General features: G+C 37.8%; 7 protein-coding genes, 1 long non-coding RNA gene and 1 pseudogene across 17 annotated transcripts in view; 4 read left to right on the plus strand and 5 right to left on the minus strand.

The window, feature by feature from the left end:
* Positions 1-36,235: 36,235 nt before the first annotated feature.
* On the minus strand, positions 36,236-67,882 carry LOC127427611 (histone deacetylase 11-like; annotated as a pseudogene).
* A 55,641-nt stretch (positions 67,883-123,523) lies between these two features.
* On the plus strand, positions 123,524-404,965 carry LOC127427567 (IQ motif and SEC7 domain-containing protein 1-like). 6 transcript variants are annotated; one of them, XM_051675206.1, is made up of 16 exons: positions 123,524-123,918; positions 200,462-200,497; positions 227,248-227,355; positions 377,568-377,841; positions 379,020-380,281; positions 381,140-381,301; positions 382,492-382,614; positions 383,234-383,400; positions 384,052-384,191; positions 389,701-389,730; positions 390,795-390,920; positions 391,185-391,284; positions 392,304-392,465; positions 394,402-394,578; positions 398,713-398,762; positions 401,113-404,965. In XM_051675206.1, exons 1-16 carry the CDS (start codon positions 123,632-123,634, stop codon positions 401,632-401,634), a joined length of 3,726 nt encoding a protein of 1,241 aa, XP_051531166.1. In that variant the 5' UTR covers positions 123,524-123,631; the 3' UTR covers positions 401,635-404,965. The 6 variants fall into 6 exon arrangements, with proteins under 6 accessions (XP_051531166.1, XP_051531168.1, XP_051531167.1 ...); XM_051675208.1 differs by lacking the exon at positions 227,248-227,355; XM_051675207.1 differs by lacking the exon at positions 200,462-200,497.
* Positions 340,154-349,492, plus strand: LOC127427627 (uncharacterized). Its single transcript, XR_007894959.1, has 3 exons — positions 340,154-340,373; positions 342,301-342,413; positions 347,340-349,492. It is a non-coding gene; the product is annotated as an uncharacterized LOC127427627 (long non-coding RNA).
* Positions 404,966-424,974: 20,009 nt separating the features above from the next.
* cfap92 (cilia and flagella associated protein 92 (putative)) lies at positions 424,975-438,117 on the minus strand. The gene is made up of 15 exons (XM_051675549.1): positions 437,889-438,117; positions 437,551-437,768; positions 435,123-435,327; positions 433,691-433,828; positions 432,903-433,040; positions 431,575-431,759; positions 429,231-430,084; positions 428,951-429,145; positions 428,159-428,429; positions 427,892-428,056; positions 427,657-427,761; positions 427,044-427,197; positions 425,557-425,756; positions 425,192-425,355; positions 424,975-425,083 (listed from the first exon to the last, which is right to left on the minus strand). The coding sequence occupies exons 1-15, from the start codon at positions 438,115-438,117 to the stop codon at positions 425,056-425,058; spliced, it is 3,249 nt and encodes a 1,082-aa protein (XP_051531509.1). The 3' UTR covers positions 424,975-425,055.
* Positions 438,118-444,575: 6,458 nt separating this feature from the next.
* On the plus strand, positions 444,576-481,376 carry LOC127427584 (EF-hand and coiled-coil domain-containing protein 1-like). Its single transcript, XM_051675252.1, has 8 exons — positions 444,576-445,406; positions 446,988-447,403; positions 467,083-467,219; positions 467,419-467,554; positions 469,992-470,157; positions 474,889-475,047; positions 476,469-476,538; positions 479,663-481,376. Exons 1-8 carry the CDS (start codon positions 444,711-444,713, stop codon positions 479,845-479,847), a joined length of 1,965 nt encoding a protein of 654 aa, XP_051531212.1. The 5' UTR covers positions 444,576-444,710; the 3' UTR covers positions 479,848-481,376.
* map1lc3a (microtubule-associated protein 1 light chain 3 alpha) lies at positions 480,694-500,490 on the minus strand. The gene is made up of 4 exons (XM_051675297.1): positions 500,330-500,490; positions 496,460-496,515; positions 492,069-492,175; positions 480,694-481,963 (listed from the first exon to the last, which is right to left on the minus strand). Exons 1-4 carry the CDS (start codon positions 500,367-500,369, stop codon positions 481,801-481,803), a joined length of 366 nt encoding a protein of 121 aa, XP_051531257.1. The 5' UTR covers positions 500,370-500,490; the 3' UTR covers positions 480,694-481,800.
* Positions 500,491-502,322: 1,832 nt separating this feature from the next.
* Positions 502,323-505,869, minus strand: dynlrb1 (dynein, light chain, roadblock-type 1). Of its 2 annotated transcripts, XM_051675298.1 has the most exons (5): positions 505,768-505,856; positions 505,494-505,680; positions 505,322-505,397; positions 503,852-504,019; positions 502,323-502,721 (listed from the first exon to the last, which is right to left on the minus strand). In XM_051675298.1, exons 2-5 carry the CDS (start codon positions 505,569-505,571, stop codon positions 502,678-502,680), a joined length of 366 nt encoding a protein of 121 aa, XP_051531258.1. In that variant the 5' UTR covers positions 505,572-505,680; positions 505,768-505,856; the 3' UTR covers positions 502,323-502,677. The 2 variants fall into 2 exon arrangements, with proteins under 2 accessions (XP_051531258.1, XP_051531259.1); XM_051675299.1 differs by lacking the exon at positions 505,494-505,680 and having other exon boundaries at positions 505,322-505,393; positions 505,764-505,869.
* Positions 505,870-520,568: 14,699 nt separating this feature from the next.
* On the plus strand, positions 520,569-549,266 carry LOC127427602 (CMP-N-acetylneuraminate-beta-galactosamide-alpha-2,3-sialyltransferase 2-like). 2 transcript variants are annotated; one of them, XM_051675278.1, is made up of 8 exons: positions 520,569-520,661; positions 533,586-533,973; positions 534,084-534,367; positions 539,668-539,855; positions 540,918-541,097; positions 541,889-541,934; positions 542,028-542,147; positions 543,363-549,266. In XM_051675278.1, exons 3-8 carry the CDS (start codon positions 534,101-534,103, stop codon positions 543,528-543,530), a joined length of 969 nt encoding a protein of 322 aa, XP_051531238.1. In that variant the 5' UTR covers positions 520,569-520,661; positions 533,586-533,973; positions 534,084-534,100; the 3' UTR covers positions 543,531-549,266. The 2 variants fall into 2 exon arrangements, with proteins under 2 accessions (XP_051531238.1, XP_051531237.1); XM_051675277.1 differs by having other exon boundaries at positions 533,586-534,367.
* LOC127427571 (arf-GAP with SH3 domain, ANK repeat and PH domain-containing protein 2-like) overlaps positions 548,568-550,078 on the minus strand; it is a 59,539-nt gene continuing 58,028 nt past the window's right edge. For all 3 annotated transcript variants that reach the window (XM_051675228.1, XM_051675227.1, XM_051675229.1), the window contains exon 28: positions 548,568-549,296. In XM_051675228.1, the coding sequence (XP_051531188.1) occupies positions 549,270-549,296 (27 nt within the window). In that variant the 3' untranslated portion in view covers positions 548,568-549,269. The remainder of the gene's footprint in view (positions 549,297-550,078) is intronic.

Genomic DNA, 550,078 nt, shown 5'->3' on the forward strand with positions numbered 1-550,078 from the left:
CTGTGTGTAACTTTTAAGTGAATGAATGTCTTGATGAATGCTGGACTCCCATCTGGACATTGAGACCATATTTCTCTCTTGCCTTCATTAGAGGAGAGGACTATCGGTTCACACTGTCTGCTTTTGCCAGATTGTAAGAGTGGGATCTGTGTGTGTGTCTGGATCTGGGGGATTATCTTTGCATTTAGCTTAGCTCTCTCAACTGTGTGCACACCTTAATATTTTAAAGGACTCCAGGTAAACATTTTTCATTTTGTTGACCCTACCACAATGCAATGTCTTTAATAACAGTAACATTTATGAAAAAAAAAATCAATGGTAAATTTAGCTTGAATTTGCTCCCTTTATAATTTCTGGTTGATATGCTTTAGCAGGTTGAACGAGGTCAGGATCATTGAGACAAAAAACTACTTTTAAAGCCTAAATGACCCTAAACAGCAAGATTTGTTGCACATTTTTCCTGGTTCGGATTTCGATTCCACTGAATAATTATGGTTCCTTGGTGATTCCATTAATGATTCTTAAAGTACTTTAAGCACTCTACCTCATCTAACCAAAATTGATAATATAAACTAACTACTAAACGAACACTCACTGTAACAAATCTTGTTTTGAGTTGGACTCGACAACAGTTTAAAAAAAAAAAAAAAAAACTAATTCAAGCCAATAACTCATGTCTTTTTGACTAATTGGTTATTAGACTTGCTAAACAGTCTCTGAACTAGCAGAGATGGAACACTTGTAATTATTAAAATGAATGTGAGAAATTTGAACACCCAATGTGGTAGATGTAGAAAAGCAAGTCCCGCCTTATCTGTAAGAGAGCCAAATCACCTTTTAGATAGAGATATTCACCTTATAGATAGAAGTCAGTTAACTTGAATGCACATGTCAGATAACTGGACCAGCCTGGTAAAAAAAAAAAAAAGAAACCTTTAGCATGATCTGAGCTAAAGCGGCACAATTTACAAAACAGTTCTCAGATTTTACTGCTGACTTAAAACATGCCAAGAGAGCACGCACAGACACAAAAACATTGAGTCGACAATCACGGTTTTCGTGTAATGTAGGAAACATGAATGGACTGTGAACCGATTGGATGCCACATAAATCAATTGCATTCTCACATCTTCGACCAATGGCTGTATCTTTGGTTTGATCCAAAGTCCTTGAAAAACAATACATGCTGACTGACTTCAGATGGCTGGCACTTATATTTATATTCATAAGCATAGAGAACATTAAACTGTTGCAATCCTATGCACAAGCCCTGTTCAATCCATTTATAATTCTTGACATACCTTCAATTAATTGAGCTGCAAGTTTCGATTTCTGCCTCGTCTTGCCAGGAAATTCCTCCACAGACTGGAAGAGCTGTAGAAAGACAAAACGCCTCAGACAATTCTACAGTGGACCCCGATTCCTCCCAGTGCAAATGTTGCGGTGCACAACATCGGATGCATTTGGCTTGCTTTTATATCCTGCCATCATCAAGGCAAATAACTATACTGTACACAAGTGTTACACATCACTCAGATGTTTGTTCCTCCTTCCATAATGCACTGCACATTACCTTTAATCAATTAAACGTATACTGCACAATAGACCTATTACACGCTAGTGCCATCTTTAATGGGAATAAAAACGAGGCCGTGAGGGATACTTACCATCTCTTCAGCTGCATGAATGGTATAAAGCTCCTAGATCACATCTGATTTAGCACAACTCATGTTTTCTGGAGTTCTTTGTATACTGAATGTTCTTGTTAATCAATGTTTTGTCCATGGAACAATCCAAACACTTTAAACTGTAGTACAGCCCACTGAACTGACTGCAAGTCTACCCCTCACAGCCCCATTGTCATTCCCATTAAAGATCAAAGGTGGCACTAGCGTGAATAAGGTATATTAGTCTGAAAATCTGTGATGTGCACTGAACATGATTGTTGATATTCTTACTACTCAAATTCACAAGCACCATTGTAAATTGTGGCCAATGACAACTAATGACAATGTTTGCTTATTACCATTTGGACAAATGGTTGTGACCCCTGAATGAGAAAATGTGTGATTGTGGTTAAATGAATTAGGATTCAGTGAAGACATACCAGGCAGTATAAATAGATTTTGCATTGTTTTAAAGTGTCAGAAACATTTATTCACTTTTTAAATTTAGTTCTAAAATGCACTGTAGTAAGAGTCTGCTGATTCAACTGCCAGGGTTTCTCTTACTCCTTGCATGGCAGACTTGGCTGGACAGGCCTAGGCTATGTTCAGGATGGAAAATTAGCTTACGGTACAGTACACTAAAATAATCCTGTTAAGTTTATGGCAAAAATTTCATGTTGAATGAAATCATGTTTCATGCATTATGGGATGTCATTTTGGTGCCTGTATATTTTAAAGTTTATTACTGTGTCTGACACACACACTTTGTACTTCAATTTATTAACCACCATAGTAATACAGGTGATAAAACAAAAGGCCACAAGGTGACTTACATTTCAAGTGTGGCCCCTCTAGGAGCAACGCAATTAACGAAGAGCTGCAAAATGCAATTATGTGGCCAAGCACACCAATGGCAAACAGTTTAAATTTAGGATAATTTTATAATCTTAAGCAGCATGGTGAAAAGAAACACCAAATTTCATGATACAAAAAAGACATAACATTTGACTATTCAAAATGGCCAAAGCCCAATATAGCCAACATGGGTAAATTGGGTATTATTCAACTCTGTATGCCAAGGAACCTAAAAGACTGGTATCATGATTTCAGGCCAAACTATTCAGAAGCCATTTAAAAAAAAAAAAAAAAAACACCCCCACACACACCCCCCATTTCTCATATTTCTTGCCGGTGGCCCTACGCCAAAACTGTGCAGGTACCCAGGTCATGCTTGTGATGACCAACAAAACATTGTCACTATGTTAAGGAATTGCAAAGGGATCACTTCCATTTTGCCATGCTCTTGGCTGATTTCATTGAAACAGTAAGAGAACTGTTTGGTCAATCATGAATGTATACATTTATAAAAAAAAAAAAAACCTTTGGTGCTTGGCCCCTAATTAACTAAAAGTTAGGGAACACCTCAATGTACATAACTACACAGTATGCATACATTGGTTTAAAAAAAAAAAGTCATGCTTTACTTCAAAAAGTTGAACACTATTTTACTGTAAAATGACAATCAGTATTGTCTTGCTAGATTCTAAATTTAAAGTTATTGCACATGTAATTTTACATTAATAATGTTCAAAAAAAGTTGAAAAATGTTAACATGACATTGCACACTTACTGCAGTGAGTGGCATCCAGTTATGTTGGAAATAAAAATGGTTGTAGTTGTCAGAGTATGAACTCTGAGGCAGATAGATGGACTCAGTCGCAGGGTTTGACAAGGAAAGGGCTGAGAAGACAACACAGGGTTGGTCCAACATGAATTTGATAAAATGAGATCATGCCTGGTAACATGTGCATGTAAAATGGCTAGAAATAGCATTTTAGCTTAGTGTAAATCTTTACACAAGGTTTATCTATTGCTTCTGTGCCAAATTTACTTCAAACTTCTGTCTGCTTGTATGACATGTAACAAAGATTCACCACTGTTCAACTGCACTTTGGATCACATTTATGTGAAAAATGTTTTCCATTGCAAAAGGAAAGATTACATGAAACAAATGACAATAAAATGCAAAGTAACAAAATACTCTTGTAACCATTCCAATTTCCAATTATTTAAAATCAATTGCAGTGGAACAGTTACTTATATTTTGTATTTTAAATATATAATCCCATTACATGTATTCAGTTACTCCCCAACACTGCAAACAGGTGAAGTATTCCAAAACACCACTATGACACAAACAGCAGGCGAGTAAACTGCAAACAGGGTAATTAACAGAGTAGATGATCAGAAAACTCACAATAGTCTTTTGGTCCTTATAGGAATTGTGACAAACAACAGGAGAGTCAAAAGGCTGGAGAAATAAATGGAAGACAAAACATACACCAAACTCAAATGATGGGAACAAATAACTAGGTAGGTAAACAAACAGGTAAGTATTGACATGGCTAAGAAGTCTGTAGTTTTAGAGTGTACACAGACAAGAGCAGACAAGTGTGACTGAGTGTGAGAGCGGGGTTTTATGCAGTCCATGATTAGAGTACTGATGACGTGCAGGTGCGTGTAATCAACTCAGGGGCAGTGAGCGCTGTGTGGAGTGAGGGAGAGGGAGCAGGGTGTGGCGTGAGAGAGGAAGTCCGGTGGATCTGTGACAACAGTATTTTTTATTTTTTAATCCACTTTTGTGTTATTTGGCAGCCTGATCAAATAAAGAGTTTAAAGTTGATAACTTGCTGATGAGTAGCTGATTACTTCCAGTTAATTTGTCACACTGGAAATTAAAGGTCAATACAAGCACATTGCAGTGTGGCAAACAGCATTGTGTTCAGTTTGCTCAGTTGCATACTGCACATTTTGGCAAATGTTGTAAAGTTTAATGACTTAAAAAAGTGAGTTCCAAATATCCATTTTTTAGCCCCACACTTTTCAGTCTTTCAAAGCTCTCACTGTGGAGTCTTTGAAGGGAATAGGGCATGAGCTTGATCACTTCTGAATGGAACACACCCATGGTCATTTTGTTGTCTAGACATCTATGTATGGCTGCTTAAAGATGGAGCTCTGATAATGGATTGGATAATTGACCTCCAGACTCTCACCCTCCCTCTCCCCTCCCCATAACATCCATCTGGCCACACGCACAGTATCACTTTCTCTTACCTTTTCATTAACTTCTCATTAAAAGATTAGTGTGTGCATCAGTTGGCCTGTTGCTCTAAAAAGGGATGAAATTTCCATGTTAACCATAGAGATGAAAGTTAGACAGTAAATATTCACTATATGGCCAAAAGTTTGTGAATACCAAAACCTTTTCTCTTTTTTTCCTGCCTGACAAAGACCTAATGGTCAAAAAGTTGCCAGAAAGTGTAAGCCAATAAAATAGTTTTTGGAGCAATGAAGTGTAAGTTGACACTTACCATTTTTCCCCAAAAAACATTCTCATGTGTTAGGGTTAAGTTAGTTGCACTGCGCTCTGAATGGGCAGGTTCATATTTCTGTGAGGCAACGAAGCCTCTTTGGGGTACTTTGATTTTTAAATGGTTTAAAATTAAATGGCATTGAACTTGTCTAATTATTGTACATTAACATGCACACCAGAGTAAAAGGGAAAATGTTACGCATGTTACACATGTAACCTCAGTTCCCTGAGATGAAGGGAACGAGACATTGCAGTGAAACTCTTTGGAGAATTTCTTTTCCACAACCTAGTTGAAGCCCTTGTATCATAACGGCAATCTTATGATTGGCAATGGTGTTTGAGCCCCGCCCTTTTAAGCGTGCATTTGCCCTATATATATATATATGCCCTCAATCACAATTTCTTCAGAATTTTTTGACTGAAGGACAAAAACACATCGCTCGTACCTCGAAACTCTGAAGTAGTAGTGCGGACAAGTTTTGCAATGTCTCATTCCCTTCATCTCAGGGAACCAAAGTTACATGTGTAACCAGAGAAGTTCCCTATCGATTCAGTTCACTTGACATTGCAGTGAAACGCTTTGGGGAACGGAGTCCCATCATGCCGCATTATGTAGCGTCATACCCTAAGATGCACCAGGGTAAAACAAGAATATGTATATAAGGTCACGGGCCTGTTGGGCGGTGACTTATTATAATATGTCTTCAAGTGTGTATGAAAATGAATAACCCCACATGGTGAAAACCAGACGGGAAGTTAATCTTAATCTGAGGATCTGAGTATATAATACACACAGAATAATTTAACCTCTTCATAACCAGAGGTAGGGAGGGAGGTTTTATTCTACTGGAAGTGCTTGTGTCTTCTAGTGGAAGTAAACTGTATAGCAGCCTACACAGGCGGCTGTATTAAAATTATAACAGATAGCCCGCCTGAAATAAGGAGCTCGGGTTCACCCACTGGGTGTTGGAATAGTAAACTCTCTAGACAGAGAGGACTCGCGAAGCGATGGACACTACGTCTAGGTTATAAAACCTTGCGAATGTGTTCTGAGAAGACCATCCTGCTGAAAATCATATATCCTGTAGGGATACACTGTTTGTCCATGCTCATGAGGAGGCCATGCCTCTAGTTGAATGCACTTTTACACCATTAGGGCATCTCACGCACTGTGATTCATAAGCAAGGATGATTGCATCAACAATCTAGTGAGAGAGTCTTTGTTTGGAAATGGTCATGCCTTTTGTGCGTCCTCCATAACAAACGAAGAGCTGATCTGACAGTCTAAACTGGCGGGTTTGCTCCACATACGTGCAATGCATAATAAATAAACGGGGCATAATAAATGCACTAACTGCTCCAAATCGCCAGCAAAGATATAGGGAGCCCCTTACCTACCCTTTTCCCTAACCCTAACCATCTGTGGAAGTGTCGCCCCCTTTTTGGAGTTGGTGCAACCCCATTTTGGGGTAATCCCGCCCCCTTCTGGAGAAACAACGCCCTATTTTGGAGATTCCGCCCCCATTTGGAAATCTCCGACCTGCAGCTATACCTGCTTGAAAAATGCGGCGATCCGGTGCGAGATGCTGAAAGAGAAAACAGCGAGATTCAGCGCAACAGTCAAATACATCCGTCCAGCGCATGTTAACAGCAGAAAAACAGTGCAGGTGCACACAAAAGCATGTTTGAACAACCCCTAACTCATCCTATACTTGAAAAACTGACCCAAATCCAACCAGAAAACCTGACGGTTTGTTGGAACTCGTTGAGTTCGGGTCAAGTTAAAAACCTCTTTTGCACATGTAGAATTACCGAATAGTGATTTTGGTATTCGAATAGTGGTGCGTCGAATGGTTAACCAAATGTTGACTATCCCTGCACATCCCTAGTTGGAACATGTCTGTGAGGATTTGCTACCATTCAGGCACAAGAGAATCAGTAAGGTCAGGCACTGGTGTTGAGTGGTGGGCTCTGGCTCACAGTCAGCATTACAATTCTTCCCAAAGGTGTTCAGTGGAGTTCAGGTGTGGACTTCGTGCAGGCCAGTCAAGTTATTTCACACCAGACTCAGTAAACTACTTTACTTGTGGCATAAAATGACAGCCTGGTTCTACTAAAAAATCAGATAAAGATGCTGATTTAAATTACTCTGAATGTTTAAATATGCTCTCAAAACTCATGTCAGCAAAGACTGTGATGTATGTTATCGATCATCATCGATCAACTCTCAAGTGAAAGCAAAGTCCAGTTCTTCTGAGAGTGGTTTGCAGATCGACCATTAGCACCATTTTATCCCTTTAACAATAGAGCGCAAAAGTGACCACACCCACTTTTTCAGCAATGTTGGTTCCGGAAGTGTTTTTCACATTAATATTTTGAAAAGGGATTTCATAAAAGAGTTCTAAGACATAAACCAAACCAACTAGCTCAGAGGTGAATTACAACATCACAAACTTTTATTTGAAGAAAAAAAGTATTTGAAAATCAGACAAAAAGACAAAGGTACAAGACTCAATGTCTTTAATAAGGGAACGAACTACAATCCAATGAAGCATTGTGAATAATATAGTTGAATTAAAAACTATGGATAAATCTAAAATTATTTATTAAAGGTTGTTGATTATCACTATGTAACACAATTTTTTATGCAAGTTATCCTAAAAAAAATTTAAATAATAAAAAATAATAATTTGGCTATAGAAAAAAATGCATTTTTACTTCCAAAACCCACTCTATAAGTAAAGCATACATTGTGCTGTACAGTCAATTACCTATAAGGTACAAGTTCTCTGCTCTCAGTGAGAGAATAGTGGCTGTGCTTGTGTGTTCTGGCTGGTCAGTCTTGTGATTGATTATTATTTGGGTTTCATCCAGAGGTGAGGGCTGTTCTCGGGTTCTGATGGGTCTTTAATAATGAAATCTGTGTCTGCAGGTCTGTGATCCAGCAGTCCTGCAGTCTCTCACTGTTGCTTTTTCCATTGAAGTCGCTGAGTATCGTATTTTCTGCTATGAAAAGGGGTGCTGGAAGCAGCCTCCACCCACCTGTGCAGACTGCAACAAAAACATAATGTACTGTATATGCCTCTGGTGTGAGCTCACAGACCAAACAGTCTGAGCATCTTCATTAAGTACAGTACCTTTCATTAATAACAAGAATTTATAGTGTTGGCAGCCATGGTCATTTTTATTTGCAGAGAGTTTTTATCTGGCAAATTCTTTAAGGCCTGGGCAGTGGCCTCTTTTGCATTGAGCCAACCATCACAATAGGAGATCACAGAATGTTTGGATATTTCTCAGTGGAATTCTGCCAAGTGATCACGCCCTAATATCCCACAGGTGACAACCTTTTTGCAGCTGCAGAGCAAAACATGGTTGTTTGAGCTGCAGATACACAATAGTGCACTCAAATACTGATAAGCTGTGATGCTACTGTTGGACTCCTTCGGAATGAGGTGAACAGACCCCATCCAGGAATGAAGAAACAATGAAACCTGAGATGCAAGAAAATTTACTCTGACAGTAGCATGAGTTAAGATTGAAGCTGCGTCTCAAATGATGCACTATACACTTTGCACTCGGCCATCTAATGTGCACATTTTCAAATGTAGTGTTGTCTCAAATGAAACACTAACAGCTTTTTACAACATGGAAGCATTCAGTGTTTTTTCAGCTGAAGGAAGTGATGTTTCAAATGCATGCGATGTGTTGCTGCTAGCTTTAGCATGTTAGCCAACCTCAGTACAACAGTTAAATCTCAAATAATGTACATATTCAAACAGCATGGGTTAATGGTAAAGCATGTGTAGCCTACGCATTTGTTAGGTGCTGTCTTCATAGAATTTTCACTAGTTGCCACATTCACCATTAATTACAATTGTTGTGTCAGACTAGCATCACGTCCAGGTAACTCTGTGTATTAAACTTATGGCAAGCCGTGACCGCTGTGTGCATAAAATTCCATACTTTTCGGTTGAAGTAGATACACGGGTACTCGGGTGCTGACATGCAATGTCTCTATCAATGGCACTTTTAACTGTAGGTTAAAAACAGACTTCCATTTCACTCCCATTCATGAGTATACCAGTGACCTGTCTCATCCTATACTTTCTCTGGCAATACTCTAAGAAGCATAACAATACACATCACACACAAATGTTGAGTAAAACAGTGTATTTTTTATTGGTTCAATATACAGTATATATTCAAATTTATTAATTCATAATAACATAATATTGAAAGAATTCTATGTATATTTTAGGACACGTTAATTCAATGTGGGTAATTATATAAAAAATATAGTGTTAAAAAATTTACACAATTATTCATGCCCTCGGACCATAACAATGAATGTTAATCTACATGTTTTCATGAGTCTCGTTCAGCAGGAGGCAGTAAGCACAACTCCAGCTAAACAGGCAATGCGGAGCTATACAGACAACAAACCACACTTTACTGACAGCAGACAGCACAAGATGAGGATACATTCTTGTGTTCAAACACAGCTGGATGGAGCTCAACTCTGTTGTTTCCAACTACATTTAACATGACACAGAGTCCTAAAAATGCTGTATTTATGACATGATGCATCCAAAGTGAAACGCTCCAAAAGTGACCATATGATGCTTGTGTACACGGATGCATCCTTAGTAAAGCCCTTATAATAAATCTACCTCACTGAGACATACGAGTTCAGTTGCAAAATGGATTGCAGTGGATTGCAGGCAATTGACGGTCTTACGTTCAATTAAATGGAAATAAACAATTTATTGCCTTTTAATGCCACTTTTTGTCATGTCTAATCTATGCTTTACTGGTCTGCCACAATAATGTTAATTATCTGAATTATTATATTTATTATATATTATATTTAAAATTATTTTAATATAATTATTTAGAATTATTTTATAATTTTTTATTGAGTAATTTTATTTTGGAATGTTCCATTGATTATACTGTATATTGCAATTAATTTGATTAATTAATCAGCAAATCATGTAATTTATTTGATTAAAATTTTTAAATGATTGACAGTCCTAGTGTATTTGACATTTTGTTTGCTTCATCCGCTGTCTTGGATTTATTTTCTAAGTTGGAATCTTAGAAGCCAAATTAAATGCTGCCTGCCTTTTGGAATAGCATTTGCTTCAGGAACATTCCAATGATGCCTTACTAGGTTTCGGAATAGAGCGAATATTAATAACTGAGCCCTCTGCACTGTGATTTGACAGCGGAACAAGCCCATCTGATATAACAAAAATTGGCTGCATAGATACATGACCAATCGCAACAACTGCTGTCATAACTTGGATTGCAGTCTAGTACACAGAGAGCCCTAGTTGTTGTTTTCCTCGAGTGAGTTCATCATTCAAACAACATAATATGTCACAGTCTGGAGGAGACAACAAAGGTGGCACCATTCAGCACAAAATATGCAGGATCATTTTTCAACTGACAAAAAAATTCTGTCAGCATGGGCACATCTCCATCACAAGAACATACTGTAAACACATCTAAGCTTGTCACAGACGTGATCGCTGGTCTCAGATGAGTCCTTTAGCTCTGCCTTTCATCATGAGCATTATTGGCCTGAGGAGACAAACTGATCTTGAATCTGCCACAATGGAGCAAGTTCTGTTCACAGCAGCATGTGCTGCATGGGACTGCAGTCCACATGCAAACCCGCCTTCTGCAGCCCTAATGAATAATTCATGCCCATCTGGAGACAATTTACCACAATAAAGAAACAGGCAAAACAAGTAAACTGATACTGTACACTATCATTCACAACTACAATCAAAATTGTAGAGTGACGTAATGACTTTAAATCATTATGCCCATTAAATCAAAATTAGTTTTGTGGCTTTGTGTCCATGTTTGCTACCATTGATGCCATCTAGTTGTGCTCAAAAATTTGCATACCCCGGCAGAAATTGTGACATTTTGGCACTGATTTTGAAAATATGATTGATCATGCAAAAAAACTCTTTTATTTAAGGATAGTGATCATATGAAGCCATTTATCATCACATAGTTGTTTGGCTTCTTTTTAAATCATAATGATAACAAAAATCACCCGAATGGCACTGATCAAAAGTTTACATACCCTTGAATGTTTGGCCTTGTTACAGGCACACAAGGTGACACACACAGGTTTAAATGGCAATTAAAGGTTAATTTCCCACACCTGTGGCTTTTTAAATTGCAATTAGTGTCCGTGTATAATTAGTCAATGAGTTTGTTAGCTCTCACATGGATGCACTGAGCATGATAGATACTGAGCCATGGGGAGCAGAAAAGAACTGTCAAAAGACCTGTGTAACAAGGTAATGGAACTTTATAAAGACGGAAAAGGATATCAAAAGATATCCAAAGCCTTAAAAATGCCAGTCAGTACTGTTCAATCACTTATTAAGAAGTGGAAAATTCTGGGATCTCTTGATACCAAGCCAAGGTAGACCAAGAAAGATTTCAGCCACAACTGCCAGAAGAATTGTTCGGGATACAAAGAAAAACCCACAGGTAACCTCAGGAGAAATACAGGCTGCTCTGGAAAAAGAAGGTGTGGTTGTTTCAAGGTGCACAATACGACGATACTTGAACAAAAATGAGCTGCATAGTCAAGTTGCCAGAAAGAAGCCTTTACTGCGCCAATGCCACAAATGACAACACCTTGACACGCATGACAGCTTCTGGCACACTGTAATTTGGAGTGAAGAGACCAAAATAGAGCTTTATGGTCACAACCATAAGCGCTATGTTTGGAGAGGGGTCAACAAGGCGTATAGTGAAAAGAATACCATCCCCACTGTGAAGCATGGTGGTGGCTCACTGATGTTTTGGGGGTGTGTGAGCTCTAAAGGCACGCGAATCTTGTGAAAATTGATGGCAAGATGAATGCAGCATGTTATCAGAAAGTACTGGCAGACAATTTGCATTCTTCTGCACGAAGCTGCGCATGGGACGCTCTTGGACTATCCAGCACGACAATGACCCTAAGCACAAGGCCAAGCTGACCCTCCAGTGGTTACAGCAGAAAAAGGTGAAGGTTCTGGAGTGGCCATCACAGTCTCCTGACCTTAATATCATCGAGCCACTCTGGGGAGATCCCAAACGTGCGGTTCATGCAAGACGACCAAAGACTCTGCATGACCTGGAGGCATTTTGCCAAGACGAATGGGCAGCTATACCACCTGCAAGAATTTGGGGCCTCATAGACAACTATTACAAAAGACTGCACACTGTCATTGATGCTAAAGGGGGCAATACACAGTATTAAGAACTAAGGGTATGCAGACTTTTGAACAGGGGTCATTTAATTTTTTTCTTTGTTGCCATGTTTTGTTTTATGATTGTGCCATTCTGTTATAACCTACAGTTGAATATGAATCCCATAAGAAATAAAATAAATGTGTTTTACCTGCCCATTCATGTTTTCTTTAAAAATGGTACATATATTACCAATTCTCCAAGGGTATACAAACATTTGAGCACAACTGTATATGCAAGTGTGCTCCTAAACATTGACAAAATTCACTTTTAGCAGAAATACTCATTTAAAAATGTTCGCTATTTTTGCTTTTGGGAAAACGGACCAAAAATATTAATGACTCATCCTGCACTACGCAGACATTTGCCCAATCAAATGCTCTCTAGAATGAGAATTTTGCCACCAAGTAGCAAATCGTTCGAAATAGCATACTACTGTACTACTCTTACTATTTCTACTTTATCTATAGGTTTTATTATGGCAATATGCAAGTATGGCACTATGCTATTCTGAACATAGCAATGGTTCATGGCTGTAACATAACTGAAGCCTATTGCCAATATTTTTTCCTGTACAAATGTCCTGTTTCAATTGGAAACATGTAACCTGGTCTCATAGTATCACTTTACTATACCTACATTTTTGCAAATTGATTTTTACGTTGATCATTGTGTGTATCGCGGCAGTTTCCTGGTGTAATTAAGAGCCGCTACAAAAACAATGACTTTTCACATAAATCCAGAGTGACAGATTATCAGTTCATAAACATTTACTTTTCACCCTGTTCCTCACACAATGCTAAATGATGAAATCAAAACACTTTTAGTAAAGGGCATCACTTGTAAGGTGATTCATTGTAACATTTGCATTACATAACCAACTACATTAACAAGCTTATTCAAGTGTGATACAATTTCACAGTAGCTCAACTGATAGAGCGTAACACTTATGATGCAAAGAGCCCGCGAGTTGATGCATGAGCCGAAAGTTTTATAGAAGCATCACAAAATAACATGGATGCTTCAGCATTTTTCGTTTTCATCTTACATTTACTTTTTTGACACTATCGGTTTGGTTTGGTTTAAGGAAAGTGTTGATTTTAAACTCGATATAGCATTAGGTTTTGGAAGAACATTTAACTCGCTTTTAGCGCCACACAGTGGACATTTCACCTTGGGACTACTGCAATACTTGTAATGAAATGTTACCATGTAATGTTATTTTGCAAAAATGTCACCACAGTCACCTAATTTTCACTACATGAGATTTACACATGAAAGAAAACTGCACTTGTTTGACCATTTTATGGGTTCTTTAGTGCTTATTGAATGCTTGCTGTATCATCCGCATTATAGATATTGATTGACATCTATTCATTAGGCAGACACTTTTATCCAAAGCTGTTTTTACAGTGCATTAAAGATATACATTTCTTGAGTACATGTGTTCTCTGGGAACTTAACCTATTACTTTGGGATTGCTAGTTAGCCCCATGCATGCTCTACCAGTTGAGCTACAGTTTGGGTTGCTGTGATGTTTTGATAAAACTGTAGTCATATTTTACATAAACACACCAATTTTTATGATAACTAATTTGTATCCATCGCTGAAAGACAGGGTAAATAAATTGTGCCTCTTGACAATATATTTTGCTTTGAAATTTCAGTCCTTGGCATTTTACAATAGCTGCTTCTGCCTGATGAATGCAAAACACCACAGATTACTAAACAGACCAGGAGACAAAAAGCTTTAAATTAGAGTTTAAATGGATCACACGGCTGCTTTTCCCCTTCCTACTTTAAGTTCTCATCTCCACACTTTTTTTGAGAGCTAAGAAAGTTCAAGAGAGAGAAAGAGACAGAATGGAGAAGAACAGATGAAGGCATAGTCAGATCTCACTGCTTCATCATTGTCTAACTAATGGAATTGGTCACTGTTGGAAAGCTGTTGAGAAACATGGACCATGGCTTCCTTTCATCACAATCTCTCTCTGATCCTTCTTCTCTGCCACCATCCTTTACACTGAAATATGTAATGAGGGACTAGGAGTCAAAATAGGTTAAAAGGGGCATAATACCTGCCTCCAACATAGAATGCTACTCTAATGGCTGGGCTAGGCCAGAAACCTACTCTACTTCAGTGGTTCTTAAGTGGTATTGTTTTACATTGGACATCAAGTTGTACATTATTGCGACATTATTAAATAAAATTAACAAAAAATTACTCCTTAAAATCAAACATTGAAATGTATTATTTATTCATTTATTTATTAAGCCAATAATTTACTATAGAAAAACCACTAGTTAGCACAAACCATGTTTATACTTGTCATAAGTGACTATAAGTATATATCATATCACTGTATATACTGTATGTTCTACAAGCTACTTCATATTTAGCTCTCATTCACAACGCATGTCGTCTATGGTGGGGGTTTTTTATTCTAAAAACTCTTAAATTAAATATGCATTAGTCTATTAAGAACCTTATTCTAATACTCAGAGTTTCAAAATGTCTAATATGAAATGATAAATCGAATTATTCTATGCAGTACTTTACCGCATTGCAGAAATTCCTGTGTAGTCTTATTTAGCCACTTGATGTAGTTACTCAATCCAAACAAGAGTGTAGAAAGCTCAATTTTCCTTCACCGCCAGACTATACAGTTCATATATGTAAATAAGCTCTGCACAGTGCTCTTGTGCTTTTTAATGGGCACTGCATTTTATAAAAGAGTGCACAGATCAAGGATTCTTGCATCAGAAAACGTTGGAATAAGATCGCACATGGAGCGTGCTTGTAATCTCCAGCATTCAACATACTTCACTCGCCTTTCAATGAGAAATTGCGAAGAGAGGGGGAGACTGTTAACTAAAAGGCATTTGATTACAGCCTTAAATGAGCAGCTGTTGAGAGCTCCTCCAGCCTAAAGTGAGAGGAAAACTTTGGTATAACTTTGCACATCTCTCTTCGAGTTTTGTCCTTGAGATGTGCAGCACAGTACTTAGAATGTGTGAGGAGGGACATTGCCTACCAAAGAACATTTTATTGCTCAGAGGTTGCTCTTTCATCCTTAATGGCGTTCTTAGTTGTGCTTCATTTAATTATCAACTTTGTTTCAGATGTTTCTCAAATTTTTCCTTAAGTGAAATAAAAGTTGACATGAATGTGATAATTGTTGACATAAGAGTATACAGTATGACATAGTCCAGATCATTTGGTCTTGGAAGAATTTGATAAGGAATTTTATGAGATTTTGAAATCTGGTTTTTGATATTACAGACTTTAGTATTGGTAAATGAGCATAGTTTGAGTATTGTTGAACATTGTTGAGATCTATTCTGAAACTCTTGAGAAAGTCACATGATACAGATATCTGATATATGTCCATATACCATCTAAATATAATTTAGCTGGTGGATTGCAAATAACCAACACTATTCTAGTGTTTATTCTAGCTGCTGTCTCAGAAGAAGGACAGCGGTCAATGGGGCCGTAAAGAGAAAGGGAATAACAATATATATATACTTTATATATAAACTGAAGAATGAAAAATTGGATTACAATCCAAGATTTTTCTGACAATTTGTAAATGTGACTCAAAAAAAACATTTTTTTTTTTCTCCCAATTTGGAATGCCCAATTCTCACTACTTAGTAGGTCCTTGTGGTGGTGCGGTTACTCACCTCAATCCAGGTGGCGGGGGACAAATCTCAGTTGCCTCCACTTCTGAGACCGTCAATCTGCACATCTTATCATGTGGCTCGCTGTGCATGACACCGTGGAGACTCCGCATGTGGAGGCTCATGCTACTCTCCGCGAACCACACACAACTTACCACACGCCCCATTGAGAGTGAGAACCACTAATCGTGACCACGAGGAGGTTACCCCATGTGACTCTACCCTCCCTAGCAACCGGGCCAATTTGGTTGCTTAGGAGACCTGGCTGGAGTCACTCAGCACACCCTGGATTTGAACTCGCAACTCCAGGGGTGATAGTCAGCGTCAATACTCACTGAGCTACCTAGGCCCCAGCAAAAAGAACAAATTGAACAAACTGATTCAGTGAATTTCAGCACAATGAAACTCATTAGAAAGAAATACGTTACAATGAAATACGGTTGAGGCTAATGTTAAATGAAAATACAAACAGGGCATTAGCCTACCCATATGCTTCAGCATACATCATCTTAATTCATGCTTAAATCATTCACAGCATTTTATGCATTTAACACATGCTTAAATCGCTCACATAATGTTATGCATTTTTAACCAGGCTTTAAGGACATGTATAACAGTTTAAAACAATACAATTCTCATTACATATGTTCACTTAAATTGAAAAACACTCTGGGCTATGAATCATTAAACTCATTTATATGATTAATACTAAAGTTACATAACCAGTACTCGCATGTGCACAGAATGTGGTCAAATTCTACACATGCAGTCCATATTCATCCTTCAGAAATGATCCATAACAAACACTCTTACATACGACTCTCCTGAACACATTTATGATGTAATTTATCTGCATTTTGTGTAAAATTTTATATTTACCCAAAAATTCTCAACCGATGAACAAAACTGGGAGCTCTCTTGCTCAATACATGTTCCCACGTCTCTAACCAGCACACATGCGCAACGCAAGAGAGTGCCGGAAAACTGGTGTCTCAAAACTCCGGTTCTTAAGGGGGCCACGTCCAATATATGACTAGAGTTAAATGTCATGACATTTCTCCACTTGGCTACAATCAGGGGTTAAACTGGGCCGGTATGGTTCTGGCACCTTCAATTCCAAAAATAAAATAAAATAAAATGCTTGTTTGTCAATCCTTTCCATTTATTGTGCTCTCCGATGCGGTTTTTGTTTGATCCATTTGACACATTCCATCCCTACTTAGTGAGTGTACTTGTTCTAAACTATTTCTAGTTCATTGTGCTTCGCTCTAGTCAGTCGCAGAATCTGGTAGAGGCAGAATATGAGAGCAGCATGAGACAACGCGCACCCGCATACAGACGTGTGTTCCACTTCAGTATCACGCCGTGGTCCTATCTCCGTTGCATAGAAATCGCATAATATGGAATCAACTGCACACCCGTTTCTTAGATCCACTGATATGCAGTAAACATTTTGCTTAATTTACTAAAAAGCTACCCAACGGGGTTTTAATCCGGAATTGCTTGCATCCAAAGCGATATCAACATATAAAATATAGCCTACAACTCGAGATCAAAACACCGTAAAAGGTTTCACAGTGTATATTTATGTGTGTACTCATGATTATGTATTTATTTTTATTTTTTATTTTTTTTACAACAATGTTATAGTTATTCTATGTGGACATATACTATATATCTTTAGATATTTCTAATTCCACTATTAACCCTAACCCTGTGACATATAAAGTACATGTATAAATATGAAGTGGAGAACCGTTTTTTTTTTTTTTTTTTACCAATATTTATACTGGTAAAAATACATATATCTAGGAACACCTAAAAAATATGTTACATATGTGAAAAATAGACATTTACACATGACGTGTTTTGAAATAAATGTTGCACATCTGTATATGTAGAAGTGACATATTTGTGACATACATTAACCATACATTAACATACAGTACATGTTAAATATGTGTTTAACATGTATTGCCATATATCAGATTTCTGTATGGGGTCTTTTCAGGAAAAAAATTTAAATCTGAGAAGCAGTCTCAATCTCATTGTTCTTTATGAGAAACAATTGAGACATTAAAGGAATAGTTCTTCCAAAACTGATAATTCTCATACATTCTCAATTCTCATCATTTACTCACCCTTTTCATCTCAAACTTGTATAACTTTATTTCTTCTGCAGAAGACAATGAAGATATTTTGATGGATATATGAGGTGTTTTTGTCCATAAAATGCAAGTCAATGGGGTTTAACACTCAAAAGCTCAGAAAACGACATAAAAGCAGCATAAAGTTGATCCATGTCTTCTGAAGTGATACGATCGGTTTTGTGTGAAAAACAGACCAAAATATAACTCCTGTTTCACTATAAATCTTGCCATCTGCAGTCTCCTTGGTGCGATCATGATTTGAAGCTTGATTATACTTCCTTGTGCTAGATGCATGCGCAGGGCGCGTTTACACGTGGCATACATGTGACTTTGCATGGGTCAAGTGCAAGGAAGTGTAATCAACTTGTTTTGTATGGATTAATACACCTCATATGTCCATCAAAATATCTTTGTGTTCTGCAGAAGACAGAATGTCATACGAGTTTTAGACAGCATAAAGATGAGTAAATTATGAAAGAATTATTATTTTTTGGAAGAGATCTCATTTGTGATTTTTCTTTCCTGTGGGTCAACACAAATAGATTAGTTATGTACTGTAAATGCATTGTACATTTTCAATATTTGACAAAAACTAGAGGGTATAAATGAGAGCAGGATATTTCAGTTTCACCAACCTATATATCAACAACAGCAACTGATGTCAGAATTACAACAGCATGACAACACCTTCATAATAAATCAACACTTGGAAAGGTTACACGCAGTAGACATTTAGGGCTCTATTTTTGCGAGTGTGCAATGCACAGAGCTAAGTGCAACAACTGTACGCTATGTAGTGTTACTATCAGAAATAATTAATAATTATTTCTGTAGTTATTAATCAATATTTAAATTAATTAATTGGATCTAACTCATTAAAACCTCATATGGGACTCCAGTAAATGTAGTGTGCTATGTTTAGGAGCAAGTTTGGTTATTAGCAATAATTAATAATTATCAAAGATAATTATTAATTACTAAAATCAATAGAACATTGATGAGAATCAATGTTAGCTTTTTTTAATCCTTTAAAATCAACACCTATCAAAGATAATCGTTAATTGTTAACATCGATGAAACATTAAAATTAACACTAGCTCAAATTCAATCAAAGATAATTATCAATTATCAAAAATCAATAGAATATTAATAAGGATTAACATTGACGGGGCACCACCCTGAAATCAGGGACTAATAACCGAATATTAAAACAGTCTCAATATTAGATTGTTTTCTTAGGAAAATCGACATCCGAAGAATATCGATTTTCGGGGAAAAAAAACAATGAATGAAGGCTTAAATCCGAGCACTGACATCCCGTCAGCACGACACAGGCGTATGCAAAACAAACCAAAACACTTCTCTTTGTAATATAAACAAAAGTTTATTTATGCAGTAATATCAATTAATAATTAATACAATGCAGTCAATAAACTTCCGACTTACAACTACAAACTAAACAGTGACATGATTAGATATGGAAATAAAAATAATCCTAGAACACATAAGGTGTGTGTGTGACAGTGTGTGTGTGTGTGTGTGTGTGTGTGTGTGTGTGTGTGTGTGTGTCAGTGTGGTTAGTGAGAGAGAGAGAGAGAGAGATGATTAAGTGACAGCCTGAAAGCTGATTTCGCGATAGCTGGAGATAAAGCAGCCGTGTTCATCACTCAGAGACGCGGTTTTACGAGCGGGGCTCATAAAAGTCCTGCATTATTTGACTCTAATGGATGAACTCAGTTGCTGTCTCACCCGCGATGGCGAAATTGCACAACAATCCAATTTGGTTGGACCACAATACAGCAAACAAATTCGTGATAATTAATACCCTGAGTATTAATAATGAGCGGACATGGCGGTCCGTAAACTGTACAAGCAAAAACCTTGAAACACAAGAATAACACGCTATAATATTCTATCTCTGCCCAGACGTAAACCTCTTACTTGAATCGCATGAGGACACAGGTAGAATGTGTTTTCCTCCGTCATTTAACTTTGACCCGGTTCCTTGAGGCTCGGGTGATGACGGGGGCCGTTTCCTCGCGCTGTCGGCGGCCGGTACGGCTGTTGATTCTTGGCGGGCTGGCGGAGAACTCAGAAATGTCAACTTGATTGAAGATGGAAGAGAAATCTTTAATCTCTTCACTTCTGTAGGCCAACGGATGAAGATGTGAATTGCTCGGCGGTCTCCTTCGGATCCGTTAGAGTGTTCGGTTGAACACAGAGTAATCTCAACTCGTCCAGCGAGATGGAGATTGTATGGCTACAGTTTCAAGTCGGACATTACTTCCTTGTGCCACGAGGTTGCACCGGAGAGCAGCAAAAAGCTACGTCCGTATTCGGTGAACAAAGTCGCTGGAAGCAACTTTGGAAGCATTTCAGAATTATTTGAAGTCCTGATGATGTCATGTTTGAGGGATGTTCTGTTGTGTGCCTCATCCAATAGGAGTTGAGTGCTCGATCCTTTAGTGGGCAAGGCTTCATGGATCTGTAGTCTGTTTTGGACTCCCTTTGTTTGATTTTGGCGCGATTTTTGTCAGTAAAATTTACGACTTAGAAGGAGGGGGCTTGAGGAATGTTTTTGACTGTTAGGCCTGCCTTTGTCTTCTATCTGAATACATGAGGCCCAACAGCTACATCTTATCCAATTTTCGTGAGAGTGCTAATTCTAATTGCAATGTTTGTGCCAGAGCAAGTGGGCGTGGGTGGGAGTGATTATGATAACTGTGGGTGTATGCACGCAAACTGCTGGTATATTGAATGTAAATGAAGTGGCACAATTTGCTATTTTGAGAAATATGTCTAGAAATATGAGCTAAAACGTTTCAAAAGCAGGTCTGTTAACAGCGCAAACTCCAAACTCAGTTCCTGCATTTGCAGTTTGGAGATTCCACCAGCAGGTAGTAATAAAGTTCAAGTCCATATAGTGAAACATCAAATTATGTCCCTGACAATAGCCGTTTTATGAAACAAAAATTTATGAGATTTGTGTTAAACTTTCTAGAAGCCATGGTTTATTTTTCAATTATTATTAATATTTTATTTTTACAATTGTTTTTATGATCTAATTTGTATTGGTATTTTTTCCATCTGTTGTCACAGAGTGATTTTTAAGTCACTGCAAAAGGTGCCGGTGAAAGAAGTTAGAAAGCATAAAATGTTTGAGAGGGTAAAATGTTTGGATTTGGTATATGTTATATTGATTCTATTTTTGTTTCATTTGAAATGTAATTGGAATGTAGAAATATTTTTGGTTAAATTTTTTCATACTTAAATTATTTTCATTGTTCAAAATCAAAACTGACCGGTAGAAGTGAAGTGCGAGCGATACAATCACTATTAATCATAGCCATGACAAGAGTTGTGTGTCAGTAGATGAAAATTATTAATAATTCTTACATTCCCTATACTTTAACGGAGCGTACATCCACATGCTGACAAGAATAACTTTTTCTTAGCATATAAACGGAGTGTGTCCATATTTCAGTTCTTCTAATTCATACCATACAGTCCATTTAAAATGCCGACATCTTATGAATGTGCTGTTTTTGTTTACATCGCTGGTGCTTGAGGTAATGGACTTAATAATAGGACGCAGATGGTGCAATAACCGGAGAAAAACCTCAGAATTAAATTGCAGCTGACCCAGCCCATTAGCATGTTGCACGTGTGATTTCGCCAAACCGACTTGCATACAGACTTAGCGAATGCTTGCACGAAAATACCAAAACTTCATGGCCATGCCTACTGACTTTGTACTTATGACTTATGGCATAGTGTTGTGCTTAGTGCTAGCACTCTTAAAATAGGGCCCATAAAGTCTTTAAAAACCTTGATTTACTATATCTTTACTCTGCTTCCCTAAACAAGGCATGTGTCACATTGTTGGCCGATGTCTTCCAACAGGAGATTCCCTCTGACAGAATTTTAATAACAGCTCTCACAGACTCAATCTCTGCACTGGGTTTCATCTAGGTGCCACTTATCAAGGGTGATGGCCTGTCTTTTGAGAGCTGATGTGTGAGCTGGCATCAAGCACAGTTTGAGCTGGCCCAGCTGTTCCAATCCCTTTGACATCAGTCTGCTATGACCAACCCAGGATCACACCCTAGGAACACAAATTTACAGTGGAAAAAAATAGTATTTTTGTCTTATTTTCATAGAAATATCATAACATCCTTAAAAAAAAAAACATTACATTTTTTTTTTTTTTTTTTTTTTTTTAACTTGAACAGAGTGATAGAGAAATCTGACAAAATTTAGTGGGGTTTATGTTTAAAGGAATTTTCCGGGTTCAATACAAGTTAAGCTCAGTTGACAGCATTTGTGATTGATTACCAGAAAAAATCATTTTGACTTGTCCCTTCTTTTCTTTAAAAAAAGCACAAATCTTTGTCACAGTGAAGCACTGACAATGGAAGCGAATGTGAAAACATTGTTTTATTTTTTAAATTCTGTTTGGTGGCGCAGGAATTGAACATTTTAGCTTTAAACCAAGATTTCGTGTTCCCAAAATACTCCCCCTATCTACCGTTGATCGAACAGATAATCTCATCCCAAAGTCACACCATCATTGGAATCAATCACCACACAGACACAATGTTTTCGGTTTTAGAAGAAATCAACCTGCAAACCAGCCTATTGTTGTCTCTGTATATTAAGCTGGGATAGAAGAAAGTAGGCCTATATTAACATAAAAAAGTTACAGACTTCAGCATTAACAGTGATCCCTCTGATATCCATTTTTTTTCTGGGTAAATTTTCCTGAGGTGCTCGATTTGGCATGTGTGAAAAAGCTCAAGTAATGTCTTTTAAAATGACTGACAACACTTTAATAAATTGCCGCATTTCAGAATGCAATCGGAAATTTATTCTGCCTCAAAAATATTTCCCCAATAATGTGTTTACCCCAAACAAGAGATTGAATGCACACAATAACTTATGCACCTGCTCCCCCTCTGACAAAACTGCAAAAATGCCAGCCGAACTGGAAAAGTGCTATCTAATAACACAGTCAAATCTCATTTCCATCTATATTGCATTGCCTTTACGATATGCTCAGCTCAATGGGTGTTAGCCATTATATCAATGGATGAGATGATCCAGCCTGGCGGGAGTAACATGGGAAGAAGAGTGGGCTTCCTTAACGGACTCATCGTGTTCGATGTGGGAAACGAATCCCGGTCAGGTGTTAAATTGGGCGAGAGTAGAGATCTCACACTTCAGATTGTCTGGAGAGTGAGCTGTGCACCTATAGCTGAGTTGACAGCTCACTTTACTTCTTGTGTCTCCTCTTGACATTGTGTAGTGTGGATAGTGAGATTTTGATTTATTGAAATCAAATAGTACATTTCTAATTTTTTCTAATTTTATTCTCCCAAGGTTAAAAAATGACACAAAAGCTCCATAAAAATATCATAAAAGTTTTCTGAAGTCATTCAATAGCTTTGTGTGAAGAACAAGACAAAAACTGTGTATCATGTTCCACTGTTGCAGCTCTCAAATCTCAATTGTGGTCGCATTTTGCAAAGTTGTCGTGTTGCGATTGGTCACGTGCGAGCGTGCTGGTATATGTTGGTGCTCCGGTATTTGCCGCAGGAAATGCGCCCGTATGGGCGATCTCCGGACGTTGTAGCGGAGGTGCCGTGTGGGTGTTGATCTGTCTCTCTTAGGCCCCCCCATTAGCTGGACCACTGAAAGAACGGCCCTGTCTCCCATCAGACATTTTTGCATCAGTTCAAGGTTGTTTACCTTCTCGTGTTGCGAGATTGATTGCACAGTCTACATCTACAGTCCCGTACAGTACCAGCAACATGACAGGCCCGGGTTTGCATCCTGTGTTTAAAACAGGAAGTAATTGTGTTGACATAATCATTGACGAGTGTGATTAGGAGGTTCCATTTTCCGTCTAAGATTGCATTTTCACTTCCCTGATAGTTAGATTTGGGCATATCGTTAATAAACTATGCATTTCTGTTGACTGTATTACATAATTTACAACTAAAAACAACTCGCTTTTGGTGCCCCTCTGTGGATATTTCACCCAGAAACTGGAGTTCACGTGTGCCCATGCGTTCAACAACACTTCCAGCTTCGGCCACTGAGGGCAGTAGTTCAAATTTTAGTAAACAGACCAATTTCAGCAGTAGAACTTTCCACCCACTGTCGCCGAATTCACAGTGAGATCAGTCTGAAAAAATCACCATCTTTCATTGTATGGAAAAGAGCATGTTGGATTGTTACGCATTTTGCGTAACGTATAACTGTTTTCTTTCACAGAAAAGAAAGAAAAGAAAGTTGGTCGCAGTGATATGAGGGTTAGTAAATTATGACAAAAATTACATTTTTGGGCAAACTGTTCCTTGAAAACATTATTTACTGAAACATGGAATGTGACATTGGCCAATTCCATTATTGAGATCAAACATCTCTCACCTCTTACTGTTATTTCAAAGAAATTGTCTCCTGAGAGAACTTTTATGAGGTTAAACTACTTCACACGAAGATAGACAGCCAGCTGACACTTCAAGGCAGATTGTTTTCTGTTTTCAAGGCTGACTCCAATTTAGCAACTGCATCACATAACGATGAACTCAGAGTGACTGAATGGTGAAATTATAAAGTTTTTTTTTCATAAATAAAATGTATTAAATCAATACAAAACCAAAAAATCAGGCATGCACAACTGACAGAACAGTCCTGCTCAACACTCAATATGAAATATTCAGTGTCAAATAAAATCACATTTCTTTCAGCATTTGTTATAGCTTCTAATTAAATTCTTTATACCTAAATAAGTAAAGATAACTCCAGCGTCTCTCCTTCAAAGAACTTCCAAGAACGTCCTTATTCAGGTTGATGTGTGAGGAACAAAGAACCCTCACTCATTACCTCAGACTGTGTAAACAGGGCACAGCAGTGCCAGCTAGAGTCTTTTTAATGAAAGCCTGTAAAAACGGTGGCAGTGGGGCGTCTGTATAAAGACCTTTTTGAGCTTTTTATGCACTCAGATGGACAGCTCATGATGTCAGTAAGCTCTGCACGTTTAAACGCTAAGTCACAGAAACCTCCTCAAATAACCCATTACATCAGTGGAGGGTGGGCTATTAGGAGGCACGTTCTACACACAGTTTGTGTACTGGAAAGCTCAGAGCTATTTTAAACAACTCTACCATCACAGGGTCTCAACCAAACCAGCCTAACAGACTGATCTCACTGTGAATTTGGTAACAGTAGGTTGAAAGTTTTGCTGCTTAAATCGGTTTGTGCTAACTGAAATTCAAAGCACTGCCACCACTGGCTGAATCTGGAAGTGTTGTTGAATGTATGGTGGGCATGTGTGAGCCCCAGTTTCCAGGTGAAATGTCCAAAGAGTGGCACCAAAATTGAGTTTAATTTTTAGTTGTAAATTATGTAATACAGTCAACAGTATGCTGTACAATAATGCATATTTTATTAACCCAATGCCCTAACCCAAACCCCAACCCTAAACCGAAACTTCAGTGGAGTAAAATGTAATCTTAGAGGAAAAATTAACCTCCGAATTGTGCTAATCATTGCTTATGTTTACGTGATTACTTCCTGTTTACTCATGTAACACGCCATCAGTAGCACCACATGGGAAAGTAAATGCATTTTAATTGAAGCAGAAATGGAAAACTGATGGGAGATGGCGCTTGTCAGTAACTCTGCAGTCAATGACAGGGTACTGCAACATGCGGTAGCAACATGTCAATTTCCCGTGCGATTTTATTGGGCCTTTAGGGTTCGTGCCTGGCTTAGGCCACATCCACACATTTTTGTTCGAAAATGCATTGATTTGACTGTTAAGCCTCTTATTCACACTGGAACAGCGTTTTCCGCCAGCAAAAACAGAGACTTTCAAAAACGTAAAGGCCACGTCTATGCTAATCCAATTTCTTTGAAAACTCTGTTTTTAGTTTTCCAACATTATCATATTATAGGTATGGAGAGCGTTTCTGAAAGTCTCTGTTTTCTCCAGAGGTAAATGTTGTTTCAATGTGGATGAGAAGCTTAAACTTAGTAAAAATTAATGTAACGTGTTTACATTCAAGTTCTTTGCATGTTTACGTCCAATTATGCTTAGTAAGCAACAACGTGCAAGATCATGTAAATGCCTTAAATGGCTTTTCTTTATCTGGGTAAGGTCATAAATGGTTGAAGCAAAAAAATATCGACATGGGTAGATTTTTGCCCATCACCCCAATTTTGCTCTGCATGTGAACCTTTACCAGCATTCTTACCGGCCAATCCAGTGTGTGCAAGTGGTGTGCGCATAACTGTTTACATTTTGACGTCAATAGCAGAGAATCCAATGATTTCAAATCATCGTAAAAACTTTTTTTTTTTTACATTTTGGTTTTTGTTAGTACCCAGTTAGTACACCAGTACTGGTGTGCATGTAAACACCCTCAATGCATATATAAACAAAAACTTATAAGTGTGGACGTGGCCTTACGCCGCCTAACTTCCTCTTATTTGGTTATTGCATGGATTCCTATTTTATTCGATTCAGTTATAAACATATTTATTTAAGCAACAAATTAGTCAATATCGTTGACACTATGTGGTTGGATTACATCGGTTCAGTATGTTTTATAGCTAAAAAAGCATAAAATCTACATAAATATTTGAGGCTAAAGAAGCCTCAAAACTGATAATGAAATATTTTCAGAGGTGAGACCAGCTGTTTATCCAAGGTAAGTGAGCACTTAGTAAATATGATTATAGAGGTGCTTTATAACAGCAAGTTCATTACATTTGATAATTAAACAATAAAAATACATTTGTTTAAGTACCAGAGGAGGGCTTCCCAGGCTGAGTCTCGTTTCCTCTCAAGGTTTCTTCCTCAGCTACTTAAACATCTTAGTGAGTTTTTCCTTGCCACTGTTGCCTTTGGTTTTTAAGTTACTATTCTTTGTAAATGTAACGAATGAGGCTGGTATCCCTTCAGCCGACCACCAGAGGGAGCCCTCTCCCGAATACTGACACTGAACCGTTTTCTTCTATGGTGACTTCCTGTTTGAACCACATAAATAGCCATGCTTTTCCATTTTGACTTTGTGAAGTTTTGCCAGTTTCACTGCCTTACCAAGCATATTCTCATTGCCTACTTGTTATGACCGTTGTGCTTGCTTTACTCCCAAGATAAAGCACAACACAAAGATGTTAAAATGGTCCTCTCCCACCTTCTGAAACACCAACCCTACATGAAAGCAGAAAAGTGTGAGTTCAACGCTACCCATACAACATTCCTAGGGTATATCATCAGTCATAAAGGTGTTGAGATGGATGACTCCAAGATCCAGGCAGTCACAGAGTGGCCAAGACCCAACACTGTTAAGGAGCTACAATGTTTCCTGGGTTTTGCGAACTTCTACAGGAGGTTTATCCGCAACTACAGTCTCATCTCTGCCCCTTTAATGTCATTGCTGAAGGAAAAACCATCCAGGCTACCATGGAATGACTCTGCTCAAAAAGCCTTCGACACCCTCAAGACAAGATTCACGACCGCCCCCATTCTCAATTGATCATAACCAACCGTTCATTGTGGAAGTGGATGCCTCAGACTGCAGCATAGGGGCGGTTCTCTCTCAATACCACGGTAACCCTGGTAAACTTTATCCTTGTGCTTTCTTTTCCCATAAAGTGAACTCAGCTGAAAGGAACTATGATGTTGGAAATAAGGAGCTACTCTCCATGAAGGCTGCGCTAGAAGAGTGGCGCCACTGGCTTGAAGGTTCTGTCCATCCATTCCAAGTAATCACCGACCATAACCTCGAATACATCAAGGGAGCAAAACATCTGAATCTACGACAAGCCCAATGGTCACTCTTCTTCACAAGGTTTCATTTCACAGTCACCTACCGCCCTGGCAGTAAGAACTGCAAAGCCGATGCTCTTTCCCGTCATCATGATCCTCTTCACAACACCCCTCAAAATGAATCCATACTACCACCTTCTGTTATCATCGCACCCATAAGCTGGGACATCATGGAAGAAATCCAAAGAGCCCAACAAACAGACACTGCACCACCAGAATGCCCTCCTACAAAACAGAATGTACCACGCGCTATACACCAAAGAACAATCCAATGGATTCATACCTCCCTCAGCACTGGACACCCTGGCATCCAGAAGACTATAAGCCTGGTACATTTTGGTAGCCCTCAATCATTAATGATGTCACTGCATATGTTAAGGCATGTCAAGTGTGTGCACAGTCTAAAACCCCAGAGAATTGCCAGCCAGCCTGCTACAGCCACTGCCTATCCTTCAGAGACCCTGGTCCCACCTGTCTGTCGACTTCATCACAGATCTGCCAAACTCTAATGGATACACCACCATCTTTGTTATCATTGATCGTTTCTCTAAGTCATGCAGTCTAATCCCCATGAAAGGTCTACCCACTGCCATGGAAACTGCTAACGTTCTTTTCCACTAAGTTTTCAGGATCTATGGTCTGCCAAAAGACATTGTCTGACCGGGGACCACAGTTCACTTCCAGAGTCTGGCAGGCTTTCTGTAAACAGCTAGACATCAATATCAGCCTCACGTCTGGTTATCATCCTCAGGCAAACAGACAGGTGGAGAGACTAAGCCAGGAAATCGGCAGATATCTCAGGTCTTACTGCAGTCGAGAACAACAGAGGTGGAGCGACTTTCTCCCATGGGCTGAATATGCCCAGAACTCCCTCACGCACTCATCTACGGGACTCACCTCCTTCCAATGTGTGCTGGGCTACCAACCTCTTATGTTCCCTTGGCCGGGTGAACCCTCTATGGTGCCAGCGGTGGATGATTTGATCAGGCGGAGCGCGCAGGTGTGGGACAGTGCTCACGTCAGATTGCAGCGTGACGTCCGGGCCAAACAGATCCAAGCTGATCGACGGAGGTATCCCCACCCCGACTATCAACCTGGCCAGAGAGTCTGGCTATCAACATGGGACCTCAAGTTGCGGCTACCCTGCAGGAAACTCAGCCTCAGGTATGCTGGTCCGTTCAATCCTGTAACTTACCAACTGAAGCTACCTGCTAACTACCGCATCTCTCCTTCCTTTCATGTGTCATTGTTGAAACCTGTCCACCCGACATCTGGCCCCGGAACCACGGATCCTGAGCTGCCGCCTCCGTTGGAGATCGACGTATCACCTGCTTACATGCTCAGAGAGATCATAGACTCACATCGTCGAGGGGGCCAGATGCAGTACCTGTTGGACTGGGAAGGTTATGGACCAGAGGAGAGATCATGGGTAGCTGCCAAGGACATACTGGACCCATCCCTGATCCGAGACTTCCAAGCGCACCCGAATCGTCCTGCACCATGACCAAGGGAACGACCAAGAACAACACCGGGAGTTGTTCGTGGGGGGGGTTCTGTAACGAATGAGGCTGGTATCCCTTCAGCCGGCCGCCAGAGGGAGCCCTCTCCCGAATACAGACACTGAACCGTTTTCTTCTATGGCGACTTCCTGTTTGAACCATATAAATAGCCATGCTTTTCCATTTTGACTTTGCGAAGTATTGCCAGTTTCACTGCCTTACCAAGCGTTATTCTCATTGCCTGTTTCATTGCCTACTTGTTATGACCATTGTGCCTGCTTTACTGGATTACCGATTTTGGATTACTGTTTTTCTCTGTTTGCCTGGTTGGACTGATTACCTGTTAACAACTACTTTGCCTTTGCCAAAGATTACGTCTCTGCCTTGTGTTTTGGGTTTGTATGCTGATTGTAAATAAACTTCCTGCATATGGATTCTACATTCGCCTCCATGTCTAGTCCCTCACAGTAAAATTGCTTTGGAACAATCTGTAATGTGAATATAATACATCATAGAATACATTAAAATATATAGAATAGAGAACAGAACAGATGTTTTTGGCTTATCAGTTTGGAAAAATGTATCAATTGGATAAAAATTCTAAACCAGCAGGTGTTTGAAGATGCTGTGCTAATGGAAAAAAGCCATATAAATCATATGAAGTGTTAAAGGATATAGTGTATATAAACACAAGGTCTTCGGTAATTGTTAGATATGATTTATTTTCCACATCCTTACAAGGAAATGGTAATAACAAATAGTAACAGGTACAAAAGAACAAGGTAAACCCAACAAGAAAACATCACGTTTGGCACGTTTGTTAGATGTTAACAAGGCACCGTCATTCAGTATAAATGCATAAAGTGATATAGCATTTATATACATAAAACAGATAAGGTTAAACAGACATGATATTGATCAGTGTATGCTGAGTAAAATAGAAGTAGTAATTCCATTTTAAGTAATTTTATATATATAAAAATAAGACATTAGAATAAAATGAAAATGTTAATATATTTTTGTAAAGTGGCACAAATCATTTAGTGTACGTCCAGTAAAATCACTATCCTTATCAACCTGCCAAACCAAATGTCAGATCAAATGTTACCACTGATGTAGAGTTTGAAATTCCATCTAGCTCTATGCACGTGAAATAGTCAAGTCATTCATTAGACCAGGTCCACTGCGGCCCTTTTCATCTACGAATCCATTAAACTTCTGGCTAGAGCTAAAAGGTCCACATCTTTTAAGTGACCTCTGTACGCATCCTTTGACGCCTTTCATTAGTCAGAGAAAAAGAAACGGGGATAAGAGCCCTACAACTCTCATTAGTGTTCATTATTAAGATCCCTCCAACAACAGAGTGCAATACCATTGACAACAGACTCATAACCTCAAACCCAACACCTAAAAAGCCATAAACAATTCTCAACTTTTAACATTCCCAAAAGAGTGAATATCTCACCTAATTAGCACTCTTCTCTGCTACCTTTTATCCTTCATTACCTAAGGTACATGGCTAGGTTGATAAATGTTTTTTTTTTTCTCTCACACCGGGACACTGGGTGGTGGGGGATCTCACTGAGAATTTTTGAACAGAATAAAATGCAAATAACATAAAATAAACAACAACATAAGCATTGTTCATGTAGATTTGGATATTTACATGTCGTTTTACACTGAATTTCATTGAATTAATCAAGGTTGGCTAGTCTGCAGTTTTACATTTTGGGCGTGGGTTGATTCTTTGCTCTGCAGTCTGAGGGTTTGACATACAGCACACATTAGATTTGAATGTAATGTTCTAGAAAGAAAGTATAAGCAAATCAACAGAGTGCAACCTTTTCCCATTCATATTTTCCATAGGGATTTCATGAAATCCTTCATAAAAGAATTCTAAGCCATGAATCAAACAAACCAGCTCAGAGGTGAATTACAACATTTCAAACTTTGATTTGAAGCAAACATTTATTTAAAAATTGGAAAAAAAGACAAAGGTACAAGACTTAACTTCTTTAATGAGGGAACAAACTAACCTATGAAGCATTGCAACTGACGTAATTAAATTAAAATCTATGGGAAAATATAAAAATATTGATTTTAAATATATTTATTTATAAATTTATAAATTTATAAATATAGAAACAATATATTTGAAATTTGTTTCAAAATGTTCTGTTTGAGAGTGTAGGGAGACCAAGATGATTGCTGCAGAGCTCTTTTGGTGCACTTTGTTTGTCACGATTCTCTGATTGGTGGATCTTTCTCTGTTGGATCATGGGTAGAGCACAAATTCCGCTGTCAAACACTATATTTTAAAAATGAAGTTAAAATAACCTGGACTCGGGGCTTTAGCAGAAGTATATCCCATTAATTAACAACTTTGGAGCTTATAATAGGTCTGTCTTTAAAGTTTTCGTAAATAATCAGTTCACCAATGGAAAACGGGAATGGCATTTTTACTTCTGAAAACCTGATTGTTGCACTCTATTGAGAACTTGAAGGACATTGATGATACTTCATTTAAGTGAGCTTAACAGCTCAAACTGGGACACACCTTGTGAAACTGGATGTCCGGTCACCCTGTACATGGATGTTAATATTAATTCACACTTACCCCTGAAAGTTACAACACAAAGGTTCTGTTTCAACAAGGGGCCACAAATCAAGGACAGTCCATGATTTATGAGGAATGTGCACTTGTAATTTATATTCTACTATAGTTCACAATATCAAATCAGACACTAGACAGATTTAAAAGTAGCCAGCTCCACTCCATCTTTCTGCACATTTGTTCTTAATTTTAGAGGAATACTTATAAAAAACAGAGAGAATGTGAAACTTGACTCTGCAAATTCAAGCATTCAATGCCATTTATCCGTGCTCTAAATGCATTGAGCGCATTCACATGCACATTCTTACACTGACTAGGCTTAATAAGCCGTTAATGTGTGTGGTCATGTAAACATATTAAACGGAATTCCTTTGTCGGTGTAAGGTCAGAAATGATGTAAGAATAAACTGATTGACACGGGTTGATTTTTGCCCATTATGCCGATTTCGCTTTGCATGCAAGCACCTTAACCGGTATTCTTGTCCAATGTGCGCATGTGTTGTGCGCATGCCTCTTCATGGTTTGTGGGGAATAACAAGTTTATTTAAAATATCTTGTAAACGCAGATTTCTTGCTTTGTCTGATTTTGTTAATAAGCTGATTGGGAGTAGTCAGCATATTGGTGTGCATGTAAACAGGTTAATTGTAGTGCAAAGATCTGGAAGTGCACTAGACTTGCACCTCCCAGTCAATATTTATTAGTCGCCACACAGGCAGGGCTGGTGGAATTAGTTTCCACAACTTTCATGCTTTAGGAAAATTTCCACCATCGGGCCAAGCAGTTCTCATGGCGGAACAGTGCTGTTCAGTACTGATCCAGGCTTGTTGGCATGCTTATGGTTTCTTTTTCCATTGTGGTGCTGTTTATTCTGGATTAGAATAGACTGACTGAGCAAATGACCAATCATGAGTCCCAACATCAGTACAGCCGTTTCACCAGTACGGTTCTCTGTCCTGAGTACGGTTAGCTAACTGTGCTGAGAAATGCAGTCAGGGATTGTTTTTTCAATCATACCACTGGATCAAAATAAACTCAACAGGCCAATAAAGTGACAAATAATCCAATGATAAATAAGTGTGGATAAACCCATTCTTTTTTATCGCTTTTTTTCTCAATTTGGAATGCCCAATTCCATGGCTTTCTCACATGGAACACAAAAGGAGTAATCTAGAAGAATGTCCAAGCGTCTCTTTTTCATATAATGAAAGTGAAGGGTGACCATGGCTGTCAAACAAGATTTCAAAGGCAAAATTTGAGAGAATAACAACTTAAAGGAATAGTTCACCCAAAAATGATCATTCTCCCATCATTTATGACGTTCTTTCTTCTGCTGAACACAAATGAAGATATTTTGATGGAGATATGAGGTGTTATGTCCATACCACTACTTAGTAGGTCCTCGTGGTGGCGCGGTTACTCGCCTCAATCCGGGTGGCGGAGGACAGTCAATCCACGCATTTTTCATGTGGCTCGCTGTGCATGACACCGCGGAGACTCACAGCATGTGGAGGCTCATGCTACTCTCCGCGATCCACGCACAACTTACCACGTACCCCACTGAGAGCGAGAACCCCAAATCGTGACCACGAGGAGGTTACCCCATGTGACTCTACCCTCCCTAGACCTGGCTGGAGTCACTCAGCACGCCCTGGATTCAAACTCGCGACTCTAGGTGTGGTAGTCAACATCAATACTCGCTGAGCTACCCAGGTCCCCACAATAAACCCATTCTTTTTTCTTTTCTCCCCAATTTGGAATGCCCAATTCCCAATGTGCTTTAAGTCCTCCTGGTGGCGTAGTGACTCACCCCAGTCAGGGTGGCGGAGGACAAATCTCAGTTGCCTCCACTTCTGAGACGTCAATCCGCACATCTTATCACGTGGCTTGTTGAGCGCATTACCACGGAGACATAGCGCGTGTGGAGGCTTCACGCTATTCTACGCGGCATCCACGCACAACTCACCACACGCCCCACCGAGAGAGAGGACCACATTATAGCGACCACGAGGATGTTACCCCATGTGACTCTACCCTCCCTAGCAACCGGGCCAATTTGTTTGCTCAGGAGACCTGGCTGGAGTCACTCAGCACGCCCTGGATTCGAACTCACGACTCCAGGGGTGGTAGTCAGCGTTTTTACTTGCTGAGCTACCCAGGCCCCCAATAATAAACCAATAATAAACAAAAAAAAAACCTATTCTGCACTTCTGATTTCTAAAAATGAATCTCCTCCAATGTTTAAAAAATAATACTGTTAATCTAAATTTCGAAATGTAAAAATAAACAGCTCCATCATCTCCTTTTTACTCTCTAGATGACAGAAAACATTTTGTTAAAGTGAGGCAGACAAGATCACGGCTTAAAGAACTGTCATTGCCAACCAACTACACTGTCTCTCACACTTCCAAATGACGAGCTCCATTTCCTAATTGAGAAAGCCCCGGTCCCAGCCTGAAGACATTTCAAAAGCCTGCCAGCCGTAATATGACAGAGAGCACTCAGCCTGACAGTAGCCCACAATGTGATGCACAAAAATGAAAATTCCTGCGTGCTGCTAAAATGGACTGGCCGCTAAAGCACGTCTCTGAGAGTAACTTCCATTTAATGTCACAGAATAGTTTAAGGCATGATAGCAGAGCAGGCCATAGCAATGAGGAATCTGTAATGAATACAAAATTGATTTACAATGCTGTAATAGAATAAATCTAATTTGGTGTTGAAGAGAGCTGCCACAAATTACTCAATAAAGTCAATTCCTGGCATGCTATATAGTATAGTAGCCTACAGTATATTTTTTAAGTGTGATCTCAACCCGGGGTGCTGTAGGGGAATGTATGACTGTACAATTGACCTTAAATTTGTTCATAAATTAATAAGAGTTATTTAAAAAAATGTGGAAACAGGCAACAAAGGAAAAATGTAAATATTACTCTTAAAGAGACAGTTCACTCAAAAATGACAATTCTGGCTCATTTACTCACAATCATGTTGTTCCAAACCCCACATAACTTTCTTTCTCACATGGAACACAAAAGGAGTAATCTAGAAGAATATCCAAGCTGCTCTTTTTCATACAATGAAAGTGAAGGGTGACCACGTCTGTCAAGCAAGATTTCCAATGCGAAATTTGAGAGAATAACAACTTAAAGGAATAGTTCACCAAAAAATTATAATTCTCTCATCATTTACTCACCTTTATGCTGTCTCAAAGTCTTATGAAGTTCTTTCTTCTGCTGAACACAAACGAAGATATTTTGATGGAGATATGAGGTGTTTTTGTCCATACAGTGCAAGTCAATGGGGTCCAACACTTTCAAGCTCTGAAAAAAGCACATAAAGAGGGCATAATAGTAAGAAATATGACTCCAGTGGTTTATTCCATGTCTTCTGAAGTGATATGATCACTTTTGGGTGAGAAACAGTCCAAAATGTAACTCCTTTTTCACTATAAACATTGACATTTGCAGTCTCCTTGGTGCAATCATGATTTGAAGCTCGATTACACTTTTGGTGGAAACACATGCCGAGAACACGTTTACATGTGTCAAGCACAAGGAAGTGTAATCAAGCTTCAAATCATGATCACAAAATATCTTCATTTGTGTCTGCAGAAGAAAGAAAGTCATGCGAGTTTGAGACTGCAAAGAGTGAGTAAATAATGAGGGAATTATCATTTTTGGGTGAACTTTTCCTTTAATATGACTTCAGAAGACTGTAATATAACGCAAAAGTCAATTGGACAACTTTTAGTGGTCCTTTTTAGAGATTTAGAGCCCTTGGTCCCTATCTACTTTCTTTGTATTGAAAAAAGCACTTGGACTTTCTGCTAAATACCTCCTTTTGTGGTCCAAGGAAGAGAAAAAAGCAATATGGGTTTGGAATAACATGAGAGTGAGTAAATGAAGGCAGTTTTCCTTTCTGGGTGAAATATCCTTTAAAACTTCACTCCAGAGCTATTACAATAAATGTTCACATGAGTGAAACAGTTCAAAATTATGAACTACGAAAACTATAATCATGAGTCAATCCCAGTTCAACACACCTAACCATTTGATTCCTGATTAGAACACCAGTATATTAGTTCTATATGTTTGCATTAGACAAATTAACAGCATGTACAGTTTGACATGCTTGACAAGGTCAAATTGCACTGAACATGGCTGCTGATGACACAGACTTGCTCATCATAAGCGGCACATGTGAGGGTCCTGCACCCTCTACAGCCTTTTCGCCAATCAAACCCTGCCTGTGCAGATTCAGGATGGAGTCAGCGATGATGCGGGCGGTCTTCTTCTGGTAGCCCCCTGACATCACCATTAGGATGGGGATCCCTCTCCGCCGAGCTGCCCTGAAGATGATCTCCTCCCTCTTTACTATACCCTGAGAGAGGGGTGAGGGGTATTTTACCAGGTGTTTGATATGGTTTCATATCTAAAGACACTTTGTAATGAATCATTATTAATTAAAGATTGGTGGTTTACATTTTGGTTCAGTATAATGGTTAATTGCAATCTGACCTTAGATTTGAAGCCATGTTTTATTTATAATTACTGAAAAAAAAAAATGAAAAAAGAAAGAAAAACAGCACGCTTATAATATGTGGCGTTGGCACTGAGTTGATCTAATCATCTAAGCACATTGTTGTATATGAGCGCTCTCTTTCAGTATTAAATAGAATAAAGCTAAATGGCCTATTTTGTACCACCTGGAAAAAGAGTGTGGTGAAGTCCAGAGTGTAGACAAACTCTGCCTGGACCCATGGGATTAAACCTTTGCCAAAGCTGTTAATTAAAAATGGAAGATCAGGTCACATCATATTTGCAATCACAAACACGTTTGAGAACTGATTCAAGTAGAAGGCAAAAGTGGCATAGGTTATAGTCATGTGTAAGCATATCAATCAGTAACTATTTATTTTCTACATGAATGTGTCTGTAGAAGTCAGTGGGCGCATGTGCTTCATTGGGAGCCTATTGCACACAGTTTAATATTGAAAGTCTGGGCTTGGGACAAGGCAAAAACAATAAAATCTCTACATAAATTGCATTTGAAAAGTACCAAATAAATTATGAAGGCCTGATAAAAAGTTCCCAGGTCAGTTTTAATGCAACCCTCGTACAGTATAAATAAAGTTGATTTTTTTTTATTTTTTAAATCAACCCCTGGGACATGAAGTTGCCCAAGGTTGAAGTAAATCCCATTCATAAACCTGTCTTTTGGTTTAAAAACCAAAATTCAGCATTTCTGAATACTGCAAAAAATACAGTGTGATCACTGTTTTAGCAGTAGTTTGAGTGAGAAGCAGCATTTGGAAGCAACATTCCTGCTAAAAAGACAAGCTTTGAATTTTGGTTTTGTTGGTGTAACCTAATGTATTCATGTAGATTCAGTGATTTTAAATAATATTTTTTTGACTTGAGACTATTGACCAGACAAGAAAACCCTGCCAAGTTGATTCAGTACATCACAGATCTGATATAGAGGGCTGAAAGGCAGAATGACTGACAGCAGTACCTGTGGGGATATCGTCAGACCCCCGAGAGGATCTCCATCAAGGATGTCCATGCCTGCATTGTAGATGATGATGTCGGGCCGTATTTCATTTAGCACCCCTTCTGAGTGGAGCTCCACCTTCTGGAGATACTCCATGTCTTCTGTGCCCCAGTCCAGCTCCACTTTTCGCTTAATCGCCCCTGAAGTCAGAATGAAGACCAAATTAGGCTTTTATCCCATTAACTGCAGATAAAGACAAAGGGAGAGGGAAAGTGTCAGAAAACAGAACGGATGATGGCCATTCAAAGCAGTTAATCTCTGATAATGGCCAAAGAGTGTCCCTTTTTTTTAAATACTATTTAACTTGGGGGAAGAGCCATCAAGGGTTTTTCTGGGGCTTTTTGTCTCCCACATATTTTGCTGTGTATGCAACTGAGGAGAAGTGACATGTTGCAAAAAGGAGTTGTTCAGTCAAAATAAAACTTCTGTTATCATTTATATACTCTCATGTCTGTCAGAGCCACTATGACTTTCTATCTTTCCTGGGACACAAAATGAATCATTTATAACAGAATGTCCAAATTGCTCTTTTCCATGCAATGAAAGTGAATGGTGACTACAACTGTTCAGATTTTCAGTGATGAACATCTTAAATCTCGGTTTGTTCCTCACAAAAAGCAAACACATAGCTTCAGAAGACTTAAAATATACAATAGCACTCAAGTTATCTACTATTATGATACTATTTTGGTGCTTTTTGGAACTAGACAACCCATGGTCCCCATAAACTTTCATTGTATGGAAAAGAACAGCTGGGACATAGCGGCTTAACTACTTCCTTTGTTTTCCAAAGAAGCAAAAAAAGTAAATGGTGTTTGGAACAACATGAGGATTTTCATATTTTGGGTGAACTATCCCTTTAAAAGGTAAAACCTAATGCAAGGCACCCTTTTATTTCTTTTCAATACATTGCCTCTTCTGAGGCTTTTAAGACCTAATTAATCTCTTGTGCCTTTAACTGCAGATGAGAGAAGACTATGGAATACTCAGAGTCGGAAAAAGGAGGTACGTTCTCTTTTGAACCTACTGAAAAGTCACAGAGGGAACATGTTTTAGAGGGAAACTAATGGAAATTAAAAGGAAAACAAGGCCATGAAACACTTATCTTAAGAAGCCAGGATGTGCCTTCAACACAGCGAGTGGGACTATTAGTCAAATGTATACAGTATTATGGGAGTTTCTGTTAATAAACTAAAAAGTTAAAGTCGGAAGGCCCAACATACCTTACATTTAGCTAGTTACATAATAGTAATGCTTTAATGGTATCATATCAGGTTTGTAGCACAGTGTGCATTGAAGCTTAACAAAACAGCATTATTTCTGTCACTCACACTCAAATGTTTGACAGAGAGAGTTAGAACGGTTGAGATAATGGATGTACTAATTGACAAAGATTACAGTATATTGTGACCATATTGTTGCCAGCTGAAGCATGCTGTCACTCATTTCTTTCATTATCTACATATCAATCAAAACACTATATTTACATTTCCTGAAGGAAACAACAATGCTTGCAAGGCAGAAAAAGACCAATCGCAATGGTGCATGCAAATATGGCAATGACATCAATGCTGTGGGTTAGATTTTGAATGGTGAAAAATCATTGTCAATATCAAATTTTAAAGGAACAGTTCACCCAAAAATGAAAATACTGTCATTATTTACTTGTCGCCATGTCATTCCAAACCTGTATGCTATTACATTTTTTTCCGAGGGACACAAAAGGAACATTTTTAAAGAATCTTCACACTGCTCTTTTTTATACAATTATGGTTCACAGTGATTACGTCAAGCTCAAAAAAAAAAAAAAAAAAAAAAAACAGAAAACATAACCATATATGAAAACACACCATATATGATTTAAGAACGGCAACGGAGGGGAAGCTTTTCAGCGACTAACAACTTAAATTTCGGTCTGTTTTTGTCACAGAAACGTCTCGTATGTCTTCAAAAGACTTGGAATACAGTGCACAATTGACGTATAGATTACTTTTATGGTGTTTTTGTCAATTTTGAAGCTTGACAGACATGTTCATTATTATGAAGTGTTGTTGTTTTGAAAAGATCTGTGTGAAGATTCTTCAGACATTCTCATTTTGTGTTCCATGGAAAAAATATCAGTTTTGGAACAGCATAAGGGTGAGTAAATAATGACATAATACATTTATGTTGGGGAGGGGGGGGGGTCAACTATTACTTTAATGTTAGGCTTAATTTAGTTTAAAAAAAAAGTATACAATAAACAATGTCTGAAAATTTCAAGAAAAGTATAACAAGAAGAAAAAGACATATGAGGGATTACATTGCAGTACTCACCTTTAAAATACTATAATAAAGACTAGACTTCAAAATGTTGATGATGCAAAGAACACACAGCTGATCAAGGCAGTGAACGCTACATTATCCTATGAGGGTTGCAGGACACTGCCCCCTGTAGGAGAGTAAAAGCATTTACTAACCTCCCAGGAGGAAACGTGCATCCTTTTATTTCCTCTCGTCTCTCTCCCTCTTTGTATTCCATTATTTGTGAGCACGTGTATTTGTGAATTTGAATAGATATGCAAATAAAGAGCCAAGTCCAGGTGAAATTTGTCAGATAACCATGGGCCGAAGCATTTCAGCTTCTCATATCACAAAGGGACAAGATATCTTTACATAATCAGGATCACTTTAAATGCCCATTTACACATTCAAATGCATGTTAACTCACTCTTTGCATATCCATCTCCCGGATAGATGTGGCGATTATAGACTTGCATTATGGAAACGCGTCTGTCTTCAAGGAAATCCCGCTCGTGTCCGTTTCCCTGCAATATACATATATCAAAAGAGTGGATATACTGTATGTTAATAAAAGTTCATATTGAATAAGACTCCTTCTGTTCGTACTAATGAATGGTCAAATGTGTTAAACAGAGCTGAGAGTACTACAGTGTGTTCACAATTATTCAACCTGGTCTCACAGAATCACATTACTATACCAACATTATCACAAAATGATTTTTACGTCGCTTGTTGTATCGCAGCAATTTCCTGGTGAAGATAACACTAGTGGCGCTGCAACGATGACTTCTATTCTGTTTCCCACAAATCACAAGTAAAACAACTGATTTTCAGTTCATAAACACATACTTTTCACTCTGTTTCTCACACAATGCTATCATATGACATCTAAACACTTTTACTATGGTGTATTTTAACGTTTGCATAACACTTTCAAGCTTATTCGAACATGATCAAATTCTGCAATAGCTCAACTGATAGAGTGTTTTATAAGTCCTTAAGAGCACGTAAGTCGACACGTGAGTGTCCTAGAAGTGCCACAAAATTACGTGGTTGCTTCAACAATTGCGTTTTTCATCTCACTTTTGCTTTTTATAACACTATCAGTTAGGTTTAGGTTTAAGGTTTAGGGTAGGGAGGTGTCGTTGATTTAAAACTCGAAATAGCATTATCCTTAAAAACCTCATCTGTTTGGGAGAACATTTGGAGGACACTCGCTTTTAGCGCCCCACAGTGGGCATTTCACTTCAGAGCTGCCACGATATGTGTCAGGGACCACACACAGTAATAAACTTTTGCACATTTTTAACAGATTATTGGCTAGGGCTGCCATGATTATTCGGTTTAACCGCAATTTTTTGTCAGACGGTAATCTAACTGTCAAAATCTCACACTGCAGCATCCCTGTTACTGCCAGCTTAAAGAATGTTCAAATTATCCAAAATATAACAAACATTCAAGAGGCGAGGGATGTGCAGATCTTTGTGAATGGCAGAGGTTCAAATTCAGTTGAAATTGCTGTGGGCCCAATAATTCCCTGTCCTCTCTCTACTGTCTCTATCAATATAAATGTGGTATAATCACATAAATGAAAACAATAGACTTGTATTTTTTTTTTTTTTTACATTCCTTACTAATCTATTCAATCACTCTGTGTCAGCTCTCAAAATCTCAAAACTGCTTGCAAACAATGGATGCTCACAGTCTATAATGTGCATCCAGACTGAGTAGAAATGTTCGTTTTAGAGATCCGACAGCGAGAGAAGCATTTCCTCCCTCTTAGAGATGATAACTATTGAGCTCTGTGTTCTGAAGACGCTGCATTTCCATCCCTCTTCATTTTACCCCTCTCATCTGTCACTTAGAGCATCTGGCCATCGTCACTTTTAATTTAAGAGTGCTGCAAGGCCCACAGTTCATGTGCAAGACGCCTGCAACCTCTGATCCAAAACAGCCCTGTCTCTGCTGCTTGGAAAGACCGTTAGCCAATTACGAGACTATGAAACGCACATTAGGGACACACTCACATTCTCCTGTCTGTAACATCTGCGCACTCTGGCAGATTTGTATTTTTTGCTACTGGCAAAAGATATCCGTGTAGCAATTTCAAGTTCAGTCCTCTGAAATATAACAGGCAGCTGACATTAATAGCATGTATGGGGGTTATAACTTTAACATCCTGCCCCTTAAGTTTCACCAATGGTCTCGACAACTAGAGGTGAACTGTTGTAGGACAGTAACATTATCTAATGTGTCAATGCTATTATAAGACCAGAGGACAGACTGTACAGTATCCTGCTTAGTTCATTACTGGAAGCCAAGGGGTGATGGAGGACGTTGTTGCGATAAACTATAAAATTGTACATTCCACTGATATTGAAAACTTAAGAAACATTTTAAAAACATAGAAGTTTTTAACAAAGTCAAAGTGGTGCCAAAGTTACAACTTTCATTGACTTGCATTTAATTTACAGCTGTAAAACAGAAACAGCTCAAGTCAACCTCTGGAGTTGTAAAGTGTTTATAATGCGAAAATGACCGTCTGACTGCTCATTTTCCCGCTTATTACTGTACACGACTACTTGCCAAATAAATAGTAAATGGACATGAAATATTAGTCGAAACTATTTTATTAGCTTACTTGTAGAGATTGTGGAGTGATACAAGAAGTAGGAAAGATAACCGCAATACCCAGATAACCAGTAAAATGACACTTTATCCCTAGGTGTGCGATCATTATTCTGAAATATCAGATCACTGGATGGTGCGATTAACCTATCAGCATTGAGTATTAGAGCAGTGTATTAAGTTGTTACAACAATGATAAAACATGTTTTACGGTCAGAGATGCTAACAGACGTTTCTTTATAAACCCCCACTAATAGACCACATTTGTAATATACTAATGCACAATTTTTCTAGTACATTTTTAACAAGTTGTACATGTTAATATTAGCTATAAATTGAAATTAACCAAGATTAATCAATGTAAGGTCATGATACCTAATGCTAATGCATAGAACCTTATTTTAAAGTGTTACCAATTATGATATACAGTATGTTATCTCATAGGCGACACAGTTTCTATCTTAAGTCATCGTTGGATCTGTAACGGCCCTGGGATTTTAACAACAACCCTTAACACTGTTATCTCACTGCGCAGATAATCCTGTTAATAGCACACACTATATGTAAACAAATTTACAAATGCAACTGCCGTTGCTTCCAGAGACCAGAGTCTGCCATTACATGCCATCATTTTACCCTTTTAATTGGAGTTTTAACGTCAACTTCTACCCTCTCGATATTTTCACAGCCTTTCAACCCAGCTGAGGCAGCGCTTTCAGGTCCATTTATATGCCAACATGAAGATTCCCACCTTTGTTCTGCTCGTGGCCCTTCATAAATTATTCACCCGATGGCGGTATTGATCTGATCCTTGCCTTAGTCGATGAGCAAAAGACCATAATTACAATCAAGCCAAACTTTAAAATGCTTATGGCAGTTTTATGTGCTAGCGCCAAAATTATCAGTGACAACAGCTCCTGGGTCCACACTAACTTAATTAATAGGCTGTGCAAATTAACAGAGGATATGGCTCATTAGGAGGGAGAGTGCAATAAACTGCAAATTTGAGGCAAACTTGTATATTTACAGTGATTAAAGGAAGAAGGGAATAACATTGTTAATACAGCAACTAATTGTTAATATAATACAAAAACTGCTATACTTTCATGTTAATAAAACCAGCATGGTTAATCCCAGCATATGTTTTGAACACTGGTCCTCTGCATAGAATGCTAGTATGAACACTAGGCCATCATCTTCGGCTCTTTGTAGCTGATTGACCATTTAGAGATCTGGGCCCGTATTCACAAAGATTTTTATCTTACCACTAGGAGTTTTCCAAAGAGTTCCCAGCTAAGAGTTTTTGCTTAAAAACTATTCACAAAACTGCTAAGAGCAAGTTTTACTAAGGAAATCTTAATGTAAGGGTAAGGCAGAGTTGACCTTGCTATGGATGACGTCACATGCTATCTGACGACAGATAGCATGACATACGTATATATATATATATATATATGTCCCATCTACTGAATCAACTACACTGTGTAGCCCTGCAATGGCCGTGAATGCCGACTTTTTTTCTTTGCAGCAAGCGCGCATCCACGAGGAAACATACACTATGAATTGTCAGACAATGTGCGGTCTGGAGAGGGCATAAATAGTTTGATAGATGAATCTGCTGACATACAGAAATTCCCAATTCATCCATGCTACACAGTTTCATTTTGCCTATGGCCAGAGAGAGCAGAGTTGTCAAAATATATCTCTGGTGTAAGATTCAGACGATACCTTTTTTAAAGTTCAATGTCAATATTATAATGTTTATCATATTATAATTGTATATTATTAAAATACATCGACTCAATTGCGATTCAGGCGATACCTTTTTAAAAGGTTTATGTCATAAGAATATTCAAAACATAGTTTTTAATGTGGATTGATGACAGCAGGCATACTTTGGATAATTTCTGAGTCACTCTTAGGGATTTAGAGAGACTTGTGTATCTGCAGAACAAAAATGGGTGTTTTGCAATCAGTGGGCATTTTCAAAAAGGATGGGCGTTTTTCAGCTGCTTTACGTGATTTGCCTACTACATTCAGATTCTCTGCTTTCAATGAATAGTACAGAAGTGCCCATCCTGGTTTGGAGATGCCCACTGATTACTATATTGAGATTCCCTACTTTCATTGGATAGTTGAAAAAAGCCAATCACGGTTTGAAAATGCCCACCGATTAGGAAATGCCCATTATAGTTCTGCAGAGACCTATACTCAATTTAGAAGTCCTCAGGAGGAGGAGCTACTTTTAGCATTAAAATGTTTCATGAATTACTCTTAGTTGAAAATTTTACAAGTCCTAAAATTAGGAGTGACATGCCCCTAATTTTTAAGAGTTGCTCCTAAATTTCCATGTTAAGTAGTGGGCTACTTTTAGCCTTAAGATTTTTTGTGAATATGTGCCCTGGTGCTTAATTCTACACCTCGACTCGGTGTCACTGCTACTGAGACAGCTCTCTTATTTATTCTGTTATCTCATCAAGCACTTCCAGCTTTCTCTCTCTCTCTCTCTCTCTCTCTCTCTCTCTCTCTCTCTCTCTCTCTCTCTCTCTCTCTCTCTCTCTCTCTCTCTCTCTCTCTCTCTCACCTTCTCTGTCCCCGATGTCCATGAAGGCCATTGCATCAGAACTAGTGAGAATTCTGTCTCTCAAGGGCTTAATTGCTCTTGAGTGAACTCAGATTCTTGTATATCACCACATATATAAATTTCTGAGCAAGCAAATATTATGATTTGAAGGATAAAGCAATGATTGGCATATGGTTGATCATGTACTGACAATTTGCATTTTACACTCACTCCCAGTTAAGTATTATAAAACCCCTAATTCGGTAAAAAGCATTATAGAAGAGTAATACTTCATTTAAGAGCAAGATAATTTACCATCTCAGCACTGCATGGAAAATACAGCCTGGACAACATGTATTCTACTGAGGAACCTTAGAGGTGAACTACAGCATTCTACTGCTGCTAAGGCCTTTAGAATGATTGCTTACAATATTCATACTGATTGCTGCTTGATGTAATTTCACGAAAAATAAAAACAGTGTACACTATGTAAACATACATACGTTTCAGAACTGAGACCTTCCTCCTCAGTCCAAGAAGACCATGTATTGAAACTAAACTGTAAAAACAGCTCATTTCGAAGTCCTATTGGTGGAAAATGCCCCGATTTGTGCCTGATCGGCTGACGAGGCCCTAACCCTAAATCTACCCAAACCCTATCTGTACTATACATCAACACGTCAATGACGTCTATTCAGTGTAACTTGGCCCATGCAAAGAGTGTTTTTGCATAGTCTTAAAGGAACAGGACTAAAATAAATGGCCTGTTTAATACTATGGTCAGGAAAATGGGTGTGTAAAATTAAATTGCAACTGTTTTGGGGAAAGAAATCTTGACTGACATTTTGGTGGACCTCAGGGAAAACAATAAAATGATAAAAATATATGATATAATATTACTTCTCTACTGCTCGTATAAGTTGGCAGAAAAGCAACAAAAAAGCCATTAACTCACTACACATTACAAGAGCATGTAGGATAACTTCACAAACAGAAAATCCCAACAAAGTGCTGCATTGCCATCAGTGGGCTGTGATTGCTACTGCAATCATCTTAATTACACACAACAGCAAACACTAACAGAGGCATGACAACAGAAGAAAGCAAGTTCCAGCTTTACAAATGTCAAGGCTGATGCATATAAGTAATCAGAGTGCAGTTATTGATTTTTGCTGCCAAATAGGGGGTATTATCTTGTCTAGATTGCAATTCCTTTGCTAAACCGTTGAATGACAGAGTGGAGTTGCAAAAGGACTGCTCACCTGATGGGCATCTAGATCGATGATGGTGGCCCTGGAAACCCCCTCCACCCTCTCAAAGAGAAACTGCAGAGGAAAACACACAAGGGAGGAAGTCAGGTTTTTTCCTGACAGAGGAACAAAGTGCAAAGGGGTTCGTGGATCTCATGACATAGCAATAATCTGAGAGTGGGATGACTGGCTGAAGGAAAAAAAAAAATCAATGAATGTGTTTCAGTGTAAAGATGATACATACGAACATGATATCCATACCCATGATGAGTCAGAGCATGATTTTATTTAATGAGGATAAACTCCGAGGCTGAACTGTTTGAAAGGGAGATTTTCAAAGTAAAAAGGTTTAATGACATGTTTACATGAGTAATCCTTTTATCTGCAAGATTGTTTATTTATTTTTTTTACTTTTTAGTACTACCAAACCAAGTGGTTATTTTTATTTTTAATCCTTGATCTTTTGAGATAAAAGATGTACTATGTATTTGATGTACTGTACTTTGTAAACGTACTAAAATTTTTCAAACTCAAAACTCCCTCTCCAACAGAAAAAAGACCATTTGTTGAGACAAAGCTGTAAAAACAGCTCTTTCCTAAATCTGTGATCTTGTGACATCAAAGTAATGTCTTCACAAACGAGAGTGGTGGCAGCGTAGTGGGCTAAAGCACATAACTGGTAATCAGAAGGTTGCCGGTTCGATCCCTACAGCCACCAGCATTGTGTCCTTGAGCAAGGCACTTAACTCCAGGTTGCTCCGGGCGGACTGTCCCTGTAATAAGTGCGCTGTAAGTCGCTTTGGATAAAAGCGTCTGCCAAATGCATAAATGTAATCATGATAAAGTACTAAGGAGAGAGCAGATTTTATTATTCCTAAACAACAGACATACAGGTGCATCTCAATAAATTAGAATGTCGTGGAAAAGTTCATTTATTTCAGTAATTCAACTCAAATTGTGAAACTCGTGTATTAAATAAATTCAATGCACACAGACTGAAGTAGTTTAAGTCTTTGGTTCTTTTAATTGTGATGATTTTGGCTCACATTTAACAAAAACCAACCAATTCACTATCTCAAAAAATTAGAATATGGTGACATGCCAATCAGCTAATCAACTCAAAACACCTGCAAAGGTTTCCTGAGCCTTCAAAATGGTCTCTCAGTTTGGTTCACTAGGCTACACAATCATGGGGAAGACTGCTGATCTGACAGTTGTCCAGAAGACAATCATTGACACCCTTCACAAGGAGGGTAAGCCACAAACATTCATTGCCAAAGTAGCTGGCTGTTCAAAGAGTGCTGTATCCAAGCATGTTAACAGAAAGTTGAGTGGAAGGAAAATGTGTGGAAGAAAAAGATGCTGTGGAACCAACCGAGAGAACCGCAGCCTTATGATTGTCAAGCAAAATCGATTCAAGAATTTGGGTGAACTTCACAAGGAATGGACTGAGGCTGGGGTCAAGGCATCAAGAGCCACCACACACAGACATGTCAAGGAATTTGGCTACAGTTGTCGTATTCCTCTTGTTAAGCCACTCCTGAACCACAGACAACGTCAGAGGCGTCTTACTTGGGCTAAGGAGAAGAAGAACTGGACTGTTGCCCAGTGGTCCAAAGTCCTCTTTTCAGATGAGAGCAAGTTTTGAATTTCATTTGGAAACCAAGGTCCTAGAGTCTGGAGGAAGGGGGGAGAAGCTCATAGCCCAAGTTGCTTGAAGTCCAGTGTTATGTTTCCACAGTCTGTGATGATTTGGGGTGCAATGTCATCTGCTGGTGTTGGTCCATGAAACCCAAAAGGCACTGCACCCGTTTACCAAGAAATTTTGGAGCACTTCATGCTTCCTTCTGCTGACCAGCTTTTTAAAGATGCTGATTTCATTTTCCAGCAGGATTTGGCACCTGCCCACACTGCCAAAAGCACCAAAAGTTGGTTAAATGACCATGGTGTTGGTGTGCTTGACTGGCCAGCAAACTCACCAGACCTGAACCCCATAGAGAATCTATGGAGTATTGTCAAGAGGAAAATGAGAAACAAGAGACCAAAAAATGCAGATGAGCTGAAGGCCACTGTCAAAGAAACCTGGGCTTCCATACCACCTCAGCAGTGCCACAAACCGATCACCTCCATGCCACGCTGAATTGAGGCAGTAATTAAAGCAAAAGGAGCCCCTACCAAGTATTGAGTACATATACAGTAAATGAACGTACTTTCCAGAAGGCCAACAATTCACTAAAAATGTTTTTTTTTTGGTCTTATGATGTATTCTAATTTTTTGAGATAGTGAATTGGTGGGTTTTTGTTAAATGTGAGCCAAAATCATCACAATTAAAAAAAACAAAGACTTAAACTACTTCAGTCTGTGTGCACTGAATTTATTTAATACACGAGTTTCACAATTTGAGTTGAATTACTGAAATAAATGAACTTTTCCACGACATTCTAATTTATTGAGATGCACCTGTATGATGGTATGTAAGTAGGGGCTCTTCTAGATTCAGTGTGGCGATTTGGTGATTAGCCCAAACGTCTATGGAGTAGGGATGTAAGGGTATGATGGTATACCGTGGTATTAAAAACAGACGGTCTCCATACCGTTGACTTTTCCTTAATGACGGTATTGTGTGAAAATAAATAAATAAATAAATAAAGTAAATTAATTGTATTTCCATTTACTAATGGTTCATTTAATAATAATAATATAAAAATCAATAAAAAAATTTTAAATGAAAGATAAGAAAGTCGCATTCAACACATCGTGTCACTCTGTTCAGACCAATGGACAGCAGCACATGAGCGCTGTGTAGAACGAAATGTTGGACATGGAGGACTCGGAGGAGCCTCTTCCCCCCTTCCCCCTCAATTAAAAAATATAGATCCCCTTTCATAGAATACATAAGCAGATGCAATACACGTTTACAAGACTAGTTACCCATTATTTGGAATTGGTTTATAAGATTACGTTGCGTTAGTGCTTCTGATTTCTAAGCGCTTATCTGTAACATTTTGAAAGACTAAGGCAATGACCTGATCCATCGTTTTGGGTCATTTTGTCCCCAAAACGCATTTTGAATGAACGAGAAAAGTCTCAGCCATCAATAACAGATTAAGAAAAATATATAATTCACATATACAAATCAATGCACAAATGTAATAACATTTTGGCAATATACTCCTCTCGAATTTATTGTTCTAGTCAAATAATGAACTACGGGCATTGGATGAGGTAAATGTCGCGCGTTAGATGATATGACATATATTTTACATTTTTCAATTATATTAAAAAACCATCTGACTTATTGCAAACATTTTTAATTTTTTTTTACTTTTTTTAAAATTGTTTTATGATTATCTTATGTTTATGTTTATGTCATGTGATTAAGAAAGAACTTGTTATAACTAAAAAAAAATAAATAAAAAAAATAAAATAAAATAAAAATTCTGTGTGTTTATCAGACATGTGCCAAACCTAAAATTAAAAGTTTATAAGATAAGCACCATAATACCGTGATACCGTGGTACCGAGGTATTTTTTGTGATGGTTTTCATACCGTGAAAATTTCATACCGTTACCTTCCTACTGTGGAGAAATATTGGAATATAACTAAAGTTTATATGTTAGCTATAGCTGTGAAGTGTCATTTAAATAAAGGAAATATTTCAATATTACTGGAACTAAAACTAAAATGGCCCACTAACTCTGTCTCAGCCTCAAATACGCTCAAAGATCAGAAGTTGCATGCTTTTAACAGTATGACAGGTCTGTACACTTACTTTTTTAGGTGCTAGCAATGGTGCTAGTCAACAAAAAATTATTAGCACAAATTAAAATGTATTAGTACACATAAGAGTATGGTTGAAATTGTTTTATTTTTATTTTTTAATTTATTTATTACTACAGTTTATTTCTATTACTACAATTTTAATACAATATCACATTTTTTATAAATTTATATAATGATGTATTTTTATTACTTTAAATATTAATCACAAGATAAATCATAGTGCTGCAACACCCTATGCATAATTCATTGCTATTATAGGCAAGTGATTAAGATGGCTAATGAAATGATGCTTCAGTGCCTTTTGGAGATCTCTTGTGTATTGATGTAAGCATCTCACCTTGATAGCAAGTGTGATGTCAGCACAGGCACAAAAACCTCCTCATTTGTCACTCGAGCAGTGATTGAAACCTCCTCCTGCAGGAGAAACACAACTGGGCCTTTTAAATTGCTCTATGGAGGGAATAGCCATACAACAAGGTGCCTGGTTTCCAATGCCTCCAGAAGATTTCCAATTGTGTGTTCTTCAAAATCTGGCTGATTGAGAGACTAGCTTTTAATAAGGATAGGATCATCTATTTACATTCAGGAACCATATCCAATCCAGCCTTCCATGACCTGCCACATTTAGCCTCATTAAATGACTCTGCACTCCAGAGCATCCGCTACGGGGCGGGCCGGTTCCTGATTAGCCTTTTTTGCTTATTCACACAACCCACTCACTGATTCACACCTTTCAATTACTGTGCAACACCCTCAGAGGAACAGTGTGTACATTTAAATGAACAGTCGGCCATTGTCTATTAATGTTTGGCAATGCAGAGGCAAAGAGCAGCTTTGTTTAGCAGAAGCCATACTGAAAGTCTGGCGTGTCGATCCCACTTCTTCAGACTGGAGAACGGGAGCCGAATAGTGATAGCATCCATATATTAGCATCTCTTGGGGAGTAATGAATGCATGCACTTTGAATAAAGTTCCCAAGAGGAGAACAGCACTGACACTGACAAGTGCTTCTGCTTTTTCATTGTAGAGTAGTTCAGCCCTGTTACATCTTAGTTTAAAAGAAAAGTGCCCTAACAAACTGTCTCATTTTTGTAATGTAAATTTTTTTTAAATTTTTCTTTAAACAATCATTTTTATTGTATAATACTTCAACCCTGTCATATCTTAATACTAATGAGAAGTTCCCTTCTAACTCTAATTTCTTTAAAAAAATATTGATTTCATTTTAGATTTCATTGTAACTTTCTTTAAATGAGCATTTTTATTGTAGAATAGTTCAACCCTGTTACATCTTAATATTAAAGAGAAGTTCACTTCCAACTCTCTAATTCCTTTAAATTATACATTTCATTGTAGATTTCTTCAAAAATCATTTTTATTGTAGAGTACATCAACCCTGCTACAATTTAATATTAAAGAAATGTTTAATGTCTAATTTCTTTAATGATCGAATTTTATTGCTAATTTCACTGTAGATTTCTTCAGTCATTTTCATTTGTAGATTAGTTCAACCCTGTTATATTGTAATATTAAAGAGAAGTTCCCGTTCAAACTTTAATTTCTGTAAAAGAATGACATAGAGTAGATTAGATTTCAATGTTACTTTCTTCAAATGAGCATTTTTATAGTATAGTGCGACCCTGTTACATCTTAATATTAAAGAGAAGTCGCCTTCCAACTGTCAAATTTCCTTAAACAATTATATTGTAGATTTCTTCAAACACAAATTTTCATTGTAGAGTAGTTCAACCCTGTTATATCTTAATATTAAAGTGAAGTTTCCTTAAACAATCAAATTTCACTGTAGATTTCTTTAAACACTCGTTTTTGTCTGGAAATTAATTCAACCCTGTTACACTTTAATAATCAAGATAAATTGTCTTACAACACTTATTTCTTTAAACAATCAATTTCATTGTAGATTTCACTGTAGACTTCTTTAAACATTTTATTTATTTTTTTAATTGTAGAGTACTTCAAGCCAGTTACATCTTAATATTAAGGAGAAGTTCCCTTTTAACATTCTAATTTCTTTACACAATCAATAGTTTGAGTTTATCTGAGATGCCAGAGAATCAAATATGAACAGAGCATAGCAAATCTATTAGTCAAGGTAAGTAAGATTCACTCATATCTGCAATTTTTATTTTTTTATTTTTTTTATTTTTTTCAAGTGGTGAATAGGGAACATTATGAAGAAAACTCATCCATATAGACATCTCCAGGGAAGCAATGGATGTATGGCATCTGGATGCATGCTTTTTGTATAACATTTCCAAAAGGAGAACAGTACTGACATTGTGGTTTTGTTTTGTCTTTTGTCGAGAAGTTCCAAACTTTTAGTTTCATCTTAAAGGAACAATTCTCTCAAAAAGGATAATTCTGTCATCTTTTACTCTTATGTAAATAAAATCTGTATGACTTTCTTCTGTTGGCCAGAAAAGAAATTCAGCAGAATGTCCTAGCTGCTCTTTTCCATACATTGAACGTGAATGGGAACTAACACTACTGAACTCCAAAAAAATGACAAAATAAATAAGCCATAGGTTAGTCCATCTGACTTGTGCGCTATATTCTGTCTTCTGAAGCTATCCAATAGCTTTTTGTGAAGGATAGACAGAAATTTAAGTCAAAATTCACAGAAAATCTCTGCATGAACATCTTCTTTTTAGTTGCTTGATCTCATTAGCGTTCATATTTATTCCAATGGTTTGTCAAGATGCAATCTCTTCAGGCTTGACATGACATAAAATGATTCTTGCACGTTGTGTCATTTACGTCAATCTGGCAGTATGCGTCGTTTGTCATTTTTGGAGCTCAGCAACTTTAGTCCCTATTCACTTTTAAAATCTCTTTTTGTGTTTTCATTTTTGGGTGAACTATCCCTTTAATATGAAAGAGAAGCTCCCTTTCAAATTTCTTTCAGTGTAATTTCTTATAACAACCAATAGTTTTGAGTTAGTCTGGGATGGTAGAGAAGCAAATATGCAGGATGCATAGCAAATCTATTAGTCTCAGTAAGATGCACTTATTCTCTCTACATATGATTTTTGAGCAGTGATTGGGACCATTAGAAAGAGAACTCACCCACATTTATTGCCCATCCTCTATCCATTGCCAACTTTCTAGCCTAGGTAAAACAAGAAAAAACACTTTACTCTCATGGTGTAATTTTACAGCTGGCATTTTACACTTTTTGAATCAACAATAAATGAAAGAGGAAACGAAATAAAATCTGTTCATGTGCCGGATAAATCAAAGGAGTAACTAAAGCTGAGGGTGGATACAACATAATCTGAACTTCTTTCATCTCTGATTACAAAGCCTTTCAACTTCATACTAAAGTTCTGTGCACGTATAGTCTACTAATGACTTAGGAGGGGTTTCTTGCAGCGTTTTACACAGCCTGTGCATTTGTAATATTTAAACACATTCTGTTTAGTAATTTATTTCAGTTGTTAATGTTTTTTTCATACAAGCTTTCCCTTATTCACTTATCTGTCTTCTATCTTAGACACCCTCTTCCTCCGCTTCTGTTATTATCTCATATGAGCATAGGAAAAATCCAATCTATCCAACACATTTAATTGGCAGAGGAATAACAGGAAATGGCTTTAAAATGGTGTTTCCCTCACAGCAAGGGTTATCCATTTGTATATGACTGATAAGACTGCCTTCCAAGAGTGGAGCATTACAATGAGGATTGCAATAAAAAGAAAACTTGTGGATTGATGCTGCTTTGTTGAAATAATAATCAACTCTTCACTCGTCTTTCAAAAGTGCCCTCAATGAAACCTGATCTCCATTTCTTTTATCGCTTCATCTTGACAAAAGTAATCGAATTGTCTCCCTATGCATTTGGATGCTCTTAGGTTCTGTTAAACCGAGAAATGTGGGGCCTGGGTAGTTCAGTGGTAAAATACGCTGGCTACCACCCCTGGAGTTCGCTAGTTCAAATCCCAGGGCGTGCTGAGTGACTCCAGCCAGGTCTCCTAAGCAACCAAATTGGCCTGGTTGCTAGGGAGGGTAAAGTCACATGGGGTAACCTCCTCGTGGTCGCTATAATGTGGTTTGTTCTCGGTGGGGCGCGTGGTGAATTGAGCGTGGTGGATGGCGTGAAGCCTCCACACGCGCTATGTCTCCGTGGCAACGCGCTCAACAAGCCATGTGATAAGATGCGTGGGTTGACTGTCTCAGATGTGGAGGCAACTGGGATTCGTCCTCCGCCACCCGGACTGAAGCGAATCACTATGCGACCACGAGGACTTAGAGTGCATTGGGAATTGGGCATTCCAAATTGGGAGAAAAAGGGGAAAAATCCCCCCCCCCCCCAAAAAACAAAAAAACAACAAAAAAAAAACGAGAAATGTACTTTTGAAACTGTAACAATTTCATAGCTATTTGTGTTTGCCATTTACGATACCAAAATACAGTTTATTGAAAATGCCATTCAACACATCTCAAAGAATTTTGTCATCAGCAGAGTGTTCGACACTGAACGAGTATGCGTTTTCTACCCGAGCAATACGCTCATGGGCTTGGAATTATTTGCACTAATTAGTGGGTCTACAAGGTGGCAACACTCACAGCTGAGACATTGCTTTTACAAAGTGCAAAAAAATTAACGGAAATAGTCCCTTTTTCATAGTGCACATGCGTCAGCCGCCTGTGTATGCATGCACACGCTACACAGTCAACTGGAGTATACTTCTTAAGGCTGAATGTTCGACTGTACGCATATGATAAGTGTTTGCGTTAAAACCAGAGTATACTTTGGGCTTAAGAGAGGAGCACTACACATATATGAACGCATACACACACACACATGCGCGTTACTCTTAAGCTCAATCCCCTGGCTGCAGCCACTGCATAGCTTTGCATTTGGAGAAGGTTATCAGCGAGGCCCTGAGCTGCTCCTGGGAGGCATATCTAAGCTCAACTCAGCTCTATCTTTCCTTTTTAACTTTCTCCTTCTCTCTCTTTGGGGTTTTAACTGATAGGGGATTTATCAGTAAAAGTGCATCACAAGTTTGAGTCTACAATCATTTTTAATTAATTCAAGGACCAGACTGCACATAAATTTACTCATGATTAATATTTTATTCAAATCACCTTACATTCTCAATGCAGCTGAAAAAGCACACCAAAAGTATCCTTTACAGCAGTGGTTCTCAACTGGTTTTGCTTCAGGACAGAACAGAAACTGTTTATCATCAAACATAAACAACAATTATCTTAAAATCAGACTTATGAATATTACCATGAACTGAATAGCAATGTGCATAATTATTAAAGATGTCTTGAATTTCTAAAGTTTCATGCTCTCGGCTACCAACAATTCACCGTACAAAACAGGATTTTCAAGGATGTGGGCATGTCACGTAACCTGTCCATGTTAACATCTACCTAATTTGGTTAGCATCTTTCAAATGACACATGGCTTTGTACCAAAAAACTATTGAATCTGACTAGCTGCATGGCCTTTGTCATCAACAAAATACACTATATTGCCAAAAGTATTCGCTCATCTGCCTTTAGACGCATATGAACTTAAGTGACATCCCATTTTTAATCCATAGGGTTTAATATGACGTCGGCCCACCCTTTGCAGCTATAACAGCTTCAACTCTTCTGGGAAGGCTTTCCACAAGGTTTAGGAGTGTGTTTATGGGAATTTTTGACCATTCTTCCAGAAGCGCATTTGTGAGGTCAGACACTGATGTTGGACGAGAAGGCCTGGCTCGCAGTCTTCACTCTAATTCATCCCAAAGGTGCTCTATCGGGTTGAGGTCAGGACTCTGTGCAGGCCAGTCAAGTTCTTCCACACCAAACTCACTCATCCATGTCTTTATGGACCTTGCTTTGTGCACTGGTGCGCAGTCATGTTGGAACAGGAAGGGGCCATCCCCAAACTGTTCCCACAAAGTTGGGAGCATGGAATTGTCCAAAATCTCTTGGTATGCTGAAGCATTCAGAGTTCCTTTCACTGGAACTAAGGGGCCAAGCCCAGCTCCTGAAAAACAACCCCACACCATAATCCCCCCTCCACCAAACTTCACAGTTGGCACAATGCAGTCAGACAAGTACCGTTCTCCTGGCAACCGCCAAACCCAGACTCGTCCATCAGATTGCCAGATGGAGAAGCGTGATTCGTCACTCCAGAGAACGCGTCTCCACTGCTCTAGAGTCCAGTGGCGGTGTGCTTTACACCACTGCATCCGACGCTTTGCATTGCACTTGGTGATGTATGGCTTGGATGCAGCTGCTCGGTCATGGAAACCCATTCCATGAAGCTCTCTACGCACTGTTCTTGAGCTAATCTGAAAGCCACATGAACTTTGGAGGTCTGTAGCGATTGACTCTGCAGAAAGTTGGCGACCTGTGCGCACTATGCGCCTCAGCATCCACTGACCCCACTCTGTCATTTTACGTGGCCTACCACTTCGTGGCTGAGTAGCTGTCATTCCCAATCGCTTCCACTTTGTTATAATACCACTGACAGTTGACTGTGGAATATTTAGTAGCGAGGAAATTTCACGAGGAAATTTCACGAGGAAATTTCACGACTGGACTTGTTGCACAGGTGGCATCCTATCACAGTACCACGCTGGAATTCACTGAGCTCCTGAGAGCGGCCCATTCTTTCACAAATGTTTGTAAAAGCAGTCTGCATGCCTAGGTGCTTCATTTTATACACCTGTGGCCATGGAAGTGATTGGAACACCTGAATTCAATTATTTGGATAGGTGAGCGAATACTTTTGGCAATATAGTGTATATGGACAACATTTTCTTTTCCCATTTAAAAGCTACCCTATGTACGAATAGTATATATATAAACTATATAAAAAAGAAATGTCCCTTTTTCAGGACACTGTATTTTAAAGATAATTTTGTAAAAATCCAAATAACTTTACAGATCTTTATTGTAAAGGGTTTGAACAATGTTTTCCATGCTTGTTCAATGAACCATAAACAATTAATGAACATGCACCTGTGGAACGGTCGTTAAGACACTAACAGCTTACAGACAGTAGGCAATTAATCACCATTATAAAAACTTAGGACACTAAAGAGACCTTTCTACTGACTCTGAAAAACACCAAAAGAAAGATGCCCAGGGTCCCTGCTCATCAGCGTGAACGTGACTTAGGCATGCTGCGTGGAGGCATGAGGACTGCAGATGTGGCCAGGGCAATAAATTGCAATGTCTGTACTGTGAGATGCCTAAGACAGCACTACAGGGAGACAGGAAGTACAGCTGATCATCCTCGCAGTGGCAGACCACGTATAACAACACCTGCACAGGATCGGTACATCCAAATATCACACCTGTGGGACAGGTACAGGATGGCAACAACAACTGCCCGAGTTACACCAGGAACGCACAATCCCTCCATCAGTGCTCAGACTGTCCACAATAGGCTGAGAGAGGCTGGACTGAGGGCTTGTTGGCCTGTTGTAAGGCAGGTCCTTACCAGACATCACCGGCAACAACATCACCTATAGGCACAAATCGAACTTCGCTGGACCAGACAGGACTGGAAAAAGTGCTCTTCACTGACGAGTCGCAGTTTTGTCTCACCAGGGGTGATGGTCGGACTCGCGTTTATCGTCAAGGGAATGAACATTACACCGAGGCCTGTACTCTGGAGCAGGATCGATTTGGAGGTGTAGGGTCCAGCATGGTCTGGGGCTGTGTGTCACAGTATCATCGGACTGAGCTTGTTGACACTGCAGGCAATCTCACCGCTGTGCGTTACAGGGAAGACATCCACCTCCCTCATGTGGTACCTTTCCTGCAGGCTTATCCTGACATGTCCCTCCAGCATGACAATGACACCAGCCATACTGCTCGTTCTGTGCATGATTTTCTGAAAGACAGGAATGTCAGTGTTCTGCCATGGCCATGCCCGGATCTCAATCCCATTCAGCACGTCTGGGACCTGTTGGATCGGAGGGTGAGGGCTAGGGCCATTCCCCCCAGAAATGTCTGGGAACTTGCAAGTGCCTTGGTGGAAGAGTGGGGTAACATCTCACAGCAAGAACTGGAAAATCTGGTGCAGTCCATGAGGAGGAAATGCACTGCAGTACTTAATGCAGCTGGTGGCCACACCAAATACTGACTGTTACTTTTGATTTTGACCCCTCCTTTGTTCAGAGACACATTATTCCATTTCTGTTAGTCACATGTCTGTGAAACTTGTTCAGTTTATGTCTTAGTTGTTGAATCTTTTTATGTCCATACAAATATTTACACATGATAACTGCTGAAAATAAAAGCAGTTGAAAGTGAGAGGATGTTTCTTTTTTTGCTGGGTTTATATATACGTATATATATATATATATATATATATATATATATATATATATATATATATATATATATATATATATATATATACTATACACTGTATATATATTTTGCATTTAGTACTCTTTATTTTTTCACTGTGGTTGGTGACCCTATCAGAACCGACCTAGGTCGCAACAAGTTAAAGGAATAGTTCACCCAAAAATGAAAATTCTGTCATCAGTTATTTACCCTTCATGCAGTGGCATCAACATGATGAATATATATATATTGTATACACTGGCGGCCAAAAGTTTGGAATAATACACAGATTTAGCTGATTTGGAAGGAAATGTTGTTTTTTTAATTCACCAAAGTGGCATTCAGCTGATCACAAAGTATAGTCAGGATATTACTGATGTAAAAAACAGCACCATCACTATTTGAAAAAAGTCATTTTTGATCAAATCTAGACAGGCCCCATTTCCAGCAGCCATCACTCCAACACCTTATCCTTGAGTAATCATGCTAAATTGCTAACTTGGTACTAGAAATTCACTTGCCATTATATCAAACACAGTTGAAAGCTATTTGGTTCATTAAATGAAGCTTATCATTGTCTTTGTGTTTGTTTTTGAGTTGCCACAGTATGCAATAGACTGGCATGTCTTAAGGTCAATATTAGGTCAAAAATGGCAAAAAAGAAACAGCTTTCTCCAGAAAATCATCAGTCAATCACTGTTTTGAAGATTTATACAAAGGTGTACACTACAGTCTTCAAAGACAAAGGACAACTGGCTCTAACAAGGACAGAAAGAGATGTGGAAGGCCAGATGTACAACTAAACAAGAGGATAAGTACATCAGAGTCTCTAGTTTGAGAAATAGATGCCTCACATGTCCTCAGCTGACAGCTTCATTGAATTCTACCCGCTCAACACCAGTTTCATGTGCAACAGTAAAGAGAAGACTCAGGGGTGCAGGCCTTATGGGAAGAATTGCAAAGAAAAAGCCACTTTTGAAACAGAAAAACAAATAGAAAAGGTTAGAGTGGGCAAAGAAACACAGACATTGGACAACAGATAATTGGAAAAGAGTGTTATGGATCTTAACCCCATTGAGCTTTTGTGAGATCAGCTAGACTGTAAGGTGTGTGAGAAGTGCCTGACAAGACAGCCAGAACTGACAGCTAGAATGCCAAGGATCTGCAAAGCTGTCATTGTTGCATGTGGAGGATTTTTTGATGAGAACTCTTTTTTAAGTAGTTTAAGAAGTTCTGAAAATTGTAATAGTAATTTTTCACATTATTAATGTCCTGACTATACATTGTGATCAGTTGAATGCCACTTTGGTGAATAAAAGTACCAATTTCTTTCCATAAGAGCAAAATCTGTACATTATTCCAAACTTTTGGCTGCCAGTGTGTGTGTATATATATATATATATATATATATATATATATATATATATATATATATATATATATATATATATATATATTTATATATAATATTTATATATATTTAATGTGGGAACTGAGTGGCACAAGATATTCTTCAAAAATTCACCTGTAGCATTCAATGGAAAAAAAGTAATTTGGGTTTGGAACATCATGATGTTGGAGTAAATAATGACAGAATTTTCATTTTTTGTTGAACTATTCCTTTAAGAACCAATACTTAAAGCTCCTTTCAATAGTAGTAGTTTACCTGACAGCTGTTGGTGGAAAGGAACTAATGGAAACATTATTAACCACCACATCCTGTATCTCTAAAATAATTTCCACAGCTCAGCTCAACCCTTTGGAGTAGTGCTATTAAAACAAAGACAAGTGTTCACATCTGATCTTATTCAAAATCACAGGAATTAATGACTACAGACCTGTCGCTCTGACATCTGTGGTCATGAAGTCATTTGAAAGACTGGTGTTGGCCCACCCGGAGGACATCACTGAACACTTTCTAAATCCCCTTCAATTTGCTTATCAAGCAAACAGGTCTGTGAATGATGCAGTCAACATGGGATTGTATCATATCCTGCAACATCTGGACAGACCAGGTACATATGCAAGATCCTTTTTGTGGACTTCAGTTCGGCTTTCAACACAATCATCCCAGCTGTTCTCCAGACTAAATTACATCAACTCTCTGTTCCCATGTCTATCTGTCAGTGGATTACCAGCTTTCTGACGGACAGGCAGCAGCTAGTGAGACTGGGGGAATTAACTTCCAGCACCTGCACGATCAGCACTGTGCCCCCCAGGGATGTGTGCTCTCCCCACTACTCTTCTCCCTGTATACCAATGACTGCACCACCAAGGACACCTCTGTCAAGCTCCTGAAGTTTGCAGATGACACTACTGTCATCTGCCTCATCCAAGATGACAATGAGTCTGTATACAGAAGGGAGGTTAAATGGCTGGCTCACTGGTGCAGTCAAAACAACCTTGAGCTGAACACGCTCAAAACAGTGGAGATGATTGTGGAATTTAGGAGGAACAACCCAACATTGACCCTACTCACCATTCTAAACAGCACTGTGGCAGCAGTGGAGTCATTCAAGTTCCTGGGCACTACCATCTCACAGGACCTGAAGTGTGAGACCCACATTGACTCCATTGTGAAAAAGGCCCAGCAGAGATTGTACTTCCTTCTCCAGCTGAGGGAGTTCAACCTGCCACAGGCGCTGCTGATACAGTTCTACTCAGCTGTCATAGAGTCTGTCCTCTGCACTTCAGTAACTGTCTGGTTTGGTTCAGCTACGAAATCGGACATCAGAAGACTGCAAAGGTCAGTTCGGACTGCTGAGAGGATTATTGGTTGCCCCCTGCCTTCCCTTCAAGAACTGTACACTTCCAGAGTGAGGAAAAAGGCTGGAAAAATCACTCTGGACCCCACTCACCCTGCCCACTACCTTTTTGAACACTTGCCTTCTGGACGGCGCTACAGAGCACTGAGCACCAGAACTGTCAGGCACAGGAACAGTTTTTTCCCTCAGGCTAACCATCTCATGAACAGTTAAAACTGCCCCATTGAGCAATAATTCTGTGCAATACACAGCTTAGTCTGTTTATATTCATCCAACATATCCTACCTCTTCTGCCATACATTCCCTTGCATCTGTATATAAAACATTTGTATTTGTACATACGTATATATATATATATATATATATATATATATATATATATATATATATATATATATATATATTTTGTTTTTTTTTTCTTATTGTGTATTTCTATATATACTTATATTTTTCCATTAACTTTTTTTTTATTCTATTTTTTTTTATTTTATTTTTTATTATTATTATCTCTGTCTTCTTGTTGTATTGTTTGTGCACTGGAAGCTTCTGTCACCAAGACAAATCCTTGAATGTTTCAGCATATTTGGCAATAAAGATCGTTCTGATTCTGATTCTTCTGATTATTCATACTCATCACATAAGGCATCTGATAATAAACAAATGCACAACAACAAAGCAGAGATTGATGACTTGAGTCATCCCATTATGATAATTCCTCCCAAAACGGCCACAATTATATGGTAAATGTTGTCTCACCTTGAACTTCCCGGTGCACTACCTAAGATGGGGATGGCCCGCACATACTCCCATGTTTCACGAACCACGACAACATCTCCATGCAGTCAGTCAACTGCTAAAAGAAATGTTAGTTAGCAGGCCATGAGAAGAACACGACGGGAGGTATAATTATGTTCTTGGGCTGAGAGGGACGTATGGAGCACACACCTAGTGAGTTCGTCTGTCGTGCAGCACGGTTTGTCAGAGCGCAGATACACTGTGGAGAACACCTGGCATACCACAAGGTAATTTTTGCAGTCTTTTACACTGCTGAAATAACAGGGATGGTAGGAAACTGCACTAGGGCATCCTCAAGGAGGGCCCCAAGCAATGCCCTCACAACCATCCAGAACACCTTAGCAATCATATAGCCATGCCCTCCCAACCATTGCAGCAGCAACTTTTACATAGGCAAGCACCATTGTAATACTAAAAATCTTAGCCCGATCTCATGAAAATGATGTGACTGTGGCAAGATTTTTTTGCAAAATGATACTACGTTGCTCCTTACACGATTGTGGCAGTTCCAAGGTTTGGCGCTAAAGTTGAGTTATATTTTCTCCCAAACAGATGATGTTTTAAAGTTTAATGCTCTATCCAGTTTTAAATCATAGCCAACATTCTAACCTTAAATCTAAACTCAGCCGATAGTGTAATAAAAGCAAATGTGAGATAAAAAACACATTTACTGGGGGCCTGGGTAGCTCAGCAAGTAAAGACACTGACAACCAAACCTGGAGTCACAAGTTTGAATCCAGGGCATGCTGAGTGACTCCAGTCAGGCTTCCTAAGTAATCAATTGGCCCGGTTGCTAGGGTGGGTAGAGTCACGTTTGGTTAACCTCTTCGTGGACACCATAATGTGGTTCTCACTCTTGGGAGGGCGCATGGTGAGTTGTGCATGGATGCGGTGGAGAATAGCGTGAAGCCTCCACATGCGCTAGGTCTCTGCATTAACGCGTTCAACAACCCACGAGATAAGATGTGCAGATGGACTGTATCAGATGTGGAAGCAACTGAGATTCGTCCTCCGCCACCCGGATTGAGGCGAGTCACTACGCCACCACGAGAACTTAGAGTGCATTGGGAATTGGGCATGCCAAAATTGGGAATTGGGCATGCCAAAACACATTTGCTGAGGCAACCACATCATTTTGCTTGCAAAATGCAAAAGTGCAATGTGAATATCACACAATTTGATTGCTCTCAAATAAGCTTGTAAATGTAGTTGGTTATGTAATCCAAACAGTAAAATGTATCATCTTGCAAGTCGCGAAATATAGTAAAAGTGTTTAGATGTCATAATATCAGGGCGAAAAGTAAGGGTTTATGACCTGATAATCTGCTCTTTTACTTGTGATTTGTGTAAAAAGGAATAAAAGTCGTTGTTGTTGTAGCACCCTTTAGTCGCATATTATTTTGAAGGTTTAGTAACGTGATCCTATGATACCAGGTTGCAAAATCTAGTATTAAACTATTATTAAGGTATATACTGTGATACAATATTTGTCTTTCTTTGGTTTGTTAAATGGTTTTGGTAGAAAATAACATTCTCAGCTGCGCTCACATTGTTTACTGTTTGCTTAAATGTGATTTCTTTTTAAATACAACAGTTTAAATATCAGCAAGCAAGTCCTATCGAGAAAACCATCATGGGTCCAGATGCACAAAAATCCAAGCAGGTTTTTAAGATCCAAAAAACTCATTAGTAAATTAAAGTAGCACTCTTAGCCTTTTTTGGATTCCACGGCTTTCCTTCTTGGTGGAAAAACAGCAAGTAATGTGTCTGTTTCTATGATAGCTTCAAAGAGGCTGTTAGTTTTAATGTGGTTGTGTTACCTGTGAGAAACTCCTCAGAGTGTCTCTATCACAGATGTTCAGAGCCTTTCCTACCGGCTGTTCCTCCCCAGGTTATTTCAACGTATGCCAATGAGAGGTCCAGACTGGGCCCTTACAAAAACTTTCTGTCACCAAATGTTCCTGATTCCTAGTGAAACTTTGAACAATCCACCATGGATCCGGTGCCTGAGCAAGATGATGACTCACTGTGGTAGATTCTCTGAGCAGTGAAAAACAAACCTGGTTTTGTGCAATCCCTTGTCAAAAAGTAATGTATACAGCATTTCAATTGGATTTTTTTTGCACTCATCACTTGCAGTGTACACACAATTTAAGAATTTTCTAAATCAAGAAATAACATCCCATGAGATATTATAAAATCTTAAGACCTAAAGATCAAATCAGGTACTATATTACTGGATACAATTAAATTCATATGGGCTTGTTTTACTTTTTATTTGATTCTTAGAGATATTGTGTAATCTTTTTCAGAGCACTAGTGGTGGGTAAAAATATTGTTTTTCCGATTAATCGCGATCTTCATTTGAACAATCTCAGTATCGATTCTTAAATCCCAAGATCGATCTTTGACTCAATGCGCAACCCTCCACTACAATGAGAGGAAATCACTCGCATTTGCAACCGAGTTTCGCACTATGCCATTAAAGTGAATATATTTGGCAACTGGCTGGTAAATGTTTACATTCACTCACCAGTAATTGTGTAGTTTAGTCGTGAAGTGTTCAGCAGCGAGATCCTTTCACTGTGTGTTGAGAGTAAAAGTTGTTCCGTGTAATGTGTGTACAAGTCGAGATCCACACAACCCATTTGTCATTGAATACAGTCTCTTTTAATACCCTTTCTGTTCTTGAAGGTCAGTTGTTGATCAAAAACAACTACAACTACAAACCCCCCCTTTAAAAGAAAAGTTTTAAAGGCGATGCAGCATGCAAGAAAACAAAGTATGCTGGAGCATTTAGAGGGAACACTGGTTGGGATCCAATGAGAAAATTGATATTAGGATTGATTCCAAATTATCACTTATAATGAAAATCAAACATCTCTGAGTGAAATTGATATTTGAAACCTACCATGATTTTTCCTCCTGTTTGCGTGCGCAAGGGTCTCAGAACTTTGCACTGAATCCCCCCACCCCCCACCCCCAAAAAAAGAGTACACTTTGAAATTTTTTTATGGCGATGTGGCATGCAAGAAAAACAAAGTATGCTCGAGCATTTAGAGGGAACACTGGTTGGGATCCTATGAGAAAATTCATATTAGGATTGATTCCAAATTATGACTTATAATGAAAATCAAACATCACTGAGTGAAATTGATATTTGAAACCTACCATGATTTTTCCTCCTGTTTGCATGCGCAAGGGTCTCAGAACTTTGCACAAATTTTTATTTTTTTTTCCTTTGAACCAAGTTTTTTTCTTACCACATTGGGAAATAGTTTTTTCTTGTTATAAGCATAAACATTACAAAAAAAAAAAAAAACATTTGTTAGATTTCTCTGAAAAAAAGAAAGAAATATCTTGTAATTTTGCTTCTCAAGTAAATGTATCTTCTTGTAATAATGTATAGATATTTTTACTGGAAAACAAGACAAAAATACTCAGTAAGAAAATTATTTTTGTGCAGTTCAGATTTTTTTGGAAATGCAAACTGGTGGCAAAATGTTAAAGCAGGATAAAGAGACTCTACTGCATATTACAGAGTGAAAGAAAGAGTGGAGCAAGTAAAGATTCGGTCACAGTAGAACTCAGATACCTCTCTGGAGCCTTCCAAGATAGCATTCTGCATGCAGTAAAGGAAAGAGAGAATACATACACAGAGCCGATTTAAAAGGTGACCTACTAGCTGTACAATCAGCCTTCAAGAGTGAACAGAGAGCCGCGGGAGTCAGCTATAAGCAGCCACTCAAGCAACACATGCAACATCAAATATAGATTCCTATTAAACAATGGAAGCCTGAGGATCTCATTTAAAAGCCTTTGAGCCGCCCTCATTGTGTGGTCTTCATGGGGAGACACCTGACTCATGAGTGCATTAGGGGCTTGGCAGACTGCAACCTGTGCAGAACACTGAAAACCGATTGATTTGGGTAGACATAAAGGCCTGCTCTGAGTAATCCTGTGCAATTTGCTATTGTACACTTCCTCTGTGCATCATTGGCTCATTGCCGCTGAGATGAAATGCGAGTTCTAGATGTCTTTTTCATCAAGTTGGGAATGTCCACAGTCACAATGAGGCTATAATAGATTTCCTAAAAAGTCTGCAATAAGTACATTTGCAAGTCAGTTTAAAATAAAGGATACAATGGTTTGAAAATCACAATGATGCTTTTATAATTGACTCTTTGTTTTACTTCTAGCAACCTTTTGCCATCAGTGTATGGTATTATTGGTCTCGGGAGAAGGACTGAGTGAAAACACAGGCTGAGGAATGGACACAGCAGAGACTGTATCTCTACATTGAGTCTGTTCAGGTAACGTGAAGTGTGAACCACAAGAAGATCTGCTTCCCTGGCCTCCCTGGCTGGAACAATGGTCTCATCTGTGATGAACTGTTCCTCTGGAAAAATATCAAAGTACAATGGAACAACAACAATGTATTCATGTGGACACCCAATACAGTCTCATGACAACACGTAATAGTTAGTACAAGAAGGTGATATTGGCAGTTATCCTACAACTTGACTTGTACGAAAAGTAACACTTTTATTCTCATAGAGATCAGCCAATCAAAAAAAAAAAACAAAAAAAAAAAAAAAAAAAACAGAATTTCAAATCGCTGTGCAATGAAGTCATCAAATTTCAGCTCCAATCTAACACTTATATAAAAAAAGGAGATTTTTTTTATTTGTATTACTCATTACTGTATGTCAATCCCCGGAACACGCTGTGTTTCAAACCCTGATATTTTCTATCCTCTGTACATACCACAGTGAATTACCTATTAAAATCATTGTTCGGTTTAGGGTTTTGGATATATATATATTTATATTCCCCCTGGAATTGATTTTCAGGGGCATTTTTACATTGATGAGGGCATTTGTTATTCTAACAACATATCTTCCAAAAACACTTAACATTAAACACTAATATTAGTTACACATTTAAGAACACTAGCCTCTGAGACAGCCAATACAGATGTCTGACTTCTACAGGTCCCTACGGTGTCTCCCTGCTGAAAAACATCTTAAACCAGCCTAAACTGGTTTGCTAGTCTTAGGTGGCTTAAGCTGGTCTCCCAGTCTGGCCAGGCTGGTCTAGCTGTTTTTTTAAAATAATTTATTCCAGCTGAAATGTGTCCAAAACCCCTTTAAAATCAGTCAACAGACCAGCCTGACCAGGCTGAGATGCCAGCTTTTTATTTTTTTTTCCAGCAGGATTTGCACTAAATCCATACCTATTTAGGCCTAGAAAGTAATATTATGAAAAAATATAAAATGATCGATAGATAACAGTTCAAAAACAGGATTTCTGCCCCAAAATTCTGTGGGATTTTCTCTGATCCTGTTTGAAACTCATACAAAATACACATTGAGTCGAGGGAGCTCAGCAAATGTTCTGGTATTCCCAAAAGTAGACGCTATTTTCTGTTAAGTGACTAATGGGGAAACAGAATGTGTGCTGCTGACTAGTTCATCAGAAGTGCTGCAAGAGTTACCCTTTGCCCCTGACCTTGCAGCAGAAGACGAGATGCATACCTCCTCTTGCTCTTGCTCCCGAGGGGAGTTCAGCTTCCCTCATTTTCTCTGCCTCACTGATTGCTCCTCTCTCTATCCTTGTCTACATCCCTCCACCTATACCCCCCACCATACCTGACTTGCTGCTCTTTGATTCCCTCATTCTTGTGTATTGTGTTTCATAGATCACCTTACACAGTGGTCAGAGTGCCTCTCTGGGAAACTACACCTGCAGTGGTGCCGCACACCTTTTAAGAAGTGAATGACCTTGCCCCATTTGCCAGCGTCAAAGGGATGCAGCTTTTTGAGACCCATGAAGGTGATGTTGTACTCTGGGGAATAGACAATAGGCAGGCATTTTGCAGGGACTTCTGTGTGCAGTTCAGTTTGGTGAGAACTGTGGGAAGATGAATGAGCAATGTAATGCTCATGTGCAACATTTAAAAGAATATATACAATCAGTGAGGGTCTTAGCTATGCACATTGTCATGTGATGAAATAAAATAAAAACTACCTACCCTTTCATTCCTACTACCCTTTCATTCCTACTGAGTCTTCTTCTTCTTCTTTTTTTTTTTTTTTGACATTATGGCCACAGCATTTCATTTTTTTGGCTTGAAACAAATCAAATAATACCATTAGAGTAAAGCATTAACTTTCGGGTGCCAATCCGCGAGCTCCCCTGGACAGACGGGATCACTTTGGCAGAAGGGAGCTCCAATGATGAGGTCGCCATTCAAGTCACCAACAACAAACCTCCGGTCAACAATATGGGGCAAAATGGTCAGAAACTGCCCTGTGTGTTTACTATTGGTAGTATCAGAATTATTATTGCACAAAAAAATAAATAGAAAAAAACTACATAACCCATAATGCTTTGCTTGTCCTGCGCATGCGCTCGGAGAATTTAAAGACCCAACACTGTGAGGAAATATTTTTGCTTTACAATATCCTTCCCGAAGTTTCCAGATAAACATAGTGGACCTAATGCAAAGTGTAAACGGGACCTAACTTCGCAGAAATCATATTGTAGTTGGATTTTACAATAATCGCTGTAAATGTGAAATCAGCAGGACTCACCTGCTAGCCATTCTACATCTCTCTTATTTCTATGCTGAAAATATTTTCGTCATCTAGGCATTTATGACATACAATCATGCTCTTAATAGATAATAATGATTTCCTCTTAAACATTCACAGACAAGAGGATTATGCGTACATTTAACCGACTGCTTGTCTGCTTCCTCCCTCCAGAAGCGCAGCTGCGCTCTCCTCATAAGCTCGCACCCCTTCAATACGTCATAATGACACAATAACAATGTAGCAGAACTCTTTAAATGTCCTCAGATGAATGAGCCCCACATTTTGGGTTGATTTACAAAGATTATTTGCCTTAATATTATGTGATATAAAATATAATTTCCCTCATTATTATTAGTTATGGAATATTAGTTAATGGCAAAATTACTAGTCATAAATGCAAATTCTCATTAGTTGTACCCAGGTTTGTAATCTTCATGCATTTTACCCCACTATTGTTGACCTTTAAAGTACAAAGTAATGAAACATGTAAAAAAAAAACTGGATTATGAGTTTTGAATGCCTTTCAATTTTTATCCAGTTTTTCCCTTGAAATGTGCTTCTTGTCAACATGTATGTTTGTAGTTTTTTCAATAAAACAAGAGCTGAGGCAGTTTGAAACACATTGAAATAAAACAGATCGGTTTTGTTTTGTGATAATGTAAATGATCATAGGACACACACACACACACACAAAACGAATTTTCTAATTTGAATCTTATTTTCCTCTCTGTGCAATTGCAATTGAATGGAGGCACATAAAGTATGATTCCAGACATTTTGGGGAACTCCAATTCACCTGATTTGTTTCACATAACATGGTAAACATGTCCCTGAGCCGCTGTCCACAGAGTTATGTTTGCTATAAATATCAATGCTTGTAGAACTTGTGCAATGATGATGTTATAGCTGTTACTAACTGGCTGTTTTCATTCAGCCCAGAGTAAACCATGAGTAAAAACTGCCATCCAGCTGTTATGTAAGACAGTACAAAAGATAAGAGAGAACAGACAGCAGCATGTACATCTCTGCCCTTATTGCCAGCAGTTTAATCAGTATCCTAATTCCTTCACAGGCACTTGTAATCTAAAGGCACCCACTGCTAGCATGTAATGTAAAGGGGGTTTTTGCGCTTCCCACAAAGTACAATAGCACTGTGGCTGCTCTTTGAAGCTGAGGCAGCCTATGGCATGGCCAGAATAGCTTCTTCCTATAATGGAACATTTTTTGCATAAATTGAGAGTTCAGTCTTGTCTGTTTTTGTGTGTGTGTGTGTGTGTGTGTGTGTGTGTGTGTGTGTGTGTGTGTGTGTGAATTTTTAGTTTTTTATTATTTGAAGAAATGGAGAGGATAGAAATGGCATCCCTCGGTTCCTTAGCCATGAAACAAACCCAGTCCTTAGGTGAATTTGATTGAATTAATACACCCCTGACCCCTATACATAATTCTGTCTGCAATCTGATTTATCTTCACTTCTCTCGAAAGCTGCATATTTCTCCCCACACTAAGTTTGTTGAGTCATTTAAATAAGCACATTTTTGTCATACCTTCATTCTGCACAAAGATCAGGATTGAAGTCCTTGAGATTGTGTGACTCTCTCCGTAATCATAAGACCTTTTGTGATTTCACAGCCTTTGGATTTATTATTTTGTTTTAATAATAATAATAATAATAATAATAATAATATATATATATATATATATATATATATATATATATATATATATATATATATATATATATATTTAATAAGTGTATTTATATTGTAAAATTGTGCATTTTCAGATATATACATGATTAAAATAATTTTTACACTCAAAAAATATTCTAGCCTATTTTAAAGATTTAAAGATTTCAATTTCATAACAAAATTCCATAAAATTGAATTATGTAATGTTTAATAAAATTCAATTAATAAAACTTAAAATATTTAGTTTTTTATTTTATTTTAACAAATTGAATTTGATGGAATTTTGTAATGAAATCGAAATGCATAAGTCTTAAAATTATTATTTTGAGTGTTCATTCCAGAATAACCAAATCATCATCATAAAAAGACATTTCTGAAGATAAACAATCAAGACACAAATGAACAGTGCTGAGCAAGTTACACAAAAAATGTAATCCATGACAAACTACTATTTACTTCTATAAAACTGTACAGTAACCATTAAAGGGTTAGTTCACCAAAAAATGAAAATCATCTCATGATTTACTTACCTTTATGCTATCCCAGATGTGTATGACTTCCTTTTTTCAGCAGAACCGAAGTGAAGATTTTTATAAGCAGATTTCAGCTCAGTTTGTCCATACAATGCATGTAAATGGATGCCATCAGGCTGCTGGCTGTTTGATGGTCCAAAAGCCATATTTAGGCAGCATAAAAGTAATCCACATGAATCCAGTTTATCAAATAATGTCTTCTGAAGCAAATCGATAGGTTTGTGTAAACAATAAATAGATAATTAAAAATGTATTAACTTAAAAAAATCGCTTCCTGCCAGCAGTCAACACATCAGTGACGTAAGCGCAATAGTAAGTTATCGCAAGAATTCAGAAGAGCAAGCTTTGTATACAACAAAGGAACATACATCACGGGAGAGTTAGTTCATTTCAAACAGCATCCCAGCCAGGGGCGTAGAATCCCCCCCCCAATGTTCTTCACACTGCAACCCCCCTAAGTGTTCAAGCCAAATCTACGCCCTTGAGCGCTGGCCGTAAGCAACATTTTTAACTAAATTAATGTGTTAAAAAATTAACGCAATTAATCATGCCCCCGGACTGTAATAAGGAAGATTCCTGAGAAATTCAAGCTTGAAGTACCACCTGTGTTCTCCAGGGGGCAGTAAGCGAAACTTCAGCTGTATAGGCAACGTGCAGGTAATACAGACAGAGAACAAAACATTCCTTCAGCAGACAGCGCAACACGACCGTGTGTTCTTGCATTCAAATACAGCTTGATGGAGTGCAAATCTGAACTAAGGGATCTCAAGACAAGTTCTAAGTATTAAACTACGTTTAACTTGACACAGTGACCTAAAAATGGTATGTTTATGACGCGATGCAACCAAAGTGAGACGCTCCAAAAGCATCCGTCTGACACAGGTGTACATTGACGGGTCCTTAGACAAGCCCTTATAATAAATCTCTGACTGACTGACAAAATTCACTTGCAAAATTAATTGCTGTGAACTGTATAGGCCAATGATTGGCTTATGTTCAATAATACGCAAATAAACAATACATTTGATTCTAAAGCCGCTTTTTTATTGTCTTATCAATGCTTAACTCCTTATTATTTGTAAATATTTAAAGATAACTATTTATAATTATTTCATCATAATACAGGTATATTGAATTATTGTTATTTTAGGGGCTGTCTCAGCAATTATTTATATATGTGATTAATTGCGATTAATTAATTGGGACACCATGAAATTCATTGGATTAAAAATTGTAATCGATTGACAGCCCTATTAAAAACGTTTTAATTATCGATTTTTTTCTTACACGAACCTATTGGTTTGCTACAGAAGACATTAACTGATCGACTGGAGTCGTGTGGATTACTTTTATGCTCCCTAAATATGCCTTTTGGACTGTTAAACAGCCAGCAGACTGATGGCACCCATTTGCATGCATTGTATGGACAAACTGAGCTGAAATCTGTTATAAAAATCTTCACTTCGGTTCTGCTGAAGAAGGAAATTCATACACATCTGGGATGGCTTAAAGGTAAGTAAATCTTTAGAGAATTTTCATTTTTGTGTGAACTAACCCTTTACCCAACAGTAATCATAATACTCATTACTTTTAAGTTACTCTTTCACTTTTCACAGAAAAGTTTTTGTTTTTCCACTCAACGAGTTCAAAATAATGTCTATATTTCCTCCTTGTTCACTGGCACTGTCATGTTATACAAGTTTCTCCTTTACAATGACTCGTTAGTGACTCTTCAACTGTTTTTTAAAAGACCAATTCTATGACAATCCATTCAAGAAACCCTTAGCCTTTAAGGATTGGGGAACTTTCATTTAAGTTTCATAACGGCACAGCCCAAAATGTTTCAAATTCAGGCCGTACAATTATTCCTCGCTACATTTTTATTGGTTTTCACGGACAAAGGGCTAATAAACAACCAGCTTATACAAATTCTGCTTATAATTGCTGTAATTTGTCATCTTTGTTTTTTTTTTTTCTAAATGGAGAGTTGGTATGAGAAGGATGATTGTAAAACATCTGTTGCGCTTGGTTTTGTCATTTTTCAGATGGCCTTCGATACGCAGTTGATCAGTTTCCATGACAACGGTCAAAGAGAGATGACAGCAACTGTCCATGTTATTATCTGCAGCTTGGTTGTTATATCTTCCAGGCTTTGTGGTCCTTTGTTAACAGCAAAAGTATGGACAGACAGTTCTGTGTAGCCATGTTCTCTGAGATATTGCTGCTGTATGATATTCCACCAAGACTCTCGTAACGAAATATAGCTAAAGTTGACCAAAAAAAGCAATATGTCTGTGGATGTGGAACCTGCTCATTCAAGATCTTAAAGGAAGGAATAAATCTCCTACAAAGGCTGGTGCAATTCATCTACGAGGCGACGACAACATCAAAGGTTGCCATTGGTGCATATTGTGTGGAATGTGAATGCCTTGTTCTCCAGGTTCTGTCTTGAAGCTCTTTGTGACAGAGTTGTATGATAAATGACTCTGCTTAAAATGTAAGGTTTGAATGCACCAGGACTAAAGGGGAAGATAAATGAATGTCTGTACAGGAATATGCTGGTACTGGTCTCTGGTGAGATTACAGGAGAATCATCCTATAGTTCAAACTTCAGATTAGATCACTGCACTCCACAATGTGACAGAGTCAAAGGCCATTATCTAGCTGTACAAGATTTCCTTTCTAGATGGGCCTGTCAGGGTAAAAGTTACATTAAACTACTCTTCCAAAACCATCAAAAGACCAGCTAAGACCAGCAAACCAGTTTAGGCTAATTTAAGCTTTTTTTTTTTCTTTTTTTTTTTTCAGCAGGGTCAAGATTTGTTTGCTATAGATACCCCAGAGAACAATTAACTTGTTTTTACTACCGTTTTGTGGAGTATACACATGGATACTACAGGATTATGCAGGGTCCATTGAGGTTTGAGAAAGTAATTACCTCTTGGTGATGCCATGTTGCTAATTATTTTAGACCATCTTATGCAAGCTTTATATTAGCTTCTCTATTTTTCACTGGATTTGGTCATGCTAAATATATTGTGTATTTTGATAAGTTAGGGGAAGATTCATTCAGGCATTTGTTACATGTATGAATTGAGGACACTATGTCAAATACGCTGTTTTTAAATATGTTAACCATATACATAATTAAAATGCTAAGATTTGTGTTTTCACCACATTCTGGAGCAAGGAAGCTATCCTCCATGGGATTGACCTTATCTTTAAGTAAGAAAATGTACTAAGTGGAGGAGCGCTTTGATTCATGTTGAGCGATACTAAAGGGGATCATGAGATTTCAAATAGAAAGGCTCTGCCATCTGCAATCAAATCCTCCCCAAGGTCAGCAGTGACAACATGATCCTTAAGTAAACATAGTGAAGTGCAGGTGGGATTTGCTATTTGCTGTTTTTTGGTATTTTGAAAGAGTCGGTTATATATCAAAGGCAAGGCCGTAACACAGGATAGGTGAATTCACTATGTAGTTGCGTCACTTTTGCATTCAAAATTGCATCACAAAAAATGGCATCTTATTCACTAACCACCCACAGTCCAGTTTAACTAGAAACGTGAGCAGGGGCGTAGGAACGATCTGAAAACTGTGGGGGGTGGGGAGACACACATTCTAACACCCTGTCTACAAGCAGTGCATCGCATCAAAAGCAATAGAACCCATTATAATCATTGATGATGTCTACACTGGACGTGTATGTTGTGGCGTGTTGCATTGTGCCGACAAAACGGGTGTGTCGTTCCATTTTTGCGCTGTACTGCGCTGGCACCACCACTGCCAGCAGCACAGATAAATGGTTTAGAACATCCTGTCGACTCGTCCAGTGTAGACAGCCTCCACTGTGTCGCTTCAACAGACGCACACGGTGTAGACAGGGTGTTCTCATCAGTCTCTCCACATAATACGACAGTTATATAATTTGAAAGAAAGCATATCAACTGAACTTTTAAGAAACATTTGCTTTTTTATGATAGAAAATAAATAATTTGAACTAAAATGTAGAAACCATGTATGAATGAAAATGTTCATATTAAACAAAATAATTATCATATAATTTAATGACTGCTGTCAAACATTTCAAACATTGGTCCAGCCAGAACCAAAGAATCAAAGCACAAACAAATTCCTTAATGTCCATGTCAAATATAATCTTACTTGAACAATTTCTGAAGCTTTTTTTCTAAAATAGATATATCACAAACATCACCTCTGCCATTAATCTAAATTCAATATAATAGACAAAAAAACAAAAAAAACAAAACAAAAAAAACATGGAAACGTCAAAGAACAATATATTGTTTAGAAGTGTAAATTATATTATTGTTGTCACACACATGACTCTATGAAAGAAATCCAGAATGTCTGTCCCCCAAAAGTCTTTTTCACTGAAACACTTACAATAAAGAGGTCAGAGATTTAAAACTCGCTGAAAGTTACCAAAATGTCAAATGTTTTTATCTGTTTAACAACATTAACTTACAATAGTCAAAGATGATATCCCTGTTTGTTCACGTCTTATCTCATGTAGATTGCAGCTCAGTGTCTGCTGTTGCTGGCAGGCTGCTGGGCTCATTAATATTAATCATGTTGTCAGCGTTCACTCGAATGGATTTGCTGAATCGAAACGTGGACTGTGAGTGCTAACCAATGGGATTGCCACTTTTGAGTTAGTTCCACCCACTGCTGAAGCAACCAGCTTTCAAAGGCTTCTGCTGGGTCTTAAAAAACAAACAAACATAATAATCATATATAATTAAAACAAAACATCTCTCTCCCCAGCCCCTCCCTGAGAGTCCACCGAAAACACCAATTAATTACCCCACTTCCTGTCGAAAAATTTCTGAACCCCCAGCCTTCTGCTTGCCATCCCTTCAAAAGCAGCCACTCTCCCCATCTCCGCATACCACTCTGGAAATGAGGGCACCCTATCCGACTTCCATCCCCTTAAAATAATTTGCCTGTCCACCATAATGCTGGTCAGAACCCAGTTTTTTATGTGTTTATCCCCAAAATGTATGACCGCCCCATCGCCCAAAATACAGAGTCTGGGACAGAGTGAAATTCGAGTGCCTAAAACGTCACACAAAAAACTCTGAACTTTCAACCAAAATTGCTGGATCTTAACACACCCCCAAAAACCATGTGTTGTGTCTCTGTCTTCTGATTGGCACCACCAGCAGGTGGGTGTGTCTTTAAGACCAAGCCTATACAATCTAAAGGGGGTCCAATAGAATTTATGTAAAATCTTAAATTGCATAAGGTGCACCCTTGCATCTCTAGATGTAGACGACATTTTTTAGAATCCTAGCCCACACTCCCTCCTCCAATACCAAATTTAAATCTTTCTCCCATAATCTCTTGAGAGAAGTTGAAGATCCATCCCCCAGACTCTGAATTAGCAGGAAGTAATACACTGATACCTCATGACCTTTTCCAAAAGCCATAATCACCTCTCCCAGAGTATCTTCCGCTGTAGGGTGGGGTGTGTGCCACTCCCAAAAACAAAACAGAGCAGGTGGCGCAGCTGTAAATACTTATAGAACTGAGATCTGGGAATCCCAAAATGTTGAACCAAATTTTCAAAAGATCTCAAAATTCCACTCTCATATAGGTCACCCAGTGTATTAACCCCCCCTCACAATCCAGTCTGACCAGAAGAAAGTGGACTTAATAATGCGTAATTTTGGGTTCAGCCATATGCTCGAGGCAACATTTAAATAAATGTCCGAATTAAACACTCTGGACATTTCTGTCCATACCAAGTGCAAATGCGAGATAACGGTGTAATTTAACTTTTCTGACTAGTTTGATAGACAGGCTTTGCAATGGCAAAATAGGGGCAAGAACTTCCTATTCAATACAAAACCAGGGAGGGCTCTCTCAGGTGAAAGCGACCAGTGAGCCAAATGTCTGAGACTGAATGCATAATAATAAAACAAAATCTTGGGTAGGCCTAGCCTACCTTTGTCAATCGGTCTATGTAACTTATTAAAATGTAATCTAGGACACTTATCATTCCAAATGAAGGACTTCGCTATGCTATCAAATTGCTTGAAGTAAGAGAGGGGGACATCTATAGGGAGAGATTGTAACAGGTAGTTAAATTTTGGAATACAATTCATTTTAATAACATTAACCTTCCCAATCATAGATAAATGTAATGAAGCCCACCTGCCCACATCGCTTGAAAACCTTTTTTATTAAGGGGTCAAATTAACTCTAACTAAATCAGACAAATTTGCTGGGAATAAAATGCCCAAATACTTAATGCCCTGTTTGGGCCACAAAAAAATACTCCACTAAACAAACTCCAGCCAATAGGAGGCATGAACACAAGGAACATGCAGATTCATCCACAACTGTCCTGAAGGAGTGTTATTCCACAAAACAAACTCCAGCCACAAGGCGGAACCAGCACAAAAAGAAACAAAATGGCACCCAGCTTCCTCAGACAGTCAAGTGTATATTTAGTGAGTCAAGTTCACTTGGGGGCCACATGAGAAACACAAAATGGCTACTCACTCCAGTATTTTTATGAAGGACATTGCTTGCTGTGGACATGTAAATACTTTGCGGTCATCCTTAGTGTCTATTCTCAGTTTGGCCGGAAAACATCGGTGCAAAAGCGATCTTCTGTTGATATAATAGATTCTTGCATTCCTTGAATTGATTATGTTTCTCTCTTGTCGAATTCACAAAGTCTGGGAACAAGAAAATGCTTTGGCCTTCCTTTACTCCTCGCCTCGCGCAACACAAGATCTTTATCGGATAATCTCAGAAATTTGTCCCTCAGCAGATCTCCAAGCTGGAATCCTGTGAGCTCACTCGATTTCCATCTTATGGCGTGTTATGTCGAGCAGACTCAGGAAGAGCTTGTCTAGGAATTTCACCATACCTCGACCTTCCTCATGCTCAGGAATTCCAACAATTCGGACGTTGTATCGTTGATTACAATTCTCCAAATCCTCCAGTTTTTCCCAAACATGTTCCAAATCCACCGTGGTCACTAGCGGATTAGCAACTAATTCCCTCTCCGATGACTCCAGATAATCAATCCGTCTCTCGACATCTGACAATCTTGTGACCAACTCAGAGAATTTAGTCTCCATGGAAGTAATCGATCGACGTATTACAGCAACATCTTCCAAATCTGCAATGACTTTCATCAGCATTGCCGACACATTCATCAATTCACGCTGGATTTCTTTCTGTTCACCTCCCAGATTGAGTCCAGGGCTTTCGGTCTGTTGCTCCGGGGAATCAGCCCGAGCACGTAAGTGTCTTTTAATATCTCCAGAGCCCGAGGATTTTGAATTTTTTTACATATTGTCTTCCTAGAACAGTTATGTATCTGGGTGTATCGAATCTCACCGGTTCATGACACAAATAGTAATACATTTAGCAAAGTGCGCAGAGCTCGCCGTTCACACGTTCGGTCCTCGCATGGCGTCACGTGACTCCTAATTCTTACTAGGATTCTAAGACTTATTCTAAGTCTTACTTACTTAAGAGATGAAGAAATCATATGATATCGTACGACTTGGGTCTCATAAATGCATAAGATCCAACCAATCATACGCTTCCCTCGTTGCCTTCTAAACCCTCATATTTCCTTTCTTCCCTGACACATAAAACTTAATTTCCAATTAAAATCATCGTAAGGGGTTCGACTTGATGGTTAGGTTTAGGCGTGATGTTGGGGTTAGGGGTTTAAAGGAGGAAAAATCACAGTTAAGCTCATTCAAAACCCAGAGGTGTCTTACAATAATACAAGCCTAATTCCAAAAAAGTTGGGACAGTATGAAAAATGCTAATAAAAACAAAAATGAGTGATTTGTAAATTATGTTCACCCTTTGCTATAATGAAAGCTCTACAGCTACACATTATATGATGTTTTACCATGTGAATTTCATAGTTTAAAAAAAATATATATATATTTTTTTTTATGTACAGTAATTTGAAATCAGATGATTGCAACACGCTCCAAAAAAGTTGGGACAGTCGAGTGTTTACAACTGTGAAACATCACCATTTATTCTTATAACACTTATTAAGCATTTGGGCACTGAAGACACAAGTTTGTTAAGTTTAGAAAGTGGAATTTTCCCCCATTCATCCATTATGTTGCACAATTGTACGGGGTCTTCATTGCTGTATGGTGTGCTTCATAATGCACCACACATTCTCGATTGGATACAGGTCAGGACTGCAGGCAGGCCAGTCTAGCACCCACACTCTCTGCTTACACAGCCATGCACTTGTAATCTGGGCAGTATGTGGTTTGAAGTTGTCCTACTGGACAATGCAGGGACATCCCTGGAAAAGATGGTGCTAGATAGTAGTATATGTTGCTCCAAAATTTTTACATATCTGTCTGCATTCATGGTGTTCTCACAGATGAGTGAGTTACCCATGCCATGGGCACTGACGCACCCCTGGCCCATACAGACACCGGCTTTTGGACCTGACGTTAATAACAGCTTGGAACACGACAGCTGTGTTTTTCAAAAACTTTTCAAAATGTGGACTCTTCGGACCAAAAAACACGGTTCTACTTTCCATCTAAGTTAAGACCGAGCCCAGAGAAATCAGCAGCATTTCTGGACAGTGTTGATGTATGGCTTCTGCTTTGCATAGTAAAGTCTTAACTTGCATCTGTGGATGCAGTGGCGAGTGGTGTAGACTAACAAAGGTTTACTAAAGTAATCCCAAACCCATGTTCATGATATCCATTACAGATGAATGAAGTTTTTTTAAGACAGTGATGTCTGAGTGATCGGAGATCACGTGAATTCAGAAGTGGTTTTTGTCTTGCCCTTTATGCACTGAGATTTGACCAGATTCCTTGAATCTTTTAACTATATTGTGCACTGTAGAGGGTGAAATGCCCAAAATCCTTCCGATTTGTCTTTGGGGAACATTGTTCTCAAAGTGCTGGATTATTTGCTGAAGCAAACTGTTGGCAAACTGACAAGTCTCGAATGATCCTTGACTTGAACGACTAGGCTGTTTTTGGAGGCTCCTTATACAATATACAGTACTATGACACAATTGCCTCACCTGTTTAACATTTCCTGTTTCACATCGTCTTGTTATTACAACTTGTCAAATTGTTAGTCTTAAATTGCTCCTGTCTCAACTTTTTTTGAGCTTGTTGCAATCATCTGATTTGAAATTACTGTACATTTTCAAAAAAACAATAAACTTCACAAGGTAAAACATCATATTAAGTGTAGTTGTGGTGCTTTCAATATAGCAAAGGTGAATATAATTTACAGATCACTCCTTTTTGTTTTATTAGCATTTTTCATACTGTCCCAAATTTTCTGAATTGGGGTTGTACATGATTTCACCACAGGGCCGGAGGCTGTGGCCAGAGCACACTTCTTTATGATATGAGACACAGAGATAGACCCAAAAAAAGTCCACACCACAGTAAAAGACAAACCAATCAGTAGTAATAATCGAAATAGACCAAGTTTTATAATAAAACATCTCATAACAACAAAACACCATACAAACAAAATAGTCCTGCCCACAACAATTGCAATAAATTAATTAATTACACCACAGCCTATTTACATTATTGTAACACCAAGAAACACCAATAAAACATCAGTTACAACACCATTATTGTCAGAATTTGCGATAGCTTGCCCATATGCTAATCTGTCAATGACGATGCTGATACCTGTGTCTCATTAGGCCCATTCACTCCTCCTACCACTTCGCTCTCCACTCTGATTCGCACTCTGTTGATGTTGGTCGAAATTGATGATGACGACTCTTTCTTAAAACCACTTTCTTATTTCCATACTGCCACTACTCAGAATCACAGCACCACCAAAATTTGATTTTGAGACTGCAGCGTGAAAGCAAAACTTCACATGTGCTATCACGTGTTATGAATGGTTACCACTGCTGATGTTGATTATGCTTGGGGACTAGCCATAAGGCAGTTGTATTTGAATAATTAAATGTGGAGTGTGTAATTTTAATCAAATAAATTTTTGTCAAATTCCATGAATATCTCTTCACGGTCCGCTAGCTGTGCGTTCTGTGTTTGTGCTGAAAAAATATCCAGTGTTTGTACACAGCCCCAGCTCTGTAAATGGAAAAATAAACAAAGTGGATCGGACCGATCCACACAACATTGTTGCGAACACAGCATTGGCAATGGGTGTGCATGAATTTGGGGGTGGAGCTTCTGAAGGAGCACTGAAGGGAGGGGTTTGTTTGATTGGCTGTTGAGTTCAAATATCAGCTGTCTTTCTCAGGAATCGCTTACTCCACCTTTAACATGAAAACCAGTTGAACTGTAACACCGGCAATGTTATCGGACAAGCCGATCCCTCTGCAACGCTTTCTGTCCAGTGTGTTTATGTAATGGTGGTCTTGTTTATTACGACGTTAAACGTTTATCATCTTTTATTTATAATGGCCTATTTGTTCATAGGGAATCAGAGAGTGCGAATGGGCATGATGTGTCTGAGGGGTGTTGGCAAATGTTGTTTAAAAAAACACACTTTATTTTTGTAATTCCGTTTGGTGCCACTAGTAGGCAGAAATTACACACTCCACCTTTAATGAGGTAGGTCTGTGCAAGGTTTGGGGACTATTTGTGGATGCTATTTATTGTCATTTATAAGTAATTTGGGGTTATAATTTTGTTTCAAGTTCTGTTTAGTGTTAAAAATGCAGTTTTATGTTAAATGACAATGTGTTATTTTAAGGTAGCCCTTGGGGAGATCAGTGTTCATTTGAGTTACCTTTGATCCTGTTGCTACAAATTATCCATGCAGATTACAAACACTAGCATGTTAAAATTTTTAAATAACATTATTGAATCAAATAAAGCCAGTTCGTTTAGATGTAACCACATGAAGCACAGATATTAGGTTACCTGACAAAACAGTTCTTATAGTGTAGGTATTCAAATTATAAATAATTTGACAATTGATTCAAATTCTCTTTTGAATAGGAACATGCAACCCGTAGATGAAAAAAATAAATAATCCAAATAATCCAATGTTAAGAAAAGTAGAAGAGGATCTTTCCTTTTCATAAAATAGTCATCACAACCATGCTGCAGCTGAAAGCAAATTAAAATCGATATCATATGCCACAGACTGCGTTTTGGAGCTGGCAGCTGGTACTGGGAAAAGTCCAAGGTTTTCTCAAGCAAGCCACTGTCCTCCTTCTGCGAACCCTGCCTGTACCAAGCCCTGAAATCCACTGCCTACTGCAGCAACAGAATAACACATTACCATGACTTTCTCAAACAATGAGACCACTCATAGTGCCCTTCCCACACACACAGTGACTGAAATGACACTAAGAATTTGCCTTGCGGTGTTCTACAGGCTCCAGGAGTACTTTTGAATATGAATTTGTTGTTTGGGCAGTTTGTGTTTAATAGATTTATCTTTTCAATTACCTTTTTCGGTATGGTGCCATCAGAATTGATCCTAGAGGCTAAAGGCCTTTTCTCTGTACAGTAATCAATGGTTTCACTCTCCTAATGATTTGCCTGTTCTGTGATTATTCACAGCTGTGGAGTCAAATGCCATTTTCAGCTTGTGATTTTCCCTTTTTTATAGAAATTGGTGAAATATTCTGAAATTTAGAGAATATTTGGTATATTTTCCAACAAACAGTACAGTACAGTAAAGCACAAAGAATCATAACATAGGCTGCAAAAAGTGGTAACCTGCTATTGTTACCTTAAAGAGCTATTTCTAACTAATCTAACCCTTGAGATTAGTTTTGTTGGTGTAATTTACAGTAATGTATTCAGATTAATTCAGACATGTTATACATTTTATTTTACTTAAATCAAACCAGTTAAGATGTTAAAGGAATGTTCCAGGATCAATACAAGTTAAGCTCAGTCGACAGCATTTGTGGCACAATGTTGATTACCACAAAAATGTATTTTCGACTCGTATCTCCTTTTCTTTAAAAAAAAAAAAAAACTAAACAAAAAAAGCAAAAATCTGGGTTACAGTGAGGCACTTACAAGTATGGCCACAAGACAACAATATAGAGTTGCATATTCAACCCCCCTGACCAGCAGTACATTCTGGTGATGTGAATTAAAACACATCAACTAAAACCTCAGTAAACAGTCAAAATACGTTTTTAATACACATTTGAGTGATTTTGAGAACAAAGAGTTCAGTTTACCAAAATTTTACAATAAAAAATTACTTATTCTCTCCACAAATGTCATGTGAAAAATATTCAAACCCCAAAGTCAATCATTTGTAGAGCATCCTTTATCCTTAATAACAGCAAATAAATGGTTCAGGTAAGTATTCTCAGGCTTCGGTCACCTCTCATTTTTACACATTTCTCATGAGCAAAAGCTTCCAGCTCATTGACATTCTTTGGTTTCTGTGCTGCCACTGCTTCCTTGAAATCCCAACAAAGGTTTGCAATGGGATTTTAATGATGGACTGAAAGGGCCATTCAAGGACGTTCCACGACCTATCGCTGAACCAGATTTTGGACAACTTGGATATATTCTTGGTGTTATTGTCTTGCTGGAAAGTCCAGTGATCACTGAGCTTCAATTTACACACTGAAGGCATCACATGTTTCATGCCAAAATTGCCTGATACCTGAAATAATCCATGGCGTCAGTCACCTAGTCAGGATAGCCGTTTCCTGCAGCTGCAAATCACCCCCATAACAGGACTGACCCACCTCCATGCTTGACTGTGGGGATGGTGTCGTTCTTGTCATCACCTTGTCATCTTACTTCAGACGTACTGCTGACCCATGGGTCTAAAACTCATTTTCAGTTTAGTGTCATACGTCTATAAAACCTTCTTCCAGGACTCCACAGGTCTTTCCTAATTACTTCTTGAACATTCAAGTCAACATTTCCCTTGGTGAAGTTTTGCTTTCTTCCACACCCCAGAGAAGGTTGCTGTTGTACCATATTTAAAACATGTATGAATGGTGCTGCCAACTTTGTCTATTGGATATTGAAGGGCCTTGGAAATGTACTTTTAGCCATGACCTTTTTCTTACAACGCTAAACTTAAATTTGAAAACTTAAATAAGTGTCATTGCAGATTGATGACTTAATTTTGTTTTAAAACAATTACTTGTGTAGCCTTACATATTTAAGAAACAGCTACATGCAGTAGGGGTTGAATAATTATGACATGGCTGTATTTTTTAAAAATCCTGCTATTTAGAAATATTAGGTTATATATTCACACTATGACTTTGAATGTGTCACTCAACTGATATAGATGTAAAGTTTAAAAATTCTGGGTCATCAGAAAAGCTTACCTTTGTAAATCCATACTGTCTTGGGGGGGTTGAATAATTTCGGTTGCAACTGTACGTGTAAACATGGTTGTAGTGTGATAAAATCGCTCACTAACATTTTCTGTGTAAAGTTATAACCAATTTTACAACTTTGTTACCATGACGATGTAATTTCAACAAACCCTAAAACCATAAAACAACTGTAAAAATGACAATTTAAACAACTTTACAGCTCAAATACACAGGTAATATACAAGTTTTAACAGAAGATTTAATACAAGTGCTTTTATAAAATTATAAGCTTCACATTTCTGTGTTTAAACCCTCTAGAAATTGGCCACATTCACTTTCATTGTCCCCATTTACTTCCATTGTAAGAGCCTCACTGTAACCTTGATTTGAGCTTTTTTTAAAGAAAAGGAGGGATGAGTCGAAATTAATTTTTGTGGTAATCAACATTATGCCACAAATGCTGTTGACTGAGCTTAACTTGTACTGAACCCGGAACATTCCTTTAACATATGAAGCACATCTTTAGGTTAAAATTATTCAGTGCAGACTGATCCCTTGTTCACAAAGGTGGAAGTACACCATGATCCTTAGCAACCAGAATGCTTTTAAAACCATGATACAAACATATACAAGAGGCCAATATAAGCTGTATGATAAAAGCAGAGTAGTGATTTAACCAGGGTTTCAACCAATGAAATGATTTTTGATAAATGACTGGCTATAGTGAATGATTATGAATAAGAAGCCTAGTTAAATGTAAAAGATACAGAGGAAATGGAACCCTGTAGAGTCAGTTTAAAAACTGTTTCTAACAATGTATGAAAGAGAAAGAAAGTTAAAAGTTGCCACCTACACTGCCTGTCATATGTTAAGCAAATGAGCATTAGCAGAACACCTGGCAACTGAGTAAGTGTTAATTTAGTAAGGTGGGAGTACAGACATTGTTACACACCTCAGTGATGCATAAAACCTTGTACAGGAACTACAAAAAATTGCATTCGTCCCACTTGAGTGATTTGAAGTTGTTGTAAAAAGATGAGAATGTAGTGTTCTTTCATGTAACACTGGATGTTTTTTTAATGTCGACCTTCCCACAATACATCAAACAAACAAGGGGTCTGAGTAATGAGCTCAGTAGGGTAGAGTAGGTGTATCCACTTACAGTTAATGACTGGTGGGCCAAGGTGAGGATGTAAACAGCACTTATGAACACTTAAGTTTCAGTTGCATAATTTTATTAGTAGAATTACAGTGCTGGAAATGAAGATTCATTCACGTGGCCATACAATAACTCTTTGTACTGTCTGTATGATAAATACATGGTATCTCTTGTAGGACAGCATGGCAACAAGCCTCGTTGGCAGTGATGGACATCTGTGTTTACATACTTGTGGGACCAAACTATTTATCTATAAAACCAAAATCTTGGTTTCATCATACTGTATATGCACAACCTACCTATTTACTGTCATTTACTTCACACAAAGTCCCCTGTTAAAATGGCATAATATTGTCGGCACCTATATCTTTCCAACATTATCCCAATATTTGAAGTTAATGAAAAGTGGTATCTCCCATCAGTCATTTTTTCATTGGTTCAAATGTAAATACCACGGGTTCTCATTCTGCGTTGAAACCAAGAAGTCATCACTTTCGTACAGTCAGTGAGGAATGTGATTTGGTGGTTCAATTTTCCCTCTGAGTTGGTTCCAGTACCTGGAAAAGCACATCAAAATGGTTGGAAAAAAATCGTTCCAGTCACCAGGGCGGGCTCTTGTGTTCTCGTCAAATGACCAGTGAGCTTCTTCTTTTACTGAAGAACTGACAAGACATCAAGTAAATCTGAACGTTTTCATTTGCGACTGCACTCAGTCACATCACAAATGTAGGTTGCAGTGGCGAATTCTCAGGGCCAGTAAAGCCTTCTCTGCTGGCCTAACATGCCAATTAAATAAATATTTTTCATCCTTTCATTCTCAATCACCTTTTTGCCTATGTACTTTTAACCACTTTCCACTCTTAATTAATCTACAAACAAATAGAGAAAAACTAAAAGTTTATCCAGTCAGAATTTATTTCTTGCTGCTTACAAGCAAAGTGTGACAACTGTTTCACAAATCGCATGCCTGAAGCAGCACGTGAGCCTGAGCACCACTCCCTCAGGCCTTCAGAATTTCTACAGAATCCCTCAACAGTGCAAATGAATGGGCAACTAAAGTCAGATTGTCAGATTCATCAGCCAATCAGATTGATTTATTTGTTCTTGGTGGGTGTGATCTTTAGGATATGTCAAGGTCGAGGCCTTCTAGCTGGCATTGAGTGACACAATCACGCTTTAAGTTATGTACGTAATTCGAGAGCAAAAAGCATAAGATCAAGCTGTCTGACGAGTCGGCTGTCATCACTGCTGGTATTGCCATTGAGAAAGAGATCCTTATGGATTTAAAAACACAAGATGTTCTGCATAGGTGTGATTGCTTAATTTATTAAACAGGAAAGGAGGACTGATTTTCACTTCAAGTAAATTGTTAAGTGCTTTTTGCATTGTTATAGCAACATCAGGAGTTTTCTAAGTGTAAATTAGGCTGCTGGAGCATTCAGTGTCGGATCAAGTTTTGAAAAGTAGTGCTGTGTTCCATTCAACTCGGGAAGTCGGATTTACAACTTCCTACTAGGAAAAGTGCAATGGAATGCATCTTTAAGTCAGAATTACAACTTATAGGCTTGTGCAGAAATTCTCATCTCCGATTTCACTGAGATGCAGGGGCATGATGTCACACGAACATGTCGACACTCAGGGAGATATACAAAGTAAGTGATAAACATTCACTTTATTAAGTAATATCAATAAATGAGTTTGTTTCCACATTACATGATATTAAAGCTTGTTTAACAAATGCCTGCAGAAACAGGTGTATAAAACTTTATAATCTCTTTTGATAATCGTTCACCTGCAGCATTGTTTATCAGTTTGGTTGCTAGGAGACATCTCTAACGAGAGTCAAACCCCTGCTACAAAATTGTGACGAAACAAAATTTATCGCAAGCAACATTTAAATCGCAAATATTATTAGATCGATTTTTCCAGGTATTATAGACCTCCTTAGTAGATTCATATGAAAAATTATAATTTTTGAATGTCTGTCTGGGAGAAGTTCATTTCACAAAACAGTCGTGCTGCAGTTAAAATTAGGCTTGCTTGAGCATTAAGTGTCGTTTCAAGATCAGGCTTTCATGCGTGGACGTGTTTTTAAAATGTCAATTGGTATTACTAGTTATCTGCGACATAATATATGATGCCCAAAGGCATAGGGTGTCTTATTCATTGTGAAACTGTGTTTTCTTAATGGCATGAATCACACTGAAGGCCTAGACTTTAAATGCACGGTAGGTTGTAATCCATAGTTTAAATGCACGGTAGGTTGTAATCCATAGTGATTCTGTCACCAAGCGTTTTTCCTTTAGTTTTCCTACACTAAAATGACTAATGAAATCAGAAAGCAGAGGCTGAACAGTCACTGAAAGCTACGTATGGACATGTGTGTTCTATGGCAAGACTTGAGGGGATGAATACACAATCACACACTTTCACAAGGTAAAGTTACTTTATGAATCACATCTTAAATCACTCTATTAAAATGGTTTATGTTCATGCAGTAGACGCTGACCGCTATGTGACAGCATCATTGATTACAATATTCTTTGTAAAGCTGCTTTTGGACAATATGTATTGTGAGATGAGCTATACAAATAAATTTACTTGATTTGAATTAAATTGAATCACTAAGAGTATTTGCGAGAAATGATTTCTGTGGTGTGCATTTGTTATAAATTAAAAATAAATGAAATTGGAACTTTATTAAAACTACACTCTCTCTCTCTCTCTCTCACACACACACACACACACACACACACACACACACACATGTTGGTGCAGCTATCTTTATGAGGACTCTCCATAGATATAATGATTTTTATACTGTACAAACTATAGATTCTATCCCCTAACCCTAACCCTCACAAAAAACTTTCTGCATTTTTACATTTTCAATAAAACATCATTTAGTATGTTTTTTAAGCGATTTGAATTATGGGGACACTAGAAATGTCCTCATAAACCACATTTACAGAATAATACCCTTGTAATTACCAGTTTATAACCTAAACAAAAAGTCCTCGTAAACCATTTAAACCTGCCCACACACACACAAACACACACACACACACACACACACACACACAAGATCTCAGAAAAGCACTAGGTGGAATTCATTATGCCTCAGATCTAAAATCTTCCATTGTTCGCTGATTACTACAAACGTTTTCTTGTCAAACTGAGGCCCGGTGAGATTTCTTAGCCTAAATGCGAAATGAAAAGCCCTGTCAAAGACTGATTGAAATAACAGCCTATTTCTTGTGAATATTCATGTATATTAGAGTGTGAATTTTTTTCTATAAAAGTCTACAGCAGCTACAACCATGCGTTTTGAATTCTGTGGTCATCATCTATCAATAATGCTTCATCTCCACTGCTGTCACAGTTTAATGGCACATTTGACCTTATGAACTCTTTGTTCTAATCTATATTTCTTTAGTAATGTTTTTTCTGTATGCACGCAAAAAATCAATTCAATTTCAGTGTATAAATTCTATTGGGGAGTCATTACTCTGCACTATTTTAAGTTTAAATCTTATTTGTTGTTCACACCTACCACAGAGCTTTGTTTACCTGAGGGTTCACTGGCATGGTCTGCATAATTTATGAGTTATGTATGTTACAAATCAAAGTGTGCTGCTTTATTAAATTTGGCCTTTTCCATTCTTCAGTGCTCTGGAATGTGATTGATTATATTTATTTTCTGTTGGAGTCATTTGATTGATAGACTGAGGGGTGTGCTTTATATGTTGGTGGTAATGTGGTGCAGCTCTAATGGAATCAACTCAAAGAGAAAAAGCCTTATTGGCTCACCTGCTGATTGGAGAATTGGCTAAATGATACTGAAAAATAATAATGAACAGTTATCAAACAGATTTCCTGAATGCTACCCTTGTCTTCCATTGGTCAAAAATAGACAGTCGTGTCCCAAACAAACACTGTAGAGCTAATATTGCTATGTTAGGCTTGTCGGGATGCATATTATGCTAATTATATCTAGGAGCGGGTAAATATATTGATTTTCCGATCATGATCTTCATTTGAACAATCTCGATATCAATTCTTAAAACCCAAGATCTATCTTTAACTCTATGAGTAAATCACTAACATATGCAACACATTTTGTGCGATGTGACTATGTCTGTGATTAGTCTCTGACTTGTAAATATTCAGATTTCACTCATCAGTGATTGAGTAGAATAGTGGGGAAGAAGTTCAGCAGTGAGAAGCTTTCACTGTGTGTTGACCAAAAACAACAAAAGAAGAAACATTTGTTTCCAATCACACATACTGTAGCACGGATGTGGTAAAAAAGCTAAAGACTCCTCTCTCATTAATGTGTTTATAACCAAAACACTTCTGAGAGATGCTCGCTGAACTGCCGCATTCTTAAAGAGACAGTATAACTGTAAACCCTAAAGTTGTCTTTACTTGAAATATCAAGTTGTCTTAATTAAGTATCACTCTTAAAAATCCATAGACTTAAGATTTTAAATGTTAATAACTAAAAACTTTTGAGTACAAAATTGAGGCTATGTGGAATACCCACAATCCATGGTGCTTGCATTATTTAATTGTGTTTCCTTGGTCAAAGTGAACATATGGGGGCATTTGAATAGTTGTTATTAAGGATTTATAAAAGTTTGAGCTCTTTTGTAGTATTATTTATGTTGTTTTGTTGCAAATAGTTGTTTCATGTGATGTCACCATTGGGTTGATCAGTGTACCATTTGGTCAATTTTGAGCTGTGCTATTTGTTTGATCAAAAATTGTATCAATTTAACTAAAATGATTAACAACAGTAGAAAATACAATATTTAAATAGCAAATCTGAGTCACATCTTCTTGCATCTATTTAACTTAACTTATTTAGTTAAGTTCATTCTATATGAACACCAAGTTAACTGAACTTAAATACTCAACTTTTGGGAGATCCCATAACATGGAATTGAGGGAACTCGTTCCAGTTTACTCAATCAAATGAGTGCAATGAACTTATTGGGGTTTTCAGTGTACCGTTTTAGCACTTGTTCTACAAAGTACAAATTATTCATGTAAGCAGTAAACATGTAATAATACTAATAATAATAATAATAATAATAATAATAATAATAATAATAATAATATATTGATGAAATCCATGGATTTGTAATTTTTAAAAGCTTATATGTGACCAGATTGATGAAAAATGAATAATAAAATAACATTTCTAAAGTTAATATTTGTGTAAGAATGTACCGAGTTAGAAGGTCCACTGTATAATTAAAGGTGCTGTAAGTGATTAAACAAATTCCTACTCCTGAAAGATATTAATGAAATAAGTATCCTGAGATATCTCACCGGTCTCTGTGACAGCTGTAGACTCTGTAAACAGCAAACAAAAATGTGTCTGTGGGCCGCGGTCTCTGACGCTTTCTGCCTGTCAATCATTATTTGCGTTCTCAAAGTATTGTAGTTACAGCGAATTATTGAGGCTTAAATGCCATTTTTATGGCATGTTGCTCATAACAGTTGTCAGTTGAGGGCGCTAATTTGCTGCTGTTGTTTTTGACAACTGCTTCTTCTTGATGTCGGTCTCAATAAAGCTTGTTTGGTATCTTTGGAGGGTGGGGTTTTGGAAAGAGGGGCGTGACTAATCCAACGTCTCAGCTTGTGGAAATTCTAGACTGGCCAAATTCGCTTACAGCAACTTGAAGAGCATTAGCTGAGAGAGAATTTATTTTATATGCAAGCAAAATGGACATTATAACTTAAATATGGCCGAATAATATGGAATTGAATCAAATCGAGAGCTTGTGAATCTGAATCAAATCGAACTGTGAAATCTGTTTCAATTCCCAGCCCTAATTTTTTGATTGATGTATCATATCTAACCAGGGGCATAACTAGAGGGAGGGCAGGGTGGGCAGCTGCCCTAGGGCCCGGGGTGAGGGGGGGTCCACAATGGTCGACCAAAAGAAACCATAAAAATGGCCGCGGGCCTGAGGGGTGATGAAAAATGACCAAGGCCCCCCAAGGAGGGGGCCCGACAGTTTCTTTGCACTGGGGCCTGCAAGATCCATGTTACACCACTGTATCACACCTCACACACTTTTATTTTACCTCTTGACATTTTTCTTTTATGAATTCCTGCTGCAAACTGTAATCTGTATCTTTATTTCTTCATAAAATCATAAATATACTGTAATTTAATTAGATTGACAACCTAAATGCAGCTTTATATTGAAAATCAAGGATGAAACATTGTTTCTTTTTGTTTGCTAACATAAGTAGAAAGGATTGCATGGCTCATTTTACATTTAGATCAAACCTGAGCATATCAGTAAAATTATCGCACACACAGGCTATGTGATTGATCACTTGCACAAGAGCAAGTGTACAGAGTGGAGGAGAGAGAAAGATTGTTATATACAAAGGAGAGAGCAATTTTGCTTGTTATTAATGTTTGTGCACAGTGTTTGGAAAAAGACATGTGCAGATCATGCTGACAGATGCATTTTAAAGCTATCAGCTCATTGGTTCTCGTCTTTTCGATTGATTTCCCTATCACAAGCTGACCGTGCATTTAAGTCCTCTTGCCTCATGTTATTAGAACAAACCAATCTTTCACTGGATGTCATTTCCATGCTTTAAACTAGGCCTCTTCAACTGGCAGCCCAGGGGCCAAATTCAGCTCGATTTAAAATTCAGTGGCCCACATGAGGTTGCCTGTTGACTATTGCAATCTAAAAACAGATCGGAAAGTAAACCAGATAACAGAAATATTAGCAAATTGTCGATTAAATGTGGGCTGTACCCAATACTGTAGCAAATTTCTTCCAGATGTTTTTTCTTTTTTTATATATATATATATATATATATATATACATTTATTAGGGTAGCAAAAATAGACAATATAACAGGCTATTGTGTCTAAAATGCAAGTTACTCAATATTGTCCTCTTTTTTTATAGAACTGATGTATAAAAGTAATATCACATTCGGCATCATGCTGAGGTACAGAATACCTTAATTGCCTACTGCCTTATCCAATAAATGAAAGCCTTGAACACTGTTTTTATTTATGTGGTGAGCAAATATTATACTGTACTATATTGTACTGTTCTCTTCAGATAGTAGCTTTTTATTGACAAAATCTTCTGGCCCGGCCTGCAAGCCCCCAAAAGTATTTTCATTTGGCTCAGTTGCTGGTGTAGCCGAACAGTCCTGGATTATATGGATATAATCAGTCAATCTCATACAACCGTTAAACCTCAATTCCATCTGATCCCACCGCAGGCCATATGAGATTGTAAAATCTGAGGTTTGTGGTGAAAAACAAAACGAAATTGGCCAAGATCACAACAATAGCTGGTGGGACCCACAGGCTGCCATCATTTTCACAAAAATCTAAATAGATTTGTATTGAATTGTACAGTAGTGCACTTCATCTTTGTGTGTAAGCAAATGTGCCCCTTGATTTATGTGACTGATGTGTATTGGGTTAAGGTCAGTTGAGTTCTTGCTTTGGTGTGTGAGGATAGCTACCTTCATTTGACAAATTAATCACAATATCGGCATTGAGGCTAAATTATGTCCATTGAGTTACATGCCAAGCTCCATGGCAACATGAGCGATAATAAATGTCTTTGATATTGTTTTATCTTTCCATTATTTAACACTGAATGGCTGAAGGTCATGGCATTTACAGCACCATGAACACATGAACTGATCTTCGCAACCACGCAGGTGCGCTTTCCATAATGAGCCCTCCATAATGAGCCCTTCATTAATGAGACCTCATATTAATCACTTATGAGAAATGTTTAAAATGATTTTTGTCTAAACAACATACACAAGCACATTTATATCACACAGTTCTCAATCCAACATGGAACAGGAGACAAAGTTCCACATTTTCTGAACATTATTTGCTCATAATCAATACAAGTGAACTTTACGAGGCAGACAGAATTACGAAAATTTTTTTTATTTTTCATCCCATGATTGTGTAGCTACAGCATCTACCAGCAGGGGCTAACTGGACCATGTTAACCAGTCAAACCTGGACACTTTGGGTGCTTCTCATTTATTAAATTGTGCATCTTTGTTTCCTCGCTCCTCCATCCTCAAGCCCGTGACCCGGAAACAGATCAAAGTCTGCCATCATGAAGGATGTGTTGGATGCATAAATTCTCTAAATGCACTGCGAGGACTGAGAACGGAGGAAGCTTCCCGAGGACGCTTGAGCAAGGAAGCACAGGAGACGTTTTTGTCGAAGCACCTGGTGCACGCATAAATTCTCCTCCCCCTTCACATCTGGCACAACAGTTTTAATTCAAGTTTCACCATTGCAGTTTAAATAAAAGATAATTTTCACATACTTCAACAGTGCATCTTGAATTATATGAATTTATCATGAACTTGTCCATAAATAAATTTTCAACAGCATAACAGCATGCACGCCAAGGTTACGCAGCTGCGCAAAGACGGCACTCTGAAGTGACGCTTGAGTGAGTAGGACATTCCAGTTTACAAATCTGTCTTGCTTCGATTCCTCCATCCTCATTTTACTTTCCTTTCATATTTTCCTCGTTTCCTAAGAGAGAGAAGCTAGGAAGCGAGGAAAGGAAACAAGGAAAGGAAACGAGGAAGCACAATTTCAGAAATGAGAAGCGCCCATTGACAATTGTTTGTAGCACCTACAATCCACTATGCTAACAATTCCCATTGGATAAATGTCCTGGCCTATTTCTTCTCATTGAATATCCTGTTTCACTCTGAAATGCATCACATTTCTGAAGTAAAATGGGTGGTGAATGGGCGGTTAGGAATATTCCATGTTCAATACAAGTTAAACTCAATTGATGACATTTGGGGCATAATGTAGATTAATAAAAATAAAAACTTTCTGTGGAAGTGAATGGGGCCAATCCGTAAATGTAAAAATGCTCACTGTTTCAAAAGCCATTAGATTAAACAATATGCTTGTTAACATGACTTTAGAGTGATAAAATTGCTTTGGCCTACTGAACTTTTCTGTGTAAAGTTTGATCAACTTTGTTGCCATGACAACGTAACGCTGTACACCCTTAAACGACCGTACAAATTATGATTTAAACAATGTAACAGTTAAAATAATGCACAAGTTTTAACAGAAGAAATAAAGGGTTAGTTCACCCAAAAATGAAAACTCTCATGATATACTTACCTTTAAGCCATCCCAGATGTGTATGACTTTCCTTCTTCAGCAGAACCGAAGTGAAGATTTTTATAAGCAGATTTTAGCTCAGTTTGTCCATACAATGCATGTAAATGGGTGCCATCAGTCTGCTGGCTGTTTAACAGTCCAAAAGGCATATTTAGGCAGCATAAAAGTAATCCACATGACTCCAGTTGATCAGTTATTGTCTTCTGTAGCAAACCTATAGGTTGGTGTAAGAAACATATCTATAATGAAAAGTTTTTAACTTTAAATCGTTGCTTCCGCCCGGCGCTGTATTTCTGTTTGAAATGAACTAACTCTCGAGTAACATTCGTTCCTCTGTTGTGTACAAAGTACATGCTTTTGACTTGAATGTCACTGATGCGTCAACTGCTGGCAGGAAGCGATTTTTAAAGGTTTAATTATCTATTTCTTTTTACACAAACCTATCGGTTTGCTTCAAAAGACATTAATTGATCGACTGGAGTCGTGTGAATTACTTTTATGCTGCCTAAATATGCCTTTTCGACTGTCAAACAGCCAGCAGCCTGATGGCACCCATTTACATGCATTGTATGGACAAACTGAGCTGAAATCTGCTTATAAAAATCTTCACTTGAAGATGCTGAAGAAGGAAAAGTCATACACATGGCTTAAAGGTAAGTAAATCATGAGAGGATTTAAATTTTTTGGTGAACAAACCCTTTAATGTGAGAGCTTTTATAAAATAATAAGCTTCACATTTCTTCCTTCAAACACTTGAAAAATTGGCCCATTCACTTCCATTGTAAGTGTAACCTCGATTTTTGCTTTTTTATTTTTATTTTTTAAAGAAAAGGAGGGAGGAGTCAAAATAGTTTTTGTGGTAATCAACATTGTGCCACATGTGCTGTCGATTGAGTTTAATTTGTATTGAAACCGCAATATTCCTGTATATGTGGCTGTCAGTTATCAGGTTACCACTGAAAAGGAAACATCCGAATTTGTAATTATAGTCATGGTACTCAATTCTGAAACAAAGTGCACTTCACTTGATTGCCTTAATGAATTCATTTACATTTCCACATTCAGATGAAAACTGTGTTTCCAAAGCACTTGAATGTTGCTGTTTGTGTACAGAATGCACATTTAATTTGGGAAAATGGAATACAAAGAACTCAAGGTGAGGGTATTATTCTGTCTCAGTATCAAAGTGTTTTGAAAATGCATTCAGGATCAGATATTGATACAGAAGGGTAGCTTTAGAGCCTGATACATAAAACCAATCTCTTTTGTAAAGAAGGATGACACATTATACACGCACAGAGTGTCTATGAAGTGCGACAATATTAAAACGTCCTGCTTGCCCTCATTATACTGAAATACTAGCTCATTTAGAGGACTTATTTTTTATGCAGCTAAAATGAACTTTCCTGCAGGAGCAGATGAATGCAGTCTCATTTAAGCGGCTGTTTATCAGTTTAGGGGGCATGAAATAATGAGGCAGGCAGATTTGCCGGTTTGTTTCACTGAAAAAGTGACTAGAGTGACAGCTGACTATATTGGACCATAAGTCATTTTTATTGTTTACTGTATTTGCATGAGTTGATTTATATTAGCAGGTCTTGGGGAGATGGAATGGGAAACTTTTTTGTCTTAGAAGTGCATTGTAGTGTCTTAAATAGATGTATAAGGATTTTTTCAGGCTTTCAGAACAAGATTTCAAACAGCGACAGTAACTTTTCAGTTATGGTTAATAACTTTTGCTGACTAATTACTGAATTCTCTCTCTCTCTTTCACACACATTCAAACATGCTAGTTCTGCTCCAAAACCTAGTGAGCTGCCTTGCTGCCTACTGACTATATAGGCTGCTGCCTTCTAAGGAATGCTCTACATAGGCAGCAACTCCGTGCATCATACATAGACTTATCATGCGAAGTGCATGGTAAGCATCAAAATATACAACAGAGTTTTACATTTTAAAGATGTAGTATTTTAGAAGTTGCAGTAGTAAAAATGTTTTAAGATTAAAGTAATATTTGTTTATAATTAATTATCAATATTCAGTCAATCCGAATCAGTCCGACATCTTGGGATGGAGTTTTGCACTGAAACAAGCATCATGGGATTGCCTTCTCCTTAAAAAGTACATGAAATACCTGCCTTAGAATTTGGCCAAAAGAGGCAAAATGGAGGGCAACAATGAAATAACACAGACTGGTGGCTTCAACAGATGCATATACTATCGATTAACAACCTCAGAGCTCAGGGTAGATCTTTAAAAGTTTATGAGTTTTTATTAAAAAAAAAATTCCATATGGAACCAAAAGTATTGGGATTTTTACTTACAGCTCAACTGTGCTGCCTAGCTTTTGAAACATCTTCTGGAGTACACCAATATAGCCTTAAATCCTGCTTACATATGCAACTTACTAGGTTTCGTAACAAAGCCACTCTCTGAGTTCGGTCATTCCTACAATTTGGTGGCATTTTAGCTTCGAAACTTTTGAAAAATAAAACATACTTTTACAAGTATCTTCATGTTTCATCATTACAGGGACATGTTACGGATTGTATTGTTCATACTAGTCAAGCTAAATAAAAAAATAAAATAAAAAATAAATAAAAAATCAGATGTCCATCCAGTTAAATAGGCAGTGTCAGGGTGGAAAATAACAGGGTGTTCAATAACAGGGTGGTCATTCAGTTGATAAATTAGCCACTACATGGACTGTAATTGATATCTAGCAAACATATTTGTAAACTTATATTGATGAATTTATTTCTGTTAACATAAATATATTGAAACTTTTAAATTACAATAATTTCCCACATATCTTCCCATAACAGGCTGGACATGTTAAGCTTGACAACATATGACTAACACCACAAAATAAAGGAAAACATGAATAATAATAATAGTAAAATAGTTACAAACTTTAAATAACTCAAAATCATTTTGCAGAATGGCTGATATCCACCCCCAGTGTGTGAGATGTCATTTCATTACATATATCTTCAATGAAAGGTCATAGTATCATGACATAAAAGGGTGGACAATAAATCAAGGGACACACAAAAAAACTCACTATCAGTGTTAAATTACACATTAAACACAAATGAATACATTTATTGTTCATTCTTTAATTGTATGTATAAAATAGAAATCCAATGATTTATCACTTATTTTTGTCAAAAATGTTTGACATGCAGTTTTGGGGACATGAGGAAATTACACAGTGCAATAGCTGAAAAGGATTTCAATTATTTACATTTGAACTTTTAAGCCAACAGAAGTGTGTAACATTATAAATAGTCTTTATTCTTTTTAACAAGCCTATCAAACTTGGGTGAAATCAAACAATATAAATACCACACACTTGTACTGGAGACTTAAATGCCACTGAATTGTAGGAATGACCCAGTAATAAAACTATTTTCTTGAACTTAGGTCAGAAATATAAAGACGTCTCCTGAACAGCTCAACTTGTAATGCATACTAAAACTGCTCACATCCTCAAAGGAATTTAATGAGAATCATTCATGTGCACACAAGAAGAACTCTTTTACAGAACTTCAAATTAATTGAGCACTAAACAGACAATTCTTGTACTTTTTAATCTTCTTATCAGAGTGGTGTGTCAGATACCTCATAATGCAACCAACCTGGGTTACGGTGATTTAAACTCTCTTTGTCTTTCATGCCCTGATTCCTGTCAATGAGTTCTCTCTGTTTGGTTTAAATGAATGGGCAGCAGAGAGTACTGGCAATGGGTACATGAGTTTAAACTAAGGATGGAAAGTGCTCAGATGCAGGCATCCTCTAATACATTGACACTCAAAATTGATTCTATCACCTTGTTTTCAGGCAGCTGACTGCTCACCAATTGGCTAATGCTGCATGTAAGTGTGGAGATGGAACCTGCCAGTAGAGGACCATTTAAGCAGGGTTTGAAATTAACACCCGCCAACCCGTCAAATGTGGGTATTTCCTGTGCAGTGCCAGGTAATTTTGCTCATCTACCTGCCACTGTGGCGGTTAGACCCGTAAGACGTCTCGGAGTAATATATGACAAGAAATGCCATTAGACACAAAGACAAGCATTTAAAGAAACACACTTGATTATATTTTGAAGAACAGACAAAAGAAATGCAGTTGATGCACTTGTCTAATTTGCTATGTGTTTAAAGGTTTAGTGGCTCTCTGCTGCAGATGAACGCAGCACGATCGCTTCTTAGAGTACATACTCTTTCTTCTCTGTTTCAGTCATCTGAAAACAGTTTACAAGAATGGTGTCTTCTATGAGAATGCTGCAAATGATCTCAGACCATCTCAAGAGATGCACTGAGTTTAGTTTGCTTTATTTCCACGGAGCACTTTGTGTTTTACATGCACTGTGAGCGCAACTCTATAGGTTCACTTTATTTTGACATTATTTAATTCCAAATATTTGTGGCTGTATACATTACCACACATAGCAATTGTCATCTGTGTCATCATAATTCATAATCCAGTACAATCTCTGAAATGGCACATCATGGTTTCACAAGTGTGCTTGTCAGAAATGTAATACTTAGGTGTAGGGTTTTAGAAAAACTCCTACAAGAATGTTTGAGTAATATCAATACAGTGCTGCCTTGCAAGCACTTTAAAGAGCTGGTCTTCTAGTAGCCTGCAAGTTTCATTTTATTACATCTCTCTCACCAGTTTAAAACCAGTGACCAGTTTAAAAATACATTTATTGTCCCTTTTTTTAAAACCTAAACTCTCCATGGCAAAAATAAATTTTGACCAGAATCAGTCTGATGTGGCGCAATCAGTCAGTCGACCTGGCTTTGAAGACTTCAGCATCAATTTCATTTAATATCCAAATGCTGTACACAGACTTTGCTTATCTGTGCAATGAGCAACTCATGAATTGTTAATTGAGGCCATTCTTCATAAATTTCAGAAGCTTAGGGATAACAGAGACCAAGCTTATAACCTCCCTGAATGAATAACAATTTAGAATGTAAATATTTGCGGCCATAGAAATGGAGATTCACTGTGGACATTTATATTAATGCCTCTCTCTCTGTCTCTCCCTCTTTCCCTTTTTATTGACTTTATGTTCATTGCATGAACATTAAAGGAATGTCTTTGGTGACTCCTGTCATTTTCACAAATGTGGATTAAAGAGGAGCCTCCTTTATTTTCATTATACCATGAAGCTCTTGCTCAATAAGCATTGTTGCTGATGGCAAGGACTTCGTATGCCCAACATCAGGCATTTGCAGAAATCTACCTCATTTCTGGAGATCTGGAGGGAACATCAGCCCTCATTAACTTAGTTGGACATGGTGTCACAAGGGATGAACCAACACCAATCAATTCTTGCCTTATTTAGAGATCAGAAGAAAGAGACACAAAATGGATGAATCTTAAAACTTTGCAGACACTCTGCAGAGCAGCACGTGATTCTTCCAATCGCCAGCTTATCTCTCAGAGGCTCCCTCTGGAACTGGCTGACAAGGTTCCAGAGAAGAACAGCCTTAAAACAGGCTTAATTAGGCTTGCTTTGAAGACTTTCAACAATGGTGCTATCGACAATTGCAGCTGCAAAATGGATCCAGGTCTCTTCAGCTTCTGCTCTAAAGAGTCTGAGAATTTGTATCAATTACATATCATACAATTAACATTATTTATACTACAATAGTTAGCCCTTGTCCACTAAACTGATTGGACAAGCTGATATTTAGTATAACAGCAAAGGGGCACTTCACTGTTTGTATCACTCCTGTTGTCTGTGTTTGCAGCATTCCAGACAATTTACCGATACCGATTCCAATTCCTCTTTTTTAACGGTTTCATTAACAATTCTTTTTTTGGGAGGAAGAAATATTCAGAAATAAATGCAATTTTTATTTACTGCCCTGCCCTCAGTCTGTTGCCAAATGATGAGATAATTTCAGATTTCAACAGAGCAGATAACAAATCAGAGATACATTTTTATAAAATTTTGCATAAGCATAACACAGACTTTAAAGACTTATTAGAGGCATAAATGCAATCCAATAATAAGTGCAGCATTAAAAAGAGGCTGCTTGGCAGTTTGTTTTTTTGTTATTTTTTTGCGTTCAGGAACCAAATCACAATGGTCGCGCTGTGTATCGCACTGTAGATTAAAAAGAAACGGCATTTAAGAATAATCAGACTGCACTTGTTGCACTGTGTGTTTCGTGTATTGATTCGAAAGAGCAAGCTCATAAGAGTGATTCATTTAAAAATCGGACCACACAGGTTGTGCTGTCTACAGTACATAGTCAGAATAATGAACATTAAAGAACCATTAATGGAACCGAATATCATGAAAATGATGAACAGCTACTGTATTTGTTAAAAAAAAACGGTACTGATTCCCATCTGTTGAAGCCACCAGTCTGCATTATTTCATTGTTGCCCTCCATTTTGCCTCTTTTGGCCAAATTCTAAGGCAGTATTGCATGTACTTTTCATGGAGAAGGCAATCCCATGATGCTTGTTTCAGTGCCAAACTCCATCCCAAGATGTCGGACTGATTCGGATTGATTCAATATTGATAAGTAATTATAAAAAAATATTACTTTAATCTTAAAAACTGCCCCAACAAACTCCAAAACATATCCTGGGTTTTGTTGGGTCAGTGTTTTCACTCTGTTGGTGTTTGTTGGGGCAGTCTGAAAATGAGTTCTGATTTTCAATATTATAAATCCAACAGCCAAATTTAGAACATTGGTGTTTGTTAGAGTTTGTTGGGGCAGTGTGAATTGGCCTTAAAACGTAAGTTATTCAAGATTAACCTTTTGTTTACAGAATTATTGTAAGAAAGCAACATCACACTCACTATTGCTATCACCTATGACCATGTTTGTTTGACACAAATTTTGTTCCATGCCTAGCAAAGTATGTTGGCCTAGGAACACATCCTATATGTTAAAATTATGGTCACCACATTGAATGACATTGCCATGGTCATATGTGAACTGGATTTTACCAGTAATCCTCCAGTGGTGATCACATGAGTCAGGCTTTCCACTGAGCTTAGGCATTAGTGGCAACACTGTCAGGATTACAATGGTGAGGTGATTAAAGTGTTTGGAGAGAAATTGTTGTTGAACTGCATTGATATTTCTGAATCACGGGGTACAGTTTGAGCTTTTCTTCAGAGCATGATATTAAACTGTAATGATCCTGCAATTTCTAAGCCGTCTAGCACTGCAAAATACAATTTTTATTAAGACCCCAGAAAAAGAATGTAGTGATCTCCAGTTGTGATTTATCCTATTACTGTAAGTTTGAGATGAAAACTAGCTTACCAGTCCTCAAGACAGAGGGAAAGAAACTGGTATGGAAAATTGGCTTTCTATAGGGATGTGGGTGAAAAGAGGGTACAGGTTTAATGAGGGTCAGGCGATCTAGGGATCATAAGGTTGAGTAACGGTCCTGCTGTAATTGGCCTATCTCGGATTCTGTGTCAACTGCATACCTCCAGAAGATGTCTGTAATGACTGTAGCATTCCACTGTTGAAGCAAACGGTGTGGAAACATGGATAAGACATAGTGAGGAGCCCGTTTTCCTTCAATAGCCAGTTCAATAACAGTCAGAGTAACTTCATATCTGAATGCATATTTTCATATCCATATAAGACTCCATCTTGACATCATGTTGCACTTTTGGTCACGACTCACGAGATGTGAGGTTTGGCGTAATTGAAGTAGCCTCCATATTTGATATAATAACTTTGTTAATCTGATTATTATAACTTTATTAATATGATATTAAAATGATTTGAGAATGAACAAAGACTAAAATTTCGTTTTATTCATCGCACAAAGTGCGAAGTGATCAGATCACTTTAGAAAACTTGGAATATTTTGTTAGTTATATCGATTACGTTTACTGTGGTTTTCTAATGTTTTTTTTTTTTTGTTGTTGTTTTTGGTCCTATTCCGAGCTTGGCAGACTGGACAGGGCAAATAAACCATGTGAAAACTTTTAAACAATTCAAATTTTGTGTTCCATGGAAAAAAGTCATTAGTGTGAGTTTGGGTTGACATTAGGGTAAGTCAATTTTTCATTCTTGGGTGAACTGTTTCTTTAAACCAACCTGGGGTGCATTTCCCAAAAGCATCGTTAGCGAACTATAGTCACAAGTTTCATCGTTACCAACATAGTTAAACGATTTGGCATTTCCCGAAACTGTAGTTGCAATGAACATTCGCAAACAGCATCACAAACTTGTGTAGTTGGAACTACAGCTCTCCACTTGTAGTTGGAAGAACAGTTCTACGTCATTGATTTCACCGCAGCTGGGGTGTGTTCTATTCAGACTTATCACCCCTATACCCAGGGCTGTTTCAGTCTATTCTGGAGCCCTAGGCAAGATCCCTATTGTCAGAAAAGCACTATGAAAGTGTAAAATTCATTCATTTACATATTTCAAAATATTACACTTTAATATATGTAAAACATAATTCCCCAAATCACAGCGTAATTTTATATAGCCAATATGCTCAAATAAATGAACAATAATTGTAGAAATATACATGTATGTCCATATATCTGATTTCTGTTAGGGATAATATGTCTGTGTAAGTGGTTTTGTGTTTCTTGTGAGGTGTTCACAGAAGTAGAATATAATAGAAAAAGGAATATTCTCAATTAGCTTTGTTATATAAAACAAATTTATACTTCTTGTTTGCAGTAGTCTTTCAATTAATGTTGGCAGGGGAAAAAACATAGACCAAGGTAGGAAATTACGTTACGAAGTTATGTCTGTCAGATGAAATAATAGAAAATACAGTAACCAAACTGTATTTAAAAATGAAAAAGTAACCAAACATTTTCTGAATTAAATGTTGTCTGACTTTTGCTCCTGCAGGATGCATTCTGCCTTGATGTGGGTTCAGTGGATCATCATCATCAGTAGCAGCAGCATCTTCATCATCAACAGCACCAGCATGACCCCCTCTTCCACCTCAGTAAGTTGAACAAATTTCCATGACTGCAATGTTGTGACTGGAGTTTTTGAGGAGTTTTGGGGAAAGTCAGCGTGGTGTTCATAAGCTGTAACAGCAAAGGTGTTACTGCTTTCACAGCCTTGCTGAGCCACAGGCCATCACCAACCACCTCCATAAAACTTCCCACAGCACAATAATGCAGTGTAGCAGCAATACAAGGATCTTGGTCCTTGGAATCCAGAATTTTCTTATGATGTCATCATCAGATAGACAGTCAAGTGGGGAGAAATTTGTCCCTATGTAGGCATTTATATACACTACATGACTTCTGTGTCGCCTTTTGTGCTCAAGCTGTAGGATTCTTTGTAAAGCCGCCATTGTTCAGAATTTGATACACACATAGATACTGTATTATTAGGAGAGTAATTAATACACCTGCTACTGATGCACCTGAGGAATGGATAGAAACACCTTGGTGGCTAATAATCATCTAAATTGACTAGCTAAATGTGAGTGTTTCATCAATGATTTGTGACAGTAATAAGGCACAGCTTGTTTTGAATATCAGATTATTATATTCATGTGTTAATGGGATTTTGGTTTTTAAATAGGCTGTTGTCATGCTGTTTTTTCATAGTTTGCACAAAGAAGATCTCACTTAAGAATTATCTGAGTGCTTAAATAAAACAGTGTTTTGTGGCATGTTTGGCTTATATTCTCATGGCTATTATGTTGTTTATTAAGAAAATCTTTACATAGCCAACTTCAGCTACTTGATGGTTGTAGTGTATGTGATGGTGGCTCACCACTGCAAAATAATAAAAGTTTGAATTCCATTCCATACATATACTTCATAATTGTACTTGGTCACATTATTCAGGTATTTAATAAGGGATGACGTTGTATTGGAGACATGCTTCAGCTTCACTCAGCAATTGCTTGCATTTTAATCTGGCATTACTATCCTACTTTGATGAATCAAGTTACAATTATGTGCTCATTTCCACATGTTAAACTACTGTATGAATGCCCAGTATATTAGAAAAGCACTTAATCAAAATACATATTATAAAAGAGTAAATTTGGTCATCAAATGGGATATTTTATTTTGTGTTTCAGTTTAACTGTCGAAGGTTTTTAACTTCTCTGTGATTGAAAAACAAATTGAATACCATGCACTAAACAGCTTCACCAGAGCCCCATTTGCCAGACCCAGTCTGTTTCCACCTCCCACGACAAGGACGAGGGGTTGGATTTTGAGAGGCATGGTGGCCAACAATATAGCCAAAAGAAAAAAGAAGAGGGTTACGTCTGTGGATCTGTGAAAAACAAAATTTCAAAAAGGTTACAAAGGTGTCAGCCACACATCATTTGACTTTCCATACTGAAAGAATAATAAACGTAAAGAATAATACAATTACTGTCTGTTGGTAAAAACATGGTTAAAGAGGGCTTGCTGGCCTGTTGCTGTAATATTTCTAATTTGGCCCTCCTAGATGCCATAACTTCCTCATGATGCCGGCCTTTCTGCTCCCTCAGGGCTCTTAATTCCTTCATGATTCCTTGGAGTTCAGCAATTTTTTTCCTCTCAGACTGAAGCAGATTCTCACTGCAGCCACAATGTCCCCTGTTTCTCCTTTGGCGGGAGATTAATGGCTGGTGCTCTGAAATGTCAGGAGGACATTGCTCAGCACATAAGGAGGCCTCTGAATGAGGTGAGTCAGGGGAAGGGAGCAATAGCCCAGTACCAGAACCCATTGCCAATGTTGACAGTCCAGGCTGGAGGGGGCCTGATGTTGAGGGGCTAGGTTGGAGGGGGCCTGATGTAGAGGGGCCAGGCTGGAGGGGGCCTGATGTTGAGGGGCCAGGCTGGAGGGTCTCATTTCATGCAATTCGCAATTCGTCTCGACCACGCCCTCACCTCCACATACCCCTATCGCCCGACTCAGGTTGGGGGAACCGTCTGGACTGCCCACTCTGGCAGAATTTACAAATCATATTTTTTAAGGTCTTATTAAATTGTTTGACCAAGCTGTCCATTTGTGGATGGTACACGCTTGGCCGAATCGATTTAATACCCAACACCTCACTCACCTCTGCCTGCATCACCTTGGTCTAATGATGGACTACACTCCTGAAATGGAATACATTGACTATCAATTAATTGGCAATAATCCAAAAATAATCCAAGATGGACTTCAAAGACATTAGTCATTAATCTTACAGTTCATGCAAAATCTTTGTTAAAACACTGGCCCTTAACATTTACTTAGTTTACTTATTTTAAACCATGACTTGCACTGCACCTAAATAAGAAATATTACATTATATTCATGCTGTTAAGCTAGAGGGGAACTGGCCCCCACAGTGAGCCAGTGAAGGTTATTTTTCTCCATGAACCAACATTTTATGGAGTTGTGTGTTCCTTGGCACAGTCGCCTTCGGCTTGCTCACTGGGGTTCGAAATACAATTCTTATTTAATTATTAATATATTTTTTTTTTTACAAAATTTACAATAATTTTTAATCAAACTACACAATGATGACTCTAAGACTTTATAGATATTACAGTTTCATTTTCTGTTTATGCATGATTTTTTGTAAAGCTTCTTTGAAACGATGTGTGTTGTGAAAAGCGCTATACAAATAAAAATGACTTGACTTTCTGTGTTAGAGTGCCACCTGATACATTGGTTTTGGTAACTGCAGCAGCTTCTGACACGTGATCTAAAGCTCATATTTTACATTTCATCACCTGACGAAGAAAAAGAATTTGACAGACTTACCATAAACAAATCTTTGATTTGTCGTTGCGTGAATGTTCGCTCCAGATGTGAATGGTTCATTAAGAATACATTGTTTCAATTAAAAATGTTAAACGTGGTGAGAAATCATGGAAAAGATTCACGTTTGATTTGAAAAGGCCTTTAGGCTTGTTTAAGGTGTTGTTTTTTCATGAGGAAAACTGTAGGCATTATGAAATGATAAACATTTCAAACAGTAGTATTCTGCATTGTTGTCATATGACCTCTTCATGTTGCATATAAGTTGCATCCTGTTAACATATTGAAAATAAATATGGTTATTTTGCATATTTTGTTTTTTATTAAATGTGTACAGTATTCCACACTGTGCTATGGTTGTAGAGCGACTGCACATTTTGGCAAATGTAGAACGTAGCTCAATGCGGTATTCCATGCATGCAGAAACTTAATTTACTGTGCAGAGTACACATACTGTATATCCTGCAGAATAGTAAGGGTAGTATGTTAGTATGCTATTCAGCACATGACCAGTGGTGTTTACTGCTGAATCAAGCAATTGAACCCAGATGGATTCAGAACAAAGGTCTTCCTTATTTGATGTATTTAGAGGCATCTCTCAAGATAATTGAAGATTTCGACCAATTTTAGGTTATTAAAACAAAGGGGGGATACGTGTCAAACAATTTTTCATTTTCAAATAATCCTGAAGACATCTAAATAGATCATTTAATTACATTTTGACATTAAATAGAATTATTTCTGCAGGAATGAAGCTAAAAATCCCATTTAGATGTGCTATAAATGTGATTTTACAGCACTGCAGGATGTGAACTATTCAACGGGAGGTAAATTCTTTGTGAAGTCACTGTATTTCAACCTTGAAAAACAGCACAGTGTGCAGCATCACTATGACCGATTGTAATCAGGCTATTTTAACAGCAAAGTGACAAGCATCAGAACAGCATTCACTACTTGAAATAATATGTAGAATGACCATCAATACAGTCATCTGTTTTGCATTTTCAATGTAGTACTATAAAAAGAGCATGATTATGAACACACCTTTTGTGAAGTCTTGCTGTTTCACACAGTGATCTTCTTCACACTGGTTCTTATCCCCCTGGTTGGATTTGTTACTGCTTTTAGATTAGTTACTCTCCTTTGATTGGGTAGTACTTTTGGGTTGCTATTTTAAAACTCTGTCCTGTGTTTTGTCTTTTTTTTGCACAAGCCTGATCTCATGAAAAATATGTTACTGTGGCAACAAAATGTTGTTCATTTAACACAGCACAGAAATTACATGTCCACTGTGTGGCTTTAAAAGTGAGTCAAATATTCTTCCAAACAGATGAAGTTTTAAGGTTAATGTTCTATCAGTTTTAACTCAACAAAACCGACCTCCCTACCCTAAACCTTAAACCTAAACCTAACCCTTAATGTCATAAAATGTGATTAGACGTCATAAGATAACACTGTGTGAGGAACAGGGTGAAAAGTAAGTGTTTATGTACTGATGATCTGTTGTATTATTTACGATTTGTGTGAAAGTGAATAAAAGTCATTGTTGTAGTGTCTAGTGTTCATTTCACCAGAAAGCTTCCATGATACATACAACGAGCCACGTAAAAATAATTTAGCAACAATGTAGGTATAGTAACACGATTCTATGAGACCAAGTTGTTTTGGACTGTTTCTGTTTTAATAAACTGCTGCACATGAATCTTTAATCTGATTTAAAGTCTGACCTGTTTATTTCTCTCATATGTTTGATTGGAATCATAGTGTGAACTTACAGCTGAGTATGCAGACCTTCATCTTGTTTCCCTGGAGAAATTTATAGTCAGCTCCCTGCATGTCTCATCCCCTTTTATTTTGTCGCTTGCTGTGTGATGTTAAAGGTAATGTTCCATTTCAAAAGTTTTTCTAAACGTTTCGACCCTGTACTACTACAGTGTACTTGCTTTTAGTTTCTTGTCCTTGGTTTCTGTTTATGTTGGATGGTACCTCATGGAGTTTGAGTAATGCCTCTTGTAGTAGATATGTTATATTTGGAATATTTGAAAGACCATGGAACCATTAACTGACAAACTCTATGTTCAGTCATAACCCTGCTAGAAAAAAACAAAAAAAACAATAACTACAACATAAAGTTGTGTTTTAAAAGCTGGTGCACAACATGGCATGCTGGCCTTTTGAAAATAGCCCTTCGTCTTTTCATTACATGGCGGTGGTAATTCACTTTAAAGCTTAAAAAATACCCAGAAGTATCATAAAAAATAGTTTGTGTTGCTCGTACGTTATATTCCAAGTCTTCTTAGAGCCTACGATAGGTTTTGGTAAAAAAAAAAAAAAAAAAAACTGGAATTTAAGTAATTTTGCAGCAGAAAATCTTGATGTCTGTTGAGATGTCTTGATGTCTGTTCAAAGTGGCTCATGTTTTCATAGAAGAACTTGCACTGTTTTAAGTTTTTAAAACTTTAAAAAATGTTAAGCTTTAAAGTGAGCACTACCCATTGCCATTGTATTGAAAAGACAGAGGCTATTTTTATTAAAACATCTCCTGTTGTGTTCAGAATAATTAAAAATAATATGGGTTTGGAACAACATTAGGGGGAGTAAATTATGAGTAAAGTATTATTAACCAGCATCACCAGAAAGACCATACTGGTTATATACATACAGTACATACATGGCTATGCTGGTCCACCAGCTAGACCACAGCCAAACCAGCACTAACCAGCATAAACCAGCCTAGACCAGCATGGAAATTGCAAGCTGGTTAAGACTGTCTTTTGGCAGGGAATGCATAATGCTTAAGTCTTGAAGTGTTGTATCCAATTTATAGCTTTCAGCAAGTCATTGACCTTGTTTTGGATTGGATTTTAATCCAATCGAGTCAATGATGGTGGCAAACCCAGTCCACAATAAGTGCATTGTGTGAATGCTTATATGGCTGAAAGACTCTAAATATTTTCACCAAAACTACACCATTAGCTACGTCAATAATATGGACCTTTTTTGGAACCAACCCTTCAAGTCTCATGGTCCTGTCACATTGTCAGGTTGGGTTTCTGTCTGACGTGACTGTGTCATCATCGTCCCTGTCTGTCTCGTGTTTTGTGTACATTCTTTGTGTGAGCACACAAGTCTAGTTGTTAGTTACCACCGTGCGCGAGTTACCGCCGTGCACTCTCCGGTGATGTCACCTTGTCAGGTTGGCTTTTTGTCTGACAGCAAAAGTGAGATGCAGAACAAGCCCAGCAGAGCGAACTTAACTCCCGACACGTGGGCAGAGACGAGGTATCCTCCGTGGAAGACCAGCTGACACGCAGAAATACTGGAAGGCAACCACACACCCGACACGCGGGCAACCAACAGATACACGAGACAGGACCAACTAGGCAGAGAGAGTGAGGTTGGTACACAACGTCAAATAGCTATCTATAACGTAAACACCTTACAAACTACATTCAACATTAAACAATCAGGCGAAGGACATGACAAACGAGGGGATTAAAATAGGCATGAACAAACAAGGAACAGGTGCCGCTCGCCAGCTGAAAGTTGGCATGATCAGCGTTCCCATGGAAACAATCAGGGTTCCCAAGGAAACGCTGATTCCGCGTGCCAGCGGCACCTGAAACACATGAGGAAGAAAACGTCAACATGCTTGGAACAAAATAAACAGGGAACGATGATGCCACGGCCCTTGTCAGACAAAAAGCCAACCTGAAAAGGTGACAGGACCATGACATCACAGGAGAGTGCACGGCAGTAACTAACAACCGGACCCAAGTGCTCACACAAAGAATGTATACAAAGCATGAGACAGACAGGGGATAAATGATGCCACAGTCACATCAGACAGAAACCCAACCTGACAAGGTGACAGGACCGTGACATTAAGTCTGGTGTATGATTGGCTTAAAACAAGCCCACATTGTGCAAGTCCTGGTTGAGCTAATGTGTTCTAAATTGTAAAAAAGGGGTAAGTGATGTGTTCAGGAGAGAGGAAAGTAATTTCTGTCATGCACATTGTCACACCTTAGTCCATTGTGCTGTTATAAAGTTAAAGTATTTATAGTTCTAGCTTTAAAAGGTCTGGCTTTTCAAAGCAGCTGCACAGTCGTCAGTAGTTAAAGTAAAGCTGTCTACCCAGGGTGGCTTTTCATGCTATTATCCATGTAGTTGACTGACAGCATCTGGTGTGCTAAGTTGACATCAGAATTCTGTGAAAGGAGCCGCTGGCCCCAGTTTGGCTTTTTCTGGCCTTGTAAAAAAAAAAAAAGAAAAAAAAAAGAAAATCATTGATGCTTAAAGACTGGCCATACCCTGCTGAAAAGACCAGCATTGCTGGTGACCAGCTTATGTTGTGTATTGGGTGCTGGTCCCCCAGCATGGGATTTTGGTGTGCTGGTGTCCCCATCAGGCTTTAAAACTAGCTTAACCAGTTTCATCAGAAAGACCATGCTGGTCAACCAGATTCACCAGCTAGGTTATCTGGTGAAAAGCATGGCTATGTGGACCAGCACCAAACCAGCCTAGACCAGCATGGGATTTGCATGCTGGTTAAGCTGGTCTTTTAAGCAGTGTATATGGGGCAGAGATATAGCAGTCTGATGGCTTGAAAAATGATAAATATGTTGTTGTTTTTTCTCTCCCCAGAGATTTCACATGGTAAAATATGTTACCAAGCTCGTTCCCTTACAGTTTATCCATTTTTATGAACATTTTGATGGAAAAAAGGTGTCTCAAATCTTGTCTTATGGAAAAGGTTTGCTTATAAAATCTATGCTTTTTGTGAATGCAAGATTTGGGTATTCAAAAGATGCAATTTAGTGTGATTACTATAATTGCATCAGAGTGTCATTGCACCGGGACTATGCCAGAAATTGCATTATAAGTTGAGGATAATAATGATAATAATATATAGTCTTAAACTGATTCAGCAAGATACAAGAAGGACTGGCTCTTAAAACTGAGGCATATATCATTAGGTATGCAATTGAAAAAAAGAAGAAGAAATAAAACAGCACTTGTTTGAAGTTCTTGTTTCCTTTGATTCCCTACATTGTAGAACAACACAAAGCAAACTATCTGCCTCTCTGGACAAGTGATTCACTCATCAACAACCCATCTGGCTTGATCTTGGCTTAGGAAGCACATAAAAGGGATTTTCACTTTGTACCAGATAGCTTAAAACAGCCTAAAATGGTTTGCTGTTTTTAGCAAGACTGGGTCACCAGCTTAAACCAGCTGAAACCAAAAAAACCATCTTAGGCTGGTTTAAGCGTTTAAGTTTTTGCATGGTGATCCCAGCTGACAAAAGAAAAGTTATCATTACAAGCAAGAGAATTTAGCAGAGTTCTATCAAATTTCCTTTTGACGCACCAGAAGTGTACACACATCTGTTTCACCCTCGAATGGGAGTTTAACAGAATGCAAGTGTCCAGGTTTCCCTTCACAGGAAAGGACAAAATGTCACAGGTCGCAGTGCCTCTGTTCTCATTCTCACAGCAGCTCCTTGGTCAGAGTCTGGTAGCCAATAATAAAAACAAAAATAATAATATGACATTTCTTTGGATGTAGTAATAGATCTAAGAAAGATATATACATCTATCAGCTGGATGCCTGTCATCTTAACACTAAGATGTTATCTTCTTTCATGTGAAAAATGTGTTCTTTTATTAAGTTTCTATTGTAGTGATTAGCATTAAAAGGTGTTACTGTAGGTTAGCCCTACTTGAATTTATACTAAATTAGAGAGTGTCTGTGATCTGACCACTCTGAACTAACACCTCGCGTCTGGCATCAGTAACAGGTTTTATATACAAAATTTAAAAATAAAAAGTCTGAAAAAAAAAAGTCCCAAAAGTCTGAGGTAACTAGTGAAATGCAACTTTATAGAATCACATGAATTCACAATTGGCTACTATAATTACATTTTTGTAAAAGGATTTCAATGTGGCTAGTTGTCTGTATCGCAGCAGTGTCCTGGTGATATAAAAACTAGAGACACCACAACAGCAATTACTTTTTTTCTAACTTCATGATTGTTTACACTTCAAAACACAAATAAAACTGCAGATCATGCATTTATAAATACCTACTTTTCACCCTTTCTTATGATGACATCAAAACACTTTTACTATAGGGCACAACTTGTAAGAAGATACATTTTAGCATCATTACATAGCCATTGACCATTGATACATTTACAAGTTTATTCATATGTGATGAAGTGCACAGTAGCTCAACTGATAGAGTGCTGCACTTGCGATGCAAAGGACCAGGGTACAAGACCCTTAAAGGGATAGTTCACCCAAAAACGAAAATTATCTTATCATTTACTCACGCTCAAGCCATCCCAGATGTGTTTGACTTTTTCTTCTGCAGAATACAAATTAAGATTTTTAGAAGAAGAATTTGAGTCTCCAAAAATCACATAAAGCCAGCATAAAAGTAACCCATACGACTCCAGTGATTTAATCAATGTCTTCTGAAGCGATCCCATCGATTTTGAGTGAGAACCAAAATTAACTCCTTTTTCACTGTATATTTTGCCATTGCAGTCTCTTGGCACAAGATGATTTTTAAGTTCGATTACACTTCCTAGTGCTTGACGCATGCGCAGAGCGCTAGATGGCGCTATAGGAAGTGTAATCGAGCTTGAAATCACGATTGCCAAGGAAACTGCTGATGTCAAGATTTATAGTGATAAAGGAATTACATTTTGGTCTGATCTCACCCAAAATCGTTTGGATCGCTTCAGAAGACATTGATTAAACCACTGGAGTATTATGGATTACTTTTATGATACCTTTATGTGATATTTGGACCTTCAGAGTTCTGGTCACCGTTCACTTGCATTGTATGGACCTACAGAGCTGAGATATTCAGCAGAAGAAAAAAAGTCATACACATCTTGGATGGCACTAGGGTGAGTAAATGATAAGATCATTTAAATTTTTTGGTGAACTAAGTCGACATGTAACCCAAAAGTGTCATAGAAGCACCACAATGGAAACAAACACAGAAACAACTCCGGAATATCTCAAAATAAAGCAAAGCAACAGAGAATAAAATAGCGAAGTCTTCCTCAGATTCCATGTTCGTTTTTACACAAGCTTTGCAGGAACATTACATAGCTATGGAGAAAGCTGCTTTCTGACCAAGCTGCATGTATACCGGAATAAAGTGAAAGTCGCGAACACAGCTCATGTAAACAGATACACCAATTTTGAGCCTTAAGCAGCTTTCTCACAATAAAAGGCTTTCTGGTGTCCATGTAAACGTGGTCAATATGACGTGGTTGATTCAGCAATTGAGTTTTTCATCTCACATTTGCTTTCATGACACTATCGGTTAGGTTTAGGTTTAAGGTTTAGGGTAGGGAGGTAGGTTTTATTTGTTTAAAACTCGATAGGGGATTAACCTCATCTGTTTGGGAGAAAAATTAACTCGCTTTTAGTGACAAAATTATCGCCACAGTCATGTAATTTTTATGAAATTTTGCATTTTTCTAATTTGATAGTTTTTTTGTTTTTTTTCATACCAAAACCACAAGAATACAAGTTAGAATTTAAATCAGAAAATCAACTTGAATTTCTTCCATCCCACTTTTGCTTTAATGACAGCATGCATTTGAGCTGGCATGGAATCCACAATCCAGCATGATTTGAGAATGTTCCACAGAGCATCTTATGTGCAAGGAAATCTGATCTTTGGTTAGATTAAACTAAACTGAACTGAACTAAACTAAACTAAACTAAACTAAACTAGTAACAACTAACAACTAAATCTAACACTTTGTTTATTGCCAGGTTTAAATTAGATTTGTAATCCCAGATTTTCAATGTACAGTAGATATGACCACCCTTTGAAACTGTTGTTTTGAATATCACTGTTCACTGTTCACTGCCAATGCTTGTTTACAATATCTTGTCTCTGTAACAGTGGCTAATAAATCCAGCAAGCGATGCTTGGAGATATACAATATATGAGTCCAAGGTAAGGGACTAGGCTCTGTCCAGTATGCAATACATGAATAAACACAAATGAATGCCTAACAGCTACACTTTTCTTATTCAGTATAGGGGTTCGTAGGGCAAGATACAGCTAAAGACCTGCGAATGGGTGCATAGCTGGTTTCCATGGAACCGCACTCTATACATCCTCTTAGTGGTTGTTATAGTTACTATATCTGTGGCTATATCTCTGTGATGAGGAGGAGGGCGTGGCTGGGCTGTGAGGGTGCACGGCTGGCGCTGAATCAGCTGATCAGCAGGAGAGCGAGAAAAAGGGGGGCCGGAGGCGCCAGATCAAGCGAGAGAGAGAGAGAGAGACGCACATGGCCGCGCTGCATGTGTGTGTGTTTGTCTTTTGTTTTATGTTGTTTTGAGTTGAGTTTTACAATAAAGTTTATGTTGACTGTTCAGCTGGTTCCCGCCTCCTCCTTGCCCGTCCTTTACCTGTTACAATCTCATTCATCATTTCATCATCTAATTTTCTATAAACCTACAGTTCTTTGGCAGTACTTGATCAGTGAGAGTGTTTGCGTACAACAGCAGATGGGCAGTGCAGAATTGGTTGCATCGCATTATAATAAAAAGGATTGGATCGACTTTTGTGGTCAGGCGGAGAAAAACATAATAAATGTTACCCAGATGTTTCTCATAAGCAATTCACCTTGTTGCACCTGTTGCAGAATGTTGTGAATTAATTCTGTTGAGGGCTGCAATATAAAATAAAGATGGATGAATAAGAAAATAAATCAAATCCCTCCAAAATGTTTCTAAAAGTTTTTGCAGTTTCCAAAACGAAAGCAATGGTATTTCATCATAAGAAGTCTCATCAGTATTTTTAACTAATTCTCTAGATTCTGCATCAATTGGGCCTACCACTAAAATACTGCTTAAGAATTCAATGCACATATAAAGGCACTGACTGCAGCCACATGCTGATGTGCCAACACGACTGATGTTAATCTGTTATGTGTGTCTGACAGCTATTTAGGCAGGTTGCTGCAGACTAATAGTGTAAGAGATTATTCAATTATGCCCTAAATAATAAATAATTCTTATTTAATTTTGTGTTTACTAAATGTAATGGTTAAACTGTGGTGACTGTATTAAAACCAAGGCTAATTTTCATAAGGGAATGTCATAATTAAATATAGAACTATCAGGTGATATTATTGAATTCTGAAACCACAACTGATTGCAGAATTAAAGGAATATTCCGGGTTCAATACAAGTTAAGCTCAATCGACAGCATTTGTGGCATAATGTTGATTACCACAAAAATTTATTTTGACTCGTCCCTCCTTTTCTTTAAAAAAAGCTGGGTTCCAGTGAGGCACTTACAATGGAAGTGAAAGGGGCCAATCCGTAAATGTTAAAATACTCACTATTTCAAAAGTACAGACACAAACTGTAAACAATATGTGTGTTAACATGATTTTAGTGTGATAAAATCACGTACCTTTTCTATGTAAAGTTATAGCCAATTTTACAACCTCGTTGCCATGACGATGTAATGTCAACAAACCCTGAAACCCTAAAATGACTGTAAAAATGACCATTTAAACAACTTTACAGCTCAAATAATTCACAGAAGAATTTATGTAAGTGCTTTTATAAAATCATAAGCGTCACATTTCTGCTTTTAAACCCTCCAAAAATTCGCCTCATTCACTTCCATTGTAAGTGCCTCACTGTAACCTCAATATTTGCATTTTTATTTTTATTTTTTCTGAAAAAAAGAAATTATTTTTTGTGATAATCAACATTATTCCACAAATGCTGTCATCAGTTGAGCTTATCTTGTATTGAACCCACAATATTCCTTTAAATAACATCATCAGATTGTTGTATATTTAAAAATATTTTGTTCTTAAAATAGCTTCAATGTAGTTAACTACATTTTGTTAGTAACTTGTAGTGTAGCTAATTACTTTTTTAAAAGAGTAACTTGACTGTAGTTTAACTACTTTAAGTTATGAGTATCTTGTAGCTTGGGAAACTACCGATTCAAAGTAGCTTCCCCAACACTGGCTTTAAGGCAAATACTCTGAATTTTGTTTGGTACTTTAAAAAGCACACATACCAAATTAGAACTCTCCACATACTGATTTTCACATTGTTTCCATTTATAAGCACTTACTGTCAGTAAATGAAGATTGTTATTGTGTGTCTCAGTCCTGCGTTGAAAGACCACACATTAGCTATAGATGATTGAGGGATTGCCAGGCTAATGCTGTTGGCCTGCATTCATCTGCTAGACACAGCACTGGCTTTTGGCTTATGGAAGTTAAAAACGTCTGCCTTTTTACTACAGACAATGGATGGCTGTACAATTATAAATGTGCTGTGCAAAAGGAGTAAAACTTGACTGACAGACAAGCACTTTTCCTTGGCAGTGTCATGAGGATATTCTGAAGTGCTTTGTCAGTCTCACAAAGAAGCAGAAGATGCATTTCTTTTCTATTGCTTCATATCAATATGCCCTATAGACATTCCGCTGCGGAAACGCCATTGTGTATGTAAAAAATGTATGCACATCGTTCCTTGGAAAATTAATGCACTTTTCAATAAGAAGCACTGTCAAAACCTTACGCCATGAAGGTGATTATTTTTGTGCCCTTGATCACCACACTTACATAAATCTAATGTTTGTGATTACATTAATTGCAAAACAAAATTTTGATGGGAAATGCTATTTTTGAAAATGATCAGCTATAATGTTGTTTATGCGAATAACCATTCACAAAGTATGAGCTGGGTTATTTTAGTGTTGTGATCAAAAGGGATCAAGCAAATTTCTTTGTACTCAATGAGAACAAATTTGATGTTAACAGATATTTTAACAGTTCATAAGCCCAATATTTGCACATTATGCTTTTTGAAAACACTGAATTTCGAGCTAATTAAATGTTAAAACACAAAAAAGAACTCTTCACTCAGAGTTAAAATTACTCACAAAGAAAAAAGGAAGAAGATAGCATGAGATGAAGACAAGCTCAGGCTGAGAAGATGAGGGTATAGAGAGAGCGAAAGAGAGGTGGAAGGGGGCAGACGACTGTGGGTGGGGGGTCTAATAGAGCTCAAGCCCAGTCCTGTGCTCGAACCTCTTCATTATGGACAGCACACCAAACATCTTTACCCTAATGCGCTCCAGCACTATATGAACTATATGAATTGCATTTTAAGAAAAATGCCAATAGAGCACAATTAATTCCATAGGCAAATTAATTTTTAATGATAACTTATAAACTTTTAAAGACACAATAATTTCACAAATAAATGCAATCAGAAGACGAGGGATTGCAATCAAAAGGGAGCAGTTGCCCTTCTGATAGGACTGTAATATTGGTCCTGATGTTGAGGCTATCGCAGGTTGCTACTGGTTCGGACCCGAAAGCAAATCGTCATGGCCCTGTTCAAAATGGCAACCTGCAGCAAGTATGGGGGAAACTTTCGGTCTTAGTATAACAACCATCCATCGATGTGTACTGTATATGCTGTGTGCACAGCTATTAAAGAAAAATTGATATGGTGTAATATCAGGGTTTCCTGATATTACATATATGATATATTCCTGATATTCAATATTTTTAACAATCATCTAACCTAAAGCATCGCCATCATAACTGCATTATATCCAGCATATTTGTTCAGCAACTTTTAATGACCTAAAACACCAACTGAACTTGATTGTCATCTAAAATAAAATGTAATGTCATAATGCAATTTACATTTTCTGAAGAAGCTCAGCAAATGTGAGCCGAGGTAAAGAGGATTAGTTTTCAAATCTTTGAAAGATTTAAAATGTTCAAAAGCTAGTTTTCTGAAAGTGAACTCCGCATTGGACAAATAGTTTTATCTAGTCTTGAAAAAAGTGTAGAACATTCTGAGAATGTCATTCAGTCGACTTTTTTCATGTAAAGAACAGGGTAAGGCAAATTTAAGTTTGTGTAAAGAAAAGGCAATTATGTAGGCCTTACAATATAATTGTTTTGTTTGATTATTTATTTAATATAATACAGCAAAGTTTGCCGCCATTTTAAAGAATTGGGCTATGTTAGTGTTCCAAAAAAGCACATTGAAGCTTTTCTAGTATTTTCTAGTATTTAGTATTGTGTATTTATTTTTATTTTAAAACATTTTTGTGCACAGAAATTATATGTTTTTTGTACTGTGGGCAAATTCCATGACTGCCGTCTATTATTTTGAATGGTGTGCAAAAGCAACTTTAATAAATAAATGGATGGCTACCGCGATTAAATTAATTCAAAGAGTGGCTATTCATTTGTTCTCCGTGCACTTGTCGATGACAGGTGCATGATACGAGATATTTGTGTTGGCACTTCTGGAAGTATCATGACGCAGACGTGTTTGCAGCACTGGATCTGTGCAGGTATGCTTTTAAGACCAATCCATAACAGTGCGAGTAATGCTTCACATACAATAAATTGGCTTTCAAGGATGTATTCCTTGTCGTCATGATTTACACAGGCTAACAATTGGGGTAAATTCTGTCATGTGACACTACATTTTTCCATAAATGGCAGTTTTCTCGACAAAAAGTGTTTCCAAACCAGTTTTTTTTTTTACAACATTTGAAGAATCGACATAGAGTTTATGCACTAGAGTTAAACAGAAAAATTTAATGTCGACACTTGTAAAATTATAGCGATAATTTGCATTTCCATCAGCTACAGTGCATCCGGAAAGTATTCACAGCGCTTCACTTTTTTCACATTTTGTTATGTTACAGCCTTATTCCAAAATGGATTAAATTCATTATTTTCCTCAAAATTCTACAAACAATACCCCATAATGACAACATGAAATAAGTTTGTTTGAAATCTATGCAAATGTATTAAAAATAAAAAATGAAAAAAATCACATGTACATAAGTATTCACAGCCTTTGCCATGACACTCAAAATTGAGCTCAGGTGCATCCTGTTTCCACTGATCATCCTTGAGATGTTTCTACAACTTGATTGGAGTCCACCTGTGGTAAATTCAGTTGATTGGACATGATTTGGAAAGGCACACACCTGTCTATATAAGGTCCCACAGTTAACAGTGCATGTCAGAGCAAAACCAAGCCATGAAGTCCAAGGAATTGTCTGTAGACCTCCGAGACAGGATTGTATCGAGGCACAGATCTGGGGAAGGGTACAGAAACTTTTCTGCAGTATTGAAGGTCCCAATGAGCACAGTGGCCTCCATCTGTAACTGGAAGAAGTTTGGAACACCAGGACTCTTCCTAGAGCTGGCCGCCCGGCCAAACTGAGCGATCGGGGGAGAAAGGCCTAAGTCAGGGAGGTGACCAAGAACCTGATGGTCACTCTGACAGAGCTCCAGCATTTCTCTGTGGAGAGCGGAGAACCTTCCAGAAGAACAACCATCTCTGCAGCACTCCACCAATCAGGCCTGTATGGTAGAGTGACCAGACGGAAGCCACTCCTCAGTAAAAGGCACATGACAGCCCGCCTGGATTTTGCCTAAAGGCACCTGTAGGACTCTCAGACCACGAGAAACAAAGATTGAACTCTTTACCCTGAATAGCAAGCATCATGCCTGGAGGAAACCAGGCACCGCTCATCAATTGGCCAATACCATCCCTACAGTGAAGCGGATGTTTTTCAGCAGCAGGAACTGGGAGACTAGTCAGGATCGAGGGAAAGATGAATGCAGCAATGTACAGAGACATCCTTGATGAAAACCTGCTCCAGAGCGCAACGGGACAATGACCCTAAGCACACAGCCAAGATAACAAAGGAGTGGCTCCGGGACAACTCTGTGAATGTCCTTGAGTGGCCCAGCCTTTAACCCGATTGAACATCTCTGGAGAGATCTGAAAATGGCTGTGCACTGACGCTTCCAATCCACCCTGATGGAGCTTGAGAGGTCCTGCAAAGAAGAATGGGAGAAACTGCCCAAAAATAGGTGTGCCAAGCTTGTAGCATCATACTCAAAAAGACTTGAAGCTGTAATTGGTGCCAAAGGTGCTTCAACAAAGTATTGAGCAAAGGCTGTGAATACTTATGTACTTTTTTTTTTTTTTTTTTTTTAATAAATTTGCAAAGATTTCAAACAAACTTTCACGTTGTCATTAAGGGGCATTGTTTGTAGAATTGAGGAAAATAATGAATTTAATCCATTTTGGAATGAGGCTGTAACAACAAAATGTGGAAAAAGTGAAGCGCTGTGAATACTTTCCGGATGCACTGTATATCGGTAAACTTTTTGATGTGCTACACCTTTTGTTGCAAAAAAACCCTTGGATGGAAACTTAGTTTGTGATCAAGTCTGTCTTTCTACACTCTAAACTACTTGCATGTTTGTAGATTTCTAGCTATTTTGCAATAGAATTAAAATATATCATTTCTATACTTGAAATAAACTACTTTAAAACAATTTAATATATTTCCATAATTTTTAACTCTTGAGACATTCTCAATGCTTTTATGGATTTGTAGTTAATTCCCTCATTAAAGCTGTTAAGCACACACATTGTACCTTGATTTTTTTTTTTTTTTTTCAAATCAAAGTTTGTAATGTTATGGTTAATCCCAGGGCTGGTTGATTTGGTTCATGGCTTGGAACATTTATGAAATATCTATGGACAAAATGAAGGGGATAAACACCTCTGGAACCAAGACCGCTTAAAAAGTGGGTGGGCACTGTTGCGCTCTATTATATTTTTTTCTTAATTTTCACAACACTAACTCAACTTTATTGTGAATACAATGGAATTCACACTCTTCTGTGGTGAAACACAAAGAAAATATGTTTTATTACACCATTAATGTAATACATTTGAAATGTGAGTTTTGCTTATAGTTTTTCTTGAAGAAAATCTCTTAGGAGTAAATCAATCTTCACTTACAATATATTTACATTATGGCATGCTACTGAGTGCAAATTTAATTTGAGATGCTTAGCTCAACTCTTTATGGGTCATATGAAGTGTGGGTTTACTCATGGTACGTACAGATTCAGTTAAACACTCCACTGGTTCTTCCTTAAGGTCAACTTGATCAGTACAGCCGGAGCCCAGAGACTTTCTATTAGTGTTCCTGTAGTTCAACTGGTTAAGCATGGTGCTTGCAACACCAATGTCTTGGGTTTGAGTCCCACTGAACACATACTGATTAAATGTATATCTTGAATGCACTGTAAGTTGCTTTGGATAAAATCATCTGCTAAATGTATGGGTGGTGGAAGGCTTTATGACCTTACAGTATGTAATAAATGAATGCAGAAGGATTCATGTTGGATAAACATTCAGATTATAATTACTGGGAAAGGTAGGGGATAGTTACCTTTTCAAATGTTATTAGTCTTAACGAGGAAGAAGAATTCAGTGTTCTTCCTCATTTTCAAGAATTCAATGCTTATTGCCCCTGTAGAGTGGGTGCACTGTGCAGGTACAAGTATGTAGATGAAATCGACATGTTCATTTGCCATGTGTCCCTCAACTCGGACACAACTTGACTTTTCCTGTCCAGTTCTAATTTTCCAACCAAAAAGTAATATGCTGAAAAGAACTACAAACAATCTCATTTTTAAACTAAAGGCTAAAGCTTTGAAAAATGAATCAAGAGAAGTCTGAAGCATCTAAATATACATTCATTTTTGAGGTAGACAGACTCTCCTACAGTAGAACTCAGCCCTGCTCTTGTCATCATTGAAGAGGCTTTGATGAAGACGTCGTCTTTGTAATCAGAGAGGATGAAGTGTGAATAATGCACATTATCTGGAGTCTCTTCCTTTTTAGCAGCACAATGCACAGGTACTGCCAGAGCACCAAACAGCATATGCCACAGCACAGTCTATCTCAACAACTGGGAAGATAAACAGTTCCTCTAATCTGATTTGTTCTTCTTTATTGTCAGCTTGCATTTATGCATTCTTCTTGACACATGCTATAATTAGATCCCCAGTCATTTCTCTCTTTAATTTGACACAAGAAATATTTCCAAAGCTGGCATGTAACCATTTCTTCATCTTAACCTCTCAAAGGCACTACAGTCAAAGTTTAATAAAACAAGAATTTGCTAACCATGCTCAGCTGTGATAAACTAGCCTATATAGTACAATACAACCGCAATGCTTCAGTGAATAAAATCAAACCAAGAAAGTATACATTAAGTTATTGTTTTCTAGTGGCATTGCACCAACTGGCATGATAAGGATCAATCACAAGTTGACAGCCCCATTTTGCTATTACCAATTACAACCACTAGAGGGCAGGCATTAAGTCAGAAACAGAGAATAAGCTCAAACTGACATAAAGTGTACAATTATATTTTAACCATGCATTTAGCATACAATAGGATGATTCAAAGCTATTGATAATCCCTGGCATTGGGTTTATTCTAAAATGGATTTAGAGATTAATCAGAATAAATGATCCCCGAGAACTATAAGTTATAATAAAATTCACATGTTATGCAAAAAAAGCTGATTCACATCAAAGACTGATGTTTAAACATTTCTAACTGGCAAAGCCTACAGAAGGCACTCAACATGATTTAAATGTCTGCATCAAAAGAGATGTATAAAACGTAACACACCTTATCTCTATTCTGGTGAGGGAGTGGCTTGGACAGGGTGTGCCTTTTGAATATGGAGTTATATTTGTGCCACAATTCTGCGCGCACAATATCTTGTATGTACAGAACATTTTCGTGCGCTCAAAATACACCTTGCGAGTTCAAAATACAATTTTGCGTGCACAGAATTGTGGCACAAATATAACTCCATGGTTGGATGGGCAGATGAGCCACTTTGGGATTACAATGTATAATTATCAATAATGTATGTTCTTTTTTATTTTTCAATTTATTTGTATTGTTCTGTATCTCAAATCAGATGCAGACCTACACCCTGTCAATTTGTTTAATTTGTAACCATGTGGTAATGAGTAATCGTTACTGTTTACATTACTGGATACCTTAAATAATATAAAATTAGAGCTACTTTGGACTTAGCATTACCAACACAGTCGTGGAAATAACAATAATAATAATAATAATAATAATAATCTGGAAGATTCTGTTATTATGGTTTTACAGTGTAAAGCATGTTGTAAATATGGTATTTTGGCGGGGGGAACTAGTTTGCTATGGTCATTTTTGAAGTACCAGCGATAACCACTGCTTGCCTTTACAGTCTTTCCATCGAAGGGTTAAATGAATGTACCATCCACGGAGCGGTTAGTTATTGTGGCGCAACGCAGCGCAGCTCAGCGGAAGAGCGCGCGAGCGCAAGTTCAGTACTCAGCGCTGCAAGCTGTCAGCAGTACCAGCAAACATAAACAATGGTGGAGCGGCTGTAAACCCTGTACACAGCGGATCGAATTTGCCCCATGGATGGGCATTTCGCGTACACCGACATGGAAAGCCCGACCGAAAACCCCAGCAAGGCGGCGGAGTACCTGAAAGAGCTCAATAAAATCATCGAAACCCAACAGGAGTTGCTGGAGAAGCAGAAGATTCGGATTGAAGAGCTCGAGCAGCAAGTGACTGATCTTTGTCAGGAGAACGCGTGCCTCAAGGATCAGCACCAGAGGCACCTGGCCACCTGCAGACTGCAACAACAGGGCAACAGTCACCCCACGCTGGGTGCCATAAAGGAGAATGTGATTCAAGAAAAGTAAGTGCTACTTTTCCCGAAGCTGTCACTGCTGGTTTCGTGTCTGGTTTTGGCTATGTGTGAATAAAAACATGTGAATAGGCATGCCAGCTGTGCACGGTGCTCTGTGGATGTCTAATCATCAGCAGAATTGTTTATTTGTGAGTCTGAACTGTAATCTTGACATATGGAATCTTCCATATTAATGGCAGAATGAGGTCTTTTGGGAAAGAATTGGGAAAAAAATATTGTTAAACCAAACATTTTTAAAAACAAACGTTGACAGAATTCATTCAGTGGGACGGCTAGGTGCGCGAGCTCACCATGTGAGTGAATTCCAATACTTAAATGTCCCCGTTATTCATCTATGTGAAAGTGTGTGTGTTATATAATATTTAGTGAGCACAGCAGACAAGCCTCAGTTTCAAAGCAAAACTGGCGAAATAGTGTCATATTCTTTTTATTGTGGCAACGGAACGTTCGGATCGCGTCTCTGATGCGCAAAAATGCTGTCTAGGTTGGCAGCTCACAAAATTTTGAAACGCATCCCATGTAGATGGCGTGTAGATGTCAGAACTGAAAGAGTTGTTGCTGAAAACATTGTGACATCGTGCCGTTTTCTTTTGTGTGATCCGAAGAGAGCATCTTTGAGCTGCGTTATGGCTGTCAGGTCGCTGTGTGCCAGATGTCTCTCAAAGAATCCATCTCATACAGCAGCGTGTCTTTTAACGTTTTTATGTATTAGGATGCAAGATTTGAGAGTTTTTTCCTCGCGTAAACGTCTGCATTCCAGCTGCGAGGGTTTTAATTGATGTCAGTCTTCAGTTATGTGTGAACTAATTGGTAAACATCTACCGTTCACCTCGTTTCTTGTCAGCTCTAATGTATTTGTATTGGAAATGGCCTTTGATGGGATTAAATTACTGTCATCCCCATGGGGTGTCAGTAATTGATTTGTATGCCATCATAAATGTCTTTTAATTAGGGTTTCACCTTACTGGGTGAATCCAGACTGACACCTGCATTCCTGAACAGAGCCTTTTTAGAAATGCCTATTGTGATGTCATTTGTGATCCCACATACAGATGCTACTGCAATCTCACCATAAAAATTCTAATCTGCTATTATTTAATAATAGCAGATTAGACAATCATGATAATGCCCAACAGCTCACATCACTATTCATGATGAGTCCTTTTCCTGGCTTACTGCAGAGTGTATTAGGCTTTCAAAGTGGATTCATTGCAAGAGATAAGTGTTTATTTGGCATATTTATGGAAATCTACATAAGCATTTGGGTGAGTCAGGATTGGAACATACATTTCTCCCCAAGACATGGTAATGTGGCAGTTTATTTTTAAGCGCAGTCGAATCTGGATTTTTGCTGCGTATGAACATGCATTTGTCACATCATCCCTTGTAAAACAGCAGCACTGGCTGATCACTCATGTTTTATTTTGTTAGCTGTTTTTTTTTTTCACCATGCATTCACAATTCATATTCTGTTCTGCCATAAAGGTGTCACTCATGACGCAGGTTGAACCCAAATGCAGAGTTTAATGAAGAATCACCGACAATATATATACAAACTTAAATATAACTAGGAAGTAGGGAGACGATAGGTACAATGATAAATACAACAATGAGACAAATATACATGCTAATATAGACGAGACTAGATGATGAATGATGAAACACAAGGGAATATATACAAACGTGGGAAATGACAACACAAGGAACAGCTGGGAACACTGATAGGAAACAGGTGAATGTGATGATGATGGTGCCTGCTGGGAATTGTAGTGTGGGGACAAACTACAACATAGTCCATGAAAGTGTCAAACTAAGAGTCCGTGAACATGAAGGGATGGTGACATGAAGGGATGTGACAGAACCCCCCCACCCCCTTAAATGGGCGGCTTCTGAAGCCCAAAGGCAGATAGCTGTAAGGCCAAGGCGGAGCTGGTGGATGATCAGGAGGCCAGGAAGGATCCTCCAGGAAGGGAGAGGGGTCCGGCGGTTTGGGAGGTGACTCCAGGAAGGGTACGGGGTCTGGCAGTTTGGGAGGTGGCTCCAGGAAGGCAACCGGCTGAGTATCAGGACACCAGGATGGAACTGGTAGGGGGTCGGGGGGCAGAGCCACAGTGTGCGGAGCCACAGTTGGTTCAGGGAGTTGAGTCTCAGGATAAGGAGCTGGAGGTGGAGCAGGAACTTGAGACTCAGGAGGAGAAGCTGGAGGTGGAGGAGGTTTAGGGAATTGAGTCTCTGGAGGCAGAGCCGCAGGGGGTGGAGCAGTAGGTGGCTCAGGAGAAAGCGCTGAAGGAGACGGAGCTGCAGCAGGCTCAGGGAATTGAGTCTCTGGAGGCAGAGCCGCAGGTGGTGGAGCAGTAGGCGGCTCAGGAGAAAGCGCTGAAGGAGACGGAGCTGCAGCAGGCACAGGGAATTGAGTCTCTGGAGGCAGAGCCGCAGGGGCTGGAACAGTAGGCGGCTCAGGAGACGTTGGAGGAAGAATCTCAGGAGGAGTGGATGGAACCGCTGGAGGAGGAGTCTCTGGAGGAGCGGGCGGAGTCGCCATAGTCAGGAGCGCTGGTAGCGTCTGGGAAATGGCCTCCGTGGGGGGAACAGCCTCTATGTCCATGGGCACTGGCAGTGACGGGGAAACGACCTCCATGGTCGTGAGCACTGGCGGTGATATGGGAACGACCTCCGAGGTCATGAGCACAGGCAGTGATTGGGGAACGGCCTCCGTGGCCGTGAACACTGGCAGTGACAAGGGAATGACCTCTGTGGTCGTGAGCACTGGCAGCGACTGGGGAATGACCTCAGTGTTCATTTGAACAGGTAGTGTCAGGGGAACGACCTTTGTGGCCGTGAGCACTGGCATCGACTGGGGAGTAGGAGCCCTTCTTTTCATCCTCTTCTAGATGGCCGTGAGCACTGCTGTGGGAGGCTGGAGGGGCAGAGCCGTGGGTGGCTGGAGGGGCAGAGCCATGGGGGGCTTGATGAAGGAGATCTCCAGGACCACCGAGGCTGGAGAGAAAGTGGTCTCCGTTGAAGGGAGCTCGGAGACCACTGGAACCAGAGTAGCCCCCCCACTGAAAATTCCTCTAGAGCTGGAGCAGGCATGAAAGCTGTCTCTGGGATGGACACGGCTTCTGGAACTAGCTCGTTGACCGTGGCAGGTGTGGGCGTTGGCTCATTGACCGTGGCAGGTGTAATGGGATCCTCGACTGCCTGAGTGTAGTCCTCCTCCATCGTTCCCACAGTGAAGGCTGACCCACTCAGACGAAGGGCGAATTCTATTTTGGAGGTCCCATACATTTCTTCCAGATGGCATTAGAGAATTAATTGGTTCTTCCAACCCAGCCCGAAAACAGTCCTTATGTGCCACATCATTAACATTCACTTTATACGCCAGAGCACAAAATCCATAACATATTGTTCAATTGTACGATCTCCCTGGTCGAGGCAAAGTAGTTCCACTGTTGGGTTCATCTTTGGGTCTAGTCTTCTGTCACGCATGAACACGGAGAGGGATGCAGTTTGAACCCAAATCCAGAGTTTAATGAAGATTTACCGACAATATATGTACAAACTGAAATATAACTAGGAACTAGGAAGACGATAGGTACAAGGATAAATACAACAATGAGACAAAATGTACAAGACTAGATGATGAGACATGGGAAATGACAACACAAGGAACAGCTGGGAACACTGATAGGAAACAGGTGAATGTGATGATGATGGTGCCTGCTGGGAATTGTAGTGTGGGGACAAACTACAACATAAAATTCCATGAAAGTGTCTAACTAAGAGTCCGTGAACATGAAGGGATGGTGACTTGAAGGGATGTGACAAGAGGTAGCCTTTAGTCATGGTCTTGGTTTCATGAGCAGAGCTGCACTTCAGTTGTACTTTCTACAATGCATTCTGTCAATAGCCTGTGTAATTCAATGCAGAGAGCTTTGTAGTGGTAATGGTACAGAATGGCCCTGGTGTTGGAGTTTTCAGCCTTCGCCTTTATACTTTGATAACAGAAGGACTTTATTTTTTCCAAGAAGTGCAGATTTTGTGAGAGTGAAATATCTTTTCTGTCTATAATTCTTGAGTTCAGATTTAATAATGTTGACTTGACAAAGCCAACATACCATTTTTATTCAGACTTGGTTTAGGGTTTTTCCAAAAGCCACATCAAAGTTTGTCTAGACCTTGTTTCATTTTATTCCTGTCTTTTTCAGCTCTGTGGTATAAAATAGTAATACATTTTTATTTCCTCTTTCCTTTTATTGAATGTCTGAGTGTCTTCTCTATGCTTGCATGAATGTCAAACCACTTCATTTCATATTGTGCACACCTATATATGATTCACAAACAACTAAAAAAGAATGACTAGACTATTTGTATTCACCAAGTTGTGTCTGTGATATTTACCACAATAGAATGAATTGCAAGTGCATGCATCGTTGTGATGTGGTGTCTTCTTTTTTCTCACTCAACTTTGGAATAACAGAATATTCTGGGTCCAATACAAATTAAGCTCAATCGAAAGCATGTTGATTACCACAAATATATTTCTTTAAAAAAAGCAAAAAATATGGGTTACAGTGAGGTACTTATAATGGAAGTGAATTGGGCCAATCCGTAAAGGTTAAAATACTCACTGTTTCAAAAGACATAAACAGTATGCGTGTTGATGTGATTTTAGTGTGATAAAATTGCTTTCTAACTAACCTTTTCTGTGTAAATTTATAGTAACTTCTTTGCCATGACGATGTCACACTGTAAACCCTAAAACAACTGTAAAAACATTTAAACAACTTTACAGCTCAAGTTCTACACACATTTTAAAACAAGAATGAATGTAAGTGCTTTTAGAAAATTATAAGCTTCACACTTCTGCCTTTAAACCCCCAGATATTGTCCCAATTCACTTCCATTGTAAGTGCCTCACTTTAACCTCGATTTTTGATTTTTTAAAGAAAAAGGAGGGACGAGTCAAGATTAATTGTTGTGATAATCAATATTATGCCACAAATGCTGTCAATTGAGATTAACTTGTATTAAACCCGATATATTCCTTTAGAGGAGGGGATGATCTTTCTCAAATCCTCATGATTTGAAGAACTCTGGGCTTCAGCTTTTCATCACTGAAAAATAACTAGAGGAGGGACAAAACTGCATAACTTGACAGGAACATGTTCACTTGAGAGGGGACCTGGCTATTTAAGACCTGATTTCCAAGAACATTTCACAATTTACTGGTATCTACAGTACATTTTCACAAAGATGAAGCTATTACGTAAAATTATGTGCAGTTTAAGTGTAGGTTACGAGGTATTATAATAAAAAAACAAACAAACAGACATGAATTAACTTGAAAAAACATAAATAATAGATTGTTCTTGTGGTGGAAATGTCTTTGTGGTTCGATAGCTTCTAAAACTATTCAAGTCACTTGTGCTATTTATGTCATAAAGTTTATGTTTAAAACTGGCTATTTGAGTTTGTTGGGTCCTGAATGTGGGCATGAACGTTGGATAACGAAATCAAAGTACAGAGCAGCATGTGTTTAGCTTAGCTGGTCTTACAAGAGTAAGTGGCTCTGACAGGGAGATCGCCATGTCATAACAGAACATTTCTACTCATGAAGCTCTGTACTGATAGTCTGTTTTCTAGCTGTTCCATATTTTTTTTCATACAGTAGGCTGGTGTTGTCAACGCTTGTAACTGCTTGAGTACACCGTGATTTGGTGTATGGTTGGGCAGTCAGTGAAACTTCAACCAATGATTTGTGTGCTGCATTTCAAGTCAGAAGGAACTGTATTTGGTTTGCATTTTTTCTGCAAAATGCTGCATAGAGTTAAAGAGAGGCATTTTGTGCTGAAGCCGACTGTTGGCCCTCATGTCATGGAGCACTTTGCCATGTCAGCTGTTGGCTTTGTGCTGACCACAGCATGCTGGCAATCGGAGCATGGGCTGTAATGGCTAGTGAAGAAGATTTTGGTGATAGCTGAATACAAACATCAGTTGATTCTATGCATCTGTATTTTAATTGTTTGAGTCTCTGAAATGCTAACGTTGAATTATCTAATATCCACCAGGGCTCAGCAAGTAGTTCATATTTTTACTTGCCCTTCCAACATTTTCAGTGGCCCCACCATCAGAAAATATTGAGCTTGTTTAAATTCACACTGATACGCTGATAACTACCAAATAATAGCTTATTCCAAACATCTGACAATGCAAGAAAACCGCATATAAATGAAAATAGAAATCATTGGATTATTCTCTTCTTTTTACGTAAAAACAAAAACACTTGCTTACCTCAGCTGGTAAGAACATTGGTATTAGTGTTTATGTGCAATGCGAAAATGGGTAATCTATGTTTGCTAATAGTTTTTTGCTTAAACTATTTTATACCCTTAGCCTGATAAAGAAAAACTAGTAACTAGTGCTGGGTAAAAATATAGATTTTCTAATGTATCACAATCTTCATTTGAAAGATCTTGTTACCGATTCTTAAATCCCAAGATCAATCTGTGCAGCAACTCTAAACAATGCGAGTAAATCACTCGCATATGCAACCAAATTTTGTGTCATTACCAAAATGTCTGTGATTGGTCACTATCTTTTAAATTTTCAGATTTTACTAACCAGTGATTGAGTAGTGTAGTAAGGAAGAAGTTTAACACCGATGTTGAGAGAAAAAGTTTGGACTCCTTCTGTGTAATGTGTGTCCAAGGACTCAATCAATTTGTCATTGAAGAATGTCTCTTTTAATATCCATTCTGTTCTTTAAAGTCAGTTGTGGATTAAAAACAATAGAAATATTTATTTGTTATCACACATAGCACGGATAGCACGTAAATAGTACAAATTATGCGTGTAAACTAGGAATGTCATAAAATGTTGAAACTTTGATTACTGATCGGCATGTAATTGTCTAGATGTGTTTTGAGGCTTCAACATATTAACATTAGCTGACATTCAAATTAGAAGCCTAATTTGTGTGATTTCCAATTCACTGTCAGTTGGCCTTCCGTTTAATGTAGTCTGGTTTAATAGCTTTGGGAGACCACTGGGGGTGATATAACATATACTGTACTTAACCCTCTGGGGTCGACGGACGTGCTGGCACGTCCTGCTGGATTTTTTCCGCTTAACAGCGGAAACAACTTAAAATACTCCGTCATTTTTGGGTATACAGATAAGTGTAAGTCATCATTAGAAACTATAAAGGGTCTACTTTTATTTGTGTACACTCACAATAACAACAAAACCTTGTGCTTTTGTAAAATAAAGAAAATAAACAGGGTGCGCTTTCAGCCGTCTCTGTCTCCACGAGCATCTTTCTGAAACACATCACAAAATTGACTGTTCATCAGTGACTCCGTGAATTCTTATCACACAAACATGAAACATATGTCTAAAGAAAGCTTAAAATGTCTACTTTTAAATAAAACAATTCAACTTTAAAATAAATATCCTCCTGTAATGTAATCTGTAAGAAACAAAGCGATGTACAGTTTCTCCTGGCTCAGCTCATTATCGCTAATGTGATCACACCCACCAACAGAGCGCGCTATTCATACGGTAATGTGCTGAGGCGGTCTGTGCAAATATGCAAATGGTAAACGCCCCCACAACATTGCCTTAAAAAGCATCAAGTTTCATCATCATATTCATTCACTTTCCTGCGCGTTTGGAAGATGGCACGCTACACAGGTGAGGAAGCTCTACAGATGGTCCTGGATAGTGACGAAGAGTTCACATTTTCCTCAGAAGAAGAGCGGGACTCCGACGATGAACATTTGCATTTTGAAGAGCGACTTGATCCAGCCGAGGATACAATTCCAGATGAATAAGTCTTTTAGTTTTACTTACATATTAGTTGACATGCTATTTTATATAAACATGTACATATTTTACTTGCTGGACTTTTTTCAGGCTTGCCAGCCAGGATTCAGAGTATTGACATTTGAAAAATGTCCTAATAGGCAAGTTTAGTTACATTTAAATGTTGTTTCAGTTAAAGCAGGTATTTAAATTGTATGCTGTATGATATAAATATGATATGTAATATGATATAAAAATAATATGAATGTTTAGATTATATTTTAACTAGTGTTTATGCTGCCTCATTATCATCAGCGAAGCTTGTGCTTGCAAATATCTGTTCGGGTGTAAATGTGTAAAATGTGCTGTAAATATGCTCATATTAGAAAATCAGCATATTAGAATGATTTCTGGAGGATCATGTGACACTGAAGACTGCAGTAATGATGCTGAAAATTCAACTTTAATCACAGGAATAAATTGCATTGGACAATATATTCAAATAGAAAACAGTTATTTTAAATTGTACAAATATTTCACAATATATCACTGTTTTTGCTGTATTTTGGATCAAATAAAGCATCCTTGGTGAGCAGAAGAGACTTCTTTTAAAAACATTAAAAAATCTTACAGATCTAAACTTTTAAACGGTAGTGTAGGTCTAAAATTTTTAAGTAAAGTCTTTATGTAATGAAAATGTATAGTCAGATAATACATTCAATCATTAAGTCTCCTCACATTCATTCTCTCTCAGGGGAGGGGTCTTTGTCTCCTCAGGTGTGAATCACATCAATATTCATGATCATCCACGCCTCCACGCATATGGCCTTTCTAACACTAACAGTGTCTTACAAAAGTTAAATGACTATATTGTTTTGTATGAATGAGTGATCAGGATGGTTTCGCATCATTTTTATAGCAAAAACTCCAGGCTACAAGATCCAGTTCTCAAAAGTCTTGTGAACAAATGATTAGTATGTGTTATATGGCCTTATTTCAGTGACTTACAATTTATTTATTTTTTCAAAAACCATGCATAAATGTTATTTTCTCAAAAATACAAGCATGTACATACATGTTGTTCACATATTATTGTAGCTCAGTTTGTGCTGAATACAGTGTTATCAGACTTTATCCATTAATATGTTTTTAAGCAACTGAAAAAGCACAAATGTCAAGGCATGTCAAAACTTCTCCAGGGCCCAGAAACACCCTCAGACCCCAGAGGGTTAATACTGAAGGATGCGTCGATGCGGCACAGGTGGCAGTCCAAAGTTGTGAATCTAGTCACCATACACACAAATTTACAAAGGTTTTTGTACTTCTTCTAGAATGAACAAAGTGACGTTGATGAGTTTCCTGGTGTAACTGCACAAACTGAATGATTAGGATTGGCAATGTTAATTATGCAATTTCTCTGTATTTAGCCTTGAATAGACTTCATTCAAGTTGTCAAACCACTAAAAGACAAACTTGTAACTGAAAATACATTCTGTAGGCTATATGAAAGATACATAAACATAATATACTGTAGGATACAGTGATGGCTAGAGTAAATAATCGATGTCCTTTTTTAATGATTTGGGACGATTTTAATGGAAAACTATGTGCTCCGAGGTGCTGCAGAATTTTAAGCAGACTTTGCAGTCATAGCTGGGCAGAAGCATAGCTGGGTATAGACATAAGGCGAGCGGTGGCGGTGGTATGCCTACCTTCATAGAAAATAGTTTTTTCTAATTGTAGAATGTGCCATGCCATCCGCCAGATGCATTCGGTGTGCGTCCCCCTTTGAGTGACATTTCCACTTATACTTTACCAAAATGTGTTGAGAAATATGTATGAAGAGACAAAAACTATTATGAAATGAGTAACCCTATGTATCAACCTTTTTCCTGAACGCTGAAGTGTTCCAAGATTCGACTGTTTTCAATTTCTGGTCTCCCGTGTTTTCACTCGCATCAGCGTACATTCTTAGCAGGTAAAGTAATGTTTAAGGTATTACATTTGTAAAAATTGTCAAAAAACATGCCGATACTTCACAGAGTAAAGATGACCATTTTTTTTTATAGACAGTGCCTCACCTGAGTGTGTAGATGACATGAAGTGATGGTCAGAGGTTAGTTATGTTAATATCATTAAATAAGTTGTTATGACAGCCAACAACGGAACAATTGAGCCTGAAATTAATTTTTACACCAAGTGACACTTGGAACATACATTTCAGACATATGTTGTTGCTCTCCTCTGGATCGCTCATTTTGGCAGTTTTTACTTGGCGTCTCAAGACAAACACAAAACAGGCCATTAGAATCATCATTGCGCCGCACAGTGGTTGGTCAGGAAAACTGTGGATATCTGAAAAAACTGCCAATATACTGTAGATCGGTAATCATCAGGAAAACATTTAGATTATCGATGTGTGAAAAAGTCATCGATCCCATGCCTAAAGTAAATAATAATCATGTAACATATACATAAATATATACACTGATCAGCCACAAAATTAAAACCACTGACAGGTGAAGTGAATAACATTTATTATCTCATTAGAATGGCACCTGCCAAGGGGTGGGATATATTAGCAAGTGAACAGTCAGTTCTTGAATTTCATGTGTTGGAAGCACATGCGTAAGAATCTGAGCAACTTTGACAAGGGCCAAATTGTGATGGCTAGACGACTGGGTCAGAGCATCTCCAAAATGGCAGGTCTTGTGGGGTGTTCCCAGTATGCAGTGGTTAGTACCTACCAAAAGAGGTCCAAGGAATAAAGTGAACTGATGACAGGGTCATGGGCGCCCAAGGCTCATTGATGCACGTGGGGAGCGAATGCTAGCTCGTCTGGTCCAATCCTACAGAAGACTTCATGCTGGCCATGATAGAAACTTCATGCTGGCCATGATAGAAAGGTGTCAGAACACACAGTGCATAGCAGCTTGCTGCATATTGGGCTGCATAGCCGCAGACCGGGCAGAGTGCCCATGTTGACCCCTGTCCACCACCGAAAACCCATACAATGGGCATGTGAGCATCATAACTGGACCATGGAGCAATGGAAGAAGGTGGCCTGGTCTGATGAATCACGTTTTCTTTTAGATCATGTGGATGGCCGGGTGTATGTGTGTTGTTTACCTAGGCAAGAGATGGCAGCAGGATGCACTATGGGAAGAAGGCAGGCCGGCGGAGGCAGTGTGATGCTCTGGGCAATGTTCTGCTTGGAAACCTTGGGTGCTGGCATTCATGTGGCTGTTACTTGGACACGTACCACCTACCTAAAGATTGTTGCAGACCACATACACCCCTTTATGGCAACGGTATTCCCTGATGGAAATGGCCTCTTTCAGCAGGATAATGCACCCTGCCAGACTGCAAAAATTGTTCAGGAATAGTTTGAGGAACATGACAAAGAGTTCAAGGAGTTGACTTGTCCTCCGAATTCCCCAGATCTCAATCCGATGAGCATCTATGGGATGTGCTGGACCAACAATTCTGATCCATGGAGGCTCCACCTCGCAACTTACAGGACACGCAGCCATCATACTGCTCAGGAACAGCTCCACACATTCTGTCTCCTAGAGATAAACATAGTTTGGTGCCAAAAGTGCAAATCAATCCCAGAACAACAGCAAAGGACCTTGTGAAAATGCTGGAGGAAACAGGTAGACAAATATCTTATCCACAGTAAAACAAGTCCTATATCGACAAAAGCTGAAAGGCTGCTCTGCAAGGAAGAAGCCACTGCTCCAAAACCGCCATAAAAAAGCCAGACTACAGTTTGCAAGTGCACATAGGGACAAAGATCTTACTTTTTGGAGAAATGTCCTCTGGTCTGATGAAAAAAAATTGAACTGTTGGCCATAATGACCATCCGTAAAAAAGCCAGTCTACAGTTTGCAAGTGCACATAGGGACAAAGAGCTTACTTTTTGGAGAAATGTCCTCTGGTCTGATGAAAAAAAATTGACCTGTTGGACAGAATGACCATCGTTATGTTTGGAGGAAAAAGGGTGAGGCTTGCAGGCCGGAACACCATCCCAACCGTGAAGCATGGGGGTGGCAGCATCATGTTATGGGGGTGCTTTGCTGCAGGAGGGACTGGTGCACTTCACAAAATAGATGGCATCATGAGGAAGGAAAATTATGTGGATATATTGAAGCAACATCTCAAGACATCAGCCAGGAAGTTAAAGCTCGATCGCAAATGGGCCTTCCAAAAGGACAATGACCCCAAGCATACCTCCAAAGTTGTGACAAAATGGCTTAAGGACAACAAAGTCAAGATATTGGAGTGGCCATCACAACGCCTTGACCTCAATTCGAAAGAAAATTTGTGGGCAGAACTGAAAAAGGAGCAAGGAGACCTACAAACCTGACTCAGTTACACCAGTTCTGTCTGGAGGAATGGGCCAAAATTCCAGCAACTTACTGTGAGAAGCTTGTGGAAGGCTACCCAAAATCTTTGACCCAAGTTAAACAATTTAAAGGCAATGCTACCAAATACTAACAAAGTGTATGTAAACTTCTGACCCACTGGGTATGTGATAAAATAAGTAAAAGCTGAAATAAATTATTCTCTCTACTATTATTCTGACATTTCACATTCTTAAAATAAAGTAGTGATCCTAAATAACCTAAGACAGGGAATGTTTTCTATGATTAAATGTCAGGAATTGTGAAAAACTGAGTTTAAATGTATGTGGCTAAGGTGTATGTAAACTTCTGACTTCAACTGTAGCGTTACGATACGATACGATACAATACGAGCACCTACAAATTTTTCACTCAAACTTATTCAAGGATTCAACATAAATGTATTTTAAATTATAAATGCCACAAAAGTGTCTGACATTGGCAACAAAAAGCAGATCTCTAAGAAACTTAAACAACAACACTGCATTTATTTTGTTTGATTGTTGAGAATAACTAATATGAACTCACAATTTTCATGTTTTTCTTGCGAAAATAAGTTTGTCTATACTGTAGTCATTTATAGTCATTTATATGTGTATAGTACTTTTACAATATGCATAGTTTCAGAGCAGCTTTAAAGAAAAACATGCCTTGTTGTCTGAAAGCCCCCTGTGAACAAGCTGAAGTGACTGTAGCAAGGAAAAAACTTATTTCAATATTATTGAGTGGTGAAAAAAAAAAAAAAAAAAAAAAAAAAACCTTAAGTAACCTGACCTCTGGTTTTACAATATATGTACATAAACCAATATTATTAAGCAGCTTGAGCAAAAACCGATTGGCACACGTAATTTTTTTTTTTTTTTTTGCCCTCTTCTACTTGTTTCACTTTGCATGTAAACTTTACTGCAGTTATTACCAGCTTATAATGTGCGCAAGTGTTGTGCTCAAAGCTGTTTACATTTTGAAGTCAAAAGCAGATAATTATGAATATATATGTAATCGCGGGTTTCTTACGTTGTTGGTTTTTTGAATAAGCTGTTTTTTGATAGTTATGACTCATGAACTTATGAGTCTTGCTGTGCATGTGACGCTCAGTGTCTGCTGGGAGAGGCGGCTGTTAAACTTCTGTTTCTGCCTCACAAATCCACCGATTTGCGCGGTGATGTCAGCGTAAATAAAACAACATGTTTGATGTACTGTAGCACCAGGACATGACACTGTTGTTTGGCAAATTCGACAAGCTGTACCGCTACAGATGGCGTTTGCCATCAATCTTCTCGCCTATGTACTATGTGTTGATTTGTCCTGTGAGTGCTCAGCACCGCCTCTCGTGGGAGGAGACTGTTCCACATTTCTCAATATTGCGCTGCTTGATTTTAATTACGCTATAATGTGTTTCTTTATGTATCGTATGATACATATGGTATTGAAAAGTGAGCGTCATATCATACGATACAATACAATATGATATTTATTTTACTCCCCTAATGTATATATATATATATATATATATATATATATATATATATATATATATATATATACTATATATATATATATATATATATACACACACACAGTATATGTAAGGGATATTCCAAGGCTAGGTGTGCGTTAAACGATTTTAAATGCACAATCGTTTAACGCACACCTAGCCGTGGATTATCTCGCTTATACCATGGTCATTTGCCAGAATTGATTAGTTACAGCTGTCATAAATTTTTGGCAGCTCAAATTTTGACTGGAAGAACAAAAAATATTGGTATATTTTATCCAAGGGTTGTTAGATGTACAGCTCTGCCTATTCAGACACAGAGAAAAAGTAGTGTGACCACACGATTGGTTAATACTGGAGTGGTGATGGCGTAGTGGGCTAAAGCACATAACTGGTAATCAGAAGGTTGCTGGTTCAATCCCCACAGCCACTATTGTGGGGATTGTGTTCTTGAGCAACACACTTAACTCCAGGTTGCTCCAGGGGGATTGTCCCTGTAATAAGTGCACTGTAAGTGGCTTTGGATAAAAGTGTCTGCTAAATGCATAAATGTATAAATGTAATACTGTGAATATAAATGCACAATTTAGTGGCTTTAGGTGGCACTTCAGTACATAACATACATAACACATTACAATTTGCATCACCTTGCTGGCAGTGAAAGACACATTTAATAGGTCCTGATTTCCTTCTCTCACTCTCTGTGTAAAACAAGCTGAATTCCATTATATTAGCGATGTTGATGAAAGTGGTTAGGAAATGTTTTCAATTGCTATAGTTCACTCTGCTTGCTCTGTAATGTTATGTTGCTATTGTTACAAACAGTGCATTAATATCGAATGATGATTAAAACTGACCGGAACTACCTGTGCATTGAACGGTTTGAACCGCGCGCATTCCAGCCAATCAGAATTGAGTAATTGAACAGACCATGGTATATGTATATATATATATATATATATATATATATATATATATATATATATATATATATATACACATACATACAGTACTTTCAGAAAGTATTCAGAACCCTTCATTAAAAAATAAAATAATAATAATAATAATTATGTTGCAGCCTTATGCTAAAATGCTTTAAATTATTTTTTTCACATCAATCTACACTCCATTACTCATAATGACAAAACTTTTTTGCCACTGTGCACACTTTGGGCCCGTTAATACCAATCAGTCATTTAAAGCATCTTAGCATAAGGCTGCAACATATCAAAATGTGAAAAAATAAAAGGGGTCTGAATACTTTCTGAATCCACTGTGTATATATATATATATATATATATATATATATATATATATATATATATATATATATATATATACAGTAGTACATATACTGTATAATATTTATACTTGAATACATACATTTTTAAAAAGCTAAAATATGGCCAAATTGATGAAAATGATTAACATTTGTAAAATTAATATTTTTTGTTATGTACCTAGTAAGAAGGCTCCATGTATAATTAACAGCATTAGCTAAGAGAGAACTGTTAGCAAAATGGACATTATAACTGAAATATACCCATATGAATCAAAATTGAATCGAATTCGGAATTGAATCGAGAGCTTGTGAATCAGAATTGAATCGGGAAATCTGTATCAATACCCAGCCCTAGTGAAGCGTTGTTTTCAAACAATCCTCATTCATTGTTGTGTACATTTTTTTTTATTTGATTTGGAAAGGAATATGTGTTCATGGTCAATTTTTTTTATTCTTCCCTCAAGTGAGGCTTAGATTTTGTTGATTATGGTCCCCTTTGCCATAGTACAAAAATTACACTAGTTTCTAAGCCAAGTTCTCCTAAAGGGAAACGTCACACAGTTGCCAAATTAATATCTGACGAAGAGACACAGCTCGGGGACTAGAATCTCATAATGTTTACAATGCAGTGCATACTAACATCTCTAACTCAAAATCAATGGCTGGCTGATACACAATGCACTGTTGCCAGAGTTGGTGCTCATCCTTGGCTGCAAATGTGCCTTCTTGATGGTAAATATTTGGTTTCTCTATACAGTAGATGTAGTAAAAAAGTAGAATTTCACAAGTCACCTATTAAGATTTTTAAAGGCAAAGTGTGTAAATCCGACCAATGGCATTTGGGAGAAAACCTGTTCGAAAACAAAACTACATGTTTAAGGCTTTAAATTAAAAGTCTAATAATCTCATAGAAACCATAACACAACACTTTTGTGCATGTGAGAGGCTTAGAGATCGGTTGCATGCTTACAGTGTTTGTTCAGGTTCAGCAACCAGCAGCGTATGGCTGCAGATGGCACATTGTGATCTCCGGCGTGATGGATAATTAAGTGTATGAATTGGAGAATAGCACAGGACTTGAGCGGAACTTGTGCCGTCTGTGATGTGTTCTTCCATAGGAGGGATATCCATCTCATATACTGGAGAATTGACTGTAAACCCCTGGGTGGCCATGCAACACTGCCATTTGAATTCTAAGATAAAAAGAGTAAACAAACATGAGAGCTGCTGTGAGGCAATGAATATTGAGGGCATATGTGATGGGTAAAATTGCTCCCTTGAAATTACTGTACACAATATGATGGTGTATATCAAGTAGGCTATACATTACAGTATATTAAGTGTGCATGAGCTACAGTATAAGAGTGTGAACCAAAGGTATGAGACTAAATTGTGAACTGTATTTGATTGCACCAGTTGCAACATGACTGTTATTGTTTCCAATAATAGGTCCCAGTAGATAAATATAGTTATTAGTACACTGCAATTATTTGTAATGACCTTTTATTTGATTTTATTACTGCTCTTATATCAACATAAGAAATAATATATCTCAAGAATATAATGAATGCATGGAAATTGCATTTTAAATGAAAAATTAAAATCTAATGAAAAATCAGCCCACCTGAATGTGGCTTAATATCTGCTGATGTGTGGATATTTTGGTAATATGGCTTTGGTGTTTCAATGGGCAATCGATCTTTCAGTTACAATGCAAAGGCATGGAATATTGTTTACTAGTTTCAAATTGGAACTCTTGTCATAAAATCTGTTGCCTCAGCTTAGAGTTCTAATATTTTGTCCCAGAATTAAGAACTCTCACAGGATGTGGAAAACTGAGGAACTGTGTGCTACAGATGGCATATGATTTTATAACATGACAGGGCTTTGAGTTATATAATGGTTGTTAATTCACAGTAGGCGATTGTTTCTCTGTTTATTTGGTTTTGAAAAGGCTTTTTATATGTCTGGACGTGTGCTGTCCATATGAAAGGGCTGACAGTATGTGGCATATCTCTCCTGCTTATGAATTCTGTAAACAACTGTAAATTGAAATCCGTGTTCTGTCAATAACCTCCTCTCAAAATAATGTATATACTGTATATTTAAATATATATTTTATATTCACTCACTGAGCACTTGATTATGAACACCTTTACACCTACATATTCATGTGATTATCTAACCAGCCAATCGTGTGGCAGCAATGCAGTGCAGAAAATCATGCAGATACGGATCAGAAGCTTCAGTTAATGTTCACATCAACCATCAGAATGGGGAAAAAATGTAATCTCAGTGATTTCGACCGTGGCATGATTGTTGGTGCCAGATGGGCTGGTTTGAGTATTTCTGTAACTGCTGATCTCCTGGGATTTTTACACACAACAGTCTCTAGAGTTTACTCAGAATGGTGACAAAAACAAAAAACATCCAGTGAGTGGCAGTTCTGTTGCCGGAAACACCTTGTTGATGAGAGAGGTCAACGGAGAATGGCCAGACTGGTTTGAGCTGACAGAAAGGCTACGGTAACTCAGATAATCACTCTGTACAATTATAGTGAGCATTATAGCATCTCAGAATGCACAGCACGTCGAACCTTGAGGCGGATGGGCTGCAACAGTAGAAGACCATGTCGGGTTCCTCTACTGTCAGCCAAGAACAGAAAGCTGAGGCCGCAGTGGGCATAGGCTCAAAACTGGACAGTTGAAGACTGGAAAAATGTAGCCTGGTTTTATGAACCTAAATTTCTGCTGAGGCACACAGATGGTAGGGTCAGAATTTGGCGCCAACAGCGTGAGTTCAACCTGCCATTCCAGGCTGGTGGCGGTGGTGTAATGGTGTGGGGAATGTTTTCTTGGCACACTTTGGGCTCATCTAATGGCTACTTCCAGCATGATAATGCACCATGTCACAAAGCAAAAGTCATCTCAAACTGGTTTCATGAACATGGCAATGAGTTCGCTATTCTTCAGAACTTATTCACACTAGCGCCATCTTTGATTTTTAATGGGAATGACAACAAGGCTGTGAGGGATAGACTTATGGGCTGTACTGCAGTTTAAAATGTTTTTGGATCATTCCGTAGATAACACATTGATAAAATATCTGTCCAAGAACATTCAGTATACAAAGAACTCCAGACAACATGAGTTATGGAGAATACAGCTTTATACCGGTCGTGCCATCTATCCCTCACAGCCTCGTTGTCATTCCCGTTTAAAAGCAAAGATAGTGCTAGTCAAGTCAAGTCATTTTTATTTGTATAGCACCTTTCACAACACACATCGTTTCAAAGCAGCTTTACAGAAAATCATGCATTAACAGAAAATTAAACCATAATATCTATAAAGTCTTAGAGTCATCATTGTGTAGTTTGATTAAATACAATTATGAAATGTGTATACAAATAAGTAATTAAATAATAATTGTATTTAGAAACCCAGTGAGCAAGCCAAAGGCGACTGTGGCAAGGAACACAAAACTCCATCAGATGTTGGTTAATGGAGAAAAATAACCTTGGGAGAAAGCAGGCTCACTGTGGGGGCCAGTTCCCCTCTGGCTAACAGCATGAATATAATGTCAATATTACTTAGTTATGTGCAGTGCAAGTCATGGTTTAAAATTATTAAACTAAGTAAGTGTTAAGGGCCAGTGTTTAAACAAAAATGTTTTAAGAACTGTAAGATTAATGACTAATGTCTTTGAAATTCATCCTGGATTAACTGCAGAAGTTCACATAAATGCATTTGTCCTTTGTTAGTTGGCTGATGAAGGCTTTTGTTTTCAATGTATTGATAGTCTATGTATTCCATTTTAAGAGTGTAGTCCATCATTAGACCAAGGTGATGCTGGCTGAGATCAGTGAGGTGCTTCGCAGTTCAACTGGCCAGTCATTTCGGTGAGGTCTATCCTAAGTCCAAGGTTCAGGCAATGGCATATGAAGTATCCCATGTCTTATGGTTGGAGTTGGCATCAGTTCATCTGCTGAGGTCCATCGTAATAGACTGAAGTGATGCCTGGCTGAGTCCCAAGGTTGAGACATGGAAACAAATAGAATAATATTAGCATAAATGGCATTACATTTTTTGCAGAGTTATAGATCATGATCAATGTTTCAGGTTCTGGCAGACCTAACTAAAGCAGCCTAATTGTGTGGTGAAGGATAAATTAGGTGTATGCCTGGCTAAATAGATCAATCTTTAGTCTAGACTTAAACTGAGTGAGAGTGCATCCCGAACAGTGTGATGAGTTAATAATATTAAGAAGAGGATAATTCATGAAGTCATTACTATTGTGCTGCGATGGAATATCTGGTTCAGTTGAGGCTTTATTCCTAACAAATTTAGCCACAGTACTGAATAAACACCTTGGATTGTTGTGGTTATTTTCTATGAGTTTGCTAAAATATGCTGACCTGGCAGTTTTTAGTGCCTGTCTGTAGCTACAGACACTATTTTTCATGCACCGCGAAATACCTCTAATTTTGTATTCTTCCACTTGCACTCCATTTTCCAAGCTGCTCTCTTGAGAGCGTGAGTGTGATCATTGTACCATGGTGTGGGGCTTTTTTCTTTAATTTTCTTTAATCGAAGGGGGGGTGACACTATCAAGAGTGCTAGAGAAGACTGTATTTATATTTTCTGTTATTTCATCAAAATCTTCTAGACTTTGGGGCTTACTGTGTGTATGAGATAGATCTGGAAGATTATTAGTGAAGCTATCTTTAGTGGTCGAAAGAATTTTTCTACCTGAACGATAGCGTGGTGTAGCTTGAGTAACATTAGCTGATCGCAGCATACAAGAGGCGAGGTAATGATCTGAGATGTCATCGCTGTGCGGTTGAATTTCTATAGTATCAACATCAACTCCATATGCCAGGATTCAGTCAAACAGAGCACATCCAAACTATGATCTGTAATAATTTAATTTACAATTAGTGCTTTGGTTGAAAGAGATCTAATGTTTAGTAGCCCTATCTTTTATATGATGTTTATCTCCCGTTTTTTTTATTGTTATTTTATTTATTTTTTTTGTTTTACTGTAATACATTTTTTTCTAAATTATTTAGTGAGGGGTTTGTGTTTGGTAGTTCGGGTAACAGACACAATCTCTATATGATATCTAGGTGATACAGTCTCTATGTGTTGTAGTTTATGTGACCTGTGTGACGTCTCAAGGCAGCTAGCAGACGTTCAGATTAGCCAGTTTGTCTGCTTCCTGACCTGGGCCCCAGTTAGTCAGATACTAGCATTATTAAGACTATGAGCCAAATTACTAGAGAGGAGAGTGGCACCTTGTTGGAGGGATGGAGTCTGTCTCTCTTTAGCAGGTCAGGTCTACCCCAAAAACGTCCAGTTGTCTATAAATCCTATGCTATTCTCCGGACACCATTCAGACATCCAGCCGTTCAGTGACACTGATCTACTATAAACCTCGTCACCACGATGAGCAGGGAGGGGGCTAGAGCATATTACAGTGTCTGACATCGTTTTTGCAAGTTCACACACCTCTTTAACATTATCTGTAGTGATCTCTGACTGGCGAAGCCAGACATTGTTAGTGTCGACATTGTTAGTGCCAACATGAATAACAATTTTAGAAAATCTACATTTAGCATTAGCCAGCACTTGTAAATTTGATCTGATATCAGATGCTCTGTAACCCGAAATGCATTTAACAATGGTGGCTGGAGTCTCTATTACCACGTTCCTCACAGTAGAATCACCTATGACCAAGGCTCTTTCAACATGATTCTCACTGGGTGCATCACTGAGTGGTGAGAATCGATTGCTGCGGGGGCTCTACAGCCAGAACCAAAGTGTGTGTGTTGCTCGCTGTACTACTCGCATCCAAAACAATATCTACCGGCTTCTCTTTCTCACTGACCTCCACTAGCGTTCAGGTGCGGGTCAATAACTCGTTAAACTTCTCCATCAGCTTTACTAATTCCTTAAATTTATCACATGTGAATCCCTCATTGCTGACGGAAGAAACATGTGGCATGTAATGCAGGAAGCAATAATATGAGCGGATGCCATGACTTACTGCAATTGTTTGTTGTTGTTGTTGTTTGTTCCTGAGCGGCAAGGGTTTGAGATTGATGTGAATCCCTCAAACAATTGTTTGTTGTTATGGTTGTTCTTGATAAGCGGTGCTTTGAGATCGGTGCAATAATCCGTGTAACACAGAGAAGAAAACGGGTGCGCGCATTAAAATGCACGCAGTTTAATCGCAATAAAAACAGCAAGCGGATGCACATGGAAAAATGCCCACAGTTGAATCGCGTTAACAGAAAAATGCGGGGTAAAACCTGATGCGTGCTGAAAAATGGCAGATATTAAAGATTAAAAGCTGAAAACAGATAGATAAGCGATGCTAAAAAAGCTAGCAAGCTACAAACACAGACTCGAGCTAGGCGCCAGCAGCAACAGGAAGTGACGTCAGCAACTAGCGTGATTAAAGTCTATTGGATTCAGATCCAGTGACTGGGAAGGCCACTGAAGAATAGCGAACTCATTGTAATGTTTATGAAACACATTTGGGATGTGGAAGAACAGGAGATTTACAGCAGAAATGTGCAGCTGACAAATCTGCAAACATTTTGTGATGCAATCATGTCAACATGGACCAGAATCTCAAAGGAATGTTTCCAATATATTGTGGAATCCATGCCACCAAGAATTGAGGGTGTTTTGAGAGCAAAGGGAGGCCCTACGAAGTATTAGTATAGTGTTCCTAATATAGTGCTTAGAGAAATTTAGCCTGTTTTATGAACAATATATATATATATATATATATATTTTTTTTTTTTTTTTTTTGATTGTGACACTTATTTTTATGACAATAAAGCACAATAAAGCACATTTCCCAGCAAAAATGTAACATTTACATTTTTTTTTTTTTTTGTGTGTGTGTGTGTGTGTGTAATTAGCATTATTCTCAATGATTATTCTCATTACTGTAATAAACAACAATTGTATTACAGTAAATATTGCTATAAAACAATGAATTTGTATTTATATTTTTTTAAATCAGCATAAATTAAAGACAGTACAACAAATACTATCATTATGTATAAATACTTTACAATATTATCATTATCATAAAATATATATGACTGAGAAATTGGAAGAAAATTGCAGAACCTGCTCATTTTGTTTTATTTTAATTTTGGGGTGAAATATGACCCAGAAATGTTCTTGACAGGTTTTGTGATTCACACAAGCAGTTCATAATCATATTTTGAAAGTCATGCATTTTTACTGCAGCATATTATCCTTTTTATTAGTGGGTGAAGGGTCTACATAAAAATGGATATGCTTCTCTTACTGTTTGAAAGTAAATATTATTGTAGTACCACAAGTTATTATCACTTATTATTTTGCCAACTATTTTTCTTTTCCAATGATTGTGGCTCATTATACTCTGCAAATATTCCCTAATGCTAGAGATGATCTGTTTCAGAGACCAGAGCCTGCCAACAGCATTTTACCACCCTGAGCAAAGAAAAGGAAAAACCTCTGTTTTGTTTCATTTAATTGCTCCATTGTTTGAGGTTTATGTGTTTTATCTTGCTGGTACTTCAGCTTGTAACACTTTGTGCTGTACTTAAATATAATTATCTGACCTTGATGGGAAGACTTGTGTTGTAATGATGAAAATTGAAGTTCATAAAACAGTTGCATAGAGCAGTTGTTGAATCATCTCACGGATGATTGGTTGCAATTAGATGTCTGTGAATAAGATTAGCCACTCTTCTGAAGCCTTCATAATCACTTTTTTTCCCCTCGCCACTTCATTTGTACCCTTGATTAGGAGGCACCTGGAAAATGCACATTCTCATACAGTAGACAAAATAATAGGGCTGGGTGTTGATACAGATTTTTTTCTTCGATTCCGATCCACAAGCTCTTGATTCGATTCATATTTGATTCATTTTATATATATATATATATATATATATATATATATATATACAGAGGCGGCTCTACTGGGGTGGAAAATGCCACCCTAAGAAAAGGCATTGCCACCCCATCTGCCACCCCAGTATAAGTTTACAAATGTACAGTATAAAATATAAATGTAAGATGTTGACATTGTGTAAGGGTTTATTCATGTCGAACTGCCTCAACTCTCACCGGATGCACAAATGACTACACAGACTGATTGTGAGATTGATTACAGCGGCAGCCAATCATGTGAAAGTATATCAGTGGTCAATTGCATGATAGGTTAAAGAAGCGACCAATGGCGTGATGGGTTTCAGCAGCAGCCAATCGCGTACTTGTTGCTGCAGCGCACGTGCATTATTCGGGTACTCGCAGGCTTATATTTTTTGAGCTTATTTCCTCAACCACAACAACAATATGACAATATGGACAAATACATGGAGAAAAAAAAAGTAAGAGATTAATTTCTCAGTTTTTTTTTTTCCAAGTCTTCACTGAATGATTATTCTGTATATTGCCATCAGCTGAGACATGTCCTCAGCACTTTCTGAAATAGCTTTCGGCAGGTATGTGTATAATCCAGATTAAATATCTGCAGTTCTTGAGTAGGAGTTTCAATTTCATCTGATCTGTGTATGTTTTGATTGGCAATCGGGCGCTGGAATATGTTATTTTGAATTTTATGTAAATGTTCGTTGTGGCTGTTACATTGTTATATTTGGGTGAATTAGAAACCAGAACCACTAAAAACTAGACGCAAAAAGTAACCACTAGACCAATCAGTCATGTTCTTCACTAAATTGCTGATCTATGTGTTCATCTACTGACTAACAAAATCCCAAGACTGATAGTGGCAGATATAGAGATGAAATTACCATATTATGTGAAATATCTATTCACGTAATTGCTTGAATCGGTCATTAAGAATGACTGTTTATCAAAATAGGTGATTTAAAAGTATCTTTTATTGTGCATAAAATAATTAATATTCATGAGTTTCGCAGCACTGCCACCCAAAGTACAGTTTTCCTAGAGTTTATTTTTATTTAGAACTAACTTTGTGTTTATGTTCCCTTTCAAATGGCATATTCCAGCTGTTACAAAGTAGATAGGCCTACAGGATTTTATTAGCAGAATTACATTGTATTGCAAATTCATGGATATGTATAATTTGATAGTGACTCTAATTAATGAACTAGTACTTGTTGCAATGAAGCTTGGTACCTTGATCCATAAGAACTACGCATGGCCGCTTGCTTTGGTGTTGCCACCCCTCATAGTCTGCATGCCACCCCATGAAAAAATGTCTAGATCCGCCCTTGTATATATATATTACATTTTTAAGCGAATTTCGTGTAACACAGTTACAATTTGCAATATAGCTGTAAATTACAGCTTTATGCCTTATGTAATCTATATAAGTGCTTTACAGATATGAATTCATGAAAACATCATATTAACCTCCGCTGTCCTGCCATTTACACATGTGTTTTTCAGTGGAGCAGAGGGTGGGCTTTTGGTCACTCGTTTAGTCATGCTGTCAACTTTTGGGACATGTGTAGTGTTTTCACAAGCAGGATCAAAGATTTAGTCACAGTGTTAAAGATTTGATTATTGGCTGGATGTAATAAAACATATAAATCCCTGAGAGAGAGAGACCTTGATACAAAATCGGTTGTAACGTGTAATACAGGCTACTGTAGGCAGATATTGGGCCTAATATAGAATTAAGAATGTGGATATAAACATGAAATTAGACAACCCAAACAAGAACAAAAATGACTGATAGCCTATACAAAGTACAGGATTTTACCTGTACAGTCCAGAAATGAAACATGTAACAGGTGTGTAATGAGGATTATATGAAGTAGACTGTTTTAAATGTCTTCTTCAAGCTGAACAGCTCTGAAAAATAGCCATAGTGATTTTGCCCTTTTTCATATCAAACGCCAAGAATTAATGATTACGATTTGAAACATTACCTAGTTGTTAAATGTTCTTACATTTGGGATACTGAGCAGCTCAGATTTCCAGCCACGTGTATAACTAGGGTTAACAAAGTTTATTATGTTTCATCAGTGCTTCATCTCTAAAGGTGAAAAACAATTCGAGAAAAATGCGCATTATTTTTTTTTTTACTGTGCAAACAAAACTAGCGCTCTGTCACTTTACGAGGGCACGTGTACGTTAAACAGCGTTTGCGCTGTGCTGAGAGAGATGATGAGAGACATGCATGGAGAGACATGGATTTACAGTCCAATAAAAAAAAACTATTGATTTCTTGTGTCCCTACAGTACGTGTGGATTACAGACTTTTCGCCAATATGTTAGCGCTTGGTGTCTGTAAACTCTTGTACACTCATGTAACCGTGCCTTGCTGCGTCTAGTAAATTATGCGCATACACATCTCCGAGTGCTCGGTTTGGAAGACTGAGTTTGCTTTGTGTCATTTTTGTGCTCTCTCATTTGTTTTCTGCTTGTACTAACGTTGTAAGTGAACAAAAATGGCATTTCTGTAAAGATTGTCTGTAAATGAGTGCATGTTAACGAGAGACACTCAAACGGCTTTATCTTATCTGTGCTATGCGTGATTAGAATTAAATGCTTACTTTTTGCTGTTCTTAATCAAGAACTGACTGTAGAGAACAGAAAGGGTATTAAAGAGACATTATTCAATGACAAATGGGTTGTGTGGATCTCGTCTATGGACACACATTACACGGGCCAACTTTTACACTCAACACGCAGTAAAAAGATCTTGCTGCTGAATACTCCACCACTATACTACACAATCACTGGTGAGAGAAATATGAACCATATTTACCAGCCAGTTGCCAGATATATACATTTTAGCTGCATAGTGTGAAATTTGGTTGCAAATGCTAGTGATTTCCTCCCATTGTAGTTGAGTGTTGTGCATAGAGTAAAAGATCGATCTTGGGATTTAAAAATCAATATCGAGATCTTTCAAATGAAGATTGCGATGCATCAGAAAACTGATATTTTTTCCAACTCCTATTTGGGCTGCGTCTGAATATCTGTACTTCAATAGTTTGTACTGAAATCAGTGAAGCACTTTGTTATCAAGCTTAATATGCAGAGACAACTAAAAGTAAGCCATTCATATGTTGAATTCCCCAAAAACTGAAAACACTTTGGCTTTGGAGTGCTTTCAAAACATTCCCGACACAGCATCATTGACTCAACCAATAACATGAGTTTGTGGTGGGACTATCTGTTTATTTATTTACCAAAAGCAGTAGGAAGGAGTATTCAGGAAAGCTGTTTGAAAACAATATTTATTTTTGGAATTCTGTTCGGAGATGCTTGTGATGCAGAAATTCAGCACACTTCAGCTTTAAAACACTGACAAACTCTAATTGACGACTGATCATGTAGTTGATAAGCAGAGCCTTTGAGCTATTAGTCACCCAAGGCCTACAGCATGACCTGACAAAGATGAGCTTTTATTGAATTCTGTCTTAGGGGAGTCCACTGAGAAAACATGCATCCTCACATGGCACTCTGATTGATGGTGATTTGGCCTCAGGAACATGGCCTCATTGAGACAAAGAACACCACTAAAGGAAGGGACCCTGAATAATAGTCCGTGGATCACAGGATAAACTGGGAATGAGAGGCAATAGCTCTCATTTCATCTGTATCAAGAGAGAGATATATGGATAACTAATTGTTTTACAGTTTAATAATTCATTAGCAATTTGTGAGAATTAAATCTAGCCTCTGAAGACTTATAGTCAATCAGTTTTATGGTCTAATTCATTCATTAAATTCTAAACTGTATAATATGTTTAGCGACAGGTTATCGCACATACTGTATGTACTGTAAAAGTGTTGTCAGGCAAATGGGTGAAGCTCATGAATCCTGTCAAGATAATGTCATATTTCACCCCAAAATCAATGGAAAGACATAAATATTTTTTAACATGAGAGATTATTTACACAATTAAGCACACTTACCCATATTCTCATTGTTGAAATACATTAAAAATCACATTCTCATTAATGTAACGTAAAAAACAAAACAAAAAAAAAAACGATATATTATTTCAGTTACTACACTGTAAAGTAATACTTATAAGTAATAAATAAGTTATAAAAAATAAGTTAGTTATAAAAAGTAATTACAATATTTGTAAGTAATAAATAAAGTAATACATTAGTATTTATTCATCATGGCAGTATTTGTTGTACCATCTTTAATTGAGGCTGATTTAATTACAAAATTCTGTATTAATGTAATCTAATGGGAGTCTAATGTAAATCACCACTGATAATAATTGCAATATTTATTTGGCTCATTGACAAATAAGGTTGTCCGAGGTGATACAAATGAGTTTTCTTTTAAAAATCTAGTTTAAAACACGTCAAGTTCATAAAAATTTCATCTTTGTTTCAATGTTGGTTTCACAACGTTTTGAAAAAGATTTATAGCATTTCTACAACAACAACAACAACAACAACACTGATTTAATGACTTTAAAAATGTCATGTGGCTTTACCATCAAAAAAATGTATGGAAATACTTTCCTTGCACCTTGAATAGAATACTAATTTCAAAAACGTTTTCCAAAATTTGTTTTTACAAAACACTTTTTTTAGCCAAGATTATCAAGAAGTTTTCTTAGGGTTACACCAAATAACATATTATTTTCAATAAAACAATATATATATATATATATATATATATATATATATATATATATATATATATATATATATATATATATACTTGATACACAGTCCTTAGGGTATGAAAGGTTCCTTTCATTTATTTATTTTTTTTATTTTATTTTTTTTTATTTATTTTTTTTGTCACATGACAACAAAATGGCTACCTACGTGTTGGCTACACCTCATGACTTTGATTTGGTGGAAAAAAAAGAAGAAAAAAATGAAAATGTATTTGATAAATAAAGCAAATAAAATTCAATGCTTATTTTTTAAGAAATAATTTTGAATGATCATTTTGAACTAGTCATGCCAACATTTCTTTTTTCAAGAATTTCAGCTTTTAATTAGACTTTTTTTTTTTTACTGTATCTGAACGATTATAGAACATGACATTTTTTACTTTAAGCAAAATACTATTTTTCAAAGTACTAAACTCAGGGTAAAAATTACATTGTGAATTACAGATTTTCAATGTGGTCTCACACTTTTTAACCCCACTGTACAAAGGTGAATCCCGTTTTCTAGGGTACCACCTCTTTCAATTAGCCCCCTCTCTGATTTTAAGAGAGTTGCACTCTTGTGATTTTGTCTGGATGAAAGATAAATATTAGCTGAAATGTACCATAAAGAGATGTAACCAGTTCTTGTGCTCCTAGGGATTTTTCACAAAACATCAATCCCCCAGCCGAGGTTTAAAATTTGTTCTTCTCTGACACTTAGTTGTATAAATACAGTCTACTCAAGTCTCACTTCAAATGAAGTCACTTTGTGATAGCCATGGCGCACTGCAGAAATAGCCAATAGCCTTCTGCTTTTAATAGCCTTTCACTTGGGGGGTTTAGGGTTTGTTGAAACACCCGCTGTTTTGCAAATGGACTGTCTTCATCTAACTCATGAATGATCTGTCTTACCCTCGTCTGTGGGGTTTGTGCAGCAACAGCAACCAATCCATCATCAATGATGGGCAAGACATTTAGTAAATATCAAAAAGAAATATCTTAGTATGGAGAGACAAAGGCCATTATAGGCTTACTTCATTTCATTAGATGTTGTCCATAATTCTTCAGTAACCAGGGCAATGCAGTCTGTCTGGCATCCACTTGTTATGTTTGTTATGTACTTTTTTGTGTGTTTTTTTGATAATAATAAAGTATCTGTCTATCTTTCTTTCTAGAAGACAACATTTCTTTCTTTCTCAATTAATCAATTTCACATATTTGGCTAGAAATGTAATACAAAGTGTTGTTTGGTCAGGGCAGTCTCAAAAGCGAGACTATAGCAATGTTTTTACTCCACCATGAAAGCATCACGAACAGAACGGTTTCTCCTCAGTCCGTAAGATTCTGTCACTGCCTCCGCAATCTTTGAACATTATTGTGTGTTTAACAACAATATGTTTTGTTATACATATTGGCAAACCTGGCATCCAATTAATGAAATGAAATTGGAGTTGTGAGTTAGAGCTACTTTGACTTTTAAAAAGCACTCAAACCTTTAGAGTTTTCTATTCACAAGAAACATCTGCTGACGTGGAACATGCCTTGCAAAAAAAGAGATCTCAGAAGACCTAAGATCAAGAATTGTTGCTTTGCAGAAAGCTGAAAAGGGTTACAAAGTTATCTCGAAGAGCTTAGATATTCATCTGTCAACAGTTAGCCAAATTGTCTATAAATGAAGACGATTTAGTACTGTTGCTACTCTCCATAAAAATGGCCATCAAGCCAAGATGACTCAAGGGGCACACTGCAGAATGCTCAATGAGGTAAAAAAAAAATAATAATCCTAGAGTGAGCACTAAAGACTTGAAGGAATCATTGGAACTGGTTAACATCTCTTTTCATGTGTTTACTATACAGAAAACATTAAACAGGCATGGTGCTCATGAGGACCAGTTCAAAACACCAGCGTTGCTGAGCCAAAGTTGCCTCAGCTTGGAATTTAGTGATAGACAGCCACTTGAGCGATTGCACAGAGAAGAGAAATGGAAATAGAATAGCACTCATGAATGAGAAGAAAATACTTCTAAATGAGCATTTATGTATTAATGTGATTTTTCCTCATGACACCAGAAATGTTTAATGTTTTCTGTCCACACCACAAAGGAAGCCAATGCTTTCCAAAAAAAAAAAAAAAACATTGCTGCGTCCTTGAAATTTGCCAAAGACCACCTTGACACTCCACAACGTTACTGGGAAGATGTATTGTGGACTAATGAAAGTGAGGTTTAATTGACTTGAAAAGGGCACTGCATACCAACATGAAAACATAATCCCAACGGTGAAGTACGGTGGAGGGAGCATCATGAATTGGGGCTGCATTGCTTCTTTGGGGCCTGGACCACTTGCCATCATCGAGGAAAAATGTATTCCTAAGTTTATCAAGATATCCTACAGGATAATGTCAGGGTGGCTGTGCACCAGCTATCTATCTATCTGTCTGTCTGTCTGTCTGCCTGCCTGCCTGCCTGCCTGCCATCAGCTTCCTTTGTGTCTCACGACAAACAACAAAATGAGTAAAAAATGACAGAATTTTAAAATCATGTAATTTTAAAATGTAGCCTTGGGTAAAGTAATGGAATGCGATGGCATCAGAGTTGCATTTAAAATATGGACCAAGTGCGATGTTTAGGTGGTGAAGGTAAAATGTCACCCCAGTGTATTTAGAGAGTGTTGTGTTTGGCAGTGTCTTTAGAGAGTGTTGTGTTTGGCAGTGTCTTTAGAGAGTGTTGTGTTTGGCTTTCCAGTGTTTCAGTTTGTCTGCTTAAGATATGAAATGTGCTTCATGCAGAGTCTAATTTGATTAATTCAGCTCCCAGGCTTGAGTGCACTGCTCTGTAGCCTTCTTGTGAATCTTAGTGCAGAGACTGGTGAAAGTGCTTTGGTCTGCTCTCAGAAACTTTGATAAATGCCTACTTGCTTTCAGCAGAGCTAAGTAGTAGGCCAAACTTGTTTTCAATGACAGTTTGATTTGAGCGCAGCTTCTCTCCTGTGAGCAGGGCGTCAAAATCCACTGGAACAGTGACTGCGGTGTGCTCCTAATCTTTGCATTCAATTTGGCCCCATTACTCCTCAAAGTGGCAGACAGGAGATGAGAGGGCAAGACGCGTGAGGGGAGAGATTTAATCCAGCACCGGGGAACGTTCTCTAAATCACGGCCTGAGGGAGGGTAGATTAGTGCCACAATGCGCAGTAGGCTCTCTCTCTCTCTCTCTCTCTCTCTCTCTCTCTCTCTCTCTCTCTCTCTCTCTCTCTCTCAGGTGCCAAAGCAGGTGAGTGGCTGTGTCACACTCAAAATTTCTATCCCTCTAGTTTACTCTCTCTCCGTAATGCTGTTGTTCTCTAAAGCGATAAGGCACGAGTGGCCGTGTGCCAGTCTTATCATTACCAAATACTAAGTGTTTATACTGTATTTATTATTTTATTTAGTATATAAAACTCAGATAAGTAAACAAGAAACAAAATCCTGCACACTGCTGCTGCTTGCGAATAAACAGTTTAATTAATTAACACAACGTTTCGGTCATGCGACCTTCATCAGGTGTTTGAAAAAGAGTGGATCACATGCGTATTTAAAATATGGAGTAGCCAATCAAGATCAATTACAAGCCGTCATGGTCAATAACAATCAGTAAAAGAGTGACAACCTGTCCCTTTTTTTTCCTCAATTATTAAGACAAAAGAGAGGACCTCCTAGTGGACATTACAAAAAGATATAACCTCTGAAGATACCATATCAAATAGACATCAGGAAACTACAAATTCATGAAAACAGTAACTATCCAAAGTCAAAATGTTTTGTAAACAAACGTATTTGTAATTGTGTGTTATGTGCAATCTTGATGATGGATTGTTGGATTAAGGGGATTATACTGTATAGCCTTCTTTATTATTTTTGACTTTGGATAGTTAGTTTTCATGAATTTGTTGTTTCCTGATGTCTATTTGATATGGTATCTTCAGAGGCTATATCTTAAGAGGTCACTCTTTTACTGATTGTCATTGGCCATGACGGCTTGCTATTGATCTTGATTGGCTACTCCATATTTTAAATACGCATGTGATACACTCTTTTTAAAAGACCTGATGAAGGTTGCATGACTGAAACGTTGTATTAATTTATTAAAATGTTTATTCGCAAGCAGCAGCAGTGTGCAGGATTTTGTTTCTTGTTTACTTATCTCAGTTATTTTTCCTAAGCACCTGCTGATAATTTATCAAGTGTGCTGTGTTTATTTCTTCTCTTTTGTATATAAAACTCAAAAAGTGTTTCTGGGAAAAGTGACTCAGAATGATGGAGCTGGTCACATATCAGCTATTGCACAACAGTTGTGTTGGGCTCTTTTTTCCAAACTAACTTTTTGTTTATAGAATCGTTCAATAAAAGCAATTTATATTCATTAATATTTATGATTTGTTCAGATTCTTTCAGTGACCATTTCTGCAGTTTACAGCTTTACGCTAACAAGTGGCAACGAATGAGCATCTTTTATGTTATGAGTGAATCACAGAATCATTAGCTGCTTTTCAACTATTGGGCCAGTGTGAGCCAGGGCTATCAACTGGCCAGCCGGGGCCAATAACCTTGGACCTCGAGACCAAAACTGATCTGCATTCCCACCATTGGCCAAAAGCGTTGCTCTAACATCTGCCCTTAATACGCCGCCCAGGTGCCACACCCAGCTCATTTCATAAGCAAGAGGGAAGCTCAAGCTGAGTGTGGTGATGTGGGCGTGGCTGAGCGACATCTGTGGAGAGCGTGGTAAGGGTTGACACCTGTGGGAAATGATCTCTAACAGCTGTTTTGTGTTGCAGTGAGAGCTGGAGAGGGATAAAAGGGCAATCCAGACCACCGGAGGAGGGAGAGAGAGATGCACGCAGCTGTGTGTGTGTGTTCAGTGGATGGCTGAAAAGCCTTATGTTGTGTTTTTACACTGAAAAGTGTAAGTGTAAATACACCGATTGACTGTGTATTGTTAAATACACAGAGGGGGTATTTACACTTGGTCACTTCATGCATTTTTACTGATCGTATAGCTATCAGATCATGAAAAGACCAAGTAATAATGCCCTCCAAGAGATGGATATAAATCTGATTACTTAAACCACCTCGGGAGGTGGTTTGAGACACATTTCAGACAAAACACAGTCAAGTGTAAATGCTTTTGGCTGTTCAAGCCACTTATGTAAAATTTACTCCACCCAAACAGTGCTTTGTCAGCATAGGCAAAATGTGAAACATAACAGCTGCTACCGAGTATTTGCATAGGGCTTGTGTCGTGCAATAAATAATGCCAAATTAAGAAATGGATGGATGTTGCAGAAGAGACTAAATAATTTTCTTCATTTATTTGATGTAGATCGCTGACAAAACCAAAACTAAACACTGACAATGAGCGCATCTGATGCACATGGACATATCTTAACTACGACCAGCCACGAGGGCAAAAATACACAGCGCACACACACACACAGATACGTGCGCGGGACAAAGTCACCAATAATAAATCATATCTTTTAAGTTCACTGCCCGGTATTAGCATAATCACAAAAGTGAACTCTTGTTTTTTTTCGCATTTAGCAACGGGAATTGAAGATCGGATTTATATCCGTTTGGTGGAGAAGCATGTGGCCAAGTGTAAATAGAATGTGCTTTTTTTATAATCGGATAGCAATCTGATCAGTAATAACCGAGTGTAAATACCACCAGAGTAGTTCACCAATCAAACAATGGAAGTGAATGAGAACGATTTGTTCACTTAAAAGACTGATTAGTTTACAAACTAAACACCACTAGTTTGACTGATCTGACTGTGAATTCAACGGTTGAAAGTCCGAGCTAAACTCGGTCTGTAATTAACGAAATTCGAACTACTGCCCCCCAGTGGCCGAAGCTGGGAGTGTTATTGAACGGATGTGCACGTGTGTGCTCCAGTTTCCGGGTGAAATGTCCACAGAGTGTGGCAAAAGAGAGTTGCAAAGTGAGTTTTTTTTTTTTTGTTGTTGTTGTTGTAATTGATGTAATACAGTGAAGAGGAATGCACATTGAATTAACTCTACCCCCAAACCTCAACCCTAAACCTCATCTTCATTGGAATAAAAAGGTAATCTTTAGGTATGCAAACTACTCATCTTTTGGCTAAAGTCATCTTTTGTGAAGCTAATGTGCTCAATTTTTTTGATAACATTTTCTACATTTTATTTATTAAAATGACTTGAAATGGGTACTTTAAGCTTAAACACTTGGGACCTGGGTTTCTGTGACTCTCATGCTGCTGAAGCCGATGACATAACGGGCAATCAGTCGCACCGTAGGAGAAGGTAATCAGACTTGAACGATGCAAAAATGTCTGATGGGAGATACGGCATGTCAGTAACTTGGCATAATGGGATCTGATGCTTTGACTTCTTTTGGAACTATTTTCGCTGGTGGATAAGAAATGCACAAACCAACAGGCCAGTTTTTGTCTGAAACGTAAGCTATTCAATAGTATGGCTCCTTTCTCTCTCTCTCTCTCTCTCTCTCTCTCTCTCTCTCTCTATCTATCTATCTATCTATCTCTCTGGTTCTATCTTTAATTCGTGTTGGGATTATGGAGAGTCGATCTGTGCCTCAGACGAACACAGCCCCTCAGGGCCTTGTCTCAGGGAAGGTGGGGTGTAGAAGGATGTGTGTTGAAGAGGCTGAGAGATGAGAGAATTTACTTGGTTCTGTTCACTCTGAGGGCAGTGCTTTACAGCTACCCCCATAAGCCCTCTTTTAGATTTCTGAGTGTCCTGGCTTGCTGTGGCTCAGTGAGGCTGCTACCGGTGGCTTTGATGATGGCATGTGTTCTGTGTGCATCTTCATAAAGACCATAAACGAACTGTCATGACTCATGATTCATGTTCAGATATTTGAAGCATAACAATATACTTAGATGAGAATGTACATATGGTTTAAGCGATGATGATTGGGACATTTTGTTCATTGCGTTTTTGAAGTGTTCTGCTATGTGGTCAAAAAGTAATTCAGTGGCTGTACAAAAATTGTTCCAAGTGGTAGAGTGGTTCTCATTCATTCTCGACAGCAGAACCCACAACTCACAGCCTCTGACTCAACCCCAACCACCGATAAATCAATTTTCTGTTATTACAGTAGTGGTAGGAGAAACTGATTTTGAATTTATGAAGCATTTGTGACTCCAACCAGCACTGAGGAGGCCTTATGATTTGTTTACATGCTCATTGGATATTTGCTCAAATGTGATGCTTATTCTAGATTAACTGAACATTTAAAGCCTGAGGAATCTCACTTTGCAAATGCAAAATCAGTGTTCTGAATTATCATATTACAGTGTGATCATCTGTTTGTTTTTGAAGTCTTATTATTGATTGATAATTAAAATTTATTGCCACAGTCTGAATGAACAATCAGCCTTTTGCATGTTGTAAAACAAATAGTAAACGGAAGGAAGATGAGTGGTCAGTTAGCTTTTGCCTTATAGCCTAGATAACAGTCTTGTCTCTGATTCTAATATCACAAAGTAAAGCTATGCTCTCAAATGTTAATATTTTTGTAATCAAGGGATGTAAAGGAATTGTTCGAGTTAAATACAAGTGATGTTGCCAGTTACAACAGAACATTACTTCAGCTTCTACTTCTAGGTTTGTATGGCAGCTACAATTCTTGTAGATGTAGTATGCTCAATGTAAACAGTCTTCACCAGTTGTTATGTTAAGTCCCTTTCCAGTATCCTTGGGTGAATTGTGCAAAAGTTATTGGGTTTACTGGCTGTACATGGCCATGATAAGAGTTGAAAGATTGGATTTCACTGCACCAGGGTCAGAAATAAAAGGAAAACTCAATCAGAATAAGCTCAATCAACAACATTTGTGACATAATGTTGATGTTGAATGTTGAAAAATTTAACTAAACTGATCCCTTCTTTTCTTAAAAAAAAAAAAAAAAAAAAAGAAAGAAAGAAAGAAAAAAAAAGGAAAGAAAAGAAAATCTGGGTTACATTGAGGCACAATGGAAGTGAATAGGGGGCAATCATTAAACATTAAAATACTCACTGTTTCAAAAGTATAGCCACAAGACAAAAACAATAAGTGTGTTAATATGATTTTAGTGTGATAAAATTGCGTACTAACCTTTTCTGAATAAAGTTATATCCAATTTTAAAATGTTGTTGCCATGACGACGTAAAATCCTAAAACGACTTTAAAAGCAATGATTTAAACAATGTTCCCGCTCAAATAATACACAAGCTTTAACAGAATAATTAATGTAAGTGCTTTTACAAAATTACTAGCTTAACATTTCTGCCTTTAAACCCTCAAAAATTGGACCCATTCACTTCCATTGTAAGTGCCTCACTGTGACCTCGATTTTTGCTTTTTGTAAAGAAATGGTAATTTTTTTGTGGAAATCAATATTATGACACTGTTGATTGAGCTTAACTTGCATTGAACCTGCAATATTTCTTTAAGGGCTGCTTGTGGCTAAAATGCGACTGAAAGTGACAACAGTGCCCCATATTAAAACAATATGCCCTTGTAATGGCATTTCTGGAATTCCTCTGTTTTTAATTTGCACATTGTATATAGTTCTTAATATTATATTCTAGGTCTAGTTATGCATTTTATTTTTTGTTAAAACTGATTCAGTTAAAGTGTTTAACCTGAAAGGATGACGTGCAGAATATTATTATTATTTTATTTTTATTTTTTATTTTTTTATCCCCTTTTCTCCCCAATTTGGAATGCCCAATTCCCACTACTTAGTAGGTCCTCATGGTGGCGCGGTTACTCACCTCAGAGGACAGAGGACAAGTCTCAGTTGCCTCCGCTTCTGAGACCGTCAATCCGCGCATCTTATCACGTGGCTCGCTGTGCATGACACCGCGGAGACTCACAGCATGTGGAGGCTCATGCTACTCTCCGCAATCCACGCACAAATTACCACACGCCCCATTGAGAGCGAGAACCCCTAATTGTGACCACGAGGAGGTTACCCAATGTGACTCTACCCTCCCTAGCAACTGAGCCGATTTGGTAGCTTAGAAGACCTGGCTGGAGTCACTCAGCACACCCTGGATTGTTTTATATTATTGAACTCCGAATATTTTTATATTATTGAACTCATTAAGGTAAAAATATCCCTGAAAAATAAAAAGCAGGGTGCAAATATTGCGCCTTAATAGGAAAGTACATTTCTGACACTGGTCACTATTGACCTGTTTCAGTGATGTCACTTTTCCCTACAGCCGCCATATTTATGACCATCAGCGGGAGGAAACAGTGGTGGTGAATGGAAAAACACCCAAAAAATGATATCAAGAAAAACATCAATAATTGCTTTTGATCCATGCCCAGTCCCAGGAAAAGTTCATACAGGTCTAAAGACAGCACAAATATTGCCAAATCAAACTTTCGTGGGCATTTAAAGATATTTTATCCACGTTTCATCCATGGACGCAGGCGAGTCTGATGTGTGACTGGCGAGTACACATGCCCACCGTTATATCACCGTAAACATCTCTCATTCAGAAGTTACAAAAGTTTTTGTGTTTTTTCTTGTCTGATTTAGTCACAGTATTAAAAACAGTCTGTGATGATCCCATCTGTATGAATGTAAGAGCTGCTTTTAACTCCTGAAGAAAGTTTTTGCCGCTTCTCACAATGCAGCATAATGAAGGTATATGGAATATTTGTCACAAATATGGTGATGCAGACATACAGTGATGTCACATGAAACAGGTCAATACTGTACATCAAAAGTTAGTAAGTAAATTTATCACATTTATGTATAGTGTTAAAGGAATGATCCGGGTTCAATACAAGTTAAACTCAATTGACAGCATTTGTGTCATAATGTTTATTACAACAAAAAAATGTTTTGTCTTGCCCCTCCTTTTCTTGAAAAAAAAAAAAAAAAAGCTGGGTTACAGTGGGGCACTTAAAATGGAAGTGAATGGGGGCCAGTTTTTTTTTTTTATGTAAAAATACTCACTTTTTCAAAAGTATAGCCACAAGACCTAAACAATATGCATGTAAACATGATTTTAGTGTGATAAAATCACTTACTAAAGTTATAGCCAATTTTACAACTTCGTTGCCATGACGATATAATGTCAACAATCCTGAAATGACTGTAAAAATGACAATTTCAATAAAAATTTAAACAACTTTACAGCTCAAATAATACATGAGTTTTAAGAGAAGAATTCAAGTAAGTGCTTTTATAAAATTATAAGCTTCACATTTCTGCCTTTAAACCCTCCAAAAATTGGCCCCATTGACTTTCATTATAAGTGTCTCACTGTAATCTCGATTTTTGCTTTTTTTAAAGAAAAGGAGGGACGAGTCAAAATGAATTTTTGTGGCTATCAACATTATGCCAAAAATGCTGTCGATTGAGCTTAACTTGTATTGAACCAGGAATATTCCTTTAAAGTCATGTGGCTTTACATTTTAAAATAGTGTGTTCTTTTCTTAAATGTTTAAAGATGTTGTCAGAGCTTATCTTGTATTTAATCTGGAACATTCCTTTAAGAGGACATTCAGAGGATGTTTCTCTTGTAGTTTGTGTAGTTTAATTTCACAATTTGAGCTCAGAATTAAGTATGCACTTCTCCCAAATACTTCCAGTGTTGAAGCATTGCCTGAATGCTGTGATTTGAACATTTGCCATCCGTGTAAACAATAGCTGCGTTTTGGCTCTTCCATTAAAAAAAAAAAAAAAAAAATGCTTTTGTGTCCTAAAATGTTGAAGAATGTTGACTTTTGAAGCAAACATTTGTAGTGTGCCATGTTTATTCATAATATGATGCTGTCTGTAGCCGGCTGCGTGCTTCACTAAACAGGCTTTTGCTCAAGATGCTTTGAAAAGTATGAGAATTTGCTGCTTTCCTGAAGGAGAGGCAAACAGAGCAATTTGACATTAATGTTTAGGAAAGCGCTTAGCTCATTCACCGACTGTCAAAGCTGCACTAGTGGCGACTCGCCTCCCTTAAGCTGGTTCCCAATTAACTTCACAGCTACATGGAATGTCGCAGCACAAGCCTTCATCTGTAATGGGTTCCCTTCTATTTTGTTCTTATTGTGCCTCTAATGAAAATGGGAACCACACTGTTAATGTGTTCCTGTTATATTTGCATTTAACAACTATTGCCGAAGGCTTAGCAGGTTCAAAAGTCTAGCTTTTAGAGCCACGGGTTTTCAAAAGTTGGTAATTTCATTGTTGATTTATGAGTTCTGCTTTTGGCTCAGACACTTCTGTTAAAGTCAAGTTCCTAACTTGAATTTCCACATCACTAATCTGGTTTTAGCTGTGGACTTCCTACAACAGTGATGAGTAATCTAGGAGTCTGTTTACATAATGTTCAATATATGTTAAGCCTTAAAGAGCAGCTTTAGCACTGACTACAGACAGGCCTTCAGTTGGTGTGGGCAGTGTGACCAAAATCTTATTTCATGTCATTTTATATAACAGTAACCGTATTTATCACAATATAGTTAGTTTTCCTGGAAATTCTATGAAAAAAAAAAAAAAATGGATTATATATTAGATAACCATGTGGTAATGGATTTTTTTGTTTGTTTGTTGCATCATTCAGTGAATTAAATGATATAAAAATGATATGTACTTCATCTCTGATGTTTTTGCTCTTTTTATTAGGAAGTTCATAGACTCAAAACTAAAGATTATTCTTAAAACAAAATAGTGATAATCTAGCATCACTGTGAAAACAGCTTCACATTATGAAACATCTGAGTTAAAAGTCAATGACTGAAAACAGTGAAACTAATATTATAGACCAGATAGATCTGACTGTAAATTCTGATTGGGAAAGCCACATTCGTAGCCATTTGTGAAAAAGCTAATTAGTTATATAGCATTTACACTTTTTATGTTTTTTTCAATCAAAATACAAATGGCTTACTTATAGTTGTTTCTGCTTATTAAAGGGATAGTTCACCCCAAAATGGAAATTCTCTCATCATTTACTCACCCTCATGCTATCCCATATGTGTATGACTTTCTTTCTTCTGCAGAACACAAATAATGATTTTAGAAGAGGATCTCAGCCCTGTAGGTCCATACATGGCAAGTGAAAATGATGTCATTTAAAAAAAGTTCGCCAAAGTCACATACTGTAATGTTCATGATGTCAGACTGGATATTGTGATATTTTACCTAATTATATTTTACCTCACAATGCTGGATGGATATTCTGCCACCACCAAATTTTTAAGTTTTTTAAATTTTTAAATTTTTGAGAGAAAATAGAGATTGTGCCTTACTCAATCATTAGGTCAACAAACACTCAGTTATTTCTATTTTTCTAAAATGCAAACTCAGAATGAGGTAAAGAATATAAATCTATAACTTCTTTCATTTAAAAGGATGTCCATACATACGTATCTTTTGTACTGTTAGACTGCAAGTGTTTTCGCCTAATGATAAACACAAATCAACGTACACTATTCCCTCATGTCGTTTTTTTATCTGACACTTACTTGCCTTTGCGCTATCCTACTTTTATGGTTCTACAATGAAGATGAACAAGAAACAATTAACAAGTGAAAGGTTGCATTATATAACAGTTTTTAAATGCAATGCACTTAGCATAAAGAATTGACATCATATCGCATTGTGATTTGTGTGCAGTTATCGATATAATATTGCATTGCCAGTTCGTGCTGATTCCCACCACTAGCTGCCACCTGCCAGCTGGACTGAGCCACTCATTACATGCTGCAGATAATTTTGAAAATTTTCTGTAATAATGTTTGAAAGCTGTGATTTGGCTCAATGGATTATGGCACAGAAATCTAATCTCACAGACAGTGATCACAGGTTGTAGAACAACCCTAATTATCTTGATCAATTTAAGAGCTAGCTCAGTGCACTGAGGGGTTTTGCCACTATTTTCCTCATACTGTGGCCCTAGAGTTCAGCCAAAGGTGTTCAGAAAATTGAAAGTGTTATTAGAAATTAGTTGTGTAGGCCTTAAACTCCACTTAAAAGGGCAGATTTGGCAATGCCAATCGATATAAAAAACATCAAATTAATTGCATGATATGCTAATCAGTCAATCAAATTAATCGCAAACATTTCATATATCAATATATAATAAAAGGGTTATTCTCACGAAACCTTTCAAGAAAATCCGGGTCATATTTAACCTCAAATGAATGCAAAAGAAGAAATCTATGGAATGATATTTTGCATAAAAAAATGGAGCCTACATTTAGGACCATTTAGGTGTTTTTGCATTGTAACATTATTTTCAGGACACTTAAGCAAATTTAACAGAATGCCTTAGCAACCACAGCATAGCAATGCCTGTATAACTTGTGGCACCACACACTTTTTCTTTAGAAAACGTTAAAACCTGTTTAGAAAAATAATCCAGTTCAGCAAATATACCGTGAAATGTACACTGGCAGCCAAAAGTTTGGAATAATGTACAGATTTTGCTCTTATGGAAAGAAATGTATTAAAATACATTTAATAAAAATACTTTTATCACCAAAGTGGCATTCAACTGATCACAATGTATAGTTAGGACATTAATAACGTGAAAAATTACTATTACAATAGCTATACAACTTCTTAAACTACTTCAAAGTGTTCTCATCAAAAGATCCTCCACGTGCATCAGTGACAGCTTTGCAGATCCTTGGCATTCTAGCTGTCAGTTTGTCCAGATACTCAGGTGACATTTCACCCCACACTTCCTGTAGCACTTCCCATAGATGTGGCTGTCTTGTCGGGCACTTCTCACGCACCTTACAGTCTAGCTGATCCCACAAAAGCTCAATGGGGTTAAGATCCATAACACTCTTTTCCAATTATCTGTGTTTCTTTTCCCACTCTAATCTTTTATTTCTGATTTTCTGTTTCAAAAGTGTCTTTTTCTTTGCAATTCTTCCCATAAAACCTGCACCCCTGAGTCTTCTCTTTACTGTTGTACATGAAACTGGTGTTGAGCGGGTAGAATTCAATGAAGCTGTCAACTGAGGACATGTGAGGCATCTATTTCTCAAACTAGAGACTCTGATGTACTTATCCTCTTGTTTAGTTGTACATCTGGCCTTCCACATCTCTTTCTGTCCTTGTTAGAGCCAGTTGTCCTTTGTCTTTGAAGACTGTAGTGTACACCTTTGTATGAAATCTTCCGTTTTTTGACAATTTCAAGCATTGTATAGCCTTCATTCCTCAAAACAATAATTGACTGATGAGTGTCTAGAGAAAGCGGTTTCTTTTTTTGCCATTTTTGACCTAATATTGACCTTAAGACATGCCAGTCTATTGCATACTGTGGCAACTCAAAAACAAACACAAAGACAATGTTAAGCTTCATTTAATGAACCAAAAAGCTTTCAACTGTGTTTGATATAATGGCAAGTGATTTTCTAGTACCAAATTAGCAATGTAGCATGATTACTCAAGGACACGGTGGTGGAGTGATGGCTGCTGGAAATGGGGCCTGTCTAGATTTGATCAAAAATGACTATTTTCAAATAGTGATGGTGCTGTTTTTTACATCAGTAATGTCCTGACTATACTTTGTGATCAGCTGAATGCCACTTTGTTGAATTAAAGTACCAATTTCCTTCCAAAACAGCAAAATATGTACATAATTCCAAACTTTTGGCTGCCAGTGTAAATGTGGTAGGAAACATCTAGCAACAAAAACATCTTTGTTTTACAGGATAACAGGATGTCCTCTGGTAGTATTTTTTGGGGGAAGTTCACATATCCTGTTTCTGAACTATGTTGCTGATCAGAGCGAAATCAAAATGTAATTTCTGTTGTCCTACTTTATTAAAATAGTTATTTCTGAAGTTGTGTGGTTAAATTTGCCTATACTGCCTTAGTCAAGAATAGACCTTTAGCCCACAAAATTCTTTTTTTAAAAAAAATGATATACACTATATTGCCAAAAGTATTCGCTCACCCATCCAAATAATTGAATTCAGGTGTTCCAATCACTTCCATGGCCACAGGTGTATAAAATGAAGCACCTAAGCATGCAGACTGCTTCTACAAACATTTGTGAAAGAATGGGCCGCTCTCAGGAGCTCAGTGAATTCCAGTGTGGTACTGTGATAGGATGCCACCTGTGCAACAAGTCCAGTCGTGAAATTTCCTCGCTACTAAATATTCCACAGTCAACTGTCAGTGGTATTATAATAAAGTGGAAGCGATTGGGAATGACAGCAACTCAGCCACGAAGTGGTAGGCCACGTAAAATGACAGAGCGGGGTCAGCGGATGCTGAGGCGCATAGTGCGCAGAGGTCGCCAACTTTCTGCAGAGTCAATCGCTACAGACCTCCAAAGTTCATGTGGCCTTCAGATTAGCTCAAGAACAGTGTGTAGAGAGCTTCATGGAATGGGTTTCCATGGCCGAGCATCTGCATCCAAGCCATACATCACCAAGTGCAATGCAAAGCGTCGGATGCAGTGGTGTAAAGCACGCCGCCACTGGACTCTAGAGCAGTGGAGACGCATTCTCTGGAGTGACGAATCACGCTTCTCCATCTGGCAATCTGATGGACGAGTCTGGGTTTGGCGGTTGCCAGGAGAACGGTACTTGTCTGACTGCATTGTGCCAACTGTGAAGTTTGGTGGAGGAGGGATTATGGTGTGGGGTTGTTTTTCAGGAGCTGGGCTTGGCCCCTTAGTTCCAGTGAAAGGAACTCCGAATGCTTCAGCATACCAAGAGATTTTGGACAATTCCATGCTCCCAACTTTGTGGGAACAGTTTGGGGATGGCCCCTTCCTGTTCCAACATGACTGCACACCAGTGCACAAAGCAAGGTCCATAAAGACATGGATGAGCGAGTTTGGTGTGGAAGAACTTGACTGGCCTGCACAGAGTCCTGACCTCAACCCGATAGAGCACCTTTGGGATGAATTTGAGCGAAGACTGTGAGCCAGGCCTTCTCGTCCAACATCAGTGTCTGACCTCACAAATGCGCTTCTGGAAGAATGGTCAAAAATTCCCATAAACACACTCCTAAACCTTGTGGAAAGCCTTCCCAGAATAGTTGAAGCTGTTATAGCTGCAAAGGGTGGGCCGACGTCATATTAAACCCTATGGATTAAGAATGGGATGTCACTTAAGTTCATATGCGTCTAAAGGCAGGTGAGCAAATACTTTTGGCAATATAGTGTATATATATATATATTAAACAGCTAAAGCCTGAAGCTAATCAGTGACATTTAACTTCATCCCCTTCCCAATATTAGGATATGTGGGCTTTTTGTGTATTAATGTGTGTGCCTGCTCTTTAATCCAGCATCATCTGCTGAACAACGTAAAACAGGCTACTTTTACCAGGCCTGAGCTTTGTTGAACCCTTAAGTCGTATCTGCTCGATTTAGGATCTTGTTCCTGCAGGCAGGCGATTATGTCATAGCCACTGGTGCTGAAGCTGTTGCATTATTTTTACCACAGCAGTATGGCTGATATTATAAAATGTCCTTTCCCTGTAATTTGTTTATTTTTAATGTAGCTGGTGTTGCAAGCAAGCTGAAATCAGTTTTGTTGCTTACTGTACTTTACAAGGGAAATTTTAAATCATAATTTACTGTAAATGTCCCACACCCTAAAATTCTGATTATTGGTCGACCAGTATGGGTTTTTCAATGGTTGATTCTTAAATCATTACATTTGGTCCTCCACAATCCTGAGTGTGTGCTTACATCCTTGCTTAACAAAATTTTTAGTATAACACATTTTTCAGAATCACAATTTTGACTCTTGTAAGAAATTTAACTTGACAGTTGCAGACATTACAGAAGTCATATATTAAATTGGAAAAGTTTCTTTCTTTACATATATAAATTGTTACATTTACACTGAATTTAACCACGTCAACTCTGATTTTGCTAAAACTTTTCCATGGACAGTTTCCACAACTTTCTACTTTTACAGAATGGCTACAGACCAGTGTAATGCGCCTGTTGGACATCTGTTGGAAGGTAAAAAGTGTTGCAAAACTCTTGCAATAAATATTAGTAAGTAATAATACACTTAAGTCAATGCACATTATGAGAGTGAAAAATTGGATGGTTTTTTTCTGTGTAATGTGTGTGCAAAGATGAGATCTTTTAATATCCTTTCTTTTAGTTACAGTCAGTTGTTAGTCAAAAAATAGAAAAAAGAAACACATTGCACAGATGAGGTAAAATCAACTGTGCAACTTCTCTCTCGTTAATGTGCCATGCGCTCATTAAAGAGACAGCGAATGTTATACCATTTTAGCGCTTGTTATAAATATCAATGCAAATACTTGTAAATCGCACAAATTATGCATATATACAAGCATGTAACATAATGAATAGGCATGTAACGATACACAAATTTCACTATACGATACGATGCAAAGCCTCACTATACGATACGATACAGTTTAAAAAATAGCACACACAGATATTCAGCTCAAACATATTCAAGGATTCAGCATAAAAGTCTTTTAAATCATATATGACACAACAGTGTCTGACATTGAAAGCAAAAAGTAGAGCTCTATAATAAAGTAACCTAAACAACAGCACTGCATTTATTTTGTTTGATTGAAATGAGGAAAAACTCACATAAAGTCACAATTTTCATGTTTACTTGAGAAAACTTGAGGGCAAGAGCAGAATAAGGGGTGGCAACCAGGGCTGATTAAGGCAGTCCGGTGGTCTGGGACATACCAATTCACTGTGTCCTGCCAGTCATCAGACCAGGGGGTGTTTGGTGGTTTGGAGTGGAATGTTTTGGAGGTGGTTTGGAGCAGAACTTTGTCAATTCGCACCGTCCCTGTATTTACCTCAGCGTCTCCAGATGCGATTAAAAGATGTGAGGATGTAGGGAGTTAATATACTGTATATACACTACCGGTCAAAAGTTTTGAAACACTTACTCATTCTTTATTATAATTTTATTTATTTATTTATTTATTTTGTTTCACATTTTAGAATAATAGTAAAGTCATCAAAACTATGGAATAACATAAATGGAACTAAGGGAATTATGTTGTGACTAAACAAAATCCAAAATAAATCAAAACTGTGTTGCATTTTAGCATCTTCAAAGTAGTCACCCTTTGTCTAGAATTTGCAGACATGTACTCTTGACATTTTCTCAACCAACTTCTTGAGGTATCACCCTGGGATGCTTTTTAAACAGTATTGAAGGAGTTCCCATCTATGTTGGGCACTTATTGGCTGCTTTTCTTTTTTATTTGGTCCAAGTCATCAATTTCAAAAACTTTTTATTAATTATTTTTTATTACATTTTAGTTTTATAATGAAATAAATTAATATGGTGGCACAATTATATTTTTGTCTACAAAACTAATTTCAAATATTTAAGCGTACACCTTCAGATCAAAACATATTTAAAATCACGAGAAACATTTCAGTCAAGTGTTTCAAAAGTTTTGACAGGTAGTGTATGTTATATACTGTATGTACTGTATGTATGTATATATTTGTTATGCAAGTGGCTCCGTACATTTTTCAAGTCCCTGAAAAATGACTTGTGCCGTGTGTGTGTGGTGGGGGGGGAGGCTCTGTATCGCCCCCTTGAACATGGGCATGTAAGTGGGGCCTCTGTAGCACCCCCTTTTTCACCTAGAGTCACCAAACTTGGTACATATATTGTTCTCTTCAAGCCAGACAACTTTCATAATTACAGTCATTAGCTCCTCCCAACAGGAAGTCGGCCATTTTGGATTTTTTGAATATGTGTTATTATTATTCTTTTCAAGGTTTTGGGTGTTTTGGGACACTTAACATGCTAAAAACTCATGAAATGTTGTGCATTCATCAGAGTTGTTGTCCATTAGGCCTGGACAAAAGACATAAGTTGGCCAATTTGGATTTTTTGAAAATTGTAGGCTCTGAACTTTTAAATACTCCTCCTAGGGGATTCATGTGACAGTCACCAAATTTAGGCAACATTATGCCAAGACATTGTAGATGCTAAATTGTGAATGGATCTTTTATATATTGAACAGTGTTGCCATGGCAAGGCAATAAATTAGTGGCAAAAAATGGGAAACAGGAAATATCTCATATCTTCTGCGTGCATTGTGTGATTTAGATCAAAATTGAGCTGTATGTTTGGTAATGGGGGCTGATCACATGGAGGTGGCTATTGTGGTTCACGGTCATAGTGCCACCACCTGGCTTCAGGAAGTGTGACACTTACAACATGCTTTGAAATAGTTATCTTACATTTACCCAAATCGCTGCAAAATTGTTTAGAATTATGTCAAGATACAGCTGATATAAAATTGTGAAGGGTTACTTGATATCTTAAATCGTGTTGCCATGGCAATGCATTAAATGTTAATATACTTTTCTTTGTATATTCATGTGTTTTTGAGGCACTTGTCTTTTTTTCTTGACAAAATACATGTGTTCTTCATGCATTGTTTTCCGAAAGCCACCGGGTGGAAATGGACCCATGGTGCATGAGCCCATCATCGCTGCTTGCAGCTACTTTTAGACTAGCTGCACTGACCTAACCACGGTAATGAGGAGCCATCCATGGTCTTACCTTTGCTTATATGTCATTATTACATTTTGCTAATTATTAAGTTTTCCTCCTGTGTAATAAATGTTCTGTTTGAATGATGTTTGAAATTAGTAAATAAACGGGATAATAAATAAAATGGGCTCATACAAATAAATAGGCTCTTCAATTTTTAAAAGGGGGAGAGAAAACTTTCTGTATGTTTTGTTGTTGACATCAACAAAAAAATAATGTCACTTCATTTATGCCCTTATACTTGAAAACCATGAACAAAACTAATAAATACAGGTTACTTTTTTACCATGGTGGGTCGGTACTTGATGTCCAATGTAAAATCTGGGTCCCGAAGCAAAAACCAGTTGAGAACCAGTTTAGCTGCAAAAGGCTTTTTAACTTTTTCTTGAGTAGGGTCTAAATTCCTCTGCAGTGCCCCCTGGAGTGAGTTATTTTTGCACGTGACACTGCACAGCCGGTAGAGGGGGGCAGAGTGTAGACGAGTATTTTTTTTATTATTTTATTTAAATTTTTGATTTCTTGTCATAAAAAATACTATATATAATATAATAAACATGTGAACAAATGGGTTATGTCTGCTGTACTGTTTTTGTTTTATTGTTTTGTTTTTGTAGCTGTAAAAAAAAAAAGAACAAATAATATCAGCAGTCCGGTTTGCCTATGCACTGTTTGACATCTCAGACATTGTGTGTGTGTGTGTGTGTGTGTATGTGTGTGAGACAAGCGCTAATGTAAACAGACTTGGCTGCATGCATGGATAAACGCGCTCGATCAACATGTTTTCACTGTGAGTATAGTTTTAAACTGTTATTGTGTTTATAACAGAACAGTTTTAAACTGTTATTGTGGTGCTTTTGTGATAGTTTGGCTGTCTCTTTCAGAAAACAAACATATTGTATGCCTGAAAAGAGTGTTTGAGTTGCTGTTTGTGTGAATGAACTTCATCTGCACCTAAAAAGTAGATGTGGCTGCATGCATGGGAATATTGCATTTATATGATGGCTGTGCATATAGAAACTGTGAACTGTTATCGTAGTACTTTGGCGACAGTCTGGCTGTTTTTTACATAAAATAAACATTTTATGTGCTTGAAAAGACTCTTTGAGTAGCTGTTTGTTTGACGAATGACGACCGCTGCTAATGTAAACAAACATGTCAGCGCGCATCGGAAGAAGATCGCGTTTGATGCATTGACTGTGCATATAAGAGCTATGAACTTTTTATCATGGTACTTTGGTGACGAGTTGGATGTGTGTATATAAAATAAACATATTCTGTGGTTTAAAAGACTGTATGAGTAACTGTTTGAGCGATTATAAATAACAGATGCTGCATCCTGTGTCGACACGAAAGCCATATGTGTGACGCTACTCTGCGGGGCCCAGTTATTAACCGTTACGTTATTTGTGTGACGGTATATATGAAAGGGTTAATCTGTTTGCCTTGCAGTAAGAAAGACTTTGTAATATGGGTTTATCCTGTACATCTCCTGCTGATATTGCCCACAGTTCTGCTGTTCCCTATGTCAATCTTTCATGAACAGTTAAATAAAGCTGCAGTTTGCCCTCTCTCTCATCTTGTGTGCATGTGAGTAAGCAGCCCCCTGCGAGTGATTGATAAAGACCCTCATTATTTGTGCCATTTCATCTTTGGCTTCCTGGGGAAAGCATCATGGAGAGACAGTCTGTATGCTGGAGCACCTGCTAATGACTCTGAAAACAGCCCACATTTCACACACAGATACACACGGCACAGATTCAAAGCAATTACAGGAAGTTCAGCACTGGCCACGCGCTTTTACTAGCTCGTACAAACAACAGTCGTTTTAAATTGGTCAAGACCTGATTCAAACCTGCACAGTACTGCAACGGCACACACTGCAACAAAAATCAAGCCAACATTCATTATGATAATGATAGACACTGTGTCAGGAATTAACTTTTTTTATTTTTTATAAAAGAGTTATCTTCGTTTTTTTCCCCTGGCATTCCAGAATTATTCAGTTTGAGGGACAGCCCACCTGTACAGGAAACAGCACAGGAAGTTAGGTCAGGGCTGCAGTGTGCCTTTGGGAAGTCTATTAATGACTGGAACAAAGACAAACTAGTGATAAGGTGACAGGAAATGTCAGGATTAAAATGTCCACTGCACTTCCGTCTCTTATTCTTTATCTTCTTCATGTCTTTCCTTGGAAAGGGACAGCAGTATTTAGCAAATGTGTGAAAAGTCTTCTCTAACTAAGGGATTTGACATATAATTGCAATATTACTTTGTTTTGAATCATACAAGCTGGATGTAATCTCTAAAAGTGCCTGAAAAATGAGCTGGAATCGTATGAGTATTAGGTGATATTAAACTGCAAGAGAGCCGGTCCTGATCATGTTTTTCTTTCAGACTGCAAATATGACTCCTGCGTTTGAATAAAAAAAAACTAAAATGAAAATCTGGTAAGAGCCATGTGTGATGACTGTTTTGTAATATTCTTTCATATCGCCCTAAATTCACCTTCATTCAGCTTATCCTTTTAGCATGGCGGTAGACGATAACCGGTTTAGACACAATGTGCGCTTGACAACCTTTCTGCAGTTTCACATTAAACAAATCCACTTAAAGATCCCATAAAATAAAAAAAGAGTTTTGTGGCTTTTAGTTTTGTGTCATGTATAAGCTAGTGTACTCCTATGGGTTGACAAAGCTAACTAGGGGCAGTGGTGGCTCAGCAGTCAAGGCTCTGGGTAACTGATCAGAAGGTCAGGGGTTCAAGCCCCAGCACTGCCAAGATGCCACTGTTGGGCCCTTGAGCAAGGCCCTTGACCCTATCTGCTCCAGGGGTGCTGTATCATGGCTGACCCTGCACTCTGACCCCAGCTTAGCTGGGATATGTGGAAAAAAAAGAGTTTCACTGTATATGTGTGATAAATAAATATAATTAATTAAATTAACTAACCTTCAGTGGATACACTGCAAAAAAGAAAAAAGCATTTTTGTCTTATTTTTCAGTAAAAATATCTAAACATCCTTAAAACAAGTAAAAACTACTTGAGAAACAGAATGACACAAGATATTAAGTAGGGCTGGGAAATTTAACGCATTCATTTCTGCGATTAATAGTTGACTGTTTAACACACTAAAAAAAATGTACGCAATTAATGCATTATCCAATTTTTTTTTTCACTTCCTGAAACCACTTCCTGTGGCTAATATTAGCATATATAAATTTCCAGGAAGTACACACTTGACTTGACTGGACATCCTAGCACAAAAACTGATTTTGTCGAGCAATGCATGCGTATTCATTACATGCGAAGCATGTATATCTAGATGTATAGTGTCTTATAATTAGGCATATCCTGATACCATTTTTTGAGAATGAGTATGAGTACGCTGATACCGAGTCTGATACCTGTTTTTTTTAACTACATATCAACAGTTTATTTAAATTTTATCATCAACATGGTGTTTAAATAAATGAATTAATTAAAACTTTAATCAAATGAAAATATAACTACATTTTCAACACAATATTGTATAATGTTTTTATCAAATGAAGTGCTTTTATACAGAAACTCACAGCACAATCCAAAATACATTGGAGTTATATTTTGTCAAATAAAGTGTTGCATAAGAGAGCATCACAAATGTTAGACACTGCTTAAGTATAATACAATTACTATTGATTTATTATTATTATTAGTAGTAGTAGTAGTAGTAGTATTACAGTGAATATTACATAACTTTACAGTAGTGATATATTTCTGTCATACTTTTATCCTATAAATTTAGCTTTTATTTTGACAGAGTTTTTATTTTTTAAGTGTTTGACGTGTCTGATGTTATGAAGGCAGCTTCCCACTCTGGAAAAGCCTGTTGCTACGTGACTCAAAGTGATTATTAAACTGCTTTAATTAAATAATATGTACTCTGTATGTACCTCACACTACAATGTGAATATGCACTGTTTACTGTCATCTGCTACAAACAGAGCGTGCAATGCTCATGATGGTGTTTTCCCTGTATGAGCCAAGGAGGAGCTTTAACAGTTGTGAACAGCCGGTGTCAGCACAACACTGTCTCCACACATTCATATGCGCTCACATTTGAATTACATGCAAGCTATATATTTATCTCATTAAATCGCAGCTTTTGCAGTAAAATAATCTCACTGGGACATAAGGTGATTTTAATTTGTGCGCTGAATGTTTATGTAATGACATTCGTATGTCAGATGGTATCGGTTTTTTGGTATCGGAACATTTTTACGAGGACGAGTACAAGTACATGAGCGTGGTATCGGACCCAGGGACGTCCCTACTTATAATGCATTGGCAATGTACACTTAAGTTTCTCTTGCCAATAAACCTTGATATGAATTGAATCTGCCCATTATTATAAAGTCCACTGGAAAACTGCAAAAGAAATGGAAAACATAAAGATTTTGCCCAACTTTTAATTACAACATGTCGTTTGATTATATGGCATGTGAACATATCCTTTTTTTTTCTTTAAAGATTTATACCTGTAAACATTATTAACTTACCCTTGCAGATAAATTAACTTTATCCACCAAAAAAATGAATGTTTTAACATGTTCATATTTAAATCTTTAAAATAAATGATGTCTAACCAATTTCTAGCAAGTTCTTTGAGGCAAAATATTAAATAAATATATTATATTTAAAGTAAATAAAAACTATTTATACAAGTTGTTATTTATTTATTTATTTGTAATTAATATTTGCAGTCTAGGAAAAAGATTTAAAAAAAATACTGTTGACTCATGCTGCACTACAGTGTTTTGCCCAATCAAATGCTCTCTAGAACAAGAATGTCCCTCCCCCTAATACCACCTGCCACTGACTAGCAAGTAACAGATCATGGTTCATGACTGATTTAACTAAAGACTATTAGCCAATGCAGTCTAAAAAGGGACAAAAACTTGATATGTCCTGCCCAAACTTCCTGTTTTAGTAGGAAATATGTTAAAGGATTAGTTCACCCCAAAAATAAAATTATGTCATAATTTCTTAATCCTCACGTTGTTCCAAACCCACTTTCTGACTTTCTTTCTTCCATGGAGTTCAAAAGGATATGTCAGGCAGTATGTGTGTCTCAGTCACCATTCACTTTCATTGGATCTTTTTTCCATACAGTGAAAGTGAATGGTGACTGAGGCTGAAAATGTTCTTTTGCATTAGGAATCCTTTGAGAAGCGATGTCAGTTATTTGGAATTTAACTTTAGGTGACCTGCCATATTTATTGAGTGCCATATGGTGATCAATTACAAACAAAAAGGAATATTTTATTTCTATTAACAGTTTTGCTTTTACAAGGAATATTCCGGGTTCAATACAAGTTGAGCTCAATCGACAGCATTTGTGGCATTATGTTGATTACCACACACACACACACACACACACACACACATACACACATACACACACACAGACACACACACACACACACACACACACACACACAAAACATCCTACTCGTCTCTCTGTTTCTTGAAAAGAATAATAATAATAATAATTACCTGGGTTACAGTGAAGCATTTACAATGGGAGTCAATGGGGCCAATGTTTTGTGGATTTAAAGGCAGAAATGTGAAGCTTATAATTTTATAAAAGCACTTACATTAGTTCTTCTGTTAAAACTCATGTATTATTTGAGCTGTAAAGTTGTTTAAATCGTCATTTTTACAGTTGTTTTAGGGTTTAATGACATTTCATCATCATGGCAGCAAAGTTGTAAAATTAACTCTAACTTTACACTGAAAAGGCTAGTAAGCGATTTGATCACACTAAAAATCATTTTAACACACATAATGTTTAAATCTTGTGTCTATACTTTTGAAACAGTGAGGATTTTTTTTTATCGTTTACGGATTGGCCCCATTCACTTCCAATGTACACTACCGGTCAAAACGTTTGAAACACTTGACTGAAATGTTTCTCATGATCTTAAAAATCTTTTGATCTGAAGGCGTATGCTTAAATGTTTGAAATTAGTTTTGTAGACAAAAATATAATTGTGCCACCATATTAATTTATTTCATTATAAAACTAAAATGTAATAAAAAAAAATAAAAAAAAGTTTTTGAAATTGATGACTTGGACCAAATAAAAAAGAAAAGCAGCCAATAAGTGCCCAACATAGATGGGAATACTGTTTAAAAAGCATCCCAGGGTGATACCTCAAGAAGTTGGTTGAGAAAATGTCAAAACTACATGTCTGCAAATTCTAGGCAAAGGGTGACTACTTTGAAGATGCTAAAATATAACACAGTTTTGATTTATTTTGGATTTTGTTTAGTCACAGCATAATTCCCATCGTTCCATTTATTTTATTCCATAGTTTTGATGACTTTACTATTATTCTAAAATGTGAAAAAAAAAAAAAAAAAAATATATATATATATATATATATATATATATATATATATATATAATAAAGAATGAGTAAGTGTTTCAAAACTTTTGACCGGTAGTGTAAGTGCCTCACTGTCACCTTGATTTTTGCTTTTTTTTTTTTTTTTTAAAGAAAAGGAGGGATGAGTTGAAATAAATTTTTGTCGTAATCAATATTATGCCACAAATGCTGTCGATTGAGCTTAACTTGTATTGAACCCAGAATATTCCTTTAAAGTGACTCCGTACAATTGCTCTAGTCTATACAATATTATTTTATCTGCCTTTCTAAAGTTATTTTATATTTTAAATGCAGCGCAGTCCCACCAATTTTCTTTCATGTGTACAAAGCTGCAGAGAAAACTTTGATGAATAATTTCAGTGAGACGCTCTGGCATATCTGTAATAAACAGAGAACCCAAAAGGCCCTGGAGCATGACTTCATTCACCTGGGAAAAAGACCAAGACAGCACTCTTATGCAGAGCTGCTGTTTTACAAAATCCAATTTCTTGCTGTATTAGTAGTCCTTCTCTGTAAACTCATAGGCTCACTGAAAACGTGTGTAATATTCCCATTTTTGTGATGATGGAGCGATTTGTCCTGCCCAGAAAAGCAAATTTCAAGCCTAATTCCTCAGATTAAGATATGATTAAATTAATTTGTAACACTTTACAAAGATGTTCTATATTACTGTACATTTTCCCTTTCATACTACACTATTTTGTACTGTACTGTGCATTTGTTACCTTGCATTAAGGATCGTTGACATTAGTTAACACAATGGTTGTGTTCCAGCGCAATAGCATAAACTAGAAATGAACAGTTCCTCACAGCATTAATAAATCTTGATTAATGTTAGTTTTTTAACTGTACATAAAATATACTAATACATTTTTAACATGAAAAGTTGTATGCGTTAACATAGTTAATACATTATGGACTTACATGAACTAACAATGAACAATAGAACATTTATAAAATAACATTAACCAAGAGCAATAAATGCTGTTAAAATTATTGTTAATTTTTAGTCCATGTTAACTATTGTGTTAACTAATGTAACATATGCAACCTGATTGTAAAGTGTTAATAATTATCTATTTGTGCTGAACAATCAAAATAGAAACAAAGGTTCTAACTTGTCCGCAGTCTAGCCAATCTTGCTGTAGAATGTGTATACAAAGTATTTGATGTAATAGTTAAACAGCTTGTTTGTTAATTTATGCAGCACATAACTAATTTACTCATTGATCAGAATGTATTAATACAGTTAAACATAGTCTTTGGCTTAAGCACGTTGAGGACCAAATCATCACTCCATGAAAGTGAAACCTTTTAAAAGAAGTGCAGACTCTGCGAGCTAACTAAATGCCTTTAAACCGATTACAGTACAGCCAGTAGATAAGAGTGAATCAGTGTAAGATGCCTGGATCATTGATGAGTTACTGGAAATCAGCATGTACAACAGACTGATTTTGTCTTCTTTTAGATAGTGGATAATATCTGCTGCATGTGCTGGGTTTAACAGTAAGGAGATTCTTTCTTTTTTTTATGCTGGCCTGGCATTGTCCATGCCTCTCTAGATTTTTATTATTATTATTATTATTTTACTTTTTAAAAACACTTTTGTATATGTCAGGAAACAATTCATTGGTAACACTTTACAATAAGGTTTCATTCATTAGTTAGTTATTAGTTAATGCTTTAGGTATCATGAATAAACAATTAACAATATATTTTTTTACAGCATTTATTAATCGTAACTTTTGTTAGTTTATAAAAATACAATTGTTCATTATCAGTTCATGTTAGTTCATAGTGTATTTACTAATGAAAAAACCCTATTTACAACAAATAAGATTATATCTATAGATAGATACAGCATATTTACAGTATATTCACTCAAATTATTTTGGCCTCTTTTTAAGATTTCCATTTAAGGTTTTCAATTCCATAACTTTCATAAATTGTATAATTGCATAATATTTAGCAAATACAACATTTGATTTAAAAAATGTAGCATTATGTGTTGAATATTTTTTCCAGAAAGAAATATATATTTTCAACAAATGAGATTATACTAAATATAATTATATTCATTTATATTATATATCATTATATATAGTTTTGTAAGTCAGCTAGAGATGCTGGTGAACATTTAAATTGTCAGAACACTTCAACAGTGTTGTTTAATACATAACAGAAAAACAAAGAAAAACAAGAAAAACAAATGTAAGTAACAGCCAATTTGCCTGAATAATTCCAACGTGCTCTTATTTCATGTTGCTGTATACTTCAAGCATTATTTTTGTATTCTTCTCAAAGACATTTTACTGGTCTCAGACTTTATTAGATTTAATTAATTAGATTGCATAATTAGAATACATTTTGATGTTTTAATCAAAAAGTTGTTAAATCCTGCATTGTTTTACCATCCAACGATATGCTGAACAGCAATGCTTAGTTTATTACATTTTCTTTTTGGTATTGTGTTTTGCCAATAGATAAAAATGTCCAGAAGTCTTCATTACATGAGAAAAAGAAAAGAAAAAAATTACCATAAGTCATTCCCATTTTACTTAATTAAGGACTTTAGTATGTTTTTGTATAAAAGTTTTTTTTTGATAGTACAGATGTCAGAAGAAGACATCAGCAGAAAGAAATCTTAATCCACATGATATTTACTGATATTTACACTGTTCAACAAATTACACAAAGCAAGAAACGCCACCAAAGTTGCTAAATATCTCATGGGATGTTACAAGTGATTTTGTCTCAGAATAAAACTTTTTAAAATGTGTGTGTTTTTTTTTTTTTTTTTCTTGTTTTTTTTTTGTGGTGAGATTTCAAAAAGTTGTTAGAAGTGTGGAGTAACGGAATACATGTAACAGCATTACGTATTTAAAATACAAAATATAAGTAACTGTATTGTTACAGTTACAATTTAAATCTTTGGTAATTAGAATACAGTTACATTCAAAAGGTATTTTGATTACTGAAGAGATTACTTTGCATTTTATTATCATTTGTTTCATTTAATATTTAGTCCTTTCAGATGGAAAACATTTATACAGATAAATGATGCGATCCGAAGTGCATTTGAACAGCAAACACTTTCTTATGATGTGTTACATTCATACGAGCAGACAGAGAAGTAAGTTTGAAGTTTGGAGCAGAAGAAACAGAAATAAACCTTGTGTAAATTGTCAACTTTATGCTAAGCTAAAATGCTATTTCTAGCCATTTTACATGCACATGTTACCAGGCACGATCATATTTTATTATCAAGAAAATTCACATTAGATTATAATTTAATTTTTCTAGTAAGACATTTGATATTAGGGCAAAAATCATATTCTTGATAATAATATTTGTATTGTTTTCCTGTAAAAATATCTAAAAATCCTTAAAACAAGATCAATTTGATTAATCTTGTTTTAGAAACAACACTGCATATGATATTTAGGTTTTTCAGAGAATGTTTTTTAACATGTGTATTTTGTCTTACTGTACTGGCAGAGTTTTTACAGTCAAAACAGGTGAAAAAATCTACCAGTGCTGAAGAAGTAATCCAAAGTATTTAGAATATGTTACTGACCTTGAGTAATCTAACGGAATACGTTACAAATGATATTTTACAGCATGTATTTTGTAATCTGTAGTGGAATACATTTCAAAAGTAACCCTCCCAACCCTGCCTGCATGTTACAAGGCCTGAAACCACAGTTCTGGGCCCATTTTATTATCAGGAGAGAAATGTAATGTAGCCATAGATTATTTGTTATAATTGCAGATTCATCATCAGGTCATGGAAAACCTGGGAATATAAAGGGATTGTGATTTCCTAGCCTGAAAAATCATGAAAAATCTATTATATCTATAAGTCATGGAAATGTCTATAGTGAATTAGTGTATATAAAATATCCTAGTTATGCCTGGCTGTAAAATATTTAATTGGCTAGAAATTGCTCTTTGGCAGTGCTCTCACTATAGTATGATTTAAATAAAAAATTATCCAGCAATCGTGAACGTCTGGAAAAGTCATGGAAATTAATTTAGTCAAAAAGTGTGCAAACCCTTTTTCATGCATTTTTACAGTATGTTGAAACTTATAGGTTAGCCGTGGAAAAAAATATGCCACGTGTGAAGCGGTTAAGCTTTAGTCCCTGCCAGGCTTGACTGCTCACATTGCTGCATGTTTCATTAGAACTGTGGTCCATGCCAAATGGATGTTCCCTGAAATTTCAGACTTCAGAGCAGTGATAAATTGTCACCATTTTTCTTTGGTGGATGAGGTGAAGACCACCTGATAACGCAGTTTCTTCAAACATGAATAAACTCGCTTCATATCCACCTAGCTAAGTGTCATTTCGACTGGAATTGAACATAGTAGTAAAACGGGCACTTCTGTTCAATCGACTGCGCTCTGCCAGGGCGTTTTGCTTCGTACCAAGGATACAAGAATCAATAGAAATCCAATTGGCCTTAGACTGAGACTTGGAGCTGTGTGGGGCCCATTTGAAACAGCAAACTCCTACATTTGCTGCACAGTCTGGCATTAACCTGTCATCGAATAAAAGAGAGACTTGCAGAGAAAGAAAACCGCTAAGATTATTACAATTTGTATTCAGAGAGTAAATCTGAACAAAAGTTGCTGAATTCATGAAAACGCAATAGCAGAAGCAACCAGGTCATTTTGTGGTGTTTCTATGACACTTCCGGCACACATGTCGATTCACATGCTTTTCTAGTATTTCAATACTTCTAAGGAGACAGACATTGATAGATAGGAAAAAGCGCATGTCAGAGTGTCATGTTGAAAATTTTGCCAAAAAAAAAAAGAAAACATTTACTCACCCTCATACCATCCCAGATGTGAATGACTTTCATTCTACTGCAGAACACAAACAAAGATTTTTAGAAGAATATCTCAGCTCTGTAGGTCCTGCGAATTTTCATTTTTGGGTGAACTATCCCTTTAATTTCAGAGCTTGCGTACACATCCTTTAGATGGACGTCTTTGGCCGTTGCACCATGTCTTGGGCCATGAGCGCTGTTTTTAGTTTTTACTTTCTGTTGTCATCACTCTAGCTGTTTTTGAATGCAAGAATGCATCCTGTGTGAATGGCTCCTTATTCATTCTGTGCTGCCTGCTCTCGGTAAGTGTGGTTTGGTGGGTCGGAGTACATGATTAAATGTTGTAAATATTTTATTATGCTATTTTTTTTAAATTACTGATTGTACTAAATTAATGTGTTTAATTGACAGGCTTACTTGTTTTAGGCAAACATATCTATGGCCTTTATGTTTTTACCTTCGAATGTGTGAAGGGTATAATCAGGTTTGAACTGAGGCAGGCCCTCTTTATCCAGTTTGAAAATGTGATTTGCCTTCAAGGCGCTGGCGGTTGAAAAGGTTAATTTCATTGCCCTTCTGGATTAAACAGTTTTTGGATTTAATGGGCAAAGAGGAGAAAGGAAAGAAAATCAAGACTTGACTCTTGGTGACCTTTCATGGGCATAGTGGGCTTCAGTCAGCTGCAGGAATGGGCCAACACTTCCAGGACTGCACCAATGGATGCATGGCTTTAAACTGGGAATTATAATTCTGCAATGTGTCTGTTCTTCATTCAAGTCAGGAACAGTTCACCAAAAAATGAATCATTTTGCACTATATTCCAAGTCTTCTGAAGATATTTGATAGTTTTAATGGGAAACGGAGCAAAAGTCGTTGTTCACTGAAAATCTTGGCATCCTCCCTAGAAGAGGTAGTTGCTTTTTGGAACTATTGTTATCAGCAAAAATCTATGGCGATAGTTGGCAGTAGTTTTTTCGTCATTTCAAAATAAGAGTCCCTGATGTGTTTCAGACATGTTTATATTAAAAGTCCTGTGTTATGCACCAAATCTTCATTTTTTCTGGTTATTTTGGGGATTTTGGTTGAACAATAAACTGCATCTGGGATTTTATTCATTTAGGACTCCTTGTCTATTCCCGCCATAGTAAGTAAAAAATATGAAATTGTTTTGACATTGTATAAATCAGTTATAAAAACGATTGGCCAATCGGTTATTGGCCTTTCCCACCACCTTAGTTATCGGTATCAGCGAAATCCACTATCGGTCGACCTCTACCCCCTACCTCTCCTTTGCACATTCGTGAGCAATGTAGGGATGTCAGATTAGTGAACATCATTCAGACCCATTTTGTAAATCAACTGATTCAATTAAAATATTAGACTCGAAAGAATGATTTGCTCATTAATTGGATATTGTTAGTTTGGTCTGTTTCTTTATCTTATCTTATGGCTTTAAAAGACTTGAAATATAGGGCATGAGTAAAAGTGGTCCACTTAATGTACCACTTTTTGGTGCTTTTGCATACTTTTTTAACCTTGAAAGCTTCAGGCCTCATTCATTTTAATTGAATAGACAAGAGAAACTTGTACATTCTTCAAAATTCCTCCTTTTGCACACTGATGAAAGTCATACAGGTTTGAAACAACTTGAGGGTAAGTAAATACAATTTTGAGTGAACTGTTTTTAAAGCTCCATGAAATGCAAGACTTAAATTGATGGCTCTGATTAGAAGTTCCTTCGAAAAGGGATGCAGCTACTGCAGGGTGAACATATCGCCATTGGGTTATCTTCATCGTGTCAGTGTTTTATAGATCACAGGATCTAATATGATGAAAGAAGAAAAAAAAAACGATGACTTGCAGTGTGATTTACTGCATGTCAGAACTGTTTCTCATCTTTTCGGTTTACGCTGAGATGAAGTTCATTTTACCAGTGGGTGGTATGAAATGATACGTTATTATACAGAGCTTGGTTTTGACTTATTTATATTCTCTGGCCTCAAACAACACAGTGGCAAGACGTTTGCTTTGTAATAATTCATAGCTGTAGTACTCGTGTCTGCACTCCCAGTTGGGTTCTGTCTTGGGCAAGGAAGTGCTGCAGTGTGAGTAATTTTCTTTTATCCTGAAGGGCCAAACAAAAGTCAGCACAATATCTCACAGAGACCATCGTCATTCAAAATATTTATGCCAGTGCAAACATTGACTGTTCTGAACATTCTCTTTATGGGGAGCAGTTAATAGTAAAAGTTTATCCTGTCAGAACTGGATGATTAACAAATGTATGAATCAACAGAAGAAGAAAAAAACAAAACATGTTGACTGGTATTTCAATGAAGATATTCAACAACCCTCAGACAAGAATGTGCATTATAGATAAGAATGAAGCAGAAAGACACTTGGTGAATCGTGATTTCATCACAGGCAAGGAATGTTCTTAGGCACAACTGAAATCACTCTAACATACAGTCTTTTTGCTTTTAGTGGTCGGCCGAGATTAAATTTTTTATTTTTAATTGCCAATGCTGATATCAAGAGAACAGGGTGCCAAATTGGCCTATATAATGCGGATATATCACACAATTTAATATAGGAAATAACATATACATAAAATTGCTAATAAATGAATTCACTTTTATTTAGCACCATATTACCTCAATTACACACAAAAGTGTAACCTTTAAAATAGCTACATTGTGTGTGTGTGTGTGTGTGCGTGTGTGTGTGTGTGTGTGTGTGTGTGTGTGTGTGTGTGTGTGTGTGTTTTATGGTACAGGTACATTTTTTTCTGGTTTCTGTTTAGTCATCCGATTTTAGTAATTAATTTTCACGTAAACAAATTGGTAATATATTAGGAAGAAGAAAATAACAATAGTGCAGACAGTAGTCCTGCAACCATGGATGGCATGTGCGCATTAGCAATCACATTTACTCACAAAAGGCCAAATCAAATTAATTGTACATACAGTAAACAGTGAATATGACATTTACTTACAGCACACGTGAAGTGCTTTTAATTTGAAGTTGCTCTCACACACTAGTGTGGATCCAGCGAGCAGAAATCTCCTGACAGTTTTCAGTTTACACAGAACTAATCGTCTGCTTGAAGTGTTACGCACTGACCATCATGCAACATTTGTGAGCCACAGGAAGAAAACGCTGGATTTGTGCAAGTTTTGTGAGGTTCATGAATTGAATCTGTTTAATTGAAGTATCCGAATATTTGCAGACAGTATATGGTATGATAATAAGTTTTATTGCTTTTTGCCTTTATATTGTTAGACAAGACAGTTAACGCAGGACCATTTAAATGCGACGTTGTTTTCGCAGTCTATTTTTGTAGTAAAACGATGGCACGTAACAACAAAACAAACCGTAATTGGTCTTTTACATGTCTCAGATGGCTCCTTCACATTCAAGCAGGTGATTCTCTGTGCCCTCGTGGCTTGATAAACTAATTGGACAAACGGGAAAATTTATTGGGTGATACCATAATGAAAAATTCTAAATATGGACCGATTTTCCAGCCACTGCGATATGTCAGTCAACCACTGTTTGTCTTTATTAAACAGTGGCAACAATGCTACAATAACGGTTAGTTTTAGTTTCGTTTAAGTTTAATAAAATAAAATAAAAAATCGGCCTGGTAATATAGTTAATTAGCCTAACTCTAGGCTGTGTACAGTAGGCAAGCGGCGTAGCAATTTGACGCCTTTGTAATGTAGAATGTGCGGTACATATATTGCTCATCCAATCAGAATTTAGAGTCAGAACTATCGGTTTTATAAAACATACAACAGTTTGTTTTGGGCCTTAAATTTGATTAGATAAGCAGCTTTCTTTGCTGAGCGTCATAACTAGTGATCCTGCTTTGGTTTCGTTTTTTGAATTCTTTTTGTTAGCTGAGAAAAATAGACAAAATAACTGGCCATATTGTGTCTAAAATGTTTCTCAATGTAAAAGGAATACTGTTGTTCACCCAAAAATAAAAATTATGTCAGTTTACTCACCCTCATGTCAATTCAAACCATGACTTTTTTTCTTTCTTTTTTTCTCGATAAACACAAAAGGAAAATGTTTTAAAAGTCTTTAAAACTTTTTGCCATATAAGTGAATAAAGACTCATCAAACATGCCCCGTAGTCTTCATATTTGATTTGGGTGCAGGTTTGATGTCATAATGTTTAGACACAAGACACACAAGAACCAATCGGGTTTGATATTATTGACATACAATCTGTGCCATGGTTGCCATATTTGATTTGGCGCTACCACTGGGAGGCTTTCACTGTGGTTTATGGTGTTTGTTTTTTATTTTTGTTCTTTTTGGAGCTTGACAGAACAAAGAGACTATTCACTCACTTTTTATGGTAAAAGTTAGGGCTGCAACAGTACACAAAATTCACAGTTCGGTACTGTAACAGGTTCGGGGGAATGTGTAAGCGGGAGACGGCGAATCCAACTCAAAGGTAAGTTTATTCTTCACACAAACACGTTCGCTTGACTGCGTAATGGTAAATCTTCAAATAAACACTAAATAATTTAGTGGGACTGGCAGCTGCCAACACATTCGAAGCTTCAGCTGGGCTCTCTCTCCCTCACTCTGAGGTCTGGCCCCTTGTATTTCCCCCATCTCTCACAGTGAACAAAGAAACAGCAGTTACCAGCAATTCATCTCAGGTGAAAACTCTTACCGCTTCCTCTCTCTCCAGGCGAACGATCGACCACACCCTCGCCTCCACAGGTACGTACCTCGGTTTTGGGGTCGCGGTTCGGTATGTTTTCGGAACAGTGGGGAAAACAAAGAATCTTTCTTTAAATTGTTTGTTTGGGCAACAATTCTTATTGTGAAGGCTCATTTATACAAGACTGCACTATGCATATTTCCTCAACGAAATTACAATACAAAACTTAAGAGCCTCTTATATACACATTGTATGAAAACATATATAATAATAAAAGTAAATTTTTTTTTTAAAAAGTGCAATTATAATAACTGTAACAAAATTAAGACATTAGCAGTGCAGATTTCTGTGTCTTTTGCTTTTCACCTCACAACTTGTACTTATCACTCAATTTTCAAGGTTTTTTTTCCCTGGGAAAATCAGAATATCCACATTATCAGAGGAGAGGGCGGATCTGTTAGCATTGACAATGTCTCCTACTGGACAATTACAGCGCGTGCTTGTTTATATAGAGTGGACCCTACAGAATTGCTGAAATGCTTTCTTGTAGGAATTTGTATAACAGGGCTCAAGCACAGTAAGCAGATGCTTAAATCCTGTGTTCTTGTCTACTGAGTATGGTCGCATATCTGCAGCAATAAATACTCCTACAGTATGCCGTTCGTCATCGCTTTAACCCTGTCTGAGCTTGCAGCGAGAGGCTGTTGAAGGCCATGGCGAGACTAACTTGCACAGGCTGTTTATGCTTTGCTCCCATAAACTTAAGAGACACATGTGGATAATGTTGCCAAAAATGAGTCATCATGTTAGATGTGCTTACTGAGACATGCCTGACTTTGGTGAAACAGAGCCGACACACAGCCTTCGTCCTATTCACTACTCATTGCCCAGTATTACTGTAGTTTACTGCGAAACCGTAATGCTCCCTAACAACAGATTTTAGAGACGGTGGTGTATCTTCAATCTCTGGCTTACTTAAGTCCGACATATTTATATTTTGTTTAGTTCCATCATAGTTGGGAAAAATAGCAAGCTAGCTAGTATAAACGTCACATGCATTGATCTGATCCGCAGTTTCTAGTGTACCATCTGGCACTCTGTTCTGTAGTTTTGCTTCCGTGCAGTTCTGTGTTGCTCCGCAGTCTTATTTTATTTTAGTTCAACAAGGTTTGTGTTGTTCGTTATATGTTGTTTTAATATTGGTTTCACACATGCTAAGAGATGTAATAATTCGTGTGACTGCATGTACCATACCGAAGGCCCCGCATCCGTTCGGTTTGGCGCAGATACATGTACCATTGCAGCCCTAGTAAAAAAAAGACTTGTGGAGATTTGTGAAATTTTTATTTTGTGTTCTGTGGAAGAAAGTCACACGGGTTTGTTGCAACAAATTATGTCACAATTTTCATTTTTTGGGGGTGAATTGTTACTTCAGCTTCTTTATATATAACTGTATATAACCATTCTCTTAAATAACTGTTGTATAAAAGCAATATCATAATCGTAATCATGCTTTTGTGATACTGCTTGAATAAATGGTGTTTTGTGTTCATCAAAGCTCAGTTGGTTGAGGATGAATTAGCTGACCTAATTTTCCCAGTGTATATGAATCCGACTGGTGAATGGTGCTAATATGCTGGACGATGCCCAGTTATATGAATGCTGCCCAATTATAGAAGTCAGTGTGAAAATCTTTTTGTCTTCAGTGCATGAAATAATACCACACTTAATTATATCTTGCTCTAAGGGACATATTTGCCCTTCATGATATTGAAATTTTGGGGTAAGACATAAAAAATGCTGAATGGAAACCAAGATGCAAATAAAATGTCCAAAATGATCTTTTTTTTTATTTATTTTTTATTTTTTTTTTATTAATTCCCACTTGAAGTGGATATATTTTCTATTCATTAATGAGATTGCAAATAAACTACGATGGAAACACATTTACCGAAAAAAATCCTAGATGTGCATCAAATAAAGTCAAAATTATTAATATTTTGTTATAATATTAATATAAGTCTTAATATGTTGCTCATAACCAGCTAATATCATCGCATAGCATCTCAAATGTGGCTCCTGTCATTCTAAAATGCCGGGCACAATGACTGTAATCAAAATGATTGGCTTCTATTACTTTCCAGACCTGACACGCTGTCGCTCCCAGACATAAGGCATCTGCCGCCAGTTGCTAGCAAACATAACATTCGTCAGAGCTTTTGTCTGCACGCTCTAAACTGCAAAGAATTTATAACATTTAATGAAAGAGCCACAGTGGCTTTCCCAGTGGCCAAAACTCATATTTCAATTTCTATTTTGTGCCAGTTTTCCCACAAATGATGGTTTTGTTCTCTTGAACACAGGGGGTGGAAATGCTGCTTCATTCGCAAATTATTTTTGCAATATTCTGATTTATTTTTTGCAATAAATATTAAATCTGCAACCCGACTAGTTTCATAGCAGTATTTAGTGAAATAATTTTGCCATAATGGAGCTTTGCATTAAAAGGTAAAAGCAGCAACACACACAGAGCAAACCTATCAATGTCTGAATCTGGGAAGGCCTGCAGTAGCCCGGAGCAGACAGCTGCAGTATTGATGGTTTTGTTTGGATGGTATACTCTCTAACAGGGCTGGATAGAACCCTTTGCATCTGAAGAAGTCTTTTTTAACCACACATGTAGCAGTATAACACAATGAATATCAATAAGCAATCTGAACATAACATAACCTGACCTGGTATATGGCTAGATATGATTTGTTATTCAAATTAAATGTTTTGATGTACTGGTGTTCATAAGCATGCCATGAAAACAAGCTTAGAAATGATGATTGATTTTGATAGGACCTCATTAGAGCAATAACGATTAGGGTCATTATAACCTTGTGTTGTGGTGATTGAGCTGCACTGCTATGTTTCATTGGATTGACATCGCTCTCTCTGATGCCGTGATATGAGGGGGCCGGTGGTTTCATTAGGCCAGGAAAACTGGACGGATAGTTGAAACAACAGTAGATTATATATTGCATCATTCAGTTTCCATTACAATGGAAATTCTCTAGACTAGGAAACAATTTGCCAAGCCAAACATCACTGTTACTATTCTCATTCTTTTGAACAAACCCCAAAAACCCTTAACCTAAGTATTAAAGTCTCCAATTTTTGTGAGGCCAATATGCTAAACATTGACAAAAATTCACACCATCAATATGTAGACTGATCTCACTGTGAATTCGGCGACAGTAGTTCGAAAATTCTGCTGCTGAAAATCGGTCTGTGCTTACTGAAATTCGAAGCACTGCCCCCGGTGGCTGAAGCTGGAAGTGCAATTGAACTTATGGAAAGTGTGAGCTCCAGTTTCCAGGTGAAATGTCCACAGAGGGGTGACAAAAGCAAGTTGTAGAGTTGTTTTTAGTTGCAATTGATTAAATATAGTCAACTGAAATGCATATTTTATTAACTCTACACCCAAACCTCGACCCTAAACCTAACCATCAGTGGAGTAAAAATGTAATTTTAGAGTGAAAATGCAACCTCCGAATTGTGCTCACCATGGACCCTTTTCACACTTTCAGGTTTTGGAACGTGGAAGTAAATGATTGTGGGGTAAACTTTGATAGCATTGAATGGGAATGAATGGGAGACCATGCTAAATATCATTTTTGCTTGAATGCTACATTTATATAGCGCTTTTCTGACACTACACACAAAGCACTTTACATAGTGATCAGGGAAATCTCCTCACCCATTATTCCAACATCAAAGGGTAATATAATACAAAGTATAATGTTATACATTCACACTATAAAAAAGTATAGACAGGAAACGCGTCATCACAGTCCATTGTTAATGTGAATATGATTACGTCCTGGTTTCCAGGGGGGCAGAACCCATGTCTCTGAGGCTGCTCGCGCAACACGCTAGCAGTAGCACTGCAGGAAATAGTAAACACATTTGAATTGATTGAAAAATATCTGATGGGAGATACCGCTTTTCAGAAACGCTGTTGATTGGAACATTCGGTAGCAACATGTCAACTTCCCTTGTGATCATGTTGGTTGTTCTAAACCTGTATAACTTTCTGGCGATGTTAGGCTGAATGCTAATCATTGTATGGGAAAAAGAGCATTGTCAAAAGTCTTCAAATATTTCCTCTTGTGTTTCATTGAAAAAAGAAAGTCATATAAGTTTGCAACAACATAGGGGTGAGGAAATTAAAAATTTTGCATGAACTATCCCTTTAAGCTTGGTTTTAAATGAAGTGTCGTACACTGAGGATTTTGTCACTGACTGCACACCAAGACGTTCAGACTGTGCTATCTTTGTGTACTTCATTATGTGATCTGTTACTCAGGAGTCACTGGAGGCCACAAAATGATTGTGATGCAGCATTTTTCTCAAACATCTGCTCCACGGCCACTCCTGTGGAGAGGCAGTGCCATGGCTTTGAAGTGCTGGAGCTGTGATGTTAGATTTGTGCTTGTCTCACACTTTGTGAGAGATTCCAAACTCTCCCCACTTAAAAAGCCCCAGAACGCTGAACTTTTTTTATTCTCTTTTTTTGAAATGTCTGGTTAAGAACTGATCTGACTTTCCTCACATTCTTTTGATGATCACTTGAGTATTCTGGCTTATCAGAGTGTTATACCTGTTCCTTGACTTTTAATATTAAGATGGCATTTCATTTGCACTGAAGGTGATGCTTATTAGTTTTGTTTTTGGAGATGGCAGACAGAATTAACTAAAAACAGTGGGTGCATTGCAATGTAGAGCTGCAGGTCTTCAGGTCTGTCAGGACTGATGTCTTGAATAGGCAGAACTTCCTGATGTTAAAGGAATATTCTGGGTTCAATACAAGTTAAGCTCAATCGACAGCATTTGTGCATAATGTTAATTTTTAAAAAAAGAAAAGAAGAAGCAAAAATCGAGGTTACAGTGAGGTACTTACAATGGAAGTCAATGGGGCCAATTTGTTTTGAGTATTTAAAGGCAGACATGTGAAGCTTGTAATTTAATAAAAGCACTTTAATAATTCTGTTACATATAGTGTATTATTTGAGCTATAAAACATTTTAAATCATAATTTGTACGGTCATTTAGGGTTTACTAAGGCATTACATGCATACTGTTTACATCTTGTGGCTGTATTTTTTAAACAGTAAGTATTTTAAACATTTACGAATTGGCCCCATTCACTTCCATTGTAAGTGAATAAGTTTTCTATAATAATAATAAGTACGTTTTCTAAGAACATTATGCCGCAAATGCTGTCGATTGAGCTTAACTTATATTGAACCCAGAATATTCCTTTAAGGAAAATAGCTTTTAAGGATGCGCATTATGTTTGTTTGACTTGTTCGTTTTAAAGGTGCTCTTTTGTTTATGGGCGATTATGGACGATATTGCTGTCATCTTGGACATATACTGACACTTAGCGGCTTGGAATTGATTCTGCATTGTGCAAAAGCAGTTGTGGGCTACTGATACCATTGTAGAAATACTCTATTCTCAATCAGTCATTATTAATTTATTCCATGGGTGAAAGTGTTCAATAATAGGAGGGTTATTGAGATAAAATAAGTAGTATTTAGCTGGTCATGTGATCTCAAAATGGTGGCCACCATTTGGCAGGTCCATGTCAATAAATACAGCTTTTATTATGCATCTTCATCTTATGTGAGTGTACATGGTTATAAACATAAGTATTATTAATTTCTTTAGAGGTAAAACTTTTTAATAAGGAAAAAATTCTCAAGTTTCATGTCAAAGTTCCTAAATAATTCATGTAACTGCATTAATACATATTAATAATATTTAAATACCTCAGTTTTATTTGTAGTTTATTTTAAGTCTGACCTGGTTTTAATTTTTCAGACACATTGGACTATAACTTTAGGTGACATTCCATGGCTAGTGGTTAACCAGAGCTAACTTAAGATCCGTAATCAAACACATAGCAGAAATTGCATCTGCATAACTGCTTCTGAGAGCATAGAATGGAATGTTGCATTTCTTTTGTTGGCAAAGAGAGGAACATGACCGTAGAAGTTTATTTATTTATTTGTTTTTGTAAAAAAAAAAAAAAAAAAAACTTCTGTCAAAGGTATAGTCATGTCTTCTAGACAGTTTTCTGCCTAAGGTTTCATGTTTCCTATTGTGACTTTCAGGTTATTGCAATCATGTGCAATAACATGGTTTTGGTTTTAACTTTGCTAGGGATGATGATTGTTGTTGTTGTTGTTGTTGCTGCTGCTGCAGTAGAGTGCAACAGCAGGGTTCCAGAAGTAAAAACCAATTTTTTTCCATAAAGAAAATTGGTTTTAATCATAATGTAAAACCTACCATGCACTCTGACAATCAGTGATGAAATATGCTTCAGTTGAAGCCACGAGTCACTGTCATTTCACAGCTGGATCTCAGTGAATTCGGAATCAGAATGTTGACTTTTCTTGACCTAGTCTGTGCTGACTAAAATTCGAAAGCTGCTCCCAGTGGCCGAAGCAGGAAGTGCTTTTGAGCATAAGGGCATGTGTGAGCTCTAGTTTCCAGGTTAAATCCCCACAGGGGGGCACCAAAAACTGTGTATGATATAGTACAGTGAAAAGGAATGCATTCCCTAACCCTAAACCTAACCGTAAAATGTAATGTTAGACGGAAAATAACCTCCTAATCGTACTCATCACTGATTATGCAAACACGATTACTTCCTTGTTTCAACATGGGACAAGAACACAGGTCTCCCACGCAGCTCATGCAACACACAATGCATCAGTTACGTGACTCGTGTCATAGGAGAAGGTAAACACACCAATGTCAGGGTACTGGAATATTCAGAACAACATGCCGACTTCCTGTGTTCTCATGTTGCATTTCAACTTCGTTTAAATAATTTTAAAAAATGTAATAGCCGAATTCCTGGTGAAGAACTACACTCCCCATCAGAGCATGTGAGCGAAGCGGAGCGGTGACACTCCACTCAATAACCCGCTCCACATGTGCGTGCTCCGCTCAACTGCTCATGGCCCAAGCGGACGCTCCACTCAAGTACCGCTCCCGCTCACCGGTAAAAAAGCATTCGCTCAAATCCCGCTCCGACATTAAATTTCTCTGTAGTATACTTGGTTCCAAGCACGTGCACAGGGGGTAGCTACAGTGGCCCAAGCAACTGCCCCTTTGCCCACATGGGCTGAGGTGCCCCTCTGGGTGAAATATAGACTATAGGCTGAAATTTATTAAATTATCAAATGATAATGTACACATCTTAAATTATGTGATTGTATTGTTGTGTTTTTGTATATAAAATCTCGCTGTTTTTGAACTGTATTTTGGACTGGTTTACAACTGCTTTTAGATAATCTGTTCTACCAGACCTTCGTTATCATTTGTAATCGGTCAAATATTTCTCTGTTAGCACATATGCCATTGAACATCTTCAAATAATGCCTTAAAAAATTTCAGTTCTAAATTACCTTTATTTACTTTAAACAAGTCACCAAACATGCCTCTACAAGTGATAAAACGTATGTGCAAATTTGCTCTTTTCAGTTTAAACTGGACCTGAGTGATACAACCGACCCAGAAAACCACAATCTTTTCAACATTAAAGTTTGTTCAAGTTATAGCAATAATGAAAACATGGACTGGTACCAGGAAATATTTTACAGGTAAAATTGAAATTCATAATTGTTCTTCAGTTGTCTCCATGGAGTGATTATACTGTAGATTTGATACATGAATAGGTTTCTGATTTAATGCTATCAGACTTTGAGTCTGTAAATTAAAATGAGCAATTTCTCATCCTAATTTTGTGTTCAGTTTTAAAGGGTGTATTATGTTATCCAGAAAAGAGCAGTGAATGTTTTTCTCTTTTTCTGTGTTGTTGCTTTATTAATATTCCCTACAATTGTATATGTACGAATCATATGCAATCTAAAGGACTGTGGTCATTTATATAATAATTCTGGCTTATAATTATATTAATAGATACCATGTGACCCCTTTGTTTTTCCTTGATATTTTTAAAGCAGCAAAAAGTGAGTCTGGACTCATGTCTTGTGCATGTGCTCTTTATATGTATGTATGATCTTGCAGATCATACATACATATAAAGTTTGGTTTAACCATGGATTTAACAAATAAAAAATATTTGTCTGCATTAAATTAGATTTAGTCAAATATATATGATATGAAATCATGTTTAATGATCCTAAAACAAATAAAAATTATTTAATTCACAAATTACACTGCCTGAAAATTTTTTTTTTTTTACATTTTAAAGTTAAATGCATCAATCTGGTGCACTTTGAGAGCAAAATTAAGTTCTGTGAAGAACTTTGTGCTCTTGTAAACAATTTTGTGCTCTAGTAATAATATAATCATAAGCACATTGGTTGTATAGATATGAATGGCGATGACACGGCAAAAAAGTCACACCCACAAAGCATAAACAAGACGGAGTTTAACACAGTTCACAAATGGTCAGAAATCGACTAGAGCATATATTTGAGCCAGGGCTCGATATTAAGCATTGTCATGTGCTTGTTCTCCGGACAAGTAAATTGGTTATTCACTTGTCTGGAGAGAAAAAAAGACATTTAAGTTTCATGCTCAAGTAACATGTCAAAGTTTATGTTTAATATTTTTCTAAAATGATGACCGATGCCCAACCTAATAGTGTACCTATGCAATCAACTCAGTTCTCTGTGGCAGAAATGTAAACTGCACTGGGGAGGGGAGGAGAATATTGTCATATGGTAATTATTTTATGTTACATATATTAGTCAAATAAAGAAAAGTCTCCATCGCCATCATTTACAGCAGGGATGCTCACACTTCTATGGAATGAGATCTACTTTTTCATCATGTTATTGCAGCAAGATCTATCATGTACAATAAAGGCTATACATTATCACAGTACCAAAATTTCAGTAGTCTGTAGTGAAATTTGACGATTCTCAATACCAGCTTCAAAACCACAACAAATAACAACACTAATATGTTAATTATGGAAGAATGGTTTCAAATTCTTAATTATTCAAGACTAGTAAACAGTCAGTAATAAAATAACAATAAAAACAGCAATGAATAGAAATGCATTAAAAATAATAAATGCTTTTTAACAGCTTTAAAAGTTTTTAACAGCAGTAGGCTATCAAGTATTCAAGTAAACATTCAGAATGAAATGCAACATAAAACTACTACTGGTCTTCGCTGTATGATTATAATACATTAATACTTTTTAAAGCTACTAAAATTACCCAGTCAAGAGCAGTGAGTGTTTTCTCGTTTTCTTGTTATGGTTGTTTGATTATTATAATGACACATTAGACAGCAGCAGGACTATTAGCTTACATTTATACTTACAAGTCCGACATTTGAATACAAATCCACTTTTTTCTCCGCTGTTTACGTTTACTTTAGACATCACAATCTGTGTTTACATGAATATCTCACCAAGACGGGCATTTTGGCAGAATTTTGAAATGTATTTGACCGTTCATGTCAATTTATAAAATGACTTGCTATTGATTACTTTCAACAGCAGAATAAGAATATGAACTTTCTAATAAGTGACACAGGCCTAGGCTATCACAAATATAGCTGGTTATTTTTTTTGTTATTGACGTTTTAATCAGTCTGCTTGTCCAGTCGGGCAAGTCAAATTCTCTTTCACTTGCTCCTTCAAAAAGCGATAATGTCGAGCCCTGTGAGCCATCATAGTAATGAACTGGGAGTGAGAGATGCTTTGCCAAAGCAACGGCGCAAAACAAAAAGTTAGAGATCTTTTATGCTATTATGAGCAGGGTAAAAATATTCTCAGTTCATTATGAAACTGTGGTGGGACAAATTAGACTGTGGCAGGCCAAGGTAATTAATAACACTGGGTCAAGTGGACGTACAGTACTGATATTTACAAAGTGATCGCCTCAACAGCTCTCTGGTTTAAGGCTGTTTGTGTGTGTGACTATATTGTAAAGTGCTCTGACATCTGTATCTGACCTAGGCCATTGGCTGCTTCAGTTCAATGAGAACCATAGAGTCTATAACAAAGGTTTGTCTCAAAGGTAAACTCGTGAATTATTAATCAAGGGCTTGTGCTAGGGGACGCCTGAGGAAATCAACCAGTCACAAGTGTGAATATTACAGTTCTCCATCACATACAGAAGGCAGCACATATGGTGGAGGGTCTGCTGGTAGAGAATGTGACAGTCTTTGGTTATTTACAGAATGGAGAATACTACATTTAGATATAAAAGTGGCTGAATATTATGAATTTGAAGAGATCCATTCCTATTCCTGTTTTCAGCTTACCTCTCTAACATGTATTATGCTATAAACTAATTTATAAAACCAGTAGTCAATCTTGGATGCTGAGTGGTCAATTCAGCATTCCAGCCATGCTAATATACAGTATGTGGAATATACAAGCTATATGTTTGAGCGATATTCCTTTTATTGTGTGTGTCTGGATCTGTTATGTTATTCACGAATACAAAAAAAAAAGTTGGGACAGTATGAAAAATGATAATAAAAACAAAAAGGAGTGATTTGTAAATTATATTCACCCTTTGCTATATTGAAAGCACCACAACTACACATTATATGATGTTTTACCTTGTGAATTGTATTGTTTTTTTGAAAATGTACAGTAATTTCAAATCAGATGATTGAAACACACTCCAATAATGTTGGGACAGTCGAGTGTTTACCACTGTGAAACATCACCATTTCTTCTATTAACACTTATTAAGCATTTGGGCACTGAAGACACAAGTTTAAGTTTAGAAAGTGGAACTTCTCCCCATTCATCCATTATGCACGTCTTCAGCTGCACAATTGTACGGGGTCTTCATTGCTGGATGGTGTGCTTAATAATGTGCCACACATTCTCAATTGGAGACAGGTCAGGACTGCAGGCAGGCCAGTCTAGCACCCACACTCTCTGCTCACATAGCCATGCACTTGTAATCCAGGCAGTATGTGGTTTAAAGTTGTCTTGCAGGAAAATGCAAGGACGTTCCAGAAAAAGAAGGTGCTGGATGGCAGTATATGTTGCTCCAAAATTTGTACATATCTGTCTGCATTCATGGTGTGCTCACAGATGTGCGAGTTACCAATTCTATGGGCAATGACACATCCCTGGCCCATACAGACACTGGCTTTTGGACCTGATGCTAATAACAGCTTGGATGGTCCTTTTCCTCTTTGGCCCGGATAACACGACGGCTGTGTTTTTCAAAACCTTTTTGAAATGTGGACTCTTCGGACCAAAAAACACAGTTCCACTGATCTACTTTCCATCTAAGATGAGACTGAGCCCAGAGAAGTAGAGGTCTGCACCAGTCTTAAAATGAAACCCAAACCCAAACCCAACCCTACCCGGCCCGAAGATTCCATCAGATTTTAAGCCCGAACCCAAAATTGTTTACTATCTAATTTCTTCTCCTAGCAAGTACTGTAGCAATAGGCTGTATTTTATGTAAGCATATAGGCAACATTCGTAACAGTATTGAAAAAGTAAACATATACAGTTTTAACAAGGCACAGCAGCCCTTTAGTACACTCGAGCAGAAGGGGAAAAAAGCATTGCCTTACCATTTATGCGCTAAAACTTCACTTGGTGCAGAACAATCTGGAATAATATAAAACAAAGCAACAGTCCTCTCTGTGCAGCCTGAACTTGTTTAGAATGTTGAATCTTTTTGACAACTGCGCTAAAAACAATCTAGACGTAGCGCAAAGAATGAAACAGAGCGCAGGTGCCTCAACATGCATTTTTGAAAATGTTAAGTTCTTTGTAACTTTACATGGTTTTTAAAATATGTCGGTCCTGCGTGAGACACTGACATTTGCACCGCGTCTCGCTTTTTCTTCAAAGACATTCATCCAGCATGTGTTTAAACAGTGGGAAAACAGAACAGATGCAAAAACAAGTTCGGTGTGAATGGCCCCTAACTTGTCTGTTTGCAAGCCGACCCGAACCCGAGGAACTACCTGAAAAACTGACCCGAACCCATAGGGTTCTCGGGTCCCATCGGGCCTGGGTTGGGTTGCAGACCTCTACAGAGAAGTCGGCAGCACTTCTGGACTGTGTTGATGTATGGCTTCTTCTTTACACAGTAAAGTCTTAACTTACATCTGTGGATGCAGCGGCGAGTGGTGTTGACTAACAAAGGTTTACTAAAGTAATCCCAAACCCATGTTCATGATATCCATTACAGATGAATGATGTTTTTTAAGACAGCGATGTCTGAGGGATCAGAGATCACGCGCATTCAGAAGTGGTTTTCGTCTTGCCCTTTACGCACTGAGATTTGACCAGATTCCTGGAATCTTTTAACTATATTGTGCACTGTAGAGGGTGAAATGCCCAAAATCCTTCCGATTTGTCTTTGGGGAACATTGTTCTCAAAGTGCTGGATTATTTGCTGAAACATCTGTTGGCAAATTGTCAAATCTCGAATGATCCTTGCTCTTGAAGGACTAGGCTGGTTTTGGAGGCTCCTTATACAGTACACAGTACTATGACACAATTGCCTCACCTGTTTAACATCTGTTTCACATCGCCTTGTTATTTCAACTCATCAAATTGTTATTAGTCTTAAATTGCTCCTGTCTCAACTTTTTTGGAGCGTGTTGCAATCATCTGATTTGAAACTACTGTACTTAATACAGTACACTGTATTTAAAAAATAAAAAATAAAAAAATAAATCACAAGGTAAAACATCATATTATGTGTAGTTGTGGTGCTTTCAATATAGCAAAGGGTGAATATAATTTACAAATCACTCCTTTTTGTTTTTATTAGCATTTTTCATACAGTCCCATTTTTTTTCGGAACTGGGGTTCTACATTAAAAATGCAATTCACACTAAACAATTACTTGAATATACCTCTACTATAATGAACATGTTTTTAATTTCTGAATTCAGTGTCATTTTGATATTTTTTTTTTTTCTTTTTTTTTTTCTGGGGGTTAAATTCAGAAATGTATATGTGATGTAACCGCCTGGAGACAAATAAATTAATAAATAAATACATTCTCATTAAAGGCTGCAATTCTAGAAAAAAAAAAGTTGGAATAAGTAGTTTTGAGTAATCTTTTGTTATTACTTCTTAAAAAGTAAGTAGTGAAACAATTTTGGTTTTAAAATATTATAAATATTTGAAAAGCTCTTGTCCACCAAATCAAAGTCAGGTGGTGTAGCCAACATGCAGGAAGCCATAAATATACAGTATACAGTGATATTCAAGGCAGACATTATTTGTCTGTTGGTAAATATGTAGGTGAAATTTTGAGAGGTCCAGAAGTCAATTTTTACTTGCATAGATGTCTTTCTCTCTGTATCACACACATTTCAGCTCAGTTTTCTAACTCTGTGTCTCTCTTTTGTCTCCCACAGGAAAGAAAGTGAAGGCTTGCGTGTCTCAAATGTCAGGTAGGTTAGGAGAGGACACTCTCTCTGAGGATCTGTGACTGTCATCATGCATACCAGCTGTTGATATTTGGGGATCTGCATTTCCCATCGCCATGTCAAGCTTTCAGCAGCATTGTTTAGCTGACACATGTCATTTCCATGACTGACTCATGTGTGTTTGTGGCGTTTTCTGCATCCGAGATTCATAGGGGACATAGACACTAAACTAAGGCTTTTGTGATTTTTTTTATTTATTTTTTTTTCACTTTTCTCTTTCGGGTGAAATATATCTCTTCAGTTTATGTTCAATGGCATTGTGTAATCAGGGATATTCTTTGGAAGCTTTCACTTGTTTGTCCAATTTTGATTTTAAACCTTGAATTGCAAGATTATCTTGTCCATGAACTGCTGAAGAGGACATTTTGAAGGAATACTGCACATACAGTAAAACATCAAACCTTTCATCATCTAGAAATAGCTGATTTTTTGGCATAAGTGCCAAAGTGGCAAGTGTTTGTAGCATCTGTCTTTTTCTGGACATTTTTTACCATCGAGTTAGAGTCATGTGTCTCTACATCATTGTGATTGTCTTTTATTTGGTCACAAATTGCTGTAGGAATGGGTGAGTACTAATCAGCTAACTAGTTTATTGAGGTCGCCTACTTTATTTAGATTTCTTTTTTTTTTCTAATTTAGCTAATTTAGGAATAGTTCACCCAAAAATAAAAATTCTGTCATCATTTACTCACCCTCATGTCATTCCAAACCCATATGATTTTCTTTCTTGCGCAGAACACGAGATTTTTGGCTGGATATCGCAATCTGTCTTTTGAATAAAATGACAGTTGATAGTGACTCTTCTTTAAAACGTAAAAAAAGCACTCAAAATTATAATAAAAGTAGTTCATGTGACTCACGCGTCATATTCCAAGTCTTCTGAAGGGATATGATAGATTGTGGTGTGAAACAACCTGAAATATAAGTAATTTTTTTCAGTGCAGATTTTGACATCTGTTGCGCATTTTGACATGAGTGATGCTCATTCACAATGGCACGCATTCTCTCAAGAATTTACGTTGTTCTCGCATGAACACATCTCCACCACTCCTAAAACATCTCCTTTTGTGTTCCATGTAAGAAAGAATACGGGTTTTGGAATGACAACATTTTTATTTTTGGGTGAACTATTCCTGTAATATTTTGTGTGGGAGTGCTTTAAAGGAGATTAATTATATTAGGAGTCGCAACTACACAGAAAGGGTTTTAGTATACTGACAGGGTGCTGAATCCATCTTTGAGAAGTTGCATCCCTAAATTCATCCCCTTTAAAACACCACCTACTGCAACATCAAAGCACTGCTGGTGTAACAACTTTACCACTGAACAATACATTTATAGACAATTATTGTCGGATTTCAATTTATCTGCTGTGAGCAATATTCCCATTATTATGCATAATCTTTTTTATGAGGACTATTTATTTATTTGTCAGGGCCGGAACTAAGATGCAGTTTTTGGTGGAGCATTTTGATCTTTACAGTGGGCAAGTGGTTGTCAAGTCAAGTCAAGTCATTTTTATTTGTATTGCGATTTCACAACACACATCGTTTCAAAGCAGCTTTACAGAAAATCATGCATTAACAGACAATGAAACTGTAATATCTATGAAGTCTTAGTCATCATTGTGTAGTTTGATTAAATATGATTGTAAATTGTGTATAAACATAAATAATTAAATAATCATTTTATTTAGAGCCCCAGTGAGCAAGCTGTAGGTGACTGTGGCAAGGAACACAAAACTTCATAAGATGTTGGTCAATGGAGAAAAATAACCTTGTGAGAAACCAGGCTCACTGTGGGGGTCAGTTCCCCTCTGACTAAACAGCATGAATATAATGCCAATATTAGTTATACATGTGCAGTGAAAGTCATGGTTTAAAATTATTAAACTAAGTAAGCGTTAAGGGCCAGTGTTTAAACAAAGATTTTGTATGAACTGTAAGATTAATGACTAATGTCTTTGAAGTCCATCCTGTCTAGAACTCTTTGGATATTACAGCTGTTTTTAAAGTGTCTTGTGCCTTTTGAATTGCATTTGTAAGATGCAGATAGGTTGAAAAATAGTTAGATTTAAAAAAAAACAAAAAACATCTCAAGACCATTGCGTTCTGGTCCATTCTGTTGTGCTCCATCTAGCATTGAACAGAAGAACGCATCCTCTTTGAACGCTCCCTAAGAAATGTTTCTGATTGATGTTTAGTGGATATTACACTAAACCAAGTTAAGGGTTTACTTATGACCAACTAGTTGTTCAGACAACCCACCTTTTTATGAAAATATGTAGAAATGCACATCCCTAATTTTGCAGACACTGTTGTATTGCAAGAGAGAATCAAGCCAGAGAGAATATCTAAAAGGCAACTGCTATGGTGTGCTGTTGCAGTAAACATTTGGTTGAACATTAGCTGTGTTTACATGGACACTTTTTAAAATCGGAATGAAATCAATCCGATCAATGATTCCGAACTTACTGTTTACATGAAGGCTAAATAAAGTGAACGGATTGATGTGCATGTTTATATGTCAAAAACATCAAATCTGAATTGATCTTGTGTCATGCGTCCACTGCACGATTGTTCATCATTCACAATCTGCCATCACAAATTAAAGTGAAACTGGAGCGCTTAGTTTATATGTGATAAGTTTATACCTCATTTATATTTTCGTGGAAGTTTGATGCAAGCCATTGTTGACGGTGGGCACATCAGAGCCCTTGAGACGCGGTTCATCTTCACACGCTCTCAAGAGAGCTGAAGGGGCGGTCACACTAGACTTTGTCTATTAATTATTATGGAAAATGCAACGAACGAGGATATGATGTTGCACAAGGGCTTCTGGTTTTAATTAGGGATGTGCGAGACTAGTCGACTAGTCGACTAAACGGTTCTGATGCTGCTAGTCAACACTGGAATTACAAGTCGGTTAATATTTCCCCCCATTAAACTGATAATAATTTTTACACATTTACATTTGGCTTAATATTTTTACAGAGGCTGCACTTAAATTACTGTCATATTAATGTTACATATTTTATATAGAATTAATAATACAAATATTATTTTAAAAATCTTCTCTCACTCGTGGCGTGCTCAGGAAAATGTCCTCTCGCTAGACAAGCAAACTCAGCAAAGTAGTTATAAAATCACTTCGGTGGTGCGGGAATCGGCTTTCCAAATGTTTGAAAGCCCCTAAGGATGTTTTCACATTTGAGTCTTCTTTACATCTGTGCATGCTTGGATGTTATTTTTCCGCTGAGCGGGCTTTTTCAAGCGCAAGATAGACGCCTCAGGTGAGTCAAGTCCCGTCTTTCGACGTGTTAATTTTACTCATCAAAACATTTATGCTTTTGAGGAAGTAGCCTAGAAAATAACTGTTTCAGACTAGGTATGCCATTTTTTAATCTGCTGATTAAGAAGGCTATTTTCATTCACCAGTCACCTAGTTGGTTAACGTTCTTTACCAAACAGCTGTCATATTAGATCAATGGTTAATGCACGACTGCACGTCGTAAAATATGCACAACTTTTCAGCGCATTTTTTTTCTCTCATAGATTTGGTCTGCCTTTTATTTATTTTCAAAAATGTCCTTACTGTTTTAATACGTTAAGTAGCTTTTACGTGGTGAATTCCGTTTAGAACAGGCTTTTGGGGTTGTTCCATTGATCCTGCACTATTCATTCAATTGTTTTCAATAAATATCCCTGTTTCATATTCGCTAACATTGATTCATAGAATGTGTGTCATGTTCTATATTTAATGTACAGTGATCATAATGCAAGACGAGGACGTCGCAGATAAATGCCCCTTTTCAGTGGAATTTAGCGTTGGATTTGGAATAGATTAAGTATTTTAAATGGGTCGCATAAAAACATTTTTTTTTTTACTGTTTTCTGAAGGTTGGTTTCTCTTTAGATTAGTCGACTAGTCGGTTACAAAACGTCACATTTAAACGTCAAATTAATCATAGCGCACATCCCTAGTTTTAATAAACAATTCATCACAAATAAAAAAAAATCATTCAAAATGTTCAAATTTACCATCTACTTACAATCCAGCAACAATAAAATATATCTTTGAAATATTAGAGGTCATAGTGTGTGACTCTTCGATCTTCTATTGGTCATACGTTTTCTCAGAGTTTAGCGTTCCCTCGTCGTCATGCGCACAATATCCCAGTTTCAGAAAGCAATCCGATCAAGTGTTTACATGGCAAATATTTTCTTCTTGAACGGATTATAAAAGGTTTACACCACCCCTTACAATACGAATGACGTTTACATCCGATTTGTCCAATTCATTCCGATTGATGTGGTTACATGAGACTTTTTTATTCGGACTGTGCTACTAGTCCGATCACAAACGGATTACTAGAGTCCATGTAAATGCACCTATGATGGGTTTTACAGCACTAGGTTATTAACAGGTTTAATTAGATCCTTGCTCAGTGCTGCATTATTAAAGCGTGTGAATCAATGTGCCTCAGCACTTCTTTGGGGTTTGGAATGGCGTTCGATTAGATGTAACAACAAATCCCCAGTGAATTGCAGGACTTTTTCATACATCCCTACACAAGACACTTTGCTTTTTGTCTTAAAAAGAGCCATTGCGATGGTCTTGCTCAGGGTTTTGCTGTTGATCCCAGATTTCATCAGCCAGCAAAATTTCAAATTGAGCGTTGCAGAGGAAGTTGTTTCAAAAGAAGCACAGACTGCTAATCATAGTGAGCGGTCTCCATGAAGAAGCACTCCTGGATGTACATTGTACTTGTGCAACAACATTAAACACAAAAACGCAACAGTTGTCGTTAACGTACAAATTATCTGGCTGCAGATTGACCATGCTTATTAGTTTCAAAGTCAAATGCAAGATCATAGTAGAGAAAGATCGCTGTGTATTTTCTGTTTGGCGAGTAAATCATGCATTTTTACAGGCAGAAGAGAGCCCTTTTCTTTAAAAATGGGTGGGTGATTCTTATAATATCTGTATTGCAGTAAAGAAAGTTATTTGGAAGTTTCTGGAGGAGGCACAAGGAAATCGAATATTCAGACCAAGCCATGTGTACAAATTATTTAAAATTATTTATAAGTGAATTATTAAATTTCAGCTGCCGAAAGAGAAAAAAGGGCAAAAATCTTGGGAGAAAATTTGAACAGAAACAGAAACACTCACATAGAGAAAAAGCATTGTTTATGTTTAATATTAAAGTCCGCATTCCCAGAAGTGAAGTGATCCCTCTCTTGGTAATTAGCACATCAATAAAGAACGTTTTCCAGTGCTCCGTTATTGTGTGTAATTGTGTCATGGTTGTTACTGTCAAGCTCCAATATGACATCAAAGAATGATAAAAGCACCATTGAAGTAGTCCATATGACTCATGCATTATATTTAAAGTCTTTTGAAGCCATACAACAGTTTTGTGAATCACAAATGATGTGTTTAATAAGTAAATATACAGTCTGCATGCACAGCGTTCTTCAGTGAATAAGTGCTGTTCTGTTGTTGACACGCACGCATGCATGAACACACACAAACTGCACGCACGTGATGCACTGCTGTTTACAGCAGCGGCTCGCAATATGTGAGCGCTTCACATGAACTCCATCTCAGATGTAGATGTTTGGTAGTTTGGTTTGCTTAAAATATGCATTGAAACTACAGACAGAAACTCAAAATTCTTCCTGGAGTGTTCCACTAAAATAAAAGCCAGAGGGTTTCAAAGTTAAGAAATTATGACAGATTTTTTTATTATTTTGTAATATAACTATTTTGTAATAATAATAATAATAATAATAATACAAATTACAATAATATTTGAATTGAATGAGTAATGTGATTTGCTATCACGACTACTGTAAGTGAACACAAAAGAGATTCCTTTAAGAATCCATTCCACATGTCCACATGCTATGTGAAAAAATAAAGAAATATAATAAAATAAATGGTTTCATGTTCACTGAAGATTTTCACTCTAATTGCTGTTAATTTTTCTGCTGCATTATCCAGTAGAGTAGTTACCAATAAAGTTCAGTATACACGTTTTTATGTAATTCTTTTCTGTTTACTCTATTTTATAATTAAATGTGTAGTTATAGAAAAAGTGGTTTTGTTGCATCCCGAATAACAACATTTAGAATTTAATTATTCCAAACTAAGTCTAATTTAAAATACAAATTTTCGGTTTTCAGCACAGTGTGTCCAGAATTTTCAGTTATGGTTTCAGCGAAGAATTTTCGTTTCGGTGCATCACTAGTTATCAATCCATCATTAATTATCAGTCCATGTCACATTCTAACAAAAACTGAAATGATACCACACAATTTCAAGCAAGCCCTTGCACTAATTTTGCCAATGTTTTGACTGGAAAATTAATTGCATGCCTGATATCATGCCATACTACATGTTACAAGACTGCATTGTCAAATCTCTAAAATATTTACTTTCATTGTGGGAAGATAAGTACAATGTGCACCCAACTTAAGCCTTCTTCTTGTTTTAAAAGTCTTGGCTCAGTGTTCTTCCCCCGGATCTCTCTTATTAACATGAAAAACTTTTTTTTTTTTTTTTTTAAAAAGATTGCTGAATTGCAAATGCAAGTCAGAAACAAATCTATATTTCAAGTTCTTTTCTGTGTTGGCGTGAATGAGCCAGATGTGTGATTTGGCAGTAGAAATGCAAGCCAACATTTTGAGAGGGATGTCGTAGCTTGTTATTTGTCCATTTTCTCATTCCTCCAAAGACATGCTAGTTCAAATACACAGGGATAACGTTTGGAGGTTTAAATATGGTCTTTGCTCCCAGGTCCAAACTACTATAAGTAATATTCATCTCCAAAATATTTCAGAGAAGCCAAAGTTTGGATTTTAAGCAACTTTTCTGTCCCTGGAAATCAAAATCAGGACTAACATTTGGAGCTACGGGAATTTCACATACAGTACAGTTCTATGTTATTAAAGCTCAGAGCCAAACTCGGTTGAGTATGTAGTGGCATATCTCCCTTATCTCTCCCTTATCTGGATATTTTTAAGTCCCCTTCAGTCAGGCTTTGATGTTGAGACTGATAAATGAATGCTGGCAGTTGTGTCAGATATCAGTGTTATTACAGTCACTGTTTTAATGTCTTCTGTGGTTTTAAACTGATGGGAACATTTGATGACATTTCTAGGACTGAAAGACTGTTTGAGCTGCTGTGGAGAATGGGATCTAGTAGCCTGTAATACACTCATCTCGTTCCAAATCCAATGTTTCTTTCTTCCGTGGTACACTAAGGATATTTTCCTATTAAAATAATGGTTAGGTTTGAGTAAGGGGTTAGGCTTTATGGTTAGGCTTAGGTTTGGGGTTAAACTTTGGAAAGATCATATGAACACTTTTTTAAAACCCTGATGTTTCGCTTCCTTCCGTGGTACACAACATTTTCATATGAAATTTATGATTAGGTTTAGGGTTTGGGGAAGGGGTTATGTGGCTCGATATTTTATGACATTCCTAATTTACACTGACACATATTGTCATTGATTCAGAATCGCACAAAACAATAGCTCCATGTTATACAAAATAAAATAATACAGCTTTTATTACGTTTTTTTCAAAAGTAGCATTTATTAAAACTTAGTAAAACTTTTTTAATAGGGAAAATAAATTGTTAGCGCCTTTAATTTGTTTTATTTTCAGAAAGAATTAGAAAGTGCATTGTGATGTGATGGTGTGGTGGTGGCGTAGTGGACTAAAGCACTGAACTGGTAAGCAGAAGGTTGTTGGTTCAATTCCCACAGCCACCACCATTGTGCACTTGAGCAAGGCACTTAACTCCAGGTTGCTTCAGGGGGATTGTCCCTGTAATAAGGGCACTGTAAGTGGCTTTGGATAAAAGCATCTGCCAAATGTAAAAATGTAAATGTCCACCAGGTTCTCTGGATATAAATTTGGAGTTTTAATTCCAGTTGGTTTGTTCAGGGCATTTGTTAAATGTTTGTTCAAGCTTTTGATTCACTGTATACATTTGGCAGTATATGAGTCTGTAGGGAACGATGATGAAATACAAGATGAAAACGGCAATAGCTGAAACAACCATGTCATTTTGTAGTGCTTCTATGACACTTTAGACTCATCTATAGAACTGCGTGCTCAATGGGGCTCATACCCAGGTTCTTTGCATCGCAAGTGCAATGCTCTATTTATCGAGCAAGCATGTATTATAGAAAAAGTGTTTCGATAAGATAGCATTTTGTGAGGAACAGGGCAAAAACAGAGCGTCTTTATGAACTGATAATGTGCCATTTTATTTGTGATTTGCGTGGAAGTGAATTAAAGTCATTGATGTTTTAGCACCTCTAGTGTTCATTTCACCAGGAAACTGCAGTGTTACATACAACAAGCCACTAAACAATTATTTGCAATAAATTAGGTATAATAATGTGATTCTCTGAGACCGGGTTGTTAAATCTTTACAAAAACATTGTCCATAGCTACAACTTGACACGTAAAGATTATATATCTCAGATTTAAATACTCCAATATTTCATTGCTGCCAGAGTTTCTGAGTCAGATCCAGCATGACATCAACAGGGTTCTGTTCTCCACCCAATGAACCTGTACAGGGGTGGGTTTATGATTTCTGATATATATATATATATATATATATATATATATATATATATATATATATATATATATATATATATTTTTTTTATTTTTTTTTTGAGAACAGGGTGTGCAAAAACCTACTAAACCCAGTAACATTTTGGACTTATTTATTAATATTATAGCCCATCAATTACAGTATTTATTGTTGTCCAGTTTGCCATTATAACATGATACAGTATTATTATTATTATTATTATTATTTTGAGGATTTATATATTAGTATTATATTCCTGTCTTATTTACTTTACTTTCACCTGGATCTTATATTCTGATGCTGCAGTGTATTTGTTCACCATGTTGCAAAAGGCTGTATTTTTTGTAAGTATCGTAGGCAACATTCATAACAGTAAACACACAAGCACGATGGCCTCTCAGTACACTAGAGCAGAAGGGGAAAAAAACATTGCCGCTTATCAAGCGCTGAAACTTTGCTTGGTGCAGAACAATCTGGAATAATGTTAAACATTGTAACAGTCACCTCTTTGCAACCTGAACGTTAAATCTTTGTGACACCTGCATTAAAAACAATCTAGATGCAGTGCAATGAATGAAATGTGCCTTGACATGTGTTTTTGAAACCTGAAGTTCTTATTAACTTCAAACAGTGTCTAAAAATGTGCCGGTCACTGCGTGAGATACTGAAGAAACAGCGAGACGCGGTGCAGCAGTCAAGGACGTTCGTCCAGTGCGTTTACATAGGAAAACAATGAAAAAACAGATCAGACACACACAAAAACACATTTGGTGTGAACGGCCCCTAACTCATCCGTTCACACGTATCTGAGCGTGTGAGTGAAATGAGTTGCTAAGGCCTATATATTTTTTCATAAATTACAAACCCAAAGTCCTACTGACCTGAACCTGGCAGCTTGTAACATGAACCGCTCTGAGAGCGCTGACAACGGTGTGTTCGCGCATGTACCAAGAACAACATGTCACTTCAAGCCGTTTTTGCTGAGCATTCCTACCGGGGTGGAGGCCCTCACGACGTCCAGGGCCCCACGCAATTGTGTGGTTTGTATGGAGGTTAGAACCGCAACTGAACCTGTACAATACACATCGCTCCTCCTGGACAAGGACGTGTGTGTGTGTGAGTGTGTGAGTGTGTATAGCCACAGGGAGGTTTCTCAGCCTGGTCCCCTAGAGCATTTGCCCCTGCTCATTTTCACCTCAGTCTTTACACTTGCCTTCCTGCTCTCTCTCCCCCACCAATTCTCTCTCTTTCTTTCTTTCTCTCTCTCTCTCTCTCTCTCTCTCTCACTTGGTGTCTGTCTTCTTATTGATTTGGTGCCTGTAACAGGCTGCTCTGTTGAAGCCTTTCCACTCTAGGTGGTGTGTGTGTGTGTGTGTGTGTGTGTGTGTCATGCAGCTGTTGGCAGGCTCTGTTCCAGCGCTCTGATGCTCACGCTAACAGTGCAGAGTAAGACGAGTGTGTTCTGCTGACACACTGTTCTGTACTCGGCCCGTGGCCTTGCCAAGGTTAAGTGGGCAGGGCCTACCACACACACTGGTTTGTTTGCAGATACTGAGAAACAAAATGTGTGTGAGAGAGAGAAAGGCTGTGTCTGAAAACTATTCCAACCTAGTCTCATATTCACGTGACTATACCTACATTTTTGCTAAATTATTTTTACACGGCTTGGTGTACATATCACGGCACTTTCCTAGTGGAATGAACACTAGAGGCGATACAGCAACAGTGACTTGTATTCACTTTTACAGAAATCATGAGTAAAACAGATGATTATCAGTTCATAAGCACTGACTTTTCGCTCTGTTTCTCATACAATGCTATCTGATGACATCTAAACATACTTTTACTATAGTGGATGGCTTATAAGGTTTATTTAACAATTTAAGGCAAATTTAACATTTACATTACATAACCAACTACATTTACAAGCATGTTTGAGTGTGAATACATTACATGGTATGTTCAACTGATAGAGTGTTACACTTGTGATGCAAACGTGACATGAGCCGAAAGTGTGATAGAAGCACCACAAAATGACATGGTTGCTTTCATCTCACTTTTGCTTTTATGACACAATCGTTAAGGTTTAGGGATGCACTTTGTAGAGCCGAGGAGGGCGGGGCCGGGCTGGAATGACGCACGCCCGGTCCCCAATCAGCCTGATGGGGCGCGCGAGGGATAAAGGCGGCCGGGGACGACAGTTCGAGAGAGAGAGAGAATGACAGGCAGCTGTACTGTGTGTTTATAGTTGTGTGTTTTTGTTTGAGTTGTTTATTAAATTATTATTTAAATTGTCAAGCCGGTTCTGAGCTTGAGCGTGCAGGAGCTCGACAAAACGGCGATCTTGATCTTGTCAGAGCTCAAGCAGTGTCTGCTGGTGGCTCTGATGTAGGCCAGCGAGGGCTTGGAGGATCTCCGCCAACTGGGTGGACTCTACGGGACGACTTCCATCCATCTTCAACCCAAACTTCAATTCCCGGGTTTCGGCACCAGTGTAATGAGGAGGCGAGAACCGGCTTGACAATTTAAATAATAATTTAATTTCTCTCTCTCTCGAACTGTCGTCCCCAGCCGCCTTTATCCCTCGCGCGCCCCATCAGGCTGATTGGGGACCGGGCGTGCGTCATTCCAGCCCGGCCCCGCCCTCCTCAGCTCTACACACTTATATAACAAATTTTGGCCAATACCAATTTTAACAAAAAACTATAGGCCGAAACAGATACCGATAGTTTGCCACTCACCTTATTTTGTCATCAGATCACTGTTTTACTTAAGAATTAGAATAGATTTGCCAAAAACTGTACTCAAGTAAAAGTACAATTACTTAAAAAAAAATTACTCAAGTAGAAGTAAAAGTACTAACATAAATAATTACTTGAGTAAGAGTAAGAAAGTATCCAATTAAAAGAGTACTCAAGTAGTGAGTAACTCGTTACTTTCACAAATGACATAATTAGTTAACTCCCCTATATTCCATTACATAATACACATTTAACATGTATTACAGAATTAGTGTTATTATTAATGAAAATTCTGTCATCATTCACCATCATGTTGTTCCAAACCCGTATGACTTTCTTTCTTCCATGCAACACAATAAGGAGATATTAGACAGAATGTTTGCCTGAGTCACTATTTACTTTCAATGAATGTTTTTTTTTTTCGCCATATTTTGAAAGTGAATGGTCTTAACATTCACTGTGCAGAGCGAAGAAAGTGTTTCACTTTGTTTGAAGAGTTTAATGCTGCAGCATTAACGACTTGAGTGACAGTCTGTGACAGTAGAGCGCGCCTCTATGTGAACTTCTGCTCTCGTAAAAGTCCCATTCAAAAATCTCTCAATAAATTACACATTAATTAAAATTAAACCCAGTAATGTAACGACAGGAATGCCATACATTGTAAAGAAGTAAAAGTAAAAAATTTCATTAGAAATTTACTTGAGTGAGAGTAAGAAGTACCCACTTTTAAACCTAAATGTCAGTCCCTAACATTCTGCCTAACATATTTTGTGTTCCACATAATGCAAAGCTTCACAATGGTTTAGAACAACATGAGGGTAGGGAAATTATGACAGAATATTCAATTATGTCTGAGCCATCACTTTAAAGAGATAGTTTACCCAAAAATGAAAATTCTCTCATCATTTACTCACCCTCATGTCATCCCAGATATGTATGACTTCCTTTCTTCTGCAGAACACAATTTAAGATTTTTAGAAGAATATTTTAGCTCTGTAGGCCAAAATGTTGATGTTCCAAAAAGCACATAAAGGCAGCATAAAAGTAATCCATATGACTCCAGTAGTTAAATCCATATCTTCTGAAGTGATATGATAGGTGTGGGTGAGAAACAGATCAATATTTGTCATTTTTTGCTAGACAGCAGGGGGCGATATGCAGAGAATGTGAATCACCAAAAACACAAGAAGAAGAATGTGAAGGTGATCTTTTTCTCTGTTTCTCATCCACACTTATCACATCTCTTCTGAAGATATTGATTTAACCACTGGAATCTTATGGATTAATTTTATGCTGACTTATGTGAATTTGTTTAGTTTTAAAATATTGCCACATATTCACTTGCACTGTATGGACCTACAGAGCTGAGAAATTCTTCTAAAAATCTTCATTTGAGTTCAGCAGATGAAAGAGAGTCATTCACATCTGGGGTGGCATGAGAGTGAGTAAATAATGAGAATTGTAATTTTTGGGTGAACTATCCCTTTAAGGGCTCTTGTCAGAGCTGGATGAATTTGTCAATAAGAGTGGTTTGGAAACATTTCTAGTAATTATTACGGTGAAAACGTGAAAATGTCCCACAAGGACATTATATATAATGCTGAAATATAAACCAAAGCAAGATCATGCTTTATTAATGCCTTCTTTAGCTATTTCATAGCTTTTAAAGTCCTGTATGGATTCTTATTTCAGTGTAGTTACAGTTTTCAGTGTCAAAAGTATTTAGATCATTAGTTTTGTACAGCAGTAATGCCGCTCTCTAAATGCAGAGTATACAGCCCAGTGCGTAGGGCACCAACCCTGGTCGTGGAACCCTCGCTGTGTTTGAAACCCACAAACCACCATGGGAAGACATAAGAGCTGGGAGTTTACTGCTTCCTTCACTCCTGCAATGTTTTCTTTCATGCTGAATATATTAAATTACTTTTTGACAAAACATTACTTGATTAAAATAACATAATAACATATAGAGAGGCAAAACATACAGATACATTTTAAAATGTACTCTTTATTTGATCAAATGTGTTTACTCTTTATATTAACACACGGTATATATTAAAAATGACAAACAGAATGAAGATTTATTGTATTAATATATTATTTAATAAGAATAACAAGTATGGCCCAAGTATTTTAAAAGTTTATATGTGATGTTGTTTCTGTGACAGCCCCAGAGTTCCGACGCTTTGTGTATATGTCAGCGTCCGAATTCACTCCAAATAGATGCGTAAAGTGCGCACCGGGCACAGCAGCGACAGGGCTGGGTCTGCCTCCTCCTGGGGCAGTGCTCACAGGTTCACCACCTGGTCCCTAAAAGGGGTTGTGGGAACTTTGGGCACATAGCCCAGTTGGGGTCTCAAGATCACGTGAGAGTAGCCCGGACCGAACTCCAGGCACGTTTCGTTGACAGAGAAAGCTTGCAGGTCTCCTACCCTCTTGATAGAGGTGAGCGCAGTCAGGAGGGCAGTCTTCAAGGAGAGTGCCTTAAGCTCAGCTGACTGCAAAGGCTCAAAGGGGGCTCTCTGTAGACCCTGAAGAACTACAGAGAGGTCCCATGAGGGAACAAGGCGTGGTCTGGAGGGGTTCAGCCTCCTGGCGCCTCTCAGGAACCTGATGATCAAGTCGTGCTTCCCTAAGGACTTACCGTCCACTGTGTCGTGGTGTGCCGCTATAGCGGCTACGTGCACCTTCAAGGTGGAATGGGACAGCGGCCCTTCCAACCTCTCCTGCAGGAAGGAAAGCACTGATCCGACTGCGCATCTCTGGGGGTCTTCCCGTCGGGAAGAACACCACTTAGCGAACAGATGCCACTTAATGGCATACAGGTGCCTCGTAGAGGGGGCCCTAGCCTGAGTGATCATGTCTACAACTGCGGGTGGTAGACCGCTTAGGTCTTCCACGTCCCGTCCAGGGGCCAGACATGGAGATTCCAGAGGTCTGGTCGCGGGTGCCAGATGGTGCCCCATCCCTGAGAAAGAAGGTTCTTTCTCAGAGGAATTTGCTGGGGGGGGGGGGCTGTCACAAGGAGCATGAGGTCTGAGAACCACGTCTGGGTGGGCCAGTAGGGTGCTACCAGGACGACCTGCTCCTCGTCCTCCCTGACCTTGCACAGAGTCTGTGCAAGTAGGCTCACTGGGGGATACGCATATTTGCGCAGGCCAGGGGGCCAGCTGTGTGTCAGTGCGTCTATACCGAGAGGTGCCTCGGTCAGGGCGTACCAGAGTGGGCAGTGGGAGGATTCTTGGGAGGCGAACAGGTCTACCTGTGCCTGTCCGAATTGACTCCAGATCAGCTGGACCACCTGAGGGTGGAGTCTCCACTCTCCCCTGAGGGTAACCTGCCGTGACAGCGCGTCCGCTGCAGTGTTGAGGTCGCTCAGGATGTGAGTGGCTCGCAGTGACTTGAGGTGCTGCTGAATCCAGAGGAGGAGACGGTGGGTATGTTGTGACACAACGAGAGTGCAGACTGCCTTGGCGGTTGACATATGCTACCGTTGCCGTGTTGTCTGTCCGAACTAACACGTGCTTGCCCTGGATCAACGGCCGGAACCTCCGCAGGGCGAGCAGAATTGCCAGCAACTCGAGGCAGTTTATGTGCCATTGCAAACGGTGCCCCAGCCCATCTTGGAGGTGTCTGTCGTGACCACGACGCGCCTGGAGACCTGCTCTTGGGGAACGCCTGCCCGTAGAAACGTGGGGTCGGTCCAAGGGCTGAAGAGGCGGAGACAGACCGGCGTGATGACCACGCGATGTGTCCCGCAGCGCCATGCCCATCTCGGGACTCAAGTCTGAAGCCAGTGCTGAAGCGGTCTCATATGCATCAACTCGAGCGGGATGGCCACTGCTGAGGATGCCATATGCCCCAGGAGCCTCTGAAAGAGTTTCAGTGGAACCGCTGTTTTCTGTTTGAACGCCTTCAAACAGGCCAGCACTGACTGTGCGTGCTCGTTTGATTCCACTCTAGCACGACGCTCGCAGCCACCCAGGAAAGCTTTTCAATCATTTCCGCATCAGCCTGTGACTGGGCAATCGTCCCTGAAGGGGGGAGCCCAGCTGAGGCTTCTGCGTCCTACTGGACAAACCCGCTCTCCGATGCTGCGCTCGAGAGCTCATCAGCTTCGCGGGCTCCGAACAAGAGGTCGAACTCACCGTGAGATGAGCCGGCGGACCCATCCGGAAGCCCGATCGGGGCAGACGAGCATGCTGGGGAATGGGAGATCCACGGGGGGATACCCGGCGGAGGCGGTCCCATTGTGGTCCCCAAATCACCCCCAGTGCTAGCCACGCTGGCCTCATACCCGTAGGTAGAAGGACCGAGGTGGGGAGCCGCTGGGGTGGCTTGCTTTTTTACGAAAGCTTTTTACGAAAGCAAGCTGTGACCGCAACGTTGCCAAGGTCATGTTCTCGCAGTGAATACATGAACCATCCACGAACACTGTCTCCGCGTAGGTCGCGCCCAGCCACGAAAGACAGCGATCGTGACCGTCTGAAGTTGAGAGGTAACGACCGCAACCAGGAATAACACAGATGCGTCTTTAAAAAGATGTTCCGTGTGTGCCGCTCTTTTAGAGAAATATACTCTTTTAGGAAAATATACTCTCTTTTTTCTGCCGAAGCACCCAGGGGCGTTCTCTGCAGTGCACCAGTGCAAGCCGCTGAAATGCGCCATCAGATCCAGCAGAGGTGAATGAACAGTCAGCTCAGTAAACATCGACCGTTCGGCTCCGAAGAGAAAATCTGAATGAGTGGTTGCACGCCAGCTCCTTTTATACCCGTATGTCCAGGGGAGTGGCATGCAAATACCACTCGCCAGTTTTCATTGGCCTTTTATCAAAGACCAGAGGTCTCTCAGGCTCCCAAGAGTGACCCCTAGTGTCGCTACATGGACACAACGTCGAGTGAGTGACAGATAGGGAACAATATATTTAAATTTTATTGCAGAATATTCAGATACTTACAAGTAGTTTGAAAGTGTAGGGAGACCAACTCGATTGTGTCATTCCTAGTGCATCATGAAATTGGACTGTTGTTGCAGAGCTCTTTTGCAGCTGGTTGTTTGCATTGATTCTTTTCACTTTAGGATATGGGTAGTGGAGTTTTTCACCTGGAGTTTCGCTATTAAATAAGTTTTTTTATGGAAATGAATTTTAAATAATGTGGATTGATAGCTTAAAAAAAAAAAAAAAAGATTAAATCATCGATTAAAGGAATATTCCAGGTTCAATACAAGTTAAGCTCAGTAGACAGCATTTGTGGCATAATACTGATTACCACAAAAATTTGTTTTAACTTACCCCTCTTTTTTCTTTAAAAAAGCAAAAATCTGGGTTCCAGAGAGGCACTTACAATGGAAGTGAATGGGGCCAATTTGTAATGTTAAAATACTTTCAAAAGTATAGCATCAAGACATAAACAATACACATGTTAACATGATTTTAGTGTGAAGAAATCACTTACTAAACTTTTCTGTGTACATTTTTAGCCAATTTTACAACTTCGTTGCCATGACATTTTTCTACTCTTTATTAGAATTTCTTATAGGTTGTGACAATAATTTTTTAGGGAGAGAGAAGGGTTGAACAGGATCGGCACTTGATGCTGGCCAGACCCAAACCTCTGTCTCATGCAGTAACCACAGTGCTAATGCACTGTCATAAACATCATCTTACAATTTTAATGGTTAACCCAAAAATGAAAATTCTCTTATCATTTACTCACCCTCATGCCATTGCAGATGTCTTCAGCAGACAAAGATTTTTAGAAGCATATCTCAGCTCTGTAGGTCAATACAATGCAAGTGAATGGTGAACAGACCTTTGTAGCTCCAAAAATCATGTAAAGGAAACATAAAAGTAATCCATAAGTCATTTTTTATTCTAAATCTCCACTTTAACTTTCACTTTCAGATGTGAAAGTGAAACTAAACATGCACCACATGTGAATTTCAGATGTGAAAGTGAAGGCTGAAGAAAGAAAGTCATGCATATCTGGGATGGCATGAGGGTGAGTAAATGAGAAGAGAATTTGCATTTTTGAGTGAACTATCCCTTTAAGTGTGAAATACCCTCTGAAATGTAGTTGACCGGTACTGAGACCAAACCCCTAATTGACAATGGTTTATCAAAAGGACAGTTTTATTTTCAGCACAGTAGTAAAAGTTTTTGGGATGGAGGTGTAGCACTTTATTAATAGGAGAACCGTTTAAACGAGTTATGGAGAAGTACTGCTTCAAGCGCTGTGCCTCTGTCATGATGTATTACAGTTAGCAATATGATAATGACCTCAATATAATCTCAGATGGCAGGCCGGTGGAAGAGGTCACTGCAGCAGGCAACCGAATCATACCGTAGTGACTACAGTTAGTACACTAAAAAAAAAAAAATATAATAATAATATTGTCTCATTCCTTTGATGACATTGATGGGTATAATACATTTCCTCATTTTCATTTTAGTGATTTAAAACTGCAGCTATGTTTTTTGGTGGTCACTATGATTACCATTGTATATTTTTGTAAGCATAATGTGGCATTTTTTTATTATTGTGTTATGATATGTAATGGTCTACCAATATGGGTTTTTCAAAGGCTATAACAACTAGAAAGCGGCCGATGACCAACATAATGCCAATATAGTACATGTGATATAGGTGAATACAATTTAAAGGAATAGTTCACCCAAAAATGTATATTCTGTCATAATATATTTACCTCATGTCGTTCCAAACCCATTTGACTTTCTTCTATATCTCTGTCTGTCTTGTCAATACATTGGCAGTTGATAGTGCCTCAAATTAAAGCTTAAAAAAGTGCACAAAAGTATACTGATAGTATACTGATAGATAGATTTTGATGAGAAACAACCCAAATTTAAGTAGTTTTTCAGTGAAGATCTTGATGTCCATTGCATGTTCATGAGCGCTATGGAAAAAGCTTGTTCACAGTGGCATGTGCAACCCGGTCTCATGACAAGTCGTAATAATGGTATAACATGGCGAAATCGTGCAAGCTGGCTCGTCCAAAAACGAAAAACGTATTTTACTCCCATAGAGAACAATAAACCTTAAAGTGTAACCCTAACACAGTTGTTAGTAGTGTGCATTTCTCCTGGAAACCCCAGGGAATTGTACCTGGAGATATAGACGTATAACATGTTTTGCAAAAATGTATATAGAGTCACGTTTTCACTATGAAACCAAGTTGAATATTTTAAGTGAGTTGTGTTACAGCATGGTCTTCTGCACATATGAATCTCAAGGTTTGCTGTTACCTGTGATCACTAGGAGATATTTACCTGCAGAGCCGGAGTCAGAACCTGTTATATTTGTGTTGAAATTATGTTATTTTAGTAAACATTTATAAACGAGATATTACTTGCTTTGAGGAAGAGAAACACTCTTATTTACATAATTTAATTAATTATTATTTTAATTAAAATATGTACATTTAATTTAAATGTTAATTTTTCAAGTGTTTTATTCACTACACATTAATGTTTCTATTGTAATAGTCATATCAATTTAAGAGTTAAAGCCTGTGATATGGCTGATATGAGTTCAACTGAAGACACTTATATATTCAAATCTACATCCTCAGTAGACAATGTAAGTGAGCTGTAATACTACAATAGTAGGTATATGCGCTGCAAACAATAAGACTGTAATATAAAAACACAAAGCGAGCATTCAATAATAATGGGGATGAAGTATACTTTATTAAACATGAAAATTATGTGCAAAAATATGTAATATAACAATTACAATAATAAACAGTTTCCTTAATCGTTTCTTTGGCAGTAAAGTTATAATAAAGGGATGGTCACATTCTTAAAGTAATATGTACATTACTGTGCTACTGTGAAATAGGAACATCATAAACAAGCTGAAATAAGCATGCATTCATGGGGAACTACTTTGTACCAACAGTGGCTTTTATATATCATTTTAAATTGTCCACTCATTTTAAACAAACTAGCTTCTAAAAAGGCAATGGAAAGTGAAAGTAACTTGTGAATTTCTGCGACTTGGGGTAAAATAAATAAGGAAACAGTGGCAAACACACACTACACATGGGTATCTCGAAACTGCAGCAAAGTTACAAAATAGTCATAAATAAGTCATGAATATTAGTAAACATGTTACAGTAACTTCACCGGAAAATGTAGCCTATTAAATAAAATGTGATTGATGAACACATGAGTAATGTTTGATTCATTAAGCATTACAAGCAATATAAGGTTCTACAACCCTACCAGAAAACATGTGTAAGCATTATAGGAAGTAAATAACTTCGCCAAACAGTTAAAAGTGCAACGTAAACACACAAGGGCGAATGACGTAAGCCATGACGTAATGACCTGACAGCTTTAAATAAATATAAATACAAATAATTACTGTAGGGGCCTGGGTAGCTCAGCGATTATTGAGCTGACTACCACCCCTGGAGTCGCGAGTTTGAATCCAGGGCGTGCTGAGTGACTCCCGGTTTCTAGGGAGGGTAGAGTCACATGGGGTAACCTCCTCGTGGTCGCGATTAGTGGTTCTCGCTCTCAGTGGGGCACGTGGTAAGTTGTGCGTGGATCGCGGAGAGTAGCATGAGCCTCCACATGCTGGGAGTAGCCGCGGTGTCGTGCACAGTGAGCCACGTGATAAAATGTGCGGATTGACTGTTTCAGAAGCAGAGGCATCTGAGACTTGTCCTCTGCCACCCAGATTGAGGTGAATAACCGCGCCACCACAAGGACTGTGGTGGGAACTGGGCATTCCAAATTGTGTAGAAAAAGGGGATAAAAAAAATAAATAAAAAAAAAACTATAAAAAAAATCATTACTGAAGGCTTACCGTTGATTTTGAATCTGATACAAGGGCTATCTAATACTTCTGTGAACGGTCAATCAGGTGTGTTTATTAGCCGATGTTGGTGATTTCAAAATAGCAAAATATCGGCTGATTTATCAGCCTAGCACAAATGATAATGCAGCATGCAAAAAGTACAGACATACAGACTTATTGAATTTGATGCAAGGTCAGAACCAACGTCATAATATATTCATGAAGGGTATGGGATGATTCAGCACAAACTAGGAAACAGGATGTGGCCTTATATCCCAAAGGAAGTGAATCTAGTTTTTTTCCAGGAAGAATTATTTTTGGCAGGTATGACCTGAACAAATAGTGACATTCAGAAATGGTGCTTTAGCTCTGTGCTGTCCTCTACATTTCTGGTACATCTGCTGTATGGGGGTCTTCTGGACAGATGTGGTTCTTGTGGCCTGGCCTTGTTTTTGTGTTAGCAGTGAGTCCACTCTCAACCTGGCAGATCTCTGATGGATTGTTGTGCAGTAAAGCTGAACTGCAGAGCCACTCAGGTTTGGTTTGTTCCACAAAACCCCGGGCCATGAGAGAGAGCCTTGTGCATAAAACCACTGGCTCTTTCATGCACTGCTGATGGTACATGGAAGTTTTTTGTTAGATCTGAGGGAATGGTTTGAAAAGAATGAACCAATCTGTGATCACAGTGCTAATCAGTATGTACCATTTAAACTCAATTACTTGGTTTTGTAGTTTGGGTGGCAGCCAGAAGGCTACTGCGAAACACAGCATCAATGCTGGCAACATGTGCCCAATAAGGCTGTATATCAGGGTTGCCATGTATGTGTGACAAGGACACTCCAATAACCAATAAAATTAGCCCAAACCATGACTCAGAATATGCTACAGTTTTTAGTATAGGGCTGGGAAGATACAGATTTTGTGATTTAATTTGATTCCAATTCACAAGCTCTCGGTTCAATTAGAATTCTATTTGATTCAATACCGATTAATTTGGGTAAATTTCAGTTGTTGTGTCTAAAACTAAACATAATTTACAAACCAATTTACATAATGTACAACCAAAAAACATACTTGGCAACCCTGCCTACTGCTGTTGTGAAAAATGGAAATAGTCTTTTTGCTTTGCCCAGTGTTACAGTCAGTATTTGTGGGACATTTTTTATTGCTCCCTGAATCACCAGCAACATTGGAGAAAATGACAGCAAGGACCTAGAACTAATGAAAATGTACCTGTCGTTTTCAGGGTCTGTGACAGTGGCGGTTTGGTGGGAGGCTGATACAAGAAGCTGTATACAGGGTTAAGATCAGATTGAATCAAAAGCAGTCACCTGATGTATATTATTTTGTTTAACCCTGTCATACGTACCGTCACACATATGTGACAGTTAATAATTGGGCCCCGCAGAGTAGCGTCAAACATATGTGTTTCTGCAACAGCCAGTTATGTTATAAGCTGCCAGATTAAAATCGGCTTTTGTGCCGACACAGGCTACACTGGTAAAGCGTCTGTTATCTATAATCGCTCAAACAGTTACTCATACAGTCTTATAAACCACAGAATAAGTTTATTTTATATACATACTGTACATCCAACTCATCATCATAGTACCACGATAAAAAGTTTATAGCTCTTATACGCACAGTCAATACATCAAACGCAATCTTCCTCCGATGCGTGCTGCTGTTTGTTTACATTAGTAGCGGTTGTCATTCATCAAACAAACAGCTACTCAAAGAGTCTTTTCAAGCACAATATATGTTTATTTTATGTAACAAACAGCCAAATTGTCACCAAAGTACCACGGCAACAGTTCACAGCTTGTATATGCACAGCCATCATATCTAAACGCGATCTTCCCATGCACGCAGCCATGTCTACTTATTAGGTGCAGATGCGGTTCATTCACACAAACAGCAACTCAGACAGTCTTTTCAGGCATATAATACATTTGTTTTCTGAAAGAGACAGCCAAACTATCACAAAAGCACCACAATAACAGTTTAAAACTCATATACTCACAGATGCTGATTGTGCGTGATTATCCATGCACGCAGCCAAGTACATTTGCGCTTGTCACACACACACACACACACACTCACACACACACACACGTTGATGCGGCTATCCTTATGAGGACTCTCCATAGACATAATGATTTTTATACTGTACGAACTATAGATTATATCCCCTAACCCTACCCCTAAACCTAATCCTCACAAAAAAATTTTCTGCAGTTTTACATTAAAAAAAAAACAAACAAACATCATTTAGTATGTTTTTTTTAAGCAATTTCAATTATGGGGGCACTAGAAATGTCCTCATAAACCCCATTTATAGCATAATGCCCTTGTAATTACCAGTTTGTAACCTAAACAAATTTCCTCATAAACCACCCAAACCCGCCCACACACACACACAATGTCTAAGATGTCAAACAGTGCATAGGCAAACCGGACTGCTGATATATTATTTGTTTTTTTACAGCTATAAAAACTAAATAAATAATAAAAATAAAAAAAAACAGTACAGCAGACATAACCCATTTGTTCACATTGTTTTCATGACAAGAAATAAAAAATTAAAATAATATAATAAAAAAAATATTCGTCTACACCAGGGGTCGGCAAGCTTTTTGACATGGAGTGCCATTTTATATTTTCCTGGTCACCCAGTGTCACGTACAAAAATAACTCACTCCAGGGGGCATTGCAGAGGAATTTAGACCCTACTCATGAAAAGGTTAAACACAGGGTCAGCGCAATGTCACGCTACTGACTTACTAGCCATGTAATATATATTTATTTTTCTCCCCTTTCTCCCCAATTTGGAATGCCCAATTCCCAATGCACTCTAAGTCCTCATGGTGGCGTAGTGACTCGCCTCAATCACTGATGAACTTCATCTTTGCCTAAGCTCTGAAATTTAATTTGTGTTTGCATTTAGATGAAAAACAAAAGTCCCCATTTTGCGCCATGTTTTACAGCATTGGAGAAAGTAATGCTGTAGCTTTTCACGTTTGTTGTTAGCTCGAATATGTGGAATGAAAAATTATATTTGTACAGATCCTCTTAGAGGACTGGGAGGGAATTTTATTCTGAAATATTTTTGCATTCCCTCACAATATGTTTTTCTTTGCCTCGCAATAGTTTTGCCTTCCCTCGCAATAAATTAACCATGGTTTTACTTTAGTAATTGTAGACTCTGGTAACCATGTTTTTGGCATAAATTTTGGTTCTACTATAGTAATAATGTAGTAACCATCACTGTTGTAACCAACAACAGTGATGGTTAATACAATATTACTACTGTATAGTGTATTACATACTCAAGTAATAGTTAAATATAATATACAATACTAATATAATATAGTAGTGTAATATTACCATTACATAACCATGGTTTTACTATTGTAATATTGTAAACTGTAGTAACCATGGTTAATTTTCATAGCTGAACTATGGTGTATTTAGTAAAACCACAGTAACCACAAAATTATTATATTTATTACCATAGTTTTTGTTTTCCAATTATTGCTATGATTTCACTATGAATATAATGGTTAAAATATGGTTACTGTAGTAAAACAATAGCCACAAAATGTACCATGGTTTTATTACAGTAACCGTATTTTAACCATTATATTCATAGTTCAACTATGAAAATTAACCATGGTTTTACTTCAGTTTTTATTTCAGAAAAAAAAAAAAGAAAAATCCCTCCCTGTCCTCTAAGAGGCACCATACAGTAGATTTGAGAGATTTAGCAGGGGGAAGATTTTAAATTTTGATCTGTTCGTTACACATAGCTATCGCGTGGCTTTAGACCACAATTGGAAAAGATTTTAAATAGCATATGGACATTTTTTTTTTTTTTTTTTTTTTTTTTTTGTCCTTGTGATCACTATTAACAAATTCTCGTAAAATATAGTAAATATTTTTTTACAAATTCCAAATACGGGTTTGGAGCAACATGAGGGTGAATGAATAATGACAGAATTGTACATTTTAGGTGATCTATTTCTTTAAAGTGGGTAAGGTGGGTGTGTGATCTGGTCTCGATATAACGTGGTATGTCTCTGCGGCATGTATTTAATCTCTGTTTATTTTTTAAACAGTTATAAACTGATTTTGCAGCTAAGTTAGACCTTGAAGCTAATCTTAGGCTTGCGTCAAGCTCTTGCTAGCTTTTTGGACATTTAGAAGTTTCGGAGAGAGATTGTTTGGTTATAGGAGTTGTGTTACTCCAGAACCTGCGTTGCAGTGATAACAGGAAGCTTGTGACAGCCAGGGAGGAAAGGGATTTAATCCCACACCATTGCAGATTATCAGTGGTTAGCAGGGTCATTGAGGAAAACCACTCCTTTGTCTTGGTTCTGCCTTGAAAACCAAACGGCTTTAACATTGCAAGATTTTTTTTTCCCCTTAGATGCAAAGTTGAATATTAGCTGGCTTGAAACAGGCATGTGTGCATGTGTGGGAAATGTGCTGACTATGGTGCCAGAATGTCAGTGTATAAGAAAATTCATTTATAACAAAGTTCTTTGTACTGTGCCACTAAAGAGAGAACATAAAATAAGATTACTATTTTGCAGTTAATAATTCAGTCATCAAAAATTGAGGTGATGAAAACATGTTGGGATTTTGATCACTTAGAGTCTGTTGGTTGGTTGCCAGGGTGACAGATTAGAGGGTTATTTGGGGTAAATACAAATTTAATGTCATAAGTTTCAAAAGCTATTTCAAATAGTTGATTAACATTTCATGAGGGACCTTGGTGCCAGATTGAAATTCAATTGAAATTTTGTTCAATTAACAGAATCCATTTCAGCAAAATACAGAAAACATTAGATTAAGCTGATTTACGAGGGCGTGTTGCCTACAGTGAATATTAATACTCAGATCTAAGCTCTGCTCGCTGAGTTGCGTAATTACTAAAAGCAAAACATGTCATTCAAAGCATGCCTGTCTTATCCAGCAAACATCTGGTGCATTAATATTATGTAATATTGACATGGTCGGTATGCTGTTATTCTCTGAAAACCATTTGTCAGGTTTCATCGGCACGATACATCACTTCAACTTATTGGCTTGGTAGAACAAAACATTAGTTCACAAACTGAAGCTCACCAGGTGTCTAGAAGAGCACAGATGCGCTTTAAATGCTTTACTGATTTCCTTCAAAACTCTGGTCTCTTTTTGAAGGAGGCAGTTCTGGTGAATATGACATTTAATTCTTCTGACAGTAAGCTTCTCATACGCCTTCATTAGATTTCATTAATAGTCTGGTGAAGATTATTACTCATTGCAAATGCAAATTAACCCTTGGCCAGAAATGATTAGGGCGAGTGAATCTCCTGTAATCTACCGTACGGGCATCCTTTTGGGAGGGAATATGAAGATTTCTACATGTTGTGAATACATTATACAAATGTCACATGACTGACTGCACAGCAAAGAAAGGCAGATGTTATTTTCCAGTTGGGTGCTATCTTCTTTTTCATAGGATTCTGGGATCTAGAAAGATGGGTGGGTGGATGGATGGTAAGGTGGGTAAATGGATGGGCAGACAGACAGACAGACAGACAGATAGATAGATAGATAGATAGATAGATAGATAGATAGATAGATAGATAGATAGATAGATAGTGGATGGACAGACAGATGGACAGATGGATGGAATGATTGATGGATGGATGGATGGATGGATGGATGGATGGATGGATGGATGGATGGATGGGTGGGTGGGTGGGTGGGTGGGTGGATGGATGGATGGATGGATGGGTGGCCAATAGCCAGTTGTGAATATGCATATTCCAAAGTTCCTGACCTTCATTTGAAATCATTGAAATGCAAAGTGCACTGGAAGAAAATAATGAAAAATTGCAGTCTTTTGACAGCCCAGGTCAGCTTTCCTGGCCTGTAAGCACTGATGTGCATCCCACATCATCTCAGTGAGTTACAGACACCTGCCTTTCAGTTGGACAAAGATTTGAAACTATTTAAAAAGCTTGCATTGTTCTGCATGACTTCATCTCAGGGATGGACAATCATTGTTGACTCAATTCAGACCATCATCCAGTTCAGTACATTTCATTTTTAATGCATTTAAAACTACACTACATGGCCAAAAGTATGCGGACACCCCCCTATAAATAGGGAATATGGCATGGCACTCTTAAATCAATCCCATCTAGTTGAAATTCTTCCCAGAAAAGTGGAAACTGTTTTAGCAACAAAGGGTGGGACAACTCTCTGTTAATGTCAATGGATTCACGCTACGAAGATTGCATGACTGAAATGTTGTAATAATTCAGTTGTATATTCACAAGCAGCAGCAGTGTGCAGGAACTTTTAATTGTCAACGGATTTAAAATTAAAGAGGTGTGTTGATTAGGTGTCCACATACTTTTGACCATATCGTGTTTGTTTAGACTTGATTGTGAACTCTGTTTGAAGCATGCCAGAGCTTCTGAGGAAGAACCCTCTTATAAACATGTCTCTCTCTTTCTTTTCCCTTTGAAGACGGCACACTTCTTTGCCCCTCGACATCACAGATAACCCTGGCAACTTTATTGTTCCGCTGTGTCGAAGAAGTTACCCCTGTCACAAATGGAAGTCTGCATCTCTTGGGTAAATGGAAGGCTTTCGTTTTCACTTGCTTAAAGCCAAAAATGAAAAATGAAAATTCTGTCATCATTTACTCACCCTCATTTTGTTCCAAGCCCATATGACTTTCTTTTTTTCTGGAACACATAAGGAGATATTAGGTAGAATGAATTTCTTTTCCTTACAATGAAAGTGAACTGTGACTGACATTCTGCTGAACATCTCCTTTTGTGTTGGTGAGTAAATGATAACAGAATTTGTAGGTGATCTGTCCCTTTAAGGGGCTGACATCTCAAAGCTGCTGCATGCAATAACTGTCTTATTCTCCACACATATTGGATTGGTGTCAGGTTATGCAAATAGCCGTGCTCCCAATAAAGCAGAATATGGCTGATTACTCAAAAATACACATCCATGTTCATTTAATAAATGTGCTGTGTTTAGGCGCAGCAGTGCTGGAATGCTCTTTTTCTTTGTGGCTTTTCTCTTTCTCGCCTCTGTGGAGGATTTGAAGCAGACCTCCTGTGTCTTAGGGTGCACTCAGATGGAAAATGAAGAGAAACGTAGATTCCTCCTGCTGTGGACTAGCAAGATTCTGTGTCGCTATCAGTGTGTCATGTCAAATGGTAAAGGGTTTTACCATGGCAAGTTGGATGGATGGGCTTAATAGTATAACATTTGAATAACACCATTTTTCTCTAAGCACTACATTATTCAGTTTCTGTTCACTTGGGTTAATAACTTAGTGACAGTATTGGTAAATGTCTGGAGCCACTATTAAATTTTTTTTCCCTTTGTGTGTTATTTTTTAATTGAAATAGTGCTGCTACTGATCAGAGATGTGGATTCTGGTCCCATGGAAAGTTAGGTAATAATAGCATTCACATAATCAATGGATAGCGTGATTCAGAGGTTGCATTTCTCTTCTTTTTTACTCCACTGATGGTTAGGTTTAGGGTTGGGGTTTGGTTTAGGGTGTATGGTTAATAAAATATTAATTCCTGTTGAGTAAATTACATCAACTAGGCATAAATACAATTAGCTTTTGGCACCACTCTGTGGATATTTCACCAGGAAACTGGAGCTCACACGTGCCCATACATTCAAGAACACTCCCAGCTTCGGCCACTGGGGGCATCAGTTTGAATTTTGTTAAACATAGACCGATTTCAGCAGCTGTCGCCGAATTCACCGTGACATCAGCCTGGCAAATCAGGACATATTTGATGTTTAATACCGTTACACTACCAGACAAAAAGTTTAGACACACTTGACTTACTTATGTTTCCATTGATCTGAAAAACCTTTTGGTCTAAAGGCATATGCTCAAATGCTTGACTGCCTACAGATGAATTTCTTTAAAAATGTTATGTTTTATCTATTTATTTATTTATTTACGTTTTTTTAATTAATTAGTTGGACTGGATAGTGAAGGGAAAGCAGCCAACAAGCATCTAGAATACATGTGAACTCTTTCAAAACCTCTAGGCAAAGGATGGCTACCTTCAAGAAGCTAAAATCTAAGCTATATTAGTATATATTAAGCCCCAAACATAGGATAAGCTATAAAATACAAGATTTTGGGTCGCTACATAATATCCGTACTCCATTTGTTTCATTTCTTAGTTTTGATGACTGAACTACTTTTCTAAAATGTGGAAAATGTTGGTAGTCTGTGTGTCCAAACTGTTTGACTGGTAGAGTGTGTGGATTGAGATTTTGGACCAATGAGATTCCACTGTGGGCAGGGCTACTTAGTTTGACAATAATAGAAACAAAGCAACTGACAAAATGCACCTTTTTTTAGGAAATGTTACTCTTTACCTGACAGTCAGGGTTCCGTTAACCACCTGAGGTACACTGGCGGCCAAAAGTTTGGAATTATGTACAGATTTTGCTGTTTCGGAAGGAAATTGCTACTTTAATTCACCAAAGTGGCATTCAGCTGATCACAAAGTATAGTCAGGACATTACTGATGTAAAAAACAGCACCATCACTATTTGAAAAAAGTCATTTTTGATCAAATCTAGACAGGCCTCATTTCCAGCAGCCATCACTCCAACACCGTATCCTTGAGTAATCATGCTAAATTGCTAATTTGGTTCTAGAAAATCACTTGCCATTATATCAAAAACAGTTGAAAGCTATTTGGTTCATTAAATGAAGCTTAACTTTGTCTTTGTGTTTGTTTTTGAGTTGCCACAGTATGCAATAGACTGGCATGTCTTAAGATCAATATTAGGTCAAAATGTCAAAAAAAGAAACAGCTTTCTCTAGACACTCATCAGTCAATCATTGTTTTGAGGAATGAAGGCTGTACAATGCTTGAAACTGCCAAAAAAAAAAAAAAAACCCTGAAGATTTCAAACAAATGTCTTCAAAGACAAAGGACAACTGGCTCTAACAAGGGCAGAAATAGATCTGGAAGGCCCAGAAGTACAACTAAACAAGAGGATAAGTACATCAAAGTCTCTAGTTTGAGTAATAGACGCCTCACATGTCCTCAGCTGACAGCTTCATCAAATTCTACCCACTCAACACCAGTTTCATGTACAACTGTAAAGAGAAGACTCAGGGGTGCAGGCCTTATGGGAAGAATTGCAAAGAAAAAGACACTTTTGAAACAGAAAAAAAAATAAAAAAGGTTAGAGTTGGCAAAGAAACAGACATTGGACAACAGACAATTGGAGTGTTATGGATCTTAACCCCATTGAGCTTTTGTGGGATCAGTTAGACTGTAAGGTGCGTGAGAAGTGCCCGACAGCCACATCTATGGCAAGTGCTATGTGCGTGGGATGAAATGTCACCTGAGTATCTGGACAAACTGACAGCTAGAATGCCAAGGATCTGCAAAGCTGTCATTGCTGCACGTGGAGGATTTTTTGATGAGAACTGTTTGAAGTAGTTTAAGAAGTTCAGAAATTTTTTTTTCCAAATTGTAATAGTAATTTTTCACATTATTAATGTCCTGACTATACATTGTGATCAGCTGAATGCCACTTTGGTGAATAAAAGTACCAATTTCTTCCCATAAGAGTAAAATCTGTACATTATTCCAAACTTTTGGCCGCCAGTGTGTATTTCTGAATGCTAAAAAAATTTCCCCAATATTGCTTAGAGCAAATAAAGCATTCCATATCCAGAACAGATGTACAGACTTAAAACACTAGCATAGTCAAAACTATTATAGCACGTCCAGAGAACTCTCATAATCAGAGGCCTCATGCTAGCCTGTCATCCGTGGAGGATTGTGATTCTGTGTCCTGTAATTAGCTCTGTTGTTTAGCTTTGTTTGATGATTTTTAATTAGCTGTGGTGATGACAGGTTCTGATAAACATTAGTGCTCAATACGTCCCTGTACATTAACTGCCATTGACCGTGGATCGAGATAACATGTCAGGCTTAGAGCGCAACTACAAATAACGTGGGTCATCCCATGGGACTCCGCGCTGCACATTAGTTTATGTTGGTTTTAAGTTTACCATTAAACTTTATGTTTACTGTTCAGCTGGTTCCCTCCTCCTCCTTGCCTGTCCTTTATACTGTTACAATGATGCTGCACAAAAAAGTGCGGTTGTGAATGCACAGTCAAGTCAATTTTTATTTGTATAGCACTTTTCACAACACTTATCGTTTCAAAGCAGCTTTACAGGATATCATGCATTAACAAAAAGAATGAAACTGTAATATCTATAAAGTCTTAGAGTCATAATCGTGTAGTTTGATTAAATATGACTGTAAATTGTGTATAACAATTAAATAATTAAATAATAATTGTATTTAGAACCCCTGTGAGCAAGCTTAAGGTGACTGTGGCAAGGAACACAAAACTCCATCAGATGTTGGTTAATGGAGTAAAATTCTGGCTAAACAACATGAATATAATGCATGAATAAAGTAACCATTTTAATGATGTGTGAAAGCCATTGAGCACCAGCAAAATAGACATGGCTTCGGAAATTGATGAAGCACTAAGGAAATGGGTATTGATCAGAGCCCCAAGTGCAATTGTAGATACACAAGTTAAGACTTTTCTTGCTAGCTGTGTCTCAAAACCTGTCTTTAAATATTATTGTTTTTGCTGCACTTCAACAGTTCATTGTTAGCTAACAAGGTAATTACCATTCTGTGTAAAGTATGCAATTACATCTAAAGGCCATTGTTGATTTTAGACACAATAAAAGAAGATTCTAGAATTTGCTGCATATTAGCATGCAAATTACAGCCTCTGAACTTTAATGAGCAGTTCTTAATTGCAACCCCCTCATATTAGTAATCAAGACTGCACTCAGATACCATCAGATCGATAGTGATGTTTGCCATCTGAAAAATGCTTCGAGATTCAGATGATTGTAAATTTGGACTAGACAAACATGCATCTAAAAAGTAAAGAAAGCTGAATAATATTTCAGTTTTGCATAACTTAAATTATGTTCAGAATAGCATACTACCTAGTACATAGTTATGCTATTAGTAGTCACACCTAAACAGACAATTGATTGTTGGCATATTTTTTACCAAGAAATGTGCACTTAGACCGGTAGTCTACATCAGCGAACAGCATACTACCATAGTACTATTACTATTGCTGTAGAATATGGTATGTACTGTATTCTGTGAATAGTATGCAAATTCTCATTTTCAGTTTGATGAATAACCCAAAAGTGAAATCAGCCATGATTTAGCATCTCATTCTTGACGCGTTATTTAATCGGACTGCCAAGATGAAGAGTTAAAATGTTTTTGCACAAAATTGGATGAAAATTGCATGCGTTTTTATTTTTTAATAAACACTACACTAAAAAACTACAGTTACTACAGTTAAAAAAAAAATAGTATAATGCAAACTATTTCACATAGAGTTAAAAATAAGGTTCTTGGCAGTATTAAGTGTATACTTTACAGTATGCATTAAAATAAATATTCCGGGTTCAACACAAGTTAAGCTAAATCGACAGCATTTGTGGCATAATGTTGATAACCATAAAAATGTATTTCTTTAAAAAACACAAAAATCTGGGTTACAGTGAGGCACTTACATTGGAAGTGAAAGGGGTGTACGTAAACTTTAAAATACTCATTGTTTCTAAAGTATAGCCACAAGACATAAAAAATATGTGTGTTAAAATAACTTTTGGTGTAATAGAAAAGCTTACTAGCCTTTTCTGTGTAAAGTTGTATCCAGTTTTACAACTTTGTTGCCTTAATGACATAATGCCGTAAACCCTAAAACGACCATAAAAATTATAATATAAACATCTTTATAGCTCAAATAACACAAGTTTAACAGACCAATTCATGTAAGTGCTTTTATTAAATTATAAGCTTCACATTTCTGCCTTTAAACCCTCCAAAAATGTACCCCTTTCACAAGTCGAAATTATTTTTGTGGTAATCAACATTATGCCACAAATGCTGTCAGTTGAGCTTCAACTGCATTGAACCCAGAATATTTTTTTAAGTAGTATGCTAGCATTCCATTCAGAGCATAACCTTGGAGACAGTAAAAATTAATTATTTGGTAGTATACTGTACAGTACTCTTTATATTGTCCAACTGTTTAGTCTCCACCCTCTGGTTCTCTCAGCATAAGGGATTTTGCGTATCCATTAAAGTGAGTGGCTGAGTGTGGAACTCAGTATGCGTACTGGGTAGAGCAGAAGGTAGCCCCTTTCAAATCCACTGGGCCTGCATTCGTATCCACACTGCTTTGATCTTAATTCCTCGACTCACACATCTACCCCTGATATATCAGGACCATATGTTTCTGTTCACTCACCGTATTTACATATCAACTTTGCCACACACATTTCTCAAAGAAAATAAATGGAGCTCTTTCACTCTTGGGGGCATATTAGATACACAATCAGTGCAATTTTCTGAAGTATGTTCTTTGTAGTGACTGTATAATGCAAAATACGAGTCATAAGCTCTGAAGAGGGTGTCGGCTGTCTCTCAGAAGTCTTAAAAGTAAAGTTTTGCAGTTTGAGCAGTGGAATATGTCTTTTCTGCTCAGCAGTGGGTCTGTTGTCATCCCAGTCTGTGTGGTTTGTCTAAATAATGTCTCAACTTGTCACCACAGGAGGAAGAATTTCAGCAACAGTCAAGCCAGCATGCTTCACTGAAAGCTGCTAATAGACAGCAGATCAGTAGATTCATGCTCTCGGTTCCTCTCCCACACAACAAACCATCTGAAACAATAAAAAACATGCTACTTTGGTTCCTAAACACACTTTGTAATGCTACCAGGCTATCCAAATTCCCCTCAATGCACTTGTGGTGTGAAATAAAGTTTCATTTGAGACATCGCTGGTTACGATTAGGGATGCGTGCGGATCGTTGTCACTCGGCAAACCATTCGACGTGAATACCAAAAATCGTATTTGTAATTTACACGTCATAGAGATCTGCAACCTGGCCCGAGCCCAACGAGACCTGAAAAAAACAGGCCAGGTTGGATCAGTTTTTCTAGTACAGGGCAAGGTAGGGTCTGTTCACACATAGTTTTGCATGTATCTGAGCTGTTTTTCAATTGTTTTTCTATTTAAACACATGCTGAATGGATGTCTTTTCTTTGACCGTTGCACCGCATTTAGCTGTTTTTTTTCCATGTCTTGGGCAGGATCTCTGAACTTTCTAGACACTGTGTCAAGTTAAAAAGAACTTAAATTTTTATAAACACATCTCAAGACACCTGAATTCTGTTTCATTTATTGCTTTTTTTGTGCAGGTGTCACAAAAATGCAATGTTTTTAAGAAGTTGCTGTTACACTGTCACATAAGATTACAGATTGTTTTTCACCCAGCAAAGTTTTAGCTCTTGATAAACGGCAAGCCAATGTTTTTGTTTATTTATTATTTATTTATTTATTTTTTACTTTAGGATGCATACTTGCATACTTACAATAACTTGTCTATTTCAATGCTGAACCATTTAAAAACCAAAGCATCACAAAGAGGCTAATAAATCACAGTAGTGTAACTCCACACACATAACAATACTAACATTCGCTGCCTCACGGAAATGTGAACTTGCCTGGGCAGAGCACATATCAGGATTGGTATTTAAATGATGCGTTGTCCATTGGTTAAGAATACTATTTTAGACAAGGTGGCATTTTTATTATTGTATAATGTTGAATGCAAGGGATTTTAGCATTTGAAGACCTATGTATTGTGTTATTTAGACTCAAAGCTTACAGTGCAATTTATTCCTTTTTATTTTTTTTATTTTTTTTTTGTAGTGTTTAATGCATTTCCATTGCAATGAATGTTCTTTATTCCCAAGTCCCGATGAATAGCCAAATAACCGTTTATGGACCCTAGCGGTGATCCAAATATTACAAACAGTTATCATGCACATCCCTAGTTACGATACAATATTTGCACAGTAGAAGCGTGTCTAGTCTAGTTGATTAGTAGGAATGTTTTCATGTAACCAGTCGTTTTACTGTTGGCATAAAGTGTGGTGCACATTTCTTGCTAAGAACCGCCCACTTTTGGGGCTTTTCCACTGCACGGTACAGCTCGACTCGACTTGACTCTGCTTGCTTTTTGGGGGTTTTCCACTGTGGATAGTATCTGGTACCTGATACTTTTTTGTAGTACCACCTTTTTCGAGGTTCCAAGTGAGTCGAGGCAATACTAAATGTGATGTCAAAACCCTGCAGATCACTGACTGTCAGAGAGAATCGTCACTACCAGCATTACTGGATTTGCGACATGAGACATCAACCCGCTAGTTTTAAAGTTAGCAACAGCGACATCATTTGTTCACACGACTTTCGAATTTTAAAAAGAAATGGCTGTGCGCAAAACCATGCCGTGGTCAATAAACGAGGTGCAGACGTTCCTCTCTTTAGCAACGAACAAAACGATGTGAAACGAAAAAGTATTTCAGAAAGTGTCTCAGCTGTTGGCCACACACGGCTACCACCGGACCTACCAACAGTGTAGGGAAAAGTTAAAAAAACTTAAAAGTGACTACAGAACCATCCAGGACCACAACACCCAGAGTGGTTCAAACAGAAGAAAGTGGAAGTGGTTCGACCAAATGGACGCTATCTATGGCAATAGACCGGCGAGCAATGGGAGGGAGAGTGCCCTGGACTCAGCCACGGTGTTGTTGGAGTCCACGATGGAGGATGGTATGTTTTGTTACATTAACTCTATATTCTGCTTGAAAGCTTCACTTTATTTAGTTGACCAGCTACTGGAAAGCTTGCTTCTAAAACAACCAGGCCAATTTAACTGTTACACTTGTGTAAAATCACCATGCAACAACTGCTTTATGCAGCAAAATGAGCTAGTAGCTAACAGCTAGCGGTCGTGTTATTGTTTATGGTCAGTAATGTTTGTGTCACGTTTAAGATGATGTCACGGCAGTAGAGGCGGCGCAACTATGATGATCAGCCTATAATCCCACCCATGTTGAGGTGGCACTAAACTGCAGTGGAAAAGCAAGCTCAGAAAAGTAAAGCGAGCAGAGTCGAGTCGAGTCGAACCATAACGTGCAGTGGAAAAGTGCCAAAATTTGACTGTATGTGACTGACATGTAAAATTAATAACTAGAGTTTGCTTATTTTTAGAGATGACTAATTCAAGTCCAATTGACTAAAATAATTTTTCTTGAAAATACTATGATGACGTGTAGGTCATGGAATCGAGAACTGGTTTTTATTCTGATTCGGTTTCATAAAAATAAAATACTGGAACAGAATGATTTTCAGAACATTTTGTTCTGTGGTTCTTCAACATGTGCTTTACTCCTCCAATATTGATGGAACATCGTACCAAAATGCTCTGGGGTTAATTCACTAAGAATGAATTGCACCCAGTAAAAGTGCTGTCTATTTGAACTCAGAAATCATCTCTTTAACAAGCCAAAAGTGCACTCGACTCCACTGTACATCTGGATGTACAGTGTGTCAGACTGTAACACTCTTCTCCCTTATTCGATCATGATTTGATGAATCACAACTGCCATGATTGAAAGAAAATGCACACAAACATTTCTTTTAAATAAAAAAATCTGTTTATCGCCTGCTTTCCTCGGTCGTTAATAGCGTAACGTTATTTGCTAATAAAGATGAATGTTTTGTGAATGAAGCTCAATCTACAGTAGAATAAGCCTAATTTACAAGGAAAGGAGGTGTGTTTTCGTGGAAAGGAATGAAAATGACTTCATTAAAGTACTCAGCGTTGATTGTGCCTGCTTGAACTAGATTGCGGTTGGTTTGTGAATGAAACACAGGTTTTTGCGCTGAAATACCACACACAAAAGTGGAACAACTGTTTACTGAATTCGCCCATCTGACTGTGTTTCCTACATTATTTGGATTAATTTAAAAGTAATAAAAGAATAATTGAAAGAAGAGGTAGGGAACCAAAATCGATAAGTGGAATTGGAACCGGAATTGTTAAATTGCTTATTATTATTCCCATTCCTAATAAACTGGATTACTGAGAATCTTCACAGACACAGTAGAGGTACAGTATATAAGCCAGCTAAATTAGATGTCTAGTTGTATTATGAAAGTATACAGCAATAACACCCAATACATTCTAATATTTTAACCTGTGCATTCAACCCATTGCCAAAATAGTCTGATACTAAGAGTTCAGGGGTGTCAGATGCAGACTATTTATTTGCCCTTCAGGTCGTCCAAGGGTCTCATATTGAGACTTAACTCCTGTCTCTCTGTCTGTGTGTGTGTGTGTGTGTGTGTGTGGACCCACACTTGACTGATTGCTGGTCAAATCTTGGCAGTTTGCAATAGAGTCACGCTTCAGGTCCTCATGTAGGAAAGAGAGCGCTCTATAAGTCAGGAGCTCTTCAGATTATAGAGCTCCTTTGGTTCTTAAAGGAATAGTTCATCCAAAAATGAAAATTCTCTCAGCATTTACTCACCCTTATGCCATGACTTTCTTTCATCTGCTGAGCTTAAATGAAGGTTTTTAGAAGAATTTCTCAGCTCTTTTGGTCCATACAGTGCTAGTGAATGGGTGCCAACATTTTGAAGCTCCAAAAATCACATAAATCAGCATAAAAGTAATCTATAAAACTGCAGTGGTTAAATTAGTGGCTTCAGAAACGATATGATAGGTGTGCGTGAGAAACAGATAACTTCTTCTTGTGTTTTTGGTGATTCACATTCTTCATGCATAACGCCACCTATTGGGCAGAAAGCCATACACATCTGGGATAGCATGAGGAATTTTCATTTTTGGGTGCACTATCCCTTTGGATATTAGAAGAAAATCTCAGCTCTGCAGGTCCATACAATGGAAGTGAATGGTTGTCAAAATTTTGACACTCCAAAAATCATAATCGTAATCCATAGAGCTCCTTTTTATGGCATTATGTGACACTGTCCCCTTTAAAGGGATAGTGCACCCAAAAATGAAAATTCTCACCCTCCAAACCTGTGTGACTTTCTTTCTTCTGTGGAAAACACAGATACCGTATGTTAGGTACTTAGATCCTCAGTTACCATTCATTTTTTATTGCATACTTTTTTCATACAATGCAGTGAATCGTGGCTGAGGCTGTCCCTAAGATTCTCCCTAACATCTCCTTTTGTTAGTCATACTGGTTGAGGGTGGTTAAATGATAAGGGTTAATGTCATCTACATCCATTACTCTCAATTCGTCTATTATCGATTGCTTGTCTGTGCATATTTAATGCTTTCTGTAATGGACTTTGAAATGAAATCGACTAGACATGACCTCCATCTTCACAGTTCTAATCAGTAGTGCCTATGAAAACAGCTGCACACATGCGCAGACATGCTGTGGGTGAAAACAAGCGGAAGTTAACTCACTCCCCAGCTGTCTTTTAAAGACCTACTCGTCCTACTGCATTTCATTAACCGCTGAAAGGTTGATGCCATTATGTGACACGGTGGCTGTAGGGAGCAAAAGCTCCTCGTTAGCTTTGCTGTTGCTTAGTCTACACAAAGGACAAAGTTGATGATGAAAGAGGGAGTCGAGGGGGATTGGAGGGGGGCGGCAAAGCTAATTCATCAATATAAAAACCTGTGGAACAGAACGTGTATAACTCTGCTTGTCAAAGGACCTCGCCAGTCCCACAGGCAGTTAATTAACTTCCCGTCCACACTGAGAGAAGGCATAAGTGACACAGGTGCCATCCCCCAAAAGCAACAGTGTGTGTGTGCAGATAGCAGATTGAGTGGTCTGATGTACTCCCATTAGATTAAACAAAGTCAGCTCAGTAGCTTATCTCCACATGGCTAATGTAGTTTTGAACAAATTGGTAAAACTTTTTTTTGGGGGGGAGGCAGTCCTCAAATCAGAAATGGTGAGTAAATGACAGAATTTTCATTTTTGAAATATCCCTTTTAACATGGAGCATGTCATTTCTGCCCACTAGCATCAACAAACAGAATTACAAAGGTAGTGACCAAAATTAATGACCAGAATTGCAAAAATAACAATCTGTTTTCAAACAGCTCTCCCAAATACACAAAACAGATAATCCCGCCCCAAACTCATGCCATTTGTTAAGGCAATGCTGTTGTGTCGGGCTGGTCGGATGCTCCAACAAACAAAGCAATGTTTTGAAAGCACCACAGAGCTATAGTGTTAACACTTTTTTTCAGCCAACAGAGTACTTAGATGCACATGAAAATGTTATCTTCAATGTTGATGGAGTTTCAATACAGGTGCCCACAGCTTCCCTTTAAAAATCAAGAGTGATGAACTGATATAAATGTAAGAAATACTGGGTTCATTAAGTTTTCTTTATTGTTAAATACTGATGACATGCACTAGCCAGATCTACTAACCTTGACAATTAATGGCATGTGCGATTATACCAACACTTTCTCACGGCGAAATCGTCAGGATTTGTACGACTTTTCTAAATTTGGCTAATTCGTATGATATCGTGCAACTGCACTTGTTTGAATTCCTAAGACTTTCACTACAGCCAATGACGTCGCTGGACATCGTTTCCATCTAATACGCGGCAATTACTTGCTTCTGTCACACACAGCAGCTTCCTATCATGTTTACACACTCTACTGACTGGTTAAGTTTAGATAAGGGGTTTGAGTAAGAGCATAATATTAATAAGTATGTCCTTAACGCCTCGTGCGCGGAACTTGCACTTACCTCCGCATTAGATATCCGGGAATTTGCACGTGATGAAGTCGTACGAGTTTATGCGAACAACATCGTGCGAGACAATACGAAATAGCCAACTCATAAATTATGTATGACTTTTCATGAGATCAGGTTGGATTATACATAGATTCAGATGCACACTCATCCACCTATTCCTCTGCTATTATGGCTTGAATAGAGTTTAGAGAGTCCAAATGTATTATTGTGTACAATTACATGAAGCATATATCCTCTCATTTTTATGTATATTTAATATTGTAGACTCATGAACCTGCACAATGAACTCATTTAATGTCTATGTTGTAATACGGAAGCTATTTAGCCAATCTTAAAGATCATCTTTTATGATTAATTCATGTGAAATTGATCTTTGTTAAGTTTGTTTTAATCGTAAAATCTCTGAGTGCTCGGGAAGCCAAAAAAAAAAAAAAAAAGAAAGAAAAAGAAAGAAAGAAATGTCCATGTGAACACTGAAGGAATATTTATTGGTTTTGTGTATTTATTTATTTATTTAACACCGCACAACTCGCAGTGGTTCCGTGTTATCTCATGCTGTACGCAGGGCTGCGTTAATAAATATTAATAACTATTAATAAAGTACAAATAAGTGCATGTCAGTTGGAAGATGTTTAGGAAGTGAGTGAGTTTTAAACTCCCGCAGTGAGGGAGAATGTAATCTAAACTCATTCTGTGAACAGGAACTAGTCTCTCATCTTACAGGAATACATGTTAATTATTTATAGTCGAGATCAATGACTGAATGTACTGTATCACCAAAAGTCATTTCTTTCACTTATGCAGCATTTTTCAGATCATATAAACAAACTTCAGTTTTTATAAACTTCCTCCAGAGAGAACCAAATGTTACACCTTTTCAAATTGTATCTTTACTTACATATTTAGCAATATGTTCTGTAAAGCTTGTGTATTTAATGCATTATAAATGCATTTTTATTGCATTCTATAACACATTTTATTTTCAGTTAAAGGTGATATTTTTAATTTTGCTATGGTAAAATACTTTCTCCTTTTCCAGCTCAATATGGATAGACAACTATAAGTTAGACATTCATATAGATTTTTCTGAAAATTGTTTGTTTGTTTGCTCTGTTTGTTGGCTAACCAGTGGTGTTAATTTGGGTCGGGACTATCTGTTTTTGACCAATGGCGACTAGGGGGAGTGTTCGAGAAACCTGTTTGAAAACAGTCATCATGCTTGCAATTCTGTTTTGTTTATGCTAGGGGCACAGAAATTACACACTTCACTTTTAACTATTCATGGTTACATGGTTTAAAGAGTATAATGCATTATACTGTATATATACTATAATACAGTATATACTGTACTGTAATGTAATGCCATAAATTATAGTTTTCATTTATCAATTAACATCATGCAAAGTCCAGTATAAAAATATATTTAAAAAAAAGCTAAATAAATATTTGGTGTGACAACCTTTGCCTTCAAAACAGCACCAATTCTCCTAGTTACACCTGGACACAGGTTTTCTTGGTTGTATGCAGATAGAATATTCCAGTCATCTTGGAGAATTTACCACAGTTCTTCTAGCTATCTCAGTTAATTCTGTCTCTTCATGTAATCCCAGACTGACCCAGTGATGTTGAGATCTGGGCTCTGTGGGGCCCATACCATCTGTTGTAGGTAGGCCCGTCAACCAGCAGCTCCTGTACGGAAGAGCGCGTGATCCGCTTCTCAAGCACTCTGATGCATGCGCCATCAGCAGAGGCTCGCACCAAACTCCCACAAAAATATAAACGAACAAATAGAAACTTTGATAGTGAAAGCGCAATGATCGTGTAATGGCAAATGTTTCTGGTCATTGTGAGTTCATATAAGCAGTGTTAATGACGCATTGACACAGAGGAGGAGGTGCACGCTTACTCTGTTTCTGTGGAGTGATGAAATGATGAAATGAAATCTCAAGGTTTTGCTTCATGAGAAATAAGGGCTCGTGGGTTTAATCAGAGAGCATTAAAATAATGTCTGAAAGTGAAGAAATTAGGACAGCAATATTTTACGATTGCAAAATGTAATATAAATATAAAAACAAAATATATATTTAATTTTTTAAAATATAGCCTATATTATAAAATACAGGAGTTCCAAAACAACAGTGTAAATGTAAAACTGACCAAAACCAAAGTTGACCAAAACGAGAGACATATTTTAAGTATTTAGAAATATTTTGATATTTAAAACATTATTTTTCATGTCATTCATACGTTTTTAAAGCCTTAAAAGGAAATCATATATCCCTATTTTATTATTTGATTTATATCTTTGAAGTTAAATATGAGATATGACAATTTATATGACAATTAATCATGAAAGCCATAAAAGAGACAATTAATTGCAATTATTTGTTTGACAATTAATCGTCAGCTAAATTTCATAATCGTGACAGCCCTAGTTGTAGGGCTGCTTGTTGAGAGCATATGTACCATCTGCCCTGAGAAAACAATCCTTTAATTGTTGCTGACATACTGCTCACCATAGTCACAGTGTGACCAAGCCTGTGCTTTTTTTGTGGGGGCCATTAATGAAAAAAGATGCTCTTGTGTCTAGCGTCTGTTGTCTCTCTCCAGACTCCTTCCCCTGTGTCTCTCCCTCTCTCTCGCCAAAAAAACAGTACTGCTTGCCTGCAGGAGCTTAAACGCTGGCATTGGGTGCTGGCATTGGGTGCTGGACAGGTTAAGAAGGTCTCCATATAATGGATCGACTCATTTACAAAGGCCTCGCACAGATGGAGAGGCAGCAGAATCACGGGTCTGTCCCGCCATTTGCCTCATTACTGGGCAAAATGTTCGGCCAGACACCATCAGTTGGAGCTCTGACTATGACTGATGTGTTTAATGCAGAAGGGGTGGGCAAATCAGCTTGTAATTTATATTATTCCTAAGTTTTTTTTTTATCTAAGTTTTGACAAATATACATGTAAAAAGAATGTTTTACTGTTCTCAGGAACTGAGCTCAACCTGTTTGCAGATTTTCCAGCATAATATGGAAAATGTATATGCCACTCATAATTTATTAACTTATTCAGCCGTCTTGGTTCCAGAAGTATTTTTCCTATTATATATTTTTTTCCATTGTGATTCCATAAAAGCCTTCATGAAAGAGTACTAAACCATCAACCAAACCAGCCAGCTCCAACGTAAATCTCAATATTACAAACTTTGATTTGAAGCAGAAATAATTAACATCTTTAATGAGGGGAAAGAACTACAATCTATTTACAATCTCTTTTAAGTTTTTGCTTAATATTTATATTTATACAAATATATAAGTAGTTTGAGAGAGTAGGGTGACAGACTCGGTTGCATCATTTACAGTGCATCATGGAAGTTGGCGGTCACTGCAGAGCTCTTTTGGTGCACTTTGTTTGCTATGGTTCTCTGATTCGTGGATTTCCCCCACTCAGGATTTTGGGTAGTACAGTTCTTCAAAAAATATAAGCAAAGGCACACACATCCCATTTACCAGGTATTAGGGTACAGAGTCCAAAAAAACAAACAAAAAAAAACTGATATTCCAACAGTAGAAACAAAGGAGACGCACATCTAAAGCAAACTTCCACCAACAAGATTGTAATATAAGTAACGTTTCGAGTATTTGACCATATTGCAGTTCTTCACCAGAAATTCCACTATTACACATGATTAAAAAAAAAACAACAAAATAAAAAGCAGACTCTTGACTTCAACAGAAGCATACCATTGATTAACAACCTCTGTCTTTAAAGATTTATTGTTAGTTATCGTTAAAAATCAAATCCCCTATGGAAAAAATAAAAAAATAAAAAACAAAAATAGGATTGTTCTTCCGCAACCTGACTGTTGCTCTCTAAGAAGGTATTCAAATACCTTTGGCAAACATACCTTATAATTTTTAATTGATTACATTAACAAAAAAAATACTTTGCATTTATTGTACAGACCATTACTTAATCTACATTTAATGGTTAGAAATGCAGTGAAACTATTTGAGATGTTCATGACCTTCTGATTTTTAAAGCATTATGTAATGTTTGTTAATATTATTAATGAACGTGGGTATAAAGTGTTACCAATGTGTTTTAATTGTGTATTTTAGGTAGTGATATGAGTGATGTGTTTAAATTTACAGAAGTAATATTTAGTTTAGTTAGGCAATCACTGATAAATCTGAACAGTGCAAGCTTTCTTTACTAAATGATCAGTGTTATAAGCCTGTAGCCATTATTCTCAATGACAGTTGTGTATTGTAGCTCTTTGTTGTCTTACTGTTTTCTGTTGTTAGCAGGTTGTCAATTGATTTGCCAAATGGTTTTCAGATCATTTCTGAAAATGAATGAGTATGCGCAAATGATGATGGAATATTTTCTGAGGAACATCAGTCATTACTCATTATTTGTGATAACCTGCTTCAGTTCTGTTTTATATCACATATTATTACATTTTTATAATTAAATAGTTTATGAAGTTACTGTTGATTTGTATGAGGTAAAAATAATATAATATAATATAATATAATATAATATAATATAATATAATATAATATCTGATTGTAAACAAGGCTTATTATCATTGAAACTGGAAATTTGTACCACACCTTAGTCTTGCCCTTACCTCAAACTCAGTGTCGAAATAATTATGGTATTGTTACCTGCAGCTAAGGTATACTCAATAACCTCTCCACCTGCAGGGATAAACTCATAATCCTCCTGTCGGTGTTAAGATGCTCTCCAGTTCACTGAATCAATACAATCTACAGTAACAATTTAATAAAATAATAAAATAATTTATTTATAACCATGCTCTGTTTTGGATGTATTTGTCTATAGGCTTCCATAGAGCAACATACACACTGCAAAAGTTTGGGAGTAACTACTGCATCTAAATGCAGGAGTAAATCTTATCGTTCTGCTTGTGTATGGAATGTATGAAGTATGGAGTTCTTGCACTTGTAAATTTGCTTTTGTTTGCATAGACACTGAAACATACAATAGTGACATATTGACAGCATCTAAAAAGTAAATCATTTTATATAGAAACAACTTTAGAGACGTTATAAAAGTCCTAATATACTATTAATATACTCTTTAGAGATGTCATAATAGTAAATTGTTACTTAAATTATTTACACTGCACATTCATCTGCCTGTTATGTTTTTATATTGGAATATGATATAATATAATAATATATACTGTAATAATAAAATATATATACAGTTGCAATCAAAATTATTCAACCCCCCTGACCAGCAATACATTCTGGTGATGTGAATTAAAACACATCAACTAAAACCTCAGTAAACAGTCAAAGTAAGTTTTTAATACACATTTGAGTGATTTTGAGAACAAAGAGTTCAGTTTACCCAAATTTTAAAATAAAAAATCACTAATTCTCTCCACAAATGTCATGTCAAAAATTTTCAACCCCCAAAGTCAATCATTTGTGGAGCATCCTTTATCCTAAATAACATCAAATAAATGTTTCAGGTAAGTGTTCTCAGGCTTCAGACACCTCCCTATGGGAATCTTTACACATTTCTCACGAGCAAAAGCTTCCAGCTCATTGACATTCTTTGGTTTCTGTGCTGCCACTGCTTCCTTGAAATCCCAACAAAGATTTTCAATGGGATTTTAATGATGGACTGAAAGGGCCATTTAAAGACATTCCATGACCTATCCCTGAACCAGATTTTGGACCGCTTGGATGTACCCTTGGTGTTATTGTCTTGCTGGAAAGTCCAGTGATCACGAGCTTCAATTTACACACTGAAGGCATCACATTTTTGCCAAAATGGCCTGATACCTGAAATAATCCATGGTGTCAGTCACATAGTCAGGATAGCCGTTTCCTGCAGCTGCAAATCACCCCCATAACAGGACTGACCCACCTCCATGCTTGACTGTGGGGATGGTGTCGTTCTTGTCATCACCTTGTCATCTTACTCCAGACGTACTGCTGACCCATGGGTCTAAAACTCATTTTCAGTTTAGTGTCATACGTCTATAAAACCTTCTTCCAGGACTCCACATGTCTTTCCTAATTACTTCTTGAATATTCAAGTCAAAATTTCCCTTGGTGAAGTTTTGCTTTCTTCCACACCCTAGAGAAGGTTGCTGTTGTACCATATTTAAAACATTTATGAATGGTGCTGACAACTTTGTCAATTGGAAATTGAAGTGCCTTGGAAATGTACTTTTAGCCATGACCTTTCTTGTGTAATGAAATAATCTCCTCTATTAGCTTTTTTGACAGCTTATTTTTATTTGCATTTTTTGCATAGAAATACATTTTTGCTTACAATGCTAAACTTAAATTTTAAAACTTAAATAAGTGCCATTGCAGATTGATGACTTAATTTTGTTTTAAAACAATTACTTGTGTAGCCTTACATATTTAAGAAACAGCTACATGCAATAGGGGTTGAATAATTATGACATGGCTATATTTTAAAAAATTTACATTTATGCATTTTTTTGGCAGACGCTTTTATCCAAAGCGACTTAAAGTGCAGTTATTACAGGGACAACCCCCTGGAGCAACCTAGAGTTAAGTGCCTTGCTCAAGGACACAATGGTGGTGGCTGTGGGGATTGACCAGATATGTGCTTTAGCCTTCTTCGCCATCACCACTCCAAATCCTGCTATTTAGAAATAATAGGTTATATATTCACACTATGACTTTGAATGTGTCACTCAGCTGATATCAGAAAAGCTTACCTTTGTAAATCCTTACTGTCTTGGGGGGGTTGAATAATTTTGATTGCAACTATATATATATATATATATATATATAATGTTATATAATATAATAATAATAGAAAGGATTCCCACATATTTGTATTTTTGTAAAGCTGTAAATATACGTAAAAACATTTACGTTTTAGATGCTTTCAATATTGTCCATATTGCACGTTTCGGCATCGTCAGCAAAAAATACATTATCATGTTACGGACGAATAGCTATGAATTATAATGAGATCATGCTGGAAAACCATAGCAATGCGCTAGTGTCTTGCAGCTTTAAACAAGAAACATGAATGTCAACCTGCTCAATGTTAGCTATTTTGATGAAAGAAATACAAGCGTTAATGTTATTGACAAATTAGCAATAGCGGTCTATTAAATTCTACTATTTTTTAGTATACCTCTGTCGACAGACAGAGATGCTGTGTTTTGTTTACTCATTTAGCTTGTCCACTGTTTAGCTGTTCAACAGCGGGCTCTCTCTGGACAGTAATGAATGGGTTATCCCTAAACCACAGGGCTGGAGATGGCAACATTAAAATTTTCTATTTTCAAGATTTTTTAGCAGCACACTTCAGACGAGCTATCAGTATCCAAAAGAGAGTGGCGTCACTGCTTTAACAATTGGTCGTTTAGTTTGGTTTTGTACACACTATAAAGATTTAATGTGAATGCTGTTGTCACTACCTTAATTTTTCAATTTGAAGTGAATTTGTTTATCCCGCATGAGACTGAGTATGCAGAATAGGAGTGGCAACTCTATAACTGCAGTGTGAGTAGTTACAACAACTACTGTCTTACAGCTGTCGATTTAGAATCCAAATTCTGTAATTAACCGTAATTATTGTGTGCTGTGTCTTTTACGCCCTTCCCATAAAGGCCAGCAGCCAATAATAAATGTATTAGGTTGCAGTCATGGATACTTCCGATGACTGGTGTACAGAGGAATGCTGGAGGCAGGTGGAAGCTGTGAGAGAGATTGGAAAGGAATGCCGAATCCTAATGGTGCTGTATTCGCACCACGTGCCGGGAAGCTGAAGGGGAAAGGACGACCCAGCCACCTGTTACTGTAACCTCCTGAATGCTGATAGGAGATACCTGGGGATATGGCCCTAGAATGTTTTCCAAGTTTATTTCAGATGGTTCTGGAATGAGTTTTTGACATGTAGAGAAGGAGCGTGGCTGATTTAATGTTTATATACCGTATATATAGATTTGTATAATGCAATTTATTGATAGCAAATGAGACAAGATTGCTAAACAGTTTATTTTATGCAAAATTTACTCAAAATTCACTTAAAAGTATTTTAAAACAAAAAATGTGTACTATGAAGTTCAGACTTCTTTTTATCTGCCAAGCAGGTTGTGGCTAGATGGTAACCCTCCATCTGCAGACCAATCTTTCTGTGAATTTGGCAACGAAAAAAGTTCTTTAGCTAAAATCTGTCTTTGCTTACTGAAATTCAAATCACTGCCCTCAGTGACCGAAGCTGGAAGTGTTGCTGAACGTATGGACACGTGTGAACTACAGTTTCCGGGTGTAATGTCCACAGAGGGGTGCCAAAAGCGAATTGCTTTTAGTTGTAAATGATGTGATCCAGTCAACAGGAATGCAGGTTTTATTGACCATACGCCCTAAACCCACATCTCTGAGGCTGCTGACACAACGTGTTATTAGTTATCAGAAAAAGTAACTACATTTGAATTAATGCAAAGATGTCTGGAACACGTCCGTACCAGAACATTTGGTAGCAACATGTTGACATCTCGTGTGATCATGTTGCATTCTGCGGAACTCTCATAAGATTCAAATGTGAGATTCATTCACTGGATATTCATATTGGAAGTCCCGTAACAACAAGAAGAATTTAGCAAAACTAGGGTTAGTATCTGTCCATGACAATCTCAAATGCCAAACGCTAGACAATTAATTGGCCTGGCTGATAAATCAGTCTGCCACTGCTCTGCTTAAGCCACAATTTTGTTTGTTGGTTTGTTTTATGAATAGCATAATCCATGCACCCAATCTGCATCTGTGCATTGTCATTCGGTTGGTGAGCACTCTGCCCTGTCACCTGTCCTGTCCATCTAGCTGTTGCAATCTAAATTAGCATCAACATTGATACAAAACATTTCCCCATAACAAGGCTCTTGGCTTTGTTGTCTTAATTAATGCGCTGTGACTAATATAATTTCAGTTGTACGTTGTTCTGTTACGCAAGGAAAATTGTGCGTCGTTATAGTGAAATCGGCGCTATGACTTGAACCCTGACATCCGTCCTTACTGCTTTGAGACGCCAGTTTTGCATGAGCCTTTTTAATGATGAGTGTGTGTGTTATTGTGTGAAGGGCTGTTATTTTCTGACACCGGTGCAATTTAACACATCACAGCTCGTGGTGGATTAAAGCAAAACAGGTCTTTGTGAGCAAATAAAGCCTACCCTGATGCCCAGCCGTCAACTTAATGACCTCCCCCTTCAGAAGACAGGCTTTCTTGCATTGAGGGTGTTTGTTTGCACACTCTGTTCTTGGAAAAACTCGTCTGGTGTGGTTGTTTGGAAAATGGTCGCTTTTACATCTTTCCGGCTCCTTTCCGTCCATATTCTGATGTATACAGAACAGATGCATTATTCTTCATTTTCATTTCTGATTGTCTTTCTTTAGTAAGGCAGGATCCCTGTAGCCTCGATGGCTGCGCTCCTAATTTATAATAATATTTTTATGTTAACGAGGCAAGTAGTCTATTTTTTTGATAAACCAGTGAATCAAGCACTTCAAATGAAAGGTATTTTCTTTCATTTGATAATAATTATTATTTTTTGTTATTTTTTATTTATTAAGAGATGAGTTTATTTTCAACTAATGAGTAAGTCTGGCAAAACAGTAAATCATGCAATATGTGTAATGTATAATACATACAAATATGATTGGATGAGAGCAATTGTAAAATTGGCAGTTTATGCACATTTAATGTGCCAAATTTTGACAGTGCTCAACAACCTTACGCCACGTCTAGGGCTGGTCATCTGTACAGATTAAGTAAGCGATTTTAGTGTTCTGAAGCTTTACACTGTACATTCAACGTGACTGAGCCGTTGAATTAGCCATGCACCCTCATTCTAAAACCCCACCCTCCAAAGATAATTTTGAGACCAAAACTGAGCAAAAGAGCAGCATTGTTTGTTCCTGTGGCTGTCAAATTAAACAGTAGCACAGTAGTGCCCTCAACTGACAAATATTATGAATCAAAGCCTCAATGATCCGCTTCAAATACAACACTATGAGAACGAGCAAAATGATTGACAGATGAAAAGCATCAATGTCTGGGTTCATGGACACATTTTTGTTTGGTGTTTACAAAGTCTACAGCTGTCACAGAGACTGGTGAGATATCTCAGGACACTTATTTCATTAATAGCTTTAATTTTATGCATACTTTTCCATGAAAAAAATCACTTACAGCACCTTTAATTCGATTCTGATTCACAAGCCCTCCATTCGATTAGTTTTGATTCAATTCAGATTCCTTTTAGGTATATTTTAATTAAAGTGACAGTTTTGCTTGCATACTTTATGAAAGCAATTTGATGATTCTACCAACTATTTTGAGTAAACAATCATTTTTTTAAGTTCTCAAGTAATTATTAATAAGACAAGTAAATGTCAGTAATTTTCGTTTTTTGTTTTCGTTCCTTGAACCATTTTAGTCCCTGATATAACTACTTAAATGACTGGTCTTCAATGTATGATTATAATACATTCATACATTTTAAAGGTACTAAATTTATCCAACCCAGAACAGTGAGTTGTTTAGACAGCGGCAGGTCTGTTAGGCTGCATTTATACTTAGATTAGGTATAAGTTAGATATTTTGTATGCAATTTTTTTTTATGTTTATGTTCACTTTAGACAAAAATGTGTTTACATTAATACCTCACCAAGATTTTCACCGAATTTTAAGTGTTTAGGTGCATATCCGTATTGCCGCAACTCCAAGAGTGTTCTCAGAGCACACACACACATGCACATTAACCGTCTGTCAGTCAGTCAAACAGCGTGCGGGTACCGTATGAAGAAATACAAAGTGATCTTTAAAGGAATGTTTCGGGTTCAATACAAGTAAAGCTCAGTCGACATCATCCGTGGAATAATGTTTATTACCACAAAATTAATTTTAACTCATCCCTCGTTTTCTTTAAAAAAAAGCAAAAATCGAGGTTTAAGTGAGGCACTTACAATGGAAGTGAATGGGGCCAATTTTTGGAGGGTTTAAAGGCAGAAATGCAAAGCTTATAATTTTATAAAAGCACTTGCATTAATTCTTCTGTTAAAACTCATGTATTATTTGACTGTAAAGTTGTTTAAATTGTCATTTTTACAGTCATTTTAGGGTTTTAGGTTTTGTTGACATTACATCGTCATGGCAACGAAGTTGTAAAATTGGCAAAAACTTTCCACATAAAAGGTTAGGAAGTGATTTTATCACGTTAAAATCATGTTTACACATATATCCTGTATGTATTGTGGCTGTACTTGTGAAACGGTGAGTATTTTAACATTCAAAAAATTGGCCCCCATTAACTTCCATTACCAATATTTTTGCTTTTTATTTTTTTTAAAGAAAAGGAGGGACGAGTCAAAATACAAATTTGTGTTAATCAATATTATGCCACAAATGCTGTCGATTGAGCTTAACTTGTCTTGAACCCGGAATATTCCTTTAAGATTATTGTTATTTGTGTAGTTTTTCTCTCTACTCTCGTCTCAATTTGGCCTGGTAATGAAATCAACCAGTGGTTGTCTTTCGATCGACTGTCTCATCTGCAACAGTTTTCTTTTTTGAATTATGGCAAAAATATATGGCAATACAGGGCCGTAGGTACTGTACACTGGGTCCCCAGAATGACTGTATATTTCTTTGGGTCTTTTACATCAATACTATGTAAATTGTTGTAGGCCAGCACTTTGATGCCCTACATTTTACCCTATTAGCTATGGCCCCGGCACGATACAAGCGGTTGACACATTTCTGCCACCACACATTATATATTGTCATTTCGCCCAGCCATGCTCCATATTAACATGGTGAAAATAAATGTTTGATTATTGCAGTTGCAGTTGCCACAATGATGACATCATCAAGCAGGCCTAAAAAAAATGTCGAGTAGCGCTGCTTTTGCCCATTCTCACTCCCTAATTTTCACATTCTTTCCCTAGGCTGCTTGTCAGCTCACAGTACTCTTCCTAATGTGGCAGTTCCCATAAAGATGAATGTAAAGGTGGCTTATTTGGCAGCGGGAGTTTGAGCAGTAATAATGCTGCGTACCTTTATGGTGTTCCTGTTTGCCAGCTGACCTCTCGCAAGCTCGCAGAAGAATTCATTTTCGTGCCAGTGAAACCCTATTCACTGTTACCTCATTAAAATCCATCCTATTGCTGTGTGCAAGGATTTACTACAGCATTATGCATTAGTGGCCGTCTTATATAACAGGCCAAGCCTCTCTCTGACTGCTTTGCTTTTCTTTTCTAGCTAAGGCAAGCATCACTATTACTATTGCTCATTCTTAAAGAGGTATTTTATGAGTTGTTGAGGATAGCTATGCTATTATATATCTAAACAATCAGTGTTACGATTTTTGACTGGTGGGTGATAAAACAGCTAAAAAAATCACACAGTCTTTAAAGGAGGAACAAGATTTCAAAGGCCAGTGGATGGAACTGTGATCACTAAATCTGTTATTTGTTGATCTTGTGCATGTATTTTTTATGCCTTAAACATAAATGAATTGATGTATTGAACACTGCTTTGGCAAATTCTGCTGATTTGAATATGTCACCAATAGGGTTGGGGAGTAACGGAATACATGTAACGGGATTACATATTTAAAATACAAAATATAAGTAACTGTATTCCACTACAGTTACAGTTTAAATCATTGGTAATTAGAATACAGTTACATTCAAAAAGTATTTTGATTACTGAAGAGATTACTTTGCATTTTATTGTCATTTGTTTCATTTAATATTTAGTCCTTTCAGATGGAAAACATTTATACAGATAAATGATGCGAAAAAGGAATAAAGGAATATTCAGTGTTCAAAACAAGTTAATCTGAATTGACAGCATTTGTGGCATAATATTGATTACCACAAAAAATATTTTCAACTCGTCCCTCCTTTTCGTGAAAAAAAGCAAAAATCGGTGTTACAGTAAGGCACTTACAATGAAAGTGAATGGGGCAGATTTTTGGAGGGTTTAAAGGCAGAAATATGAAGCTTATAATTTTCTAATAGCACTTGCACTAATTGTTCTGTTACAACTTGTGTATTATTGGAGCTGTAAAGCTATTTAAATCATTGTTTTTAAGGTTGTTTTAGGGTTTATGAAATTTTTTGGGGTTATGTCGTTATGGCAACAGTTTTAAAATTGGAAAAAATTTTACACAGAAAAGGTTAAGTAATACATTTTATCACACAAAAATAATGTTAACTTGTTGTAACACTTAAAGATGGGAAAGGAGCAAGCTGGGACCAGCTTGACAAACACATAGACATTTAATAACACTTTTCAGAGTACAAAGAAACAAAAACACGCACTGCTTTTCAGCAGCTGCGTCAAATCATAAAAACACTCAAACACATGGACAAGCTTCGTACATCTTTCTCCCGTCTGACGCTGTCTCTTCTCCTTAAATACTCCCGCCTCCCCTCGTTGGAACGTGAGGCCGGTGTGGCGCGCAGGTGGAAGTCATTCGCCACTTATCTTCCCGGCCACGCTCTGCCCAGACACAGCTCAGCTACGCCCAGATCACCACACTTGAATATTATTTATGTCTTGTGGCTATACAAAACAGTGAGTATTTTGACATTTACGGATTGGGCCCATTGACTTCCATTGTAAGTGCCTCACTGTAACCCAGATGTTTGCTTTTTTTTTTTTAAAGAAAAGGACGGATGAATCTAAGCAAATTTTTGTGGTAATCAACATTATACCTCAAATGCTGTTTGAGATTGAACAGTAAATATTCCTGAAAAGTATATGACTTTTGGTGGTCTTGGAACCATCAGTTAGAATAAGTTGAAACTTATAATCAAATCAATATGCAATCAAAGTTTTGCATCAAATGCCATTTATTTTCCATGTCCCCACTAGTCACATTGTGCCTCTGGCTCACTCTTGGCTTGATTCATTGTGATTTGCGGTTTGTAAAGACCTCATACATGAGGGCAGCAGAGTTCACAGGTTTGCTGTCTGGTGTGTTGTTTCGCTGACAAATGTGCTCTTGGCACAGAGAAGAATCAGACAGCTGCTGTAAAACAGTCAAGCGTCATATTCCCCGTCACCACACTGAGCACATGCAGTCGCGTATGTCTCCGTACATGACCCGGGGCTGTGAGCTGGTATGTTGACATTGTGGGCCGCATGGCGCAGCTCATGTGCTCACTGTGGCGAGCAATCACAAGCCATCCTGACACAATCTCTCCACAGGGCACCACTTGTAGCGCAGCGCCCCCAGCCTGTGGCATCTCTTTCACTGTGCTCAGCGATAGTTTATTGTACTGGGTGTAGCTAACGTGATTACACAGTAATTATAGCTTTAATTGTACGTCATTGAATTGAGATTGGTGGGGCTGAAGATTCTATTTTAAGAAACACTCTCTCTCTCTCTGAGGTTTTCCACATAGTGGATGTACAGCAGAGCTTAATCAGGGCAGACATCATGTTTAATTTGATGCGTACAAAAATGAGGCTGTAATGTGTGGATCGTTCAGGCTACAAAACTTTGAAAATATGTCCTATTGGCTATTGCCAAGATGCCTCCCTTGGTCTGTTGCCTAAAGCTCCAAAACGTCACCCATGGTGCATATTTTATACAGTATGTAACTCTGTTGCCGTGTTCAGCTAATTTCAGAGGATTTCAAAAATCTACCCAAGGCCAAATTATATAATTAGGGCTGTCGATTTAACACGTTATTTTGGTGCGATTAATTATATATAAAAAATAACACGTTACACAAATTAACGCAATTAATTATGTCCCTGGAACGTAATAAGATATATTTCTACCATTAGAGCAATTCAAGCTTGAAGTTCCACCTGTTTTCAGCAGGGGGCAGTAAGCGAAACTCCAGCTGTGTAGTCATCATGCAGCTGTACAGAAAACAAACCACAGTCAGGCGTGCTTGACACTAGTAAAGACAACAAGATGAGATTGTATAGCGTTCAAACACAGCTGGACAGAGAGCAATTCCAAATGCAGGAATCTTGAGACGTGTTTTTCTAAGCTTCAGACTGTTTAAATTGACACAACAAAAAACGCTGTGTTATGATGTGACAACCAAAGAGCTCTTAAAGCGTCCATCTGACGCATGCGTACATTGGGGCATCCTTAGAAAAGCCCAAATAATAAATCTATATCTGACAGATTGACTACTTCAATTGCAAAATGAATTGCTGTGGACTGTAGGCCACATTAATAGGCTTATATTACAGTAATATTGTTAAATAAATATATTGCCTTCTAAGGCCACTTTTTGTCTCAATTTACTTAATTAAATTTCATTTAAAATTAGTTAATCCAACACAGTATTTAGTCTCAACTTAATTTCATTGTGTACAATCCAACTATGTTTACTTAACCCAATTGTGTTGGGACTATGTGAAAAAGATTTGTTGCATCAAAATATTTCTGAAACGGGACAGGGGATGTACATTTACCAGCATGCATTGCATGAGACTGGATTGGGAGAGTACATTTTGAAATGAAGTGCTATTTTAATGTACAAAATGAAAGAAGTAGGAGACTTGTTAGTGTTTAATGTTCTGTTATGTTGGGATTTAGAGAAGTTTCTGTCAAGGTGGATATTTTTTGGAGGCTACCATTGTGGAGAAGAATGAAGCTGATGGTTAAGTTGAGGATGGGTGATTTACAACATTGTACTTTGCTGAACAATATGTGTATATTGCTTTTATCTGACTTTTTTTGTTTGACTGAACTTGACAATTAAATATGGCACCTACCCTGACAAAAGATTTTTATTATAGTCTGTTGTGTGTACATGACCAGGTCTATGGGGGGGCTGGGGTGTTATTGAGGGCCTGATATTCATGTAGTTTTCATATAGGAAAACCATTCATGTAGCTGATCATGCCTTTTGGTCATTGAAACCATGATAGTCATGTAGTTGGTATTACACATCAGGCTGTTAGTGGATTTGTGTGTATTTTTGGCTGTAGATGTGATTAACTCTCATCTACACACTGAAGATTCCTCAAGGCAGTTGCTTTAGGAATCTCCCATTGGTCATTCTGCCCATACTGGATGCTTGTTAACTCAGCATGCGTGTTAATCACGGTCAGTGAGTCTTGCTGAGATGTGCGAGGTCTGGGGCATGAAGGCATGTAATTGACAGATTGATGTTTCATTCTTCCATTGTTTAGCTACACAGCCTCATCAATGGTTATACTGTATATCTGCTACACATGCACACATGCACACACACAGGTGTTAATTAAAATTGTTCCAGCTCAGAATTTAAGAATCATGTAATGTACACTCTTGGAAAAAGACAATATTTGGCTTATCACAGACAAGAAGCTGTTTTGGTGTTTGCTGAGGTAATCACTATTACTATTGTTCATACTTACTGTAGAGTTTGGGGTTTGTGCTAATCCCTATCTGTAAGTGATCAAATTTAACACACCTATGCCATTTGTTCTATGGACATGAATGACATCCCAAATTGCATCTTGATGAGGAGTGGTGTGCCTTACTTTCAAAGCAATGAGACTTACAATTTTCGCCTAAAGGACGATTAAACAGGCTAAATTGAGCTACAGATTTTTTTTTTTTTTTATTTGTTGAAGCTGCACTGACCAAGTATTTTATACTGGCATGGTATGTAAGCATGTCATCACCTTTAAAATAAGGCCATTTTGTATAACTGTAACAAATTGTCCTTTTTGTGAAAGAAACAACCAAATGTTTCTAGGCTCAGACAGTAGCTACACAAGAATGGATTCATTTAAAAGCGTACAAGAGAAAATGGATTGCCGAAGCACTCAGGATATTACTTTTCATTTTGTTTCAGGCTGACTGTTTTCATTCGCCTTAAAGTTTTATGATCTGCGTCATGGAGATTTATCAGTGGGTTTATTTTATGAGTTATAGAGACTACAGACGCTAGACCTTTTGAGTAAATATTTTTCTTTGTGTTCCAGTTGTTTGCAACTTTAACAGATATTCTTTTACAAGTGAATTTACATGAGTAGATGTGTGCATGTGCGTGAGAGGCTATGGGTTAAGTGATTGTGATAAGGCAATTCAGACACAATCAACATTTCCCTGTCGTAATTAGAGTGGGATGTCCGTTAAGTGATTTTGGTCAGAACATAATGGACACATAGGGCTATTTCATATTCACTATTTTTCACTTTCCCGACAAAGACAAGAAGCTTTTTAGCAATACTTCAACAAAATGAAGAGCAAAGAATGCACATTAGATGCATAATTGATGCTTAATGTATTAATCATTCTGCTATAAAGAATTATGGGAAATGTTAGACAATCCTTAATAGACATTCTTCATCAACAGTACACAGATTGTACCAAGTTGAACATTCAGTATTCACAATATAAATGTAACAACTAATACCAGTTTGCTTTCATGATGGAGTGATTTTCATGAAACCTGTCAAGAAAATGTGCTGTTCATATTTAACCCCAATCAAAGCATTTAAAAAAAAAGCTTTTTTTTTTTTTTTTTTTTTTAAATAAATCAATTGTATTTTGCATAAAGGTGATTGCTGAGACTTAAAGACACTTAAGCACATTTAACCCTTGTGTACTTTTCAGGTCTTTTTTTTTTTTTTTTTTTTTTATATAAGAATGGTTTCCTTTATCTGATTGGTACAAGACTTGAAGACTTTTCCTCCATTAGCTATCTAAACACACACAAAAAAGCTGGACTTGATTTGATAAGTCTAAGGGGTCATAAAAAAAAGCAACACTTGTTGATGTTCTGGGTCATTTATGACCCGCCATAGAAAATGAATGGGAAATACTAAAATACAAAGATTTATGAAGGGGTGAGACTATAAAATATCCACAATGCAGAAAACACACACACACGCACACACACACACAGACAGATACACACACACACACACACACACACACACACACACACACACAGGTTTGTTTGACTATATTAGTGATCTCTCATTGACTTCCACTGATTTCATATCAGGTTTACAATATTTTCTATTTCCAAACTCTACCCCTAACCATCACACAAACATGTGCACATCACTAGATTTGAAGATCAACATCATCTGACCAATTTAAGAGTTTATTTTTATTTTATTTATTTTTTTATTTTTTTACTGATGAAGACAGTTGGCCCTCACAGGTGTAGACAAACCTGTCGATATATACCAAACATACCACACAGGTCGAAGTCTGAGTCTGACCCCTGTGTGACAAAGTTTATGCTAGAATTTTGATGTTTGTAATAAATGACAGTTAACAAAATAATTACTCTGTCTTTTGTTTGTTACACGATCAGATTTGACTGTGGAGCATTGTCATGTTTGACAACATGTTGGAGCATCATTGCAAAATCTGACACTTAAACACAAGTGGTTTAGAAAAAATGCTACAATTTGACAAATAACACTTTTTTATTATATCTAAATATATATCCAGTACATAACTTGTGATAATATATAGAATTTAAGTTTGTTAGAACATGAGCTATAGAGATCAGCCAATGCATGGAGCACTGAAGTCATCTATTGGACACAGTTGTTATTTCATGTAATGTTTTATTTATTTTTTATTCCAGCAGATGTCACCAGAGACCCCTAATACATGACAAATTGTGACGTTTTGACACTTTCACTATACTGAAATGAAGGTTTTTTATTGAAGCGAAGATAAGATAAAATGTGGTTGTTTTATATGAAAATTAATGGTGTAATTTAGAGCTAAATAAGGTCTAAATACCATAAAATTCCCCCCAAACAATGCACAACTTTAGTGTTTTTACTTTAGTAAAATGATTGTTATTATATATATATATATATATATATATATATATATATATATATATATATATATATATATAAAACACATGATCGGGTCATATTAAACCCGTGACCATCACAAGTGTGACTCACAAATGAACAGTGCACAAGGGTTAACACCAATTCTCATTAATGCAATGCATGTGGGTGTTTTACTTCTACTATTCCTATTGGTTTCAGTGATACTTCACATTACCATAACACAGTAATTTTTTTAATATATTACAGTAAAAAAGAGACTGTTGTACAATGAGTTTTAAATTAAAATCAGTGAAAATGAACAATTAATCAACAATTGCGGTTATGAGAATTGGGGGGGGGGGGGGTAAAATGTGCACTTCTGTCAAGAAAGTGATGTCATAATGTAAAAAAAGAAATGTTAAATGCGCTATTAGGACCAATTTGACATTTTGTTGGCGTGCACCCATATCTTACATGCAATCGTTTTGAAATGGCTTGTAGGCAGCATTAGAACATTAAACAAAACAATAACTCCTTTCTTATAAACATGACAAACGCTGTGCGTCCACTTTGGCTGCTAGTATTGACCTTGACTTTATTTTGATATTTTCCCAACTCTAGTTTTATGGTGACAAGCAGAACAGCAGTGCTTTGATTGCTGTGTATCTTCAGAACTTGTGCCATGTTGTTGAATTTAGTTTATTAAACTTGAAGTTTCAGAAAGTTTTACTTGCTAAGCTACAATATTATTATAACGCAAGGTGTGAAGCTTGAAGATGTTTGTTTCGCTGAGCCAAATGTACTTGCTGAATCATATTTCTTACCAGCATATTTCGAGTGTACCCACAGTTGTGCTTTGATTCTGTGTTGAATAGGCTAATTACTTTCAGGCCAAACGAAATGAAACGAAAATGAAAATGAAAACATTAAATAGGTATAATGAGCTATGGTAATCGTTTCAAATTCACAGAGTGCTAGATTTAATGTTAGTTTGTACAAGTAATCCACCCCACAGTTGTTGAGTGCAGGAAACTTTTTTTAAAATATGGCTTTCCTTGAAATGAAAATGTGCATTCAAACGCACACATTTCTGACAAAAGGTAATATATCCTGTCTCACTACTGTACTCAAACTATTCCTTTTGTGGAGAAAACTACTAAAGATCCAGTTTGAATGTGTTTGTGATTAGCTTTATCAGTTTGAGGGGAGTTTAGATTCACTAAGCTTTCCTTAGGCTCATTTGACTGCCTGGATGGGAAATCCTGTTTTCTCTCAGAATATATGATAAATGGCACAGCTGAAATTAGGCCAGATGTGTGTGAAATAAAACTGAAGTACAAAATCTCAAATATGCACTAATTTCACATACATTGTGACACTGGGTTTACTTGTCACATTTATCTGTCTAATGAAAGAGATACTAGAACCAATCAAAAGTTGGATACACTTTAAATTTGTGTTTATATTATGTGTGCAATTCTGATTGGTGATGTTAGTGGTGCAGAAAAAAGTTACCTTTAAATATTTGTAATTATGTTGAATATACATATATATATATAATTTTATTTTTTCCAATTTGGAATGCCCAATTCCCAATGCGCTCTAAGTCCTCGTGGTGGCATAGTGACTTGCCTCAATCCAGGTGGTGGAGGACAAATCTGAGACCGTCAATCTGCACATCTATCATGTGACTTGTTGAGCGTGTTACCGTGGAGACGTGGCGTGTGTGGAGGCTTCACGCTATTCTCCACAGCATCCACGCACAACTCACCACACGCCCCACCGAGAGCAAGAACCACATTATAGCGACCACGAGGAGGTTAACCCAACGTGACTCTACCCACCCTAGCAACCGGGCCAATTGGGTTGCTTAGGAGACCTGGCTGGAGTCACTCAGAACGCCCTGGATTTGAACTCGTGACTCCAGGTGTGGTAGTCAGTGTCTTTTCTTTTTGAGCTACCCAGGCCCCCCATGTTGAATATAATTTAATGATTACCATTCTGCTCTCTCTGTATGGACGCTCTCTTATAATGATTCCAAACACGTACAGCTAACACTGACATTCATTATAGCCTTCTCAACCTCTCTCTCTCTCTCTCTCTCTCTCTCTGTCTCTCTCTATTTTGAGTCTCCATGGACTCTTCATTCTCTCACATCATATTTGTAGTAAAATATGAAATGTCTTTTTATTAAGTATTTTAAATGAAAGCATAGCAATTAGAGGAATAGTTCACCCCAAAATTAAAATCCTGTTATCAGTTGCTCAACCTCAAGTTATTATCCAAATGCTCTTATTTTTAATGTTAAACACAAAAGTAGACATTTATGAGGAATATTTATAATAAGTCCCACAGTCACTACTAGATTAAAAAATGGTGCGTCAACGTCACTGTCATTATTGACACCAAAACGGCATTGGTTCTTGCATGTGTAGTAACCGAACGTGCTATTTTTGAATTATGAACACTAACACAAGCTAGATGCGAGATTCAGTGGACGGGAGATTTGTCAGTTAATAAAGACTTAAATTGTGGTCTGTTCATCACATAAATCTATCATATGGCTTTAGAAGGCTTAAAGGGATAGTTCACCCAAAAATAAAAAGTTTCTCATTATTTACTCACCCTCATGATTTCCCAGGTGTGTATGACTTTCTTTCTTCACCAGAACACATTTGAAGAAAATTAGAATAATATCTCAGCTCAGTAGGTGAATGGTGATCTGATTTTTGAAGCTCCAAAAGTCACAGACAGTCAGCATAAACGTCATCCATACGACTCCAGTGGTTAAATTAATGTCTTCTAAAGCAATACAATCACTTTTGGTGAGAAAAATATAGATATTTAAGTACTTTTTAATCAAAATAATGGCTACTACTTCTGACTGGAAGCATGAATTAGAGTTTAAAAAAGTACTTAAATATTTATCTTTTTCGCACCAAAAGCGATCGTATCACTTTAGAAGACATTAATTTAACAGCTGGTGTCGTATCTATAACGTTTACACTGACTGCCTGTGATTTTTGGAGCTTCAAAACAAAAATCACCATCCACTTGCATTTTAAGGACCTACTGAGCTAAGATATTTTTCTAATTTTCTTCAAATGTGTTCTGGTGAAGAAAGAAAGTCAAACACGCCTGAGATATCATGAGGGTGAGTAAATAATGAGAGAATTTTTGGGTGAACTATCCCTTTAATATATTGCTCACAAGTCTTATGGACTACCTTTATGGTGCTTTAATGGTGTGTTTTTTTTTTGGGGGGTGGGGGGGGGGGTGGTTGTCATTTTTGGAGCCTGAAAGATGTGGTCACTATGAACTGTCGTTGAATGGAAAAAGCTGCATAAGGATCTTTTAAAAAAAAAGTCTGCTTTTGTGTTCCACAGCATTCAGGTTTGGAATGACATGAGAGTGGGTAAAAAATAACAGGATTTTCATTTTTGGATGAAATAGCCCTTTAAGAAAGCTAAATTGAGGTGTGTTTTGTGGAAAATAATGACTTGGAAGAGAGACAGTGAAAGAAGCATATGGAATGAAACTGTGATTGTACAAGAATGAACAATAAAGAAAAAAATAAAATGTGGCGATGCACGTCAAACCAAGCAGCACTGTTCAGGCTGAAAGGGAAAGAAATATGAGGTTTTCAAAACGTTTACCTCATTATTTTGGTTTGTCCCCAAAAGGTCAGCGGCGAAATGCAGTAGAAGGCAGTGAATTGTGGAGGAGGTTAAAACAGCTTGGACCGAACTTTTCCATAAAAGGGAGAAGCAAATTGCAAGTTGTTTTAAAGATCTTCTGACAGGCATTTGCGAAAGTGCAGAGCACAGCATTCAGTGGAGCAGAGATGACAGAAAGAGAGGGATTAGTGAATTAGTGCTGTGCCATCAGTAATTAATTTGAATTATGTTATTGTCATGTTAAAATACTCCTAAGTAAACCATTCATAGGTTGATTTGCCCGAAAAGTTAAAACTCTATTAAAACATTGCTCTGTTTGAGCATCCAAACCAACCCGTCACACCGACATTGGCTCGACCAATGCCAAGTTACTGTTTGAACAACCAATGAAAGACGGGGCAGGTTTTCACTAAACCAGTTTGGAAACATTGATTATTTTTGCAATTTGATTTGGTGGCACAAGTGTCACAGAAATAACAGACTTCAGCTTTAAATTAAGTTATTGATACTCTTTTCTATGTCAATTTAAGGATTAGTTCACCCAAAAATTAATGTTCTTTCATCATTTACTCACCCTCATGCCATCCCAGATGTGTATGACTTTCTTTCTTCTGCTGAAAAAATGGAGTGGTGGTGGTGTTGTGGACTAAAACACTGAACTGGTAAGCAGAAGGTTGTTGGTTCAATCCCCACAGCCACCACCATTGTGTCCTTGAGCAAGGCACTTAACTCCAGGTTGCTCTAGGGGGATTGTCCCTTTAATAAGGGCACTGTAAGTCACTTTGGATAAAAGCGTCTGCCAAATGCATAAATGTAAATGCTGAACACAAATGAAGATTTTTGGAAATATATCTCAGCTCTTTTGGTCCATACAATGTATGCGAATGGGTGCCAAAATGTTGAAGCTCCAAAATCCACATAAGGGCAAAATAAAAGTTCCTTATCTGTCACTCACTCGACGTTGTGTCGATGTAGTGACACTAGGGGTCACTCTTGGGAGCCCCAAACACCTCTGATATTGAGAAAAGGCCAATGAGAATTGGCGAGTGGAATTTGAATGCCACTCCCCCGGACATATGGGTATAAAAGGAACTGGCTTGCAACCACTCATTCAGCTTTGTTCTTCAGAGCCGAGCGGTGTTGAAGAAATCCACCAGCGTTCCATTCACCTCTGAAAGCGAAAATGTAAAAACGGCTGTTGGATATACGGTGCATTACAGCGGGTTCTCCCTTTCTCGCACAGATAAGTGCAGAGAATGCCCCTTGGCGCTTCAGCAGCCACACTTGAAGAGAAATAAAAGAGTATATTTTCTCTAAAATAGTGAGCACTGACGGAGAGCGTCTTTTTAAAGATGCCTCTTCGTTTATGTGCAGTTCCTGGGTGCGGTTGTTATCTCTCTCCCTCTGACGGCCACAATCGCAGTCTCACGTCCCCCCGCCCAAGGCGAACCCCAGTTCGTCCTCACTGAGTGAGGTTACATGTACCCTCGGTGCTCTGTGGGTGGCCGGTGCAGGCGAGGGGAGAGACCTCCGGCACGACCTCCCATTCCCCAGCACGCTCATTTCCAGCGGTCGAATTCATGGATGGGTCAGGCGGCTCGCCCTAGGGCGGGCTTAATGTCTCATTCGGGGCTCGCGATGAGGATGAAGTATTGATCACAGTATCGGAGAGCGGCAGTCAGTGGCCGACGCGGCTGACGGCCATGCTTGCCCGGACCGCCGCGAGCGACGGGCTAGAGTGGAACCCTCCATCCTGAATTATCTCGATGACTGGCTGATCCTAGCTCACTCTCGAGATCTATTGTGTGCACAAGGACCTGATGCTCAGACACCTCAGCCGATTGTGGCTTCAGGTCAACTGGGAAAAGAGCAAGCTCTCCCCGGTGCAGAGCATCTCTTTTCTCGGGATGGAGTTGGACTCGGTCACTATGACAGCGCGCCTTACGAGCGAGCACTCTCAGTCGGTGCTGAATTGCCGCTGGAGTCGTATGGATGACGTTTATGCTGACTGTCTGTGATTTTTGGAGCTTCAAAAATCAGATCACCATTCACTTGTATGTTAAGGACCTACTGAGCTGAGATATTATTCTAATTTTCTTCAAATGTGTTCTGGTGAAGAAAGAAAGTCATACACACCTGGGATATCATGAGGGTGAGAAAATGAAAAACTTTTCATTTTTGGGTGAATTATCCCTTTTAAGACTTCTAAAGCCATATGATAGCTTAATGTGAAGAACAGACCACAATTTAAGTCTTTATTAACTGACAAATCTCCCATCCACTGAATTCAGGGGAAGAACAGCGGTCCCACTGAAACAATTTCAGAGGCTCCTGGGGCATATGGCGTCCTCAGCGGCAGTTACACCACTCAGGTTGATGCATATGAGACCGCTTCAGCACTGGCTTCAGACTCAAGTCCCGAGATGGGCATGGTGCCGCGGTACGCATCACGTGGCTATCATGGCGATCTGTCGCCGCACATTCAGCCTTTGGACGGACCTTGCATTTCTACAGGCAGGGGTTCCCCTAGAACAAGTGTCCAGGTGTGTCATCATCACGACAGACGCATCCAAATCAGGCTGGGGCACCATTTGCAATGGGCACGCAGCCTCAGGCTCCTGGACAGGACCTCAACTGCGTTGGCATATCAACTGCATCGAGTTGCTGGTGGTATTGCTGCTCTGCGGAGGCTTCGGCCGTTGATCCAGGGCAAGCATGTGTCAGTCCGGACGGACAACACGGCGATGGTAGCATATAAAAATCGCCAAGGCGGTTTACGCTTACTCGCCCGCCATCTCCTCCTTTGGAGTCAGCAGTGACTGAAGTCGTTGCGGGCCACTCACATCCCGGGCGGACTCAACCGTGCAGCAGATGCGCTGTCATGGCAAGTGATGCTCAGGGGAGAGTGGAGACTCCACCCCCAGGTGGTTCAGCTGATTTGGAGTTGATTCGGCAAAGCGCAGGTAGACCTGTTTGCTTCCCGGGAATCCTCCCATTGCTCGCTGTGATACTCCCTGGCCGAGGCCCCCCTCAGCATGGACGTGCTGGCACACAGCTGGCCCTGGGGTCTGCGCAAGTATGCGCTTCCCCCCGTGAGCCTGCTTGCACATAATTTGTGCAAGTTCAGGGAGGACGAAGAACAGGTCGTGTTTAGAAAAAGAAGAGAAAAGGCCGAAGCAGCTGGTGCGGCCTGTTCCCATTGTAAGTACATCTTGTCCCCCCTTTGGGGCACGAGGGACTATGCGACATATGTGGGGTGTTGGGAAGGTTACAATGGGGCCGGGTGCACTTGTTACTAGGCACGCGGTGGCCAGCCTGCACCACAGATCCACGTAACACAGTTCAGCTGGTTGTGCCGTTTTGTATAGGGCCCCCTAGTGTCACTACATCAACACAACGTCGAGTGAATGACAGATAGGGAACGTCTTGGTTACTGTTGTAACCTCCGTTCCCTGATAAAGGGAACGAGACATTGTGTCCCTCCTGCCACAACACGGAACTACTCTGTCTCGGCTCCTCAGCACAAACCTGAATGAGTGGTTGCAAGCTGGCTCCTTTTATTCCCATATGTCCGGGGGAGTGGCATGCAAATTCCACTCACTAATTCTCATTAGCCTTTTCTCAAATATCAGAGGTGTTTGGGGCTCCCAAGCTTGACCCCTAGTGTCACTACATCGACACAACTTCTCATTCCCTCCATCTGGGAATGGAGGTTACAACAGTAACCAAGACGTTCTCCAGACGACTCTGGTGATTAAATCCATATAGTCTGAAACAATTTGATAGGTGTAGGTGAGAAATAGAACAATATTTAAGTCCTATGAATCCTCCTCCCTGCTTAGTCTATTTACACTTTCACTTTCTCATTCTCCTTCTTCTGTTTTTGATGATTCAAATCCTTCTTGCAAATCGCCCCCTAATGGACAGGAAGGAGAATTTATGACAAAAATAAATAAATATTGATCTGTTTCTCACCCACACCCAGTGGTGCAGTAGTGTCTAAAGAGGTGGGCATACTGTGAATTTAAAAATAAAAAATAAATTACAATTAAATAAAATAAAACATGCACCTGGTCTCTAAAATTAATTTACATTTATATGCAGTACATAAGTAAAATGTGTAAGAAATATACTTTTTTTCATAAAATATATATATATATATATATATATATATATATATATATATATATATATATATATATATATTGGCTGTTGTAATGATAGTCCCACATGAACATGAAAATGTATATCTTTTCTTGCTGGCATGGTGTACAGTTCACTACTAAGAACATGGTAACTTGATGTTAAATATGTATTTCAATTAATAGGTGTCATTAATGTTCCTTTCATTAGGCTACTATGAAAATTGTTAATACTTTATAATTACTCTAATTAATAAACTAATACATACTTAATAGACAATAAAATGTTAAGCATTGTATAGCTAATATGAGTGTAGTATTGTTCACGTTAACACGTTATCTAGAATTACCAATTATAGCCTACATAAGAATGAATGGTTATTTGTTTTATTTGTGTACGATAATGTGCTTTTCTGTGTATAGTGAAATTGTTTTCCTACTTAGAAATATAAATTGAAATGATTTGATATCACAAGAAATACACCACCGACAGCAGTAAAAGGCAAAAAAAAAAAAAAAAAAAAAGAAGACATTTTATATAATTAAAGTTGCTATATGTAATATTATTACTGTACTAAATCATAAAATGACCATAATATGTCATTAGAGAGTTAGGAAACATGCTAAGATGAAATACTGGCTTCTCCTATAACAATGCTACAGTTAGTTTATTCTACTTTTGAAATTTCTCTTTATGTTTTGGCCTGTGTGATCCCTCCAGCTGCCCACTCACCAATAGTATTTAGACACCGCTGGGTTACCAGATTTGAATAAGTTTGCAGGCAAACAACACTGCGTGCTGCAGCCATGGATGCCAGCAAACGGACTGGATCAGAGACAACAGATTCCATCTGACCTAAAAAGCCTCGCCATCCATCTAAAAACCACCATGACCAGAGGCGTAGTAAAACAAGGATAAATATTGGAGATGCCTTTGGAAGATGGAGACAGCTTAAAGCCCAGAAATCCTTTAAAACGGATGCTGAGTTGGCTAATTTGCGTGTCAACATTGTGGCAACCCGCATGAGCTTCGAGTCTGGGGCGGGTCAGACAACTCTCCAATATTCTGAATTTGGACTGCAGTACCCATTTCAAATGCTTGTTGTCAATTTTACATATAGCACCTTTAAGGGACACAGTTGTCCAGCATCTGTGAAGAGCATCAAAATTAACACTTGTGCAAAAATATGCAGTATTTTCAAGTTTAATTACTTAAGTTACATTTAAATGTATATATTTACATTTAGCAGGTAAATAAATTTACAGTGCAAATTATGGTTACTCCAGGGTTGTGCATTAGCATTAGATACTGGAAATGTCCCGCCCCTTACTGAAACGGAAAATATGATTGTTTAGCAAATATCCAATCATGTTTGAAATGAACGTTCTGATTGGTCGATCAGCTTAGTCGGACTGTCTGTCTTGCCAGTGCCATCTCGTTGTTCTGGCGGCCATACGTATTATCACTTATTTTAGGTGCCCATTCACTTGCATTGTGAGGACCTACAGAGCTGAAATATTTTTCTAAATATCTTAATTTGTGTTCTGCAGAAGAAATTAATTGATACACATCTGGGATGGCATGAGGGTGAGTAAATGATGAGAGAATGTTCATTTTTGGGTGAACTACCCCTTTAAGCTTATTTCAGATTATTCTCACGTGAACATGCGAGCTTACACACGTCAACACTAAAAAAAAAATCACTATTGTTAGGTTTACAGAATCCTCACTTTTTCATATTACTCCAAAAATGTATGTAACCAAGTGAATCTAATTTAAAGGAGTTGTTTGGACAACATAAATATTTTTTGTTTGGTTAACTGAAACTGGGCAGGGGATTTCTAGTTCCCAGTATGCTTTGCATGGGACTCGATAGAGAGGGTAAATGTTAAAATTAAGTGTTATTTTGTGTGTTTTTGTGCAAGATGAAGATAAAGGGGGATACTTATTTGTGTTTAATGTTTTGTTAAGTTGAGATTTAGAAAAGTTTCTGTTATGTTGGAGTTTTGGGGGAACCATTATTGGGTTTACCCAATTCAATTAGGTTCCATCTACACAAATTATTTGAGTTAAGATTACATAGTCATTTTAAATGAATGAAACTTATTTTAAACACATGGAACCACTGTCCATGATTGAATCAAGTTCAGCCAATTAATTATTTTTGGAGCAAAGCATGAGGACGGGTGAACAAGCTTCTCTCATGAAAGCGCATAGGAAAGCTGGGCGAAAGTGAAGCTTTGGGGTTAATAAGGACTTAATGGTTGCTTTGTTTCTCGTGAAGCAAGTGTCCTTTTTAGAGCTTGAAAGTTTTGGACCCCACTGACTTACACTGTATAGAATTTTTTCAAAAAAATCTTTGTTTGTGTTCTGCAGAAGAAAGAAAGTCATACGAGTTTGAGATGGCATGAGGGTGAGTAAATGATAAGAGAACTATTCCTTTAACTCTTAGGAAAACAATGTCACTATGCAAAAAATTTCTTAAGTATCCCCAAAATAAGCTTCATTCATTCTTTAAAAATATGCTTAAAAAAACAAGCTTCAATTTATTCTTTGTGAAATCCCCCTGAAGTGAGATAGTGGGTGCAAGGGCCATGCCAGTTAGATGTTCCTCCACAGACCAGTGACAACACACAAACCCCTTTCTGCAGCCCGCTGACTTAAAGTTTCCTTTTCTCCGCCAGTGGAAAGAGCATGTGTGAGAGGAAGTAGAGTGTATGTGTGTGCTCTCATGTGTGAAGATGTGGCTTCTCTTATGTGCGCGGCACGCATCCCAGGCATATGTGTTCTGTCAGCTTCTGTGGACACGCTACAGCTGCTTGACTAGTTTCACCAGCTCAAGCTGAAGGGACACACACACCCAGACATCAGACACACACCCACACACACACACACAGAAATCACTGTCAAATCTCTGTTTCCAAGGAGACAGGGGTCCAGGAGGCGAGATGCTGTAGTAAATAGCGGAGACACAGTCTTACGGGGTGAAGTGCTACGAAAGCGTCTAAGACCTGCAAAGAGTTCGAGACTCACTCTCTGTCTTCCTTGAATTACACACGGTTTCATTTAAATTGTCCAAGCTGGAGTAAAGGACAAATGGCATAAAAAGAGGCGTCTCTTTTTGTATGGACAGGACAAAATAGAGAGACATTTAGAGCAATTCAAATTTCAGGATATGTGGGATGTTAAAGGTTGTTATTGTGCCTACCTAACGGTTAGCTATAGCACTTGTGCTCTGATACATTGAGCTATGGTGCTCAAGTTCTGAGATGCAAGTTTAAATCTGGCTTGTGACAATTTCAGGTCAATCTCATGTAATTTCATCTAAAAATCGTATTATATTTTGCATGATGAAAAAGATTAAACAATTCATTATATATATATATATATATATATATATATATACTTTTATACTGTATATGTTTTGCATTATGACAGTATTTGCCACAACACAACAATTAAGCACATTTTCCCCAAAAATTCTCATTACTGCAATGCAAATAAATCTCATTCTTATTATAACAAAACAGTAATGGAAATACCCTGTCTGGCAAAATAAAATAAAATTAGCATTTAAATTCAGTACTACAACATTATGTTGAACTGTTTAATAGCCTAATGTTCAGTGATATATAGTTTATATTAAAAAAAAATATATACAGTATATTTACTTCCAAAACCATTTTTTGTATTGTCTAATCAATGCTTTACTCATCTGACACTATAATGTAATGTCTTTAAATTATATGAATTAATATATTTATTATATATTACATTTATAATTATTTTGATTATTATATATTGAATTATCTTTATTTTGGGGTATTTTTCAGCAAGTATTGTTATTTAGATTAATTTGGTTAATTAGTTGGAATATTAATTCAATACAAAATGTGTGTGTGTATATATATATATATATCAAGAAAAATATACCATTAATATTTCTCATCCTGACATTATTTTCATGAAAATTGTATTATATATACTGTATATATTAGAAGCTAACACAGGATGCGGAATATAAATGTCCTACGAAAATGCTTAATTTTCTTTAACCATAATAAAATTGCTTTTTTTATTCTAGGGTAAAAAATATTTTAGACAATTTTTAATATTTACACATTTCAATTTTATAACAAAATTTTATCAACATTTCTGGAGTATTTGTGAGATTCACCTTCCTGATCCCAATTTCATGGAGTACATGCTTGTATAATGTGTTTGTTAATATGCTAATATGCATTCAGTGTCTGGTAATGAGGCTGAGTATGTGAATTGAGTCTGTTTGTGTGTACTTAAGTAGTCTCAGGCTGTAATTGCCTACTGATGCAAGGACACTGAGACTGGGGGTATTTTGAACAGATTCTGAGGTCTGAAATTGTTTCCCGAGCCTGGGGGTTTGTTTTGAGAGATTGCATCCATGCCCGAGAATCATAACACTCCTGGAGAGAGCGAGAGAAGGAAACAGAGCAATATACAGTGAAGTAATGAAATCATGAATGATTGTGTTTGTGTGTGGGCGTCTTAGTGTGTATACAATGGGGTACAAAAGTCAGGGAACACCAGTGAAATGCTTCTATTTTGCTTTTTTTTTTTTTTTTTTTTTTTTTTTAATACAGTTTTTGCCTTTCAAATTAAATTATTAGCAATTATAGTGAAAAGCTGAATTGAAATTTGTTTTTTTTTTTAATTTCTTGAAGTAGTTGGTGTGTGTGCCCTTTTGTTTTAATGACAGAATGCATTCCAGCTGGCATGAACTCCACAAGTTTGTGCAAAACCTGATGATCCGTGTTATCCAGCGTGATTTGAGAATATTCCAATGTGTGCTTCAATGTAAGCAAGTAATCCTGGCCTTCTGTACAAATGAGTTAACATCAGGGGCATAACTACAGGGAGGGCATGGTGAGCAGCCGCCCTATGGCCCGGGGTGAGAGGGGGCCCGCGATGGACAACCAAAAGGAACCATAATAATTACAAAGGGCCCAATGGGCGATGAAAAATAACCGAGGCCGCCCAAGGAGGGGGCCCAACAGGTTCTTTGCACTGGGGCCATAAGATCCAAGTTACACCACTGGTTAACATGGTCAATGTAACAAATTTGCTAACATTTAATTATTGACCAAATAGTGCCTTAAATAGAGTCTTAAACATATCTTATTCATCATATGTCATATTGTTCCTGCATCATTTTGTTTTAGGTACTAAAACTTCAAGGTTTAAATTTGATTGAATTAGGCTGAATCCTAGATTTCAAATGTGATCTCAGACTTTTGAACCCCACCGTACATTCAAACAGAGGCACAGAGTGGGATGATTCCCCACTTACTCTTTGATCAATTGAAACTGATCCCGATGGGTTTCGGGCCGGGTTCAGGTCGGTTTTTCAAGTAGGACTTCTGGTTCGGGTCGAATTCAGGTTTGTAATTAATTAATAATTAAACAGGCCTACCGAACTTGTTTCGTGCACACGCTCTCACTCACAGACAAGCGTGAACAGACGAGTTAGGGGCCGTTCACATGTTATTGCGCACATCTGTCAGTTTTCCCCTTGTTTTCCTATGTAAACAAATGCTGGTTGAATGTCTTTGAGTGTTGCACCATGTCTCGCTGTTTCTTCAGCGACTCGTACTTTTAAACACCGTGTCAAGTTAAAAAGAACTTCAAATTGTCAAAAACGCTTGTCGAGACATCTGCGCTCTGTTTCATTCTTTGTGCTGCGCCTAGATGATTTTTTATCGCAGGTGTCACAAAGATTCAACATTCTGAACAAGTTCAGGCTGTAAAGAGGGGACTGTTGCATTGTTTCATTTTATTCCAGATTGTTCTGCACCAAGCAAATTTTGAGCACATAAACGGTAATGCTATGCTTTTATCCCATTCTGCTCTACTGAGGGGCTGCCGTGCCTTGTTAAAACTGTATGTTAACATTTCAATATTGTTACAAATGTTGCCTATATGCTTACATAAAAAAATTGCCTATTGCAACCGTACTTTCTAGGAGAAGAAATTATAAAAAATAGTGAGCGATTTCGGGTCGGGTTCGGACTTATAATCTGACGGTATCGTTTGGGCTGGGTAGAGTCGGGCCACACGGTCTCAGGTATGGGTCGGGTTCGGGTTTCATTTTAAGGCCCGTGCAGACCTCTAGCAGAAAGACATTTGTGTTCTGTTGAAGGTTGTGGTTGCAGTGGTCTGCAAAATTTGATGCCCTTCTTTCAATGCCAGGCACTTGTCAGCATTTGTCTGCTAGTCTTTGATTCACATAATGATAAAGTGTAATGATAATGCAAGCAATTGTGCCCTTCATTTATTGTTATAATATCATCACTGTGTCATTGCCTTGTGATTTGAAGCGTCGAGCAACGTACTATGCTCTGACGGGCTTCCTATGATGAGGAGAATTGGATATAAATTTCCCTGCTGTGCGTCTTTTGTACCGCATCTAAAGACATGTTCACAGAATGTTTGTCAGTGCCAGACTGCAGTAAGAGCATGACATTTTTCGAAACATTGCAGTTTTTGTTGCCTTCTCATTTCATGCCAGTCACCCCGGCTGCACTCTGTTGCTGTGCGCTTCTGGTTGGATTCCAGCATGAACACATAGCTGCTTTGCTCTGGTTTCATAATTGCCAGTGAAATGTTGTTTGAACTGATGATCTGAACATATTTATGGTTGGCTCATCAATTTTTTTTTTTTTTTTTTTTAGGAGTCTGTATTCAGAGGAGCATATGGTGTAATAGATGTGTGAAAATACTGCCCCCTACTGGTTGCATGCAACTTCTAGTGGACTCTCATGAACCAGTTTTGTGGTGTGAGAAAAAAAAAAAAAAACAGATAAATTAGAGCTTAAGCAGATCTCCCAATGTAAAAAACATTTATTATAATTCGTACATGAACTTGTGAACCATTTTCCCTTCTGGCACATTCTTCAACACTTTAACATCATAAGGAATTTATGATGTTGCATTCGTTTCATTGGAGTAGTCTGTGCATTTTGAGGTAAACATGATCAAATCTAGAGGACCTAATTAGTAAGTCTGTGATGTTTGAGTGACTTGTCGTATGATATTAATAGTAAATAAAATTTCGGCAAGCTCTCCTGTATTTTTTTGAGTTAAATTGTGGTTTATTATTGCATCATCATCATTATTCATCCCTTTGCATATTGAATGCATGCTGAATTGCAATTGGTTTTTTGTTTTTTGTTTTTCTTGCAAATACTTTACCATCTTCATAACATGACAACGGATGCAGCATTTCTGTCACACAGAATTAAAGTTTAGAAACTTACCTAAAACATTTACTAATGCATTTACTAGTAGTAGTAGTCTTTATGAATTGAGAAATGCCTTTTATATTCCAATTAAATTGCTGAATTTTATTTGAATTTTAAATTGAGCAAACAGGATGCGTAATATGAATGAAATTCAAATAACTGTTTTACAGTAAGTGTATTTTTTAATTGTGCATATCAATTTTCAGTATAAACTACTCATAAACATGTTATCGTGCACATATCAAATGGGGTATTTACAGAAAAATGAGATGATATTGAAATTCAGTGTTTGAAAAGTCATCTGTATAAATTAGTATTTAATATTTTTTGTAATGTTATATATATATATATATATATATACACACACACATACACATACACACACACACACACACACACAGTATATGCCATTTAAAGTGACAAAAAAATCCTCTTTTTAGGTATAACATTTGATAGTTAAATATTTAACCTAATATGAACCTAGAAGCATGATGTTCTACATACAGTAGTTAGGAAAAATTGCCCTCAGAAAGGTTTAGAAAAAAAAATTAAATGCCCTTGAGAATCCAATGCAGGGGGTAATTATTGAGTGGTAAAGTTATTTTCTGATACTATATATTATATTAATTAACTTCCAATTCAACATGCTCTGGAGTGTGGCCAATTCAATACAAATTAATTCTCATGAATTGAAAAGGAGCTGATTCTTACACATTTAAACAATATGTTTGTGTATGGACAGTGATGTGGCAGCTTGCGTGGCTTACATCCAGAGGAGGGAGACAGTGTATTAGAAGAGCCAAGCCTAGAGCTGTGTCAGTGCATTTACATTTACAGACTCTATTACCATTACTCCTACTACTATCACTACTCATCAGCACTCTGATCCAGGAACAGATATGTGACATGGGCTGTACCAAAATTTCAAACATCATCCCTTTGAAATGGGGATCGCTCAAGTTATAATTCAATTCTGTCTCCCTACTGTCTCGGTTGTGTGTCCCCTGAAGCGCCCCTCAGTACTTTTTTTCTCTCTTTATCTTTGCCGCTCTTTAGATATATGTTTTTCTCTCACCCTGCACATCTGGGGTTTAATGTGTGTCCATTATTCATACACACAGTCTGAATCTAAGCAGAGAGAGAAAGAGAGAAAGAGACACTTAAGTGAGTCAGGAAGATGTAAGGGATGCAAATATGTCTCCCGTATGTTTCACTCTCATTTACTCTCTGAGACGTGGTGTCAGGTGTTTTGTGGCTTGTCACCTATAAAAGAGACAACCTAGAAGTGTGTGTGTGTGAAGTGTGTTTATATTTTCCATTAAGTTATGGAAAGCTGTTTCCCTCACAATGTGTATATTTATTCCAGTTAATTCAGGATGAGCTGATCTGACTTAAACTGCAAAGATTTACCCTGGTAGCCAAAAGTTTGGAATAATGTACAGATTTTGCTCTTATGGAAAGAAATGGTACTTTTATTCATCAAAGTGGCATTCAACTGATCACAATGTATAGTCAGGACATTAATAATGTGAAAAAGTACTATTACAATTTGAAATAAATGTTCAGAACTTCTTAAACTACTTCAAAGAGTTCTCATCAAAAAATCCTCCACGTGCATCAGTGACAGCTTTGCAGATCCTTGGCATTCTAGCTGTCAGTTTGTCCAGATACTCAGGTGACATTTCACCCCACACTTCCTGTAGCACTTGCCATAGATGTGGCTGTCGGGCACTTCTCACGCACCTTACAGTCTAGCTGATCCCACAAAAGCTCAATGGGGTTAAGATCCATAACACTCTTTTCCAATTATCTGTGTTTCTTTTCCCACTCTAACCTTTTATTTCTGTTTTTCTGTTTCAAAAGTGGCTTTTTCTTTGCAATTCTTCCCATAAGGCCTGCACCCCTGAGTCTTCTCTTTACTGTTGTACATGAAACTGGTGTTGAGCGGGTAGAATTCAATGAAGCTGTCAGCTGAGGACATGTGAGGCATCTATTTCTCAAACTAGAGACTCTGATGTACTTATCCTCTTGTTTAGTTGTACATCTGGCCTTCCACATCTCTTTCTGTCCTTGTTAGAGCCAGTTGTCCTTTGTCTTTGAAGACTGTAGTGTACACCTTTGTATAAATCTTCAGTTTTGTTTTTTTTGTTTTTTGGCAATTTCAAGCATTGTATAGCCTTCATTCCCCAAAACAATGATTGACTGACGAGTTTCTAGAGAAAGCTGTTTCTTTTTTTGCCATTTTTGTCCTAATATTGACCTTAAGACATGCCAGTCTATTGCATACTGTGGCAACTCAAAAACAAACACAAAGACAATGTTAAGCTTCATTTAATGAACCAAATAGCTTTCAATTGTGTTTGATATAATGGCAAATGATTTTCTAGTACCAAATTAGCAATTTAGCATGATTACTCAAGGATAAGGTGTTGGAGTGATGGCTGCTGGAAATGGGGCCTGTCTAGATTTGATCAAAAATGACTTTTTTCAAATCATGATGGTGCTGTTTTTTACATCAGTAATGTCCTGACTATACTTTGTGATCAGCTGAATGCCACTTTGGTGAATCAAAGTACCAATTGTATATTAGTGAATTATATATGTTTTTTGTCTGCCTCAATTTTGTCTAATTTTTGCCTCAGCCCTGCCTAAATTCTGTCTCATGAATATTTCTGCATCATTTTTACATTGCCTAATTGTGCCTCGTGAACACTTCTGTCCAGTTTTGCCAAATTTTTGCCTATGCCCTGTCTCAATTTTGCAGAATGAAAATGTTTCTCTTAAATCTCCCTCATGAACACTTCTGTCTCAATTTAGCCTAGTTTATGCCTCATCTCTGCCTCAGTTTGGCCTTGATTCTGTTTCATTAAAATTTCTGCATCATTCTTGCCCCAATTTTGCCATATGAACATGTTTTCCTAAATTCTGCCTTGTAAAACACTTCTGCCTCAATTTTACCTCAATTCTGTTTCATAAATATTTCTGCATTTTTTTTTTATTTTTTTTTTTTGCATCAGTTCTGTCTTATGAGCATTTGTGACTCAATTTCTGGCTCAGCCTTGCCTCAATTCTGCCTCATTCATATTTCTGCTTAATGTTTGCCTCAATTCTGCCTTGTGAACATTTCTGCCTCCATTTTGCTTCAGTTCTGTCTCATGAATATTTCTGCAACATTTTTGCCTGAATTTTGCCGCAAGAACATTTTTGGCTCAGTTCTGTCCCATGAACAATCCTGCCTCGATTTTGTCTAATTTCTTCCTCAGCCCTGCCTCAATTCTGTCACATTAATATTTGATAATAATTATTAATAATAATAAATTCTGCCGTATAAACATTTTTGCCTTAATTCTGCCTTGTGAACACTTCTACCGTAATTTTGCCTAACTAATGCCTCTGCTCTGCCTCGATTTTGCCTCAATTCTGTCTCATGAATATGTCTGCAACATTTTAGCCTCAATTTTGCCACAAGAACATTTTTGCCTTAATTCTGCCTGGTAAACACTTCTCACTTAATTTTGCCTAATTTATTCCTCAGCTCTGCCTTCATTTTGCCTCAATTCTGTTTCATTAATATTTCTGCAACATTTTTGCCTCAATTGTGTTGCATGAACATTTTTGCCGTAATTCTGCCTTTTAAACATATCTGCCTTAATTTTGCCTCAATTCTGTCTCATGAGTATTTTTGCATAATTTTTGCCTCAGTTCTGCTGGAAGAAGAATTTTTCCTTGATTCTGCCTCATGAACACTAGATTTTGCCAAATTTCTGCGTCAGCTCTGTATCAGTTCTCCCGCATGAACGCTTCTGCCTCGTTTTAGCGGCATGAACACTAATGCCTCAATTTAGTATTATCTCTGCTGCATGAACACTTCTTCCTCCATTGTTATGTTCTCAAAAGTATCGTGCCCCTGCCTCAGTAAATCAATAAATCATTTTTCTGTAATAGATGTTCATTTGTTCAGTAATCTTTTCTCTTTGGTATGCTGTATTGTTAGTGAACTGCTGAGGGCTAGCAGAGATTAGTCTGTCTCAGGCAGGCAAGAGCCTTAGTTAGCAGAGGCAGAACTTCTGCTCATAAATAGAATCTCAGCACGGTCCTCTCAGCCAAGGCTTATTTCTGATCACAATTACTGTAGTAGAGTGAATAAGACTGGGGGCAGTCCTCTTTGAAACCAAACACACACACAAACATACACTCACAATTTCCAGCCATCCTCTCCAGGAGAGTAAATGAGTGCTATTTCCAAGAATCGAAGTGGGATCAGATACTGAGCTTTTGTGTTATGTGTTTCTCCCTCCTTATCTCTGTGTGTGTGTGTGTGAGTGGGTGTGTCAGAACTTGTAAATGTTTTCTTGCACGTATGGGTTACATGTTTTTTACATGTGTATGTGCACCTGCTTTAGAAGCAAATGATTCAGAATGATTTCTCAAGCAGACACTTATGCCTTGAAAGCTAGCAGAGGTCTGGTGAGTGGTCCTGCCAATGCTTGCCCTTTTCACATCTCTCCAGTCAGTTGCATGCTGAATTGCTTTGCTCACAGTGTCATGAAGGAGTTCCATGGGTGATGTATCAGTAGATGTTCTAATGTGATTGTTTTTTTTGGTTTTGGGTATTTCTAAATTAACATTAGATCTCATTCACTAGTAATTGCATAAGTGTTCTTACTTTGGAGCACAGGAAATTTCTCTGTGCATAATGCAACGTGATGCAACGGACGCATCCAGTGTAGACAGCTTCTTTGATTATAATAGGAGCAATTTGCTTTCAACGCAATGCGCTGCTTGCGTTTGGTGTAGTCAGGGTCTAAGGCCAACAGGAGTCTGTTATTTTTGCATATGTATGGTTTCAGTTGGTTCTAAATACTATCCTAAATTTAGACAGAAAAAAAAAATAATCTGGACAAAGGTGTTTGACAGAAACGTTTGTCTAAATGTTATTTTAATAACAATGTGACAGGCCTTTTCTATTTTTGCCTGATTCCAAATTTTGAAAAAAGCTTAACGATGAATTACGATTTCTACGTAAAAACGTTTAAATGCATAACTGCATGCGTACGCATTATTAGTGAAAGAGACCCTGCATCTCTATGTGTGTAGGTGTCTCACATCAAGGCCACATTTATCTATGTGCTTTATGCACATAATTGTTATGCATCTTTCTGACAGCTACGGCAAAGCTTGTGTCCCTGATGGATGCACCTCCACCTTTCCCTCCCAATTCCTGTCCATCACCTCCATACAAACCAGTCCCAAAAGCTTTGCCCTATGCCTGCCACCTCGGCTCGGTAATGAGGATGTTTGCATAGGGATATACAGCCTCATTACGTGCACTGAAAAAGATCAGATCCCACAATGCAATGCTCCTGCGGGAGCTTAAATCACCATGACAAAAGCCCCGACCTTGTTATATCAGGGGTGGAGATGTTTCCAAAGCCCCTCTCCGTGTTCAGTGCTATGCCAACTTGTGGAGGTGTTAAGGTGTGTGGGAGGAGGTTAAGTCTCACGGTGAATGTTTGGGACATGTTTTATCTGACAGGTATTGTTATTGTAGCCGTCTATGTGCATGTGCCACGGAATCGTTGTTACCTGGTGACAGTACAAGCGGGAGGGTCCCAGCGGGAGAGCCTGTCTTTTTAGACATCTCCACAAAAGACGTTAAACAAGTGACGATGGTTAATCTTGATGTTTGCCTAGCCAGTGTTTTAATATTAGAGACCAGGGATCAGGGCTGGTACTAAGATGCAATCTTTGGCGTGGGGAGGCATTTTGATCTTTAGGGTGGACAAGTGGTTGTCTCTTCATCAGACCGGGAGGGTGATGTCAGAAGTGTCAAGGAAAATCTAGGGGGGCAATCCTCTACTTGTCCCGGCCATGCTTTGAAAATGCATTTTGTTCATTTTGGTCATTGAGTGCATTTGCATGTGTAACGGGAGCTAACTGGTACATGATAGCTGTGCAGTGTTTGTAAACCTCACTCCCCTGGCCTCAAGGGGCACACTAGCGACTGACGCTAGAGGCTGTAGCCTTTAGCCTCCTCATTAGCGTGCTGCCTCCATGCCGGCTGACACCGGTTCGAATCCCGCTCGGAATGGGTCGAGCAGGACAGGTTAGACATGCACACCAATATGCTGATAACTATATTAAAAAAAAGCTTATAAAAAAAATCCTACAATGTAAGAAACCCATATTGATTTAATATAATCAAGTTATTCTCTGCTTTTTTCAATATGTAAACTGTCATGCACCTGTGCACATTGGATAAGCCAGTAAGAACACCGGTAAAGGTGTTTACACGCACCGCAAAATCAAGGTAATAGGCAAAAATCTATCGGTTTATGCTTAAACAGTTTATGACGTTACTCGGATAATGGAAACACATTTTAAGGCGGATACCAGACAAAACTGTAAAAAAAAAAACTCCAGTCTCCCAGTCATTTTTACTCTGATTAGTCATCTCAACTTACTGTATATGCATTATTTCTCACTGTATTATTTGTTAATACATTTTGGATGTGTCTTCACCACTTACCCCTAAAAGTACATTTAACAAAACCTTTTTCCTGAATGAGCATCTGCCTCCTTTCCAACCATAATTAAGCCTTCAACTTGTCTATTTACACAATCACTCGTTAGTTCTTAATGGAGCCGTTTGTATCATGAGGGATGCTGCACAGTCATGCTGATTGGTTCAGCTTCACTTACAGACTCTGTTACCATAGCGACCACCAGCTTGCCATCTGGGTCTCTGGCTCCCTGGACTATACTCCAGTCGAGGCTTGGAGAGCTCAGACATGTAAACAACAACAAATCAAGGGCAGGATGATTATAGAAGTGATAGTAAGTAAAATAATCACATTTAAAGGGATAGTTCACGCAAAAATGTCATCATTTACTCCCCCTTACGTTGTTCCAAACCCATACGAATTACTTTCTTCCGTCACCATACACTTTAACTGCATCTTTTTTCCATACAATTATAGTGAATGGTGACTAAGGTAAACATTCTACCTTCTTTTGTTTTCCACAGAAGAAAAAAAGTCATACGTGTTTGGAACAACATTAGGGGAGTAAATAATAGCAGAGTTTTGTGTTCTTTTGGGTGCTTCTGTTATGACATATGTGTGTCTGTGTATGTGTGAGAGATTTGCACATTACATCACACTCCACGCGCTGCGTGCCGCCCTGCTGAGGCTAAGCTTGATTGAGACACGCACGCCTGAGAGTGTTAAGAAGAGAGAGGTGTGTGTGTTAGACAGAAGCTTAGTTTTATGCGCTCAAGAGACTCACACACAACACAGCTTCTTCATGGCTTGCCGTCGCTACCACTTGTGAGTAGATAAGTTTGAATTGTGTGTGTGTAGATGTGTGTGTAATTGTGCTGGCAGTCATTTGAGATAAGGAGAATATTGGCGTTTGCAGTTTTGATAGAAAGAGCAAATGTTATTAACCTCATGATTCCGTTCTGTAATGAGCGATCACAGGAGCGTAAATTCTGATAAACGAAAGAGAACATTTATGACAGCATGTCGATATGCACATCTTGTTTTTGTATGCATTTGTTCGGGCAAAACCCTGTGTCACTTGCATACATGACAGCTTGACTGCTGTGGTAGTTTGATGTTTTATATTTTAAGAAGATATGTTCGTATGAGGAGCAAAATATATTGGGTCACATATTAAATTCCCGAATTGAGTGTTAATGGACTCATCTGCAGTTTGAGGCAAACGCCATGATGTTCTCTGTGAGTTTGCCGCAGGCTGTATTGCTCTAAGCCGAGGGCAGAGGGATAAGTTTGGCTGTGTACACCGAGATATCTCACGCACGCAGACTGAAAACAAAGTGGACAGTGTTTACATAGCTCTGATGATGTCACATAAGACTATTTTTAGAAACTATATAAGGCAGCACTTTCAGACCGTATTGAGAGCACTGCTGTTTGTCAGGCTGAATGAACATTCCCACTCTCTCTAGGATTCAACATCCACTCTTATTTTTTATATTTTTTTCTTTGGAGTAAATGTATCTGGAAAGTTTTAAAGGAACAATTTGATATTCTTAAACACATCCTAGCTCACATAGTTGAGCTAGACAATGTTTCTTAAAAAAAAAATGTAATAAATAATAATCATTTTTTGTTTTGTGTTTTTTTTTTTTTTTTTTTTTTTTTTTTGGTCTTGTTTTCCCAAATAAATAAATAAATAAATAAATAAATATCCATAAATGAAGATAAATGTACCAGAGAAGCAATTTTGCACAAGATATTAGGTCTTGTTTTCAGAAAGTATAACTTTATTTTTTATTTTCTTATTAATAATTGTAAAATTATTTATCATTATTCATGCTATTATTATTATTATTATTATTATTATTATTATTAATGTTTTATTATTATTATTATTTTAATATTTTAATATATTATTATTATTATTTATTAATGTGTTAGTATTATTATTTTTACAATTTAATTATTATTATTATTATTAATTAATATTATTTTTTATTATTGTAGTTTTTATTATTATTATTATTATTATTATTATTATTATTATTATTATTATTGTAGTAAGGTTTAGATTTATGACTAAAAAAAAATAATAATAAAAAAAAACAATTGCTAATGGGGTAAGAAAAATAAACTTAATTCAAGATTCTCTGAACAGGCTTAATATCTTACAAAATTTACTTTTCACGTAAATTTATCTTGTGTAGATATTTTGAAAACAAGACAAAAATACTGATTAAGAATTTTTTTTTTTTTTTTTTTTTTTTGCATCATTATTAATTACGTCTTCACATTGTGAGTCCTTGTTCTCAGTTGGGGCATTGCACAAGACAATGACCCATGTTTTATCTACTCCTGTGCTCTGTCCCACTGTACATCTTCACCTGCTGCCCGCTGAGCCTCATCCTGGGGGACAGAGGGAGGGAAATTGGGACAGCCTTTCGATGTCATGTGACCCTCCCTCAAGGTCACTCTGGTCACGCATTACTCCTCCTGTGCCAGCCATGACTAATCACTCTCTCTCATCTCTCTCTCTCTCTCTCTCTCTCTCTCTCTCTCTCTCTCTCTCTCTCTCTCTATATATAGTATATGTATATATATTTGAGTATTATTTCATTTATATTTTGTGCTCTTAAAAAAGCTCTGCTCAAAAAACAAGTGATTTTTGCGATTTTCTCCTCTGAATTGCTCCTGAATGTGATTTTAATGATTTTTTTTTAGAGTGAGCATGGCAGCAGTCGTGTTGGTGACAATAATGGGAGGTGGCATGGTGCCATGGCTCCCTGGAAGAAGGCATTCACATAAGCCTGCTAGTGAGAGCCATGCTCCAGCACTGAGATCAGAGAAGCAGGATTCAGTTTGGTGGCACAGCATTATTCCATCCCACAGTCAATGTGCTGATGGGATTAATATGTGTGATCTGGTCCTTTTGGTGTGTCAAATTTTGTGATTAAGTGTCATTGGTTGTTGATTGTAATTTCTTGCTTTTTTTTTACCATATTCTTGGTCTCGGTAGGAAGAAGGTACTGAAATGATACTTAAAGTAGATCAATTGATGTAAATGATAAAAGGTAATTCTTTGGGACTTATTTAAGCAATAAGCCAGAAGAGGCTGTGCACTGTTGTGATTTTACCACAGTTAAAGGAATATTCCAGCTTCAGGATAAGTTAAGCTCAGTTGACAACATTTGTGGCAATAATGTTGATTACCACATAAATTAAATTTGACTTTTCCCTCCTTTTCTTTAAAAAAGCACAAATCTGGGTTGCAGTGAGGCACTTACTATGGAAGTGAATGGGATCAATCCGTAAACTTTAAATTACTCGCTGTTTCAAAAGTTAAACCATGCACAAGATGTAAACAAAATGTGTTAACGTGATTTTAGTGTGATAAAATCACTTACTAACCTTTTTCTGTGTGAAGTTACAGTATATCCAATTTCACAAATTCTTTGCATGACGATGCAACATCATAAACTCTAAAACATCTGTAAAAATTTGTGATTTAAACAATCTTTACAGCTCAAATAATACACACGTTTTAACATAAGAATATCATAATAATAATATCATAAAAAACACAAATGTTCAATAAATAGATAAATGTGTTACTAGTAATGCTCAGAATACACAATTCTTCTGCAGAGTATTATAGATCAAGTATCACTTTACAATAAGGTTTAACATTAGTGAACTACATGTACATTAACTGACATGAACTAACTATGAATATTATTTTTACAGCATTTGTCAGCAATCTTGGTTAATGTTAATTTCGACACATACGAATACTTTTTTACATTAAAAGTTAACATTAGTTAATGCACTGAGAACTAACATGAACAATGAACAAAAATATTGTGATAAATTAACATTAACCAATATTAATAAATCCTGTCAAATGTAATTGTTCATTGTCAGTTCACGATATCTAATATATTTACTATTGTTAATGAATAGAACCTTTTTGCAAAGTGTCACTATAGTTACTGTAGGTAACATACGGTTGCCAAGCAACTTGGCAACTTGATGCATTAATGTAAAATTAAATTCATAGGTAGTCACAAGTGTTCGTGTATTGGCTATTTTACAGCGTTTTCGAATCAGTCGCTCGTCCAATCAGAATGGAAAGTCTGAGCTATTTATAATATCCGTTTTTAATTAAATTGTTAAATTAGGAAGTTATTAAAAAGCAAAACTGTTAAAAGGTGTACCCTTGATCCAAACAAAGCATCACAAATAGAGTATGAATCATTCATACAAAATATTTATACACCTGTTGTTAATATTTTAACATGCTAAATGCTTGGATGAATGGCGGGGGCTTCTATATCACTGTAAAACATATGTGTAATCCTCATGTAGATGTTCTTAACAGCTCATTAATTAAACATATGAGTTAATCATATGTTTTATGTACCTTCCTAATGATGCTGAAAACGTTAGCTGCTTAGTGGCATCTTCAGCAGTCTACTTGATTTTGTCAGCTATTAGTTGAGCTGCATGGAATCTGCGCACTGAAATAAGAATTTTGCAGATTTCTGCAGATTTCCCACGGCCATATTTCACAACGTTCTACACCTTTGCCCTTTAATATTTGTTAATGTAATATCTGGGCTATTTTGATAATACTTTCCAGCTGCCAATAAGTGTGTAGTATTCTCAGCTCATTTAAATACATTCCGGCATTAACAGTGCCTTTTTGTTTTTTCACAGAAAACAAGTAACTCATCTACACCAGCCTATTGATTTACCGAAGTGCCGGCAGTTCAAGATTTCATCGCAATTATTGCCTTTGTTTGTTGGAGATGTAGCTTTGTGTCTGTATTCACTATGCCCTATGATCTAAATGACGGAGCCAGTATTCTTGCTTTGTGAGGATGAGTGAGTCATATTTATAATTTTATATGGTTTTAACAGTCTTTAAACTGCGGTATGGCAACATTTTCCGGTAGCACGAATCAGCAAATGCTGACACAGGCAATGATTGCTTGCATCAAAGAAGAGTTGGTGCCTGTCTCATTGTATGAAACCTGATGATCAATGTTATCTCCCCAGTCCTTCTGCTGTGACTCACTGAATTTAATGGATTTCATTATGAACACTCATTCTTTGTGCTGACAAAATGAGCAAATCTTAGACGTCACTACAATTTGTACTATATGTCCACAGCATGGCACTGTATGTGTCTCATTACCCATCTGCCGACATGCATCATCCTGAACATCTAGGAAATTTAGCAACTATTCCTTTAAGAAACATTCAAATCATTGCAGAAACAGAAATTCTAACCACTTGGGATGAAAATCCTTGTGATTGCTATTTCAGACAGCAGGAGTTAAGACCACTAACTGGTTAACTGAGTTCTGGAATAGCTCTGCTGGTTAGGTTATTGACTCTTAAAACACACCCCACAGGATTTGCTCAGCTGATCTTTAGGGTCTGTGTGCCTTAGGTTATTTAGTGCTCGTGTGAAACAACTGGGCAACTAGGGCAAGAGTGCCGCATCTGCCGTAAGAGAGATGAGCACTCTGTTCTAGTACTCAACTGGCTAACTCAATCAACAGTGAAGAATGAACATGTTGCCATCTTACACTGCACTTTTTTCCTTGGCAGCCGTCCTGAACTGCTGCTACAGCATTACTCTATATCTAGAGTATATTGATAGCAATATCTGAAATGATGGATATCGGTACAGTGGATTTAGACACATTTAGTTTCTACACTGTCAAACATGTCTGATTTTTTTATTTTATTTTTTCATCTTTTATAAAATCTATTTCAGATCAGATCTTGTTCCTTCAACAAGATCACACAGAAAATCAGCATGTAGCATCCAAAAGTTCATACCTTGAAATCAACCCCATTTAGCCAAATTACCAACAAATGGCATCTTCCATTTGACATTTTTGCATCAATTAAACTGTGATCACCTTTCCCTATAGTGCTACTGATAGCGCAGTGTGCGAGCAGCCTCAGAGACACGGGTTCTGGGCCTGTGGGAACTAGAAAGTTATCTCGTTCACATAAAAAATCTTGAGCATGATTCGTAGGTTGCATTTTCACTCTTAAATTATATTTTAATATATTTATGGTTAGTTTTAAGGTTTCATTTGTGTTGGGGGGTAGAGTTGTTAAAATATGCATTCCTGTTGACTGTTTTACATCACTTACAGTGCAACTAAAAATATAGCTCACTTTTGGCGCCAGTCTGTGGACATTTCATGCGGAAACTGGAGCTCACACTTGTCCATACGTTTAACATTACTTCCAGCTTCGGCCACTGGGGGCAGTGATTCAAATTACCAACTGTCACCGAATTCACAGTGTGATCAGTCGGGTTGCATTTTGGTATTTGCTTTGGACCACTTTTGGACCACAACTTGTGTGATCATGTTGCATGATCAGTGTTCCTTTATCAGAACACGGTCATAAATGTTTTAAGCAAAAAGCCCATCAGCATACATCGATTTTTTTACCCATTGCCCGATTTCACATTTGCATGTAAACACCTTTATCTGCCTTCTTAACTGCTTATCCAGTGTGTGCATACCAGTTTATGTTTTGATGGTAAAATCAGAGAATAATCAGATGATTTCTAATCTCATGTAAACACACTTTTCTTGTGTTGTCAGATTTTTCGAATAAGATGATTTTTGGTAGTTATTAGCATATTGGTGTGCATGTAAATATGCTCATTGGGTTATTACAGACTTCGGGTCTCTTAGAGTGTTTTCAGACATGTAGCTCCTTTGATTTCTTCCGAAACAGGGGCTAAAATTGTTACACTGTTGCATTTTCTTCTTGGTTCCATTCACTTTCACAAGGCAACATTTCAAAACAAACCAAAACTGTGTTAAAGGGATAGTTCACCTGAAAATTATCTCATTATTTACTCACCCTCATGATATCCCAGGTGTGTATGACTTTCTTTCTTCACCAGAACACGTTTGAAGAAAAATAGAAAAATATCTCAGCTCAGGGTAGGTCCTTAAAATGCAAGTGAATGGTGATCAGATTTTTGAAACTAAAACAATCACAGACAGGGGGGCCTGGGTAGCTCAGTGGTAAAATACACTGGCTACCACCCCTGGAGTTCACTAGTTCGCTAGTTCGAATCCCAGGGCGTGCTGAGTGACTCCAGCCAGGTCTCCTAAGCAACCAAATTGGCCCGGTTGCTAGGAGGGTAGAGTCACATGGGGTAACCTCCTCGTGGTCGCTATGATGTGGTTTGTTCTCGGTGGGGCGCATGGTGAATTGAGCGTGGTTGCCACGGTGGATGGCGTGAAGCCTCCACACGCGCTATGTCTCCGTGGCAATGCGCTCAACAAGTCACATGATAAGATGCGCGGGTTGACTGTCTCAGACACGGAGGCAACTGGGATTCGTCCTCCGCCACCCAGACTGAGGCGAATCACTATGCAACCACGAGGACTTAGAACGCATTGGGAATTGGGCATTCCAAATTGGGAGAAAAAGGGGAAAAAATCCCCCCCCCAAAAAAAAACAATTCACAGACAGTCAGCATAAACGTCTTCCATACGACTCCAGCAGTTAAAAGAATGTCTTCTAAAGTGACACAATAATTTTTGGTGCGAAAAAAGAACTATATTTTTAACCATCATACAGTGCTGCCGGTAAGCTTCACAAGAGGGTGGAGATCATGCCGTCTCTCGTGTGATGTATTCGCGTTGCCATGTTACAGACATAATCTCACAATCTCTGCAAATAAACATTATCCAACACACAAATGATATGAGTTGTAAAATTACGCCATGGTCCTTTTTATCCATCATTAGTTGCTTTTGCATTGTTCTGCATTGAAAAGTTCCTGTTGCTGTTCTCACGCTCACAGAGTCTCGCACACACAAACACACACACACACACACAAGCAGCAGAGGGATGCATAAAAAAAAAAAAAACAGTCAAAAAGTTACTGATGTCATCCTATCTGTGTTCTGCCACGATCCGAAAGAGAGAAGTGATCGTACTAAAATTACCTCAGGAACTATAAAACAGCTCCTTTTTAGGGGGGCCTGGGTAGCTCAGCAAGTAAAGACGCTGACTACCACACCTGGAGTCATAAGTTTGAATCCAGGGCGTGCCGAAGGACTCCAGTCAGGCTTCCTAAGCAACCAGTTGGCCCGTTTGCTAGGGTGGGTAGAGTCACGTTGGGTTAACCTCCTCGTGGTCGCTATAATGGTTCACCCTCTCAGTGGGGTGCATGGTGAGTTGTGTGTGGATGCTGCGGTGAATAGCATGAGACACCACATGCGCTAGGTCTCTGCGGCAACGCACTCAACAAGCCACGTGATAAGATGCGGAAATTGACTGTCTGGGATGCGTCTCAGAGATGCGTCCTCCGCCACCCAGATTGAGGCGAGTCACTACGCCACCACGATGACTTAAAGCGCATTGGGAATTGGGCATTCCAAATTGGGGAGAAAAAACAGCTCCTTTTTTAAACGTGCAATTTATATGTAATATAGTCCCCAAAAGGCTATATGCATGTTTTGATTATAAATTACAATAACGAGCTGACCTACAGGCTTCTTATCTATCAGGTATGCTCGTTGGATAATTTTTGGTTCTATGGTCCTTTGGGTCGGATTGCTCTCTCAAACCACAAGTGAACCGCTCCAGGGTTCGTTTGCAATTGGTCCAAGACCACCTCATCTAGGTGGTATTGAACCAATTGTTTTGGAGCAGAATCGATTAGGATTGCTGTGTTCATATATGCCTAAACCAACTGAACTCTTGGAGAAAACTTACCAGGTTCTGAAACAAATGCTCCTAACGAGCCATGTGATCTATACTGTGACAGACAGTTTCGGCTCAACTGTGTTCGGATTCAGAGGAAACAAAGTGTACTGTAAATATTGCAATAACTACAAAATATACACTACAGCCAAAACAACTTTGAAGCCATTTTACGAATTTCAGTTGTGGCGTAGTTACTGTGTATTGCCTTGTAGGGCAGCATAGACTCATTTATTCTTTAGTTATAGGGTATTTTCCTTAATACTGTTATTACCTGTTCACAGTGAGAGATTTTACTGTATTTTCCCCTGCCTTTTGAATCATTTATGTGGAGCCATTTTACTTTACCACACATTCAAAAATTCAGTTTTGTTTTGTTTTGTTTGTTTGCTCTGAAGTGCTTACGTCCTCCACTCTCAACTTCACTGCCGTTAACAGCTTAACAACACAACCCAGCGTGCCTCAGCTGACATTTTATTCACCTTTCATCTTTATATGGAATTATTTAATTCGCTCACAACAAACAGCAACTTCAAAGCAAAGGTTGAACCCACCCAGTTTCATCTCAGCGTGAGGAACGTTCTCACGAAACTGTCGCACCATCTCAGAAAATGCCATCATATCGTCGGTTTCCATTTGTGCTGTAAGTGCGTTCAGGCTTTGTCACAGTCCTCAAGTACTTTGAGTTCATAATTTGTTTGGGGAATAGAGGCAAGCTGCACTCATGTACAAGATAAAACCATAAAGAAATTCAAGAAATGCACATTATTCTTAATAAAGAGCCATTGGCGATTATCTCGAGTGTAATGAAGCTGAGAGACCACAGTGACCTTGTAACAGTTTCATCAGTGCTGAGGGCCACTACAAGAATCCATATAACCACAACCATTTTTGCTTTAGATCTGCTATTATGGGCAACATAATGAGTAAAGGTGATGAGTTTTAGCACAGTCTCCATTCTAGCCATTAAAACTGATATTACAATTCTTTGGTCTGTAATTTAAATTAACAACCTCCTAATCTCATACGGCTGTTAAATACTTAGAACATTAAACCTGGGTTACATTTATTTTAAGTGGTCTGGTATGGTTCCAACAAGCTCAGATGGGTCATGTTTCTCAGTGACAAACACTAAAATATACAGTTTTGTCCTCAATATTGAGTTTAATACACTCACTACTTAGCTGTGTGTATGTAGTTTGTATGCAGCATGATTGCTTTCCCAACACTGGAAGGGAACCAGTCATTTAATATGCTAAACCCACATCTGATCCTATTCTGCACCCAGCTGTCCTCATTTGCATGTGCAGCCATTTGTCCCTGTGTAATTTGTATGTCTGCGCACTCAAACTGGGTGATATGTTCATGTGTTCATAGCAGGATCACGTTTGAGATGAGTGTGTTTTGCCTCTGGCAGGACTGCATAGAACAGGAAATGCAAATGAGCATTTAGAATATTAATAAGGTGGACTGCAGGTGCATTGTTTCAGGCCACTAGAGGGAGCACGGATCTGCATGGTCACCTTGTTGTGACGCTTTGAATATGAATGAACAGGGCCTGAAGAGTTTGCAGTTCTTGTTAAAGAGATAGTAAAGAGGGACAATTCTGTCATCATTTACTCACCCTAATGTGGTTCCAAACCTGTATGATTTTCTTTCTTCTGTGGAACACAAAAAGGAGATGTTAGGCAAAACTATAGCCTCAATCAGCATTCACTTTCATTGCATCTTTTATTACATGTAATGAAAGTGAGTGGTGACAGAGGCAAACATTCTGCCTAAAATCTTATTTTGTGTTCCACAGATGAAAGAAAGCCATATAGGTTTGGAACACATGAGGGTGAGTAAATAATGACAGAATTTTCATTTTTGGCTGAACAATAAATCTTTACAATAAGTATAAGCTGTATTTGTTAAAGGTCCAATATGTAAGATTCCGAAACCCTTGTTATTAATGACACCTGTGGCCGTTAAGTGAACTGCAGCCAGCTACCTGTTGCTCGTGCTCGCGCTCGTACACACACTACATAGGGACAATGTGATTCACCGGCATCATGCTGACAGATGGGGTAGCATAATTAAAATTACACAGTTATGATTGTTTTACTACAAACTTAGAGACTGTATATTATATTTGACTCTCCAGTGCTGGAACAGGGCTAAAACAAAGTGTGGATATAGGTCTGACTATGCGAGACTGTAGTTTGAAGTAATCACTTTTCTTTGCATGATACTTTGACTGCATTTATATGATAGCCTATGTCGGCGTTAGCTAGCTAGCCAGCTTTATCAATAGTTGTTAGCTCAATTTGGTAGATGATGACAGTAGCTGTTTATAAAATAGACTGTACATTATAAATATGTTGACACAATTCAGTATTGATGTGATTCAATCACAACGGTCATTTTGATATATCAATGCGCTATTGTTTTATAATAATAGAATGTATATATTTTCTGTATAACCAGAAAATTATCTTGAACATTTTCTAACATTCATTTAATGTGTTATTGTAGTTTACCTTGCTGAATAATTACAGAGTAACATTGTTTATGACAGTCACTGTGCAGGCAAGATCAAGTTAGCTAAAATTACACAGTTCAATCTTTATGGCACTATATTTCACATGCTTTGCAGTTTTTAAGCTTACCTGTCCAATAAGAAGAACGCCAATTCAAGGTCTGTTTTGATCCCCAAAACCGAACGAAGGTCCCTCCAGGAATCAATTGCCATGCCGATGTTCACTCTAGTTTTCGCTCAACCATGATCACGTTTCCGCTTAACCAGACGGGATTCAGTAGATGCATTTTTTATTTTTTTTGGCTTACTCGGAGTTTGTGTAGGAGTCGGTGTTGTGCTGGGAGCCGGACGTTTGCTGGATTCCATCTCTAAGATAACGTTACATAGTGTTGCAGTTTGTTGTCGCTGTTGAATAGCGGAAGAGAAGCTATTACTGTCTGAGGCAAGGCTCTCGGGAGTGCGCATAAACGTCACATCCTTTGGATTTTCCTGGCAAAACCGACCTGCTCCCTTCGCATGAAAATCAGTCTACAAGATTTAATAGGTAACCTAGGAAGTCCGGGAAGGGCTAATGTTTTAAGTTGCGTTACAAGCCATTCACACATTGGCAAAAAAAGGCGAATATTACATGAAAATTTTTACATATTACACCTTTAGTGTTAGTTAACACAATAGGTAGCATGAACTTGAACTTTTATAGCATTTATCAATCTTAGTTTATTTAAATTTCTACATATACAGTTCATTTTCACATTAAAAGTTGTATATGTTAACATTAGTTAATGCATTTTGAACTAACATGAACAATGGTATTTTGATAAATGAACATTTACCAAGATTAAAGGGATAGTTCACCCAAAAATGAAAAATTCTCTCATTTTTTACTCACCCTCATGCCATCCCAGATGTGTATGACTTTCTTTCTTCTACAGAGCACAAATTGATTTGAAATTATTTTTAGAAGAATATTTCAGCTCTGTTGGTCCATACAATGTAAGTGAATGGGTGCCAAAATTTTGACGCTCCAAAAAGAATATAAAGGCAGCATAAAAGTAATCCAGTGTTTTAATCCATATCTTCAGAAGTGATATGATAGGTGTGGGTGAGAAACAGATCAATATTTAAGTTCCTTTTTTGCAAGAAATTCTTCTCCCAGCCCAGTAGAGGGTGATACACATGAAGAATGTAAATCACCAAAAACACAAGAAGAAGAATGTGAAAGTTAAAGTGGAGATTGACTGAGCATGGAGGATAGTTTATAGTAAAAAAGGATTTAAATATTGATCTGTTTCTCACCACACCTATCATATCACTTCTTTTGGATTACTTTTATGCTGATTTATGTGATAATTTTTGAGCTTCAAAACCCATTCACTTGCATTGTATGGACCAAAAGAGCTGAGAAATTCTTCTAAAAATCTTCATTTGAGTTCAGTAGATGAAAGAAAGTCATACACATATGGGATGGAATAAGGGTGATTAAATGATGAGAGAATTTTCATTTTTGGGTGAACTATCCCTTTAAGAAATGCTGTAAAAACCATTGTTCATTGATAGTTCATGATACTGCATGCATCAACTAATGTTAACGAATATAATCTTATTGTAAAGTGTTACCAACAATTAAAAATAAATAAACAAATTCTATGGATGACAAAACACATCACTCTTTTTACATTACCATTGCAATTTCCTGTACAGAACGAATGACTAATACTGATGGTACTGACAAAGAACCAAATCCCTCACCCGCAATGAAAAGGATCATTTGAGATGTCTCTGAGAGAAATGAGACACATCAAGAAGTGTCATTACGGATCCACTTTGGGGGCGTTTGGAACTATAAATAGATGAGATTTGATGTCATCAGAGATGGGGGTGAGTTTTGCACTCCAGAATCTCTGTACTCGAACACTTTTCACAGGGACTGTCTACAGGAGGCTATTGTTCCAGCTGTGAGAGGTGAAAAAAGGTGCTTTCTGAAGAACTTTCCAAGGTAGTGATTGTGATAATGCTGCACTTAAACTAGACAAAGATATTTTCCTTTTTTTTAAACCTTCTTTCTCGCCAGAAACGAGGGTCGTAAATACATGTCCCAATGTTCCATTTAGCCCTAAAAATGCCACCAACAGGCAGTTTCCTTAGTTGACACAGTTTTTCTTGGCAAAGAATAGATTGGAGGCCATTAGGAAAGGATTGCTATAGAAGACATTTTCAACACCAAAAATGAGTTGCAGGTCTGCTCTGATAATGCTACCTGGTGAAATAAACACTAGAGGTGTTGCAACAACTTTTATTAACTTCCACAAAGTAAAGCTTTTTGCTCTGTTTATTCACACAATGCTATCTTATGACATCTAAACACTTTACTATAGTGCATGACTTGTAAGGTGATATTAACGTTTGCATTACTTAACCCACTACATTTACAAGCTTATTCAAGCATGATCGTATTGCGTGATAGCTCAACTGAACATTGCACTTGTGATGCAAAGGACGGGGTTACGAGTCCATTTAAGTCGAAAGTGTACAGAAGCACCACAAATTGATTTTGTGGATGCTTCAGCAAATGTATTTTTTATGTCACTTTTGCTTTTAATGACACCGTTGGTTAGGTATAAGGTTTAGGGTAGGGATGTAGGTCCTGTTGATTTAAAACGCGAGTAAGCATTAAACTTAAAAACATAATCTGTTTGCGAATTTAACTTGTTTTTTAGTGCCAAACAGTGGGCATTTCACCACTGAACTGCCACGATACATGTAAGAAAGCGTGTAATATAATTTCATTCTTATGAGACCAGGCTCAATAAGGCTTGACCATGAACATGGTGCGGACCACATTGTGTTTTGTACAGTGAATTATAAGCTGCTGAGGGCATGCAACACATAATATTATTAAAGATGTATGTTTTTTTTATTTAAAAAGTTTTGTTCAATTTTATATGACAAATGATTATTGGTCCACTTGTTCTAGATGTTAGCCACCACACAGATGGCTATCCATAGGCACTGGCTTTTAGTTTATTTTAAAATGGTCTAATTAGAATATCAGTCATGCACATATTGGCTGCTCTGGAGCCCGCGGGCAGTTGGGCAGCATGATACATCGCCCCAGGCTGCTGGACACGTCTACAGTGTGCAGGGCAGGAGGATTTATCGAGATAAATTAGTCTATCTGCCAGCGCGCAGATAGAGCTGTTTGGTGTGATAGCCATCTCTCAGAGCACCGATATTGAGGCCACAGAAATACAGCCTACCCTCATCATTTTAGCCTAGACCCCATCTGGCCTCACGTGCCATGACAATAACTGCAATTACACACCCACCTACCCGTTTGAGGTGGCCAAGGCCTCTCGGGGGTCTTTAAGATGGCCCACAAGCTGAGGGTGAAGCTCTGCCATATTTAGCGCTTAGTGGTTTCCGCCAATCAAACTGGAGAAGATAATGTCACTCCGAGTCTCTTAGCATGAAAAAACCCCATTCACCAGGAATAATTAAAGGGAGAGTTCACCCAAAAACAAAAATTTTAATAATTTACTCACCCTCATAACACCAAAGTTGAATGTTTTGAAGAATAACCTGGCTGCTCTATTCTGTTCAAAATGACCACAAAAAAAAAAAAGGCCATAAAAGTGGTCTGTATGATCAGTGTTAATTATCACATTTTTGTCTTTGGAGGAAAATGTTCTAAAAATGTAGTCCATTTTACTGTGACTAAAATAGCAATATAATTTTAGTCGACAAAAATAATATATTAGTTGACAATAATGTACTAAATGTAAAGAGTTAATAAATAAAATGTATCAAACTATAATAGACCAAACATTAACTGTTCTTTTGAACAGACATCAGGCACAGGGGTTGAAACATTTCAATAGAACAAACATAGTTATATAATCAGTAATTATGTGAATCAAAACTGACCTTTTTTTTTTGCACAGCTGGCTGCTCTGTGTGAAATGCTCACTGCAAATATTAATTTTTATTGTGCCATATAACTGGGCTAATGTGGCTATCCAACAACTGTTTAAACAGTAATGAGGCATATATCTGACATAAAAAGTTTAGATGATTATTTTAATTGCATGATATTGTTCCTACTGCTACAAAAAATATCCATCTATATACAATATATATATATATATATATATATATATACACACACACACACACACACACAGTATATACTGTGTACATTTTTGGTCTACCTCTGTGTGGGTGTTCAGAAGGCATCCATGGTGTCATACACAGATGAAAACTTATAAACAATCTTGTTTTTGTTGATCAAAAAGTATTGAGAAAAGTGTATGGTTTATTTAGGTATAATGGTAATGATGAAATAAAGTTGCCCAGCTGCATTGTTACTTGAAGCCATATTGCTTTACATCTTCTATTTTGACCATTTTATGTACCAACGCCCATTTCTTTGCAAAAGAGGCTGGTGATGATGACAACCTTTCAAAAGAAAGCGCTTCGATGACTAAACCAAGCATTTAAAATATAGCCTTTAATTACTGCAGAAGGGCAGATCTATCCGTTTGAGATTTCCCTTGCATTTCCTTGAGTGACATGCATGGTTATGATGTCCTGTGTGGTAAAACTGGCATTCATATGCTTGTGCCTGGGAGCCATTAACTGGTGTTGAGTTCTTGCAAAGCACTGGTTCATTGATAGCTGCATATGGTGCATGCTTTTTTGGGTGCTGACCGCTGTCATTAGCCCCAGCAGTGTGGCTCATTTACTGTGGACATAGACCACAGCTGGGGTCTGAAAAGCCATCACCTGATGTACAAGAGGGACTAATGGGCAGCTCTGGCTCAGTCTGCCAGCTTGAGAGCACTTACACCTCCCCCATTAAATCTTTGGTTTTCAGAGAGAAAAATGGAGTAAGTAAATTGTCTAATGGGCTAGGATAGGGATTGTCTTTTTAAGGATGAATTTTCCCACAAAATACTCTGTCAAAATAAGCTCTTTATTGCGGAGAATGATACACTTGGACTTTTTCCAATAGCCCTCTTTTTCTGCCCTGTCTTTGTTCAATTACTCTCTTTCTGATCCTAAAATTTCTGTTTATTTCCAAGGTTAAAATTTGATTTTGAATCCTACATTTTCAGTGTGGTCTCAGACTTTTGGACCCCACTGTACTTCTATAGTATCTAGACATTTTTGGCAATGCAAATGCATTTTGAATAAGCGATTCCGCAGCATTCAGAACATCTCGGTTCTGGCTGGAAGAAGACATCTCAGCAAACAGAATGATGGATGTTGCCTCATCTGTTCAATAGGCAACCCACCAGCCTCCACTCCAGCAAAATGGTCCCCTAAACTACCCTCAAGACAAAAGAGCTGTTTGCTGGGGTTCATTAATGAGGGAGATGGGACATGTGGCCATACTTTGCCCTCGTGTTTATGGGCTTTAAACAAGTAGAAGGGAACATAAAATTAAAAGCAATTCAGAGCTAAATTGCAGTAAGGTGGAGTGCAGATGGTTATTAAGTGAACCATTTGGATCACCTATGAACTGACAGTAATGTGATCAAATGAGTAAAAACCCTTCTGGGAAAATCTGGAAAGAGATTTAAAATCATTTTAGTTGAAGTAAGTTATTAGTGGGGCAAACTGAGCTTTGTTATGTAACTCATGCATCTTATTTAGGAGAGACATGCTTTTGCTTTTCTAAGCAATAAAACCCAAGAGGATCCCCTTGAACACCCTAGCAACCTCATAGCAATGCACTAAAAAACACACAAAATGCCTTACTGACCTCATAGCAACGACCTGGCAACCACATCCAACACTCTACAGGGCTCTACATTAAGCATTGTCATGTGCTTGTCCTCTGGACAAGTAAATTGGTCATTCACTTGTCCGAGTAAATAAGTTACTTGTCTGGAGAGAAAAAATGACATTTAAGTTACATGTTCAAGTAACATGTCAAAGTTTATGTTTAATATTTTTCTAAAAGTATGACCGATGCCCAACCTAATAGTGTACCTATGCAATCAACTCAATTCTCTGTGGCAGAAATGTAAACTGCACTGGGTAGGGGAGGAGAATATTGTCATACGATAATTATTTTATGTTACTGTCACAAGGTTTGTGGTTGGGACAAGGAGGAAGCGGGAGTCGGTGATTTAATTTTTAACACAAAACTTCACTTCTTCTTTAAACACTCTAGTCTCTGTGGGCGCATGGTAACTCACTGGCATCTGGCTCACTCTTAAATCCATCTCCAACTCTCACTGCAATGACAAACAGCTGTTAGAGACAATCATTGCCAGGTGATGATCCTTACCGTTCTCATCTCCTGATCTTGCTCTCCATTCACAAGCCGGCGCTCAACCACGCCCCCACCACCACAGTTATGTATGGTAGTCAAATAAAGGAAAGTCTCCATCGCCATCATTTACAGCAGGGATGCTCACACTTCTATGGAATGAGATCTACTTTGTCATCATGTTATTGCAGCGAGATCTACCATGTATCACAATACCAAAATTTCAGTAGTCTGTAGTGAAATTTGACGATTCTCAATACCAGCTTCAAAACCACAACAAATAACAACACTAATATGTTAATTATGGAAGAATGGTTTCAAGTTCTTAAGTAATTATTCAAGACTAGTAAACAGTCATTAATAAAATAACAGTAAAAAAACAGCAATGAATAGAAATAGATTAAAAATAATGGAACAAAAAATACAAATTCAGATTTCAAATAAAAATTCTGTTCTTTTTTTAACAAAGTTTTTAACAGCAGTAGGCTATCAAGTATTCAAGTAAACATTCAGAATGAAATGCAACATAAAACCACTACTGGTCTTTACTGTATGATTATAATACATTAATACTTTTTAAAGCTACTAAAGTTACCCAGTTACAGATTGTTTGATTATTATAATGACACACTAGACAGCAGCAGGTCTATTAGCTTACATTTATAATTACAAGTCCGACATTTTAATACAAATCCATTTTTTTCTCCGCTGTATATTTCACTTTAGACATTCTCTGTGTTTACATGAATACCTCACCAAGACAAGCATTTTGGCGGAATTTTGAAATGTATTTGACCATTCAGGTGTGCCTTAGTGTGAGCATTTTCGTAACGTGCATGTTCAGCACACACACATACACTGCCTGTCAATCAAACAGAGTGCAGCTGTTACTAGATCACTTGCGAATTATAAAATTACGTGCTCTGGATTATTTCAACAGCAGAATAAGAATATGAACTTTCTAATAAGTGACACAGGCCTAGGCTATCACAAATATAGTCAGTTATTTTTTTGTTATTGACGTTTTAATCAGTCTGCTTGTTCGGTCGAGCAAGTAAAATTATTTTTCACTTTCACTTTCACACTTCAAAAACTTGTCCCACACAAGCAGACAAGCATTAATGTCAAGCCCTGCCCTACCAATGCCCACCCCGCAGAACTCCCTATCAACGCACAAAAAATACACCCAGAATGCCTCATTGACCACATAGCATTGTCCTGGAAGCCACCCACAACACCCTAGAAATGCCTTAGTAAACCCCCAGAACACCCAAGTAACCGCATAGCAATGCATTAAAAACACCCAGGATACCTTATCAACCACAAAGCAACCACCCACGACACCCTAGCATCTTAACCAGAACATTCTGACAATGCATTAAAACACACAGAATGCCTTATCAACAACATGGCAACACCCTGGCAACCATTCACAACACCTTAGCAATGCCCTAGCAACCCCCCAGAACACCCTGGCAACCACAGAGCAATGCACTAAAAACACCTAGAATGCCTTATGGACCACATTGCAACACCCTGGTTACCACCCACAACACCCCTAGCAACCCCCCAGGACACACAAGCAACCACACAGCAACACAGTAAAAAACACCCTGAATGTCTTATTGATCACATAACAACACCCCAGCAACCTTTAACAACACCCTAGGATTGCCTTAACAACCCCCAAGAACACCCTAGCAACCACAAGGCAACGCACTAAAACACCCAGAATGATTATTGACCACATACTGTAGTATCGTCCTGACAACCACCCACAAGACCAAAGCAATGCCCTAGCAACCCACCAGAACACCCTAGCAAACGCATAGCAACACATTAAAAAGACCCAGAATCCCTTATAGAAACTGCCTGGCAACCATCCCAACACCCTAGCAATGTCCTAGCAACCACATGGCTGTGCACTATAAAAACCTAGCATGCTTTATCAACCAGATAGCAACGTCCTGGCAACCACCTACACCTTAGCAATGCCCTAGCAACCCTCAGAGCACCCTAGCAACAACATAGCAATGTATTAAAAAAACCTGAATGCCTTATTGATCAAATAGCAACACCCTGGCATTGAGGCAGTGAGTTTTGCACACACTTAAAAATCTACTTTATGAATGCAATTCAACATCTTCTCTGACAATCAGTCATAATTTGCACTTATTTTCTTCACAGTGTTTACAACATTTTGTGCCTCAGCAAACAAACAGCGTCAATGTAATGCTAACTCTATTGAGCTCTGTTTGCCATCTGAGAGCATTTCTTACTTTACACTTGCACAAAGAAATCCCTGAACTGTTGTGCCAATCTACAGCGAGAGGACTGTGTTGTGTTTGAGTGCCAGCCTGTGGGTGGATTCTAGAGGGTTTAAAGGGCATGAGAGGGAGCAGAAAGATCTGGTCTGGAAGCATCTAGGGGCTTTAGTGTCTCGCATAATGACATGCATCCCAAACACACACACAGACATATAAGTACATTCATATTCTCTGGAGAAAGAAGCACCTGCAGGGTCTGGTAATTACTGGTCATGCTGCCTTAAATGGATTGCTTGTGTGTTTAAATACATTCATTTAGTGCGTTCAGTTCCCTTAACATTGTAATCACATCATTTATTTCTTCACATATTCAGGTTCAGACTTGGATCCTGCGTAATAATGTATATGTGAATTCAAAAGACTTCACAGTTAAATCCTTTAAGGCTAAATTACACTTACTGGGTGAACAGGCTTCTTTTAGTTCACCTTGAATTTATGACGAAATGCGCTGATGTTTCTGTTCTGGTAAGGTGTTCGTTTGGTGATATGTAATAGCTCACATTGCTGAAATTCTTTACCTACAGTAGGAGAACTCAGCTGGTCGAAGAGTGTTGATGATTGATTAAAACTAATCATGGGTGTGGTAGTTTGGATGTGACATTCTTTATTAGCTAACAAATTTGAAAACGACACTGTGCGTAATATAAATGCCAGCTTTGTTCATCTAGGGAACTTTAGCTCAATTAGGAGGGAAAAGTATACATTTATAAAATAGAATAATATATATATAAGTGTAAGTACTATATATTTGAGATGTTTTTTATTTACTATTTTTAAGTATTTTTTTAAGCTTTGCAGTTCACTTAAATAGTCCTGCAGTGTGACAAATGTATATATATATATATATATATATATATATATATATATATATATATATATATATATATATTATATTAATTTGAAGTCATAAAAACTGCATGCAAGATAGTTTTAAAATAATTTGAGAAATGTTACTTAAAGTAGTTTAAAGGAATAGTTCAACCAAAAATGAAAATTCCCTCATCATTTACTCACTCTAATATCATCCCAGATGTGTATGACTTTTTCTTCTGCAGAACACAAATTATGATTTTTAGAAAAATATTTCATTTCTGTAGGTCCATACAATGCAAGTTAAAGGGTGCCAAAATGTTGACTCTCCAAAAAACACATAAAGGCAGCATAAAAGTAATCCATACAAATCCATATGTGTTTTAATTCATGTCTTCAGAAGTGATATGATAGGTGTGGGTAAGAAACAGATCAATATTTAAGGTCTTTTTTTCTGGAAATTCTTCTCCCAGCCCAGTAGAGGGTGGTATGCATGAAGAATGTGAATCACCAGTGGAAGTGAAAGTTAAAGTGGAGATTGACTGAGCTGATAAGAAAATGTATATTAAAAAAGGATTTAAATATTGATCTTTTTCTCACACACACCAATCATATCGCTTCTGACGACATTGATTTAACCACTGGAGTGTTATGGATTACTTTTATGCTGATTTATGTAATTGTTGGAGCATTGTATGCATTGTATGGACCAAAAGAACTTAAACGGTTTAAGCAAAAAACAATCGGCACAGGTCAGTTTTTGTGCTTTACCCTGATTTTGTGTTGCAGCCTAAAACCTTTACCTTCATTCACACTGGCTTATCCAATGTGTGCAAATATTGTGTGCATATCTGTTTACATTTCGATATCAAAAGCAGAGAATATCCTGATGAAATCAAATCTCATGTAAGCTCTTTTTTCTTGCATTGTTGGATTCTTTTTTTTTTTTTCTTATTTTTTTTTTTTATATACAGTTATCAGCATATTGGTGTGCATCTAAACATATTTACTGCTTGAAATTTCATATCTGCTTTTCATTACCATTCTGAAAACAGGTTACCCTGAAATTCAGTAAACATAACAGAAACTTGTGGTCTCAATAAAGCATTTAAAAACACACCAATATGCTGATTACAAAAAAAGACAGCACATTTATTTTTTTAAATTGACAATGCAAGAAAACTGTGTTTTCATAAACTTGAAATCATCTGAATATTCACTGCTTTTTATGTCAAAACATAGATAGGCATGCGTACAACACTTGCGTAAGAACACAGATAAAAGTGTTTAAATCCAATGCAAAAGGGTGGTAATGGGCAAAAATCTATCTGTGCTAATCGGTATTTGCTTATATATGCACTTAGTGTCTATCATAGTTAGGCTAGTACTACTTAAACACGCCCACTCTTCCACTCAGCAGACATCTTAAAGCTTCCGTTTAGCATTTTATCGGCAGTGATTCCGTATCCCGGCAACGGGGCATCAGCATATCTGAAAAGGGTTGTAAATCAGCCTGCTTCTGTTTGGTGAGAGTCAGTCCCTGCTGATCACCAAGTGCTTTTAGTGATTAGCACTGCTCAGCACACACATGGCTGGCAAAGGTAGTGCACCATCAGATAAAGCATCATTAATACAGGCCAGGCAGGGGGCGTTGGGGGGCTTTGTGTTTGTGGTGAAGCATGCAGAAAACTGGGCTCTGTCACTAGTGCTGACAGACAATGGAGGCTGCTGTAATTTAAAGCTGAGAAGAAGATTTGGAGTAATTTTTTTTTCTTACTATTTCAACATTTTTTGCGTTGAAGGAGGCTTGTTGGATTAGAACTAGAGGATTGAAAGGATTCTACACGCATTGACTTTCTTTTCACACAAAACACATCCCCAACACAGCTGAGAGCTGTGCACGTGGTGTGTGTGACAGCTTCATTGGGGGGGTGAGAGACATCACAAAGGGTGTTACTATCTGGATTGGAAGGATTTACAGCTGCCACCAAGGCCCTGTTATTCTCTCATACATTGGTATTGAGGATCTCCGTTTACGGGATGCCACATCTAGTTGCCATTACTCAAACACCTCTCAGTGAGGTGCAATAGTGACAGCTCGCACTAGCCATGTGCATCTCACCTCTTTTACGCTGGCCAGCAGTGATGTGATAGGCTAAAGCTCTCAACTCTTTGGTTCTTACTCAAGAGAATGTTGAAACTCAAGACGTTCTGTTTGGATTACTGGCAGTTTCTTTGCCTGCAGCCTCTCAATGGCTTCTATAAAAGGTATGTGGTCTTTTGGTCTTTGCTTGAAGGGATAGTTCACCCAAAAATGAAAATTAATCATTTTTTCTTCCTTATGTCCTTCCAAACCTGTATGACTTTCTTCTGTTAGGCACAAGAGAAGGAATTTTTTAAGAATGTTAACACTGCTCTTTTTTCAAAACAAAGAAAGTGAATAGTGACTGAGGCTGTCAGTAACCTAAAATGTTGCCTCCTTTTGTGTTCAATGGAAGAAAGAAAGCCATGCGGGTTTGCAACATGAAGGTGAGTAAATGACAGAATTGACATTTTTCGCTGAACTATCCCTTCAACAAAACACTTGTTTTATTGCTTGATAAAAATATGAGTTTTGTTAAAATATGTGTTTGAAAATTTGTGTGTACAGTATGTTGAGGTAAAGAACATTATAAGTTATAGTTTGATCCTTGAAAAAGCTTATCTTAAGATAATGTGTTGTATTGCTGTCTTTGCCACATTACGAATAATCAGTAAAGAGGCTTATATTGTTGAAGCAGTTTGAACAAATGTACAGTCACCATTTGCAAGTCAGTGTGCTGCATTGTTCTGTTTCATTTACTGCAATGATAACTTTTCACTTATCTGTGTGTCTTTGGGTTGTTGTGAGTGAGGGGGTGTAAAGCTGAGGTTTGGGCGAGTCAGACTGATTTGATTTTTACTCTATTGTGTTTCTGTGACCTGACAAGTGTTTCCACCATAGATTTGATCCTCTGTATTGTGGGGCATGCCACCCACCCAGCCCATGGGCTCCGGTTTGTTGGGCAGCGTCTGTGTGGTTGCTTTATCCAGCTTGACATCACTGTTTAGCTTCTTTCTAATAATGATTTTGAGACATTTGATTTGTTCTGTTGACATCTGAACTTTGATTTGTTGGTTTTGATGTGAAGCTAATACCCATATGGGATCATGTTTTTTTATTATTTTTTATTATTATTATTATTATTATTTAATAGGGGGTGTAACGGTACACAGAAGTCACGGTTCGGTACGTACCTCGGTTTTGGAGTCACGGTTCGATACAAGTTCATTACAACAGGAAAAAGCAACAAATCCCAAATGCTAGGTTTCTTTTCATTTATTTTGAACAGACAGTAGTGCAAATTACAGTTCCCTATCTGTCACTCACTCGACGTTGTGTCAATGTAGTGACACTAGGGGTCACTCTTGGGAGCCCAAACACCTCTGCTTTTTGAAAAAAGGCCAATGGGAATTGGCGAGTAGAATTTGCATGCCATGCCCCCGGACATACGGGTATAAAAGGAGCTGGTATGCAACCACTCATTCAGATTTTCTCTTCGGAGCCGAGCGGTTGTGTTCAGCGAGCTGAATTACTCTGCCGATCCATTCACCTCGAAAAGCTGTTGGATTTACGGCGCATTACAGTGGCTTCTCCCCCTCTTGCACTGGTGAAGTACAAAGAATGCCCCTGGGCACTTCAGCAGCTAAAAGAGTATATTCTTCCTACTGAAAGAGTATATTTTCCCTTCTAAAAGAGTGGCATTAACAGAGAATGTCTTTTTAAAGATGCATCTCCGTTTGTGTGTATTTCCTAGTTGCGGTCGTTATCTCTCCGCTTCCGATGGCCACGATCGCGGTCTTACGTTCTTAGGCGCTGCCCACGCGGAGACAGATTCGTGGACGGGTCATGTTCTCACTGCGAGAGCGTGACCATGGCAACGTTGCGGTCGCGGTTTTTCCTTCATTAGAGGGAAAGACCACCCCAGTGGCTCCCCGCCTCGGTCCCTCTACCTACGGGTTTGAGGCCACATCGGTTAGCACTGGGGGCTGCCAGGGGGTACTCTGCGATTCCTCAGGTGGATAAGGCAGTTGCGGTGCACCTGTGCCCGCAAAATGCCACCACCTCGCGGGGCCGCCTGAGACCCCCGTCCAGCACCTGTAGGGTTACGTCGTCTCTGGTGACTAAGGCCTGCGGTGCCGCTGGACAGGCCACCTCTGCCCTGCATGCCATGGCTCTTCCTGCAAGTGCACCAAGCCAAGGCACTAAGAGAACTGCAGGAGGGTAGTTCTGACCCGGGATTGATGCAGGAGCTGCGATCGGTGACCGACCTCACTCTCCGGGCGACGAAGGTCACGGCGCAGACTCTCGGGCAGGCGATGTCCACCCTGGTGGTCCAGGAGCGCCACCTATGGCTCAACTTGGTTGAGATGTGGGAAGCTGACAAGGTATGGTTCCTTGACGCCCCCATCTCCCAGGTCAGCCTGTTTGGCGACACCGTCGAGGGTCACATATCTAGTGTTCACGGCCGTCGTTATCACGACCACCGGCCACCATTCCTTTATGGCAGGTATGGCGCTCCAGGCCAGGGGTGGCCCCCCCGTGAGGTTACGAGCCCACTCTACTAGGAGTGTAGCGGCCTCCTGGGCCCTGACCAGTGGCGCCTCTTTGGCAGACATCTGCAGAGCAGCGGGCCGGGCAACACCCAACACCTTTGCGAGGTTCTACAATCTCCGGGTTGAGCCGGTTTCGTCCCGTGTATTTTCAGGTACGAGCAGGTAAGTTCCGAGACAGCTGGGTGGGTGTACTGCTTGCGCATAGCGCCTTTCCCCTCCCTTGAGGTGAAGACATGCGCTTTTGACTCCCAGTCGTGTTCACAAGCTGTGATCCCTGGATGACATTCCTCCTTAGCCCTGTGGCAGACGAGTTTGCGGAGAAACTCGCTGCCGGCCCAGTTCGTGTGCTAATTAGGCCCTGTACTGGGGTAGGTGCTCCACATGTGCTGGTACCCCGTAGGTGACCCCATGTGATATCTTCCGCTAAGTCGTTTCCCTGTCGGTAAACTGCGTCTTCCCCTCTGCCCCCGGTCACCATGTTTGTAGAAACACGTCCCCCCTCGGGTAGGACCTACCATGCGACTTCTCCACATGACATACTTCCGACAAGACTCTGTAAGACCATGTGATATATTTCCACTCAAAATCCCCCCCCCTTTTCTGGACTTTTTTTCTCCGCGGTGTCTTCCCCTTGGGAGTGACAATCCCCCACCCCCCCACCCCCCCCGACGGTTAACAAATTCAACTCTTTTTGGGGAGAAAAAAGAGGCCACGGCTGGGCTAGCCTGTCCCTATTTGTTGGGCAGTCAACTTGTTCCCGAAGGACCGTTCGATGCTCATAAGAGCGTTGGGGGAGGTTACGTGATGGTGTGCTGGCTACGAGGCACACAGTGGTCTGCCCATCTCGCACCGCCAGTCCATGTAACACAGTTCAGCTAGTTGTGCCGTTTTGTATAGGGACCCCTAGTGTCACTACATCGACACAACATCGAGTGAGTGACAGATAGGGAACATCCTGGTTACTTTCGTAACCTCCGTTCCCTGATGGAGGGAACGAGACGTTGTGTCCCTCTTGCCACAACACTGAACTACCCGCTGAAATGGCCGGGACCTTGTCTCGGCTCCTCAGTACAAAACCTGAATGAGTGGTTGCATACCAGCTCCTTTTATACCTGTATGTCCGGGGGAGTGGCATGCAAATGCCACTTGCCAATTCCCATTGGCCATTTTTCAAAAAGCAGAGGTGTTTGGGTCTCCCAAGAGTGACCCCTAGTGTCACTATATCGATACAATGTCTCGTTCCCTCCATCAGGGAACGGAGGTTACGAAAGTAACCAGGACGTTTGTTCCACCTAGCGGCATTTAGTCCCCCCTGAGGTAGTTGGTACAGTACAGCCTCCTTTAGTGTATTAAGCACTAAGCAGTAAACAGAATGCACTCTTGCATAGGCCATATTTTTTTGTAGGGTTGACAAAAAACAAAAGGTATTTGGTCACAATCAGCTACAAAACTGAAAAGCATCTCGTGTGTTATAAAAGTACAAAATAAATAGAATAATGAAAAATAAAACTTGTGCATTAGGAGAAGCCATTCTTGTTTTGGGTTGGTGCGTAGATGGTCTCTTCTTCTTCTGCTCTTTTTCCTGTTGTGGTGGTTAGCAAACAGTGTTGCATTACCGTGCGTGCCCCCTTCTGGATTGGAGTGGATTGCCTGTGACTGACTCAGATGTATTCTTCGTCTGACTGCATGCACCAAACCGTGACGTCAGTACCGTGACAGTTCGGGACGAATACATGTACCTTAACACCCCTATTATTTAAATAGTTGACATGAAATTTCAAGCTGTTTCAGCAGTGTGATGTGCTACTGTAGATTTAACAGAACTGTCTTGTTTTTGTACAGAGTAAGTATTATGCATGCAGTTTTTATGACTTCTTTACAATTAAGAGACTACATTAAATAACTGTATTAAAAAAAAAAGCTAAACTGTGATTAAAAAATGCAGCAAAGGTGACCAGTTGCATAAATAAAATAAAATAAAAAGTTTTAGGACATGTTACATCCTATACACTTCTCATAACTTAAAGTAGTTTAAATATAATCAAGCTACACTTTTAAACAAAGTAGTTTGCTACACTACAAGTTACTAGTACCAAAAAGTATTAAAGCTATTTAAATGAGAAAGTATTTTTAAATAAATAACAGTCCGATTATATAATTTTTCAGTATTTATTTAATTAAATAATGTCACCTGATAGTTATATATTTAATTAGGGTGACATTAAACAATTAGGGTAACAACAGTAGATTGAACAGTAAAATGTATGCTAAATATAAACTAATAAAACTAGAAAAAACATATATATATATATATATATATATATATATATATATATATATATATATATATATACATATATATATATGAGTTATCGAAACAGAGAAATAAACAGCAGCAATTAACTAAATATTTCACTTCAGAAAAGAAGTCAAAGTTCCTTTAAGGCTATATGGGGCTCCAGTGAACAGTAATGAATCATTTTTGTGAACCCCTTCATTTTCATTTATTTTAACCAGCTCATTTACCTGAACTGTCCAAAAAACCGTATGCTTGCAATTTTCTTGTCATTTACTTGCTGTGTTTACAATATAATGTTACAAATTCAGTGTTTTGTGTCGCTACACACTAATCCTTGGAAAACGTACATGTAGCTCGCTACTGGAAAAGCTACACTTTTGCTAAAATAGCTGAGCTACTGTCACGCCTATGAAAAATTTAGTTTAGCTATGTATTTAGCTACTCCCTAACACTGGTTGACAGCTACCCATTTGCAAATTTTTCTGTACTTTCCTAGAGCCGAACATGTGAAAGTGAAATATACTTTACATGTCAGAACATTTGAAACCCTATTTGAATACCTCAGGAAGCTTTGAAATGACCCCATATCTTCTATTTTCTCCATCTAGTTGGATGACTTGTCTGGACCATTGTCTAAATAAAAATGATGGGGTCGAAATAAGCGAAAACACTGAACCCGAAATTGTGGAAAGGTGTCATTTCACTGATATGGAAGTGTGTCCTAGCTTGCGATCACTGATACGTGCAGTCCTTGGCGTTTGAGTCTTCCCTCCCCTTTCCTCTCCTCTTACAGTTGTAAATCACACACTGATTGTGTTGTTCGTACCCTTTGCTGACGTTCAGGCGACTCTGACTTGAGCAGCGATTCAAGCAGGAAATCCTGTCAACAGTCACAGCTGACCTTCTGTCCTAAATGTGTGCACAGTTTGCACAGCGTGGCCTCCCATTCATAAATCCGACATATGGCAATACATGTAAAACACATATATAATCTATGTTGTTTTCACTGATATATTGTAGGTCACATACTAGTATATTTCAAAATGGCCATTTTCATATCCAGTATGTAACATATATTTTCCCAAATACACACATAAATGTATCAAACACACATACATATCAAATGTATGGGTACAAAAGTTTGTATAAGTGAAAAAACCTGTACTCCACTTGTGACAAATGTAACAATCAATAGTGGAATTGGAAATATGTACATAACTAGCCACATGAATTTTAACTATATACAGTATATCTATGTGGCTATATTTCTGAATGGACTTTGTGTGCAGCACAATGCCTTCAAAGTAGGGCTGTCAGTTGATTAAAAATTTTAATCGAATTAATTACAGGGTATGACGATTAATCAGATTAATCGCAATTAATGGCATACATAAATATTTGCTGAGAAAGCCCCTCAAATAACAATAATTCAATATATAATGATTAAATAATTACAAATAGTTATATTTGAATAATTATAAATAAAATATATACAGTATATATTCAAAAAAATAATAATAATACAGATATTTAAAATGCAGTTAAAATTGTTTTGGCACACAAGTAAAGCATTAAAAAAGACAATACAAAAATTGGCTTTAGAATGCAATTTATTGTTTATTACCATTTTATTGAACATAAGCCTATCATTGCCCTACAGTTCATAGCAATCCATCTTGCTATTGAATTCGTCAATCAGTCCAAGATTTATTATACGAGCTTGACACGTCAATGTACACCTGCATCAGATGGACACTTTGGAGCATCTCAGTTGCATCGTGTCATAAATGGATCATTTTTAGGTCACTGTGTCAAGTTAAACAAAGCTTCAAACTTTGAAAAACACGTCTTGAGATCCCTGCATTCGGATTTGTGCTCCATCATGCTGTGTTTGAATGCAAGAACGTGTTCTCATTAGACTTGCCACGATATCATAATTTTCACACTGGTGCACGTTTAAACCGACTAACATTTGAACTGCTCATTGGACATTAAGTGGTACAGTGGGGTAATTTTCGTTAGCAATATCCTACACAATAATGCAAGGCAGCTTGATTTCAAACTTTGAACTTTATTTTTTATATATTTTAACTAAACATTCTAATGAAACTGAAAACAATTAAGTGCAATTAAAATGTGTGTTGTTCAACTTTTTGAAAGATGGCTTTTCAACAGTTGTGAAGGGCAACATCTCTTTGGCAATGAACCTACTTCATCTGTATACATTCTCTCCATCATGGGCTACCGGTCGGGTATTTCTTTGTCCGGGCAAATACATCACTTACTGTGGGTTTTTGCGGGTTTAATGTTGGTGTTTTATTACCTTTTATCCCAGGACCCAGTTTAGCTGCTGCTTCGGAAGGGTAATGACTTTGAATGTGTGTGAATACATTTGTTTTGTTCCCACCTAGGGCTGGATGATATGCAACAAATATATACACGATATTTTTATTTAAAAAAAATATATATATATCACAATATCCAATTACATCGTCAACCACCCGGCTGATGGATCGGTGAATATTCTTGCTTTAGTGATTTTGTATTGAAAATTAAATGTATTTATTTAAAAAATGAAAAACTTAAACCAAAGACATTTCTAAATTCAAATTGGACTTCAAACGAAACGAAAAAGCAACTAAAATAGTTAAAACAGTGGTCAAAAAACAAAACAAAAATCATATATAACGACCTTTCCATTTACCGTCACACAAGTATCTGTGAAAAATTATTAATACAAATTAAGATCTAAAAACAATTCTAAATATAAACATAATAATTATGATGATGATAATAATCACTGATATATAAATTATGGTTCGAGGTGAATGTGTTTTTGTATTATTTTATGATTTAATCACAGATGTATAGGCTATATATAAAGTGACCCTGCAGAGTTGCGCTCACAACTAACTGCTCTGTGGAAATAAAGCGAACTGAACTCAGAGCACCTCCTGAGCTGAGATGGTCTGAGGTCATTTGCAGCATTCTCATAGACAACACTATTCTTGCTAATGTTTTTCAGAAGACTGAAACAAAAAAAGAGTGAGAACCCTTTAAATACATGTGTTCCACGAGACTGCACGCCTCCGAACAAACAGCGCGTCAGACATGCATATAGATGGCTTTTCTGTCATCTGTTCTTAAAAATATAATAAAGTGTGTTTCTTCAAGCGCGTGTCCGTGTGTATAACAGCATTTCTCGTGTCATTCCCAATCCGAGACGTTTTACAGTTACCCCACCAGGCACATTATATTCACTACCTGCAATTAAACGTCTTCTGTCAGTGTGCGTACTTTGCTGCCTGTGTAATTTGATGCATTGGTAAAGAATATCTGGCTTTCAATGCGTTATTTAGGTTCATTTCACATGGGTCGCAAACTCTTCATTAGGCAACTATTCTTTATTTAAGGCTATTCTATTCGTTAGGCTATTGTATTGATATTGGAGGCTCCATTCATAATGTTTCCCCCTCTTACCTGGTATAAAATTTCACACCCGTGTTGTCCCTTGTACCAAGTTAAACCGGTAACACTGTACACCGTGGAAACCCTAGTTCTCATCTCTTGTGTTGTCTGGCTTTGGTAAGTGCGGTTTGCTCTCTGTCTGTATTAGCTGCACGTTGCCTATACAGCGAGTTTCGCTTACTGCCCCCTGGAGAAAACAGGTGGTACTCAAAGCTTGAATTGCTCAGATATAAGGAATATTTCTTATTACATTAAGATTAATTGCATACATTTTTTTTAACATGTTATTTTTTCATGTATAAATAATCGCACCGAATTAATGCATTAAATTGACATCCCCACTTCAAAGACAATATACTGTGCCATTGTTGACTTTCAACCTCAAAAACATGAAGAAACGACACAGACAATATGCTCCCTTTTTTTCCAGCATGTCATGCCACAGACATGCTGTTTTTATGACCTCATTGATTGAGAGACTACATGGACTACATTTTGTACTTGTAAAAATTAATTTTACACACAACAGAACCATTTAAATAACATCCAAAAAAGGTTAAAGTCATTTTAAATAAAAAAATAAATACAAAAAAATAAAAATAAATCACCATAAATATAAACTTCCATTAATATACACTTCCTTTCCATTAAATTTTAACAAAATATCTTGATATTGAGAAAAAAACTACACTTTTATATGACTTTGAGAAACAGAAACAAATGAAAGTGGAAATTCTCCCTTCACTTTTTCCACCAGCATTTCATGCTGTTGATGGTCAGCGTTGGTGTTTCAGAACAGAATTATGCAGCGCTTAATGTCAGGGTAACTGTAACCTCTTTAGAGCATTTTAAAATGATTCATAAGCTTTGACATTTTAAATTTTTGTCGGGCAAACAATCATGTCCATAATGGAATCAGACATGTATTCAATTGCCTGTCTTAATCAGAAATGGGCCTTTTACCCTGTCATACTATGGTTGATTTGATGAATTAATTACTCCCTTTTAGCTAAAGGTGATACTGATAGCTGCATTAATAGAGTTTAGGAGCACCAGCTCTTTAAAGCCAGAGAGAAACCTCATGTAACCTCATACAACAAAGATGCTTCACTGATTTAAATGTTACAGTCATCACTGAAGAGTGAAGACGTTCTTATCACTGATTAGAATGTTCACCATTAAGCTACTGTATTTAAGCCTTCAATGTAATACTGTTGTTCAGCATCTACAGCAACTATACCTTTAATTTCTGCCTGTCCCTAATTTGGAATGTGTTCCTCATCTAGAGATCATATTCATATTATTATACATAGAAGTGCATTTCAGGAGGAGAGGGAGATCTATTCTTCACCAATTCACACTTGTGTAGAATACTGCAAAGTGGGGACAAACACAGCATCACTTTTACTGTATATACAAATTAATTGAGCAGGTCATTGCTATTCCTCTCAGTCGCTGAACTGGGCGTAGACATCCAAGGTTGGAACCTATTGAAGTCTAAAGCTGGATCCTTATAAAGAGCAAGAGTTGCGTGTTTCCCTACTGTGGCCTTTCTGAAAACGACCTCACCATTTATAGAGATTTTTGCTTGTAATTGTTCTGAAGAAGGAGGGGTTCTATTCTGTGTAAATAGGAATGACTTCTTTATGTAAATATTCATAAATGTGTTCATTATTTGGATTTAAATGGATAGTTCATCCAAAATCTAAGTTCTGTCACCATTCACTCACCCTTATGTTGTTCCAAACCCATATGACTTTCTTTCTTCCGTGGAACACAAAAGGAGATGTTAGTTAGAATGTTAGCCTTAGTCACCATTCACTTTCATTGTATGGAAAACAGATGCAATGAAAGTTTATGGTGACTGAGACTAACATACTGCCTGTATGCCTGAAATGTAAGTGCAGCATAGTTCTAGTGGGAAGACTAGCAGCTGCACATCATCGCACCATTAGCTAGGTAACTCCTAGCCAATCACATGTAAGCCAATGCTTTATAAGTCTGCTCACAATCTATCACATTGCTGTTTCAGTGTGCTAACATGGCAACCTCCACCACCCCACTGCCACCAGTTGAGTCCCGTCCTGCACGGGGGTAGGCTCCTCGCCCCTGCCTCCTATCTCCGGCAGGATCTGATGGTTCCAAGTACAACAACTTCGGACCGCCAGACGGGGCTTACGCTAAAGAGAGACATTACATTCCCGTTTTATATTCATCAAATAAATGTAATCTAAAACTTTACTCAAATCTGCAAATCTTCCTGATAGAACAGTGATTACAAGGTACCCGGTTGATACAATGAGAGCTTTAGCTAACCACTGGATTTACCAAAGTTTACCAGGCTAGTGATATCTAATCATTGAAAGTTTTATTTGAGGCAATTAGGAGCAAGTAAACTTGATATCCCCGAGAAAAACTGTTTTTTCTTTTTTCTTTCTGTGAAGTAATCAGTCTTAAAAAGTCTGACTTCGTGCCATTTTTCAGTGTTTTCTGATCCACTTGCAGAGACTGCAGCACCATTATTTGGATTCATGATGGTCAATTATTGTAGTATGATCTATTTCAGATAAACCCACCTTTAATCTGCATGTACATAAAAATAAATAAATAAATAAAATTGTTGTTGGCCGCTTTACATGACGGTCAGTCAGGCAGTCTCTTCCCGTCTAAGTGGGTTATTCTTGGCCAGAATAAGCTGCTGTACGCTGTAACAGTCTGGTAAAACTAGCTTATTAATAACACATAAGTTCACAGTTGTATAAATTGTATGGATGCTGAACAATTAATTCAAGTTTCTGAATATTGTAAAATGCTGTGATGGCAAAAAATACTTGCAAATATTGTTTAGTCGCATTGAACTTTGTGCGAACAAAATAGTGGAGTCAAAAAAAAAACAAAAAAAAAACGTAATGTTGTAAATGTTGTAAACCTAAACCCAATAATTGCTATAATTTTTTATCTCTACAATGGTTTGGCAGCAATTCTTTTGCGACACTTCTCTGTATTTGAGTTTTCCATTTTGATACCTGTTTTTTTCCTTTGCAATGCTCCATTTTATCTGCGATCCATTTTGTGCTACCTAAAAAATCTTTAGTCTGCACCAGAGTATGTTAATGATGTGACTTCAGTGGTACAGCCGTACTCTTGTACTGCTTTGAAATGATGTCTAAGCCTCTGGCAGAACTAATATAGTGCTATATCACGCTGGTCTATGTGGTACAGAAAGTAAATGAGATTTTTCGCAGTGTCCATCTATTTCTCATAAAATTGAATGCATTCTAAGCAAGCTACAATACCCTTAAAAGTCATATAATGCCATTTTTATTATGAATTCATCCTTTGGCTCATAATGTGTTGTGGAGCATGTCTGATCAGATTATTATCAAGGATAAAGGCTGTAAATGCAAGAGTGCAGACCTTTCCCTAATGATGGACACTGAGCTGTGTGTCTGTGTGTCTGTGTGCTCTCTGCCTTGAATGCAATGCTGTTTTTCCAAATTGCATTTTATTGAGTCTTATGGTCCTAACAAGCTGGAGAGTAATGAAAGGGAGCAGAAAGATGGTGTTATGTGTGTCAGTTTTTATATTCATGTCTGTCCAGAAGTCTGTGTATGTTTTTGTGTATGTGTTGGAGGGTAATTAGAGAAAGAAAGGATGTTTTTTGGAGGATGTGGTTGTCTTGAGGGAAGTGCCTGATGACTACAACAAAACAACTAAGCTGTTTCGGAAAAGCGTCAGTAATTATTACTATTAATACTACATTTTCCATTTGACATGGAAAGCAAGTGTTTTTCATAATGTTTCATAATATTTATTCACATTTGCTACTAAAAAAATGAACACTTTTGTTTTTTACGTCCAGACTTCAATCAGTCTGTTCCTTTCAACTTGAGATAATTTTTTTTTTTATTTTATATATATATATATATATATATATATATATATATATATATATATATATATATATATTTTTTTTGTCTTAAAATTTGCCTCAAGCTATAATGCCTTCCACGTATGCAATATTTAAAGGAATAGTCTGCCATAATTTACTCACCCTCATGTTATTTCAAACTCGCATGACTTTAAGTGAAACACAAAAGGAATTTTTTTAACAGTAATGAATATCACAGTCCGTCTTTTCAATGCAGTGGCAGTTGGTAATGACTCGCTTTAAAACTTAAAAAGGACCCAAAGGATCATAAATGTAGCCTATGGCTATGTTCACACAGGCAGAAACAAAATCTGAATTTTGGTCTTCCTACTCAAATATGTTTAGGTTTTTGTAGTCTGAACAGGACTGTTTTTACAAACCTGATCCAAACCACATTTGTAGGTGGTGTGAAATCCGATTAAAATCAGATTTTATTTAATGCATCTCAGTCTGAATGGTCAGATCGGATTTCATGTTTATTTAGTCATGCGTTGTGCATGACGGTTTGTTACGTCAGGCTTTGCTTTTTAAGGGCAACCAAAGCAGTGCAAACCTCTTTAACAATAATACAGACATTGGCTTTACCCACCCAAAGAGATGCACTAAGGTGCGGTTTACCCACACCGGTTGTGAGGCACTATGGTGTGATAACATATTGAATGTCTCACACGAGTACGGGACGCTTGAGCATTTTGAGCGCTTCAATATGGGACGGGGGTCACCTTCAAGTGTTATGCCATTGGACCATTTTAAAAGTTTTTGGCTTTCATATGAGACTCAAAGCCATCAATATGGGACCTTTCACTGCCTGCTAAAGTTCAGGACAATATGTGTCCTGTACAGGATGTCGTAATTTCGCCCAAAATACGGGACACCCTGGCTAAAATGGGAACATCATCAACCCTAGCAGCAGCAATATTGCATATGCAGCCTTTCCTGTTTTTGACTCCGTTGCCTGTCACAAATGGGTTCATATTTGGATACTGCCCTCATGAAAAACGCAATTAATGGCAAAACATCCTTAGCAAAACTCACGTATGGTGAACCTACAGAAGTTTGCATCATTACTATGACAACCAATGTGGACATGCTAGCAAAAGCGACTGCAGTCTAAACAGAAAGTAAAATATCTGGCCACATACAACTTGCAGTATGAACAGTCAGTCTAAAAAATCAGATTTTCCCTGCAGTCACACCATATGTGATTTATGGCATAAAATTCTAAGTCTTCTGAAGGCATATGATTTTAGTGAGAAACAACCCAAAATTTAAGTCATTTTTCTGCAAAAATCTTGCCGTTTGTTGCACGTTCATGAGTGAAAGAGAAAACAAGAACTTGAGTTGTTTTTAGCACTAAGTTTACATTGTTATATAAAACAATGTATATTATAATAACAATGTATGACTATATCCACATTCCCTTAAAATTATAACAGACAGTCGGCAGCTTACCTCAAAGGTAATGGAATCATTTCAAGACCGAAGAGGAGTTACTGCCCAAAACCAATCTTTCTTTGCATACTAATAAATACATAATAAAAGTTTAAAAACATTCTTTTCTAGTTTTATTTTCCCATTTCCACATAGTTCTTTCACTGGCTCCTATCCAGCTTGTCTCCCCCCAGTGTTCTTCAAGGCCTCTCATTTCTTTTGCCTTTTTTTCTTTCTACCTCTTTTTTCCCTGTGTGTATTTCAGTGTGGCTTTAAGTTACACTTTTGAGGCTAATCCATTTCCATGGAGTGTGCCAAGCCTTACTCCAATGACAGACTTTGATTATGATCTCATAGCCTTTTGCAGGATTGGATCTCCTGTGTAAATCTGGCCCCACTCAATCTTGACAGAATCAGCATTTTTTCATAAAAATTCCATCTCGACACTCGAATTACGCTAGTGAGACTAATTAACTACATCTACAAGTCATGTTTCAGCATGTAAACACTGGTCAGACCCTCCTTGGCCTGAAAGTCCATAGGGAGACATGTCACACTTGGCCGAGTGTTGGCCGAGGGGGCCTGCCAAACCTCTTTGACATAGACTGGGAGTTAACAACCTCCAAACAAGATGAGAGGACTTCAAGGAAGCGTCTAGTTGAGGAGATCGAGTACACCCGGATGTATTTCTAGCATATTTCCTCTGACTAAAGCAACTCTAGAGCCTCACATGGGAACCTTTTTTTTCTGCTAGAAGATTTCTCCCAGAGGGGAACATTTGGTTATGGCTGCATAAACAAATCTACAGACGCCTGTACATGAAGGTCAAGGAACAACTGCAGTAACATGAACAGAGTGGGAATGAATTACTGATTTTTTTCGCCCCACTCTGGAGCACTTCAAGCATTGCACTCGGTTTGTGGTTGAGAGAAGGAAAAGAGGAAGGAGAGACTGTCTAGATGACTGGAGTTGAGCTGAGATGGTTACACAGCACATGCTGAGCTCATCTCCGACTTTTGGATCTACTCCACTTCGTTTTGAAGACTTGTATCAAGCAGCCAGCCAGGAAATGCCCTGGTCATGTTATATCTGATGTGGAAATACTGCATTTCGATCCGTACCATCAGGTAGGAGATCTTTAAATCAGAGGAGTGCAGCACAAGTTGGAGATATGTTCATGATTCCCAGTTCTCTATCAGGACACCTGTTCTATCCATTCATATCTGGTGGTGTGGCTCTATCGGAAAGTAAGTTACAGCATGTGGCCTGGGGTAATCAGGATATGTTGCGATGTGGTCATGTTCCAGAGAAAGTTTTTTTTTTTTTTTTTGGAAAATAATTTACATTTTTATAGATATTGATTATTGACTTCATGTGAAATACTTTTCTCATTGCAACCATTATTATACAGTGCATTCTTGTACTAAGAAATGTAAAGAAGCACTCTTTAAGAAATTACCAAAGTATGTGGCGTAATATCAAATCCATTTACAAACCCATTAAGCTTTGACTTGTGGACGTCAATGGCTTAATTTGTTCTTTATTATTAAAAATTGCATGCTATTTTAACTCATGTAATCCCACATTTTTCCCAGTTAAAGTAAGTAGGCACATATATTTTACTCCTCGGATAGCCCATATTTTAAATTAGTGAAAGTATGAGATTTATTGTAACCTGTGGGAAACAAATTTTTCTTAGTTGCTTAATAGGACCCAATCGAAAATGACAAACAATAAAGGGACTGTGGCAGTGGGGGGCGTGGTCGAGTGTCTGTCCAGAGAGAGGGAAAGTGGTAAGGGAAAGGAGGAGGCGAGAACCGGCTTGACAATAAATAATGTTTAATGATAAACAAAAACACACAAACATCAACAAATACAGGGTAGCTGCCTGTAGTTCTCTCTCTCTCTCGAACTGCCGTCTCCGGTCGCCTTTATCCCTCGCTCGCCTCATCAGGCTGATTGGGGTCCGGGTGTGAGTCATTCCGGCCCGGCCCCGCCCTCCTCCGTGCTACAGTGACATATATATTTATTTATTTATTTTACTAATAGAAAATTGTGCAGGAAAAGGCAATGATAAGCAGAAATAATTGCATATTTCTTTTTAATTTTACTTTGTGTCATTTATTGCAAAAATACTTGAAACTCTGTAATTTTATAATGGGAGTCAATCAGTTGCTAATCAAAACTAAGTCTCTGTGTTTTCCCACTGGTCACAGTTGTGAACGCATTCATGTTTACGTCATGTGAGCATGATTTGTATGAGCCAAAGCTTTCTTATTAATAAATCAATAATAGACCCTTAAACATCATATGCACAACATATGGTGGTTGTATGTGTATTATGACAGGGTTTGCTTGCTTCCTCTTCTGGGGCCGGTTGCACCAGCTATACGTACGTTAAAACTTAGCCTAGTTGTGGCGTAAATGGGCACTAAGTCACAATTTATGCCCTACTAAATACACTGGGGGGAGTTGCGCCATTAAACTTAGGTAGGACGTAACCTTACGTATAAGCTAAATATTTACAGAAGCCTCCGGCCAGGAGTAACGGATGGAATAAAAAAGCAGACTCATTTAAAGACATCAATGAGCTCATGTTTTGTGTGACAGGCTTCAGTCCTTTTGACATATATGATGGTGTTGGCATTAACACTCATTTACATTTACGAGAGAGAAAAAAACATACTTTTAAGGGGCTCTTCAGCATGAAACCGTTCTAATGGTGCAGTTTTCAGGGTGTGTCGCTCAGTGTCATGTTTCAACACATTCAAAATATATATAGGATATTAAAATGAATAAATATCTATTTTTCCAGCCTGATGTATTAGTATTTATTTATCACCCCTTATTTATTTTAGATACAGTTCCTATATATTGTTATTTACACAGGGCATATGTACTATTTATTAAATCTACTTTTATTATGTATCATATTTTAATGGGGATATAATTTATTACAGCTGATAGTTACGTGAACAGACAAGTTTTGAACATCAACCGTAGCGAGATAAACTGAAATGGGCTTTTTAACACTTCTGTGTACAAATTTGAAGGCTGCTTATTGGATAAATATGGGTAAATGTCATATTATGCGACTACGCATTACTTTACAGAGAGCTTATGACCTACTAGTTAAGTCTTGCCTTAAGAACAGGTGGTGCAACCGAATTAAGCTCTGACTTAGTTACAAACTAACTAGTTACTAAGCCCTTAGTGTGAACTTTACGTCCCAACTTACGTGAGAACATACACACAGCTGGTGCAACCCTACCCTGTAGCTTTGACACAGACATCAAAACCTGTTTTTCAGAGGCGCACAGTGGAATTAAATGGTTCTGGTCTTGTGACTTTTTGAACCACCCATGTAAACATGTTCACATGAAATCAACACAGTCTGCACTTTCATTTAGAATTGACAAGTCTGTGTAAAATACTTCAACAACTCTTTTTAGATGCCTCAAATTTCAAAATAAATTTCGGTCACTATTGTAACTGGTTGGATTAAATGGGTTAGCTCATCTACCCTGCCTGCTTCCACCCATATTGGCTAAAATTAGTGACTAGAGGCTCTGAGTCAAGCCAGCTCATCCACCAAAGTAGCCAAATTATTTCCCTAAGCTCTGTAATTTGCTTCCCAGTATTTGGTCAGCCACAGACTCAACTGTTTTTAACAGTAACTTATGTCCCCTACTTTTACAGTTGTTATGTAGTTGAAGGTATTTTTGTCTTTTTCTTGTTGCTCTTGGTGTTTTTCATTAAATTGTCTTCGTTGCCTATACCTATAAACATGTAGTGATCTGGGACTGCCAAGCTCGAAAGATGACACAAAGCACCATAAAACTACTTCATATGACTCAATTCTGAATAGCGTTGTATGAAAAACTTCACACGTCTTTGAAAGCAACAAAATTGTGGAGGACAAGATTATCAGTGAAAAACGAATAAATTTCATTCAGAATAACATGAGAATTTGGCAACAGTAGATCAAAAGTTCTGCTTATGAAATCAGTCTGTGCTTACAGAAACTCGAATCACTGCTAAAGGGGTCAAAGCTGGAAGTGCTGATGAACGTATGGTCATGTGTGAGCTCCAGTTTCGGGATGAAATGTCCACAGCTTGGCACCAAAAGCGAGTTTTTAGTAAGTGATGGTATACAGTCAACAGAAATGCATTTTATTGACCAAACCCCAACCATAAACCTAACTGTTAGTGGAGTAAAAATTGTTTATGTGACCAGAGGTTACTTGGATGTTGCTCACACAAATGCATGCAAAAGTGTTCACACTTGAACTGATGCAAAAATGTCTGATGGGGGATGCCGCTTGTTAGTAATTCAGCTGAAATTACTGACATGTACCCTGAAATCAACCTTTCGGAAACAACATGTCGATTTCATGTATAATTATGTTGCATTGTTACTGTTAGTTTTTTTTTGCAGCTTTGTCTATGTCAATTTCCCTGCCAATGATTTAGGGTAGTTTTGATGCCTCTGTCAAATTCTCATTGTTGGTCCCATGGTAGGGCTCTCAGGTTCTTCATTGTTTCATTTCGGTCTGTTCATCGCTGTCATCTCTAGCATGAGCTCATTCTTTATATCTCATTTTGCAAGAAAAAGTGTCTCATCATCAGCCTTGGGGCAAAAATCCAGACCTACCAGGACAAGAACCGTCTTCCAGGAATCTGTCTTTAGAGCTATTTGAAATTATTACTGATTTGAAAGGAATTTGTCATTTTGTTAAGAGCCCTGCAGTCTTTTCTAAAGGAAATTGCTTTTGGAAGCACTTGTGCCTTGAAAATATCAGTCTGTTTTAAAACAGAGCCACAGTGAAACCGTAGATGTCTGGCAACCTGATCTAGCACACCAAGGAGGCACAGGGTATTATTAATTTACTTTGTGTGTCATACTCATACTTTGTGCGTCTGAATGTCTTATACTCAATGGACAAACGAAGAGGAAGTTGTTCTTTTCTTGTGTCGTACTCTCATTTAATGAGTCTTCCAGATATGTAGAGTTTCCTATGGGTAGTCTGACTGGCTGTCTGCATCCGTGAGTTAACCACCAGTGCGTCACTAGACCTTTGCAGATGTTTTCTGAGACTTTGGAGGGGGCTCTTGGGGCCAACCTGTCTGCTGGAGCCTGTGTTTTGTAAAGGAATTTCCAGACTTCTCTGGTCTCTGTGCTTGAGTGTTGCCGAAGGCCAGACAGGCTATCTTGGGCTGGAGGAACCATAAACAGACTTCAAGTTGTTGCTCACGGATGGGACCTTTCTGGTTTTAGACCTCTGTTACGCAAGTTTTTCGGAGGAAAGCTTACAGACACTGCATCGACATCACAAAGAGATTTAAATCTTTTATTCAAAGGAGAAACTGACCTGAAAGTGGGCTTTCGAAATAACTCGAGTGGTCAAGTGGATAAGGGCAAGAAGAAACAAAAACACAGGAGCAGATCAGTCATTCGTCCGTGGGTGAGTAAGCCATTCTGTCTGATTCACGGCCACTCAGATGGATGGGGAACTGCACTGCAGTTTGGGGAGTGTTTACAAGGGGAACCCTCAGATAACTTTTTTATTAGTTCATTTGCTTTCAGTCATATGAATACTTGTTTGTTTGGGTCTCAGGGAAATGATAGCAATAGTTAGCAATATCTATCTATCTATCTATCTATCTGTCTGTCTGTCTGTCTGTCTGTCTATCTGTCTGTAATTCTACTGTATATATACTTTTATGTGTAATTTTGTCTATTGTTCTCTATATCCATCCATCCATCCATCCAGAAAGAATCCTTGGCTGTCAGCTGGTGTGTAATTGGTATTTCATATTTCAATAAATGTAAGCATTTCATCATCATATTTAAAAAAATGTGTACGATTCCTCATTGACAAACATGTAAACACGAGTGAAGGAACTGTTCCCGTTTCCCTGACACAGAAATAATATTCTTATTAGAATTTATTAATATTTCAGAGTGAGGGTTGCAGTTTACACTAAGGGTGCTTTCACACTGGCAGTTTAGTTCGAAACACAGCACGGTTCACATGAAATATTGGTAATGTGAAAGCTGTCATGCGGACCGGGGAGTGCATCGTGGCACCGAAACCGAGACTACCTGTAAGAGGTGGTCTGAGTTCAGTTGCAATAGAACTGTAGCGCGATTCGCTTGAATGTGAAAGCAACTCGGACTCGGGTGCGCACTCGTTCAGAAAGTAATGTAACCCGCGCATGCGTTTTAGCCGATGACGACATCTATCTATCTATCTATACACCTTATAAATACTATATATAAATACTGTTATAGGTTATAAATATAGGGTATAATAGGAGATGACAGTGGTGATAACTTCACCTTGGACACGAGCGTGAGTAAGCGTGCAGTGTAAACAAAGATGCAAATGAATTCCTTGCAATCAGCTGTCTCCTCAAAAAATGCCGTTTGCGAGCAGCAGCAAGCCGCCTTCCCCTGGACAACTGATGAGTTACACCATGAAGCGCACATATACGCAGTTGTCGTTCACTCTGTTGTGCATAATGGCACCAAAATAACAAAAAAACAAAAAGTATGATGAGTCGCTTTGTGTTCTTCATGCGTGTTTGTGATGACGTAAGATGAATGCAAATGGACCGGGTTCAACAGAATCAAGTGAGTGTGAAACCAAACCAAAGCTGTGGGGGGCACCGGAAACAATCGCACTTGGAATCGGACCGCAGCAAACGTGCCCAGTGTGAAAGCCCCCTAAATGTTTGGGTACAATCCACAGTAGAAACCTTTGACTCATTCTTTGGTGCGATGGATTGTTGTTTTAATTTTGAGGTGTAAAGAGGGCATTCCAAAGTTTTCTGTAAATCTCAAAGATGGTATAATTGAAAACTCTTTTGAAAGGGTTCATACAAAGGGTTCACCTGTACTTCTTGCTTTCCTGGATATTCAATCTGAATGAGCTCCAGTGGACTCATTAAAATTACAGTACATCAGCTCTGCCTAAACAAAACAAAGTGAATCGCCCTACTATTCAAGTGCGTTTGAAACATAAACCATCTCCCATCTTATCATACCACCTTTGAGGCCTTTGCATGGGTACTGACTACTTTAAAATATGTTATACCTCTTTTATCAAAAGATGCTTGTCATTTATTAGGCAGTTAATTTAGTAAGGAAAAGTATTTTTTTTATAGTGGTGCTTGGCTATATCCTTATAAACCCTTTTCTGGCACATCTCACATCTCCAACCATCTTGCTGAGTGTACCTGCAACTTCATAAAGTGCCGTCAATTTAGAATGCACTGCTCTTGTTTTGCGGTCCAAACTTTTGCCATTGGCCTGTCAGCTCAAAGTCGGATTAATGATGGGATATTGGTCTGTCACCCCACCTGGTACTCCATATTTAATGCATTTCACACCACACTGGCCAGCACTGTCTCTCTCTTTTGCAATCTAAAATTGATGCCGGTCATGACCTCGTTGTGAAGGTCACTCCATCTCCTGTTTAGTGTTGCCTGACTGTATTAGCTCTATACTTACAAACCATAGCCCAACCTCTGCCTCTATCTATCTATTAGTCTTTCATTCTATCATTCTGTCCATCCATCCATCCATTTGTTTGTCTTTTTGTGAATTTATCTGTCTTTTAGGAGGAGAATTTTTTTATCTTAGCTGTCTGCTGTGTGTAATTGGCATTTCAAATTTCTACATGGAATATTTCTCTATTTGAGCTTGATATAAATACTTACTTGCTAAAAAATACCTTAGATATTGAACTCTATAATTAATTATCTAGTCCTGCGAACATCAAAGATCTTTACTTGTTTTTACAGCCACGATTTACTACTGTTGCCATTTTTCTCCTTCAGATAACCACTTTGGTATCTCGCTAGAAGTCATTTTCAAGGAACTCTGTCTCTCTTATGTGTTATTGGACAGATAGTTCTTTTCAACATAGGAAACTCTCGATTTTTGAACTCTTATTTTTTTTTATTTTTTTTTTTTTATGTTATTTAGAACTTTTTAAAAACACAGCGTTCAAAATTTGGCCTTCTCAAGAGTTCATTTTTTCATAGGAGACAACAAAGCTGAGTGGATTTCGGCTGTAATGTCAGAGCTTCGCTATGTTAACAACAGTAAGATCACATGTCTTTATGTAACAGCAATAAACATCACTACCCTTGGAAAACAGCCAGGGGCGGCAGAACAGCGACTAAAGAGGAAGCTTTTAGGAAAGATGAGACTGCCTTTTTCCTACATTAAAATGGAAAAAGAAATTGCCAACTGAATGGTGTGGTCGGAAATATTAGGTAATTTTACACTCAACCCAAACACAAAAATGTTTCCACAGCCTTTCTGTCCATATACCACATCTTTTGTTCGTGAGAATTGTTCAAATGATGTCTGGAGAGTGCAAATAGTTGGGTTGAAAAGCTGGAATACCCAAATGCCCCATAAACACACACTTCAGAATGGAATGGCAAACCTGAAATTTATGTTGGTAAAGTGTTGTAATTGTTTATTTTCTGGATTTTCCAGACAACTTAATTTTATGTGTTGAAAGTCTGTCAGTATGTATGAAACCAATGGTTGCCATGGGGTCGGTTTTACTTTTGTCTTTTTGCACAAGCAAATGAAAGTCGATTTACTTATCTCTCTCTGTTTCTCTGTGAACCCTATTGATTTTAAGATGATGAGAGCTTTTTGATGTGCTTTTACTCCAGTGCAGGCTTTTTTGAAAGCCACTCTTGAAGTCGGACATAAAATGATCATGAGGAATTGTGCTGTTTGAATGATGAAATGTTACAGAGCCCGAGAGATAGAATGCAGCTTTTTTTTCACCTCGAATATGGATGTGCTGAGGCCAAACATGTTTGAGAATTAGATTGTCTCTCCTCGGATAAACTGTCGATTGTGAAAAGTCTTTCTTTTATATGCTGCTATTTGCCATTATATAGATTTGTTGGGCTCTCAAGCAAATAATCTCAAGCAGGTTTAATCAATGAGCTCTATTCTCATTGGCCTATTTGATTGTATATTTCTGAGTTGATGGCTTCTCTGAATCTTTTCTGAAAAGCTTTTCTGCTTTTGAATTTTTCTTTGATCTTTTGAGATTATTACTATGAAAGCATACTGTAACTGTTAGAACTCAAAACTTCAAAACTTGCAAAAATCTAATTAATTAAAACTGAGCAGCAAAAACGGCTCACATAATTCTGAATACACTTGACACGTTTGTTGTTCAGAAATTTGGCCTGCCCGGTCACGGTGAGGTAATACAGAGGAGTTTGGATTGATACTATTATTCCTAAACACTGAAAGATCTAACAATAAGAGTAAAAAGTGGGAAAGTCTGTCAAACATTGTGCAAACCTGCATCTAAGCAGTGCAGCATGTTAAGGCCGTGTCTCACTTGCTGGTTTTTCCAATGATTTTCAGGTGTTGGCTTCATTAACATAATCACCGGCCAGACAGAGTGAGACAGAGCATGCATTAGCATCTCTCAGCGGGAGGTGTTAATCACTTGACTGTCGCGACTCCCTGCTGAGTTAATGGCTTCAAAGACTGAAAAAATACATCCGTTTTGTTTGAAAAAATCATTCTGTCAATGAGGCGGTGTCTTGTGCTCTCGTCAAGTGACCAATGCGCTTCTTTTTTTATTGAAGAACAGACAATACGTCAAGCTGATGTGAATGTTTTCATCGCACTCAGTTTTTGTCACCAAGCTTTTTTCTTGCACTAAAATGAGCCACAACAGTCTGTTTTTATTGGATGTATTTCTTTACTCACTGAAAGCTGCATGTTGACATGCGTTCTACAACAAGCCTTGATTGGATAAATAAGCAATCACACACTTTCACAAGGAAAAGTTACTCCATCTTCACGATCACTTCTTTTGTATTGCGGCAGAAAAGACACAGGAAGAGAGAGAGCAAGCACCATTACCGTGAGAACAGGTACTTTTTAATGCAGAAATAATGCAAAAGCAACTATTGATGGATGAAAATAACCACAACGTACATTTTCCAGTTTTGGTCAATTTTAAAATATAACATTGAGAAAGCTGAACAAACCTACATTTGGATGAGAAGCTTTTATTGCTCTATGGAGTCAACAAGTATGTTTGTATGACATATCTAATATGTCATATCATGACAGACTATTAAAAGAAAAAAAAAATTCTGCTGCCCAGATCTTTGCGCAACATGACTATAAATGTGTAAAAACATCTACATTTAATACTTGGGTCTTATATTATTTTATATAAAGTAAACATAAGCTTTATATTTGTATACATCTTTAGATTATATAAATATATTGTAGTCTACATTTATATAACATTATGTATTAAAATGCATACCTTAAGTTTGTACTTCTAGTTTAGTTCACGTTGCTTTAATATACTTTTGAATAGTGCACTTTCTACCAAATGACACATGTTTGTTGCCCAGCTCTTTGCACAATCTGACAATAAATGTACATTTTTGTATTCTCAATAGGACATGTCTTTAACATACAATCAAGCATAGCAGATGCTGCAGGCTCTTGGAGTAATATTGAAAAATACCTGTGTATTCAAAAGCTTCAGGTTGATTGGCTGTGAAAATGTGGTGTGACAGTGAAGCGTGGAGAAAAGTCAAAGGCAGTCATTAAGTGACACCTTCCCTCCATTTTTAATCAGTAAGTGTGACAGGCTCACTGACTAGAAGGACAAGATCAGCGAAAACAGTCTCTATGTGTGACACCCCCCACCCAAAACGATTATTTCTGAGTCTGCTAGTGTGGAGCCAGCTTTACATGGGAAAAGGGCATGTTTTAAATGCACAATCGCAAAAAAAAAAAAAAAAAAAAAGGCCCAACAAATGTCATAAAAAACAGAAATATTACTGTTTTGACACAAAAACCAGTATTTTTTATTTTTTTATTTTCACCTTTTTCTCCCAATTTGGAATGTCCAATTCCCAATGTGCTTTTAAGTCCTCGTGGTCGCGTAGTGATTCGCCTCAGTCCGGGTGGCGGTGGACGAATCCCAGTTGCCTCCGCGTCTGAGATCGTCAATCCGCGCATCTTATCACATGGCTCGTTGAGAGCGTTGCCACGGAGACAGCGTGTGTGGAGGCTTCACGCCATCCACCGCGGCAACCATGCTCAACTCACCATGCGCCCCACCGAGAGCGAACCACATTATAGCGATCACGAGGAGGTTACCCCATATGACTCTACCCTCCCTAGCAACCGGGCCGATTTGGTTGCTTACGAGACCTGGCTGGAGTCACTCAGCACGCCCTGGGATTCGAACTAGCGAACTAGCGAACTCCAAGGGTGGTAGCCAGCGTCTTTACCACTGAGCTACCCATAAATAAAAAAACATTTAAATGACCCTTTTAATTTATACATTTAATGCCTTTTAATGTCATTTTTTTCCCATCCAAGACCAAAATATATATAGCAAACGATGCAGGAATAACATAAAAGAACCTCCAGATCAATTAACACATGCAGGCATCCAATCAGTATCCTATTATATATATATGCAATTCTTGGCCGATTAAAAAGGCTCATTCTTTGCAATGAACATAATTATGCATGAGAGAGTGGAAGGAGAGGATTTTAATCTACAGGACAGAAAGAGACAGACAGAGGGGAAAAAGGAAATTCCTTAAGCAGGAAATAATGACGCACTGCCTTGGATGTAACGAATGAAATAATGACGATGAAAGACTTAAGAACAAAGTGTACAATCTGCTTTTTTGGGGTTGAATCAAAATTATTCATTAAGGCAGTTGCTTTTCAACTGCCACTCAAAACATCTAAGATAATGTAATATCTAGGGAGCATGCGAGAAGCGTACCTCACCTTCTTTGAATGCCTGCTTCCGGCACTTCTATACTCCTGTGTATAAGCAGAGCCAGAGCTTGAGGTATAAGCTGTAATTAAGGAGCTCTGTAATTTTGCTGATGCATGCTTGTCACTCATTACTACTTTGCTTTCGGCTGCTTGCTCTCAATGTAATCCAGGCTTCTTCACCGTACACTCAGATGGTCTATTTTAAGATCTCACTGGAAGTGCTGGAGGAATAATTGGGCTGTTTTTAGGTTTTTGTTTAAGTCTTGGTAAAATAGTTTGATATTGGTAATTTTTGCAGTGTATAGGATGTCTGGATAAATATTTAGACATTTTGAGATTATCAACATTGACTGACACAACCGTGCCCACATGGACAATTAAAAGAAGGATGAACTTCAGGGTGCACATTTTCTGTTTTTAATTATTTTAAATGAATTATAAGTAATTATTACACAGTGGCCTGGAATACTCGTTTCTGATTGGTCTATTATTGCACTGTAACAACTGCAGTTCCACGTATCATACCTCACATCCCGGGTCCGTGAACCATCTCTCCTGCTTCACGTAGCACTCTGAGAGCTCTACAAGTAAGCTAATAAAATAATTTCAGCTCATATCAATGTTTCATGTACATTTATTTATTTATTTATTTATTTGGCAAGTAGTCTTGTAATAAGATGCATAGTGAGCAGTCAGACATTCCTTAATAACAAAATAAACTCCAACAAAACTCCAACGCAAACCAGAGTTTGATTTCAGCTGTTCAGCGATTTATTTCTTTTCATATAATTATACAATTACAATGTAAATCAATGTTTCATGCCCATTTTTTTGTTTGTTTGGCAAGTAGTCTTGTAATAAGCTGAATAATGAGGAGTCAGACAGTGATTTTCACATCAACAGAACACTGACACACACCGAAGATTGATTTCAGCTGTTTAGCAATTTCTTTCTTCTCAAATTACATAATTTCAATGCAAATCAATATTTTATGTCCATGTATTATTTATTTGATTAGTAGACATGTAATAAGTGGGATAATGTACAGTCAGACGGTTGTTATCACAAAATAAACTTCGCTACGCATCAGAATCCTGATCACCCTGTCAGGGTTCATTGTGCTATAACAACTGGCTGACTGTACATTATTCCTTACATATTGTATAAAATAGATGTTCGTTTAAATCTTAAATCTGTCTTTCTACACCATTAGCATCACCAAACAAAATCGCAAAAAAATAATCACTGTTTTCAAACAGATTCCAGAAAAAATGTCTAGCTTGCACTGTAAGTACATATGGTTTACTTAAAGTTGTCTGTGCATATTAAGCTAGGGTACGAGAACTTAGAATCAAACTTTTCTAAGCAATCAGATTTATGATTTTCGCTTTGCAAATGATCAAACGGATTAAAAAATAGACATTGCCCCTTTATCTATCGTTCTATCTATTGTTCTTTACTGTATATTGTTCTCCATCCACCTGTCCATCCATCCATCCATATCTAAGGACCAAAATAGAAAATGGAGGATTGGGGGTGTGCTTTTTCGACTTGGACCAGTAAGCAGCCATCAAGGAACCACCCACAACACTTTAGAAACACCATAGCAACCCCCTGACACCGCAGTTGTAATTTCTAGATATCGACACAGTTGATTTAGTAATGAAGGCAAAAGAGTATAATTCCTTAAGTTTTTGTTAGAATGATGTTGCCTGGTGGCAGGCCTTCTATCCCAATTAGGATAATAAAATGGCAGCTTTATCCCAATAAGTGGTCCCATGTCAATCTGTCTTCCTCTGTCCATAATGACAAGTATTTGCTGCATCTGAACTGTTTTTAATAGGATAACAGAGGAAGGAGGGGGTATTAGGCTCCAGGTGGGCGTGCGCTCATGCATTGTTTACTGGTCCATCCGTCCACTGCTTGTCAATTTAACTCATTCCATTTCCATATAACGGTATCACCTACCAGTCCATGCCAGCTTCACTAGACACTGTGAATGATAAATGAAGTAATGCAGTCATAGATAAATGGGACATTAGAAATTCATTGCAGATTATTCATTCATGTGGAGTGATAATGGTGGGTAATGGATAAGGCAGGCGTAGGGCGATATCAGAGGGTGTATGAGTCTCAGAAGTGTTTTTGCCAAAAGAACTTAGGAAAGTATGCAGTGCTTGTACTTGAACGTTATCAGTCAAGCATAAATGTTTCCCCTCATTTCTCAAAACATTTGTACGAAACTTGAAATCGGCTGAAAACAGAAGCTTGGGCTTTTTTTCTGCTGTCATTACAAAGCTCTCTAAAGCTAAGAATTAGGGAACCTGGAAACGTCTGATATGCTTGGAATACTTAAACATTAAGGGAAACCTCCAAATAGATCAGGCTTAACAGCTGACAGACACCTTCAAAGTACATCTGATAAAATATTTTGTCACTGTTGAAAGCATTTCCTACCTTTAAAATGATTGTTCTTATCAGCGCTGTTCCAAAACCTATTGAGCTGTCTCACTGTCTACAACCAACACAGGCAGCTACCTTCTAAGGCAGCATCCTAATCCCAAGTGAATGAAGCTTTATCCACACTGATCTGAGAAATATGATCTATTTTCTAACATAATCTTTTTTAACGATGTAGTAATGAAGAACATTTTTAAAGCACTCAGTTTTTGGTTGAGGAAAACACCGTTCCAGTGTGGATGAGAGGCGTAAATGTTGGAAAATCAATGCATTTTCAAAAATGAAAATGTATTAGTGTGGACGTGGCCTCACGTTTTCTTTTGAAAACACATAGATTTTTGTCTTGTTTACATTTAAGCCTCTCATCCACACTGGAACGGCATTTTCCTCCACTGTAAACAGAAACTTTTTTAAAACATTGTCCGTTACCGCATACATTGTTTTCAGTTTCCTGACATCATCGCTTTCGAATGAAAATGGATTAGTGTGGATGTGGCCTGGTTTTACATGCTCTACATCCACCACTCCACACAAATGTCACACTCACTGGAGATTCGGATGACAATTGATTTGAATAGAGTTTGGTGTTAGCATGTTGCTAAGCTAAAGCATAAAAATACATGGCACACAAATATTGGATAAAATAGTACATTTTTGTAATCAGAATTAACAATTTTTATCAATATTTTTCATCATTGAATGCTTCGTCCGCCATCTTGTGCAATTTTCCACTGAGATTGTCGCAGTTCATTTTGAGATTGCCTTCACTGTGAAGGATAGGCTACATATGATACTGCCTTTGAATTTGGCCTAAAAAGGTATCTTAGAAGGATCAACCTTTTGCAACAGCCTTTACTTTAAAATGCTGCTCATTAGGTTTTAGAATATTGCGACCATGTATAATTGGACAAATAATTTTCGAAGAACTTTCAGTATGTTGTCCGTAAGCATTATCTGCTTGCAGCATTAAATGTGAACAAAGGCCGTTGTTAAACAAAAGCACATTGAATCCTTGGGCATCATCCCCACATGGCATCAAAGGATATTCCAACATACGGGTGTCACCCTCCCCCCCTTTCACTATGAAAAGTAACTCAGCAGGATGCACAGAAGTCCCTTTAAATTAGTTGTGGCAAAAACACAGGAAAGAGGCAGTTACCACACTGACAGCTGTGTGTGCGTGCGTGAGAGTGCGTCATTGCAGCCTGTAAACAGTCATTAAATCCAGTTCTCACTGCATGGCATGGTGTAAGTACACACACATGCACTCTGTAGGGTACAATTGGATCTTTTTCATGCCTTGGCTTCCAGCTAAAGCTCAGGTAAAGATTGTCTATTTACGGAGCTTAATTCTGTTTGTATTATAGAGCTGTATATATCCGTATTGATTATAAAGCTACTTATTCTACACAGTCACAGAACCATTCAGCTCTGTTATAATAGACTGTGTTGCAGCTGGGGATTTTAGTGTTGTTTTTCATTCATGCGAGCATCTGTCTGTCATCTGTTTGTTTATACAGTTTGTTCTTTATGTGTACAGTATTTCTCTTTTCCATCCACATCTCTTAGTGAGCATGTAAATCAGGACCCTGAATGTGCACCCCATCCGTGCCCCTCTCTTCGGAATGTCATTACCATGACATCATTCTGCAGAGAGTGGAGGCTTTCTGTCTTGGGCCTGGCAATGATAAAACTTGCAGATTGATTAGAGACAAGAGTGGTCTGCTGTATTAAAAAGTCTGGTTTCTATTTTGGGGTGCAAAGTAATTATACAACGATGCAAGATGCAATAATGAACTTTGACACACTGTTTACCATATTTGTAAATTGAAAATGTGCAAATATTTGTAATTGCACACTGCTAAAGAGATTTTTATTTTATTTTTATTTGTATTTATTTTTTTGAAATGCCACAAAAAAAGAAGAAAGCGCTCTTTGAGCCAGTGATCAAACTGCCATCTGAGGTTGTGCCAGTGAAGAGTTGCAATACCATAGCTTGCTGTAATGAGATCCCCTGAGTGCTCTCAGCCAATCAGAGCCGAGTATAGGCTCCTAGCTGGAGTTAATTGGCTGCAGGGGTAATGCTGCTGTAACATGCCAGAACATCTCAGCAAAGCTGAGACCTCCACATATATTACAGCTTCTTTTTGAAACATATCTCTATACAGACTTAGTGGAAATTCTCATATGATAAAGGCATCGCATTTCAGTGTCGATGCATCTGTAGTCGTTTAATGTTTTTAAATGATAATGTGTTCATTTGAATTTTTTTGTTAACAATCGGCTAATGTATATCCTAGTTTCAGTACTAATTTCTGTCTTTCAATATAACAACTCAAGCCTATATATGGAGAGGAATTATTTAATAGCTTTTTCATTCTTGTAAAACAAACAAGTAGACTGTACCATGGCTCCCTCTACTGGCTGGAATGGAATTGAGCTCTGCATTCTGGTGATAAAATGTGACAAGTCAATGATGTTAATTCCCCTTTCCATTGCATATTTCCAGAGTAGCTTTATGAGCTCAAATGTGCTTGAATTGATTATGTATCTTCACTTGCCTGTGTCTGCAGTCAGTTGCCAAATCAGGTTCTTGAGGATTTCAAAAACAGTTTAAACCGTCTGTAGCTGCCCGGCCGTCCGTGACTCACACACACACACACACACACACACACACGTCTTACTGACCTCTTAAGAACTGAAGCCACAAACTAAGTGCTACTCATCACAAAATAAACACAGATACTCTCATCCCATTCACACTGGGGTCATGACATCTGACATTTGCCTGCAAAGAACCATGTTATTGCATGATAACACCGTTAGAAACTGCGTTAACTGCTACAAATGCAGATGTTTTTTACATTTTAGCACCGTCGGTGCTACCTGAATGATACCTCAAATACATCAAATTTTGAGGTAGCGTACTATTACGTTTCTAAGCAATCAGACTTAAAGGGATAGTTCACTTAAAAATGAAAGTTCTGTCATCATTTACTCACCCTCGAGCCTTTCTGGTGATTTTAGGCAGAATGACAGCCTCAGTCACCATTCACTTTCTTGAATGAAGGTCACAAGATGCAATGAAAGTGAAAGCTGACTGAGGCTGTCATTCTACCGCACATTTCCTTTCGTGGAAGACGGTCTAACACGAAAGGTCATTTTTTTCACAAAGTATTTTTCTTATTTTCCAGTAAAAATATCTAAACATCCTTAAAGCTGCACTACGAAATTTTGTGCCCTCTACAGTAGTGAGATCTGTGGTTGAAACTTAAAATTGCAAGCAGCTTGAAGAAGAACATTTTACGTGAGTTGTGTTTCGGCACTGCTCTTCTGCGTGGATAAATCTCATGGTTTGAGCTTACCTGGACATCTCCTGTGTGTGGTCATGACTGGGAGATATTTAGAGCCAGTCATAACGTGCTATTTTCATGTTGATATACCATTATTCTATTAAACATTTAAAACCGAAATATTGCTTTCTTTGTTGAAGATAAACAACACTCGTATTTACATATTTTGAATGAATGAATGAATGAATGAATTTTACACTCATAGTGCTTTTACATAGAGAACAGGGAACTCTCCTCAGTCACCACCAGTTACCAGAATATTTTAATATGATTTTTTAAGTGTTTTAAGTGTACTATTAATGTTTGTATTGTACTACACGTATCAATTAAGAGGTGAAACTCGTGATATGACAGTGGCTGACTGAACTGAACAGCGTAGTTTCCCCAGCTGGAACACATGACAGCCGGTACTTCTTTTCTGTGTTTACACAGAAAGGTAGGGCTGAAATGATTAGTCAACGTTATCAACAAAGTCTACAGTTAAAAATTGTCAACCAAAATTGTCGAATAGTCGTTTGATCTCATTTAATGCAATATGAGATCATATTAAACTCTAATGATGGCGCGCGAGAGGAGCACTTCAGCTCACGCCTGATTGAGGAGAGGAAGAAAACACAGCTCACAGTCCGGACGCACTCCAGACTTTTCAAACAGCTTCAGGTGATGTAGATCGCAAAGTACAGTATGAGGGAATTATACAAAAAAATAATTATTTGTGAAATAAATCGGATCCGGAGCTTCCGTTGCAGCTACTTGCATGCTTGCGTCTTTAAAGAAAACACCCAGCGTTATATCTTTAATGCATCCTTTATTACATTTCAAATAATAAGGAAGCAGGTCACTAGCTGAATAGTCGGTTAAGAGCTAATGATTAATCATTGCAATAATTGCCCGAATAGTCGAATAATCGTTAGAATAATTGTTAGTTTAGTCGATTATCAAAATAATCATTAGTTGCAGCCCTAATATAAGGATGAATGACATAAGCCTGAAGTTTCATGCCAAATTCGACCCGACAGCTCAAATACAAATCATTTTGTAGGCTTACCGAAGTGAATCAGAGTAAGTTAAGGACATTATTTTGAACACTGGTTTTTTTATGTACTCAATCGATAATGGCATTTTGTTAATTTTAAACCAAATAATCTTCCATAGTGCAGCTTAAATACTAAATAATAAAATACTTGAGAAGCAACATGACAAGATTTGAAGTCTTGTTTTCAAAGAAATCTCACAAAATTTAGTGGGGTTTATGCTTAAAACAAGAAAAATTTGCCAAAGTTGTAAGAAAAAAAGACGTGTTTTTCCTTTGAATCAAGGTTTTTTTTCTAACCCCATTAGCAAGTAGTTAAAAACAAAACAAGACAAAAATACTTGGTTGCGGTTTATAGGTTTGGAACAACATGATGGTGAGTAAATGGGTAAACTTTTTCTTTAACAATCCTTTACCCAATACTGTTAGAAAACTGCATGATGCAGCATCCATTTTTCAGTGAAATACCCTGTGTGCATGTATGGTTATCAGAAAATCTGTGTAGCCCTACACTTTCGAGCTAAGCACTGCATTGCCTCAAGGTGTTCATGGTGATATTTGTGATCATTAAACTTGACTAAGGGAGCCAGTAGCACACAGTTTAATGTTCTTTGAGTTTGATGCTCAAAGTGATCAGAAACCTAAGGCATGTTTGTGTCATGTTTGCAAGCCGTACAGTATGCAAGACTTATTTGTGCCAGAGGGCGCCCCTCAACCCATGTGTGGGGGAAATGAGTTACAGTTTTCAGACAATTTTAATCCCAAAACACTGTTCAAGCATGAGATTTTCCTACATGTAGTATAAAGTTTGTGTAATGTCTATTATATAAAGTATTAACATTAGTAGTGTTTGCTAACTCGAACATCTTTTAATATTGCTCAAACTTAGGTTTAGGAATTTAAACAAACCCCTAACTAATTTTAAGAATTAAAATTCGACATGTAGCTAGTCCCGTGCTATTTGCGCTACAGATGAAAATGATACCACAAATAATTTGTTTTGTAGAAGGTGCTGTTACTTTTCGTAGTGATCTGACTTTCAATTTTCTTAGCCTGATCTTGTGAAAACTGTGGCTGTGGCAACATTTGTGAAAAATTATTTTATGTGGTTCCTTACACATGTTGCCGCAGTTCAGAGGTGAGATGTCCACAGTTTGGTGCTAAAAGCGAGTAAAATAAAAAAAGTATCAAGTTTTAAGTCAAGAAAACCAACATCCCTACTCAAAACCGATAATGTCATAAAAGCAAATAAGGTTTTTAAGATTAATGATCTATCGATGTTGAAATCATCAAAACGTACCTTCCTACCCTAAACATTAAACCTATACCTAACCAATAGTGTCATAAAAGCAAATATGACATAAAAATGTGATCATTTTGTGGCCCTTCTATGGCACTTTTGGCTCACGTCAACTCGTATGGTCCTCAGGACTTGTACTCCGGTCCTTTGCAATTGCAAGTGCAGCGCTGTATGAGTTTAGCCACGAAAAAGCTTGTAAATGTAGTTGCAATTATGTAATGCAGGCATTAAAATGTATGGACTTACAAGTCATGCACTATAGAAAAAGTGTTTAGATGTCATTAGATACCACTGTGTGAGGAACAGAGTGAAATTGTCACCTATAATACATTTTTTACAGTGTAATTTTATGTTTCATACTGCATTGTCTGAATCAGCCAACTGATTGGACATTAGTGGTGATGTCATAATCTGTCATTCATTAGCTTGTGTGTGTGTGTGTAATAGGGAGGGTGTTGGACCTGATGCTTACATTAGTCCCAGGTGTTCAGAAGTAAAAGATAAAACAGAAATAGGAGGAGCAAAGCAGTCTGTGGATTGTCTCCTACTTTTCCGAGTTCCTCTACCCCCTCCAGCTGCTCTCTATTTGTGCATGTGCATGAATGTCCCAAGAGAGTCTTTTACCCCATTAGGACTGTGAGCTCTTTTTCTCTCCATAACTCTGGAAAAATCACAAAGGCAATCAGTTATGCTGATTGGCAGTGTAAAGCCTTGTCATAAACTATATTTAGGAATTAATTTGAATAGTGGCTGTGGCGAATGCCATAAAAGATTCCTAGACAGCATTATGGCCAATGGCCGATGTTAAACCAATATGTGTAACATACTGTGAACACTTATAGTATTTTACCCAATATTGACTTTATGTTCACAAAATGTGCAAACAGAAATTGTTCATTATCCATTGGCAAGGCAAAACATAAACTCCAGGTTTAAAGGCAACATGCAGCTGTAAAGACAACAAACCACACTCAGGCTCGCTTGACACAAGCGACAGCATGAGATAAGAATGCATTATTGCATTCAAACATAGTTATATGGAGCGCAATGCAATGGGATGTCATCTCGAGACTTCTTTCACAAATTTTCAAAGTAACTACGTTTAGCACATTAGACATAGAAACACTGTTTATGGCACAACAAAACCAAAGTGAGACCTTTTCAAAAGCATCCATCTGACGCAGGTGTACATTGACGCGTCCCTAGACAAACCCTTATAATAAATCTATCTTGGACAGATTGACAAATTAAATTGCTAATGGACTGCTGTGGACTGTAGGCTAATGATAGACTTATGTTCAGTAATATGGAAATAAACAATATATTGCCTTCTAAAGCCACTTTTTGTCTTATCAATGCTTTACTCATTTGCCACAATAATGTAATGCATTTTAAAGATCGGAATTATTATTTTTTATCATATATATTTAAAATTATTAATATAACTATGCAAATATTTATGTATGTGATTAAATGTGATTAATTTGATTAATTAATCGGTATATCATGTAATTAATTAGATTAAAAATTGTAATCGATTGACAGCCCATAGATAGATGGATGGATAGATGGATGGATGGATGGATGGGTGGATGGATGGATGGATGGATAGATAGGTAGGTAGGTAGGTAGGTATTATAGTTCAGCTTGATTTGTAATATGCAGAGTGAATAGGCCAATTAGCCCCTAGCAGACCTCTCTGGGAGATTGGCAGTTGTCTACCTAGATCAGTTTCACTAGGCACTCCAGTGATTATTTACTTAACACTGGTTTGCAGCAGTTGTTGGCTTTGCTTTACAGAGAATCTTTAGGTAATTAGCAGAGGACTGTTCTGGATCGGTTTGCGCTAACAGATCAAACACAGATCCAATGGTAGCCAGGCGCCACCACTTTAGATGCCAAGTCTGTGAAGTGGGTCATGGGGGAAGGGGTTCTGGGCCTTTGTGTGTTGGATACACAAGGCTCTGCCATTTTTAAAAGCAAAAGCTAATCGTAGCCACCACCTGCTGGAATCAGCTTGCAATCCCATTAAAGTTAAATCTCCTGTACAGCGAAAGAGTTTGAATTAGCCATACTGTAGATTAACACGCACACAAAACTTGCATTCCTGGCACCCCTATTGTACGGATGCCGGGAGCGCTCTGCGGTTTAGACCTCTCTGTGTTGTGAGCCAAAGTGCAGAGGTCAGTGGCTCTCAAGGACGTTTGCGTTTTTACAGGAACACGCACGGGACATTGATGCCGCTACATGCCATCTGCCTTTTAAAGGCGCGACAGTAAGTCAGCAACACTTATTCACTAGAGACACTAAAATCCAGATATAGAGAGTAGATAATAACTATGGGAGACAGCCTTGAGCTTCCGTTTATAGCTAAAGTTAGTTGTTAATATCGTGGAACTGAAATTAACTGCATTAAAGTTCGTTTTGTGTTGTACTAGATACTGTAGGTGCAGTTTCATTTTTGTGCATATATACCACAAAAACTTGCATTTACACACTTTTTAATGCACAGGGACAGCATAAATCTACTTAGAAATTACAATCACTGGAAACAAAGTATCACTTGCTGGAAAGTTGATTATTGATTTTTGTGTTCAGCTGACTAAAAAAAACGTATTGTCGTGACAATAACAACATTTAAGAAAGGTAGTCTGTGGTGGCGTGATCCTATAAAATGGATCGTTCCGACTCTAAATTCTGATTAGATAAGCCACATATGTGCTAGTGTAAGAACTCCACATAAAGGAATGTTCGGGGTTCAATTGACAGGAAATTTAGCATAATGTTGAGCACCACAGAAAATAATATTGACTCCTCCCTCTATAATAAAGAAAATTGATTAAGACACTTGAGGTGAATGGGGCCAGTCTATAAACATTAAAATACACATTTATTTCAAAAGTATAAACACAAGACGTAAAATTTATACATGGTAACATGGCTTTAGTGTGATAAAATCTCTGTTCTACATGATGATGGTGTGATAAAATCCCTTACAAGGTTTTGCCGTTGCATCATCATGGCAACAAAGTTGTTAAAATTGCATATAACTTCAGACTGATAAGGTTAGAAAGCAATTTTATCACTAAAATCATGCTAACATTTATAATATACTTCTAACAGGATGTGTATTTTAGCATTTTTGGACTGGCTTCATTCACTTCCATTGTAAATGCCTTACTGGAACCATGATTTTCTTTTTTTAATGAATAAGGGAAGAGTCGAAGTAAGTTGTAGCAAAAAATGCTGCTGATTGAGCCTAACTTGTATTAAACCTAAAACCTTTTGACCCGTAGTGACCTCTCGCGTTTAAAGATACTGTTAAGAAATTAGTTCAGTCATGACTATACAATTTTAGCCACAAAAATAGTACTCAACTAATCATTGATTGCCTTTGTTTTATTCACACACTCAAACAATGATGAAACAATTTCATATCTGGCCACTGGAAGGACAGTGCCCTCCCCCTTGGCACCCCCCCCAAACTATGTTGTCTTTCCCAGCTTGTGTTATTGCTTGTTCTCTGCCTGTCTCTCTTTCACCCTTTTTGTCTCTCTATCTGTTTTTCTCTCTGTCCAACCCCCCTTTTCTAACTGTGGAAAAATGCACTGACCTTGCAGTGCAGTAAAAATAAAGCGCTAAAGGACGAAGCATAGGGCAAAAGCACAGAAACACCACCTTCAACAGCAAACACACCGAAGGTAGACTGACAGAGGGGGTGGGAGGGAGGGAGTAGTGCAGGGGGAGGTGCTGAGAGGAGCAGAGAGAGAGAGAGAGAGTGAGGTGGTAAGAGAGAAACCGAGAGAGCATGCCAGGGACAGGAGGCTGGGGAACAGGAGGGAGGTAGACAGCCCAGTGGAGTGCATCGTCACGCTAGGTGCAGAACTGGAGGTTTTCTGGTCTGTAGTGACTCTTGCGACAACCACTCGGCTTTTTACAGTCAGGGATGGGTGACTTTATCCTGTCCTGTTTTGGCTTTTGAGTTAGAGTGCAAACTCCAGATGCTGCTCTCTACATGTTTTTTGTGGCCAGCCAGCTTTGGGATGAAGTGAGAGGTAGGTGTGTGTGTGTGTGTGTGTGTGTGTGTGTGTGTGTGTGTGTGTGTGTGTGTGAGTGTGTATTTGCGGGTGTTTAGTGCCTGAGCACGCAGGTGTCTGGCAGAGATGACTGCAGCAGCTGTTGAGGCATGCAGCTATCTCTCTCTCTCTTCCGTATTCTGATGTCATTCTTACTGATGCAGACCGGTTTGAGGACACCGGGTTGTTTGCTTACTAAGCCAAACAGACCACATAAAACTTTCAGACACTGACTATGACCCCCACTGTTTCTTGCCGTAACTTTGCCACTTTGCTGATGGAGCACTATGTAGTAGTAGGCTAGTGAACATCGCATTGATTCCTTAGATAGATCTCGGTGCGTGTTTGATATGTTGATCCATTAGGATCATGGCAGTGAAACAGAAACGACTGACATAAACACATTTACTCCGATCATAAAGTAGATTGGCTTCCCTGGCTCCATTAAAGGAATTAAATGCATTCACAAGAGTAAATGGGAAAATTACATCCTAAAGCTATAGCCTATATTATACAACATTCCTCACTGATTCCATCTTGTTTTACTGTCTGTTAGCAGCCAGCAGTCAGTATTTATATAAAGCAAGACATAAACTCCTGCCTCTCTGTTATGTTGAGACATTTTTTTCTGGTTTTGTTATGTCTATGGTCTCTTCTGGTGAGGTCCAGGGAGTGTTTTGGTTCCTGTCATGTCCTTGGGGGGGTGGATCTTCAGTTTGGAGGAAGATTATACAACATTAAGCTGCCTGGTATCAGATAATGCAACTATAATGCTTTGTGGTTACGAATTCAGCGAGACTCATCTAAGTGGAGCCTGTTTTTGCGTGCACACGAGTGTCAACTAAATTATCTTTGGATCTGCTGATGTAATTAGAGCTTACAGTTGAAGTCAGAAGTTTACATACACCTTAGCCAAATACATTTAAACTCAGTTTTTCAAAATTCCTGACATTTAATCATAGAAAAGTTCCCTGTCTTAGGTCAGTTAGGATCACTATTTTAAGAATGTGAAATGTCAGAATAATAGTAGAGAGAATTATTTATTTCAGATTTTATTCCTTTCATCACATTCCCAATGGGTCAGAAGTTTACATACACTTTGTTAGTATTTGGTAGCATTGCCTTTAAATTGTTTAACTTGGGACAAACATTTTGGGTAGCTTTCCACAAGCTTCTCACAATAAGTTGCTGGAATTTTGGCCCATTCCTCCAGACAGAACTGGTGTAACCGAGTCAGGATTGTAGGCATCAGATTGAGGTCAGGATTGAGGTATGTTTGGGGTCATTGTCCATTTGGAAGACCCATTTGCGACCAAGCTTTAACTTCCTGGCTGATATCTTGAGATGTTGCTTCAATATATCCACATCTTTTTCCTTCCTCATGATGGCATCTATTTTGTGAAGTGCAAAAGTCCCTCCTGCAGCAAAGCACCCCCACAACATGATGCTGCCACCCCCATGCTTCATGGTTGGGATGGTGTTCTTTGGCTTCGCCCTTTTTCCTCCAAACATAACAATGGTCATTGTGGCCAAATAGTTACATTTTTGTTTCATTAGACCAGAGGACATTTCTCAGAAAAGTAAGATCTTTGTCCCCATGTGCACATGCAAACTGTAGTCTGTTTTTTTTTTTTTTATGGCGGTTTTGGAGCAGTGGCTTCTTCCTTGCTGAGCAGCCTTTCAGGTTATGTCGATATAAGACTCGTTTTACTGTGGATATAGATACTTGTCTACCTGTTTCCTCCAGCATCTTCACAAGGTCCTTTGCTGTTGTTCTGGGATTGATTTGCACTTTTCACACCAAAACTACGTTCATATCTAGGAGACAGAATGCGTCTCCTTCCTGAGCGGTATGATGGCTGCGTGGTCCCATGGTGTTTATACTTGCATACTGTTGTTTGTACAGATGAACGTGGTACCTTCAGGTGTTTGGAAATTGCTCCCAAGGATGAACTACACTTGTGGAGGTCCACAATTTTTTTCTGAGGTCTGTCAAGCAAAGAGGCACTGAGTTTGAAGGTAGGCCTTAAAATACATCCACAGCTACACATCCAATTCAGTACACCTCCTATCAGAATCTAATTGGCTAATTGTCTAAAGTTCTGGACTTTTCCAATTTGCTTAAAGACACAGTTAACTTAGTGTATGCAAACTTCTGACCCACTGGAATTGTGATATAGTCAATTAAAAGTGAAACAATCTGTCTGTAAACAGTTGTTGGAAAAATTACTCATGTCATGCACAAAGTAGCTGTCCTAAACGACTTGCCCAAACTATAGTTTGCTAATATTAAATCTGTGGAGTGGTTAAAAAATTTGTTTTAATGACCTAAGTGTATGTAAACTTCGACTTCAACTGTATGTTAAGTCACAGACTAGGAATATGTGAAAATATGAGTTTAAAGGTAGAACCATTTTTATTTTATACTGCATTATTAGCTTATGCTAATATGTTGATCTGCTCTGCTTTTACAATACAGTATTAGACTGCAATAATAGAGTTGTAAAAAATAGAGAGTCAGGGGTGGAACAGTCATTTTAAAAGTGGGGAGACAGCTGTCAGTAGGTGGCTCGCCCAGACCCAACACTTACAGTGCAGTATTAATATATTACAGTATATATAAATATATAAGTATGATTTAAGTATGATATTAATATATATGTATTATTTACTTGTAATATTTGTAGTATTTTAAAGATTCACGTATTGCAAAATAATTGCAAAAATTTGCTAAATAAACTGCAAAGATTAAGGGCAATTTATGGAGCAATAAAAGACTGAGCACAAGCTGGTCCTGAATAAATTATTTAATCAATTACAATAATGACAATTGTGCATGTGCACAATTAAATTTTTTTTAGATTTAATTGTATCCAAATGGCTCGAGTGTTTTGACAACGTTCACCAAAATTCGTTCAGATCCATTTAATGATTCAATGATTTCTAGTGATGCCAGAAGGTGGTGACAAATGAGTGTCTTGTATAAAATGAGTTAGTCACTTCAAAAATGTGTATGTCTACAGACATACAAAGAGACTTTAGTAGAGGTTTTAAGCATTATAATAACAAAGCAAATCTATGACTTTTATCAAAAGACAACAATAATAGTCATATAATAATTATAATGAGTTTCAGTAACGTCCATACGTTTTGATGTATAAAAAAGCATGTCTACATGTCTAGTTACTTCAGTAAAATGCCTAAGTGTTCTAAGAACACAGCAGATCTATCTTTTTTCCTACAGTTTGTCGACTGCACACCAACATAGAGGTAAAAAAAAGGAGCTGATACTAAAAATAGCTTTAAATATTTAACACAGATCTAGTAATCTGCTTAAATTGGCAAAAACAACCGATCAAACTATTACCTCACAAACATAATGTAAAAAGCATAACTTAATGAAGACTCAGGCACTGATATAAACTCCACTTACAATGTGTGCTTAGAAGGATTGTCCTTTTAATAACACTCGTTTGTGTGTTTCTCATCTCTAGATTATTATTTTAGATCAACATCAATGCAGATAAAAAACATGAATAAATGAGCATTGTTGAAAGCAACTTTGTAGAAATGAACGGAGCCGTGTTGATTAGACTATCTGACTGACAGCCTATTACGTAAGGGTTGTTTCGGTTAAGGGTTGTCACCTGTGATTGGCTGGATGGTCGCTCAATCAGCCCAAAGTAACAAAACACAAAGAATACTGTATACAAATCCACCATTTGGATTCAGTATGGGTTTAGCTTGGAGAGTGATTGTTTATGTTGATCATGCATTGCTACAGACTGATCTCACATTGAAATCGGAAACATTAGGCTGACTTTTCTTTAGCTGAAATCAGTCTGTGCTTACCAAAGTCAGTCCACTCGGCAGCCATCTTTGGAACACTCCCGGGCAGGCTGGGCAGCTATTTTTCCATGTAAACAAGTGGCATACAAGTACAGCTCCTATCTACTTGAATGGGGAAAGACCGAAATATCCAAAACGGTTGGTCAAGATTACAATTAAAGAACATATTTAAAATCAGCAGTAAAATCTGACAAGACTGGTATCATAAATTGTGCTTCTTTACCTCAGATTACGCTTAAAAACGCTGTTTTCCTGGCTTGTCTAGCTAATGCACATGCGTGTTATCAAGTTGATTGACAGGCGATGTCTATATCTAAAAGGATCTTTTACCTGTAAGGCGGGGCTTCCTTTTCTTCATCTGTTGGGCATTCCAATTTCTCCCATTAATTTTAATAGAAGTGGCCCATCTCTGTTGAAATGCGAAACACTGCCCCCAGTGGTCAAATCGGTAACTGTTGTTGGGCGTATGGGCACATGTGAGCTCCATTTTCCAGGTGAAATGTTCATGGAGGGATGCCAAAAGCGAGTTGTGAAGCGACTTATTTTCAGCTGTACAGGCTATAATACAGTGAAGAGGAATGATTATTTTATGAACTGAACCCCCCCAACCCGAACCCCAAACCTCAAACCTAAACCTAACCATCAGTGGAGTGAAAATTTCATGTTAGAGATAAAAATGCAATATCCGAATCATGCTTGCCACTGATTATGCAAACGTGATTACTTCTTTGTTTCAACGCTGGATCCGAACCCGGGTCACAGACGCTGCAGACGCAACGTGCTTCCGGTCACGCCACAGGGGAAGGTAAACACTACAGACGATGCAAAAAAGTATTTTAGGAGATGCCACTTGTTAGTGTGTTGGCATTATGTGGGCGATCCTAGGGTACTGAAACTCTCGGAATCAACTCCCTTGTGTTCATATTGATTGTAGACTTGTTGAATTGGAGAAACTTGAGAATCGGTGAAAATAAAACAAATTGATCAACCTCTATTCTGAATATTGGTGTAGACATGTCCCTCTCAATGTCAGTGGTTGTTATGGCCTTTTTTGCAGACACATTCATTGCCTATAGATCACTTTTCATGTGACTCATTTCTGTACATCCATATTTGCATAGCAGGAGTCAGTAACTGTCTGTTTTTCTAAACTGCAAACTCAAACTACCCAAAATACTTTGGTTCTGCTGTGATGGTGATTACAATTGTTCATTTGTCAACAACTCGCATGACTCATTAAGTATATTTCAGACCCCTTTCTAGAGTTACAGTGTCATCTTTGCTGCTGTGACACAGCACATATCAACAAGAAAACCAGACGGATTCACACTGCACGATGTTATGATACTGAAGATCTGAGTGTGTATTTCTGGCCTCTGTGTGCTGTCGGGTTATTGTCGTCAGCAAAGATTCTGACCGTTGTGTGGTCACAACCACACAACGGCACTGATATGTGGCATATAGGCACTGATATGTGGTTTGACATTGGGGCTTCAGACTCCCATATGTGATTTTGCCTTTATTGTAGTTGCTCTCTCCTCGAGGGATTCACTGGGCCACAACAAAACAAGTCTATTTCTGTCAAACAGCTCCAGCTGCGTCAAGGGAACTGCTGGTGTCCTTGGTCGTATAGTTTGGATTTTGTCTGTGGTTGATGTCATGTTGGAATGTGTCAGCGATGGTCACCAACAGATTTTCACTGTTACTGGTTTCCAGTTAACAATGTACTGTTATTCTGGATTATGACCACTGATCCACCAATAAAACCATATCAAATTACCAGCTGTTGTGCCATTAGAGATCATATGTAAAGCTGATGGTAAACCTAAAGCACTATGTAGAATTCTCTAAAAGGGTGCTCTTATAGCTCAGCTGGCAGAATATGGTGCTATCAATTGCAAGGTCATGAGTGAATTGAATGCACTGCACTCGTTTTGGATGAAAGTGTCTGCCAAATGCGTATAATGTAAAAATGAAAAGGAATTGGGAGAGCCTAACCACTGAAGTCTCCTCCATAGTCGAATAATAATTTGTTAGAAATGGACTGTGACATTGTAATATTAAAATGTGCAGCTTGTCATGTAGAGGGTCTGCAAAGCTTTAAATATTCTGCAGCTGTTATCCAGTTTAATTCAAATGAATGCTTTCCTTGGCACTCCATAATGGATAGCATCACAGCTGACTTTGCATCTTAAATAAAAAAGGAGAAAATTGAGGTCAAGCAAATTAAGATTCAGCTTTGAGCCCTCTGTCAGTAAATGAGATATCTACCTAGTTCTTTGCTCATAGCTCAAAATAAATGTCAAGTATTTGATTTTCATCCTTAGGCATTTAGTAGGGACTAAGGACAGTTTGTTTCACTGAACTTGGCCCATGCTTGCTATTGCTGCAAGACTCGTCCTTAAATTAGTATTCTGAAAGTAAGTTTGAGTCATTGCCTGTGAAATATTGCAAAGCTGGGCTGGTGCAGTTAGAAGCAAGAGCAAGTACCTTCATTTCCAAATATGCTGTGTCATGGTGCCATGTGGCAGTAATGTGAGGACGAAGCGGAGGAAAATACACACAGGTAATATGTTATAAATTATGTAGAACTGGACATTTTTGACAGATCCTTCATTTGCCCAGTTATATTTTTTGGTTTGGTATTGGTCAGGAACCTCTATCTTTGATTATCCTAATTTATACAATAGAAGAAACCAAAAAACTTTCTCCTGAATGAACTAAAGCACCCTAGTAGAATACATTTTGTCATTTTGTTGTTGTCTCTGTATCATTTTGAAATGACTTCATTGAGGAAAATAAATAAATAAATGAAGATTGTCATGTTCAAGCCACACCAACAATTAGTTTTAACCAATCATCAATGCTCTTCTACTTGCTGAGTTCTCCTAGGTCAAGAAACGATGTGTGCAACAGGAGAAATATCACCAAACGAACACTTTAGCAGAGCAAAAACGTCAGAGCATGTCATCATAGTTTTTAGGCAAACTGAAAGAAGCCTGTTCTCCCAGTAAGTGTAAACTGGATCCATTATCCAGGCACATGGCTTCCTATCACTGCTATGCTGATGACATATAACTCTACCTCTCATTCCAGCCTGATGATCTGACGGTAATGGCCTGGATCTCAGCTTGCCTAGCAGACATTTCATGTTGGATGAAAGATCACCACCTCCAGCTCAGCCTTGCTAAGACAGAGCTGCTCATGCTCCCAGCGAGCCCAGCAATTCATCACAACTTCACCATTCAGCTAGACTCGTAAACGATTACGCCATCCAGGACAGCCAGAAATCTTGGAGTTGTGTTTGACGATCAGTTGAACTTCGCAGACCACATCGCAAGGACTGCCCAATCGTTCTGATTTGCCTTGTACAACATTAGGAATATCAAGCCCTTCCTATCGGAGCATGTTACACAACTCCTCATCCAAGCTCTTGTTCTATCCAGGCTGAACTATTGCAATGTTCTTCTGGCAGGCCTTCTAACATGTACTATCAAACCTCTGCAATTGATCCAGAATGCGGCAGCAAGAGTGGTCTTCAATGAGCCCAAGAGAGTGCATGTCACACCTCTCTTCATCAAATTGCACTGGCTGCCAATGGTTGCTCAAGTTAATTTCAAGGTATTGATGCTTGCTTAAATAACAACCACTAGCTCCGCACCCCACTATCTAAACTCATTACTTCAGACTTATGTGCCCTCCAGAAGCCTGTGTTCTGCGGGTGAATGGCGCCTCGTGGTGCCATATCATAGAGGCACAAAATCACTGTCCCGGACCTTTACCTTGACTGTTCCCTGCTGGTGGAATGACCTGCCTAATTCCACTCAAGTGGCTGTGTTTTTAGCCTCTTTCAAAAAACAGATAAAGACACATACCCATTCATACTAACAAACTACCTTCATGTTTAAAAAAACAAAACAAAATTTCCTTGCTATGTGTACTGCTCTAAGCTATGTGAGACTTGTATTACAGCTCTTATTATATTGTTGCCCCTTTTGTTGGATGAATCGCTTCTATCGCTCTCCTCATTTATAAGTCGCTTTGGATAAAAGTGTCTGCTAAATGAATACATGTAAATGTAAATTAGCCTTTGGACTGTGCTGAAGATCTGATAGTGTAGGCCTATATCGTACAATTTGACATTAAAGTCTGCCTCGGTTTTGACCCAGGATCTCACCAGGGCCAAATCGTACAATCTGACAAGCAACAATAATAAAGGACAGAAAAAATAATCAGCCAGTGTACATGCGACTTTACTCATTCCAAAAGTATGTGATGTGTTTCTGCTGTTGGAGACTCAGTGGAAAAGTTCTGTTCTTGTCTTAGTAAGTATTAAACCCACCTGTCTGGTCTGGACTGGTCAAGAAACTTCTTTCTTTCAGTGGTGATTCACTTTCCATTTTTTGCTAAACATTCCATGATAATCACAAGGTCTAGATGATTCCTGCTGGAAAAGAATTTTTGTTTGTATAACAATTTCAGCAGCACTGTTTCACATGTGCCTTCTATTTTAGTACATAATTGCAATGCAAGTTAGTCATTTTCATAATCTGAACAATGACACGCTGTTTGGATGTTACAACATATTCACTGTTCCAACGAATCCCTCAAGCAAAGAACGTTCTTTTTTCTATATAGTAAAATCTTGTGTTTAGAGATGATGTCAAGTTCATTGTAAATTGTGGCTGTGTGTTCAGTCAGTTTGCAGTATGATCTGTGGATATTGTCACTTGGCTGATGATAAAACATTTTAAAAAATCAGCTGAAGTTCCCAGGAATCCGAAGGAGAGGAATGTAGTCCCAATGTTTGCCATAAAAACAAGGTTTAGGATGATTAAGTATGTTTAGGTTTGTAGGATTTGCTTATTACCACCTGGCCATCTTTCAACAGGAGCCAAAGTATGTGACAGTAGTGTGCACATATCCTAATTTTTTACAAGAGAGCAACAATTCACAGGAACTTTATCGATGTCCGCCTCTTTGAAAACAGGAGGATGGAATGAAGTGGGCTAAAGTGACCCATGCTTAAAAGCTTACGTTTTTGTCTGGTACTGGTCTTGCTGGTGGACCAAGTTAATTTCAGGTATCTGTAATGTGATTGTAATTAGTAAGAAAGCCTTTTAAGATATCTTTAATTACTCTCCAACGTATTGATATCTGAAATCCATTTCCAGATATTTGAAATGGCAAATCGAACATAAAAAAATTATCATTTTCACTAGTTGTAATTCAGTTGTTGATATAAGGAATGGATATTTGTAACAGTAACAATGTAATTATAATATATATATATATATATATATATATATATATATATATATATATATATATTGACATCTCTAATTGTGTTTTCAATAGGTGTGAATAACATATAATTGTGCTCAAAGGGATAGTTCACCAAAAAATGAAAATTCTCTTATCATTTGCTCGCCCTCATGCCATCCCAGATATGTATGACTTTCTTTTTTCTGCTGAACACAAATTAAGATTTTTAGAGGAATATTTTAGCTTTGTAGGTCCATACAATGCAAGTGAATGGGTGCCAAAATGTTGACGCTCCAATAAGCACATAAAGGCATCATAAAAGTAATCCATATGACTCCAGTGTTTTAATCCATATCGTCAGAAGTGATATGATAGGTGTGGGTGAGAAACAGATCCATATTTAAGTCCTTTTTTTGCTTGAAATTCTTCTCCCTGCCCAGTAGGGGGCGATATGCATGAAGAATGTGAATCACCAAAAACACAAGAAGAAGAATGTGGAAGTGAAAGTTAAAGTGAAGATTGCAGTGAGGAGAATTTTCACTAACAAGGACTTAAATATTGATCTGTTGCTCACCCACACCTACAGTATCATATTGCTTCTGAAGACATCTTATGGATTACTTTTATGCTGACCTATGCGATTTTGGGAGCTTCAATATTTTGGCACCCATTCACTTGCATTGTATGGACCAAAACAGCTGAGAAATTCTTCTAAACATCTTAATTTATGTTCGGCAGAAGGAAGAAAGTCATACACATCTGGGATAAGGGTGAGTAAATGATGAGAGGATTTTCATTTTTGGGTGAACTATCCCTTTAACTAGTGAAAATTGATTTCATATCCTGCATGTGATTAAATGTGGCAACGGCTTGCAACATATATATAAACTGGGTTTTAACTAATGGCCTTTGTGTGATGTACATCGCTATTTAAATGCACGAAAACTAAAGTTGTTTTACTGGATGAGTTCCAGTGTATTTGCACTGAAGATGTTTGACTGTAGGGTGTGTGTGGATGTGTGCATGTGCCAGCATGTGCGACCTTATGTGTGGAGTGAAGCGAGAGATCTATATACAGGGGCTGGAAGGAAGGGAGGCCCGGACAAAAGCAATACTGCAATTGCCGGTTACATCATCTCTGACAGGCCACATCAACCCCCGTAGTGGACCAGCCACTCGTAAAATAATCTGACACGCTATTCAGAGGAGATTTTAATTTAAAAACTCAAAATTATTGCTTAGTACAGCACTTCATGCATTTTAGCTTAGCTAGTTACTTAGATAATTTAGCTGGTGGAAAAAGAAAGAAAATACAGATTTAACCAGCCATCTCCCAGCCAGGGCTGGACTGGGACTAAAAAGTGGCCCTGGACTTTCTGCATTTTTATCAGGCGTGAGCATTATTCAGCAAGTCGCACTTCAGCTCCCAGTAATGCTTTGCGGTATGAATAAATTATGCAAATGACTATGTACTGCTCATAGCTTTACTGTTTGCAGATTTTATATATGCTGCTGTTATTGTATTTGTTGTAATTTTCAGTTATTTGTCATTTTGTGATGATTCAGAGCTCATCTTATACTTAATATGTTGTCTTTGGTTGTCATCATTATTGTGATTTGTATGTCAAAAAATGAGTTCCACCCGAGGTTTGAAGTTATCGCGCACATGCGGAAATGTGCTATGTGAAAGGAATTTCAAAATAAAAGTAATTTCAGTTTTATAAAATAAAAGCCATTGTATTTGCCTTACCTTACAAAGTTTTTTGAATATTCAATCTGTAGTGGGGTATGCGTGGGCATGTTGGAGCCCAGGGCAGCCGCCTATATCGCCTGTAGGACGGGCCGGTACTTGCGCAGCAATGGGCCGGCCCAAATTACCCAGCGGCCCACCGGGAAAATGCCTGGTGCTCCCGACGGCCAGTCCGCCCCTGCTCCCAGCCTAGTCGCTAGGTCTGTTGGCTGGTTGTAGATGGAGGAGATCAGCTAGCCGACCAGCTAAACCAGCTAAAAACCAACTTGGCCAGGCTTGGAGACCACCATGAAACAGCTAGTCTTGCAAACCAGCCTAGGCTGGTTTAAGTCATTTTTATTTTTTTTATTTTTTTCAGTAGGGTTATATAATTTTTTAAAGGTCATATTTACAGACTGAATGATGATATGATATGGTTTTATTAATTTTTATAGAGGATTTTAAACTGGTTCCAGATATGCTCAAATTCAGAGCAGCAGTGCTGTGTTAAGTATCTACTATGTTGGTATGCATCAAGGGCCTGTCACGTCTGCTGAATGGCCCTCGTAAAGGTTACTCTCGACAGCTCCCATATGTGCTACACTATTTGTGTAATTGCAAATGTTGCCCAAGACCACCTCAGCAGGTAACTCAAGTAAACTAGCTTTGAATTAATGGAGCAATGTGTGCTTTATAGAAATTTGTTAACAATGTTCATCTCATGTTGCTGTGTTCGAAGGGTTTTGTTTAAATCAAGCTATTATTTTTTACAAGAATGTACTCAATAGTATACTGGAACAGAAAGCTAACCATTGTGCCAGGAATACCAGACCACATAGGTCAACCTTATTTGATCGTTTACTACTTTTTTTGCTAAATTTATGGGTTGTAAAAGCTCAATACATTCATTCTACCAGTTTCGCATCATGAATTCTGGTGTTTGTAAGGTACCATAAATATTTATTCAGATATTTATTCGGCTAATGTAATTTTAAGTTAATGTTCAGTCATTCCTTGACTTTAAATTTACATTGAAATGCAATGTTTGATATTCTGTAACTTTTTCATTCTTTCATGTGCAGTGGTAGGGAAGAGCTGCATGACTCAGTGTATTGGAATTTCATTTTTATTAATGGGCTAAATGGCTGACACAGATTGTGTTGTTTTGTGCCCTGACCTTGAAATTGCATGTACATTTGTCAGCAGGAGAAGACGAATTAGACCTAATAGTCATCTCCAGTCTGCGGTCTGTTTCTGAATTGAAATTGCTGGAGTAGTTATGGGTGTTTTAGTTATTGTCTCCTGTCATAGGAAAAGAAGATTAAAAACTATCCATGATGTTAATATGTCACACTATTACAGAAATTGGTAACACTTTACAATAAGTTTCCATTTGTTAGCATTAATTAATGCATTAGATATAATGAACTAACAATGACGAATATTTTTATACAGCATTTATTATTCTTGGTTAAAGTTAAATGATACAAACACAGTTGTCAACTGTTAGTTAATGTTAATTCATATTGCATTACCCAATGCTAACATATACACCTTTTAATTAAAAAAATGTATCTATGTTAATAAATCGACCCTAATTATAGTGTTACATAGAAATTTACCATGGCTGTCATAGTTTCCACCAAAATGTTGACTACAGGTCATTTCTACAGTTATTGTTATTAAACTTTGGTAAATAAGCCACCTCTGTCATCAAAAAAGGAAATTACAAAAAGACAAAAAGTTTCTGAAAGCTTCTTAATCTGCCTGAAAGTGATCCGTGAGAACTCGTAATACTTTGGTCTAGATGGCAAAATCCGAAGATACTGTACAATTTCTCTCGCACAAAAATGTACAAATTTTAGACCAACCAATCAACAAATAGAATTTCAAATAGATACAATACAGGCATCAAATTTTAGCAAGCCTCCAATCCAACATTTTATTTTAAGAAAGGAAATGTCTCTGAAAAAAATTTGGTTACTCATTCCATATTTATGTATGCAATATAAATGACTGATGTATGTCCATGTATGTCAATAACCTGTAATACGCTTCCCTCTTCCCGTTCCAAATCCCGATGTTTTCCTATTAAAGTCATTGTCATTGGTTCATTTATTATTCTCTATGGAAGTAAAGCCACCTCATACGATTTCTTATGATCACCATCTCGTACTATTATTGTGAATTGTCATGAGTTGTCATGTCCGAGTTGAAGTTGTCCCGTATTAATATATTATGAATTTACAATAGTAACAGTAGTTGTAGTAATTTATATTTTGGATGTTTCATCAAATCACAGTGATCTTGAAAGGGAAAGTTCGGCTTGCTCTTTCATGCAAAGTATGTATGCATTCTGTATGCACGCTTTGATGAAATAGTATCACAGATCTGTCTAGGTTCCTCAGTGTCTCAGAGTGCAGTCTATGCAAGCATGCATATTGAAAACATCCCAGGCCTTCTCACATTTCATGAAGCATTCTTATGCACTGAGGGAAAATGACTTTGACATGCGCCATGATGTTCTCACAAAGGTCCTTGTGCGAAACTTTCCACATGTGTGAGTAAAATCGATCATTTGATCCGACGCACATTCTGAGCCCTGGGATTGTTCTGGAATGGATGGCCATATAAATTTCTCCTGCTCTGAAACAGGACGTTATTATAGAGAAATAAGCGGTGTCTTCTCCTTTGTATGAGTGTGATGAAAAGGATTTACTCTCTTTTTATATTAAAAGATCATCACTCAGACAGTTGGGTTTAGATGAATTTCAGATGAGTTTCACAAACGGCTCAGATTAATTGCCCACGTGTCTTTTTGTAAAATAAAATTTGTACATTAAAAGCATTTTGCCCCATTTAAATATTCACACAATACACAGTCTATATATTAGTGTATTATATTAGTGCAGTCCAACCTTTTACTAGTATAATATACACAAAAAAATTAAAATAAAATTAAAATAAAACCTTTTCTTAAACAGTATTTTTGGCTTTTTTTTTTTTCTCAGTAAATTATCTAAATATATTTAAATTTACTTGAAGCTAAATTGTGTAAAAACACTTTATTTTTCTAACCTTATAGTTAGTTTTAACCATGTTGTATGCCTAAACCTCACAGATTTATGCTTTAAACAAGAATACACAATTTACAATTGGTTAGGTTAGAAAAATAGGATCCAATTTATATTAGGTGTCTTTAACTACTACTCTTATATATTTATGTATTTAAGCATTTGATACAAGGTACTTATTATGTACACGTTGTTGCATTGTACCTGCATTTAATTACATTTGTAGTTACACAGTGTTAACCTTACCCCTAACCCTAAACATAACCCAAACCTTACCCTAAACCCCTAACCCTACCCCTACTTCTAAACCTACCCATACCTCAACCTCAGTAGCAGCAAATGTGAATCTTAAGAGAATTTCGCAAAACAACATGTAGTTACACAATAAATACATTGTATTCTATGTAGTTTAATGTTGGTATATAGTTGTTAAAGACACCAAATATATAGTGGAACCGAAAAATAAACTTAATCAAGATATATTCTCTGAAAACATGATAGATCTTACACAAATACCCAATTAATATTTTACACAATTTTGCTTCTCAAGTAAATGTATCTTGTTTAAAGGACATTTAGATTCTTTGATCAAGACAAAAATACTGATTAAGAAAATGTTTTGCAGTGTAATTATTAATCACAGGATCTCTGACCGCGGCATGGTTTCACATTCACTCTGACTTTGAGAATCACCCTCAGTTCAAAGAAAGCAATCAGCTGTGTCACACGCACCACTCCCTTCCGTTAGCTGAACCCTCTACACACACACACACTCAGCACTTCCCTATTACACTGTCTGTGCTCTCTTACACAGAGCTGGAACACACAGAAACGCCAACTTTATACCTGGTGCCAGTGCTAACAGTGCCACTGGAGCACAAAGCAGCATTGGGAGGTTCTGGTCGCCTCTTAAGAGCCTCGGTGTGTGTATCCTGTGCCACAGGGAAGGGATTTTTTATTGCAGGGCTGGAACTGAAGCAGTGCCCACGCTTTTTGGTGACCTCCACTATTGGAGTAAAGTGAGGGAGAGGAGATTTGTGTCTTGTTTTGACAGCTGACATCAATCTGCAATTGTAAGTAGCTGACAAACTTCGGAAGTGTTTACCTTCAGAGGGTTAGGTTAAGCACCTTTAATAATTGTTGGGTTTGAGGGCGTTTGACAGTTTATTGCAGAACATGTTTGTTTGTTTTTTCATACACTTTGCTGAGTGACATTAATCGTAGATGGGCTTGTTGTAGTAGAGTTCTTGAGTTATATAAAGAATGAATAAAATGTCCATGAACTTTTTTAAATCAACATCAAGATTTTAGGTGTAGATGTAAATGAATGTATAAGGGATATATATATATACACACACACTACACTATACTTCTTTGTGTAAATAAATGTGTATTACTTTTAAAAAATATTTGTGTCACATCTCTGGATGGACAGAAAATATAAAAGAGAATATTTCACTTTAAAAAAGTCTCTGAGCTCATAAAAACTTGAGTGTATAATAATTATACACAAATTACAAAATGGTTTATAGATTAAGTGTAGTGTATAGCACCATAGGGACATTTCAACCTTCAAAAAAAAAAAAAAAAGTCAACCACCCATTTGGCAATGACACATTGCGAACACGTTCAGCAAACTGCAGATAGTCCTCGTTTTTTTTAGGTATTCACTGCATAATTACTAACAGCATTTCTATGAAGATGTATAGAGTTCACAGTGTTTGCTTGTGTTTGAAGAGTGATATTTTGTAGCCCCCCTCAGCCTTAAAGGGATAGTAAACCCCAAAATTAAAATGCTGTCATCGTTTACTCACAAAATTAAGATGTTAGGCAGAATGTCTCAGTCTTGGTCCGCTTCCACTTTCATTGTATGGAAAAATGAGTGGTGTCAACCAGGGGCGGTACTAGGGTCAGTGGACATTCGGGTCTTAGCCCAGACCTCTGTGTATGTGGGGCCATTCTTTGATGAAATATCAGAATATAATACATTTTATAATGAAAACCTGAATACGTCTATGATGTGTCATTTATATAGTAAACTCCAAAAAGTCTCACTAACTTTTGTCTCAGATACGTCTATACTTTAAAATGCGATTTAAAAAAAAACCCATTTTGTCCCTTTCGGCTTTCTGTAGTTTGACACTCATTGGGTACGGCTGTATACAGTTTTCATTGATTCGTCGGGTGCTTAAGTTTATTTTTCAAGAAAGCAGGTTGTAAACTAAACTGGTACTAGAGATGAAAAATAATAGCTAGATCACCTAAAGTTTGCTATGTTTATTGCATCGTGTCTTAATAAAGAGTTTTGCTATACACACAAATGTCCTAACTCTTGACTTTAAAGTTAGCAAATTCCTCAGATATATCTGTATATATTGCTCCTTGTTTTCAGGGTTATATATCTAAATATTTGGTACTTACTGCATCTGGATGAACCAACTCAATACAGTTTCCAAGACACATGGCCGCAATCGCGTGCCGCAAGCTCTCTTGTTGCATGTGCACATAAAGGCCACATGAGATCTGGAAACCAGCTGCCGACAAGACATTTTTTCAAGTATTTTGTGTTGTCAATACCATAGAAATACAGGAATCATTCATTTATATACAGTATATTACCTTAACTTTAAAATGGAATGTTAAAATAATAAAATGTAATATGTTTTCATATCAACTTGATACCCAAGCACTGGTAATTATGACGTCACTGCAAAAAGATGATCAAAACATTCAGGGCTTTACGGAAAACATTCATGGCTTAAGCCCTGGTAGCCCAGCCCATAGTGTCAACATTATTCAAAATGTCTCCTCTCGTGTTTCATGGGGGGGGGGGGGGGGGGGTGTAGTCATACAGGTTTGGAACAGCATGAGGGTTAGTAATAGATGATAGAATATTCATTTACCTTGAATCTTGAGAGGCTGAGATCTATGATCTAAACATGTGATTTGCCCCTTGTACTGCCAACGTGTCTTTCATTGTGATTAGATTGGACTCTGCTGGTCATTACCCATCAATCACGTTACCTAAAGTGACACAAAAACACACAGACGGTCACAGCACACACATGTGAACCTTCACTGTCCTTATTTAGCTCTTGTGTAGCCTGGTACTCCACACAGACAGTGTCTGTTCCATAGTTTTCACATTGCTTAGTTTTCTTTTATCCTCTCAAAAGATGGCAGTGAGGTTCATATATCTGACAGCTGACTGAAGTCTCAGTCTGTCACGGACCACCCGCTGTCAGATGCCTGTCAGCCTTGGGGCGATCTGTGTAGCGCCAAGCTTCTTCAAGACTTTGACAGCTGCAGTGCCGACCTCAAGCTATAGATGGCGCTACTTTGTCCCTGCTGCTCAGGAGGAAACAGACAGGGAGGATAGCAAAGCACGTCCTCCTAACAAATCTGTTTATTTAGGCTCTGCCTTCAGTGGGATTTTGGACAAGAAGGAGTGTCTGGGTCATGATAACGTCTGAGCACGTCCACCAATCTGCCGGCCTTTTTTGTTTGTCTATTTGTGCTGGAGCAACAGAATCGCTCTTACGTCATTATTCACACATGCCTCAAGCTACGTGGAAAGGACACAGATTTGAAAGATTAAACACTGTTATTTCCTGTTGCTTACTAAACAAGAACGAGAACTGAATTGACCATAAATGGCTCTTAGTTACAACAGTGCCACATAGTTATTGCTTACAAGTGCTAATTTTAGCTATAATTTCCTTAATTTTGAAACAGTTTTGTGTGTGAGGTTTCCAAAAGGTTACTTAGAGATGTTAATTTAGGATTTAAAGGGATAGTTAACCAAATGTTTTTTAATTATGTCATCATTTACTCAGCCTCAAGTCGTTCCAAACATTTATGACCATTTTTTTTTTCGTGGAATACAAAATTACAGTAGATATTTTGAAGAATCGTCATGCAGGTCTTTTCCATACAATGACAGTTCATTGTGACCATGGCTGTTGAGCTCTAAAAATGTCAAAATGACTGCATGTATGTATTAAAAAGAGCTGCAGCAGCTGAAGATACTTTTTTAAAAAATTCTCCTTTTGTGTTCCACTGAAAAATAAAATAACAGCATACATTTTCGGAACGACAGGGTGAGGGTGAGTAAATAATGACAGATTTGTAATTTTTGGGTAAAATATTCCTTAAATGTCAACAAATATCAGGGTCAAGTGTTAAATAGCAGGGGCATTTGTAACTAATTTTGGAGTATTTGACACATTGTAGTGTGAACGCAGCAATGGATCCGAGGGAGTAATCAAACATCCTCACTTAAACCATCCTCTTTAGCCCATGTAGCGCTGGAAAATCCAAATCATTTAAGTGAATCGGTTCTTTTGGACAGTTCATGTATAGTAAATGAACAGTTTAAAATAAATGATTCCCCATAAGAACTGTGATTCATTGTGGTTAGTTGGTTCTTTAAGAAGGTTCTTGTAAATGAGCAAGCTTACATAAATGATTCACTGATTCACTTGAGCCCCACAAAACCTTAAAGACACTTTGCATTCTTTTTTTTAAGTTAAATATTTAGTGTATTGCTGCTGTTCACCACTATATTTCGATTCAGTTATATAAAATATGGTGCTTTATAGTCTTATTAGTTTATATTTAGTAGCGCTGGGCGATTAATCGCATTTTATTTTCAATTACGATTTTGGTTTCCAACAATTATAAAAACAACATAATCGAGATAAAACGATTATTGTGCCGCATTCCGTTTCGCAATAAAAAACCCTGGCATTATATCTTTAAAGCATCCCTTATTGAAGTTCAAATAATAAGGAAGCGGGTTATGAAAATAACCTCCGAAACCGGCATTTCTCTGTGCGGTCAGCGCCGCGTCTATGAGTTGCGTGAAGTGACCTGGGAAGAGATTGAATCTTATACATACACTATATGGCCAAAGGTTTGTGGACACCCCCTTCTAATTAACGAATTTGGTTACTCCATTAAATCCAGTAAAGAAAAATCTCAATGTTTCTTTAAGTAATGGCTTGGGATTTGTGTGCTTCCAAATTTGTGGCAGCTGTTTGGGGATAGCCCTTTTCTGTTCCAGCATGACAATGCCCCTGTGAACAAAGTGAGGTCCATAAAGAAATGGTTTACTGTGTCTGGCGTGGAAGAAATTGACTGGCCTGCACAAAGCCCAGACCTGAACCCCACTGATCACTTTTGGGGTGAACTGGAACAGCAACTGTAAGTCAGGCCCCATCGAGTTCCTGACCTCACTGATAGCCTTGTGTCTGAATGAGAGCAAATCCCTGCAGCCATGTTACTACATACAGTACAGTGGAAAGCCTTCCCAAAAGAGTGGAAGCTGTTAATACATCAAAGGGGGAAATTGATGCCTAAGGTTTTGAAATCAAATGTTCATCAAGCACATATGGTGTCCACAAACTTTTGGCCAAATAGTGTATATCAATGTAGTTGAACTACATTTTATAGTATAGCTTGTATTAAGCCAACAACTTTTTTTAAAGGAGTACATTGACTATACAGAAGTTTAAATATGTAAGGTATGAGAAGCTTGTAGACTGGGAAATTACAGTTTTGAAGTCGCTTTCCAAACACTGCTCATTAGAAATAAGACGTTTGAGTTAAATAGAAGCTTTCATCACACGCAAAACAAACGTTTTCAATTAAATGTTTTAATGAGTACACTAGCCTGACCAATCTGAAACTTCCTGTCAGGCATATTTGTCAGACAATGTGACAAACATATGGTTTTCCTGTAGTTGATGACTAGCATCAGTGTAAAAGCACCAGCTCTGGTAAGTCTCAGAGCTTCACAGCAATAAAATATGATTTGTGGGGAGTTTTAGGCAATAGAGATTAGCTGTGATTATTGTAGGTTGTTCTGTAGTCGTTCCCCCCCCCCAACCCCATGAGATGATGGGCCCTTTGACATCATCACAAATGCCGCAGGGTGTATTTATTACATTATCACCACTGCAAGACACAGCAATTTTGGCCCATGTGGCAGCTCTCACCTGGTGGAAGAGCATATACTCTATTGAGCATCTGACAATGATTGACCTTTAATAATGAACCTTCCCACTGTAAGAAAGGTAAAGTTACTCTTTTAGTCACAGGGGCACAGGAAGCAGAACTGGTTGTTTTGCAGTGGATGGAAAAATTGCAACTGTTTTTGGCTGTCAGCACACTTAATCCACTGTAAAGGTCCTCCACCCAGGAGCGAGCCATGCTGGAGGGCGACACGTAGGCAGGATCCCTCAGATCAGGGATTAGGTATACTAGAGAAGCCAAACCAGGGTTTAAGCTCCGCTACGCCACAGATCTGCACGCCGTGTTGGGGGAGGGGACAGCAAATATAAACAGAGGTCAACATCAACCAAACAAACCAACTCTCTCCACACACACACTTACACCAGACTGATCTCACTGTGAATTCAGTGACAGCAGGTCAAAAGTTTGTCTGCCGAAATTGGTCTGTGCTTTTCAGAATTTAAAGCACTGCCCCCCAGTGGTCGAAGTTTGAAGTGATGTTGAGGAAAATGTCCACAGGGTGGCACTAAAAGCGAGTAGTATTTTGAGTTAATGATGTAATGAAGTGAACAGGAATGCATATTTTATTAACTCTAGACCCCAACCCAACCGTCAATAGAGGAAAACATACATTTTAGAGTGAAAATGCAACCTTTGAATTATTTCCTAGTTTCCACAGGACCAGAACCTGTGTCTCTGAGGTTGCTCGCACAACGCGCTCAGTTCAGTCACATCACAGGAAAAGGTCAACACATTTGAATTGATGCAAAAATGTATGATGGGAGATGGCACTTGTCAATGACTCGGCAGAATGGGGTCGATATCAGGGTACGAGAACATTTGGTAGCAACATGTTGATTTCTTGTGTTATCATGTTGTTTACTCATGCAGTAAGTTCCGATATGCACAATGTTAAAGTGATAGGTCACCCAAAAATGAAAATTCTCTTATTAAGTACTGATGCTCATTTTGTTCCAGAAATGTCCTTTTGGGGGTGAGCTATCTTCAAGTTTGTCCTTGAACTTTACAAACTAAACAGGAAAAGATTATCTTTCAATCAGGAAGCACTTGGAACTCGCTCCATTTAAGCCAGTTTTATGTTGCTGGAGTTGCAGATTAATATTGAGTCAATTTGGGACGACATGTACAGTATCTTAGGAAGGATATTGTGTGATGAGAAATCGTATTTATGACTGCATTAAAGCCACGCACTCTTTAATTGCTGCTGCTCTGGGAAAACGAACAGTATTTGCACATAAACAACTGATGCAGCTCTGCAATTAACAGGAAGTTTACTGATCTACCGATGCCTCTTACAACTATCTCAAACAGGAAGTTGTTACTCTGTTTGATCAGGTGTAAGGAGCACTAAGATAAGAGTGGCTTAATGTTCACTATATTACAGCAGCACCTACATGCAAACATGCCACAGTGATTTTTACAGTATGTCTGTTTCGAGTGCGTTAGCGTATAATTATTTGTACGTGAAAAACTGGTGAGATGCATTGTAAACCCACGTTAAGTGCCTTAGAATGGTAATTGCAATCATTCTAGACTATTATGTAATTGTTGTTATTGTTTCGTAGCACTATAGATTACAGTGTGGCTGTTACCTGCAGACACCAGTCTGTAGATAGTCTAAAAGGAATATTCCAGGTTCAGTGCAAGTTAAGCTCAATCGACAGCATTTGTGGCATAATGTTGATTACCACAAAAAAAAATTTGTGGAGTGTGGCACTCACAATGGAAGTGAATGGGGCCAATCCGTAAATGTTAAAATACTGACTTTTTCAAAAGTATAGCCACATGTCATAAAATTTGTAAAAAAAATATATATATATATATATGTTAGTGCGATAAAATAGCTTATTAACCTTTTCTGTGTAAAGTTATACCCAATTATATCACTTTGTTGCCATGACAACATAATGGTGTAATCTCTAAAACCATAAAAATACTGTAAAAGCTATGATTTAAACAACTTTACAGCTCACATAATGCACGAATGTCAACAGTAGAACTTGTTTGTGTTTTTATAAAATTATACACTGCACATTTCTGCCTTTAAACCCTCTAAAAATTGGCCCCATTCACTTCCATTGTAAGTGCCTCATTTTAACCTCGATTTTTTTTTTATTTATTTTTTTAAGTAAAGGAGGGACTAGATGAAATATAATTTTGTGCTAATCAACATTATGTCACAATGCTGTCGATTGAGCTTAACTTATATTGAACCCAGAATATTCCTTTAATACTTCTCTTTCTCGTTTCCGATTTCAAAAGACTGAGAGATTGGATGAACAAGAATGACAAAATAACTGCTGGGAAGGAAAGAAATAAGTTAATTTAACCTTTTTTTCTTAATGATTTCATTCATACTGCAGATAGATAACATCATTTCACACCTTAAGACAAAATTCATCTCAGTGCGGATTTGTGTCACTGCAAACTGATTCCAACAATGAGGTTTTTCCAGACAGATGCAACTGAAATCTGAGATTAAGCCATTCTGTGACCTCAGTCTGTAATTTGATTCGCACTTTGCTGTGGATTCTCAAGGTTTTGTTTTTTTAGAAATCAATAGAGACCTAAGAGGAAAAAATGAGCCAAGCTGTTTTCAAATATGTCTTTTCCATATTCATCTGAATTTGTTCCATGGATTGGGAGTGCTGTACTGAGATCAGAATGAGGTCACACTCAGCTCTTTTGAGTTCACAGGAAGCTCAGTTGTCTGTCAGCCCAGACTGCATGCTGAGAATAGCAATGACAGCATAAGTGACAGCTGGTGAGGAATGGCATAAATAAAAGTGAGTGGTGGTTCTTTGGGGATTTGAAACAGTTGACAGAGACGACAAACATGGAGTAGGATCAAGAGTTGGTGCAATAGGAGTACCTAGTCCAGGACAGTCCTCTTAAAAGTTTACGACTACTGTGCGACAGGTGTGTGGTATAAAAGAATCACATCTTTTTGTTGTGAATGTTCTAGTCCCTAGATATGGTTCGGGTTAGTCAATCAGTATAAATCTATGTGATTTTTTTTTTCAACCGGGTCTCATAGAATTATGTTATTATAACTACATTATTACAAAATCATATGTACCGCAGCAGTTTTACTAGAGGTGCTACAACAATAATGACTTATTCACTTTCACACAAATCATGAGTAAAATGGCACATTATCAGTTTATAAACACTGACTTTTTGCCCTGTTCCTCACAAAGTGCTATCTTATAAGCACTTTTACTACAGCACTTGACTTGTAAGGCAATACATTTTAACATTTGCATTACATTACAAACTACATTTACAAGCTTGTTTGAGCATGATCAAATCGTGCAATAGCTCAACTGAGTTTTGCACTTGCGATACAAAGGACTGGGGTACCGGGTTCCTGAAGTGCATAGGAGTCAATACGTGAGACGAAAGTTTCATAGAAGAACCACAAAATGACATTGTCGGTTCAGAAATAGTTTTTCATCTCACATTTGCTTTTATGACACTATGGCTTAGGTTAGGGTTTAAGGTTTAGGGTAGGGAGGTAAGTTTTGTTCATTTAAAACTCGATAGAGCATTAACCTCAAAAACGTCATCTATTTAGCAGAACATTTGACTCGCTTTTAGCGCCACACCGTGGACATTTCTCGTCAGAACTGTAAGGAACCATGTTGTGATGAGGAGGAGGGTGGGGCCGTGCCGTGAGCCCCAATCGGGCTAATCAGCCGAGGAGAGGGATAAAGACGAGACGGATGCGGCAGTTCGACAGAGAGAGAGCCACACGCAGCTGCCGTGTTTGTGTCTTTTGTTTAAATTTTCATTAAATATTACTTTGATGGTTCATCCGGTTCCCGCCTCCCCCTTTCCCATTTGAATCCCCCCTGTTACACACGTATTGTGCGCAAATGTCACCACAGTCACATGATTTTTGCTAAATTTTTTCAAACTCCTAACTGCAAATGAGCAATAGAAAAGTAATAGTAATAGCCTTAGCAAGCACCACTAAAAAGACTTTCCTATGGCCAGTGTGGTGTTGCAGCCACAGTTCCAGGTAATAAAGTGACAGATATGTGGACCTAGAATGGAATGAATAAATTCGTCATGCTGCTTTCCTTGAAGCCTCACTCTGACAAGCAGGAAAGGTTTTATTGCTCCCCAAGCCTTTTAGCATTAGAAGATTTGAGGACCATAGTAATGAACTCTGTCACGTGGCTCAAACAGCACTAAGTCACTGTGCCCTCCCGCTTCGTATTAGCCACAGAAAAGTAATGGTCTTTTGCCTGACTGACTTCAACTACACTTATTTGTAACTTAAAAGAAGCAATTCAACAGTTTAGCATTTTTCTGTCATTTCTGAATGTGTTCATCATGGTCGCACCTCATTTAAGGACCTCTTGAAGCTGAAGAGGATCTGGATTTTGGGAGTGAGTCACTGTGATTCATTGTTATTGAATGCATGACTGCTCTGACTCATTTGATGTCCTTAGTCTCCAAAGCTTTGACTTTTTCCTTTTGTGCGAGACATTACCAAACTGGGCTATTTTTTTCCATTGGTGATATATACAGCCCTGTTGGAAAAACATTAAAATACAGCTTAAACCAGTGTTTGCTGTCTTAGCTGGTCTCCCAGTCTGGTCAGGCTGGTCTGATTTGCTGGTCAGTTGGGTCATTCTATGTCAAATCAAGTATTTCAGAAACCCCTGCTGAAAATTCTGATTTTGTTAATACTATTTCTAAAGAGATGAACAAAAGTAATTCATCTTCCTGATGTGACTTCTCCTCACTGTTTTACACTTCAAAACCTGAGCTGAAGATCTTTGACAAAGAGCACATGTATATCTTGAGGCTACCACAAAAGAACAGATGATCTGACTGTCTGGATCCCCTTGGTCCAATTGGAACCTGTTTTAGTCTTCCTTCAGGGACTCGCAGAGAGTGAGGAACACATGAAATATGAGGGATCCTATCTAGGAACGGCTTTGAGCTCCAACTCTAATTAGAGAAATCACATCTCAACCAGTGTCACCACTACCACCTGGAGGCTATTCGTGTTGTTTTTCCTTTTTTGTTTTTGATGACTCTCCTGAAACCACTCCAACTGAGTTATTTCAACCAACTCCATGGTCAAAACAGACAGCAATTTGTCCCAACCAAACTGCACACTCTGCACAGCACACTCAGGCGGGTGATAACATCTGGGCTTTGCCTGAGCAACGCCCATTGTTTAGATAATGATGATGTCAGAAAGGAAACGCGTAAGCCAGGCTGCCCTCCTTATGAAGGATGGGAGGAGGAAAAAGAGGGAAAAGATTATAGAGATGTTATTCAAACCTTTACTTATAAATATGCCTGTGTGTTTTTAGACCACTTTAACTAGACAACAGAGTCTTGTCTGTGAAAAAGGCGTAGCTGGACAGCATTTTTGGCATTTTCCTGCACTTCGGACAGTTTTAAGGTGTTCCATGTTGAGTTGCAATAAATCCACACAGCAGCCTTAAACCACATCATTAGGACTCACAAATTAGAAGGCTGAGCTGTAATGTTCAGAAGGTTTGTTTTAAAGACGCCATCATGGGTGTGTAAACTGGCAGGGGTAATGTGGCCGTTGACAGAGTAGAGTAACAACCACTTTTTGGCTGCACTTCTCCGTCCAATCATGCCGTCTGGAGTGCGTCTGTAACAAACTTTGAGCTCATGTTACCACAGCCGTTGAAACCTGAGTGAGCGAGGGACTTCCTTCATCCAACTCCTTCAGTCTCAGTCCATCCTGCAGTTGGGCTATTTATAGAACAACATCCTTTATCATTCCAAAGGGGGCTTCCCAAATCTCCTGCTTTTCACGGCGTTCCACTTTACTGTTCCTTGGATGTTCGATTCTCCATCACAACCCAGAAGAAATCCACCAATCAAGACTCAGTGGGCCGATCAGCTCCCTCCTCTTTGGGTCAGACTCTTCGTTTATATTCCCGCCATCACGTAATTAGTTTTCCGGACTGTGGAATTCCCTCCTCTTCTCCGCACAGCCCCCACATGCTGTACACCCCTCAGAGTACCCCTTCCACAAAGTCTGAGGGAGAGAGGAAAAAACGGAGAGAGCAAAAGAGCGCGCAAGAGAGAGGGTGAGGATTTAGTGGTCTTTTAGTCAGAGTAAGAGCGTGCCTCTTTATCCTTTGAAATGCCTTTGCCTGGTGAGAAGATGGGCAGCAACAGGCCAACGGGATGTTGATGTTTGAAGGGATCAAAGATCAACATGTGGTGTTTGCACTGTGCCTCAGACAGAAGCCAGTCTCTGCTGGAACTGGGGAGCTGGTAAGAGTGTTCATGATCATATATGCAAATGTTTGCATTACGCATTGGGACAGGGTGAATCATTGTGTGTGGGTGTGTTTTTGAGTAGACCACAAATGTTTTGAGGGAAAACTGGTGAAATCCAGCTCAGTGGTCCTTTGTTTCTTTTACCTGCTTTGAATTATAGGGGATGTTCCTCTGTTGCGTAAACCCTTCTTCCATTGTGACTCTTCACTAACTTTTGCTTTTATTTGTGCGATATATCAACTCTTGTGCAGGGTAAACACACTGAAGAGGTTTTTATTCTTTCAAAATGTAATATTTATCCCTTCCTGGGGCAACTAATTCTGTTAGTCAAAAAGTTTTACAACTTACAAAGACTCTTTTTCAATAAAACCTCAGTGTCAATGATAACAAATGCTTTATCACTAATGAATGAATGATTGTGTGCGCATTTTAGATTATGTTGATTATTTCCCTTGATTATTCAAAGGAAATAATTGCAATTTATTAATTATGATTATTCATTTTGATTAATAGAATTTATATTAAAATACTTATTTTATACTTATACTTGCTCTTTATATAGGCTAATAAGTTGAGAATTGTGTTCTTGAATTGCTTTATTGCATGGAAAACAAAAGTGTAATTCAAATTTTTAATTAATTGTACACAGAAAGTGAACAACGCAATAATACTAAAATACTAGGTTGTCATTTATGATATGCTAATAGACTTATTTAAATGACTCTGATGGGCCAAAAAACGGGTAAATAGAAAGTTCTGACACTACGTAAGTAAACCAAAATGGAATACTGTAATGCAATTGATACCTTTTAACGATTTGTTAATTGCAGCTGCTGTAATTGTAATCTTGATTTGTTATTTTTCCGATTAATTGTGCAGCACTAGTGCATTTGCGAGTACTTTTATTTACCTTATCTTTATTGATGGTTCTCGGCCTCATCGTGGAAAGGTGCCAAGGTGGCACGGCCAACACAACGGTCTGTTCTTATTAATCATAACAGACAGAGCTCTGTACTTATATTAGGTTGATTAGCCATAATGAAATTAATCTAATACCCGAAGAAGTTTGTTCATGTTAGTAAAACACAAGCTTTATTTGAACAATAAGAGCTTTATGTTTGGTGCCGGCACATTTCCCAGTCATCAACAGGGCTGCATTCATGCGAAGTGCGGTGCTTGAGAATGGAGCTCGACCCAGTGCTCTAATGCACTCCAAGTTGGAATTAATCATCTAAGCACTAAACATGTCATGTGAGGGACTTAAAGATCTGCATATACATTAGATCTGCAGAACATTACATGCAAATGCTGTATAGGCACAAACACACAAACTGACTAATGACAATAAAAACCCAAATTGGATATGCGTGTGATTTGTCGTATGGGCATGCGTGCCAAAACCCATGCCAAAACCCATGTGATGCTTTGACAGCTTCCTTTGCCCCCGTGCCTCAGAAACATACCTAATGATGTCCCTCAGTTCTGCAATTGGCCAAATTCATAGTGCAAAGTCAGTTCTCCTCATTTAAGTTTATTTACAGTAAGTTCAAAGGTTAGTGGCAACTTCTCAATTTCTGTACATATTCATGGCTAACAATGTTGGTGCTGTGTAATCGGTGTTAACAGCAGAAATTCACCTTTTGATGATTCTCAAGAAACCTGTCAAGAATATGATTTTTGATTTTTACTTTAAAATCAAAAGAAACAAATATGAAGTTAGATTTTGCTTATAGAAAGTGAAGCCTGTTTTGGGGGCCATTAGCATTGTCTTAATGACAGTTACACACATTTTACCCCCCAATTTTCATTACTGCAATGCAAATAAAAAGATGGTCATTGTAGTATTCTTATTATTATGGTGTGAAAAAAATTATACAGTTGCAATCAAAATTATTCAACCCCCATGACAGTAAGGATTTACAAAGTTAAGCATTTATGATGACCCAGAACTTTTAAACTTTACGTCTATATCAGTTGAGTGACACATTCAAAGTCATAGTGTGAATATAACCTAATATTTCTAAATTGCAGGATTTTTTTAAAATACAGCCATGTCATAATTATTCAACCCCTGATCAACCCACAGCATGTAGTTCTTTCTTAAATATGTAAGGCTACACAAGTAATTGTTTTAAAACAAAATTAAGTTATCAATCTGCAATGGCACTTAAGTTTTAAAATTTAAGTTTAGCGTTGTAAGCAAAGATGTATTTCTATGCAAAAAAATTGCAATTAAAATTATCTGTCTCAAAAGCTAATAGAGGAGATAATTTCATTTCACAAGAAAGGTCATGGCTAAAAGTACATTTCCAAGGCACTTCAATTTCCAATTGACAAAGTTGGCAGCACCATTCATACATTTTTTTAAATATGGTACAACAGCAACCTTCTCTGGGGTGTGGAAGAAAGCAAAACTTTACCAAGGGAAATGTTGACTTGAATATTCAAGAAGTAATTAGGAAAGACATGTGGAGTCCTGGAAGAAGGTTTTATAGACGTATGACACTAAACTGAAAATGAGTTTTAGACTCATGGGTCAGCAGTACGTTTGGAGTAAGAAAGGCAAGGTGATGACAAGAACGACACCATCCCCACAGTCAAGCATGGAGGTGGTTCAGTCCTGTTATGGGGGTGTTTTGACGCCATGGATTATTTCAAGTATCAGGCCATTTGGCAAGAAAAATGTGATGCCTTCAGTGTGTAAATTGAAGCTCGTGATCACTGGACTTTCCAGCAAGACAGTAACACCAAGGATACATCCAAGTTGTCCAAAATCTGGTTCAGGGATAGGTCGTGGAATGTCTTTAAATGGCCCTTTCAGTCCATCATTAAAATCCCATTGAAAATCTTTGTTGGGATTTCAAGGAAGCAGTGGCAGCACAGAAACCAAAGAATGTCAATGAGCTGGAAGAAATGTGTAAAGATTCTAATAGAGAGTTGTCCGAAGCCTGAGAACACTTACCTGAAACATTTATTTGATATTATAAAGGATGCTCCACAAATGATTGACTTTGGGGGTTGAATATTTTTGACATGACATATGTTGAGATAATTAGTTATTTTTTATTTTAAAATTTAGGTAAACTGAACTATTTGTTCTCAAAATCACTCAAATGTGTATTAAAAACGTACTTTGACTGTTTACTGAGGTTTTAGTTGTTGTGTTTTAATTCACATCACCAGAATGTACTGCTGGTCAGGGGGGGTTTAATCATTTTGATTGCAACTGTATATTATTTAAATTGTGAAGTATTTATGCATCATAATAGTACTCCCTTGATACTACCATTGTTTTTCGCAGATTTGAATGAAAAAAATATTTATTGTACACCATCTTACTGTGTTACAGTAATGAAAATCATCATGAAAAAACAACAACAATGGGAATCGTAAAAGTTAAACGTCCAGACGTGTTACAGTAAAGACAACTGGGGGGCAAAATGTGCTTAAATGTCCTGAAAATATTGTCAAAATGCAAAAAATCTTAATGGTCCTAAATGTAGGCTTCATTTTCTGCATGCAAAATACTGTATAATTTCATATTTTTATATTGGGGATAAATATGACCAGGGCAATGTTTTGACAGGTTTCGTGAGAATCACCCATTTACTTTTTTAAAGCATGGCAAATACTTGGTTTATATAATATTATATTATATTATATTATATTATATTATATTATATTATATTATATTCATTGCTGTCGAAGTTAACAGGTTAATAACGCGTAAACACAAAATTCGTTTAACGGCACAATTTTTTTTTTAACGCCGTTAACACATAATATGACCCTTTGAATAAACCGTAGTTCATGAGAAGTGAGTCAAGAGTGCAAATGCCACTTATGTCACATGCATTGACCGTCGGGAAAACAGATGGTGGGAGACATTATGCTGATACCTACGCCAAGCATTTTATCAATGTAGCACAGCAGTTGAACGAACATACCCGCAAAACACAGATAGAGCTCGGAACTTTGTAACATGATTGCAGCGGCAAGAGAGCTGCCATTTGAACACCTGGCCTTGCACTGCAAGGCATGGTACGAAAGTTGCAAGGCGCGGTGCGAGCGCGAAGTGAAAGTGTGAGCGCGAGTCGATCGTCTGTGTTCCATGACTGTTACTGGGTCCTTAGATTAATGTATAACATGCTAGGCAGCCGGTGGAGTTTCTGGTGACCCCCTAGGGAGTTGGTGCCCTACGCAGACTGTGTAATATGCGTATAGGGAGCAGCGGTACTAATTACTGGCAAACGGAAACCCTGCTGCTGTCTACAAAGTTCTGTCATAGTGTCTCGGTTTGATAGTGCACTAGCCAATGCAGAAGTTGGAGACATTGCTGGAACCCTGCAGGTAATCTACACTGTCACTAACCCATTTAAAGGTGCACTCAGCGATTCCTGAGAAACTGTTGATATTCGAACTCAACTGCCAAAACAAACACACCCCTCCCTTCAGTGCTCCTTTGGAAGCTCCGCCCCACAAATTCAAGCACGCAAATTTATTCCTTTTACCTCTCGGAGGTCTCTCCACCGCTGAAAAGCTTCGCCGATGTTGATGCGACTCCTTGCCCTCGACTTATCATAATCATTCTTTTTTAGTTTATATTCGTCTGACCTTTTTCTTTTGGTCGTTTCTCAGCCATTTGTCCTCCTTGGAGTTTAGAAAGTTCGCATCAGTCAGATTTGCCATCACTCTTCTAATGAATTTCCCTCTCGCTCTGCCCCCACCCCCCATCGTATGCACGTGCAAGATCCACCCCCTGTTGCTAATTGGCTGGATTACTCTTACCCCCAATCCTGTGCATGCGCAAGAACCACCCCCTGTTGCTGATTGGCTGGAGTAGTGTTGTGTGGATCGGTTGGATCCACTTTGATTTTGTCCCATTTACAGAGCCAGGGCTGTGTACAAATACTAGATTTTTTTTCAGCCCACCCACAGAACGGACAGCTAGCAGACTGTGAAGAGATATTTGCAGAATTTGACAAAAAGTTTATTGGATTAGAATTAATGAGTGCACCTTTAATCCCATCGGTTACAATTGTGACTGGGGTCTAAAATGAGTTTTTGATGTATTTTGCACAGAGTTGTCAATTGTAAACGACAGTGCAGATTTTTTGCATGAGTGGTGCAAATAGTCACATGACCAGAGCTATTTAATTCCACTGTGCTCCTGGAAAGATTATGTCTTAATCCTGTCATAATACACTTACAACTACCATATTTTGTGTATAATTTGAATTGAGTTGTGTTCATTTTCTGTTGTTCAACTCTGTTGGTTGGGTAGGTTTTGTGTGGATGACTGAAAAATACATCTGGATGAAGCATATTTTGTCCACTCATGTTTGTAAAGATATTGCGATTAATCGCGATTAACTACAAAAAAAAAAAAAAACAACAAAAATAAAAACACGATTAATATTTTAATTGTTTGACAGCCCTAATTATATTATATTATATTATATTATATTACATTACATTACATTATATATTCATTATTCATGGTTTTATATTGTATTTCTTTTTATGTAAGATTAGAGTTTGTACTAAAACCGTTTCTTAAATGAGATTCAAGACTCAAAGAGAAATATTCAAAATAAACAGGAAATTTGGTTAAGGTAGGGAAATGTAAATGACCTTGTTGTACTCAGCTTCACAATTAATTATGAATTTATGATAAAATACCAGGTTCAAAAACTGCCAAAAAGAAGAAAACTTGCATAATTTTGGCTTCATCAGATAGTTAAAAAAAAAAAAAAAATTCCTGCAGTTCAATTGTTTGTACTCAAGGGAACTGTAGATGATTCATGGTTAAATGGTGACATTGTTAAATGGTTATTAGTTCCTCTTTGGAAGTGGTGTGTCATAAGTCAGTTGTTTTAAGTTTTAAAGATTGAAACAAGTGATCCGTACAATTTGGCACTATTAAGCTAAGTCTTGGTTTGACGGCCTCATTTATGTGAACTCCAGGAAAGAGCAAGAGATAGTATGCTTCATCTCTGTAAGATCTGAACACCTCGCCGTCTTGTTAGCACTTGTGTGCTGTAACCCATGTCAGAACCTCCCTCATCGACTTGACTGCCGGCCCAACTATTCAGCCCATAGAAACACTTCATCTCGCTGACTAATTGGACCCTCTGGAAAAATCAAGAACTTCCCCAGCTGTCTTGAGTTATGGATTCAAGCATGACAGAGCCTCATTTGTCTCCACACTTTGCTTCGATTATTAAAATCAGCCATTTATATACAGCAAACTACATTTCAGGCATCTAATAAGATACAGATATCTTGTTAAAGGAATAGTTCACCCAAAAATGAAAATGCTGTCATCATTTACAAACCCTCATGTTGTTCCAAACCCATATGACACTAAATATATTTGAAAGAATCTCCAAGCTGCTCTTTATTATACATATGAAACCATTGTGACTAGGAGCTTTATGGCTTAAAAGTTGTGCGGACTATATTTATAATACTTTTATGGTACTTTTTTGTCCTTTTTTGCACCATCTTTTTTGGTCCGTAAATGGTGTCATTGTATGGAAGAGAGTAGCATGAAGATTTTGCTAATCTTTGCTTTTTGTATCCCATTGGGGGGGGGGGGGATCTTATGGGTTTGGAACATCATGAGGGTAAGTAAATAATTTTTGTGTGAACTTTCCCTTTAATGTTAGATTATTTTTTTCAAATGAACACTGGTGAACATTGTGGTAAAAGCTACCACAGACTGTTCCTCTGACACTCTAGTGACATTTAAAACTTGAGCTCTAAATGCATCTTTTATACCATTTGAACACTACATTGATTTAGTTAATTTAATGAAATAGTAAAAAAAAAAAAAAAACATGAAACATGACAGATTTGAATGTAGTCATTTCTAATTAGTGTTTTGAACATCAACATGCAGATTTTAGAGTGCAGGCCTCGGTTCAGTTAAAGCAGGCTTTCTTCCTCATTAAATTCAATTTGCTGCTGTGTTCACGGTCTTATAAAATAACATGAGGCAGAAAATTAAAATGAGAGCTGGGTTACCAGTCAATCAGCTTTATCCCTCCTTGTAGTTTCAACTTAATGACACAACCTTTTAGCCCATTGTATATAACTTTTTACTGTGAAATGGAGGAATTTTTCCTGTTTTTTTTTTTTTCATGCACACCCACTGCTGCGATAGCAGTTACCTCTCTATCATGGCCTCTAAACACTTCCAAGTATTTATTTTCTTATGTTTTCCTTTTAATCCATTCACAGACATGTCATCTGGAATCCTGCAGGATTTTTATTGCATCGTCACAATAATCGTGACATTTCCAGACACAGTCATCTGTCACAGTTTAGACGGAGACAGACTTAGAAAACACAATGGCTCTCCTCAGAGAGATGACAAGACAACCAAACAAATGAAAATTGTATTTGCTGCCAACCTTTCAAGGGCCCTGCTGAGAGTCTGATGGCCTCTGTGCAGAGATGTGGGGAAATTAGCTGCTATATTCACTGGCTCTGGGTCATGTCTAGAGGTCGTGATGTCACACAGAGACACCCGGGTGTGCACTGCGTGATAAAACAGCCAGTACTGCGAGGTGACGTGTGACTATTTCACATTGTCACTCCACCTGACCTTAAATCAACTGGCTGCTCAATTGCTGTTGCATTATATGCTGACCAACAAATGCAACAACAATTTACACTCGTACTGTTAAACAGGCACAATTTAGTAGGGATAGCAGTGAAGAACACATATTTTGGACACAGGGTGGGTCTTTATATACTCGCAACACTCACAGACTACACTAATATTGTGTAGGTCCCCCTCGTGCCGCTAAAACAGTGCCAACCCGCATCTCAGAATAGCATTCTGAGATTATATTCTTCTCACCACAATTGTACAGAGCGGTTATCTGAGTTACCGTAGACTTTGTCATTTTGAACCAGTCTGGCCATTCTCTGTTGACCTCTCTCATCAACAAGGCATTTCCATCCACAGAACTGCTGCTCACTGGATGTTTTTTGTTTTTAGGCACCATTCGGAAAATCCCAGGAGATCAGCAGTTACAGAAATACTCAAACCAGCCCATCTGGCACCAACAATCATGCCTTGGTCTAAATCACTGAGATCAGATTTTTTCCCAGTTCTGATGGTTGATGTGAACATTAACTGAAGCTCTGACCTGTATCTGCATGATTTTATGCACTGCACTGCTGCCACAAGATTGGCTGATTAGATAATCACATGGATGATTGTTGGTGCCAGATGGGCTGGTTTGAGTATTTCTGTAACTGCTGATCTCCTGGGATTTTCACACACAACAGTCTCTAGAATTTAATGGTGCCAAAAACAAAAAACATCCAGTGAGCAGCAGTTCTGTGGATGGAAATGCCTTGTTGATGAGAGAGGTCAGCGGAGAATGGCCAGACTGGTTTGAACTGACAACTTCTACGGTAACTCAGATAACTGCTCTGTACAATTTTGGTGAGAAGACTAGCATCTCAGAATGTTATTCTGAGATGCGGGTTGGCGCAGTTTTGGCGGCACGACATAATATTAGGCGGGTAGTTTTAATGTTGTGGCTGATTGTTGTACATTTAACGTGATACTACACCACCTTGGACGGGAGCAGTGTACTTTGTGCAGTTTATGTGAGAGACATTGATCGTCCACCTTCTTGTTGTTTCTGTGAAAAGTAATCTTACAACCATGACCTGTGACTTCAAGGAAGCAAGTTATAGGCTGGTTGTCATGGTGACCTCCCCTTTGAATCTGTATTTCAAACCATTTTTACAGAAGCAGCAGGTATTGTAAATAAAGACCTGTCAAGATGTGTGAGAATGGTCTCTGCACCTTCAACCCAATGTCTCTCTGGCTTCTGTATGTCATTTGATCTTGACATTTGCTCTGGCAGTGGATTTGGGTCTCACCGGCTCAATAGAGCGTGCCCCTGATGATATTGCTCGTTGCTCTGAAGTCAGACTAAACCAGGCTCTCTTGTTGTCTTACCAAGATTTGATACACCTGCAAACAGTGTTAAGAGCAAAGACTTCTACATATCCACTCCTCTGCCTTCCCCTATGCAGGATGAACAAATGCAATCAATCTGTGTCAATGTTCTCATCTCCGTAATACTGTTCACTCTATTGCACACTAATTCAGTTAATTAAAAGATGAGTGTTTAACCTGGGAAGTTAATCTGCTGGCACTTAACTGATGCAAGGAAGTAGGAGTTTGTGAGGAAGAGGTGGTGAAGGTGTGAAAAAAGATTCAGATTTGACTTTAGGACTGTCCTGATCTAGGGTCTGTACTTTGGAAAGAGCATAAAGTGACTGATTACTGTAAGTCCTGGGAAAACATTTGCATCAACCAATCAGATTTGAGGAATAGGGATAGGAAAAAGGCTGGGCTTGGGGTTGGTTTTGTGTTTTAAACAAAGATATATAGATCTATCTAGTAAGGATAAAAGGAAAAAAGAATGGATGGATAGATGGATAAGAGAGAAAAACAAAAGCTGAGTTCCTGGTCTTAGCTGGTTTATGCTTATCTAATTGGTCTTCCTGCCTGACTAAGCTAGTCTAGCAAGCCTCCCATTCTAAGCTGGTTTTAGCTGGTTTAACTGGTTGGCCAATTTATCCTAGCCTTATCAGCTGACAAGTGCTCAAAACCCCTCTTTAACCAGCCAACTATACCAGCCAGGCTGGGAGACCAGTTAAGACCAGCAAGCTTAGGCTAGTTTAAGGTTTTTTTTTATTTTTTTTAAGCAGTGTGATTTTAGGGTTGTTACCAATTAGGTATAGGGTTAGGACTGTTTGTTTGCCAGATATGTAGGACAAAACATTTAAGACCTTTTTTGGTCTACGCAAAATTATGGTCACCTACCTTTGCCATCTCTCTCAAAGATGTACCTGATATTGCATTCTAATCAACGTACTCTCATAATGTACCTTGGCCTTTACAAGTAAGCACAATAGACAAAGGCATGGAGGAAATGTATGATGGCTGTCTGTTTACAAATGTGACACACTTCTCTTTTTTTAACCATTGCCTCGAGCAACAAAAGGCTGTTGATTCCCTGTGGTATGGCCTGGAGTGTGTCGTTTGGTTTGTAAGAATGATGTATTTGAAAGTTTACACTACACTGCTTAACTCTTTAATCCCTCGTATTAAGTGGAATTTAATATCAAACATCCAGACATACAGGCTGTAGGTTGTAAAACATTAAAATGGTTTCATCTATATTGGAAGCTTATAGTTTGTACCAAGGTACACTAAACGAATAAGTCTGAAAGATCCTCTCTGGAGGACGGTTCCATTAAAGAGGGATTTTACAGAAATGTTACTGAATTTTTAGTGTGCAATTTAGTTGCAAGAAGTACTGTTGGTCTTTTCACTCTTTGTATTTCTATTGATTGTGAAAATGTCTGTATTCAGTGTATTCAGTTGCTGTATATTTCTCTGTTGATCAAGATGTACCATTCTAGTGTGTGTGTTGCTATAAATACAGTCGGTTGCTTTTATACCTCCATGCTGATGTCATAGTTCAGCTCGTAATCATGTGTAGGATTGTGGGTGTAGATAATGAGAATTACAGTGAACTTTGGATTGTGCAAGTCTTTTATGAGTGTGTATGAGTTTTATGCTTTAATGTAGCAGGTTTGCAGTTGGCAAGGAGGGGGCACATGTTGTACAGTATGTGTTTAGTGGTTAGTGTTGTTCTTTAGGACTTGATATTAGGGAAATCAGCTTCTTTCAGTCCCTCTCCTTTTGCTGTACAAAACTTTTAGAGAGTTCTAGAAAAAATGTTATTCTTCTCAGAATCCTTTGCTGGACTTTGGAGGTGTATCGCTTTATCGAGTTATTCATCAATATGAACTATTTATCCTCTAAAATTTGCTAGGTTGGTTGTATGTTAAGACACTATAAACTTATGGTTCTTTTTCTTTGTACAGTGTGGAAGGTGAGGCTCCGGGCAGCGAGGCGGGTCCCTCTCTGGAGAACAGTGGCGGTTACATACGAGGGCCAGTGACCCGCAGTGCCATCATCAGTGCTGAGCATTTTGACGGGCCACCGCTGTACGCTCACGAGGTACGGCAGCGTCCGCGGCGACCCAAACTCCAGCATTCTCAGTCCATTCTACGGAAACAGGCGGAAGAGGAGGCCATCAAACGCTCCAGATCACTGTCTGAGAGTTATGAACTCTCCACCGACCTCCAAGACAAACAGGTGGAGTTCTGCTGGATCTGAAATGCTACCAAGATTTAGATTTACAGTATGATGAGTCTTTTTGGTGGAGAAAGGGGTGAAATTGAGGTCAATTGGCTTCGTCTTGTCCTTCCTTTAGCTAGACGTATACTGCATGGCCAAAAGTATGTAAACGCCCCTTTTTCATATGCAGTAAACCAATGCACCCAAAGGCTGATCTGAGATCACTGAGAACTTTTTAGGATTTGGGAGATGAGCCCACTGCATGGTTGGTGAGCAATTCGTATTCAGAGTGCTGGTTGTGGCTTTATCCAGAGGCGTGCTACACACCAACACCATGTGAGGTCCCTCAGAGCTGCGAAATTTGATTAGTTCTGCCTATTTTTCTAGCTACAAAGAGCTTGAACTGGCTTTTACATTGAAGTAGGTTACGACGGATGGCTTAGGTACCATGCTAAAGGCATTCTTCAGACTGTATGCCTTTATAAGGGATGAAATGGTGAGGTTCATTCATCTTACCTGGCCCATAAATAGAGAGAGGCTTCAGTAGTTAGCATCGTGTTTTGCTTATATTTATTTTTTATTTATGTGGTCTACCATTTTTGGCCTGAGGTTTGGTCAAACCAGGGTCATAGTGTTTTATGGGACAGTTGAATAAATGTGTCTAGAATACCATATTCACAAAAGTTAGTTCACACAAAAATGGACATGTTTGTCCTCATTTACTCACCCTCATGTCTTTGTAAATTTGTATGACTTTCTTCCATAGAACACAAAAGAATAATTTTTTGAAGAGTGTATTGTTTTTTTTTTTGTTTTGTTTTTTTTCATGCTGTTACAAAAATTAGGGACTGGAGCTTTAAAGCTTAAAAAGAATGCAAAATCACCATAAAAGTATAACAAATGCAGTTCATATGACTTGTATATTATATAAATAAGTAATTTTTGATTGATAATCCTCCCCTCCAGAGAGTCAGTGGGTTAGAGTTGGGGCTAGGTTTAAGGTGAGGCCTAACCCTAACCCAGTTGTGAATGAATCATTTAGACTGAATCAGACTTGAAACAACATGAGGGACTTGAATTTAAATTTTTGGGTGAACTAATACTTTCAGAATCAGGAAATGGGAACATTAACACGTTTAGGCAAAGGTTTGCTACTGTCCCTAAAAGTGGTGCATGTTCTTTGTGTATTTCCACAGGTGGAAATGCTGGAGCGCAAGTATGGAGGGCGTTTTATAACCCGACATGCTGCGCGCACAATCCAGACAGCCTTCCGCCAATATCAGATGAACAAGAACTTTGAGCGCCTCAGGAGTTCTATGTCTGAGAACCGCATGTCCAGACGCATCGTTTTGTCCAATATGAGAATGCAGTTTTCTTTTGAAGGACCTGAAAAAGTCCACAGTTCCTACTTTGAAGGGAAGCAGCTGTCGCTTACTGATGATGGGTCTAAGCTAGGAGCCTTGGTGCAATCAGAGCGTGGTGAAATGGTCCCCGCTAACATGAAGTCTCCTGCCGTTCAGAGTGATTTCACGGACGCCATCACAGAGCTAGAGGATGTTTTCTCTCGGCAAGTAAAGTCATTGGCAGAGTCGATAGATGATGCTCTGAACTGTCGGAGCTTGCATGGAGATGAGGGTCAGCCTGAGCCTACCAGAGGTCACGCAGAACTGGATCAAGAGGTTACTTACCAGGTCAAACCTTCCCACAGCAGTGACCACCGAAAACGAGATGAGATGACGGCGTCCTACAGCGATGTGACTCTGTATATAGATGAGGAAGAGCTCTCCCCTCCTCTTCCTCTATCACAGTTAGTAGACAGACCTTCTAGCACAGAATCAGACCTCCGTCTACGTTCTTTGAACTCTTCACATGACTACTGGTCGCTAGCTCACAAGGACGAGAAAGGGGACACGGACACTAGCTGCCGCAGTACCCCGTCTCTGGAGTGTCAAGAGCAGAGACTGAGGTTAGACCACCTCCCCCTGCTTACTATCGAACCTCCCAGCGATAGCTCAGTTGAGTTGAGCGACCGCTCTGATCGCAGTTCGCTCAAGAGGCAGAACGCCTATGATCGGGGCATTGCCAGCCAGCAGGGCAGTCCTAAACACATCCCTTCTCATGCCCTCCCACCACGAGGACCTTCGAGAGATGACGATGCTCCTCGGCATCGGCCTCGGCAGCTGGAGAGCCACCTGGTAATCAACGGCACCACCAACCGACAGAGCAAGTCTGAGTCGGACTTCTCAGACGGTGATAATGACAGCATCAACAGCACTTCCAATTCCAATGACACCATCAACTGCAGTTCGGAGTCCTCGTCCAGGGATAGTCTTCGAGAGCAGACTCTTAGCAAGCAGACGTACCATAAGGAGACACGCAACAGCTGGGACTCACCTGCGTTTAGCAATGATATCATTCGCAAGAGGCACTACCGCATCGGCCTGAACCTTTTCAACAAGTAGGTGAAGCACATTGAATGCATGCTTTTTGAGTGTCATCTTGTTCTGAGAGACGATTTCATTAGCACCAATCAGAGCTGCGTTAATAGCTGTGAAAGATCAGTGTGCGCAAACAACCCTGGGAGCTAATGTTTTCTCAATTATCATCTTATCCCAAGCGCACAATTTTCAATAGATCTGCATTTTCCACTTACAAACATTCATTATAATTTTGGTGCTTTTATTTAGCATTCCATGCCTGTGTGCATGCATGTGGTGCTGTCTGTTTGATTGCCACTCAGAACATCAAATTTGATTAGCGATCAACCAATTTGAAACCGTGATGAGAGCACTATTCATTTTGTTGGGTTGTTGATAACTTCATGTAAGATCCAGACAAGGGATGCACACTGCCCTCCAAAACCACTACAATGTAAAATCTTAACTCTGTGTACTTCAGACAAACAAGTTTAATTCCTTTTTAAGCATCTTACAGTGGTAGAGAGATTATCAGTGAACATGCATTTTTATTTTGTGATCATAAGGTCCTTTTATTTCTTATTGAATGGATTAAGGTTGTTGTTTGAAACTGATTTGTGGGACCGTGCGTCCCTGTGCATATTTTTGTGTCAATACTTGTATGAGTTTGGTGATATGTGTTTGTTAATTTGAGGCTTTGTTTAAAGTGGGAGCCTCTAATCTTACATGATTGAGGATTTGCTTGCCTTTGCACTGAGCCATTAAGTGGCTTTTAATCTTGTGTGGTAACAGTCCGGTCACAAGAGCATTTTTGATCTAAGAGCTGCTTAGTCACACATTGTGACAAGTTCACTGACACACACAGTTCAAACTCTCTCTTTTTCTCTTATGATATCTAGGAAGCCAGAGAAAGGCACCCAATACCTGATTGAGAGAGGATTTGTCCCAGACACACCTGTGGGTGTTGCACACTTTCTATTACAGAGGAAGGGGCTGAGCCGACAGATGATTGGCGAGTTCCTAGGCAACAGGCAGAAACAGTTCAACAGAGATGTTCTTGAGTATGTGCATCTATCCTAATATACTAGTGTAAAACAAGTTATTTCCAAAGTGTATGCAGTACTATTCATGCATATAAGAGAAATGTTTTTGCTTGTTGTTTGTTTTTGTTATTTTGTTTTTGAGCCAACAAAACAAAAGCCTTGTTGAGCCTTAAGCTGACATGACATATCTAACATAAGAAAGTGCACACCTCAGCTTTAACTTAATTATTTACTGATTTAATCTCTGTGTTGTACCTAAATCATATTTTTCTTACATATCCAATAAAGAAAACATAACAAAATTCCCCAACTGGAATTCCATGACATATTAATCATGCTCTTTAATTTTAGGATGCTATTCTGTATTTATGCTTTTCGCTGTTCTTCATAATTCTTGCCTCTGCAGAATTAATACGCTGAATACAGCAAGTATAATGTGGCCTGTGTAAATATATGTGTTCCCTCCTTGTGGCTTTGAGTGCATTTAGGATCATCACCGACTATTGCTTTAGAAACTGGTTCTTTACAATTACAGTGTCTCTTTTATTAAAACATTTATTTAGGATCAAATGGTGGAAAACATCATCCATTTACAGTAGTTGTTAGTGTCCCTGTTTTGAAATGAGTGACAAACAATTATTCCAGCCAGTCTAGTTTTGGGAGGAAAGTGTGAGAGGATCAATTTTTGCCTCTAAATACACTCTCGCACTGCTTTATAAGTATTGACTGAGGTGTCTGGGTTCATAGAGTACTTCACCAACTCCATGTGTCTGTGAGTGTATCAGCTCATTTTCACTCTTAACTTAACTCATCCTCCCTTTTCAGTCTGACAGAAACAGTCAAGATAAAGGGGGCAGATATGGCCACTCAGACTCATCTCTACCTGACAGCACTTTTTAAAAGGCAATTCCTTAAAATCACTAAATTTGACATGTGAGATCAAATGCACCCAGAGATTACCTGGAGCAGAACAGCCATCTAAAATACCCCAAGACTGATTTTGAGACTGATAGCACTTGTTTTTATCAGGAAGAGTAAATTGTCTCAAAACTAAATGTAGTTCCCCCCCTTTTCTAATAGCAGTTGCCGATCTCAGTTTCAAAGATGCATGGAATAGAATGTCAATAAAATGAAGACAATTTCTAAAGAATGTGAAATAAGAAAATAATTTCCAACAAATCAGATAATCTACTGTTCTCATTTTCCAGCTGTGTGGTAGATGAGATGGATTTCTCAGGAATGGAGCTGGATGAAGCCTTGAGAAAATTCCAAGCTCATATCCGGGTGCAAGGAGAAGCACAGAAGGTGGAACGACTCATTGAAGCCTACAGGTGAAAAAAGAATCATGAGTCTCCAATTTGAGCTAACTTTCTGCAGTCTCTTAGAAAGAGAAATAGTGTTAGAATAAGCTTTGGGGGTACACAGTGAAAATGGATCAATGACAGCGTTTTTGTGTTCACTTTCATTTTGTTAGATGTTTATTCCAGGTGAGCACCAAGAGATAGGATAGTTTGTTTTCTTGGCCTTTATTATATTTCAACAACACAAAAGCTTAAAACATTCCTTCAGCCCTTAGAGAACATTGTTCGATCAGCTGTGAAGGACCCTTCTGTCATTTGAGCGATCATGCCAGCTTAGAATTTGTAAGAAGATTGCTTTAATGGTTGCCTGTTGCCCTTAGCTCTTCAAAAAATATCTTAAAAGCGAAACCCTTTCAGCTAGATATATTCTTTACAAATAAACCATTTAAAGCCTGTGTAAGTGTTATCTGAAACAACATAGCTTTTTAGCACATTAGCCGTTTTACCTTTCACTGTCATGGAAGTGTATCTAGAACCAATTACTCACTAGAGCAGCTATTGATTCTTCCCTCTACTGAAGTGATATCTCCTACTCATTTGTTTCAGCTTTGATCATTTGCAGTTTCTTTCTTTCTTTATTTTGGCACAGTCAGCGATATTGCATCTGCAACCCAGGGGTGGTGCGTCAGTTTAGAAACCCAGATACCATCTTCATTCTGGCGTTTGCCATCATCCTCCTCAACACGGACATGTATAGCCCAAACGTGAAGCCAGAGAGGAAAATGAAACTGGAGGACTTTGTGAAGAACCTTCGCGGTGAGAGTCAGATTAATGGTCTCTAAAATTTCAAACTGAATCAATATTAGCCATGTATTTACCTTCAAAGTTATTCAGAGGTATTTGTCATACAAGAAAGAATTAATTGAACTTGATGCATGTGCTCCAATTGATAAATGGCTTCTTTGGGATAGCAATTATAATTTTTCAGGTCACAGCCTTACATAGCAATTGGGGCAAATCAAACAGAGACTCACTTTTAACTTGGATATTTAAATATATTAACATTTTACTTAAAATGTTTACTGTGTCCTAACTAGATGTGATATGATAAAGCCATCTCTTCCATGTTAATCTTCTGAGTTTTTGTCATAATTTGCCAAAACCGCAAATTAGACATTTTGTTGATTGCTTAATTTCTATTTCTGCAGTCTTTAGTATCCCCGCCCTCTGTTGAATCTTATTGGTCTAAAATCTTGTACCAAATCACTGGATATTAAACATCAAATATGTTCAGATTGGCTGTGATTGTGTCACATTGTGCAGCAATTTCCCATTCTATGTGGTCAGAAAAATTGCTCATCGCTGCTTAGGTGTCGAAATTCTTTCCAAAGATGTCAAAAAAGCCTTTGCTTGTCCTAATTGTCCATGGGCCTCTAATTGTTTTCTTTATGCTTTTCCTGTGCAAAGGGGTGGACGATGGGGAGGACATCCCACGTGAGATGTTGGTCGGCATCTATGAGCGAATCCGGAAACGAGAACTGAAGACTAACGAAGACCACGTGTCCCAGGTGCAGAAGGTGGAGAAACTCATCGTCGGCAAGAAACCGGTGAGTGTCGCTGTTGCTTTTGTCATCCAATGAATTATTTGGTTGCTTATTTCTTTCGCTTCTATCCAAAACAACTTTGAGTTTGCTAATCTATTGTTTGGGAAGCTACTTTATATCATGAGTAGCTATTAGTCTGGCATGCTACAGTTTCAAAATTGTTAAACTACAATGCAATCAAGCTACCCTTTTGAAAATGTAGCAAACTAAATTGAAGTTGTATAGGCGGGTACTATATGATTTAATCAGAGCAGTATTTATCTGACATAAAAACAATGAGGGGTTTTAAATTAATACATTTTAAAAAAAGGTGACATTATTACATCTGAGCATAAAAAAAACAGTTAAAAACATAGTGACCAGTATTGGGAGTGGTTAACTAAAAGCAGTGACACTACTAACTTAACAAAATTTTTCAGTAGCATGACAGTAATTAAGCTATTTTCACAACAGTGTAGGTTTTTCCAGCGAGGAGCGAAACGCATCACAAAATGCTTCATTTGTCACACTATATTGTGAACTCCGCAATGGAGCTGTGGGAGTAAACACGCTTGCTCACCTAAACCGTCCTCTCTCTCTCATGTAGCGCTGGGAAATCCAAATAATTTAAGTGAATCGATTCTTTTGGGCAGTTCATGGAAATGAACCGGTTAAAATAAACGATTCCCTTATAATTAGTGTTGGGAACTGTGATTCATTTTAGTGAGTTGGTACTTTCAGAAGGTTAATGTAAATGATCTAGTTCACATAAATGATTCACTGATTCACTTGAGCCCCCTGCAGTCTTAAAGAGACTTTGCCTTTTTTTGTAAAAATAAATATTTTGTTTATTGCTGCTGTTTATCACTTTATTTCGATCCAGTTATTTAAAATTGAGTGTTTTCCTGTTTATTACTGTATGTGAAGTATAATTGTGTATTTAATTTAATGTTGTCACCCTATTTGTTTAACCTTTATGAAAATTAATAATGGTCTGTAGTATGTACTGTAGTAACCATGTTTTTTTTTTTGTTTTTTTTCACAAACTTTGGTTTTACTATGGTAATACTGTATTAACCATGACTGTAGGAAACACGTTTAACCATGGTTTTACTATAGTAATGTTGTAGTTACCATTACTATAGTAACCATGGTTAATTTTGTGGTTTCTACATGGTTTTACTACAAATAACATGGTTCATTTTTGTAAGGGAATGTCCACCTTATTAAATATGTAATGGTGCATTCACATCATGTTAGAATTAGTGTAATTACGAGATGGCAACTCGTAGATTCTACTCGGTGCTATTCACGTCCTCAGACCTCTCAAGTTATTTGATTCTATGGTAACACATATAATGCCAAAACTGCTTTGTTGTTGATAACAGCTAAATGTTTATCACTATACATGAATTCGTGAATTCACCTCTATATGTTCTTGAAAAAATATTTAAGAACAATAAAATAAAAATGTACCAGGCACCAATGACAGAAAAAAATGGCATATCAAACAGAAATATGTGTTGTTCACTACCTTTAACTGTTGAGTCCACTGCCATATTGGTTGTTTATCGAGACGTCACGATCAGAACTGACTGCAATATTAAATAATGTCATTCGATTGTTATATATCTAAAATATTTTCTTATTTAAATAGCTTCAACATTGCTGCTTTTTGTTAGTGGCTAGTAGTGTAGCAAACTAATTTCTTAAAAGAGTAGCTTGACTGTAGTTTAACGACTTTAAGTTTCAAAGTAGCTTCCCCAACACTGATAGTGATGAACAGTAGCATTTAACTAAATATTTAGCTATAAAAAGATGCAAAACACCACATAGAACCTAACAAGTGAATTGCTTGTTGTACATGAACCATCCATGAATCAGACTTTACAACACTACATATAAGAGAGAGGGTGGTAAAACATTTAGTTAGTTACCCCCCAACACTTTGCTAATCACAGGAGAATTCTCCTGGAACAACTACTGGTTTAGGTACTTTGCTCAAGGGCGCTATGGCGATAGTTTATGGATTGTACATTGTAGGTTTTTAAACTTCAACCATTTGCTTACCAGCACAGATCTTTATCCACTAGGCTACATAGCTCTCACCACAATCTCTCTTTTCAAAGCCATCTCATTGCTATTCATCATGTGTGAATGTAGATTGACCACAGTTCTAGAAATAATGCTTTATCGATTTCAGTCATGGTCCAGAGGCATGCCCTTTCATTCACCTACTGCATGTTCACTGAGTGAGCTACAGTATCTCCACTCTATGCAGTGAATATCTAAGGGCCTTATCGCTCTGTCAGCCATAGTATATAGACACTACGCCTTTATATTCTCAAAAGGGACATGACATTGAGAATCCGAGATGATTCTTTATCTACAAGATGTTTTCCCTCTTTATGACAGATTTAATACTTACAATCTCCAGACCTTCACGGTGCCTGACTGTGGTGTCTTGCGTGCATGTGTGTGGCTTCATGATAAGTCATGTGATGGAGAGTTACGTGATACTCTGCCGTGATAAATGGGATTAGCTTCCCACTGAGGCCATCAGAGTTACCTAAAGATTAACTCGACTGACAGTTCAACCGTTACTGTATATCATGCTAAGTACAAAGAGTTACTTGAATAGACCTTAGTCAGGGAAAACGGCATATTTAATTTGCAACAAACTAAATGGGAATCAGGCTGTGAGGGACAGAAGTATAGTCGTTGCATGTTTTACTGTGTTGAGGTCATAGGTCACATCTAATGTTCACCACCCATGTTTCTGCAGAAACATTTTATGAAAAGATGTATTTTCAGTGTTTTGTTGGGTAAACAATCAGACAGTACTTCTTTCTCTTATTTTCGTTTATGTCAAAAGAAAAGTCTAGAAATCATTGATTGAATGGTAGTGGCTCCAGGTAGGGGGTGGGGTCCGACGGCCTGGGAGGAGGATCCAGGTAGGGAACGGGGTCCGGCAGCCTGGGAGGAGGTTCCAGGTAGTGGGCCGGGTCCGGCGGCCTGGAAGGAGGCTCCAGGTAGGGGTGGAGATGAGGTCAGGCAGCCTCGGAAGAGGGATGAGGTCAGGAAACCTCGGAACACAGAAGTGGCTGAACCCTGACATCTGCACCGACAATGAAGGGAAGGAACATGTGGACTTGCATTGTGAATACGCTGTTTCTCTAAAAATGCGCTACGCGAAACGCAATATCCTAAAGTGTCTAAACATAAGGAATTCACAACAGAGTAGATTCTAAAAAGTAGCTAATACTTCAGTATATTCATTATATGCCATTATTTTAGGATCTCAGGTTTTCATGTTGTTTAATCTTACATATTAAACATATTCCTCTTTAATTTGTTTGATACATGTTTAAATAGTTTATAGATTTTTCAAAATATTTGAATAGTTGGTTTGCTACAGACTGATACAGAATTTTATTTATTTAAATATTTTTTCATTTTACACATTACCTTCAACAAAGTAGGCCTAAATTATGTTTGTTGACTAAAATTATATGCCATTTTAGTCAGAGTAAAATTGTCTAAAATTAATGAATACGACATAATGGGATACTAACTCAATTTAAAGGGCATTTGCGTCAAAAGACAAAAAAAAATAAGACTAAAATGAAAAGCTGTGTAAAAATTAACACTGGATTAGAGGCGTAAACATAGGAGAATCAATGCATTTTCACACTAAAAGTTATCAGTGTGGATGTGACCTTAGTTGTCATAATAATGTTGTATAATATAAAGTATATCTACACCAATCTGTGTAGGTCCCTCTGCTGCCGCCAAAACAGCGCCAACCCGCATCTCAGAATAGCATTCTGAGATGATATTCTTCTCACCACAATTGTACAGAGCGGTTATCTGAGTTGCCATAGACTTTGTTAGTTCGAACAAGTCTGCCCATTCTCTGTTGACCTCTCTCATCAACAAGGCATTTCCTTCCGCAGAACTGCCCGTTTTTGGCACCATTCAGAATAAATTCTAGAGACTGTTCTGCGTGGAAATCCCAGGAGATCAGCAGTTACAGAAATACTCAAACCAGCCCACCTGGCACCAACAATCATGCTCACTAAGATCACATTTTTTCCCCCATTATGATGGTTGATGTGAAAATTAACTGAAGCTCCTGACCCGTATTTGCATGATTTTATGCACTGCACTGCTGCCACATGATTGGCTGATTAGATAATCACATGGATAATTGTTGGTGCCTGACAGGCTGGTTTGAGTATTTCTGTAACTGTTGATCTCCTGGGATTTTCACACACTACAGTCTCTAGAATTTATTCTGAATGGTGCCAAAAACAGAAAACATCCAGTGAGCGGCAGTTCTGCGGATGGAAATGCCTTGTTGATGAGAGAGGTCAACAGAGAATTTCCAGACTGGTTCAAACTGACAAAGTCTACGGTAACTCAGATAACTGCTCTGTACAATTGTGGTGAGAAGAAGAGCATCTCAGAATGCTATTCTGAGATGCGGGTTGGCGCTGATTTGGCAGCACGAGGGGGACCTACACAATATTAGGCAGGTGGTTTTAATGTCGTGGCTGATCGGTGTCTATAAATTTATATATACACTGGCGGCCAAAAGTTTGGAATAATGTATATATATCAGCATTATATCAGCCATCAACCACCCTGCTCTCTAGAAATCGGCATTAGCCATTAGGTAAAACGGAAGGAACAACATTAGTTAACTATTAACTAACAATTAACAATACTTTTACAGCATTTATTAATCTTAGTTGATGTTAATTTGTTGATGTTAATTTTAAACATATGCTAATACGTTTTTAAAATCAAAAGTTGTACATTTGATTAACTTTTGATTTGTACGTTTATTAACTAACATTAACAAAGATTAATAAATGCTGTAAAAAATATATTGTTCATTGTTTGTTCACGATACGTAATGCAGTAACTAATGTTAATGAATGTAACCTTATTGTAAAATGTTTCCGGAAAAAAAACTATATTGGTTGATGACTAGCATCTATCTTGACTAAGTTCTGTTACTTCAATAAAAAGTAGTTCTAGGTGCTAGTATCTCAAGACTAATTTGCACTAATTTCAATATCTATGTGATCGCCTGTCACGCAGTTGCATTTTAAAGCACTGTGGGTTTTCGGAGCTGAAATAATTAACATTTAAGCTTTAATGGAATCGGCACACATGACTTAGTGCCAGACAACCTTTCTCCCTGGTGTATCTTCTGCACATCTTTTGAGAAAAAGTGTCTGAGCTCCCCGCCTGCAGACATTGTATCCCGGGTGCTGTAATTAGGTTTTTCAAAATGGGCTGAGACTTCCTCTCACAGTTTCATACAACAGCAGTTTGGATCCTCATTTACCTCCCTTCTCGCTCCATTCACACTGCACAGCTCACATCTGACAGGTAGATGGAGGGGAGTCTTGATGATGAGAGTGAAAAAGAGACACACTCTCTGACCTTCAAGCCACTGTCCAGTCCTCTCTGTGTGATCACTCCTTTTTCATTTGTCTCTTTTTTTTTTTTCACCTTTCAGATTGGGTCGCTGCATCATGGCCTTGGATGTGTAAGTGAATTGTCCATTTTTTATTGCTTTGAATTTCATAAAACAATTTGACTTAAGATATGTCCAATAATAATTGTATTATATTACATTAATATTAAATATTTCTACATTAATATAAAAATAGATATATTATATTAATATAAAATATTTTAATCCTTTTTTTAAAGTGTAAACTTTTATTAAAACTTTTTATTTTTATATTTATATTCTTTTCTATACTTGTTTTTAATTTATGTCCAATATTTATATTATATTATTTTATCATTTATATTAATATAAAAAAATAAAATGTAAATTTTAAAACTGTAAGCATTTTTCATTTTTGTTATATTCTTTTCTTATACTTGTTTTTTTACTCCTAAAGAAATCCATTTAACCAAATATTTTTGCCTTGTGTTTTGGGCCCAGTTCAGGTCAACTTTAACTTAAGGTTTGTGTTGGGTTCGGATTTCTTATTAATTAAACATTAAATTATAATCATTTATTTTAATTTAGAACTTTTTATGCATTTGTGCACACATACTTCATCTTTAAATCAAAGCTTGGAAAGCGTTTTCAGGCTTGGGTCGGGTTGGGTCTTAAAATTTGACAGTATTGGTTGAAACGTTATCAGTTTCCAAAATATGTGGTACTAGAGAACATTTTCGAAAGTCTCTGTTTTCTTTGGAGGAAAACGTCATTCCAGTGTGGATGAGATGTGTAAATGTAGTTTAATCAATCCATTTTCATGTTCATGTCATCTTCTTTTTTTATTGCTTTCAATGTCATAAAACAGTCTGACTTATGTTAAATTATGTCTAATAATCAGAATTATGAAATGTATATAAAAATGTTAAATTACATGTTTAATATTTAAATGATTATATTTTATTATATTATATTATAGTTTAGATTATATTAGATTATTTAAATAAGTAATTTGTAATCATTTTTTGATTTCAGGCTTGGGTCAGGTTGGGTCTTAAAATTTGACAGTATTGGTCGGGACGGGTCACAAAATCTCAGTTACAGATCAGGTTCAGGCTTCATAACAAACAGTTGTAATCAATCTTTGTGGCGTGCAGGTGCTGTCTCTACCACATCGCAGACTGGTATGTTACTGCAGACTGTTTGAAGTCCCCGACCCTAACAAACCTCAGAAGCTCGGTCTCCATCAGAGAGAGATCTTTCTGTTCAATGATCTCCTGGTGGTAAGAAAGCATCTCATTCATATTGACTGAATTAATGTGTGACTCAAAACCATGATGCAAAAAATTATACATTTATTGTCTTGTTGTTATGTTTGTGTAATGGTCAGCACTGAAACATTTAGTCAAGTTCTAGGTCAGCAACTATAAATCATGTGTGCACAAGACCGACAGTAAATGTTACCCAGCTTTTGCAAAGGCTTAGAAAGAAGAGCTGATAATAATCAAGAACAGATGGGTTCCTAATGTGCCACGCTTTTGATTCAGGTCACTAAGATTTTCCAGAAGAAGAAAAACTCTGTGACGTACAGCTTCAGGCAGTCCTTCTCACTGTATGGCATGCAGGTGCTTCTGTTTGAAAACCAGTGTAAGTAACCTCAGGGAAGGGTCAAAACCTTTTCCATCCATCTTGCCTTTTCTGGACCATGTTTTCCACTTAAAGGAATAGTTCATCCCCAAAAAAAAAAAAAAACTGTCATCATTTGCCCACCCTCATGTCGTTCTATACCTAAGATTTTGAAAAAATATTCTGTTTGTTCTTTTACATATAATGAAATTAAATGATGTGTATGACTGTCTTTCTTCGGCAGAACACTAACAAAGATATTAGAAGAATATCTCTGCTCTGTAGACCCTTACAATGCAAGTAAATGGTGGCCAGAACTCCACAGGTCCAAAAAGGACATAAAGGCAGCATAAAAGTAATTCATACGACTCCAGTGGTTTAATCCATGTCTTCAGAAGCGATATGATAGGTGAGGGTAAGAAACAGATCAATATATAAGTCCTTTTTTTTTAACCACAAATCTCCACCTTTGACCAGCCCCGACCAGTAGGTGGCTGAATGTGAAAGTGAAAGTGTAGATTTACAATAAAAAAGGACTTAACTATTGATCTCTTTCACACCCACACCTATTATATTGCTTCAGATGATATTGATTTAACCACTGGAGTCTTATGGATTACTTTCATGCTGCCTTTATGTCCTTTTTGGACCTTCTGAGTTCTGGTCACCATTTACTTGCATTGTGAGGACCAACAGAGCTGAAATATTCTTCTAAAAATCTTAATTTTTGTTCTGCATAAGAAAGAATGTCATACACATCTGGGATGGCATGAGAGTTAGTAAATGATGAGATAATTTTCTTTTAGGGTGAACTGTCCCTTTAAAGATCATAAAAGTGCTTTTTCTTTTGATTAAAACAAATTCATTTTCAAGTTCTAGTGTATTACGATGTATTTTCTCATGAAAATATAAAAATATCCATGATATGCAATTGTGAAATGTGAGAAAATCGATCTCTGCATCCCTCTGAAAAGGGCACGTCTGAGTGCTGTCATGATCCGCCGCTCTGTAAATATTCCTCTCCCGCTGCTGTTTTTCAGATTATCCCAATGGAGTGCGTCTCACTTCAGCTCTTCCAGGTGCAGACATCAAGGTTCTCATTAACTTTAATGCTCCCAACCCACAAGACCGCAAGAAGTTCACGGATGACCTGCGGGAGTCCATCGCAGAAGTGCAAGAGATGGAAAAGTTCAGAATAGAGTGTAAGCCTCCAGAACCCAACTCATGTCATTCTAAACCTGTATGACTTTCTGTCTTATGCAGAACACAATAGGAGATGTTTTAATGAATATGGTGGACACAGAGGTTGCATTAACTGAAAATGATCTGTCATTTACCAATTTTTTTTAAACATTGACAGATAATTCCAAATGCTTTCTGTTATTTTGACAGAAAAGAAACAAGAAAACTATTTAAACCCTGTGCATCAGTTTTGATTTCACTTTCTCTCTCACTCCCGTGGTGTGTGTGCACTGCCGTTTATTGGCTGGTATTAAGATGCATTTAGGGCGATCCAATCACAAGCTGACCATCGCCATTTTCAGACATCACCATTTACACCTGATTGTATAATGTGCCTCTTTTGACCACAATTCAAATGATTTCATGACTGCATACATCAATAATTACAGTATGTCTGTGTGTTAATGCATGATAATGAAGCACAAAAAAAATTAACAACAAAAAGAAAGCACAAAAAAAATAGGCTCACTGTTTCTGCCAATTACTTGCTTTTAACCTTAGCGCAAACAGAACATTTAGAGCAGAATTCTCCATTAGTTTAGTGCAGCACCTGTTTTAACTGAGCTTTAAATGTGCTTGCAGGCACACTGAAGTTCCTTGAAGTCTGTACATGAGGGTATGTGCTCTTTCCAATTTTTTTGACCGACGCTTATTAGCTTTTAAAGCCCCACGTAACCAGCAAAGTTTAAAAATCTTGTTTTAAAAATCTTTTAAACTAGAACTCCTTGGTTTCACCAAACTCGCACTTGAGTCAAAAATATATCATATATCCATTGTCATGTACTGTAGGCCTACTGTATATGCCATTATATTGGATGCTACTCTCCTGAATGTAGCTTCAGTATTTATGAAACGAACACAAGTATGACAGATAAAAATAGACCGTGACGGAAATTTTACAACTCAGTCTGAAAGTGACGGATAATGACTTTTTTTTTTTGTTGGTGAAAACCTCGGCGGACCCACCTTCTCAGTATAATGGCAGTGCACTGAGACTCACTTCAAAGCTTAAAAAAGGACCCAAAGGAACGATAAAAGTATTTACTGTTTTCACTGATAAATTACTTACATTTCAGGTTGTTTCTCACCAAAACCCAGTGGATGCGTTCAGAAGACTTGGAATATGACGCACAAGTCGCATAAACTACTTTTATGATACTTCTGGGTCCTTTTTTTAAGCTTTAAAGTGAATCACTATCCACTGCCATTGCATTGAAAAGACAATTAATGTTCATATTTCTTCCTTTTGTGTTCCACATAAGAAAGAAAGTCATATGGTACTGTGACTGATGGTGAAAACATCCTTCCTTGTGTAAAGCTTGGGTAGTGCATGGCGCTTGCAACAGGGCTATGGGTTTGATTCCCAGGGAACACAAAAACTGATAAAAAATAAATTATACCTAGAATGCACTGTATGTTGCTTTTGGATAAAAGTGTCAGCCGAATGCATAAATGTGCATGTAAAATGTAAATATTTATGACCTTGGAAGTTCTTTGTGTGATAATAGAGTGTCGCAGAGCTGTTTTCCTTGCTGAAAAGACCAATGTATGCTGGTCTGGGACTGGTCTAGTTGATGGACCAGCAAAATTTAGCTGGTTGACTAACATGACCAGCACACCAGCATCCAAAACAAATCATACACTGGCCTTTGCAACAAGGATGCTCATGATGATCATTGTCTATCAGCTGGGTAACAAGTTTGAGCTCCTAAAATAAAATCAAAGCTCTTACTTAGGTCTTAGTGAATAGCAGATCTTAGTGGCAGTACTTCAAATAATTTCTATTAACAGACATGCCAAATGTCTCTAAAAAAGATGTCAAAATTTGGGCCCATCAGGCAAGTGATTGTCTTTGAAAGGACATGATCCGTGAAGTTCTTGCATTATTTTATGCAGCTGAACTGGAGAAGCAGAAAGGAGTGGTCCGTCCAAGCATTTCCCAGAGCTCAGGGCTGAAGAAAGAGACAGGAAATGGCAATCTAAGTCGTACAAGTCTGGATGACAGCTACGCCGTGGGTGAAGGCCTCAAGAGAAGTGCCCTCAGCAGCTCCCTACGTGACCTTTCAGATGCAGGTGAGGTTACGGACCACTTAAAGGGCCAGTTCAGCCAAAAATTAAAATTCTGTCATAATCAACTCACCCTAATGTTGTTCCAAATCCTCCAAAATCTTCTGTGGAACACAAAAGGAGATGTCAGGCAGTATTTTGGTCTCAGTCACCATTCACTTTCATTGCATGTTTTTTCCGTACAAGGAAAGTGAATGGTGACTGAGGCTATCATTCTGCCTAACAGGTCAGGAACAACATTTTAGGTTAAGCAAATGATGACATAATTTTTGCTTTTTCATGAGCTATCCCTTTAAGAAAGAATCAGCTTCAAACTCAGATTATTTTGTGTAGCCTTGTCCAAACAATACTTTGCCTCTTGCCAAAGTAGCGTGCTGAATGCTTGCTTCTAAATCGGTGTTTGACCGAAACCATTAGCGTGGCCTTCATTATGTACCAATGTCCCTGACTTAAGAAGCTAGTTGCATTATTCTCCACACTAGGCTGTTCTTCCCACTCTTTAATTGAACCTTCACACAATTTACGAGCTGTGATTTCTTCTCACCCTATCTATCAGTTTCGAGGTATAAACATGGTTATCACTACACAGCAAAAATGGATCAGTTGACAGTGTAATCATGCTGTGTAAGTGCGAACTGAACTCAGCCGAGCTGGCCGCTAGCTTGACACTGCGTGTGAACCTGTGAGATTTCTGGCAAAGCTATGAATATCCCACTCCAACAATCATGTAGACTAGAGCGGCTTTCTTAAATCAGAATAAAGTTCAGTGAAAGTATAGTATATGCCAGTCTTAAAAGAATAGTTCACCAAAAAATAAAAATTCTCTCATCATTTACTCACCTTCACGCCATCGCAGATGTGTATGACTTTCTTTCTTCTGCAGAATGCAAACAAAATGTTTTAGAAGAATATCTCAGCTCTGTATGTCCATACAATGCAAGTGAATGGTGACCAAAAATTTGAAGCTCCAGAAAGCACATAAAGGCAGCATAAAGGAAATCCATATAACTCCAGTGGTTTGATCAATGTCTACTAAAGCAATCCAATGTGTTTTGGGTAAGAACAGACTAAAGTGTAACTCCATTTTCACTGTACATCTTGCCATTGCAGTCTCTAGGCATGATCATGATTTCAAGCTCGATTACATTTCCTAGTGTTTGACGAATGCACAGAGTGCTAGATGGAGCTAGGAAGTGTAATTGAGATTGAAATCATGATCACCAAGGAGACTGCTGTCAAGATTTATAGTGGAAAAGGAGTAATATTTTGGTCTGTTCTCATCCAAAACTGATTGGATCGCTTAAGAAGACATGGATTAAACCACTGGAGTCATATGGATTACCCTCATGCTGCATTTATGTGCTTTATTGAGCTTCAAAGTTCTGGTCACCATTCAGTTGATGAGAGAATTTTCATTTTTCAGTGAACTATTCCTCGGTGTTTAGTGTTTTTAATAGTAGTCTACTTTTGGGCCACTGAATTAAAATAAAAAACAAAAACCTGCGATCTACTAGCAGATTTTTCAGCCAATTTTCAGTCATAAGCTTTCAGCTTCACATACCGTAGTTTTATTATTTCTTTTTTATTGGTGGAGTCAGTGTGCATGTGGCGTTAAAGGGATAGTTTACCTAAAAATGTTTACTCTCATATCGTTCCAAACCTGAATGACTTTCTTATGTGGAATACAAAAAGAGATGCTTTAATGAATATCACGGCCTGTCTTTTCAGTACAATGTCAGTGGATAGTAACACACTTTAAAGCATAAAAAAGGACTGACAAAAGTAGTCCGTGCGACTCCTGCATCATATTGCAAGTATTCTGAAGGCATAGGATAGGTTTAGTGTTGGGAACCGAGAACCGGTTCTTGAGCAGAGATTCCATTCTTTAAAAAATACCAGAATCGTATGATCTTCGTGACTTTCAGTTCTGTTAACAGTTCTCCTATGTGCAATTTTCCGCCGATGCAGCTGGAACACCATCCTGAAATACTCTGACAGTGTTTCCAGAAGCACATTTCTGCAGCAGCACTGCCCTGTACTGACCCTAAAACGTAAAACACACAGCTCTACAAGTGTATTTGATGCCCGATCGAACGAGTTTTGAGCCGGATCTGTTGAATCTACACAGCGAAACATTTGCGCTTCCGGTATAGTTTGATTCCCAAAAAATAATTATTCAAAGGAGCCAGTTCTTTTGAATCTACAGTGCAAAACATATGACGCTTCCGGTATAGTCTGATTTCCGAAAGAACCATTCTAATGAGCCGGTTCTTTTGAATCTACAGCGCAAAACATACAGCGCTTCCATTTAAAGTCTGGTATACAAGTAATCTTATACTAATGTGCAAGTTATGAATGTCCAGCTCAAAATTAAATAAGAACTGTTGAAGTCTCATAAGCCTGAAGTACAACATTAGGCTACAAAACACACAATAAACTGTCTCTGGAACTGTTACTGTTTATTTTATGATGACCTGTGTCAGGTGGCCTGGGTAGCTCAGCGAGTATTGACGCTGACTACCACTCCTGGAGTCACGAGTTTGAATCCAGGGTGTGCTGAGTGACTCCAGTCAGGTCTCCTAAGCAACCAAATTGGCTGGTTGCTATGGAGGGTAGAGTCACATGGGGTAACGCCTCGTGGTCACGATTAGTGGTTCTCGCTCTCAATGGGGCGTGTGGTAAGTTGTGCGTGGATCACAGAGAGTAGCATGAGCCTCCACATGCTGTGAGTCTCCGCGGTGTCATGCACAACGAGACACGTGATAAGATGGATTGACTGTCTCAGAAGCGGAGACAACTGAGACTTGTCCTCTGCCACCCGGATTGAGGTAACCGCGCCACCACAAGGACCTGCTAAGTAGTGGGAATTAGACATTCCAAACTGGGGAGAAAAGGGGATAAAAAAAAAAAAAATTGATGACCTGTGTCTCTATTAAATCAAGCAGTGCAGTTACTGACTGGTTGTTCATTTGACAATGTAGAATTAAAGATACACAAGCTTTGTTGTACAAAATCGCATTTTATAAAATAAATTAATGAAATATGGCATCACATTTCTTGTTGGTTTAGATTTGTTTATTTAAAATATAGTTAGGATATATTATTGGATTGTATTGTATCTCTAAAAAGTCTGCAAACACAGCTTTTACAAGAATTTTATTAAATTTATTTCTGATTTGTTATATCTGCTCTGTAGATATCTGAAATAATCTCAGTATTTGGTAACAAACAGCAGATGGTAGTAAAAACAATAAGAATTGCATTTCTCATTTCCAAATAATTCTAAAAAAAAAAAACGTATTAAAGAATTACTGGAACCGTTAAGGAACCCGAATCGTAACGAGCAATCGGAATCAGAACCAGAATCGTTAAATTCCTTACGATTCCCATCCCTAGATAGGTTTAGGTGAAACACAACCAAGCAAAAATCTTGACATCCATTGCATATTCATAAGTGCTATGAGAGAAGCTTGTTCCCAGTGACTTGAGTGTTTGCGCAAAAAAGTAGAACAGTGGCCCTTTATTGAATGTAAATCTTTGTCTCACTAAAGCTGCGGAAGAAGAGGGAGAGATTTCAGCCAAACAGACGATAGGTGTGACATCCTCTGCCAAAATTATGCCACATTAAGTCTAATTTGGTTATACAGCAGTTGATAGCACGCAGCCAAACTACAACATTTGCATTTGCTTTCACACATCAAATAGGAAGTCTTAAATCATGACAAATGAAACTGAAGAATGTTTATAATTTTGTTTGATTGTTGTTGTCTGATTGTAATGCTTTACTGTTGGGTTTTAGTGTAGGACTCTTCCATTTGTTTGCAGTCATCAAAACCCAGTTTGCTATGTCACTGTTGCCACAGCAGAATCCAAAGTCCAGACAGGATGCTAGAAATAGTTGCTTCCTGTTGCTGAAATAGTGGTTAACAATCAGTAAATCCCCATCCTTTGGCCCTTCAAAAGCTCCCTATCCAACTCGCTCTTCCCTTCCCCCAAGGTGTTTCACCCTCTTTGGAGATTCTTAGCTGCTTGCATTGTGTGTCTCGATAGCGCCCCCTGTAGGCAGACGGGATATATACGTCTCTATATATCTGACTGTTCGAGCGTGCTCTAATCTGTCATATTGCATGTCTCGCTTAGGCAAGCGGGGGCGTCGCAGCAGTGCAGGATCTCTAGACAGCAATATGGAAGTAAGTACTGTGATATAGGATGCAAGAACCTATGACAGGACGCTCTTCTGTGTGACTTTGAAGTGTTGCACTTTGAAACTACAACGTTGTGCTTTTATTTTTAAATATAGTGGCCCCAAAAAGTTTAGAAAGAGCTTAAAAGTATTTGCAAAAAGGATTCAGAAAATCCTTGCAGATGCCACTTGGTTTAATGTTTTGTATATAATTTGATGACAGTTAGACATTTTAAGTGCCCAAAAGTGTCCAAATACTTTTTGGGGCCACTGTATCTAGCTATTTTTTTTTTTTTTCTGGTCTTTCTACCGTCTTTTTGGTTGCTTCTTTGCTCAGTAGTTTCAGCTGTCTGTTTGTGTGTGTGGTGTTGTTTTTGGACTAAGTAGGCCACCCTGCATGCATGGGCTGCCTGTTCCTGTGGCGCTTATGTGGAATGACGGGGAATACCGCCCCCATGGCTTGAATCACATATCATAACATCTCCATGGTTCAACATAGCCAGCATGATTCAACTAATGCAAACATCCCATGTCATATATCGTGGGCTGCTTGTATCTTTTCATTTTGTAAATTATTTTTTGCCTTCCTGGTGGCACGTTTCACTTTACCGCTGCAAGTGAACAATGGTGGGCTACGTTACAGCACTTCAAAGTGTGCAAGCCTCCATTTCCTCACCATCTTCCAACCACTTGACCTGTTCCTCTCCAACCCAGAGCTCCTTTTACCTCTCGGAATGCTTCGGAATTATTTCCCATCTGTCTATAGATAAAGATAATGAACTAGAGGGAGGATAGCAAAGGAAAAATGGGACTTACATCCATTTGGGTTACTGCGTTAAGTTCTTTACAGGTTATCATGTGCACCAGTTTGACTGGCAGCTCAGGCTGAGGTGACCATGTTAAACTGGAATACAGGATATCCAAAATACGTTGCATACTTCGGCATTACTAAACTGACTAACTCAGTCTTGCCTGTTCCAGCTTCTGCATGCTATGCATGGCTTTCAGGGATCTGCTTCTGCATCTTTTTTAAATACATTAACTGCTGATGAATTGTCATGATGCATTGCTTGACTGTTGTGTCCTTGTTTTGTAATGCTGACAGAAAACGAGTCATTTTTAGACTGCTTTTGTGTACAAGACTATTTTAGGCTACAATGTATTAGGTTTGCTTTTCTGAACTTTTTCAAAATTTTATACCTGTACTACAACTTACAATAATACATTAAGAAAACTGCATTTTTCAGTGGCCCCAAAAATATTAAAGATTATTTCACATGAAAATTATAATTCTCTCATCATTTCCTCACCTTTATGCCATCTCAAACTCGTATGACTTTCTTTCTTATGCGGAAGACAAAGACATTTTGAAGGATACATGAGGTGTTTTTGTCCATACAATGCAAGTCAATGGGGTCCAACATTCTCAAGCTCCAAAATCATGAAATCTGCAGTGTCATAGGTGTGGTCATGATTTTAAGCTCGATTTCATTTACTTTACATGGGAAGTGTAATCGGACAAAAACACCTCATATCTCCATCAAAATATCTTCGGTTGTGTTCCGCAGAAGAAAGAAAGTCATACAAGTTTGAGATGGAATAAAGGTGAGCAAATGATGATGAGAAAATGATGTGCTCTTACAGATGTATGAATGTCTTTGCAGGGCCGTTTCTAACCATTTTGGCACACCGTTGTGGGAGGTGCGTTGCTGCAGCCTCATTCCCCCCCCCCCATCCAGCTGGTGGTGCCCTAGGCAATCGCCTAGTTCACCTAAGCCTAGAAACTGCCATGTGTCTTTGCATTATACAGTATAACAAAATATAAACCTCATTGATTTTTTTTAAAGAAAGATAGCATAAGAACACTTTTAAAGGCAAAACATGTCACATTAAGAAGCTTATTATTTATCAAATTGTAAAACAATAGATATGTTGTTCAAAAAGTATAACTGTTTCTCAAAATTAAAAGTAGTGGAACATGCCCATAGTTAATGTGTTGAACTACATCTGTGAGCAAACCTTAACACTAAACATCACTTTGAAACAAACTTTTCAAATAACATTGTTTTTAATGCAATGACATTCATACTGTACATTTTTAAGTGTGACTTAAGTGTCCGAATATGTTTTGGTGCTACTGACTATTTATGTTATGTATACTATATTACAGTATTATACTATATCTATGCTGAAATAAAATACTTTTAAACTAATGTAAAATTACTACAAAAAACATTTTAAATACAAGGGAATCCAACCAAGGCAACTTTCTGAGACTTATTGAGAATGCTGTGCTCATCTCATGTTTAACTTCACCATGCTCTCTCTCTCTCTCTCTCTCCCTCGCCTTCCTGCAGGGGTCCATCATTAGCAGCCCCCACATACGGCGCCGAGCCACATCCAGTCGCGATTGCCCCTCGCGCCAGCAGTCCATCCCCAACTCCTCCTCCCTCCTGGGCTCCCTTTTCGGCACCAAGCGGGGCAAGTCACCTCTGCCTCCGCAACCCTCCCACCCCTCTCACCCGACGCTCATCTCTCACACCCCACACCCAACCAACTTGCACCACACAGCCCGCGAGAGCGTCACTGAGACCCAGGCCCAGATGCACCCCCACCACCCTCAGTTCTGCCACATACAGCAAAATCCCCCACCGTACCACCACCACCATCATTATCACCCGCCAGCACACATTCAACACCCCCCTCACCAGTACCACCCCCCACCCAGCCACTCACACACTCCTCATGGCCACGGGCCACACCTACCACACCCCTCACACTCCCAGCATGCGCCTCATCACCACAGCCAGCCTCCCGCCCCTCCTTCGGCACCCAGTAGCACCAAACCCAAACAAAGCGGCATCAGCACCGTGGTCTGAGCCCGTCTCCAAACTCTTTCCTCTGGGACTAATTCTGGCAGGGCACCTGGTGGCAGACCATGGGTCACTCTCTTTAGCTAGTGTACTGAAGATTGTGACGTGCGACGCTGGACTGTTTGCTGCCTGCCAGGACGTGATTTGGGAATGAGAACAAAGGGCACCTTTCATTTTATCCAGAGCCCGTCCCCTCTGGGAAGGGGCGCCACACTGTGTAGCACTGGCCTTCTCTTCTGGGGCTGCTAGAACTCCAATCATCACCGTTATTACCAGTCATCGCTCAAGCTGTAGACTCCCAGACAAAGCTGCTGCTTCTTTTAGGCGTGACGTAGAGACTTTTAACCCTTGAAAAGTAAGAACATGCACAAAGACCGTGGCAACTGTTGTTTTGTGCGTGCAATACCTAAAATGCACTATCAAGTAGCCTGCTTATTAGTTTGCAGAAACAATGTTTTCAAAAGAATGGTTTTGGCCCACAAACAGACTACAGGCACGGATGAAGTCACAACACGTGGTATTCCAGTATTTAATATAGCTGTAGACCACACATTTCTGTGATATAGTTAGGGGACTATAATGTGCCAATTATTAAAAAGCAGTGACTGAGAAAAAGATTTGCTTTGTGAATGTTGTGCATATAGTATTTTGTTAAATAATAATAATAATAATAATAATAATAATAATGTTATCAGCTATTATTATTATTATCATTAGAGAATATACCGATCGAAAGCCTCAGATGAAAATGCTGGATTCTCTGTGTGCTCTCCAAGCAGGCGTTACTAGTTTCCACTAATACTCAGTTCAGTGTGACCCACTTGATTAGGTGGCCAATTGAACAACATGGATTTATTTGTTGCCTTTGGGAGATTCGGATCGGAATCTCCCAATCCGGGATGGCTGTATTTGCTCCACTTCCTTATGGATCTACATAGCGCAAACCAATCACAGGGATCGCAGGAAGGGGGAGGGCGGGACAGTAACTTAGCCGAGCTCACCAATGGATCCTCCACTGCAACATGCTGCAACATGGTTTTATTTTTTTAGCTATTTTTTTAAAGATGAATAAAACAATATGAGATAAATGTACATTTGAAGATGTTTATGGTAAAGCTGGTTTAACCGAGAAGGCTATTTTGGAAAATACAACACATTTAGCATTAGGGTAAGCGTTTTGTTCAGAATAATGAGATGTATTGGAGGAAAACAGGCTGAAATTCAAAGCTGATCCAATTCTCTCTCCGTATTTCAAGGGTTTGTTTTAAGTTTGTGCTAAGATGTTGATTTTCTCAGTGGTCTGAGCGAGTACGCCCTCTTCATTTCTCTTCTGTGTGGAACTGGAGTGTTAACACACACAGATATTCTTCTGTCCTCCTGTAATAATGCCTTTCACTTGCTCAGAAACACAGCTAATGTAATGTAATCTTATGTCACATAAACTGCATATAATACAGTATGTAGCAGTGGGTTAAAATGGATGGTTTTTGGTTAAAAATGTTTTTCACACATATCCCCTTTCACACATTTCCCGTTTTTGACTTGTTTATACTGTAGTTAAATGGCGAAGGAGCTGTGATTTGATGTAGTTTTGTGTGACGATGCTCTTAACTCAAGCACAGATCTTCTAAACAGCACTTCTCTTTGTAAATAATCACTTCATGTACAGGAAGCTCACTCTATGAGACCAATGTCAGCGGTTACTACATTTGCTGTGCGTTCTTCTTTTTTTTTTCCTAATCAGTTTTTTTTTTCTTTAGTTTTTTTTTAACTAATCATGTGCAATATGTATGGTTTTGTACATTTAAAGTTTGCAAAGTTGTAAATTCAAAGTGGTTGTCCCTGTTTGTTTTTGTTATATCATTTTTCTTATATCATATGATGAACCCCATATTGTTTCTCAACCCCACCGACACCTTGTTGACCCTGGTCTCTCTTTACCTGCAACCTGCAGTCAGGAATGTCTACTCTTGCATGTAACGTTATATTGTAACGGAAACAAATATTCTCTCAATATTGCATATTTCCAGAGATATTATCAGTGTTACAGTCGACCATTGTTAAATGAGTGATGATAAACATATTAAAATCTGTAGAGTTCTCTACATTCAGCTCTATTATAAGGAAAAGTCTTTTCCTATTTTGCACCAAAATAGTTTCAAATAGATGACATCAGTTTATCTGACCACTGGGTTTAAAATCAAACGCTGATAGTCAAATATTTTATAAAAGAAAATATTAGCGGTTAGACTAATCATAAGTGCCAGTGGAGCACATTCATATAATAGATGCTTACAGATAATAGAACATAAATCTGTGTCTTTGTCGTTATCAGAGTAACTTCCTTACACCTGGCTTGTTCCTAGGATGCATTGCGGCCAGAAAATGTGTACAGTACAGCATTAATCAGACTAGAATAGTCCATTTCTGTGTACGAATGTGATCGCCTAAAGCCATTTCACACCAAATAATTTCATTCTGGGATAAGAAACATCAAGATAATGTCTCTTTTATATGTTTTTTAGGTTTTTCACCTTTGTGTTGACTGTTTTTAAATTCAGATTTCAATTCAGTGCAGTGTATTGTACATTTATTGTGGTGCTTCAGCTTTGTACAGTACTGGACAATTCAGGCAAAACGTCCCAAAGCTTTGCATGCAACTGATGCCTAGCACCTCTGGTTGAAATGTGAGCTTATTTAAACTGAAGAAATGTTCTTCCTTTTTATTGTTTTCTTTCTCATCTTTTGTTTTGGTTAATTGGTTGGTTTTATTGTTTTTGTCTATTTTTAAGTGATGTTGGCTTGCTGTTACATTTTATGCTGCGCCACTGCATCTCGGCATGTATGTCACTTGTTTACCACCCTAAAAAGATCATTACACTTATGTTTGTGTTACAAAGCCTGTGTCACTGTATATATCACAAACCATAGTGAGAAATTTGTAAAAAAGTATATCTATAGAAATCTAATATGGATGATAAAGGGAAAGTGTAAGGGTTGGGTTGACTTGTACATAGTCTGTATATAACATTTTGTTTTTTCGGTCAGCCATTACATTGACGCTGTAGTCCTTTCCATCTTAACATGACACTGCTTCTGCTACCAAATGTACTTACTGAATTTGTCATAGGATCTTCTTTAATAATCCGACTGTTACATGACAGCCTTTCATGTGCGTCCACTCAAACATCTTTTTTGTTTTTTTTATTACCAAACAAGGAGAGGAGAGCTATGGTTTTAATATACATTCTGTTTCTAAGTAGATGACAAGACCCTATTGATGTTTAACTATAACTGTGACCATGCTGAGAACATGAAATAAAACAATATACCGTAATATTCTTAACTTGTGTTGTTTTGCATTCATACACGGTACATTAAGTTGCTTTAAATAATTTTTAATGTATATCTTGATGATCTTAGCATGTAAGGTGGTTTCCAAAAGGCAATATAAATACGCCGATATCCTTAATCAGGGACTAAAACGTTTCAAGGAACGAAAACGGAAAACGAACTAAAGTTTTTGCAGAGCATAACCGAAAACCAGAACAAAGTGATTTGAAACTTTTCCGGAGTGAAAACGCAATTTTTAAATGCTGATAACCGGTTATAATAGGTTCATTTTGTTCCGATAATGTTTTCATAAAACTAAAGGCCAAAGGGTTTATCACAGTATATTTTTGGAGCTACACTTCATGTTGCCCAAAAAAATTCAACGTGCTTTGATCCTGAAGGAAACTGCTGCATCACACATTTCCTAATTGCCCACTGTGGATGAAGCTTTCTGTGAATGAAGACCTTTATAAAAACAATGTATAATTACTACATATACATGCACAACTAATCCAGGTACAATGAAAACATTACTAGAGGTAAAAAGTACATTTCTCAGTTATTTCAAATTTTTCACTGAATTATTTTGAGATATGATGCATTAATACAGATTTGATTCTGTCGGGTTTTGACTCAGAAGCAGATCTTTAATTAAAATTATACTTAACTGTTAATTAACTGCTTGTTATGATTTCTATGCTGATAAATCCACACAGGAAAAAAAATGTATTGCTTATTTTCGCTTATTTTGGCGAGGCAAGTGGCTTATTTTGGGGCTTGTTTTTCCAGACCATGTAGCTTGTTTCACTTGCGAGATCTGGCATCACTGCAATTGGTATTTTACCCACCCCCTAGAGCACTGTCATTTTAAAAAGAACGTTATTAACCGTTCTTTTATTTTGTTCTAACCGATAACCTTTTGGAAAAGAGTCTGCAGAACTTCTGAACCGGAACTTAAAAATACAGTTTTTGCTCAGAACGAACCGAAATGAAAAACATTTACTCCCTGTCCTTAATATACATACGAGGCATGAGAAATGGGCTTCACACTCTCTAAGGTCATGCTAAATTCAATATACATGTACATTTACATCAGTAACTACATAACAACTGTGTGGTTTTGTGAAAGCTTTGGTAGTTCTAAGGAAATGCAGTTAGAGTGCCTGCAATAATCTTTCTCCTCTGACCTACAAGTTGCCGTTTGGATTTAAATAAGCAAGTACATAAGAGCCTATGATTGGATCATTATTGCAGTGATTAATATGTTTCAGCTAGCAACAATTCTTTTAACCCTAACTGATGCAGTGTGTGGCTTCTCATTTCTCATACAACCATGTTGGAAGACGTATCCCGTGGTCGTGGAAAAGATGCTACTGTGTTTCAGAAGGGGCAAATTATTAGCCTGCATCAAGCAAAGAAAACAACTAAGGAGATTGCTGGAATCACTGGAAATGGGTTAAGAACTGTCCAACGCATTATTAAAACCTGGAAGGATAGTGGTGAACCGTTAGCTTCTCGAAAGAAACGTGTTTGGAAAAAAATCTTGAATGATCGTGATCGGAGATCACTAAAACGCTTGGTGAAGTCACAAAGAAAAAATCGACAGTACAACTCACGGCTATGTTTAATAATGAAAGTAAGAGCATTTCCACATGCACAATGTGACAAGAACTTACACGATTGGGACTAAACAGCTGTGTGGCTACAAGAAAGCCACTTGTTAGTGAGGCTAATCGGAAAAAAATAATGTCAATTTGCTAGGGAGCATAAAGATTGGACTGTGGAGCAGTGGAAAAAGGTCATGTGGTCTGATGAGTCCAGATTTTCCCAATTCTAAAGTGATGGGTGCATCAGGGTAAGAAGGGAAGCACATAAAGCAATGCACCCGGTTCGACTCTCCCCTCTTCAATATAAGATCTCTGCCAAAAACAATGCCACAACGAATGAGCGCCGTAATCAAAGTTAAAGGCAGTCCAACGAAATATTAGATTATGCAACTTTTTTTTGGCCAGGCAGTGTATTTTTATCAGTAATAATTTTCTTTTAGTAGGGTGATATACCAAAGTACAGGCCCTGATAAAATACAATGATACTAGGAAACTTCAATTCATCAAAACTTCAAAAGAAGTCTTCAAAATGTCATTTATATTACAGAGGAGACAAATAAAGTGCCAACTCAGGAAAACTGGGCCACTTTTTGTCAATTTACATGAATCGCCTCTATTATTGTTTGTCTCCTCTGTAATTGACATTATTTTGAACTCTTTGAAGACTTTGAAGGTGCACTCAGTAACTTCCTGGACTTAACACTGATACCTAGCGGCGTGGATGCAGCATCATTGAATTAGTTTTCGGTTAAAGATGCCATTGTAGAAATTCGCTATACACAGTCAGCCACGATTAACTTAATCCAAGAGTGAAAGTTTTCAAGAACAGGGTGGTTGCTGAGATTAAGCAAGTAAAATTCGGCTGGTCATGTGATTCTAACATGGCAGCCCCAATGTGGAGTACCCTCTCCATGTAGAATAAAACAGCTTTGGGAGTTGTCAACACTGATGGCTGCATCACTGCCCATAAAAGGACTGCTAGGAAGGAGGTCATCTGAAATGCTAACTATTATTATTTTAGTGGCTTATATTTGAACAGAGGAATTATATTAATCTATGCACGAAATAAAACAGTTTAGTAATTGGTGGGCATTCACGATAGATGTTTTATAACCCAATGTTGAAATGAATAGCAATGTCATATTTGTCCAGCTAAACACTGCACCCAAAATGACTTGTGTCATCATCATTGTGCAACGAAAACTGGTGAAAGGTGTTTCAGGGAATCGGAGGGTGATCGGGGAGAGTCTGTATGCTGAAGATGAACCTAAACAAACTTTTAGTTTTGTCAAGATCGGCCAAGCTTGGAAAGAGGTTGATTCGGCAAGTTGGTGGAGACTGTCTGCATCACTTTCAGTCAAAGCGCTCCATTAGATCCAGTGCGAGGAGTTTGGCATATGCCAAAGATCTGTTCCTGGGGAAAGTAAACAAGGTCATCTCAGCAGTAAACAACTGTATCAAATAGAAAATAATGAGTTATAATCAATTATAGTGTAATTGACATGTATAGGTTCTTAACCAACCTGCTTATTAGATATGACACCACTAAGTTATAAAACAGTGAATGGTTCTCCATGTTTGTATACTCAGTGAGTAAATAAACTTTGAACTGCATTTTTACACCAAAATTATTAATTCAAGTAAATTATTAATACATTCTATGGTGCCATGTTGAACTTTTAGGCGGAAGTTTTTCCATACCCAGAAATAAGCAATGAAGAATTAGAGGAGATCAACCAACTTGTTCAGCCAGTGGAAAAGTTTTTCAATGAAGAAGGTGAATAGCAGTCAGAAACGACTATGAATTCTTACGTTTCTCTGTTAACTACTGTGTGCTTGCAGTTCATACGCATTATGTTGGATTAGATTTGATTATTATAATAACATGCTATAATTATATTATTTAGAGGCAGACCGATATATCGGTTTTACCGATTAATCATTGCCAATAGTTGCTTTTTGGAACTATCGGTTATCAGCAAAAATCTATGCCTGTTTTTTTATTCCGTGTCCCTTTGTGGCTGGCACTGGAGCATTCTACAGTTAGACTGGCTTGGTTCTACAGTATAATTGAAGCCTCTAGAAATTAAATAAAAACAATTACAATTACATAATCAAGTATTCTAAATTGAAGTGAGGGCATGCAAAGAAAAATTTGATTATATGGAAATGTGTCCTGTTAGTACATACAGTCATGTGAAAAAGAAAGTACACCCTCCTTGAATTCTATGGTTTTACATATCATGACATAATAAAAATCATCTGGTCCTTAACAGGTCTTAAAATTAGGTAAATACAACCTCAGATGAACAACAACAAACGACATATTACACCATGTCATGATTTATTTAACAAAAATAAAGCCAAAATGGAGAAGCCATGTGTGAAAAACTAAGTACACCCTTACTGCTTCCATAGGAATTAAGAGGCTAATTAGTAGCCAGATGCTGCTTATCAAATGCCCTTGATTAACTGATCATCAGCAAGTGTGACCACCTCTATAAATGCCGAAGTTTTGGCAGTTTGCTGGTCTGGAGCATTCAGGTGTGTGTTAACACAATGCCAAGGAGGAAAGACATCAGCAATGATCTTAGAGAAGCAATTGTTGCTGCCCATCAATCTGGGAATGGTTATAAGGCCATTTCCAAACAATTTAAAGTCCATCATTCTACAGTGAGAAAGATTATTCACAAGTGGAAAACATTCAAGACAGTTGCCAATCTTCCCAGGAGTGGACGTACCAGCAAATTCACCCCAAGGTCAGACCGTGCAATGCTCAGAGAAATTGCAAAAAACACAAGAGTTACATCTCAGACTCTGCAGGCCTCAGTTAGCATGTTAAATGTTAAAGTTCATGACAGTACAATTAGAAAAAGACTGAACAAGAATGGCTTGTTTGGAAGGGTTGCCAGGGAAAGCCTCTTCTCTCTAAAAAGAACATGGCAGCACGGCTTAGGTTTGCAAAGTTGCATCTAAACAAACCACAACTGGAACAATGTCCTTTGGACAGACGAGATCAAAGTGGAGATGTTTGGCCATAATGCACAGCACCACGTTTGGTGAAAACCAAACACAGCATATCAGCAGAAACACCTCATACCAACTGTCAAGCACAGTGGTCGAGGGGTGTTGATTTGGGCTTGTTTTGCAGCCACAGGACCTGGGCACCTTGCTGTCATTGAGTTGACCATGAACTCCTCTGTATACCAAAGTATTCTAGAGTCAAATGGGAGGCCATCTGTCTGACAGCTAAAGCTTGGCTGAAACTGGGTCATGCAACAGGACAATGATCCCAAGCACACCAGCAAATCTACAACAGGATGGCTGAAAAAGAAAAGAATCAAGATGTTGCAAAGGCCCAGTCAAAGTCCAGACCTCAACCTGACTGAAATGCTGTGACGGGACCTTAAGAGAGCTGTGCATAAACAAATGCCTGCAAACCTCAATAAACTGAAGCAACGTTGTACAGAAGAGTGGGCCAAAATTCCTCCACAATGATGTGAAAGACTGATAAAGTCATACAGAAAATGATTACTTGGAAGTTATTGCTGCTAAAGGTGGTTCTACAAACTATTGAATCATAAGGTGTACTTAGTTTTTCACACATGGCTTCTCCATTTTGGCTTTATTTTTGTTAAATAAATCATGACACGGTGTAATATGCCACGTGTTGTTGTTCATCTGAGGTTGTATTTACCTAATTATAAGACCTGTTTAGGACCAGATGATTTCTATTATGTACTGACACGTAAAACCATAGAATTCAAGGAGGGTGTACTTTCCTTTTCACATGACTGTACATCATGTCGCCAACTTCAAATCTTGTGAATCATAATTAAAAACCTAATCTAGTGATATAAATATATATATATATATATATATATACATATATATATTGCAATCAAAATTATTCAACCACCTTGACCAGCAGTACATTCTGGTGATGTGAATTAAAATACATCAACTAAAACCTCAGAAACAGTCAAAGTAAGTTTTTAATACACATTTGAGTGATTTTGAGAACAAAGAGTTCAGTTTACCCAAATTTTAAAATAAAAAATAACTAATTCTCTCCACAAATGTCATGTAAAAAATATTCAACCCCCAAAGTCAATCATTTGTGGAGCATCCTTTATCCTTAATAACAGCAAATAAATGTTTCAGGTAAGTGTTCTCAGGCTTCGGACACCTCCCTATGGGAATCTTTACACATTTCTCATGAGCAAAAGCTTCCAGCTCACTGACATTCTTTGGTTTCTGTGCTGCCACTGCTTCCTTGAAATCCCAACAAAGATTTTCAATGGGATTTTAATGATGGACTGAAAGGGCCATTTAAGGACATTCCACGACCTATCCCTGAACCAGATTTTGGACAACTTGGATGTATCCTTTTTGCCAAAATGGCCTGATACCTGAAAGAATCCATGGCGTCAGTCACATAGTCAGGATAGCCGTTTCCTGCAGCCACAAAACACCCCCATAACAGGACTGAACCACCTCCATGCTTGACTGTGGGGATGGTGTCGTTCTTGTCATCACCTTGTCATCTTACTCCAGACGTACTGCTGACCCATGGGTCTAAAACTCATTTTCAGTTTAGTGTCATACGTCTATAAAACCTTCTTCCAGGACTCCACAGGTCTTTCCTAATTACTTCTTAAATATTCAAGTCAACATTTCCCTTGGTAAAGTTTTGCTTTCTTCCACACCCCAGAGAAGGTTTCTGTTGTTCCATATTTAAAAAATTTATGAATGGTGCTGCCAACTTTGTCAATTGGAAATTGAATTGCCTTGGAAATGTACTTTTAGCCATGACCTTTCTTGTGTAATGAAATAATCTCCTCTATTAGCTTTTGAGACAGCTTATTTTTAATTGCATTTTTTGCATAGAAATCCATTTTTGCTTACAACGCTAAACTTACATTTTAAAATTTAAATAAGTGTCATTGTAGAGTGATGGCTTTATTTTGTTTTAAAACAATTATTTGTGTAGCCATACATATTTAAGAAACAGCTACATGCAATAGGGGTTGAATAATTATGACATGGCTGTATTTAAAAAAAAATCCTGCTATTTAGAAATATTAGGTTAAATATTCACACTATGACTTTGAATGTGTCACTCAACTGATATAGATGTAAAGTTTAAAAATTCTGGGTCATCAGAAAACCTTACTTTTGTAAATCCATACTGTCATGGGGGGTTGAATAATATATATATATATATATATATTATTCAACCCCCCCATGACAGTATGGATTTACATATATATTACAAAATTCTTCACCTGGCTAATGTATAGGCTATAAAAAGCTCAAAGCTGAAGTGTGTAATTTCTGCACCACTAGTGCCACTGAACGGAATTGCAAAAATAAACGTTTGTTTTCAAACAGCTTTCTGAGTCCGCTTTTGATCAAACAAACAGATAGTCCCACTGCATTTGACAATAAGAGTCCACAGTGAATTTTGGGCTTATTTATAGTTAAAACTTCCACGTTATGCACCAAATCTTTATTTTTTCATAGTAAGAGAGATTTAAGAATGTTTTTGTAACATTCTATAAATTGCTTTTTAAAGAGCACCTATTATGGTTTTTAAACGTGCCTAATTTTCTTTTAAAGGTCTCATACAATAGATTTACATGCATCCAAGGTCAAAAAACACTTTAATTTGCTCATAATTTAAATTGCAGCATTACCTTTTTTTTCCAGTGGCAAAAAAGACTCATTCAATGATCCTTTCTAAAGAATTCATTCTAAACTCCTTTCAGAGAGTCTACTCTGCTCTGATTGGTCAGATGTCCCAGTCTGTTGTGACTGGTCTACAGCTTAGTGTAGTGTTTGAGGGCGGGTCAGAGCTGTTTGCAAGCAGACAATGAAGACCAGAGGCGGGTTTTTTGTTACCAAATTACTAGGTTAGTACAGGAAGTAAGTCTGGAATTACTAATGACTCGTTTCAGGTGTTCAGAATCGGTTCTTTCTTTTGGGAGTCAATAAATCCATTTGTCGTGCACTTTTGTTTTTGAAAGTTTGCAGACTTTTTTACATTCACAAACAGCTATATAACACACTACATAAAAGATAATATTTGAAAAACAATAATAGGGGCTCTTTAAAAACTATCAACCAATTAATCAGTTATTGGCCTTTACCACCACCATAGTTATTATTGGTATCGTCAAAATCCTCTATCAGCTGATTTTTAATATTATTTTGTTAGTAAATTAAAGTTATTGACTTTTACTGATCTGTACTGTACCTGTAGTTTAAGATGCATCAATTAGTTTGCTTTTGAATATTAATTTTCATTTGATCGTGGATTTAATTTAATTATATTATCTAGCAAGGTAGAAGTATAAATAGGCCTATTATTTACTTTCAATGTTTGGTATATTTTAGGGTTTCGCATGTCTAACAAAGTTGTGAATTGCTCTGTCCTTCAGATGGCCACTATAGTAAAAACACTTATTTTTCCAGTGCTACATTTAATTAGGGTATAGTGACAAATGCATGCCCGATGGAATTTTTCATCCTGGTGCCAACTCTGTCCTGGATCTTATTCGCATGACTGGCTGAAAATCTTTGTTTTCTTTTCATGTGCAAACATCATCTCTAGTTGATTCTAAGAAGATTGACCATGAGGCTGTAATTCCTCTTGAGACTTTGAATGGACTGAAGGAACTGGGGCTGTTTGGGATCCAAATACATGAAGAATATGGTGAGACTGACCTCTGGCTTCATATGAGGGACTAACATAACATCATAGAGTTTTATCCGCTTGTTTGCCTCTCAAACACCATGTATGCCAGGTGTCCATTAAAGGTGTTTAGTATCTTAAATATTGTAATAAAGTCTTAAATATAATTTGCAGAGGTTTTAAATTTGTAGATGGGAAAACAGGAGATGCTTCTATTAATCATAAATAAATATAATAAAATATTAGTCTTCTATTTAATTAATTTACTGAAAAACTGGAAAATGGAAGTGGAAAATATGGATTGATTGGTTTACATAGATTTTTTAATCTATTTTGGTTATTGCATTAATTACATTACCCTTTTAGGCCATACTAGAATATAAAATATCATTTTAAAATAAAATAAATTATGATATAGGTATACAGTGGATACTATATATATATATATACTTTCTATAAGCAAGTTTTTTTTTTTAATCTTTTGCATTAAAGTGTCTAAACCTCTTTGTAAGTTTCAAATGTATGTTAAAGGAATAGTTCACCCAAAAATGAAAATTCTATCATCATTTACTCATTCTCATGCCATCCCAGATGTGTATGACTTGCTTTCTTCTGCAGAAAAATATTTCAGCTCTTTAGGTCCATACAATGCAAGTGAATGGAGGTCAAAACTTTGAAGCTCCAAAAAGCATATAGAGGCAGCATAAAAGTAATCCATATGACTCCAATGGATTCAGAAGCGATCCAGTCGGTTTTGGATGATAACAGACCAAAATGAAACTCCTTTTTCACTGTTCAACTTGGCATTACAGTCTCTTAAGCACAATCATGATTTCAAGCTTGATTACACTTCCTAGTACTTGACCCATGCACAGAGCGCTAGATGGCACTATAGGAAGTGTAATCGAGCTTGAAATCATGATTGCCAAGGAGACTGCTGATGTCAAGATTTAAAGTGAAAAAGGAGTTATATTTTGGTCTTCAGGAGACATTAATTAAACCGCCAGAGTCTTATGGATTACTTTAATGCTGCTTTTATGTGCTTTCTGGAGCTTCAAAGTTTAGGTCACCATGCTCTTACATTGTATGGACATACAGAGATAAGATAATTCTACTAAAAATATTTGTTTGTGTTCAGTAGAAGAAAGTCATACACATCCGGGATGGCATGAGGGTGAGTAAATGATAAGAGAATTTTCATTTTTAGGTGAACTATTCCTTGGCTTTAATGAATAAAAAAATTCTTCCATTAAACTTGCAGATACCCTTTAACATTGTCTCTGGAATATAGGGTATAACGAGGAGCAAAAGGTGAAGTATCTGCCCAAACTAGCAACAGGAGAGCATATTGCAGCATTCTGCCTCACTGAACCTGGAAGGTAGGGCACTTCAACCAGAGGTTACAAACTAATCATACCTTAAATTGCTGCGATTATTATTATGTTTATTTTATTTTTATTACATGTACTCTATGTGTTAGTTGTAGTGATACTGCATCTATTCAAACACTTGCCACATTTACAGAGGATGGCAAACACTTCCTGCTCAGTGGCTCAAAGGTGACTGCTTAATGATGTCATTGTGTTTGGCTTAATGAAATATCCTCATTGGCTGAAATTTGATCATGTTAATGCTTGCTCTCAAGTTCTGGATTTCCAACGGTGGTTGGGCAGACATCATGACCGTGTTTGCCAGAACAGAGGTCATTGATAAAGACGGTCAAAAGAAAGATAAGATCACTGCTTTAATTGTGGAGAGGGCATTTGGTGGTGTCAGCAGTGGCAAACCCAAGGATAAACTTGTGTAACAGCTGCTCAAACAGTGAGTTTACACATTTGTGATGGAATATTATTCCACCTATAGAAATACAGTGGTTGCAAAAAGTATTTGGGAAGCCACACTGTAAAATGTATGAATGTCATTGCATTAGATAAGAAAATATCAAACCAAGTGGCATTTATTTTAAAGAAAGATTGTAGCACAAACACTTCACAGTTTGAAGTTTGTTAGGTTTTAAATCATACAAAGTAAAATAATTGATATGGGGTTCAGAATTATGATAAAATAATTGGGCACTCTCTGGTTATCAAGCATTAGTGGATCATGGCCAAGTTAATCTGATGAACTACATCTGTGGTTACTTTGCTAGTGACACCTATGTGACCTTGAGGGGAACTAAAAATCATGTTGGAACCAGTTGGGTAAAAGTAATTGCAAAAATGGCTCAGAAAAGTTAAAATGGCTTTTTTTGTTTGCATATGCCACTTGGTTTGATATTTGCTTAAGTAATGCATTAAAATGCATAAGTGTTTAAAGCTACACTATGTAAGGTTTGTTTGTTAGAAATGAACAATATTTCATTAGAGCAAGTACACCAACACTCCGTCTTCCAAACCATGTCTTTGTCATACCCCGATTCACTACGGTAAGCCTATAATAATGATTTATATTTTAGAGCTGTCGGGACAGATTTTGTGGAAATTGCATACTTCCGTCATTCATTCGTGCGTGTTTAAGTCACGTCCATAAATAACGATTGAGCTATAGTCTAGCATTCCATGGGAATGCTGATCGTTCCTGGGGAGGCACTGATCATGCCAGTGATTTACTCGCTCTCTACACCTGCTTCAATCTGATTGCATTCCCTACTTATTTCTTGTGTTTCCTCTCTTTCTTTGCCAGTTTATTGTTTGCACTGTCAAGTGTTAACCATGCTTTCTTGTTTAGTTAGAGATCTCTCGTGTGTCTGTTGGTTGTCTGTCTCTGCCCGCGTATCGGGAAGTGTGGTTATCTTCTAGTTCGCCTTCGCCTGTCTTCGCTGCCCATTACCCTGGGAGGAGGATTCCTCTTTCTTTGCCCGTATGTCAGGGGGAAACCTTAGCCTAGGCTTTGCTTCGCACCACGCTAGCTTCTCCTGACTTCCACAACGCACACACTCATCCTACGAACACACTCTTCCCTTAGCCCACTGAGCTGCTATTGCTCCTACTCATCTCGCCGCTGCAGCCGGTGCCGGGTTCGCCAGTCATTGCTTTGCTGAAAGCCCTTTTTTGTTGTTAATAAACTCATTGACTGTTCTCCTCTGCATTTGGCTCCCTTTGTCTCCCCTCACCTTCTTGACACCAGTTCTGTCTGGAGGAATGGGCCAAAATTCAAGCAATTTATTGTGAGAAGCTTGTGGAAGGCTACCCAAAAAGTTTGACCCAAGATAAACAATTTAAAGGCAATGCTACCAAATACAACAAAGTGCATGTAAACTTCTGACCCACTGGGAATGTGATGAAAGAAATGAAAGCTGAAAGAAATCTCTACTATTATTCTGATATTACACATTCTTAAAATAAAGTAGTGATCCTAACTGACCTAAGACAGGGAATGTTTTCTACGATTAAATATCAGGAATTGTGAAAAACTGAGTTTAAATGTATTTGGCTAAAGTGTATGTAAACTTCTGACTTCAACTGTACATTTGTAGCTGTTAATTGACATGATGTTGCTGCATTGACATGCAACATGTGCATGCTCAATTTAGGTTGCCATGAACATTCTGAATAACGGCCGGTTCAGCATGGGCAGCGCAGGTGCAGGAATGATTAAGAAGCTGATTGGTGAGAACATATGAATAAGTGACATCGTTCACTCTATTATTACTGAATATACTTTGCCATTAAAATGAATTTCCATGTCATTTCATTTCAGAGATGACATCAGAGTATGCTGGCACAAGAAAACAATTCAACAGGAGCCTTTCCGAATTTGGAAGGATTCAGGTAAATATTATACGTCATAATGAAAATCACTAACTAGGGGTTAATGTCAACATGAAACGCCAGTTGCAACTAATTTCTGAGTACAATGGAGGAAATATATGCCGGAATTATTGGTTTGTGAAAGGTAGATGTTACAAGGTGCATTTGAGTGCTTGGAGGGCAGGGTTTGAAAAGCAGGAGGGATTTGTGATGTCAGTTGAAAAGGAAAGTCTTTTCAGTGGTAGAGCAAGATATTACATTTTGATGAAAGGTTACAAAGATAGTATATATATAGAGAGAGAGAGATTTTTTAACAACGTGCAGCAGTGAATCGTACACAATAAGACTAAGAATGTGCATTAATATTGATTCTCTCCTAAGTTCTTTTGTTTTTGGCGATTTGTATTCTTCATGCACATCGCCACCTACTGGACAGGGAGGAGAATATACACTGATCAGCCACTACATTAAAACCACCTGCCTAATATCGGGTAGGTCCCACTCGTGCCGCCAAAACAGCTCTGACCCGTCGAGGCATGGACTCCACAAGACCTCTGAAGGTGTTCTGTGGTATCTGGCACCAAGACATTAGCAGCAGCTCCTTTAAGTCCTGTAAGTTGCCAGGTGGGGCCTCCATGGATCGGACTTGTTGGTCCAGCACATATCATAGATGCTCAATCGGATTGAGATCTGGGGAATTTTGAGGCCAAATCAACACCTTGAACTCTTTGTCATGTTCCTCAAACCATTCCTGAATTTTTTTTGCAGTGTGGCAGGGTGCATTATCCTGCTGAAAGAGGCCACTGCCATCAGGGAATACCATTGCCATGAAGGGGTGTATGTGGTCTGCAACAATCTTTAGGTTGATGGTATGTGTCAAAGTAACATCCACACGAATGCCAGGACCCAAGGTTTCCCAGCAGTCCGTTGCCCAGAGCATCACACTGCCTCCGCCGGCCAGCCTTCTTCCCATGGTGCATAAACAATGCACATGCACCAGACTGTCCACATGATCTAAAAGAAAATGTGATTCATCAGACCAGGCCACCTTCTTCCATTGCTCCATGGTCGAGTTCTGATGCTCACGTGCCCATTGCAGGTGTTTTTGGCAGTGGATAGGGGTCAGCATGGGCACTCTGACCGGTCTGCGACTACGCAGCCCCATACGCAGCAAGCTGCGATGCACTGTGTGTTCTGACACCTTTCTATCATGGCCAGCATTACGTTTTTCAGCAATTTGTGCAACAGTAGCTCTTCTTTGGGATCGGACCAGATGGGCTAGCCTTTGCTCCTCACATGCATCAACGAGCCTTGGGTGCCCATGACCCTGTCACCAGTTTACCAGTTGTCCTTCCTTGGACCACTTTTGGTAGGTACTAACCACTGTATGCCAGGAACACCCCACAAGACCTGCCATTTTGGAGATTCTCTGACCCAGTCTTCTAGCCATCACAATTTGGCCCTTGTCAAAGTTGCTCAGATACTTACGCTTGCCCATTTTTCCTGCTTCCAACACATGAAATTCGAGAACTGACTGTTCACCTGTTGCCTAATATACCCTACCCCTTGACAGGTGCCATTGTAATGAGATAATAAATGTTATTCACTTCACCTGTCAGTGGTTTTGGTGTTGTGGCTGATCGGTGTATAGTAAAAAAGTACTAAAGGACTGTGTTTCTCACCCACACCTATCATATCTCTTCTGAAGACACTGATTTAATCAAAAATCTTAATTTTTTGCTTTAACACAGGATAAGTTTGCTAATATGGCCTTGAATGCTTTTGTGATTGAGAGCATGGCTTACCTCACATCTGGAATGATGGACCGACCAAGACTCCCAGACTGTTCTTTAGAAGTCACCATGGTCAAGGTAAAGAAACGTTTGTGCCTGAAATCATCGTCACTTTATATTTTTTGTTATCTCTTTAAAATTAAAGAGTACATGGTATTACAATGTAAAGTCCTTAACATCAGCAGATGGTGTTTTTGGCAGGTCTTCAGCTCTGAGGGCAGCTGGATCTGTGTGAGTGAAGCCCTGCAGGTTTTAGGAGGGCTGGGCTTCACTAAGAACTTTCCCTATGAGCGCTACCTCAGGGACTGCCGCATCCTGCAGATCTTTGAGGTACAGAGGAACAAGACTCCAGGACAATATAACAGCAACTGATTTATCTTGTACTGTGTATGTTATGCTGACCTGAAATGGAAGTGCAGCTGTAATTGGGAAGATATTCTCTGCTCTTAAGGAACTATTTCTATTGAATTAATTTTTTGACAAGCTCAAACTTCTCTCTGCAGGGATATTGTGGAGATAGGTTGGCAAATTTGTGTCATTTATGTCACAGTATGATAGGTGTGGGTGAGAAACAGATCAATATTTAAATCCTTTTTTACTATAAATTCAACTCCCTGCTCAGTCAATTTCCACTTTCACTTTCACATTCTTCTTGTGTTTTTGGTGATTCAATTTATCATGCATGACTTAAATATTGTTCTGTTTCTCACCCACACCTATCATATTGTGTCTGAACACATGGATTTATACACTGGAGTCTTATGGATAACTTTTATGCTGCCTTTATGTAGATTATGGAGACTCAAAATTTTGGCACCCATTCACTTGCATTGTGAGGTGAGATTGTTTTAAAAATCTTAATTTGTGTTCTGCAAAAGAAAGAAAGTCATACACATCTGGGATGCCAGGATGCTGTTGTACAATATTTATTTATTTATTTATTTATTTATTAAAATCAGTGAAAATGAAAGGCAGTACCAAAGAAATACTACTGTGATGAATAAATACTTTGCAGTTTAAAAAATATATTTATTTATTTGTATTGTAGTTATGAGAATTGGGGCATAAAGTATGCATAACTGTAATGAAAATAATGTTTAAAAAAAAAAAAAACTTACTGGCCGTAAAATTCGCTTCATTTTCTTATGCAAAATTTTTTATTTTCTTTTGATTTTGGAGTAGAATAGGACCAGGACATTTTCTTGACAGGTTTTATCACCCTATTATAATCTTTTAGTATTACTCATAATACTCGTTAATCTTTAGTGTTATATTCAGCATAAAAATATTTCATTAAAAAAAGAAATGAGAAAACATTTAAACGCCGTCTCCTCAGTTCATGACCACCAGGGGGCATGTTGTGTCACAGAGTTATAGCTCTAGCATCAATGTGCAAAAATATTTAAATAAGCAATAATACAATACTTTCTAATGTAGTTTTCTTTCCTTTGTTCCTGTTTTTAGGAAACTTATGAGATTTTGAGGATGTACATCGCACTAACAGGAATGCAGTATGCTGGCAAAATACTGACAGGAAAAATAAAGTATGAAATAAATGCTGTATATAAATTTGTGTATGTACCTTCATGGTCACTGGCTCATCTTCAGGATTAATTTATGTGTTACTCTGTATCATTTACTGTTTTCTCATAGGGAGATGAAGAAGTGAAAGATGGGTGTGGAGTTTGAGATTATGGGGAAGAAGTTGAAGGACTCAGTGGTGAAGATGGTGGACTTTGGTCTGACTGGCAAAGATGGTGTGGTGCACCCCAGTCTGGTGGTACAGAACATGCTTTTTGTACTCCGTTGGATTGTAATTTAATCAAATTTTAAGATATAGTAAAGTGAATTTAGTGGTCATAAAATGAATGTACGTCATGGTAACAACATCACTACATGACATTGAGCATGACCCACAAAGTCCCGCAAAAGTTGTGTGACCTCATCTGATCTTGTCAAGTTCTCCTGCCAATGATGTTTTATTAAGAGGAATCCTTCCTTCTGATCGCTCCTTTAAACCAGAATGTTCGGGTAATTCCAGCTAATTTTCAACAGAGTAATGATGTCATCTTTCTCCCACAGGAGAGTGCCAAAATGTTCGAGCAGAACGCTGCACTCTTTGGTTCTACTGTGGAAAGCTTATTGTATCGATATGGAAAGTTAAAGTCTCACATGAAACAATTTTAGAAATTACACAGTATATAGAATATACTGAATTTATGTCCATTTTAATCAGTCTCGCAGAAATACATTTGCCAAAGCAACCCTATTTCTTCCACTGCCATTTTTCTTCCTTTATGCTTGAAAATTAGATATTTCTTAAAGGCATAGTCACCCTAATGTCGTTCTGAAACCATATGACTTATTTTTCTGTGGAATGTTGATGCTGCTCTTTCCCGTGCAATGAAAGTGGATGGTGACTGAGGTTGTCAGTTGGTAGCACTCAGCCTGACATCTTTTGTGTTCAACAGATGAAAGAAAATCATATGTGTTTAGAATGACACGAGAGTGAATTTTCATTCAGACTAAACCCATCAATCTCACTTTTTCCCCCACCACTAGTTTTTAGTGCAGTGAGTTTGTGTGCATTACATAGATGCTGCCATAAAATGAAAAATTACTATTGGTTTAACATGCTGGAGTGTGTGTGTCTGTGTGTCTGTGTGTGTGTGTGTGTGTGTGTGTGTGTGTGAGGGTTACCATAGTAACAGGAAAGGTAATTAGCGTGGGCCGTTAGCACTGCTGGGACCTCCTCTCTGGTCCCTTCTTTCCTGTTAGACTGAGGTAATGTTCATGTGTGACACAGCTGGCCTTGCACTTTTTTCTGAATGAAAGTCTGTGTGGCCGTGCTATTGTAATCAGACTGCAGTCACAAGAGAGCTGCCTGGAAGTGCTTCAGATTTCCACGCACTGTTTTTCTGTTGGAGCGCACCACATTTCATCTTCATTCTCATTTTCAGGAAACGTTTAAAGGAATAAATCCACCCGCCACAGCATTTTTGCCTATACGCTGTGTGAAATACGATCCGTAGAAAGGCAGTCACAGGATGTGTTTGTCTCTTTACGGGTATTACCATTCGGTCTGCCTTGTTTTGTCCTACTTTATATGACCTAGATCAACTGAAACATCTTTGACATATGAAATGTGCCTAAATTGTACACTTAGACACAGTTTGTCTTTTAACATGTGCAGGGGGGTTTGAAGTCTGAGACAGATTGTGAAATTGCATTTTTTTAATGTAATACCAAAAAAATGTTAATTACAAATTACATTAACATAACAATTTTTGTAAAAAGTTGAAAGATTGTGTGAATTTCAGAAGTTCTTCCAAAAGTCTCTCTTTTACTTTAAAGGGTTAGTTGAAAAAATTAAAATTATCTCATCATTTACGCACCCTCATGCCATCCCAGATGTGTATGACTTTCTGTCTTTTGCTGAACACAAATACATTTTTTAGAAGAGTATTTCAGCACTGTAGGTTCATACAATGCAAGTAAATGGTGGCCAGAAGTAATGCAGCATAAAAGTAATCCATACGACTCCAGTGGTTTAATCCATGTCTTCTTAAGAGATCGAATCGATTTTGGATGAGAACAGACCAAATTATAATGCCTTTTTTAGTGTACATCTTGCCACTGCAGTCTCTAGGCACAATCATGATTTCAAGCTCATTATGGCGCTAAGAAGTGTAATTGAGCTTGAAATCATGATTGCCAAGGAGACTGCTGATAAAGGAGGTATATTCTGGTCTGTTCTCACCCAAAACATTGGATTGCTTCAGAAGACCTTGATTAAACCACTGGAGTCTTATAGATTACTTTTATGCTGCCTTTATGTGCTTTTTGGAACTTCAAAGTTTTTGTACCCATTCACTTGCATTGTGAGGACCTACAGAGCTGAAACATTCTTCTAAAAATCTTCATTTGAGTTCAGCAGAAGAAAGAAAGTCATACAAATCTGGGATGGCATGTGGGTGAGTAAATGATGAGAGAATTTTCATTTTCACTTTATCACACAACAACTTTGTTGTGTTTCAAAATCTTTTCTGTTTATTTCCAGGTTTTAATGGAAAAAGATAACATATTTTCAATGTGATCTCAGACTTTTAAACTCCACTGTGCAAGAAACTATAATATAGCAGTTTACAATAATTTTATTATTTTGATCATTATTTCAGACAATCATTGAAGAGCAGTTGGTTCTCAAGAAAGTTGCAGACGTTCTGATTAACCTCTACGCCATGACTGCCGTCTTGTCCCGCATCAGTCGCTCTATAAGCATCAGTCTGCGCAACCATGACCATGAGGTAACGAGCCTCTAGTAACTCAAATGACCCCCTCCTAAAACCTTTCCCATTGAGGTCACAAGGTCAGTTTCAAAACAAGCCACAGTAAAAGCTTCTAACAAGGACCTCTCAATGGATTCTCAATTACGAAAGCTTCTTTGAGACATCAGTCATTGGTTCTGCCAGTAAAAGAAGTAGTAGAATAGCAAATGAAGGATGTAAAAAGGACAGCAAAAAAGAATAAAAAGTACAATTCCTTAAAGGGATAGTTCACCCAAAAACTACAATTCTCTCATCAGTTATTCATCTTTATGCCATCTCAAACTTGTATGACTTTCTCGTGTGAAACACAAACAAAGAATTTGTTTCAAAATGTAAGTCCTTTTTCACTATAAATCTTAACATCTGGCCTGCAGTTGCCAGGTACTCAATCCCCTTATTATACACCAATAAGACACTGCATGTTCATGAAGACTGCAGATGTCAAGATTTATAGGAAATAAGGACTCAAATTTTGGACTGTTTCTCACCTAAATCTGAACATATTGCATCAGAAGACATGGATTAAACCACTCGAGTAGTATTTATTACAGTACTTTAATGCTGACTTTATGTTGTTTTTGGAGCTTAAAAGTTTTAGACCCCATTGACTTGCATTGTATGGACAAAAACACATTATACTGTACATCCTTCAAATATCTTCGTTTGTGTTCCGCTGAAGAAAGAAAGTCATGAGTTTAACCGCTTGTTGCATTTTAGCTTTTTTCAACTCATAAAAACTTTATTAGATTATATGTGCTTTTAATGCACATTTCATTATTTCATGCAATTTCTGTCGATATCTGTTTTGTTAAACTGATCCTCTGAAGTCAGTGTTAAAATAATTTTGCCGAAACGTCATTATCAGGGAACTGTGCTTGCACTTTCTTATTGTTTGCATGCTATGCTTAATTGTTAATGTAAACGGCCTTGTTAAAACTAATTTGAAAGCATACTGGCTTTCAGGTGCTGCACACCAACACTTTCTGCAAGGACGCTTATTTCAAGAACAACTTGATGACTCAGCTTCAAAAAAGTGAGTATAACGCACAGCTATAATTGATACCAGTCCTCCTCATTTTATTGCTTTGCAAGACAAAGCGCTTGCACATGTTGAAGAATTTCCCTCACAACCATGCAAACCATAAGTCAGTCGCTAACACTTGCATGCACCCTTCACACTGTTTCAATTACCCTTCACCTAATAACTCTAGGCAGTGCAATGCATTAGATCAGAGCATGCATTCAAATGTCATTTTGTTCATTTTATGAATGAATTGGGATGCATGTTATTTCCAGATTCCCCGGAGAATAATGATGCCAACATAAAGAAGATTGCCCAGGAGGTCTTGGCAAAAAGGGCGTATATCTGTTCACATCCTTTGGACAGAACTTACTAAAGTGTCCAGGCTGTCTCCTGCATTCTGAGTGGACGACAAGGCATGGTCCTTGGTTGTTACTGGCAAACAGTCTTGGGTTTCTTGGGTCTTCCCACACCCCACAGCACTTATCCACTTAAGCATTTCTCAGTTTAACCCATTCTTACTTCTGTTGAGATGTTAGCTTAATGTTAATTGTGTATATTTAATTTCTGCCTTATTAAAAATGTTTAAAGTAACAAGTGAAATTATTTCTCACAATATGCAGTTGATTTGAGCCTCATTGTCCAACATTGGTCTGTAGATTTTTCTGCCAATGTTTTATTGCAATAATATGCTCACTTTCTATGAAAAGCCTTCAAAAATGCCACCTAAGTGCTTCTTAATTTTAGTTCAATGACATTAAATGACAGTTTTAGAGTGGTTTTGGTAAAAAACTTTTCATGCATATGTGAGGTAATGTCTTTGCTGGTTGCAGTTAATGTACTGTAGGTGTCTGTGGAATTTTCTCTTCATCTGTAAGTGGCAAAGCACATCGATTGTGCTAAAATGAATGTGGCCTCCAGTCATCTCTGTTAAATAATCCAAAAATTTATATCAGAGCTGTTTCATTGTTTTTTTACCTTGTTCTTATACTCCACAGGCCTGTTGAAAACTAAAACGTGATGATAATCTCTTACCTAAGGTGGAACTTGTTGTATTGGGGTGAGTGTCTTGGGACAGCGTTTTTGTCCCAGCTCAATTTGTGGTTCTGAAAGTGTCCAGGAGTGAATGGAATATTGGCTTCTCTCTTTGCTGAGCCGGTCGACTTGGTTTGCTGGACCACAGAAATAGCTGGAATGGGCTAGAGGAAAAACAGGGATTAGTTCTCTGGTATAGCAAGCTTAGCCTCTCTCTAGGCATGCTGAAGAATGATATATTAGTGTTTATCAGGGATATCTGTCTAATAAAAGACTGTTTCCCCTCATGCATGTGCACTGCGGGGTGGAACTGTGTACTCTTTTTCTTTTATTGGTTTCAATCAGAAAAAAAATATTTTTGTTACCTTTAAAGTCATCCCTGGCCTCTTTAGAGAATATTTCATGGGCTTGTCCTTAAGTATGTCTTGTAGTTTATCCAGGCCCGCTCTCTTCATGTGACATTTAAACTCAGGAACTCTTCCACTTTCTTGAGAAGTCTCATCAAGCATCTTCTTCTTAAGCTGCCTGTTGTACTGAACAGGTTCAGACTGAAACTGAGTCTCTCCTAAAGAAGATACAACAGGAAGATGAGTGCACATCAAACTCTTACCATCCTTCCAACAATAAAGGATGTTGCAGGTTATTTTTTATCAGAAGTCCACATTATTTTAGGGTTCCCTTTACATGTCTTTGGGTAGAAATATGTACTCATAACAAAGCTTTCACCCCAGTGACATCTTTGTTCTTTAAACGGCACCTTTTTGTTGTTATAGTGTAGGCTTTTTTAAGATTAACCTATAAGGCAAAGAAGAGGTGTTTTTGTTTCACGTTATATTGTGTATAACACTGACACAGCTGACCATGAGAAAATATTAAAACGCACTGTCCTATAATGTTCTTTGTATAATATGTAGAGTTTAAAAGTCATCTTATCTACTTTTTTTTTTTTTTTGCCTGCTTTAAATAGTCAGTTTCCTTTTATTCTAAACTATTATAATCAATACTTTTCTGTATTGACTGTATTATAAATATATTAGCGATAAAATCTTGTTTCTTCCACCGTCTTGGATTTATTTTTCCACTGAGCTCATTCTAGGATTCCCTTCCCAGGGAAGGATACATACAATGATACCTTAGAATCTGGTCTTCGCATAGGGAGTGCGCCTATGATTAAAATGCCCCCTCTGGAGGCAGCGCTTTAGGTTGGAGTAGACCCCTTGTACTGCTTAGACTATACTTTACAAATGCTTAATATGCACAAAAAGCCAACCTGGTCTCATAGAATGAATGTTACTCCATATACATTTTTGCAAACTGACCTGTACATGCCACTCTCTACGTTTCGCAGCAGTTCCCTGGTGAAATGAACACTAGAGGTGCTACAACAACTGTGTGGTTTAATCATTGTCACACATAAAAAAAAATATTTTTCACTGTATTACTCACCAAAAAGCAGGTAATAATACTGAGGGCACCTTTCAGATATTCTGATTTTACCTTGCTTGCTGTAATTGAAATGTAATTATAGTAACTAGAGATGCACCTATATATCGGCCAAACATTGGTATTAGCTGATGAAAGCAATTATCTGCACTATCAGGCATCGACCAATTGTTTAAAAACAGCCCATGACCACAGCCAATTATTTCCTGTCAAAAGTGCTGGAAAAACATGTCAAACAAATAGCCTACAACTCGTGCTGTGTGTGAAAGAAAATGTGTCTGGTGTGGAATTACTTTGAATTGAATACTTTCTAATCAAATATTAGTATCAGCAAACAAGTTTAGTATCAGTGCATCCCTATTAGTAACACCAAATGGGACATTATTGGCTCATCTTAAGAACACATTACCAGCCAAATGGATGCTTTGGGGCAGGTCTGGTCCAAACAGTAATGGTGGCTTGGAGTAAAGGTCAAAATCCTGATTTCTCTGATTCCATGGCAGTCTGGATCTAGACAGGATTGGCCTAAGTTTGTTCCCATGAAGAATATTTTCTCTCCAAGGCTGTGGTCAGAGAGGGCATTCAACGCAAGTTTAAGAGACAAATTAATGCTGATGAAAAATATAACTTGTTGAGTTGCTCAAATAGTAGAAACTATTAATGATAACATCAATCTTCTGTCATCAGTGTGAGGTTCACATTCTTGGGTGCTGTGCTGATGTTCAGCAGGGAACAATAAATTACAGCAGAATAAATCAATTTTAGGCAAGCACATGCTTCTAGACAACACAGCAACCAATAAGCCAATCAGCATTAGCCGTCACTGTAACTAACTAACTTGCAACTAAATACCATCCTAAGCTCAGGGGATCTGTAAAGATGTGGGAAAGGTACTGAAACACTAGTAAAAACCCTATCTCATTGCTTAAGCACCAAGGAATGCCCGTAAAGTTGACATTGCACTGAAAGAGGATCACGACACAAATGGGGGTAGTGATGGTATGGCATGACCACAACAGCACCTTTCTCAGCTCCTCTATACGAGCATCGTCTGGTCGCTTTGAGTGCTGGTTAGATTCAAAACTGCTCTTGAAACCAGGGTAAGTGAAGTGAATGCAAATGGAGTCCTACAAAAGAGAACAAATAGACACATTTTACTTACATTTGGTAGCAATAAAGGTTTTAAAAATTGCCTAGGTGCATCACAAGGATTTTGTCTTCCCAAGTCCCTTGTGAAATTTTTGAAGTGATGCTAACCTTTGCCAGTTCTCTGTAAAGTAGTTCTCTACTCTGAGCTGTGGACTTCATCATTTGAAAGTTGTAGGAATTAACAGCCTGTCCATCAGCAACATTGCCCACAAGCATATTTGCCGTCGATTTTTGTAAGGCACTACTTGCCCTGTGGATATCTTCAATATTTGCCTGAAATTATTGCAAACAGTAAATGATTAATTTAATGTCCATTCTTTTCCTGGTGATCATAAAGGATGTTTATCACCAATATATAAGCAATTACTTAATTACCTGAATGAAGTCTTTCACGTTGTTACACTGCTGCTGTTTCCTTTGGAAATACTCTCTGTTGAAGCTAGCAAGAGGTTTGCTTGTTGTCTTTGTGACATAGTTATTATTGGCTATGTCCTGAGCTTCCTCTGTTTCTGTCACCAACCTTAGCTCTCCTCTCCCAAGATCCAATCCAAATTCTTTGGTCAAACTAAGAATCATGTCAGTTGATGGGAACAGGTTGCGGTGTACTGCGTCTTTAAGCCTCTTGACTTGGCAGAGCTGGCTTATACTAAAAAGTTGGAAGTGGAGTAATGAGCTACCTTGAACAATACTTATGTAATGTTCATGACACCCCTCCTGAAAAAAGTGGTTTGCTGGATTTAGCTGGTCTCCCAGCCTTGTCAGGCTGGTCTGTTGCTGGTTTTAGAGGGGTTTTGCGCACTTGTCAACAAGTCCGCCTGGGAAACCAGTTGGCCGATCAGCCACACCAGCTGAGCACCATTTAAGGTACAAGGGCCGTTACTTGGGTGGTACCCTCAAGGTTATATAACTCTTTTGTATGTGTTTAGGGTACATAATTGTTTTCTTTTGTGTACCTTTAAAGGTACATTTACTGTATATGTTTTGTTCCTCTGGGAACAAAAAAGCATATCTTTTTGTCGACTCAAGGGTATAAACATGTCCCCAAAACAAGGCTACCACCCCAGTGATGGCTTTTTTCTTTAAACAGCACCTTTTTTCTGATAGTGTAGGCTGGTATAACATGTAAGGCAAAGAAGAGCTGTGTCTTGGGTGAAATTGCAATTTTACCGATTCATGGCTTCGAGGCAGTCGTGATGGACTACATTTCTGATAAACACCAGAGGTTCCTTAATGATGTTCTCCAATGGCTTCAGAAGGCAAATCGGACTCAGACCTACATCAAGCGTGTCATACAATCGTTCTGAGAAACTCAAGCTTGAGTTATATAAAACAGTCACCTTTTCTTCCTCATCTCCATTCAACCTGGGAAAGATCAGATCGGTCACTTTTCTGTATATTGTTAAATTTTGAGCATGTGTGGAAGCATTTTAAATGATGACTTTCTTACTTCATCGGCATTGAGGTCCACAGTCTTTTGACAGCTTGATCCTTCAATCCTTCCAGAACAAAAAGATGTACAGCCTTGTCCATCAGATGAAATCCAGTGAGAACATTCAGGGTTTTTTTCTCTCTTTCTTTGGCACTCATTTTATGACCAGACAGGACTCTCTGAATTGTTTCAATTGGATAACAATCCAGTTGGAAGGCTTCCGCATTGATTTGCAGAATTTCAGATGTCAGTTTGGCTAAGACAGGAGTATTATTATACTTGAAAACATAAATGATGCGACAAAATGGGCAATCTCCTTCACTGTTTCCACTCCCAGAATGTAGGGGATACGCTATCTCCACCTGAACTTTTAGTTGGGAGTCAGCCTCAAGATAACGGCCCATGGACATTGAGGTATCTAAAGGAACCTCAAAGGAGCTAGTCTGAAGCATTGTTCTCTCCAGTTCACTTTGCTGAATATTTGAATGCCTAATTGGCAATCTCTGCTTCAAATATTTCTGTCCTTGAAGGAGATCTAACAGATCCAGCTTTGCTATGCCGTATGGGTTTTGGAGTGTAGTTGTCCGTTTGGTGATACCTAGATCCACAACTCCTAGTTTGTCATCATTGGGTTCAGTGCCGAATACGGCTGGAATTTTTGAGGGTTTTTCAGTTTTCCTGTCTCGATCGTGGACTTCGATCTCCAAAGGTGGGCCTGTGAGATACTCACGCAGCTTTCCAGGGCTTAGTAGACCAGTAAAAATGACATTCACATCCTTGAAGTAGATATCTGCATTGTGATCGTGGCCTTTAGTTCTGTAAACAGGCATGTTGTGGAACTTGTACTGGCAGTAGACAGGAAGACATGTTGCCTGTTGAAAGAGGAATATGACTGGTCATAAACAGTGTGCTTAATGTAAAATTTTAAAGGAATATTCTGCATTCAATATTTGGTTAAGCTCAATAGACGACATTTGTGGCATTATGTTGATTACCAGACTCGTCCCCCCTTTTCTTAAAAAAAAAAAGACACAAAAATCGAGGTTACAGTGAGGCACTTACAATGGAAGTGAATAGGGCCAATATTTGGCGGGTTTAAAGGCAGAAATGTGAAGCTTATAATGTTATAAATGTACTTACATGAACTCTTCTGTTAAAAATCATGAATTGAGTAATAAAGTTGTTTAAATCATTGTTTTTATGGTCATTTTAGGTTTTACGCCTTTATACCTTTACGCAGTCATGGGCTTTACACAGTAACTTTACATAGAAAAGGTTAGGAAGTGATTTTATCACACCAATATCATGTTAACATGAATACTGTTTTTATCTTGTGGCGATACTTTTGAAACAGCGAGTACACTAATGTTTACGAATTGGCCCCATTCAATTCCATTGTAAGTGCCTCACTGTAACCCAGATTTTTGCTTTTTTTAAAGAAAATTATGCCACAAATGCTGTCAATTTGCTTAATTTGTATAAACCCGGAATATTCATTTAATATTTATCTGTGAATAATGTTACTGATCACTTCAGAAAAAATCGTTGCAATGTTTACAGTATATTTATTGCGATTAGAGGTGCATGATATATCGGCGGCCGATATAATACTGCCCGATAACTGAGCAACTACCATATTATTATGGTACTGATAGTGGAATCACCACTGAAATTTTTGCAGGTAATAAATTATAATATGCTTGCTCCGAAGAATCTCAATCTTGACGGCTTGCAACTACTTTCCTTGTCAGACAGTTCCAAGCGTTGGTGGACGTGTATATACAGAGTGTGTGTTAGCAGGACAGATATTTTTAATCAAGTTAGTATGTCACGTTGCTCTGTGAGGATTATTTTACCATCAATGCACCCTGTTGATTTGTTTTTGGGCTCATTTTAATCAGGATCCTCTGCTGTAAGTAACAACATGCCATTTTCCATATTCTTTTATGTTTCATGAATAAGTGAAAATGTGAAAAAACAGATCTGTATAATACTTGAGTCACTTTGTTTGCACTTATTACTTCATGAAAATGGCATACATACAGTAGATAATCCCTTTCAAAATGAGCCCAAACATAATGTAAGAGTGCATAGAATTAGAAAAAATCCTCACAGAGGGACCATTGACATTTGGCCAGCAACTTGCTTTTGTTCATAGTAAAGCATTTCAGAGCCTCACTATGAAATAAAATATCACTTCCTATATATCTTTAATAGGTGTATAATATAATGAAAATATGTAATTAATAAATTAGTTCTAAGAAATAAAATACTTGATATTTTGATTCCAACAAATGGGATCATGTCATCTCACATCAGCACTGAATGGCACAATAGGCTGAAGTGTGTACTAAATAACTACCTTAAGTATATGAAAAGGGACAGGAGAGGATGGCAGAGATGAAGCAGATAAAATAGTGATGACCAGTGGGTTAAGCTCAGCCTTTAGCTGCTCAGATAAAAGCGGCTGGTCCAGAGTGACATTCCAGAATCCTTCATTTACTCCACCAGAGCAAAATCCCAGGCAGTCAGTGAGTGTCGTGCTCCCTAACATAAAGACACAGTGCATGCCAGGCAACTCTCAGAATAATATACTGTATGCATATTGAAAATAATTAAAGGGTTAATTCACCTAGAGTGAACATTCTACATAACATCTTATGTGTGACACAAAAAAGAAAGTAATTCGGGTTTGGAACAACATGAGGGTGAATAAATGATGACATAATTTTTGTTTTGGGATTAACTTTAACAATGAAATTTGGTGTGTCATATGTCACAGCCACAATAGTACATATAAAAATAGAAACATCACTGCCATAACATTCCACACAACCATAATACTCATGCGGTGGATATGAGGATTCTGCAATTTATGAATCATAGTTTGGCAAAATAATAACAGGATTGGATAATAGCATCCACCCTGTAAACTCCGACTCTGGAATGAAAGTGGCTACATATGAATTGTCTGGCTCGGCTTTATGGGAACGAGGAAAAAATATTTCCCAAGCGAAGGCTTTCATCAGGAGTTACCGCTGGGGGTCTGGGCGAGACACATCAAAAGCTAAAAAAGCAGTCGACCGGCTTTAGTTGGTGCCATTCCACAGCCAATAAGAGGTTAAGTAGCAAGGACCCTGCAGGGATGCCTCTTACACAAACAGTTCCACCCCACAGTTCTCAGGCATAAGGGGAAATAGTCCCAAAATAGCTGCTGAAGTCATGTTCATACTGTATTATACAATTAGATAAACATAACACACTTATAGGAAACCTGTGAATGAATACAACTTTGTATGTTTGGCTACAAATTGTGGTTTAGACTGATTTCACTGTGAATTCTGCAACAGTAGGTCGCAAGTTCTACCGATGAATTCAGTCTGTGCGTACCAAAGTTCATACCACTGCCCCCAGTGGCCGAAGCTCCAGTTTCCAGGTGAAATGCCCACAGAGTGGCACCAAAAGAAACTGATAAATTGTGAATGCTCCTTAAAACACCTTATTGCAAGCAACTTATGTCTCAAAGGTTAAGGGATAATTCACCGTCAAAATTCATCAAAATGTACGGAAGATTGGTTTGGCATGACGTAAGTGGGAGTAAATTTTTACAGAATTTTCTTTTTGAGTGAACTATCCCTTTAAGGGATAAGCATGAGATTGAATAGATTCATGACTTTAGGCAGAGATTACCTGCAAGTAGAGAAGCGAAAGAAAGTTCCAATGAAGCGACCTCCTTTTTTGGTGTGACCTCCAAAAGTACTGCGTTGTCCTGGATGGGTTTCTGATAGAGTGTCTTCTTTTCTTTTGCAAAGCCACCCTTAATAGTGACTGAGTTCAGACAAACATACACGGTGACCACTGAGTTTCTACTCAAGAGCCATGAGATTATCTTGATAAAAATGTTATGAGGCTGTTTCACAACGTCAAGAACACACTATATCAAGCAATTTGATGAATGAGCAGTGTCAATTCATCAATCCTTGAAAAGGTAGGTTTACATGCATATGGCTGGGGTGTCTTCATGGGCTTTTTATATTCTCTATTTTTCATGATAACATTATTACATATGTAAAGTAACACTTTACAATAAGGTTCCATTTGTTTACATTAGTTAACTACATTATTTAACATGTAGTAACAATGAACAATACTTTAACGGCATTTATTCATCTTAGTTCATGTTAATTTCAACACATACTAATACTTTGTTAAAATCAAAATTTGTATATGTTAACATTAGTTAATGCACTATGAACGAACATGAATTAATATGAACTATTGTATTTTTATTAACTAACATTAACAAAGATTTATAAATGCAGTAAAAAATATATTTTTTTCATTGCTAGTTCATGATACTTAATGCATTAACTACTGTTAACGAATGGAACCTTTTTGTAAAGTGTTACCATATATTGTTGTAAAACACACAATAACCAAGCTAATCATTATTTTTTAGACATTCTAGACATTCCTACCTGTGGCACAGCTTAGCTCAGAGAGCTTCCTATCATCAGTTGGTTCTGGATCTCTCTGGTGTTTTTTAGATGTCTTCGTTCTCAGATTGTCCCTCTCAAAGGTAGCTCTCAGCTTACAAACCATCTTCATAATGCCACCTTTGAAAACAATTGGTGAGAATGTTTGCATTTTTTAATCACCAACTTCAAACTCTAAAGCAAGATTTGGCATAAACTGAAGGTTTTTTTTTTTTTTTAAGAACCACAGAGAATGCTACTTGTGTTTTGTGCTGTGAAATCAGTATAATTTTCTTCCCTGTCATTGTACTGTATAACAGATGTGAGGATGTAACTACCAGACATCGTTGTCTCAGATTCAGGGGTAGCACCTGCCGTAGAGCAAATTTCACACAAGAGTCACTGTCACCTTCCTGCTCACTGTAAAGCACTTTACTGTCTTTAAGTCTATTAAAACATTCACTATGACTAATCCCCTCCACGAGCCAAATGTTGTTATATTTGTTCTTTCTATGCTAATTGCATTTTATAAAGACATCAGTGACAATATGCTGCCTGATCTCATAAAAATTATGTGACCGTGGAGACATTTGTGCAAAATGATATTACGCGGTTCCTTACATGTATCACGGCAGTCCCAAGATTAAATGTCCACTGAGTGGCACTAAAAGAGAGTTACATTTTCTCCCTAACAGATGAGGTTTAGTGCTCTATCGAGTTTTAAATCAACAAAATCTAACTCCCTAAAATGTAAACCTAAACCTAACCAAAAGTGTCATAAAAAGCTTATTTGACTGTGACGAGGAGGAGGGACCGGGCCGTGATGATGCACGTCTAGTGCTGAGTTGACTAATCAGTGGGAGAGAAATAAGGAGCTACCGGGACACCAGTTCGAGAGAGAGACGCACGTGTTGTGTGTGTGCATCTTTGTTTTGTTTATATTTGAAAGCAGTTTATATTATGTTTAAGTTCCTTTGTGGCATTAAAAGTTTATGATGATTGTTCAGCCGGTTCCCGCCGCCTCCTTGCCCATCCAGTGAATACCTTACAGTGACATATAAAATGCAACAATGTAAGTAAAGTCAGGTCCACCGATAAGGGGGGACAACTGGAACTTTTGTCTCAGGCCCGAGCTTGTTGGGTGTCTGGACTGAAGGGGGGGTTTAGATGCGCTCTACATATTGTAGAGCGCACCTAAACGCATTCAGTGGGAGACGCGGATGTGTGCAACAATGAAAGCCGTTGGGGTAGCACACACTGATTTGATAACTGTTTGCATCCTACCCATTATGCACTGCAGCGTATAACTTATAGATCTTACTAAATAACAAAGGTGTGTTTTCGTGAACTTTTCATGATATAGTAGTTATTTTGATGGAAAATCTAATTGGATGCACAATCATTTTGAATGTTGATTTCAAATGGAAGATCATACCCATTTGATTTGGCTCCTGTGGCAGTCTGAAGGCTTTGGGTCTGTCATTCCTGGCTTTGAAGGACACCTTATCATTGCTGTCCCACACTCTAACCATAATCTTATGGGTGGCCATTTTAATGAGGAGCTCTCTGGTCACGTTGAGCTTCAAAGTCTGAGACCAACCCACCCACATCTTGTTTCCTTCTCGCCAAGGCTTCAGCACCTTGTCAGAAAGTATAGCACATAATTTCATAATATTACGATTTTTTTTATTTCAGTATGACAAAATTAGAATGATGTATTGTTGCAGAAAAATATAAACAATCAAAACACAACACACATGACTGAATGCTCAACCCACTTGCTAACACAGAGTGAATACAGTTAAAGGACCTCTTGAAAGATTATTCTCAAATGTAGTAATTTTGCTTTCTGTGGTAGACAAAAAGGTGTTTACTATAAACAGCAAGGTATACAATAGAAGTCTGAGGTGGTCACTGACTGATGCTCTAAACCAGCTTTTAATGGGGCAGTGAAGCAAAATCTTACATAATTCATAACCATAGACTGAATGAGTTGACAACTGTGTAGTTACCAAGTTAAAACATAAAGTTCCATTTACTGTGATCCAATGTATAAGTAATTCATAAGGGAGTAAAATGAAGTTTAGAAACTCAGACATGGTCTGTTCACATCATGTTTTCGACTTGTAAAAACCATTCATGTCTTTGTTGAACTCATAAGTACGGAGCCCCTTAGAGGACAGCGAGAGATGGGTTTTTTTCTGAAATAGTTTTGCGTTCCCTTGCAATAAATTTACCATGGTTTTACTAGAGTAACCATATTTTAAGCATGATATTTGTAGTGAAACCATAGTAATAATACAAAAATGAAAACTATGGTAATAAAAATCATAATTTTGTGGTTATTATGCTTTTACTATACAATTACCATAGTTTAACTAACTATACTGTACTAAAACCACGGTTTCCGACAAAAAAAAAAAAACTTTTCATAGTTACAAAATATTACTAAGGTAATACTATGGTTTCTGCAACAAAAAAACAAAAACAAAAAACATGGTTAGCCAACTACAGTCATGGTTACTACAATATCACTATAGTAAAACCATGATTTCCACCAAAAAATGGTGGTTATTACAGCCTACAAAAATACAGTAATAAAACCATGTTTGGAACATGGAACTGTCATGATTACTACTATGGCAAAGCCATGGTTTTACTACAGTAACCATAGTAAAACTTTGGTAATTGTATAGTAATACCAGAATAAGCACAAAATTATGATTTTAATTACCATAGTTTTCGTTTTCCTGTATTACCATGGTTTACTAAGGGGCTCCATACTAAAGTACAAGTTTCTGTTTGAAATTCTGTGAAAGCTCTGATTGACTGTCATGACATCATGTAAAAATGACCAAAATAGCAGCAACCTCAACAGTTAACGGTAGTTTATATATACACCGATCAGCCACAACATTAAAACTACCTGCCTAATATTGTGTACGTCCCCCTCGTGCCACCAAAACAACACCAACCTGCATCTCAGAATAGCATTCTGAGATGCTATTCTTCTCACCACAATTGTACAGAGCGGTTATCTGAGTTACCGTAGACTTTGTCAGTTCGAACCTGTCTGGCCATTCTCTGTTGACCTCTCTCATCAACAAGGCGTTTCCATCCACAGAACTGCCGCTCACTGGATGTTTTTTGGTTTTGGCACCATTTGGAGTAAGTTCTAGAGACTGTTGTGTGTGACAATCCCAGGAGATCAGCAGTTACAGAAATACTCAAACCAGCCCGCCTGGGACCAACAATTATCCATGTGATTATCTAATCAGTCAATCCTGTGGCAGCAGTGCAGTGCATAAAATCATGCAGATACGGATCAGGAGCTTCAGTTAATGTTCACATCAACCATCAGAATGGGGAAAAAATGTGATCTCAGTGATTTGGACCATGGCATTACTGTTGGTGCCAAATGGGCTGGTTTGAGTATTTCTGTAACTGCTGATCTCCTGGGATTTTCATGCACAACAGTCTCTAGAATTTACTCCTGTTTTGGCGGCATGAGGGGGACCTACACAATATTAGGCAGGTGGTTTTAATATTGTGGCTGATTGGTGTATATCTGTTTAAAAGTAATTAAAAATGTTGTTGTAATCAACAAAATAGCCACACATGTTTCTGTTTTGGCATCATGATTGTTGCCATAGAAACAAATAATTTCCAAGGACATGAATGGCTCAGGGGCGGAGCTAGGGGGTGGCCAGGGGTGGCCGTGGCCACCATGGACCCCATTCGCAATTGCCATTTTGGTCATTTATTGTCTTGGGCACAATTTAGTTTTTTAGAGGTGGAACCGTCTCTGTACAACGACGTGTCGTGAACGCTCGTACGCACCATAAGTCATTCCAATCATTTACCTTAGTCTCATACTGCATGTAGACTTTAGCTGCTAAGCCAAACATCACTAGATCCACTCTGGTCGGCTCAGGGTCATCAGGAAGCATATTGTACTCAATGCAATAATAGCTCTCGGCTCTGGGGGCCTCCAATACCTCACTGTATGGTTCTCTCTTTGGCCCTTTTTTCCTTTTCTCTTTCTCAGACGTAGTTGAATACTCCACATTCTCTTCTTGGTCTAAGAAAATGACAGAGTCATCACTTGAAATTCTGACTATTAAAAACATAATGCAAATTTTTTGCTTAAGATGTCAAGGAAAATTATGATTTGTGCATTGAAACAATAATGCTAACGTACCTTTAAGGACAGCTAGTGCAATGTTGACTGTACAAGTTACTGTGTAGTTGGGGTTAGTTGTAAACATTTTTTTGGTTCGATCAAACAGTGGGCTGGAATCTGACATCTCCATATTAGGATCTTCACTTTTAGCATCATGTCCACTGTCTGTGAGTAATGCTGAGTTTAAAGACCGATCATTGAGGCAGCGGTTGACACTCTCCATGTCAAGTGATGCTGTGGAGTTCATTGAGATCCACATAGGTTTGTCCTGGATGAGAAGATATTAGAACTGGGGTTAGAGTGAAGGTTTTACTATAGTACTTTAATATACAGTAGGGTGAGACTGGGGCTAGTTGTCACACAAATAAATTGTCACAAGGACTGTAGCTCAGTAATCATGTAAGATTGAGAGTTCAATTGCATAAATGTGTGTTCTCTCTAGCAGCGGTTTTGTTTGTTGGTTTCAAACACCAATTCCAAAACCTTCTCAAACCAGAATCATTTTTGTGAATTCTATCCTCCAAAAATTGTCACTATCATCATATTTTTGTTATAGCTCTTTTTTTGTGTTGTTGTTGTTCCCGAATCGGAACAAAAAAATACAGTGTCTGCTCAGAACGAACCAAAATATAAAATTCTGTCGTTTTTAGTCCCCGCTTTAAATGTCATTAATTTATTCAGTTTATCAAATACAATATTTAATGCCCTAACAATGTTTTGATATTTTTGTATGTTACCTTTTCCATTTTTGTTGTTTCATGAATTGTTTTGTGCCTCATAATTGTTTACTTTTTTAATATTGCTGAAAAGCCAAAAATAGGCTGTGTAATGTAGGCAATGTTCACATGAAAAGTATGCCAATAGTTTAATGCCACCGTTCCCTTGCAGGTTCCAACTTACCCCATATAGTGTGACAACAAACCTTGCTACTGGGGCAAGTTGTCACAAAAGGTCAGTGTGTGTTCAATTTATCTCTCTTCCTGGGTAATGATGGTGAAAACGACTTTGTGTGTGGCTATGTAGAATTTTACTTTCAATATAAACCTACCCTGAGGAAAAAAATCACTGAACCAAACAACTAGCCTGTGACAACTAGCTGCCTATTGCTCCCTACTCTCCCCTATACTTTTGTACTGAATGATAAGTCTATTCATGTCCAGTATCATGATAATTACACAGTACTCCAATGTGTTTACATGAATACCATAGTACTACTATGGTACCATGGTGCTTTTATTTATTTATTTGTTTATTTATTTATATCAAACCCAGATTTTGCGAGAAAAGGTGTACACCATTTAATAAAACATTAAAAACTGCATTGGCATGTCATAAATAAAAGGCCAACTGTAGAATTGCAAACGAAATCCGCAAGAAATCAGGAGTCTCCTGCTTTTGTTAAAAGTTATATATAAAAGTTAAACACAATTATTATAAAGAGTTAAACAGAAAACGTACCATCTTTTTAGAATGTTTTCCAGCATTCTACCTACATCTGCGTTTGCGTCAAATAACTCATTTTAATCCTCTGAGAAACGTCAAGACACACTTTTGTAACGTCGGCTTTTGTTATGGAATCCTTTGCGTCGCCTTGACAACCGGAGTCTCGTGAACATAATGAGGGGGGCGCGCCGAACGAAGTTACTGTTTACAAACAAACAAGCGCCCCGCCCCGCCCCTTCCGGTTTCTTTTGTTAGCCCAGAAAATAAGTGCTGTCTATGGGCGCTTCGCTTAAATTGCGCTGAAATTGCCCAAAAAGTGCTGTTTGTGGGGTTGAAACACTCCGTTTCCCACAGATTACTGGAGATTAGGGCTGCTTTAGATTTCCACCGGAAAAAACTCTGGATTTTGCATAAATGATGATAAATCACGGGTCACCGTCATTGTTGTCGCGTCTGCTCTATTAGACACAATCTACCGCAACAGCTGTTGGTAGAAATCACGTAAACTTTGATCGCAATGGGCTGTTTATAATTTCCAAAGTGCTGTCGCTGTGACAATTATGAGGCCAAACATGATCTAACTATGATCTTATCTGATCAAGACCGCCATACACGAAATAACGGGAGGAACAGATCCCGTCCCTACTACCGCAGAACATGGACTACTGTTTGTGAAAGGATAAGTGAATACAAATAATGTCATACTGCGAAAATGATGTCTTTGCATTTATTTTGAATGCAGTAAAGAATATTTTTTAATTGCAAAATGGCTGAGTTTTGATATGGAATATGATCATTTTGAAGTAAAATATTATTTATTGTATGTGGGTAATTAACTTAAGCAGTTAAGACACATGTTATATGTCTGATGGTAGTTTTCATTTCTGAGTACCCAAATGCTTAGGCTTTAGAAGTGTGTTAAACGAGGCGAGGATGTGTATTAATCAATCTGTTACATGTCTGACATAATCATACAAACTCACTGAACCAAGTTTATACTTGTTTTGCTGATATTTCAAAAAAGAAAACAAATAATTTCCTCACTGTAAACCCTAGATATCCTTTATACAGGGTTCCCGCGGATCCTTAAAAAGTCTTTAAATGTCTTAAATTCAGTTTTCTCAAATTTGAGGTCATAAAATGTCTTAAATGATACAACAAAAGTCTTAATTATCATTTAAAGAGGACTTAAATTTGAGAGCGGAAAGACAGGAATCGTGATATGACCTAATGTGATTATCAGACTTAAAAAGAATATGATTTAATTAAATAAATGCATGTGCTGCAGCATTGTTGTGTTTTCTCCAAGCACGCGGAGGGCTTGTGAGTGTTTCCAGCTGTCGCAGAGCAGTTCGTAATCATTAGGCCATATCGGAAATTTATGACAAGCGATCACTAATGATCATCTGTTGATGATGATGATATAGTGTTGATGAAATATTACAATGTTTACTTTTAATTGTTTATATTGTAATATTTTGTAGAATATTGTAGGAGTGTACAATTTATTTCCCTTATTTGTTTGAATGAGCAGCTGGAAGCAGTGAAGCTCAAACATTTCAAAATAAGAGTCCCCGGTGTATTTCAGCCTTTAAAGTTAAAAATTAATTCATTAATTTAATTCAATTTGGACTCTTGTAGCCTCTGTCTGGCCCTTCCCATTACAGGAAGACTAAGAACATTTCATATAAGCTACTAATTTTGAAAACTATTGGCAGATTAATTGCCATTCTTTCAAAACATTATCATATCAGCAAAATCCATTATTGGTCGACCTCTAATTTGTATTTATTTATATATTGGCACATAAACCAATTTTAATGTGATATATAGAGTATGTGGAAAACATGTCTTGCATACAGTAGATCCTACCCTGTTTTACTGATAAGCAATGTTAAGGCCATGTTGAATGTGTACTCCTGCCTCTTTAAGAAAGAGTCTGTGATACATAATTTATTTTGAGAATGTGTGGGTTTGTTTTGGGATGGGGATAGGGTAAGGGTAGCCTATTAATTTTATTTGTTCAGATCTTGAAAAAGCTCTTAAAAAGTCTTAAATTTGATTTTAAAAACTCTGCAGCAACCCTGTTTATAATAACTCTTATTAACATTAAAAGACATTATCACATTCTATGAAGCTTCAAAGATTATTAAAACTGCAGCACTGCCTGTTTCCACCATTGAAATCTGCTGCTCGAAAGAACCCGGAAGCACGGTTTCCTGCGGTGTGACGTCAGAGTAATTTCAACTATAGGAAATGACAAGTGCCTCATGAAACAACAGTACGTGTCAACAACACAGTGTAATATAACATGGTACTATGGTATAATAAAACATAATTGTACATTTACATACTTAATTGCCAAACCACATTCAACTCCACCGCCACTTCAAAGCTTTTACTTACGCAAATTATTATTAGAGCTGAAAGGGATACTAAGCTAAACTTTTCCTTGCTGCCTTATTTAAGAAAAAGTAAAACTATGTGCTAAGAGGGCATCTTCGTATAAGTCAGTGAACTTGTCCTATACAGTTGTCCCGTTAAATTTGTATGTACTGTAGCCTATGTTATTTTTATTAAAGGAAGAGTTCACCCAAAAATGAAAATTCTCTCAGCATTTACTCACCCTCATGCCATCCCAGATCATGTGTATATATTTTCTTTCTTTCTTCTGCAGAACACAAATTAAGATTTTTATAAGAATATCTCAGCTCTGTAGGTCCATGCAATGCAAGTGAATGGTGGGCAAAACTTTGAAGCTCCAAAATGCACATAAAGGCAGTGTAAAAGTAATCTATACTACTCCACTGGTTAAATCCATGTCTTCTGAAGCGATATGATAGGTGTGGGTGAGAAGCATCAATATTTAAGTCGTTTTTACTATAAATCTCTACTTTCACTTCCACATTCTTCGCATTCGCATTCCTTGTACATATCACCACCTACTGGTTGGGGCTGGTCTAAGGAGGAGATTTATAGTAAAAAAAAAAAAAAAAGAAAGAAAAAAAAGAAAAAAATTAAATATTGATCTGAATCCTTTAAGTTTTGTTAAAAACTCTAGTAGGGTGAGGTCAGCTAAAATGGGCCACTTTTGTGTTAAAGGAGCAATATGTAACATGACATTAAGCGTTTAAAATGGGTACTGCAGTCCAAATTCAAAATATTAGAGAGTTGCATCCCCAGCCCCCTCCTCCCCAGACTCGAAGCTCACGTGGGTTGCCAGGTTGAGGACACGCAACAGGAATGAGCAAACTGACATTGGCAAGCGACGAGCCTTATACTGTAAGTTGATCAGCTAATGTATACGTTTGCAAAGTTTTTATTGTTTGCAAATTATAAACCAGCTCATGTGGATTCTTTATAACTCTGTTAATGTTAGCTAGATGTATTGCTGGCTTCCATGGCTGCAGCACGCTGTGTTTGCCTGCTAATTTGGTTCAAATCTGGGAACCCGGTGTGTCGAAATACTATTGGGAAATGGGCAGTGGGCGGGATCACACAGGCCAAAACACAAACAGAAATTGCGGCCCGGAACGGACATTTCAAAGTAGAATATACTGGCTGTAGCATTGTTTTCGGAGTATGTATTCCGGTATTTCAACTTAGCATGTCAGTATTTCAACTTAGCATGTTTCCTAAATCTCTGATAACCTATTATGATAATTTTATGCTTTAGTACAGTAAATCAGTAAATTTATTACATATTGCTCCTTTAATCATCAAAAAACCAGATTATGTTTCTTTTTGTTATTTCAGGTCTCCTTTGTAATTCTATATACATTATGTGTTATAAGAAATTGTGTTTTTGTTTCATGGCAATTACTTTGTCAAAAGTCACCCAAAAAGACTACCATACCATTATCATGTAAAATGGGCCACTTTATCCGGTTATATGGACCAGAAAATTTCAAACTTAACAGGCCAATGAATCATTGATGAATTAATTTCATTTGAAAACAAATGACATGACAATATAGTAGGACAGTGAACATGTGTGTGCTTGTCTGTGTAGCAACAAATGTGTAGCATCACAAAATATCAAGTTAAAGGTTGTTCTCTTAAAAACATTAGAACAATACTTTTGTTATAAATAGGATATTTTTTACAATCCTTAGAACATTATAATCATAAAATTATGTTAGAGTTATTCTACCTAAACATTAGAACATCAGGCTACTAGGTGCTGACATTTCATGTAAATCTGCTTGTGCGTGTATGTGGGATAGTGCACAGCTGAAACTGATGGAACACTGGTTCAAATTATTATTTTCATAATATCTTTATTATTATATTAGTATTATTAATGTAATACTAGTCATGTATAGTAATCTCTTTTCTTTTTGGCATTATGTCAAATAAAGAGTACAGAGTTAGATGGAATATGGTGTTGTATACATGTATGATTTTGTTGATGAGTAATATAAAATATTGTTAAAAGGAGCTGTAACGAAATACATTTAAAAAGTGGCCCATTTTAACTGAAAATTGGTGGCCTATTTTATCTACCACCTTCAGGCAAAATAGGCCACAACATGAAATTGCATTGTCTTTATAAATAACTTTAAATACATTTTATATAAACCAAACATTGTATTTCATAAAACTAAACACTTAAAATGAAACACTTAATTTGTCCTGTAACTTGAGTAGGCCTATTATACAATTAAAGTGCTTATTACTTGAGAGTAATGGTTGATTTGTCCTACCCCTTTCAGTCTCCCTTTTAAGTCTTGCCCTGCCCACTTTAGCAATTCACTTTTAACAGATCAAGAACCACTGTGGCAACAGATCACACCATTTGAATTGTTGTAGGGGGCAATTATGAAAGAGCAGACATGCTCTAACCTCAAATGGCCCATTTTACCTGATGGTCCACTTTCACTGATATCACCCTATCATATGTTTGCACTTGGTTTGATATTCTGTTAGCTTTTTTGTGTGTGAGATTCAAGTGTCCAAACACTTTTTGGGGCCACAGTATGTTAAATGATGTTTTAATTTATGATTATTATATGTCAATGACAATGTCTGGCAATGTAATGGCATATTGTTATTTTTATTATTTAGCATGCCAAAAAAGCTTCCTGAATATTGCAATCCGACAGCCATTTCCAGACACTGTTTAGCCCCCTTTCTGAGTCCCATACAAATGGTTAACTTCTTTTTTTTTTTTTATAAATGTCCCCCTCTGCAGTTAAGATTTTGTGGGCCGTGCTCCTTCCATCCACATCAACGCCCCCACGCGCACAGCGCGCACTCTGTTTCTACTACAAAATTGGGGGGCGGCCTGGTGTTCAGATGACATGAGCTTAGTAAACTGTTTGTAAGCATAGAGGATCTGTTGAATCTATTAATCAATTTAGACTCTACAAATGGATTTTTTGTGAGCAGAAAAGGATGGAAAAGTCGGACGCATGCGATCCATACAGCCGACCCGCTCGCAGGACGCAATGGATCGTGAGCACTCTGGCGTATCATTACGGACTAGACCGTGGAGTGGAAAACGAAATTATAGTCCTCGCAACCGGGTTGGATCAATACCTTCAGGAGATTTTTCACCACCTAGACTGTCAGGGAGATGGAAAAATACCCGCCGAGGATTTTTACATTCTTTGCGAGATTTTGGGGCTGGATAAAGAGTGTGATTTGGAGGAGTGCGCGGGGATTTTGGATAATCTACCCAAAGAGTTCAGCTTCAGACAGTTTCATGCCAAACTCTGCGGTTATTTCAGCACCAAAGCTGGGTGCCACTATGAGAATGGGAGGTTGTTGGTTGGGAAGGAAAGCGAGCATATAGAGACGCAGATCAGACTCCGGAGCCCTTTGAGGCGGCGAGAGAAGCTGCTCGATTTGGGTACCAGTCATAAACGAGAAAGCGGAGAGTCTTCTTCATCTCCCACTGTGGATAAACACACGTCAGGTTGTAAGCAGCTGGGATCGTGCACCAGGGAGTGTTACGAGGAAATCGTGGCCCTCGAGGAGGCTGAGGATAGGATAGCCAAACTTGAAGAGGAAAATGCGAGTCTCAGAGAGTTGGTGGAGGACATGCGCGCGGCTCTTCAGAGCAGTGATGCTCGATCATTGGCTTTACAAGTACAGTACATTCTTTGTGATATTCGGGTACAGTAAATAAACAGGAAACTTTAGGATGAAACCCTAGAATGCATGTGTAAAGGTTAAAGATTGCACGGCCGTCTACTTTTATATATATATATATATATATATATGTATGATGTGCCACTGCAGGAATTTCTCAATTAAAGTGTCTTTGAACATGTGAACTGACTTTTTAAATATTTAGTTTAATATTTTTAAAATTATAAAAGAATTTGCATCACTACTCCTAGAATGCATATGGGTCCTAAATTACACTTTTTTTTAATCTTTTTTTTTATGGTGTATAATGTATTTAACACTGGAATTACTCTTGTAATACATTGTTTGGTTCCGTTTCCATTTGTTATGTAATTAAATACATATATGTTTAATACATATTAGCCAATGCTTTTATGCAAAGTGCTTGACATTACACTCATTACAGGGACAGTCATCATGAAGCAAAGGTACAATGATAATAGCACCTGGACCACTTCTTAATACGTTTGAACCTGCAACTTTACCTTTTTCAGTACGCCTCACCACTCCAAACAGCAAATATAGCTAAATAGAGTAATAGAAATATAGTATTAGCAAATAGAGCACATAAGGTTGTAATTTTACAAGCATATAACTATTTATTTATTTATTTAAAAACAAAAAACACACATTTTATCCTAGTCCATTGCACTTCTATCTATGTGTTTGTGTGGGTAGGGTTGTTAAGATATTTCATGTTACCACAAAACATGGAAAATTGCCCATATTACTGTTTTACAGCTTTTCTTTTACACTGTCATCCAAAAGTCTTTCTTCATTTTCAATGTGTGTGAAACTCTTTAGAATTTAATAAAATACATATCAACCATTTAAACGTACATTTTTAATACAGTTATCACAACAGTTAATTTTCCGTGAAAACGTAAGTAGTTTTATAAAGAATAAGCATTTAGATTTGACCTGGGTCTTTTTCAACCCACATAACATTTAAGGGGGTAAAGTGCATATGCATTTGAGGGTTTAAAAATAAAATGAAACAAAGAAACACATTATTGCTAGGTCACTAATCAAATAAGCAAATTTGTTTTATTGACCATGCTAACACCTTTGTATGAAAGTTACATTTCCTTGCTTTCAGTGAAACACTAGATGCTCTGTGAAACATTCTCAAATCATGCTGGATAACATGGATGATCAGGTTTTGCACAAACTTGTGGAGTTCATGCAATCTTGAGTAGGCTACATGCTGTTATTGTAGCAAAAGAAGGACATATCACATACTAAGAAATTCTGAAATTTTTGTTCATTTTTCAATTTTCACTCACAATGTTATTCTGATAATCTAATTTGTAATGAAAAAGTATTAAATTAGAAAAATGCTAAATAGAAGCATCTTCTACTTTTGGACCCCAGTGTAGGTGATTAGATGTAATATATGATTGAGCAACAGTATAATCTATATAAGGTCTGTTTGATTGTTAGGTTGGGTATAATTTCAAATACTTTTCTAAGGCAATTTTGACCTATGTTGGCAATGACAGGGACAACATTCTACTGACATATGTCTGTGTATGACAGGTTGGGCTGTGGAAAAGCCACTCCAAACACAAACCAGAGGGTGGCTGTTTCATTGCCCACCAAAGGCGAACTGCACAGAAGCCCATCACCTCTGGCACCCTGAAGGATGTCCAGAGTTTCCTGAAAGAGATGGAGTTCATCCGGAGTTCCAGGGATGGGCAGATTGAAGAGGCCATGCTCTTCAACCAAAAGCTGGAGCAAGAGCTTGAAGTGTCACGCGAGGCCGTGCTGATGCTGGAGGAATGTAACAGGACTCTAAAGAAGGAACAGGTTGAGATGAGGAAGAGGGTGGAGGAGGCCAGGCAGGCTGTGCTTAGTAGCTTCATGAAAGTAAAGGAACTGGAAACCAAAGCCAGTCATGTGCCTGTCCTGCAGAGACATGTTCAACAGCTGGAGACGGAGCTCCTGTTCTACAGGTGAGTCAGACACTTGAGCAATGAAGCTTGGGTTTGATGGGTGATATTGAAGGGCTAATTCCTTTTTTTAATAGCCAATAGGCTTTAGTTACATCACAGCCATGAACCATGATTTGCTACTTGCTAGTTTGCGATTCGGAGGTTGCATTTTCCCTCCAAGATTACATTTTTACTCTACTGATGGTTAGGATTAGGGTTGGGGTTAGAGTGTATGGTTTATAAAATGTGCCTTCCTTTTGACTGTAATGCATCATTTACAGGTCAAATTTACTCACTTTTGGCGACAATTTGTGTACATTTAACCCAAAACTGGAGCTCATATGTGCCAATATGTTCAAGAACACTACCAGCTTCGGCCACTGGGGGCAGTATTTTGAATTTCAGTAAGCACAGACCGATTTCAGCTGAAGAACCTTCAACCTACTGTCGCCGAATTCACAGTGAGATCAGTCTGGAGTCAGCAATATTTTTGGTCATTTTTCCCGGAAAAGAAGACAAAACTTTAAATGTGCATATCTGCTAAAAAGATAATTTTGTGAACTTTTAGGTATACACTAGCATATAGATGGCTTCAAAGCTAACACACATGGACTTAATGGATGATCATTCTCTCATTAATTACTTACCCTAATGCCATCTCAAATCATAATGGATTACTTTCTTTCTTCTGCGGAACACAAACGAAGATATTTTTTATAGATGTATGCTATGTTTGTACAATGCAAGTCCATGGGTTCCAAAACGTCCCAGCTCCAAAAAAGGACATAAAGGCAGCATAAAGGAAATCCAAGCGACTCGAGTGATTTAATCCATGTCTTCTGCAGCAATATGATATGGTTTTGGGTAAGGACAGACCAAAATGTAACTCCTTTTCACCATATATTTTAGTCTCCTATACGTGATCATGACTTGAAGCTTGATTACACTTCCTCATGCTTGTCACGAGTAGAGAGTGTATACCCCAAACCAATCGTACTGCTTCAGAAGACGTGGATAAACCTCCCGAGTCAAATGAATTCCCATCCTTTTTAGAGTTTGGAAGTTTTGAACCCCATTGACATGCACTGTTTGGATATACACATATCATACATCTAAAAAAAGTCTCCATTTGTCATTTGCAGAATAACGAAAGTCAGATGAGTTTGAGACGGCACAGGTGGGAGTAAATGATGAGAGAATTTTTCATTTTTGGGTGAACTATTTCTTTAAAGCCACAAAAACCCAATTATGATTTCATGGGGTCTTTAAAGTACTGCAAAGGCAAGAGAAAAACATCACGCTGTGTGACATACTTGCACGTTGTTTGATTGAACTGCTGCTTCATGCCGTTTTAGCAAGGTACTTGTGGAGTATGTCTACCTAGGGATCATGTATTCCCGCAGACATTTGTCATGGTGAGGCAATCTGTTTTAACATTGGGATAAGCTTACTTCAGCAACCAAGAAGCATTAAAAAGACATCGACTTCTGTTTCTGAGGATTCGCTGATGTAAATACACAAGATTCAGTCTCAACATAAAGATTTGGTAATAATATAACATAGCAAGTGATGATGTTTACTTGTTCTGCAGTTGAAAAGGTATAAAAGAAATTTGCAGAACTATTCCAGAGACATTAAGGAGAAGTCTATGGTTAATGTTGCTGCTGTTTTACACAAAATTTCCCTCCTGGGATCAAGTGTCTCTCCATCTGCTATGTACTGGGAATAACAGTTTGTAAATTGTTATGGATTTTGTATTTAATATGAGATTATAGCACAATCTATGCAACATATACAGTATCTTGGAGAAAGTTGCTGTTGCTGAGACTAGTGCATTGTTTTCGTCTAACCCAGACTGAATGTAGACAGTAAACAGTGTCTCTCATTACATAATGTAGCTTTAAATAATCTGACTCACAGTGAATTGAAATTCCTCTGGGTTAAAATAAATGGTTGTTAAAATAAAAGGTTTCCACAGAACTTGCTGGCCCATATTCTCCCCCATACTGTAAGTGTGCCAAAATACATGCTATTTAGGTTGGCTTGATGTGGTTCTGCTTCTTGAGTGCAGACCTTGTTTTGTTTGGGTTCATTTAGTTGTCAACGTGTGTGGTAAATGGACTCCCATTTTGGTTAGCTGAAATTATGCACAGCTACTACTGGATGCTGCTCATTTTGAGGTAGTTTGGGTTTTATACCTAAGCTTTCATTGAACTTTCCTAGTGCACAGCCATTTAATTTATGCTTAGAAGCTGTTAAACTTAACGTCATCAATGTTTACATATTTCTTGAACAGTAATTTTGTGGCAGCATTCCTGGAAATCCTGATAGATAGTCTTAAAACAGTTTTCTTTTTTCTTGAATATAAAGTAATAATGCAGAAAAGCTCTTTGTGTAACTTCAATTAAAGCCCAGTATTGGTATCAAGTGTAAAACACATGATTGAAGAACGTGTTTTCCTCATAAGCGCAAGGGCTTTTATTACATTAATTAGAAAGTTGACATAAAATAAATTGTTTTACATACGCTTTCAAGAAAAGACTAGGCAAGACAAAGCATGTTGCTGGTTAAAGGGTGTACACAATTTTGAGACGGGTTTCAACTAAATCTTAAGTCATAAAAACAGAACTGAAAAGCAAATATTATAATAATGCACATAGCAGCGTCCCAGCATCCATTCCATGATAAGAGGGGGGCTCTTACTGACAGAGGCATGTTGACACTTTTTATAAACATTCACTTTTATACCTCCAGGCTGCACTAATCTATGTGAAGTCTATGTTGGACTTTTCCAGGAATCCTTCCCATGGCCTCTCCATTGATGCTCTTAAGCCAAATAATTCATTCCAGATCACAATGGAGCTGACACATTTGGGGAGAGTTCCATTCAGACTGAGAAGGCCTGACCTAGACAGACAGAAAGTTCCAATCTATCTTCAAACAGTTTCCCCGCTCTACAGAATAATGGTTGAACACTCCCTGGCTGTAACCTAGCAACTACTCCCACCACCCTCACCGAGTTTAGAGTTTCCTTGAATGCCATTTTAGAATGTTTCAGAACAAGTTCCTGTTTGTTTTTAAGTTAAACTACCATACCAAATGTTTGCAATGTTTAAAAAGAGTGTTATTTTGAGAAGTACTACTTTGCTTGTAGACTTTATTAGTCTAGGGTATAAATAAACTCCTTGGTTGTGGCTCTGTTTTAATATTTTAACATAACCGGTAACAGACATCAGACTCACTCTGTGCTTGCATAGATTTTGACCAAAACCAAGAGAATTTATCTTCATTGTTACGTGCACTTTTTTCCAGACACGATACCTTTTAGCTGGCTGGATTTGGCAGATGATGTTGTCCAGCTTAATAAAATCAGGAGAGGCTCTTAACAGTGTCTTTCCCTGACTGTAGCTCTCTAATAATAGAATGATACTGTTAATTTTGGGATTTTGGGGTGACTGCGGATCAGCCTTATTAAACATTTATGAACTGGGATCAGTCTCAAAGTGAAAATAATGGGGGAGTTGGTTGGCGGGTGACCCCCGTATTAAAGGCTTGAGCACCCCCAAAAGAAGTCAACACAAAAGGTTAGGGGCTGTTTTAAAATGGCCATAGCCTATTCTGAAGAGTTTAAATTCTACATACAGTATTACAATAAATGCTGCAGCATCATTTTCATTTCCAATCTGGTCTTATAGAATCACGTTACTACACCTACATTTTTAGGTAGGTTTTGTTGATTTATCACTTGAGAGAGCATTATTCGTGAAAACTTTATCTGTTTGGGAGAAAATTTTACTCGCTTTTAGTGCCACACAGTGGACATTTTATCTCAGAACTGCTGTGATACATGGTCTCATGAAATTTACGTGAGCATTTCAACATTTTTGCAAAACTGAAATTACGTCCTTCATTCCATGTTTGGCTGCAGTTTCCAAGTGAAATGTCCAGCAGGGGGTGCCAAAACCGAGCGAAATGAAGTTGTAATCAGATGTGGTTTTTAAGGTGAATTTTAGATGGCGGTTTTAATAAGTAAAACATACCTCCCTAACCTAAAAGTTTACCCTAAACCTAACCAATAGTGTCCGAAAAGTTAACAAAACAGACATCTTTAACCAACACTTAACCCTAACCAATAGTGTTTTAAAATTCAAATTCGAAATGAAAAAAAAAAAAAACATTTACTGAAGCAACCATGTCATTCCCTTTCGCTTCTATGCCACTTTCACTTTCGTGCGTTTTTGACTGAACTCGAACCGTGGTTGATGAGTCCAAAGTCCAACGATCAGGTGAGCTACCAAGCAAGCTAACGATATAGGAATAAGTGTGTATATGTAGGTGGGTCTGTAATACAAGTGTTAAAATGTATTGTTTTTAAAATCATGCATTAAAGTAAAAGTGTTTTGATATCATAACATAGTGGGGGGTGAGTAATAGTGGAAAATACATTTTTATAAAGTCACAATCAGCAATTGCACTCGTGATTTGTGTGACAATGAATAAAACACACATTTGTTGTAGCGCCTCTAGTGTTCATTTCACCAAGAAACTGCAGCGAAGCGTAGAAAGCAGCATGTACAAGTCAGTTTGCAAAAATGTATATACTGTAGAGTAACATTCATTCTACAAGACCAGGTTGGTAATATCATTTTGCAGAAATGTCGCCACAGCCAGTGTTGGGTGTAATTCATTACTATGTAATGCATTACTGTAATTAAATTACTTTTTCCATGAAAAAAGTAAAGCAAGGTATTACTCTTCATTTTTCAGTAATTTAATTACAGTTTCTTCTGATGTAATTGCATTAAATACTAAAACAACAGTGAATTTAAAATCGAAATTTAAAGTCTAATGTTAAAATTTATGTTTTCTAATATAACTCTGCCCCCTTAAATTGTTTGGCCAGTTCAAGAATAATTTATTAGATTTTTTATGATTTATTTGAAAGAATTAAAAGAACAGTTTCATGTCTATCCTTGTATTGTTCATTTGGTGAAGGTTGATATGGGTTTTTAGAAAGTAATTAGTAATAAGTAATGCAGTTACTTTTGAGACAGAGTAATTAGAACAGTAATCTAATTACACTGTAGAAGATGTAATTAGTAGTTAGTAATTAATTTTTTTTTTTTGCAAAACTTACTCAACACTCGCCACAGCTATGTAGTTTTTTATGAGATCAGGTTGGGATTGGATGGTACATCAACAAAGTATAAGAACTTTCATTTTTTATTAAAGATTTTATTATAGTTTATAGATAAGGGAAAGTGTATATCTTAGGTTCAGTAACTGTTAATTTTACCCTTATTTTTGCAGTATAATTGTCCTGCAATGTGTAAAATGATTTTTTTAAAAGCACAAATATTTCAGATATTTTATTCGATCATAATAGGGCCAAATACTTAAAGAAGAATTAGAAAAACATTGGTTTTGATGAATTATAGCATGTCACACCAAAGGACCGTGCTTAAACTGCTTGAAATTTCATGTCAAATAACCAAATATCACAAGGATATAACAAAAGAAGAAGAGTGCTTTGTCTAAATGTTTTTAAGATAGTTGCCTAAGTGTGCTAGACATGCCAAAAGACAATCCAAATTGCGCTAGACAAACCTCCACAGATTGTGCCCTGAATATTACTATAGAACTTAGTTAAAAAAAAAAACTGGTACTGAAAGTCTTTGTACCAGTAAATAAGCTTGTATTTTAACTGCTCTTTTTTGCGAGGAAAAATAAATGCACATCGCGTGGTAGCCACATGCAGTGTGTTCTGGCTGGTTTGTGGCAAATCAGAGCAGGAGTTTTCTTTGAGGCCAGAACGCCCAAGGGCAAGTGTTGAAAAGTCCCTGGACTCGGGTGCATCCAATGGGCACATAGCTGTCTGAAAACAAAAAAGGGTGCAGGATGGCTTTCGATGCAGCTGCTACTGGGTGAAGAGGATACCGGTCATGCTCCATAGGTCATGGAGTGACCCATTCACACTGAGAGCACTGCGTTTTATCTAAGAAGAGAGGTGTGTCCACTGGCAATTTCTCATCTCCTCTGTTCAGATCTTAATGCAGTTCTTCTAGCAATCACACATTTTAATTGCTCACTTCAGCTCCCTCACCTGCTGCTTTAACCTCCCCATCTGGCATGAAAATGATAAACAATATTAGACTCTTCATGCACATGAAAGGGATGTCTATTAAAGGAATATTTCAAGTCAAGCTCAATCGACAGCATTTGTGGCATAATGGTGATTACTACAAAAAATTATTTAGACTCGTCCCTCCTTTTCTTTAAAAAAGCTCAAATCTGGGTTCCAGTGAGGCACTTACAATGGAAGTGAATGGGGCTAATCCATAAATGTTAAAAATACTCACCGTTTCAAAAGTATAACCACAAGACGCTACAAATATGCGTGTTAACATGATTTTAGTGTAATAAAATAGCTTACTAAGCTTTTAAGTTATATCCAATTTTGCAACTTTGTTGCCATGATGACAAAACGGCATAAAATGACCATAGAAACAATGATTTAAACACTTTTACAGCTTCAATAAGGCACAAGTTTTTTTGTAAGCTTCACGTTTCTGCCTTTAAACCCTCAAAAAAGTTGTCCCATTCACTTCCATTGTAAGTGTATCACTGTAACCTCAATTTTTGCTTCTTTTTTTTAAAGAAAAGGAGGGATGAGTTGAAATAATTTTTTTGCTAATCAACATTTTGCCATAAATGCTGTCGATTGAGCTTAAATTGAACCCGGAATAATCCTTAAAACTAATTGTCTGTTTCCTCAGAGAAACAATGAAATTGGAAAATGTTGTATTTCTGGAGGCACATTTTAAGTTAAAGTGTGTAGGTATTTTGGTTTTCCCAGTTTAATTTAGTAAACCATTAGTAAGCTGATTCCCCTGAAAAAAGTATACACTAGGATCTGTGGCGCTATCAACCAATGGCGTGCGTTTGCGATGGAACTATCTGGTTGAATATGTGACCAATGGCAGGAGTAGTGTTCAGAAAACCTGTCTGAAAACAGTCTTTTCACTCTTTTCTTCTTTTGGCTTTGGAGTAGAGAACGGCACAGGCCTTAAAAGAAAACCTGAACCCTACTCGTATCTGAGGCCGTGTGACCCGACCCTACCCTGCCCGAACAGTACCATCAGATTTTAAGCCCGTACCTGACCCGAACCCAAAATCACTTACTCGCTTAATAATTTCTTCTCCAAGCAAGTACTGTTGCAATGGGCTGTATTTTATGTAAGCATTGGCAACATTCATAAACATACACAGTTCAGTGTTTCCCCTAGGATTTTTTTCAGCAGCGGTGCTGTTTTCGTGCATCCACGAGCCTGCAACGCCAGACCCATATTTAAGCACATCGTTGGAGGAATAGCTTAAAACAACCTTAGAATCATTATAGATGGGTAATTCATGTTCGCCTTGTCATGTGTGTGTTTACTGGGGACTTTTAAAGGGCTCTGGGGGTAAAAATTGTTAAAACATCAGAACATTTACAACAATCTTACCTAAATCTCATGGGGGTTACAATTCTTACCTCTAGTTTTATTCAGATAGAATGATTTTTAAAGTATATAGCCTAATTATGGTCCTCCGTTTCAGTCACTTGTTTCTCAGCAAGACGTGATGCAGTGGCAGTCATGTGCTGACTTACATGTATGTTGTTGTTCTTGGCAGATACCTTTAACAAAGACTTTAACAGGTAGTTGAAGGGCAGTTCACCCAAAAATGAAATTTCTGTCATTACTCACCCCCAAGCTTGTATGTATTTCTCTCATCTGTGGAACACAAAAGGAGATATTAGGAAGATTGTTGGTTTCAGTCACCATGCACTGTCACTATAGTTTTTCCCATACATTCTCCCTAACATCTCCTTTTTCACTCTAGAAAGGAAATCATAAAAATTTGCAAGTGATGACAGAATTACTATCACTTTAAGAGTACAAGTCAATACTCACCAGATACATTAAATAATGTTGACAAAATGCATTGAAAACGTTAACAGATGAAATCCTGATAGAGAACCTTGTTAACATTATATGTATTTGAAAGATAGAAAATGGTGTATTTTAATATTATAGTATTTATATTACTATATTATTATTATTTATGCATATTTTTACATACTAATTCAAACTGACTGATTCACAGGGCAGAGAAAATACCTGTTCAGGTCAGATGGAGCACCAGATAGATCATGGAGGTGACAGATGTAACAGGTGTTTAATTGTTTCTCTTCTCCCTGCAGTAGGTTCTCTTCACCCAGAGTAGTTCTGGTAGCAGTTTACACAAAGCATTTTTGTTGTGTCTGCCTTTCTTGTCAAAGGTAGTGTATTATGATATAAGGGAGCGATCTGAAAACGCGGCCTTATGAAAGGCAGGAAAACTAGATCGCTCCGATGTAGCGCACCTGCAATGTTGACAGCTTTGTTTTGTTCATTATAAACAGGAGCGATAGTTTTATCACATTGTTCGCTTACAGAGACGCGGTACAATGCCATTTGCACGTCGAATCTTAAGTTCAGTAAATATGCAACAAACTTACTTGTGACTTTCTGTGCACGCTTACACACTAAACTCAACAAGAGTTCAGTGAGATGCACGAGAGAGGGAAAAAAGGATGCGGAAGAGCTGATTTACTTGCGCAGATTCTGGAACTACAATTTGATACAAACACAGAACTTCAGTTTGATACAAACACAAGATTATTGATTTGTTCATCTGTATGGATTGGTTTACCAGTTCGCAGCTATGTGTTAATGTGAGTAAAGGTGTGCGGTAATTCCCCGCATTCTGAACGTGGAAAATGCGGGAATGATTAAATTTGTGTCAACACCTGCAATCCCACACTGATTTTCAGACCCTGCGGGTATCCTGCTTCTCTATTTCAGGACACACTCACGTTGGACTGCTATATGGTGACCTCACAGTGATTACGTGCGTGTATTTGTGTGTGTGTGGTGGGGTCCTTTTCGTTTCATACAGCCCTATTCAACAGCATGCAGTGTAAAATGTGCACAGCTGACTGGGCCTAGCAAGTGTTACGTTGCATAAAGAATATTAATGAACCATGTGAAATCTCAGCAGCTTTGCTCATAATTTAGCGGTGCGCCGCTGCTGAATGCATATAGGGGAAACACTGCAGTTTTAACAAGACACGACTGCCCCTCATCACACCAGAGCAGAAGGGAACATTGCCTTACCGTTTATCAAGGGCTGAAACTTTGCTTGGTACAGAACAATCTGGAGTGTTACAATGTAGCAGTCCCCTCTTTGCAGCCTGAACTTGTTCAGTACGTTGACTATTTATGACACCTGTGCTAAAAACAATCTAGACGCAGTGCAACGGATGAAACAGAATGCAGGTTTCTCGACAAGTATTTCTGAAATTTAAGTTATTTTTAGCTTAACATGGTGTCTGTGAGTACAAGTTCGAAAGGCCTGTATATTTTTCCATGAATTACAAACCCGAACCCAAAGTCCTACTTGAAAAACCTGTCCGGCCCGGGTTGTGTTGCAGACCTCTACTTGGTGATGCTAGTGGCACAGAAATGACATCCTTCACATTTAGTATCAAAACATTTTTTTAAGATGTGTGAAAACTCAGACTGGATCGGATCAAAGAGTATGAGTTATTGTAAAAAATTTCCTCTAGGTTCTGCAATAGACAATAGATTGTGGTGTAATAATGACTTCACTGGTATTCTTGAAAATATTTTGGAAGTGAAACATAACAAATTTGACCTGTCTTAGGATAATTTGGGGAATTTTAGGTCATTTTATATGTTACAACTTCCACATATGTAAACTTTCTTTTTAGCATCCAAGAAAATAATTTCTGTGATATGTGAGCTCTTGAGACTGTTTTATAAGCTATTTCTGGTCATATCCGACATATTGCAGTCTCCCAGAACGAGAGAAAGTGAAGTTCAACTTTAGATCTGACAGATATTACGCAAAGGTTTCCTGAAGGCCTCTTAGCCCCTAATAAAAAAAGAGGAAGCTGAGGGAGGTTTAGATGGGGGCCAGGTCTTCTGTGGGAGGTGGTGGGAACAGACCTGATCTGTTCAGTTCAATTTCATTAAAAACACACCATCCGTGTGTATCATTCCTGGAGACGTTTTTCTCTCCCTTAAAATACAAGATGGACGAAGCCCTCTGAGTAGACCCCCAAGAGAACCATGCGAGGCAGACCTTAGGACAAAAGAGATAGACGGTGGGAGAGGAACAAAGGGGGAGGAGCCGCCATCTGGAGGAACAAGCAAACACTCAGCTGTTTGTTCAGCAGAGAGATGAATTTCCACCATCTTATTCTATGTATCATGCAGCTCAGACATGTTTTATGCCCCTCTATTTACACCAGGTGAAAAACATGGCATTTATCAAAAGGTCTGTGCCTTGGGGGTGTTCCAACACTGCTGGCATCACAGAGACTGACCTGTTAAATGTTAGGCCATCTAACTGTTAAAAAATAATCTGTTATTATTCAGAGAGCTATTATTTCAGCTACAGTGTGGCCAACCTACGTGAAATGTGTCCGGGTAACCTATACTACCTCAACACAAAATAATAGGGTTGGACAGCTGTTATGAACAGTCCTTTTAAAATCCCCTGTATTATGTCGGAAGAAGGTAAGCAAATGACAACAAGATGAAACCTCAGAAAGATGTTGTTCTTACAAGGTCGTTATAGGGCAGCGTTTGTGGGCGCCAATGTTTTCTATGGAAGAAATTAAAGGAAAGCAAGTTGTCATCATTTTCTCACCCTCATGCCATTTCGTTATTTATTTTTATTTTGTATTATTATTATTATTATTATTATTATTATTATTATTATTATTTTTTATTTTTTTTGCTGTCCAACAGAAAAGAAGATATTCTGAATACCACTGGTCGCTCTTTTCCATGCATTTACAATGAATGGGGACATAAGCTTTAAAGCTTAAAAAAACTCTTAAAGCTTCTAGGCTTCAGAAGACTTGGATGTATAGCCAGTCTGATCTCATGAAAATTATGTGACTGTGGCAACATTTTTGTAAAGTAACACGAATCGCACCAGTTCTGAGGTGAAATGTCCACTGTGTGGCGCTAAAAGCGAGTTAAAGATTCTTCCAAATATATTAGTTTTTTGGTTAATGCTCTATTGAGTTTCAAATAACAAAAAACAACCTCCCTACCCTAAACCTTAAAGCTAAACCTAACAGATAGTGTAGGTGAAAATCACAATTGCTTAAGCAACCACGTCATTTTGTGGTGGTTCTATGGTACTTTTGGCTCACGTTTTGACTCGCATGCTCTTCAGGTCTCGTACCCCAGTCCTTTACATTGCTATGGCTGAGTTACTGCGCAACTGGATCATGCCTAAACAAGTTTATAAATGTAATTAGTTATGTAATGCAAACATTAAAATTTATGACCTTTGAACTTGAAGTCTTGGGCTATTGTAAAAGTGTTTAGATGTCATCAGATAGCATTGTGTGAGAATCAGGGTGAAAAGTACATGCTTATGTAGTGATAATCTGCCGTTTTACTCTTGATTTGTGTGAAGTGAATAAAAGTCATTGGGTCTGTTCCAAAACTTAGTGAGCTTCCTTGCTGTCTCCTGCCTACATAGGCAGCTGTCTTCTATGGTAGCATCCTTACTGAAATGATGCCTGATTAGAGACTGATTTGCAACGCTCTACATAGGTGGCAGCTCCGTGCATCATTCAAATAGCACTCCTCATGTGCAGCACATGGGACACTCGATGTGAAATGATTTCAATACAAGTGACGCAAGAGAAACAACGCGATCCTCTAATGAGCCTAAATATGCACAACACACACATTTGATATATTTACATTTTATAAATAGTCGGTTTGTGTCATATTAAACTGTTATTTATCGATACTTTTCAGTATTGAATGGATTATAAGTATATTTATAATGTAAATTTCTCTCACTTCGTCTGCCATCTTGGATTTATTTTTCCGCCGAGCTCATCACGGTGCATTCTGTGATTGCATACCCGAGGAAGGATACATTCGACACTACCTTAAAATTTGGCCAAAGGAAATATCTTAAGAGGCAGCATAATTAAGATACCTACCTTTTAGGACAGCATTCTCATCTGGAGCGCGCCTGTGATGTCTTAAAATACTGCCTCCGGAGGACGCTCACTAGGTTTTGAAACAGACACATTGCTGTTGTAGTGCCTCTAGTTCATTTCACCAGGTAACTGCTGTTGTATGTACAATGAGCCGTGTAAAAATAATTTAGCAAAGATGTAGGCATAGTTACGTGACTATGAGGCCAGGTTGAATATAGCATATATGCTGAAATGGACTATGTTTATGAGCTCGTCCATGGAAGAAAGCAAGTCATATGGATTTGGAACAATATTAGGGTGAGTAAATGATGACAGAATTTTCATTTGTGGGGAACTATTCTTATAAAGTTTCATGAGCACTTTACTCTGAGAACTCTGAAAACTCCCAAGACCTTGAACGCTTTTCCAGCTCTCTGTTCGTTTTGTGAAGGCTTCAAACACTAGCCACATGACAGTCCGTTTTCAGTTTGGAACTTTTTCCATTCTCTTTCCATTCTCCTCCCACTCTTGGCCAGCTGATGCTCTAGCTCTGTAGACCTCAGAACTAATAAACTGCACACCTTGCTAACTTGTGGGAAAAGAAACGTTCTTCGAAACCTCTTGCATTTTTGAACAATTTCTTCCTCTAGGAAGGACTGCTCCTTGTAAGCACTTTGACTTTTCAGAAATGGAATTGTCTGCTTAAATCCATTTGGATTCTTCTCCAGTGTTACTCAATTTCATGTTTATGACTTGCAAAGACATGTAAACAATGTTCATGCCTCCTTCAAAGCTCTGTTTACTGGGGCCGCCCTTGTAGTAACAAAAATTCCGGACTCTGATTAATTACCGTCTGGTTTCATTCGGAATCTCAAGGTTCCAGACACCCAGCGGCACCCCCAGCAGTTTGAGTGAATTCCTGTGCCTGAGCCCTCAGACCATAATGGAAGAATCAACGATGTCTGTACATCCACATGTTCCATGTCAGCCTCTTTAGTTTTACTTTACTGGGTATCATGTTACCATGTGTCTACTCTTAATTATGGACATCTGTTTTGTATACTCAAGATAAAATTATTTCTGTATCAGCATTTATCAAGGACCTTGCAGCATCCTGGCAGGCCTAATCTTATTTAGTTCAAGATATTTATGTGTTTTATCTTGTAGTTGTTGTTTTATATTGACTCATCCCTCTAAATACACAAGCCTTCATTCCAACAAAATACTTCTGAAGTATACTGGGTGCGAGAGGGGGTCTGAAAGTTCAGGTCCCGCTGTAATAAACACAGGAAGTGCACGTCTTAACCACAAACAGCTGGTGTCGCCCCATGTTATTACATCACTCCGGTCCAGTATAAATAGTCGCAAGATACAGAAACCTATTGTTAGCTGCTTGACCACCAAAATAGAGTATGTTTGGTGTCCTGAGAGCTGTGCAAGGCAAGAGATGTGCAGCCAAAATCTTGAAGTGATATGCAGACTAATGAGATATAGACTTTGCCACAGTTCTGTCTTGCATCTGTTTTGTAACTTGCCCTTAATTTTCTACTAAAAAAAGAGGAAGAAAGCCTGCTATACTGTAGCTCAGTGCTTATAGCAAGTTTGTCTTTTGCTTATTTGTCTCAAAACATGTATTTTTCTGAAGAAGGTGTGAGTGGTGCTAGCCTGCAAAACTCAACACCACGATGCTTGGGAGTGCTTTGTGGTTTTCCTGGGTATTGCTATGTGGTTGCAATAGCATGCAACAGTGCCTGCCCACTTTTTAAATCGTCTTGGTTCCAGGTGTGTTTTTCCCATTAATTTTTTCCAAAGGTTTTTCATATAATCCTACTTGAGTTCTAGGCCTTGAACCAAACCAACCAGCTCTGAGATGAATCGCAACATTTCAAACTTTGATTTGAAGCATAAAGTATTTTTAAAATTGGACAAAAGACAAAGGTACAAGACTGTGCACTTACCATCTTTAATTAAAAAATGAACTACAATCCCATGAAGCATTGTGAATTATGTAATATTTTTTTTTAAACAATGTAAAAATATAAAACTACTGATTTTAATATTTTGATTAAAATTAAATTAACTACTTTTATTTGTATTTTATTGCTAAATATTCAGATATATACAGTACAAATACATTAGTAGTTTGAGAATGTAGGGAGACCGACTCGATTGCATAAATCACAGTAGCTGTGTCTCGTTTCGAAGGTTGCACACTAGGTAGGACGTGTCCTTTGAAGGCTGCAGTATACCAAGCATCCTCCTTTAAACAAGCCTCGTTTAAACGAGAAGGCCTTCGTAGGACAAACAGAAACAGAACTTATCATGGTTGCTATGACAGCACGCAACTCTTTAACAAGCACGAGGGCTTTGAGTGAGAAGGGAGCAAATTCCCTTTGGAAGGGAATGTATGATGAGGTAAATTTTAAGAAGGTTATAATGATGTAGAGAGAAAATAAAACAGATTTTACAGATGTTCTTTTAGTCTATTATACTTTATTTTAATTATATATTACTATAATTATACAAATGATATACTCTGCACCCGTCTTCAACTTGGGAATTAACATTACTTGCATTTGAACATCATATTTTTTAGCAAATTGGTGTAATTTTTTTTTTTAAGACAAATGATGTTCATTTCCGTTGAAGCAAAGAATTATGGGTTGTGAGTGCCCACGGAGGATACACCTCATGCATCCTCCAAATTTCCATGAAAGAAGGTCGCATTCGAAGGCTGCATTCGGAGTGTCCTACTCGCTTTTCTGAAACAAGACAGCCTCGATGACGTATGCGAGACAAGACGAGACACAGCAAAAGTGTCGTGGAAGTAACTGACTCTCTGATTGGTGGATCTTTCTCTTAAGGATCATGGGTAGTGTAGTTCTTCACTGGTAATTTATTTACTAAACATGATTCATGGCTTCAATAGAAGCACATAGGTTTGTCTTTAAAAGTTATTGTTAAGAAGTTATCATTGAAATTAAATTCCCTTTTGAAAAAATGAATGGGATTTTACTTCTGGAACCAGACTGTTGCACTCTATATGTGTTCTGAGAGGTTTTTTGTGAGCTGCTATTCGATGCCAAGGTGTTCTGGGTGGTTGCTAGGATTTTCTAGGGGTTTGTTTATTAGGCCAAGTCAAAAGAACCTTTCATGAAGTCTCTATGATATTCTGGTCCTAATGTAAGTCTATGAGTTTTTTTTCTCTCTCTCGTGTTTTATAATCTGTGATGTGCAAATTGTAATTTTGATTACTTAGAAAAGTAATAGTACACCTCTCCTCAACAAGCTGCTTGATTTAAAGGGTTAGTTCACCCAAAGATGAAAAATCTCTCATCATTTACTCATCCTCATGCCATTTCAGATGTATATGACTTTTTCTGCTGAACACAAACAAAGCCTTTTAGAAGAGAATTTCAGCTCTCTAGGTCCTCACAATGCAAGTGAATGAGTACCAAATTTTAGAACTCCAAAAAGCACATAAAGGCAGCAAAATAAGACACTAGTGGTTTAATCCATGTCATCAGAAGAGATATGAAAGTGAGAAACAGAACAATATTTATGTCCTATTTTTTACCATACATTCTCCTCCCTGCCCAGTAGGTGGCAATATGCACGAAGAATGTGAATCGACAAAAACAACAGAAGAAGTATGTGAAAGTGAAAGTGGAGATTGATAGTAAAAAAGGACTTAAATATTGATCTGTTTCTCACCCACACCTTTCATATCGCTTCTGAGGACAAGGATTAAACCACTGGAGTATTATGGATTACATTTATGCTGCCTTTATGTGCTTTTGGAGCTTCAAAATTGTGGTACCCATTCACTTGTATTATGAGGATCTACAGAGCTGAGATATTCTTCAAAAAATCTTTGTGTTCAGCAGAAAATAGAAAGTCATACACATCTTGGATAGCATGAGGGTGAATAATACTCACCCTCAAACTATTACTTTAAGGTATAATTAATGTCTGTGAACAAACAATGCAAGATGAATTATGTGTTCAGGGTTAGGGGTTTGAAACAAGCAGCCGAAATCATCTTTGCTTAAAAGTTTCACATTTCGGCAAGCTCGCTTTTAGCTGGAATTACAGCACCTGCATTGTGAGGTTCACTTATCAGTGCTTCAGGCAACACATTTAAGTGTTTCAGATACTAGTACAGCCTGTACAGACAGTTCAGGAAATGTCCAATCCATCTCCACTTTTCCACTGAAAGAAATGAGGAGAGTGGATGCTCTGTCAGGCCCCATGGCCAAATCTTTAAAGCCTCTCTTTAGTTTCCAATATGTGTAGAGCATAAAACCTTGTGCTTGGAGTTTAAATTAAATTACTTCTGCATCGCAAAGAGATATATCTAGCATAGCATGTCAGTTCATCAATTCATGCTCTCACAAATACCGCTTCATTCCCGTGCCTTCTGTCAGTTTTCAATAAATTATAACCTTGCTCAGTTTAAGGCGGATGTTTGGAATACGATGGAGATGGATTCAAAATGAACAGAATTAAAAGTCAGTTGGCGGGCTAACATATGCCAGATGGCTGTTCTGTCAAATTTGGTCTATGTGCTTGTTGTTATGCAGACATATCCTCTGTTCTCTCACTCTATCTCTCTCTCTCTCTCTCTCTCTCTCTGTGAAAGCCATACAGCGCGCACATTATAAATTACTGTAGAACCAGAATGTTTCCTAAACAGCCCGTTTAAGTATGTTTTATGCATACGTTTCAAAACACTGCCATCGTTTCAGCATCTGTAATGTATGTGGGATGTTACATATTGCATATTAAATTTAACATTTTGTTGGAGGCATGGCCTAGAGTTCAATACACTACTTGTTGAACTGTGCCACTCATGTGTAAGTTAGAATCAGGCTCATAAAACTTGCCCCTTCGCCTTCTTATCACCAACATATCCTGTCCACTTTCCATTATTCCAATATTTAGGCCTACCTCTTACTGTATATTGATGGCATTTTTATAACCCTTATGCAACCATTCCATTCTACACTGTCCAGAATTGTTTCCCTTTATTGAAAGGGGCCAAGTGCATGTCGCCTGGAACTAATAGTGAGACTTCTTCCAAATGTCTGGAGTGTGTTCTCTAGAGAGCTTTGTTAACTGCTCTCAATGTGTGCTCACTCACCCAGTTCTACAGACTGTGGGTTACTGGGTATTTTCAGGAGCTCATCTTCATTTTTGAATCTCATTCAAAAAGTAATTACAGAAAGCAGATCCTGTCAGCAGTATTAGTCATGTATACAATTCTAATCGCATCTACAAGACTAACTGTGACATTAAGCAAAAGTAGCACAAGTTTTATGACCTGCATTTTAAGAGGCACAAAGTCTTTTTTCTTTTGTACAGTACACATCATTTCAGTGCAATAACTTTGTCAAATAAACTCCAGTTAGCCTGTGCATCTGCAATCATGTCATCACAATGCTTAGAGACCATAATACCATACTAATGTCAACAGGTTCCCATAGCAACCCTGGCCAGCCTGTTTAGGGTCTCCTTGCTACTCCCCCTCTGCAGCTGTAGTCATCACAGACCCCGAACCCACCTTTAACCAATCCACCTCTGTTCCCACACATCCCACGATGTGGATTCCAAATATTGACCTTACACACTGCATACCACTCCGAACCGAAATCGAAGTGTACCGAAGTATGATTTTGTGGTCTATAGTTATGACCGCTCTCTACACTAAAGAGTTCCTCATGGCAGCAGGATATATGCATGAATGCACCCGGCTTGAAATTATTTTCCCTTTTTTTCAACTCTCTGGAATTCTTGCTGGAGCAAATGGATTTCTGAAGCCTTAAACTTTTTTCCTGCAGGCTAGACATTGTCATCTGGAAACATTTATACTTTGATTCATGAAGGCCCCCTATCGCATTTCATCTGTCGCAAAGCTCAGAAAAATGGTTGCATTAAAACGACAGAAAAATAATCGATTGCTTTTGCAGTTATAGCTGCCTGACATGACTGGAGATGTTCAAAATGTGATTATTTCAAAGTCAAATTATGTACTTTTAATGCCTGGCCTAAATTCATATGTCATACAAACTTTGGTGGTAAAAATTATATCAGCCATACAGTATTTTTCAGTATAATCATGCATTTTGCACGATACATTTAGGGTCAAGTTAAACATACACTCACCAAGCACTTTATTAGGAACACTATGGTCCTAATAAAGTTCCCAATGTGATCTTCTGCTGTTGTAGCCCATCCGCCAATCAAGGTTCAATATGTTGTGCATTCTGAGATGCAAATCTGCTTTCTACAACTGTACAGAAGGGTTATCTGAGTTACCGTGTCCTTTCTGTCAGCTCGAACCAGTCTGGCCATTCTCTGTTGACCTCTCTCATCAGCAAGGTGTTTCCGTCCGCAGAACTGCCGCTCAATGGATATTTTTGGTTTTTGGCACCATTCCAAGTAAACTCTAGAGACTGTTGTGCGTGAAAATCCCATGAGATCAGCAGTTACAGAAATACTCAAACCAGCCCATCTGGCACCAAAAAACATGCAAAAAATATAAATTTTTCCCCATTCTGATGGTTGATGTGAACATTAACTGAAGCTCCTGGCCCATATCTGCATGATTTTATTCATTACACTACTGCCACACGATTGGTTGATTAGATAATTGTATGAATAGGTAGGTGTAAAGGTGTTCCTAATAAGTGCTCAGTGAGTGTAGTTATTATTATCTTTTTGTCGCCATGCCTGGCTTCGGTTACCCACAACCAACTTTGCTCGCAGCTTTATCACAAGAACCAATTAACGTATTCAGATGCTTGTGGAAGGGCATCTTACTTCTTTGGTGTTAAAGGAATACTCTGTGTTCAATACAAGTTAAGCTCAATTGAAAGCATTTGTAAAATAATGTTGATCACCGCAAAAAATTTTTCACAAAAAAGCATTTAAAGGCAAAAATGTGAAGCTTAGAATCTTAGAAAAGCACTTACATTCATTCTTCTGTTAAAACATCTGTATTACTTAAGATTTAAAGTTGTTTAAATCATCATTTACTGGGATTTTAAGGTTTACAGTGTTATATCATCATGACAACAAAGTTGTAAAATTGGATGACTTTACACAGGTTAGTAAGTGATTTTATTACACTAAAATCATGTTAATATCTATATTGGTTGTCTTTTTTTGGCTATACATTTGAAACAGTATGTATTTTAACGTTTATGAATTGGCCCCATTCACTTCCATTGTAAGTGCGTCATTGTAACCCAGATTTGTGCTTTTTTTAAAGAAACGGTGTAATTTTTTTGTGGTTATTAATACTTACACCACAAATGCTGTCAATTGAGCTTAACTTGAATTGAATCCGGAATAACGATTTAAGTAAGGATATTTGGACTAACTGGTTAGGTTTGATAAATATTAAGCAACTCCCAATTTGTCTAATCATTGTTTCTCTTTAACAATGTTCTTTGTTTTATATGTTGTAATGATATGCAGGATCAAACTTAATGCACATTTAAATTAACTGAACCAAGTTGTTGCAATTTATTGCTGCTACTAGGTTAATGCATTGAACTAAGCAAGATGAAACCAGATCTACTCAATAAAATCTGATCTACTTTGACTTTTAATTTCATTTTCTTCTCTGCAGATCTGAGGTGTCAAAAAAATCAGTTCCCTTCGTCAACAAACAGGACAGGCAATATAATGGGGTCAGCCGGACTGCGCCGCGCTGTTGCCTAGACACAGAACAAGATCGGCGCTCACCAACGGGCCGTGCAGACACCAGTAAGCCAAATATTGACATTACTCAACTTTTATTAGCTAATTACATGCAGTACGTAAATAGTTGACATTTGCATTTCCGCAAACACATTTTGAAGAACTTTTCATTGTTTTAAATTAGGCAATATTTTAAAGTGCACTAATGCAGATTTATGTCTATAAACTATGAATCACACTTAATGGCAATACACCACACTTGTAGTGGAGGAGCAGCTTTTTCGTTCAGTGGAGGGTCAGGCGGCGTCTGATGAAGAGGAAGAGAGATGGACCGGAGAACAGCAGAGACAGATAGATGAGGTGAAGAGGATCCTCACCAGACTCTCCTGCTGTGGAGACAGGTACAATCAACCAGCATGCTGTCCGTATTACTCGTTTACATGCTGGCCATATTTAGAGTCAGTGTCAAAATGTAACTTCTTGCCACACCAGGTGAATTTAAAGAATTTACTGGGCATTAATATTTCTTAATTTAAAATTAAATAAAATGTTTTACCTATGACAAGGGGATTATTTAGCTGTTTATGTTTTTGCTTGAATATTTATGACAAGCAGTGCCAGTGTCACTCACAGCATCATATACTGCTCAAACCTGTTTTTGCAACAAAATAGGCAAAAAAATCTGATTATGAAGGCTAAAAAAGATGTGTTATGTTAGATAAAATCACTGCTTCAGTCATTGGAAATGACTTGCAAAGTCCTGCCCATTCGAGAGATCAGCCAATCATCATATAGAAAGGCCAGGCTTCCAGGCAGGACAAAAATACTTTCATCGAAATTCCACTGTCAAATTGGCAATCAGGTGCAGATCAAATGCAAATGGTGCACAAGAAGTCCCCCTAGACCCAAAATGGCACGTTTAGAGCCTCTTGTCCAATAAACATTGATCTTTTGCCCCATTGATTTAAATGGTACAGGTATCTGCCATAGACTCCCATTAAAGCACGACTTTAATAAGCACTCCATGGTACTTCTGTTGACATGTTCATATAGAAAAAGCTAATTGCATTAAGCTGATGCCACACAAGCAGACTCCATACAACTCCATTTTGGCCAGGGGTGTCACATTTGCAGACTGTTTTGCTCAGATCTTGCTCTCTTCCGTAGAGTGATATAAGATATAACTGACATGTGTACAGATAACTGACATGTCTGAATAAATGAGCAACAACCCACAAGTGTTTTATTATCTACTCTCCCCCTTCATCGCTGCTTGACTTTCGTGAAATGAAGCTGTGTCTCTTAAAAGATAAAACTTTATTGAAAGAAAAATTACATTTTGGCTCTGGTAATTGTACAACAGAATCACCTTTTTGAGATTTATAAATAGAAACCGGCTATTTTTAGAAACCGGCTTTAGTCGCATTCCACAGTGCAGCACACTGAAGGTGTATGGAATTTTGGTCACAAACATGGTGGCACGGTCATACAGTGACATCACATGAAACTGGTCAATTAATAATGGTGGAGGGGAGACAAACATACCAACTCACTACAACTCTCTCTGATTCCCTGTCATGTGGAGCTCGCCGAAATACAGTAACAACAGTAGTAACACGTGAGCATAAACAATTGCAAAAGAGTGCCTTAGGATGGGATTCATGGAGTAACTGAACTTGTGTGTGATTGATGTCGATATGCAGCTTTCAATAAGTAAAGAATTTACGTTAAATGAAAACAGACTGTAGTGTCTCCGCTTTCTGATTTCATTAGTCATTTTAGTGTAGGGGAAAAATGCTTAGTGACAGAATCACAATGGATTACACTCAGCGTTCATGATGAAATGCAGCGATCACGGATGAAAAGGTTCAGATCAGCTTGACATCCTGTCAGTTCTTCAGTAAAAGAAGCTCACTTGTCACTTGAAGAGAACAGAAGAGCCCTCCTCGGCAACAGAATGATTTTTTCAAGCAGGCTTGATGTGCTTTTTCAGTTTTTAAAGTCATGAACTGAGCAGGTAGTCCCGAAGGTCAAGGGATTGACAACCTCCTGCTGGCAAACGCTAACAGCACACTCCATCTCTCACCTGCTCTCCGGCAATTATGTAAATGAAGCTCACACCTGAAAATCACTGGAAAAATCGGAGTGGTGCCGGCTTTACTTGAACAAACAGCGTGATATTGAATGTGTGATATTTTACACTTTTATTCAATAAAATATTGAAATGCACAAAGAGTAATTTGTACTTTATATAGATTATTTGTATGTATATGATAGTTGTCTTTGCCGCATTTCTTATGAAAGTTTAGGGGAAGCTGTGCTTGCTAAAGTCTTAAATGCACCAGTCGCAAAAATGCAATGACACTTTGTGTTTTTGTTCTTCAATTCACATATTTGGCACCACCCGTAATTCTGGAGGGGAAAAAAACTTTTCGAGATAAACTTATTACTGTTCATTTGTTGTAGACTGTTTGCATGTCTTTTCAACCAGTGATTATGTTGCACTTTCCTTATAAGTTTAACGCCCAACTGGCGAGTCACACCAAAGACAATTTTTACTTGTATTTTCGCTCAGTGGGCCTTATTGATGAAACACAAGCAAATTGTTCATGAATCCATTCTTACATAAATTATCCCATTGAATTCAATGGGTACATTTACATAATAATGGTTTTACAAACAATTTATTTTACAATTACTTTGTAGACTCACACATTCAAACAACAAAATGAGTTGCTGGCTTATGGGGAAGGATACTGATACAGTATTTTCCATTGTACTTTGTTTAGGTATTTCAAAGACCCACTTTTGTCATGTTTGTGGCTTCTGTGCTCTCAGGTGTGATGAGAAAGCAGTAAAGAAGCTGTTGTCTCATTTCGGGGATTCTCGCACAGAAGAGAGTCAAACGGCTGTGCTTGAGCTGCTGGAGAAGGTCACGCGACTCAACAAACAGTTAGAGCTGAAGGAGAGTCAGGCCAGAAGAACAGAGATGAACACAGACCAGGTATGACACCTCAAGACAGCGCAGCATTCGAGCAATGCTTTTTTCAGCTTGTGATGGTTGGAAGAACTATGATATATAATATGTCTAAAATATACAAGAGTTCATTAGTGTAATAGTGTGATAAAGTTTTAAATGAAATACAGTATTGTGCAATGCTGTGTTCACGTCATGTTGGAATTACTGTAATGATCAGCTTCTGACTGGTAAAAGCTGTTCATGTCTGTTGAACTATTTATTAGATTTGCAAATTGAATTTTTTTTTAAAGCACTGACATCCACTTGACCATTGTGACTTAATGAAAAAAAAAAAAAGAAACAGCAGCAGCTTCAACACTTAAAGGTTTTTGTGTGTGTGTGTGTGTGTGTGTGTGTGTGTGTCAAAGCATACATGGATACATTTGGCATTATTTTGCGTTGACATATATGTAAACTAGTAATTTCTGAATACTAGGATTTCAACAGTTCTGAGTAAAACTCTGAACTGTGATCATGTAAAGACTATAACAAACCAAAATGAAACAACTTGCATATTGAGAGTTAGTTACATATGAGTATGACAAAATAAAGGTGAGTAAATGATGAGAGAGTTATCATTTTTAGGTGAACTGTTACTTTAAGGATCTATTTCTGGTCTGGCTTTTAAAGATTACTTCTGTTGGTAAAGCATAATGTATTCAGATTGATTTAGTTCATATTAAATCATATTTTTGACGTTAATAAAACCAGTTAATTTAGACATTACCATATGAAACACATTACCTGACAAAACATTTTTTTACAGTGTACAGTCAGCAGTTAGAATATGCATAAAAGAATTCAATAATTACTTAATGTGATATGCTAGTATGCAGGGGCACAAGTTCATCCAAATAAACTTTGGCTGTTCCTTCTCTTTCATTCTTCTTACATCACCACCACACCAAGTGGACTACAGGACTCTCTGTTCTGTTTCACTTTTATGTTCATGGTTGCTTTCGTGAGCAGGGGTGTGAAATTGGATTACAAGGCACTTGCCCACTGAGCGGTTGTTATGAGAATGAAGGGCATCAAAGAGAAGCCACAGTGAGCGGAATAGCTCTCACTCTCCCACCCAAGCAACCAGCCACTAACAGCAGTGGGCACACCCACATGTGTGGTTGTGTGCATGCCTATGAGAACAGCCTGTCAGCTGTGTTTTCCTGAGATGACCGCAGGAATAAACCTCCAGGTGTTACACAATTACACAGACATTAAGAATGCAGCTGTTAGACCAGAGGTTCTCAACTTTGGGGTAGCCAGAGATGCGGATGCGGGAGAATTTTATGAACTGTATCTTATTTAACTTGTTGTATGATATGGTGTAGCTAAGCCATATGGCAAAAAAAAAAAAAAAAAAAAAAAATTATCACGTTTCAGAAAAAGCTAACACAATGCATTGTTGGAAATAAAAGGGCAGTAACCAATAATATGCTCCTTTAGGGATACATGACATTTGAGTTTTCCAGTTTGACAAGTTTTCCCTTACAGGTGCTCCACAAATTGCTCTATTTAGCATATTTTTATGTTTCTTCTACATCATGATTTTTTTTTTTTTTTTTTTTGCTGCATCTTTGATAAGATATTAAGATAGTTGATGTTAACTGATCAACCTACAGTTGTGCTCAAAAGTTTGCACACCCTGGCAGAAATTGTGAGATTTTGGCATTGATTTTGAAAATATGACTGATCACGCAAAAAAACTGTCTTTTATTTAAGGATAGTGGTCATATGAAGCCATTTATTATCACACAGTTGTCTGGCTCCTTTTTAAATCATAATGGTAACAGAAATCACCCAAATGGCCCTGATCAAAAGTTTACATACCCTTGAATGTTTGGCCTTGTTACAGACACACAAGGTGACACACACAGGTTTAAATGGCAATTAAAGGTTAATTTCCCACACCTGTGACTTTTTAAATTGCAATTAGTGTCTGTGTATAAATAGTCAATGAGTTTGTTAGCTCTCACTGTGGATGCACTGAGCAGGCTAGATACTGAGCCATGGGGAGCAGAAAAGAACTGTCAAAAGACCTGTGTAACAAGGTAATGGAACTTTATAAAGATGGAAAAGGATATAAAAAGATATCCAAAGCCTTGAAAATTCCAGTCAGTACTGTTCAATCACTTATTAAGAAGTGGAACATTCTGGGATCTCTTGATACCAAGCCAGGGTCAGGTAGACCAAGAAAGATTTCAGCCACAACAGCCAGAGGAATTGTTCGGGATACAAAGAAAAACCAACAAGTAACCTCAGGAGAAATACAGGCTGCTCTGGAAAAAGACGGTGTGGTTGTTTCAAGGAGCAGAATACGACGATACATCAACAAAAATGAGCTGCATGGTTGAGTTGCCAGAAAGAAGCCTTTGCTGCGCCAATACCACAAAAAAGCCCGGTTACAATATGCCCGACAACACCTTGACATGCCTCATAGCTTCTGGCACACTGTAATTTGGAGTGACGAGACCAAAATAGAGCTTTATGGTCACAACCATAAGCGCTATGTTTGGAGAGGGGTCAACAAGGCCTATAGTGAATGAAACGACAATGACCCTAAGCACAAGGCCAAGTTGACCCTCCAGTGGTTACAGCAGAAAAAGGTGAAGGTTCTGGAGTGGCCATCACAGTCTCCTGACCTTAATATCATCGAGCCACTCTGGGGAGATCTCAAACATGCTGTTCATGCAAGAAGACCAAAGACTTTGCATGACCTGGAGGCATTTTGCCAAGACGAATGGGCAGCTATACCACCTGCAAGAATTTGGGGCCTCGTAGACAACTATTACAAAAGACTGCACGCTGTCATTGATGCTAAAGGGGGCGATACACAGTATTAAGAACTAAGGGTATGCGGACTTCTGAACAGGGGTAATTTCATTTTTTTCTTTGTTGCCATGTTTTGTTTTATGATTGTGGCATTCTGTTATAACCTACAGTTGAATATGAATCCCATAAGAAATAAAAGAAATGTGTTTTGCCTGCTCACTCATGTTTTCTTTAAAAATGGTACATATATTACCAATTCTCTAAGGGTATGCAAACTTTTGAGCACAACTGTATATAACATAGTTAGATAAAGAAAATTGCAAAATTGCAAAGAAAATGTAAAATGACATACTGAAAATTGAGAAAATGTACCACAATGGAAAAATGTGCTGTGTTGCAAATGTACTATAGTGGAATTGCACTAATGCATTTTTATGCAATTTTTTATATAGATAATGGCATCTGTTTTATAATTGCATCTATTCATTTATTTAGAAATACCTACCATAATACAGTTGCATTTATACATAAATAGCATAATCATGATTTGCATTTCTTCTTTTCAGACAAAAATGTACATGGCAATGTTTTATTGAAAGGGCAAGACGAGTGCGCAGTTAGTTCTTCTGATTGACAACAATAAGGCTTTAGTGACAGTGAAACTAAATCAACAATACTGAAGAATGTATGATAATGATTCAGTAAATTTTAGTTTGTAGGGGTTCCAAGTGTATAAATACATAAATTATTAAAAATATATTGATTCTAGGAGAAATTATAATTAATTAATTTTAATGATATTTTTTGGAAAAACTAGTTTATACCCCCCTAAATATTTGTAATTGTATTTTTGTTATTAGAGCAATTTTTTTGGTCAGAAAATCGAATGGAAATTCCATTGTTAGAACATCATGCGTATCAAGTTTTTTTTTATTCTGGCATAATTTGTATAGCTATATATACAGTTGAAGTCAGAGGTTTACATACACCTTAGCCAAATACATTTAAACTCAGTTTTTCACAATTCCTGACATTTAATCGTATAAAACATTCCCTGTCTTAGGTCAATTAGGATCACTATTTTAAGAATGTGAAATGTCAGAATAATAGTAGAGAGAATGATTTACACCAATCAGCCACAACATTAAAACCACCTGCCTAATATTGTGTAGCTCCGCCTCGTGCCGCCAAAACAGCGCCAACCCTATTCTTCTCACCACAATTGTACAGAGCGGTTATCTGAGTTACTGTAGACTTTGTCAGTTCAAACCAGTCTGGCCATTCTCTGTTGACCTCTCTCATCAACAAGGCATTTCCATGTACAGAACTGCCTCTGATCTGATGATCTAAGAGATCTCAGGGGATTGTGTGTATGTAAAATGTCGCCACAACCTTAAATATCTCATTTTGTGTTTCATGGCAGAAATAAAATCATATGGGCTCGGAACAACACGAGGCTGAGTAAATGATGACAGAATTTTCATTTTTGGATGAACTTTACTTTGCCTTAATTCTGGGTCATACACCAAAAAGGGATGAGAACCCCTGTGTTAGACACAGCTCGGTTGCAATGCACCAGACATGAACTATGTAGACGTGTGCAGCTATAGGAGACCGTTAGTGCAGTGTTTTTAAAAGACTGGTGCCACACACATGTATGGAATAAAGGCAAAAACAATTCTGGGCATAACCAGTTTGGGGCCAGCCTTAACTCGACTGCAGGCAGCAGATGTGGATTTTTGACATATGGTCAGACAGGCCAGAAACAAGCATTTCTGAACTACTGTAGTTCTGTCTGAGAAATTATGTGCCTCAGCTGAATTATGCGCTATCAGCACATCTGGCAAGAATTCTCCTAACCTGGAGTTCATTGTGTGTTGGAAAAAGGCTTTGGAGCTTAGTGTTTAAATATGCACAAGGTCAAAGGTCACCTGTGTATGTCTGCAGATGAGGGATGCCCTGGTCCAGGAGCTACAACAGAAGGCAGAGGAGACGGAGCTGCTCCACCTGGAGCTGCAGATGCTGGAGACAGAGCGGGTGCGTCTCTCTCTGGTGGAGGAGAAACTGATGGATGTGCTACAGCTTTTGCAGCAGTTGCGAGAACTGGTCAGTGAATCTGTGGGGATGTCACACTCATCATGTCTCAACTAAGCCCAGCCCCATTTCAAAAGCTGGAGACATGGCCTGGTGGGCAGAACACATGCTCTGACACGTTACACAGTGGCCACTCAGTCCTTTCCCAACCCCACAATCCTGACCTGTGAATCTCCATTGTTCCTTTTTTGTTTTTTGTTTTCTAATTTGGAATGCCCAATTCCCAATGAGCTTTTAAGTCCTCGTGGTCACGGAGTGATTCACCTCAATCCGGGTGGTGGAGGACGAATCCCAGTTGCCTCCGCGTCTGAGACCGTCAACCCGCACATCTTATCACGTGGCTTGTTGAGCGTGTTGCCACGGAGACATAACGCGTGTGGAGGCTTCACGCCATCCACCACGGCATCTACGCTCAACTCACCACGCGACCCACCGAGAATGAACCACATTATAGCGACCACGAGGAGGTTACCCCATGTGACTCTACCCTCCCTAGCAACTGTGCCAATTTGGTTGCTTAGGAAGCCTGGCTGGAGTCACTCAGCACGCCCTGGGATTCGAACTAGCGAGCTCTAGGGGTGGTAGCCAGCGTCATTTACCACTGAGCTACCCAGGCCCCCTCTCCACTGTTCTTTGAAACAAAACAAAAATCTGTGTTACAGTAAGACACTTACAATGGAAGTGAATGGGGCCAGTCCGGAAATGTTAAAATACTCATGGTTTAAAAAGTATAGCCACAAGATGCAAACAATATGCATGTTAAAAGGATTTTAGTGATAAAATTGCTTACTAACTTTTGCTGCGTAAAGATATATCAAATTTTACAACTTTGTTGCCATGATGACATAACGCAGTAAACCCTAAAACTCCTGTAAAAACGTCAATTTAAACATATTTACAGCTCAATTAATAAACGAGTTTTAACAGAACAATTCATGTAAAGCTTTTATTAAATTATAAGCTTCACATTTCGGCATTTAAACCCTCAAAAAATTGGCCCCATTCACTTCCATTGTAAGTGCCACACTGTATTTTATTTTTGTTTTTGTTTTTTCTTTAAGAAAAGGAGGCATGAGTCCCATTATTATTATAAATTTTTTTGGAAATCCACATTAATGTCAACTGAGCTTAACTTGTTATGTACCAATACTATTCCTTTAAATAGATCTGATTTGCTGAAATAATATACATTTTTATGTGCACAAAATGATCATATGACTATAATACTAGTATATTGTTGTTACAAAGTGAAACGTTTTATGCCATTGCATAGTACTTTCTGTGTATATTCAGTGATTTAGATTTTAAGCTGGTTGATTTATTTTCTTTATTAATTTTACACGGAATTAAGTGGGACAAAGTATTTATTTTTTATTTATATTTTTCAATATATTAAAAAAAATTAAATCTTCAAAGTTTTGTTTTTGTTTTAGAATGTCTCTAGAAGATCTCTGGGAAAGATTTTGCTGAGCACATTGGAGTCTTGCAGTGATCCACAACATGGTAAAAAAACAAAACCTCACAACACTTTTAACCTGCCAGCAATGATCGTATAAAACCCAGTAACCACTGAGCATGTTTACATGCACACCAATACTCTGATCAGCTTTTCCAAAAAAAATAAATAAATAAATAAATAAATAAATAAATAAATCACCTGGCTTTGCTGGCATGCAATAAAAATGTAGCAGAATGATTATTTGTATATTACGGAGCCCTGCACACGACTTGCAGGGGGACATTTTTATATCATGGCCATGAAATAAGAAATCGTTCCCATGACTTATTAATACATGAGCACATTTTATTTATTCGTTCCTTCGTTTTTGTTAAATCATGGCCACATTTTACTGATTAGTTCCCTCGTTTTAGTTAAATCGTGGCCACGTTTTATTTATTCATGCCTGTAATTTCATTAATCCATCATCATTTTACTATTAGTGGTGAAGAGACATCTATGGCTGCTGTTATGGACAGAAGCTGGGATTCCCGATAACATTGCAACATAAGCTTTTATGATCATCTTAACTAACGTAGCTAGTTATTTTACGATGGAGTAACGCCTGTAGAAATTAAGTGCTTCATTACGGGAACTGTCGAGTCCAAATTGGTGCTGATCACTTTGGCCAATTTACACTGTACAATTTACATTTACACTGATCAATCACCTGCCTAATATTGTGTAGGTCCCCCTCGTGCTGCCAAAACAGTGCCAACCCGCATCTCAGAAAAGCATTCTGAGATGCTATTCTTCTCACCACAATTGTACAGAGCGGTTATCTGAGTTACCGTAGACTTTGTCAGTTCAAACCAGTCTGGCCATTCTCTGTTGACCTCTCTCATCAACAAGTCGTTTCCATCCGCAAAACTGCCGCTCACTGGATGTTTTTTGTTTTTGGCACCATTCAGAGTAAATTCTAGAGACTGTTGTGTGTGAAAATCCCAGGAGATCAACAGTTACAGAAATGCTCAAACCAGCCCATCTGGCACCAACAATGATGCCATGCGATTATCTAATCAGCCACATTTTTTCCCCATTCTGATGGTTGATGTGAACATTAACTGAAGCTCCTGACCCGTATATGCATGATTTTATGCACTGCACTGCTGCCACATGATTGGCTGATTAGATAATCGCATGGATGATTGTTGGTGACAGACAGGCTGGTTTGAGTATTTCTGTAACTGCTGATCTCCTGGGATTTTTTAAATACTGACAAACATGGAAGTTGTTTGTAACCTTGTCCAGGCGCCGAAATGTATTAACCATTACAGAATTGAATTAAAGAAATAATGATGGCTTTAGTAAGATGGAGTTTCAGATGTATTGATGCTCAATCATATACATTAATGAAAGTGATGCAATAAATGCATGTAATATAAATGTCCACGATGTGAATCATAAGGGGCTCTCACATAGCCTTAAGTTTTGTTAATTTTGGCTGGAAATCTGAACAAATGCACACAGAACAGGATTCAAATGACAGCCATCAGTATTGGCCTACTCATAGACCTATCTAAATATTAATAGATCGTCTGGTTAGAGTTTTAAAAAGACCTGCCTTTTAAACAGACTATTGGCGATCCTGTTTGAACCAGCCATTGGAGGAAGGAAGAAGAAGAGGAGAAAGAGAGAAAGGAAATCTCTCATTGCACACTCTCACTCTAATCTCCTGTGTTAACCATATTTTAATAATTTCTTTAGGCATATTTATTTAAGTTTTAAACTGCATGGTCACATTACTCACATATGTGTTCTTAAATAATCTGTTTAATAAGAGCATATTGTCTTTCTATTGCCATTACAATTATGCTCATCAAAGAAGGCCAATATAACGTTATACTTTATTACATGTCTTGTAAATTTAGACCCATCACGTTGCATGCCTTTTGATTCCAAAGCGATTCTTTCAACACTTTTTTATCCTCCGAAATACAAAGGCTTTCCAATGATCAAAATATATTAATACAATTTATTAAATGCCCCATTGTCTTTGATAAACTGTGAAAGATGGCAGCAAGATACGTTTAAGTTGCACTTAATGGACTTAACCCTTGTGCGTCAATAACAAAAAGTTACTCAGAGGTCTTTAGAGGACAAAAATGTCTGTGTCAAAAAACTGCCATAATAATATTATATATTAATATTATTTTCCACTTTCCCTGACTTCAATTTTTTTAAACATCAGTCCTAATCATAACTAACAAATATTCATTCATTTTCAGGATTTTAACCCTTTAAATGCCAGTTTGTTTACATAATGCCACTGTTGTTTTTTACACACACACACACACACACACACACACACACACACACACACACACACAAATTTCTCAATACACACATACAAAACACACTGACATCCATACCAACACACCCACACAATTTTAGCTGCATCATTTATTCAGTTGGTCTGCAGTGCTCTATAATACAGCAAACAGAAAACAGGAAAAAAGCATGTATTTGCTCCATAGGCTAAACATGAGAAAAATGGCGCCATCTGGTGGAAAATATTAAAACTTTGGGCTCTGGAATGAAAGCACAATATCATAGAATTCATGATTTTATGCTTTAAATGCACTGGGATCAAATACTGCCGTTTGAATGAGTTTCAATGGGGACATTTTTGTCCTTAAGTTCCTGAGTGAAACTATTTTGTGTGCACAGTGTATTATAGATGTATTATAGCAACTGAGGTTGAAATATCAAAATTCCCCCCAAAATACACAGCATTGGCAAAATGTATGCCATTGGCATTAACATAGCCAAAGTGATCGAAAACACAAAAATGAAAAAGACAAAAATTAAAAGGGTACGTTTTTACGAACTACTTAGATAACGATGCTTTTGGGAAACGTTTCACAAGGGGGAGCAAAAGTAATAAATTAACGAAAGAACTGGTCACATTTAATTAAAACGAGGGCACAAAATAATAAAATGTGGCGACGATTTAACTAAAACGAGGGAACGAATTAGTAAAACGTTCTCACTAATAAGTCGTGGGAACGATTATTTAATTCGTGGACACGATATACATTCCCCCGCAAGTCATGTGCGGGCTCTGTAGTATATGGATCCCGAGATATGTCTCAAGCTTAACACATATCTCTTATGATTGATTTGCAGGAAAAGCACATATTTTGGAGGTGCTCAATGCTCTTTGTCATGAACTGGCTGCATGTGAGATCCCAGACTGTAGAGAGAGCACAGAGTCAGCAGTCGCTCGCCAACTCACTGCTCATCTCCTGCTAGGCAGTTCTGCCACCTGGTGGTCACAGGAAGCTATAGACTCTATTGATGGAACTTTATAGCCACGTACTGTAAATGGCAATGGAAAATTGGACCATACTTAGCCATGAATGGCTACATTTGTCGTCATGTTTTCATATTTCTGTGTACATTTCATAAGCTCTTTATCATTTACAAAGAAATATGTGACAGTGTCTCATTTTGAAGCATTTTGTGTCATCTAGTCTAAGCTAGTTTTTCCTTGTAAGATATTTGTAAAATGTCATAAATTGAGTATCAGTCTTATCTTAAAATACATGTATATTATACAGTGGTGTTCATTACTTTTTTAGGTCATTTGATATTGAACTGCCTAACCAAAGAACACCTGGTTGAAGATCAATCGGTTACAGCTCATTAAATACACAATCTGACAAGTTCAAGAGAAAAACCAACAGCTCATTTGAGTTACTTGCCAAAATAATGCCTTCTCCTGTCAGTTATGTTTGTATCTCAAATATAGACTGCCTAGCTTTAGAGGACCGCATTTATGCACCTTTCATTGTTTCAAAATACTGAAACATTTGTTGGAACCTTTGATTTAATCGTAACACTTCTGAGCATTTTTGTTGCTTTTTTTTTTTTTTTTAAGGATACCCATGATTTGCATGGAACTTTCTTTGTACCTCTCTCCAGCTTACTGAGAAATTTTGCAAATTTGATTTGATAGACTGCAATAAGAAAACCCCAGGTTTGTCAGACTTTTCTCTTATTTTACTGTTGTTCCGAAAGTTGAAATAAAACTTTAGGATTATGCAGTTTTTTTTTCAAGATACCCCCCTTACAACAAATTAAAACACAATGCATCTGAATCATTTCATACAATGATTTATACACACTTGTTTCTCAAACATACATTTGCGTATATATTTCATTTTTTTTTTTTTTTTTTTTTTTTTTTGGTTTTAAAACATCTAAAATGTCTTTCAATTTTCTGCTTTAAATAAGAGCTGAAATACTTAAATCGATGGCATAAATCAATATAAAAAAAGTTGAGAAAAAAAACATGCAAGGTGCATCACTATCCCTTCATCAGAGATTTGACAGAAGGCATACAAGTCGTAAGGTGACACTGAGCAGGAAAAACAGTCTAAAGGAGAACAGAATTATGTGCTATAATTATTTCACTTCTAATAGTGTTTATCCTCTTAAATGTTTTACTTGTGCAAAAAAAGCATTTGTATTTGTATCTAATAAAGATTAGTTCATGTGACACGGATGGCAGAATACTCTATGCCAAAAGATCCATCTAACTCCTCACCTGTAAGATCTCAAATGTTCTTTTGGCTCACATTTGTACAGTACAGATCAATGTGGCTTATGAGCACAGCTACCGTCGGGCTGTATCAATCCTTATTCTACGATGCGTTAATGAGTTGTTTAACACAGAAGCCCACAAATGAAAACAATAGCTCGTGAAAGTGAGCTTACTTGGTACATGATTCTGAAGTAAGATTTTACAATCTTACACCATCACAACGAGAGTCCGGTCATAGGAAATTACTACAAGAAAGCAGATAGGGGAAAAAAAAAACAGCTTACAGCAAATTAATCTCCTAAAACAAAGAAAACACACTCTCATCTATTTACAGCAACATGTGTTACCAATTATTTTACACATCGACCCTAATAAAAGTAATAAAATGCAGGGGTGCAAAAGTCAAAGAAACCATAACGAACAACTGGAGCCAAATACAAAGTAAAAACAATGTAACACCAATGCTTCTCTTATGAAGGTGAACAACTGAGCCTACGATTTTAAAACTGTTCAAGGGGTCAGAAAAGAGTTAACAGTAGTGCTGTGGTTTGCACTTGCACATGGAGAAGAATCAACTGTATTATTTCATATCATACGACTAAGGGAGGTGCAAGGATGATGGAGAGAGAAAAGAGGGGATACATTTGGGTTGAGCTTGCTTCATCTTGCCATCTCTCTCCCTCTCTGCTGTTCCCCCCTCAATGGTCGAGCAGTGTGCTTAGCAACCAAAGGTCTCCTGGGAGGCGTACACCATGTAGAGGAAGCCATCTTCATCTCGTTCTTGCTCGTAGATCTCAGAAATGGGAGTGGACACACTGACCATGCTGTGCTGATTGACGAGGAGGAAAAAGGCCTGGGTGGGGTTGAGCTGCAGTCTGCGCCTACAGAACAGAGAGTCATTTCGAAAAGAGAATCATTATTGTACAAAAACAAACATGGTGCTTTCCACATGCAGGTTTCACAATCAATGTGTTAGAATGGTAAGGCTTCACCCAGAACAACACCAGCGTCATCAAATTCGCTGATGACACGACAGTCATTGGACTGATAACTGGGGGTAATGAGTCGCATAAAGGAGGGAAGTGGCTGACCTAGTGAAGTGGTGTCAGGACAACAATCTCTCCCTAAATGTTAAGAAAACAAAGGAGATGATTGTTGATCCACAGAGGAGAAGGGGGCAGCACTCAGCACTGCACATCAGAGAGACAGAGGTGGAGAAAGTGAGCACTTTAAAATTCCTTGGTGTTCACATCACTGAAGATCTCACCTGGTCTCGCAGCTTCTACAGGTGCACAATCGAGAGCATCCTCACCAGCTCCATCACAGTCTGGTTTGGAAGCTGCACAGCTCAGTACTGTAAGGCTCTACAGCGGGTGGTGAGAGCTACCCAAGCCATCACTGGAACAGCCCTACCACCGCTGGAGAGCCTCTACCAGGCCAGAGTTAACAGGAGTGCCCACAACATCATTAAGGACAATAGCCACCCACAACACAGCCTATTCACACTCCTACCATCAGGTCGATGCTACAGGAGTGCAAAAGCAAGAACAACCAGGCTGAAAAACATTTTCTACCCGCAGGCCATCAGGCTTGTGAACGACTCTCATCCACTGCCCCTCCCCCCAGCACTGCAGACACAGTTTTCCCTCTGTTAGTAAGAGGTGCCAAGCTTTACCCCACCCTGCCTACAGACACACACACACACACGTTTATGAATGTAACAATATTATGGACCACTACTGAGACCATCTCCATGTTTACAATACACGTATACACTTTCTCTTGTACACTATTTTTAATTTGTTTCTAATTTTTACACTTTTACTTGTGCACTATTTGTATTTTATGTTTTTCTAAATGATTGTTGTGCAGTTCTTGTACATATGACAATAAACTCTTAACTTAAATGAAAATGTAGTCATTGTTTAAACATCCACATGTCGTTCCAAACTTGTATTACCCTCTTTCTTCAGTTGAACACAAAAGGAGATGTTATGCAGAATGTTAGGGACTGACAGTCTCAGTCACCTTTCTGTTTCATTGTATGGATTGTATTGTAAAAAAGAAGCAATGAAAGTGATTGGTCACTGAGGCATCTCCTTCTGTGTCCTTTGGAAGTCAGTAAAGCCATATTTGGATGGGATTTGTTTTCCAGATACAGCTGTGCTCAAAAGTTTGCATACCCTTAGAGAATTGGTAATATACAGGTGCATCTCAATAAATTAGAATGTCGTGGAAAAGTTCATTTATTTCAGAAATTCAACTCAAATTGTGAAACTCGTGTATTAAATAAATTCAATGCACACAGACTGAAGTAGTTTAAGTCTTTGGTTCTTTTAATTGTGACAATTTTGGCTCACATTTAACAAAAACCCACCAATTCACTATCTCAAAAAATTAGAATACATCATAAGACCAATAAAAAAAACATTTTTAGTGAATTGTTGGCCTTCTGGAAAGTATGTTCATTTACTGTATATGTACTCAATACTTGGTAGGGGCTCCTATTGCTTTAATTACTGCCTCAATTCGGCTTGGCATGGAGGTGATCAGTTTGTGGCACTGCTGAGGTGGTATGGAAGCCCAGGTTTCTTTGACAGTGGCCTTCAGCTCATCTGCATTTTTTGGTCTCTTGTTTCTCATTTTCCTCTTGACAATACCCCATAGATTCTCTATGGGGTTCAGGTCTGGTGAGTTTGCTGGCCAGTCAAGCACACCAACACCATGGTCATTTAACCAACTTTTGGTGCTTTTGGCAGTGTGGGCAGGTGCCAAATCCTGCTGGAAAATGAAATCAGCATCTTTAAAAAGCTGGTCAGCAGAAGGAAGCATGAAGTGCTCCAAAATTTCTTGGTAAACAGGTGCAGTGACTTTGGTTTTCAAAAAACACAATGGACCAACACCAGCAGATGACATTGCACCCCAAATCATCACAGACTGTGGAAACTTAACACTGGACTTCAAGCAACTTGGGCTATGAGCTTCTCCACCCATCCTCCAGACTCTAGGACCTTGGTTTCCAAAAGAAATACAAAACTTGCTCTCATCTGAAAAGAGGACTTTGGACCACTGGGCAACAGTCCAGTTCTTCTTCTCCTTAGCCCAGGTAAGACGCCTCTGACGTTGTCTGTGGTTCAGGAGTGGCTTAACAAGAGGAATACGACAACTGTAGCCAAATTCCTTGACACGTCTGTGTGTGGTGGCTCTTGATGCCTTGACCCCAGCCTCAGTCCATTCCTTGTGAAGTTCACCCAAATTCTTGAATCGATTTTGCTTGACAATCCTCATAAGGCTGCGGTTCTCTCGGTTGGTTGTGCATCTTTTTCTTCCACACTTTTTCCTTCCACTCAACTTTCTGTTAACATGCTTGGATACAGCACTCTGTGAACAGCCAGCTTCTTTGGCAATGAATGTTTGTGGCTTACCCTCCTTGTGAAGGGTGTCAATGATTGTCTTCTGGACAACTGTCAGATCAGCAGTCTTCCCCATGATTGTGTAGCCTAGTGAACCAAACTGAGAGACCATTTTGAAGGCTCAGGAAAACTTTGCAGGTGTTTTGAGTTGATTAGCTGATTGGCATGTCACCATATTCTAATTTTTTGAGATAGTGAATTGGTGGGTTTTTGTTAAATGTGAGCCAAAATCGTCACAATTAAAAGAACCAAAGACTTAAACTACTTCAGTCTGTGTGCATTGAATTTATTTAATACACGAGTTTCACAATTTGAGTTGAATTACTGAAATAAATGAACTTTTCCACGACATTCTAATTTATTGAGATGCACCTGTATGTTCCATTTTTTAAAGAAAACATGAGCAGGCAAAACACATTTCTTTTATTTCTTATGGGATTCATATTCAACTGTAGGTTATAACAAAATGGCACAATCATAAAACAAAACATGGCAACAAATAAAAAAATGAAATGACCCCTGTTCAGAAGTCTGCATACCCTTAGTTCTTAATACTGTGTATCGCCCCCTTTAGCATCAATGACAGCGTGCAGTCTTTTGTAATAGTTGTCTATGAGGCCCCAAATTCTTGCAGGTGGTATAGCTGCCCATTCGTCTTGGCAAAATGCCTCCAGGTCATGCAAAGTCTTTGGTCGCCTTGCGTGAGCCGCAGGTTTGAGATCGCCCCAGAGTGGCTCGATGATATTAAGGTCAGAAGACTGTGATGGCCACTCCAAAACCTTCACCTTTCTCTGCTTTAACCACTGGAGGGTCAACTTGGCCTTGTGCATAGGGTCACTGTCATGCTGGAAAGTCCAAGAGGGTCCCATGTCTAGCTTTTGTGCAGAAGAATGCAAATTGCATTCCCCGTGCCTTTAGAGCTCACACACCCACAAAACATCAGTGACCACCACCATGCTTCACAGTGGGGATGGTATTCTTTTCACTATAGGCCTTGTTGACCCCTCTCCAAACATAGCGCTTATGGTTGTGACCATAAAGCTCTATTTTGGTCTCGTCACTCCAAATTACAGTGTGCCAGAAGCTGTGAGGCGTGTCAAGGTATTGTCGGGCATATTGTAACCGGGCTTTTTTGTGGCATTGGTGCAGTAAAGGCTTCTTTCTGGCAACTCGACCATGCAGCTCATTTTGTGCTCGTTGAAACAACCACACCGTCTTTTTCCAGAGCAGCCTGTATTTCTCCTGAGGTTACCTGTTGGTTTTTCTTTGTATCCCGAATAATTCTTCTGGCAGTTGTGGCTGAAATCTTTCTTGGTCTACCTGACCCTGGCTTGGTATCAAGAGATCCCCGAATTTTCCATTTCTTAATAAGTGATTGAACAGTACTGACTGGCATTTTCAAGTCTTTGGATATCTTTTTTATATCCTTTTCCATCTTTATAAAGTTCCATTACCTTGTTACGCAGGTCTTTTGACAGTTCTTTTCTGCTCCCCATGGCTCAGTATCTAGCCTGCTCAGTGCATCCAAGTGAGAGCTAACAAACTCATTGACTATTTATATACAGACACTAATTGCAATTTAAAAAGCCACAGGTGTGGGAAATTAACCTTTAATTGCATTTAAACCTGTGTGTGTCACCTTGTGTGTCTGTTACACGGCCAAACATTCAAGGGTATGTAAACTTTTGATCAGGGCCATTTGGGTGATTTCTGTTATCATTATGATTTAAAAAGGAGCCAGACAACTATGTGATAATAAATGGCTTCATATGATCACTATCCTTAAATAAAAGACAGTTTTTTTGCATGATCAGTCATATTTTCAAAATCAATGGCAAAATTTCTGCCAGGGTATGCAAACTTTTGAGCACAACTGTATATGATAAGTTGTTACTGCAGATATCTGTAAAGTTAAATGTCAATTCGAATGAGATAAGTGATGTCTGTAGAAATCGTAGAGATGAGTATGTCTACTACATTAACACACTGCCGTCCAGTGTTCATCTTTTCAACAAAATTACTGACGATAATGTTCTTTGACAAAAGTTTTTTGATTTCGTCAACGATAACGAATACAAGATGCATCATGACGATAATTAAACATACGATTTAATTTAAAACATACTGTTGACGAGAATAAAACAAGAAAAATACAATATCAAATGTTATGAAGAAACATCCAAAAATTATTTATTAATCTAATAATCCAGTATGTTTGGGATTTCCTGCTTGAGCTGCATGAACAGAAAAAGATGAACATCGGCAAAATGATCCGCTTTACAACCGGGTTAATTACCTCACACAAATGCATCCCATTTATATATGAGATTAATCACTATATCCACAAGATTTATGTAATATTACAACTTACATCTGCACAGACAATGAAGCGAATGAACAGGTGAACTTTGACTATGTGCATCAGAACGCATAACTTGCGTTGTGAACGCAGTGTTTCCTTAAAAGGATCATTCCTACAATTTCGGCTTTGAAAATGTTGAAAAATAAAACATACAAGTATATTTTTGTTTCATCATTAAAGGAACATGTTAAAGATTTTATTAGCCATACTGGTCAAGCTAGTGTCAACAAAAATAATTCAGATGTCCATCTAGTTAAATGGGCAGGGCCAGGTCGGACAATAACGGGGTGGATATTCAGTGGATAAATTAGCCACTACATGGTCTGTGAATGATATATAGCAAACATATTTGAAAACATGAATTGATCATTTTATTTCTGTTAACAAATACACAGATCAGCCACAACATTAAAACCACCTGCCTAATATTGTGAAGGTCCCCTCATGCCACCAAAACAGCGCAAACCTGCATCTCAGAATAGCATTCTGAGATGATATTCTTCTCACCACAATTGTACAGAGCGGTTATCTGAGTTACCGTAGACTTTGTCAGTTCGAACCAGTCTGGCCATTCTCTGTTGACCTCTCTCATCAACAAGGCATTTCCATCCACTGAACTGTCACTCACTGGATGTTTTTAGTACCATAGTGAGTAAATTCTAGAGACTGTTGTGTGTGAAAATCCCAGGAGATCAGCAGTTACAGAAATACTCAAACCAGCCCATCTGGCACCAATAATCATCCATGCGATTATCTAATCAGCCAATCATGTGGCAGCAGTAAATAAATCATGCAGATACGGGTCAGGAGATTTAGTTAATGTTCACATCAACCATCAGAATGGGGAAAAATGTGATCTCAGTGATTTGGAGCATGGCATGATTGTTGGTGCCAGATGGTCTGGTTTGAGTATTTCTGTAACTGCTGATCTCCTGGGATTGTTGAAAATGTAAAATTACATCAATTTCCCATACGTCTTGCCATAATGGGGTGGACATGTTATGCTTGACCACATATGACGAACACCACAAAATAAAGGAAAACATAAATAAAACATAAGAGTTACAAACTTCAAATAACACAAAGTAATACTGCTGTATGGCTGATGTCCACCTCCAATGTGTGTGTTGTAATTTCATAACATATACCTTCAATTAAATGTCACAGTATCATGACATATCAGGGTGGACAATAAATCATGAGAAACACAAAAAACCTCCACTATCAGTGTCAACACACATTTACCACAAATGATGAATGATAGTGAGAAAATGTTAGGGAAACTAAAAGGGGGTAATAGAAATCAAAAGATTCAGCACTTATTTTTGTCAAAGATGTTTGACATGCAGCTCTGGGAACATGAGGAAATGACAGAGTACAACAGCTGAAAATGTTAAAAAAATTGTTTTAATTGAACTTTAAAGGAATGTTCCAGTTTCAATACAAGTTAAGCTCAATCGACAGTATTTGTGACATAATATTGAGTACCACAATAAATAACTTCGAATCGTCCCTTCTTTTCTTTAAAATGAGCAGAAATCTTCGTTACATTTAAACCATTTTTGAGGTTTAAAAGGCAGAAATTTTAAGCTTATAATTTATAAGCTTTAATTCCTCTGTTAAAACTCATTATTATTTGAGCTATAAAGTTGTTTAAATCAAAATTTTATTGTCATTTTAGGGTTTGTTGACATTGCATCGCCATGACAACAAAGTTGTAAAATTGGCTATAACTTTACACAAAAGTTTAGTAAGTGATTTTATCACAATAAAATTATGTTTACACAAATACTGTTTGTTTATGTCTTGAGGCTATACTTTTAAAACAGTGAGTATTTTAATGTCTCACTAGAACCCAGATTATTGCTTTTTTTAAGAAAAGGAGGTGCAAGCCAAACTTGTAATCAGGTGAAATTAAACAATATAAATATCACAACTTGTACTGGGGACTTAAAATCACAGAAATGTAGGAATGACCCAAACACGCTACACCCCATGTCCCCGTATAAAACAAATCCCATCCAAATAGGACAATAATGGGGGTGAGCAAATGATAATATAATTTTTTATATTTTGGGGTTAACTTTCCATATAATTAAAAAAATGCTAAAGACATGTTGAAGTTCAAAGGAAATCAACATACTTTTTAATCAACCTTAGTTAATTCAGTCTTTTTGGGTATGATGCGACAAGGTTTGTACACCTGGATTTGGGGATTTTCTGCCATTCTTCTCTGCAGATCCTCTGAAGCTCTGTCAGGTTGGATGGGGACCGCTGGTGGACAGCCATATTCAGGTCTCTCCAGAGATATTCGATTGGGTTCAAGTCCGGGCTCTGGCTGGGCCACTCAAGGACATTCAGAAAGTTGTCTCTAAGCAACTGTCACAGGACAACTGTCAGGACAGCACACTGTCTTGGCTGTGCGCTTAAGGTCAATGTCCTGTTGGAAGATGAACCTTCGGCCCAGTCTGAGGTCCTGAGTGCTCTGGACCAGGTTTTCATTAAGGATATCTCTGTATGTTGCTGCGTTCAGCTTTACTTCAACCCTGACCAGTCCCCTAGTCTCTGCTGATGAAAAACACCACCACAGCATGATGCTACCACCAACATGCTTCACCGTTGGGATGGTATTGCCCAGGTGATGAGTGGTGCCTGGTTTCCTCCAGATATGTTGCTAGGAATTGAGGCCAAACAGTTCAATCTTTGTTCCATCATGTTTCTCACATTCTGAGAATTCTTTAGGTGATTTTTTGCAAATTCCAAGCAGGCTTTCATGTCTCTTGCACTGAAGAGAGGCTTCCATCTGGCTACTCTGCCATAAAGCCCAGATCGGTGGAGAGTTGCAGTGATGGTTGTCCTTCTACAAGTTTCTCCCGTCTCCACACATGAGCTCAACCAGAGTGACCATCGGGTTCTCGGTCACCTCTCTTACCAAGGCCCTTTTCCCTGATTGCTCAGTTTGGCCAGGTGGCCAGCTCTAGGAAGAGTCCTGGTCATTCCAAACTTCTTCCATTTAAGAATTATGGAGGCCACTGTGCTCTTGGGATCCTTCAATGCAGCCGATTTTTTTTTTTTTCAGAATTTTTTTTGTTCCTCGACACAATCCTGTCTCTGAGCTCTGCAGGCAGTTCCTTTGACCTCATGGCTTGGTTTTTGCTCCGATATGCATTTTCAGCTGTGAGACCTTATATAGACAGGTGTGTGCCTTTCCAAATCATGTCCAATCAATGGAATTTGCCACAGGTGGACTCATATCAAAGTGTAGATACATCTCAAAGATGATCCATAGAAATGGGATGCACCGGAGCTAAATTTTAAGGGTCACAGCAAAGGGTCCGAATATTTATGTCAATGTGATATTTCAGTTTTTTATTTTTAATATAATTGTAAAGTTATAAAAAATCTGGTTTTTGCTTTGTCATTATAGGGTATGGAGTGTAGGTTGATGTGAATTTATTTTTTAAAGCATTTCAGCATAAGGTGCAACATAACAAAATGTGAAAAAAATGAAGGGGTCTGAATACCTTCTGAATGCACTATAAATAATGAAATAGTCACGATGAAGTCAAAGATCAGAAAGTATGATTGGTCGAGACAAAATGTTCTGCTGTTAGTCAAATCACCTAACTGACAGCTGAAAACCACAAAAGGATGATAAAAAATAAATAAATAAAAAGACTTGGCAAGCTCATTTAGACAGTGAGCATATATCACACAGCTACATTCCTTTCATTTATATATATTAAGACTATATATATTAAGACCAGTTTGATTATAAGTGTGAATATCACTTGATCAATTTAAGACTGAACAATACATAAATATATAAATAATAGTCAAGATATGTAGCCATAATTTAACAGTATGATAGGCCACATTGGTGTTCTCCTATTTTAGTCAGATCACCTGACTCAATCTACGTTAAAATAACTGGAAGGCAACACTGAGCTACAAATGTCCGTGTCCGAGTTTTGTTTTCAAAGTATCTGTGACAAAATAATGTGGTGTTGTGCAGTTTTCAAGTTTCAATGTATTCCTAAAAGTCCCTTGAGGATGACACTCTAAACTGGCATACACTTGGATTCTCAACCCCCACTCAGCCTCAATCACCCACCCGACTAAACAAACCGGATGAGGCTGAAACTCAAGCAATACACTTGTCAAAATAACTTCAACATGAACAAAAGCTTTTTCTGCATCTAAATTCTGCATCCTTTAAAACTCAACTCACAGCAACCCTGATAAAAAATATGACTATAAGTCATATGACTACAGGACACTATGCCCTAAATTAACAATATATGATGAAGTGATTACACAGATTAATTTAATATTTAATCACACATTAGAAGTCCATGAAGAAAACCTTATTTGGGGTTAGTTCCCCCATCTTTAAGAAACAAAATAGAACAATATACCTTCAGAGTAATTGGAATAGCGGCTTTGAAACAAATCACTCAAACTTGGCTTTAACCAGAGCCACCACGAGAAACAATCTTGGCAATGTACCACATGGAGAAAGAAACATTTAGATTCAAAACCAAAGTTTAGAATGTGAACATGTGAACGGGAACTGCTTAAAAATGTATACTGTATCAAGGACAGAGGACCATTTTCTCTTTAATCTTTAAAAGTAACCAGTTAAAGGAAGTCTTCATTTGAAATATATAAATTGCAAACAAATTATTAGATTTGTCAAAACATGGAAAAGTTAAAAAATTATTATGATTATTAAAAAGATATCCTGTGTGTAATGTTTTTTTCCCCTTGATTAGTGTGTATATTTGTATTTGTTCTTATAATAATAATAATAAAAATATTTATAAAATGGTAACATTTTATAAAAAGGTTCCATTCACCAATATTACTTAATGCTATTAGTTAAGTATCATGAACTAACAATGAATAATGTATTTCTTACAGTATTTATTAATCTTTGTTCATGTTAGTTTACACAAATACAACTGTTAATTATTAGTTCATAATGCATTAACTTTTGTTAACATTCAAATTTTGATTTTAAAAATATATTAGTACATGCTGAAACGAACCTTAACCAAATTAATAACACTAAAAGTATGGAACCTGATGAAACATTATTTTACAGTGTTACCAAAAAATGTATCACATTTCAAAATTATTTAATGAGACAGCAAGTCATCTTGGAAAGAGGTGAAGTTAAATTCTGTATTTAAGGAGTTTAAAGTTTACCTGATTATCTTTACCAGCTCACTCATGTTAACATGGTCAGGAACAAGGAACTTGGTCTTGTCCAACACAGGAAGCTGCTTTTCCCCCTTATACCTCTCAATGATAACCTGTTGCCAAAACAATAAACAGACAAACTGATTTAGGTTAAGCCCGCTATACACTGTAGGATTTTTACAGTCCTTTAAGATTGTTACTTGTCAGACTGTACGATATGAACGCATTGAGATTGCCATGGCACACTGTGTGACATTATGTCAGATTGTACGATACACATCGGTGGTCCCAAGAGTCCCGATCAGTGAAAGTGATTGTTAATATAATAGAAGTACATTACTGTGCAAACGTCTTATGCACATACGATTTTTCACAAAAACATTTGTCTTTACATGGTTATTTTTATCTTCTGCTTTAGTGTGTTAATAGAAAATATCGATTTTAGATTCCCAAACATTTCTTTTGCGAATAGAAGAACAGGGAGCCCTGCAGCAGATGGCATGGGCCCCCACAGAGCCTCCCACTGAACACCGAGTCAGTCTGGGATTACATGAAGAGACAGAAGCAGTTGAGACAGCCTAAACACATAGAAGATCTGCTGCGAACTATCAAAGATACTTGAAACATCCTATCTGCCAAGAACCTTAAAAAAAAAAAAAAAAGTGTCCAGGTGTACCCAGGAGAACTTATGCAGTTTTGATGACAAGGGTGGTCATACCAAATATTAATATAGCTTTTTTACTGCAGTTTACTGCACTCTGTATGACATTAATTTATCAATCAAAACTATTTATGGCATTATTTATGAAACTATTTTCACTATACAATATTTTTCACAAGTGCCTAAAACTTTTGCGCAGTACTGTATATAGATCGTTAATAATGGATACAAGCGAAACGGCGAGATTTGGCCGGAGGTGCGTTTTTTTGTTTTTTTTCTGAAAGTCAGGGCATCAGCATTTCTGTTGCTCAAATACCACACCATCACCTGTCAAATAGGCCTTTAAGACATCCTGATCACAAATACACAAAATTACAGATGTTGAAAATGAACGCCAGTGAGGGAGGTAGCCTACAGTGATAATTAGCTACCACAAGCAAAGATTCATTGTGAAAAAAAGAAGACTTGTGGACCAAAAAATTACAAAGTTCTGCATTCACATAGGGAAAACAAAAAGGTGGGTTATACAGTGCATCCGGAAAGTATTCACAGCGCTTCACTTTTTCCACATTTTGTTATGTTACAGCCTTATTCCAAAATGGATTAAATTCATTATTTTCCTCAAAATTCTACAAACAATACCCCATAATGACAATGTGAAAGAAGTTTGTTTGAAATCTTTGCAAATTTATTAAAAATAAAAAACGAAAAAAATAAAAAAATAAATCACATGTACATAAGTATTCACAGCCTTTGCTCAATACTTTGTTGAAGCACCTTTGGCACCAATTACAGCCTCAAGTCTTTTTGAGTATGATGCTACAAGCTTGGCACATCTATTTTTGGGCAGTTTCTCCCATTCTTCTTTGCAGGACCTCTCAAGCTCCATCAGGTTGGATGGGGAGCATCAGTGCACAGCCATTTTCAGATCTCTACAGAGATGTTCAATCGGGTTCAAGTCTGGGCTCTGGCTGGGCCACTCAAGGACATTCACAGAGCTGTCCCGTAGCCAGTCCTTTTTATCTTGGCTGTGTGCTTAGGGTCGTGTCCTGTTGGAAGATGAACCTTCACCCCAGTCTGAAGTCCAGAGCGCTCTGGAGCAGGTTTTCATCAAGAATGTCTCTGTACATTGCTGCATTCATCTTTCCCTCGATCCTGACTAGTCTCCCAGTTCCTGCCACTGAAAAACATCCCCACAGCATGATGCTGCTACCACCATGCTTCACTGTAGGGATGGTATTGGCCAGGTGATGAGCGGTGCCTGGTTTCCTCCAGACATGACACTTGCCATTCAGGCCATAGAGTTCAATCTTTGTTTCTCATGGTCTGAGAGTCCTTCAGGTGCCTTCTGGCAAACTCCAGGCGGGCTGTCATGTGCCTTTTACTGAGGAGTGGCTTCCGTCTGGCCACTCTACCATACAGGCCTGATTGGTGGAGTGCTGCAGAGATGGTTGTTCTTCTGGAAGGTTTTCCTCTCTCCACAGAGAAATGCTGGAGCTCTGTCAGAGTGACCATCAGGTTCTTGGTCACCTCCCTGACTAAGGCCCTTCTCCCCCGATCGCTCAGTTTGGCCAGGCGGCCAGCTCTAGGAAGAGTCCTGGTGGTTCCAAACTTCTTCCATTTACGGATGATGAAGGCCACTGTGCTCATTGGGACCTTCAATGCTGCAGAAATTTTTCTGTACCCTTCCCCAGATCTGTGCCTCGATACAATCCTGTCTCGGAGGTCTACAGACAATTCCTTGGACTTCATGGCTTGGTTTGAGCTCTGACATGCACTGTTAACTGTGGGACCATATATAGACAGGTGTGTGCCTTTCCAAATCATCTCCAATCAACTGAATTTACCACAGGTGGACTCCAATCAAGTTGTAGAAACATCTCAAGGATGATCAGTGGAAACAGGATGCACCTGAGCTCAATTTTGAGTGTCATGGCAAAGGCTGTGAATACTTATGTACATGCGATTTTTTTTTTTTCGTTTTTTATTTGTAATAAATTTGCAAAGATTTCAAACAAACCTCTTTCACGTTGTCATTATGGGGTATTGTTTGTAGAATTTTGAGGAAAATAATGAATTTAATCCATTTTGGAATAAGGCTGTAACATAACAAAATGTGGAAAAAGTGAAGCGCTGTGAATACTTTCCGAATGCACTGTAGTAAGTCTTTCTCCTTTTTTAGATTAGTAACTTATAGGCCACGCAAAATTTAGAAAATTCATATAGGTTAATAATTTATCGTGCTTGCAAATTCCCTATGGATAATGCACAAACGTGACATAGATTTTTATTATTGTATCCAGTTGTATCTGCTGATCTGGATTTAAACATCCCATAATTACTTAACAATATAAATTGTACATTTTTTTTATGAAATTGGAGTGGTGTGAATCTTAACTAGAAGTTTACAGACGCTTAAAGTAAATTTATTAAAAGTAATATAGTAATTAAAATAAAAGTTGTAAAGAAAATGTAGGATAAATGTAAAGAAAAACGTTTTAAGAAAATGCAATAATTTATTTTTATTTTGTAAGCTCTGTATTTAATTCAGGGAATAATGCTTTTATTCCCCAGAGTATTTTCTGCTTATTTATTTTTTTATATATAAAATAAAAATAAAAAACATTGAAAGAGCTTGAGTAGAGTGATAACTGGGCACAAATGTTGCTATGATTTTGCGTCATATGACTGTGATGCCAAATCTCTGACACTGCCAGCTGAGGAAGTTCAACCTGCCACAGGCGCTGCTGATACAGTTCTACTCAGCCGTCATTGTGTCTGTCCTGTGTACATCTATAACTGTCTGGTTTGGTTCAGCCACCAATTCAGACAGAAGGAAACTACAACGGACAGTCAGGACTGCTGAGAGGATTATTGGAGCCCCCCTGCCCACCCTCCAAGACCTGTACATCACCAGAGTGAGGAAACGTGCAGGTAGAATCACTCTGGACCCCACACACCCTGCTCACTCCCTTTCTGAACTGTTGCCCTCTGGCCGGCGATACAGAGCACTGAGCGCCAGGACATCCAGGCACAAGAACAGTTTTTAAACTCAGGCCATTTACCACATGAACAATTAATCTGCCTTCAGGACTCCCATAATGCAATAATGCATAAATATGTCATGTACATATATAAATTCACTCATATTTAATTATATAATTGTACATACCCCTACCTTGCACATTTATTACCACTTGCACATGTACATACGCCATTCTATGTTTCATGTCCTATTTTTTTTTATGTATATTTATACTCTTACCTTATATATACTCTTTATACTCTTGTTTTATATTCTGTGCCTCACTGTAATGTTTTGTGTGCACTTGCTTGTTTCTCCAATCACCAAAAAAAATTCCTTGTATACGTGAGCACACCTGGCATTAAAGCTCATTCTGATTCTGAACTTCGTTGGAGGCTAAAGATCATCACAAAGGCTATTAATTGGCCGTCGGTAAGCATGTCACACTAAACATTGTAAGATTGCGGATTTTGCCTTAAGACAACAGAAATCCTTTAGGATTCTGAAATTTGTCTCAGACGGCAGAATCGTGGCCAAAATCGTACAGTGTGGCTTTAGAAAGAGCTGTGATCTGTTACACAGGCCTAGTGTACATGTCTCGCCATTTGAAAGAAATACTTGCAAGTAATATCTTGAAAGCAATAACAATCTTCTTCACTCTGTCTTAATTTATTTATGGCACATTCAAAAAAAGAGGGAAGAGTTCCTCACCGGAATTTTATTGGGATGTTGCTCTCGTATCTGTTGGACTTCCTTGCAACGATCAGCTGAAAATAAGACAAAAAAGATTAAATGTACTTGACTGTAAACTCATTTAGACAGTGGGCTGGGCATATAAGACACAACTAATTCCACTGGTACACCTTTATTTATAAAGCAATAATTGTTTTGCTGGCTTCATTATTTAACAATATTATAATTCATTCAATTTAAATTACAACTTACAATCTGCTAATTTAACAATACAGTGAAGTGGGTTCAATACAAGTTAAGCTTAATCAACAGGATTTGTGGCATAATGTTTATTAGCACCAAAAATATTTAGACATCCTTTGTTTATAAAAAAAAAAAAGCAGTTACAGAAATACTCAAACCAGGCCGTCTGGCACCAACAATCATCCATGCGATCTAATCAGCCAATCGTGTGGCAGCAGTAAATAAATCATGCAGATACGGGTCAGGAGCTTCAGTTAATGTTCACATCAACCATCAGAATGGGGGAAAAAATGTGATCTCAGTGATCTGGAGCATGGCATGATTGTTGGTGCCAGACGGGCTGGTTTGAGTATTTCTGTAACTGCTGATCTCCTGGGATTTTCACACACAACAGTCGCTAGAATTTACTCAGAATGGTGTCAAAAACAAAAAATATCCAGTGAGTGGCAGTTCTGTGGACAGAAATGCCTTGTTGATGAGAAAGGTCAACAGAGAATGGCCAGACTACGGTAACTCATAAACCGCTCTGTACAGTTGTGGTAAGAAGAATAGTATCTCAGAATGCTAATCTAAGATGCGGGTTGGCACTGTTTTGGCGGCACGAGGGGGAGCGAAGATTACAATATTACATGTTCTTAAGAGTGCCGACCCCTGTTCATCGTGTGGCTAGTATTATTCCTAGATTGTTCATTTAAATTTACAGAGAGTGGTCTTCCAAAAACTCATGTCCATTATTACACCTGTAACCCAAGTTCATTTTTCGATCTAAACGGGGGGGGGGGGATTAGTCTAGACTGAATTTTTTCAAATGTCTGCACTGTATCTGCAGGGTTTTATGACAGACAAATGGTTCAATATATGTGAAGATAAATTTCACGATTTCACTGCAAATATCACGTCAGTAACTTTGACTTTTTGCAGCTAGTGATTTTTAACCTGTCAGCAACCGTGGCAATGGTTCAAACCTGTTTTATATCCAACCATTTTATTTCTCTTGATGAATGAAAGCTACACTATGTAACTTTTGGTCCTCTAGCGGTTAAAAAATAAAACTGCATGCATCTTGCGGAAGAACTTTGTTTTGGTAATGACTCAAGTTGTGCTTAGACTCTGCTGAATGTGGTTCGAAGCATCAGTGTACACAGGGATACAGAACATCTTAGAGCAAATGGACATAAAGAAAGAAATTAAAAGATGGATATCCGAAAACATGTCATCTGTGCAGGTAAGTGTCATATCTTATGCTGTTGTTTTGACTTATTGGAAACATTGATGTTTTGAAATAAATGACGTTACAAAAGTTAGGCAACGTTTGTTAACATTAGACATAATTACTGCTAGTCTGATAAGGTCAAGCGTTGTAAAGTTTTTATAACTGCAGGATATTCTGGCCAAACAGACCACGGTAGTAACTTATTTATAGATTGTCATTGTTACCAACCAGTGGTCAACATCATTTCAAAACTCACATGTCCTTGGCAAGCCTAGGACTAAAGGATTTATTCATACAAATTACTGCCGTTATAAAGAAAAATACAAAGTGTGCTAGCAAGTGTAAAGTTCTGCACTGATTACAGTATATTACAGACGTGTGTGTGTGTGTTATTACACAATTATACATAAACCATATCAATAAAATATCTTACCCGCTGAGTAAGAAAAAAGCTATCTCTGGGTCACTTTTAAATCCTTTCAGATCTCGGAGTTGTCGCCACCTCTGAAAAGCCAAGCCGATGTTGATTCGGGTTTTATTACGGACTCTGTCGCTTTCCCTTTTTGCTTGTAGACTCCGCTCTGTTCAGGGTTTCTTTGTTTTTACAACCGGTGACAGGTTTGCCATTTTGAATGATCCATGGTCAATTTTTCCTCGATCGTTGCGACAAACTTTCAGCTTCACGCTACTCCCACAACATACACATGCTACAGTAGCCGGAGCTTATTTTCTCTATGTAGGGATATGATGTCAACATGCACGGGCGAATGACGCATGTATGCAATTTCCAGTGAAATCCGTCCCGACAGCTCTAGAATATAAATCTAAAAGTGCATTTGGGTAAAGACATGGTTTGGAAGATGGATTTTTGTTGCACTCTCTCATTAATAACATTTTGTTATTTTTTAACAAAAAAAAAAAAGTTACATAGTGTAGCTTTAAAATAAACCGGCCTTACTTGAATGAAGTCCTGACGGCAAAATCAAGAGCCCTCCGTCTCATGTGTTCTCAACAAAGTGTGTGCGTGACGCAGAAGCAGCTGTGAAGTTGTTCCGAGGGATGGTTGAATGACACTTTTTTGGGTGAAAAATACTTATCGAGAATGCACCAGACAGGACATTGTCAATAAAATGAACCCCCGATTAAATATTATTTCCCCCCCCCCCAATCTGGAAGAATCACATCCCTGATGAGTGCTGTCATCCCTCATTCCTGAGTTCATTTTCAGAACACTTTACAGTCGAAGGACTATCATATGTAGGCCTAAAACCTGTTTAACAGAATCAGGCAATATACATTTCCAATGGATGAAAGACTGGTAATTTCTGGTTATTTGACAATATGCCTAAATTATTTGTTATGGTCTAGAATATAATACTCCATAATGCTAAAGCTTATGTTATGGTTTTGCATTATTATGTACCCAACCCCTCAAATTTATCTCAACAGATCTGAAAAGTAATTCTTCCCAAACAGGTTGTTGTTTGCTTTAATATGAAAGACTCAACTGAATGTCTTTTCCATTCCAAACGCTACGGTTGTGGATAAAAACTTTTAGGCCTATGCCAAAAGCTAAAAGACGAAACACCAAGCCTGCCTGCTTATTAGGTAAATTTGAAGGATATGAGGAAATTCCCAAGTTTGCTTCTAGATTTCCACTATGTCAATGTGTCATCTTTAACTGAGAACATGTCAGGGTCATTAATGTCAATTACATAATGCCAAAGGTTGGACAAATATGTGACTATATCCAGATCTGCCGACTAACATGGACACTTACAAACCTGGTTAAAACAGTATATCTATGTTGTTTGTTGCTTATGTTTATATGATTATGCAATGGTTGTAAGACCCTCCCTCCCCCACACCCTATCCCCAGTCAGCTCAGATTACAGCATAATTTCACAAAAACGTGTATTGTCCGTCCACTCGACTACCGTTCTTAAGGCCTGAAAAAAGTACAAATCTATATTAATAGAGTATAAAAATAGAGGTTAGCCAACTGCCTTTAAGGTTTATAACTCACAAAGGCTGGCTTGTTATTGTGACCAAATGTGCTAAATAACACATATGTGAACGCATGCAAATATATAAAAAAATAAATAAAATAAAAATAATCTAAATATGTCATTCTGAATAAAGAAGCTTCTGTTAAGAAGTAACCAGTGATGATTAGCAGCTGTATTAGAACAAGAGGCCTATGAGCCAGGCTAACTGACTGACTAGCAAAGGTGCTCGCCAGTGTTGTTAAAAAACGGCTTTTAAACTTAATAACATCCCTAAATATCACTAAAAGTCTTTTTATAAGCATTTAACGCTTTATAGGAAAGTTTAAGATATGTGTCACCTAGCTGCTAGCAGGCAAGTCACAAAAACAAACCTGGTAAACAAACACACTTCTGCTAAAACAACTCGAATAAGACTCATCTTACCAAAGCTTCGTCTCTGTTTGAAGGGTCTGTCGGACGGCATTTCTGGAGTTTAACGTGGTACAGAGGAACTGAGTCTCTATATGTTATTATATGATAAATTCACGGTCGACCTCGCTTCTTTTCGAGCTCCTGACTCACTGTTATCAAAACAGCTCCAGACAATGTCCTGAAGCGAGTTTGTGACGTCATAGCAAGATTTAACCCTTGTGCGACCTTCGGGACATTTTTGTTTTTTTCGATCATTTTGGCCGTGTTAATGCCAACGGCATACATTTTGTGTATTTTTGGGGATTTTGATATTTCAACCTCAGTTCCTATAATACATCTATAATACGCTGTGTACACACAATAGTTACACTCAGGACCTTCAGGACAAAAATTTCCCCATTTAAACTGCAATATTGGATCCCTGTGCCATTAAAGCATAAAATCATGAATTCAATATTGTGTTTTCATTCCGGGGCCCTGGCTTCATTTTTCTCATGTTTAGCCTATGGAGCAAATATATGCTTTTTACCTATTTTCTGTTTGCTGTGTTATAGAGCACTGCAGGCCAATTGAATAAACGATGCAGCTAAAATTGTGTGGGTGTGTTAGTAAGGGTGTCAGAGTGTTTTGTATGTGTGTGTTAAGAAATTTGTGTGTGTGTGTGTAAAAAACAACAGTGGCATTATGTGAACAAACTGGCATTTAAAGGGTTACAATCCTGATAATGAATGAATATTTGGTAGTTATGATCAGGACTGATGCTAGTGAAAGTGGAAAATAATATTAATATATAATATTTTTATGGTAGTTTTTTTTGACGTGGACTTTTTTTGTCCTGTTAAGTACTGTGTTTTTTTTTTTTATCTGACATTGCACAAAAAATAATAATGCATCAAAATCAATGCTAATCATTGACATATCCCAGACTGTGACAACCCCCCCCCCCCCAAAAAAATAGTATATGGAAAATAATTAATTTTTTGTTTTTCATAAAAAAAACAACAGTGGCATTATATAAACAAACTGGCATATAAAGGGTTAAAACCCTGAAAATGAATGAATATCTGGTAGTTATGATTAGGACTGATGTTGGTTAAAAAAAAATGAACTCATTAAAAATAATGGAAAATAATATTAATATATAATATTATAATGGCAGTTTTTTGATGCAGACAATTTTGTCCTCTAAGGACCTCTGAGTAACTTTTAAATTGACGCACAAGGGTTAAAGGGGCAGAACATATGGTCAGAACATAAAACATATAGTCTATTTGTAAAATCTTCAGAAATGTTTTAACTATATTCCATCATATATTCTATACATGGGTGTGTGTGTTTCCAGTAATAGAAAATAGTAAGAATATACATCTTCCAAAAGCTTCTATAATGCTTTCTAATTTAAAACATTTATTTATCATTATAGAATGTAGTATCGCCAGAATACTCTGAGTGAAACTATTAGTATGAATATAGTGTGAATATATTGTAACACAATATAGTGTCAATTTGTATGAAATAGTGCAGTTTTCAAAACCCTGGCACACTCTGTTCAATAATATTTAAAAAAAAAAAAAAAGTCTTTCATGTGTCCAGAACTTCGGACCCTACAATTTGTATGTAGACAGACAGAAGGAAACACATAAAAATCCATGAACCTAAGTTCCATGTTCCAAAACATTTCTAATTATTTGAATGTAAATTAAGTAATGGTCTAATTAAGCAGCATTTACAGTAACTACATAATGTAATGTTTGCTCATTCTCATTCCAGTGATGATCACGAAAGATGATGTAAAACGTTATCATGTCATTTTAAATACATCTACGAAGTAAATCATCAAAAGGCACCACGATTGTAGTTTCTGTTGTGTATAGATATGGTGCAACATTAGTCAGTAGGCTTGTGTTACTGAAATTGCTTTTCCATGTTATCTATTCTTTGTATACTTGGAGAGACTTCATATTTCCATTATATATACAATACACAGCCAATAAATAAATAATGAAATGCTTCACTTTTTTATTGTCCATTCTTGCACACAGAAGTAGTTAAGGCATTTCATAGTGTCACATTGAAGCATATAGATGAAGAACAACTAGATTTCTTGCAGGGAGAATATGAAAGAACAATAAATTAAGAAAAAAAAACATTATTGCTATGATAAACAAGAGCAGTACAAAGAGAATAATATTAAATATGGAACTAATACAGTAAACCAAATTCATCCACTTATTTTACTTTCTAGTAACTATGTGTTACAATATAAACTTCACTTTTCTGGAATATATTAAAAGCAAAACACTTTTGGCAATTAATTAAAAAAGACATTACTATGGCAACACTACTATGATGATTTAGTACTACTCTGTAGGATTCTGAATGACAATCAGGAAATAGTCCTTGTCTGCAGAGAGAACAGAATTAAATCAATTTAAATAAAATGTAAGATTATTATAATTCATATTAAGTAAAATTTCAAGTCAAGTCAAATTTATTTGTATTGCGCTTTTCACAACAAGCATTGTTTCAAAGCAGCTTTTCACATAATTATGGTATAACAGAAAATGAATAAATATAATACCAATATTAGTTATTTATGTTTAGAGCTATTAGAGGTTACAATTAGCAAACTAAGTAAGTGTTGTGGGTCAATGGTTAAACAAAATGATTTTGTAGGAACTATAAGTTTTAGTGTTGAAGTCATCCCAAATTAACTGAGGATATACACGTAGATAATAAGCTTTTGTTAGTGGTTAATTCATTTTCTATGTAGTTCTTTTTTCTTTAAGAGAGTGTTGTCCCTCCTTTGACCAAGTTGATATAGGTATCATTCAGTGAGGAACACCGCAGTCTGGCTAGAAGCTTATGGAAGGTAATTTTGGCTAATATTAGATAAATATTAAATGTGTAAAAGAGATAGCTCACCCAAAAAAATATTTATCTCATCATTTACTTACCCTCATGTAACATCCTTACAATGAAAGTCAGATTTATAGTGAATCAGGACTTAAATTTGTTTCTCATCCAAAGCTATCATATCACTTCAGAAGACACGGATTAAACCACTTGAGTTTTATGGATTACTTTCATGCTGCCTTTGTTTCCTTTTTGGCGCTTAAAAGTTTTGGTCCCTACTGACTTACATTGTATAGACAAAAACACATCATACATCCTTAAAAATATATTTGTTTATATTCAGCAGAAGAAAAAAAATGTAATACGAGTTTGAGACGGCATGAGGCTGACTAAATGATGAGAGAATTATAATTCTCTTGGCAGGTATCAGACTTAGAAATAAGAATACCTGTCTTATCCTGCTGTACAACAAGAGAACACTAATAATTTACTAATTTCAAGACGAACACTGTAAATAATCAAACACTGTCAGCTAAAAACTAAACACTATCTTCACATTTATGGATGTATTATAGTCACAGTAATGCAGTTATATGAGCTATTTGTTGTGACATCACCACTAACCTAATAGTTAGCTGGATATGAGCATTATATGATCATAAGTTCACTTCTGTTTACCTGGAGCAATCATGATCTCATTCTTCTTTGAGCGAACCCTGAGAAAAGTGAGGTCATTCTGAGGGTCAATGTCTCTCACCATGCTCCGTGCCTTCATTAGCAGCTGCTGGATATTGGCAGCATATTGTACAGTGCTCAAGTTATCAAGGGTGCTTTTGATAGGGATGCCTATTGAAAGAGAGAGCAAAAGAAAAACCCAGAGGGAAAAAAGAAGAATAAGACAGTCTTTTTTTTTCTTTCTCTAGCTTCCACTTAAATACTAAAAATATGGAATAAGAGTGTCAGGGTTCTGACAGCAATGAAAAAATTTCAGAGGCTACCCAAGATAAATTTTAGGCTGCTGAAGCAACTGTAATGATATTCATAGCACTGTAAATGTACAGGCAAGTACATAAAAGGATTATGGCCTCCAAGACTTATGAACTAAACATCTGGGTTACAGTGAGACACTTACAATAAAAGTCAATGGGGCCAATCCGTAAACGTTGAAATACTCACTGATTCAAAAGTAGCCACAAGACGTAAACAATATGTGTGTAAACATGATTTTTAGTGTGATAAAATCGCTTAATATAACCGTTTCTGAGTAATGTTATATCCATTACAAAAAAGCTAGAGTTCTGGCAAACGAGCCGCAAACTTGCCATTCATTATGTTCACATGCAAATGAGCTTGTGATTCGCCGCAAATGTTTGCCTGAAGTTTGCAGCTCTTCACCAGTAGTGATGAACCTGCAGCAAACCTTTGGCAACAATTGACAATTTGCCACATGTTTGCCGCAAAGCTCATTTGCATGTGAATCTGTGATTTTTGTAAGGCTATCCAATTTTACAACTTCGTTGCCATGACAATGCAAACCTGTAACCCTGCTCCTGGAGTGCCACTGACCTGCAGGGTTTGGCTGCAACCCTAATCAAACACACCTGCCCTTAATTTTTCAAGCAATCCTGGTGACCTTAATTAGTTTGCTCAAGTTTGTTTGGATAGGGTTGGAGCTAAACTCTGCTGGACAGTGGCACTCCAGGAGCAGGGTTCCCCCTAAAATGACTGTAAAATCGACAACTTTCCTCTTGTGTAATCAATGTTCTGTTTGTATGATGATATTAGGAAATAAACTGGCCTTGTTTGCTTTCAGATATTCATACTTAATGCATTAAGAGCCTGATGAAAACAAAAACAATCTATTATGGAGTAGAAAACAAACTTTTCACAGTCCCAACTCAGTAAAGTGGTCTACTCACCTTAAAGTAAAAAAAATAATAATAATAATAATAATAATAATACAAAGGGTTTCAGATGCTTAGATAATGAAGAGTAACTCATATCCAGTGTAAATCTGATATGCAATTAAGTAATTATGTTATATATGAATTAATTGTATTTGACCATCTTCAAGCATGATTTTGACTGCATTCTTCAATCACCGCCAAAGACCAATTGACCAAGAAAAGAACCCTGAATGTCAGCTACCTTCTGCATTAACAATGATGATTCCTTGCACTCCTTTCTGGCTCTGGATTCTCTTAAGTGTCTCCTCAACCTCTGCCTGCAAAATAAACACAAAAGTGATTAAATCAGAAAAATACACAATAAAAAAACTGTGGGTGTAACTGTTTGTCACCGATCAAGAATCAGCATGCACCTCTTTCTTTCTGCATCGGAGCTCTTTGAAATCCCTACTGATATTTGTCTGCTGACAAAGGATCATATTTTTTTGCATTTGTTTATTATTTGTATTCTATGCCGCAGCTGGAGAGAGCTAACTGTAGGCCAAGTCTCATACATGACAACGCCCTGCACAGTCAATGTCAGCTCACAAAACCGCGAAACTGACAAGAAAACAAACATGAGATTTCAATTAAACACACGCATTAGTCTGTTCAAGTGACACAGATGAAAAGATTAAATATACTTGCCATCGTACAAAAAAGTCGGTGTTTTCGTTGCTATGGAAGATTCAGCAAGCGGCGAAAGAAGAAGCTGTTGTGTTGATGTAAGGACTTTTAGCATTTACTGCCATCTGCTGGATTGGAGGAAAAACAAGCGCAATTCTTCTTCTTCTTCTTCTTTTATTTTAATGGCGGACTGGTGTCACGAGCATATGCCATCACCTATTGTTCAGTTTAATGCATCGTATTCCATGCCTTTCTCTTAATCCCTTAAATAAATAAATAAATAAATAAATAAATAAACTCGTTTACCTCAAGTCTAGATCCACTAGGACCCAGGTGTCAGCTGGCGCTGCATGTTCAGCTCCTCCAGCTTCCACACTGAGTTCTTCTGGATCCAGACTGACACATTACAACACAAATCTGTTCTTTGATATATTTAAATTCTATCACTCAAACCTGTAATGTACGTGTATTGTATTAAAACCCTGTATCCCAACCTATCTCTATTAACCTCTGTTCCTAATAGATACTCCCAACTCCCTATCTTTATATCCATTATTGTTTAAATATTGTATTAATTCCCTTCTCTCCTGTATATACCTTCTACAATCAAATATGACATGCTCTACAGTTTTTTCCCTCTACAATATTCGCATAAATCATTTCCTTGGATTCCTATTAAAGCCAATGAAGAGTTCAATCCTGTATGACCAAGACTTAATCTAGTTATTATAACCTCTTCCTTCCTGTTTCTGCCACAAATATTTTTATTCATTTCTACCTGTTTTTTTTAATTTTATATAAATGCCTTCCCTTCTTGTCCTTATCCCATATTTCTTGCTACTCTTTCTTAATATTTTTCTTAATAATAGATTTTATTTCCCCCTTACCTAGTGGTACTCTAATATCCTCGTCATTTATTTTTAAAGCCTTCTTCGCTAACTCATCAGCAGCTTCATTTCCAAGAATCCCTTTATGTGCTGGTACCCAACAGAATCTGACTGACCCTTCTTTCCTTTGAATACAATACAAGAGCATGGATATTTCATTTATCAAATCTTCTCTGGATGATCTTCGGGTAGCTAATGATGTTAATACTGACGCTGAATCAGAACATATAACTACTCTGTCAGGTCTTATTTCCTCTGCCCATGTTAAACCTATTATGATGGCAGTTATCTCTACAGAATATATAGATAAATTAGCTGTTAATCTTTTTGACATTTCTACACTTACTACTGGAATATACACTCCTATTCCTGTAATTCCTGTGGTTGGAGCTTTTGATCCATCTGTATATATTTGTAGACTTTCATAAAATTTTCCCTGAACATGCTTTTTTACATTAGATGTTGTCATGCCCATTTCCTCCCAATCCCTTATCTTTTCTAACATCTCCAGATCAATTTCGACCTCAGGAAAAGTCCATGCCGGTACCTCTCCCCATACAGGTGACATATTACACTCAGTCTCTGCAATCTGATATTTTTCTGTTAAGGGGCTTATGCTCCATCCAAATCCCCTTTCTTTTTTGTTTATAGATTCCCAGCAGTTATTTAATACCTCAGTAGCAATGTGATTTCCAACATAACTCTTCATATATTTCCAGTATATCAGTGATAATTTTACTCTACGCAAATTCAGTGGCACTTCATTTGCCTCAAGCAGTAGAGCATTAAGTGGTGTTGATTTTACTGCTCCTGAGCATATCCTAAGAGCTCTATACTGTATTATATCCAATCACTTTAATAATGTTATTGATGCGGCACCATATATCATTCAGCCATAATCCAACACAGATCTAATCATAGCTTGATATATCATCAACAATCCTATTCTTTCTGCTCCCCACTCTTTGCCAGCTATTGCCCTCATCACATTTAAGGAGTTTCTACATTTATTATCAATTTCATCTATATGTTTTTTCCATGTATATCTGCTATCAAACCAGACACCTAGATATTTAAATGTTTGTACTCGTTCTAAAGCTTTATCATATAATATTAATTCATAATGTTCTGGGATTTCTCTTTTGCGAGAATAGAACATACAACATGATTTACTTGTTGACATTTTAAACCTCCAGTCTATAGTCCACTCTTCCACCTTTTTAATGGCTGCCTGCATGCAAGAGATGACCTGCGAGATGTTTCGACCCCTCTTCCATATGGCGCCATCATCTGCATATAATGCACATCGTATACCAGGGCCTACGTTTCCAAATATATCATTAATCATAACATTAAAAAGTAGAGGACTGATTACACTTCCCTGTGGTATACCATTTACTGCATTCAAAACAGATGACTGGCTTGAACCCACCTTAACTACAAATGTTCTTTCAAATAAAAATCGTAACAACCAATTATACATTCTACCTGCTATTCCCATTCTATCAGCTTTTATTAGCAATCCTTCTCTCCATACCATATCATATGCCTTTTCAATATCAAAATATATACCACAGCCATGATTTCTTTCATACTCATTGTTTTTTCTATATCATTACTTATTTTTACTAAAGCATCTATTGTCGATCTTCCACTCCTGAAACCACATTGATATTTACTATATTTCCCTTTCTTTTCTAGATCATAAGACAAATGTTTTACTATAATTTTTTCCATTAATTTACATAAGTTTGAGGTTAACGCTATTGGACGATAACTTCCAGGTAAATTTGGAACTTTCCTTGGCTTTACAATCGGTATTACTACTGCCTGTTTCTATGTTTTTGGAATTACTCCTTCTTTCCAGATCTTATTATTCAATTTAAGTTTCAAATGTAATGTCTTATCTGATAAATGCTTGAACATTATATAACTTAAATTATCCTGTCCAGGTGCAGTATTATCACGGCTTTGCAAAGAAACTCTTAATTCTGTAATTGTGAATTCCATATCTAAACAGCAGTCACTATTATTTTTCTTCCTCATAATATCCTGATTTCTTTCTAACATAGTTCTTCTACTTTGTTCATATTTTCCTCCCAATTCTATATTATGAGATCTTTCTAATGCTTTTCCAAATAAATTTTCTTTTTCTATATCTGATATTGCAACTACATCATTTTCTACTAAAACTGGTATTTGAAATGTCTTTTTACCTTTTCCACTCATACTTCGTACCATTTTCCAGATTTTAATCATAGGTGTATCTTTTCCTATTGTTGAACAGAAATTTCTCCAACATACTTTTTTAGCATTCTTTATAATTCTTCTTGCATTTGCTCTAGCTCTCTTGTATTTCAAAAGATTAGTCATATTCATGTTTTTCCTTAGTTGTTTGAATATATTGTTTATTTTCTTAATTGCTCTATTACACTCTTCTGTCCACCATGGTATATTCTTCATTTTCTGACCTGCTTTCCTTTGAGGGATATATAATATTGCTGCTTCTAATATCTTATTAGAAAGAGATCCACAAAACATTTCTACTGATTCTTCATTTACTAGATTTATATTTCTCTCACAATAATTTTTAAAAGATTTCCAGTCTACTTTTCCATATAACCATTTTCTTTGCAGATAATAATCTATTTTATATCTGTTAACTCTTATTGTGCCAATTATTGGAAAGATCACATACCATTCACACATCTCTGCCATCTCATTTGAAATCATTGTTAGATCTATACTTGATGTAGTATTCCCTGTTATATTGTATCTAGTGCCTTCTCCTGTATTTAAACATACCAGTGATCTATCATCCATAAACTGTTCCACTCTTTCCCCATTACAATCTATCTTTGTACTACCCCATAGCCAATTATGTGCATTGAAATCTCCACAACATAGTTCCCTTTTCCCTGTATTTCCACCAACCTTTTCAAGTAACTCTTGTGAAATTTTATCACATGGATTGTAAAAGTTAAAAATCACAATTGATCCCTCTTGGTAGATACCAACACATTCTATTTCTTTGACATCTGTAAGTGTTCTTTATGCTATTCCCTCTTGAATAAATGTCACTACCCCTCCACCTTGTGCTCCCTTTCTATCCTTCCAGACAGAATTATATCCAAATATTTTAAATTGCAGATTTGGTTTGAGCCATGATTCTTGTACACATATTATTCTTGTTTTTTGTTTTAATTCCATTATAAATTTCTTAAATTCTTGTCCATTTGCTGTGAGACTTCTTGCATTCCATTGTAGAACACTTATTACCATCAGGCTAATCAGACAATTGAGAAGCATCATGAATTGATGATCGAGAAAGAACATCATATATCATTTGAACTGATATTCCTGAAATCCCCAAGAATTCTGATGCTGCTTCCAGGATTACTTTTATTTTAGCTGATCTGCTTGTCATATAGCAGTAACATTGATAATCTTGATAATGGAAAACCAAAAAATTCTCCTTTGTCATTATTAATTAGTTTAAGCGCAATTCTAACCTCAAAGAACTAGTTTTGTTCGTAGATCTCTCATGTTTTAAAGGTTCACTCATTAAAAAAAGTTTTACACTTAAAGAAATTAATTGTAATTCTGAAACATATGTATAAAATCATGAGCACTCACATGAGATGGAGACTCCAGTCATATGAGTAGCTTTTGCTGAACACGTTGCCTTGAGCTGAACACGTTCAAAACAGTGGAGATGATAGTGGACTATCATCTCCCCCCTCACCATCCTGAACAGCACTGTGGCAGGAGTGGAGTCATTCAGGTTCCTGGACTCTACCATCTCTCAGGACCTGAAGTGGGACACCCGCATAGGCTCCATTGTGAAGAAGGCTCAGCAGAGGTTGTACTTCCTTCACCAGCTGAGGGAGTTCAACCTGCCACAGGAGCTGCTGATACAGTTCTACTCAGCCGTCAATGCGTCTGTCCTGTGTACATCTATAACTGTCTGGTTTGGTTCAGCCACCAAATCAGACAGAAGGAAACTACAACGGACAGTCAGGACTGCTGAGAGGATCATTGGTGCCCCCCTGCCCACCCTCCATGACCTGTACATCACCAGAGTGAGGAAACGTGCAGGTAGAATCACTCAGGACCCCACACACCCTGCTCACTCCCTTTTTGAACTGTTGCCCTCTGGCCGGTGCTACAGAGCACTTGAGCGCAAGCACAAGAACAGTTTTTACCTTCAGGCCATTTACCAGATGAACAATGAATCTGCCTTCAGGACTCCCATAATGCAATAATGTATAAATTTGTCATGTACATATGTAAATTCACTCAAATTTAATTAAATAACTGTACATAACCCTACCTTACACATACATTACAACTTGCACATGTACATACGCCATTCTATGTTATATGTCATATTATTTGTGTCTATTTATACTCTTACCATGTTTCATATTCCGTGTCTCACTGTAATGTTCTGTGTGCACTTGCTTGTTTCTCCTATCATCCCAAAAAAATAATAATACAAAAAATAAAAATAAAATCCTTGTGTGCATGAGCACACTTGGCATTAAAGCTCATTCTGGTTTTGATTCTGATTCTTCTTTTAAAAGCTTTTTTATTTTACATGGAGAGGGTCCCCTCATGGGGCATGTTAGAATCACATGACCAGCCAAATACTGCTGGCTTAACCCTAAAAAGATTGTGAGTTGATGCCAGACTTTATATACAAAGTCGCATATCTTGAGTATTTGCATGGACACCCATTTTATATTGAATGATGATGCATCCACGCCACTAGGTATCACTGTAAGTCCAAGATTAAACAAACAATAAAAGTCACTGAGTGCACCTTTAACCAGAGATTCTTTTAATTATAGAACCTCTGCGGGTCTATCATAGCAGAGAGCGTAACGGGCAACTAGAGTGTTACGACAGTTAAGTCACCATTTGCGGATACCTTACAAATGTATGGGGGAGCCATAAACTGACACCTACCTGTCGCAAAATTGCCCGTGTCTCCTCTTATAAAACAGCAATTTTATTGTAGTAAACTCCACACATAGTTCATTCCAAAATTATTGTTTAAAGTAAAACATGTGGTCAGTTAATTAAGTGATGTTTCCTCACAAAAGCAGTTATTCAGCACACTGAAGCATCTCCTCCATAGACATCCATTCAAAAAGAACGGCCTCTTGTCTCCTCGGCAGTGTACCTCCCATAGAATGTGTATGCTGCGTTGTGCTATTTTATGCTAAGCTTGTAGGTTTACCTTAGAACGGCCCTGCTTTAACACATTGCTACCAAGGAGCTCTAAAATAGATTGCTACATTGGTTGACACATTTTAAATAATATTCCGGATTAAATACAAGTTAAGCTCAATCGACAGCATTTAATGTTAATTACCACAAAAAATTAATTAGAATCCTTTCTCCTTAAAAAAATAAATAAATAAATATGGGTTACAGTAAGGCACTTACAGTACAATAGAAGTGGAATTTTATATTATAAATATAAAATTATAAGCTGCACATTTCTGCCTTAAACACTCTAAAGACTGGCCCTATTCACTCCATTGTAAGTGCCTCACTGTAACCTCGATTTTTGCCTCATTTTCTCTCTCTCTTTTTTTTTTTTTTTAAGAAAGAGACTAGTCAATATATATATATATATATATATATATATATATATATATATATATATATATATATATATATATATATTTTTTTTTTTTTTTTTATTTATTTATTTATTTTTTTTTTTGTCACAGTCAGCATTATGACACAGATGCTGTCGACTGAGCTTAACTTGTATTGAATCCGGAACATTGCTTAAAGTCATTTAAGCCATATTATTAAATACCAGACTAAATTTGTTGAGTGTATTTGTTATGTCCTACCCCAGTAGACTATCTGGGTAAGTTGTAATACTAGTAATTTGAAAAAATAGTGGGGAAGAAGCAAACAAATTGTTCACACTATACAATATCTATCTGTAACAGCTAAAATAAGAACAGCATATAAGAACAAGAATGGAATGAATATGTATGTGAAGGCCTTTGTTTTTGCTACATTTAAATAGTATGATATGGTGTCAGTATTTTTTCCCAGTATGCACAATTTCTGTATTTGTACAGTTAAAAAATAAAATATATAAAATAAAAAAACACTTTTGGCTAGTTTTTACAGTATACCGTATACATTACATTTTCAAACCAGAAGATTTTTGTGGTTTTGAAACTACACATGACATAAGATGGTACAGTTCCATGATGAGAGTAGAGAGACCTGAGCAGACACACTGTGGGTTTATGAGTTAAGTTACTTCCCTTCCAAACTTTGCCTCAGGTTTTCCATTTAATGACTGCTGCTAGGTCAGCTTTACCCTTGTATCTTACACATGGAAACTTTGAGTCGTTCCATATGTGCAGTTACATGAAGCTTTAAGTGCAGGGGGTGCTTCACATTTGGTGGAAACATAAAGCAAACATCTCAGCTGAAGGAGAAACAACTTAGCAAAACTCAAATTTGACTATGGTTGATGCCATATGTCACATGCATTTCAAACCTGGCAATATGACCTGAAAATACAGTTAACATTGGTTTACTCTGTATTAATAATTTATCTGTATTACCAAAGATGTTACGCAGTCTTTGCAGTCTGTGACCGAGTCTCGGTGGAACCACAATGTACAAGCTTGTCATTTCCTTTTTACCCATGCAAGCATGCTAATAATACACCTTCCCAATCAGAGTTATAAGAATCTATCAAGCTAGAACGGCATACCTTGGCCTCAAGTACATTCCAACAATCTACATCCAAAGCATCCATAACTACTATCAAACATAAACCCTATGTAAATGTGAACAAATGTAAATGTAAAGATCATGCCTACAGCTATTGTGCATAATGTGGTAGGTTCACGTGAGTATTCAAATGTTTTTTCAATGCACAGAGTCTGCAAGGCATCCACTCTTTTATAACATTCAAGTATTATACATGAAACAGAGACTCATTAGTGACACTCTTGAGGTGTAAAATCTGGATATCTATGAGCAGAGCCATTTTCCCCCATGAGAAAAAACCTTTTAGAGGCGTGCTTTGTCTAGGGTTTCTCTTACGCCAGCAAATTCAGTGTCTGGCACTTTCTGGTCATCTTCACCATTTTCTCATCATGTAATAAATACTTTAACTTTACATTCAGAGACAGTGACTGGTATCTCAGATTCACTCATAAATAACATGAAAATAGTATTCTATGTTAATACCTGTTTTCTGCAGATCCTAACTGTACCATAACTGGCAAAACAAAGGCCAAACTGCAATGTTATCCCTTCATCTTTTTGCACAAAACAAAAATCAACAAAAAACAAGAGCTTGCACACTTATTTTAAGAGATGGGCTCCCTTTGAAATTGTGGGTAAATCTCTGCCTGTTCTCTGTCTCTGTGGTGTAACTGGACACCAGCTATTGCCCAACAGGGGCTGCTGATTCTTGCCCATGACTGCTGACAGGGTGAGGAAATATGATCCTGTGGCTATAACACCCCAAAAGTATGTTTATTAAAAAGCTTTTGAAAACAGCTCAAAATTTCCCTTCTTATTGTCTTTCCAAGCTAAAAAGAATCAACATCCCAAGATTTATGCTTACGCTCATTTTGTTTGCCATTGTGTGCCAGAAAGACCAAGTTAAAAAACAAGTTAAGCTCAATCAATCACATTTCTGGCATAATGTTGATTACCAAAAAAAAAAAAAATTCATTTTGAGACATCCTTCCTTTTCTAAAACAGTTACAGTAAAGCTCTTACGGTGGAAGTGAATGGGGCTTAAAGGCACCATTTTATAAAAGCATTTAACATTAACTTTTCTGTTTTTCTTAATTTTTGTGGTAATCAACATGATGCTACAAAATATCTAGGACTATTCATTTTTTTTTTTTCATGTTAATGGTGGTTTTCTATACAGCTGCTTATGTTAACACATGATCATGTTTTGCTCTCTTAGTCCTACTACGTGGACTTCTCAGATTAGATGGTGCTTCAGTTTGCAGCTGCTTATCTCATTGTCCTTCAGTGTTAAAACCAAAGTTGTTGCATCACCAGAGATTATTGACAGAGTTGAACTAATCTATCTAGATATACAGTACTATTTGTCTCAATCGATTTTACACATTTCTCCAAACTCATAACACTGCTCTCAAAACAATTAACTCAACCATCTGAACCCTTTGTAATTGTCCTAAACAAATTTTTCTTGATTTTCATCATTTTCTCAAAAGACTACACACAAATTTCTCTAATACAAGATTCATGATTTCAAAACAGTTAACAGACAACTAAATTAAAGTCATATTCTCAAATGCACATGCCAGTTTGTCAAATCCCTTTATATGTGTAGCAGAACCCACAGCTCTTGTTCCATCACTGACATCACCTGTGCCTCTGCTAATTAGGTTGATGCAAAGGCAATATAAGCACACCCCAAGTAGTTGCCTGGGTGCGTTGCTGGTGGCTGGTACCACTCAGTCACTCTTGGCATTCCCCCAGTGGGGGCTATTGGTGTCGTGCAGCCTGGGATTTCATTTGTTTTTTACCTTTGCAGTGATTTGAGGTATGTGTGTATGCAGGGCCGTAGCTGGTGGGGTGAAAGGTGGTAATGATTCTAGAGGTCCACAGGTCCAAAGGGGCCACAAAAAATTCTAAACTGTATTTTTTAATGGCCCTGTGTGTGTGCATGTGAATTGTGCTGTGAATTCGTAAAACCCATGTCCATAACTTTAGCTTGTGTTTTGCAGCTGGAGTTGCACAACCGCGTTCAATAATATATACAGCTAATTTGCCTGTGTGGTTCCTGCACTGTGTGTAGGTCTGAGGGGTGGGTCTGTCTGACCATCTCCGGTATGGAGTGGTGTGAGTGCCCACAAGGAAATGTAAACCCAGGCTGCGCTGCTGTTTTGTCTGTCTTGATTCATATTTTATTTTTTGGTGAATTTAGTTTAACTATAATCGTTAGTTGGTAATCTTGGTATATGTGGACCTTTTGGCTCATTTGAGAATTGTTTTGTTGAGTCACTGATGGTGATATCAAAACATTCCTCGTATCGCTGTCATTTAACTTTGATCTGTTTTAATATTTATCTATTTACAGTGCTGAGGGTTTGCCCAGGGAGGCTGGTCCAGGCGTGTTTTTGCTGTCTCACTGTCTGCTGAGATGGTTGCATTCAAGTACAGGTTTATCACAGTGTGTATGTGGGTATAGTGAATTCTTTTTAGTCAATTATTCTCTCGGAGCAGTTTGCCTCTCTGAAGGACAGCTCCAGCTCTTTGTGTGTTGTTTTTTTTTTTTTTTTTTTTTTTTTTTTTTTATTCTGCTCAAATGTCTAGGTAATTGAAAGGAAATGGGGTGTGTGTGTGTGTGTGTGTGTTAAATGTATGAAAACGTCTCAGTCTTCATTGGGTAGAATGAACTTGTGTTCTTTCTGAGTGCAAGTGGTTCCCTCTTAGTTAAGTTTAAGGCCTTGAGTGAGAGTCCCAAGGTGGTGTAGTTGGCTACATCCAAACATTTTTGATTACCCCTCCCTTTCAACCTCTACTCTACTTTGCCACATGTATATCTGCTTTGTTAATAATGCACACAGCAAAGAAAATGCAATTTACTAAGTTTTTCCACAGAACTATCATGAATTTGCTATCTACAAAAGGGGCCAAATATGAAGATTCATATAAACAAAGAGGAGGTGCAAACAGAGGTGTGGGTAAAGGTAAAAGTGATGAGAAAAAGGAAAGGTTTTCTCAACTCTTTCAGGGGTGAGCATTGAAAGAGTTGAGGAAAGACCAAATGGAGATGGTGTAATGATGGTGAGCAGAGAGAAAGAGGACTACAGTGTGGAGGAGCACAGTAAAGAAGACATAAAAGAGGCTCAAATGATCTGAGAATCCCTCTAATTGATAATGTTATGAATCACAGTCTCTGAGACACACAGAGTTTGGCCTAATGTGAGCTGATCTACAGTGACTAATTTTAACAACAAAGAAGAGGGAGAAATGGCATTGGTCTGCGTGTCAACAGTTAAAACGGACCCATTGAACAATAATTATTTGCAATACACAGCTTAATCTAAACTCATCAAAAAAAGAAACATCCTCTCACTTTCAACTGCTTTTATTTTCAGCAAACTTAACATGTGTAAATATTTGTATGAACATAAAAAGATTCAACAACTAATACATAAACTGAACAAGTTTCACAGACATTGTGACTAACAGAAATGGAATAATGTGTCCCTGAACAAAGGGGGGGTCAAAATCAAAAGTAACAGTCAGTATTTGGTGTGGCCACCAGCTACATTAAGTACTGCAGTGCATCTCCTCCTCATGGACTGCACCAGATTTGCCGGTTCTTGCTATGAGATGTTACCCCACTCTTCTACCAAGGCACTTGCAAGTTCCCAGACATTTCTGGGGGGACTGGCCCTAGCCCTCACCCTCTGATCCAACAGGTCCCAGATGTGCTCAATGGGATTGATATCTGGGCTCTTCGCTGGTCATGGCAGAACACTGACATTCCGGTCTTGCAGGAAATCACACACAGAACGAGCAGTATGGCTGGTGGCATTGTCATGCTGGAGGGTCATGTCAGGATGAACCTGCAGGAAGGGTACCACATGAGAGAGGAGGATGTCTTCCCTGTAACGCACAGCAGTGAGATTGCCTGCAATGACAACAAGCTCAGTCCGATGATGCTGTGACACACCGCCCCAGACCATGACGGACCCTCCAAATCAATCCCGCTCCAGAGTACAAGCCTCGGTGTAACGCTCATTCCTTCAATGATAAACGCGAGTCCGACCATCACCCCTGGTGAGACAAAACCGTGACTCATCAGTGAAGAGCACTTTTTGCCAGTCCTGTCTGGTCCAGCGAAGGTGGGTTTGTGCCCATAGGTGAAGTTGTTGCCAGTGATGTCTGGTACGGACCTGCCTTACAACAGGCCTACAAGCCCTCAGTCCAGCCTCTCTCAGCCTATTGCGGACAGTCTGAGCACTGATGGAGGGATTGTGCGTTCCTGGTGTAACTTGGACAGTTGTTGTTGCCATCCTGTGCCTGTCCCGCAGGTGTGATTCGGATGTATCAGTCCTGTGCAGGTGTTGTTACATGTGGTCTGCCACTGCAAGGACGATCAGCTGTCCTTCCTGTCTCCCCGTAGCGCTGTCTTAGGCGTCTCACAGTACGGACATTGCAATTTATTGCCCTGGCCACATCTGCAGTCCTCATGCCTCCATGCAGCATGCCTAAGGCAAGTTCACACAGATAAGCAGGGACCCTGGGCATCTTTCTTTTGGTGTTTTTCAGAGTCAGTAGAAAGGTCTCTTTAGTGTCCTAAGTTTTTATAACGGTGACCTTAATTGCCTATCGTCTGTAAGCTGTTAGTGTCTTAAAGACCATTCCACAGGTGCATGTTCATTAATTGTTTATGGTTTATTGAACAAGCATGGAAAACATTGTTTAAACCCTTTACAATAAAGATCTGTAAAGTTTTTTGGATTTTTAGAAAATATCTTTAAAATGCAGTGTCCTGAAAAAGGGACGTTTCTTTTTTGCTGAGTTATGTATATGTTTGGCAAATTATATTAACATGTACATTATATATACAGAACTTTAATTGCACAATTAAATTATAGAGTCAATAAATAAATAAAATTCCAGAAAACTTAGAGATTGTTGCTTGTGCTATTACACATAATTCCTAATTCCCCTCCTAGTTTTCATTGATGCAAAATCATCAATGACTTTGTCAAATCTGCCCAGCAATCACATGGTTGATATTTATTTTCTCAAGACCACTAAGTCGATCCTGTGTTTGTTCAGAATGTAAGATTGCATTATGAACATCTATAATCCTAAAACTTTAGAGCATTTTAGGCTGAGTAGCCTGTCAGGAACAACTCGGGGCACCTTTCCCCCTTCACGTGCCAGAGGCAGGATGGCACAATTTGAGGCACCATTTCTCCCATCACAATCTTGCGAGCTCTGTGCAGGGGTGATCGATCAGGTAGGCTACCCTGTATGTCATGCCACCCCAAAGCGTTGCCGCCCTAGGTGCCTGCCTATATCGCCTATGCCAGGATCCGCTACTGATAGTTTTGATGTATTTAGTTTACTGTAACTAGTTATGTGTGTTGACATGAAGTCCTATGATTATTTAAAGTAAATGAATAATTTGGTATTAAAAACATATAAATGTGTCAGCAACATACAGTAACAGCTACAGATGTGATGTCTTGAACATCTGTATAAACAACAAGAACAGAGTAAAAGTAAATATTGGTTGGTGATCAGTTACCTTATGACAGAAACACTTTGTTTGCCTAATGTTGTCTAAATTCAGTCCATGTTCTGAGAGTTTACATTGGATTTGTGCAAGAGTTTGACAAACTGGCTCTAACCTTTAGGATTGAAAGTCTATTAAACAACTGGATATGATTTACTTAAAATAATAGAGAAAGAAAATAATAGAGAAAAAAAACTAAGAAAATACTTACACATATATATTTGCATGGACGTTTTTAATTCAAACCATATTGTGAATTACTCCCTGCCAAGAGACCAACAACAAAAGATGTTACAGTTACAATCAGGCCCTCCTATTTCAATGCCAACCCACCAAGATTGTTTTTTTCCACTCATTATTCACTGCAATAAAGTGGTTGGCAAATGTGATCTGTTGTTCTGATATGAACAGGCCTATACAGTGAAAATGTGCAGTCACTGCTTCATCTGATGATGAGAAAAATTATGCTTTTTTACTCCTATATTTGATATGTCCTGTACCCCATGATGAAACTGTGTGTAGTCACTGCTGCCTCTGAGAGAACTGGTCACTTTTACTCTTACTTACTGTAAGTGTTAAAACGTGTTACAATTTTTTCGTTTGTGCAATTAAAGGGATAGTTCACCCAAAAATGAAAATTCTCTCATCATTTACTCACCCTCATGCCATCCCAGATGTGTATGAATTTCTTTCTTCTGCAGAACACAAATTAAGATTTTTACAAGAACATTTCAGCTCTGTAGGTCCATACAATGCAAGTGAATGGGTGCCAAAATGTTGAAGCTCCAAAATCCACATAAGGGCAACATAAAGGTACTCCAGATGACTCCAGTGGTTAAATCAATGTCTTCTGAAGTGATATGATAGGTATGGGTGAGAAACAGATAATGTTTGGGGGTCCTTGGCATTAAAATGTTTGAGAACCCTTGCCTTAAGGAGCTACCTGATCTAACCCTTAAAATTAGTTTTTTATTTTTTTTATTTTTTTGGTGCAACCTAATGAATTCAGATTGATTCAGTGATGTTTAATATTATATTTGACTTGAACCCAGTTCATTTAGATTTACAGTGTACATAATTAGGGTGAATACAGGTAAAGTGGGGCAAATGGCAAAGTGGGGTACTTAAGTTTTTGTATTTTGTATTTTTTTTAGTGTAGTAGGGATATTGTGGGTGGGGCTAAGACTTTTGACATCATATTTTAAAATAACATCAAATTACCCCAAAACTTCCCATTTTACCTGTACTCACTGTTTTCATGTACATATCAAAATTCAAGTTAAAGTGTTAGCTATATAATGTGTATAGTTATCAAATGTGACCGTCAGTGACAATCAAAGTATGCCTCATTCAAAGACAATTTGGGTTGCAAATGTACTGAAGCACTTTCAAGACTTGGAACATTGAGACAGAGAGATAGTTGCCTACTTTGAAGTTAGATCATTATAGCTATTATAAACGTTTTACTTTTTTTTTTTTTTTAACATCACTAACAGTCGCGATGTTGTTACAGTAATAACTACACGTAATAACGGGTAAATGAAAGGTTATGTAGGAGCACGCACGCACGCACGCACGCACGTACACACACACACACACACACACACACACACACACACACACACACTGTAGACGCAGGACGTAAAGCTTGACATCATTTCTCCTCAGCCCCATGCAGCAACAAGGAGGTCTGCCTGTTAGTCACACGCATCCGACCTGAGGCGGTAAGTATCCTAAACTTATCCCGCTTTTATGTGAGGCTGCATGTGAACTAATACTAATCCTTTTGTAACTTCATGAAGTATGTGGATAATAAAAGCACAGGCGGCCTCAGATATAACGGAGTTGCGGTGCCGTCACAAAGTTATGTTCTTTCATACGTTCTATTTCTTTTTATGCTACACATTTAGCTAATGGAATGAAAATGAATTCCATTTAAAGCAGTACAATTATTAGTGAAGTGATTTGTTCAGAGTGAAGCAAGATGATACAAATGTTTCAACTTCGAAGATTTCGAACTTGTGCTCGATGAAACAGTATTTGAGTGTATGATACAAACTTAACCTCTACTAAACAAACTTAAACTATACAGAATTGTGCCTTAGAGATTATTTTACTTTGTCCGGTGGTTTCAAAAGTGAGATTATTTTAACCGTTTCATCTTGACGCGAAACCATGGGCTGTCTCTTCAAAGCCTAACGAGTTGCCTACCTAGGTAGCTTTGGTGTGTGTGTGTGTGTGTGTGTGTGTGTGTGTGTGCATCAAGTTCAATCGCGCATGAGGGGCCGTTCACACCGAACGCATTTTTGCGTCCGCCTGCGCTATTTTCCCAATCGTTTGTGATTGTCTCTGTAAACATGCGCTAGACGGAGGTCTTTGAACGTTACGCTGCTTCTCGCTTTTTGTTTTCTGGAGGGCCGCGTTTTAGACGCCATGTCAGGTAAAAAATAAATAAATAAATAAAAAAGGAAGAACGCCATCTTTTAAAAGCGCATCTCGAGACATGCGTTCTGCTATACGTTGCGCTGCGTCCAGGGTGCGAATTACGCAATGACATATGGGTGGGTTGTTGTTGGGGTTTCTGATTTAATTATAAGGTTATATAGCCTACGTTAACACATGCACATGTAACATGTATTACGTTCCAAATTAAGTTTAAGAAATAACAATGAATATTTTCTCATGAACATTTGTTCATCTTGTTTTATGTTAATTTATACATACAATATTGTTGTTTTATATTTAACTGTATGAGTGTATGCAGAAATGGACATATAGGCCTACCATGATTAAAAATGGTGTAAAAATATTTTTCATTCTTAATGTTAATTAATTGTGTAATGCTAATGTAAGACACAACCTTGAGTTACCGATAGGCCTACATTTAATAAAAAATGAATCAAACAATACTTCCATGGATAGACTACCTAAATGTAAATATTATCATGCACTTTCTTAACTAGGCTACTCCTTAACTAACTTTTCTTCACTAAATAGTAAAAAACTTCCCTCTTTGTTCTCATTCTCTGGCTCTTGTTGTCTTCATTGGTGATTGAAATTTCAGTACAAAAGGAAGGATTTATTTATTTGTTGCTTATAAATCACTCCATGTTGCTATAATTCGCTATCATTATAGGGCTTAATTGAAGTTTTACTTTGTTCAAACAGTGCATTTGTGAGTAGGGTTGTTTAGGGGGGTTTCACCCCTTAGAGCACCGCCATTATCAACCGTGAATGTGTACCACTTCTGGTATAACCCACTTCCATCTATTTTAGCTGTACATGCTTCTACTTTTTTAGTTATACATGCCTCTGCATTTTTAGCTACATCTGACATGCCTCCACAAACTTTACACAACCAGCAGAGAGAAGAAAGATGCAGGGAAAATGCTGCTTGCACTTTCCTTGCACCAAAACGGCATCTTGTTTCATCTTGGTAAAATAATAAACGTATTTTACTCTCCATTCCTGTCAGAGAGCATTCTCAGTTTCTGAACGTGCATAGTAGTAAACAGACACACATATCTCGCATTTGGCATGTCTTATGAAACATTGCCTTTGGAAATAAATAAATACATCATTGGAGGTTATGCAGGTACATATGAAGGGAGGTTTACATGGAGACAAGAAAGACTGCATCGTCACGATCTCGGTAAAGAAAAAGCAGATTTTATTACCATCTCTTCAATACAGCAACACACAACAACAAGTAAATGATTTACTTTTTTACTATAAATGCTAACGTTAGAAAATTATCCGACATTGGCACATAATTCTGCTGTACATCCTGTGGTTGTGTGATAGTTTATAAGCCCAGATAAATAGCTCAAAATAAAGTGGATATTGATGCTCAAAAATGGTGTTGAGACACAGCCCGATAGTGACTAAAATCCACCAGTGGTTGAGACAACGGAAACCGTTTTATCGTGACAGTTTAGACTATCATTTATTTTCTTCTGTAGCCTAACCTTGGCACTGTGTGAGTGAACGGTTTCAGGAACAGTGTCAGATAGTTTTTATTAGTAATATCTTGGTTGAATATCCATGTCGATTCGTTTTGGGGGCATTTTGTATATTGTTGCTATGTTTGCTGTGTTCTTCCCATATAGATTATGTTGTATAGCTGGTCAAAAGATGATTTTTTTAAGGTTAATTAGTTTAATGTAGGCCAACTATAGAGATCTATCTAGGCTTGTATAACTGATTTAGTTGCTTTTTTATTGCTGTCAAAGCATGCTGTGGCTACATCAGCACTCCCACACGTGGTTACTGAAGGAACGCTGTTTATAACAAACTCAAAAGAACTTACAATTAGTTTTGTTGGTGTTACCTAATGTATTCAGATTGATTCAGTGATGTTAAATAATAATTTTGACTTAAACCAAACTAGTTAATTTAGTAGGTTTTGTAGGTTAACATTGTTTTCAGTGTCCACTCAAGAACCATTTTTTTGGGGCCTGGGTAGCTCAGTGGTAAAATACGCTGGCTACCACCCCTGGAGTTCGCTAGCTCGCTAGTTCGAATCCCAGGGTGTGCTAAGTGACTCCAGCCAGGTCTCCTAAGCAACCAAATTGGCCCGGTTGCTAGGGTGGGTAGAGTCACATGGGGTAACCTCCTCGTGGTCACTATAATGTGGTTCGTTCTCAGTGGGGCACGTGGTGAGTTTAGCGTGGTTGCCGCGGTGGGTGGCGTGAAGCCTCCACACGTGCTATGTCTCCGTGGCAACGCGCTCAATGAGCCACGCGATAAGATGCACGGGTTGACAGTCTCAGACACGGAGGCAACTGGGATTCGTCCTCCGCCACCCGGACTGAGGCGAATCACTACGCAACCACAAGGACTTAAAAGCACATTGGGAATTGGGCATTCCAAATTGGGAGAAACAGGGAAACCCCCCCCCCCCCCCCCAAAAAAAGAACCATTTTTTTGTGTGTGTGTGTGTGTGCGTGTGTGTGTGTGTGTGTGCGTGCCTATTTTTAGATTTACGCATTTCAATTTCATAACATTTAATCAAACTGAATTATGTAATTTTTAACCAAATTAAATTAATACAATTTTAACATTTTATTGTGGTAAAGATTACTTGATACAAATTACAATTTGATAGAATTTTGTTATGAAATTGTAAGGTATGAATCTTAAAATAATTTTTTTAGTGTATACAAATAGGGTGTATACAAGTAAAGTAGGACAACTGGAAAAATGGGACACTTAAAGGAATAGTTCACCCAAAAATGAAAATTCTCTCATCATTTACTCACCCTTCTTGTCATCAGATGTGTATTAATTTCTTTCTTATGCTGAACACAAACAAAGATTTTTAGAAAAATATTTCAGCTCTGTTGGTCTATACAATGCAAGTGAATGGGTGCCAACATTTTTAAGCTCCATCACATGATGGCAACATAAAAGTAATCCAGTGGTTAAATCAATATCTTCTGAAGCAATATGATAGGTGTGGATGAGAAACAGATCAATATTTAAATCCTTTTTTACTATAAATATCCTCTTTCACTGTCACACTCTTCTTGTGTTTTTGCGATTCACATTTTTTCTGCATATAGCCACCTACTGCACACTGTGTGCTGGAAGGAGAATTTATAGTTTTTGTATTTAGTATTTGTCTAATCTAGCTATTCTATTTTTAAAATTATATTGTGAATGGGGCTAAGACATTTTACATCATATTTTAAAATAATGTCAACGACAAATTACCAGAAAGCTTCCTACTAAGTTTTCCCAAAGCAAATTTAAAATAACCTGAAAAGCCTTCCTTTATGATTGTGAAATGAAGTTGTCAAAAAACTTGTAAAATTAATTTTTAAATGTATTCACTTTTTTTTATTATTTAGTTTTACTTGGGGCATTCTCTGGCATGAGTTATTAATCTATAGATTTAATATTGATTGGCCAGTGTACTAATTCATATGTAGTTACATTATGCTTGTTTGTTAAGCTCATAGTTACACAGTTAAAATATAACTGAGGAGCCCTCTTGTTTTGCATTCAAGAAGTTAAGGCTATCAGAGGGGCTGATAAGTATGCTATGTTTGGAGTGATGTTGTGGGGGAAGGGGGACTAGATTTTTTTTTTTTTTTCAGCTTTTGTCCAGAGAACCACACCACATGAAACTTGACTTCAGAGGAAACGTAAAACCCAGAAAGACCCCTGCCCTCTGCAGTCCACTCCATACCTCACTTAAAACTCTCACTGTAGTGTTAACACGGCATGGCTCTTTAACATGCCTTGAGCAATACAAGCCACTCACGCCTCTGCAAGTTAAAAAGCGTTGGCTGGTCTCCAAGTCAAATCTTTGAGAACAAAATTTCCCAACACCTCAGCAGTTTTGATCATTGTTTTGAAATGCTGATTGGTTTAATTATTAGGAATAATAATAAAAGTGTATTAACAACAGGATGGAAAAATCTCAGACATTGTTTATGTTAGTTAACATCTATGTTAATTAGTTTGTGCAGGAAGGTATATGCGAGTAGCTGTAGGGGTTGCTTCTAGGTAACACTTAATTTTGTGTACGATCTTCTCCGGGTTCAATACAAGTAAGTTCATCTGACAGCATTTTTGGCATAATGTTGATTACCACAAAAATGTATTTTGACTCGTCCCTCCTTTTCTTTAAAAAAAGGAAAAATCTGGGTTACAGTGAGGCTGTACTGTACAATGGAAGTGAATGGGGCCAATCTGTAAACGTTAAAATACTCACTGTTTCAAAAATATAAAAATAAGATGTAAACAACATGTGTTAACATGATTTAGTGTGATAAGATTGCATACTAACCTGTTCTGTGTAAACTTCATTGCTATGATCATAACGCCGTAAACCCTAAAACAACTGTAAAAATGACGATTTAAACAACTTTACAGCTCAAATAATACATGGGTTTTAGTAGAAAAATTAATGTAAGTGCTTTATAAAATTATAAGATTCACATTTCTCCCTTTAAACCCTCCAAAAATATACCCCATTCACAAAAGGAGAGACAAGTCGAAATAAATGTTTTGTGGAAATCAACATTATGCCACAAATGCTGTCGATTCAGCTTAACTTGTATTGAACCCAGAATATTCCTTATATTTTATGGGATTCTTTTTGATTAACAAAATATGATACATTTCAGAGTTTGAGCCACAAACCAACTAACGTATATTCAGATTACAGGTCAGCCAACAAGGGTTTTACAGTGGTTGATTTAAGGGTTGCCTGTTAAAGGCCAAAGTATACTTCATGTGTCCGCGTTGCTGATCGATCCGCGCATAGTCTGCGTGACATAAATTTCATCATAATCCAGTCAATGCAGCCTGACCGCGCACTGGCTAGATTTTCTTGACTCTCGGACGTGGTCATCATTTGTGTGCATCGTCGGCACATTGACTCTACTAAAAGAGTATCATAAAGAAGTTGTAGTGGGTATGCATCAAACGCGTTCGTATTCGCTTGCGGTCAGAAGAGTATACTAACAAAGGCAACGCAGTCAACCAGGCGCGATCCGATCCGAAACCTGCTAAAGCAAGGCATCCTCAAAGATCTATTCCTACTTGATCTAACTTATAAAAAATTTACTTTCATCAGGTTGATGCAATCAGATGAATAAAAACTATTAATTTAGATGTTACCACGTGAAGCACAGATTTGAACCTTTTTTTACAGTGTGGGGTGAGGGATTTGAACACGGTATTAAACTTAGGCATGTAACTCGTCCTGCATTGTGATACAGACATTGATAATACCTCAAATTGCATGGCTTCTTGAGGAAAAGTGTGCTTTGACATGTCTAAGCAACCATCCAGAATTCCCTAGAAACCACCTAGCATTGTGGCAGCGAGTTGGTACTGGCTAGCACCACCCACATTTTCTTTAAAAAAAATATTTTAACTTGAACCCCCCTCCCAAAAAAAATCATAACAATTTAATTACTTCCTTGATTGTCTAAAGGGGTCTTGACTAAATAATTTTTAACTAAATAAACGGTGTCTGCCTGGCAAGCATGCTGCATACTACAACAGTTACACATAAAAAGTTTGTGAAGAAAGCTCTGTGAAAAAGGGTCTCTTTTGCTGAGTAAAGGCCACATTTCAATGAGCAATCAAACCTGAATAGTTTGGCAGGCATCGGGGAGCCTCTAGTTTCAGTAATGGGAGTGTTCTATTGGCTCTGTGCTTTTACATATTGGTATGCAAATGAATTTGTTCAGGCAGTGGTGTTTCTCAATGCTAGCTGGAATAACCGCTGCAGTGCTTGGTAAAACACACATACTGTATAGTATTTTCCCATAGCAGAGCTTTTATCTGTGCTTTGAACAGAGCCACACAAGGCTGGAGTGTTGAATATGTTGAATCACAGCTTGATCCATGGTAACTTGGCTGTGTACCAGGACGTTGACATTTCCTCTTTATTTTGAATTCTTAGTCATGGGAATAGTGGTTATCTTTGGAAACTTCACACTACAAGAAAAGCACACACATCACACTCCCAATATTACTTTGACCATTTACATTTAAAGCCACTTCTAGGGAAACTAATAGCTCTTTTTAGTGCAGTACAGTTGTTCTAATTCCTCTAATTACTTTTCTGAATAGACTACTTGTTCCTCAGCTTAAGTGCATGAGAACATTCCAGATTTATTTCAGGGTTATTATAGATTAGAGTTTTTATTTCTATTTTATTTTCAATTTGTCCTTTCAATTTAGTTTCTTTTTTCATTAATTTTCACTCTATAATGCACTGTATCTATCCAATATGCCGACAACAGCCAAAATTCAGCGTATTCAAAAAAATCTGACAACACAAGAAAACTTTTACATGAGCATTTACAAGGTTATTCTCTGAGACATCACAACTCACATTGAAAAAAGGCCCCAGCACACTCATGGCAAAGTGCTTCTTCGTTCTTCGCTCAGAGTCAAAAAGAATGTCGAAACAGCTGAGCAACAACATACTGTTTGCGAACATTCAGACACTGGCCATGCTGCTGCAGGAGGCATTTAGAGGTTCATTTAACATGTAAAACATCAACTAATGTGACATAGAAATGTGCTGTTAATGACTTCATGCCTCATTATATGAGTAGAATTCACACAAGATCAGTAAAAGAAGCTGTATTAACTAATCGATGATGATTTAAAGTAATATACAGTATATGCTGTAGATAATGTGTAATTTGTAATGTTTACCTTTTCAAATTCATAGCGCTAATGCGCTAACACACTGTACATACAGCCATAATATGCACTGATTACACTCTTTTATTGTAATTTATGATGACACTGAGACCCTGTTTACACCTGGTATTAAGATGCGTTTTTGGTGATCCGATCACATGTGGTCAGCGTTAAAAACAGGCCTAAACAGGGTGTAAAACGTTTTGTGGTCGGATCACAAAAACCACATACGTATGTGGTCAAAAACATGTGACCGCATCACATTTGAGGCGTAAACGCTAATCTGTCCTGTATGTGTCTCGGCAGCAGCGAAGCACCACCCCTCACCTGTCAATCAACCACTGCGCTAACACAAGAGTTTCAACTTTGTCAGTTACGAGTGGCTTTAAAATGAAATAACCGTCTGATCAGAACATTTTTAAAAGCATATACACACACAAACACGAGAACTTCATGGATTTTCTTCAGTGTGTCTGAAATCAACATGTAGGGACACTTATGAGAAGCATGAACATCTGCTGCTCTGGTTAGTACTGGTAATCCACTAAAATAATGGACAATTCTGCTAGAAATGTTACTTTTGTGCTGAGATTAAATTTCAGGTGCATCTGGGAGAAATAGCATGTTTTTTTGTTTTTTTTGGGGGGGGCGGTTTCTTTATCTTTTCTGACTTTGTTGCACTTTAATGTCATGCTGTAACACACTGACATAATGATTGAAGTATGTCGTCATGAAACAGAGTCCCTCCCCTCAAAATCCGATCACTAGTGGTCACAGGAGATGCATTTAAATGACCAGGTGTAAACAGGGATGTGTCTCTCCTGAACACATGTAATCGGATCACCCGAGACGCATCTTAATACCAGGTGTAAACGGGGTCAAATACTACTGCAAAGTGGGTGTACAAAAGAGTGTTAATGGGTAGAATACAGACAAAAGAATGATGATAGGCGTGTCTTACTTTAGGCAGATGTGTGATTGGCTTTTGGCTGCAGATGGCACATGAGTGAATGGGCACTTAAGAGTATTTGAGTAGATCTGATTCGTTTTGTAGACTAATTAAAAAAAAAAATCACTTGATATGTTCTTGGAAAATTTCTCTAGATGAATGATTGTACAGAAGTAGGTAAGTTTGCAGCAGCTCGCTAATAAATCTACACGTGTTCATGTGGACCGATCTTCACTGACTAAAATTAATATGTGCAAATTTTCATTTTATTTTAGTTAGTTGTTTTTTGTTTTTGTTTTTATTTCATTCCACAAAAATGTTTCTTGTTGTGTTTTTGTTTTATTGTAGTTTTTAATTTATTAATTAATTAATTTGTAGTTTTTATTAGCTATAATAACACTGATTCATTTAATTGTTGCGGTAGCTTGTCTACCTCCATCAGCTCTGGTTTGTTATTTAAGGTTCCTTGTGTTCGTTTTGAGCATAGTTCACTTTGAATAATGAATGGGGGAGACTTGTCTGTGCCACTGCTTTGCTGACTAGGTGGGTTTGGTTGCATTGGCCTGAGATGTAATTCTATTTGGTCTGTAGTTAGACAGCTGTCTGGCAGGCAGAGATGGTTCTTCCAAAATCAGCTGAACATCAGCTGATCCCACCTCCCGCACCCATTACCAGCTTCTTCCTGCTCTGGACACAGCTCCCAAACAGACGAGGAAAGTCTTAAGCAACAATTCCTGTTTCTTATATAGGAGAAAATAACAGCCCTGCTCTGCAGTTAATTTGGCTGAGGTCTCTGGGGCAAGACACCATGCAGATTTTTTCAAGTTAAATGGCTTTTCCAAGGATGCTTCAAGCAGGCTTTTGCAAGTACCCAAAGTCATATCAAGTGCTCTTGATGGGAATTGTGGGAGTAGCTGTGCTTGACACTCATAAATCGGATTTACTGTAGTCTCAGTGCTTGCAACTACGCTGCATGCAAATGTGTCAGTGAGATTGGTGCAGCGCAGTCAGGGTGAGCAGCACGTTATTTATGAAGTTCTAAAGTGTGAATGTGGTGAAGAGTGTGAGGGAGGCTCGGCTATATTCTTGCAGTCTCAGCAAGAGGCAACAGTTGTGTCAGTTTTCGGGCAGTCTGCAACTTCCTTGTTGAATTTTGGGAGGCTCTCACACCTCTCCAATGTTTTTGAAGAACAAGGAGATAGACGAGGTTCCTTCCTTCCTTCTGGATCAATTCAACATGACTGTGAGGAAAAACATAAATGTGAAGAGACAAGTTGACAAGATATGGTACTTTTGCTGTGGCTTTATTCTCTCTCACAAAACATGATTCCTCAGTCGAACTTAAGATGGGTTCATCTTTTGACTTACTGAAACTTCATGCTGAAACCAGCAAATGGTGAATCCCCCAAAGCGTGGCTGAGCAGAATGATGGTACATTCTTTGCAATGGTAGAAGTGTAGAGAATCTGATATACTGTCTGGTATATCCACACCATGATGCACCATAGACATACACCACACTTCTAGCGTAAACTAGTGTGGTTTGTACAGTATAACTGTTTTGTTTTTAAAGCAATATTCTGGGTTCAATTCAAGTTAAGCTCAGACAACAGCATTTGTGACATAATGTTGATAACCACAAAAAATTATTTCAACTTGTCCCTCATTTTCTTAAAAAAAAAAAAAGCAAAAATCAAGGTTGCAGTAAGGCACTTCTGTTAAAACTTGTTTATCATTTGAGTTGTAAAGTTGTTTAAATCTTTGTTTTTAGGTTTTAAGGTTAACTGTGTTGTGTCGTTATGGTAACGAAGTTGTAAAACTGGATTTAACTTTACAAAGAAAAGGTTATAAAGTGATTTTATCACTAAAATTATGTTAACAGGCATATTGTTTATGTCTTGTGGCTGTACTTTTGAAACAGTATTTAAATGCGTACGGATTAGCTCCATTCACCTCCACTGTAAGTGCCTCACTGGGACAGCGAATATTGACGCTGACTGCCACCCCTGGAGTCGCGAGTTCAAATCCAGGGCATGCTGAGTGACTCAAGCCAGGTCTCCTAAGCAACCAAATTGGCCTGGTTGCTAGGGAGGGTAGAGTCACATGGGATAACCTCCTCGTGGTGCCCATAATGTGTGGTTCTTGCTCTCGGTGGAATGCGTGGTGAGTTGTGCATGGATACCGTAGAGAATAGAGTGAAGCGTACACACGCGCTGTGTCTCCGCGGTAACGCGCTTAGCAAGCCACGTGATAAAATGTGCGGATTGCCGGTCTCAGATGCGGAGGCAACTGAGATTCGTCCTCTGCCACCCGGATTGAGGCGAGTCACTACGCCACCACGAGAACTCAGAGTGTATTGGGAATTGGGCATTCCAAATTGAGCAGAAAAGAGGAGAAAAAAAAAAAGAGGGACAAATTGAAATGTATTTTTATGGTAATCAACATAATGCCACATATGCTGTTGTCGGGCTTTACTGGTTGTTTAGATCAGTGTTACTATCAGAAATAATTAATAATTATTTCTGTAGATATTAATTAATATTCAAATTAATTAATTGGATCTAACTCATTAAAACCTCATATGGGACTCCAGTAAATGTAGTGTGCTACATTTAGGAGCAAGTTTGGTTATTAGCAATAATTAATAATTATCAAAGATAATTATTAATTATTAAAATCAATAGAACATTGATGAGAATCAATGTTAGCTTTTTTTAATCCTTTAAAATCAACAATTATCAAAGATAATCGTCAGTTGTTAAAATCGATGAAACATTAATTAAAATTAACACTAGCTTATTGATCATTCAAATTCAACAGTCATCAAAGATAATTATCAATTATCAAAAATCAATAGAATATTAATAAGGATTAACATTGACGGGGCACCACCCTGGAATCAGGGACTAATAACCGAATATTAAAACAGTCTCAATATTAGATTGTTTTCTTAGGAAAATCGACATCCGAAGAATATCGATTTTCAGGGAAAAACAATGAATGAAGGTTTGAATCCGAGCACTGACATCCCGTCAGCATGACACAGGCGTATGCAAAACAAACCAAAACACTTCTCTTTGTAATATAAACAAAAGTTTATTTATGCAGTAATATCAATTAATAATTAATACAATGCAGTCAATAAACTTCTGACTTACAACTACAAACTAAACAGTGATATGATTAGATATGGAAATAAAAATAATCCTAGAACACATAAGGTGTGTGTGTGTGACAGTGTGTGTGTGACAATGTGTGTGTGTGTGTGTGTGTGTGTGTGTGTCAGTGTGGTTAGTGAGAGAGAGAGAGATGATTAAGTGACAGCCCGAAAGCTGATTTCGCGATAGCTGGAGAGAAAGCAGCTGTGCTTATCACTCAGAGAAGCGGTTTTACGAGCGGGGCTCGTAAAAGTCCTGCGTTATTTGACTCTAATGGATGAACTCAGTTTCTGTCTCACCCGCGATGGCGAAAATGCACAACAATCCAATTTGGTTGGACCACAATACAGCAAAACAAATTTGTGATAATTAATACCGTGAGTATTAATAATGAGCGGACATGACGGTCCGTAAACTGTACAAGCAAAAACCTTGAAACACAAGAATAACACGCTATAATATTCTATCTCTGCCCAGACAGCGGGCGGTACGGCTGTTGATTGTCAGCGGGCGGTACGGCTGTTGATTCTCGGCGGGCTGGCGGAGAACTCAGAAATGTCGACTTGATTGAAGATGGAAGAGAAATTTTTAATCTCTTCACTTCTGCTGGCAAACGGATGAAGATGCAAATTGCTCGGCGGTCTCCTTCGGATCCGTTAGAGTGTTTGGTTGAACACAGAGTAATCTCAACTCGTCCAGCGAGATGGAGATTGTATGGCTACAGTTTCAAGTCGGACATTACTTCCTTATGCCACGAGGTTGCACCGGAGAGCAGCAAAAAGCTACGTCCGTATTCGGTGAATTAAGTCGCTGGAAGCAAAATCTTTAAGCATTTCAGAATTATTTGAACTCCTGATGATGTCATGTTTGAGGGACGTTCTGTTGTGTGCCTCATCCAATAGGAGTTGAGAGCTCGATCCTGTAGTGAGCAAGGCTTCCTGGATTTGTAGTCTGTTTTGGACTCCCTTTGTTTCATTTTGGCGCGATTTTTATCAGTAAAATTTACGACATGGAATGTGTGGGGGCTGAGTTAGGTTTTACGACTGTTAGGCCTGCCTTTATCTTCTATCTGAATACATGAGGCCCAACACTGTCGATTGAGTATTAAACCTGGAATATTTCTTTAAGTCCATGTTATCAAAACTTTACAACTTGGTTATGCATTATAGAACACATTTTAAGGTTAAATTCCCAGCAAAAAATAGCCATATTGTGATACTCTTACCATGATATAAAACTACTCTTAATGTGATATAAAATTTTTGATCATACTGCCCACCACCACCCCAAAGAGTATTGCTAAAACCTCATATTTACAGTTATGAAAAATGACATCAAATATTTATGTTTTTTTGTGTTTTTTAGGAAAAGGATGTTTTGGCAGCAGTGACATTCTTAAAATCCATTGTGAACTGAAACATGGGCAGAGACGCCTACAGCTGAACTAACAGGAAATGAAGCTGACGCATCTCAGACTTTTTTCCTTTGTCGTATTGAGCATTGTGAAACGATGTGTCTGTCTCCTCTTGAAGTGTGTTCCACCTAGTTTCTTTCACTAAGTGCTCTGACTAGCTGTGGCCTTGTGCTTTTGGTTTACAAATTACAGACTGGACAGAAAAAACAAGCACAAAATGGACGATCCATGATCCTTCTTAGACGCCATTTTCTATTGTAAAGCAAATTGACATAGACCATAAAACCACAACCCATTTGGCCAGAACAGTCAAGCCAGAAGTCAACTCCTGCTGTTAAGGTATTTCCTTGAAATCATATGCTGAGCTTTTCCTCTGGAAAATCCACCCAAACTTTAATCTGCCCTAACCATGATTTTAAGAAGAAAACTGTACTTATGCGCTCTGTTAGGAGCTATTTTGTTTTTAATGATAGCTGCTCACACCATTCAGAAGACCAGTGTTGTGCCAATTGCAATAATACCCACTCAAAGCACTGTCAGGATACAGACGAAGAACCAGACACAGTCCCAACCTGTTACGGAGCCAAGGCGAGGTCATTTCTGTAGCTGTCCATCTTGTGTAGCAGACACAGGTGTGTCTGAGTGGTTTGACCAACGCTACAATCACAACCAGCAACCTTACCTCACCGGCAAGGAAAATGACATAGATCCGCTCTCTCTAAAGTGGTGGCTGGTAAGTGCCAGAATGCAAGCATGTCATCTATGGTCTATGTTGTTGTAAAAGATCGTTTGCATACTGTATAATCAGCCGCATGGTGTTTTCAGGCAGTTAAAGGAAAAGCATGCAAATGCAAAGTGAAGAAATGGTAATGTTAAGTGAACAGGGTGTGGCCAGCCACTGACACATCCAAACTTTCAACCTCAAGTTTCTGTTAAAGCTGATGTTTGTAATTTTTTTCTGTTAAATTTCTTTCTCATATCCCAGCTTAATATGCAGAGACAACTGTAACTAAACTATTTTTAGATTGATTTCACCTAAAAGCATGGGTGGCGCTAGGGCTAGACTACCTCGAATGTTTTCCGTAAAGCCCACAATGTTTTTTTATCATCTTGTAGTGGTGTCAGAAGTACCAGTGCTAAGGTGTCTAGTTCATACTAAAGCAGGCGCCCCACTAGCAGACTCCAAACAACTCGATTTTGCCCGAGGGTGTCACACAAGCAGACTGTTTTGCAGAGATCTCGCTCTCTTCAGTCTGAGGTATGACACACTTGCTAATACAAAATGGTGAAGTGGTGACAAACATACCAACTCACCGCAACTCTCTCTCTCTGATATCTTGTCATGTGGAGCCCGCTGAAATAGCAAAATGAATACCGCATGAGCATAAACAATTGTAATAGAGTGATTTTGGATGTTTTCAGACCTTTAGCACAGAATCTTTATTGCTAGGTATGCTTACACATACAAGGAATTTGTCTTAGTGACAGGAGCTTCCAGTGCACAACAATACAATACAGCAACAAGACAGAGATAATAAGAAAAAAGAATAAAAAATAAATAAATATGTAAATAGATTATGAGTAAAAATTGGATAAGGGAATGTAATGGCAGAAGAGGTGATATGTTGGATGAATATAAATAGACTAAGCTGTGTATTGCACATAATAAGACAATACATATATATATATATACAGGTGCATCTCAATAAATTAGAATGTCGTGGAAAAGTTCATTTATTTCAGTAATTCAACTCAAATTGTGAAACTCGTGTATTAAATAAATTCAGTGCACACAGACTGAAGTAGTTTAAGTCTTTGGTTCTTTTAATTGTGATGATTTTGGCTCACATTTAACAAAAACCCACCAATTCACTATCTCAAAAAATTAGAATACATCATAAGACCAATAAAAAAAAACATTTTTAGTGAATTGTTGGCCTTCTGGAAAGTATGTTCATTTACTGTATATGTACTCAATACTTGGTAGGGGCTCCTTTTGCTTTAATTACTGCCTCAATTCGGCGTGGCATGGAGGTGATCAGTTTGTGGCACTGCTGAGGTGGTATGGAAGCCCAGGTTTCTTTGACAGTGGCCTTCAGCTCATCTGCATTTTTTGGTCTCTTGTTTCTCATTTTCCTCTTGACAATACCCCATAGATTCTCTATGGGGTTCAGGTCTGGTGAGTTTGCTGGCCAGTCAAGCACACCAACACCATGGTCATTTAACCAACTTTTGGTGCTTTTGGCAGTGTGGGCAGGTGCCAAATCCTGCTGGAAAATGAAATCAGCATCTTTAAAAAGCTGGTCAGCAGAAGGAAGCATGAAGTGCTCCAAAATTTCTTGGTAAACGGGTGCAGTGACTTTGGTTTTCAAAAACCACAATGGACCAACACCAGCAGATGACATTGCAGCCCAAATCATCACAGACTGTGGAAACTTAACACTGGACTTCCAGCAACTTGGGCTATGAGCTTCTCCACCCTTCCTCCAGACTCTAGGACCTTGGTTTCCAAATGAAATACAAAACTTGCTCTCATCTGAAAAGAGGACTTTGGACCACTGGGCAACAGTCCAGTTCTTCTTCTCCTTAGCCCAGGTAAGATGCCTCTGACGTTGTCTGTGGTTCAGGAGTGGCTTAACAAGAGGAATACGACAACTGTAGCCAAATTCCTTGACACGTCTGTGTGTGGTGGCTCTTGATGCCTTGACCCCAGCCTCAGTCCATTCCTTGTGAAGTTCACCCAAATTCTTGAATCGATTTTGCTTGACAATCATAAGGCTGCGGTTCTCTCGGTTGGTTGTGCATCTTTTTCTTCCACACTTTTTCCTTCCACTCAACTTTCTGTTAACATGCTTGGATACAGCACTCTGTGAACAGCCAGCTTCTTTGGCAATGAATGTTTGTGGCTTACCCTCCTTGTGAAGGGTGTCAGTGATTGTCTTCTGGACAACTGTCAGATCAGCAGTCTTCCCCATGATTGTGTAGCCTAGTGAACCAAACTGAGAGACCATTTTGAAGGCTCAGGAAACCTTTGCAGGTGTTTTGAGTTGATTAGCTGATTGGCATGTCACCATATTCTAATTTTTTGAGATAGTGAATTGGTGGGTTTTTGTTAAATGTGAGCCAAAATCATCACAATTAAAAGAACCAAAGACTTAAACTACTTCAGTCTGTGTGCATTGAATTTATTTAATACACGAGTTTCACAATTTGAGTTGAATTACTGAAATAAATGAACTTTTCCACGACATTCTAATTTATTGAGATGCACCTGTATATACATATATACGTAGTGCAAATACAAATATGTTATATACAGTGCAATGGAATGTAATGGCAGATGAGGTGATATGTTGGATGAATATAAATAGACTAAGCTGTGTATTGCACATAATTATTGCTCAATGGGGCAGTTTTAACTGTTCATGTGATGGATAGCCTGAGGAAAAAAACTGTTCCTCTGCCTGACGGTTCTGGTGCTCAGAGCTCTGTAGCGTTGGCCAGAAGGTAACAGTTCAAAAAGGTAGTGGGCACGGTGAGTGGGGTCCAGAGTGATTTTTCCAGCCCTTTTCCTCACTCTGGAAGTGTACAGTTCTTGAAGGCAGGACAGGGGGCAACCAATAATCCTCTCAGCAGTTCAAACTGTTCTCTGTAGTCTTCTGATATCCGATTTCATAGCTGCACCAAACCAGACAGTTACTGAAGTGCAGAGGACAGACTCAATGACAGCTGAGTAGAACTGTATCAGCAGCGCCTGTGGCAGGTTGAACTTCCTCAGCTGGTGAAGGAAGTACAACCTCTGCTGGGCCTTTTTCACAATGGAGTCAATGTGGGTCTCCCACTTCAGGTCCTGTGAGATGGTAGAGCCCAGGAACCTGAATGACTCCACTGCTGCCACAGTGCTGTTTAGAATGGTGAGCATGAGAATGGTGATTACTATATTTAAATAATGTATTTTAATATCAAGTAGTATATTCAAGTTAATGATACCTGCTTTCTACAATATCTATAACACCAAATACAGACTCAATTCAGTACACATGCATTTGGGAGCTGCTTTCCAGCACTCATGTACAGTGTGTGCGCACATGCAAGTAGAGCACTCGCAACGCTTTAAACATTCCTGTCTTGGTGAGATACTGGAAACTGTGTTGAGTTGGTCCATTCAGATGCAGTAAATACCAAATATTTAGATATATAACCCTGAAAGCAGAGCAGTATACTGTATACAGTTGTGCTTGAGGAATTTGCAAACCTTAAGTCATGAGCCAAGACATTTGTATTTTTTGCAAAACTCTTTTAAGACAAAATGCCATAAACAGTCTATTTACAGTCTGCTGTGTTTTAAATCTAACTTAAAACACCTGACGGATCAATAATAGGCTTCCAAACTATCAATTGTACACTATGTGCATCGAACTATGGAAAGCTGAAAGGGATAATATAGTGTTTTTGTCATATTTCATCAAAGTATGGCCCCAAATATGTTCACAGAGGTCTGGGCTAATGCTGCATTCCATTCATGTTGGATGTGAGATGTTCCTACTTGATATCTCTAATCTCAGCATTTAAGGCTCTGGGTTACTGACCAGAAGGTTGGGGGTTCAAGCCCCAGCACCGCCAAATGCCACTGTTGGGCCCCTGAGCAAGGCCCTTGACCCTATCTGCGCCATATCATGGCTGACCCCGCGCTCTGACCCCAGCTTACCTGGAATATGCGAAAAAAAAATAATTTCATTGTATATGTGTATAATGTGTGACAATAAATAAATAAATAAAGGCTTCTTCTTCATCACTTGTGCAATACCATCCCAACAGTGAAGCATGGTGGTAGCATCATGCTGTGGGGGTGTTTTTCAGCAGCAGGGACTGGGGGACTGGTCAGGTTTAAAAGAAAGATGAATGCAGTAAAATACAGAGATATTCTTAATGAAAACCTGGTCCAGAGCACTCAGGACCTCAGACTGGGCCGAAGGTTCACCTTCCAAGAGGATAATGAGCACACAGCCAAGACAATGTAAGAGTGGCTTGGGGACAACTCTGTGAATGTCCTTGATTAACCCAGCCAGAGTCTGGAATTGAACCCAATCGAACATCTCTGGAGAGACCTGATAATGGCTGTTGACGGTCCCCATCCAACCTGAAAGAGCTTGAGAGGATCTGCAGAGAATAATGGTAGAAAATCCCCAAATCCAGGTGTGCAAAGCTTGTCGCATTATACCCTAAAAGACTTGAGGGTGTAATCGCTACCAAAGGTGCTTCAACTAAGTACTGAGTTAAGGGTCTTAATATACTGTCAGTATATGTATTATAGACTAAAGTATAGTCTTGCAGTATACTGACACCTGACAATATGCGTAAAACTTTTCAAGATTTGTTCCTAGCATTGTTTGCTAGTCACTACACAGCCTAAAGCCTCTCTAAGACAGAGACTGAATAGCTTTCAAGATTCTCAGGCATGCCTCTACAGTAGTATCCTCATAACTGCAGATATCATTTCCCTTGTCTGGCACACGGACATACCAGGAAAGACAATTTACTTCTATCATGTGCCTGCCAAACTTCATTAAAACCCACAGTGGTGGATCCTCCAAGCTGCAGTCATTATATGGTTTTCTCAAACAAAAAAGTAATTCTCCCAAGGGAACACAGGAGCAAATAGGCCAACAGTCTGAATGCACCACCCTTCGGCATGTGTTTCAGTAAGGTTTAATTTAGCCTAATTAAAGGCTTTCAGCTTTTGCATGACACTAAGAGTGCACCCAGATAAGCCTGACTTTGGTATGCCTAAGGCATCTTGAGTTTCCATCCACATGGTTCATAAAAACAATGGGCAGTAATTTTAAGGCATAGACAGTGTGCTATAACACAGGAATAAGATAAACCCAAAGCCAGGCAAACAAATAGTGGGAAAATGTCTTCACTTGAAATGTCTTCAGATGTATATTCTCTATTAAAGCTGATTTGATAGTATTCAAATGTTTGCATTTTACTGTAGATTTTAGGTTTTAACAATTATATTGTTTTGCATAGTCTTTGCAGTCATCTGACGGGACTATCAAGGATGTCACCCAGAAGATGTTTAAGATCATCTCTCCCCCACCTGTGGATGAGACTCCTCGGCAAAACCAGTGCCAGAAATGTGCAGTTGTTGGAAACTCTGGGAATCTGTTGAAGTCCAAATATGGAGCCTTGATAGATTCCCATACAACTGTTTTTCGGTTTGTTCCCTCTTGTGATTACCAAGATTTTTAGCCCTTTTTATGACCAATCACAGTTCCACTTTAGTTTCTCAGGTTCTGTTTTAGACCTTTAGTTTAAAAGTATGCAAGAGTGAAACCTAGACAATGTGTGTTGTAGCTTTTTTGCACAATAGTTCACCCAAAAATATTTTGTCATCATTTACTTACCCTCATTTGTTCCAAACCTGAATGACTTTCTTCTGCGTAACACAAAATGATTTTTTTAATGAATATTCCTGTCTGTCTTGTCAATATAATGGTAGCTCATAGCGACTCACTATAAAGCTTAAAAAGGACCCAAAAGTAAAATAAAAGTTGTCCATGCTACACATGCATCATATTCTGTAGGCGCAGTCACATTTACCTGTTGAAGATGGCATGGGAGGATGTTGAGCGTGTTTGAAATGAGCAAAAAATAACTGTTTCTTTTTTAATGTTGCACTTTATTTTCTGGGAGAGTGAGGTTAAAAAGAAACTCGTTGCTAAAATGATATCCCCATGGTATACAGAGGTCACTGCCAAACCAAGCAATTTGCCTATCAATGATCACCAAACTTTAACTCCACGTGAAATCCTCAAGGGAAATTCTTCGCATCTGGATGTTTATCGCGCAAAATTCACAATCACGCAGATTCCTATTGAGATGACTGTATTTTTGCCCACGGAATTTCGCCTTGTGGAGGTAAATGTGACCGCCTTGAGTCTTCAGAAGACATCCGATAGGTTTTGATGTAAAACAACTAAAAGTAATTTTTCATTTTAATCTTGACATTCATCGCGCATTTATGAGTGCATGAGAGAAGCTTGTTCACAGTGGCTCGCTTGTTCATGCATTGTTTTTAGTGCTCGATAACACAAGTTCTCGTGTGAACATGCAAGCAACTGTGAATAAGCTTCTCTCTGAAATTTTTGGGTGAACTGTTCCTTTAAGTTAAATTATTTTTGTAATTTTCAAAACAAGTACATGTTTTGCTTTTTATTGATGTAATAATTGTAGGAGTTTACTTTTTACTAATGTATTTCAACTGGAACTTCCCACAGAATGAATAAAGCCATAACTATTGGTTATGAGGTTGATGTGGGTAACAGGACCACACACCACTTCATGTACCCAGAGAGCGCAACCGATCTCGGCCCTGCAGTCCATCTTATCCTTCTTCCTTTCAAACTGCGAGACTTGCAGTGGTTGACCAGTGCCCTTTCCACGGGAGAGATCAAAATGTACGTCTTTGCCAAAACTTTTCAGAAAATGCATTGTTTGGTAGGCCCTTGTTTTTTTAATGTATTTTTTTAATTTATGGAGCCCTTTAGAGGACAGGGAGGGATTTTTTTCTTCTGAAATAGTTTTGTGTACCCTCGCATTCATTTTACACGTTCACTCACAATACGTTTTGCGTCCCCTCGCAATAAAATACCCATAGTTTTATTATAAAAATATATAGACTCAAGGGCGTAGATTTGGCTTGAATATGGGGGGGGGGGGGGTTGCAGCGTGAAGCATCTACATGTTTCCATTGATCATGGTATAAATATTGGGGGGGGGTACCTCCCCCAATCCCCCCTGGAAACTACACCCCTGTGTAGACTATAGTAATCATATTTTTTGGTGGAAACCATGGTTTTGATAAATTAACCATGGTTTTATTATGGTAACATTGTAGTTACCATGATTGTAGTAAGCATGGTTAATCTTGTGGTTACTATGGTTTTACTACAAATACCATGGTTATACTATGGTTACTTTAGTAAAATCATGGCTAATTTTCATTAGGATTAACCATGGCTTTACTACAGTAACAATAGTTGAATTATGGTATTTGTAGTAAAACCATAGTAACCACAAAAGTATGATTTTTATTACCATAGTTTTTGTTTTCCTGTATTATTACTAGGTTGTCACTACGAATATCATGGTCCTCTAAGGGGCTCAGTAGTTATCAGAGACAGCAATCTGAAAAGATTACGATTTTGCAAACGCTCTTGTGCTAAAATAATTTGTGTATCTCAAACAGGACGTACATGAGAGTAAAAAATCGTGTACAAGCTGATAAAGACAAGGTGAGTGTAAATTATGGCTTTAATTAAAGATGGTAAATCCATAAACAGGTCAGTCTGTTAAGCCTTATTCCTTTTCTTGTGTTTGCATTCCAGGTGATAGTTGTAAATCCAGCCTTCTTTAAGTACACACATGACAGGTGGACAGAGCATCATGGAAGATACCCGTCCACTGGGATAGTAGCTATTATATTTGCTCTGCACCTCTGTGACGAGGTATGTACTTTTATAGACAGCCTAGTGAAATATTTGGTAAATCCATGTAGATTCAATAATTTAGTGTGACATTGTCACAAGTCGACTTTCTTAGTGCTTTTTTAAAGACCCCATGAAATCATAATTTGAGTTTTTTGCCTTTTAGTCTATGTCTGTTAGCGTTTAAGCCATCAATATGCTTGTGTTCTCCTAAAGGCGGGCAAAAGTAACTTTTGGAGGTGAAACACATTTAAAATTTATAGTCTTTCTCTTCTGGGAAAATGGACCAAATGTATGGATGACTCATCTTGCACTCGTTTATTTTGTCCAATCAAATGCTCTCAACATTAAGAATGTCCCTCCCCTTAATGCCACCAACTTCTGACCAGCAGTATTGTGCAACAGTATTAAAAGTAAAAATCGGCGAATAGGCTAATTGATTTTTAACGACAACTTACAAACCTTAAAAATGATAAAAACAGCAAACTCCTAGGTTCTTAATTGAAGGTTTAAGCCATCAGTCTGTTATTTTAACTTTTTAAAAGTCATCACTACCCTTCATTCAGCAGAGAATGGTCCACCAATCTGAGAACTGCAGCCAACAAAGCTCACCCAAAGAGCTCTGCAATGGCCACCCACTCCCATGACTCACTTTGAATGACACAGTCTTCCAACCCTGTCAAATGACTTATATTGATATAAGTATATTTTCATACAAGTATATATTGATTCTATGCTTCAGCTTTAAATTAAAAGTTTAAAATTTTTCTATCTATTTAGATATGACTAAGTCGTTAGCAATGCTTCATTGGTTTGTAGTTCTTTCCCTCACGAAAAACGTTAAGTAAGGAGTCTTGTACCTTTGCCTTTTTGTCTGGTTTTCAAATATTTTTTTTGCATCTGATCAAAGTTTGTGAAATTGTGATTCACCACAGAGCTGGTTGGTTTGGTTCTTAGAACTTTTATGAAGGATCTATTTAAATTCTTTTGAAAAAATGATGGTAAAAACACGGAGACAAGATGGCTGAAAAAGATGGCAGGCACTGTTGTGCTCTATAGCACGTAAACTGGCTAAAACTAAAGGCTATTGGCTATTTAAAAAAGGGACGAGCCCTTGGATCTGTCCCGCCCCAAAGTCCTGTTTCAATGTGAAATATGTCAACACAGGGGTCTTTAAATATGTGTTGGAAAGTTTCCTTTTCAAATGCCAATCATAACGGTGTTTAATCCCACCAGGTTTCAGTGTTTGGATATGGGGTGGACCAGCAAGGAAACTGGCACCACTACTGGGAGAAAAACAGATATGCTGGTGCGTTTCGCAAGACAGGCGTCCACAACGCAGATTTCGAGGCTGAGATAATCCAAAGGCTCAGCAAAGAGGGCAAAATTAAACTGTACAGATGAGCCTATAATAGTGGCCTTTATTGACTAAGTAGTACTGAAAGCCATAAAAATGTTGGGCCAGGACATGCAGCAGCTGTATGCAAGCCAAAGAGAAGCAGATCTTTGATCCACCCTACCATTAATTGACCACTGTGAACTGCACTGAACCAAACCCACAGACATCAAGCTGTATTCTCAAGACCAAATGAACTCCTCCTGTCCTCTAACAGCATTTTCTTGCTATGTCAAGTCATTTTTATTTGTATTGAAGACTTAAAGTGATCATTGTGTAGTTTGATTAAATATGATTATAAATTGTGTATAAAAATTGAATAATTAAATAATAATTGCATTTAGAACCCCTGTGAGCAAACTGTAGGTGACTGTGGCAAGGAACACAAAATTCCATAAGATGTTGGTTAATGGAGAAAAATAATCTTGGGAGAAACCAGGCTCACTGTGGGGGTCAGTTCCCCTCTGGCTAACATCATGAATATAATGCCAATATTAGTTATTTATGTGCAGTGCAGGTCATGGTTTAAGATTAGTAAACTAAGTAAGTGTTAAGGTCCAGTGTTTAAAAAAATATTTTTTTATGAACTGTAAGATTAATGACTAATGTCTTTGAAGTTCATCCTGGATAAACTGCAGAAGGTCACATAGATGCATTGTCCTTTGTTAGTTGGCTGATGAAGGCTTTTGTTGGCAGGTAAATAATAGTCTGTGTATTCCATTTCAAGAGTGTAGTCCATCAATAGACAAAGGTGATGCAGGCAGAGATCAGTGAGGTGCATCGCAGTTCAACCGGCAGGCCATTTCAGTGAAGTTCGGTGGGGTCCATCCAAAGTCCAAGGTTCAGGCAGTGGCATATGAATTATCCAATCTCTTACAGTTGGAGTTGGCATCAGTTCATCCTCTGAAGTCCATCGTAAAAGACTGAAGTGATCCTCGGGATATGAATGGAAACAAATAGACATGGAAACAAACAGAGTAATATTAGCGTAAATGTCATTCAATTTTATGCAGAGTTATAGATCATGATAGATGTTTTTGGTTCCGGCAGACCTAACTAAAGCAGCCTAATTGTGAGTTGATGGATAAATTAGGTGTATGCCTGGTTAAATAGATGATTCTTTAGTCTAGACTTAAACTGAGTGAGTGTGTCTGCATCCTGAACAGTGTTAGGGAGACTATTCCATAGCTTAGGAGCCAAATAGGAAAAGGATCTACCTCCTTTTGTGGATTTTGATATTCTAGGAATTTTAACAAGCCAGAATTTTGTGATCATAATGAACGTGATGGAATATAGCATGTCAGAAGGTCACTTAAGTACTGTGGAGCTAGATCATTCAAAGCTTTGTATGAAGTTAACAGAATTTTTAAATTAATACAAAATTTAACAGGTAGCCAATGTAATGACAATAAAATGGGGCTAATATGATCATATTTCTTGGCACTCTGGTAGCTGCATTTTGAACCAATTGAAGTTTATTTATTGAACTTGCTGGACATCCTCCCAGTAATGTATTGCAATAATCTAGTCTTGAGGTCATGAATGCATGAATTCATTTTTCGGCATCAGCAACAGAGAGCATGTATCGTAACTTAGCAATATTTCTGAGGTGAAAGAATGCTGTTCTACAAACATGGGAAATTTGATTTTCAAAGGACAGATTGGTATTATAACACACAAGTTCTTCGTTGTAGAAGACGACGTAACAGTACATCCAGCGAGAGTCAAATTATATTTTAGAGGCTAATTTTTAGAGGTTTTTGGTCCAATAAGAGGTTTTTGGGCCAATAATTATTACCTCTGTTTTGTCGAAATTGAGTAGAAGGACATTTTTTGATTTCATTGATACACTCTGCTGATTTGGAGAATTGTGAATTTTTGTTGTGTTTAGAAGAAATATAAAGTTGGGAATCGTCTGCATAACAGTGGAAACTTATTCCATGATTCCTGATTATATCTCCCAGGGGAAGCATGTATAAGGAGAAAAGCAGAGGCCCTAAAACTGATCCCTGTGGCACTTCATACTTAACTTTTGTTTGATTTGACAGTTCCTTGTTTATGCATACAAAGTGGGAGCGGTCTGATAAATAGGACCTAAACCATGCTAATGCAAGTCCACTAATGGCAACATAATTCTCCAGCCTATTCAAGATAATGTCTTGATCTATCGTGTCGAAGGCAGCACTAAGATCTAAAAGCACTAGAAGAGAAATGCAGCTGTGATCAGATGATAAGAGCAAGTCATTTGTAACTCTGATAAGTGCAGTCTCTGTACTGTGATTGGGCCTAAATCCTGACTGAAATTGTTCATATATACCATTTCTCTGTAGAAATGAACACAGTTGGGAGGACACTACCTTTTGTAGTATTTTCAACATAAATGGTAGATTTGAAATCAGTCTGTAATTAGCCAATTCTCCAGGATCAAGCTGTGGCTTCTTAATAAGTGGTTTGATAACTACCATTTTAACGTTTCTTGGGACATGTGGATAGTGAGGAGTTAATAATATTAAGAAAGGTTCTGAGATTACAGGGAATACCTCTTTTAAGAGCTTAGTTGGTATTGGATCTAACATACACGTTGTGGCTTTTGATGTTTTGATAAGTTTTCTTAGCTCTTCATGACCTATGACAGCAAAAGATTGAAGTTGCTCGTGAGGAAAATTATGAGACACTGTTTTCTGAGGTGCTGTGACGATTGCATAGTTCCAATTTTATTTCTGATTATTTAAATTTTATCAGTAAATAAATTCATGAAGTCATAACTATTGTGCTGCAACTGAATATCTGGTTCAGTTGATGCTTTATTCCGAACAAATTTAGCCACAGTACTGAATAAACACCTAGGATTGTTGTGGTAATTTTCTATGAGTTTGCTCAAATAAGCTGACCTGACCTGACAGTTTTTAGTGCCTGTTCTATGCACCACGAAATACCTCTAATTTTGTATTCTTCCACTTGCACTCCATTTTCTGAGCTGCTCTCTTGAGAGCATGAGTGTGATCATTGTACCATGGTGCAAGGCTTTTTTCTTGAATTTTCTTTAATCGGAGGGGGTTTCACTATCAAGAGTGCTAGAGAAGACTGTATTTATATTTTATGTTATTACATCAAGTTCTTCTAGACTTTTTGGCTTACTGAGTATATGAGACAATTCTGGAAGATTATTAGTGAAGCTATTTTTAGTGGTCGAAAGAATAGTTCTACCTGAATGACAGCATGGTGTAGATTGAGTGTAGATTGAGTCCATATGCTATGTGCCTGAACTAAAACCACATTATGGTGTGGATGCCTTCCTCCCCAACCGGGCATTGAACATTGAAGGAAGCAAACACTAAGCAGATCAGCTTGATCTATTTTTAAGTCAACATGAAACAACAGTTTTGTCTTCTGTAAAGTGAGAGAAAAAGTAAGGTGGGACTTCATTTTATCCATTGGTAATTTGATTAGATTGTGAAAAGTGGGTGACCCATACCAGAATTGAAAATAAGAGGGCTTGGTGATTTCAGCTGCAAAGGAAATTATTTTTTAGAGGCAGGGCAAGACCCGTTTTAAGACCAGGAACATGCATTAAGAAAGTAAATAGGGTAAATTTTGATTTCATGCACTGTAAAAAAATAAACTGCATTTCATCCAGATTATTGGGGGCTTTTGAGTTGCTGATACTATGAAATGTGAATTACTTTGCATCTACATAAAAACACATGTTAGACCAACAATATTCCCCCAAATGTTGTCCCAACTAGCCTAACAGAGTTATTTGAACAAACAATTTCATATTGAACAATGTTGATAATTTGTGATTTCCCAGCATGTGTAACGGTAGTCAGCTGGTACGTGATAGCTGTACAGTGTGTAAACCTCACTCTCCTGGCCTTAAGAGGCATGCTAGTGACCGAGGCTAAAGCCATGGCTTTTCTAGCCTCCTTGCTAGCACGTCCAACTCCCATGCCGGCGATCACCGGTTCAAATCCTGTGGGTCAAGTAGGACTGGTGACACATGCATTGCAACATGAATCATTTATGCGGTTAGTGTTTAGCCTTATTTTTTGCTGTTTGTTGAATATTTTTGGTGTTGTTGTTTTTTGTTGCCACTGTTAGTAAGTTGTTGTGTGGTGATGTAAGGAGCTAGTCTTTTAACTTAATGAGGTTTGTTGATTGTCACCATTACTGCGGTTTACTAACATTTAATTAAAATGGAAAGTTGCAATACATTTACTACATCGATTTTTGAAGGACCATTGTCACCTTCAAGTTCTGTCCTCCTATTAATACATACTGGCATTGAAATCACTCAGTGCACCCAAAAAACATGCTGGAAGATGTATTTTTGTTGTATAGGACTGTGATACTGATTTGTGTTTGATTTACACATTCTAGATTTCACATTTTAATACACATTCTTCATTGCAGTGGAGACTTTTTTATGGGAGCATTATTAGTGTATGTGATATGTGTTTAATATGTACCTTTAGACCAAAGCTGTCCCTAGAGTGAGGCATCTGGTCTTTGTGGCCTTGAAATGACCCAGTGGCACTCGCCCAACAACAGACTTTGTTGTAATTTATAGTTTTGAATATAGCAAATGCTGCATTTTCATACATCTTTGATTTACTGTAATTTCTTTCATTCTATGGCCCTGAATTATGATTGATCTCTGTATTTTTATAGTTGAAATTACTGGTGGTAAATGTTCTGTGTTTTTTTTCCCTTTTCTATCTAAGTTTGTATTATTGTAAACTTTTATAAGGACTGTGACAAGGCTAAAATTTGAGCTGTAATTTTGATGATGTTTGTTGCTATAGTGTTAGAGTACATGTGCAGAGCTGTGGTTTGCTCAGTCATTTTATGTCCTTGAATGTATTTTGGCTTCGCATGTATTGCTTCTTTTCAATCAATGGCGTTCATAGTGTTTTTAGGGATTTTGCATTGAGAGGTGAGATAATCAGACAATACAAAAATACTATGAAAGTATCAACACTAAAGAATCATCACTTTAGTGTGAAAATCCGGTCATGAATATGAAAGAAAAAACTGACATGGAGGTGTTTTAATTCTCTATTTAGAAACAGAACCAAAGCATAAACAATAAAAATTTAATAATTACATTTAAAAGTCATAGATTAGCGTATCCAGGACATTATTCAAAATAAAAAATGTTTGATATTTGTTGCATAAATAAAAAATACAGAAAAACATGATTTTAATTGATATACAATATCTCACAATACTTAAATGTGCATTAAAGCTCATCACAAACCTTTTTATAAAAATAAAAAAAACAATGCAAAAGCTAAAACATCACATTTTCAACTATGAAAACATGAAGGTATGTATATGGTCCTCTAATGCAAGTAGAAAAATAGATCACCACTTAAAATGGACTTACTTGGATTTTTTATTTAGGAGTCCAGAACACTGAGCAATAACGTTCAACTAAAGTTGTGGCCAAATGACTTTAGTATTGTTTTGTTTACATCTTACAAACTCAACATGTGACCGTAGTTTTCATATTCCCTGGACTTCATATGATTTGAGAAATTCTGCCTTCTGACACAACAAACTGAGTAGTTATCTGTTCTTTAAGCACTTTAAGAAAGGTAAAGTATACATTTTCAATGTCCAGCTGAATGTTTATCCCATTGTAATGGCCAAATTGTGTGGCATGCACATCTTTGTAAGCTTCTATGTTCATGGTGCTTTGTGAGAACCTGTGGTCTGTCTTCAATAAACCACTTTCTTCACATTCATTTAAACATTATTTCATCATGATTCTGAAATAAGAGAAACAACAAACCATAAAACGAGTGAATCTCATGATAACACATATAACATGTCCATGTCCTATTGTATCCCAAAAATCAAAAGAAACAACAAATTATTATTTTGCATAAAGAAAATGAAGGCTTCTTTTGGGGCCATTAAGATTTTTGCCATTTGCCATTGACTTTCAACATTACTTTCATGATAATTACTTTACTTTCATATTTTCCCCTCCAAATTCTCATCACTATATTGTGAAAACAATCTCAATTATTGCTGTAAGTTATTATAAAATGTGAAATGACTGGGTGTACTGTAATGTAATTACATATATACATATACACTACCGTTCAAAAGTTTAGGGTCACTTACTCATTCTTAATTTTTTTTTCTTCACATTTTAGAATAATAGTAAAGTCATCACAACTATGGAATAATAGAAATGGAAATATGGGAATTAAGTTGTGATAAATCAAAACTATGTTATATTTTAGCATCTTCAAAGTAGTCACCCTTTGCCTAGAATTTGCAGACATGTACTCTTGACATTTTCTCAACCAACTTCTTGTGGTATCACCCTGGGATGCTTTTAAAACAGTATTGAAGGAGTTCCTATCGATATGCTGGGCACTTATTGACTGCTTTTCTTAATTATTCAGTCCAAATCATCCATTAAAAAAAAAAAAAAAAATTTAATAACATTTTAGTTTTGTAATTAAATAAATTCATATGTTGGCAAAATTATATTTTTGTCTACAAAACTAATTTCAAACATTTAAGCATACGCCTTCAG

The sequence above is a fragment of the Myxocyprinus asiaticus genome, chromosome 37 (genome assembly GCF_019703515.2).
Source record: "Myxocyprinus asiaticus isolate MX2 ecotype Aquarium Trade chromosome 37, UBuf_Myxa_2, whole genome shotgun sequence".
NCBI classification, from domain to species: domain Eukaryota; kingdom Metazoa; phylum Chordata; class Actinopteri; order Cypriniformes; family Catostomidae; genus Myxocyprinus; species Myxocyprinus asiaticus.

Excerpts from the sequence above, each read along its gene's own strand:
- LOC127427567 (XM_051675206.1), top strand. The coding sequence starts at position 123,632 with ATGGATGGGCATTTCGCGTACACCGACATGGAAAGCCCGACCGAAAAC. Across the intron at positions 377,842-379,019 it reads CCGACCTCCAAGACAAACAG|GTGGAAATGCTGGAGCGCAA; the intron begins GTGGAGTTCTGC and ends GTATTTCCACAG. Across the intron at positions 394,579-398,712 it reads ACGTGACCTTTCAGATGCAG|GCAAGCGGGGGCGTCGCAGC; the intron begins GTGAGGTTACGG and ends TGTCTCGCTTAG.
- cfap92 (XM_051675549.1), bottom strand. The coding sequence starts at position 438,117 with ATGAACTCCACAGCATCACTTGACATGGAGAGTGTCAACCGCTGCCTC. Across the intron at positions 433,041-433,690 it reads TGAGCTAAGCTGTGCCACAG|TCACTATTAAGGGTGGCTTT; the intron begins GTAGGAATGTCT and ends GTCTGAACTCAG. Across the intron at positions 427,198-427,656 it reads GTATAGAGGAGCTGAGAAAG|CCTTGGAGAGAAAATATTCT; the intron begins GTGCTGTTGTGG and ends CTCTGACCACAG.
- LOC127427584 (XM_051675252.1), top strand. The coding sequence starts at position 444,711 with ATGGAAAAGTCGGACGCATGCGATCCATACAGCCGACCCGCTCGCAGG. Across the intron at positions 445,407-446,987 it reads CTCGATCATTGGCTTTACAA|GTTGGGCTGTGGAAAAGCCA; the intron begins GTACAGTACATT and ends TGTGTATGACAG. Across the intron at positions 470,158-474,888 it reads CAGAGATGAACACAGACCAG|ATGAGGGATGCCCTGGTCCA; the intron begins GTATGACACCTC and ends GTATGTCTGCAG.
- map1lc3a (XM_051675297.1), bottom strand. The coding sequence starts at position 500,369 with ATGCCGTCCGACAGACCCTTCAAACAGAGACGAAGCTTTG. Across the intron at positions 496,516-500,329 it reads CAAACAGAGACGAAGCTTTG|CTGATCGTTGCAAGGAAGTC; the intron begins GTAAGATGAGTC and ends TCTTATTTTCAG. Across the intron at positions 492,176-496,459 it reads AACATCCCAATAAAATTCCG|GTTATCATTGAGAGGTATAA; the intron begins GTGAGGAACTCT and ends TTTTGGCAACAG.
- dynlrb1 (XM_051675298.1), bottom strand. The coding sequence starts at position 505,571 with ATGCAAAAAAATATGATCCTTTGTCAGCAGACAAATATCAGTAGGGAT. Across the intron at positions 505,398-505,493 it reads TCCGATGCAGAAAGAAAGAG|GCAGAGGTTGAGGAGACACT; the intron begins GTGCATGCTGAT and ends TTTATTTTGCAG. Across the intron at positions 504,020-505,321 it reads CATCATTGTTAATGCAGAAG|GCATCCCTATCAAAAGCACC; the intron begins GTAGCTGACATT and ends CTCTTTCAATAG.
- LOC127427602 (XM_051675277.1), top strand. The coding sequence starts at position 534,044 with ATGATTTTAAGAAGAAAACTGTACTTATGCGCTCTGTTAGGAGCTATT. Across the intron at positions 534,368-539,667 it reads TCTCTCTAAAGTGGTGGCTG|TCTTTGCAGTCATCTGACGG; the intron begins GTAAGTGCCAGA and ends TGTTTTGCATAG. Across the intron at positions 541,935-542,027 it reads TACAAGCTGATAAAGACAAG|GTGATAGTTGTAAATCCAGC; the intron begins GTGAGTGTAAAT and ends TTTGCATTCCAG.